The sequence below is a fragment of the Hemiscyllium ocellatum genome, chromosome 17 (genome assembly GCF_020745735.1).
Source record: "Hemiscyllium ocellatum isolate sHemOce1 chromosome 17, sHemOce1.pat.X.cur, whole genome shotgun sequence".
In the NCBI taxonomy this organism is placed as follows: domain Eukaryota; kingdom Metazoa; phylum Chordata; class Chondrichthyes; order Orectolobiformes; family Hemiscylliidae; genus Hemiscyllium; species Hemiscyllium ocellatum.
This window is the reverse complement of record NC_083417.1, coordinates 43,003,080-43,579,795: the sequence shown is the minus strand read 5'-3', so window position 1 is coordinate 43,579,795 and position 576,716 is coordinate 43,003,080. Positions and strand designations below refer to the sequence as shown.

The following is a 576,716-nucleotide window of genomic DNA, read 5'->3' as shown; positions in this document are numbered from 1 at the left end:
GGCCCTAGTCAAAGTATAGGCAGCATTGTATCTGTACTCCACACTGTCCAGGCATTGCACAACTGTGTCATCACTACTGTTGCAGTGGGTAGCCCTTGTTCCCCAAGAATCTGCCTTCTAAGGCACCCGAACCTTCAAATGCAGCAGATACATGAGACTTTACCCAAATGTGGGGCACATGGCAGTTTCCAGGGTGGTAGGCACACACCTCCAGGTAATGGGACTGGTCATTGCGGATCACCTGCACATTCATCAAATGGAACCTCTTCCAGATATAAGTGTTAGGAGCTGGTGAGCCCCAAAGTGCAGCTTTAAAGCACTCAGAGAGGTGCCGTGAGGGCTCAGAGAGGCTGGCAGGTGGCAGATGTGGCGTGTGTGAAGCTGGTTACTGTGGGGCATACCCTGAGATTTTGGCGCCTTTTCTCCAAAGTGGCAGCCCTCAGGAGCAAGAGGTGAGCTGAAGTCACCAGATGCCCGCTCTGATTTTCACTTTGGAAATTGTCGACGTTTGGTTTCCTCACAGCAGTCAGTCGGAGAGGAAGCTTTGTGTTAATGAGGTGAGATTCAGTGCTAATGAGCCTGTTAACACAAAATAAACCCATTAATTGGCAAACATGAATTTCATCTTGACGCGCAGAACTCAGTTTGAAAGTGCAACAAGTTACTCCTCGTGACTAGAAAGGCTCATCCAACTTCTTACGACTTTCCCAGATCTCTCACTATGGCCCACATCATTTGAGCACCCAAAGGATTCCACCCACTCTCTTTAAATTGAAAGTTTTTCTTGTGTTTATCTGAACAAACATCTTACGCTTTTCAGCATCTTTAGTGTAACCTACCATAAACATGAAATATTAGTGTTGTCCATGCTTTGGACACTTTGATCAGTTTATATGTTAAAAACAGTTTGCCCAAGTGTTCTTGTCGGTATGGCAGACAGAGGGACACAGAATTTGGGTTGCAGTTCAACTCAATTTTATGTACAAAATATTCCATATTAAAACATTGTGACCATTTTCCACTTTCCTACAATGTTTACTCTCGATCTAGCTCTATCTGTCTGAGAAAGGGTATTACCTGTAACAAGCTGGGCTGCACGAATCTCTTTCTTTTCCAATGTAGGGCTGGCTCTCTTCCATGAAGGTGGGCCTCGCAGGTCAGGATAAGGCTTCTCTCTCTCTCCCTCCCCGGGTGCTTGAAGATCCACTGCTGGGCCAGGATGACTCTTCATTCAGTCTCCAGTAAGCCTTCACTGAGAGTCTTAACTGAGGGGGTGACATCTAGGTATGTGTTCTTATGCCCTCTCACTCCTGACCTTGCAAAATGTTCTGTGGCCTTTGACTAATGGGATCGTGAGCTGAGTTCAAATCATCCAATGGTGTCGTGAGCTGGGTGCATGTCATCCAATGGGATCATGCCAAAGCACTTCACTGTTGCCATGCTGAGAGGAGTAAAATGCACATAGAGTCATACAGTCAGAGAGATATATAGCACGGAACCCTTCTTATTGATATACCCATCCAGATGCCTTTTAGATGTTGTAATTGGACCAGCCTCCACCATTTCCTCTGGCAGCTCATTTCACTACCCTCTGCATGAAAAAGGTGCCCCTTAGATCCCTTTTAAAATTTTCCCCACTCACCCTAAACCTATGCCCTCTAGTTCTGTACTCCCTCAGTTCTGGTGAAGGGAAAAAACCATGTCTATTTATTTTATCCATGCCCCTCATGATTTTATAGGAGAAAGTGAGGACTGCATGATTTTATAAACATACTCAGGCAGTCAAGATGCTAGAACATCCTACCAACATTTCTCCAATACACAACCCTTCAGCCAGTTGTAACTGGTTCCTCTTGTATTTTTATCTTGATTACCACTGTTTTGTGTAGCTGGCTGCTGTTTAGTTTGGGCAATTTCCTGTCAGGCCTATGGGTCCCCAGCTGTGGATCAATTTAAAATGTTCAGTTTGCGACCTGCGATCACTTGACCACATTGACATTAAAATCAATTACTAATACTAATTCTGCAATAATTTTCTTTTTATGTTACAGTTGCCACACAATGAATTATTTGCTTCAAAATCCTGCAAGCCATCTGGAAGCACACAAGAAAATAAGTTGCCTCAGACAATTTTATGTTCCTTCTACTTTAACAGTAAACCTACTTTCCTGAACATTCATATATTTTCTGACTGTATTACCTAAGCTTATATTCAGTATGCTGGTTGGTAGTCAATTTCATAAGTTGCTTCTCATTTACATTTCATCATACTTTCTTAGCTTTTAATCACACCGCTAGTTATGGTTGAACATAAGGAACCTCTCCACGTTTATCCTTTTGATTGCTTTCAAACCATAGGAGGAAGCAACTGTGTTTGTGCTAAATCTTTTCTGGAATAAACCAAGAGCCAATTTCATTGACACGTGCTTTCTCCCCTTGGCTCTGTGCCTTCTACTACTTCAAATGCCTATTCACTTTCCATGCTCCATTATGACTTTGGACTTGAAGACTTTTCATGTAAAGGGAATATTGCAGACTACCTCCTAATCATTAAAGAAGCTTTGCTTTCTTTCAAAGAAGCTTTCATTATTAGTGCACCTTCAGATAATTAATTTGACATGAAATTGACAGAATTTGTTCACCCAGTCTTATGATAAAGACTGAAAGCAGGGCCTATAATGTACTTTAAACATGATTTAATAAAGACATTTTGAGGAAAGTTCACACGAGTATAAGAAATAGAAGCAGGAATGCACCATATGCCTCCTTGAGCCTGCTCAATGCTACATTCTATAAGTATTGACCCTGATAAGCCCCTTTAAATCTCATTTGTCTTGATAAGGCTGTTTGTTTATTCTTCTAAAACTCCAATTCATTCATCAGTTTGTCATAGGTCAACCCACGCATCCTAGAACAAGATCTAGAGAACCTTCCTGCACTCAGTCAAATGCAAATATATCCATCCTTAAATATGAAACCAGAACATAGTATTCCAGATATGGTGTCACCAGGGTAAATGTAACAGACATCTTGTATTCTAATCCCCTTTCAATCAAGACTAACATGCCACTTGCCTTCCTAACTGCATGTTATATTAACATTCTAAATTTCTGTGTTCCTTGTACTAGTAGACCCAAATCTCCATTACATCTAGATTCTTTTAAAAAATATTTCACTTTAATATTCTTTGTATCAATGTGAGTAATTTCACACTTTGCCATATTGTAATTCATCTTTTGTCTTTTTACCCATTCACTTGACTTTGTCTATATTCAGCCTCTTTGTGTCCTCCTCATAGCTTGCATTTCTACCTAACTTTGTACCATTAGTAAAATTAGATATATACTCTTTTTTGTGTAATTCATTGACATACATTATAAATAACCAAAGTCCTTCATTAATCCTTGCAGCCCTCAAATTAGTTAAAGTCTGTCAACATGAAAACACATCATTTATCCTATTCTCTTCTTCCAGTCAATTAACCAATTCTCATTTCAAGCTAATATATTCCCTTGAACTTCATAATCTCTTATTTTACCAGTTAACATTTTGTGTGACAGCTTATTGAATGTCTTTTAGAAATCCAGTTATTCTACATTTTATCTCCATACTCGTATCCTCAGGTAAAAAATAGTCAAACACTACCTCCCTTTCATAAAACCATGGCTTTGCATGATTTATATTATCATTTTTAACTCAATTGTTGGGACGTCTGTAGTGATAAATGGCACAATTTACCTAATGACTGATATCTTATGGATCTCCGCCTTCTCTCTTCCTGCTTTCCTGAAGAGCGATGTCAATCTGCTAATTTTCGATCCTTAAGGAATGCTCTAGAGTTTAAGAAAGTTTGGAAAACCATGACCAGTGCATCATCAGTGACCTCTTTTAGAAACTTCGGAATGTAGGCCATGAGGTCATGGGGTTTTGTCAAGCTTCACTCATTTATCCAATAACCCTCTGCCATTCCTAATTACCTTAAAATGTTCACTCTTATTTACTTCTTAGTGATCTTGTATTTCTGGTATGTAATTTATTTCTTCTTCAGTGAATAAATGCTCAAAATATTTAACAACTCTGTCATGACTGTCTATGATAGTTCCTCACGTGTCTAAGAAGTCAACATTTACTTTAACTATTCTCCTCCTTCTTATGTGCTTGGAAAAACTCCCACAACCTGTTTTTCATATTCTTCGCTAGTCTCATATTCTATTTCTTTTTCTCTTTTATTAACTTCATAGTCTGGTTTCACAAACACAGGATCATGGAGAAACAGTTACTCCTAAGGTCTTGAATTGAATGGTTACTGTTTTAATTTTCCAAAAGGTCCCATGGGATTGCAAACAGCAAGTGGGGCACCCAAATTCAGAAAGCAGGCAACTACAGGCCAGTTATCTTAACATCGATCATAGGGAAAATGCTGAAGTCTTTTATAAAGGATATAATGAGGCACGTAGAAAATCACAATGCAGTTGGGAAAGTGAACATGGTTTTCTTAAAGAGAACCCATGGATGACTGTCATATTAGAGATTTTTGGGGAAATGACAAACTATGTTGATAAGAAGGAGAATTTATTGCACTTAGATTTCCAGAGGGCATTTGCCAAGGTGCCAAATCAAAGGTTATTATGCAAAGTAAGACCTCATAATGTGCAGTGTAACATAATAATACTGGTAGAGGATTGGTTAGCCAACAGAGAATATTCATAAATGGATCATTTTCAAGTTGGCAAGATGCAATAAATGGAGTGGTATAGGGATCTGCTCTGGGGCTTGACATATTTACAATTCATATCAATAACTTGGGATCAAATAAGTGAATGTATGGTAGTTGGTTTGTTGGTGACACACTGATAAGAGGAAAGAGAGTTTTGAAGTTTGCAAAGGGATGTGGATAAATAAGGGAGTTGGCAAAAAAATTGGCAGATGGAGTATAATGTCATAAAATGCAAACTTGTCAATTTTGACAGGAACTTTAGAAAAGCTGAATATTCTTTAAATGGAGAAAGATTGCAAAACTCTGAATTATGAAGGGATCTAGGTGTCCTAATGTAGGTACCTTATGTTAGTATACAGATAGAATAATTGATTAGGAAGATAAATAGGATGTTGCTTTTTGCAAAGGAAATGGAATATAAATATCTTGCTATAGTTGTGCAGGGTATTGGTGAAATCACATCTGGAGTACACTGGACTTTCTGATGATCAGATAGTCCATATTCCTGTACAGGTGGGAGTTACAGAAATGCATCCTGCAGAATCCTTATTGTAGCAGACTTCAAAGAAATTGCCTGGGAAATTGAAGATTGCGCTGAGCAATTCCAAATCCGGAACCCTCTGAAAGTATCCATATAAACTGAACATTCAGAGGATTCCAACGTAATTAAGTAAGCATTTGCTCAGGGAAAGTTAGACTATTAAATACACAGTCCTATGGAACTATTCAAATAATTCCATGGTCACCTCCCCACCCAGGTATACTTGCCCCCCAGGCTAGTTACACACCCACAGGCCTGACCTGACAACTCCCGCAAGACCTGACAGATATGCTCCGCTTTGGAACAGCATGATTCAGATGAGCAACTTCTCCAGAAAACTATTTGCATATTTTCAAAACAATGAAAATACAACTTGTGCATAATAAACTTTGATGTGGATGGAACATTAATCACAATAGTTTAACTAAAGAAATATGTGTTCAGAATTTCAAAAACAACATTGTCCATAATTAGATGTTATCGCTAAATTCATGGCATTGTATTTAATTCTTCAACACGAAGCTCCAGTATCAGAAACCATGTCTTTTACTGTTGCTACAAGGCAGCTGTGATATGTAATTGAACTCTTCAGTTATTGAACTGAAAGATTGGCAGATTGGGGTCCTCTTTAATGCTTCAGCCATTTTTGTATATCTTGCATCAGCAACTGGAGATATCAAAAACATTCAATCTCACGGACTCCAGCATCAGTTTAAGGCTGGAGTTTAATGGCCTCCACCCACTTCCCTGAGGTGAGTTTGAAGTTGGTGGGAGTCATTTACTTTACTGAGAGGGTGTAAGATGGGGACTTGCAGCCTTCCCATCTCTGCTGCTGTTATGTCCTAGGTGGAGTAACTCATGCATGGAGTAGTTCACCCAACCTGCACCAACTGACACAATAGGTGAACAATTAATGCCGCCTCAAGGGTCTCATCCTGCCACCATGGAGGAGTTGCCATACAAGAAGGCCAAAACACCAGCCCTCTATTGGGTTTGTTTGCAGGCTGCCCAGTGTCCAGGATAGGGAGGTTCCTCCTACTAGCATGATCAGTGGACACTGCATTGGAAAGTGAGGATCACTGAGGCTCAGAACCCACCACCCTTTCCATTACCTTTCTCATGACCCCTACACTGTGAACACCTCCCCTCGTCCTGCCTTTACTCGGCTTGGACCTGAGGTCCTTCACTGATTCTGGGCCTCAGCAACTGCCACTGCCTACACTGGCATAGGAATAAGACACTGATGTCAGCTTCTGACTGACTGACCACCATGGGATTGGGGTTGGGACCCTCTGTTCCACCTCTTCAGTCGAATTGCTATTCCATAGAGCTGCTGGCCTTCAATTGTCTCACATCTCTTTCAGAGGGATATCCGCCTCCAGGGTCCTGATCCTGTCAATGGGTCTATCAGTGACCCCTCAATTACCATGACTGGCATGTAATCATAGAGGAGGCAGCATTGGTCTCTCGTAGGCTCTCCAGCCAATGATCATTATCCCCAACACCTCTATAACATTCGTCCCAAGGATTCCAAGGGGTGGATCCTAACTTTGCACCAGGCTATAACAAGTCACTGTAGCACTTTTAACAATGTTCTCAATAGTAAGTTCCCTTGACTTCAAATGAGACGCAGCCACCAAATTGGTGCATGTCTCATGTTAATATCAGCAGGAACATCTCACAGTTACGTCTAACTTGTATTTGTTTTCTCATACAAACTGAATCTTGCAGTTTAAGAATTTGTTCCACTTCTAATTCTCATCCATCATAAGAAAGATAACATGTTTTCAACTTACCTTCGGGGTGGTCTGGTTTCAGAAAATTTGATACAAAATAAAAAAAATCTCCAAACCAGCTATTTGTTGAGAACGTAGTTTCAAACAATTAAATCGGCCAATTCCCATTGACCCTACATGAGATGTAGCAACTGAGGATAGTTTATGAGTTGATTAGAATCAAATCCCCAGTTCATAAATGTCCAAGCGAAGAAATAAAATCAGTAATAAACCATTCTTGTAAAAAAAACCAAACCAGATGGCCACTTCATTACATGCTACACTGGTAATGATCTTTACAGCAGCTATTATCGTTTAATGATATTTTTCCACCACCTGTATTTACAGTGAAGCCTTTATTGAACCTTTGGGACTAAAGCAAACTGACTAGCTCACACAGGTACCTTTTAGACTAGCTGACAAATGTTTAAAATGACATAATGCCCTCATATCGGAACGGGAGAGGTTGTAACAGCAGACCCATCTGTGTTTAAATGTGGGTCTGATGTGATTTCCTTACTATGTTATTTTATTGGTGGTTTGATTAGTTTGCCTCTTGGTCCATTCTCGATGTTCAGCTCCTACTAAATTAAATTCGAAACCTGTTAAGTCTAAGAAAACCTGCATGCTTAGATTTCTTATTAATTAAAAGCACAGTAATGTATCAGAGTTTTGTTGATCATTCTTCCACAAATAAGGTTTGAGAGGCGGTGGGGGAAAGAGTATGTTGAATATTCTTTGTCCTGTTCCTCCTTCTAGATCTTTTCCTCTATATTATTGATAACTATACTTGCAGTGCCAACAAGCCCTTCCTTTTGAATTATTTTTTAGACCGCTTGCTCTCTGAATCACCTTCAGTGGAGCATTTGTACTGATTTATATTGCATGTCCACAACTATTTGGACAATTTTCCCCCCGTTCCACACCTTGTATTGTCCAATTCAGTTGGGGCAGTTTTTTTAATCTCATAGCTTTAGATTCTGTACCAAGGTCCTGAAAACATCTACCTTCGACTCAGCCAGGGATACTTCATTGCCGTGGCTGACAAGGTCTTCAGTGAATATACTATATTATCCCTGCTTCTGAATTGGCGATTGGTTAGTTCATTTGGATGTGTAGCTAGTTTGTAATGCAGAGTAATACCAACAACATGGGTTTGAATCCCACATTGGCTAAATTCAATTTCTTCCACCCTCTCTGCTTCAACCATTGTCTCAGGTTAAAATTGCCACCAGTCATCTCTCTCGAATGAGAGAGTAGTCCAATAATCCTCTGGGATTATGCTGACTTTACTTTGTTTCTGTCACAGAGTCTTAGAGTTCTATAGCACAGAGGAAGGCCCAAACTGGTCCATGCCAACCAAAATGTCCCACTTACACTAACCCCATTTCCCTGCACTTGACCCATATTCTTCTAAAGCTATCCATGTATGTATCCAAATGCCTTTTAAATATTGTTAATGTAACTGCCTCAACCACTTCTGCTGGCAGCTCATTCCATATGCTTACCACTCTTGGTGCAAAAAGTTGTCCCTCAGGTTCCCTTTTAATTTTTCCCCTCTAATCTTTTAAACTGATGCCCACTGGGTCCACAATTCCCCACCCCTTGGAAAAAGAGTGAGTGCACTCACCCTTTCCATGCCTCTCATAATCTTAAATGCTTCTCTAAGATATCCGTCAGTCTCCTACGCTCTGAGGAAAAAAGTCCTAGCTTGTCCAACCTCTCCTGATAACTCAGACTATTGAGTCCTGATAATATCCTTGTAAATTTTTTCTGCACTCTTTCCAGTTTAACAACATCCTTCCTGTAGCAAGTTGACCACAACTGAACACAATACTCCAAGTTTGACCTCACTAGCATCCTGTATAACTGCAACATTACTTCCCAACTTCTATACTCAATGCCCTGACTGATCAAGGCCTTCTTCACAGTCCTGTCTACCTGTGACTCCACTTTCAGAGAACCGTGCACCTGAACTCCAAGATCCCCTTTGTCCCACTACACTCCTTAAGGCTCTACCATTTACCATGAAACTTCTACCTTGATTTGACTTTACAAAATGCAAGAACTTATCTATATTAAACTATATTTGCCATTTCTTGGCCTACTTCCCCAGCTGATCAAGAACCTGCTGCAATTTCTGATCACCTTCCTCATTGATTGCAATATGCCTATTTTAGTGTCATCTGCAAACTGCTATTCATGCCTTGTACATTCTCATGATCTCCCATTCACAAAGCCATGCTGATGACTCCTAATCAAATCCTGTCCTTCCAAGTGCATGCATATCTTATCTCTCAGAGTCTTCTTAGGTAACTTAAGCATACTGGTCTATAGTTCCCAGGTAAAAAGTGAGGTCTGCAGATGCTGGAGATCACAGTTGAAAATGTGTTGCTGGTTAAAGCACAGCAGGTTAGGCAGCATCCAAGGAACAGGAAATTCGACGTTTCGGGCCAGAGCCCTTCATCGAACCTACTGCGAACACTTTTTACTCGAAGATTTTAACCTATTGAGAAATCTCCAGCATCTGCAGACCTCACTTTTTACTCGAAGATTTTAACCTACTGCGAAATCTCCAGCATCTGCAGACCCCACTTTTTACTCGAAGATTTTAACCTACTGCGAATCCTCTTGCAAGGATGCCTTCCTTGAAGGATTCCTGATGAAGGGCTCTGGCCCAAAACGTCGAATTTCCTGTTCCTTGGATGCTGCCTAACCTGCTGTGCTTTAACCAGCAACACATTTTCAACTATAGTTCCCAGGTTCCTTGTTGCGGCCATTCTTGAATAAGGGCACAACATTCGCTATCCTCCAGTCTTCCAGGACCTCACTGTGGCTAACAATGATGCAAAAATATCAGCCAGGGCCCCTGCAATGTCTTCTCCAGCGTCTTGCAGTGGTTTTGGATATATCTGGTCAGGACCAGGAGATTTATCCACCTTCATACATTCTAATATGTCCAAGACCTCCTCTCCCGTGATATGTATTATCTCCAAGATATGACCACTACCTTCCACAAGCTCCCTCGTCTTCGTGAGTTTCTCCACAGTAAACACAGAGGGGAAATATTCATTGAGGACCTCACCCATCTCCGGTGGTTCTACACATACATGCTCCCTTTGGTCCTTGAGGGGTCTTATTCTCTCTCTAGTTATTCTTTTTACTTTAATATACTGAAAGAACCTCTTTGGATTCACCCTAATCTTCTCAGCCAAAGCTACCTTGTGCCCTTTTTCATCCTCCTGATTTCCTTCTTCAGTAAACTCCTGTATCCCATATATACCTCCAGAATTCCCTTGAACCCAGCTGCCTGTACCTGAGCCATGCTTCCTTCTTTTTTCAGGTCAAAGCCTGGACACCTCTTTGTCATCTAGCATTCCCTATTCCTGTCAACCTTGGCTTTCACTCTCACAGGACCATGTAGACTTTGAACTCTAGCTATATCACTTTTAAAGGCCTCCCACTTGCCAGAAGTCCCTTTGTCTGCAAACAAACTACTCCAATCAAGCCCTGCAAGCTGTTGTCTAATTCCACCAAAACCTCCCTTGCCCCAACTTAGAACTTGAAGCTGTGGACCAGTTTTGTCGGAGAGAACAATAGTCACTGGTCCCAAAGTGCTTCCCCACTGTCACCTCAGTCATATGTCCTGCCCTATTTCCCAGACATCTGTCTTATCTCACAACTTTGAAAGATTCTCCCTAATCTACATTTCCTCTGAACAGCTTCAACATATGACAAATGATCTTTATTTGTGTAACATTCATGAGATTTCACTTACAATCATCTTTCCCCATTTTACAGAGTAACTTATCTTTTCATAACACCTGATATTATTCTTCCACTATCCTCACTTCCACCTCTCTTCTCCTGGGCAAATACAAATACCTCCCAATCATCTCTTCCACAACAACTATCCAGAGCTTCAAACATTCCCACCATGTGAGATAATAGTTTGTGAGTAATTCCTGTAATCTGCACTGGAAGCATCAGATGTAGATTAATGGCCACTTTGGTAATTGTACATTCCATACATGTGTTTTTAAAAAAGGATTCTCGTGATATTAGCAAGCTAACAAGGTCAACTTTCCTTTTTTATATTTAATTGCCTTGGTAGTGGGCTTTCTATCTGATCCAGTGCAGTCCATGGTGTGGAAGAATAAGGACTTTCTAAGAGACAGGATCTACATGCATTTTCTGCGCAATAGAATTGACAAGCATTTGGAGAGGCAAGGGCTTATTTATGATAGTCAGCATGGCTTTGTGTGTGGGAAATTGTGTCTCACAAATTTGTTTGAGGTTTTTGAAGGGGTTACCAGAAAAGTAGATGAGGGCAGCGCGGTAGATGTTGTCTACATGGACTTTAGCAGGCCTTTGACAAGGTACTGCATGGTGTGTTGTTGAATAAGGTTAAATCTCCTGGGATCCAGGGAGAGCTAGCCAATTGGATACAAAATCGGCTTGAAGGCAGAAGACAGAGGGTTGTTTTTCAAACTGGAGCCCTGTGCCCAGCGGTGTGTCATAGGGATCAGTGCTGGGTCCACTGTTATTCATCACTTATGATTTGGATGAGAATTTAAGAGATATGGTTAGTAAGTTTGTGGGTGACACCAAGATTGATGGTCTAGTGGACAACAAAGAAGATTATCTGGGAATACAGCAAAATCTTGGTCAACTGGGCCAGTGGGTTAAAGAATGGCAAATGGAGTTTAATTTGAGATAAATGCAAGGTGTTGCATTTTGGTAGCTCAAACCAGGGCAGGACTTGTACAGCCAATGGTTGGGGTCTGGGGGTGCAATAGATCAAAGCAATCTAGGGGTGCATGTTCATAGCTCCTTGAAAGTGGAGTCACAGTTAGACAGGTTGATGAAGAAGGCTTTTGGCATGCTTGCATTCATTGGTCAGAGCATTAAACGTAGGAGTTGTGACATTTTGTTGCACCTGTACAAGACATTGGTCAGGCCAAATTTGGAGTACTACGTGCAGTTCTCGTCACCCTACTATAGAAAGCATATTATTAAATTAGAGAGAGCAGAAAAGATTTACTAAGATGCTACCTAGACTGGAAGGTTTGAGTTATAAGGAGAAGCTGGATAGGTTGGGATGTTTTCCCTGGAGCACTGGAGACTGAGGGGTGACCTTATAGAGATCTATAAAATCATGAGAGGCATAGATAAAGGTAGATTGCCAACAGTGTTTCCCTATGGTAGGGGTGAGTAAAACTAGAGGGCTTAGATTTAAGGTGAAAAGGTTGTGATGTAAAAGGGTCTAGAGGGGCAATTTCTTTTCACACAGAGGGTGGTGAGTGTCTGGAATAGGCTGCCAAAGGTAGTGGTGGTGGTAAGTACAATTTTGTCATTAAAGAAACATTTGGAAGGTACTTGGATGGGATAGGTATGGAGGGATATGGGCCAAATGCAGACAAGTGGGACTAAATTAATTGTGAAACCTGGGTGGCATGGAAAAGTTGGGCCAAAGGGCCGTTTCCATGTGGTAAACTATATGACTATGACGCTATGACTTGCATGTCAATGGTTTCAAAGTCATTTAACAGCCAATGAAAGACATTTTGAAGTAATGTAATGCTGGGGATGGAGTAGCCTGAAGGGCTTTTGCCCGAAACGTTGATTCTCCTGCTCCTCGGACGCTGCCCTGACCTGCTGTGCTTTTCCACCACCACACTCTTGACTCTATTTAGCTCATAACAAACTCACAGAAACAGCAATGTGATATCTGTTTTTGTGATGATGATTGCATGATAAATATTGACCAGAACACCAGAAATACCTCCTCTTCTTCAAAATAGTGCAATAAGATCTTTTACCTCCAGCAAAAAATGGAGATGCGGTCTTGCTTTAATGTCTTATCTAATATATTAGCTGACAGTGGCTACTGCTGAGGCTGCAGGACAAAGAAGAGGATATCTTTTTTATTTCAAAAATATACTTTATTCATAAAATAATTTGATGGTCTGTACAGTTGGTCATGCCATACATATGTAAACATTTACATACAGAGCTCAGAATTTATCACTTTTATATACAAGTCTGTACATTTTTCAATCATATGCCCATATATTTAGCTGAGGCGTCAGTAGAGCCCAAATGACTGCATGGGCCCCCTGTTATCCTTTAAGCAGGCAGATGTTACACGGTGGTCTTTCCCCACCGCGCCTTGGCGGCAGTTGCCCCAAGCTTCAGCACGTAGTCCTGGACCTTGGAATGTGCCAGTCTGCAACACTCAGTCGGGGTCAACTCCTTCAGCTGGAAGATCAACAGGTTTCAGACCGCCCAGAGAGCGTCCTTCACCAAAGTTGATGATCCTCCAGGCACAGTTGATGTTCGTCTCGGTGTGCATCTCCATGTCAGTGTATCTTTAAAGAAAAAATAAGCTTCTTTTGGTAAATCTCACACAATCCTCAGAACTGCACTTGCAGTCAGCCTTGAATGGGACCTCATTACATTGAGGGTGACTGGGCAACCTTCAGGGATAAAGTGGTTTCCATTGCCCTAGAGACTCTCATCCCTATCTCTTATAAGCATTAAGATTTTTCCAATAAAAACAATGGAGTAATCCATTGGAGGAAGAATATCTCTCCAGCTTTTACCTCAATTATTCAAGAATGATGCCCGCCATGATAGTTATAAGACAGTTCAATGCAAACTCAGAGGGATGCAAGAAACTTGGTTAAATCAGATCTTCTGTCATGTGTAGATCATGTGGTCCCCAGTCTACTTGTTCATCACTAACACTCAGTGCCAAAAGGCCAATCCTGTTCAAAGGAAAAACTCAACTTCCAGAAAGTTGGACAGATCACATTAACCACACCTTCAATCAGCCTTTATCTTTCAATTAAGAAGTCATCAACAGGTTGCCAAAGGTTGCCATCAACTGCTGTCCTGATGACCCTCCTACACTGTTAGAAATAATGAAGGCAATCAAAGCCCTATCGATCAGCAAAGATCAGAGAGCCAATGCTATCCCAGCTGAGGGCTACAAGTTTGGAAATCAATGCCTGGTCAAGATCTCACTCAACCCTTTCAGTCTATGTGGGACTGAGAAACTATCCCACAAGAAGACAAAGATATCCCCAGTAGCTACCTGTACAAGTAAAAATCACCAATCTTACAACAATCAGGGAGGAATCTCATACCTCTCCATCACCAATAAATTCAAACCAAATTTCATCATATGAACTACAGTCTATCAACCAAGATCTGCTGCCCGAGTGTTCATGCAATTTCAGACACCATTAAAGAGCTACTAATGTAGTTCAGAAGAAATGCCAAGAACTGGACTTGGACATCTACACCATGTTTATGGCTTTATCAAGGCCTAAACCACTCTCAGCCATGAGCGTCTTGGAGGGTAATGCAAAAAATTGGCTGAGAAATGCATCACAATGATTCAACAATCCTATGACAGCATGTTTGTGCATGGCATTTTGACTCATTCCCAGTCATTAATGGTATTAAATAAGGCTAAGTGCCAGTGCTAAGCCTTTTCAAAATATTTCTCTCTGCTATAATCTCTGATGCCTTCCATGATGTCGATCCTGCCACCAAAATCAGATATTGCATAAATAGAAAGCTACTCAGTGACTCTGGGCAAAAACCAAGATTTCTAAGGATATACTTCATGGTTTCCTGTTTGCCAACAATTGTTTACCAACTGCTCATTCAAAATGGACATATATCGTTGCACGGAATTGTTCTTTGTGATTGCAACAACTTTAGCCTTATGATGTGCACAAGTAATGCAAGTAACCAGTCTGGTCTAGAACCTCTATCTTGAGCCCAAAGTTTCATCCTTTACAAGAACCGGTCAGCAGTGCGTAAATTCACTTATCTTAGCAGCACATCCTCTTGAGCTGTCTGCCTTTAGATTGAGATATCAGTATTTACCAAAGCAAGTGTAACCTTCAGCAGAGTTCAAGCATCAGTCTGGAAATGAAGAGGAGTAAGCTCCTCTACCAGACCCAAATCTGTAGAGCAATAAATGTACCCATTCTGCTGGATGCAAACAAGACATGAACAGTGTACTAGAGTCATGCAAAGGAGCTTAACTACTTTCACTTGAGCTAACTTCAGAAGCTTTTGAAAGTCAAACAACAGGACAAGATACATCCAGTCAAGAGGTGTTCACCCAAGCTGGCAAGTGAAGCATCCACACCATATTAAAACAATAACGCTTGAGTTGGGCTGGTCATGTAGCCAATATGTCTAAGACCTGTTTACTAAAATAAATCTACTGTGCAGATCATAAGTCTGAGGAGTGCTCACATGGTGATCATAGCAATGCTGCAAGGAAATTCTGAAGGCTTCACATATGAATATTAACACTGACTTCAGGTGCTGGCTGAATTTCGCCAAGATTATTGCATAGTCACAACAACAACTAGGAGGCTATATAGGAACACACATAGTTTGAAGATACTCAGACTGTTTATGCGAATGATTAGTATGGCAATACCTGAGTCAATATTTTAGCCGACAGACTAACTTTATAATAGGAAACAAAGATTTGAATATTGTAACAATAAAGCACAGGAAAAAAATATAACTCAGCAATAAATGACATTAAGATAAATATTTGTTTGTCCAAATCTCTCATTTACTTTATTGACACATAGCTCTTCTTCCTTTCCATATCCAGTATGGAAAATGTAACTCACAAAGGAATTTGATATCACAGGAACTGAGTCTCTTCCATTGGCCGTAGGACTATTCAACTATTGGGTTATCACACCAATGTCAATCGTGTCCCTATTAAATTGTTATTTGGTCACATTCTAGGTATTTTTAATCAAGCTTTTATATTTGTTATGACACAAATCTGGAGTAGATTGGATTTGAACCTAGGCCTCTGGCTCAAAGATAGGGATATAACCAGTGTGGCACATCAACCCTCTCACTCACATGGAAGTGGGTCACTAAATAGTAACCAGTAGTGTTTTGCCTTTTGCTAACCTACCAGAAATTAAACCTGTTATATTTTGTCAATAACATGAGGAAGAACTCAATTCTCTGACATTATGCATATAAAACATAATGGCAATGATTTCCTTACTAATTTCGACATTATCATTTTCGCCAAAGGTATTGGCTATGTTCCCTTAAAAAATTCCTACTTTAACAAATATAACTCTTAAAAATCCAGAAAATTCAATATATCTAATTGTTTTTGTAAATGTTAATTTTACTGAATTATATTTGAATGTCATAGCCGTCACATGAAATCTTTAAGACCTCTCTCTCGATTATTTCTATTTATCATTATCAGAGCTAAAAATCAGCAGGACATGTCTGGTTTAACTAGGGCTAAGCATATAAATGTTGACAGAAGACAGATGTTAGTGTCTGATGCTAACACAACCGAAGCATGAGAAGTTGAAGAAGTAAAACAAGACTGACAGGTCTCAGCAACACACAGTGGCACTGAAGGAAGAATAGTTGCACCCTACAGGCAGGAGGGAGCCTGACTGATAGATCCAGGTTACTGAATGATACTCAGCAGGCTTGTCAGTTTATTAGAGAAAGCAATTGAAAAGTATAATTGGAGGTACCTGAGATTTTGTTGCCAAATAATTGAGGTAATCTGGAATTAATAGATAAGTCGAAATGTAACAAGGTGACTTTTCACAATTATGTGAAATGTATCAGTTGTTTGAGGCATAAAATTGAATAAATGTAAAAATATATGGGGGCTAAATTGGAAAGCACACAAAGACAGACACAGAGATTACAATGCATGACTGAATTGCCATCTATTTTAATTCTCCGTCCCATGTGACATGTCCATCCTTGGCCTTCTCCACAGTCAGAGTGAGACCAAATATAAACCTGATATTTCGCGTGGGGAGCTTACAGCCCAATGGCCTCAATACTGACTTCACCAGCTTAAAAATCCCTCCACTCCGAGCCTGATCCCATGCACAGCTCCCTCTTGCACTTCTCCCCCACCTCGCCTCTCTGAACTGACCTAACCTGTCTATCTTCCCACTCACCTATCCACTTCATCCCTCCCACTGACAAATCATAATAACCCCTATCTGTATCAACCTATCACTATTCCATTTACCCTTCCCCTAGCCCGATCTCCTTTCCCTCCATTTACTTCTGGGCTCCCCTCCCCCACCCCAGTCCTGACAAAGGGTTTCGGCTCAAAACATTAATTTTCCTGATCCACTGTCTAATGCTGTCTGACCCGCTGTGCTTTTCCAGCTTCATATCTATTGGCTCTTGCTTCGAGTATCTGCAGTCCTTACTGTCTCCAAGGCAATGGAAGTGAACTAGCCCACTTTCGCAGCGTGTTGGCTTTTACGATGACTATTTCTAGGCTTAGAGTATTCAGAGCTGAAAATGTGTTGCTGGAAAAGCGCAGCAGGTCAGGCAGCATCCAAGGAGCAGGAGAATCAACGTTTCGGGCATGAGCCCTTCTTCAGGAATGAAGCACACTTATGCATTCCTGAGGAAGGGCTCATGCCCGAAACGTCGATTCACCTGCTCCTTGGATGCTGCCTGACCTGCTGAGCTTTTCCAGCAACACATTTTTCAGCTCTGATCTCCAGTATCTGCAGTCCTCACTTTCTCCTTAGAGTATTCTGAGATAAACTTAATTGAAAACAATAATCAGTCACATGGAGATGGTTTTGAAAGTGGCAGGACAGGGAATTTCTGAAGGTGGTTTCATTTACCCATCCAAGCAATTTTGTCAGAGGTTTGATCAGACTGTCACTGGCTACTTGCCCAGCAGTGATGAGCAGCTAATTGGGATCAACTCACAGCTGGTGCCTGAAAGTGGCCTTCCAGCAGCAAAGGGTGCCATCAACATCTCTTGTCAACATCTCAACAGCATTAACAGAGACAGCCTGTTTAAGGCCATCTCCAGGAAGACTGTGCATCCAAGTAAGCCTCAGGAAATGCTCCTGCCTGGTATTCAAAAATAATGTTGGTGAGGTTCCACCCTATGTATCCACAACTTAACTGTGTAACTACTGTAACTACTGCAATGGGAGCTCCAGCACCAAGGATCAAGGAGCAGGACGGCAGCGAGCAGAGCAAATAGTGCAGTTGAGCTGGGATATCCAACAGTAGGTGATGACAGTCAGGGAGGCCACCAGGCAGGGCAGACCCTCTCTGGTAGAAAGGGCATTTTTGGGGAAAGGAGTCTTAAGTGTTAGGTTGGTCATGTAAACAAAGGATTTCCTCAACAAGATGTAAACCATGGACTTATTAGCTTGTAAATATTGTGTCTTCCTTGTTTAACTGTAATATCCTTTCATGTTTGTAATGACTTGATGGTAGTGGATTAAAGAATCCCTGCTTCACAATCTTTAGGCCATCTACGTGCTCAAATCCCATGTCAGAATATAGGACTCATTTTCACATGTCAGCACCACTCTTGACTTGTGGTGCTATGCATGTTATCCCTAAAGTACTTAATTAATTTTTATTAGTAATCTAGCTCGGTATATATACACTCCGTACAAGTTATGACTAGAGCACACAAGTAACAATACTAATAGCGTCAAGCTGGCATACATCTGATACAATTAGAGAAGCAATGAAGATAGCCAGGGTATTTTTTTACCAGTCAGTTGGTTCAGCCTTTACTAAAAATGATATGCTTGAAGGAGTTAATATTAAAATTGTTTCAAATCTATTTATTCATCTGAGTCACAACAAACTATCCTCCATATATTATTTCTAAATGCAGAATAAACCATAATGTAGTCAGCTTTTAACAAGCCAGATTTGTAAAGACTCCAAAGAACACACACAAAAAGCAAAATCTATAAAGACTTTAATTCGACACATCTGACAAGACAGATCTCTACAGATGTATATTTCAACTCTGTTTTAATTGCATCCTATTCACAGTAATCATAAAGGCAGAAGTGTCAGGTCTTAATCAGAACAAGTTCAGTAATGCAGAAGAAATCAACCCATCATACAAAAAAATTGCTACACAAAAACAACTCTATCAATCCAGTTGAGGTTATTTGTGTTTTCTGTAAAACAGAGTGAATTTACTGATCCTTTGTATGATGGGATGTTAAAAATATTGCCTGCAGCGAATAACAAATTTTGTAGATAACTTCAGTGAATACTTCAAAAGCAACATTAATACACAAGACACATTCAGGAAATTAATGACAGTTCATCCTTATAGACATGAAGGCTCCAAGTTCAACGACAACAGACTGATGAGATACTGTGCTTGTTGTGGCATTTCTTTACATTTAGCAAAAAAGCATTTCTTATAAATACTGAACAACTGTTGCATATGTATTAGTTTATGAAACACTTCGTAATTAAGTTCTTATCAGAAGACTCCCTCCTTCACTTGTATGATAAAATAGTGTGGTACACCAGTTCTATGTACTGTATAGGAGAGTTTGGAGTTTAGAATTCTTAACACTGCAATTTCTAACCCCTGTTGACCACCAGGAAAGCAAATAGACAAGCTCAGAACATCCTGGATTAGCGGGGCTGGAAAAGCACAGCAATTCAGGCAACATCCGAGGAGCAGTAAAATCGACATTTCGGGCAAAAGCCCTTCATCAGGCTGTATTCCTGATGAAGGGCTTTTGTCTGAAATGTCGATTTTACTGCTTCTCGGATGCTGCCTGAATTGCTGTGCTTTTCCAGCCCCACTAATCCAGAATCTGGTTTCCAGCATCTGCAGTCATTGTTTTTTACCAAGCTCAGAACATTGTTTGCCTCTGAATCAGACCATTATTCATTTGGAAGTAATATGTCTGCACACCCTCTTCCCTGAAAGTGGCTTGTTTGCAGAGGTTAAAAATTATAAACAAGTAAATAAATGGGAATAAATTTGGGAGTATAAACTTTTGAGGAAAGTTATTCTGGTTCTTGGGATCAACAAGTATTTATCACACGTGAAAGTTAGGAAGAAGGAGGTAGTAAACAATCTGATGGTGAGTTCTCTGTCTAATGGCGACAGGTATTCCTCAACCATCAATTATATAATACCTAGGTTATAGGAGGTCTCAAAGGAATCACCTGCTTTACCAAGATATGGGGCTGGTTTTCAATCAAGGGGTTCAGGAGCTCGGAGTAGGGATTTGCTCCGTACCACAACCTCATATGGTGTGCTTTAATCTCACTCGTGAGGATTTTCAATTCTTCAGCTAACTAAAAGCCAGAGAGGAGACACCATCCAGTAATGGATAGTGGGAGTGTTCCCAATACTAGAAGGACAATGGAAGCCCTCCAGCGTTCAGTGATTGGCACCTTCACTAGCTGAGGTAGGAGCTATGGATCTGAGGATAGAGAAAGCAAGGCAGGTAGGTTTGGGTGGAATCCAGCCCCTAGGTGGCAGGTTGAGTGGTGAGGGCCATTCAATCAGACAAGAGGAGGTGGGATGAGTTGCCCACCACTCCTCCCCAATTAAGTCAAGGGCAGGAAAGCTGATGGCTAGCTTTCCTTTTCAGACCTTAATTAAGGCATTAAAGTGGGCAATTAATACCCAAATCCAAAGCTCTTTCTAACTAACAATGGCCAGGTAGGGAGGTCACCAGGCACGAAGGCTGAAAAGCAAAACTCTTAAGTTTAAATGTGGACTCCCAAGGAGTGTCTCTTATTCCAAGCCTCTCACTGTCTGACCAAGAGATGAGACATCTGAAAGGGAGGGTAACAGCTCAGAGCCCACTACCTGTGCTTTCCTCCCAACACATACAGCAGTTCCCTTCCTGAAAATCCCTTCCCACCCTCACTCACCTGTAGCTGGGTCCCTCACTAATCCCATGGATGAATTACCAGCAGCCTTCTGGTTGATGAACAATCTTCAGAGAGGGATTTCTGTTTGTGCTGGGTTCTAAATCCTGGAGGCGATTGCATGATTGCAGTAAATTGCATGATTGACATTTAATTCCAGCAGATCTTCACCGATTGAGGCAGCACATGATTCCTGCAAGTTCTCCAGCCAACAAGAAGCAACCCCCATCTCCAAAGGTAAATTCCATTCTTTGCTTTCATGTTTTAAAATGCCACAGTCACTTGTTCCAAGTGACAAATTTGATAATCCTGGAGGGTGTATTGGAAGGGGCCACTTATGTAATTGATACGACCTCAGTTGGAATGAAAAGTGGAAAGCCCAGACAGCCTATCCCTTCTCAACTCACCCTCATTAAAAATGGCCCAGGCTCAAAGTAATGACAAGAAACCAGACTGGAAGCCAATTGCACCAATGGCCTGGCTGTGATCTGAACCCCAAACTCTTACAAAATCACTAGTCATGATATGCCGTGGTGATGAAAGAATTTCAACAGTTGGATATTAACAAAATTCCATTTATTATTAAAAGGAGGTTTATTTAATTATGTTTGCCCAGTCTAAAGAATTAGAAAACAGTGGCTCAGCGGTTAGCACTGCTGCCTCACAGCATCAGGGAGCCGGGTTCAATTCCAGCCCCAGGTGACTGTCTGTGTGGAGGTTGCACATTCTCCCCATGTCTGCGTGGGTTTCCTCCGGGTGCTCCGGTTTCCTCCCACAGTCCAGAGGTATGTAGGTTAGGTGAATTGGCCATGTGAAATTGCCCATAGTGTTCAGGGATGTATAGGTTAGGTGCATTTGTCAGGGTAAATGTAGACTGATGGGTAGGGGAATGGGTCTAGGTGGGTTACTTTTTGGAGGGTGGGTCAGAGCTTTTTGGGCAAAATGGCCTGTTTCCACACTAGGGATTCTATGAATAAGTTATTTAGAGAACTCAACATTTCTTCCTAATCTCATAAAATTCCGCTAAATAGCTTCTTCAATGAAGGCAATGTATTCTTGCTTTAAATTTTATTCCCGTTATCATTGTATTCCATGATGGTCATGGTCACAATAAAACTTCAAATTTCATTGCTGTCTAATTCAATTTTTATGAAAGCCACTGCACACAAGTGGCAAGTTTACTGAAGATGGCATGATCTGTAATTAGGGTAGAATGTTTTAAATTTAGGCTTTTTATATTGAATAGAAATGTTGTGTGATGTTGTAAAATCTAACAGAAAGTGAAAGTCATCAGTTGGAAAAAGGTGTGATAGCCATGACAAAGTAAAAGAGGCATTTTACTTAGTCGTAATACTTTTGTAATATTACACCGAGATCTCTCCTTGGCAACACGCTCTGAAAACACAATGTATGAATAGCACTCTTTAGTTTAAATAATAAATGCAGCAATTTTTCAAATTCACTTAAAACACAATATGTGTCAAGTGCCTCAATACTGTTGCTCAAATGGCAAAAATAATGAAGAACAATAGATATTACAACATTTTAAGAGTTTCTGCATAAAAATGTATGTAAGTGAGGCTTTCTCATAAGAACAACAATGATACATTTAGAAAAACGAAAACCAGTCATTTAATTGCCATGAAAATGGGTTCAATTAATCAAGACTGAAAGTGCAAATGAGTCTTTAATGAATTGCAGGTTTCAGACCCCTCGCCTAAAGTATCCTTCCATCACATCCAACAAGATCAAACTGAGAAAACAGTGAATTAAACAGTACTTTAAAAATATTTGTACTAAGTACACGAAGAGTCAATTGTGGTGAATGCAAGGGTGTGCAGTGGTAGGATGGGGGGAGTGGGTATAATTTGCTTTTCATTGAAATAAATGGATTTTTCTAAAATAAATAGAATTTAAAAGCCAATGCATTGACTTTAACATTCAAAAGTATTCTAAATTCAGGGACAATCCCATTAAATTGGAAAATTGCAAAGGTAACTCTTTAATTCAAACAAGGTGGAAGACAAGAAATAGGCCAGTTAGCTTAATATCTGTCATAAGGAAGATGTTAGAAGCTATTATTGCAGAAATTCTAACAGTTACATTGAAAAAAAAATTCAAGGTAATCACACAAAGTCAGCATAGTTTTTGTGAAAAAGAAATCATGAACCAATTTACTGGAGTTTTATGAAGAAGTAACATGTGATAAAGGGGAACTAGTGTATACACACACACACACACACACACACACACACACAATTTCCGAAGGCATTATTAAAACACCCCATCATTAAGTTATTGCAGAAAGTGAAAGCTCCTTGTATAGGGGGTAACATTTTTTAAATTCAATTTGTGAGATGTGGGCGTCACTGGCTGTCCAGCATTTATGGCTGTCCCTACCTGCCCTTGACAAGATGGTGGTGAGCTGCCTTCGTGAACGGCTGCAGTCCACCTGCTGTGGGTTGGCCCATGATGCCATTAGGGAGGGAATTCCAAGATTTTGACCCAGTGACAGTGAAGTCATGATGGTGAGTGGCTTGGAGGGGAACTTGAAGATGGTGGTGTTTCCATATATTTGCTGCCAGATGGAAATGGCCCTGGGTTCTGAAAGTGCTGTCTGAGAATCTTTGGTGAATTTCTGCAGTGCATCTTGTAGATAGTGCACACTGTTGCTGCTGAGCATTGGTGTTGGAGGGAATGGATGCAATGCCAATCAAGCAGGCTGCTTTGTCCTGTGTGTCAACTATGACTTCAACCAGTAGAAAGTTTGCCCCCCCGATTCACATTGACTCCGGTTTTGCCAGAGCTCCTTGATACCACACTCGCTCAAATGCAGCTGTGATGTCAAGGACTGTCACTTTTACCTTGCCTCAGGAATTCAGCTCTTTTGTCCATGTTTGAGTCAAGGCTGTAAGGAGGTCAGGACCTAAGTGGCTCTGTCAGAACCCCAACTGGACATCACTGAGCAGTTGCTGCTCGATAGCATTGTTGATGACACCCTTTATCATTTTATTGATGATTCAGAATAGACTGTTAGGATGGTAATTTGCCTTGCTTTTTAATTTTGGGTCATACCTGGGCAATTTTCCAAATTGTAGAGTAGATGCCAGTATTGTAACTGTACTATAACAACTTGGTTAGGGGATTGGCAAGTTCTGGAGTACTACAGCCAAAATGTTGTCAGGGCCTGTGGCTTTTGCAGTATCCAGTGTCTCCAATTGTTTCTTGATATCACGCAGTGTGAATTAAATTGGCTGGAGACTGGTATCTGTGATATCGGAGACCACTGGAGAAGGCCAAGGTGGATCATCCGCTCAACACTTCTGGCTGATGATTGCTGCGAATGCTTCAGACTTAACATTTGCACAGATATGCTGGACTCTTCCATCATTGTGGATGGAGATATTTGTGAAGCCTGGTAATCCAGTGAGTTGTTTAACCATCTACCACCATTCACGTGATAGAATCTCGGAGCTTAAATCTGATTTGTGGGTTGTTGGATTGCTTTGTTATGTCTATCACTTGCTGCTTCTGCTGTTTGCCATGCAAGTAGTCCTGTTTGTTGACTTTGCCAGGTTGACACCTCATCTTCAGGTATGCCTGGTGCTGCACCTGGCATACCCTCCTGCACTCTCTAAAGAGCCAATGTTGATCTCCTGGCTTGATGGTAACGGTTTAATGGGAGATATGCTGAGCCATGAGGTTACAGATTGTACTGGAGTACAATTCTGCTGCTGATGGCCTTCAGCACCTCATGGATGCGCAGTCTTGATTTGCTAGTTCTGTTCAAAGTCTGTCCCATTCAGCACAGTGATAGCACCACACAACAGGATGGAGGTTTTTCTCGAGGTGAAGTCAGGACTTAATCTCCACAAGAGCTGTGTGCAGGTCACTCTTACTGATACCGTCATGGACAGATACATCTGCAGCTGGCAGATTGGTAAGGATTGGTAAGAATCTTATTAGTTCCCTCACCACCTGCTGCAGACCCAGTCTAGCAGCTATGTCCTTTAGAACCCAGCCAGCTCGATCAATAGTTCTGCTGCCATGCCCCCCTCAGTGGTGAACATTTATATCCCTCCACCCAAAGTGCATTTTGTGTTCTTGCCAACCTCAGTGCTTCCTCTGACTGTTGTTCAACATGAAGGAGTACTGATTCATCAGCTGAGGGAGGATGGTATGTGGCAACCAGCAGGAGGTTTCCTTGCCCATGTTTTACCTGAAGCCATGCGGCTTCATGGGGTTCATAGACAATGTTGCGGACTCCTAGAGTGACTCCCTCCCAACTGTACGCCACTGTGTTGCCACCTCTACTGGGTCTGTCCTGCAGGTGGGACAGGACATTTCCAGGGATGGTGACGGTGGTGTCTGGGACACTGCTTTAATGTATAATTCCATGATTATGACTATGTCAGGCTGTTGCTTGACTAGTCTGTGAGACAGTTCTCCAAGTTTTTGCACTAGCCCCCCGATATTGGTAAGGAAGACTTTGCAAGATCAGTAGTGCCTAGGTCGATGCCATTAACTTTTCCAGTGCTGAGGTTGATGCCAGGTGATCCATCAGATTTCATTTCTTTGAGACTTTGTAAAAATCGGTGCAACTGAGTGGGCTTGCTAGACCATCTCAGAGAGCAATTGAGAATCAACCATATTGCTGTGGAGTCATATTTGGCCAGACCAGGTAAGGATGGCAGTTTCCTTCCCTAAAGGGCATTAGTGAACTAGCTGGATTTTTCCAACAATCTACAATGGATTCATGGTGATCAGTAAATTCTTAATTGCATATTTTTAAAAATTGAATTCAAATTCCAACATCTGCTGTGGTGGGATTCAAACCTGGGTCCCCAGAATTTCCTGTTCCTTGGATGCTGCCTGACCTGCTGTGCTTTAACCAGCAACACATTTTCACCTCCCCAGAATATTAGCTGAGTTTCTGGATAAATAGTTTAGTGATGATAGCACTATGTCATCACCTCCCTTAAGGCATTGATGGAAGATCGACTAGCTAACAGGAAATAAAAGCTGGTTGGCCTCCATATTGAAGGAAGGATTTAAATTGATTGACAACAGTATGGAGATGGTTTGCTAAAATAATTCCTGGAAGGGGCAGGTTATATTATGAGGAAAAGTTGGAGAGGCCAGGCTTTTACCTGCTGGAGTTTAAAAGATCAAAGTGCAACTTGATTGAATCACATAAAATCTTTACAAAGCTTGAATGCATGGATGTGGAAAAGTTGTTTCTTTCTGTGGGGCAACCTACAACTAGGGCTTACTGTTTAAAAATAGCTCTTCTTTGAGTTTTAAATTCTTTGTTTTCTCTCTCCATTCTTTCATGAATAGTTACATTTCAATGCAACTTAATGTTTTTCTTTTTACTTTATATCTTTAAAAAATGAATAAAATTAGAGACATAATTATCACAGTTCAATGGTATGAATTATCTTCATCATTTGTCTTCATCAATTGTCTTCCTCAAAGTCACTTGACACGAAAGTCTTTGCTCATCATTTTTTTGAAGATGCATGTTAATATGTAATCAGACAAGAAGTTTGGAACAATCTGGCCAGAATCTTTTTGTGGCTTTTATTTTTGAAAACACTAGCAGGTATAAGTGGAATGCAAGATTATTTAAAAAATACAAGTTCCCCTTTGTGTCCTTCTCTCTATTGTCCTGATTTTCCCTATCCATACACCTACCTCACACACTCAAGGTGTTATGCCACATTCTTCCATGTTGCACATCTAGTACTTCAGTTTGGAACTGATCATTTTCAGCTTCTAGGAGGTGTTACAACTCTAACAAGGAGGTGTACACTGGTAATCAAGCTCAACAACTCAACAAATTGTAAATGTTTAGTTGTTGAATTAAATCCCCAAAATGGTCATTGCGTCTCTCTTTTGGACACTGTCTGGTGTAAAAGAAATGGCCATCAGGCTTCTTTCATGAACTCAAAATAACTCCATAATAAGAAAGATTTATTTTCAAAACAAGTGGTAAACTAAGCTACTATTTAGAATTAAACTATATCCCTTTAATCACATTTCATACACAGATAGGACAACACAAATCTGCAGAAATATATTTCGTAAAAAAGGCAGACAAGGAACAGTATTTCTGGGAGGCAAAGGTACAAATTCAGAATATAGATTGAACTCCCCTCTCACGGTAGCTTTGTTTCCTGTCAATGAGATCAGAATGCTGACAGTCACAGAAACCTCTTCAGAGTAATTTTCAAATTCAGATGGGAAACAGTTTGAAATCCTGATATGTGAAACATTATCAAGTTTTACAAATACTTCACTTTGAAATATTTCAACAAGTTTTATGTTGTCTCTTACTGAGTGTAAAAGAGTGACAGAGAGAAAAAAATAGAGCTCTGCATTTTCTTACAAGCCTGTCCAACTGCCCACATCTAGGTCTATGACAGCACACAGTAACTTCAGTCCAGAGACTGTTGCAAGGTAACAAACATCTCAAATGCCAGGGTTTTCCAAGCTTGTTTATTTGTTTGTTCATTTATTTATTCATTTATTTATTTAGCTTGTTTATTGTGGCAATTAAGAACCACAAAATCCGATTCATAGCTCTCTTGAAGGCTCTACTGGATTCTTCCACCTAAATTAGTATTTTTCCTCTGCACAACAGATAATCCACAGTTCTTTTTGACTTTTTAACATTTTCCTTCCAACAAATCACAAGAAACCTTCTTCAAACCAGAAATGCTCAAACCATTTCATATTCCAGTACATCACAGTCCATAATTTATATATCTGCAACAAAGGAGGTAATCCTGGGTGACATGGAAATGTGGGACTTCAAATTTATAATCTTCTCGATGGGAGTACATTGATCAAAACCTGAGCAATGTGGTCACTCTCCAAAAGAAGCAATGCTGTTAAATGACGCTGTATTTTCTTGATGTAAATCTGCCATTTCAAGAAGATTTAAATGAATCTACAATCAATTAATGTCTCTTGCTTAAGCAGTGTTGACAAAGGCTGTCTAGACTATAAAGGAAGAATAATATTCCATTGTGCAGATAGAATTTTTATTTTGCTTTGATATTCTGATCTGCTGCCTGGCCAACTGTTTGTAGCTTGGCAAGTCAATGTTATATTTATTGTAGCATCTAACACCACCCAGCTGTTCAAAGAGTTCTGGATATATTAATTGTATAGAGTATAACATACCAAGCATTTCTTCCTGACTGATGTCTTTTTGAATAAATATTCCTGAATGTTTAATGCTGTTATTTGTTTTCTCTTTCAAATAAGACTTTGCAAAACACATTTCCTCAGAGTCTTTGAAATAAAGATAGAATAATCTAAACCCACTGGTTCTAAGCTGTGGTTCAATTTGTGGTTCATGTGATTATTCAGGGCTGGTACTGAAGAATGTTTTGGACTTCTAGTTAATATGAACATTCCTTCTTTCTGCTTGGCAACACACATTTCATTTTCTCCATAGGAGCTACAAATAAAACAAAAACCTCATCCCTCAACACACTGTGTTGATGACTCCCCTTCACCGTAAAATGTACCACAATGAGATATGTTTATGGTTTACTGCTTGAAGAGTAGCACTTTACTCTAGCTAGACACATGTCAGCTGCATCACATTCTGAGTTGAGTGCCCATCAACAAATAATGGAATGTGAGGTGAAAGGAAAGGTGTGTCTTCATTTTACCACAATAATTTCTAAATTAAACTATAAAATAGTCATTGTAAAAATTTAAGGTTATAAAAACTGAAGCTAAACGGCCATTTTTCAGACCAGAAAAATATTAGAAAATTTTCAACATTACTATTTTTTTGCAAAAGGATCTTGTTAAATTGAAAAACTTTGGGGAAGGAGTAAAGACCCATTGTACAGCTTACAGCCCAAGTTTGAACAGAACTGGACAGAAATCAGTTAAATCAGAAAACAAAGAATTTAATAGTCTCATGATTGATAGAAGCAAGAGAAAACAGGGGAAGGTAAAGGAGTGTGGCAGATTTGGTGTCCTGTTATGACAAATTACTGTAGGAGATGGTACAATGAGTCTCTATTGTCATAAAATGAAAAGAAAGCCTCGTGAAAGCACAATTGTCAGCTAAAAATAAGTCTCAGCAACAATCTGTCAAAGTGACTATTCCATTGTTGTTTCAATGTGTTTACCCGCATCAGTAACTCATGCAGCATCAGCTACACGTAAGCTGTAATCCAACAGGAACTATTGGGCATTGGGCTATGCCATAACTTTCCTAGATCTTGAACGCCCTTTCCTTGCATTATTACCCTGTCCTTTCTAAATCACATCAACATTCAGAATGTCAAAGACTGTTAATGGGTTGCCATGCATTCTAAGCCTTACAGAAGGCTTTCAGAAATAGCGTTCCTCCTTTGTGACATGGTTAATTTTCCCAAAATCCCCAACTATTTAATTTCAGGCAGGCAATTTTCTACTTACACAATTCATGATTCCCCCAGCAACTAAGAAAATCTTTTCACCCAGAGTTATGGACATTTTGAGCAATTGATGAAATTAGCACACTGTGTTTTGTGTCACTGTGAAATCTGAGGGTTATTTTAATGTACCCCCTACCTCACCCCACCCCATACCACACCACAAATAATGTGTATGTTTAGGCAAGGTAGAGGTTAAAGTGTTAAATATCAGAAATGTGATACCAATATGCCTCTAACCTACCCACTTTCAGGTCAAACAGGATCACTCAGCTACTGACCTCATTACAGCCTTCATCCAAACGTGGATGAAAGAGCTGAATTTCATAGGTGAGGGGAGAGTGACTGCCCTTGACCAAGCGTTGCATCAAGGATTTCTAGTAAAACAGAAGCTAATGGGAATCAGGGAGTAACTCCCTGCAGGTTGTAATCATTCCTGGCACAAAGGAAGATGGTTGATAAGGACTGGAGACTCCAGAACATCTCTGCTGAAGTTCCTGAGGACTGTGTCCAAGGTCCAACCATCTTCAGCTGCTTCATCAATAACCTTCCATCCATCATGATAATATGAATAGGGATGTTCGCTGATGATTGCACAATGTACAATACCATTTATGACTCTCAGATACTGAAACAGTCCATGCCCAAATGCAACAAGACCATGACAATATCCAGGCTTGAGCTGACAATAGGCAAGTAACATTCACAATCTCACATGTGCTAGATGATGATCATAGCCAAGAAAAGAGATTCTTTTGATATTCAATGGTGTGATTTTCAATAAATCCACTGATGTCTACATCTTGGGTATTACCATTGACCAGAAACTGAATTGGACTCGTCAGATGTGTATTCTGACTTCTTGAATCAAAAAGGCAGCTTCTGAGGGACAACTAGGGGCAGGAAATAAATGCTGTCCAGCCAATGACATCCACATCCCATGTGTGAAACAAAAATCCACCAAAAAGATGGGCTTCCAACATAAATTTTATGATGACATTCTGTGAGATTTGTAGACCATTTCAAATTCAACTCTAATCCGCCATGTTTCACAGGGCTTGGGAAACCCATTAGCCCAAAGATGACAAGAACTTGGTGACACTTTATAAAATTTAACTGCTGAATCCTGTGTGCCTATTTTGTCTACCTTTTCCATTAGGCTTCTCTCTGACTCTACTGATACAACCTTTGTCGTTCTGTACATCAAGGCCTCCAGTTCAGCAACCCTATTCAGCCTCTGATTCCTCACGTGCCTGATCTTTACTCTCCCTTTCCCTCCTGCCATCCCGCTCTGGATTTGAGGCTTGGCTCTTTCTGGTCCTGCGGCATTTTCTCCAAGCTGCCCACCTTCTGGGAAGTCAGGCCTATTAATCAAGCTGACGTCAGAGTGGGGAACCTGTCAGTGACTTCACACTGTGGAATAAATATTACATTTTAAAGTTTCCGGTACTCTACCCAGCATTAGACATATGAACATCAGTCGCCCACTTCCTAGCTGCTAATCAATACCAACAATTACAGCAGCAGTATGTGAAAACGTTTCAGTGCATTACACACATTATTCATGCATTTGAAGCACTGAATAATTTAGCAATTGGTGTGCTCTGCATCAATGAATTTAAATTAATGTCCATCTAAATTAGGCTCTAATCTTGGGGTAGACTTTTTTTTTTGTTTTATTGAAATATTTTGACGATAGCACTCCACAAAGGCTGGTATCCCATCACCAGGACATCCTTTATTTACACAGGCATAGTACAGGATACTGACCCAGGGAGCACAGAGCCAGCTCCTACAGTGAAGAGAACCCCAATACTCTGTTCATAGCTGTCAGCCAGGGCTCCCTGATTGGACCAGATTAACGGCCTCAGTTAGGGAACTCATTTTCTATGATATGCCCTGGATGACCTTGCTCTAATCACAATAGGGTTGTGTTTTCTTTGTTCAAGAATAAAGATTAAAAGTGACCCACTTCCAGTTAAGTATTGCAGCTGTGACCTCCAGTGACAGCCAGTCAGTACAAACTGACCAGATCACATTTTACATTACACAATTTCATGGAGAGGTGTCATTGGCCATGTTTGAGGAGCCTGCATTTGGCCCTTTATGGGTTGCTGTTCAGGTTGTTGTGGCCCAAGGTACAAAGATGCACAGAACAATTCTCCAACAGGGTTTCACATTATATACGCAGTTGAGCGTTGTTCATCTGATATTGCCAAAGGTAAAATATCACATACTAAAGAACAGAACTTAATACAAGTCAATACCTCTGCACAGTACATTGTGAAAGGCAACGAAACAGCTGCCAGTACTGTTGTATATGGCCTTGAAAGGGTTAATACTGAGCAGGGTCATTAACACTGCCCACTATGATAATGTTATATAACGTTATGGGCAGAATAACTTAGGACCTAAGGAATGAAGCCTAACATCTGCTTCTTCTGCAAATCTCTGCAACAATGTCCATTCTCTCAATGTAACATTTAACTAGTTACTAGCATGTAATAAGCTGTCAAATACAGGAGATCTGGTTAACTTCTTGTTAACCAGAAGTAGTTTTCAGCTCCAACACTAGACCAAGCTTGTAACAAAGTCAGCTAGGCGGACCTCATAGAATATGAGTTCCCTGATTGGGACTGACAGATAAGAACGGGAATGTCAGACATCCTGTTCTCTCTGAAACCTGGCTCTGAGGGAGCTGGACCAGTGTCAAGGGCTCTCCATATTTAAATAAAGAATAACTTGATGGTGGGATTACTAGCCTGTGTGGAGTTATTTCAGTGGGACAAGAGAAAAGCACGCTCCTGAAGAAATTCACTCACAACAGTCACCTTTGAGTTGGGATAAGCACTTCTGCTTCATGCCATTATTTGGGAAGCTTGATTTGTTTGACCCTGCCTTCAAAGACTGGGCTCAATATCTGGAAAGAATGTGTTTTTTTGGGGGGAAAATGACACTGGGATAGATGAAAGGCAGTGGGTAATTCTCCTGACAGCTTGTGGACCTGCAGCTTTTCTGGTTATTAGGAGGCTAACCTTCCCTGATGCACTAGATACTAAAACCTTTCAAGAATTGACGGATTTAGGAAGGAATATTATGACCACAAGCCTCCTCTATTTTTGAGACACTATTAGTTTTACTTGGCAATTTATGTGGAGAATCCATAACAGGATTGTTGACAGGTTAAAATGACTGGCAGAGGCATGTGACCTTTGTTTAACCCTTAATGAGATGCTGAGAGACTGTTTGGTATGTGAGACTAATGATGTAACCATGCAAAAGCACATACTCGTTGAAGCCCAACTGGACTTCAAACAGGCAACACAACTGGCTTTGTTATTGGAAAATGTGGCAAGTGGAGCATATGAGTTGCAGTGTATTCCAATGAAAATGGAAACCCTTGTCAGTTTGACTCAACGTGTAGAACACCATTTGAGTGAAGGTAATTGCACAGCCTCAGTCAGGACATATCCTGAAAAGGGGGCTCTAGGTCAGCCCACAACAAAACCCCAAAACAAAGCCAAGCTTCAGCCAAACAGTTAAAATATACTTCAGGATCAGGGCCACAAACCATTGTAGCTGCTACTGGTATGCAGTCTCAAGACAACAAGGGAATCCTACTAGACTTAGACTAAGTATGAAAACTCATAGGTTGGTCATCCAGGAGAGTCTACATCCTGGATCGTCCACCTACATCTGGCTTGGAACAGTTAAATTGTTTAGCAATATCCAAATCAGAACCAATCAAACTAAACCTCTGTTTAAATGGTCACCCAGTTCGAACGGAGGTTGACACTAGTGTGGCCGTTTCAGGGATCGCAGAACCAGTCTTTAACAAAATTCACTCTGGACTCCAACCTTTAAGTTTGTGCAAAACCATTGCTAGACTGAGAACCAACACAAGGGAACCTCTACAGATTAAGGGTACAACTTTATTTCCAGTTTCTGATGAGAAACAGCTGTTTCAGTTACCACTGACTGTAGTAAACAGCTTGTGCCCAAGCATGGTAGGGTGAAATTGGTTGAGAAAGATTCACCGAGATTGGCTCATCATTTTTCGATTAGAAAATGGCTGTATGAGTGAAGTCCGAATTAAATACATAGACATTTTTCAGGAAGTTCCCGGAATACCTCCACAGAAGTAAATTTGTAATAATAACGAACCACAAACCCCTGCTAGGTCCACTTAAGGAGGAAAGACAGTGCCACCCACAGCTTCAGGATGAATTCAGCAGTGGGCTGTAATACTATGTGAGTATAATTACAAGTTGGAACATCATCCAGGAGGCCACTTAGGAAAGGGGGGCATTGAGCCACCTCCCATTAACAGATACACCATTGGTGGTACTGCACTGAAAGAGTCCATACTGGTTTTGAACTTTCCAGACACATTTCTAGCCATAGCTGACAATATCAGACTTTGGACACAGAAAGATCCAGTCCTGGCAAAACTGAAACAGCTAGTGCTGGTGGGGGAAACCAAAGGGCCGTCACAACCTGAACTGAAACTTTTTAGACCCGGAGAGACCACATTATGTTAGAGGATGGCAAATTATAAACGGGAGTGCAAGTGACTGTACCGGGCAACTTTCACCACAAGCAGCATGATTGTATTGAACTGGCATGGCCAAACAATAAGCATCTCGTACAATCGTTCAGTTGGACCTTCTGACAGGGAGTGAGTGCTTATTAGGGATAGGTTAGAAATGACAATAAGAATATTGCCAGCACTTAGCAAAAGCAGACATGTGTTGCTTAATGGCACTCTACTCAAAAAGAGCTGGAGAGTTCGACCCCTTCTTCAAAGGCAGGTGAGATTAAACATGACCATTCCCCACTTCCCCATTGTCAGGAAATTATTTCTATCCAACTCCTTTCAAAAAGTACATTCCATCTATAAACAAATATGACAATCCATTATTCTCTATTTCTATTATTTACATCTGACATGGTATGCAAGAGGAAATTAAAAAGCAAGATTATCATATTAGACTGCACAGTTATCAAACATTTTAAGTCTTTAACAGTTTACTCATGCTTTCAGTCATGTTTTAATTTATGTGGAAAGTGAACACTGTCAAAATGAATGTCAAATATCAATTGAACTGTTAAAATTGGAAAACATTTCAGCTTACTCTTCATTTACACAACTGTTTGGAAGCAGGGCATGTAGACAGCCACTCGCCAGTAATTTCTGACCTTAACCTTTTGCAACAGGTTCAAGCAGATGCTTTTTAAAAATTTATGCGAATCAGGCAAATGCAATCAGACTTCACTGGAGTGTAAGGCAGAGTTTTGAGCAGGGAACCTGTCTTTGGATTCCAGGCTACCAGACGTGCATCTGCAACCAATCTAAAAGCACCTTCAAGTAGATGTAAAATGTTGTGGCCTCCCTTACCTGTGTTTCCCTGTGTTTCCATCTTACGCAACCCTCCTAGAAACCTTTCCCTGTCGAAATACAAACATACAAACATAGGAATTAGGAGCAGGCATAGGTCATTCAGCCCCTGAACCTGCTCTGCCTTCCAAATAAAATTAGGCTGATCTGATTGTAACCTCAAATCTGCACTCTTATGCCTGATAATACTTCACGCTCTTGCTTATCAATCTGTCTACCTCTGCCTTAAAAGTATTCAATGCTCTTGCTTCCGCTGTCTTTTCTGGAAGAGAGTTCCAAAGTCTCACAACTCTCTGTGAAAAAAGAAATCACCTAATCACTGTTTTAAACACTGACCTAAAGTTGTAGATTTTCCTGTAAGAGGAAGCATCCTCTCCACATCTGCTCTGCAAAGACTGCTCAGGATCACTCCTGTTTAACTCATGTCACCTCCTAGTCTTCAAAGCTCAATCTGAAGGATACTCAATCTTTTGCTTCTGACAGCTGCTCCATATCCTCTTCTTGCCCTTTCCATGGGGAATGTGGGCCAATGGTATAGAATCATAGAAGGCTGCAAAACAAAAAGTGACCATTCAGCCTGTCATGTCTGTGGTGGTTCTCTGCAAGAGGAGTTCACCTTGTGGTACTCCTTTGCCTCCTCACTGTAACCCTGTGTATTCTTATGTCTCAGATGCACTTCAAAGTCCCTCTTGAATGTCTTGATTGAACCTGTCTCCACCAGACTCTTAGGCAGCACATTCCATATCCCAACTATTTTCCTCATGTTGCATTTGCTTCGTTTGCCAGTTAACTTAAATGTGTACCCTCTGATTGCCAATCTTTGTGCTGATAGATTTCATCATATCTATGTTATCCAAAATCCTTAATCTTCTCCCCTTGCAGGAAAACAGTCCAAACTTCCCCATTATATCCATATAATTGAATTACTTTTCCTGAGGAACAATTCTTGTGCACCTTCTCTGCACTCTCTCTAACACTTTGGTCTGCTTCCAGACTCAGTTGAAAATGGCATGACATCCTGATGCTTCTGTCAGTTGGAAATTGTCACAGCAATTTTGCACCAGAAACCCATTCAGAGTAAAAACTCAACTCTCTATATTATGATTACAATTTGTTACAGAGCGATACATTTGCTAATAATTGAATTTAATCCAATTAAATAAGCCAATAAAAATGTTCACTAAAATTAATTCTGAAAATGAGCAAAATCGTATAAACAAGTAACAAAAGGAGGAATTGTTAGAAATGATACATTGGAACAAGTATGTTACGTGTTGTGCCAATTAATCTTGACAGTTCTAAATTTGCTTTGAACTGGCAATGGCAAAGATTGGGAGGAAGCATCAATTTTGCTGCTCACTTTCAGAACCTCTCAGCTGTTCTTAACCTGAGAAGAGGAACTCAGACACGATCTATTCCTTGACCTAGCAATGACCTCATGCACTAACCACTTGGAGATGAAGTAATGTAGTGCAAGGTGGGCAGGCTGACTTAAAACCTGAGTGAACACCTTGAAAGTGTGGCAGAATGTTGAACCGTGTGAAAATCTTCAAATAGCAGGCGTCTGGCTTTGAGGGTTTGTTATCCCAAAGGACTGAAACGAATCACTGCCCTGTTTGTATTTGTTGTCTAATATTGCAAATCCAACTCACAAAGATCAAAAAATGCAAAGATTAGTATTCTCTTAAAAAATTCTTGTCTGATCACTGGTTCGAAAGTCATTGTTACTGTCAAAATGAGAGTGTAACAATATCAGAAACTTTAAATCTGATTAAATAAAAGGGGAAAATGTTTCTGCAAAATATTGATTTGCCAGTGAAGCAGTATTTGTTAACATTGAAAGTCAATTGGCTTCTAAAGGCCTTACAAATACTGAGAGGAAACCAAAGTGAAAGAAAATCCTTTACACACCCTCTGTTCAAAAGGTTGTCTAAATATTTGTCTGTGGGTTGGCGCCATATTATTATCTGTTCGTCATGACATTTGATACTTTTTAGTTACAGTGTAACATGTGAGAATTACTATTAATCCTAAAAGCTATTGTTTTAAGTCTTATTGTTTTAACTCCAATGCAAACTAAAATAGGAAGGTCAGGAAACGTTTGAACATGTGATTGTTTATAAGTGACTCAAAGCAGGGGAGATCTCTTGTGTCGTAAATATTACATACAAACACAGAAGAGAAAAATTTATGGATTCAAAAAGTGCCTACCTAATTTCCAATCAAATGTTTTACAGCTTATTTATCAATGGGTTCAGGATCACTCATTTAAAAACACATAAATAAATGTACAAAGAAGCATTACTTCACACTATCTAATCTTAAAAATATTGCACTGTGAGGAGTAAGCTCCTGTTGAAAATCCTTTTCGAAGATACAAGCTATCAACTTTCAGTTTTGTAATGGAGTCCATGTTGCTGTTAATCTGTTCTGACTGTTCACTTCTGTTGACAACTGCCTAAACTTTTCAAAGAAGATTTGTAATTAATAATGTAGAACGTTGTGATATTTACCCCACACATTGTAACAGGTCTTTTCTTGTCAGCAGGTCCCTTGCACAGTTTAAGTACGCTGTGATGTGCCTATAATTGTGGGGACTCTAAAGAATAGTGGGTTAAAAAAAAGACGTTGTTGAATTGTGACCAAAACTGTGATTGTTTCATATTTCAACATGCTAGCTCACCCTTTGACTTTTTAAAAGTACGTTTTCATCCAGAACAGGCTTTAGGATAGTTATGTCATTATATTGAGGGTATGGCCAAATCAGTGAGTTTTCAGAAGATTTGTAGCTCAGGTTGAGGTTCTGGATGTGGGTTTGCTGGCCGAGCTGGAAGATTCGCTTTCATGCTCAGCAAGAAAACCTACATCTGGTATGGACAAATGATGATTAATCATGATCATTCTGGAACATCACCAAGGACGGTGAGGAGTTTAGAATTGAGCCAGGAGGGGGTAGCACAGTGGGATTGTGGTATCAGGTCCAGTAGAGTCAGGACATTGGCATGGAATCAGATTGGGGAAGTGTGGGGGTCAGAGTCAGCAGTGTCAAGTCAGGTGGGGGGAGTGGGGTTAGGAGTAGGTGGGGGATGGAAGGGTGCAGTGGAATGTCGGGATGAGGAATGTGGATCTGGGGTGGCTGGGAGAGGTAAATTCAATTAGAGGGCTTATTCGGTCAAGAAGTGTCAGAGGTCTGGGGTGTGGTTACAAAGGTAAGTTAGGGCTTCAGTTTAATTACTACCCAGATAGAGCAGATTTTCCTCCAAATTTTCCTGGGGAACAATTAAGCTTAGGTGATGGAGAACCCTCTGAAATTCCCAACCCTAACTGAGTTTTTTCAGAAGGTACCGAAGACAAGAAAATTGCTCCAAACAAATTTCAATTTCCTAACAATTCCTGGACAGTCAGCTGCACCAGCATTTTCACATGGGTCCCAACACACAATTAGTATTCGTTAAAATTAGCCTATTTGTCATATGCGCTTAAATGAGTGCAGTGAAAAGTTTGCCATATGGCCACTCACGATGCCATCTTAGGTACAGGATACCTGGGTGCAGACACATAAGTATTTGGTACAAAATTGAAAGAACAAGAAATAAAAGTCCAGCACAAGATTAAAAAGGAGAAGAAAGGACTCAACCTACAGTCCTTTCACCCCAGTCCATGCCAGCACCTAGCCTCCAGACTGCACTGGACCAAGTCTACAGAGTTGATAAAGTGTGAAGCTAGAAAAGGCACAACAGGTCAGGCAGCTTTGCCTTTTCCAATGCCACACATTATCGACTGTGACTCTCCAGTATCTGCACTCCTCACTATCTCCAAGTCTCCAGGCCTCGAGTTTTGAAAACTCGAAAACTTGAGGCCTTCCCTCCAGTCTGCAAGGGCCTCGTCTCCCTGGGGTGGCCTCCAGTCTGGGACACACCTCCCCCTATGATGGTCTCTGGTCTGGGACCCGCCTCCCTCACACTGTATTGTTACAACAACTAATTTCCAATATCTGAATTCCTGAGCCAATGTGTAGTTAAATATGAGGATATATAAGAATTAAAATACACTATCTTTACAAGAATTACATGAGAGTAAAAGCTATAATATATAGGCTGCTAAATGTTGTTCTTGTGACAGCTGGAGAAGAAGTTATGATATGTATTGTACTAAGCCACAAAAAGCATCTACCAATCACAAGAAAGAAATAAAGTTAAAAAATAGAAACAGAAACCACTGGAAAAACTTAGCACATCTGGCAGCAGCTGTGGAGAGAATAATTGAACTAACGTTTTAGATTTGTGAACTGTCATCAGCAGGTCACTTGCATCTCGCTGACCTGAAACATAAGCTTTGTTTCTCTCCACGGACGCTGCCAGACATGAGAAATATTTGTGGCATTTTCCATTTTTATTTCTGGTTTCAAGCATCCGCAGCATATTCCTTTTGTAATAACTTAAAAGCATTATTTACTTCCAGAGAATTACTCATTCCCCAACTCTGTCAACACATAAAAGGTTAGTGCAGCAATACACCCTTTCCTGTGACTTATTCCTCTGTTCAGATTTGTTTCATGACATCAAAATGGTTGAGATCTTATGATTTAAGCCATGTTAAGATCTGCACACAGGAAAAATTGTTTCCTACATAGTATGAGAAACCAAGGATGTTCCACTGTATTGCAAGCAAAACAGGAAGGAAATAGTTGGGGGAATCTGGCACCAGACAAGGAAGGGACACAGTTTGATCTTTATCAGATAGGGGGTTGGTGTTGGAAGGTGAGAGGAAAGCTTTCAGCTGTGAATGTAGCCCTGCCGTATAAAAAGAGAAACAAAGCAACAAAGACACCTCAGAGAAAAAGGTCTCCTAAATCCTGGGGAAACTAATCTTGTGGAAATACGATCCTCGTTAAAATCAGGATCCCAATATTAGATGAAATATCATTTGAAAGGAATATCAAGAATTTCTTAGCTTACTTTTCATCTCCAAAGGACACATAAAAAGGATAACATGATTTTAAATAGCCAGGGTGATCCATTGTTATATATAAAATTTTGCATTAAAATAAGTAGAATTTAATGCATTTCAATGTAATCCATCCCAGGTTTAATTTTGTTTTAAATCAAAGATTAAACTGTAAAATGATGCTTTTGCTGACAAATGTTATGCACTGTCTCTTCATTGTACTAGTAACAATTTTTTTTTAAATTACTTCCTATGAATAATTTGCTAAATACCCATGGACATAAAATCTTGCAGTACTATGGTTTTTAAAACATTTGTCAAAACTTAAATGTAAAAAAATGCATATTGTACGTGGCATATGTTTCACATTGAATTCAAAGGGTACGTGTTGTGATGGTAACAATTATGTTGTGAGGCGGCAGAAAGTAAGTTAAAAGACCATCTTCACCATCATGAATTAAGTTCAGGGCAAAAAAAGATATTTATAAAGCCAAGCTGTTTGTACTTCAAAAAGGAAGTGGTACTGCCTCTAGAGCATAGTGCTTCTGGACCTTCGTGGTTTTAAGTAGGCAAGGTCATGTCAGTTACAACCTTCAGGTCACTGCAGTAAACATCAGCCCATCAAGATAAGAGTAGATCAGCAGACGATATTAATTACCCGCTCTTTCAAGTCATCTCCACTTCACATCTGGTTTTCTCCCTGTAATGTTCAGTCGAACCAATAAAGGCAGACAGAGACAGTGCTCCACTAACCTGAGACAGAAGAGGGTTTTTTTTCAAGTCACACAAGACTGATTTCCTGAACTCTTCCTCAAGCTTTGACTTTGATATTCTATTTTGCCATAAACATTTTTCTGTCTTTGGAAATGTTCCTGAGAAAATATACACAAAAGCTTGTAATTAAAAATCCCAGCATGGTCCTGATACAGAAAATTATGCTAGAGTGTATAATCTGCAGACAACTTTACTTCAATCTTTGCACTTCACATCTTTTTAATTGTTATTGTAGATTTTCAATTAAAATGTCAAACCATTCTGAATTTCTAAAACCTAACTTTATGATTCAATGTATAAGTTAAATTTGTGTGTCTCTGTATCTAACTATGATACACTTAGATATATAATTTGCATTCCTTGTTCTTTTCAGTGATTTTCATAAACAAAGTTGCTGGACCACAGATATCACTAAACCAACGACACCTTACATTCTGCTGAGAAACTGGGTACAACAGTATCTGTTGGTCAAATTTCTGCTTACACTAAAAATGCACTTGAATTGTCCTTTCTATCAAGTGCCACATGTTTGAAGCAGGCTGCCTGCAAATTTGACAAAACAAAGGAACTTTTTGATAGCCTGATCTGAATACTGTAAACAGCAACAAATTAATATTTCTTTTATTCACATACAGGAATGGCAGGCATTGCTGATTAGGCCAATATTTATTGCTCGATTCTAATTGACCAAAAGGCAGTTAAGAGTCAACCACATTGCCGTGGGTCTGGAGTCACATGTAGTCCAGACCAGGTGAAAACAGCAGTTTCCTTATATAAAGGATATTCGTGAACTAGGGAGTTTTTATGACAATAGCATCATGGCTATCATTAGACTTTTAAGTCAATTTTTTTCAATACAACGTTAATTCATTTGCCACCATTTGCCATCATGGGATTTAAACCTAGGTCCCTGAACACTATCTGAGTTTCTGGATTGACAGTCCAGTGATACCATTTCCTCCTCAAACATCCAAAATTTAGACTGAATTTTGATACAAACTTAGAAGTTTCAAATCTAAAGTAGGTTTCACAAAAACTGAAAACTAGTCAAGTTTCACTTTCTCTACTAAACCCATATTGGTGAAATCATTCAATCTGCTATCAAATTATTTGCATTTAACATTATAGTGTAATTAATCCTATACTTGATCCATAAATTCAAACATTTTCTCAGTGGGCATATTTTGTAAATAAACTCAATCCTTGCACAATTGCCACAAACATGCATTTTCAGTGCTTACTTAAGCAGGATCCCGATGTATTGCCGATGACCAAAAGCCTAATTATTATGGAACAAATCAGAAGAAAATGAGCTGAAAACTGTTCTGCAACCTGTTTGTTACTTTCTGGTGGAAATATCCGCTAAACTAATCTGTGACCCAGACTCACGTTTAAAGTTTACTTCAGAACCAACCTCCTAGACATTTGGCAATCAGAAACCTCACAGCTTTCTGAGAATCCTCACTTTACAAAACCTTCATTTGAGCTTGAAGTCACAGAAGACATTCAAAAATCAACACCTGCCCTGTGGGATAATGGAAATTATTACTCAGAGACTGAGATTGTTATAGTTTGCAGAACAGCATTATCTTTGTATCTTATCTTTGAGTGGGTACGCAAGTGAGAACATGAAATTCTGTGCATCTTTTGCATATAAAGAATATTTAAAGGAATAATACTTGCATTTAGTTAAGGAAATGCCCACTCTTAAGTCTAGTATACATGTTTTATTACACCACTGTGATCAATTAGGATTTCTTACCATGTTAATAAAATCATAGAGAAGTTTAGTAATTGTAATCCACTCAGAAAAAAAATGCATAACATAAATTGGAAATATTACCCTGTTTCATGTTGAGCTCCCACTTTTATACATCAGCATAAATGTAACCATTGAAATTCCAGTTACCACCCATTTCAATTAAGACCTGTTACTTCATTTGTTATTCACATTCTCAGCATCGACTGAGGACTTTTTTTTCCAGGACTTTACTGCAACATAACCGGGATTTCAATTGTACTCTGAATCTATAATGGATAAAAGTCTTGCACTCCTACTTTTATGGTTTAGACTCCAAATGCAAAAGCTTGATGTTGGTACTTCTATGGTTAATGTCAACATGGACAGAAGTGTTCCCTTATTATCTATAATCACTATATTTGGTGGGGAGACAGGTGTCTGCATCCATTTCCTTTTGAACATATTTGGCCAATTAAATAATTTAGCAGCAAGGCTTCAGTGAGTTTGCATCAGAAAATTATTTATTCCCTTCACTTATCTCAATTTAAATGCAACATTAATTCTCACTTGCATACTCACTCAGGCTTTGGATAATGTATTTCTGCAGAATACAACTATTTCAGTCTCTGAGTTGTAATTACCAATATCCTACAGGGCACGTCTTGGATGTTTTCTGTGACTTTAAACCGAAATTAAGGGTATTGTAAAGTGAAGGATACTCAGAAAGCTCTGAGGTTTCTGATTTCCAACTGTCTAGGAGGTTGGATCTGAGGTAAACTGTAAATGTGAGTCTAGGTTACGGAAAATATCAACCAAACTGAAAATCAGCTTTCCGCTCATTTTTAAAAACATGGCTCCTTCATCCTGTGACTTTCTACAAATTCAATTCTTTTTGATATGCGCGATACAGTTTGCTTTGACTCTCGACCTTATGTTGTAGTTTAACATCTTTGAGATTCATTCAGTCTAAGTTGGACCATCTATGAAAATTTGGAACAGAGATATGGAAAATCTTCAGGATTCAGTGGATTCAGTGTCTATTATAAGTGAAGAGTCTATTCACTTCTATCAACCACAAATTGAGTTTCATCCTTTCCTTTTATCCAACATGATAAAGAGAGGTAAGATAATCTGGATAATCTATGTGTAGAATCTTGTATAACCCTAAACGCTGTGGTCAATAGCAAGAAATCTGGAAGAATCAGGTGAGTGAGGCCTACATACAAATAGGGAAACCTGATTGCATTTTCCAACAGAGTTCCAAACATCAAGATAGGATTCTTGCTAGAGATGGTGAGAGGTTTATTAATGCAGATTTTCAAATCTCACCTCATTAATATTCCTGTTGAATCACGAAGTGGATTGAAACAATGTGCCAAGAATTCCCAACAGCAATGTCAAAACAGGCAGCTGGTGACTGCAGCTTACCATCTGCTCCACTGGACCACCATCTGGGATACCCAGCATCAACATTTCAGGACACAGTGTAGAGCACTGACCACACACAACTCATGTGCCAGGACACTAGCATCTGACAGCCGCCAACCTCTCCGTGCCACTATATCCCATTTCCAAGGAACTTACACTATACCTCTGCAATTCAGTGCTACACTCTGGACCACACAGGCAACCATAATTGGAATGCTGTTACTAGGACACTTCCCATACCAGAAGAGGCACCAGTTCACAGACTGGGCCACCTTGACATCTCATGGCTGCTTAATCTCCAAGCACTCACTGACTTTGTGCAAAATAATTGCCAACAGCATCCCTGTCTTGCTTAGTTTTGTCCCCTCAGCCGCAGTTTAAATGCTCACAGTACTGCCGCCCTGGCTGATGGTTCAATCCAGAAAAAAAAAGCCAGGCAGCTTCAGTCAAATGGGTGGACATATTGCAGCAGGTTAGATTCTCCGCAGTATGGAAAAGCGTCCTTCAGTCCAACATGTCCACACCAACCCTCTGAAGAGTAACCTACCCACACCCATTCCCTTATTTACCCCTGACAAATGCACCTATGACATGGCCAATTTACTTGACCTGCACATCTTTGGATTGTGAGAGGAAACCGGAACACTTGTAGGAAACCCACGCAGACACTGGGAGAATGTGCAAACTCCACACCGACAATCACCCAAGGAGGGAACCGAACCCAGTTCCCTGATGCTGTGAGACAGCAGCGCAAACCACTGAGCCATCATGCCACCCCAGCTGTGTGGCTACTGCTGTCTTGATCTCACACCAGCATCCTTTCTCAACAGCTTATGTGGTAAACACATGGCATGTGCTGCAAATAAATGACTATGTCAACATCTAACAGGAGTAGTCTGAAATGAAGTCTCGGGAGATACCTGGTGGTCAGGGGGTCCCAGCACAGAAAGCCAAGGGAAGCCTCAGGTATTAGTCCAGCAGATTGGACAGGATCATTCAGCTGCTGGAGGCAGTCAGAGTCAGGATTGTCCAGGGTGAAGAACTGAATGCTGGACATCCCACCATCTGTCTTGTCTCTTTCCACACCAATATGGGCTTTTTCTCCTGGAAAGTGTGCAATGGATTGAGGTGAAAGTGGGTGAAACAGCTGTTTGTGCTGGTACAGGATGGGAATAGTTGAAGAGGTTGAGTAGTGGGCACAGAGAGAGAGAAACAGAGACAGACAGACGGAGACAGAGACAGAGAGAGAGAGAGAGAGAGAGAGTGTGTGTGTGTGTGTGAGAGAGAGAGAGAGCGGGTCAGGCAGTTCATTGGATGAAAGCGAGTGAGGGAAAGCTGTTGTGACAGCCATAGAGCATGAACTTTGATGAGAGTTGTGTGCAGTAGCAGAGACAGAATGAATGAGAGGTAGTAGAGAGAAGGTTGCATTACTAATCCTTGGCACAATGAAGGAGGTCAGTGAGGGACCTTCCTCGAGATGCTGGGACCACACTGATTCGAGTTGTTATCACAGACCAGACTGGTAGGTGGCCTCCTCTGCTGGTTCTAAGAGAGAAGAAGATGGCCCTTCTTTGCACCACCCCATACACCCAGACCTCCAGGTCCCTGTCCACAAAACATGACCTCCCAATTCCTGTATTCAATACTCTGACCAATAGAGAAAAGCACACCAAATGCCTTCTTCACTATCATATCTACCTGTGACCCCACTTTCAAGAAGCTATGAACCTGCACTCCAAGGTCTCTTTGTTCAGTAACACTCCCTAGGACCTTACCATAAGTGTATAAGTCTCGCTAAGATTTGCTTTCCCAAAAGGCAGCACCTCGAAATTATCTAAATTAAACTCCATCTGCCACTTCTCAGCCCACTGGCCCATCTGATCAATATCCTGTTGTAATCTGAGGTAACCCCTTCTTCACTGTCCACTACACCTCCAATTTTGGTGTCATCTACAAACTTACTAACTATACCTCTTATGCTCACATGCAAATCATTTACATAAATGATGAAAAGTAGTGGACCCAGCACCGATCCTTGTGGCACTCCCTTAGTTACAGTCCTTTAGTGTGAAAAACAACCCTCCACTACCATCCACTGTCTTCTACCTTTGAGTCAGTTCTGTATCAAAATGGTTAGTTCTTCCTGTATTTCATGAGATATAATCTTGCAAACCAGGCTCCCATGGGGAACCTTGTCGGACACCTTACTGAAGTCGATATAGATCACATCTACCGCTCTGCCCTCATCAATCCTCTTTGTTACTTCTTCAAAAAACTCAATCAAGTTTGTGAGACATGATCTCCCATGCATAAAGCCATATTGACTATTTCGAATCAGTCCTTGCCATTCCAAATACATGTACATCCTGTCCCTCAGGATTCCCTCCAACAACTTGCCCACCACCAACATCAGGCTCACTGGTCTAGAGTTCCCTGGCTTGTTCTTACCACCCTTCTTAAACAGCAGCACCACGTTACCAACCTCCAGTCTTCCAGCACCTCAACTGTGACTATAGATAATACAAATAAGTCAGCAAGGGGCCCAGCAATCACTACCCTAGCTTCCCACAGAGTTCTAGTTGCAGGTACACCTGGGGATTTATCCACTTTTATGTGTTTCAAGACATCCAGCATTTCCTCCTCTGTAATATGGACATTTTTCAAGATGCCACCATTTATTTCCTTACATTCTATATCTTCCATGTCCTGAATCCATGGAAATACTGATATAAAATACTCATTTAGTATCTCCCCCATCTCCTGCGGCTCCACACAAAGGCGGCCTTGCTGATCTTTGAGGGCTCTATTCTCTCCCTAGTTAACCTTTTATCCTTAATGTATTTATAAAAATCCTTTGGATTCTCCTTAACTCTATTTGCCAAAGCTATCTCATGTCCCCTTTTTGCCCTCCTGATTTCCCTCATAAGTATACTTCTACTGGCTTTATACTCTCAAGGATTCATTCAATCTATCTTGTCGATATCTGACATATGCTTCCTTCGTCTTAAAGAAAGCCTCAATTTATTTAGTCATCCAGCATTCCCTATACCTACCAGCCTTTCCTTTCACCCGGACAGGAATATACTGTCCCTGGACTCTTATCTCATTTCTGAAGTCTTCCCATTCACCAGCCGTGGTTGCACAATAGCCTTTTACAGTTAACACTGACGCTCAAAATCCTGGAATGTTCTAGGAATCTCATCAGTAGAGAGTTCTTGCAACTATGACATGGGAGAGTCAGGATACCAGCAGATATGAGGGGTACCATAGCATCAGAGGAGGTAGTTAATGAGACAATCTTGGTGCATTGTTGACGTGAGAACACTCACTGGGCTCTGTGGAGAGAACCCTCTGTGGGATTCAACAAAAATTATTCTTCGCCCGAATTTGACAAGACTCAGCCTGGCCATTCTTTTATTTTGGTCCATCTTTGAACAGAGTAAAGTTTGAACTCTCCAGATGGCTGTGAATCTCCATGTTTAATTTGGTTTCACTTGACACTTGATACTGTCCAGCTCCAATGACAATGGTCACATGATTTTCAGAAGCCATTTTAATAGATTATTCGTGTCTAGTTTATAAAATAATTTATTAAAAGCTCAAATGACAAAATTTAAGCCCTATCCAAGTGGTCATCAATCTGCAGCTGTGCTAAACTTGAACACAACTGGATCCTTCCATGGAACAGCTGGGAAGTATGGGATCTCTCAATCTTCGAATATATCCACAAATATGTTAATGCTACTTCTGAGTTGATTTGTGCCAGATCACACCATTCCATCTCATTTCTCCATGACAAAATTAGTGCTGCAGCCCAGGAGTGAACTGTGCAAACATTGAGCGCAGCATTAGGAACTGCCTGGAGACGATGATTAGCTAGCTCAGGACAAAGTAGTCTGATCAACTACTTGGACACTGGAAGGAGAGAACTGATCACTCCCTCCATTTCATCTCTCAGACAAGATCAGGCAACATTGCACACGTGGCTTAGTGGTTAGCACTGCTGCCTCATAGTACCAGGGTCCCAGGTTCGATTTCAGCCTCGGGTGACTGTGTGGAGTTTGCACATTCTCCCTGTGTCTGTGTGGGTTTCCTCCAGGTGCTCTGGTTTCCTCCCACAGTCCAAAGATGTGTAGGTTAGGTGAATTGGCCATGCCAAATTGCCCCATCGTGTTAGGTCAATTAGTCAGAGGGAAATGAGACTGGGTGGGTTACTCTTTGGAGGGTCGGTGTGGACTAGTTGGGTCGAAGGGCCTGTTACCATTGTGTAGGGAATCTAATCTAATCATGAACACAGATATACAATCCTTATTAAGTGCAAGTTTCTTTCTGAGAGTTGAACAGACAATTATTTAGGAGTCTCAAATTGTTGATACCCAGAGTAAACCACTAAGATACAAATGTATTAGTAGGTTATGTACACTGTTCCATACTATGTTGAAAGAACCCCTTGACCCCATCCAAATGGCTGGATCTGAATTACCCACATCGAACTGATTGACCAAAATTTGGAAATATCCAATATCTGGCATGGACCCAATCCCAAGGATGCCATACTTGAGATGTTGTTCCCATACATGCAAGTGGACTATTAAGTATACCATGAAGCTTCCTGCCACTAACAAGCCACCATTGATTTCATCGCTTACAGATTTCCAGCTGCCAGAGGGCTGACATCTGGCCTCCCCTGTAATTCTCCATTCCTGCCGTAAATCCTACCTGCTCCAGCGTACTCGGTGAAATACAACCCAATAAGACAAAAATCCAAAGGGTATTATAAGAGGCAGGCAATCTGTTGCCTCATAATGATCCCCAAATAGCCCGCATGAAAATTATAGTTAGACAACTTTAGATTTAAGGCACTAATAGATCAGGGAGTCCAGGTCAATAAGGACAGCAATGATGAACAAACACAAATTAGTTTGAGATGGAATTCATACTGCCATGTTTTCAACTAGAAGTGTTTTTTTAAATATATGCCTGATTCATACAAATATATTTATGTTAAAGCTTAAGGTATACTATAATACAGACAATCATAGAATATCCTACACAATGTCATTTAATAGGAAATTATGCTCTCCGAATGTTAGTTTCACTTAAACTCCATTTCAGTGATATTAACAAAGCTCGAATGTTTTTGGAATATAAGCATAAATGCTTCTATTAAAATACCAAGCAAAGCACTTAAGTATAACTGCATTGTGTGCATATGCAAAGGGTCAAAGCACTTTATTCCAAAGCATGTATTTTCATAAAATTATCCATGGCACTGCAACAGAGTTTAAATTATGGGTTAGTAAATTAAAGAATAACATCTCTCATGCTCTTGTTTTTGGGAAATCCTGGAGAAAGAGGGAGATCTAATCCCAAAAGGCAGACATCAATGCAGGCAACTGAAGTTATAATCAGGGGAGAGAAACAGAGAAGTGCTTGTATTTTATCATTCTTTATTAAAGACTGGAAAATAAACTAACAGAGTGCCAATTCTCCAAGAAACTTGGAAAATCCAATCCTTAGATTAATCAGGCAATGAGCTTGCAGTAAAAAAAATCCAGAGTTGTGTGAATTAAATACACATAGAATGACATGACTACTCAGGAATCACAGATTCCTCTTAGGATCATCAATGCTTCACTCAACTGAAGACCACCTTCAAATACACGCTGTTCTTATTGCATGAGCTTGTATGGAAAATAACTTTTCTTCTGATTCAAATTGATAAAGATGTGTTTTCCATGGGGGAGAGAATAAACTGCTAAAATGCATAAGCAAAAATAGAAATTGCTGGAAAAACCCAGCCGGTCTGGCAGAATCTGAGGAGAGCAAGCAGAAGTTTGGGTCCTGCTACCCCTTTTCAGAACTGTTCAGAATGTGAGAGATGCATTATAAAAAGGACAATGACCATTTCAGGGCTGATGGTTACAATTTTCATATTCCTATGACTGCGACAGAAAAATTAGAGAGAAGTAACAGAAGGAGTTTGAAAAACATTTCCAGCTGTTCAAAAAGTACCACAATCCTTCAATGGCCAAAATTGTCCCCCCCAACCTGATGCAGCACCACTATTACCCCATCAATGATCAAATGAGATTTTGGGAGTTGGAGGACACTGTCAATGTGGACTCATTCCTGCTCATTGGCTTTCCTTTTGCTTTTAACTATCACTAGTTAGCTCTGTCTTCCTTCTGCCTTGATGAAGCCTACCAGCAATTGGCTTGTCCAATCAATAACCTAGATCTTTGCAAACAATTTTGTCATGCAATGTGTTTATTTGAACTGCTATCTTGGCATTGCTGCTGCTATTTTCATAACGCCAACTTTACAGGTCTCCTGGACAACTACCTTAAACAGGTGTTAGAGCTCTCAACTATATTAATAAGACGCCTAGTCCCACCATGACTCCTGACTAGTGTTGGCAATGAGTCTGCTCTGCTCAGCTGTTGGTCAAAATTGGGTTTAACGTTTATAAAGGGATCAGTTGAGGTTGCCACTGAAAATGAACAGCAATTTTAAATTAAATTTAAGGTGAAATAAAATAACAAGCCTGCTCCTTCCAGATATGAAGTGGTTACGTAGCTGTTGCTGTCTCATAGTCTCCTGTTCTCCTCCTTCACAGATCATCTTTGTTGCCCTCTACATTTGAGGCAGTCAGCTGAAAGATACCTTCATCAAATCACGGAATGGCCTCTGGATACCAATAGGCATCAGTAAAAATACACTCATGAGGCCCAGTTCAGGTGAACCTTGGTTTCTAGTTTCTAGCAAAAGTAGGAGTTCACTTATTTCAGCTCTTATAGGCATAAAGGAATTTTAACCCATCAACTACATATACATGTTGCTCAGTGCGCATCCATGATTCTTCAACATACTTAGTTTCATTCATAGTAAGTTATTGACTTTAACATCAGATGAGAAAAAGAAATGTGATATGCATTTTACCAAGAGCAGGGTGTATCTGATGCAGCAATGCGTATGTTATTCCTCATATCATGAGAACTAGACAAGGGTAATGTGATATTGAAGAATTCAACAGGGCATTTATGACATCTGATTGTTACATACAAACAGTACACTCACAGACATTTGTGTGTTTGGAAAAGGATGTGGAGGCATTCTTCATGTCATTTGACAAAATGGCTATGCAAAAAAGAATTGGGTAAAAGGGGACTGGATATTACTTATGCAGAGTAAATTGATAAATAAAGCATAGAAAAAGTATGCCTCGCTGTCAGATGGAGTTTCTCAGGATTACGATGCAGTGAAGAAAACAACGTTGACTGCAAAAGAGTCAATGCCTGCAGTATATAAGATTTTGGGTCAAAGATATCAATTAAAGATTTTGGGATTTAATGGTCAAACATATAATGAATCTGAGATGATTAAGGAACACAATTTTGACAGGAGGATAGGAGCATTGGAAAGTGAGACAATGTATGAAGCTTTCAGACAGGTTATTCTCTGAGAAGAATTAAAAACGCACGACTATTCATAATAAAAACACATGTAAAGGACTAAAAGATTGTAACTCCGAGCCAAGCAACAATAATAAGTGACGATAATGAGCTACGTCATAAAACCACACCTTTTTTTCCATCCCATCATAAATTTAAAAGGAGTAGAGGATAGGAGAGTGAACGAAAGGCAAGTAGCCAAGGTGAGGAATGGATAACTGTGAGGGCCCCAAAGTCTCTTCTTCAAGTAAGAAAGGAAAGTACTGAGGGTGGAGCTGACAATCAGATTCCTAAATGTTTCCATTGTAAAAGGGTGGGAGACATTCATTCAGAACACTGAAAGTTGAAAAGGAAAAGGGAATTATTCATGTTCATAAAAATATCTGAAAAAGAAAGTCAAAGGTAAAGGTGTCCAATCAGATTGTAGCTTAACGACAACTAAGATACTCCACGTAGACACAGCAGTGAATGCAGAATAAGGTGGATCTGAGGTATGAAGAGTTTGTATCTGAAAGAAAGTTAGCCTTTTTTTTGCAAAGGAAGCTTTCAAACCCATAACCATGCAAAGGGATCCAGGAGCCATTAAAACCCTCTTGCTGGAGAAGGATTTATTTTCCCTCCAAAGTGTTCTATTAAAGCCAAGGTGTTGGTAAATGGAATAATTGGGGAGTATCTCCCAGTTCCAGTGTACAAGTTCCAGTTCCAGTGTGATTTGTTGCCTGAACTAACGGTAGTAAGGGGTTGTTAATTAATTTCCTGTGGGTGGAGTGGATTTGCCTCTGGGAAATGATTTGGCAGGAGTGAAAGTCATAGTTTTACCTATAATTATGGAAAGTCCAATTGAAGCTAAAGAGATGGAACAGTGGCAGAAAGTGGTTCTGGGTATTTTATGTATATCATGTATAATGACCAGAGCAATGACCAAACAAAGTCCATGATTAGAGATCACATTAATACCACAGGCATCTAGATATTAGAGAAGCTGAAACTCTACTTTAAAAAAAAGATAGTTCAAAAGAAATGTTTGGCATTCTTTTGTTAATTGGGGCTCAGGAAGCAGATCCAGCATTAAGTAAGTTGGACAGAGAGCTGACACTGAAGCTGAGGCTGAAGAAGTTCCAGAGTCTATTGTATTAGAAACAGAGCTTTGATGAGGAAATAGATATATCCTCACAGACCTGCAGGTGAAGAATAGATAGTTGTTCATCAAATAGTAATACCACTTGGATACAATAATGAGATATCATGAGCACATGCAGTTCCTATAGGAGGGCACATGGGAATATGGAAAATGCAGGTATTGATAAACAGGTATTTTATATGGTCAAGATTTCATAAAGCCATAGTACAATCTGTAAAACAAGTCAGGTAGTAAGAAAATTTCAACATGTAACCATACCATCACTTTTGATACCTAAACCAGTTTTTGAGGACCATTTAATCAAGTGCCAGTGGATTACATAGTATTACTACCAAAAAAACCAAAAGCAGGATATCAGTACAACCTTACAATTATGGATATGACAACTTGATTCCCAGAGGTTATCTCTTTCAAGATGGTTACAGATAGATTAGCAGTGGAAAACATAATACAGTTTTTCAAATGGACTACCAATTGTGGAACAGTCTGATCAGAGTTCTAACTGTAGGTGTAAAGTTTTCCAGAAAATCATTTGGGATTAAAACAATTGAAGTCAACTGTGTATTATCTACAAACACGATGCTTCGGAGAGGTACCATCCGACTCTCAAAAACCATGAGCAAGGTGTACTGTCTTCAATACCGCAGGATTGGGATAAAGGATTCGATTTCTTAATAGATGCTACCAGAGATTCTCCAAATGATTCAACTGGATTAAGTCCATTTCAATTGGTTTATGGTCTTGAGTTTAGAGGTCCTTTAAAATTGAGGGAGAGTGCAGGAAAGAGAAAGAAAGAAACTGGCACAGCAGTGAACCTGCACAGTTACTGCCTTTGCTGTTTGAATTCATGTATCGCTGGACATTGGAATGCATCTGGGAATATTAACAAACATTGAAATTCACAACTGATCTTGGAGGAACCTGTTTGGGTGAAGTCCGCATCACAGAAGCAGATAAGTGTATTGTTTATAAGTGGGACTTACAGAAAGTCTTCAGTAGTGAGTAGAGTGGGTTCTTTCTTGATTATATGTTTTTTTAGATATGTCTCTTGATTAAACTTAAAATATAAGCCATAACTATTAATTTAACCTGGGCCAGTGTTTGGTGTTATTTTCTAGGTCTGTAGATTGTGAAGAAGCAGAGGCTGAGGGGTGACCTTATAGAGGTTTACAAAATCATGAGGGGCATGGATAGAATAAATAGACAAAGTCTCTTCCCTGGGGTCGGGGAGTCCAGAACTAGAGGGCATAGGTTTAGGGTGAGAGGGGAAAGATATAAAAGGGACCTATGGGGCAACTTTCTCATGCAGAGGGTGGTACATGTATGGAATGAGCTGCCAAAGGAAGTGGAGGAGACTGGTACAATTGCAACATTTAAAAGGCATTTGGATGGGTATATGAATAGGAAGGGTTTGGAGGGATATGGGCTGGGTCTAGCAGGTGGGACTAGATTGGGTTGGGATATCTGGTCGGCGTGGACGGGGTTGGACTGAAGGGTCTGTTTCCATGCTGTACATCTTTATGACTCTAAGTTCCTGAAAGAGAAAGACAAATGTTCAATGTAAGATTATGGACCAATGTTTCTGGAAAGAACCACAGCAGCATGTCAGGTAGCACAGAAACATTTAAAACGTCCACAGGCAAAAATAAAAGAACAACCAGATAAACATTCAGCAACTGGAGTGTTTCAAGGTGGCAGTTAAAGTATTGATATTATTGCCTCTGCAAGGTGAACCTTTGAAAGCAAAATTCAATTGCCCATATAAAATAGTTACATGGTAAAATGGCTTATTTGAAACAGATTCCTGATGATAGGAAGAAGAATCGTTTCCAGCAAAATGGCCACAGAGTAGGAGGCTCCACCTGGAGCTCCCGTGTTCTGCCTGTTCTTTTTCATTCTTTTCTTCTTTTTCCCTCAGTTTAGCCCAGAGCAGTGCAAGGGGAAGCATATCCCAGAGCAGTGAGGGGAAGCTTATCCCAGGGCAGCAAGGGGAAGTGGGTCCTAGAGCAGTAAGGGAAGTGTGTCCTGTAGCAGCTTTTGAGGAAGTAGTCCCCAGAGCAGTAAGGGGAGCGTGTCCTGGAGCAGTGTTTTGGAAGTAGACCCTAGCACAGTAAGAGGAAGAGTATCCTGGAGTTCCTATAAGAGGGCACATGGGAATTGGGGAAGTAGACCCCAGAGCAGTAAGGGGAAGCTGGTCCTAGAGCAGTGTTTGCGGAAGTAGACCCTAGCACATTAAGGGGAAGAGTGTCCTGGAGCAGGGTTCGGGGATGTAGTGCCCAAAGCAGTAAGGGGAAGCGTGTCCTGAAGCAGTGTTTGGGGAAGTAGACCCTAGCACAGTAAGGGGAAGAGTGTCCTAGAGCAGGGTTTGAGGAAGTAGCCGTAAGAGGGAGCGTGTCCATGAGCAGCGTTTGGGGAAGTAATCCCCAAAGCAATAAGGGGAAGCATGTCCTGGAGCAGCTATTGTGGGAAGTAGACCCTAGCACAGTAAGGGGAAGCATGTCCTGGAGCAGCGTTCGAGACAGTGGTCCCAAGAGCAGTGCAAGGGGAAGCATATCCCAGAGCAGTCAGGGGAAGCTTATCCCAGAACAGTAAGGTGAAGCGGGTCCTGGAGCAGCGTTTGGGGAAGTAGTGCCCAGTACAGTAAGGGGAAGTGTGTGTTCGAGCAGTGTTTGGGGAAGTAGTCCCCATCCCCAGCACAGTCAGGGGAAGTGTGTCGTGGAGCAGCGTTCAGGGAAATAGTCCTCAGCACAGTAAGGGCAACTGTGTCCTGGACCAGTGTTTGGGGAAGTAGGCCCCAGCACAGTGAGGGGAAGAGTGCCCTGGAGCAAGGTTTGGGGAAGTGTGTCCTAGAACAGCGTTCGGGGAAGTAGTCCCCAACGCAGTGAGAGGAAGGGTGCCCTGGAGCAGCGTTTGGGGAAGTAGTCCCCAGAGCAGAAAGGGGAAGCGTGTCCTGGAGCAGCGTTTGGGGAAGTAGTCCCCAGAGCAGAAAGGGGAAGCGTGTCCTGGAGCAGCGTTTGGGGAAGTAGTCTCCTGCGCAGTAAGGCGAAGCGTGTCCTGGAGCAGTGTTCGGGGAAGTAGTCCCCAGGGAAGTAAGGGGAAGTGTGATCTGGAGCTGCGTTTGGGGAAGAAGTCCCCAGCACAGTAAGGCAAAGCTTGTCCTGGAGCAGCGTTTGGGGAAGTAGTCCCCAGCGCAGTAAGAGGAAGTGTGTCCTGGACCAGCGTTCGGGGCAGTGGCCCCAGAGCAGTAAGGGGAAGCATGTCCTGTAGCAGCGTTTGGGGAAGTAGTCTCCTGCGCAGTAAGGCGAAGCGTGTCCTGGAGCGGCATTCGGGGCAGTGATCCCCAGCACAGTAAGGCAAAGCTTGTCCTGGAGCAGCGTTTGGGGAAGTAGTCCCCAGCGCAGTAAGGGGAAGTGTGACCTGGAGCTGCGTTTGGGGAAGAAGTCCCCAGCACAGTAAGGGGAAGCATGTCCTGGAGCAGCGTTTGGGGAAGTAGTCCCCAGCGCAGTAAGAGGAAGTGTGTCCTGGACCAGCGTTCGGGGCAGTGGCCCCAGAGCAGTAAGGGGAAGCATGTCCTGTAGCTGCATTTTTGGAAAGAAGTCCCAGTGCAGTAAGGGGAAGCGTATCCTGGAGCAGCATTCGAGGAAGTAGTCCCCAGCGCAGTAAGGGGAAGCATGTCCTGGAAAGGCATTCGGGGAAGTAGTCCCCAGAGTAGTCAGGGGAAGCATGTCTGGAGCAAGGTTTGGGGAAGTAATCCCCAGCGCAGTGAGGGGAAGATGCCCTGGAGGAGCAATTGGGGAAGTAGTCCCCAGAGCAGAAAGGGGAAGGGTGTCCTGGAGCAGCGTTCGGGGAAGTAGTCCACAGTGCAGTAAGGTGAAGAGTGTCCTGGAGCAGCGTTTGGGGAAGTAGTTCCTAGGGATGTAAGGGGAAGCATGTCTTGGAACGGCATTCGGGGCAGTGATCCTCAGCGCAGTAAGGCAAAGCGTGTCCTGGAGCTGCGTTTGGGGAAGTAGTCCCCAGAGCAGTCAGGAGAAGTGTGTCCTGGAGCAGCATTCGGGGAAGTGGTCCCCAGCACAGTAAGAGGAAGCATGTCCTTGAGCAGCATTCGGGGAAATAGTCACAAGAGTAGTAACGGGAAACTGGAAGAAGTCCCCAGCACAGTAAGAGGATACATGTCCTAGTGCAATGTTCGTGGCAGTGGTCCCCAGAGCAGTAGGGAAAGCGTAACCTGGAGCAGCGTTCGGGGAAGTAGTCCCCAGCACAGTAAGAGGAAGTGTGTCCTGGAGCGGCGTTCGGGGAAGTAGTCCCCAGCGCAGTAAGGGGAAGTGTGTCCTGGAGCGGCATTCGGGAAAGTAGTCCCCAGCGCAGTAAGGGGATGCATGTCCTGGAGCAGCGCTTAGGTAAGTAGTCCCCAGAGCAGTAAGGGAAAGTGTGTGTCCTGGAGCGGCGTTCCGGGCAGTGGTCCCCAGCACAGTAAGGGGAAGCGTGTCCTGGAACAGCGCTTGAGGAAGTAGTCCCCAGCACAGTCAGGGGAAGGATGTCCTGGAGCAGCATTCGGGGAAGTAGTTCCCAGTGCAGTAAGGGGAAGCATGTCCTGGAGCAGCGTTTGAGGAAGTAGTGTCCAGTGCAGTAAGGGGAAGGATGTCCTGGAGCAGCGTTTGGGGAAGTGGTCCCCAGCACAGTCAGGGAAAGCGTAACCTGGAGCAGCGTTCGGGGAAGTAGTCCCCAGCGCAGTAAGGGGAAGCGTAACCTGGAGCAGCGTTTGGGTAAGTAGTCCCCAGTGTAGTAAGGGGAAGCATGTCCTGGAGCAGCGTTTGGGGAAATCTTCCCCAGCACTGTCAGGGGAAGCGTGTCCTGGAGCGGTGTTCAGGGAAGTAGTCCCCAGAGCAGTGCAAGGGGAAGCATATCCCAGAGCAGTGAGGGGAAGCTTATCCCAGAGCAACAAGGGGAAGTGAGTCCTGGAGCAGTGAAGAAAATTGTGTCACAGAGTAGTGAAGGGAAGCTTGTCCCAGAGCAGTGAGGGGAAGTATGTCCAGAGCAGCACAAGCAGAAGCGTGGTCCCGGAGCAGTGAGGGGAAGTGTATCCCGGAGCAGTGAGGGGAAGATGTCCCAGAGCAGTGAAGGGAAGTGTATCCCAAAGCAGTGAGGGGAAGATGTCCCAGAGCAGTGAGGGGAATTGTATCCTGGAGCAGTGAGGGGAAGAGTGTCCTGGAGTAGTGAGGGGAAGGTATCCCGGAGCAGTGAGGGGAAGTGTATCCCAGAGCAGTGAGGGGAAGTGTATCCCGGAGCAGTGAGGGGAAGTGTATCCCAGAGCAGTGTCCCAGAGCAGTGAGGGGAATTGTATCCTGGAGCAGTGAGGGGAAGAGTGTCCTGGAGTAGTGAGGGGAAGGTATCCCGGAGCAGTGAGGGGAAGTGTATCCTAGAGCAGTGAGGGGAAGGGTATCCCAGAGCAGTGAGGGAAAGGGTATCCCAGAGCAGTGAGGAAAGTGTATCCCGGAGCAGTGAGGGGAAGGGTATCCCAGAGCAGTGAGGGGAAGTGTATCCTGGAGCAGTGAGGGGAAGGTTATCCCAGAGCAGTGAGGGGAAGGGTATCCCAGAGCAGTGAGGGGAAGGGTATCCCAGAGCAGTGAGGGGAAGCGTGTTGTGTGGGGAAACAGGTTGTGGTGATGCATGTGAAGTAAAGCAAGTTCCAGAACAGTGTAACTTACCTTGGTAAAGCTGAGTGTCAGGTGGAGTAGAATGGAGGCTTGGAGCGGAGTTGGACTGTTGTTGGTCTGGACCCTGGAATGGGCAATCAGACCACGTGTTCACTGTGCTGCTGCAATGTATTATCAATTTGAAATCCTTTAATTATGTTATAACTATCTTACTTCTAATTTTTTTAAGACACCAAGTAATGCTACTACTTTTCCTTTTATTCCTCTTTTGTGTCCAAGATTTGTACCTAGGTACTTGTACCTAAATTGGTGTCATTAGAGGTAGCAATTGTAATAACTTTTCACTGTACTACTGTACTTCTATACTGGAGTACACGTGACAATAAGGATATTCTATTCTATTATTTCACATAAAGCTGTTGAACAGGTATTGTGGGGAAGAGAGTAAGGAGAAGCACCTGTATCAGGTGGTAAAAGAGAGAAAAATAACAGATAATGGGATTGAGATAGAGAGGAAGACAGTTCTCAAAGAAAACCAACTAGCTCACACAGAAATCCTGAGTGAGATAGATACCGTGTTCTAATATTTAGAGAAAGGACAATGGGAGGATCTTAAAAGATGATTGAGAAGGTAGGAGATCACCTATAGAGATCAGCCTGAACATACAACATTAGCTAAACATCGTGTTGACCTGGGAGAGTGAGGACCAATAAAACAACATCCTTGTTGAGTAAGCCCAGTAAAACAAGCTCACATGTGAACAGCCATTCAGTATGTGCTGGAAAACCACTTGATTGAAAGTACTCAAAGCAGCCGGAGTTCACTGAGAGTATTGGTTGTTAAACCTGCTGGATTGATTAGATTTTGTATAGATTATAGAAAGGTGAATGTGGTCTCAAAACCAGAATTGTACTCAATTTCACAGCTGAAACATTGATAAGGTTTTCAGTGCATCATTCCTTACCAAGATTGATCTATTGAATGGGTGCTGGCAAGTGCCATTATTATCAAGGGCTAAAAAAGTTTCTACTTTTGCAACATCCGCTAGGTTATACCAATGTTGAGTGATGCCATTTGGGTTAAAGATTCCACCAGTTACATTCCAAAGACCTATGAATCAAGAAATAACTGAGGTTCATCACTGTGAAGTGCATTTGGATGATGTAGTTTATATCAGTACTTGGGAAGAGTATGTAAGATCACTCAAATAATTATTTCAGCAATTACTGTTGACTGATTTAGTGAAAAATTTAGCCAAAAGTGAATTTACAAAATTTAGACTTACCTGGGACTTACTGCTGGACAAGGACAAGTGTTATCAGCAACAGACCCATCTTTTGAACATAAACATCTCTTTTTTTAGGGTTCTTGTGGTGCAGTACTAGTGTCCCTGCCTCTGAGTCAAAGTTCAAGTCCTAAGTTCCACAGGTGGGTCAAAACATCGCAGAACAGGTTGATTTCAAAATATACCTTGCCAAGGGTAGCAAAAGTTAAGGCTTTAATGGAATTCCCTGTTCCTAAAACTAAATGAAAAATCATGAAGTTCTGGAGAGTGTGTAGGTTTCATCATAAATTTGTGGATAATTTCAGTACAACATTTGTTTGATAAACAAGTGAAAGTGGTATGGTCAGCCGAATACCAAGCAGCTTTTGAAAAGCTGAAGGTGACCTTGATAAATGATCCAGTGTTGGCTGCCTTTGATTTTTCCAGAAATTTCAAAATGGCAGCTGATGCTATTGATTTAAGCTGTCTTGTTACAGCGTAGTGAGTCAGGAATAGAGAAGCTAATGGGTACATCTCTAAAAATCTGAATCAGTATCAGAAAGAGCACTCTACTGTGGACAAGAGACTTTGGGATTGTTGCTGGGTCTTCAACACTTTGAAGACACAGAAACACAGAAATGCTAATTTACAGAGATCATATTCCACTTTCTTTCAATGAAAATTTTAAAAAACAGAAGACAAAACTCTTCAAATGGAGCCTTTTATTGCAACCATTTAGCTTCTGTCTCCTTGCAATGTGTCGTCATGAGTAGTAATGACCTTCATCTGCTCTGGATTGGTTGTAATATTCTAGAAACTTCCATTGGTATCCAGGTACTTGTCTTTGTATTTCTAACTCAGACTTTCTGACCATTGATCAACTTTGGTAGTTCCCTATCTGCTTGCTTGTCATGTACCTCTTTCATTTTCTTCTGACATTGAAGAAGAATATCCTGTGTCTCCAAATGTTTAAAAAAATTGGAGCTAGACAATATTATTCATGCTTGCCTTCTCATCATATGAAACATTAGCCCTTTTTCCATTGGTGCTGCACAAAATACAGTAATGCAATGTGAAAACCCAGTTTTGTTGCTGAACACATGGCAATCATTGATTGGATAGCACGCATCACATTTTCTGCCAGGCCATTTGAATGTGACTAGGATGGTGATATGATAAGTGTCACTCCCACTTAGCACATTTCTTTAAATAGCAGAAAGTGAGGACTACATATACCAGAGATTAGAGCCAAAACGTGTGGAGCTGGAAAAGCACAGCAGGTCAGGCAGCATTGGAGGAGCAGAAAAATCGACATTTTGGACATAAGCCCTTCATCAGGAATGCCTGAAACCTCGGCCCTCTTGCTCCTCAGATGCTGCCTGACCTGATGTATTTTCCCATCTTTAAACAGTTTACCAGTGAATCACAGTCCATTGTCAGACACTATCTGTTCTGAACAGAAAGTAGTGCTCATTGTGCCAAGGATGGCCATATTAATTGTATAGTTAATTCATTTATTTGAAGAAATCTGTCAGAAGGATGTTATCTTCCCCACGTGTTTAGATCAGAGTGGTGCTGGAAAGGCACAGCATGTCAGGCAGCATCCGAGGAGCAGGAAAATCGATGTTTCGGGCAAAAACCCTTCATCGGGAATAGAGGCAGGAAGCCTCCAGGCTGGAGAGATAAATGGTGAGGGGGTGGGGGTGGGGTGGGGTTGGGGGGGGGGGGAGTGGAGGAAGGGGAGGTGGAAGGGGCTGGGGAGAAGGTAGCAAAAAGTACAATAGGTGAATGGGGGTGGGTATGGAGGTGAAAGGTCAGAGAGAACGGTGGTTGTCTGATGCTACTTTCATCCAAGAAACAGATGCAATCTGGTGGATATAAATTCTCCCTCCATTGCTGGGCTTGACCTACCTCAAGTGCATTCACAAGTAATTAAAGATCCTGATTTTATCCTGGTCATCACAGATACTCGCATGCTAGATGCCTTGCAAGCATCAAATATGTATTGGTCATTTTGTCATACAGACAGGATGTCATTCTTTACAAAACTTCTCACTAGAGATAAATCTTCTGCAAGTTAACATAGAACATAGGACATAGAACAATACAGCGCAGATGAGACCCTTCAGCCCTCGATGCTGTGCCGACCTGTGAACTATTCTCAGCTTGTCCCCCAACACTATCCCAAAATCATCCATGTGCTTTTTTAAGGATTGTTTAAATCTCCCTAATGTGACTGAATTGACTACATTAGCAGGTAGGGCATTCCACGCCCTTATCACTGCGTAAAGAACCTGCCTCTGACATCTGTCTTAAATCTATCACCCCTCAATTTGTAGTTATACCCCCTCGTACGCGCTGATGTCATCATCCTAGGATTAACTTCATGATTAACAGCCTCCAACTGATGTCATATGAAGAGCATCATAAAGAGTCTATTGAGTAATTCATCAGAAGATGCCACAGCGAAGCATTCTATTATGAGAGGAATTTGAAACTCTGAGGCATTAATCACATATTCGCTATCTCCTGTGGGGTCAGTATTTGCTTAAAGCCTGAATTTTGCCTGAATCAGGACAGACTCCATTGTGAGGTAAATGATCTGAAAAAGTTCATCTGATTAGCAATGATGCTGTATTTTGTGCTGTTAAGTATCTACCCATGTTGTTGCACTGCTGCCATCAGCAGTTAAAGGTTGTTCTCATGTTCTGCACTGTCTTACCCATGACTGAGATATGGTCAGCCATAGAAACGCAGCTAGGTACATTTTCCACATAATGCGCGTTAGAACTTGGCTTCTGATAGTCTAAGTGGTAACCATTGGAAAAAATACTATTCCAAAATATTTTAACTGTTGTGAGATCTTGGGATTCTTCTGCTAAATGAACAGACCAGTATCCATACTTCCCATCTAAAAGAATGTTGCTTGATAAATTTATGATTTAATTCTTTCAGTATCAGTATTTAATGTGAAGGCCTTTTAAGTGAAAGATTGAGATGCCTTGGAAACATGCAAACTCTTAATGTGGTATCTTTCTTTAAGACACATGTGATGGACAGTCTGCATCATGGTCAATCTTCCCACTCACAGCATTTTGCACCATGTTGTTCAGTTGTGCTCAAAGCTTCTCTTGAATGTGCACACACTGCACTTCCTCAAAGGATCAATGAATATGGTTGCAGTATCTTAAAATGCAACAACTTAAAATTGTCAACTGTATTGAACTGGTCTGGTTACAGGTGCTTGAGATTATTAACTGATTCAATTGCATGATATGTGGCCTGTTCCACCACAGCGAGTACAGTTTGAAGCTCATGAACTGTGACCACAGTAGGTCTGAGCCGACTGGTAGTTCTGACATTGCTGGATTGTTGTTATCTACCAGGTAGAAGATTTTAGGAAACCACAATGAGCTTGGCGCAGCAATGTGATTGTGACAATGCACAGAGGTGGTGACATGTTGCATTCTGTGAGTCAATATGTTAGCGCTTGCACCTGTACCATGGCACACAACTTGCTGAGGTGTATGCTTTCAGAATGCATAGTAACAATACGTTTCCACTAGTTTCTGTGTCAATTTTAACTTTTAAGATGTTTGAACTGTCTTTCCAGGAAATAGGAAGTTAAATGTTGGAAACTTTCTGGTCACCACACACTTTCAACATGGCCTGTGAAGCTACTATGAAAAGCTTGTTCATTTTCAGAAATTTGCCTTAAACTTGATTGAATCTGAAGCTCATGGATTGTTTGCATTTGTACTCCTTCTCAACACAGTCTTTGCTGCCAACATTGAGGTGTCGTACTGTCTGTTTGGTTTCTAGTGATATGTTCTCCGATCTGTCTTAGCCATTGAAACCAGATTCCTGCATGGATGTTAGTGTCCCTTGCAACATACTTTAGAGATATGAAGAAAAGCTGGACAACTTTTGCGTTGGCTTGACAAACCTTCTCTGTTTCAGATGTGGCTGGTTTAGCATACTTCACTGACCATAGCAATACTGTTAGCTGTACCTAAACATATAATTGTTGTTGCTCGGTCATGATGACTCCATACTTGCATCCATCCTCAAGTGTTGGGTCAATGTCACAGATGTTCTTCTTGATCAGAGGATCCTTCCTGAAGATTTGGAAAGGTGTGGCACGGTGGCACAGTGGTTAGCACTGCTGCCTCACAGCGCCAGGAACCTGGGTTCAAATCCCGCCTCAGGCGACTGACTGTGTGGAGTTTGCACGTTCTCCCCGTGTCTGCGTGGGTTTCCTCCGGGTGCTCCGGTTTCCTCCCACAGTCCAAAGATGTGCGGGTCAGGTGAATTGGCCATGCTAAATTGCCCATAGTGTTAGGTAAGGGGTATATGTAGGGGTATGGGTGGGTTGCGCTTCGGCGGGTCGGTGTGGACTTGTTGGGCCGAAGGGCCTGTTTCCACACTGTAAGTAATCTAATCTAATATGTAGAAGTGATACTGATTCACTGAGTCTCTCTGAGAGTTCTTCAGAAAAGTTCCATGCATGTAATTTGCTGTGGCATCTTCCAATTCAATAGAGTCTTGGGGTGCTTTTCATATGATATGAGTTGGACGCTGTTAATCAGGAAGTTAACTATTACCTTCAGCTGATCTTTGAGAATTTTCCAGACCTTTTCTGGATGACTGATTATCAATGGAAAGACCAAGTGTCTTAATTATATGAAGCCCCTCCTTACTAATGGTGAGCAAGATTGTCAGAATTCCACTTGGAATCAACTACAACTTGATTTGTAAAACAGAATTGCATGCATTGTTTACACAATTGCAATTCAGTAAAAATAGCATTGGCTCCCAAGTCCTTAATTAAGTAATCACCCTCTACTCATCTTTGAGAGTATTTTTTTTAGAAATAATGCGCACTGCTTCTTTATTTATTTTACGAGTTTTGCTTTTCTATCTTTTTGCTTTGGTTTACCCTTATCTTTCTCTGTTGTTGTTTCTTTCCTGCACTGAGGCCCTTTAAGAATGTTGTTTTCAGATCTTTGGTCTTTTAGATTAGATTAGATTAGACTTACAGTGTGGAAACAGGCCCTTCGGCCCAACAAGTCCACACCGACCCGCCGAAGCGCAACCCACCCATACCCCTACATTTACCCCTTACCTAACACTATGGGCAATTTAGGATGGCCAATTCACCTGACCCGCACATCTTTGTGACTGTGGGAGGAAACCGGAGCACCCGGAGGAAACCCACGCAGACACAGGGAGAACGTGCAAACTCCACACAGTCAGTCGCCTGAGTCGGGAATTGAACCCGGGTCTACAGGCGCTGTGAGGCAGCAGTGCTAACCACTGTGCCACCGTGCCGCCCACAACATATAGATGCAACTTGTAGATGCATATTTCAGTTGCTGCATGGTATTCACTGTCAACTAAGAAGTGATGACATCTCATCAGCTTTATTACGTTTTTATATCAAACTAAAGAGAGAAAATGGCATAAACAACTGACCTTTGGACATAAGAAGGCCTTCTTAGCTTAGGAAACCACTTTTAAACATTTCTTTTACCTGTATTCTCTCTCAGTTATAAGTATTTTTAATTCAGAATTGCAGGCACATAGCTTTCTTTTAATGAGAGATTGCATTTCTAACTTAAAATAAGTTACATTTCAATCTGAAAGAAATTAGTTATGCCTTCAGGGTGATTGATGCCTAGCTACAGATCTGTACTCAGAGTAGGTGATGCTTAAATGCCTTGATATTCAGGGCTGTTGTCCAGTTGACCTTCAATTCAGTTTACAAGAAGCTGCCATTGTGATCTTGGACTTCTTTCTTTATAGATATCTACTGCTGCTAAACATGATGTGCATTTGATTCCAGTAGGATATCTGTACCAGAAGCAGCAGTGCTTATGTTATCTCTTGTAACATAAAAACTAAACATGGGTAATGTGGTATAAAAGAATCTGTAGAACATTTATTATAGCTGACTGGTATACAAGTATGGCATTCATAGATACATACAGCTCTGGGCTAGTAAAGGTAATTTTTTTATAGTCCAGGAGGAATATAGGGCTGCTCTTTTATTAGAGAGAGTCAACTAGTGCCAGTTTAACCTGAAGGTCACCACAACTCAGACAAAGTAGGTGGACCTTCATTGTAACTTCAGCCAGTACAGGAACTGAACCTGCACTGTTGGCATCACAAATCAACTGACCATCATCTAGGCTAATGTTAAACTATTCAGTTACAAAGAGTAGCATGTTTCTTCAGCGTGTCATGTTTCAAGTGTCACAAGTTAAGATGGATTTAAGCTAACACCTCTAGCATGTCTCTTAACAATGTAATAGCATATTAACTGTGAACATAAAACACAATGAACATTGGTTTCTGCTTAAAATAGAGATCACAAGGGAGCAATAATTTAGGATCCATGTGAGGAACTTTATCCATTCTATGTATGATTTTCTGGCACCAGGATTCCTTAAAGTATGAATTAGTCACTTGTAGATGATCAATTTTTCCATATGGCATCTTTTGCTTTATTAAGACAATTAAATTTAGAATCTTTGTACACTTCATCGTTATTTCAACCAGAATTTGACATCACTTTTAAATATGTGATTTAATTTAGCAACTTTTAGTATCATCCATCCAGTGCTTAACTTGCGCAATTACGTTTATGCTCAAGCCAAACTCATTTCTACATCAAAATGGCCTAATTAGAACCGTACAAAGGAATTATTGCACATCAGATACATATGTTTGTGCTCAGTGCAGAATGTGGAAAATGTTCTGACCTGACATGAAAAAGGCTTTTTTGTTTTGTGCATTTGTCAAGGAGGTAATAAATAAAACTAGGAAAGACTAATTACTCACATTGAGGTGGAGTCGAAAATCATTGCAAAGTTTCCAGACAATACTATTCATAATTTTGAAACTGGTAGGATGGGATGAGAATCAGCACATGCCAAATGATATAAGTCAATGCTTTGGCATTGTCAAGGTTTTCTGTAAATCAGAGCATTTCATGGTAGCTTTTACCTTTGATGTGGATACACCTTTTTGATCGGGGCAAAAAGCTGTTCTACATTGTGAAAAGTATGAATTTGAGACTGTAATCTTGTGTCAAGACTGCATTATTTATATGCAACATATGACAGCGGTGTATTTTTTTCTTTACTAAATGATGCAAAAGATTGTTGTCTTGTCCCCTCACTGTTTGTCTTGGCCAACAGTTTTCTGTTCTGGTAATATAAACTCGTTCAATCATCAAGAGGAAAAGGAAAAGGTCAGTTTGATGTGGGGCTCCAGTCAGTCTCAGAATGTTTTGTTTCTTCTTTAGGACTCACCATCAGCCACACTACATTGCTCAACTTGACTGACATATGAGAAAATGTTGGTTTTGAGATCAAATCATATGAAGCCCTTATCTCTTTGAACTGCGTTCCAGAATCTTACAGTTCATTACCACAATAAGGACTCGAAAAAGATCTGAACTATCTGAGGATAATAGTTTACTCAGACCCATCATTTATTTTCCAGCTGAATTATTCCCTGCTCATGAAAGTCTCAATCTGTTATGATGAGAAAAGTTCACTGCTATTATGTGGGAAAGCTGGCATAATTAAAATGTCAATTACCCAGACCCTCAAGTTCTTATGTGCGATGAATGTCCTTGGACTCCTGGAAAAAGTCACAAAAGAGATATCAGTCTGCATTCTTTATGACTTCCTCACTAATATTAATATATCACCAGTTAAGATCATACAATGAATTATGGTACTCTACTTGCTGCATCCCAAATCAAGTGGAAAGGCATACACCAGCGAATTAAAATAACCCCCTTCAATTGAAAAATCAAACACTTTCAGTTTAAAATATTAAACAAAACTATGCCTAGAACAAATTTTAAATATCTAATAAGCACTAAGGCATTTGCTAGAGATGTAATGTGAGATGAGTATTCTCTATAAATCCCACTGGAGTTATCCACTTCAGAATCATTCTTCCTTTGAAAAGATTTTATGCAGAAGCCAAAGTGTTTTGAAATGGAATGCCCAAGTGCCCAGAAACTGATCTATGTAAAGCAACTGAACACAAGATACCAACAACCATTGTAGTTACTTTTTATGTCACATTTTCATTGTTAATGGAAACATAAAAATAAACATACAGGTCATTAAAAAAGGCAATCTCCTATTTGTCCACATAGAATTAGCTCCTCAGCTAAAGAGGAGTGTGTGAAATGCACTGAAATATTCCCTTCTTGGAAATCTTAAGGTTCTAAAATATCAGAGCAGGATTTGGCTGCTTTCCCTATTGAGCCTCCTCTACGATTCAATAACTCTAACACTCAACCATTCGGATAACGACTGATTTGATTGTGACCTTAACTCAACTTTCCTGAATGTCTCCAACTGACTTCTATGTGGATCAAACCTCTATCTCACTCAGCTTTTAGTACACTTACTTACCCAGCCTCAACTGCTTGCTCTGAAAGAGAATGTCAAATATTAACGATTATCTAAGGGAAGAAATTGTTCCTCATCTCAGTTTTCACAAGGAGACCTCTTAATTTTTAACATTGCTGTCTTGTTCTAGATCCCCCTACAAAGGGAAACATCTTCTCAGTAACTAACATATCATGCATCCTCAGACTCTTGTATTTTCATTGTGATCACCTTACATTCTTCTAAATTTTAGTCAGTATAGGTCCTATCACCTCAACCTTTCCTCATTAGACAACCTCTTCACCTCAGAAATCAGTCTGTTGAATATACTCTGAACAATATCCAATTCACATGTCCATACAAATGAGGAGGGACACCACTTCGACTGGGACAACACATCCATCATGTAAGACTACTCAGACCTGTTGGTATCATTGGTAGCCCACAAACTCAGCAACACACTAAAACAGCAACTAATGAACTAGAAAGATCCTTGAAAGCAAAACTAATGCTATTTACAAAGTACTTTGCAAGAACTGTAACAAACAAGACATACAGGCAGAAAACTAGCCACCAGGATATATGAACATCAACTAGCCACAAAAAGGCATGACCCACCCTCAGTAGTATCCTTACATACAGATGAGGAAGGACACCACTTTGACTGGGACAACACATCCATCCTAGGACAAGCCATACAGAGACATGCACGAGAATTCCTCGAAGCATGGCATTCCAACCAAACTCTACCAACAAACACATTGACTTCGACCCCATTTACCACCCTCTAAAAGAAATAGGAAATGACATCACCACAGGAACATCACCGAACCAAGGAAACCTAAACACATAATAGAAAATGGGTCATTAACGCCAGTGCTTCACTGGAGGCTCACTGATGGCGTTACCTAGTGTGATGATGAAACGTCTGAAAATGAACCTTCCAGCTCAGTGAGCAAACTTACATCTATTTATTTTATCAATTTTGAATTGCAAGTTAGAAATGGCTTATGGACTTTACTGTGTTGTTTAATTTTCTCTCTGTTAAAGTTATTATGTATTTAATAAATTGTTAAGTTTTTAGTTTGAGTACAAAGTAACTGTCTAGAAATTAATTATTCACAAATTCTGGAATAGGTTATTTAAAAGTCTGCTCAAGAACCAGAAGAGTGACTATTTAGGGTCTTTGGCAGTTTATTTTTACTGTGTTGGGAATATAGAGGTAGAAAGGCTGGTTTGATGTGACTATCTTATCTATGGCGTAACAGTGCTCTAGGTGTGATTTCACCCTTGCTCTGTACAGCTATAGCAAGACTGCCTTACCTTTATGTTCCAACCACATTGCACTAAATATAAATATCAACATTCCATCTGCTTTCCTAATTACTTGTCATGTTTATGTTCTGTGTTTAGTACAAGGAAACCAAGGTGTCTGTGTACCACAGCATTTGCGGTCTCTCACCGTTTAAATAATGCCTCACATTTTGTGGTGGCCAGGCAGTCATTATTCCAGTGTAGTTGGGAGTTGCATATGGGACTCTGCATCATAGCAGACTCTAAGGACATTGCCTGGGAAATTGAATCCCGCTGGGCAATTCCTCTTTGTCTGAATCCTCCACAAGTCTGCATTTAAATCAGAGAATTCAGAAAATTCTGATTAACTTAAGTAATTTGCTACTTTGGAAAAGTTAGACTATTAAATAAATAATCTAAGGTCAACTGACCCCATACTTAACTCATACATCCCCAACTCCACCTCCCTCAGATAACTTTCACTGACCCCCTCATTCTGACCCATAACATCTCTCTCCCAAGACCTGATACCCCCTTCCACACTCAACACCCAACACACCCCCAACCAGCCCCCTCCCCCAATGCCATTAGATCCAACCATATCACCTGGACTTGACACCCCCATGCCCTGGCTGGAATCCAAAATCTCCCATCCATCCTGACCTACTCTAAATACTGCATCACTTATGTGGTCCTCCTATCACCTGGCACCCTCACACTTGACCCATTTGGTACCTAGCCCCTTCCAATATGGAATCTTATCCATTAGAACCCTATCCCCTACACAGATGGCACCCTTCTTGCTTGGAAAACTGGTACCCTACTCACCTGGCATTCTATCCACTACAGCAGGCACAGTTCCTACTGGAAACTTGGCATATTAGCCACATGGTGCCCTACTTAACTTGCAAACTTATCCTACCCATCTGTCACCCTACTTACCTGGTAACCCTAATACCCTACTAACCACATCTCCCCAGTGACCTCCCAGCATTCTAACAGCATACTTACTGTACGTATGAGTGTCCTACTTCTGCATTGGAAAAGTACAGCATGTTAGGCGGCATCCAAGGAGCAGGAGAGTTGGTGTTTTGGGCATAAGCCCTTCATGCCTTACTAACAAATTTTTCAAACATTATTTCCCTTCCATAAAACTCCATTGATTCTATTTGATTGTAGTATGATTTCTTAACTGTCTTGCAACTGCCTCTGTCATAATGGATTCTAGTATTTTCCCCATGACTGATGTTAGGCTAACTAGTCTATAGTTTGCTGCTTTCTTGAATGGAAGTCTCATTTTAGAATTAGTTGGGATATTTCCAGAACCCAGGGAAATCTAGGAGATTACTACCATTAAATTTCCAAATACATTTTCACTAGTGATGGTGATTAATTTAACCTCTTCACTCTTTTGCCTCTTGATTTCTTACTATTCTTTGGATGTTTTCTGTTGTCATCGAGTCATAGAGATGTACAGCATGGAAACAGACCCTTTGGGCCTACTTGTCCATGCCGACCAGATATCCCAACCCAATCTAGCCCCACCTGCCAGCACCTCCATAAGGTCACCCCTCAGCCTTCGACATTCTAGGGAAAACAGCCGCAGCGTATTCAACCTCTCCCTATAGCTCAAATCCTCCAACCCTGGCAACATCCTTGTAAATCTTTTCTGTATCCTTTCAAGTTTCACAACATCTTTCCAATAGGAAGGAGACCAGAATTGCACGCAATATTCCAACAGTGGCCTATCCAATGTCCTGTACAGCCACAACATGACCTCCCAACTCCTGTACTCAATACTCTGACCAATGAAGGAAATCATACCAAACGCCTTCTTCTCTATCCTATCTACCTGTGACTCCACTTTCAAGGTCTCTCTTCTGTGAAGCCAAATACAAAATACTTGTTCAAAATCTTTATTTTTCATTACCAATTCGCCAGTGTCATCCTCTAAATGACTATACTTACATTAGCTAACTCTTTTCATTTTAAATACTTGCACAAACTTTTACTGTCTGTTTTTATATTTCTTGCTGGATTTCATTAATGTTCTAATGTCTCCCTTCTTACTTAGGGAGAAGCATGATAGACAGCAAGATGATCCATGCCACAGCCAAATTCCCATTCATACATGAGGGAATCCTTGGGAGATGACACTGGCCTAGATTCAATTTGTTATTAACCTACTGATGGTTGATAAATTGGAATTTTTTTAATGTCCTATAAAAGTTAAAGGTTTTATAGGACAGTATTCTGTTCTCTTCCCTGTGTCAAATTTGCAGGTGGAGAAGGCTTCCATCTCAATCAAGTCCATGGTGGGAAGGCCTATAGGCAAGCTTCCCATCCACTACCAACTGGTATCCTTAAGGACCAATCAATCCATGTAATTCTGGAGACAGAAATATGTGGAAGAGAGTATAATAATGACCTGAAGACTCTTGTGATACAATGGTATTATCCCTACTTCTGGGCCAGCAGATCTGAAATCAGATTCCATCTGGCCCAGAGGTTTGTCACAACATGTCCAATCAAGTTGATTATAAAGATATACAATGATAATCAGCATAGCCGATTGTTCAATGACTACTGCAAACGCTATAATCAAAAATCCCCAAGTCTCCTCTTCCATGTGACATGGTCTACCTTTGAGATCTTAACATCCTCCACTTTCAAGCAGAGGAACATTCCCTTAGTCTGGTAGCCATATTTAAAGATAACATGCCAATAATGATCTGATTTTCAGTATAAAATAATTGTGACATTTCTTGGTATGATTCTACTTTGCATGAACAATAATATATTTTATATTAATATATTTAATGACATTTTATTTTATAAAAGTACACAATGATACATTACAAATGTTCAACTGAGAGCTGAACAGGTTTCTGACTAAGGCTCTGCACAAAAGGTAAATGTAATGTTGGTAATATGCAGAATTCATCATTAGGCCTGCCCCAGGGCAGCCTGTTATGTCTTTCTTTGTGTATTAGTATGTTGCCGTAAGGAAAAGGTTATCTGTCAGGCATGAGCTGTAATCTAAGAGACAGATATATCAAGTTGGTAAAGTCAATCGATCACTATTGCACTGGAAACCTGCATTTATGATCCAGTAAGCAGTGCAATGGTTGGATGAATGGTAGTATTGAGGTCTGGAAATCCTTAGTGGTGAACTCAATGTGGCACGGCCATCACATTTCAGAAGGCTATATATAGAGTGAACTTCTTGTCTACACACACCAAGAGTATAATGTCTTTCCGTGGCTCTGTAGTCTTTGCTTCCCAGTGTTTCAGATTGGGAATGCCTTTTTCCTGTGATCTGTCTCTTATAGTCATTATGCATTGAAACAAGGATAAGTAGCTTCGATACTGTAAAGACTGAAACTGTAAAGGAAGTGGAAGAAAGAAGTTATGGGACCCAGGTTTTCTGATTCAAATGTCAAAACCTTTTGAACAGTTATCCAGGAGACTAGACTAGAATTTTTCATGGTAAATATTCATGTAAGTAAGTGTGAAAAGTACAAAGTCTCTGTCTCTAATGCAATCTATTAGGCCTCACTGAGGTAGTATGCTGGAAACCAAGACCTCCTATCCTCAGTCATCACAAAAGATTTTATCAAAGGAGCACATGAAATTCTAAAATTAACCTGTATTTATCAGGTCTAGGTTAACAGAACACACTGATCAGAATTCTGTACTTCACAAGAATTAACATGTATTAGAAATAAATAAGTTCTAGCTGCATTAAACAATTATGAACAACTGACGTATAACTCCACCAGTTGAAACCCTAACACACTTCTAAAATTCCCCATACAGACAAAAAAGATTCTGTTATGGGTGGAGAAGATGAAACTGGGAAGACAGTTCAAAAGCCACAGTCCTCAAGATTTTCTGAGATGATCCATTTGCATCCTAGGACTTGATGTTCTCAATCACTCTATTCCAGAGTGACTGTCTCATACATTATAAAGTCTCCGACATATTGGTTAAATGCATAACTTATGGCAATTTATGGTCGAAAATAACTACTCTTCCTCAGGCTACAGATATTTTCCATTGCAGAGCAACATAACACCTCCCCTTCCAGAGGTCTGAAGGTTTCTGCCAGAATCGTTCACTTTCAAAACCTGTTCAAGTTCCCAGGAGCTAATCACATAGTTGTTGGCAAGCTGGTAACTCTTGTCATCAACGACTGGTTGCCACATCACAAACCAATCAGCTATTTGTTGCTGGGCAAATCTCACATTGTACACACCCCTGTTGCCAGCCCATCTGCAACCAGTCTCCCCAGTGGTTCAACAAAGCAGTGAGTAATCATGGCTTACAATGAGTTTCAATAACTTGCTTTTGAGAAGTGCAGCAATCCCTTTCTAAAACAGTCCTAGTCCCATTTCAGTGCACAATCAAAAATGCAGAATTGTAAAAATTTATGGTCTTTACAAGTCAGACATTTTTCAGAAAGAGCTGGGGAATTGGCCTGTGGAAGTTCAAACATCACAGGAAATTCCCATTGAGTCAGTGCACATGAACTTCTGTCAGGTCCTCATTTACTTTTTGGATTGTAAATCCAAATTCGGACAACCTGGGTACTGGAAGATCTGGGCAATTTTGATATTCCAGTGCTAATGCAAAGGAATGAGTTTAAGATTATTCATGCAAGATTGTTACTAAAGACGATGGGTAACCTTAATATAAAATCCTTAGTGTCCCTTTATTCAGACAACATTGTGAAGGGTTAGTTGTAAACAAATGGTGCCCAATGAAGAAAGAGGGAAGGGCTGATGCATTACCTTGCCTACTTTGTTCAAGTCACTGAACATCTTTCTCCTCATTCCATAGATATGGGATTGAGGAAGTTGTAAGTACATGCCATCTTCTTTCACATAGAACAGGTTACATTTTCAGAAGGTGTCTTGTTAAGACTATCCAAAATCCATTGTTTCCGAGGCTCAATGTCATCCAATAGTGACAGCTTATTTTTGGTCTCATTTGCCATTCCATCTCGCCCCCCCCACCATCTTTACTGTCAGCCTCAGTCTGCTGCTCCTACATAGTTATTCTAGGCAGCTGATAGTCATCCAGGTGAGTCAAGCACATACTAAAAGTAAGGCAAGAAGTAGCTGCCTAAGTGACTTACTAAAAGCAGAGTTCTTCCACTTGATGAATTGCTCCCATTTTATAAAAATGTTGCGTCAATCCACTGTCTAACGGGCAAGCAAATCCTTGTTTACATACCTTTCCATGTCATTTGATGCGCAAGTTCCCCCCCCCCCATTGGCCTAAATGTTCAAATATGCTTAATCAAAAGACACATTGTGCAACCTTGATGCTCTACAGGTAAGTATATTAATTATGTGTTTGTAGCCTTAAAACAAAATGTTGGACTGAATTCCTCTTTCGATCAATTATTATTAGCAGGAAAATAAAATTTAAAGAACAGTAATGGATTACTCATTGGAAACTTTTGGAATAACTGTAGTGCAAACCCTGAAAGGTATAGAGTTGAATCAGGAGGCATTGAGTCAATTAAAGCCTTGGAGAGCGTATTCTAGCACAAGGTTTTAATTAACTTAAAAGCTTCTGTTTAAATAGGCCATACCGAGTATTGGACTGTAAAAATCAAAAGCTAATTGCTCAAAATAGCATTTATCAAATTCAAATAGCATTTTTGGAATATTGTTATATCAATATTAGTACCCACTGGCTAATCAATAATGCTGCATTAAACACAAGTTAAAAGAGAAAACAATGCGTAATAGCGTGTCTATTAGCATTTGAAAATGATTAACAGTTCGAGTCAGTTCTTTTGATGTTTTGCACACAAGGCATGAACCTGTTTTTTTCTTTCAACCCCCAGCCACCTTGCTTTGCATTTCCAACGTTTTCTGTTTGATTTCCATGCTGGCAGATTTTCTCCATATTTCTGAAACAAAACATATGCTTGGCCTTCTAGTTGTTTGAGAGAAAAAAAAATTACATTATTAAGTTATTACACTTAATTTCCTTTTACCCATATTACCTCTTATCCTGAAAAGGGAGCAGTTTATATCTCATTCTTATTTTCCAATTCCCAATTCTATGCCATTATGATAAGTGAAATAGAGGGGTCAGCAAAATATGCACATCACTGCTTAGAAATTATGCATCACAATAACGTGAAATGCACTGCACCCACCATGAAAGGTATTTCCATTTTAATTTTCTTTTTCTGACATACTTCTACTCACTGCTGTATCCAATAGAATAGTTTCTATAAACTCCATGCAAAATAATCATGATTTATTTGAGGGTAAGTTAAAGGTTGCATTTTTAAAAAATAACTTCTGGCTAAGTTCGCAGCGGAAGACAAATAAGCAACAATATTTTTCTCAAGTCAGTTGGTACTCAGTCAACTTGATTGGATATCCTTGCATGTTTTCATGCTGCTTTACAAGAATGCCTCACACAGGGCGGAGAAGATGCTGCTACAATTTCATTGATTGTGACCTGCAACATCTCTTTGATGAATGAGAAAAGGGGAGAGGCTGAATTCTGCCAAAAAGGCCACTCATAGAACGCAAAGTTCTCATCACTGTGTTTGTAGACAAGCATCATACAAAGGACAATGACCTGACCAGAGCAAACAAGTGAACACATTGGCCAAATTCCCTTCCTTCCTGCATTTGAAGCTTGGATGATGTTATGCAGAGGTTTCTTGAAATGAACAAAAGTACTGAGTGGGTAATATGAAGAAATTGATGTCTTAATTCATGAATAAGTGAAATGCAAGTCATTAGTTGTTAGATAATCCTTTAACAGAAGGCTATATTTAAAAAAAGACAAGTGTATTTTGATCATCGTGGGCAGCACGGTGGCACAGTGGTTAGCACTGCTGCCTCACAGCGCCAGACACCCGGGTTCAATTCCCAACTCAGGCGACTGACTGTGTGGAGTTTGCACATTCTCTCCATGTCTGCGTGGGATTCCTCCGGGTGCTCCGGTTTCCTCGCACAGTCTAAAGATGTGCAGGTCAGGTGAATTGGCCATGCTAAATTGCCCATAGTGTTAGGTAAAGGGGTAAATGTATGGGTGGGTTGCGCTTCGGCAGGTCGGTATGGACTTGTTGGGCCGAAGGGCCTGTTTCCACACTGTAAGTAATCTAATCTAATCTTATTCCAAAGATGGAAAAATACGTTACCATCCCATTACGTCTGTTCTAATGTGGCTGACATATGTGCATTAGCTATAAATTGGAATACAACAATAGCAACTTGCACTTATGCATCCCCACATTGTAAATCATCCAAACTCACTTTACAGTTGTGTTAACAAAAACAATTTGACTGAATTTCTTTCAGGCTAAAGACTAAAAAATGTTTTGAGAAATACTTGAAGGAAGAGGGCGAGCTAGATATGATTGATAGAGGTCATTCCAGAGTTTATGAGCCACGCAGCTGAAAACAGTGTCATCAGTTGTAGAGCAATTAAAATAGGGCAAGCTTATGAGGCCAGAATTGTAGAAGCTCAGAGTTGAGAGAGGGCTGGAAAGGTTACCCAGATGAGGAGGAGAAAGGCTAGAGGGATTTGAAAACATGGATGAGAAATTTAAAAATGAAGCATTGTTGGTCCTGGAGCAAATGTAGGTCAGTGAGCTCAGAGTAATGAGTGAATCAGGTAGCTAATGCGTTAGGATATAAGCACCAGAACTTAGTATGTGATCAAATTAATGAGGGATGGATGGTGGGAGGCTGCCTAGAAGAGTATTAGAATATTCAAGCCTAGATGTAACAAAGATGTGGGTGAGCATTTCAGCAGCTAATGAGCTGAGGCAGTGGTGAAATTGGACAATATTACAGAGGTCCAAGTGGGTGGTGTTGGTGATGGCATGGTATGTTTGGTAAGTGAACAGCAGTATGTTTTTTAAAGCACATACTACACACAGGCATGATGCCAGTTGTTAGTACACCACAGTTTGTTTTGAAATTATGTTGACGGAAAGCAGATCATACCTGACAGCAAAACCACAGAGGAAAACAGCTGTGCTTGTATTCAGCAAAGAATTACATTATGTGTGTAGACTACTTTATTGATGAGATAATCATTATTAAAATGTTTTAATTGACAGCTTAACCATTGCAAAATCTGTTTTATGTCTGAAAATATCCTAGAGCCATAAAATGTGTCCTATTGGCAAATTCAATTCAATTTTGATTGACTAACTGGCTTCTCAACAAATCAAAAAACATTTTTTATTACTCCTCAAAAATAAAGTTGTTCAAGTTTTACACAAAAAAGAGTGGAAAATTCACAAGATTAAGAGTACTTTAATGAATATTAGCATAATTCAGAGCTACTTCCAGTAACTTGATTTTGCTGAAGTCTTTAAATCTTTATTAGTGTAAAGTTCGACAGTCCGAACAAGCCCTGAAAATTAAACCCAACAAAGAGCAGAAATTTGGCCAACATTGCCTCACTAAATTAGGGGCAATCAATCCTATTGCCGTGTTTCTACCAGAGTTGAAACCCGTCAGACTCATGGATTTCACCTCCCACTGGGTTCTTCAATGCCATTCCCATTGGGAAATTTCACCAGGGCAGGGGTGTGAAGGGCATATTCTGATACAACTGGACCTGCCCTGAGCAGGGAAACTAAACAGAACTCAGAGCACAACAGGGAGACAATCATGGCCTACACCAGACATTCGGTCAGCCCAATGAGCTGGTGAACTGATCCGAGGATCATTTGACTAATACCATACTGGTGATTGTTTTTTATGCATTCATGGGATGTGAGAGTCACTGGCTGGGCCAGCATTATATTGCCCCCCCTAGTAGCCCTTGAGAAGGTGGTTGTGAGTTCCCTTCTTGAACCACTGCAGTCCACCTGCTGTGGGTTGACCCACAATGCCCCTAGGGATGGAATTCCATGATTTTGACTCAGCAGCAGTGAAGGAATGGCGATATATTTCCAGGTCAGGGTGGTGAGTGGCTTGGAGGGGAACTTGCAGGTGGTGGTGTTCCCATGTATCTGCTGCCCTTGTCCTTATAGGTGGTAGTGATCACAGCTTTGGAAGGTGATGTCTGAGGATCATTGATGAGTTTCTGCAGTGCATCTTGTAGATATTACACACTGCTGCTACTGAGCATGGGTAGTGGTGGGAGTGAATGTTTGTGGATGTGGATGTGGATTGATTAGTCCAAGGAGAAAGGGCTAAATGCCAGAGAACACAAGGATTTGTTACCCTCCAGGCTTTGGTGGGACATAAGAATAGGGAGCAAGCTCGCCAAACATAATTGAAGGACAGCATGGGTAGAACATGTTGGCAAAGGGGCATGACTATCAGATTTTCAGAAAGGTGATGCTGAGGACCAATATAGTCCATAGGAAGGGCAGAACCATGGCTATCAGAAGGGGCACATAGCTGAAAGGACAGACCAAACATACCAAAATCATAGGATCTATTGGAAAAGAAGGAGCTACTTTGTGATGACTGAGGGTTCCAGGAGACTATAATTCTCTAGGAAACTGGGTAAAGAGATTTGTGTCATTGTGCTGTGTCAGCAGAGACGAACATCAGATCCAACTCCATCATTGAATTCTCATAGCTCCAGTGTATTATTAATAGCTAAACAAAAAACAAACATTGTGGATGCTAGAAATCTGAAAAAAAACCACAGAAATTACGAGAGAAACTCAGTAGGTTTCAAAACATCTATGGAGAGAAAGCAGAGTTAATAATTCAGGCTAAGTGACCCTTCATCAGAATCCACTGTCTGCTGAAACTACTGTGCAGTGACCAGATGGTCACGGAGCAATACTGTTTTGCAAGAGTCTAGTTTATTGTGATGGTCTGCTTTACCCTTCATTACATAACTCTAAATTATTAAGTACCCACTGAGGTGTCTCCATTTATGCTGACTAAGATGCACTTTCATAGTATGACAGCATTTGCTTTCTGAGATCTGCACTTGGCCAGTGGAGAGATTTGATCCCTTTACCTCAACATCGGAAGAGAAACTGCTTCCCACAAATATGCAAGAATGGGATGCCCTTCTAGTGTTAGTGACTGAGGCAAAGCTTAGGTGAACAATGTTCTTGTGGGACAGAGTTAATGTCCCTAGCTTTGGGTGTAAAGGTCTGGTCCAAGTCCCACCTGCCCCAGAGGTGTGTCATAACAAACCAAAACAGGTTGATTAATAATAATGTTTAACATTAGAATGTAAATGGTACAGTGGAACAGTGATAACTTGCCTAACTTCTGGGTCAGAAGATTCAGGTTCAAGACCAATCACAGAATATGATGGTCACAAAATTAAATCAAAACTGGTTGTTTTCTGTAGTTCTGTTCACCGAGCTGGAAGTTTTTGTTGCAAACGTTTCATCCCCTGGCTAGGAGACATCATCAGTGCACTGGAGCCTCCTGCGAAGCGCTTCTTTGATGTTTCTTCCGGTATTTATAGTGGTCTGTCCTTGCTGCTTCCGGGTGTCAGTTTCAGCTGTCCGCTGTAGTGGTTGGTATATTGGGTCCAGGTCGATGTGTTTGTTGATGGAGTTTGTGGATGAATGCCATGCCTCTAGGAATTCCCTGGCTGTTCTCTGTCTGGCTTGCCCTATGATAGTAGTGTTTTCCCAGTCAAATTCATGTTGCTTGTTGTCTGAGTGTGTGGCTACTAGGGATAGCTGGTCGTGTCGTTTCGTGGCTAGTTGGTGTTCATATATGCGGATTGTTAGCTGTCTTCCTGTTTGTCCTATATAGTGTTTTATGCAGTCCTTGCATGGTATTTTGTAAACTACATTAGTTTATTGACCACCAGTCAATAATCCACAAGCCAGGGAAACAGCCAAGCAGAATGGACTCAGGATGATCCAGGTAATGATCACAGACGCTCACAACCGACTGCACAAATGCAAACAAAAAATTGCGCGCCTAGTAGCCACACACTCAGACAACAAGCAACATGAATTCGACTGGGAAAACACTACTATCATAGGGCAAGCCAGACAGAGAACAGCCAGGGAATTCCTAGAGGCATGGCATTCATCCACAAACTCCATCAACAAACACATCGACCTGGACCCAATATACCAACCACTACGGCGGACAGCTGAAACTGACACCCGGAAGCGGCAAGGACAGACCACTATAAATACCGGAAGAAACATCAAAGAAGCGCTTCGCAGGAGGCTCCAGAGCACTGATGATGTCTCCTAGCCAGGGGACGAAACGTTTGCAACAAAAACTTCCAGCTCGGCGAACAGAACCACTACAACAAGCACCTGAGCTACAAATCTTCGCACAAACTTTGGTTGTTTTCTTTTAAATCCACATTTGATTGGAGAGGCAATTGAAAGAACAGGATTAAATCAAGTAGGAGTAAGGATAGCTATACAGTGGTTAGAGCTAATTGCCCATATGTAGATAAATGCTCTCTCTTGAAAACCAGGGTTGACCTGAGTCATAAGATAACGTTTTTAAAAAAACAAAACTCAGTCCATTACGTGTCAGCCAGCCTGAGATTAGGCTGACTCCTATAATCCCATTCACTCACCTTTCCCTACATCTTTCAATGTTTGGTTTCACAAATACTTATTCATCTCCTTTCTAAAGGCTTTTAAAGATTCTGTTTTCACCACTAGTGTATTTAATGTCCTGTTAATGTTTTATACATCAAAAGTCTCCTCCTCTCTCTTTTGGTCATGATCTTAAATTAGTTTTGTCTGTCTGCAAACTAACCAATCAATGAGAGCAGATTTGTTTTTCCCAAATTACTTTATCTTTTTAAATCAACCCGTTCAGTGATTGAACTAAGTCTCCTATCTCAGAGATGGGGACATTACCACTGTGTGAGGAAAGCTGCCTCGGTCTCTCCTTCTTCCTTTGTCTTTTTTAAATTAAAAGTGCTCTTACACACAAAACTGAATGTTTCTTTTCCCACTTACCAAATCACCTGTATTTTTTATTCATCTATTAACCACCACCAGTCAATCACCCACGTTTTCCAATTGATTATTTTACATGCTAAGCTGTTGAGGGTAATGCAAACCATTAAAAGTGATGGGGGGAGGGGGGGAAGCGAAATCAAAATTGATTTGGAAGGTGCGCTGTCTGCATCTCATTATACCATTTCATGAGAAAAACATGTGCTGGGAAAAATCAGCATTACTGCTATTAGGCGGTAGTGTGGGGGAAAATGTTTTAAAAAGGGAGTGCCAGACATCCTACAAAGAAAGAAAATATGAAAAACATGAAACAAATTAAACCAAATTAAGTCAAATAACTCCTTAAAGGAGTATTGTAAGTCAAGGAAACCTACTAAATATAACTGTTTGATATGGCGGAGTGATAATGCACTCGAAACACTGTTCGTGCCCACTGGTCATGGAAGGCCTCAAGCATCCCATTGGAATTAGATTAGATTACTTACAGTGTGGAAACAGGCCCTTCGGCCCAACAAGTCCACACCGACCCGCCGAAGCGCAACCCACCCATACCCCTACATTTACCCCTTACCTAACACTACGGGCAATTTAGCATGGCCAATTCACCTGACCCGCACATCTTTGGACTGTGGGAGGAAACCGGAGCACCCGGAGGAAACCCACGCAGACACGGGGAGAACGTGCAAACTCCACACAGTCAGTCGCCTGAGTCGGGAAATGAACCCGGGTCTCAGGCGCTGTGAGGCAGCAGTGCTAACCACTGTGCCACCGTGCCGCCCATGGAATCTTTCTCTTCATACTGTTCTGAATAAACCCAATTGAAACCAAATTAAAATATGACAGCCCCTTAAAGGGGCACTGTAACAAAGGTCAAATCAGAAATCAAATTTATAAAAGTTAAATAAAAATTGGGTTTTATGGACCAGTAATGCACTCCAGCAGTGCCTATTAGAGGCCTCAAATGTATTAGTGGAAAGTCTCAATTTTCTAATCAACCCATTAAACAATAGCATTACAGGCCTCTGGAGCAAATGGGATGTGAACTCCTACAAAGGTAGGAGTACTGCCACTTGTCACAAGGACAACCTTGATTTACTTTATCCAAACCCTCCATAATGATGAACATTTGTGATAGACTGTAACACCATAAGAAATAGGAATGGGAGTAGGCCATTTGGTCCCTCAAGCCTTCTCCATCATTCAACAGGAACATGTCCACTTTCCTGCCTTTTCCCTGTAACCCTTGATTTCCCTAATGATCAAGAATCTATCTCTGTCTTAACTATACACAAGGACTCTGCCCCCAAAGCACTCTGTGGCAAGGGGTTCCAAAGACTCACAAGCCTCTGAGAGAAGGAATTCCTCCTCATCTGAGTCTTAAATTGATGCCCTTTATCTGAGACTATGCCCTCTGATCCTATACTCACCCATGAGGGAAACATCCTCTCAACATTTACCCTGTCAAGCTCTTTAAAAATTCTATATTTGAATAAGATCATTTCCCATTCTTCTAAACTCCAGAGAGTAGATTCCCAACATAGAGTCTTTAGTCATAAGACAATCTCTTCCAACCAGGGATCAGCCTAGTGAACCTTCCCTGAACTACCTCCAATGAAATCATTGCTGTATGTGAGTTTAAAACTGCCATTGCCAAGCTATATTGCTTTTAGTAATTTTATCAGCTTCAACAATTTGTGCATCTGAACTCTATGAAAACTCCAACGCCGCTCCCCCAAGTCCCTCCTCCCTACCTTTTATCTTAGCCTGCTGGACACACTTTCCTCATTCCTGAAGAAGGGCTTATGCCCAAAACATTGATTCTCCTGTTCCATGGATGCTGCCTGACCTACTGCACTTTTTCAGCAACACATTTTTATCTATGAAAACTGGGTCAATGCCAATAGTGTAAGACTGGCTGATAACAAATTGACTCCTGTTTCACAACATAATTCATTTTTCTTTTCCATTGATGACAGCTGCATGTCAATGGTTAAAACTCTTAGAAGCTAGTTAATTATTTCCTAATGGGTGTTTATGGTTAGTTAGGCATATTTTCTGTGATGCTAACCAACTGCAACAATTCCTGATGAAGGGCTTTTGTCTGAAACGTTGATTTTACTGCTCCTCAGATGCTGCCTGAACTGTTGTGCTTTTCCAGCACCACTAATCCCACATGCAACAATGACCATCAAGTGCAGATGGTCAGATTCCAGGTGAAATTCCCTAGTTATTTCAGTTCCAGTTGGCACACCCCAAATTGTCATACACCCAGGTGAGGACAGTTGACTGGTTCCCTTTCTCTGTTCACCCGGTTGGTTGCAACAAGGTTAATTTCCAAAGGATTCCTTCGTTTGAATACCTTTCTGTAGGTACTAATCAAGTTATGTTTTAAAGGGAACCAATTTAACCAGGCTATCGTGAGTTACTAAGAGAGTGAAGTTATTTATTATTAAATGCAAGAAGAGATAGGAACATGCATACACATAATTTGGAAATGATAAATGTGACCAAAGATAAAGATAAAGGTAAAAGGTTTAAGGCTCAGTCCCTGGGTTGTTTGTGAAGAACAGATAGAAGAACAACGATAGTAAAGCAGCCAATTTTGAGATTCTTGACTTTACAAGTTAATTTTTCCTGTTTCCTTTGGACTGTTTTCCTCGCTAGACAGCTTCTAACACTCAGAGAAATGGAGTTCTTTGCCTGCAACACAGGGGTGACTAGTTGATGGTTCTGTGGCCTTGTAGCATGTTGATGCTCAAATTCAGGCTGATACACACAACCTCAGCTCACTAGCACACCTCCTTCCAGTAGCAAATTTAAAAATCACACAGCACCAGGTTATATGCAACAGGTTTATTTGGAGGCACTAGCTTTTGGAGCACTGCATCAGGTAGCTGATGATGGAGCTGCACTCCAAAAGCTAGAGCTTTCAAATAAACCTGTTGGATATAACCCAGTGTTGTGTGATTTTTAACTTTGTCCACTCCAGTCCAACACTGGCTCCTCCACATCATGCCTTCCAGTAGTACACATAGACCAGACATGAAATTATTTCTAACCCCTATTTTTGAATATACTTGAAAAAGAAAGATACAAACTTGTCTCTGACCCAGACTGCAGTCTACTCTCCCATCATGTTCACAGTCTTAAACAACTCCTAGAAAATACAGTTCAGTTTGTTTTGTTTCAGTTTCATTTCATCCCTTTTAAGTCCATCATTTTGAAGCTTCCTCCACACTTCATAGGAGGGCTTTGAGTCCTTCGTGATGGGGGATGGAGGTTTACAGGGACTGGATGCCTGATGGGGGATGGAGGCGTACATGGACTAGATGCGTGACGGGGCAATGGAGGTGTACAGGCGTGATGGGGGATGGAGGTGTACAGGTGTACATCCAGTCCCTGTACACCTCAATCCCCCGTCACGAAGGACTTAAAGCCCTCCGCTTCTTCCTTTCCCGCCGTACTAACCAGTACCCTTCTACTGATACCCTCGTTTGACTGACTGAACTGGTCCTCACTCTGAACAACTTCACTTTCCAATTCTCCCACTTCCTCCAAACCAAAGGAGTAGCCATGGGCGCCCGCATGGGCCCCAGCTATGCCTGCCTGTTCGTAGGATATAAGGAACAGTCCATCATCTGCAGCTACACTGGCACCACCCCACACCTTTTCCTCCGCTACATCGATGACTGTATCGGCGCTGCCTCGTGCTCCCACGAGGAGGTTGAACAGTTCATCCACTTTACCAACACCTTCCACCCCGACCTCAAATTTACCTGGACCATCTCAGACTCCTCCCTCCCCTTCCTAGACCTCTCCATTTCGATTTTGGGCGATCGAATCAACACGGACATTTACTATAAACTGACCGACTCCCACAGCTACGTTGACTACACCTCCTCCCACCCCGCCCCCTGTAAAAACGCCATCCCATATTCCCAATTCCTTCATCTCCGCCACAGCTGCTCATAGGAGGACCAGTTCCAATACCGAACAACCCAGATGGCCTCCTTCTTCGAAGATCGCAATTTCCCCCCGGATGTGATCGACGATGCTCTCCACCGCATCTCTTCCACTTCCCGCTCTTCTGCCCTTGAGCCCTGCCCCTCCAATCGCCACCAGGACAGAACCCCACTGGTCCTCACCTACCACCTCACCAACCTCCATATACAGCGTATCATCCGACGTCATTTCCACCACCTCCAAACGGACCCCATCACCAGGGGTATATTTCCCTTTCCTCCCTAACAGTGTTTGGAAAAGACCACTCCCTCCGTGACTCCCTCGTCAGTTCCACACCCCCCATCAACCCAACCTCCACTCCCGGCACCTTCCCCTGCAACCGCAAGAAATGCAAAACTTGCGCCCACACCTCCCCCCCTTACTTCCCTCCAAGGGCCCAAGGGATCCTTCCATATCTGCCACAAATTCACCTGCACCTCCACACACATCATTTACTGCATCCGCTGCACCTGATGTGGCCTCCTCTATATTGGGGAGACAGGCCACCTACTTGCGGAACGTTTCAGAGAACATCTCTGGGACACCGGACCAACCAACTCAACCACCCCGTGGCTCAACACTTCAACTCCCCCTCCGACTCCATCAAGGACATGCAGGTCCTTGGACTCCTCCATTGCCAGACCATAGCAACACGACGGCTGGAGGAAGAGCGCCTCATTTTCCGCCTAGGAACCCTCCAACCACAAGGGATAAACTCAGATTTCTCCAGTTTCCTTATTTCCCCTCCCCCCACCTTGTCTCAGTCCCAACCCTCAAACTCAGCACCACCTTCCTAACCTGCAATCTTCTTCCTGACCTCTCCGCCCCCCCCCCCCACTCCGGCCTATCACCCTCACCTTAACCTCCTTCCACCAATCGCATTTCCAACACCCCTCCCCCAAGTCCCTCCTCCATACCTTTTATCTTAGCCTGTTTGGCACACTTTCCTCATTCCTGAAGAAGGGCTCATGCCCGGAACGTCGATTCTCCTGCTCCTTGGATGCTGCCTGACCTGCTGCGCTTTTCCAGCAACACATTTTCAGCATCAGCATTTTTAACATACTTTACACAGAACAATAGGCTGCAGAGATATTGATTTGTCCCATTCTAAAAATTACTTAGTTAGCTTTTCAATGTCTGATAATGTCAAAGTTTTTCACTATCAATGAAAATAAATTAAGATTATCAAAGGTAATCAAATCTTCATTTTAATTTGAAACTGATGTATAGCTATTGCTATTTCAACAAATTATGTGATTTTTAATGCAATAGCTGTTCAACTACAACACTTGAGCATATTTCATTTGCACTGCCTTATCTTCTCAGGAGATTTACAAAGCGTACAGACCAATCTGCACTTGTCTTGAGAATTTTCAGGTTAGTACAGTGCAACCATTTTAATACCTAACTTTGGTACTCCTCACAACAATAGAGATTACTTTTTTGCAATGATCCTTGGATGTCAGATCAGAGGGAACGGGAGATTAAAACAAATATGAATTTAATTAAGAGACTCTGCTTGCCTGGTGTGGGAACAGGCCAAGCCTGGCTGTAATAGAATGCCCAGCATCAGGGCGTCCAAACGAAATCAAAGGTGTCTTGCTTACCACTTACTGCTCTGATGATCTATATCATAACTACAGCAAAAGAGAAGAAAGAAATCATTCATTCCTTTTGATCTTCTTTGCCTTAGAAGCAACCCTCTTTGTTGCATGGAATAGGGCCAAAGTCAATTCAATTTTCCTTTGCTGAACTTTGTGCAATGCTGAAAGTTAGTAAGAAAGCTGTGAACTAAAATTTCCTGCGGTTCATCTACGCACCATGATATGAAGTAAGCAAATGAATTTATAAAGAAGTTTTACTCCTTTGAGTCATTGTATCACCTTATTGGGGGTGAGCGTGGAATATGAATCTTCAGCTCAGATAATTCTACTTCTGCATGTCTATCTGTTTTTCAAGAAAGCGTGAAGGTGTAATTTCTTTAAGAATTTCTTTTGAAATATTACCCAAAGAATAGCGACTGCTGCTTTCCTCCTGTTTTTTCTTTAGCAATCCCTTTATCTGGCTTTCATTATGGGTGTGCTGAGCCTCTTTTGTGGGGGAGAACTTCAGGGAGCCAGTCACTTTCTCAGCCCTGTGATGTTCCTTAAGATTAAAAAAGACCTTTGAAGCCTCTACAGTTTTCTGTAAGCCCCGTGGTACAGAACCTCTGAAAGACCGAAGCCATCTGGCAACTTGACATAAAGAAGAAACAAACTGATTGAAACTGTTTCTTCAAAGCAACAATAGCTGGCTGGCAGATTTGTTGATTTGTGTTTTGTCTTTCATGTGTCACACTCAAAAGTCACCAGAACACCTCAGCAATTGCAGAGAAATGATTGGAAAAATCTGCACAGATTTCTATTATGACTGAGGGCTCATCGCCACAATCAGCAACAGTAATTAATTTAACCTGCTGAGATCTGATCATTAATTATAGATAATAAATCCGACTTGGTGTTCATAATAAGACCCATATGCTCCGATACAGTTATTTTACTTCCTCAAAAGATAGCTTCAACAATCTGACAATAAAAGTTTAAAAAAACCAAAAAGCTCATTTACATACTGTCTCCAACTGACTCCTGAAGCTTTTATGATGAGAGTGAAACATCAGGATGTAACTCATACACAGTGCTACTTTCACTTGATCATGTATTGCCAAGACACTGTCAATTGACTTGTATTTTTGAAATTTATTTTACAGCTTGGCTTTTTCCTCCAACTGCTGAGGGATTATTCATGTGATTCTCTCATGGTGCAACCTATCACTCTATAAAATGCCAAATTCAACCTTATAAGCTATCTGGACAAATTATATCTTGTTTTATACTAAAGTACAATTTTAAAATAAATCTTAATTGACATTAAATAACACTCTCAGCTTAAAAGATAACTCCAGGTTCTCATTTTTACATCAATTCAAGCATCTCAGTTTTCAGGAAAAATGGTTTGCTTTAAAGCAGCGACTCATTACTTTGAGAAATTTCCCCATGACAGACGTGACTCTACCAGGTCTATCATTGAAGAGGCAATTTTGAAACATCAAATTACTAAGAAAGGACTACTATAATTCTCTCACCCACGACTTTCCCAGTGCTACCACCCAAATGATCAAGTAAATTCTGTTTGCCTAAGGTAAAAATGATATAAATAGGGCTGGGAAATGCAAGGCTTTTCCGATAAGCAACACACCCATGCCAAGTACAGTATGATCAAATGTAGAGCAAGATTCCCTTTACACGGTATATTCTGTCCCAGCTGCACCACCTTGGATGAGTGTTCTCCTTATGCTCCTACGTTACGTTTTCCAGTCCCATACCAGTTTGTAATATTTTTGAATGAAACTGCCAAGTAGTGCTGAGTTAGAAGCAGCTTTGTACTATGGATAAACATTAACCAGGAACAGAACTGAGACTCACTTAGCTAGTTTCAATTAGATCTTTAACATGAAACAAACAGAACATATTTTGAATTCATCTCATTTAATGTGTGTTCAAATTCAGCTCCCTGAGATGAAAAGCATTCATGGGACAATATTTAGTGAACAATTTGCTATTATCTGAGTTTCAGCACCAGTTCAATGATCTGTTACAACGATCATTACATGATTGTATATTGTGTAAATACATAATAAGCTTTCCCTAAGTTGGTTCCAATATCATTTTAAGACTGACAGTTTTAAACAGATTTTTATTTTCTTGCAACATTGAACCTTTGCTGGATTGGAATGCTAAGTAGACAGGCAGGAGGCTGGGAGAACACAGCAAGCCAGGCAGCATCAGAAAGGGGAGAAGTTGACGTTTCGGGTGTAACCCTTCGTGTCTCTAACCTGGATTGTAATTCTAGGTATCCTTTCATATCTCAAATAAACTTCCATTCTCCACATGTACTTAGTTGACAATGAGGGTAAAAGCTATAGAACAAGAGATGCCAGTAATCTGAAATAAAAACAAAAAAAATTGGAAATACTCAGCAGAATCAGTACCTATTGTGTGAATGGAGCTCTCATCAAAACTGTAAACATTAAAGGTCAAACATGCTTTAGGCACATGCAGAGGCAGGGAAACTAGTGGACAGTGAAGCAAAGAATAAAAGGGAAGGTGTGAAATATGACATGAGGCATAAGATTAGATGGTGAAAGGAATCGCAATATAAAGCCAAAGTACATAGTAATGGAGCAATTATCAAAACAAAAGAGGGATCCATAAACAAGCTGTAAACAGCAGTCGCAGGATTATTGCAAACAACTGCAGCATGGTGGCTCAGCGGCAAGTATGGCTTACTCTCAGCACCAGAGTCCTGAGTTCAATTCCGGCCTTGGGTGGCTATCTATGTGGAGTTTGCACATTCTCCCCATGTCTGCATGGGCTTCCTCCCACAGCCCAAAGATGTGCAGGTTAGGTGAATTTGCCAAGGGTCATCAGGATGGGGTAGATCTTCAGACGGTCAGTGTGGACTTGATGTCCTACTTCCACACTGTATCTCCCTCGTCAGGTCCTCACCCCCCACCAACCCAACCTCCACTCCCGGCACCTTCTCCTGCAACCGCAAGAAATGCAAAACTTGTGCCCACACCTCCCCCCTTACTTCCCTCCAAGGTCCCAAGGGATCCTTCCATATCCGCCACAAATTCACCTGCACCTCCACACACATCATTTACTGCATCAGCTGCACCTGATGTGGCCTCCTCTATATTGGGGAGACAGGCCACCTACTTGCAGAACGTTTCAGAGAACACCTCTAGGACACCCGGATCAACAAACCCAACCAACCCGTAGCTCAACACTTCAACTCCACCTCCCACTTCACCAAGGACATGCAGGTCCTTGGACTCCTCCATTGCCAGACCATAGCAACAGAACGGCTGGAAGAAGAGCGCCTCATCTTCCGCCTAGGAACCCTCCAACCACAAGGGATGAACTCAGATTTCTCCAGTTTCCTCATTTCCCCTCCCCCCACCTTGTCTCAGTCCCAACCCTTGAACTCAGCACCACCTTCCTAACCTGCAAACTTCCTCCTGATCTCTCCGCCCCCACCCCCACTCCGGTCTATCACCCTCACCTTAACCTCCTTCCACCAATCGCATTTCCAACGCCCCTCCCCCAAGTCCTTCCTCCCTACCTTTTATCTTAGCCTGCTTGGCACACTTTCCTCATTCCTGAAGAAGGGCTCATGCCCGAAACGTCGATTCTCTTCCTCATTAGATGCTGCCTGACCTGCTGCGCTTTTCCAGCAACACATCTTCAGCTCTGATCTCCAGCATCTGTAGTCCTCACTTTCTCCCTGAATTACTCAGCAACCAATATATGTAGAGGGGGAGAAGGAAAAAGAATGTGTTGGTATTATTCTGTTATACACTTACATGTCTATTGTTCCCATTTAAATGAAAATCTGAACAGATACCATAACAGCAGTGTGTACTTGCTTTCATGATGCAACACATTATGTAATGCAGGTTATCATCATTAAGAGTGATTGTGTGAGTGTCAAGGGAATCAAGGGTTACGGGGAGAAAGCAGGAGAATAAAGTTGAGAAACCTATCAGCCATGATTTGAATGGTGGAGTAGACTCAATGGCCTGAATGGCCTAATTTCTGCTCCTATGTCTTATGGTCTTATGATGTGTAAGTGTTGTTAAATTGATATTGTCACTGAACTTGATAGACCAACTGCTTTTGGTGCGGTATAAATACATAGGACATACAAACATAGAGGAGACCATTGACCTTCTGAAATCTGTTCCACCATTTAATTAGATCATAGACTGGTCTGCACTTTAACTCCATTCACATGCCTTGGCTCCATTTTTTTAATATGCCTTGGTTTAGCAAGATCTCAGACTGTTATATTGTCCTCTAACCATAACAAGGTGATCCTTGAAGGCACATATCAAGTATATCATGAAATGAATTTTTTCCCCCACCACACCAAAATCTTCAGAAGGATGTATTACCTTCAGATATTGAACACAATATCTTTGGGAATATCCTGGTGCTGTGACTAAAACAAAACATAAAATACTTCATAATGGGATGCAAAAAGAATCCAAAGTAAATATATTCCTGTCAGGGTGAGAGGGAAGGCTGGAAGCTATAGGGAATGCTGGATGGCTAAAGAAATTGAGGATTTGGTTAAGAAAATGAAGGAAGCATATGTCAGGTATAGACAGGATAGATCGAGTGAATCCTTAGAAGAATATAAAGTAAGTAGGAGTATACTTAAGAGGAAACTCAGGAGGGCAAAACGGGGACATGAGATAGCTTTGGCAAATAGAGTTAAGGAGAATCCAAAGGGGTTTTACAAATATATTAAGGGCAAAAGGGTAACTAGGGAGAGAATAGGGCCCCTCGACGATCAGCAAGGTGGCCTTTGTGTGGAGCCACAGAAAATGGGGATATACTAAATGAATATTTTGCATCAGTATTTATTGTGGAAAAGGATATGGAAAATATAGACTGTAGGGAAATAGATGGTGACATCTTGCAAAACGTCCATATTACAGAGGAGAAAGTGCTAGATGTCTTGGAACGGTTAAAGGTGGATAAATCCCCAGTACCAGTTCAGGTGTACCCAATAACTCTGTGGGAAGCTAGAGAAGTGATTGCTGGGCCTCTTGCTGAGATATTTGTATCATCGATAGTCACAGGTGAGGTGCCAGAAGACTGGAGGTTAGCTAACGTGGTGCCACTATTTAAGAAGGGTGGTAAGGACAAGCCAGGGAACTATAGACCAGTGAGCCTGACCTTGGTGGTAGGCAAGTTGTTGGAGGGAATCCTGAGGGACAGGATGTACATGTATTTGGAAAGGCCAGGACTGATTTGGGATAGTCAACATGGCTATGTGCGTGGGAAATCATGTCTCACAAACTTGATTGAGTTTTTTGATGAAGTATCAAAGAAGATTGATGAGGGCAGAGCGGTAGATGTGATCTATGTGGACTTCAGTAAGGTGTTCAACAAGGATCCCCATGGGAGACTGATTAGCAAGGTTAGATCTCATGGAATACAGGGAGAACTAGCCATTTAGATACAGAACTGGCTCAAAGGTAGAAGACAGAGGGTGGTGGTGGAGGGTTGTTTTTCAGACTGGAGGCCTGTGACCAGTGGAGTGCCACAAGGATAGGTGCTGGGCCTTCTACTTTTTGTCATTTACATAAATGATTTGGATGCGAGCATAAGAGGTACGGTTAGTAAGTTTGCAGCTGACACCAAAATTGGAGGTGTAGTGGACAGCGAAGAAGGTTACTACAGATTACAACAGGATCTGGACCAGATGGGCCAATGGGTTGAGAAGTGGCAGATGGAGTTTAATTCAGATAAATGTGAGATGCTGCATTTTGGGAAAGCAAATCTTAGCCTGACTTATGCACTTAATAATAAGGTCCTAGGGAGTGTTGCTGAACAAAGGGACCTTGGAGTGCAGGTTCATAGCTCCTTGAAAGTGGAGTCGCAAGTAGATAGGATAGTGAAGAAGACGTTTGGTATGCTTTCCTTTATTGGTCAGACTATTGAGTACAGGAGTTGGGAGGTCATGTTGCACCTGTACAGGACACTGGTTCGGCCACTGTTGGAATATTGTGTGCAATTCTGGTCTCCTTCCTATGGGAAAGATGTTGTGAAACTTGAAAGGGTTCAGAAACGATTTACAAGGATGTTGCCAGGGTTGGAGGATCTGAGCTACAGGGAGAGGCTGAACAGGCTGGGGCTGTTTTCTCTGGAGCTTCGGAGGCTGAGGGTTGACCTTACAGAGGTTTACAAAATCATGAGGGGTATGGATAGGATCAATAGGCAAAGTCTCTTCCCTGGGGCCGGGGAGTCCAGAACTAAAGGGCATAGGTTTAGGGTGAGAGGGGAAAGATATAAAAGAGACCTAAGGGGTAACTTTTTCATGCAGAGGGTGGTACGTGTTTGGAATGAGCTGCCGGAGGATGTGGTGGAGGCTGGTACAATTGCAACATTTAAGAGGCATTTGGATGGGTATATGAATAGGAAGGGTTTGGAGGGATATGGGCCAGGTGCTGGCAGGTGGGACTACATTGGGTTGGGATATCTGCTCGGCATGGACGGGTTGGACCAAAGGGTTTGTTTCAATGCTGTGCATCTCTGTGACTCTATGATTCTATGACTTGACTCTGCTGTCTAGATAATATTAATTCAGCCCAGGATCAAAACCTATGTGAAGTAACAGACTAGTCGTTTACTTTTATAATCAGTCTACAGTATAAGAATGATCATCGTGAACATTTATTGACTAGCCTTTTAGATTCCTAGGGCAGTCTTGTCAAAGTTGTTATTTGCTGTAAGCAACCACCAAACTGATATTCTCACATTGAGACCTTGTTCTAGATACAGACATGTTATAACACATCCCTGGAACAGGTGGAACTTGAGCCTAGGTCTCGTGGCTCAAAGGCAAGATCACTACCACTGCACCACAAGAGGTCTACGAGCTTGTTCTACATCTCTTGGGCTGTAATGCCATTGAACAGATTATATTAATTATTCCTGTTCTTGTTATCAAGAAACTTTTTCAAAGTGGATGTATTTGGCAGGATATCTTTTACTGTTGGGTTCGCAAAAGCTATAGATGTTCTGTTTTAATTCATTAATTAATTTAATTAATTCAAACATATTAGATAGCCTTGACATCTGGGTTCTGGCCACATTTAGTGACTCTGACCATTAGAAGTAATTTTGGACTGAGCTACAAAGCTAGTCTCTTTCCAGTTTTCAAGTTAATGTCTCAGCCAATTTAGCAAAAGATTGTTGGGATTTTAACACATTTTTATCTCTATCATTTATCTGCATTCCTTCAGTGCCATTGAATGCTTTTTGCTTGAGTTTGCATAATACTAACAGATTGTAAATTCTGTTGCTAATTGTTGCTAATTGGCATTGGCTGACTGACATGACAGGAATTTAATCACCGCCACCTTGGACTGAATTTATTTACTCGAGCGCTTAGAAATGATTAGCTGAAGGAATGATATTTATACGGTGCAGCGGGACAGAGTGTAATCATTGTGAGTTTGGTGAGTAAGAGAGTGTATTTTTAAACTTTCTTTTTATAAAATCTAGTAGAGCTCACTTGCAATTAGATTCCACTTAAATTTAATGCTTTTAAGTTTTATATTTCTTAGGTAGGGCTACTCAAGCTTTCTATTGAAGAGAAGGTGAGATCACCTTAATCTGGATTGGTAGCCCACTTAAATAACACCACATTCACAAATATTCATTGCCTCCAGCACCAACTCTCATTAGCAGCAATGTGTATCATCTACAAAATGCACTGCAGCAATTCACCAAAGATCCTTAGACAGTACCTTCCAAACCCACAACCACTACTATCTAGAAAGTGAAGGGCAGAAGATATATTGGAATACCACGACATACAAGTTCCCTGCCAAGCCACTCACCATCCAGACTTGGAAGTATACTGCTGTTCCTTCAGTGTCATTGGGTCACAGTCAAAATAAGGTCATCCTCTTGGCTATCACTCAGCATAGCAGATTAAAGAGTTAAGTGTACCTTTACTCGAAAAATTGCTATTGAACAGATCCATGAATTGGAACCATAAGGGTTGAGGTAAGAATTAAATAGGGATAGAAGACACTGGCAGCCTACAGACACCTAACAGTAGCTATATAGTGGGACAGAGAATAAATTAGGAGATAATGAGAGAATGTAACAAAAGCAATACATTAGTCACGGGGACCTTAATCTTCATGTAGATTGAGATAATCAGATTGGCAGAGGAAGTCACAAGAAAGAACTCATAGTGTGTATTTGGGGAAGTTTCCCAGAACAATATGTAATGGATCCCAACAGGAATCAGGCTATTTTGGATCTGGTAACATGTAATGAGGCAGATTTAATAAATGATCTCAGTAAAAGATCTTCATGAAAACAGTGGCTATAACATGGTACAATTTAGCACTCACGTGAGAGTGAGGAGCTTGGATTGGGATCAATTTGCTAAGCTTAAATATGGTAATTAAAAAGGAATGAGGGCAGAACTAGCTGGAATGGAATGTGAAAGGAGATTAGTAGCAAAGATGGCTAAGGAACAAAGGCAGACATTTAAGAAAATAATTTATGGCTCACAACAAAGATATAATTCCAGTAATGATGAATGATTCCAGAAAGGGGATAAGCCAGCCATGTTTAACCAGGAGAGTTAAGGAAAGCATCAATTTGAAAGAAAAAACATAAAACATAAAACATGAAGATTAATGGTAAACCATAGCATTGGGAAAGTTTCAAATTAGTTCTAAACCATAGGATTGGGCAAGGTTTAAAACCCAGTTTTAAAAATGACTTTAAAAAAAACATAAACTGAGAGCAGTAATATCAAGATGGATGGCAAGAGCTTCTTAAAATATGTAAAAAGGAAGAGAGAAGTCATCATGAATGTAAGCCCCGTAGAGATGAGTCTGAGGAAATAATCCTGGGGAATGAGGAAATGACAGATGAGTTGAATAAATACTTTGTATCAGTCTTCACAGTAGAAGACACTAACAGTATAATCAAGCAAATAACTAAATAATCAAGAGACAAAATGGGGAGAGGAAATAAATGGTTGCAATCTCCAGGAATCCTTAGATTCTGAAAAAGTCCCAGAGGATTGGAATGAAAAATTTATTTAAAAAGGGAAGGAGACAAGAACAGGTAACTATAGGTCAGTCAGCTTCAATCTGTTATTGGGAAAATGTTAGAGTCTGTTACAAAGGGTGTATATCCAAGCATTTAGGAAAACATAGTATGATCAGGCAGAGTCAACATGGTTTCATGAGAGGGAAATCAGACCTAACAAATTTAATGGAATCATTTGAGGAAATAACTAAAGGAAAGCAGTGAATTTTTAAAAATGGATATTCAAAAAGGATTTGATAAGGCACTACACATTATAGTACTTAAGAAGATAAGAGCCCTTGATATTAGAGACAATATATTAGCATAGATAGAGGATTGGCTAACCAATAGAAGACAGAGAGTTGAGATAAGGGGGCATTTTCAGGAAGGTAATCTATAACTCATGAATGCCACAGAGATAAATGCTGAGGCTACAAATATTTACAATATATATAAATGTCTTGGAGAGGAATGTGAATGTACTATAGCCAAATTTGCAAATGACAGAAAAATAGATGGGGAGGCAAGTGGTGAGGATAACACTAACAGTCTGCAGATGGATATGGCCAGATTAAACAATAAATCCTCCCAAGCAGTTGTAGCAAATTTCCCTACCAGTATTTTAGTCCCCTTCCAATTTCGGTGCAATCCATCCTTCTTGTACAGGTCACTTCTACAACAAAAGAGATTCCAATGACCCAAAAATGTGAATCCTTCTCCCATACACCAGCTCCTCAGCCATGCATTCATCTGGTCTATCCTCCTATTCCTGCCCTCACTTGCTCGTAGCACTGGGAGTAATCCAAATATTACTACCCTTGAGGACCTCCTTTTTAAATTTCTGCCTAACTCTCTGTAATCTCCTTTCAGAATCTCAACTTTTATCCTTCCTATATCATTGGCTCCAATGTGGACAATGACCTCTTGCTGGCCCCTCTCCCCCGTGAGAACATTCTGCACCCTCTCTGAGACATCCTTGATCCTGGCACCAGGGAAACAACACACCATTCTTTTTTTCGTTGCTGGCCACAGAAACATCTGTCTGTACCTCGGACTACAGAATCCCCTAACACAATTGATCTCTTGGAAGCCGACGTACCTCTCGTTGCATTAGAGCCAGTCCCAATACCAGAAACTTGGTTGTTCGTGCTATGTTCCTCTGAGAATCCATCACCCCTACATTTTCCAAAACAGCATACCTCTTTGTATATCCACAAAAGACTCCTGCACTAGCTGATACCTCTGTTATCCTTCCTGGAGTTAACCCATCTATGTGACTGTTTCCCCCATTCCTAGAACTGCCATCCATCACATACTGTTGCTGTTGCAAATTCCTCATCACTTCTAACTATCTTTCCAACCGATCCATTCGATCTGATAAGATTTGCAACCTACAGCATTTATGGCAGATATAATCCACAGTAACCCTTAAACTCTCTTTAAACTCCCATATCTGACAAGAAATACATCTTACTGCAATGGCTATTTTTGCTCCTTCACAATCTACAAACCCAGAAAATAACACCGTCTTATTCCTCTATAAAACACTGCACCCGGTTAAATTAATAGTTATGGCTTATAATCAAGAGACTTATCTCAGAAATAAACAGAAATGTATTCTCTCGGAGAGTAGTGAATCTCAGGAATTCTTTATCACAGAGAGCTGTCAAGATTTGGTCATTAAGTACATTCAAGTCTATAGTAGATAGATTTTTAATTCGTAAAGGAATCAGGGGTAAAGGGGAAAAGGCAGGAAAGTGGATTTGTGGTTTATCAGCTCAGCCATTATGTTATTTAATGGCAGAGCACACTTGATGGGCTGAATGGTCTACTTATAATCCTATGCTTTATGGTTATACGTTAAGCAGCTTTGTCAGATTGACATCAGATCACATGGAATGGGAGTCTGGGTCTGCAAAGTTCTAGCAGATGTCCTCTCTTACTATTCCTTGTACATAGTTATGCTTAATAAAATCTATTAATGCTCACTTACAGGAGTATAGATCAGATCTTATAATAAGGTGGCAGACTATCAACAGCATCAAGTGAAATGACAAGAAAATTAATTGGCCACAGTGAGTAAAACATTTGATTTGATTTATTTATTGTCATTTGTATTTTGTTACAAAATACAGTGAAAAGGACCATCTCAAAACACAGAAAAATAAACCAAAATGTGGAATATAAAGGCAGGAAAATGTAGATATAAAATGAAAGCATTCAGCTTTGTAGTCATTCTTGTTAAGTGTTCTGTCATGGCCAGGCATGAGTCACCCTCACCACACCACTGCTGCTGGAATGGCATCTCACCTCCACCAATGCCCTCATGAGACGTTGATAGGTCTCATTAATGCAGAAGCCATTGATACTGTCGGGTACTGCACCAGTCCCAAACTCGACTCTGCCGCTGCCATGAATCCACTTCAGGCCCACCTTGCCGATGTAGTCACTGCTGATGCCGTCTGGTCTCATACTGGGTCCATGAGAGTAAACTGAGTGCACAGTAATGCACCCCACTGGCAGGAACCAAGCCCAGCCAGCATCACATAGGGTTATGAGTGCAAAGTGCAGAGCAACCTTGGCAGCACAGTAAAGGAAAACAAATCACAGCAGGTTGCCAGTGTCCAGGAATTAGAGGATGCTGAAGAAGGAGCTGAATTAATCTTTGGGATAAAACTGACTCACAGGAGATGTTCAACTTCCTTATTTTGTGGACACAAGGTGAATTCTGAGAAACCAATATCAGGATACAGGGGCTGATGCGTGTATTATTGAGCAACAACAACATTAACGACTGTCAGAATAAGAAGCTTCAGGGCAGAGGAAATAACCTGGGAGTTGCAGTGGGAGAGGGACTCCCTGAGATTCTTGTAGAGAGAGGAGGAAAACTTTGCCCTGAAGTTCTTCAATCATGTCGTGAAACAAACTCGCTACCACAGCCACGTTTGCTTCTTCAGTGCCTGCCTACTCTATGCTACTTTCTCCCCACCCCCACCCTCCTCTAGCTTATCTCTCCATGCTTCAGGCTCACTGCCTTTATTCCTGATGAAGGACTTTTACCCAAAACGTCGATTTCGCTGCTCCTTGGATGCTGCCTGAACTGCTGTGCTGTTCCAGCACCACTAATCCAGAATTTGAGATTTTAGGACAATACTATTCCTAAGCATCTGGGCACATCGGGGTGATGCTGCAGCACACAAAACAAAGAGGAAATGCCACCTGTGTTGCACAGGTAGATATCCAAAATGATACTTTCTCAGGAGAATTAAAATCAGTCTGCAGAGTACTGCTAGACACTGTGCCATTCAAATCATTTTCCAGACTCCAATTTCCAAAGTACATCCTGATATGAAGGCCCGAAGTACTTGGCCACTGGTGGACATTAAGACTAGAGTGGTGCTGGAAATACACAGCAGGTCAGGCAGCATCCGAGGAGCAGTAAAATCAATGTTCCGGGCAGGAGCCCTTCATCAGGAGGAGCCCTTCATCAAGAATGTTGCCTGGAACAGGAATTCTGCCCGGAAAGTTGATTTTCCTGGTCCTCGGATGCTGCCTGACCTGCTGTGCATTTCCAGCACCACTCCACTCTTGACTCTAATCTCCAGCATCTGCAGTCCTCACTTTTGCACTGGTGGGTGTTAGTCTATCGCCAACCAGTACAGAAATTACTCAATTGGGTCTTCACTCGAGCTTCTGTGCACTCACAGATAAGATTCCTGCAACACTTTGATATGGCCTCTGGATAATGATCTGTTTCCCCAACACCACCCCCGCCTCCCCCCCCCCCCACCCCGCACCCACCCCCCACCCCCCACCACAATGCTTCTTTTCAACGTTGCAATGCAAGGAGCACCAACAGTTGATGTGTCTGAAACTATAAGATTTCCAGCTCTGAGTAAATCTCTATTTATTCCAGGTTCCAATTCTGTTTGAGGAACTTAGTTTGCATCCAGTTGTGTGAAACAAAGAGATGAACAGCTAGCTTTGAAAAGAGACAACAGCAATATTTCACCGTTTTCACATTCAGTAATCAAAGGCAAATTCCAATGAGTGTCAAACAAAAGCAAAGCAGAGAATTAAATGAACTAATAATCTGGCTGTTTGAAACCCAACATAACCTGCATTTCAACCAACAATCGTCAGTTGTCTGATTTTTTCTAGATCCTCACCAGCCAAGCCAATCTGCACGTGTACAGAATCCAGAATGTGTGAGCAGAATTGCAAAGCATTGTGAGATGCCATTCACAGAAGAGCAGGTTCAACTAGAAATGTTCATTTTCATCAGCCAAGAATGCGGACAGACAGGTACAGGTTGTAAGCATACATATTTTGGCAATTAGTGAGTCCAATGTATAAGTTTATTTAAATAAATTCACTGTACCTTAATTCTGAAGTCAGGTCTCTACTTACCTATCATTTTTGGTAGACAGACATGTGTCCATGTGCAAATGTATTTTGATTGTGTGCAAGTCCTAAAATCTTGTACACAATATTCTCATCATATTTTCTCATGCACACATAAAGTCATTGTGCAGAATTATTTCTGTCTTAAAAATCCATTAGCAGCATAAGTAACCACAACTGGGCAAAGGGCCCACTATCGTGATCCCACTCTTCGTCCTCAACGGGAAACTCTCGGTCCCATAGTAAATTTCATTACGGTCGCCATGGAAATGTCAAACCATGGAAGTACAACATCTGATAATACTATGGCTTTAAGAGGTGTAATTTGTCCTGGTTCCTTTTATGAAGAGAGGATGAGTCAGGGGTGGTGAGCAATCTCTTCCAAATTAATGAAGTTAACAGCTTATGAGGCCTTGATTATATCAAATTAGAATAAAAGGAGCAGAATGAATGGGTGGAGTCAGGCTCCCACAGATGTTATTTACAACAGTGAACAGTTCTTTCTATCAGTCCTATAGGTTTCTTATTCAGTACAAACATTAGATACAGGCAACTTCAGTGGCTCAGTACATGAGACCATTTAATAACTAAGCCATTGACCCAGTGTCAATCAGCACACATTACTGAGTTACCTGATCTCAGAGGAGAAATGAGACAATACAATTGGTATCAGTACCTGTAGATTAGGAATGTGCAGAAAAAAATTCTTTGGTACTTTTGTTCCTGTGTGCTCTTCATGAAGCCCTGCTAGAAATGCACATGAATAAATGTCAGTTGGGGGTTTGAATTGGCTTTGGTTTGTAATACCCACCATAGTCAATTCGGCTGCTGCCATTCACTCTTTGCCTTCATATCAAAATGACAGGCATAGTCAAGTATTAACATTTTGACAAAAATGCTAAGAATAGCAGATGCTGGAAATCTGAAATGAAAACAGAAATTGTTGTAGAAATGCAACAGGTCTAACAGCATCCATGAACTATGATTCTGAGGAAGGGTCATTGCACCCAAACAATAACTCTGCTTTCTCTGCATAGATGCTGCCAGATCTGTTGAGTTTCATCAACATTTTGATTATGGGAATATGGGGAAGGAGAAAATTTATGATAAAACTGAAAATAAAAATAAAAACAACTTGGTGAGAAAATAACAGAATATTTGTTTTAAAATGGTCAGACCACATTTGGAGTATTGTGCACAGTTTTGGGCCCCATTTTCAGGAAGGACATATTGGCCCTAGTGTGTGTTCAAAGGAGGTTCACAAGAACTGTCCCAGGAATGAAGAGCTTAACATATGAGGAATGTTTGAGGACTCTGGGTCTATACTCAATGGAGTTTAATAGGATAAGTGGGGATCTAATTGAAACTTAAAGAATACTGAGTGGCCTGTACAGAGTGGATGTTAAATAGATGTTTCCATTGGTAAGAGATAATAGGATGTGAGGGCACACATGGAGATAAGGAGAAGCTTCTTCAGTCAGAGAGTGGTGTATCTGTGGAGTTCATTGTCTCAGAAGACAGTGGAGGCCAGGTCATTGAGAATATTTAAGGTAGAGATAGGTAAGTGTTTGATTCTCAAGGGGATCAAGGATTATGGGGAGAAAGCAAGAGAGTTGGATTGAGAAACTTATCAGCTATGATTGAATGGTGGACCAAACTCAATGGGCTGAATGGCCTAATTTCTGCTCATATCTCGAATAGTCTTATGAGCTTATGATTGCTTTGGAACCAGAATTATGCAATTGGAATTGTATTATGGTATATCATACATAATTCTTTGCAGATAATGTATTAGTAATTAAAAGATAAATCTGAGACAAAACATTAGGGTTGCAGCTTACATTTTGTTTAGTTATGCAGGTGCAACGAGCTTTTGGAGATTTTTTTACTGTGAGGCTAAACAAGGTTTCTCACAATATCTTATCAAGTCTGCCTCATTAACTACCTGGCCAGCCGTTATGGTTTCCTCACATCTGATTCTAGCTAAATCTTACCATGTGACTTTACTAGACAAACTCATCACTCAGCAGAAATCTGATAGCCGGCAAGATTTCCTGGTGTCCGTGCCATAGTAAAGGGTCACTGTGCACCCAGATGAACACTGACATTCTGAAGCTATCTGCTCAGTGACAAACACTGTGTGAAGGTGTCAAAGATGGCATCTGGATCTTCTAACCATGCCAGGTATAGGTATGCACTGCCCCAATTCCCTTGAGGTTAGTGTATTACTGACCGTGGAAGACAGCACTCCTGCATGATCCCATTCCCATCATGTTTTACCATACTGCCCTTCCCTTACAAATAGATTCTTTCCCCTTTACAATTTTAATTACTCCTCTCCCCAGCCTGCAGTCCCCCAGTCCTGAGGAAAGTTCCTGAGTCTCCTTCCCGCCTCAGTAGCCCTACTTGCCCCCACCCCCCCAACTGGACAATGATGCTGGCTGGACAATGGTGGGATTGATATAGCACACTGCTATACAGCAGAATGTATGTCCCCTTGACTGAGGGTGCTGACTGCAAGGCAAGGCTGCTGCAGACACATAGATAGATGCTTGGACAGCAAGCAAGCAATCCTGAGATGCAGCCTCATCCACGCTAGGGGCCTGAATGTTGGATAAAGCCAAAGATATGAAAATCGATATAAAATTTTACAGTGGACTGGACCAAGTTAACTGTAAGCCAGACAAAAGACATTGTAGATAGTGGTTTCTAAGGTAAATAGGTTACCACACCCAAGTTCCAGCTGCAGTTAGAAAGAATGAACAGAACAACATTCCAGCTATAGCGAAGGCCAAGCAGGAGGCCAAGTTACAGTTGAGGCCATAAAAGAGAGAAGGAATTGCAGACACCAAAGAAATTTGACAATTGCTAGCTAGATGTGGTAAAACCATTTGAATGGGGCAAGTTTTGCAAGCAATTCCAAATAAGGAAATCAGAATGCCAACTTGGCAGGTTTGAACTGTATAAAAGCAGCCCAGGAAACTCCTGATTTTAACAGTAACTCTGAGACCAACAACTGCAGAGAGGTATCCTACATCAAAGGACATGTAGTGAAGACTCTGAGAAGGGTTCCAGCCTGGCCAGCTGCCTACTCTCACTGATAATAGCATTTGGGGTTGGTTACAGAAGTCAAGTAGTAGCGGCCAGTGGTTAAGGTATCTCTAGTAGTTAAAGCCATGTATCTTTTACTTAAGTATTTAATGTCTTTGTTGTATCATTGTCAATTTATATACTGTTGTCTCGCAGAAATGAGCAATAGTCCATGTGTGCAATATTCTGCAGCTAGTTTGGCAGTGCACCCTGCTACGCAGATCCATCCTTCCTAAACAGTCTGGATCAATAGATGCCATAATGCCATGAGAGGTTGGCAAATGTTGGACACCAATGTCCATGGATGAAGGGTGCATATGGCTGGTGCCCATGATCATGCCCTGACCTGCGGTATTGAGCAACGTGGAGGCTCTTTGGAATTCATAGGAGCTGAGAGTGCTAGGTATCCGCTCTGACTTCCATTTCAAGAATTCTTAATGTCTCGTATATCAAAGCTGATTAGTAATGATGTGGTATTAATAAGGCACTTCACAAGCAATAATCTCCATTAATTGGCAATGCCCAGCTGCCCAGCAATCAACTCACCTCGCCACTTGGCAAATTCATTAAAAAATGCAGCAAGTTGCTCTTAATGGACTCGCAAACCTCTGACATGATTCTGCCTCACATCTTGTTATAGCCCTGATGCCATCCTATAAGACTTCACACCTTATTTCTACCTTTTACATAATAATGGAAGGAAGGAATTTACTTTAGTAGAGATTCAATATTCTGTAAGTAGAGCAATTACTAAATTTGGAAACTGGCTTTCAAACTATTTTTAACTGCCACATAATAAACCTTTTATACATGACATGATCTATCAGAGCAATTCATCCTTACAGTGTGACTGGAACAAATCTGTATGAAATGACCTATGCAATGCCTATAGGAGTCACAATCTTTTAGACCAATAGAGCTGAGCTTTACTGGAGGCATGTTGATTTTTTGCTGGAGGAGCAAGACACAGGCACTGTATACTTGCAGAGCAATTAATCTCCAATGGCCTTCCTTGTATTGTTTCTAGACACGTTACTATTTGAGTCAAGATTAGAGTGGTGCTGGATAAGCACAACAAGTCAGGCAGCATCCGAGGAGCAGGAAAATAGACGTTTCGGGCAAAAGCCTGACATTCACATGCAATATTCATGTGTGGCACAATTGCTCAGTGGTTAGTATTCAACTCCACCCTCAGGTGACTACATGAAGTTTGCGTGGAGAGCCTTCTGCAGTGAAAAGTTAGGTGGAATGGCCATGCTAAATTGTCCATAATGTCCAGACACGTGCAGGTGAGGTGAATTGGCCATGGGAAATGCAGGGTTACAGGGGTAGGGTGCGGGGATGGTGGGGATCTGGGTTCGATGCTCTTCGGATGGTTGCTGTGGACTCAATGGGCCAAATACCTGCTTCCACACTGTAGAGATTCTATGACTCCCTGATTGAGTAACATTGAAGGTGCTGAATTACAGTTCCAAACACGATATGGTACCAATGACACTAGTGACGTTAAAACAGATTGCAATTGGGACGGATAACCTGAAGTGTCGAGAATAGATGCACTTTGCTGCAGTTTGGATTTAAAAGTCCACAGTGGAGAGACCAACTAGAATGTTACTACTTCCACCAATAATTTGCATTTATCAAGCATTTTTAAGATAGCAAAATGTTCCACGACTCTTCACAGGAACCTCATCAGATACAAACATTAACTCTTAGCTGAGGAAGGAGTTATTAAGACAATTCACAATAAAGGAGAAAATGAGAACTGCAGATGTTTTCTGCTCACAAAAAGGGTAGATTTAAAGGAACATCTTAAAGAAGAAGAAAGAGGCAGAACGATGTAAAAGGGAGTTCCAGGAAATAGACGGATGAAGGTATAGTGGTCAGGGTGGGCCAAACAAGACTGAAGGATGCACAAGAGCCTAAACCTAGAAGAAGACAGATATTTTGGTGGCATGTATGGCTGGAAGAGGTTATAGAGGTAGGGTATGCCATGGATGGATTTGAACACTGATGAGAACTCTAAATCACGGCATTGATGCACTGGGAGCCTGTTGATCAATAAGCACAGAGCTCATGGGTGACTTGGACTTAGCACAGGTTGTGATATTGACAGCAATATTTTGAATGAATTGAAGTTGACTGATCCTGAAAGGTTGGAGACTAGCCAGGAGAGCTCAGTTATGTCTGGAAGTAATAAAAGCATTGAGCAGTGTTTTATTAATGGATAGAAGGGCAAAGGATCTAAATGAAAAATCTGACAAAATAAAGAAATAATCAGATGCTCCTTCTAGGATGATGACTTTAATATTTTTATCACTGGTCAATTTTACAGGTTGTCCTCTGTACATTCAAAATGCTGCGATGTTATCACATAAACATAACAACACAGCAACAGGCTTCTGTGTGATTTGAAATTCAGGAAGATTGACTTTTTGACATAACCAGTTCAAGACCAATGAACTCTGTTTCCTTTTGAGGCATAAATACATCCTTAGAGTATAATTTTAAGCAGTTAACATTTCTTTTGAAGCTTTTGGTACCTCTTTCTCCCAGAATTTCTTGGCAGCAAAGGTTAAACTTCAATGTCTTACTTTCTCAGGAACTATTCATTTCACCTCCATTTTGATCCTATTTTTCTTTCCTGTGTGTTTGTCTGTTCCTATGTAATAACAACAAATTGAAAAGATTGACTGTGTGAAAATACAAATATTTTGCAGCTAGTACATGCATTTAGTAATGGATTAGCCATCAATAAAAAACATCATAAATTTAGAGCAATTTCTCAATATTTTCAATAAGTTTCTCTCTAATAATGATGTAATTTTATTTATTTATTAACTCTGCAAGCAGTAAGAATACAAGTATTAGTTAACTTCCAGCCATCTGGGTATTGCAGTATATAATTTGTAGTTTAAGCCTTAAAATAACATTTCTCACAATAGATACTGTTATCATAAATTAACTATCCGATCAGATATTCCGTGGAACCATATCCAGTTAAGTACTACAAGTTAAGCAAGTTATACATAAATATATATGAGTATAAATATCACCTGGTACATTGCTTTACAAGTTCTTGCATAATAATAAATAAAGTCAGAGCATGACTTTTATACTTACTGGTAAGTTCCTGGGGAATGTTATCAAACAAAGAGACTTTGGAGTGCAGGTTCATGGTTTCTTGAAAGTGGAGTCACAGATGGACACAATAGTGAAGAAAGCAATTGGTACATTTGCCTTTACTGGTCAGTGTATTGAGTGTAGGGGTTGGGAGATCATGTTGCAGTTGTACAGGACATTGGTTAGGCCAATTTTGGAATTCTGCGTTCAATTCTGGTCTCCCTGCTATAGGAAAGATGTGAAACTTGAAAGGGATCAGAAAAGATTGACAAGGATGTTGTGAGAATTGACGGGTTTGAGTTATAGGGAGAGGCTCAATTGGCTGGGTCTATTTTCCTTGGAGCGCTGGAGTGTGCAGGGTGACCTTATAGAGGTTTGTAAGATCATGAGGGGCATGGATAGGATGAATAGTCAAGGTCTTTTCCCCAGGTTAGGGAAGTCCAAAACCAGAGGCCATAGGTGTAAGGTGAAAGGGGAAGGATTTGAAAGCTGACCTAAGGGGCAACGTTTTCACACAGAAGATAGTTCATGCATGGAATGATCTGCCAGAGGAAGTGGGGGAGGCTGAGACAATTACAGCATTTAAAAGCATCTGGATGAATATAGAGAAGGATTTAGAGAGATATGGGCCAAATGTTGGCAAATGGAACTAGATTAATTTAGTTTTATCAGATCAGCATGGATAAGTTGGAGCAAAAGTTCTGTATTCATGATGTTTCCATGACCCTATGTCTCAATAGCTTGCTAAGATCAAAACACTTGCTTGCTTAGCTTCTAAGACCTTTGAAAAAAAAGTGGACACAATATTTCGATTTGGGTGAAGTTCGTAGCTGGAGTAATTTTGCAATTCATTTATAGAAACAATAGAATTCATAGTCAACTTAGTCAAGGGTTGTTTGTGTGGCTTCATATTTAATAATTACTTTAAGACTAAATTGAATGGACCAGGTTTTTGGTAACAAGGTGAGACAATCAAATCTGGAAATGTCATGATTTAACAGACCATTATTAATAGAAATACATTTCACATACACTATTTTATTTCTGGAGAAGTGAGGATGGCATCACACTTGGACCACAAAATGCCTGAAGTAGTTCAGAGATAGCCAAAGAGACTGCCAGATGTTGAAGCAGGCTGGTTCAAAGGTCAAAAGCTTGGTTTTCTGAGTGTTCATCCCAGTTGCATTAAAGGCTGTAATGTCCTCTCCCTCACCACACCCATGCCCCAAGCAATGTTTATGCTCATATATCCCTTCTATGTCCCTTTGCATTCTCCATGCCTTAATATGAATACTTGGCTGAGTTCCAAGCCTTACTAATGAGATCATCCCTGCAGTTTTCCACTGGCAAAACTGCAAAACAGATACCTGTTATAAAATAGATAAGAAACACTAGTCAAAGTAATAAACAGATTGAACTTATATGATACTATTCATGACTTCAGGACAATCCAAAGTGTTTTACATGAATGAGCATTTTTTTGAAATATCAATTCTATAAATTAGGAGAGCAAAAGGGAGCATGAAATGATAATAATAGCAGTTAAAATTAAGGAAAATCCTATGTTACGTAATGAATACATTAAAAGTAGGGAAAAAGTAGAGCCCATTAAGGACAACAGTAGTAATTAGTTCTTGGAGCCAGAGGATATAGGTAAGGTTCTAAATGAATATTTTGAACAGGTATTCACTAGTGAGAGAGATGATGTGGGTATAGAAAACAGGAAGAAGGACTGTGATATGCTGAAAGAATATAGTGTAGACAGGGAGGAGGTTCTGTGTGGTCTGACAGACTTAAAAGTAGATGATCTCTCAGGCCAGATGAAATGTATCTCAGGCTATTGAGTGAGACAAAGGAGGAAATAGCAGGGGCACTGGCAGTAACTTTCAATTCCTCTCTAGCCACAGAGGACTGGAGAACAGCCAGTGTGGCACTGTTATTCAAGAAGGGAGCAAGGGATAAACTAGTAAATGCCCAGACAGTCAATTTACCCTCAGTGATGGGGAAACAATTGGAAGCAATTCTGAGGGACAGAATTAATCTACACTTGGACAGCCAGCATGGTTTAGTTAAGGACAGTCTTGGCTGACTAACTTGAGTAAATCTTTTGAGGAAGCAACCAGGTATAGATGAAGGCAAGCATTTGATGTAGTCTACTTGGACTTCAGCACAGCTTTTGATAAGGTCCCACATGGGAAATGATAGTAAAGATAACAGCCATTCAATCAAAGAAAATTTGGCAAATTGGATCCAGAATTGGCGAAGGGACAGGAAGCAGCGGGTAACGGTCATGGGGTGTTTTTGTAACTGGAAGCCTGTATCCAGTGGGGTTTCTCAGACTGTTTGTGGTATATAAATGTTTTACTCTTACATGTAAAAGGATTGACCACTAAGTTTGTGATTGATACGAAAATTGGTCGGGTGACAAACAGTGAGGAGGATAACCTTAAATTACAAGAGGATACTGATGGACTGGTCTGATCAGCTGATCAGTGGCAAATGGAATTCAATCCAGGTATGTGTGAGGTGATGCGCTTGGGCAGGACAAACAACACAAGCGAATACATGATGAACAGTAGGACCATGAGAAATACTGAGGATTAGAGGGACCATAGCATGCACGTCCACCGGTCCATAGAAGTAGCAGGAAAGGTGGATAACGTGCTTAAGAAGGCATATTGGATACTTGCCTGTATTAACCAAGACATAAAGTTTAAAAGTGGGAAAATTATTACACTATCAAAGGTGCAAAGGAGATTTACCAGGACTTTGCCTGGTCTGGAGAGTTATAATTAGAAAGAGATTAGGCAGAATGGGGTTGTTTACCTTAGAGCAGTGGAGACTGAGGAGGAACATGATTGAGGTGTATAAAATTATGTGGGTCATGGACAAAGAAACTTCTCCCCTTGGTGGAAAGATGAATGACCGGTAGGCTTGGATTTAAGGTAAGGGACAGAAGCTTTAGAGAGGATGTGAGGACAATCATTTTCACCTAGAGGGTGATGGGAATCTGAAACTTACAGTTTGTAAGGGTGGTAAGAGGTAGAAATCCTTATAATTTTTACACTTGCGATACCAAGGCAGACAAGGCAATGGGCTAAGTGCTGGAAAATGAGGTTAGAATATTTAGGTGGTTGTTTTTCACCTACACAGACTCAATAGATTCAAGGGCCTTTTTCTGTGCTGTAGACTTCTATGACTCCATGACTCTATGACTGGTGTCAATATCACACAGACTTACAAACCTGAAACATTGGCCTGGATTTAGGACTTGGACATCTGTTTATATGGGAACCCAGAACTCACCCACAACCTGCTGGAATGCAGTCACTTAAACAGCTGTGACCATGTTCATTATACAATGGACAGGTTTGTGCTGTTGGCCCAATCAGAGGCCCACATTGATATCAGGCTGGCAGCTTCACTGAGAAAGGTGAGTACTCTTGAACAGGCAACTAGTGCAGGTGTGCCTCAACAAATTAAACTGGCCCCAAGCCATTAGGATCATCAGTTTGAAGAGAAAATCCTCCACAGGCCTGTTCACTGTTGGAGCTTCAACATTTCATCTTCACACCTTATCCACATGGCATGGTGCCCTTGGCTCCAGTGATAAACTCCATCCTCCCATGTATCCACATCTTCCTCTCCTCCAGTTGTGCCCAAGCTTCTTCCTTCCCTCCTGTTATGTCCCCCACCCACCCCCTTCCAAGGAATTGATTAAACTGCCAATTTTCACTCTCTGGTCATTTCTTAGCAAGTGTTTCAGAATGATAGTTAAAGTTTTTGTTGTCTTGCTGGCAAAATAGAACCACTTCATGGCCCTGGGAATTTGTTAGCCCCAGAGGCTAAATATTAATGATTTCAAGAGATTATCACTGAAATTACTATGGGATGAATGCATTCAATATGGTATCATTCACTGCTCAAGAATAAATTAAGTGGGCGGCACAGTGGCACAGTGGTTAGCACTGCTGCCTCACAGCACCTGAGACCCGGGTTCAATTCCCGACTCAGGCGACTGTCTGTGTGGAGTTTGCACGTTCTCCCCGTGTCTGCGTGGGTTTCCTCCGGGTGCTCCGGTTTCCTCCCACAGTCACAAAGATGTGCAGGTCAGGTGAATTGGCCATGCTAAATTGCCCGTAGTGTTAGGAAGGGGTAAATGTAGGGGTATGGGTGGGTTGCGCTTCGGCTGGTCGGTGTGGACTTGTTGGGCCGAAGGGCCTGTTTCCACACTGTAAGTAATCTAATCTAAATTGTGGAATATTTTTCACAAACACTGGAATCCAGTGTTTTTCACAAACACTGGAAAAAAAACTCAATAGTTTCTGCACCAGCCTCTTTTTTTTAATAGTACCAATAAAGACAAAACTATAGTTGTTTTAATAATACAATATAAAGCCTAGCACTGTAGTCTGGGAAACAATCTGTGCATGTCGGTTTCAGAAAAAGAAAGAAAGCTATAAATCCTTTCCCTATATATCTGTTATTTTACTGGAAGTATTTGTATCCCTATTTATTTTCTGCTCGAAGCAAAATTTTCCAAGCTGCAGGATGCCATTGAATAAGTGGGAATGCTGTGCACCAAGAAAGTATGTATCTTTCATGCCTCAGGCTTTAAATAAATAGGCCTCTGAAATGCCTCAGAATACAGATTGTCCCATTTAACCCTTGCATTTTTCATTATTCAAGCCTACAATTTATACAATTTAGAGTAAAGATCTGCTTCTCAGGAGCCTGATTCCCTTTACTATAACATTCTATATTCTACTTTTATGCATTAAGCATCATAGACACTCATTAGCTGAGATTAAAGTTCCCTGTGGATCCATATTCACCTGTTAACTGGAGCAGAACATCAAAGGCATGAATTTGAAACAAAAAGAGCAATATGGATAAATCACTTGCAAGTACCATATTTCAAATCATGTTATAAAGTCTGCCACAGATTTAGAATGTAAATGGGACAGTCATATGATTTAGAATAATATGTTTCTTTTGACAACAATTTGTTACAACCATATACTTATTCAACAAACCTAGTATAAGCTTAAGCTAACAATCTTAACAATGAGAAACACTGGAGTATAAATAGCTCCATATCAAATTGAATTAATGTTGACATTCGGTGGCCTTTTATAGTAACATTTGTTTACATCACTGCATTATATATTGTCAAAATGTGTATAGTAGTAAACTAGTCACCAGGGTCAGAGACAGCAAGTGCTTCTTCTCAAGCCACAACGAGAGGAGGGTCAATTTAGTCCCACTATTCTTTTCTGCCACAGGAACAGCCAACCAGCTCTTTTGATACTGAAGAGTATGTTTACACACCCAGGAGATTCATGGAATGGGGAAAGAATGGGTCAGATTATGTTTGCTTTTGAATCCCTGGTGGTAGAGGAGAATGTGCAGTTATGACATGCTCTGTTATCCATGGAGATTACACTAACATGGGAAAGGGTGCATTTATTTCACGCTGACTTATTCAATCAGATGAGTAAGGTTTATTTTAGCTAAAGGAATGTGCTGATTTGATGTTCTAGAATGGGTACTGAACTGAAGCATTTGCCATTTATTTGAAAGAATGGAGGGTTTCAAGGACTAAAGGCTATGGTTGCAAAACCTCATTGTGTTAAAAAGAGAAGAATAGTTCTGATAGTCCTGGCAATAATCAGAAGTCGTCTAAGTGTCTGTCCATTCTGATGCTCCACTCCATGCTGTTTTGCACTGCAGAGCAACTCACTGCTCCACAAATCTGCACACTTCAGTCTTTATTTGATGGCAAAGTTAAGCAGGGTTCAACAAATTACAATTATGATGTAATTACAATCGAAAGCATATTGTGGAATCTGTTGGGATCTATTGAAGCAGTGGATGCGACCCTTCATGGCCTTAATGGTCACTTCTATGATTGCAGTGTGGGTAGAGATAAGTTGTAATGTTCCTCAGCTGTTATTCCAAAACTCTTACAGAGAGTGCGGCAGTAAGGCTTGCCACCAGTAAGACTTCCATTCAATTCACTATTCACCTGGAAGAGATTGAGAATGCACAATTTTCAAATACAAATGCAAATAGGCAAATTCCAGCAAATCTGGCAGTCTCTTGAAAAGGTTTTCATATCTGTCTAATTGCAATGTGAACATAAAATGAATTTTCTCTTCATAAAGGTGAGAGGATGCAGAGAAATCTCATTGCTTGTATCTGCCCTCAGATGCACCCAGTACATCATGGAATGCAGCAGCAGCATGAAATCGAATGACTGTTGCTTGGCATCATACTAAACTGGATGAATTCTCCAGCTGTCTTAAACAACAAAATATTCCTTAATTGTGAGACATCAAGAACGCAAGCAAATTTCATACACACAATTCACGAAAAGCTTGTTCATATGCATAGAGTGCAATCAAAAAGCGGAATGAAGTTTTGATAACTCACTTGGTAGTTGTGGAACTGATGACTGGATTTAACTTTTATGCCAAACCTCCATTTCAAAGAGCCATGAGGTAATATTGCCCTGAATGCCACATGCATTCTGGGGGTCAAATAAATGATACACATATATACAGGAATCAATCATTCAGGCTCTCAAACTTGTTCTGTAGAAGATCATGGTTGATCTGTAACTCAACTCCATTTAACCCCCTTTTTTTCATTTCCTAAATCATATAGTCATAGAGATGTACAGCATGGAGACAGACCCTTCTGTCCAACTCGTCCATGCCGACTAGATATCCCAACTTAATCTGGTCCCATCTGCCAGCACTTGGCCTTCCTCCAATTTAGAACTTCAATTTTTAGACCCAGTCTATCCTTTTATAGCACTATTTTAAAACTAATAGAATTGTGGTCGCTGGCCCCAAAGTGTTCCCCCACTGACACCTCAGACAACTGCCCTGCCTTACTTCCCAAAAGTAGGTCAAGTTTTGCAGCTTCTCTCGTAGATACATCCACGTACTGAATCAGTTATTTTTCTTGCACATGCTGAAAAAATCCTCTCCATCTAAACCCTTAACACTGGCAATCCCAGTCTATGTTGGGAAAATTAAAATCCCCAGCCATAACCACTCTGTTATTCTGACAGATAACTGAGATCTCATTACAAATTTATTTCTCAATTTCCCACTAACTACTGGGGAATCTATAATACAATGCAAAAAGAGTGATCATCCCATTCCTATTTCTTAGTTCCACCCAAATAACTTCACTGGATGCATTCCCAGGAATATCCTCCCTAAGTACAGCCATTATGCTATCCCTTATCAAAGATGCCACTCCCCCTCCTCTATTGCCTCCCTTTCTGTCCTTCCTGTAGCATTTGTATCCTGGAACATTAAGCTGCCAGTCCTGTCCATCCCTGAGCCACGTCTCTGTAATTGCTATGATATCCCAGTCCCATGTTCCTAACCATGCCCTGAGTTAACCTGTCTTCCTCGTTAGGTCTCTTGTATTGAAATAATGCAGTTGAAACAGACTCGATGAACTGAGTGGCCAAATTCTGCTCTTATATCTTATGGACACCATGACTAATCAAAAATCATTTTCATTCTTGACAATTTTAATCAACTCAGAATCCACAATTTTTGAGAAAGATTTCCAGGTTTGTAGTACCCTTGATGTGTATCAAAAGCACCCGAGTGCCATGGTTTTAGAGCCATCAGCTTCGAAGGGAATCGTCAGCAATGAGAGTCTGCCTGCCATCCAGAATAAGACAGAAAGTCCAGAAAGCGTCTGTTAACAGACAAGTGCCAGCTGAAGACCCCAATTTGAATCTGATGCCAGGGTCCCAGAGGAGGGGAAAAGTCTGCCCCAGAATCTCAACTGTCAGGCTTCTTTAATCTCTATTGTGAATCACATTCCTATAACAGAGACCTAAAGCTTTACTAGTCTTCACACAGCCAGCAAATTCTATGGGGGAGGGTAATCTTGTAAGAAACTGCCTTTTCGAAGGCTGTTTCACTCTCCTTTCTCCCATTAAAATTGCATATGTGGGAGTTTCCATTGGGAATAGTATACCTGATGCTCAGAATCTCTTGCTGAGTGTAAGGTCAAAGCAATTCTGGTGGTCTTTGAAGCCCTCAGGCTGTTAGAAACACTCTCTTTTGAAACTTTCTGTATGTTTTATGTTCCGAAGTATCAATTTCTGTTAGTATCAGCTTAGACTGACAACACGATCACTGCTTTTCTAAATCTGAAGTTATCTTTGGTGCATTGGGATTGCAATTCATTAGATTTGTGAAGTTCATTACTGTGGATGCTTATTTTAATATATGGTAATATGCTTCGAGCAGAATTGTTGATCATATGTATGAAATACCTCAGATCATATCACAAACTACGTGACGACATTATAAGTTAAAAAACTAGTCCCACCTATAATTCACCCACAAAAATGCTGGTAGATCAGTCTTGAGGCAGAAATTTAATAAAAACAAGGAATCCCAAAATCCAGAATTCCTTGTGATAATATTCCCTATGGGAGCCATACAAAGACAAGTAAATGTAGGCAGTATACTTCACACACTGTTAAAAAATCATGAACAATAGAGATTTTCCTCCATCTATTATCCAGGCTAAATATATTTGCTTAGACGTGGTGATCTAAAAAAGAGACAAAGCACATGTTTTTAAATTAGCTCACATCATTTTCCAGTATACATTTCATTCCAGCTATCTTGTGCATATGGGCACTTTGCATAGTTGGCATTTTGACCTGACAGTACTTGCTTTGCAAATCTACAAATGTGCCATTAATTTTTGTCACGCATGCAGAATTCTTCAAGCAGACTTACGCATGAACCAACATTGCGTATTAATAAAAGACATGTTCATGCAGAGTGTACCTTTTTGTTAAAAGTCTTAGTTACAATAAAAGAAACATTTACATTCATGTAGGTAGGGTCCAAGACACAAGTAGTTTTGGGGGAACCCAGTAAGGCCAAGGATCTTAAGTCTTAATCTTAAATCTTAAAGATGGCCACATATAACAAGAGGAGCTCATTCTAATTATCTTTTTTTTGTATTTCCCACATGCAAGCCAGCCAAATTGACAGCTTGGCTAACTGGAAAATCAAAAGTAGCAGAGGACAAACTGGGTCCTCAGCCATTACAAAAGACAAAAGTCTGAATTACTTGCAACTATCTTCAAACAGATGTATGAAGTAGCTGCTCTGTCTCAGGCTGCATCTAAGGTCCCAAGGATCTTGAGTGTCAGTCTTCTGCCAATTCAATTCATGCTATATGATATCAAGAAACCTCTGAAGGCTCTGTATATAATGAAGGTTATAGACAGTGAAATCATCATGGCAATGATAGCAAAGTCGTGTATTTCATGTTGGCAATGGTGTAGATCCTATCTAGCTGCAGCATACTAAATGCTGGCAGCCATGGAGATCTGAAAATCCTTTCAAAACAGCTTTAAGAAAGTTGAACAGCCAGCAATGTAGTGATTGTAATGAGGTCAGCCAGGTGGACCTCATGTGATATGAGTTCCCTGATTGGGACTGTTAATCTGGTCCAGTCAGGGAGCCCTGGCTGACAGACATAAACAGTCGGCATGGATGGGTTGAACCGAAGGGTCTGTTTCTATGCTGTACATCTCTATGACTCTATAATAGGAGTGTCGGGCGTCCCGTTCATTCTGAGAGCTGACTCCGAGGAAGCTGGATCAGTATCAAGGATTCTCCACGTGTAAATAAAAAGTGACTTGGCGACGGGATACTCACCTCTATGGAGTTACTTCAAGCAGCTGAAGGAACTGAACATTCAAGAACCTTGCTGAAAAGAACATGTGACAAGGATTTCCAAGAAAGAATCTACAACCGATGGTAGAAATCATTCTCGACTTGGCAAGAGCTGCACATCACTGACTATGTCCTAGGACCTCCATAGAACTGGAAGATTAATCATACCCAGATAGTTATAGATTTGCTTTGGTTGAATTTAACCTGTAGGAGCGATCTCAGGTCGAGACTCAGCAGAGAGTGAATGGACATCAGAGATTCTATTTGCAAAATTAAAATCCCTGTTAGGTCAGAAAAACCTTTTTTGTAAAAAGTGCAATTTACAGGCTGAGAAAGTTGGAAGTGAAATGTTTACAGCTCAGATCAAGCATTGCACCAGAACAAGTGAGAACAAAGCAGAGCTTTGATAAGGGAAATTAAGGGCTATAGAAGCAGGTTAAAATGAGGTCATAGATGAAGGAAATCACAAAGACAGAGTTAAAGTGATATTAAGGCCAATTAGCAGTCTAACAGACAAAGTCTAATGGAGGATCACATCTAATCTGATTACCCACATTACCATCTGTGGCTGATAACCTTGCACTGCCTTGCTTATCAAACATCTCTCAAAGTTGGCCTTGAATTATTCAAAAACTTGGCATCCACTGACTTTTCAGGAAGAATATTCTAAAGACTCATGATCCTCTGCGAGAATGTGTTTCTCCTGATCTCTGTTTTAAATGAGTGACCCTTTACTTTTAAATAGTGTCCCCTTGTTTTAATACCCTTTCCACACCCACCTCTTTAAGATCCCCCAGGATCCCCCAGAATCCATCAAGGCACCTCTTATCTCCCGCAGATACAAGCTTAGCCTGTCCAACCTTTTCTCATCAAAAGATTTTCTCATTTCTGGTCTGTTGAGTTTTCTCTTAACTGCTTCCAATGCATTTTTATACTTCCTTAAAGAAGGAGGTAACTATTGTGTACAGTTATTCAACTATAGTTTCACCAGTGCCCTTTATCTCCGAACACATCCTCTCTACTTTTGTATTCAGTTCCCCTTGTAATAAATGATAATCCTCTATTAGCTTTCCCGATTACTGCAAACTAACCTAATGTGATTAATGCACATGGACACCCAGATTCTTCTGCATTTCAGAGCTCTGCATTCTCGCATTGCTGAGACAAGTCTTTTTTATCCCTCCTGTCCAAATGGACAATTTCACATTTCCTTACATAATACTTAATTTGCCAGATCTTTGCCCATTCACCTTAGCTATCTCTGCCCCTTGGAACTTCCTTATGAGCCTTTCACAACTTGCATTCCTTGTTAATCTGGTATTTTTGAAACAACACCATCAGTCCCTTCATCAAAGACATTTTTTCTCACTCATGGAATGTGACTAAGCCAGCATTTTATTCACTACCCAAATTGCCCTGTAGAGGTGATGGGGAGCTACCTTCCTGAACTGCAGTCCATTTAGAGTAGGTAGACCCACAGTATTGTAAAAGAGGGTAATTGCAGTGACACTGATGGAACGGTGATGCATTTCCAAGTCAGAATAGTGAGTGGCTTGGAGGGGAACCTGCAGGTGGTGATGTTCCCATGTACCATGCAAATGTCAGCCCCTACACCATGAGCTTTTATGTTTCATGTATATCCCAATAATATTTGGCAGGGTACCTTGTCTAATGCCTTCTGGGAATTCACCATCAGTATCCTTTAAATCAGTACCATCCACCCCACCTACTCCCCCATCCCCAACACATTACTTTCTCAAAGAAGCCTAACAAATTGGTTAAATAGCATTTCCTTTTCACAAAGTTCTGTTGACTACTTGATTACCTTTTTTTCTCTCTAATTGCCTGCTATAAGGCTTTAATAATAGCTTTACTATCTTTCCAGTGATAGATGTTAGGATAGCTGACGTGTAGCTTCCTGTTTCTACTTACCTGTCTTTTTGAATGAAGGGGTTGCATTCGTTATTTTCAATTCTATTGAGAACCTTCTCAATTTTAGGAAATTTTGGAAAATCGAAGCACAGCATAAACCATCTCACTGGCTATTTCTCTTAACTTCCCCAGATGAAGTTCGTCAGGATCCAAGGACTTGTCAACACAAACTCCAATATTGTGATTAAATGTTCTCATGGCATTGACTTTAACTAATATGGAAATTCCACAAATCTAAACAAGCTACTAGAATCTCTAACAGACATGGTTTAAATTAACACCTTCTGGTTATTTTTAAATACAAGCCACATTTATAAAGATTTTTTTGAATTTGCTGCATCAATTAATCCACCCTTCACCTTCTTGTCAGGTGCTTTAAGTTCATAGTTTTTCTCTGTATTGAAGCCCCTTCATAAACGAATCTGAGTTTCATTCCACTAAACAAATTCAAGTGTAACTTAATAGCGGTAAGGAACACAGAGTTTTGCATTTCTCACTATTTGTGACGAGTTTGAGGTCACCTCTCAAGGAGCGCTCTCGAAAGAAGCATTAGTTCAAGGCATTTTTATTAACCAACATTGATTCATCCAAACAGTAGAAATGTTAACATTTTTCAACCAGCTGTTCTTATCACATCAAAGGACAATCCTGCCAAACAAGTTTTAAAAAGATTTTCCTGAGTATATACAATTTCATTACCATTTTTACCATCAAACTACCTTAAATTGAACAATTTGTGTGTGTGATAGATATGCAGTAAAATGAAGTACCTAGCCTCAACCCCTCTGAGCATTATTTTCCAGCAAAACAATTTTTAGAGATGCTTTTATTATTAAACGTAATAGTTCTGTTAAATTGCATTTGACAATGAAAGTCAATTTGCATGACCCTTCCATTTCTCAAATGTATTTGCAGACAAAGTAAATGTGCAGGACAACCATAGCATGTTCGGCTTAAATATCTGACTTGAGCATTGTAAAAGCACCAGAGGGAGAAAGTCAGTCTCATGCTACTGCAACTTCACAACATAAATGCCAGTAGAACACTGTCCACAATGGAAACCTTTTTGATGCATTATTTTTTCGAAGGTTAATCAAGAATTGACATTGAGTCTTTGTTAATATTAAACTAAATTGGAATTGGAATGCCTTTATTTGGTTAGAGTCTGCTACAACTCTGTCAGAAGATTCTGGCTCCTTTCTAAAAATATCCTTTTTCAGAATCTCAAGTACCAATGTAATAGGCCAATCTTGCACTGCCTTTTAATGAATTTGGATACTAATAACAAATTTGAAATGTTAAATCTGTTTCTGACTCCATAGCTTCCATCCTGAACAAAGCAGTTCCAAAATGGGCCCTCCATGGAACTGCAAAACTAGGAAAAAAGAGAAGGAATTACCTATCATAGAATCCCTACAGTATGAAAGCAGGCCATTCAGCCTATCAAGACCACACCAACCTCCCAAAGAGCATCCCACCCAGTCTCACCTCCTACTCTGTAGCTCTGCATGAACCATATTTAATCCACCTGGTCTGCACTTTCCTGGACACTACAGGATAATTTACCATGGCCAATCTACCTAGCCTGCACATCTGTGGGAGGAAACCAGAGCATCCGGAGGAAACCCACGCAGACACAGGGAGAATGTGCAAACCCCACATAGACAGTCACCCGAGGCTGGATCGAATCCACGTCCCTAGCACTGAGAGGCGGCAGTGTTAACCACCGAGCCATCGTGCCGCCCTATTGTCTTGTCTATTCCTTGATCCTTAAGTTTATCCTTTATTTTACAGCAGTTAGCATTTGATCTACTCTTACAGATGTTTTACTATATAAATCATTTAAGACCAAAAATCTCCTTAATTACTGAGTTCAAAGCACAAAAGGAAACTTTTTTCTGAAGTCCCCGAAATGTTCCCGATACCAGTACTACGAGAAGACAGCACTTAACATAATCAGTCACAGACAGTGCAGCCAAATGTAACAAGTGAGAGATCGTTAGAACGCACCAAGAGAAAAATCATTACAATGTTGTGTAAAGAAAGTGCCTGCAGCCATCTGAATTATTTACAAGAGACTACAGGTTTATATCAATGATCTGTCCTATCCCACATAGCCTAAACAAGACTAAATCCCCTGTCTTGTATGATGCACATTTGTTGGTTAGAGCAGCAAGATATTTTGATTTTTCTTAAGCAAATGTAATGAGTTACTCTATCTCCTTTAATTTTTTAAAAGTGCCTTATTTGAAAAAGATTTAGGGCAATAAGGCAAATATTAGTGGCAAGTATTATGAGAAGTATCAGTCCCGTACCATATGACTTCCATGAAGGCAGGCAGAAGGGTGCAGTTGCAATTGCATAAGGCTATGTTAATACCAACATGTGATAAGGCGTTTTCTACTCCAGTGATGGCTACTTTGCCGCAGAATGCTCCATTTTGTTTGTCCTTTCCCAACCGGAAATATTTGAGCAAAAAAACAACTTTGACCTCAAGTCCATTATAGCATCTACATGCCATGTTCTCAAGGGCCTGTGGGAAAAGGAGTTCCTGGATTCTGCTAATGGTTCCCTGAGCAGATTGAAAAAGGCATTTGGATGAATGCCTCATTATCAGTAATTTTAGACCAAGCACCAACAGATAGATTGACTAGTGGTCAGAAGGACACAATCCATGCTGCATGTGAGAAGACTGTGATGTACAAGAGACTGGTACCCGCCTCCTTTTGGAATGTACTGTTGCAACAAAGGAATGCAGTGAATTTGGCCAAGGATTGTCTTGAACAGCTCAGTAACACAAGGCTTTTTGAGTGCGTACCCCATTCTTTTTCCCTTCTTCAAATTAAATAAGTGGAATCCTGTTCATAACCATTTTTAAAAACTTAGTTTGTATGTCAGATGCAAAGCATACAAAGCACTTGTGAACTAAGATACTTTGCAATGGAGATGAAACAGACAGCAACAAAAAAAAAGCCTGTTAGAACATGAAAAAGCCAGTAATGGGACTTAAATACCACTGAACTTGTCCAGCCTGAATTTGCAATGGCCAAACCCATAATACAGAGCCATGCATTTAAATAAATCATTCTCCAAACACAACATAGAAAAGGCTCTAACTGTTAAAGTTTAGAAGAATGTGTGGTGACCTAATTGAAACATTTAAGATCCTGAAAGTACTTAAAAGACTGAATATCAGGAAGATGTTTCCTCTCATAAGGGAGACTAGAAATAGGCAACACAATTAGAAAAGGCCTCCCATTTAAGATGGAAATGAGGGGAAATTTTTTGTTTCTTTAAGAGGGTCTTTAACCAATGGAATTCTCTTCCTTGGAAGGCATGGTGTTGAATTTATCCAAGGCTACGTTAGGTAAGTGACAGACAAAGTCAGTATGTATAGGAGGCAGACAGGGAACTGGAGTTGTGATCACTAACAGATTTTACCTATTGACAGAGAAAGTTGGATGAGCTGAATGGCTTAATCCTGCTCCCAAGATCCGTGTTCCTACAGGAGATTTAATTTATTTTACTAATTCATAATTTTATTTTATCAAGCAGGAACTATATGATATAACTTATGATTTTCTGCCTCATGCTGCCACACTCACCTTGATGACACGGAACTGAAATTCAAACATTGCTAAATATAGACATGATATCAAAGCAGTCATCTTCCACTCATCAGGAATGAAATGAAAATAAAAACATAAATGGAACAACAATTAATATGTTCTTCTCATGCTGAATCACTCCTTCCACCACCAATGTGCAGTGGCAGCAATGTGTACCATATACAGGAGCCACTGTGACATTTCACCAATACTCCTCTGTTGTAAATTATAGAATAGACTACTTGTGTTCAATTCCAGCCTCGGGTGACTGTCTGTGTGGAGCTTGCATATTCTCCCGTGTCTGCATGGGTTTCCTCCCACAATCCAAAAATTGCACAGGTCAGGTGAATTGGCCATTCTAAATTGTCCATTGAATTAGGTGCATTAGTCAGTGGTAAATATAGGGTAGGGGAATGGGTCTGGGTGGGTTGCTCTTCGGAAAGACTTGTTGGATCAAATGGCCTGTTTCCATATTGTAGGAAATCTAATCTAATCTAATCATAAATAGCAGAAGGAGTAGGCCATCTTGGCTGACGAGCCTACTCTGCCATTCTATAAGATCGTGGCAGAACATTTTATGGGTGGCATGGTGGCTCAGTGATTAGTACTGCTACCTCACAGCACCAGGGTCTCAGGTTCAATTCCAGCCTCGGATGACTGTGTGGAGTTTCCTCTGGGTGCTCCAGTTTCCTCCCACAGTCACAAAGGTGTGGAGGTCAGGTGAATTGGCCATGCTAAATTGCCATAGTGTTAGATGCATTAGTCAGAGGGAAATGGGTCTGGGTGGTTACTCTTTGGAGGGTCAGTGTGGACTAGTTGGGCCGAAGGGCCTGTTTCCACACTGTAGGTAATCTAATCTAACAAATTCAATCATAGTGATGTTAGCCTCAAACAACCAGCAATTTTTTCCTTCATGCTTCCATTATTGGGAGAGTGCAGTTGTGAATGGCATCTTGAAGTAAGTCCCATTTTGCTTTTGCACTTTATGGGAATCCTGGACAGTGACCTATTCAATCGAGTCAAGGAACTGCTGGCTTTGATTTGGTTAGACAGTGAGGCTGATGTTGATAGTAGAGCAGCAGCTCATAGCTGCCTTTAGCCTATAGTTTCCCAGCATGAGACCAGGCTTGCCAAGGACAGATGACTGAAAGAAATCATCTCATGTTCAACTGGCTGGGGCAGAGAAAACACATGAGCAAGGTGTAGACTTCACTGTAAGAAACCCACTATTCTTGATGATGGAAGCCCCCAGAAATATTCTTTTGCATCTGCCTTTCAAATCAAACAGGGCCAGTTAACCTTGTGTGCATCTGTGCTCCACTGCAGAGGTAAAAAGATAATTATATGACGAGCTTGACAATGCTGTCAGCAGTATCCCTCAGTCAGAACATCTCTGCTGGGAATTTCAAGGTAAAGGTGGGTGTGGTCCATGAGGCATGCCTTCTAGCTTTGCACACATGATCCAGGAAAGATTAATGAGAGCAAAGACTACGTGAGCATGGCAGCTACCATGAACGTTGTGTAACTAACACCTTTCAGAATAAACCAAGGCATCCTGGAGACATCCAAGGTCACAGCTTTGGCACCAGCTGGATCTGATCATTACTAGATGTGATTCTCTGAACAGCATTCTCACTAGATTCAGCCACCGCAGCAGTGTGATACTCCCCAGTGTACTTTGGTTTAGAATACAAGTTGTTTGCATTCAGTGATAAGATTTAGTATTATCAGTAAAATTAAATTACCATATGTACTCAAGTAGTTGTCAGTTGCATAAAGACGTTGACTTCCAACTTTTGAACACAAAGGTCGTTTGTCATGTATAGGTTGACCCATGACATTTTGCAGAGAGAATCCAAACTCTTTGTACTTATTGCCTCACTCACTCGCCACTGAAGTCATAATGCCCTAATGCAAAGATGCTTGGTAGAATATTAAAATAGCACCTTATTGAAAATGGCTGTTCAGCTCCTCATGTTTGCAAATGTTAACAAGCAATGTCAAGGCTATCACCTCACTGGTGCACACTGTGTTCCTGCCAATCTCACCCTCCAAGGTGCCAAGTCAATATCAAGAAGAAGAGTTAGATACACAGCCAAGTTCAATCATAAAGTTTTTGAGTTAGCAAAGCAGCCAAATCATTGTGCCATAGCTAGATAATTCAGGGTATTAGAGAACAGTATTAGAGATTGGAGAAAGTCCTCTTTACAACATAGGCAGCTGCTTAAGAATTAATGTGCAAATAAAGGAGCATGTGATTTCAGTTGAAAGATGACGTTACCAAATATGTCAATGAAAATTGCCAAAATGGAGTCTCAGTTTCTGAAGGATCCATTTGGAGTGTCCACACTGATATTAGCAAGAAACTTAGGCAATGCAGGTGTCAAAGCTGGTCCTGGATGGAATACCAAATTCATAAAGAGAAACAATTCTGTACTTCAACAAAAGATCAAGGTCTGTTAGCATGCCCCTGCATGAACTGGTAGGTTAGCAATTTATAATCAATCATCAACAGAACGATGAATACAGATCGGCCTTTAAAGGAAAATGGATGATGCTGCCATGAATTTCGAAAGATGAGCTATTTAATTGGAGAGAAAAAGAATTAAGACATTGGCCATGGAAAGAGTGAACTCATTTTGTGCTCTTATGTATCTGAGGGGAAAAAGTTAAGCAATTCAAGAGGAAATCCTTCTTGAAACAATAATCCCCAAAAGGGCTAGTCAACCACGATAAAGGATAAATGGATGAAGGTGACTTGAAAATATGGCTGGGGCAAGTTTGAAATTTGTAATCAAGAAGAGTAGGAAAGGGGAAGGTCTTGTCATCTGGAACATGTACCTATCACATTTTTTTCGTTAATGTTGTTGATGAGGTTAGAATGTAAAACAATGATACTGGAATGATTTCTAGTGTTCTAACCAGCCTTGTTCAATCATTCTGCGAATGCTTTAGGTTCTCCAAAGCTAACGCATCCCTGAATTAATTAATAAACAGCACAGATGAAGCAAAGAATTTGATATTTAGAACTTTCTGGTATTCAGTGGTATGGTATACATGTCATATATTTGAACTAAAACTAATCATTGTGCAAAGGTCACCATATTAGACGTGGGGTAGACACCGCTGACAAAAAAACTGATTGGAAATAAATTACACTATCACATGTACGTGGAGACTTTTGAAAGGGTACAGAAACAGTTTACCAGGATGTGGTCTGGTTTGGAAGGTATTATCTATGAGAAGAGAGTGGACAAACTTATTTTGCTTTTACTTGAATATCAAAGGATGAGGGGCGACCTGTAAGAAGTTTGCAAAATGTGAGAGGCATAGATAGAATGATAGTCAGGGCCTTTTTCCCAGTATGGAAATGTTGAATACTAGGGGACATAGGTTCAAGGATAAAGGGAGTAAGTTTAAAGGAGATATGAGAGGTAAACTTTGTTACACAGATGGTGGTAAATGCTTGAAATGCGCTGCCTAAGGAGGTGGTGGAGGATGACACAACAGTAATGTTTAAGAGGCAGCTTGACAGATATATGAATAGGTAGGGAATAGAGGGATATGGACCTCGTAGAGGGGAAAGGTTTTAAGTTTAGAGAGACATCAGCCCTTGGTGGGCTGAAGGACCTGTTCTTGTGCTGTACTGTTCTTTGTTTTTAGGTTGACAATGGAAACAATTCATAAAAGAAAACATACTAATATGCGATCTAATCTTCTATTGATCAGGTTTGGCAACATGACAAACTATATAAAGACACAATGAGCAGTACTTCAACTTGTAAATACTGTTACCAAGAATCACAATTCCGAAATTGTATATATTTCCAAAAGAACATCTCCACAGAACTTGGATAATAGATGTAAACTGCTGCTTTGTAAACATTCCTAAGTATTCATTATTCTTGATAGAACAATGACTTAGTCCCTCAGCAGATGTATCTTTTGATGATTATTTTTGCTTCTGTTTTCAATTGCTGTGGCCTTGAATCTTTTATCCTGAAAGCTAATAAGTTTCAAATGCCTGCCATGTGGTTGCTCTTTGGGTATAAAGAGGCCAGACTAAAACCCTGAAAATACCAGAATGGAGATTAACGTCCAGAAAGAGCACAAAGAGTACACAGCAGGACACAGCTGAAAAGGAACAGATGGCACAGGGTTCTGCAGGAGCATTTTTTTTATACATATCCAATATGAGTTAGCACAGATAATAGGCAGTGCACCTTCTTACACTTGAGAACACATTTTGATTCAATATCTGAAACTGTGGAATGGCACATTGTTTATAAAGACAGCAATGTTTCAGAATAAATCAACATATTACTTTCATGATATAATGTCAATTGTCATTAGAATGTGAAGTGTTAAGGTATGTTTAGAATGTTTAACCTACCAGTATGGTAATGTTACTATTTTCTGGATTAGTGGTGCTGGAAGAGTACAGCAGTTCAGGCAGCATCCGAGGAGCAGTAAAATCGACGTTTCGGGCAAAAGCCCTTCATCAGGAATACAGGCAGAGAGCCTAAAGCGTGGAGAGATAAGTGAGAGGAGAGTGGGGGTGGGGAGAAAGTAGCATAGAGTACAATAGATGAGTGGGGGAGGGGATGAAGGTGATAGGTCAGTGGGGGGGGGGGAGGGGGGAGTGGATAGGTGGAAAAAGAAGATAGGCAGGTAGGACAAGTCATGGGGACAGTGCTGAAGCAAATATGGCTGTGGTAGTGAGTTTGTTTCAGGACATGGTTGAAGAGCTTCCGGGCAGAGGAAATGACCTGGGAGTTGCACTGGGAGAGGGACTCCCTGAGATTCTTGTAGAGAGAGGAGAAAAACTTCTTCAAGGCAGGCATCCTTGCAGGAGGATTCGCAGTAGGGTTAAAATCAACTAGGTAAAAACAATGACTGCAGATGCTGGAAACCAGATTCTGGATTAGCTGTGCTCTTCCAGCACCACTAATCCAGAATCTGGTTTCCAGCATCTGCAGTCATTGTTTTTAACCTGGTAATGTTACTAGTCAACCTTGTCATTCCATTTGTGTCTGGTTTAAGCACCATGTGTCAGAATGCCATAAAACCCTGTCAGAATGGTGATTTAAGAGCACCAACAGATGTTAAATTATTTGTCACAAGAGCTGAATTATATGCTAGCTGGAATAAGCTTGAATGCTTGATGTCTGTGTATGAGCACCAGAATTTAACATGTTGCTGTACCCATTACTAATAGAGTGGAGCATCTCTTGTATCGTGGAACCCCAAGTGGCCTTTTCGGTAATTTCCAGCAGAAATGTCCTATACATTAGAGAAAGAAGATTTGCACTTGCCTTCATGGTGCTTGTAATGTGTAGGAAGCTTCATCAGTGTAAAGGAAAAAAACACAAACTCTGAAAATTAGATTTCCACATGGCACAAATTTAGCAGACTTACCTCTTTTTAATTTCCTCATTACCTTGAATGTGAATCTTTTAACAGACGCAATTGATTCACAGGTCATTTGACCTTTTGTTTTACTCTAGTTGTTGAAATTTATAAAGTTTCTCATTCACAAAAGGACTTTATTTATGAATGCTCTGTTCAAGTTATTTTAAATGTTATTTGACTGTCTTTAGCTTATTAGAGAAAATACCTAAATATGTCTTTAAGGCATTATCATTATAAGTTAAAATTCTTCTGAATGTGGTTGTAATTAACTCTCAAATTTATAATTTAGTATTTATTATACAGTTTGTTGCTTGAACTGCTAGGTAAACAAAAGCAAATGGAAACTATATCTTCTCATTGAAAAGTCAAATATTTGAATTGAAACCCATGAAAACTATACAAATCTGATTCATAATTATATTTCATAAAAATGTCCTGGTGGTGGCTGAGGTTTGGCCACAAGAGTACAAGGAAAGGCATTTGTTACATGAATGAATATTCACCAAGAAAATCCATTCAAAGCTGATCAATTAAATTGAAGTCAATCCTCACAAAACCTAAACTATTCTTGCTGACAGTAAAGCAAAAGGTAGTGTGAATTCCTGATAACAATCAAACTTTAAATGAAGTCATACTTTCTTTGCTCTGGACACATTGTTCCCCACCCCCGCGTCCATTAACTTGTATTCATTACAAATTACTTCCCTAATGTCCTAGGGTCAATTTGACCCCAAGACATTAAGGGTTGGTTACACAATGTGGTTTGGATTGATGGCAAGCAAAGTCAATGTTTTACATAAAGCACGAGAAAACGACTTGCTGATCTGAAATAGGGCAGAAAATACCAGCATATACTACATACCCATTAGCATCCATAAAGAGAAAAAGATAGGTTAATGTTTCAGTTGCAGACCTTTCATCTGAGCAAAGATCCATACCCAAGGGACGTAGATCCTTTCTCAGATGAAAGGTATACATGCAGTCTTTCCTCTTTAAGAATGTTGGCAGGCATACCATGCTCTCTAGTGCTTTTTAGTAGCTTTTCGCATTTGGTCAGCTTTCACCACACTAAAATAAAAGTAACATAAATGGGAGAATAGCCATCTGATTTCTTCACTTAATTATTAGCTTGGAAGATAAGGGGAACACATTTTCAAATAAAAAATATCACTCCAATAAACTATGACTTGGAGGTGCCGGTATTGGACTGGGGTGGACGAAGTTAAAAATCATACAATACCAGGTTATAGTCCAACAGGTTTATTTGAAAGCACTAGCTTTCAGAGTGCCGCTCCTTCATCAGGTTAAAAATCACACAACACCAGGTTATAGTCCAACAAGTTTAGATGGAAGCAATAGCTTTCGGAGCGTTGCTCATCCATCAGCTGGTTGTAACCTAATGAAATCACCCATTGAAGGAGCGATGCTCCGAAAGCTAGTGCTCCCAAATAAATCTGTTGGAATATAACCTGGTGTCATGTGATTTTTACCTTTGTCCAATAAACTAGTAATGGATAGCAACAAAACATAGTAACGTGAGAAGATCGATCAGCCACTTGATCCTGTCCCATCACTCTGTGGATGATGTGCAATGCAACCCCATATGCCTATGTTTGCCCCAAATCCCTTAAGTTTTGATTAACAAAGGTCCATCAATTTCAGATTTAAAATTAGCACTTATTCTAGCATTAATTAGCTTCATGTTTCAAGCCCTACCTGTTACTGTCAGTGACTGATAATGTGCCTTTTTGGAAGGGACCTTCCTAATTCTGGATATTTGCCTTTCTCTGAAGCTTGGTTCTTTCTTCTCCTGCAAGGCGAGAAACAGAGAACCAAGTGTTAAAAATAGTTCGTGTGTTTAGGAGGGAGGGACAACGGTTGTGAAGTGTGACTATGTAGTTTGGGTGCAAGAGAACAATAGGATGAGGGTGAGTGAGAGGTTTGGTTTTCAGATAAGGATATGAGGTACTTCATAGACAGCAATGAATGGAGCTACAAGATGTGTTGGCATGAGGAGTGCTGTACAAAAAATGCTGGCAAAGTCAGAGTGTGTACTTGGCAACAGAAAGTGTAATACGATCCACCCTTCCTGTCCTCTCCTGGATCCCCTTGGTCACTGTCTCCAGGTCTGAGAGACTATACTCCTGTGTTTTTTCTGAGCCTGTCTGTGCAATTGGAAGAGCTGGTGGCCTTTTACTCCAGTACTTGAGAAACATCAGTTTGCTGCAGACTCTCAGATCCCACAGAAGGATTTCCAGATCAGAGTAAGAGACATGGAAGACAGACTTCCCAGGTCTCCACTGTGTTTTCATTTGTGATGCAGCCTCAGCAACCCATGTCCAGTACTGCCATTCTATCCAAAATAATCATCACTTTAACTTGAAATCCCTCCTTTGACAAAACTGATGCAATATTACACCCATTGGCTGTAGAAATAGAAAGGAACAGGTTAATACTATGACTCAAATAAATAGCAATAGCAAAGCCTACTGGAGATTCCACAGTGTAGCTGACTTGAGTTCAGCTGCAAACATCTGTTAAAAAATCCTCTCAATTTACAAAATACACCTCATCCAGAACAGAGTGGGGTTTTTTTTATAATTCAAAAAACCAATCCTTTACATATATGCATATTACCATTTAGACTGTCTATATCCCTGTGAACATTCCTTACATACTCATCATAACATGCCTTCCCACCCTGTTTTTTTGTCAATAATACTTAAAACTGGCTGCATTGAATTACCATTCCCATGAAGAGGCATTGAACTGAGTGAGATAGCAAGAAATTCCCATCTTTTGTTTTACTCACTGATAACTGATAAATTCACATACTGCCTTGCACACTTGGAATGACACAGTGAAACACAGACTAGAATCCACAAAGGAATGGTATGTCAGTAATAGCCTTTCAGCAACAGGAAATAGTGAAAGCAATATGGAATGATAGCAGCAAACATAATGAAACTCTGTTCTCCGTCTTTCTCAATCCCAGAAACCAGCAGCACTTAAAAAAGCAACTTGGAACAACAACCAGTCGCTAAGAACTCAAGATCTGTAAACATTGCCACTCCTGGAAAAACAAAACAACAGCTAAACAATTAAGATCCAGTCACTCTCAAAGTTCTAGCCTCTATAAAAAATTGAAATTATGATAATGGAATTACAGAGTCCTAGAGATCCAACTTCAGTCCAACTTGACCATGCTGACTTGATATCCTAAATTAATCTCATCTCACGAACTTGATTGAGCATTTTGAAGAAGTAACAAAGAGGATTAAAGTGGGCAGAACAGTATAGGTGATCTATATGGATTTCAGTAAGACATTTGACAAGGTTCCTCATGGGAGACTGGTCAGCAAGGTTATATCTCATGGAATACAGGGAGAACTAGCCATTTGGATACAGAACTGGCTCAAAGGTAGAAGACAGAGGGTGGTAGTGGAGGGTTGCTTTTTGGACTGGTGGCCTGTGACCAGTGGAGTGCCACAAGGATCGGCACTGGGTGCACTGCTTTTCATCATTTCTTTAAATGATATGGATGTGAACATAGGAGGTATAGTTAGTAATTTTGCTTTTGACACCAAAATTAGAGGTGTAGTGGATCGCGAAGCTATCTTAGATTACAACAGGATCTTGGTCCGATGGGCCAATGGGCTGAGGAGTGGCAGATGGAGTTTAATTCAGATAAATGTGAGTTGCTGCATTTTGAAAAAGCAAATCTTAGCAGGAATTATACACTTAATGGTAAGGTGCTAAGGAGTGTTGCTGAACAAAGAGACCTTGGCATGCAGGTTCATAGTTCCTTGAAAATAGAGTTGCAGGTAGATAGGATAGTGAAGAAGGCATTTGATGTGCTTTCCTTTATTGGTCAGAACATTGAGTATAGGAGTTGGGAGGTCATGTTGGAATATTGCATGCAATTCTGCTCTCCTTCGTATCGGAAGGATGTTATGAAACTTGAAAGTGTTCACAAAAGATTTATAAGAATGTTGCCAGGGTTGGAGGATTTGAGCTACACGGAGAGGCTGAATAGGCTGGGAGTGTTTTCCCTGGAGCATCGGAGGCTGAGGGGTGACCTTATAGAGGTTTATAAAATCATGAAGGGCATGGATAGGGTAAATAAACAAGGTCTTTTCACCGAGGCCGGGGAGTCCAGAACTCGAGGGCATCGGTTTAGGGTGAGACGAGAAAGATATAAAAGGAATCTAAGGGGTAACTTCTTCACACAGATGGTGGTGCATGTATGGAATGCGCTGCTCGAGGAAGTGGTGGACGCTCGAACAATGAAAGCATTTAATAAGCATCTGGATGGGTATATGAATAGGAAAGGTTTAGAGGGATATGGAGAAAGTGAAGACTACTGAAGATCAGAGTCGAGAGTGTGGTGCTGGAAAAGGACAGCAGGTCAGGCAGCATCCGAGGAGCAGGAGAGTCAACGTTTCAGGCTTGTTGTGGGCCGGGGGGCTATGAGATAAATGGGAGGGGTGTGGGGTTGGGGGGAAGGTAGCTTAGAATGCAATAGGGAGATGAAAGTGGGGTGAAGATGATAGGTCAATCAGGAGGGTGGAGCAGATAGATAGGAAAGGTAATGGACAGGTCGAGAGAGTGGTGCTGAGTTGGAGGCTTGGGACAGCAACAATGTGGGGAGAGGGGAAATGAGGAAACTAGTGAAATCCACACCACAGGGTCACAAGGCGGAATATGAGGCGTGCTTTCTCCAGGCGTTGGGTAGTAAGGGTTTGGTGATGGAGGAGGCCCAGGAGGGACTTCAACTTCCCCTCTCACTGCGCCAAGGACATGCGGGTCCTGGGCATCCTCCACCACCAAACCCAAACCGCCTGGCACCTGAAGGAAGAATGCCTTTTCTTCTGCCGTAGGACTCTCCAATCACATGGGATCAATGCAGATTTCGCCATAGAGTCATAGAGATGTACAGCACGGAAACAGACCTTGGGTCCAACCCATCCATGCATACCAGATATACCAACCCAACCTAGTCCCACCTGCTTAGCACTTGGCCCATATCCTTCTAAACCCTTCCTATTCATATACCCATCCAAATGCCTTTTAAATGTTGCAATTGTACTAGCCTCCACCACTTCCTCTGGCAGCTTATTCCATACACATACCACCCTCTGTGTGAAAACGTTACCCCTTAGATCTCTTTTATATCTTTTTCCTCTCACCCTAAACCTATGCCCTCTAGTTGTGGACTCCCCCACCCCAGGGAAAAGACTTGGTCTATTTATCCTATCCATGCCCCTCATAATTTTGTAAACCTCTATAAGGTCACCCCTCAGCCTCCAATCCTCAGGGGGAAAAAACCCCAGCCTGTTCAGCCTCTCCCTATATCTCAAATCCTCCAACCCTGGCAACATCCGTGTAAATCTTTTCTGAACCCTTTCAAGTTTCACAACATCTTTACAATAAGAAGGAGAGAAGAATTGCGTACAATATTCCAATAGTGACCTAACCAATGTCCTGGACAGCCACAATATGACCTCCCAACTCCTGTACTCAATACTCTGACTAATAAAGGAAAGCATACCAAACGCCTTCTTCATTATCCTATCTACGTTCACTTTCAAGGAGCTATGAACCTGCACTCTGAGGTCTCTTTGTTCAGCAACACTCCTTAGGACCTTACCATTAACTGTATAAGTCCTGCTAAGATTTGCTTTCCCAAAATGCAGCACTTCGCAATTATCTGAATTAAACTCCATCTGCCACTCCTCAGCCCATTGGCCCATCTGGTCAAGATCCTGTTGTAATCTGAGGTAACCTTCTTCGCTGTCCACTACACTTCCAATTTTGATGTCATCTGCAAACTTACTAACTATACCTCTTATGCTCACATCCAAATCATTTATATAAATGACGAAACGTAATTGCCCCAACACCGATCCTTGTGGCACTCCACTGGTCAAAGGCCTCCAATCTGATAAACAACCCTCCACTACCATCCTCTGTCTTCTACCTTTGAGCCAGTTCTGTATCCAAATGGCTAGCTCTCCCTTTATTCCATGAGATCTTACCTTGCTGACCAGTCTCCAGTGAGGAACCTTGTCGAATGCCTTACTGAAGTCCACATAGATCACATCTACTGCTCTGCCCTCATCAATCCTCTTTGTTACTTCATCAAAAAACTCAAGCAAGTTTGTGCAACATGATTTTCCATGCAGAAAGCCATGTTGACTATCCCTAATCAGTCTTTGCGTTTCCAAGTACATGTACATCCTGTCCCTTAGGATTCCCTCCAACAGCTTGCCCACCACTGACATCAGGCTCACTGGTCTATAGTTCCCCTGGCTTGTCCTTACCACCCTTCTTGAACAGTGGCACCACGTTAGCCAACCTCCAGTCTTCCGGCACCTTACCTGTGACTACCAATGATACAAATATCTCAGCAAGAGGCCCAGCAATCACTTCCCTAGCTTCCCAAAGAGTTCTAGGGTACACTTGATCAGGTCCTAGGGATTTATCCACTTTTATGTGGTTCAAGACATCCAGCATTTATTCCTCTGTAATATGGACATTTTTCAAGATGTCACCATCTATTTCCCTACATTCTATATCTTCCATGTCCTTTTCCACAGTAAACACTGATGCAAAATACTCGTTTAGTGTCTCCCCCATTTTCTGCGGCTCCGCACAAAGACCACCTTGTTGATGTTTGAGGGATTGTATCCTCTCCCTAGTTACCCTTTGTCCCTAATGTATTTGTAAAAACCCTTTTGATTTTGCTTAATTCTATTTGCCAAAGCTATCTCATGTCGCCTTTTCGCCCTCCTGATTTCCCTCTTAAGTATACTCCTACTGCCTTTATACTCTTCTAATGATACACTTGATGTATCCTGTCTATACCTGACATATGCTTCCTTCTTTGCAGTTTCCATATTTCCCCTCCTCCCACATTATTGCAGTCTCAAGCCTCCAATTCGGTACCACCCTCCCACCCTCTTGACCTGTCCATCACCTTTCCCATCAATCCGCTCCACCCTCCTCTCCAACCTATCACCTTCTCCCCACCTTCATCCACCTATCGCATTCTCAGCCACTTTGACCCCAACCCCGTCCCCCTCCCATTTATCTATCAGCCTCCCGACCCACCAGCCTCATTCCTGATGAACAGCTTACGCTCGAAACGCCCATTCTCCTGCTCCTCAGATGCTGCCTGACCTGCTGTGCTTTTCCAACACCACACTCTTGACTTAGAGGGATATGGGCCAAGTGCTGGCAAATGGGACTAGGTTATGTTAGGATATCTGGTCGGCATGGACGAGTTGGACCGAAGGGTCTGTTTCCATGCTGTATATCTCAATGACTGTATGACTCTAGTCCCATTTGCCAGCACTTGGCCTATATCCCTCTAAACCCTTCTTCTTCTTATACCCATTCATATGCCTTTTAAAAGTTATAATTATACTCGCCTCCACCACTTTCTCTGGCAGCTCATTCCGTACAAGCACTCCACTCTGTGTGAAAATATTTCCTCTTAGGTCCCATTTCAATTTTTCCCCTCTCCCCTTAAACCTCTGCAATCTGGTTTTGGACTCCCCTACCCTGGAGAAATGACCTTGATTATTCATCCTATCCATTTCTCTGATGATTTTATAAACTTCTATAAAGACCCCTCAGCCTCAAACTCTCCAGGGAAAATAGCCCCAACCTATCCAACCTCTCCCTATACTCAAATAGTGATTATTTATACTAGATACCCTTTTATCTCCTTCTTTGTAAACTTATTACTTCTGTTAGTGTGTCTATTTGATGTTTCATTTACATTTTCATTGAGGCAGTTTGTAGTTAATAAATCTCCTCTTTCGATCAATCAAGTAGACCTTGTAATTAATTTGTTCCTTCTTTTGGATCAAGTTAAATATGTTTAATTGAAGTGTGAAAGGTATTCGCTAAAAATCTAAGTTAAAAAGCTGTTGCAATCAACTGAGAGGGGTCTAAAAAGAGAGAAGCTGATATTCCTTCTCACCTGGTTTTAATATACAATACCACCTGGGCCAGTGCCTACAACCCTTAGACCAATATTGTATTTGATACCAGTGTTGTTTCTCACATAACAGACAGTTGTTTGGCTCTATCCTCTTGTAACTTTGAGTATATGAGGCATGTTGCTAACCTTCTTCCAATGGAAGCAAGCCCATTCGAGAATCCGGAGATCAGAAGCTGCCTTTGACGTACTGTGGCAGAACATCTTGACTGGTGATAGTACTCCTTGACGTGAGCTTAGACTTTGAAATCTGACCATTTGGTTGAAGCAGTGTATTTTCCACATAAGCTGCTGCCAGATGTTGCATGGTACTGCCAGAAACATCTCTACCCCTCCAACTGATAATTGCTGATCGCCATAGAGTCAAACTGCGTGGCTGTGCATCTGCATTAAACCGAAACACAGAAGTACTGTCAGACTTTGAGTCTTGAAAGAGGCAAGAGAATGTAAAAATGCAAGGTAAGGCAAAGGTGCTTTTGAGCATCCATGCAGATGCAAAGTGAGTGAGCACTAAGGGAGCAAATGAAGAACCTTGAGGTACACCCTGCTCCAATTTAGGAGCCGGGAGCCTGATCCTGCCACAAAATGAACTGGAGCTGCATGACGATATGGGGTTTCGGTGCTCTCCAAAGTGGAAAACTATATTCTAAGTGGGTTTGAGATGTGCCAAGATTATGTGGTGAGACTGGTGCATGGCTGCTGGACAAAATGGCCTGCTGGATCAATGGCAAGATGGAGCCACCAGCTTCCTGGTCTGACTTCCATGTTGGAAATTGTCACCATCTGGTTTCTGTCTGCTGTGCAGCAGACCAGGAAATTGCATAAAAATGAAGCAAGTTTTGAGTACTAGTGAGATGTGAATGCATACAAATAAGCCTCTCACTACTCACTAGTGAGATTCTCATCTCGCTGCTCAAACCGTGGGTGAAAAATCAGAATTCATTTGCTCTACAATGCGAATCTAATTGTTTCTAATTTCGCCATGTTTTCCAATCTGAGTTTCCTTCACCCACATTTTTGTGGGGTTGGGAAAATTCAGCCAATCTGTACGGGCTGGCTATGTAAATAATAGTAGAAATCATAGGATTAATGTGATGCATACCTCCTCATCAACCCTGATTAAAACCACCTCTTGCCCAGTTTTTCTGTGGTGCTGCATTTTGAACAATGTACTAAACATTGACTCTATCTAACTGCACACATAAACATAAACACTCTAATACACTGTTCAAATTAGCAAAAGCTGCTTCTACTCAGTTTCTGTTCTTTCACTTCAACTAACATCACGAAAAACAAAATGACTCATTCATCCAAATTGCTGTTTGTCTGTCCTTCCTGTACATAAATTATCAATTATATTACTTACACTTCAAGCATAACTTGTTTGATGGCTTGGGATATTTTGAATATTTGACATTGTACCATATAAATGCAAATATGAGGTAAATATAAGGCAATAACACAAAAGATTAATAAATATTGAACCTTTTACGATTAGCTCTGCTCCATATCCTAAAAGTGTGAACATCCTGAGGGCAATTGAAATGTATTACTAGATGAATAATATAGGAGAACTCTGAGTGAAATGGGGGGAAGTTGAACAGAGGGAGCTGGAAAACTAACAGATCTGGGAAACATTGAGGGGTGGAACAGACAAGAAGGAATTGGCAAGATCTGTAGAGAATAGAGGCTTCCTTTTGATGTGAAGTGAACATGGTCAAACTATGTTCTATAACACTCCTAGATGTAGGAGCTTTTTCAATCTCAAGCTTCTGATGGAAAAATTGTTAATTTTCCTTTTTAGCTGTTTGTTGAACAGTGACATTGCTGAAATTTCAAATTAACATCCAATCTGGTAACTTTATAAGAAAACACTCAGAGTGATATTTCCACATGAAATAGAATAGTTTTACAAATAAGCAATTTTTCAAATAGTATGTGCTATACCTTAATTCCGTAAAGAAAACATCTGTCAATGATTGCATTAATGTGCTGATTGAAGTTGACAGTGCTGCACTCACAGGACTGACTGTACAATCCCAAAAATTCCTCAGAAATCTGAAGCCAAGTTTCCTATTAGTCTGTTGACAGCCTTCTTCCCTATTCCTTACTGTATTACTGTGACTGCTTTGACCCTTGCAAAATGAAATCCTTTGAGAAACCAGTTAGAAAGCTAAACCTAAACAACATACAAAGCAATCCATCTGTCCAATAAAGGCATTATTTCCATGATGAATGTCAAGATTATAGTCATTTTTCTGAATGTCTATCAGTTATTTCTCTTTGTTTGTATCTCAAAAGCAACAACTTGCTTTTATATATTCCTATTAGCACAGAATAAAAAGATCACAAGACAATTCACAGAGGTGCAACATAACTAAAGAAAAACATATTAGTCAAAGAAATGAGTGCCAATGGCAGTAATATGGCAGATGGAGGTAAAGAAATACAGAAATTTAAGGAGGAAATTCCATTACATGAGTCTAAACATGTCCACCAAGGATGAGTAAAAAGTGAGGTCTGCAGATGCTGGAGATCAGAGCTGAAAATGTGTTGCTGGTTAAAGCGCAGCAGGTCAGGCAGCATCCAAGGAACAGGAAATTTGACGTTTTGGGCTAAAGCCCTTCATTCCTGATGAAGGGCTTTAGCCCGAAACGTCGAATTTCCTGTTCCTTGGATGCTGCCTGACCTGCTGTGCTTTAACCAGCAACATATTTCCACCACCAAGGATGAGACAAGGAGTTGAGAGGATGCACTAAAAGTCAGGGCAGGTGGCTGCAGCACTGGTCATGGTTTCAAAGCAAGGCCAGAGAGGAATTTAATCAAGAGAATTTCAAACTTGCGACATTGAGACACAAGGAGTCAATGTAGGTCAGCAAATACTAGGGTGATGAGTGAGTAACACTTTGTGCAGGATAGGATACTAATAGCAAAGATTTGAAGGTGCCGAAGTTAAAGAGATTGGAGTTTAGGAAATTCACCAGTAGAAAAAAGGAGTAACTGAACATGAAGATGTCAAAGACCTGGGTGAGCATTTCAGGAGGAGGCAGACAACGTTACAGAAGTCAAAATTGGGAGATGGTGTGATACGGATGGAATGGGTCAAAGGTTCAGCTCAGGGCACTGTTTCTAGTTTGGCTCAGTCTCAGATTTAATTCTTCACTGGTAAAGATATTAATTTTTTAAATTCTTGATTAGTTAGCCAATACAGCAATCTTAATGAGATGAGAGTGACTGCACTTGATTTCAAGGCAGCATTTGACTAAATCACAGCAACAGGCAACTTCAGCAAAACTAGTGTTAGTGGGAGTAAAGAAAGCCCGAATTGATTGGAGTCATAATTGGCACAAAGGAAGATATGGTCATTAGAAATCAGTCATCTCAACTCCAGGACATTTTTGGATGTGTTCCTTGGTGTAGTGCCCTAAACCTAACCATCTTCACCTACTTCATCAGTGACATTCCTTCCAACCTAAGGTCAAAAGTGAGATCTTTGTTGATGATTGCACAATGTTAAGCACCATTCATGACTTTTCAGATACTGAAGTAATCCTGTTTGTCTCTTCATTGATGCTACCTGATCTGCTCAGTATTTTCCAATCTTTTCTATTTTCATATTTCATCATTCCTTAGTAATATAAAACCACAAATATTGTGAATTTAGTAAACCTTTATTTAATAATGTAGGTAAACCCTGAATTTAATTTTACATCACTGCTGTAATATAAAAATGAACATGAAGAAAATTTGCAAAAATGGTGTTCTGTAATTAATGTTTACAAAGGAATTGTTGTCTAAATGATTCATGAAGATGGAGCTTTTAAAAATCTGTCAGATTGATTTTCTTACTCATCCATGGAGAACACGAATTATGTACATTTCTGTAAAAATTGAACTGTCAGTTAGTTTAAACCTGTTTTAACTTATTGATATTTGTTGAGCATAGTTTTTCAAAAACATAAGTACATTAGTACTACAAAACGAACAGATACTGACAAAAAATTCGAACACTTTGGCACAGAAACCATGTACACTTTCTGTTTTACAGATATTTACATTTGAAATGAAACAATTTGCAAAAAGATATTAGTTATCTTGCATATGTTTTTCAGCATATGCCAATTACAAACAGTATCTGGGATAGAATTTCTGCTGGATTGCACAAATTCAATTCACCCAAAATCAGGCAAATCTGTACAAAAAAATCACACATTTTAAAATGCAAGTAACAATCGAGTTTGTGTGATTTTTTGCACTGGTTTAAAATGTTTTGTGTTGGGAGTCAGCCTCACCCTCAAAATCTATCACATTCTCAGATCAAATAATCTCAGAATCAGAGGTGTGTAACAGCACAGATGGAGCCTGTGTCAGCTCTCAATAGAAGTGATTTACTATCATCCCATTATTTGAGCTGAAATAAAAGAAACAAATGCTGAATCAAAGAAAACTGAAAACTGGACTAATTGTAAAACGCAAAATATAGATGGCTGGTGCCTTTAGGAAGGATGACTCAATATTAAAGTGCAGGATATTTTATCCAGTTTACGTATACATGATATAACGTTATCTGCTTTTGAATTCACAGTGCCGCTTTCTCTCTCAATGTGTACATAGTTCCGCAAGAAAAAGGACATGCAGAATAAGCCAGTCTGTGGCCATGCATTGCTCTGGGTTTCCTGTCCAAAATTGTGCCAGAGTGAAAGATTTCTTTTTCATAAACATACTTTATTTAAACTTATCTTTATGGAAACAATGCAATTTTATTCCTTTATCTTGTGTCATCAGCAGGTCATGTTCTAACAATCCTATCATGGACCATAACCCATACTTTTAATATTCTTCTTCTGTGAAAGTACTGTGCATGATCTCTAAGGGTAATTAAATATAGTCCACAAATCTGTATTAATTCTATATTTTGAAATGGAATCTAAAATCAGGTGCTGAAGGTTACAATGAGTTAAAATTGAAAGATACCTGGGTTTGAATCCTGGGTTGACTATTTGGATAAAAGTCTCCTTTCTTTGTTTTGTAGAGATGGCCTGTGCAAAAATAGATTTGACAAACCAATTCTTACCATATGAACCAGCCATTATTAAGCACATATTACTGTTACTTCAATAGATTTACATGTATTCCTTAACTGTGCCTAAATTAAACTCATAACAAAACTTGTTTATTGTTCAGTCAGGGTTTTGGGCCTACGAAACATTTCATTATCTTCTCCTTTAGTGTTCCAGGAGATTCTTTAGATATAATTTTCAACAGTAAGTGCAAAATGCTGGGACAATCTAATTTACAAATTTCTCCCCTTGACTAATTGCACTGTATTTGGGTGCAAAGTCGAGCCAAATAGAAAGGAGTTTAAATTTCAGCCTTTTGGTTGAAGCATTCTGTAAATTGGTTTAAACTGTTCAAAATAAAGCTGACAAAACCTAGTAAAATAGCATCCTCTGGTGTTTAGTAAGGATGGCTGTGTTTATAGATCTCTAATCTGATACAATATTCAACTCAATACACTGAAAATACATTTTGCTTTAACCCACTGCATGCTATGACTTGCATGATACGATACAGCCTACGATTACAAGCAAACATTACTCTGCTTCACTGTAATCTTCATCTGAGTAGTGCTTTCTCACTTTGAAATTGCCACCTCACCTTTCAAAATTGGTCTTGTGTGCCAGTATCATTAGAGAAAATGGGTTCCACTTGTGCCTGATTTTATTTATGCAAGAGACACAAAGTCAAGCTAGAATGTGAATAAACAAGATCAATAGAGAGAATGTCAACTGTTTGATTTGAAAACACAAATAGATTCAGATCAAAACCATTCAAATACTCTTAGTGACAGCAACACAGTACGAACCAAAACTGTGACTACGAACAATTTCTTGCAAAGATAGCTTTGTACAAAGAGGTACATCAATTTGATAAACAAAGTTGAAGAGTAAATTGTTCCATAAACTTTACATGTAGTTTGATCCATACAGTTGGCAATGTGCTATAAGTTTCATTGCTCACTAAGGTTAATTTTCATCTCTGGCAATGAGGCAACTGCAGGATTCCCAACCTGCTCATGTAAGCACAATATTTATTTGGTTAGTCCAGTTCAGTTTCTGATCAATGGTAACCCCCAGATGTTGATAGTGGCAGTTCAATTATGGTAATTCCTTTGAATATCATAGGATAAAGGTTCAATTTTCTCTTGCTGATGATGGTTATCGCCTGATACATGGGTAACATGGATGTTACTTTGCCACTTGTCAGCCTAAGCCTGAATATTGTCTGGTTCTCTCTACATTTCGACACGGACTGCTTCAATATTTCAGGAGTTGTGATTGATGTTGTACATGCAAATGACAGAAAACAGTAAGTTTGCGGGAAGATGCAGACAAGAAGAAAAGAAATGTGCAACACAACCCTGTTGAGCTCTTTGCTCATCCTGAAATTGTTGAGGTACCAACATATGCCAGTGAACAAATTGCATAGGATTTTGACAGCAGAGATGAAAGTAAACAAGTTCATGGCAAATGCTACAATTCTTCATCTTCCAAGAAAAATGTATCACTGCCAGTGACAGCTAAGTCAACAGCAGTCCTCAAGTAGCATGACTGAAGATGTCAACACGTTCGATTCAGTGGGCAGCATCAACATGGATTTTTGAAAGGTAAACAACGTTTGAGAAACTTGTTAGAATTGTTTTTATGATATTACCTGTCGCATTGAATATGGTATCTTTGGATTTTCAGAAGGCTTTTGATAAGGTTTTCCACAGATGGTTAATAAATAAAAATAGAGTGCATGAGTTTGGGGGCAAAATATACTATACGGATGAAGAATTAGTCAATATACCAAAGGCAAAATGCAGGAGTAAATGAATCATTCTCAAGATGACAGACTATTACTTGTGGGGTGCCACAAAGATCAGTGCTAGGTCTACAACTGTTCACAATCATCATAAATAATTTGAATGTGGAGACCAAGTTAAATACTTCCAACTTTGTTGGTGACACCAAACTGGGTGGGAATGTGAATGGTGTGGAGGAGGCTTCAGGAGAACTTGCTCAGGCTAAGTGAATGAGCTAAGTCTATAGCAGATTGAATATAATGTGAAAAGGTGTGAAGTTATTCACTGTGGTCGAAAAAGAACAGAAATGCAACTTAAAGGGACCTGAATATCCTTGTTCAAGTATCACTAAAAGTTAGTATGCACATGGAGCAAGCAATTATGAAAACAAATGGTATGTTGGTCTTCACTGCAAAGGCATTTAAGCACAGGAGTAAAGATGTTGCGGTTGTGCTGAATATCGGTGAGACCTTGGCTGAAGTAATGTGTAGTTTTGATTTCCTTATCTAAGAAAGTATACACTTCCCATTGAAAGTGTACAATTGAAGTTCATCAGATAAATCCCCACAATGGCAAGATTATCATGTGAGAAGACATTGAGGACATTGAGTCTCGCTGTTCTCTAGAATTTTGAAGAATTGACCTCATTGAAATTCTTACAGGGTGGATATAGATTAAAAATTTCCTCTGGCTGGCAAGTTTAAAACCAGAGATAATCTCAGGATAAGGGTTGGGCCATTTAAGACTGAGATGAGGAGGAATTTCTTCACACAATGTGATGAATCTTTGGAATTCTTCACCATAGTGAGCTGTGCAACTTCAAACATTGAGCATGTTCGTGATTGCAATCAATAAATTTCTGGAGATTAGTGAATCAAGGGATATGGAGATAGTGTGGGAAAGTGACATTGAGGGAGATTATCAGCAATGATCTAATTGAATGGCAGACCAGGCTCAACCAACTGAATGATCTATGCCTGCTCCTATGTTCCTAAGTGCCCAATCTGTACGACTCAATCATCAATTATGGAGTTTTTTTGACAGCACAGTGAAGCATTGAGGAAATGATGCACTGTTGGAGTCAGGTCAAAGATTAAAACTAAGGCTCTTAAAACAATTGGACAAAGACTTAGTGGCACTATTTTAAACAACAGCAAAAGAGTCATTTCTAGTGATTTGGCCAATATTCATCCCTCAACTGACACCACAAAATCAGAGTATCTGATCATTGTCCCATTGCTGTTTTTGGTTCATAAACTGACTGCTGTGCTTTCTACATGGCAATAGGATGTGAGGTCAAAAATATTTCATTGGCTGTAAAAGTTGAAAGTTTGTAAGTTGTGAGAGTTGTAAAAAAAATCCAAATGCAGTTCTTTTTTATTCACTCATGGGATATGGGTGTCGCTTGTCAGCCAGCATTTATTGCCCGTCCCTAGTTGCCCCTTGAGAAGGTGGTAGTGAGTTGCCTTCATGAACCATTGCAGTCCATATGCTGTGATTGACCCAAAATGTCCATAGGGAGGGAATTACAGGATTTTAACCCAGCAATAGCAAAGGAACTGAGATATATTTGCAAGTAAGCATGGTGAGTGTCTTGAACTTGCAGAAAGTGTGTTCCCATGGATCTGCTGCCCTTGCCTTTCTTGATGGAAGTGGTCATATGTTTGGACGGTGCTGTCTGAGGATCTTTGGTGAATTTTTGCAGTGCATCTTGTAGATAGTACACACTGCTGCTCTTGACCATCTCTTGTGGAGGGAATGGATACCTATAGATGGCTGCTTTGTCCTGGATGGTGTCAAGCTTCTTGAATGTTGTTGGAGCTGCACACATCCAGGCAAATAAAGAGTATTCCATTAAACTCCTGACTTCTGCCTTGTAGATGGTGGACAAGCTTTGTGGGGTCATGAAGTGAGTTACTCGCCACAGTATTCCTAGCCTCTATACCTATGGAACAAGTCCAGCTAAGTTTCTGATAATCCCCAGGATGTTGATAATGGGGGATTCAGTGAGGGTAACAACATTGAATGTCAAGGAGTGGTCATTCAATTGTTTCTTCTTGGAGGTGGTCATTGCCTGGCATTGTGTGGCAGGAGTTTTATTAGCAACATGCCAGCCCAAGGCAGGACATTGTCCAGTTATTGTTGCATTGGAACATGGACTGCTTCAGTGTCGGAGGAGTTGCGATTGGAGCTGAACATTGTGCAAACATTGGCAAACATCCCACTTCTTATCTTATGTAGTAAGGAAATTCATTGATAAAGCAGCTGAAGATGGTTGGGCCAAGGTTGAGCCCTTGAAGCTCTCCTGCAGAGATTTTCTGGAGCTGAGATAACTGACCTCTAACATCCACATCTTACTATTCACCAGATATGACTTCAACTAGCAGAGAATTTTCCTCCAATACCAATTGATTTCAGTTTTGCTTTGATTCCTTGATGCCACGCTCGGACGATTGCAGCCATGATGTCAAGGGTTGTCACTCTCACCTCACCTCTGGAATTCAGCTCTTATGTCCATGTTTGAACTAAGGTTATAATGAGGTCAGGGGCTGTCAGAACCCAAACTGGGTATCACTGAGCAGGTTATTGCTGAGCAAATGCTGCTTGATAGCACTGTTAATGAAACCTTCCATCACTTACGATCAAGAGTAGACTGACAGGGCGGTATTTAGCTGGTTGTATACAGGGCATCGCAGGGCAATTTTCCACATTGTCGGTAGGTGCCAATATTGTAGCTGTACTGGAAAAGCTTGGCTAGGGACCATCAAGTTCTGAAGCATAGGTCTTCAGTACAATTGCCAGAATGTTGTCAGGGCCCATAGCCTTTGCACAATTGCTTGCCTCCAACCATTTCTTGATCTCACCTGGCTGAAGACTGGTCTCTGTGATGCTGGGGACCACTGGTGGAAGCCAAAATGGATCAATAACTGGGTGCTACTGGTTGAAGATTGCTCTGAATTCTTCAGCATTATCTTTTGCACTAATATGCTGGGCTCTTCCATCATTGAGAATGGGGATATTTATGAAGCCTCCTCCTCCAGTGAGTTGTTTAATCGTCCATCACCATTCACAACTGGATGCAGCAAGACTGCATGGCTTAGATCTGATCCGTTGTTGTGAGATCATTTAATTCTTGTCAATCACTTGCTGCTTATGCTGTTTGGCATGCAAGTAATCTTGTTTGGTAGCTTCACCAGGTTAACACCTCATCTTCAGGTATGGTTGGTGCTGCTCCTGGCATGCCCTCCTGCACTTTCCATTGAACCAGGGTTGATTCCCTGGCTTGATGGCAATGTTTGAGTGGGGGAATATGCTGGGCCATATGGTTCCAAAATGTGCTGGAGTACAATTCTGCTCAGCGCGTCATGGATGTCCAGTCTTGAGGTGCTAGATCTTTTTGAAGTCTGTCCCATTTAGCATTGTGATAGAGCCACACAACAAAATGATGCAGGTTATTCTCAGTGTGAAGAAGGTTCTTCATCTCCACAAGAACTGAGTGGTGGTCATCCTTACCAGTACTGTGATGCATCTGCAGCCCGCAGATGGGGTCAATTCGTACCCACCACCTGTGGCAGACCCATTCTAACAGCTATGTCCTTTAGGACCCAACCAACTCGATCAGTAAGATTAGATTCTCCCACAGTGTGGAAACAGGCCCTTTGGCCCAACAAGTCCACACAGACCCTCCAAAGACCCATTTCCCTCTGACTAATGAATCTAATACTATGGGCAATTTAGCATGGCCAATTCACCTGGCCTGCACATCTTTAGACTGTGGGAGGAAACCAGAGCACCCAGAGGAAACCCACGCAGACACCAGGAGGACGTGCAAACTCCACACAGACAGTCACCCAAGGCTGGAATCAAACCTGGGATCCTGGTGCTGTGAGGCAGCAGTGCTAACCACCGAGCCACTGTGCCACCCCACAGCAGTAGTACTGCTGCCGAACCACTCTTTGTGTTGGACACTGAAATTCCCCCATCCAGAGTACATTTTGCACTCTTACCACGCTCAGTGCTTTCTCCAAGTGTTGTTCAACATGGAGGAGTACCGATTCATCAGACAAAGGAGGATGGTATGTGGCAACTGGCAGGAGGTTTCCTTGCCCATGTTTAATTTGAAGCCTTGAGACTGCATAGGGTCTGGTGTCAATGTGGAGGACTTCCATGGAAACTCTTTCCCGACACCTCTGCGTCTGTCATGCCACCATCCAGTGATGGTGATGGTGGCATCTGGAACATTGTCTGTCGGGTATGATACCGTGAGTATGACTATGTCAAGCTGTTGCTTGACTAGTCAGTGAGACGGATCTTCTAATTTTGGCACTAGTCCCCAGATGTTAGTAAGGAGGACTCAGCAGGGTCGGCAGGGCTGTTTCTGTATTGTTGTTTCCGGTGCCAAGATCAATGCCAGGTGGCCTGTCTGATTTTGTTGCTTTGTTGAGACTTTGTAGTGATTGATAAAAACTGAGTGGCTTATTGGGGCATTTCAGAAGGCAGTTGAGAATCAGCCATATTGCTATGGGTCCGGAGCCACATGTTGGTCAGACCAGGTGAAGATGGCAGATTTCTTTCCCTGAAGGACATTTCCATCCCCTAGTGGAGCAAGAGCAGTAGTAATTAAATTGGGAAAGAATGAAAAAATCAGTTTCTCAATATTGAAAATCGAATCAATTTTCCTCTCGAGCCTGAAATGGTGTCTTCAGATTCTCCTCGAAGCGTGGTTAAAAACTTATTTACATGCACTTAATACCTCAACTCACTTTCCTTACACTCTAGTTCCAATTTTCTCTTCCACTAACAAACTAGTCAGTGCAATTCCTCGAAAAATGAATCAGAGCAGGTTCCTTACTGTAGCTCACTGAATGCTTGTCCTGGGCATTGTTTCTTTGGAACCATGTCCCTCGTGTTCCATGGCCAATATCCTTCTCAAGCCTCATCCGTGAAACATGGCACTGGCAAGCTACCAGCCTCACCACATTAGCACCTTTGTTCTCAGAGCAACTCAGCCACTGCTCTCGGTCTACAACACTTTACGTAGAAGCTCAGGAGCAGCTGTAGCTGGCTCATTTCTGCCTGATCAGTTTGTACATAGGAACAGCCTCCATCATCCACAGCAGATGTTTTGGCACTAACACAGATGCACCTTATGGCTCTTAGTTTGCTTTCTTTGAGCTTACTCAACTTACTGCATAATTGCCGGCTGCCAGCTTGTGTTCTTCACATTGCATTTTTAGCTCACATCAACTTTAATGTTGAATTACAGGCTGCAAACCTTTGCGTAGGTCACATTGCTTAGCACACAAAGTAATTAGTGCTCAATTACAGCCTGCCAGTCTCTATTGGTTAGCTTACTTTTTAGCCCAGAGGCTGACAGCCTGTATGTGATAGGGGGAGCGCTGAACAATCAATCTGCCAGTCAGATAGGGGGTGGGTACTTTAGTGCATGGCATCATGTGCTACGCTAATGTCAGAGCTGCGAGATGTGCCAACAGTATCCAAGGTAAATGCACTGCATGAGCTTCTGGCGAATGGTAAAGTGTGGAAACCAAAGAGGAGCAACCCTTGGTGGGTGAGGAGGTTTCCAGTCAGTCGGGGAGTACTGCCACAGTTAGTCATGGAGCTCATCGGATTACATTACAGGGAATTGGCCAAGGTCAGTCAGGTACGTGGTCCTACCAGATACTGGGGCTCATTTCCTTTCAGTCTGGGAGTTGGCCTTGGTCATTTCTGCAGGTCAAATACAAGCAGTAAGGGAATTTCAACCAGGTCAGTCAGTCACTGTTGTGATTTTAGTCTTTCACTGGGCCATCGTCAGTCAGCATTGTCCTGCCAAGTCAATCTGAGGGCTGGACCACAGTCATTTATGGAGATTTGATCAATAATGGTTAGGTGGCTTATCGGGGCAATGCATGGAAGCCTGCGGTAAATGGGCAACTCAAGACTGATATGGACTTCATTGTACAATGTCCCTGAGGGAATGGTCACTGTGATAAGGGACAACTGTAGATAGTAGGATGGGACCTCATAGTGAATGAGAGCGGGGTGGGAGGTCTGGAAACAATAATTCTGAGAGTTCCCAGTGACTCTCGCCTCTGTATGTGGAGTGTATGGGGCCTACAAATGCTGTGGAATTGGCAAAGCCATGGTTTTTAGGAATGAAGTAGGTACATTGAAAGTTGGGTAAAAGGGCTAAACTGAAATGGTGGAGGCTAAAAGGTCACCTGGGTCCCAGGAACAGCAATAGAAAAGACAAAATGAAGAAAGGAGAGAAACTTGCAGAATACAAGTTGAATCTGCAGCAACTCATACAAACCTAAAGTTGGGACCTCAACATGTTGGTCAAATGTCTACAGCACAATAACAACACAAAATGGCAATGACTGCATTCAAATGGATGAAGTATTTTATGTCTTTCTTCCTTTCTTTGGAACTGGAATAAAAAACATTCTGATTTTGAGGAACTTCTAGGGACAATTGCAATAATCATGCCTTCACTGATTAATGCCGCCGGACCAGGATGCCCAGGTTCAAGTGCCACCTGCTCCAAAAGTGTGTATTAACATCTCTGAACAGGTTGATTAGAAAAACTGATCTGCCTTCAATTTGCACCTCATTGGCAGATTATTCATTGTTCAAGAATTCAGATTAAAATTGTGACAGGGTCACAAGCCTCAGAGTTCATTATTGAGCCATGACTATTAAATAGCGTGAGGGCATAACTTGAGACGTCATCGTTCAGGATACGACAGCTCAGGAGTTCCTTCAATAAAATGGTAATATCCATCAGATATTTCCTGCAGATTACTTGGTGATGGAACCCAGCAATCTTTAACAGCTATTGCACATCCTCTAGAGTGGGATGTAGCAGGTGAAGATCCATAAAGGATGTGAAGGGAAATGATGAGACCTCAGATCTACAGGCCTCACTGTCATTTTCTACAATTTTTCAAATAAAAGAGGCAAAGAGAGATTATGAAAAAAAGACTGCCTGCTAACATAAAGAGAAATCTCAGAGTCTTTACAGGCACATAAATAATATGTGTAGGGTCAATTAGGGAACAAAATGTAGACTTATATCTGGAGGCAGAGGGCATGGCTGAGGTATTAAATTAGTCTTTGCATTTGTCCTAACCAAAGAAGCAGATTTTTCACAGACCACATTGACAGAGGAGGGAACTCAGGCACGAGAAGAGTTCAAGGTTAATGAAGTGAAGGTATTGGATAAGACGTTGGTACTTAGAGTTAATAAGGGCTAGATGAGATGCATCCAAATATATTGAAGCAAGTAAAAGTGTAAATTGTAGAGGCACTGGTCATAGCCTTTCAGACTTCCCTGGATTTGGAGATGGTGCCAGAGGATTGGAGAATTATACTCTTGGTCAAAAAAACGATTGTGTGGATAAACCCAGAAGTTATATTTTAGTCAATTTAACATTGGTGTCCTTCTAGAACCAGTGATTCAAGATAGAATTAATCATCACATGGGCAAGTTTGGGTTAATTAAAGAGAGCAAACATAGTTTCCTTAAGAGAAAAACATGTCTAACTTTCTAAAGTTCTTTAAAGAGGGTGATGATTGTAATACTATTGATGTGAGGTACATGGACTTCCAAATGGCATTCAACACAATGCTACACAATAGATTTATGTGAAACATTACAGTTCATAGAATAAAAGGAACAGTTGCAAAATGGATGCAAAGTTGGTTGAGTGAGAGGAAACAGGAGAAAAAGTTAATGGATATTTCTCTGGCTGGAGAAAGCTTTGCAATGTTGGTATTGGAAACCTTGCTTTTCCTGATTTCTCGATCTTGGAGTGCAGGGTTCAGTTTCCAAGTTTGTGGACAGTATTAAACTTGGAAGCATTGTAAGCTTTGAGGATGGCAGTGTCAGACTTAAAAATGACATGAACAATTTGGTGGACCAGGCAGATAGGTGGCAGATGAAATCCAACAAAGAAAAGTGTGAGGTGATACCTTTTAGTTGGAAGAACATGGACAGACAGTATAAAAAAATGGTATTATTCCAAATATCACACAGGTACAGGGTGACTTGGGTGTATATGTGCTCAAGTCATTAAAAGTGGCAGGACAGGTGGAGAGATCATTAAATAAAGCATACAGTAAGCAAGGTTTTATTAATAGAGGCATAAAGTATGGAGCAGAGGGATTCTGCTGAACCTACATAGGACTCTAGTTAGACATCAGCTGGAGTATTGAGTGCAACTCTCGGAACCACACTTTGGGAAGGATGTGAATGGAAGAAACTGCAGAAGAGGTTTCCAAGAATCATGCGAGGGATACAAAATCTCAGCTAAGAAGATATTTAGCAGAAGTTTTCCTTGAAGAGAAGAATGCTAAGTGGAGCTTTGACTGAAATTTTCAAAATTATGGGAGGTCTGAACAGAATAGAGAGAAACTGTTGCAAGAAAAAATTAATAGCACTATGAGAAAAACTTTTTCACATAGCTGGTTGTTCAAGTCTGAAATGTGCTGGAAAGTTCAATTAAGGGATTTAAGAAGACAGTAGAACATTATTTAAATAGAAATAATGTGCAGGGTTTTGGGAAAAGGCAGGGCAATGGCACTAAGTAACAAGGCTCATTCGGTGAGCCAGTGCAAATATGATGAGCTAAATTGTCTGTTTCTGAGATTCTTTGAATTGTCTGAAAGTCAATGCAGGTGATGACCAACAATGTTCCACCAATCTTCACTGAAATGTACACTCTACTGTGGGAGGACTTGTATTCAGAAGGACTATGCCATTGGCTATTGTGTTCCAAAGAACTATGCCATTGGTCATTGTATTCAGAAGGACTGTGCCATTCGCTGTTAAGATCACTGTTGCCCGGAATCTTTATGCCAGTGGCTTGGTTCAGGAAAGAAAAACTGGAGAGCTGTGTGGCATCACTCAATCCTTGATGCCTATATCAGTTATTGATAAAGATTCTTTCAGAATATGCCTCTGACTATGCAGTTGTTCATTTTGGAAGGGAGAACAAAGCAATAGAGTATTGTTAAATGGACAAAAAATGCAGAAAGCTCCAACACAAAGGACTTATGCTGAGACTATGTCTTCTGGTCCCAGACTGTCCTTTAAGGGGAACTATCCTTTCAGCATTTCTCCTGTCAAGCCCTTGAAGAATCAATTAGATCACCTCTCTTGTATATGAATTACAGAAAGCAAGCACATGGGTAATCAGGAAAGCTAATGGAATGTTGGCCTATATTTCAAAGGGGATTGGTGTATGAGAATAGGGAAGTCTTACTGCAATTGTACAATGTGTTGATAAGAACACTTCTGGAATACTATGAGTTATGGTCCCCTTGTTTCAGGAAATATATTATCTTATTGGAGGCAGTTTAGAGAAGATTCACTCAGATAAACCTGTTATGGATGGATTGTCTTATGAATAATAGCTGAACAGGTTGGGAGTTTAAAGTGAGAGGTGATCTTATTGATTCTTCAAGGGCTTGACAGGAGAAATGCTGAAAGGATAGTTCCCCTCAAAGGACAGTCTGGGACCAGAAGACATAGTCTCAGAATAAAGGGGAACCAATTTAAGACTGAGGTGAGAAGGCATTTCTACTCTCAAAGGGTTGTGAGTCTTTGGAACTCCTTGACCAAAGAGCTATGGTGCAGAGTCCTTGTGTACATTTAAAGCTAAGATAGATAGATTCTTGATCAGTAGAGGGATCAATGTTATGGGGAAAGGGCAGAAAGTAGATGTGAAGAATGTTGGATCAGCTATGATCCTATGGAATGGTGGAGCAAGCCTACTCCTTTTCTTATTTCTTATGGTCTTGTGGTCTTATATCAATTCCAATTCATGACTGTTCAAATTATGTGACTATCAGTGCCAAATTTTGGATGTCTGTACTAGACACCCTGGGAGCTCCATAAACAAGAACTTACATTTTCCTCCCTCCTTCCAAGGTCCTTGTGCCTTACGGTAATGGCTACTGGGAGACCGGGAGTACTGCTTTCAAACATGTCTGATGACACCCATAAGGACTCCTATGGGTGATACAAAACAGCAAGATAATGTCGTTTGTGCCTCAATCAGGTGTTATGGAGCAGGCCAGACCTCCTCAAAACCTCTCAAGAAAATAGCCCAGACCCTAATTTCGCGAGTTTTTTTTAAAGCAGATGGAACACAGATATTCCAGGAGTGATGCAGCTGGTCAAACCACTTTGTTTTAAACAAAACAGAATTTATTTAAAAGATTACCAAGCGAAACACAAACAAAAGAGAACAGAATACAGAATAACTTAACCTATCTGAAAGGGGAGATCCAAGATGGCGGCGACTCAGCAAGTCTGAGTTTACAGTGCTCTTCCCAAAACCTGGGTAAAGTGAGTTACTCACCCCCACCACACTTACCAAACCACCCAAAAAATTTTCTAACCTTAATTAGCTGCTTACTATTATATTTAAGCAGTTTAATATTAAGTGGATAATGAGTAAACCAAAGGGATCCCGCAGCTCTCAGAAAACAAAGACCCCTCCCCCACCCTCCTCTCCTCCTCCGGCTGCAGCTGATGTAAAAACAGGCCTTGAAGAGATGATTGCCAGGCTGGAAACGACACTCGTCAATTTCATCGCAGAATCCAGACAGAGATGGAATGCATTCGAAGAAAAGCTGCAGAAACACAGCCAGGCTATTGAGGAATTGCAGGGCCGAGTGAAGGGGGCGGAGCTAAAGGCCACGACCTCCGAGGCTGCAGCACAAACAGCTGCAGAACAGGTGCGAGCTCTGGAGCAGAGAGTCCGGGCCTTTGAAATCTACATGGATGACCTGGATAATAGAAATCGGAGAAAGAATATCCGTCTTCTGGGCCTCCCTGAACAAGAAGGGAAAGGACAGTTAGCAGTATTTCTGGAGCGATGGCTGCCCCAGCTTTTAAACCTGGGGGCTGAAACTGATCGGGTAAGGGTGGAGTGGGCCTACCGGGTCGCAGTACGCGGATCTGGCCCAAACCAGCGCCCACGCCCGGTCCTGTTCCGGCTGCAGAGTTATAGGGAGAGGCAGATACTCCTGGACGCCTCCAGAAAGCTTGGAAAGGATCCTAAAGCCATGATCCATGAAGGATCCAAGATTATGTTATTTCAGGACTTCTCCCCGGCTTTGGCACGAAGGAGGAAGGCGTTTGATGAGGTGAAGAAATGTCTAAGGAACTTAAATATTCAATACATCTTACGCTACCCAGCGACGTTATGCTTTAACCACGAAGGATCCGAGTATAATTTTAGATCACCAGAAGAGGCTAAGGAACTTTTAGACTCGTTTAAATAAATCGTAAGAGACAATTTATGTTGGCTTGCCTCTTCCACACTCCGTGGGGAGAAATGGATACTTTACTTTACTTTTGCTTCTGGGAGCAGGGTTGTCTTCCCTTGCTATTTTATGTTATTATACTTAACTGTAATTTGTTGGAGTTGTAATTTTATAGTTATGTGTGTTTGTACGTGGCATTGATGCTATCAGATATACTCAGGTATGGGTGGGGAGGGGTGGGGGTGGGGCGCTCACTGTTAACTCTAGCTCGGTATTATATCTAAATCCTATTAAGGAGCGCCCGGGTCAAGGGTGGGACACTGTTTGGGAGAGGATATGGTGGACCTTTAGAAAGGAAGTAAGGCCCCCTGAGAATAAGGGGGAGGATCTCCATTCAAACATGTTTTTTTTTGTTCTTATTGTTTGGAAATAGTTTCCTTTTTATTATACTGTTATGAGTGTATTAGAGAACATTTTCTCTTGTTTGAAGGATGTAAGTGACTCAACTATACACTCTGGATAATTGTGGATTAGATTAGTAGTTAACTGAGTTTCATTGTTTTTCTTTCTTCTTTAGTATCATTCCTTTGAATTTTGATGATTATATATTTAAGATCTATTTTTATATTAATGTTTGTGCTTGAAAGTTCTGTTTATTTTTGTAAATCTGTCAAAATATTAAATTTCTAATAAAAATATCTTTAAAAAAAAACCTATCTGAAAACCCAACAGGTTATCCCAACTTAGTGATGCCGTTCTGAATACTTGCAACACCTCTTGGCACAAAAGGTAAAATCAAACACAGGGTCTTACAGGAGAAAGATGTCAGAGAGAGAGGATCAGCATTGACCTGCTTCTTTCATATAGCTGTTTCTTGGACCAGCAGCCTCAAAACTGCCTGACTACTTTCAGTGAATAGCCAGACTGCCAAAACCAAATCAAACCAGAGGAAAGCTGAGCTGGGAGAACTAGCCGCTCCCCTTTCATTGTACAAGTGTTTTTTTTAAACTTGAAAGCCTTTTTTCCTGAGGCGGTATCTCGTAGCTATAATCAAACTGGCCCTAGACCCCATCCAAGTCAGACTTTTCGAATCGCTGCTTTTAGGACCTCTCTGAAAAAAAAAGCTTAGGACAACATAACCTTGTTAAACGAGCAGCATCATCACACAGGGCCTCAGTGGAACAGACCATAAGTCTGTTAAATGAGGTTTTGTTGCATACACCACTTTGATAGGGCCTTGCAATACAGCCCTGACAGTGTCATCCAGCATTCTGGCATACTGTGCCCTTCACAACTGGAGTGAAAGAGGAGTGGATTTTCTGGATCCAGTTGAGATGGGAGATCAACAGGAATCTCCTGAGGATGCAGGTTAGGTTGAGGTTGATAACATTCATCAGGAAGGCATCCAAAATGGCATGATAGAGCAGTGTGTCAAAGCAGAGGGAAAATTATGGCTGTTCTCTCCACCACCTTTTCTAGACATTTGTTCTGAAAGCTGGGAGATAGCTTGTTTTTCCCTCTGAGACATTTTCTGTATCAAGTATTGCAATTTAAGAGCCAGTTCCAGGCTTGCAACATCGGAAGTGATGGTCAGCTGGCTTTAAATGTGGCACCAGAAGCATGTCAGCTAGAAGGTCCTACCAGTGGTGAGCACTTCCATCTCATTCAATGCCCAATTCTCTGAGGAATGCTGTGAAATGTTTCAGTTGCGTGATGTGAAAAGTAGAAGATTGCGTGAGAGGATCCCATCTGTCCCCCAGTATTAAAACTCAGTATCCAACAGATTGGATACCGTAAATATCACCACCATTTAACAGCAAATGGGAAAATACAGCTCCATATGAATGGAAGTGTTTTATATTTTATCCTTAATTGGCCTGGAGAAGGTGGTTGGCAAGCTGCCTCCATGAACCACTCCATTTCATGTAAGTACACCCACAGTGCTGTTAGAAAGGGAGTTCCAGACTTTTGACCCAGCAATAGTAGAGTAATTGTAGTGATATAGTTTCAAATCAAAATGGCATGTGGCTTAGCCATGAGTTCTCTATATCTGCTGCCCTAGTTCTTCTAGTTTGGAAGGTGGTGTCAAAGGACTCTTGGCTTTGTTGTTGCAGTGCCTTTTGTAGACTGTTATCACTTTAACTAAGTTGCCAATGGTGGAAGGAGTGAATGTTTAAGGTAGTGGGTGGGATGCCCGTGAAGCAGGCTGTTTTGATCTGAATGATGTTGAAGTTTTTAATCCTATCTGGTCTGTTTGAGGCTAAAAGTGTAAAGTGAGAAGAGGAAATAAAAGAGGTGTCCAGTTTTTAATCTGGGAGTAAAAGAATATATTTGAGAAATTATGTCTTATCGAATGAGGTTTGCAGGGCCAAGTTCTGCAAGTATCTGCAGATATTAGCTGCTTAAAGTTCAGACAGCTGATTGGACATTACCGATGCATGTTCTTCTTCAATATTCAATCCAATTGTCAGGGCATATTCAAACATTCCTGAATGTGCTAACTCCGGTTGGGATATTGTTTCCTAGTCTTGTGTTTTCATTTTTGCATTTTAAAGCAGGTTAACATTTGCTGTTAAATAAGCCTCTAGGAAGCAGCACAGAGTCAGGGGCATGGCAGTGTGTATTGTGAAGTTGCTTTCATCATCTGCCAAAAATCAGCTGGAGGAACAGGGTTAGAGATGGAATGCTTAGTACAGTGCAGTACATAAAAAAAGAGGGCACCAAAACAAATAGCTTACTTTTAAGCCCCGATTGAACATTTGTATTACAAGTTGTAATACCATCCATTACTGATGGTGTAGTGTGTTACTGTTCACTCAGAGTATCCGAGTTACTCTGGCAACATGGACGTTTACACATTGCAGTCCGGAGCTATGGATAGTGATGGTAGAGCTCCAATATTCCTTCCACCACATGGACAGCCAACATTCTCGCCTTGAGTCCTCTACTCTCCTCCAATTACAGTCTTTTACACATCCCAATTTTATTACTAAACCTATGACTTTATCTGTTAAGGTTGTTAGCACTTTCCTTCTTTAAATCACCCTGCCTCTCTACCACTCTCCTCTCTTTGAAGCCACTACTTTTTTGATCTTCAGAGCTAAAACCTTATGTGGTTGTCTGATAATGCTCATGTGAAGTACTTTGGGCACATTTTACTGTGTTAAGGCATTATGAAAATGCAAGTTGATTTTGTTGTAATTCTCTATAGTATTGTGACATTTCACTGGTGCCTAACATCTCGTAGCAAAGTCCTCCATTTTTAATCCTAAACATCTTTTCTACCTTGCACATACAAATCATCTCCTTAAATTAATGGGCGGCACGGTGGCACAGTGGTTAGCACTGCTGCCTCACAGCGCCTGAGACCCGGGTTCAATTCCCGACTCAGGCGACTGTGTGGAGTTTGCACGTTCCCCCCGTGTCAGCGTGGGTTTCCTCCGGGTGCTCCGGTTTCCTCCCACAGTCCAAAGATGTGCGGGTCAGGTGAATTGGCCATGCTAAATTGCCCGTAGTGTTAGGTAAGGGGTAAATTTTTTTTTTAGATTAGACTTACAGTGTGGAAACAGGCCCTTCGGCCCAACAAGTCCACACCGACCCGCCGAAGCGAAACCCACCCATACCCCTACATTTACCCCTTACCTAACACTACGGGCAGTTTAGCATGGCCAATTCACCTGACCCGCACATCTTTGGACTGTGGGAGGAAACCGGAGCACCCGGAGGAAACCCACGCAGACACGGGGAGAACGTGCAAACTCCACACAGTCAGTCACCTGAGTCGGGAATTGAACCCGGGTCTCAGGTGCTGTGAGGCAGCAGTGCTAACCACTGTGCCACCGTGCCGCCCACAAATGTAGGGGAATGGGTGGGTTTCGCTTCGGCGGGTCGGTGTGGACTTGTTGGGCCGAAGGGCCTGTTTCCACACTATAAGTCTAATCTAATCTAATCTAATTATTGTTAACTTCAGAAAAGCATTTTACATCTTTCCCTATTTTTCATTAGATATTGACTACCTTACATATCTGAAACTTACATCTGAACTAATTTAAGGGCCTCATCCACTGTATAGGTTTAAGTAGAGAGTCAGGTTTGGCTTTGCTGTTGAATCTAAGTTATGCATTAACAACCCTGTTTTGGCTCAGTGTGTCAGCACCACTAACAGCATTTTCAGACATGTTCTCTGCTGTAACAATGTTTTTTGTGTCTGATTTCCACCTACAGTGGGGAAGATAGTATGTATTGCAATGTTATTGGACAATAAATCTAGTGGTCCGGAGTAATCCTATGGATTCATGTCCCACCAGGGCAAGTGGTGGAATTTAAATTCAATTAATAAGACTGGGATTGAAGTCTTGACTCAGTGATAGTGATCATGGATATATCATTAGTTTTTATAAAGACCTGTTTCACTAATATCCCTTTGGGAAGAAAATCTGCCACCCTATCTGCCTAATTTGTGACTCCACACCCACAACAGGCCTTGCCAGCGATGCCCACACAGGGGGCAGCACGGTGGCTCAGTGATTAGCACCAGGGACGCAGGTTTGATTCCCACCTCAGGTGACTGTCTGTGTGGAGTTTGCGTATTCTCCCCATGTCTGTGTGGGTTTCCTCCGGATGCTCCGGTTTCCTCCCACAGTCCAAAAATGTGCAGGTCAGATGAATTGGCCATGCTAAATAGCCCATAGTGTTAGGTGCATTAGTCAGGAGTTAATATAGGGTCGAGGAATGGGTCTGGGTGGATCACTCTTCAGGGGGACGGAGTGGGCTTGTTGGGCCGAAGGGCCCATTTCCATACTGTAGTGAATCTAATCTAATCTAAACCTGTGAATGAACAAAAAAAAACTGACAAGTCTGTCATGACATCGGTTACAACAGTAAATGTTGTATAAGTTCTTTGAACAACCTGACAAGCATTTTAAAATAAAAATGCTGTTAGTTTTTTGGCCGAATATGCAAGGATGAAGTGTCTTAAAAAAAAATTTAAACATGACAACAGTTGTAAATGAGACACAAATCAATGTATTTTTAAAAACTATCAATATTAAGTGCAAAGCATGAAAAAACTACATCTGAACATTATTAAATTTCAACTCTAAATGTTTTTCTTCTCTTCCCTCGTGAAATCAGTGATCTTGGAGCAATGTTGTATGGGTCTCACCAAACACCATTGTCAAATTCAAAGGCTACTCATCATGCCTAGACATAGACAGTGAGTGTTGGCAGGTCAGTTAACCAAGGCACAAAGCTAGAAATTCAGCTCGGCATACCCACGTTTTTGGACTGCAGCTGCCATTTTGTGTACAAATGATGCATGCAGCATGGACTGTGACAGACGCTGTTCTGAGAAAGAATCAAGCAAAGCATTTTACTCACATCAGAAACAAACATTAGGCTATTAACAAGCTCAATTAAGGGGTATAACCTGCTGCTTCTGTTCACTGTCACAACATCGGCATGTACCTGAGGCAGCGAAATGATGGCCTCTGGGATAATCAACCTAAAACAGATTGGAATGAGGGAGACACTTTGTGGTAGCAACCTTAGCCCTCCCAGTTTTGAGATCTTCAATCTCATTTACAATTCTCTAATCCTGGATCCCTGGCCCTGTCCCAGAACTCCGAGAAGACACTGTGGCTCAATTGCAGAAATAGGCTCAGCTAATAATCCTCAAAGTTCCAATCATTGTTGTGGATCTGTTCGCTGAGCTGGGAGTTTGTGTTGCAAATGTTTTGTCCCCTTTCTAGGTGACATCCTCAGTGCTTGGGAGCCTCCTGTGAAGCTTTTCCCAAACTTTGTTCCAATCATGTTCCTTCCTAACCAACAGCTACACCAGCCCCAATTCCCCTCAGTCTTATCCCATAGCTTGCTGCCCAGTGACATACAATCCTTACTCTTGTACTTTTGACATGCTGCTAACGGTCTAAACCAAGACTTCCAGACTCCTCACATCGCCTTATTTGATCCAGAACTGATAAAACTCTGCAGGTGAGGTGCCCAAAACTGGAGTTCTTGTCATTCTTTTCACATTTTAACATTGTCCTTGCATGTTCTTGTATAAGCATGATGTTATTATTGGACAAATCAGATCCCAGAATTAAATCTGATAGATCACAATTTGTGTTTATGTTTTAACATTGCAGTCTTTCACTGAACACATTAGCACATTGTCCTCTGATATGATTTTAAACAATAAAACAGAAGTTTACTTAAACAAAAAGAAAGATAATAAAAATAAAACAAACTAAGCTTTCTAAATATTAGGCAGTTTACATCTGAAACTTCCAGAAAGAATTAAATCAAATACAAGATACAGATCTGAGTGACATGTTTCAGCCATTTTCATGACGTTTTCAGTTCAGACTGAGTCTCATTTATTAATGGTTTCCTGTGGCCAGTTGAGTGCTACAGTCATCATAAGTCAGTGCTGATTCCTTTTTAAACCATTGTAGCCCATTAAAGAGGAGAAAGTGAAGTCTGCAGATGCTGGAAATAAGGTCAAAGTGTGTGATGCTGGAAAAGCACAACTGGTCAGGCAGCATCTGAGGAACAGGAGAATCGACATTTCGGGTATAAGCTCTTCATCAGGAATGAGGCTTATGTCTGAAACGTCGAATCTCTCCTGTTCCTTGAATGCTGCCTGGCTGGCTGTGCTTTTCCAGCACCACACTCTTCTAGCCCACTAAAGCTCCCACGCATTAAAATCAGTTGATGGAAGTCCAAATTAATTGCCCATTTTAATACTATCACTACATTACAAATTCCATTTAATGTTTACAAGGAATTTTTGTCATTACTTGATATACAATAACTTGCATTTATTTAGTAACTTCATCGTAAGAGAAAGGTCTAAGAGCCAAGGGATCAAGTAGGAGATTTGGATTAGACAAGGCGATTCATGTAGAGTCATAGAGTCATAGAGATGTACAGCACGGAAACAGACCCTTCGGTCCAACCTGTCCATGCCGATCAGATATCCCAACCCAATCTAGTCCCACCTGTCAGCACCCGGACCAGATCCCTCCAAATTCTTCCTATTCATATACCGATCCAAATGCCTTTTAAATGTTGCAATTGTACCAACCTCCACCACTTCCTCTGGCAGCTCATTCCATACACATACCACCCTCTGTGTGAAAACGTTGTCCCTTAGGTCCCTTTTATATCCTTCCCCTCTCACCCTAAACCTATGCCGTCTAGTTCTGGACTCTCCCACCCCAGGGAAAAGACCTTGTCTATTTATCCCATCTATGCCCTGCATGATTTTGTAAACCTCTATAAGCTCACCTCTAAACCTCTGACACTCCAGGGAAAACAGCCCCAGCCTATTCAGCCTCCTCCTATAGCTCAAATCCTCCAACCCTGGCAACATCCTTCTAAATCTTTTCTGAACCCTTTCAAGTTTCACAACATCTTTCCGATAGGAAGGAGATCAGAATTGCACACAATATTATAACAGTGGCCTAACCAATGTCCTGTACAAACACAACATGATCTCCCAATCTCTGTACTCAATACTCTGACCAATAAAGGAAAGCATACCAAACGCCTTCTTCACTATCCTATCTACCTGCGACTCCACTTTCAAGGAGCTATGAACCTGCACTCCAAGGTCTCTTTGTTCAGCAACACTCCCTAGGATCTTACAATTAAGTGTATAAGTCCTGCTAAGATTTGCTTTCCCAAAACGCAGCACCTCGCATTTATCTGAATTAAACTCCACCTGCCACTTCTCAGCCCATTGGCCCATCTGGTCAAGATCCTGTTGTAATCTGAGGTAACCTCTTCACTGCCCACTATACCTCCAACTTTGGTGTCATCTGCAAACTTACTAACTATACCTCTTATGCTCACATCCAAATCATTTATGTAAATGACAATAAGTAGAGGAAACAGCACCCGATCCTGTGGCACTCCACTGGTCACAAGCCTCCAGTCTGAAAAACAACCCTCCACCACTACCCTCTGTCTTCTACCTTTGAGTCAATTCTGTATCCAAATGGCTAGTTCTCCCTGTATTCCATGAGATCAAACTTTACTAACCAGTCTTCCATGGTGAACCTTGTTGAACACCTTACTGAAGTCCATCTAGATCACATCTACCACTCTGCCCTCATCAATCCTCTTTGTTACTTCTTCAAAAAACTCAATCACGTTCGTGAGACATGATTTCCCATGCACAAAGCCACGTTGACTATCCCTAATCAGTTTTTACCTTTCCAAATACATGTACATCCTGTCCCTCAGGATTCCCTCCAACAATTTGCCCACTACCGATGTCAGGCTCACTGGTCTATAGTTCCCTGGCTTGTCCTTCCAACTTTCTTAAACAGTGGCACCACGTTAGCCAACCTCCAGTCTTCCAGCACCACACCTGTGATTATCAATGATACAAATATCTCAGCAAGAGGCCCAGCAATCACTTCTCTAGCTTCCCACAGAGTATGAAGTGATTGGTGGTATATACTTGATTAGCCCAATGGCCTATGTTGTCTTATGCTACAATTTTATTATGTTTGATCATTGTGAAAAATTACAAGTGATCATTGAAAAACACAGTCATATTTAGGCAGTGTAATATTTTAAAAAGTAATGAGGATGGTGGGTATTTGTGGAGCTCCTCCAAGGGAGTTCATGAACAAATATCCAGGCAGTCTCCAGGTAGAGGATGGGGTCTGTTCCTGAATCCGTTTGCAAATTACAACACAATGCAGGACAGTATAAAGCAGCATTCATAAGTACAGAATGTGTTGGTATGTCAGATATTTAAAATTGCACCCCTAAAAGTGGCATGGGATGGCACAGTGGCTCAGTGGTTAGCACTGCTGCTTCACAGTGCCAGAGATCCAGGTTCGATTCCAGCCTTGGGCTGCTGTCTGTGTGGAGTTTGTACATTCTCCCTGTGTCTATGTGGGATTCCTCTGGGTGCTCCGTTTCCTCCCACCATCCAAAGATGTGCAGGTTGGGTGAATTGGCCATGCTAAATTGCCCATAGTGTTAGGTGCACTAGTCAGGGTTAAATATGGGTATGGCTGGTTACTCTTCAGAGGGTCGGTGTGGACTTGTTGGGCTGAAGGGCTGTTTCCATACTGTAGAGAATCTAATCTAAATGGGATCACGTTCATAAGTACATGTACAACTCAGACATCCACAATTTGGGGACCCCCATGCAATGCATTAAAAGAGTCCATGCAGATGAAAAACTATTTGCATTTAATTCAATTAGCTGACTTCAGCTATATTAGTAGTGATTAAATTACAGTTCCTCAGCTTTACCATGTTGGGAATAAGAGAAATCAGCAGGTGTTTTCACTTTAAATGTTGTCCAGCAACTCCTGGTAAGAAATGCATAGTTATGGAATCAAACTAAGGACAGTATCAAAGTCAATTGTAATGGCACTCATACTTCTATAACTTTCCAATACTCACTGTGTTGGGTCACGTTTGAAGGTAAACCCTTCTCTCTTTCTAGCTCCAAAGACCCCAGTAAACAGCAATTAAAGCTTAAACACTAATTTTATGATTTACAATATAGTTAGCATAAAAGGTCAAAGATTCAGATTTAGTCTTCCAGAGAGATTATTACAATGTGAGATAATGGGTACGATGGTTGCTGGTGACTTGGGTCACAATATGAGTCAGCATGTTGAAAGCAGGAATTAGAAATATTTCTTTTTGAATTAGTATCAAAATTAAACTACATTTCACATTTGTTTTCAGGCAATCATCAAGCTTTCTTTTCTTTTGTTTTTTTTAGGAATGAGCCAGATTATCCAAGTTTCATTTAAATTGAATCTTGTGATCTTTCCTGCTTTGATTTGAGGATAGTCTTAATTGTCATTTCTGTAGGGGTCCACAACAGCCTGCACTTATTTTGAACCAGATCTTTATATGATTGTCTCACAGCTCCCCCTTGAGGGAAGTAAATGCACATGCAAGAGAAGCTGACTTCTAACAATTAAAGCCAATTGGGATGAACCAAAAACCGTTTAATGGATGCTGACAATCTGTCTTACAGTTCATGTCTCTAAGAATCTAGTAATTACAATGAAAACAGTACCACATGGTATAAATAATAACCTAATTATCTACACAAAATATGAACTTTTCAATCATTTGATACATTGTCCATACAATATGGAAATGTTAAACATTACATTTGAGAATGAAATGATCAGTTAACTGAATTATTCTGTTACAAGGATGAATCAATGGAACTCCAGATGTTCTTTTTGACTAACCCAGCTTTGAAGATTTCTTGGCTAGAAATCTTCACCAACTTTCCTCAACTTTATACAATTCTCTCAAGAAGCACTCTTCTATAGTTTCTTCCAAAGTCTGTGAATTTTTACAATGAGCATATTAGGAGAGATCCAGATTTAACTTCAAGGGTGTGCCAAGAATTGCAATTTTACTTTCTTTCAATATTGCTATCCATAATGTTAGTTTATATAAATTTATAACCAAAGATCTTCTGTTTGGAAAACTGGCCACTAGGCCATGATCTCTTGGGCAACCATAGCTATGATACAAGGATACTTGCAAGCAAGGTATAATCATGGCAGATATGGACATGATAACTGAAAGACTGTCACTGGTAGCCATAAGCTCTGGAGATCGACTGTTTGTAGAAGCAGTGGAAAAAGTCAATGGAAATTAGAAGATCAGGGGCCAGCAAAATGTGCACATTCTCAGTCCAACAAATCTGGCAGAGACTACCATATCCATGTGAAGTTCCTAATGCACATCAAGTGAAACATAACACAGAGTTGACTGGTAAGAATTGACCACCAGGACACAAACCATTAGGTGATGAGAGTGAAGTCTGCTCCCCAAGTTAGCTTCAGTTGAGATCACATTCATTTTGTTTCTAGGTGCAATACTCAGGAAAAATGTATTTGCTTCATTTTTGAAGGGATGAAAAATCATGAGGTTCTTAATATTTCTTTTTGATTTAAGAAAATACTATAGAAATTCTCTATTTTTTATCTTCATCAATTGATTTCCTGTATGCTATCTCTCTGAAAGCCAGAAGCTCCTGCTGAGATACAATTCAGTGAGCAGCAGTGGCCCACTGTTATTGTCTCTTTTATCTCACATGTATTCTTTTAAAGTGGTTTACTTTACATCAATCCAGATTGATAGGTCAGTCAATTTTTTTTCTCTCATAACAATACGGGACAATTTATGTGCTTTAATTTATACAATGATGATAATTACAGTAAATCTCATTTAATATTAGCTTTAGCAGGATCATGTTCTTCTGCATTATTGGTTAATATATATAACCATATTTTATAAATGTGTATTCAACAGGAAAACATTGTAAATGGATTTTCTGTGGATAACTGTGTTTAACTTGTAATCAAGTCAAATATGTCATAAGTTAATATTTCAATCAAGCTATTAGAAAAGCTTGATTGAAATATTAACTTATGTAGTTTAGTAAATAGTGAAATAGAAGAGTAAATGGTGTAGGCATGAGCTTGGAGGAAAACGGTGAGTGTGGCACAGTTAAAATGGACAAGAATATGAGCTGTCTAAAAGCCAGAAACAATGACAACCTGATCATTGCAGACCTCAAGCTACACAGTACAGTGAGGAACAACTGAAGGGTGCAGTCCAAGCAAGACACTAAATGTAGAACAGGAGTATAAGCAGAGGCTGAGCTTTCTTGATCTGACAGGACAGAAACTTCTAGAGGGTCAGATTGTCACATTAAGTGGTAGCAGACATCTGCTAGGCTGCTCTGCTAGACCTGACAGCTTTGCTTTACCTCCAAGTGACCACCACCCTCAATTTCATTGCCTCTGGATTCTTACCAGTTGCTGCCAGAGCCTCATCCAGCATCTCCAGTTGGCATCTCACAAATGAAAGTTGGGATGTTGATCAAGGCTGGCAGTTATGTGAAATCTGCCTGTGATAACATCAGCCAGAATGAGTAGGTACTCAGTTGACTGTGCACTCATGGTAATTCCCCCACAGCACAGGTCAACCAGCAATATTCATCAACCACAAGACCTTCCACTCTCTCAATAAAACTGTCATACAACCACAAAAATATATTTATCCGCATGTGCATCATTTGTCCAAGAAGCAACTGTGATGCTTTCAAGTTGTAGAAGTCTAAGCTTCTGACATTAGAAACACAGGAGACCAGGGACAACTGCTGATGATATTCATGAGGTACACAACAATTGAAAAGTGGGACAAGTAGATCCATATGACCATCAGATACGTCCTCCAGTAAATGATCAGCATGCACTTCAGGACTCACCAGGCCATATGTCTGGAATGGTGATGGATGCTACACTGATTATGCCTTATTCATACAAGGTTTATTTACATTCCACCAATAAACCAATGTCAGAAGGATGTATGACACCATTCATCCCTTCCATCCAATGTTACTGATACAAAGGGGAGATAATGCACTGGTCGTATTATCACCAGACAATAATCCAGACACCCAGATAATGTTCTAAGGGACTCAGGTTTGAATCCCACCACAGCAGATAGTAGATTTGAAAACAAAACATATCTGCTTCAGTAACCATCAGAGAAAGAAACTGACATCCTTCCTTGGTCTGGCCTACATGTGACTCCAGACCTACAATAATGTGGTTGACTCTTAACTGCCCTCTGAAATGGCATAGCAAGCCATTCAGGTGTCTCAACCACTAGGTAGGAATAAATGAATGAATTCAGATGAAACACCTTACTTTGATGAATGGACCAGAAGTGACAGTGCAAAACTCAGCCCTGTTGAACCTGCAATGCCCTCCTCATTAACATCTAGGATCCAGAGCCAAGATTGGGACAGCTGCCCTAGGAGTCCTCAGCATTGACTTTGGACCCTCATAATGTGTCATAGTGTCAGGTCAAACACTGGCAAGGAAACCTCCAGATGATTGCCATGTACTGCCCTACCCCACTTCAGCTAATGAATCAGTGCTACTCCATGTTGAACAGCGCTTGGAGGATGCACTGAGGGAATCAAAGACACAGAATATACTCTCAATGGGGACAGCACTACCATGAGTGGCTCAGCAACACCACAATTGACTGAGGTGGTCAAATCCTAAAAGACATAACTACTAGATTATATCTATGGAAGATGATGAGGGAAACATATATTGGACCTCATCCTCATCAACCTGCCTGCTACAGATGCATCTTTCCATGACAATTTCGATAAGAGTGACCATCGGACATTCTTCATGGAGATGAAGTCCTGTCTTCATATTGAGAATGTCCTCCATTGTGTTAGCACTATCACTGTGCTAAAAGGCGTGGACTTCAATAATATCTAGCAGCTCAAGACCAGACATCCATGAGGTCATCAGCAGCGGCCAAATTGTACTCCTGTGTAATCTGTAATCTTGTGACCAAGCATATCCACACTCAACCATTATCATCAAGCCAGGGGATCAACCCAAAATTAATGGAGAATACAGGAGGGCATATCAGGAGCAGCACCAGGCACACCCAAAAATTGGAGTGTTAACCTGGTGATGCTGTGAAATGCATGTGCCAACAGCAAAAGCTGCAAATGAAAGAGATAAATGATTCCTCAACCAATAGATCAAATCTAAACTCAGCAGTTCTTGCCACATCTAGTCTGTACAAGACATTGGTAAGGGCCACATTTGGAGTACTGAGTACAATTCTAATCACCCTGCTACAGGAAGGATGCTGTTAAACTGGAAAGGGGGCAAAAAAGTCGTACGAAGATGTTACCAAGACGAGAAGATTTTGAGTTATAAGGAATGGCTGGAAAGGCTGGGGCTTTTTACACTGAAGGCTGAGGGGTGACCTTAAAGAGGTTTATAAACTCATGAGTGACATGGATAGGGCGATTAGCCAAAGTCTTTTCTTCAAGGTAGAAGAGTCTAAAATGAAAGGGCACTGGTTTAAGGTGAGAGGGGAAAGATTTAAAAGGGACCTGAGGGACAACTTTTTCATACAGAGAGTGGTGCATACATGGAACGAACTACTAAGGGAAGTGGTAGAGATAGGTACAATTGCAACATTTAAAAGACACTTGGACAGCTACATGGATAGGAAAAGTTTAGAGGGCTATGAGCCAAATGGTCTGAACTAGTTCAGTTCATAAAACTTGGTTGGTATGGACAAGTAAGGTTAGAGGGGAAAGTGAGGACTGCAGATGCTGGAGATCAGAGCTGAAAATGTGTTGCTGGAAAAGTGCAGCAGGTCAGACAGCATCCAAAGAGCAGGAGAATCGACGTTTCGGGCATGAGCCCTTCTTCAGGAATGAGGAAAGTGTGTCCAGCAGGCAAAGATAAAAGGTAGGGAGGAGGGACTTGGGGGAGGGGCGTTGGAAATGCGATAGGTGGAAGGAGGTCAAGGTGAGGGTGATAGGCCAGAGTGGGGGTGGGGCGGAGAGGTCAGGAAGAAGATTGCAGGTTAGGAAAGCGGTGCTGAGTTCAAGAGATTTGACTGAGACAAGGTGGGGGGAGGGGAAATGAGGAAACTGGAGAAATCTGAGTTCATCCCTTGTGGTTGGAGGGTTCCTAGGCGGAAGATGAGGCGCTCTTCCTCCAGCCGTCGTGTTGCTATTGTCTGCCGATGGAGGAGTCCAAGCACCTGCATGACCTTGGCGGAGTGGGAGGGGGAGTTGAAGTGTTGAACCACGGGGTGGTTGGGTTGGTTGGTCCGGGTGTCCCAGAGGTGTTCCCTGAAACATTCCGCAAGTAGGCAGCCTGTCTCCCTTGGGGCCTTGGAGGGAAGTAAGGGGGGAGGTGTGGGCGCAAGTTTTGCATTTCTTGTGGTTGCAAGGGAAGGTGCCGGGAGTGGAGGTTGGATTGGTGGGGGGTGTGGACCTGACGAGGGAGTCACGGAGGGAGTGGTCTTTCAGAACGCTGATAGGGGAGTGCAGGGAAATATATCTCTGATGGTGAGGTCCATTTGGAGGTGGCGGAAATGACGATGGATGATACGATGTATGTGGAGGTTGGTGGGATGGTAGGTGAGGACCAGTGGGGTTCTGTCCTGGTGGCGATTGGAGGGGCGGGGCTCGAGGGCGGATGAGCGGGAAGTGGAGGAGATGCGGTAGAGGGTTAGAGGTGCCTGTTTCTGTGCTGTATGACTCTAAGACTCTGGTCATGAATGCCAACTGACAATTAAGCAACTCACTGGCGGATGAGGTTCCACAAACATCTCTGTCTTTAACAATAGGGGAGACCAGCATAAAGCTGAAACAACAATCTTCAGCCAGAAGTGCCAAATAGATGATCTATCATGGCCTCCTCCAAAAGGCTCGGTGTCACAGATGCCAGCATTCAGCCAATTTGATTCACTCTGTGATATCAAATTACAGTTAGAGGCACTGGATAGAGCAAAGGCTATAGACTCTGACAACATTTCAGCAATAGTACTGAAGACTTGTGTTCCCAAGCTTGCTGCTCCCTGAGCCAAGTCCTTCCAGTACAATTACAATGCTGGCATCTCCCACCAGGTATATCAAGGCTGCACTTGACCGAGTGTGGCAACAAGGAACCCTAGAAAAACTGTAATATTTGGCAAAAAGGTTGTGGTTGTTGGAAGTCAGTCATCTCAGCTCCAAGACTTCTCTGCAGGAGTTCCTCGGGGTAGTGACTGTGGCCTAATCCATTTCAGCTGTTTTATCAATGGGTGTCTTTCTTTGTGAAGCAAAGTATGAATTTAGTTCATCAGGGGGCCATTTCTTTGTTCACCACTATAAATTCCCGTTTCTGACTGTAAGGGACCAACATTAGCTTTCAGCTTTCTCTTTCTCTATTTATGTACTAAAGAAAGTTTTATAGTCAGTTTGTATGGGTATAAAATTGCAGGGAACATACACTATTTTCTCCTTCTTAATCAATCCCTTGGCTCTCTTTTTGATTTCTAAACTGTGTTCCCAATCCTCAGGGCTGTGATTTCTAGCCAATTTATATATATTTACATCTAATAGTATTTCAAACTTCTCTTGTAAGCCATGATTTGGCAACTGTTTTCTTTATGCGCTTACAATAATAAACATTTTTTGTACTTCACCCATTCGCTCTTTGAATGTTTACCATTGCCTGTCTGATGTCATTCCTTGCAGTAACATTTCCTGAGCCATCACAGGCAACTTGCACCTCATACCATTGTAAGTCCCTTTAAGATCCAGGACTCTAGTCTCAGAATCAACTACTTCACTGTCCATTTTGATGAAGAATTCTATCATACTATGGTCACTCATTCCTAATAGGTCTCTGTTATCTGCATTACCAATTGTTCCATTCTCATTGCATAATATCGACTCGAAGATGGCCTGTTCTCTGGTTAGTTCCTCAATGAATCGGTCCATAAAGCCATCCTGTTAACACTTTAGAAGTTTCTCCTCCACCATATTGTGGCTACTTAAAGTCATCCATAATTACATGTTCCTTTACTGCATGACTCTCTGATTTTCCTGTTTAATGACATTCCCAGCATCACCACTATGGTCTGGTCACTATACCACAGCAACTAATTTTGCTAATTAGGCTATTCACCCTATCCATGCCCCTCATGATTTCATAAACTTTCTATAAGGTTCCAACGCTCCAGGAAAAATAGCCCCAACCTATTCAGCCTCTCCCTACAGCTCAAACCCCCTAACCCTGGTAACATTCTTGTAAATTTTCTCAAAACACTTTCAAATTTCACAACATCCTTCCTATAACAGGGGAACCAGAATTGCAAGCAATATTCCAAATGTGACCTGTACAGCTGCAACATGACCTCCCAACTCCTATACTTAATGCACTGACTAATAAAAGAAAGCATATCAAATGCCTTCTTCACTATCCTGTCTACCTGCAACTCCACTTTCAAGGAACCTGCACAACAAGCTCTTTTTGTTAAGCAACACTCCTCCAGACCTTATTATTAAGTGTATAAGTCCTGCCCTGATTTGCCTTTCCAAAGTGCAGGACTTTGAGTTTATCTAAATTAAACTCCATCTGCCACTGCTCAGCCCATTGGCCCATCTGATCAAGATCCCATTGTACTCTGAGGTAAACTTTTTCGCTGTCTGCTACACCTCCAATTTTGGTGTTATCTCCAAACTTACTAACCATACCATCAACGTTCACATCCAATCATTTCTATAAATGACAAAAAGCAGTAGACCCAGCATCAATTTGGAATATTGTGTGCAGTTCTGGTCTCCTTCCTATCAGAAAGATGTTGTAAAACTTGAAAGGGTTCAGAAACGTTTTATAAGGATGTTGCCAGGTTTGGAGGATTTGACTATGGGGAGAGATTGAATAGACTGGGGCTGTTTTCCGTGGAGCGTCGGAGGCTGAGGGGTGACCTTGTAGAGGTTTATAAAATCATGAGGGGCATGGATAGGGTAAATAAACAAAGTCCTGGGGTGGGGGAGTCTACGTTAAGGGTGAGAGGGGAAAGATGTAAAATTTCTTTTTATAGAGGGGCAACCTTTTCACACAGAGGGTGGGACATGTATGGAATGAGCTGCCAAAGAAAGTGGTGGAGGCTGGTACAATTGCAACATTTAAAAAGGCATCTGGATTGGTATATGAATAGATTAGATTAGATTAGATTAGATTCCCTACAGTGTGGAAACAGGCCCTTCGGCCCAACAAATCCATACTGACCCTCCAAAGAGTAACCCACCCAGACTCATTTCCCTCTGACTAATGCACCTAACACTATGGGCAATTTAGCATGGCCAATTTATCTGACCTGGGAATGGTTTGGAGGGTTATGGGCCAGGTGCTGGCAGGTGGGACTAGACTGCGTTAGAATATCTGGTTGGCATGGACAAGGTGGACCGAAGGGTCTGTCTCCATGTTGTACATCTCTAAGATACTAATCCTTGTAGCACACTGCTAGTCACAGGCCTCCAGTCTGAAAAGCAACCCTCCACCACCACTATCTGTCTCCTACCGTCCAGCCACTGCTGTACCCAAAAGGCTAGCTCTCCCTGTTTTCCATGTGATCTAACCTTGTTAACCAGTCACCATGTGGAACCTTATCAAACGCCTTACTGATGTCCACATAGATCACATCCATCACTCTGCCTTTGTTATTCCTCTTCAGTCTTGGTAAACGAGTTGGGGTAGGGTGGTAATGCAGCTTAATACTTTCTCCTGCTCTTTACTCCTGTCACTGAAATATGTTTAAGGGATTGACTAGTTCAATCTCAGCCTGGTCAGCTGCATTATGGTTTTCTTGGTTATCAGGTCCTGCAGTGGATCTGGGTCAGAGGCTGGGATGCTACCCAATGCAGTACAAAACGCCTCCTTGCTAATTTTAATAAAGAAAATAATTTATCAAATTACATTTAGAGATTATTTCTAGGATGAATATTTGGAAACATGTCAATTTTATAGATTAATTATTCTCATCTCATTTCTTAAGATTGGAAGCTCAGTGGTTAGCATTGCTGCATCACAGTACCAGGGAGCCAGGTTTGATTCCACTCTCCGATGACTGTCTGTGTGGAGTTTACACATTTTCTCTGTGTCTGCATGAATTTGCTCTCAGTCCAAAGATGTGCACATTAAGTGGATTGGCCATGCTAAATTGCCCATATTATCTAGGGATGTGCAGGCTAGGTGGATTAGACATGGGAACTGCAGGGTTACAGGGATAGGATTGGGGGATGAGTCTGGTTGGGATGGACTGGGATGTGTGGACTCAATACACCAAACGGCCTGCTTCCACATTGTAGGGATTCTATGATCGATTCAATGACTTTCTCTTCAACATACGGTCAGAAGTGGAGATATTCACTGATGATTGCACAATGTTCAGCACTATTTGTAAATCCTCAGACACTAAAGCAGTCAAATGCGTAAAACCTGGAGAATTTCCAAGCTTGGGTTGCAAAAAGCATTCCCTGTAACATTCCTTCCAGTTTTCCAGCTGTCTAAGGTCCATGTGCAGCAATACCTTCTGGATCTGGAAGACAATCCTTTGAACAACATACCAACCCCAAATGGTATGTGCAGAAATTTGGAGAGCTGAGATTGTATGTAGCCTAAAGGCAACATTGTTGACAATTGACACAAACAGCAGGTAATGACCATACAGTGTCATAGAGTCTTAGAGACATACAGCATGGAAACAGACCTTTCGGTCCAACCTGTCCATGCCGACCAGATATCCCAACCCAATCTAGTCCCACCTGCCAGCACCCGATCCATATCCATTCAAACCCTCCCTATTCATATACCCATCCAAATGCATCTTAAATGTTACAATTGTACCAGCCTCCACCACATCCGCTGGCAGCTCATTCCATACACGTACCACCCTCTGCAAGAAAAAGTTGCCCCTTAGGTTTCATTTACATCTTTCCCCTCTCACTCTAAACCTATGCCCTCTAGTTCTGGACTGCCCGACCCCAGGGAAAAGATTTTGTCTATTTATCCTATCCATGCCCCTCATAATTTTGTAAACCTCTATAAGGTCACCCTTCAGCCTCCGACGCTCCAGGGAAAACAGCCCATCTCCAATAAAAAGAATCTCACCATCACCCCTCATCATTCAATGGCATCACCATATCTGAATCCTCCACTATCAACATCCTGAAGGTTACCATTGACTAGAAACTGAACTGACAACCATATTAGTATTTTGGCTACAAAAACAGAACAGAGGCTGGGAATTGTACTCTGAATAACTCACCTCCTGACTCCCCATAGCCTCTCTGCCATGTTTAATGTAGACAAGCAGGAGGCTGGAAGAACACAGTAAACCAGGCAGCATCAGGAGGTGGAGAAGTCAACATTTCAGGTATAACTCTTCTTCAGGAATGGGGGAAGAGTGTCAGGGGAGCTGCAGATAAGGGGAGGGTGGAGGGCAGAGTGGTGAAGTGGGATAGGCGAACACAGGCAGAGGGTACAACCTGGTTGGTCAGTGCGAGGAATGAATCTGGTTGGTAGCTGGAAGGAAGGGTTGATGGGAGGATCGGAAGGGAGGGGGGAGAGGCTGGAAAGGGAGCTGGGTGATGGGGAGGAGGGTTATTTGAAATTGGAGAATTCAATGTTGAGCCCTCCAAGCCGTGGACTGCCCAGGTGGAAGGTGAGGTGTTGTTCCTCCAATTTGTTGTTGACTCGTTGTGGCAATGGAGGAGGCCAAGGATGGTCATGTCAGCAAGGGAGTGGGAAGGGGAATTAAAATGGGTGGTGACTGGGTGGTCCAGTCGGCCTCTGCGTGCCGGACTGAGATGCTCAGTAAAACATGCACTGAGTTTATGTTTCGTCTCCCCAATGTAGAGAAGACCACATCGGGAGCACTGGATACAATGAACTATGTTGGAGGAGAGGCAGGTGAACCTCTGTCTCTCCTGGAAGGACTGTTTGGGGCCCTGGATGGAGGTGAGGGGGATGGTGTACCGACAGGTTTTGCGTCTTTTCTGGTTGCAGGGGAAGGTACCTGGCAGTTGGGGGTTTGGAGGAGCCATAGAGGCGTTGGTGGAGAGAATGGCGCCAACCAAAGACTGTCAAAGGGAATGGTTCTTGAGAAGGCAGGGAAGGCTGAGGAGGGAAAGATGTTCTTGGTGGTGGGGTCTAGTTGGAGTTGGTGAAAGTGTTTAAGGATGATTATTTGGATGCAGAGACTAGTAGGGTGGTAGGTGAGGACAAAGGGGGTCCCTGTCTTTATTGCATTTGGGAGGTGGGTTAGAGCAGTGGAATGGGGAATGGAAGTGGTGCGGTGAAGGGCCGTCTGGGTGACAGAGCGGAACAATCACATTGATCGAAATAGGTGGAAATCTGGGATGCTTGGGAATGGCAGAGTAATTGGGAGAATGGGATGAAGTTCTTACAGGATACTGAGTGGGAGGAGGCGTAGTGCAGGTAGTTGTGAGAGTCTTTGGATTTGTACTAAACATCTGCCTGGAGACTGTCGCCACAGATGGAAATGGAGATGTCAAGAAAGGGGAGGGAGGTGTCGAGATGGACCAAGTGAATTTGAGGGTGGGATGCAAGTTGTGGGTGAAGTCGATGATTTGCTCCAATTGAGCCTGGGTGTAGGATGCTGCACCGATGCAGTCATCGATGTAATGACGGAAGAGCTGGGGCATAGTGCTTATGTAGGTGCTGAAGAGGGACTGTTTAACGTAGCCGACAAAGAGGCAGGCATAGCCACGGCCCATCCAGGGCCCATAGCCACCCCTAGATTTAGAGGAAATTGGAGGACTTAAAGGAAATGTTATTAAGGATGAGGTCTAGTTTGGCAAGGTGGAAAAGGGTATTTGTGGAGAGGGACTGGATGGGTGTGTTGGAGAGGAAGGAGCTGAGGGCCTGAAGGCCATCCTTGTGTGGTATGGGTGTGTATAAGGACTGCACGTTCATAATGAAGATAAAGTGCTGGGGACTGGGGAACTGGACATTACCGAAGAGGTGGAGGACGTGGTTGGTGTTGTGGATGTAGATGGGAAGTACCTGAACCAGGAGAGGATGGAGTCAAGGTAGGATGACTTGAGTTCATTAGGACAGGAGCATGCCAAAATGACAGGTTAGCTGGAGTAGTTGGGCTTGTGGATTTTAGGGAGCAGGTAGAACTGGGCAGTGAAGGGCTGGAGAACTCTGAGATTGGAGGTACTGGAGGAGAGATCACCGGAGTCAATGAGGGCATGGACAGTGTAAGTGATTTTGGCCTGATGGGTCATGGTGGGGTCATGGTCAAGGGGGAAGTAGGACATGATGTTGGGGAGTTGGTGATTGGCCTCTGTGACATAGAGGTCCATTCTCCAGACTACCACTGCCCTGCTTTTACCACCTTCGTTCCCTCTGCCATTTATAAGGCACACATCAGGAATGTTTTGGAATGTTCCCCACTTGGCTGGAGAAGTGCAGCTTCAAGAATACTCAAGAAACTTGACATCATCCAGGACAATGAAGCCTGCTAGATTGGCACCAAATCCACAAACATATGGTCCCTCCACTATTAACACTCAGTCACAGCAACATGTACTACTTACAAGATACACTGCAGAAATTCACCAAGCTCCTTAAGTAGCACTTTCCAAATCCACAAACACTACCATCTAGAAGGCAATGGGCAACAGATACATGGAAAACCATCATCTGCAACTTCCCCTCCCAAGTCACACATCATTCTGACTTGGAAATATACCACTGCCATTCCTTCACTGTAGCTAGACAAAATTCTGGAACTCTCTCCCTAATGGCACTTTGGGTCTAAATACACCAAATGGAGTGCAGAAGTGCAATAAAGCAGTTCAAAACCACCTTGTCAAGTGCAACTTGGGCTAGGCAATAGACACTGGCCAAGCCAAAAATACCCAATTTCAGTCCAAAAGCACACAGACAGAAAGAGATACGAATACTATGGACTGAGGGAAAACTGAGAAAGTCATTCAGTGGTCTCTGTTCACAGGATCTGCTGAAATGTTTCTTGTTCTGGTCATAACACTGTTCTTGGTCTTACTTCTCTTGATGCCTTCATTGGTTTGCAGGAGGCACAGGGTGGCTGATTCACACTAATAAAAAGTCTCAGAATTATCACTTAAAAGTCACAACATTACAGCAACTGCTGAAGGAAAAATAAATTGGTTTCCTTCAGGCTGAAAGTAGCTTTTACTGCAGAGAACAAACATTGCTCCTGAGGATGGAGATTGGATGGCTTCTCTCAGTCTTTTTGATAACCTCGAGCAGTTTAGCTACCTAAAAACCAATAGCTGTTGGCAGGCAGAGAGATTTGTCATTGATAACTGGTCACTAATCCACAGACCTATCAGCTTCTTGGTGCTCGCTGAATTTCTATTTGTACACACTGTGGCTCCAATTTGTCTGCATCTTCCCTTACTAATACTTGAACCAACAGTTATATAAAACTATATAATGTCAGGTTACTTGCTTTCAAAACATTTAATAATCCATCAGCAATCTTTGGGGCATTTCAGTCCACAATCAAAAATTCAGAGAAATAAAAAGATATAGTCTCTGCAGAATGAAAAAGAGGAATATTACTTAAATGGAGAATGACTATAGAATTCAAAGTGAAGGAGGATTTAGATATTTCAGTCAAGACACACAAAAGATATGTATGCAGGTACAGCATGTAATCAAAAAGAAGAATGGGATGCTATCCTTTGATACAAGAAGAATTGAATATAAAAGTAAGGATAAAAAAATCCCAAAGAACTGCGGTTGCTAGAACTCAACAACAAGCACAAACCTTGCTAGGAAGAAGGGTCACTAGACCCAAAATGATAACTCTGCGTTTTCTTCACAGAGGCTGCCAGACCTGCTGAGTGTTCCCAGCAATTTCTGTGCTTGTTTAAAAACAAGGATGTTATGTTATGCTTCAGTTATTGAGAGCATTTGTGGGACCACATCTCAAATACTGCATGCCATTTTGGTCTTTTTTTTAGTATTCATTCATGGGATATAGGCATTATAAGTTCAATCAGCATTTATTGCACAGCCCTAACTGCCCTGGAAATGAGTGGCTTGCTAGGCCAACTTTAATTCCAACCTTTTTAATTGAACTCAAATTTCATCATCTGCCATGCCTCCAGACCACTTGAGTCTTTGTTTTGGATTACCGAGACATTACCACTCTGCCATCATCTCTCCACATGTAAATGCATTGGAGAAGGTTCTGAGAAGGTTTACTACCTTGAATCCTGGAAGGAACAGGGTGTTTGTGAGGATGGGTTGGACAGACAGAGCTTGTTTACTGGAGTTTAGAAGTGTGACGGGTGACTTGATTGAAGTGTATAAGATCCTGAAGGTGGATGAGAAAAGGATGTTTCCTCTTCTGGGTCAATACAGAAGTAGCAGAGCAGTTTTTAAAAAAAATTAGGGGTCAGCTTTTTAAGACAGAGAAAGATAAAGCTTTGCTCTCAGAGGGTTGCATGACCTATGTTTCCTGTAATTTTTTCCCTCTGCATGGACATCTGAAGTCTGTCTGTTTTATTTTGTTATGGAACCAGAAGTCAATGCACTGGCACATCACTTGGCATGTGCAGAACCTCAGAATGGAATAGCTCCCAGTATATTGCAAAGCCGTGTCTGTTTTTTCATTAATACTCTCCAGCTGATGGTTTTTACGTCAGAGGTTCTGCACATGTTGACAGCTTTGTTGAGAATAAATGTCTCCTCTTCCAGCAAATGTTCTGTCACAATGGGATCTCAAGCTGAAAATCATCATCTTTGAGTTATCCTAAGTCTCAGCTATCAAATGGATGTGTTAATACTTGACTATTACAAATTGAATCAATGTTCTCCCTCTCCCCCTCAGTTCTGATGTTAAACACGTGCCATTCTTCAAGGGCTTCAAATGTTCCCCAGACTGTTGTTTCTCTGGAGTGAGTGCAAAGTTGAATTTCAAGTTTCAGTATAGAGTCATAGAGATGTACAACATGGAAACAGACCCTTCAGTCCAACCCATCCATGCCGACCAGATATCCCAACCCAATCTAATTCCACCTGCCAGCATCTGGCCCATATCCATTCAAACCCTTTCTATTCATATACCCATCCAGATGCCTTTTAAATGTTGCAATTGTACCAGCCTCCACCACTTCCTCTGGTAATTCATTCCATACACATACCACCTTCTGCGTAAAAAATTGCCCCTTGGGTCACTTTTATATCTTTCCTCTCTCACCCTTAACCTATGCTGTCTAGTTCTCAACTCCCCCACCCCAGGGAAAAGACCTTGTCTATTTATCCTATCCATGTCCCTCATGATTTTGTAAACCTCCATAAGGTCACCCCTCAGCCTCCAACGGTCCAGGGAAAGCAGCCCTAGCCTATTCAACCTCTCCCTATAGCTCAAATCCTCCAACCCTGGCAACATCCTTGTAAATCTTTTCTGAACCCTTTCAAGTTTCATAACATCTTTCCAATAGGAAGGAGACTAGAACTGCATGCAATATTCCAACAGTGGCCTAACCAATGTCCTAACCTCCCAACTCCTGTACTCAATACTCTGTCCAATAAAGGAATGCATACCAAAAGCCTTCTTCACTATCCTATCTACCTGTGACTCCACTTTCAAGGAGCTATGAACCTACACTTCAAGGTCTCTTTGTTCAGCAACACTCCCCACGACTTTAACATTAATTGTCTAAGTCCTACTAAGATTTGCTTTCACAAAATGCAGCACCTCACATTTATCTAAATTAAATTCCATCTGCCACTTCTCAGCCCATTGGCCCATCTGAGCAAGATCCCCCTGTAATCTGAGATAACCTTCTTTGTTGTCAACTACACCTCCAATTTTGGTGTCATCTGCAAACTTACTAACTATACCTCTTATGCTAACAACCAAATCATTCATATAAATGATGAAAAGTAGTGGACCCTGCACCGATCCTTGTGGCATTCCACCGGTCACAGGCCTCCAGTCTGAAAAACAACCTTCCACCACCACCACCTTCTTTCTTCTACCTTTGAGCCAGTTCTGTATCCAAATGGCTAGTTCTCCCTGTATTCCATGAGATCTAGCTTTGCTAACCAGTCTCCCATTGGAAACCTTGTCGAATGCCTTACTTAATTCCACATAGATCATGTCTACTGTTCTGCCCTCATCAATCCTCTTTGTTACTTCTTTCTTCAGCATTGATAGCACAGTTGCTACTCTTATTTGACCAGGCTTCTTATTTAATTCTGTGGTTACCTCGTTATTTTGCCATTGAGACTAGAAGAAATTCCAATTCTGTCTCATGTTTCATTTCTTTTTCTTTCTATATCATTAGGTTCCCGAAAATCCAGTCATCCAGACTCACCCACTAATTCAAGTGCAGTCTGCAGCTGTAATTCTTCCTTACTGTTTCTCACTGACACTGGCCCTTCTTCAGCTCTGAAAATTTTCAGCACAAAATTTGAACAAAATTTCAGCTTCACACTTTGAACATCATCTTTCGTGTAATGTGCTTTAACAGTAATTACTTCTAAGTGAAAGCTAGTTGGGTGGCACGGTGGTTAGCACTGCTGCCTCACAGCGCCAGAGACCTGCGTTCAATTCCTGCCTCAGGTGACTGACTGTGTGGAGTTTGCATGTTCTCCGTGTGTCTGCGTGGGTTTCCTCCAATGTGCGGGTCAGGTGAATTGGCCATGCTAAATTGCCCGTAGTGTTAGATAAGGGATAAATGTAGTGGTATGGGTGGGTTGTGCTTCAGTGGGTCGGTGTGGATTTGTTGGGCCTGTTTCCACACTGTAAGTAATCTAAATCTAGTATAAACTGAAAGAACTGCAGATGTTGTAAATCAGATACAAAAGTGGAAAATGCTGGAAAAGCTCAGCAGGTCTGGCAGTACCTCTGGAGAGAAATCAGAGTTAACATTTTGGGTCTAGTTACCCTTCCACTAAGTCTGACATCTCACCAGATACGCTGAGTTTTTCCAGCAAATTCTGGTTTTGTCACAGCAAAAGTAGCATGTCTGTCACAAATGGACAATGTGCTAATACACTTTTCTGACCAATGTCTTGGTCCAAGTTTGCAGCAGAGGTCTTAAGTAGAACCATTTTTACTTTAGCTACATATTGTGAGTTGACATTATTCAATCACTCCTTATTGTAATTCAACCGTCTCATTTAGCTGTGTGAGCTGCAGCGACTTGAGTTTTGGAGGTGGAGGGAGCTCATTCAGCCCATAGAGGATTGACTGATCGATATGCCTGCCGCTCTGGGTGCCTGTGGCTGCTGAATCGATGTGTGTGTGCTCGTTTGGTGCTCCTGCCGGATGACAGACAGCCGGCGCCTGCCGGGGGCTCGGGGCTGCCGCCGTCTGCATTGTCCGTGTCAGAGCCGCCCGCCAATGGGGAGGAAACACAAGAAGCACAAGGCGGACAAGCACGCAGCGGAGGGTAAGAGCGGCTCTCTCTCTGCCCCCCGCACCCGGGGGAGGGAGGACGGCATCTCTGCTCAGGCCACTCTCCCGCAGCTGATCCCCCGGCTCCAGAGCTGGGCCTAGTTCCCTGAGCTGAGCCAGTAGCGGCCCTGCTGCTCAGTCGCTGCGGGAAACGGTGAGGGGGGTGGGACGGTGTTTATCTGCACGAACCGGGAGGTCCCGAGTGTTGAGAGGGCGATGGCGCTTCGGTGCGTGTTTTGTCCGAAATGTTGTGGTGCCCAAAGGGGGAAGAGCAGGACGCGTGCTGCAGGGTCAACACAGAATCTGCTGGCAGCCCTTTCCCCGAACAGGCATCAGGCTGTTTTGGTTCTGGTGATCTGTAATGAGGCAGGTTTACTTAATGATCTCAGAGTAAAACACGCCCGAGGAAACACTGACCAGAGCATGCTAGAATTTGATTTGGAGACTCAGGCGTTGGATGGGGGTGGATAATGTTTTTAAAAAATCACACAACTCCAGGTTATAGCCCAACAAGTTTATTTGGACGCACTAGCGTTGTGTGATTTTTATTTAACAATGTTAGAATTTAGCTTTCAGTTTGAACGGGTGAAGCTTATTTTGGAAAGAGCTCTGCTAAACTTGAATATGGTCAATTACAAAAGGAGTGAGGGCAGCATGATTTATGCTCACTCACAAATTGCTAACACTCTCTCTCTTCCTCCCCGGGCCTTCAGTAACCACTTGCTTTTGCTGCTGGGTGTTCCTTCTCGGGTTGGGGCAGGGTTGAGGTGGGATTTTGTTGCGATTTTGTTTTAACAGTCTGAAAGGATACACCTCGTTCTAGAATAGAATCCCTTGCAATGTCTCCGGGTTCTGTCAGCAGGGATCACTGACAGGAGGCTTGTGGTACATTGTAACATCCTTCCTTACATTTTATAAACAGAAGGTGCTGGAGAAACTCGGCAGCTCTGGTAGCATTTAATGAAGAGACAAATTGAGTTGTCTCTTCGAGTCGAGTGACCCTTCGGCAGAACATGTTTAGTGGCGCAAAACTGCGAGTGGGGGAATTCTCTGGTCAGCTGCAGATACTGAGTGCATGCAAGTCATTACCCATTCATTGACTTGGACATACAATCTGTGGGAACACACAACATAAAACAAGCCACTTTCAAGCGTTGATTGGCAATAGCTCAGGTTTCGAGATGAAAATCTGTACCGGGGACATTAGAGGAAAGGCCACAGATACTGCCCAATCTGTCAGCACTGTTATTTGTAGCTTATTGAATTGAATTTATCGTCCTGTGTACCAAGACACAGTGAAAAGCTTTGTCTTGCGAGCAATACAGGCAGATAACAGAGTTAAGTAGCATTGATAGTAAATAATATGTAAACCGTGGCAAAAAACAAAACAATGTTAAGTGTTTGTAAGTCCATTCAGTATTCTACCAACAGTAGGGTAGAAACTGTTGCAAATCGACTAGTGTGTGTGTGTGTGTGTGTGTGTGTGTGTGTGTTCAGGCTTCTGCAGCTTCTCCCCGATGGTAGAGGTTGTAGAAAAACATTGTCAGGGTGAGATGGATCTTTAAGAATGCTGACAGCCTTTCCTTGACAGCAGGCCTGGTAAATGGATTCTGTAGATGGGAGGTAGGCCTTTGTGATTGTCCGGACCGAGTTCACCACTCCCTGTAACTGTCTCCGATCTTGAATGGTTCAGTTGTCATACCAAGTAGTGATACATCCAGACAGAATGCTCTCAATGGCGCACCTATAAAAATTGGCAAGGGTATTTGTCATCTTGCCAAATTTCCTCAGCTGCCTGAGGAAGAAGAGACGTTGTTGGGCCTTTGTAACTAGTGCAACCACATGGAGTCCAAGAAAGCTTTTTGTGGACAACCATTCCCAGGAGCTTGACACTCTCCACTTGTTCCACCTCTGTGTTGTTAATGTGTAGGGGGCATCAGTAACATCCTGGTGAAAGTCAAAAATGAGTTCCTTGGTTTTGCCAGCCTTGAGAGCTAGGTTGTTCTCAGTGCACCATTTCTCCAGGTCTTCCACCTCCTATCTGTAGTCTGTTTCGTCGCATTTCGATACTGTTGCTTCTCTGACTCAGTCCACTCCAACCATTAGGATATTAATTTGCAGAGTTATCTTGAACCAAATGGGAGTAATGACAGGATGCAGTTAAAAATCACACACCACCAGGTTGTATTCCAATAGGCTTATTTGGAAGTACAAGCTTTCAGACGCTGCTCCTTTGTCAGGTAGCTAGGATGCAGTGGCAGACCTTCAGCCCCTATTAGTGAAGTAGGTTCAGCTGCGTTACTCAAAGATTGGTGTGGGTAGCATAAGTTTCAGTTTGTGGGGCACTGGCACCAAAACTAGAGTAGAAGGGAGTAGTTCCAGTGGAATGGGCCTGATTTGAGCTCTGCTGGGACCAGGGAATCAAATAACGAGGGCTATAGATAAGGCTTTAAACTAATGGGTGGGGAGCCCAGTTTGATAGGAAAGTGCAGGCTTACAAAGCAAGAGGATATGGCAACGTTATACCGTAACTATTTGGATAGTGACAGGCAGATTGGGACAGGAAAGGACAGTGTGTGCAAACACAGAAAAAAACACAGTAAGTCCTTATCAATGGAGGCAAGAAATAAAAAAAAGACACTAGTAGGCCCCGAACAGCAGCTTTGTGATGGTACAGAGAATACACCAGGCGATTAATGAGGGCATGTAAAGAAGGCAGCATATTAAACATTGGGTGAATTTAATCTTCATGTTTGAAATAGTCAGATTGGCAAGGTAACCAAAAAGACAAATTCATAAGAGTGTATTTGGGACAGTTTCCCTGAAGGAAGTGCTGCAGATTCAAACAGGGATCAGGATGTTTTGGTTCTGGTGACCTGTAATGAGGCAGGTTTAGTTAATGATCTCACAGTAAAAGATCCCCTTGGAAACAGTGACGAGAATATGTTAGAATTTAGCATTCAGTTTGAAAGGGAGAAGCTTAGGTTGGAAAGATCTCTGTTAAACGTAAATATGGTTAATTACAAAGGAGTGAGGGGCAGAGGTAACTGGAGTGGACCAGTAAAGGAGAATAACAGCAAAGATGGTTGAGGAACAATGGCATATGTGTGAGCCATAAACTTTTATTTTTAAACAACAAAGATATATCCTTGGGAGGAAGAAGGATTCTGGAAAGGAGACAAGCCAACCACGTTTAACCAGGGAAGTTGAAGATAGCATGAAATTGAAAGAAAAACATAAAATGCAGCAAAGATTAGTGGTAAGCCAGAGTATTGGGGAAGTTTTAAAAACTAACAAAGGGAACTATAGACCAGTGAACCTGATGTCAGTGGTGGGCAAGTTGTTGGAGGGATTCCTGAGATACAGGATTTACATGTATTTGGAAAGGCAAAGACTGATTAGGGATAGTCAACATGGCTTTGTTCGTGGGAAATCATGTCTCACAAACTTGATTGAGTTTTTTGAGGAAGTAACAAAGAGGATTGATGAGGGCAGAGGGGTAGATGTGATCTATGTGGACTTCAGTAAGGCGTTTGGCAAGGTTCACCATGGGAGACTGGTTAGCAAGGTTAGATTTCACGGAATACAGGGAGAACAAGCCATTTGGATACAGAACTGGCTCAAAGGTAAAAGGCAGAGGGGGGTGGTGGAGGGTTGTTTTTCAGACTTGAGGCCTGTGACCAGTGGAGTGCCATAAGGATCGGTGCTGGGTCCTCTACTTTTTGTCATTTACGTAAATGATTTGGATGTGAGCAGAAGAGGTACAGTTAGTAAGTTTGCAGATGACATCAAAATTGGAGGTGTAGTGGTCAGCGAAGGAAGTTACCTTAGATTACAATGGAATCTTGAGCAGATGGGCCAATGGGTTGTGAAGTGGCAGATGGAGTTTAATTTTGATAAATGCGAGGTGCTGCGTTTTGGGAAAGCAAATCTTAGCAGGACTTATACACTTAATGGTAAGTTCCTAGGGAGTTTTGCTGAAGAAAGAGACCTTGGAGTGCAGGTTCATAGCTCCTTCAAAGTGGAGTCGCAGGTAGATAGGATAGTGAAGAAGGCGTTTGATATGCTTTCCTTTATTGGTCAGACTATTGAGTACAGGAGTTGAGAGGTCATGTTGCGGCTGTACAGGACATTAATTAGGCCACTGTTGGAATATTGAATGCAGTTCTAGTCTCCTTCCTATTGGAAAGATGTTGTGAAACTTGAAAGGGTTCCGAAAAGATTTACAAGGATGTTGCCAGGGTTGGAGGAATTGAGCTATAGGGAGAGGCTGAACAGGCTGGGGCTGTTTTCCCTGGAGCATTGGAGGTTGAAAGGTGACCGTATAGAGGTTTACAAAATTATGAGGGGCATGGATAGGATAAATAGACAATGTCTTTTCCCTGGGGTTGGGGAATTCTGAGCTAGAGGGCATAGGTTTAGGGTGAGAGGGGAAAGATATGAAAAAGTTACCCTTAGGTCTCTTTTATACAGAGGGTGGTACGTGTATGGAATGAGCTGCCAGAGGAAGTGGTGGAGGCTGGTACAATTGCAACATTTAAAAAGTATTTGGATGGGTATATGAATAAGAAGGGTTTGGAGGGATCTGGGCCAGGTGCTAGCAGGTGGGACTAGATTGGATTGGGATAACTGGTCGGCATGGATGGGTTGGAGTGAAGGGTCTATTTCCATGTTGTACTTCTCTATGACTACCAAAAAACAGAGGATAACCTTTGAGCGTAAATTTACAAGTAATATCAAAGTTGACAGCAAGAGCTTCTCGAAAGACCTAAAGAGGATGAGAGGGGCCAAAGTTAATGTCGGCCTCTCAGAGAGTGAGGCTAAGTACATAATGGAGAATGAGGGAAATGACAGAGAAATTGTATAAGTACTTTGCAACAGTTTTCATAGTAGAAGGCATTAACAGCATTCCAAAAATATTAAATCGGAGGACAAAAGGAGGAGACGAAATAACTACAATGATTCACTATGGAAAAAGAAGTACTAGGGAAATCATTGGAACTAAAGACCAATAAATTCACTACACCTGCTAGGAAGCATCTTCACATGTTACTAGAAGTAGCTACAAAGATAGTGAGGCACTGATAGTAATCTTCAAATAATCTTTGGATTCTAGAAATGTCCCAAAAGGTTGGAAAACTGCCAATGTAACATCTTTATTTGAAAAGAGAAGGAGACAAAAATGGTAGCTATAGACAGGTTAAGTAAGTAGGAGAAAGTGAAGACTGCAGATGCTAGCGATCAGAGCTGAAAAATGTGTTGCTGGGAAAACGCAGCAGGTCAGGCAGCATCAAAGACGCAGGAGAATCGACGTTTCGGGCATAAGCCCTTCTTCGGGCTTATGACCGAAACGTCAATTCTCCTGCTCCTTTGATACTGCCTGACCTGCTACGCTTTGCCAGCAACACATTTTTCAGGTTAAGTAAGTCGGCAGAAACTTAGCATTTAGACTGTAATATGGAAAAATGTGAGGTTATGCACTTTGGCAGGAAGGGCATGAAGAATAGAGAAGCTGAATATTATTTAAATGGGGAAAGACTGCAGAAATCTACAGCACAGAGGCATTTGAGAGCCCTCATGCATAAATCTCAAAAGAAACTGTGCAATCAAACATTCAGCATGAAATAGGGAAGGAACATTGGCCATTGTTTCAAAGGGAATGCAGTATGAAAATTGGGAGGCCTTGCTAAAAGTAAAAGGTGCTAGTCAGAACGTAGCTGAGATACTGTAAACAACTTTGATCCCTTTATCTACCAGATATTGGAGGTGGTCCAAAGAAAATTCACTAGGTATGGAAGAGAGTCTTATGAAGAGATGTTGAGTAGATTGGGCCTAGATTGGAGTTTAGAAGAATAAGAGGTCACCTTGTTGAAACATGTAAGATTCTTAGCGGACATGACTGGATTAATGCAGAAAGATGTTTCACTTTGTGGGAGACTCTTGGATCAGAGAGCATAATCTCAGACCAAGGACTTGCCAGTTTAAGATGAGATGAGAAGGAAGTTCTTCTTTCTGAGAGTATAGAATTCTTTACCACAGAAGGCTGTAGAGGCAGTGTTGTTAATTTTATTCAAGACTAAGATTAACAGATATTTAATTATTAAGAGACTGAAGAATTGTGGGAAAAAGACAGGAAAATGGAGCTGAAGATTATCAGATTAGCCTTGATCTCATTGCATAGCACAGCAGTCTCAATGGGTTGAATAGCCTATTTAAGCTCCTACATCATATGGTCTCAGACAGCAGTTTATATGAATGGAACATTTTAAGTTAGATGGCCTTGTGCTCCACAATAGGCACTAAAATAGATTTATTGATTTCTTTCTTGTGCACTGTCTGAAGCTGAACCAGACAGTTTGTACCTTCAGTGTCCTACATGACTGTAAGCTTAGATTCTAACCCTATATCTTCTCCATTGCTAAGAAATGTTGCTTTATTTCCATAATGCCTTTCTCCATTCCTGCCTTAGCCCGTTTGCTGTTGAAACCCTTAGCCATGCTTAATGTTACTTCTAAATTGACAATTCCGGTCATCTCCTAACCAAGCTCCCAGCTTCCACCTAGCAGTTTGATGTCCATACCTTAACTTTTACCAAGTCCTCTTCACCCATCATCTCTGCTCACTGACCAACATTGGCTACTGGTTTAGAAAAGCCTAAAATTGAAAATTTCCCTATCACCTCTTCCAACGTTGCCTCCCTCTGGAGTATCTGTATTCCTCCAGCGCTTACCTCTTGTCTAACTTCCATTTCCTTTGACCCAATATTGGTAGGTGTCTCTTCAGCTGTCTAGGCCAAAAATACTGAAATTTCCATACCCAAACTGTATTCTCCACTTCTTCTCCTATAAGTAAGTATTTATTGCCAGTCACTTTGACCATGTGTTGGACCATTGTCCTAAAATCTCCTTTGGCTGTGTCAGTTTTTGTTGCACTCCAGTGGAGTGCTTTCGGATGTTTCACTTCTATAAAGGTACTATTGTAGATGCAGCTTGTGCCCTGTCAATAATGTCCTATATATTGGTCACCCCTGTTTACTTTAAAAAGATTCAGTGTTGTCACTGAACAATCATGTTTACTGCACGCAGTTTCTTCCATATATATTGTTTGATTATTAATTTACTCACAGGAGCTGCAAAATACTGATCTCCAAAGTTTCCTAGATCACTTACTCTATCCAGGTGGGAATCTTTGGCCAACTTGCTGATCTTCCTTTTGATTAGTTAGCTATTAGCAGTCTAGGGTGAATTTCCTCTGCTTTGCAGCAAAATTCTTCTAAATTCTCACTGGATGAAGTTGTTATCTGATATCAAGATGAAGAGGCTGAAAATCTTATTTTTGCTAGTTAGTATCTCATTGGCTTTGCATTTATGTTAAATTATACATTTTGGCTTTATTTAATCCTGTCCGTTCTGGAGAGGAATGAGCTTTGGGGTGTGATTGTGTACAGGATTGGTCTCGGAAAATTAATACTGTACAACAAGCTGCCATTGATTGTAAATCTCTCAGAATGTGACTTAAATCTTCTAAACTGCTGCAGTGGTCATCTGCTCTCTGCTCATCAATTTTCTCAGTTCAGTGCTGCTCTCACTTCCTTCTTGATCTTCTGATCCCAGTTGTCATAGAAATATGCAATTCAGTTGTCCATCAAGTGAAGTAAAGTTGGGAGAAGATGGGGGACATCCCTTTTTGTTGCACTAACTGCACTTATTCACTTTAAAGGACCAATCTTTCAATGTGGATGAATGAGTGAATCAGGAATTGGGTTGGTTGGGTGAGAAGGTAGGTTGGTAAGGTGGGTAGCTGGGTAGTCGGGTTGGTGAAGTGGGTGACTGGGTAGTCGGGTTGGTGAAGTGGGTGACTGGATCGTCAGCTTGAGGGATTAGTCAAATCTGTTAAGGGAGAGGTGAGTAGTCAGGTCAAGTCAGGTTTGGTGGGGGTAGTTGGGTAATTGTCGAATCAATTGGGCCATCACCAAATTGATACACGTTTTAATTTATCTAATATTTCCCAGATAATGACATAAGCAAGCACTGTGGAACTGTCCCAAGTCTCTAACTCTAATTCAAACTCATTAAAACTTGCAGAGGCTTCTGATGTGCACCTTTAATCATATTTTCAGTTTCTGGTGGTCTGATGATTGGAATGTTGTTCTGAAGTGATTTTACTGAATGATATTGTACTATAGTTCGCTTCAGTATATTTGCTTGTATATGCATAATTGTAATTTGTTAATCAACTCTCAGTCATAAATACTTGGGTTTTTTCTGAATTGTAATGTTTCACCCAGAACAGTGAAACTGAGTAAGCGTCTGTCCACCTTGAAATGGTATTAAAAAAATTAAGTCTTGAGGCACAGTGGTAGTGTCCCTATCCCTAGACTGGGAAGCCCAAGCTTAAGTCCCACCTGGTGAAGAGGTGTGTAATAACGTTTCTGCACAAGTTGATTTGAAAAATAGGTTAACTCTCTTAATTTGATTCTTCTTACTCAAATTCTAACATTTCTAATGAGATCTTCCTTCAAAGTGTGTAATGTGTACAATCAGACACTACAGCAAGTTATTCTTCTGTTTTCCAGAATATACTGATAAACCTCTAAAGCTGGTGCTGAAGGTAGGTGGTAGTGAAATAACAGAATTGTCGACAGCAAGCTTAGGGCATGAGTCCAGTTTGATTGAAGACAAATGTGATCATGACAAACACAAGGAGAAAAAGAAAAAGAAGAAAAAGAAAACTGAAAAAGAGAAACGCACAACTCCAGATGAACGAAAAAGAAGAAAGGTATGAGGTTCAACATATGCAATTATATACAATTTGATAGAAGCAAACTAAGAATGTGAAAAGCAGTGTACTCACTCTGCTCTGACGTAACATAACAGTTCCATTCTCGTGTGATCTTATAATATAAGAAAACTGTGCAATAGCCACGCTATTTAAACTAATGAGGCCTGAATTGTATTATAGCCAATACAGGTAAGGAAAGTTTCTAAAAATAACAGTCTAAATTCTTCAATCACTTTAAATCCAATTCGCGTCGAAGAAGCACACGTTTGAGCAGAACCGGCTGTATAATGTCACACTGATGAATTGATGAAATCGGGATCATCAACAAAGTAACCAGAGTTTGAGTTCATGTGCATAAACAAGAAGCAGTTTGCTACAGTTACACTTGCCCACAGAATTTTCTGCTTTTGCACTGATGTTTGTAGGAATTAAAGAGCCAACACAGTGTTGTGCCCTCTACAGGAATTTGGGACATGTGTGAATCAAGGAAGCAGCCAATGCATCTCTTTAGATCAAAGTATCTTTCCTGAGATGTGCAGATTCTGATTCAGGAAGTCAAGTATTTAAATTCAATACCAAAACATAGAAAAAGGAATAAAGATGAAACTTGCTGCAAAGTGAGTCAAGTTGCCAAATCTGCTTGCCTTGCACTTGGAAGGGCAAATGCAAGAGTTCTGAATTTCAAACACACTCAACAGTCTATAATAGTGGAGAAAAGGTCGCTGTTTGGTTGCTACATCAACTCTAATTGGCTGAGGTATTGTCATGATAAAACACCAGGGAACTGTAGGTTCTTCAACCTCCTGAATTGTCCAATAAAAGTTTAAGGCATATACAGATTACTTTTTATTTGTAAAGAATGGTCCGTGAATATGAATGTATATTACTTCTGGCAACTGTAAATTATTATCTTTGATTGCTAGTGCAGCTGTTAATGCAGGAAGGGAGAGTGGAAAAGCACAGCAGTCCACGCAGAATCTGAGCAGCAGGAGAAGCAGCATTTCGGGCCTAAGCCCTTCATCAGGAATGTGGAAGTGGGAGGGGACTGGGAGATAAATAGAGGGGTGGGGGTGGGGCTGGGGGGGGGGGGGGAAGGAGGTAGCTGGAAAGGCATTGGTGGATGCAGGAGTGGAGGTGGTAGGAAGGGTAGAGCAGATAGGTGGGAAGAAAGATTGTTAAACAAGTGCTACCATATACTGGAATTACATCTAATGTAGATATATTGGGTTTTGAACTTGCACATTAGTCGAGTATAATCTGTGTTCTGCCCATACAGAAAAAATCGAATAATATTGCATTTCTAACAATATTTAAAATCTGAAGAATAAAACTCCATTCTTCTCAAAATAAATTTTCCATCCTAAAGAAGCAGTTTGGCACTTCGCATAGCATTAAAAATAATCTTATTAGATTAGATTTTTTTTATTAGATTACTTACAGTGTGGAAACAGGCCCTTCGGCCCAACAAGTCCACACCGACCCACCAAAGCGCAACCCACCCAGACCCATTCCCTTACATTTACCCCTTCACCTAACACTACGAATAATTTAGCATGGCCAGTATACCTAACCTGCACGTTTTTGGAGGAAACTGGAGCACCCGGAGGAAACCCACACAGACACGGGGAGAATGTGCAAACTCCACATTTGCCTGAGGTGGGAATTGAACCCAGGTCTCTGGTGCTGTGAGGCAGCAGTGCTAACCACCGTGCTGCCTGTCATTTTCTTGCATTTAATAATGCCTTCTGTCCCTTTTTTTTCCTGGCATGTTTGATGGGTATATAGTGGCTAAGTATTGGACTTTTACCCTGCTACATGTATTTGAATGATGATCTCTTGGCAAGATACTGTTATAGCGAAGCCCCCAAAGAGTCAAGGCAATCTGATTTCTATGTTGTGCTGAGCACTGTTAACCTCAAATGTTATTCCTAACAAAAAAAAATCCCAAACCGTTAATTTGCTCTTGTTTTTTCATTAAACACTTTGTGATTTCATTCTGATCATTAGAGATATGGATAGAAAAGGCACTGTTGCCAAAACCTTTTTAATCTCCCTTTAGGATGAAAAGAGAAAGCGGGAGAAAGAGCTTGCTATCAGTGAACGGGAAGAGGAAGAAAGGAGTCGATCTCCTGCAAGGTTTGAAATGCCACCAGAAAGACACCTGACATCCCCTCTAATAAAAATAGAAGGTGAGCTTTTGATATTTAATCAAAACGCTTTGTTTTACAGTTTAAATTTATGCACTGACTGTTTCAAGGTTACGTGACATTTTTCATACAGTTGAGAAACTGTAAGCTTGATCTTATTGAACTCTTTAGTTTTGAATTTTTTAGTCTGTGATCTTTTGTTTACTAAGGGATGTCAATGCTGGGAATTGAGTTTTCACTCTGCACATCCACTGTTCTACACCACACTGCTCATAGGCCATGTACAGAATGATAGAGTCTACAGAACAGAAGATAGTACTCAGTTTGTTGATCCTGTAATGGATTTTGAAAGCGTAATCTTGCTTTATCTTGTCCACCCATTTTATTTTGCCCATAACCTGGTAGGTTTCATCTTCAAGTACGTTCCAGTTCCCTTTCAAAATTAATTATGGAACTGATTTCCACATCCTTTTCAGGTAGAATGTTCCAAATCCCAAAAAACTCCTGAGTGAAAATATTTATCCTCATTTGTCCATTAGGTCTTTTGTTAAAATAATTTTTAATCTACAGAGGAACCTCGATTATCCAAACAAGATGGACAGGCTCTATTTCGTTCGGATAATTAATTATACGGTTAATTCATTTCCTCTGGGGCTCGGAATTTTCTGTGAAGTCTGCTCTCTGTTCAGGAGACTAGGCAAAAGCACACCGCGCAAGACCCCTCTCCCCCGCCGGCCCCCAACCCCATCCAACATTGCCCCACCCCCATCCCTGGCCCGCCCTCCACCCTGTCCAACAATGCCCACCCCCCCCCCCCCCGTCTGCTCTCATCCCAAACCCCCCGACCACTCCTAACCGCCTCAAACATTACTCTCGCCCCTTCCCTCCCTGGCCTGCACCCAACCCTGTTAAACACAGCCTCCGCCTGCTACCTGTCTGTCTACCCGTCCGTTCCCCTACCCCGTTGGGTAAGTCTTCAAGAAGTGCGTGCGCACACAAACACACAACATTTTGACAGGTTCCACCACTGCCCTGTTCAGGACAATGTTGGGCAGATTATCTGTGGAAGGGGGGTTTAGGCTATACCTCTGTGCAGAACTCCAGGGAAAGTGTGGGGGGGGTCGAGAGAGCGGGTGGGAGGTCAGTCATTTAGAGACAGTGCCTGGACTGTCCAGGACTGTTCTCGGCAGCATTTCAGTGAGCCAAGTTTGTGTTTAATCATTATACTGTAAACAAAAGATGCAATCTGGGTTGAAACAGCTCTTTGAAGTCATGTTTCTATTGGGATCTTGGGATCCCCTTCGTATAATTGATATTCGGATAACCGAGGTTCCCCTGTAGTTGCAATATTAAATGTAGAATTTATATTGATTCTTAATTAGAATTTTTGAAAATTCTCTGACCGTAGCAACTTCATTACTACTCATTAAATTTAAGGCATGCACTTAATTTGCTAATTTGTTTCATTTTTGTTCACGTTAAAGAATACCAAACACCTTTTCAAGAATTGCAGTATCAACTGTTGCGGCAACTTCAGAGGCAAGTAGTAGCTGTTGAAAGAAATACTGGGAGTGGGCAGGGGAGCTGGGCTTGACCATGACACAAGTTATTTTGATAATTATTAAACATTTAGATCTTTTCGAAGCTGAAACTGTTCAACATTTTTGAAAAAAAATGTAAAATTTGTATTGAAAATTATTGGATTGTATGACACCTTACTACAGTCTTGTGTATTGACTCACAAAATAGTTATAGCACAGAAGGAAACCATTCAGCCATTGAATCTGTGCTCGCACTATGCAGAGCAGTAGCACTCTCAATCCTTGCTCCGTAACCCTGCAATTTTTGTTGTTATCTTCATGTATGAATTAAATTCCCCTTCACAAGACAAAATTGAATCTGTTTGCGTCACGCTGTCTGACATGGCATTCCAGATCCTAGCCACTCAATACAGAGATAAATATTTTCTTATGTCATGTTTGATTCTTTTACCTATTGGGCGGCACGGTGGCTCAGTGGTTAGTATTGCTGCCTCACAGCGCCAGGGACCCAGGTTTAATTCCCGCCTCGGGCAGCTGTCTGCGTGGAGTCTGCACATTCTCCCCGTGTCTGCGTGGGTTTCCTCCCACAGTCCAAAGATGTGCAGGTTAGGTGAATTAGCCATGCTAAATTGCCTGTAGTTTTAGGTGCATTTGTCAGGGGTGAATGTAGGGGAATGGGTCTGGGTGGATTGCTCTTCGGAGGGTCGGTGTGGACTTGTTGGGCCAAAGGGCCTGTTTCCGCACTGTAGGGAATCTAATCTAATCTCCTTAAATCCAAGTCCTCTGCTCCTTGTCCTCTCTGCCAAAGGAAGCAGTTTCTTTCTAAATAAAAGCAAATTACTGTGGATACTGGAATCTGGAATCTTTCTGTTCACTCTGTTTAGACTCTAATTTGAACATTTCTATCACCTCTTCTCTCAGTCATCTCAAAGAAGAACAATCTCAACTCCTCTCACCTATTCCCAAAACTGAAGTCCTTCAGTCCTGGGATATCTTCTCGTAAACCTTCTCATCACCTTGTCTGAACCCTTCTTAAAGTTGAATACCCGGAATTGAACGCACTACTCTAGTTGTAACAGAATATGTGTTTTCTAAAGGTTCTTCATGACTTCCTCGTTTAATATTCTTTTCCATTTTCTGTAAAACTCAAGATTCTGTATGCCTTTTTTAACTACTTTCTCAACTTGTCCTGCCATTTTCAATAATTTGTGTGCATTTGAACCCAAGTTATTGCACTCCCTTTAGAACCATGCCCCTTAGTTTGTTTGGTCTCTCCTATCTTTCCCACCATAGTGTATTGCTTCATGTTTCTCTGCATTAAGGTTCATCTTCCATATGTCGCACGTTTCATCAGCCTCGTAAAATCTATAATTATCCTTACAATTTAGAGTAATTTGGCTTATCTGGGGAAAACAAATTCTGAAATTGTGCTATGTAACCCAGGGGAAAAGTGGGGTCTGCAGATCAGAGTCAAAATGTGTGGCGCTGGAAAAGCACAGCAGGTCAGGCAGTGTCTGAGGAGCAGGAGAGTCGACATTTCAGGCATTAGTCTTTCAGCAGGAATGTAACCCAAGCCTAGGCTATTACAGGATGTCCTTATTTATATTTCAGATTATATTCTGAAGTTCTGATTCCCACACGAATTGGTGTTTAAAGCACAATTCCTGTACATTAAAATCTGAAATATGGTACACTAATGACTGAATTTCTACATTGATAAATGAAATAATTGTTGAAACAAATGTTATATAACAGGAAGACATTATATTTTACTCGCTGTGTCTCTAGTTGCTGCAGTCTCTGAGGTCTGCTTGGGACTGCATCTCACTCAGTGGTGCATGAGCTCACCAGCATTACATCCCCTGTCTCTCTCAGTGATACCAGCCTGCAATACAAGATTCCTGCTGCAGATTGTGCCGAGTGGCTAATAGGGCAGGTCTGTCCTTAACTCAATGAAATTGACCTTGCTTAAGCTATGCGTTCTTGCTCAGTGTCTTTTTTTCCATTGCTAATTGAAAACTTAAAAGATTATTATCCTAAACACTGTGCTACTGACACTCTATCTACCTTTTACCCAGAAAATGGACTGGTAATGCTTCATTCATGCTTGTTAGATCAGAAACACTGCTCTCAAAAATTCTACTGAACACACTTCAGAGACACATCTTCCTCTTGTCACTGTCGAATATTGTTATCTTAGCTTATATTAAAGAAATTGAAGTCCCCCCCATTATAACTACTGTATAGTTCTCATACATCTCTGTAATTACCCTGCAGATTTGTTCCTCAGTATCATTTTTAGTAGTTGGTGAGCTATAGAATTATACCTAGTAGATAATGGCATGTTTATCATTTCTTAACTCTAAGCAAGTGGATTATGACCTCGGTCCCTCCTTTGTCCACCACTCTTTTCTCCTCTTAATCAATACTGCCATTCTTCCTGCTCTTTTTTGCCACACTATCCTCCCTGTATTCAGAAATATTTAGTACCCCTCTGTAATTGCCACACATCATATCCTTTTTTGGCTATTTTGACCTATAGCTCACCTACCTTATTTTACCACATGTCCTAGACTTGAATCAGATCTTAATGCAGTTCCTCTTAGTCTATTTCTACTTATACCTTACTATGTTTACTCCAGTGCTATATCTCTCTCTGCCAGTTCTTTCTGCACATTTTCTACTTTTCCTCATACTGCATCCTAATTTCCACATCTCCAGCATTTTGGTATTCCTTTTTTTTTAAACCAAGGATGGACTTCATTTATCTAATAGCTAAGTTTTGGATTTTGATTTGTTTAGCTTTAGGGGTGCTCTACATAGTGGGCCTTGCTCATTGAGTAGATTTGAAGCAGTAACTTCAGATTGTGAGCTAGCCACTTTGAAGTGCAATGTACTATATTGGGATTTTGCCAGGTTGTGCAATAAGTATCATATGTTGGTGTCAGTGAACAAGTGAATTTACTGAATTTGTCCATCCACTTTATCATGCTTTTTTATTGCAATTGCTGAAATTATTTCAACTATTTAATTTGCATTTGTGCTATTCACACTAAGATAGAGTTCAGATTTGAAATCTCTATGGCTCTTATGTTGATCTATTTATACACATAGGTAACACACACAGCCAGAGTTTGTCTGTCATATGTCAATTTCCAAATTTTCAATTTTCCCTTTATGTTCTTACAGGAAAGACCCCAATGCGTTTTTTTCATTCCCTGTTACTGATTTTATTGCTCCTGGATACTCTCTGATCATCAAACACCCAATGGACTTCAGTTCAATGAAGGAGAAGGTGAAGAAAAATGAGTATCAGGACCTGGAGGAACTAAAGGTGCAGTAATTGAAATGTTGGCTCTGCATGATGCCTAGTTAGCAACAAATATTTAAAATGTGATCAAAAGATTTTGAAATCTCGGCAGAGCTTTTCTTTCCTTTATGAAACTCTAACCAGTCTGTCCCTTTCTTACTCTGTGCACATGGCTATTACCAGACTATGTCCAGTCTCTGATGTTCAATACAGTGTGTCCTTAATTATGAAAGTAATCCTGACAAAATGTGATCACATTAAGTGTGGCTTTGTTCATTATTCCAATGCACTTCTGCTTTTAAAGTCATATGTATTATGTGAATGATAGGATGCTTGTAAAATATATGGTGAGCAGTCTTTCTTAATATTTAAATTGAGAAAGTTTAAAGTACATTAATCACAGATCTGTTACATATTCGTATCAAAAATGCTGCACATTTTCACAAACATTTCTGGGACGGGAAGATCAACATAGGGCCAGTGGAAAAGGGCGAGTAAAGATCAGCTGCTGGTTTTATTGAATCACACTCACTGGTAATTCACTGTCTTCCTGAACATCAGTATTACAGAAGCCATTCACCCCATTGTATCTGATCTGACTGCCGAAGTGAGTAATTCGGTAGTGCACTTCTCCCCAAACCCTGCACATTTTCCCCTTTGAGTATGTGTACGTGTGTGGATTTATTAGGAGAAAGTGAGGATTGCAGATGCTGGAAATCAGAGTTGAGAGTGTGGTGCTGGAAAAGCACAGCAGGCCAGGCAGCATCCGAGGAGCAGGAGAATCGATGTTTCAGGCACCAGCCCTTCATCCGGCCCAAAACATCGATTCTCCTGCTCCTTAGATGCTGCCTGACCTGCTGTCCTTTTCCAGCACCTCACTCTCGACTTCTATGGATTTATATGGCTCTTGTTACAGCAATAAGCAAGTTTCCAAGCAACTTAGAATAACTCTTGGATTTTGTTCCCAGCAATACAACAGACATGTTTTCTTACCTCCTGTTTAAGCTGTGTCAATGCCATCGATACTAAAATCAATTCTTCTAAAGCATATTATTTTTAAGATACATGTATGTGAAATTTAATTTCAGTTTAAAATGTAACATATAATGACATTCCTACAAGTCTACTGGGGGATAATTTTCATTTCGGTGAGGTAAGAACAATGACTGCAGATGCTGGAAACCAGAGTCTAGATTAGAGTGGTGCTGGAAAAGGACAGCAGTTCAGGCAGCATCCGAGGAGCAGCAAAATCGACAGTTCGGGCAAAAGCCCTTCAGCAGGAATACAGGCAGAGTGCCTGAAGAGTGAAGAGATAAATGAGAGGAGGGTGGAGGTGGGGAGAAAGTAGCATAGTGTGCATAGGTAAGTGGGGGTGGGGATAGAGGTGATAGGTCAGGGAGGAGGGTGGGAGAAGGTAGCAAAGAGTACAGTGGGTGAATGGGGGTGGAATGAAGGCGAGGAGGGTGGAATGGATAGGTGGAAAGGAAGATAGGCAGGTAGGACAAGTCATGGGGACAGTGCTGAGCTGGAAGTTTGGAACTGGGGTGAGGTGGGGGAAGGGGAAATGAAGAAACTGGTGAAGTCCACATTGATGCCCTCAGGTTGAGGTGTTCTGAAGCGGAAGATGAGGTGTCTTCCTCCAGGTGTCTGGTGGTGAGGGAGCGGTGGTGAAGGAGGCCCAGGGCCTCAATGTCTTCGGCTGAGTGGGAGAGGGAGTTGAAATGTTGGGCCACGGGGTGGTGTAGTTGATTGGTGCGGGTGTCCCAGAGATGTTCCCTAAAGCACTCTGCTAGGAGGCGTCCAGTCTCCCCAGTTTAGAGGAGACCACATCGGGAGCAACAGATACAATGAACGATATTAGTGGATGTGCAGGTAAAACTTTGATGGATGTGGAAAGCTCCTTTAGGGCCTTGGATAGGGGTGAGGGAGGAGGTGTGGGCACAGGTTTTGAAATTCCTGCATTGGCAGGGGAAGGTGCCAGGACGGCAGGGTGGGTTGTTGGGAGTGCGTGGATCTGACCAGGTAGTCACGGAGGGAACGGCCTTTGCGGAAAGCGGAAAGGGATGGGGTGGTAAATATATTCCTGGTGGTTGGGTCTGTTTGGAGGAGGGCATCTTTAACCATGTGGGAAGGGAAATTACGGTCTCTAAAGAAGGAGGCCATCTGGTGTGTTCTGTGGTGGAACTGGGCCTCCAGGGAGCAGATTTGGCAGAGGTGGAGGAATTGGGAATACGGGTTGGCATTTTTGCAGGAGGTAGGGTGGGAAGAGGTGAAATCCAGGTAGCTGTGGGAGTCTGTGTGCTTGTAAAAAGCATAGCTGGGATCCATACGGGTGCCCATGGCTACCCCTTTGGTCTGGAGGAAGTGGGAGGATTCGAAGGAGAAATTGTTGAGGGTGAGGACCAGTTCAGCTAAATGAATGACAGTGTTGTTGGAAGGGTACTGTTGGGAACGTCGGGAGAGGAAGAAACGGAGAGCTTGGAGGCCCTGGTCATGGCGGATGGAAGTGTAGATGGATTGGATATCCATGGTGAAGATGAGGCATTGTGGCTGGGGAAACGGAAGTCTTGGAGGAGGTGGAGGGCATGGATGGTGTCTCGAATGTATGTGGGGAGTTCCTGGACTAGGGATAAGACAGTGTTGAGGTAGATAGAAATGATTTCACTGGGGCAGGAGCATGCTGAGACAATGGGTCGGCCTGGGTGGTCAGGCTTGTGGATCTTGGGAAGGAGGTAAAACCAGGCAGTGTGGGGTTCCCGGACTATGAGGCTGGAAGCTACGGGTGGGAGATCTCCTGAAGTGATGAGGTTCTGTACGGTCTGGGAGATGATGGTTTGGTGATGGGGAGGTGGGGTCATGGTCGAGGGGGCGGTAGGAGGAGGTGTCCTTGAGTTGGCGTCTGGCTTCAGCGGTGTAGAGGCCAGTGCGCCAGACTATCACTGCACCCCCTTTATCTGCTGGCTTGATGGTGAGGTCGGGATTGGAGCAGAGAGAGTGGAGGGCAGCGCGTTGTGGGGGAGGTGGTTAATGTCCCAGTGGCAGTTGGAAATGAAGAGGTCGAGGGCAGATAATAGGCCAGCACGGGGTGTCCAGGTGGATGGAGTGTGTTGGAGGTGGGCAAAGGGATCCTCGGAAGGTGGGCGTGTCCTGATTATGAAAATAAGCTGGGAGGTGGAGGCAGCGGAAGAAGTGTTCAACGTCATGGCGTGTATTAAATTCATTGATGCGTGGGCGGAGGGGGATGAAGGTGAGTCCTTTGCTGAGGACTGATCGTTCATCCTCAGTGAGGGGGAGGTCTGGAGGGATGGTGAAAACTTGGCAGGGCTGAGAGCCAGGGCCTGGTGTGAGTGTGGAGCTGGGAATGGGGACAGAGTGTGGAGCTGGGAATGGGGACAGAGCCTGTAACTGGAGTGGGTGTGGTGGTGGGGGGAATGGAGGTGGAGTCATGAGCAGGGGTGGTGTTCCCTTCAGTGTTCTGGGGGTGGGGATGGTGACAGTGGGATCTGTGGGAGGCATGTCAGCAGAATGCAGGTGAGTGGCGTTGGTGGGGGAGGACGTGGTGGCAGACAGGGCAGTAGGAGGGGTGGAAGTCACTGAGCGTGTGACATCAATGGTGCAGCAAGTCCACAGTGCAGGTGGGAACAGATTGACAGTCCATTGTACATAATGACATCATTAGAATGGAAAACCAGGCAGCGTGTAACATGTCTGAACTCGTCATCACTGTCTAAAGAAACAAAAAAATCAGCTTCTTATAACCAGCTTCTGAATTGATATTTCTTGAAGTAACCCAGTCTTGCTTAACATCAGTTAGACATTGTAGCCTTACATCCCCTGGGAAAAGACATTGTCTATTTATCCTATCTATGCCCCTCATGATCTTGTAAATCTCTGTAAGGTCACCCCCTCAGCCGCTGACGTTCCAGGGAAAGCAGCCCCAGTCTATTCAGCCTCTCACCTTTTTGCTCAAATCCTCCAACCTTTGCACCATCCTTTAAAATCTTTTCTGAACCCTTTCAGGTTTCTCTCAGAAGGATGTTGTGAAGGGAGATCAGAATTGCACGTAATATTCCAAAAGTGGCCTAATCAATGTCCTACAGTCCCAACATGACCTTCCAATTCCTATAGTCAATGCTCTGACCAACAAAAGAAAGCGTACCAAACACTGCCTTCACTCTCCTAACTACCTGTAATTCTACTTTCAAGGACCTATGAACCTGCACTCTCAGGTCTCTGTTCAGCAACCCTCCCCAGGACCTTACCATTTATGTGTATAAATCCTGCCCTGATTTGTCTTTCCGAAATGCAGCACCTCACATTTATCTAAATTAAACTCCATCTACCATTCCTTGGCACTTGGCCCATCTGATCAAGATACCATTGTACTCTGAGGTAACTTTCTTTGCTCTCCACTACACCTCAAATTTTGGTGTCATTTGCAAACTTACTAACCATAACTCCTATGTTCACATCCAAATCATTTACATGAATGATGAAATGCAGTGGACCCACCACCAATCCTTGTGTCACGCCACTAGAGTGGAGGCATCCAGAACTAGAGGGCATCCGTTTAGGGTGAGAATGAAAAATCTTAAAAAGGACCTAAGGGGCAACTTTTCCAAGCAAAGTGTGGTACATGTATGGAATGAGCTGCTAGAGGAAGTGGTGGAGGCTAGTACGACTGCAACATTTAAAAGACATCTGAATGGGTTTATGTATGGGAAGGATTTACAGGAATATGGGCCGAGTTCTGGCAAATGGAACTAGATTAGTTTAGGATATCTAGTCGGCATGGATGAGTTGGACCAAAGGGTCTGTTTCTGAGCTATACATGTCTATGACTCTGTGATTGTGATAGTGTTGATGTCCTCTAGAGTAGAAGATTGTTTGACTCTGAAAGTGTTGTATGACATTCTCTAATTGTAAAAATAATGTAAAGTCAGTACTTCCGCACACTTTTTGTGTCTGTCACTTTTCAATGACTCAAGTTTCGATGCCACCTATCAAAGAAACAAGACTATCTGAGCCACTGACTGTGATGTAAAATCCTGGCTAAAGGGAGGACAGATCCCTTGTTTGGAGAGCCACACTCCACAAGCATCACAAAGAGTGTTAAGTGATCCTCCAAAAGCTTGTACTTGCTGAAGTAAATTGTGGCTGTTCACATAAGTAGGCATGTTGCCGTTGCATTGAGCGTGTAAGAACCTCAAGAAGGGAACCTAACATTTGGCGATGGGAGTGGGATTCCAACATATATGGAGCTTCTAGGCAGATTGAGGAAGTGATCACCTGCTTGATGGTAACGTGAGATGGATGGGCCCACTAGATAAAATTTACCTTGATCTCTCTCACTAAACCTATCACTCAGTCGACCCCTCGTCCCCTGGGGCTCTGTAGTGACAGAATCTCTGAGATAACTTATGCACTTGTATGCCAATGAATTTTTCCCAGGGAGGTTAGACTCCCATTGGAGATCGGAGGTTAGAGTCCTCTAATAGCGAGGTTTGAGACCCCAGAACATAGTACATAAGATAAAGGGTAACTACTGTGTCTGTCTCAACCACCCTGCCCTGGACCAGTTATTAAGAGGGGATATCCCCCACGTGAAGGCCAGGACTCTGAAATGGGTGTGGAGACTGAAGAAACTAGACTAATATATAGAGATAAGTTAGGAAGTGAAAACTTTTTTTTAAAAAAAGGGACAGACGTTGGATAAGTTGGTGTCAGAACCCCTTTGCATTGGTTACGCAGGAATGACCCCTCAGAATGAGGAGCCGTTCAGGCGCCTGTCAGCATGTTTAAATAAAAAGTGGAAAAATGAAATTTGGCTGATGGGAGGCTGTTGGGCCATGGATAAATGTTTAAAAGGAGAGGAGGCAATTTGAAAACGTAATGCAGGAACTAAATGGAAAACTTTATCCACGTGGAGAAAGACTGCTGAGGAAATAACAAATAAATATAACTAGGCCAGCTGGGAGAATAACACATGTCAGAGAGGGATTAGAGTGTATGAGGTGCTGAAATGTCAGTGTGGGGATTATGATATGAGTAGAGAAAAACAGGAAAAACTGAGAAACTGAACCCAAAATAAGGAATTGATTGAAATGCCAAGCTGGACTATCAAGTGGGAATAAAATGGACATACCTCCTGGCGTGTCTAGTCTGCCAATAATGTTTCAAAATAACGACGCTGATCACCAGCTATGGTCACAACGCGGATTTCTGACCTCTTCAGGGACACCTATTCAGAACTCAGTATTTGTCCAAAATCTCCTCGAAGCCATCCTCCTCCCCAAGCAATTGGCGATAATCAAATGTGCTGCCCACATAATGGACAACACGGACATCAGCAATGGCAATGCCAGAACTGATCGAGCTGCCAAAGACGCGGCAATGGCTTGCAATTCTATTGTGTCTTCTGTGAACTAGCAAGCGCTAAATCAATCACCTACCTCAAACAACAGGCATACCAGACATTGCTACAGTGCCGCATTTACAGGGGGAGGTCCCTGACCCAGAAAAACAAATATGGCAGATGCATGGGTGTTCACACTTTGTGTCAAAACTCCTGTGGGTCACTCCAGTACCTGATGCTTCATTACCAATGCTTATTGATTGTCTTTATACTGATATCCACCTTGGCAAGGAGGGAAAGAGAGAGGAAATGCAAAGATAGTTCCAGCACCTAGCATCGTCTCTAAAGTTTCTTCATTCACAGGAAAAGCATGCCTTTGGGCCACCACCCGCCCCTGATCCAAGTCTCACTCCACTTACCCAGCCCCCTGGAAATGTTACCCATTGCACACTCAGTGCCAAGTCACATTCCTGGGAACCTTTCTCAGCGCTTCTGATAGACAATTGATCCCAGATCTTATCGCCCCATTCTGGTGACCCCTCCTGCTCTCAGCACCACAACACCTGCCCAAAATAGGGGGTCACAACAATTCAAGCAGCTTCCCAGTCATGAGCACGAAAAGTGATGAAGCTAACAATGGTGAAGAGGAGATCAGTATGCTTTTAGTCAGTGGCCTTCCTGTGGATGTTAAACCACGTGAGCTTTACCTTTTGTTTCGGCCATTTAAGGGATATGAAGGGTCACTGACCAAGCTAATATCAAAACAGCCAATTGGCTTTGTTACATCTGACAGCAGAGCGGGAGCAGAAGCAGCAAAGAATGCATTAAACAACATTCAATTTGATCCTGAAAATCCTCAGACTCTCCAGTTGGAATTTGCAAAGGTGAACACAAAGATGGCCAAATCCAAACTGATGGCTACAGCTAATCCCACAAATATGCACCTTGCCTTGAGAACACATCTCATTGCATAGGACCCCAATGACCTTGCAGGAACAGCACTGGTCCCTGCATCTCCAGACGCCTGGGCTCCCTATCCACTGTACACAACAGAACTGACCTCTGCCAGAATAGATTTTGTTTTCAGGTTGGACTTTACTGAAGGAGATTTTGGATAATTGGCTTGTTTCCACTCAACTTGGAGGGGGTGGACTGATCAGTAAAGGCTGCCAATTTAAGAACTTTACTGGTGAACACTCTTCTTCCATGTGGGAGGATCCTGGGGATCCTGTCTGCTACGTGGACTAGTAATTCTTGTTATAATCATTGTATGTTGTGTGTCAATAACTTGCTTAAATACTGGTAGAGTCTTCTGAATAAGCTGATAGTGCCTTTTAGTTGGTTATCATGGAATGATAAAAGAGGGGAATGAAATATTAAAGGGTTAATTTGTTCTGCTGACCTGTAAGAAATTGGATGTCCTGTGTTCATGGTGGGGGGGGTGTGTGGTTCTATCTTGCAGGCAGGAAGTGTCAATCTCTGTAAATACTGTTTTAAGGAATACCCTAATCACTTTACATTGTTTTAGGGTGGCATGTGTTTATGGGGGAGTGGCAGGGGGTTGTGTCTGGCATGCCTGACTGACTGACTGTGATGTAAAACTCTGGATAAAGGGAGGACCCTTATTCAGAGAGCCTCGCTTGATACGCCTCACAAGCATCATGAAGTGTTAAGTGATCCTCCAAAAGCTTTTATTTGCTGAAATAAATCATGGCTGTTCACAGAAGTTGGCATTTTGGAGTTGCTTTGAGTGTATAAGAATCTCAAGAAAGAAACCTAACAAACCTTTTGACCTCATCATTATAATTAACAGCAATTAAACTCTGTGTCCTTGAAGCGACATAGCTTCAACTTAGAATAATGTCATCTGTATTAGCTGGTGTCACCTAAATATTACAAAAGAATACTTCATCCAGTTTGTCATGTGTAATGTCACAGAGAATATAGAGGTATGTCTTGACTCAGTATAAGTAGCATTAACAGGTTTTTGTATTGTAACCAAAATATTGAAATCAATTTTTCACTTCAAATCTCTCTTTATTTTACAGGGAGATTTTAAAATGATGTGTGAAAATGCCATGACCTATAACAGGCCAGACACCATCTACTATAAGGCTGCGAAGAAGTTATTACACTCTGGAATGAAAATTCTTAGCCAGGTCAATCACTAAATATATTTTTATTTCATAACTGTTTAATTGCTCGCCTGGAGAAAACTGAAATTTGTTTGCTATTTAAATACTTCGAACTGCCAGAGTCAGTGTTTATGTTCAGAACTGTGTTGCACCTAATGGGGGTAGCATGCTGAAAATTAAACCTTACAATTCCTAGAATGATAACAAAATTTAAAGATTTGAAAAGTATGTGGAATTCCCCAATTTTCCTGTGCTTTTTTTAGACTCAGGTTGACAAAGTATAATCCGATTTCAGTATTTAATGAGAATTACTATTGATTACGAATAAGTAAACTCCAGGTACAGGTAGACCTTTATGAACTGGTGGCATGTAATTCTACTGGTTAAAACTCTGAGCAACTCCCTCCTGCACCCCCCAACCCCCGTAAACCTTTCATTACATGTACAAGAGAAACAGACACGAGAAGGGAAAAAGAATTGCTGCTGTGGTTGGAGGAAAAGACTGGGAAGGCAGTTCAATGGTCCTTCTTCACAGAATTGACTGAGATGTTACTTGTGCTAATCAGAACTCGACTTCTCAATCTTGCATTTCTAGATGCTTCAGTTATTTTCAAGATGCTTGTAAAGGTCCCTAACATAGTTATTGAAAGTCACAGCTTATAGCAACTGCTGAAGAAAAAATAAATATGTTAAACAGGTTTTTTTGTACTGCAGACAACAGATTCAGCCCCTGAGTTTGCAGACCTGATGACTTCTCGCCACCTTGTTCACAGCCCAAAGCTCCTCAGCCACCTGTTCAGCCCATTACAGAGTTATTAATAGGCAAAAAGCCTTTGTCATTGGTCTTTGGACTTGTGACCAATTATCAGTCAACTACTTGTCAGCTGAATTCCCATTTGCACGTAACCCTTGGCTCCAGCTCATCTGCAAACTACTGCTTGAACAAGCAGCCATATAAACAGCAGCCACTCTGAGGGCACAGAGAATCTGGGCATATGTGATGGATTGAATAGGTAGTGCCCTTCTCACCACCAGCCATGCGATGTCTTGTGCTTGTTGGAAAGTTCTGGTGCTGAGGCATTCTGCCAAATGACTTTGACAGTGTGCTCAGGGAGCAACCCGACAGAAAAAATCCACGTTTTTTCCCCTGCAGGGTCTTGAGGACGCTACACGCTGACTACTTCCTGATAAACTATGGTCAAAGATGTTTTTCTTTGCAAATTTCTCCACGAAGGACAGATGATATGGAATGGTCTAACTTTTTGGACTGTTCCATGACAACAAGGCCAGTCCCATCCTTCGCAACACCAGGCACAGGTAGAACCTCAGTAGGTTTGATGATTCTGACTACCTGTCACAGGGTCCTCATCTCACTTGTTCCTCTGGATGATGCTGACTGCCTGTTATGGGATCCTCACCGTACCTGCTCTTCAGTGTTGCTGATCACATGTCAATGCCCTTCTCTCAGCAATGCATCCCCATATATTGCTTGATTAAAATTGACTAAGCTCTTGAGGCTTTTCAATAAATTATGTTGCTAAATGTGGCTTGATTCCTAATTCAGTCTCAACAACATCTTGAAACTTGACCTTGGAACCAACATTTGGATACTTGTTCAGTGTTCCGTTTTATTTGATGACTGCTATTAAGTGCTGTGTTTGCAGACCCAGTGGAGCTCTACATTGAGTTTCCACTTTACCTGTCAGGATTGACCACTCTAGAGAGAATTGTATTGGAGAGTTTTCTGCATTAGGATCTTCCTAAGTAAGTTCTTTCAATGTGTACTGACTCTGAAAAGCTGAGATGTCAGGAAAATGTGCAAATACAACATTTATGCAGTTTGTCCATTTTGAAGACAAGTCAAAGTGAAATACGTTTTTCCACATGTTAACTTGGTACCCGAATTGATCCAAAAGTAGCAACTGTTAGTTATTCAGTTCTTCATCTGTGACCATTTAACCGTGGCACTGAGTATTCCATGTGAAAGTCTCACTTAGTATGTGTTTGTCTTTCTAGGAGAAAATCCAAAGCCTGAAGCAGAGTATAGATTTCATGCAGGATCTGGAGAAATCCCATAAGCAGGGGGAGAAGCTAAGGACAGGAGACTACAATGGGGAGCGCAGGAAAGATGAGGGGGATTCCAGAGGGGAATCTATGCAAATTGATGACAGGGATAGATCAGCTGATCAGCAGAATGAAGACCAAAGGTAAGTTGTTGCGAAAGCAGCTCATTACTTCTCCCAGCATGCATGAAACTGTTAGCATGGTGATCAGTGTTTCTATTTTACTAATTTTGGTGAAAAGAAATAAAATGTCTTAATTGGGACGAGAGCTGAGTTTTCATACAGTAAGTGTCTACACATTGAAAACATTTCATATAGTTAGCAAAGCAGGTATTTCGTTAAAGCATTCGTTTAGACAATTGCTGACAGTTTTTGAGAATGTGTGTAAATACAATCTGGTAAGAATATTCACAAAAAAAAGTCTATTGCATCCTTGTTCCAATAATAGTGCACTAACGTTGACATAGAAATTGTTTACTTTAAATCTGATGCACTGACCATACTGGCACTGGTGTTACATATTCAGTATTTGGGGTGATAAGTGATACTTGAGTAGGTGTTTATGAGCGGAGAATTGATGGAGATTGTGAGGCAAGTGACTTAATTGTGACATCCCCCATGATAACTTTGGTTGAGAATCCTCACTGTCAAAGTTCATATACAACTTGGTGACATATTGGCAGAGCACCAGTACCTGTAGAAATGTATTACAGTATATGAGGTGAGATAAAGTTAGTCAGAGGACAAATTGGCAAAGGAAGGCTGATAGAAAACATGTCTACAGCAATTATATACTGTTGTTCTTAATTAAGCTTATACGAAATGTCATTTAATATCTGAGAGAACTGTTGAAACCATTTTTTATTACATTAGGAAGAGACTTAAATTTATGTCATGACTTTATAACCATAGACCAACTCACAGAGCTTTATAGCCAATGATGAATATTTGTTTAGTCACTCGTAGGTGAGACAGCCAGTTTTCATGCACTGTGCTGACAAGCAACAATGTGATAATGACCAGATATTGATTTTATTCAAAATAGGACCATGGGATCTTTTACATCTTGCTGAGCGAGCAGAGGGGGGGTCTGGGTTTAACATCTCATCCAAACATTAACATCTGAAAATGTTAAATATTGATTTCTCCTTTACAGCATGCATGTTGTTAGAATTCTGAGGATTCTGTGATTGTCCATTGTCATGCATATCAAAGTTAAATATGGGGATGTACTTCAGTAATGTTAAGGAGACAGCAAGTGGTTGTGTGATCAATGATTATTTTCTGTTGACTGGTTTACAAAGGCTGGAAAAGGAATCTACTGAGGATACATCCAGCAGCAGCAATCATGTGATTGACAGGGAATTGGAAAAAGTTGATCGTATTATTGAGGAATCTTCTGGAAAACTGACCCGGCGTAAAATAGACAGTAAGGTAAATGATGTTTCCTTTATTTAATATGATGTGTCAAGGTGTTGTTTGAGGATTTCTTACTTTTTTTTCCCAAAAAAAACTGACTTTCCATCACACCAAGTGCTGACATCTCAAGGCACAGGTAAAGTTGTAGTGGGTTTTCAGCACCTTTGGAAGAATATAACACCGTCTTGCATTGGAAGAAAAAGGAAACTGTGAATCTTTACATGTTTAGAATTCTCTACATTTTCAATTTTTATTTTCAGTTTGAATTCCAAAGAAGAAAAGTTGATGGCACCACTACCCTTGGAATTCTTAATGTCGTGGAACCTGACATGGGAGGTAGGAGATTGATGGGAAAGCCAGTTGTGTTGTGCCAGAATATTTCAGCGTGCTAGAGCTTATCAGTCTAACTGCAGTAAGATGATTAGTAATTCACAAGGTCCTGTTACACAGTTCCCTCCATTGCGTCCTCATGCCCAGTGCTTCAGTCAGTTCTTTTGGCCTTCACACTTGGTTGTGCTTTGTTGGCTTTATCAGTGTTAGATGCTGATAGGCTGTGACTTTTCACCTAGTTAAGGAATAGTTGCCCTCTGGATTCGAGTATTTTTCTTCTAATATTGGCTATTGCCATCAATTCCTTATAGTTTCTGCAATCTAGGCTGGACATTGTTCATAGTCAGCATTCTCTCTTAGCCTCAGCTTGTGAAGAGCACTTCCAACTGCTACTTATTGACTTCACCACACCAACGACATGGTGACCTGTCGATGAGTGATTGTGTGCTCTTTTCTACTGGGAACATGAGCTGACTGGGGCCTGGGCTGAAATTTTAGATCCTATTAAATATCCCTAAGACCAGTAAATAAAATTGGACTTCTATCATATTTATTGGGGTATATTCAAAGGCAGGACCCAAAAGTGAGAGGGATGTTTTCACGTAAACTGCTCCACCTAAGTCCATGTCCAGTGCTGTCATTTTACTTGATCACTTACATTCACTTCGCACAGTATTACCAAAGCATGCTATTGCTGTATTGCAGACCCAAGTTACTGTCCAGTGAAGCTCGGTATGATGGCTGGCAGATTACAGTCTGGAATCAATACCCTGCAAGGATTTAAGGAGGACAAACGTAATAAAGTCATTCCAGGTTAGTGCTGCAAATGTATTGGTTCCATGAAAGTTAGATAGATGTAAGCCTTTTTAGCAGTTTTACATACCTTCTGCAAAGGCAAGGATGGCACAGAGAGCAGCAGGGTGGTTCCATAATACCTTCACTGAACTTGCCGATATTATTGCCACTGCACTTGCTCTGGGAACTGATTTTAATTTTTAAGCAAAAACGTTCAATGGTAAAGTATTGAATGGAGTTCTAATTTGCTTGGAAATTTAAGGAGCTTACATGTAGAATTTAACACACTATACTAGAGTCATCTGTTTCACTAACAAATTCATCGCACTGTTAGATCAAGGCATGACCATAATAACCTGACTTTTTGTTTTGTACAGGGTTTCCTTTGGAAGTGAATTGCTTTTATTTGCCGCTGTTATATTTTTGCAGTGACCTACTTGAATTATGGACCATTCAGTTCTTACGCTCCAGTTTATGATTCTACTTGTGCTAATCTCAGTAAAGAGGATTCTGACCTGGTATATTCAACATATGGTGATGAATTGGGTATGTCGGGATCCTTCAGGTGAGTACCAACCCTAATTCTTTAAGGAAACCCATGAAAGTTGGCATGTACACTCCAGCACTAGTGAATGAGCGTCAGAAATGTAGTGCCAATCTTGATTGTTCCATTCCAATGTATAATCTTAATTGGAGAGTGATATCACAGTTGGCAGCACAGAATAGTCATCTGATTATGGAATGAAGCCCCTCAGTTTCTAAATTGAGACAAACTAAAACAATTCTGTTTCCTATAACTAGTTTCCTGCTGAGATAACTTCAGGAAAACATTTTAAAAAGAAAAAGGCACAATGCTACTGAGACTTACCTAAATGAAATTTATCTTATTAATTGCTTACAAATAGAGTCATAGAGATGTACAGCACGGAAACAGACTCTTCGGTCCAACTCGTCCATGCTGACCACATATCCTAACCTAATGTAGTCCCACTTGCCAGCACCTGGCCAGTGTCCCTCTAAACCCTTCCTATTCCTATACCCATCCAGATGCCTTTTAAATCCTGTAATTGTACCAGCCTCCACCACTTCCTTTGGCAGCTCATTACATACATGATCACCCTCTGCGTGAAAAAGTTGCCCCTTACATAACTTTTATATCTTTCACCTCTCATCCTGAACCAATGCCCTCTAGTTCTGGACTCCCCCACTCCAGGAAAAAGATCTTGTCTATTTACACTATCCGTGCCCCTCATGATTTTCTACACCTCTCTAAGGTCTCCTCTCAGCCTCCGCCACGAGGCAAAACAGCCCCAGCCTATTCAGCCTCTGCGTATAGCTCAAACACCTTGAGGTGAAAGTGAATACTACAGATGCTGGAGATCAGAGTCAAGATTAGAGTGGTGCTGGAAAGGCACAGCAGGTCAGGCAGCATCCGAGGAGCAGGAAAATTGATGTTTCAGGCAAAAGCCCTTTATCAGGACTGAGGCTGGGAGCCTCGGGTGGAGAGATAAATGAAAGAGGGTGGAGCTGGGGAAAGGTAGCTGAGAGTGCAATAGATGGCTGGAGGTGGAGGTAATGATCTAAGGTCGGAGGGAAGGGTGGTGCAGATAGGTGGGAAGGAAGATAGATAGGTGGGACAGGTCGTGAGGACGGTACTGAGCTAGAAGGTTGGAACTGGGGTAAGGTGGGGTGGGAGGGGAAATGAGGAAACTGATGAAGTCCACATTGATGCCATGGGGTTGAAGGGTCCTAAGGCGGAAGATGAGACGTTCTCCCTCCATGTGTCGGGTGGTGAGGGAGTGGCGATGGAGGAGGCCCAGGACCTGCATGTTCTCGGCAGAGTGGGAGGGGGAGTTGAAATGTTCAGCTACGGGGCGATGGGGCTGATTGGTGCGGGTGTCCCAGAGATGTTCTCTGAAGCGCTCTATGAATAGGTGTCCAATCTCCCCAATGTAGAGGAGTCCGCATCGGGAGCAGTGGATGCCACCCTCCAACCCACCCCGGTCCTCGCCTTCCACCCCGCCATCCTCCACGTACAGCGCATCACCCTCCAACATTTATGCCACCTACAAACAGAAACCACCACCGGAGATATATTTTCCTTCCCACCACTATCCGTTTCCGTAAAATCTGTTCCCTGTGTGACTATTTGGTCAGGTCCATGCCGCCCCCCCACCCCCCCCCATTCCTGGTACCTTCCCCTGCTTCCGCAGGAATTGCAAAACCGCCATCACAACCCTCCCCCCCCCCCCCCCCCCCCCCCCCCTCGTCACTTCCGATCAAGGCCCCAAAGGAGCTTTCCACATCCATCAAAGATTCACCTGTACTTCCACCGATGTCATTTATTCTATCCGTTGCTCCCGATTGGACACCTATTCACAGAGCGCTTCAGAGAACATCCGTGGGATACCCGCACCGATCAACCCCTGAAATGACTGAACATTTCAACTCCCCATCCCACTCTGCCGAGAACATGCAAGTCCTGGGCCGCCTCCATCGCCACTCCCTTACCACCCAATGTCTGGAGGAAGAACGCCTCATCTTCCGCATCAGGACCCTCCAACCCACTGGCATCAATGTGGATTTCACCAGTTTCACCCCAACCTCTATCCACCTATTTAACTCTCAGCTACCTTCCTCCACTCTCTCCCCCTCCCCACCCCCGTCCCATTTATCTCTCCACTCTTGAGGCTCCCAGCCTCATTCCTGATCAAGGGCTTTTGCCCAAAACGTCGATTTTCCTGCTCTTCAGATGCTGTCTGATCTGCTGTGCTTTTCCAGTACTACTCTAATCTTAACTCAAATCCTCCAACCCTGGCAACATTCTTGTAAACCTTTTCTGAACCCTTTCGAGTTTCACAACATCCCTCCGATAGGAAGGAGACCAGATTTGCACGCAGTATGCCAACACTGGCCTAACTAATGTCCTATACAGCTGCAACATGACCTCCCAACTCCTATCCTCGATGCTCTGACCAATAAAGGAAAGTGTACCAAATGCCACCTTCACTTCCCTAATCTACCTATGACTCAACCTTCAATGAATTATGAAGCTGCACTCCCAGGTCTCTTTGTTCAGCAGCACTCTCCAGGTCCTTGTCATTACGTGTATAAATCCTGCTCTGATTTGCTTTCCCAAAATGCAGCACCTCACAGTTGCCTAAATTAAACTCCATCTGCCACTCCTCAGCCCATTAATCCACCTGATCAGGGTCTTACTGTATGCTGAGATAATCTTCTTCATTGTCCACTACATCTCCAACTTTGGTGTCTGTAAACTTACTAACAATACCTCCTATATTCACGTCCAAATCATTTATAACAATGTTCATATGTATGATATTAGAAGTTTGTCTTTATTTTCAAAACAAGGCTAGTTACATGCCAATGATTGGTTATGTTGTTTTTTTTAAGAAATGCACAAATCTGTCATCGGACATTTTCTGGTCAAGTCTGAACGTGATTCATTTGTCAATATTTGTAGGAGCAAATGACTATGTAAAATAACCTGTAAGTAAAGCAACCAGAAATCAAAGCATTCACTAATATCGAGAGTCTGTTTTTTTCCAAGTGTACAGCAGTTCTTGGCAAGCAATGAAGACTACAGTGTGAATATGGTGGATAATTTACTGGATTCCCTTACAAATGGTGAACATTCTAAAACAATGAAAGAGCTGGAAATAGTAAGTGTGTGATTCTCTACTAAAAGTTGGACACTAAAAATATGTTTCAGTCCTTGTATAAAAAGTTCTCTTGAAATTCACAGCTTGGGTTTTATGGGTTATTTATTTAAACATTATCAGAAATAAAACCATAACAAATACAGCTTGTTCAAAACGTCCTTCACTGCAAATAAATGATTTACTAATCCAAACCTGAAAACTGTTGAGCATTTAACAATTAAAATGAGTAGTCAAGCTCTGAAGATCTTGGTCTCAACAAAAGTTCTGTCATGGTATTTCTAATGGGTTTAAATGGATCAGGATCTTATTCTGATTTTCAGTTGTCTGTTTTTAGTGTGTTGTTAGAAATGGAGCTGATGATGAAATTGAGATGAGGGGAGTTATCGTTTATCATTAGTTGTTTGACAGTGTAAAGCTTGAGTATTACTGTTTAAAAAAACACTTTGTTGAGGCTTTTACCCATCAGGACAATTCACAAGAATACCATACAAAGGGAAAACCAACATTTATATGGCATGAGAGTACTGATTGGTTGTCAGGTGGACTCTTGTCGAAGCCTTGCTATGGAGAATGCACCAATTAATGGTGATTGACATTCTAATACCAGGCTTTTTAAAAAAAACTAAGAAGGTTTACTCTGGTTAAGACATTTCCCTGAGAAATGACTCCCTTTTTCTGTTGAATTGATCGATGTGCAGTGTATGTCTGCAAATAACCAGGCCCCCTCTATTAATATGTAGCTTCCAGTATGCAAGTTTGCCACACTGAGCCAACTCTCAATCCTAAGTTGACTGTCAGTTTATGTCTTTGCACACTCAGAATTATCCAGCAAATGTCTAATTGGTTATGCAGTGTGCTTGATTATAATCAGTACTTTTCTAGTAGCAAACAGTCAAAAAGATTTCTGTTCATTATGATCTGCCAGTCTTTGGGATATTTACAGGGGAAACTCGATTATCCGAACACGATGGGCAGGCACTATTTCATTCGGATAATCGATTATTTGGTTAATCGATTAAATGCCTTTCCTCTGGGGCTTGGAGTTTTTAAAGTCTGCTCCTCGTTCAGGAGACTGCAGTAGCACACAGCGCGCAAGACCTCGCCTCCCACACCGTGTCCTCGCCCCCAAAACTGTACAACACTGCACACTGCCCCCCCCCCACTCCCTAACCCCGTGCAACACCGTCCCCCTCACTCCCTAACCCTGTGCAACATTGCCCCCACCCCCAACCCTGTCCAACACCTCCCCCCCGACCCCCATCCCGTCCAACACTGCCCTGCCCCCACCCCCAATTCCACCTCTGCCCCCTAACCCCACCCCAGCCCCAACCCCATCCCCCCACCCCCAATCTCGTCCAACACCTCCCCCAACCCCAGCCCCGCTCCCAATCCCTCCAACATCTCCCCATCCCCCCACCCCCAACACCATCCAACACTGGCCCCCTGCTTCCCACTCTGCCCCCGCCCCGCAACACCGCCCCCCCAACCCCATCCGACACCTCCCCCCCCCCCCCCCAACCCCACACCCCCATCCTCTAACCCCGTGCAACACCACTCCCGCGCTCCCCACACTGCCCCTCACCCCAACCCCACCCCCAACACCTCCCACAGCCCTGTCCAACACCATTCCCCCGTCCCAGCTCCACTTTGACTGGGACAACACATCCATCCTAGGGCAAGCTAAACAGAGGTGCACACGAGAATTCCTAGAAGTATGGCATTCCAACTGGAAATCTATCAACAAACACCCAAAGAATCCCAAACACGTAAGTCGAAAGCAGGAATCATCAGCAGTGCTTCTTGCAGAGGCTCACTAAAGATGTTACCTAGTACATTGACAAATGTCTGAAAATGAATTTTCCAGCTCAGCGAGCAAACCTACATTCAGAACCTCAACCTGAGCTACAAATCTTCTCAAAACTCACTGAAATTCATATACCACATTACTCCATTGTGTGATAGTCAGAATATATTTTTGGTTTGAAGGCATCACACCCTGTTAGGGAAAACGCCTCTTGTGTTGCTGCTGCACGGTAGCAGTATGAATCACCTGGAGCTTAAACCTTTTGAGATACCTTGTCCTTTTTGAGTAATTTGAGCTACATTGAGAATTTTTCAGGACTAAAGGTGATGGACTTCAAGCTGTTCAGTGTTTCTAGAATTCACACTGAAAAATTATCTGATAAGGTTGACCTTATGACCTGTCTTAGAGCATTTAGAACAATAGGAAACCCAGCATATCTAATGACCAGTGAATGCAATCAGTATCCTTGTGGTGCCAAATGCTATAAGGTTGACTTATTTGCAACATCAAGTCAACTTCAAGCCATGCAAACTTGATGAAGTGGAGCACACTGGAGTCATCCTTTGGGATAATGGCCACCCCAATTAAATCATTAATGTGGAGATAGGGTTGAATCTTCACTGAGGTTTGAGGTTTGTAAGTGTGAGGGTGAAAGGATTAAGTCTTTCGTCCTGACGTTTTTAATCAGACCATTTCAAATAGTTCTTGTAGTACATGTTATAGTATAGCTACAATGACACAGGCCATGTTTACTTTACTGTGTAATAAACATAGATTTTTGATGAGAAAGTACATCAATCGCAGACTTATACATATTCAATAATGGCACATCCACAACCCTCTAGGATAGAGAATTCCACAGATTTCCAACTTGCAAATGAAGAAATGTTCCCTTATCTCAGTTGTAAACGAATAGGCCCTTATCCTAAAACTATGACTACCTGTTCTATATTGTCCACTCAGTGGAAGCTATTGTCTGTATCTGTTGAAATATTTAAGGTTATGAAGGAATTCAATGAGATCACCTAATATTCATCTGAACTCTGGATAATGTAGACCACTTTAATCAGCCTTTCATCGTAGGAAAATCTTCTCATCCCATGGATCATCATTATCTGTACTGCAACTAATACAAATATATCATTAATTAAATATAGAGACCAACACTCTGTTAGATTTAGGATAGTTATGAAAAAGGATAAGGAGGGACTGGGAATATAAAAACTGGAAAAGGCTATAATTAAAGCATGATTTTTTTCGCCCCCCCATATCATTTAGGAGCATCGTAGAAAACATTCAAAAAGTAAATATAATCATAGCATCCCTACTGTGCAGATAGAGACCATTTGGCTTATTGAGTCTGCACGGACTCTTTTGAAGAGCATCCCTCTCAGACCCAGAATGCCACTCTATGCCTGTAATTCTGTATTCACTGTGGCTAACCCACCTAACCTGCACACCTTTGGTTTGCGGGTGGAAACCCACGTAGGCACTGAGAGAACATGCAAACTTTGCCCAAGGCTGGAATCTAATCCAGGTCTCTGGCATTGTGCAGCAGCAGTGCTAACCACTGAACCACTGCTAATAGTGAGTACATCTATTCCCATAAAGGCAAAGGGTGGGACAAAGACTGAAGAACCCTAGATGTTAAGAGACATAAAGATTAAAAATAAGAGAGAATCTTATGGTTGATACTGAGAGCTCAGTGCAACTGAGTACCTTGAGGACTATAAAAAATGCAGAAGAATAACTGAAAGACAATTTAAGAAGCAAAGAGAGTGCATGAGAAAGTATTAATGGGTAGAGAGAAGGAAAACCAAAAGGGTTTTTAAAGATATAAAGAGCAAGAGAATAACTACAGAAATAGTACGGAGTGTAGACATAACCCACATGTGGACCCAGAAGATTTGGGCACAGATCTCAATGGGTACTTTACATCAATCTTTGCAATGGAAAAGGGTCATACCTGTATAAATATCAGGGTGGCGGACTGTAAAATATTAGAAGAAATTAAAATAGAACGAGGAGGTACTAGTGAATCTAGCAAATTTGAAAGTGCATAAATCCTCAGGCCCAGATGAGTTGTATCCCAGCCTGTTGAGGGAGCCAAGACAGGAGGTAACAGGAGCCCTGGTGGTAATTTTCAAATTCTGTCAGGCTATAGTTAAGGTGCCAGAGGACCTCTAGCATTGTCTCATTACTTATAAAAAGACCACGAGCAAAGGATTGACCGGGTAATTTAGTTACAGACCAGTCAGAAAAACTTCAGTGGTGGGGAAGTTTTAAAGATTCTTTTGTTTGTAATTCACTCATCGGGCATAGGCATTGCTGGCAGTCCCTAGTTGCCTTGAAAATAATTCTGAGGGATACTTGGATGTTGGGATGCTTGGTTAGAGTCAGTAGCCAGGGTGGGGGAGTCCAGAACTAGAGGGAATAGGGTTAAGGTGAGAGGGGAAAGAGGGGTCATTTTTTGTTTCATGTATAGAACAAGCTGCCAGAGGAAGTGGTGGAGGCAAGTACAATTTCACCATTGAAAAGACATCTGGATGGGTATATGAATAGACATGTTTAGTGGGATATGGACCAAATGGTGGCAATTGGGACTAGGCCAGATTGGGATGTCTGGTTGGCGTTGACGAGTTGGACCAAAGGGTCTGTTTCCATGTTGTGTCACTCTATGCCTTGTCTTTATAAGCTGAGGCATTGAATATAAGAGCAAGGAGACTATGTTGTATAATCACTGATTGGGCCTGCATTGGAGTATTGCTTGCAGTTCTGGTCACTACATTACAGGATGTGCTTGCGGTAGAGAGAGGTTGCAGAGAAGATTTACCAGAATGCTGCCTGAACTGGAGGGCCTGAGCTGTGAGCAAAGATTGGATACGTTGATCAATAACCAGGGCATAGATTTAAGGTAAGAGATAGAAGGCTAACATTAGAGTTGTGAAGTTTTTTTCACAGAGGGTAGTGGAAGTGTGGAACTCACTTCCTGAAAGGATGTTTAAATCAGAAACTCTTGTAACAGTTTCATGAGATATTCAGTTCTGTTGCCATAGCATCCAAGGTGTGGGCTAAGATTTGGATAAGTGGAGTCAATCTTTATTGATTAATCTGGGGCATGCTGAACTGAATGATCTCTTCATTTCCTAAGAATATCTTCAGTCTATAAAGCTGCACAGTATTCCATCAAAGTACTTTACATCTACATAAGACTTCATTCTCAAACTCCAATTCCCTTGCATTCAGACCAATATGACATTTGCTTTCCTAATGATTCTAATGTATCTCGTGTTAACATTTTGTGATCCTTGTACGAGTACACCAAAGTCTCTCTGAGCATCGACGCTTAACAATTTTCTTTCCTTTTTAAAACACTGTGCTTTTCTATTCTTGACTATCAGTGTGAATAACCTCACACCTCCCTATACAGGTACACAATCCTTTATCCGAAATCCTTGGGGCCAGTTATGATTTGGAATTTGGAATTTTTCGGATTTTGGAATAAATGACATTTTCACAGTGAAATTTTAAAAAAAAACCTAACAGCAGGTGCATGTGTGAGTAGTACAAATGCTGAGACACAGTTTACGCCTGCCAGTTCTGGGCCACACTGCGACGTGGTTCAAGTGGGTGTGGAATTACATGACCTGTTCGCACGCCAAAATGACACTCCATACTCCCCCAAAAAAAGCTCCTTATTTTTGATAAAGAATTGTGTACCTGTATTATGCTGAATCTGCCACTTTCTTGTTCTCTCATGCAACCTGCCTATGACTCTGTATCCCTTATTATCTAGACTTCCCCTCCTCCTTTACCGTTCATTGTCAAATGTGCTTCAGAGCTCTTTAGTTCAGCTGCCTGCCACCAGCCTGTGTAAAATGCCTCATCTAAACACATGCTTCTTGGTATGATGAGAAGTGAAAGAAAACAATGAAACAGCAAGAAACAATAGATGGGAGATAGTAAGGGAAGAGAAAAATAGACTGAACTGCAAACAGGTGGCGAGTGAGCAAAAGATGAATGAGGGGATGGGACAATCAAGGGGAGACTTTTAAAGACTTATTCGGATTTTTAATTCCTGAAAATATCAGTATGGTAGAAAAGAGATCATCTGTTTTAACTGTATAACAGTGCTGTATATTAAAAGATTAAGCCTTCAGTGCATAAAGCTATGCTGAAATCATTTACAGCCACATTCACTCTGCAACTGCAATGAGCATACGGTCTTGCATTTTGATTTGACTCAAACCTACAGAAACATGACAAATTTATATTTTTCATATTACAAATTTCAGTGTACATTTCCATCATTCCAGTTTAATAGTAAATTATGGCACACATTTATGCAATAGTAATACATACTAGGATGTATTCTGCATTTTGTTGCTATTTAGTATTTATTTTCATAATCAAATCTTGCAGACTACACATAATAATGAAGATGAACTGAATATTCTTAATACTTCTGAAGATGTACAGGTAATACTGATATCTGCTCATGTAGTATCCCCTTAAAGAGTATTATGTTTGTGTTATGAATCTGAATAATTAGATTTGGAAAGCTGCAAAGTCTCCTTGCTAATAGTGTCAATACACAGGTTTAAAGTATCTTTGGTCTTGTAACATTAAATGTTCTTAAAACAGTAGACATATATTTTTAGCTCCTAAAATGGGCAAAGCAGTATATCAATGCAGGATAGAAGCATCATACAAACTTTTGGCTTTTGCAGCAACATTCATATATTTTGCATTGTATGTGCTCAATCTGTTCAACAGATCTGCTGATATTTGGAAATATTTCTGGATTAGTGGTGCTGGAAGAGTACAGCAGTTTAGGCAGCATTCAAGCAGCAGTCAAATCAACGTTTCAGGCAAAAGCCCTTCATCAGGAATACAGGCAGAGAGCCTGAAGGGTGGAGAGACAAGTGAGAGGAGGGTGGGGGTGGGGAGAAAGTAGCATAGAGTACAGTAGGTGAGTGGGGGAGGGGATGGAGGTGACAGGTCGGGGGGGGGGACAGGGAGGAAGGTGGAGTGGATAGGTGGAAAAGAAGATAGGCAGGTAGGACAAGTCATGGGGACAGTGCTGAGCTGGAAGCTTGGAACTGGGGTGAGGTGAGGAAAGGAGAAATGAAGAAACTGGTGAAGTCCACATTGATGCCCTGGGGTTGAAGTGTTCTGAGGTGGAAGATGAGGCGTTCTTCCTCCAGGCGTCTGGTGGTGAGGGAGCGGCGGTGAAGGAGGCCCAGGACCTCCATGTCCTCGGCAGAGTGGGAGGGGGAGTTGAAATGTTGGGCCACAGGGCGGTGTGGTTGATTGGTGCGTGTGTCCCAGAGATGTTCCCTAAAGCGCTCTGCTAGGAGGCGTCCAGTCTCCCCAATGTAGAGGAGACCACATCGGGAGCAACAGATACAATAAATGATATTGGTGGATGTGCAGGTAAAACTTTGGATGTGAAAGGCTTCTTTAGGGCCTTGGATGGAGGTGAGGGAGGAGGTGTGGGCGCAGGTTTTGCAATTCCTGCGGTGGCAGGGGAGGGTGCCAGGATGGGAGGGTGGGTTGTAGGGGGACGTGGACCTGACCAGAGAGTCATGGAGGGAACGGTCTTTGCGTAAGGCGCAAAGGGGTGGGGAGGAAATATATCCCTGGTGATTGGGTCTGTTTGGAGGTGGTAGAAATGTCGGCAGATGATTTGGTTTATGCGAAGGTTGGTAGGGTGGAAGGTGAGCAACAGGGGCGTTCTGCCCTTGTTATGGTTGAAGGGGTGGGGTCTGAGGCTGGACGGGCAAGATGTGGACGAGATGCGTTGGAGGGCATCTTTAACCACGTGGGAAGGGAAATTGCGATCTCTAAAGAAGGAGGCCATCTGGTGTATTCTGGGGTGGAACTGTTCCTCCTGAGAGCAGATACGGCGGAGGCGGAGGAATAGGGAATACGGGATGGCATTTTTGCAGGAGGTAGGGTGGGAAGAGGTGTAATCCAGGTAGCTGTGGGAGTCAGTGGGTTTGTAAAAAATAAACAAAATGTCGGTGTCAAGTCGGTCGTCATTAATGGAGATGGAGAGGTCCAGGAAAGGGAGGGAGGTGTCAGAGATGGTCCAGGTAAATTTAAGGTCAAGGTGGAATGTGTTGGTGAAGTTGATGAATTGCTCAACCTCGCGGCAGCATGAGATGGCGCCAATGCAGTCATCAATGTAGCGGAGGAAGAGGTGGGGAGTGGTGCCAATGTAATTACGGAAGATCGACTGTTCTACATAGCCAACAAAGAGACAGGCATAGCTGGGGCCCATACCGGTGCCCATGCCTACCCCTTTGTCTGGAGGAAATGGGAGGATTCGAAGGAAAAATTGTTCAGGGTGAGGACCAGTTTGTCCAAACAAAATGAGAGTGTCGGTGGAAGGGTACTGTTGGGTACGTCAGGAGAGGAAGAAACGTAGGGCTTGGAGGCCCTGATCATGGCGGATGGAGGTGTAGAGGGATTGGATATCCATGGTGAAGATGAGGCATTGGAGGCTGGGGAAACGGAAGTCCTGGAGGTGGTGGAGAGCGTGAGTAGTGTCTCGAACGTATGTGGGGAGTTCCTAGACTAGGGATAAGACAGTGTCGAGGTAGGTAGAGATGAGTTCATTGGGGCAGGAGCATGCTGAGACAATGGGTCAGCCAGGGTGGTCAGGCTTGTGGATCTTGGGAAGGAGGTAGAACCGGGCAGTGTGGGGTTTCCGGACTCTGAGGTTGGAAGCTGTAAGTGGGAGATCTCCTGAGGTGACGATGTTCTGTATGGTTTTGGAGATGATGGTTTGGTGATGGGGAGGTGGGGTCATGGTCGAGGGGGCAGTAGGAAGAGGTGTCCTCGAGTTGGCGTTTGGCTTCAGTGGTGTAGAGGTCAATGCGCCAGACTACCACTGCGCCCCTTTTATCTGCTGGCTTGATGGTGAGGCTTGACGGTTAATGTCCTGGCGGCAGTTGGAAATGAAGAAGTCGAGAGCGGGTAATAGGCCAACGCGGGGTGTCCAGTGGTTGCAGTGTGTTGGAGGTGGGCGAAGGGGTCCTCGGAAGATGGGCGTGTGTCCTGATTGTGAAAGTAAGCTCTGAGGCGGAGGCAGCGGAAGAAGTGTTCGACGTCATGGCGTGTATTAAATTCATTGATGCGTGGGCGGAGGGGGATGACGGTGAGTCCTTTGCTGAGGACTGATCGTTCGTCCTCAGTGAGGATGAGGTCTGGAGGGATGGTGAAAACTCGGCAGGGCTGAGACCTAGGGCCTGGTGTGGGTGTGGAGCTGGGAATGGGGGCGGAACCTGTAACTGGAGTGGGTGTGGTGGTGAGGGGAATGGGTGTGGAGTCATGAGCAGGGGTGGTGTTCCCCTCAGGGATCTGGGGGGTGGGGATGGTGACAGTGGGGTCTGTGGGGGGGCGTGTCAGCAAAATGCAGATGAGTGGCGTTGGTGGGGGTTGAAGTGGTGGCAAACACGACAGTGGGGCGGAAGTCCTGATATTTGGAAATATACAACAGAAGCAGCTGCCTAGTCATTTTTGATTCACTAACTAACCTTCTAAGCTCCCAGTAGGGTTGAGGGGAGATTGGACAGATAGCCAGCCTTATCCCCATTCCATATTGCCAGCTGCGTTAAGCTGAAGAACAGCAAACCACAGTTATGAAGATACATTTTGACATTATCCCAGAATCTGCTTTTTTTTTCCAAAAAATGCAGGGTTAGCTATCATACATAATGCACAATGTACTTTTATTAAGATTAAAATGTTCCTTTTGAGTCATATTTTCATTTTCTTCTATCTAGAGTGCTCCTGCTGAATCTCCTCGGCCACCGCTGGAGTCGGGATTTGGCCGTGTCACTGACAGCTTTACTTCCCTACAATCAGTAATAAGTGGGGAGCCTGAATCAGAAGGTATGTAATCTTGAGAACTGTTTTGAAGTTATACAGAAACTGCAGTGCAGATACACATCTTTCTGTTCATACAATATGTGGAGGTGCCTTTACTATACTCAGGGTTCCAGTTCCAATATTCTTCACTGTTCACTACACCACCTGTTTAGTCATTTGCAGACTTAATAATCATAGAGATGTACAGCACGGAAATAGACCCTTCGGTCTAACCCATTCATGCCGACCAGATATCCCAACCCAATGTAGTCCCACTTGCCAGCACCTGGCCCATATCCCTCCAAACCCTTCCTGTTCATATACCCATCCAGATGCCTTTTAAATGTTGCAACCAGTCTCCACCACTTCCTCTGACAGCTCATTCCATACACGTACCACCCTCTGCGTGGAAAAGTTGCCCCTTAGGTGTCTTTTATAGCTTTCCCCCTCCTATATCTCCTAAGTTCACACCCAGATCATTTTATATAAATGATGAAAAGCAGTGGACTTAGCACTGACTTTACTGCACACCACTGGCCATAGGTCGTCAATGTCTACATGATTGTTTTTTAAAAACCTGAATGTGTTCTGTTTTAGATGAACACAAATCGTGGCCTAATTTGGAAGAGTTTTGAAAAGGAGGCAGTTTTAATTGCTGCAAGATTAGCAGCCACATCTGGCTCATTTCCTGCTGCACCTGCTACTTTGATTCGCTGCCCAGCATTGAATTAACTTATTGCCTTACTTCCATTAAAGTGATAACTATAACAGCCACTCACTCCTGCAGTGCTTGATGTGCTCAGTGCAAAACGTTACACATATCTACCATCCTCCACCCCCCCGCCTAACCCCCATTGTGAAGCTAATAGAAAAATCTGAGCAGGTCCACTCTGTTTCACTTCTGCCAGTCCCCCAGTATTGTAGTGGAGTTATCAGTTTGGATTTTAGTGCTGAGACTTCTGATGTGGAATGTTATCTCCTCACTTGAAATGCTACCAACAGAGGTGCAGCTGTCACATATTAATTAAATCAATTTGTGTAATGCTACAAGAAATAAGTAACAGGATAATGCTGAAGATCTGGCAACATAAAAATATCCAAATTTTTGTATTTCCTCAAATTAATTGTCTTACTGGTTTGCAGAGTCTGGGATGTTTCAGAAGAAGCTGGATGAAACGACCAAGTTACTACAAGATCTACAGCAAGCACAGAATGAGCGTTTCAGTACCAGACCCCCATCTGCCACGCTCTGTCTATTCGGACCTTCCATTCGAGAGTTGCTAATTGGTACATTAAATATCTTTTATGACCATTACACAAACACTGCTTTCAGTACAGGAACATTGTACTGCACCTGCTAACAATTCTTTTTATTGTTAAATCAAGACATCATTGACATCTGTTTTTTTCTATATCTTCTGCATTAATTACCTTAGAGCAGTTGGTTTTGATTAGTTTAGATTTGAGCTTATAGCGTTTGTCAGATTTTAATTCTTTTAAGCATTATGTCTGACATTGACTTTGCCAACACAAATCCAAAACAAAACATTGACAACGTAAATAGCTGTTGCATTTCAAACCTAAATTTGAGTTATCAAAATATATTGAAGATATTAATCACGTGTTAACAATTTTAAAATGAAATAAATAGCAGTAATACACGTCAAAGAAAAGATAAACGTGAATGGTCTGAACTATTTGCCAGCTAGAAGAATATTAAAATTCTTGCCTAGAGCATTGTTTTCAGCATTACTAATCATAAAGATTGCTGATGTAAATGATTAACCGTATATTTTTAGTCTTGGTTATTATTAGACTCAACCCCAGTATTTAACTAAAGTGAAATGTCAGTAAACCTCAAAGTATTCGGTCTGTGATAGCATGAAAAGATTTCAGGGTGAAAGTAAATTGACATTTAAATGTTGATCTTGCAAAATGTGAGATAATACATTGTGTATCATCACCCATTACTTTGCGTATTAGTGTAGTAGCTCAATCATAATACTGTAGCTGTGCAGTCATCCAGCCACAGAAGCCAATATCTTGTCGACCTGCTGTAATCATTAATAGCATTTTCAAATCTGTTTGTTCAGCTGAAAGGGTAACTGGAAACCTGAAAGAATTGGCAAGCCAAGTGGCTCCTGGGGACATTACTAGTGTTGCTGGCATTCGCAAGGCTATGGGAATTACAGTACCCTTGGAAATGATGGACAGTTCCTCATCAGAATCATTATCTGGTAAGTAATGGGAGGGATTAAGTGATAATATTTTAAAATTTGCTTATAAAATAAGAGAGTAAAACCTCATGGAACCACAACTGCAGTGTCAAAAGAGAATGTGCAAACAATCCAGCCGCCTTATGGAAAAGTTTTCACATTATCTGGTGCATTGTTTTTTTTTAATCTTGTGGTTATTCATACCTTCCCCCATTTCAGGTACTTTAGATCTTGCTTTTTTCTCAAAGACTTGTGCTTAAATTTTTTTCATGGGAAATGCAGTGCACGAAGAAGTCCTGGATGTAGGTTTGCTCGCTGAGCTGGGAGGTTCATTTCCAGATGTTTTGTCACCCTACTAGGTAACCTCTTTAGTGGGCCTCAAGCAAGGCAGTGTGCATGATTCCTGTTTTCTATTTATATGTTTGGGTTTCTTTGGGATGGTGATGTAATTTCCTTTTTTTTCCTTCAGGTATGGTAGATGGGGTCTAATTCGATGCGTTTGTTGATAGAGTTCCGGTTGGAATGCCATGCTTCTAGGAATTCTCATGCGTGTCTCTGTTTGGCTTGTCCTAAGATGGATGTGTTGTCCCAATCAAAATGGTGTCCTTCCTTATCTGTATATAAGGATACTAGTGAGAGAGGGTCATGTTGTTTTGTGGATAGTTGGTGTTCATGTATCCCGGTGGCTAGTTTTCTGCCTGTTTGTCCAATGTATGAGTTCTTGCATGGTACTTTGTAAATGACGACATTAGTTTTGCTTGTTGTCTGTACAGGGTCTTTCAAGTTCATTAGCTGCTGTTTTAGTGTGTTGGTGGATTTGTGGGCTACCATGATGCCAAGGGGTCTGAGATGGACTTTGATGTTGGGGAGAGAGGCTAGGGTTTCTGGATGTGTTTTGTCTGCTTGTTTGGGCTTGTTGCTGAGAAATTGGCAGACTCTGTTCATTGGGTACCCATTCTTTTTGAATACACAGTATAGGCGGTTTTCCTCTGCTCAGCGTTGTTCCTCTGTGCTGCAGTGTGTGTTGGCTCATTGAAATAATGTTCTCATGCAGCTTCATTTGTGGATGTTGGGAAGATTGCTTCTGTAGTTCAATATTTGGTCTGTGTGTGTTGTTTTCCTGTAGATGCTGGTTTGAAGTTGCCCATTGGCTACTCTACTATGGCATCTAGGAATGGCAGTTTGTTGTTGTTTTCCTCCTCTTTAGTGAATTTTATGCAAATAAGGGTATTATTGATAATCTTGAAGATTTACTCTACTTTTTTTCATTTAGTGATGATAAAGATTCCATTCCACGTAGCAGACCCAGAGCTTGGGTTGGATGGTTCACAGAGCTGTTTGTTAGAGTCTTTGCATTACTGCCTCTGCTAAGAACCCTGATATCAAAGAGCCTCGGGGACAGAGACATAAATGGGAGGGGGTAGACTAGGGTTGGGGGAATTTAGCTGAGAGTGCCATAGGTGCATGGAAGTAGGGGTAATGGTGATAGGTCAGGGGGAGGGTGGGGCAGATAGGTGGGAAAGAATATTGACAGATGGGACAGGTCATGAGGCTGGTGCTGAGCTGGAAGGTTGGAACTGGGGTAAGGTGGGGGGGAGGGGAAATGAGGAAACTGGTGAAATCCACATTAATGCCATAGGATTGGAGGGTCCTGAGACGGAAGATGAGGTGTTTTTCCTCCAGCCGTCGGGTGATAAGGGAGTAGTGATAGAGGAGGCCCAGGACCTGCATGACCTCGGCAGAGTGAGAGTGGGAGGGGAGTTGAAATGGTTGGCCACGGGGTGGTGGGGTTGGTTGATGTGGCTGTCCGGAGATGTTCTCTTAAATCGGGAGCAATGGATAAAGTAAATGTTGTGTGAAAGTGCAGATGAAACTTTGACGGATGTGGAAAACTCCTTTGGGGCCTTGGATGGAGGTAAGGGTGGAGATATGGGCACAGGTTTTGCAATTCCTGTGGTGTCAATGGAAGGTGGTGAGTTGCTGGGGGGCTTGGACAAGGTAATCGCAGAGGGAACGGTCTTTACGCAAAGTTTGGGGAGGGAAATATATCTGTAGTGGTGGGGTCTGTTTGTAGGTGGCAGAAATGACAGCGGATGATGCAATGTATATGGAGTTTGGTGGGGTGGAAGGTGAGAATCAGGGGGTTCTGTCGTTGCGGTTGCAGGGGTGGGGTTCGAGGGCGGAGGTGCGGGACGTGAATAAGATGCACTGCAGGGCATCTTCAACCACATGGTAGGAGAAATTACGGTCTTTAAAGAAGGAGGCCATCTGGTGTGTTCTGTGGTGGAACTGGTCCTCCTGGAGCAAGTGCAGTGGAGACTGAGGAATTGGGAATAAGGGATAGCATTTTTACAGGAGGTAGGGTGGGAGTAAGTGTAATCCAGGTAGCTGTGGGAATCGGTGGGTTTATAGTAAATGTCAGTGTTGATACGGTCACCGTTGATGGAGATGGAGGGGTCCAGGATGGAGATGGAGGGGTCCAGGAAGGGGAGGGAGGTATCAGAGATGATTCAGGTCAATTTAAGGTCGGGGTGAAATGTGTTGGTGAAGTTGATGAATTGTTCAACCTCCTCGCAGGAGCACAAGGTGTGCCACTGCAGTCATCGATGTAACGGAAGAAAGACTGGGGAATGGTACCAGTGTAAATGTGGAAGGTGGACTGTTCCACATAGCCGACAAAGAGACAGGCATAGCTGGGGCCCATGGGGGTGCCTATGACTACCCCTTTCATTTGGTGTGAGTGGGAGGAGTCAAAGGCGAAATTATTGAGGGTGAGGAACAGTTCATCTTCTGCCATGTCCGCTCCGAGCTTACGTTTTCAGTGAAGACTCCCATCCACCTCCCCAAGGACCCCTTCGTCCACCTCTAACACAACCCATCCACCTGGACACCCCATACCGGTCTGTTACCCACCCTCGACCTCTTCATTTCCAACTGCTGCCGGGACATTGACCGCCTCAACCTGTCTACCCCTCTCACTTACTCCAACTTACCACCCTCACAATGTGCAGCTCTCCACTCCCTCTGCTCCAACCCCAACCTCACCATCAAACCAGCGGACAAGGAGGGGTGCAGTGGTCGTTTGGCACACTGACTTCGATATCACTAAATCCAGGCGCCAAATTGAAGACACCTCCTCCTTTCGCCCCCTCGACCATGACCTTAACTCCCCCCATGATCAAACCATCATCTCCCAGATCATACACAACCTCATCACCTCAGGATATCTCCCATCCACAGCTCCCAACCTCATAGTCCGGGAACCCTGCACTGCCCAATTCTACCTCCTACCCAAGATGCACAAGCCTGACTCTCCTGGCCTGCTCCTGCAGCACCAAATTCATCTCCACATACCTCGATACTGTCCTATCCCCCGCAGTCCAGGAACTCCCCACATATATTCGGGGCACCACTCACGCCCTCCACCACCTCCAAGACTTGCGTTTCCCTGGCTCCCAATGCTTCATCCTCACCATGGGCATCCAGTCTCTTTACCCCTCCAACTGCCATGACCAAGGCCTCCAAGCCCTCCACTTCCCCTGACATCCCCACCAGTACCTTCCACTGACACTCATTTGTTTGGCTGAACTGGTCCTCACCCCAAACAATTTCTCGTTTGAATCCTCCCACTTCTTCCAGGCGAAAGGGGTAACCATAGGCACCCACATGGGCCCCAGCTATGCCTGTCTCTTTGTCGGTTACGTAGAACAGTCCATCTTCTGCAGTTACACTGGCACCACATCCCACCTCTTCCTCCGCTGCATTGATGACTACACCGGTGTCACCTCGTGCTCCCAGAAGGAGGTCGAACAGTTCATCAACTTCACCAACATCTTCCACCTGGACCATCTCACACACCTCTCGCCCCTTCCTGGACCTCTCCATTTCCATCAACGGTGACCGACTGAACACTGACATTTTCTGCAAACCCACCATCTCCCACAGCTACCTGGATTACACCTCCTCCCACCCTGCCTCCTTTAAATATGCTATCCTTTATTCCCAATTCCTCCGCCTCCACTGCATCTGCTCCCAGCACACCAAGCCCACCAAATGGCTCCTTCTCTAAAGACTGTAATTTCCCCTTCCACGTGGTTGATGATGCCCTTCAGCGCATCTCATCCACTTCCTGCACCTCAGCCTTCGAACACCACCCTTCCAACCGCAACAAGGACAGAAACCCCCTCACTCCCAGTCTCACCTTTCACCCACCAACTTCCATATACATTGCATCATCCTCCGCCATTTCTGCCACCCACAAACAGACCCCACCACCACAAATATATTTCCCTTTCCACCCCTATCATCTTTCCATAAAGACCGTTCCCTCCACGACTATCTCGTCAGCTCCACACCATCAGAAATGAGGTAACGAGAGTCCAGAGAAAGTATATTCCTGTTAGGGTGAAAGGAAAGGCTGGTAAGTATAGGGAATGCTGAAGGATTAAAGAAATTGAGGGTTTGGTTAAGAAAAAGCAGGAAGCATATGTAAGGTATAGACAGGATAGAACGAGTGAATCCTTAGAAGAGTATCAAGGCAGTAGGAGTATACTTAAGAGGGAAATCAGGAGGGCAAAAAGTGGACATGAAGTAGCTTTGGCAAATAGAGTTAAGGAGAATCCAAAGGGTTTTTACAAATACATTAAGGACAAAAGGTTAACTATGGAGAGAATAGGGCCCCTCAAAGATCAGCAAGGCAGTCTTTGAGTGGAGCTGCAGAAAATGAGAGAGATACTAAATGAGTATTTTGCATCAGTATTTACTGTGTAAAAGGATATAGAAGATATAGAAATTAGTGAAATAGATGGTGACACCTTGCAAAATGTCCGTATTATAGAGGAGGAAGTGCTGGATGTCTTGAAACGCATAAAGGTGGATAAATCCCCAGGACCTGATCAGGTGTACCCTAGAACTGTGGGAAGCTAGAGATATGATTGTTGGGCCTCTTGCTGAGATAGTAACAGGAGAGGTGCTGGAAGACTGAAGGTTGGCTAATGTGGTGCCACTCTTTAAGAAGGGTAGTAAGGACAAGCCAGACAACTATAGACCAGTGAGCCTGACAGGGGTGATGAGTAAGTTGTTGGAGGGAATCCTGAAGGATGTACATGTATTTGGAAAGGCAAAAACTGATTAGGGATAGTCAACATGGCTTTGTGCATGGAAAATAATGTCTCACAAACTTGATTGAGTTTTTGGAAGAAGTAGCAAAGAGGATTGATGAGGTCAGAGCAGTAGATGTGATCTATATGGACTTCAGTAAGGCGTTCGACAAGGTTCCCCATGAGAGACTGGTTAGCAAGGTTAGGTGTCACGAACGAAAGGGAGAACTAGCCATTTGGATACAGAACTGGCTCAAAGCTAGAAGACAGAGTGGTGGTGGAGGGTTGTTTTTCAGACTGGAGGCCTGTGGCTAGTGGAGTGCCACAAGGATCGGTGCTGGATCCTCTACTTTTTGTCATTTATGTAAATGATTTGGATGTGAGCGTAATAGGCACAGTTCGTAAGTTTGCAGATAACACCAAAATTGGAGGTGTAGTGGACAGTGAAGGAGTTTACTTCACATTACAACAGGATTTTGACCAGATGGACCAAAGGGCTGAGAAGTGGCAGATGGGAGTTTAATTCAGATAAATGCAAGGTGCTGCATTTTGGGAAAGCAAATCTTAGCAGGACTTAGACACTTAATGGTTAGGCCTAGAGAGTGTTGCTGAACAAAGAAACCTTGGAGTGCAGGTTCATATTTCCTTGAAAATAGAGTTGCAGGTAGATAGGATTGTGAAGGAGGCTTTGGTATGATTTTTTTGTTATTGGTCAGAGTATTGAGTACAGGAGTTGGGAGGTCATGTTGCGGCTGTACAGGACATTGGTTAGGCCACTGTTGGAATATTGCATGCAATTCTGGTTTCCTTCCTATCGGAAAGATGTTGTGAAACTTGAACGGGTTCAGAAAAGATTTACAAGGATGTTGCCAGGGTTGGAGGATTTGAGCTATAGGGAGAGGCTGAACAGGCTGGGGTGTTTTTCTTCCCCTGGTTATACTTTCTTTAAGTAACCCCCACACTACCGCCTAACTGCGGTAGTGCTTATTATTTCCCCAGCACCCATGGTGTGTGTGTGTAGGTGTGAGACACAATGAGAGACAGAGTGCATGAATCTTTATTCAATTTCCACCACCAGGAAGATAGGAAAACACCCGAGTGGCCTGTGACAAGCAGTGCCCTTCACATCAAAGGGCAATGCTGTGTGATCAAACAGTGAAGGGGAGGGCAATGAGAGGGAAATGATGCACTCTACTCCCTGCGGTGCCCACCTCTCCCTGAACAGCTCCAGGGTGTTGGTGGACACCGTGTGCTCCTTCTCCAGGGACACCTGGGCTCTCAGGCTGGGGTGTTTTCCCTGGACTAGAACTAGAGGACACAGGTTTAGGGTGAGAGGAGAAAGATATAAAAGAGACCAAAGGAGCAACATTTTCACACAGAGGAATGAAATGCCAGAGGACGTGGTGGAGGCTGGTACAATAGCAACAATTAAAAGGCATTTGGGTATATGAATAGGAAGGGTTTGGAGGGATATGGGCCGGATGCTGGCGGGTGTGACTGGATTGGGTTGGCATATCTGGTCGGTATGGATGGGTTGAACCGAAAGGTTTATTTCCATGCTGTACATCTCTATGCCTTTTGACTCTATAACCCTCCCCCCTCACCTCCGTCCAAGGCCCCCAAGAGAGCCTTCCATATCCATTAAAGTTTCACCTGCACTTCCACATGTTATTTACTCTATCCGTTGCTCCCAATGCGATCTCCTCTACATTGGGGAGATTGAACGCCTACTCGCAAAACGTTTCAGGCAACATATCCGGGACACCCATACCAACCAATCCCACTGCCCTGTGGCTGAATACTTCAACTCCCCCTCCTATTCTGCCGAAGACACGCAGGTCCTGGGCCTCCTCTATCGCCACTCCCTAACCACCGAACGCCTGGAGGAACACCTCATCTTCTGCCACGGGACCCTTCAGCCCCATGGCATCAATGTGGATTTCACCAGTTTCCTCATTTCCCCTCCCTCCACTTTACCCCTGTTCCAACCCTCCAGCTCAGCACCATCCTCATGACCTGTTCCATCTGTTCATCTTCATTCCGATCTCTCCACTCCACCCTCCCTCTGACCTGTCACCTTTATTGCCACCTGCTCCTCAGATGCTGCCTGACTTGCTGTGCTTTTCCAGCACCACACTCTTGACTCATTCAGTCATGGCTGATAGGTTTCCCTACCCCATTCTCCTGCTCTCTCCCCATAATCCTTGAACTCCTTACTAATCAAGAACCTATCTATAGCTTGGTCTTAAATACATTCTGATGAGGCCATCACACCCTTTTGTAGCAAAGAGTTCCACAGATTTACCACTTAAGTGGGAATTTCCTCAGCTAATCTCAGTAATAAAGGTCTATCCCTTCACTCTGAAGTTGTGCCCTTGGGTTCTACTCTCTATTAGTGGGCACACCTTCTCCACATCCACTCTATCCAGATCTCTCAATTTTAATGAGGTTTCATCCCACACCCCCATCCTTCTAAACTGAGTATAGATCCAAAGACCTCAACTTTTCCTTGTATGACAAGCCCTTCATCCCTTGGATCATTCACTTCAACCTCTAGTGGACCCACTCCAATTCCAGCATGACCGTCCATAAATACAGAGCCAAAACTGCTGACAGCATTCCAAATGCAGTCTGACCAGAGCCTGCTACAGCCTCAGCAGTATATCAGTTTTGGTAGGTGCTGAAGTCCTTGCTAAGCAAATGTACTTAATTTTGGGTTCTGCTGCACTCACAATAAGCAATTTGACCAAGGTAGGTATGATAACTCCTGTTTATATCTTTACCCAGCATTTGTGTTCATTTTTTTGGGAAGATGTACAGGAATTCAGTTTGATAGCCTTACCGTACTAGGAGTAGAAAGCTCTCTCTTTAATAAAAAAAAGATTTGATTGTCAAACTATCTTGAACACACTGCCAGCTTAAATATACTTCATGATACAAATTAGATAAAATTTAATTAAACATCTGGGTTGCTGTATTTTCCACCATTGGGGAACTTTTCACATTACAGGTTGCCTTTGCCTGTTGTTCACTGTAGAAAACTGGATTACAATGTTTTTACACCCTTTCCTTGTATAAACCAATGAGATATTAGAATGATTCATAACCACAAGGACAGGATCCCATCTACGGAGGTAAACATCTTTACATCGTCACAGCGAGGAGTATATGCCTAGTGGTATAATCGCTCGATTGTAAATCCGGAGACCCAGGTAACATTCAAGGGACTTGAATGTGATTCAAATTCAATAAAAACCTGAAACTAGGAGTCTCATGATGACCATGAATCCCATGTCAAGAAAAACCCCATCTGATTCCCTAATGTCCTTCAGGTAATGACAGCAGTTCCCTTCCCTAATCTGGATGGCATGTGACTTAGGGCCCCCAGCAATGTGGTTGATTTTTAACTGCCCTCATCTTACAAATGAACAGAACATAGAATGTTACAGCACAGTATAGGCCCTCAATATTGCACCAACCTGTGAAAATAATCTGATGCCCATCCAACCTATACTGCTCTAATATTATCCATAAGAATGTCCAATGCCCTTATTGTCAACAAGTCTACTACAGTTGGAGGTAGGCTGTTCCATGTCCCGACTACTCAGTGAAGAAACTACCGCTAATATCTGTCCTAAATCTATGTGCCCTCATGTTGGCTAGTGAAGGCTCTCACTGTCCACCCTATCTAATCCTCTGATTATCTTATCAATAAGAATAAAAATAGGTTTCTCCTGTAGAATGGGAGAGGCGGAGGCGGGGAATACACTGCGGGGAGCTGACAATCAACCCAGCATTCAAAATTTGGTGTTCAATCACTTGATCAACCTCAAACGGGTCAATTTCAAACTTACAACTGAAACTTGTCATATCCCAACTCTTGATCAATGTCTGTGCTTTCTTTTCAAGCAAACACTTCACCCCACTCTTCATGACTGACTCTAAACTTACCATTACAGGAGCCAGGAACAGCAACCCAGTGGAAGAGATGGGAACTATAGAGTTGCCAGAGCTTGAACCAGTGGTTAGCATCAATGAGGATCCGATTGCAATTGTTACATGAAAATGTCAGATTATTGAGTAGGAAAATGTCTCATCTCATAATATAATCAGTCAAAAATGGCAAACAATTTTATATGAAATTTTGTACTGTAAAGTGTGTAAAATAAATGTGGGAATTTTTTAAAAATGTGGGTTAAGTATTATTTATAATCTGCTTTGTGGCACAGGGTTACCAATGAGCATTTGCAGAGAGAATAGCCAAAATCAAGAAAACATTGGTCCGCAAGGAAAAAATGGGTTAAACAAGTGGATAGAAATTTGGCAAATGAAGTAGTTATATAATATGGGAAAATGTGAACTTGTCCATTATAGAAAAGCAATTCGGTAGAACCTTGATTATCTAAACGAGACTGGTGGGAAATATTTTGTTTGGATAATCTATCTGATCACTAACTGGCACTCAAATCACTTGTTTTCGAACATTTCTCAGTTATCTGGCAATGCATGCCATAGTGCATTTTTAACTGATAACTGAATGCTGAGTTGCCTAATGCCGTTTTTAATGGGACCTGAAGACCTTGTTCGGATAATCGAGATTGTACTGTATTTCATTTACATGAAGAGAGACTACAGAGGGATTTGGGTGTCACAAGATCAACAGCTCTTTGCATGCACCTCCAGGAGATGGACTGCAGCAATTCAAGAAAGTGGCTCATCGCCACTTTAAGAGCAGCTGGATGATAAATGTTAGTCTAACCAGTGACATCCATATCCTAATGAATTAAAACCTCTTCATGTTACTCACAGAGTAGGTGACAACCTTGTAAATCCGAAGTACTGACAGTCTTTCCCTAAACCCCTCCACTTCTTCCTCTAAGACAGTCCTTAAAATCCATCTCCTTGGCTGTCTGCCGTACAATTTTTCTTTGTAGTTTGCAGTCAAATCTTGTTTAATATGTTCAAGTCACCACCATGTCATTCAATATTCTATTCTTTACACAAAATTCAAAAGTCAATCAGGAGGGAAAAAAAATTAAATTTCTGCAAGACACAAATAATGGAGAACTTGCACTCTGAAATAATTTATTATAGCCTATTTGGTTCAAATTTCAAGAAACAAAAACCTTTTTGTTGCATTACTTCACTAGCATTCAGAAATGTGCATTCCATCAGCTATAAGCAACCTATATTACGGCATAACTTAATGAAGGTTTCCCTTTTTTATACCAATTGTAGAAAAGTATTAACCAATCTATAAAGTATTGTTCTCTACCCCTAAAGAAAACAGTGCATATTTTGCTATTTCTCTTTAATTCTCAACTCATTAAATACATCAGCTCAGTTGAAATTTCTGTTCACACAAAATTGGACATAACTTGTGATTTATTATCCTGTATTTTAACATCATCTTAGGAAACTATGCAAAATTCTACAATTTACAAAATAAGTGCTTATCAGTTTAAATTTCTTCCTCAACAATTTTTTTAAAAATCCATATCTCAACTACAAAAGTAGATTGTACCAGACTTGTTGAATGCTAGTACACTGCACCAGTAAACTTAAAACAGCAGGATTGTACAGTAATTTGGAACCATGCATAAATAGCAGTTTTTTTTTTAAACTTATGACTTCACTCTAAGTTGAATGACTACATTAAAAAAAGGGCATTAACTCTGCAGAAAAAGATCACATTATTAAAATCAAGAATATTGTTTCAGTCATGAAACATTTTTAGGTACCGATATCGGTTAAGAAATTACACAGTAATTGAGTGAGAGTAACTTTGCACTGACGTCAAGAGTCAGTGGAGAGTCACTAGAATAGCTTGTTATTTGTGAACATTGGATAACATTTTCTGTTAAAACATGACGTCGATTTATGGCGCAGCATGGTAATGAAAATTTGATTTATAACAATATGGGTTAACCAAATCTCTGGTGACTCAGTGCTATGGCTGGCACCATAGTCATTGGTAAACAAGTTTTGAGGAATAAATCTAGATAAGCAGAGCTTTGAATTTTGTACTAATAAGAACTGCAGAATCCACTTATTGTGACAGCACAGTTTACACCAGTAAAAATTCTTAAAACTGCTTGGTGACCACGAATGAGTAGATTTTTATGAAATAACAATTGTGCTAATCAGTCAGGTACAATCCTGTTGACAACGCATTTGTTCAGTTCAAAATCCAAGTAGTATACAAATGTTTTCTCATTACTAGTGACACTTCTGATTTTAGAGACTATCTATTTCTGAGCACAATTGTGAAATTATATTCAAGTTCAAAACATATACATTAAAAAGAACTATTGCTACAACATACAAAATTTGAATGGTACTATATATAAATTTCATTGTTTACTCCTTGTACTATAAGTTATGATACCAGGGACATGGAAATGTTTCTTTTCCCCAAATAGTAACAGCACACAATTCACAACTGTACAGACGTAAAGAACTTATTTTAAAATAAAATCCACTATCATAATCCCAGTTTCATAGTTGCAAATTATAACATCTTACTGCTACTTTGCTTTGCCAGACATGTATTGGCAAGCAATCTTGTAACTATACTGGAAATATTCTTGATGTGGCTGTTGTTGTAACTGCATAAATTGTTTATTTTGGATTTAGTGCGACTTTGTGGCATCAGTGCACAAAAAGTAAGTCTGTAGGTCACCTTTGCCTTTCACACTGATAATTCCTCGAGATTCACAAGAATACCCCAGTCGTCGCAAAACATTGCAGGTTTCTTCTGTCACCTAAAATCATAAATTACATAAAATATATTAATCAGATTATTGAATATAATGAAGATTTTATACTTTTAGGAATGGCAGAGTTAGGCTTGCCTGAGTTGACTGTCAGTGAGTGGGACCACCTCATAAAATACTGCCTAAAATTTCCAAAATAAATTGCAAAAGTTATTAAATCAAGACTTTTTTTTAAAATGGATTTTATATATTTCACAATGAGCTGAGCAAACGTCAAATTCTAGCTCAATCACTAATGTAAATTTTACTTCTTGATGTTTGGAACATAATCAAAGACTTCATGGGTATTGGGAGAAGTTAAGTCATTTTATTGACAGTCAAACAGTGTTTAAGTTTTATACACAATGCTCTTTAAAAGATCTCAAAAGGAAACCAGGTCACTTTTACCTGGATTTTGCCAAGTTCACCAGTGCTTTCCATTCTGCTAGCAACATTAACAGCATTTCCCCATATGTCATACTGGGGCTTCTGGGCTCCAATGACACCAGCAATCACGGGTCCGTGGTTGATGCCTGCAGAGAACAAAATGGACACTAAGTGAACAACAAAATCATTCAATTTGCTTTTATATTGGAATCTGTAAGAAGATTATTTTTAGTTAGTGTCATAGAGATGGACAGCACAGAAACAGGCTCGTCCATCTGACCAAATATCCCAGCCCAATCTACTCCCATTTGCCAGCACTTGCCCCATATCCCTCTAAACTCTTCCTATCCAAATACCCATCCAGTTGCCTTTTAAATGCTTTAATTGTACCAGCCTCCATTTCCTCTGGTAGTTCATTCCATACACGCACCACCCTTTGTGTGAAAAAGTTGCCCCTTCAGTCCCTTTTATATCTTTCCCCTCTCACCCTAAAACCATGTCCTCTAGTTCCGGACTCCTCCCCCTCCCCCTCCTGGTAAAAGGCATTGTCTATTTATCCTGTTCATACCCTTCACGATTTTATAAACTTATATAAAGTCACCCCTCAGCCTCCAATGCTCCAGGGAAAACAGTCCCAGCCTATTCAGCCTCTCCCTATAGCTCAAATCCTCCAACCCTAGCAACATCCTTGTAAATCTTTTCTGAATCCTTTCAAGTTTCACAACATCCTTCCAATATTGAGATGACCAGAATTGCACACAGTATTCCAAAGGTGGCCTAACCAATATCCTGTATCCTCAATGCTCTGACCAATAAAGGAAAGCATACCGAACCACCTTCTTCACTATCCTATCTACCTGCGACTCTACTTTCAAGGAACTACGAACCTGTATGATAAGGTCTCTGTTCTGCAACACTCCTGAGGACCTTATCATTAAGTGTATAAGTACTGCTAAGATTTGCTTTCCCAAAATGCAGCACCTCGCATTTATCTGAATTAAACTCCATCTGCCACTTCTCAGCCCTCTGGCCCATCTGATCAAGATCCCATTGTACTCCAAGGTAACCTTCTTCGCTGTGCACTACACCTCCACTTTTGATGTTATCTGCAAACTTACTAACTATACCTATTACGCTCCCATCCAAATTGTTTATATAAATGATGAATAGTGGTGGACCCAGCACCGATCATTGTGGCACTCCACTGGTCACAGACTTCCAGTTTGATAAACAACCCTTCACCATCACTCGATCCTCTACCTTTGAGCTAGTTCTGTATCCAAATGGCTAGTTCTCACTGTATTCAATGAGATCTAACCAGCCTCCCATTGGGAACCTTGTCAAACACCTTCCTGAAGTCAATATAGATTACATCTACTGTTCTGCCCTCAATCAATTGTCTTTGTTACTTCTTCAAAAAACTCAATCAAGTTCATAAGACATGATTTCCCATGCACAAAGCTATGCTGACTATCTCAAAGTCCTTGTCTTTTCAAATACATGTATATCCTGTGCCTCAGGATTCCCTCCAACAACTTGTCCACCACTGGTGTCAAGCTCACCGGTCTATAGTTCCCTGGATTTTCCTTACCACCTTACTTAAATAGTGGCACCACATTAGCCAACCTCCAGTCTTCTGGCACCTCACTTATAACTATCGATGATACAAATAGCTCAGATAAAGACCCAATAATCACTTCCCTAGCTTCCCACAGAATTCTGGGTTACACTTGATCAGGTCCTGCGGGTTTATCCAACTTTATACATTCCAAGACATCCAGCACTCCTCTTCTGTAATATGGACATTTTTCAAGATGTCACCATCTATTTCCCCACATTCTATATCTTCCATGTCATTCTCCATCGTTAACACTGATGCAAAATATTCTTTTAGTATGTCCCCCATCTCCTGTGGCTCCACACATAGGCCACCTTGCTGATCTTAGACGGGCCCTATTCTCTAGGAGAAAGTGAGGACTGCAGATGCTGGGGATCAGAGTTTAAAAATGTGTTGCTGGAAAAGCGCAGCAGGTCAGGCAGCATCCAAGGAGAAGGAGAATCGAAATTTCAGGCATAAGTCCTTCTTCAGGAATCTTCAGGGCCCTATTCTCTCCCTAGTTACCCTTTTGTCTTTAACATTTTTATAAAATCCCTTTGGATTCTCTTTTTTTATTGTAAACATATTTATTAGCAAAAAACTTTTTGAATTTATAAAAAGTTTTTGAAAATATAACAAATACCAGTATAATTTAAAAAAATGCAAATTACAATATAACTACTGTCTACTAACTTATCCTATAATACAAAACAAAACTAAATACTGTGCAAAAACACCACCAATAAATAAGTAAGCAATAAATAAAACAAAAAAGACAACAAAGGAAAACACAAGAACACAAAACACACCTGTATTAACATCAGGGCTCCTCCCTCCAGAACCCAGGGCTCAGCAAACTTAACCATCCTGGTTAAACGAATGCCCTAGTTAGACAGCAGACAGATCTATGTCCAAATAACCCCAAAAGGGCTGCCATGTCTTATAAAATAGGCCTGTTGTGCGGTGCACCATGTTTGTGAAAAATATCCAAACGAGATGGGCGGGCACTACGTTCAGATAATTGATTATTCAGTTAATTGATTTCCTCTGGGGCTCGGAGTTTTCTGTGTAGTCTGCTCCCCGTTCAGGAAACTAGGCAACAGCACACCGCATGCGAGCGCCCGCCTGTCCCCACCCCTTCCACACAACGCCCCTTCCCCTTGCTTGCTCCCCCCACCCATACCTCGGCCTGCTCTCCAATCCCATTCCCCCACCTGTCCTCCAAGTCCATCCACCCCCACCTCACCCTTGGATGCCCAGGTTCCTCTGCCTCTTTTTAACTTCATCGAAGAACTTCCTCTTACGAATTACAGCAGCTGAAAAATTCTGGAAAAACATGATTTTTCCCCTTGTGCAACAGTGCCTGTCGATCTTTCCCCAGTAATCTGGAAACTTCTATCACTCTTTGCTTGCCCCTGTATGAGGGGAAGTGCACTGGGACCAGGCGAGGGTGCTATACTGGCCCAGACCTGTGCACTGTGACCCGATAGGCCCTTTCAATCTGCAAGGAGAAAGTGTGGACTGCAGATGCTGGAGATCAGAGCTGAAAATGTGTTGCAGGAAAACCGCAGCAGGTCAGGCAGCATCCAAGGAGCAGGAGAATCGACGTTTCGGGCTTGAGCCCTTCCTTTCAATCTGCAGCCTGCTGGACTCGATTTGAAAGCCCAGTAACTGTGGCAGTCAGTTTTCAAAGAAGCTGATTGGCTGCCCATTTGTTTCACCCTCCAGGCACCTGACAATCTGAATATCCGTCCTCCAACCTCTATTTTCGAGGTCATCGACCTGATCTCGCAAGGCCCGCACTTTCTGCTCCAGTACCTGGATCCATCCAGGCAAGGACTCAATCGCCACTTCCAAGGTCCAACTATCCACCTCTTCCATCTGCTCCCCAAGGCCCTGAAACTCCCATCATGTTTCTGCAGCATGGACGCGATGAGGTTGGACCAGGGCATGGATCTCCTTGATCGCAGCCTCAACCTTTGTGGTATGTCTCGCCATCTCCACCAATTCCTGAGAGTCCGTCAGGTCCCGTGGTGGTTCAGGGGAGGCTGCTGCTGCGGTCTCTGGTGTGCCCGGTGCTGCAGACAAAGTGTCCTCCTTGCTGCTGTTTGCTTGCTCCTTTTCCTTTTGGTATCCTTCCCACTCCAAATTGTCAATGAATGTGTGTTCAAGTTTTAAATTAATAATTCCTCCATATACGTTGGCCAGGGATGGTTAGGAAAACACCAATATGCCTTGGCTGTTAGGCAGAGCCGTCTCTACCAGTTCTACTGAATCACTGCCATCTGAGTGAGTCCCCTTGGATACTCCTGAACTCTATTTGCCAAAGCCCTACCTCATGTCCCCTTTTTGCCCTCCTGATTTCCCTGTTAAGTATATTCCTACTGGCTTCTAACTCTAATGATTCACTCGCTCTCTCCTGTCTATACCTGACATATGCTTCCTTGTTTTTCTTAAACAAAACCTCAATTTCTCTAGTCATCCAGCTTTCCCTACACATATCAGCCTTTCCTTTCACCCTAACAGAAGTATACTGTCACTGGACTCTCTCATTTTTGAAGGCTTCCCATTTTCCTGCTGTCCCTTGACCTGCAAACATCTGCCCCCAATCAGTTTTTGAAAGTTCTTGCCTAATACCATCAAAATTAGCCTTCCTCCAATTTAGAACTTCAACTTTTCGATCCGGTCTATCATTTTCCATCACTATTTTAAAAGTAATAGAATTATAGTTGCTGGCCCCAAAGTGCTCCCCCACTGACACCTCAGTCACCTGCCCTGCCTTATTTCCTAAGAGTAGGTCAGGTTTTGCACCTTCTGTAGTAGGTACATCCACATACTGAACCAGAAAACTTTCTTGCACACACTTAACAAATTCCTCTCCATTTCCTCTCCTTAATACTATGGCAGTCCCAGTCTATGTTTGGAAAGTTAAAATCCCCTACCATAACCACCCTATTATTCTTACAGATAACTAAAATCTCCTTACAAATTTGTTTCTCAATTTCCCACTCACTATTAGGGGCTCTATAATACAATCCCAATAAGGTGGTCATTCCGTTTTTATTTCTCAGCTCTACCCAAATAACTTCCCTGTATGTATTCAAAAGAATATTTTTCCAATGTACAGTAATAATACAATTCTTTCGCAAAAACACCACTCCCTCTCCTCTCTTTCCTCCCTTTTTATCCTTCCTGTAGCATTTGTATCCTGCCAGTATCCTTCCAGTGCCATTAAGCTGCCAGTCCTGCCCATCCGTGAACCATGTTTCCGTAATTGCTATGATATCCCAGCCCCATGTTCCTAACCATGCCCTGAGTTCTGCCTTCCCTGTTAGGCCTCTTGCATTGAAGTAAATGCAGTTTAATTTATCAGTCCTACCTTGTTCTCTGCTTTGTTCCTGCCCTGGCTGTTTAACTCACTCCTTTTCCCAACTGTACCAGTCTCAGACTGATCTCTTTCCTCACTATCTCCCTGGGTCCCACCCCACTATCTTAATAGTTTAAATCATTCCGAGCTACTCCAGCAAATCTCCCTGCCAGTATATTAGTCCCCTTCCAACTCAGGTGTAATCCATCCTTCTTGTACAGGTCACTTCTACCCTGAAGAGATTCCAGTGATCCAAAAATGTGAATCCTTCTCCCATACACCAGCTCCTCAGCCATGCATTCATCTGCTCTATCCTCCTATTCCTACCCCCACTAGCTCATAGCACCAGGAGTAATCCAGATATTACTCCCTCGAAGACCTCCTTTTTAAATTCCTGCCTAACTTCCAATATTCTCCCTTCAGAATCTCATCCCTTTTCCCTTCCTAGTTCCAAGGTGTACAATGACCTCCTGCTGGTCCCTCTCCCCTTTGAGAGCATTCTGCACCCTCTCTAAGATATCCTTGATTCTGACACCAGGGAGGTAACACACCATTCTGATTCTCTCTAGTGCATCTGACCAGAGAGTTCCCTATCACAATCGATCGCTTGGAACCAGACGTACCAATTATTGCATTAAAGCCAGTCCTGATACCAGAAACTTGGCTGTTTGTGCTACATCCCCCGAGAGTCTTTCAGCCCCTCCATTTTCCAAAACAGCATACTTGTTTGAGATGGGGATAGCCACAGGAGACTTCTCCCCTACTTGCCATCCTGTCCTACCTTTCCTAGAATTACCCATCTGCTTGTCTGTATCTGCGGCTTTTCTTCCTTCGGATAACTACCATCCATCATACCCCCTAGCTCCTGTAAATTCCTCAATTCCTCTAACTGACGCTCTAAGCGATCTGATAGGATTCGTAACCAGAGACACTTCCTGTAGATATAATAATTAGTAACACAGAAACACTTCCTAAACTCCCACATCCGATAGGAAAAACATATCACTCTACTAAAGGCCATCTTTGCTCCTTCAGAATCAATAGAAAATAGCACCGCCTTTTTGCTCTTAAAAAAAAAGTGCTCCAGGCCAACTTAGTACTTACAGTTTATATTTATAAAATTTAATCAAGACACAGATCTCAATAAAACATATAATCAAGATAGAACCCACTCTACTCACTACTGTAGACTTACAGCAAGGTTACACGTTAAAAACTATGCACTTATCTGTTTCTGTACTGTAAGCTCTCCTGCACACATTCCACCAAGATCAGCTGTGAATTTCGCTGTTGATTTTTTTCTAGATGCCCTCCAATATGGGTAATTATTATGGACAATAGAATATAACAGGGCGGCATGGTGGCTCAGTGTTTAGCACTGCTGCCTCACAGCACCAGGGAACCCAGGTTCAATTCCAGCCTCAGGCAACTATATGGAGTTTGTGCATTCTCCTCTGCATGGGTTTCCTCCCACAGTCCAAAGATGTGCAGGCCAGGTGGATTAGCCATGGGAAATGTAGTGTTAGGTGATAGATTAGGGGCTTGGGTCTGGGTGGGATGCTGTCTAGAGGGTCAGTGTGAACTCGATGGGTCAACTGGCCTGCTTCCACATTGTAAGGATTCTATGATAATCATATAGCTCTCCTAAGACTTTCAAATTTCCACAATGGGGAATGAACAGTTGAATTACACTGTTATTGGTAAAATTATTTTAGTTTTGGAAAACAATGAATATGTATTTTATTTACATAAAAACATCAGCTTTTGTTTAAATTGCCTCTAAAGACAGTGATTTGCAAGTCTTTCTGGAACTAAACGTATTTAGTAAGTGCAGCTAAGTAAGAGTTTGTAATTCTGCCAGAATTATAGAAACTAACTTACCAACCCGCAGTTTAAAATTATTGAAAGAATGTCTGTTGATGCCGTCCAGTTTACTCATTAATGCAGTGGCAAACTCCACCATGATGCCAATGTGAGTACAAGGCTTTTCACTATCCTGACACAGCAATAAAACAAATGCAATATTTAAATCAAGTGGACTATATGTAAAAATAATGTTAAAATTCAGCCACAGAACATCACAGCTCAGGAGATAAGAAATACCCATAATAAAGGTCACACTACAAATTATCATACCAAAACCTAGTACATGTTCCCAGCATTGCATACAAATATAAAATGTTTAGATAAAATATTTCTTATGGAATCAACAGGGTCTGCTCATCTTAGTTTCTACAATTAGGATTCATCGAATCAAGTAAGTCAACTTATTCTGAATTGAGACAGAAAATGACTAATGGAAATAAAAGCAAAAAATGCTGGGAATGTGCATCAAGTGCTGATGAACCAACATTTTTAGATTTCATTTAAATTCCCAACAATCCTTTCCTTTTTTTCTGAACAATTAGCACTGAAGTAATTTTGAGTAACTTAATGAGTCAATATTTTAATCATAGAAGCAGATGAGCTGAATGGTGCAGACTTCATTCTGGGGAGTGGGGGAGGGGCGGCGGTGGGATAGAGTCAGGTCTGTCACGCCTGACACAGATGGCTACAGAATCTTTCAACTGCCAAGATGGGCTGATTAGAGGCCTAGTTATGTTGTTATTTTGGTTTGTCATACTGTTCCTTACTCCTAGATTAGAGTGGTGCTGGAAAAGCACAGCAGGTCAGGCAGCATATGATGAGCAGGAAAATCGACGTTTCGGGCAAAAGCCCTTCATCAGGAATGAGGCAGGAAGCCTCCAGGGTGGAGAGATAAATGGGGGGGGGGGGGTGGGGGTGGGGCTGGGGATAAGGTAGCCAAGGAAGGTGGAGTGAATAATGGAAAGGAGGATTGGCAGGTAAGTCAAGTCATGAGGATGGTGAAATTTGAATTCAGTAAAAATCTGTAATTAAGAGTCAGATAGTGACCATGAACCCACTATTGGAAAAACTCATCTGGTTCACTAATGACCTCTGCCATCCTTATCTGGTCTGACCTACACTTATCTAACCACTCTGGGCAATTAGGGATGGGTAATAAATATTGACCTGGCCAAGGGTGCCTCATCCAATGAATTTTAAAAAGGCCCAATGGATCCCCACTCATCTCCTATCTCCCACATACCAACCAAAAATAGTGAGTAAATTAGAGTTATAGAGGTATACGGCACAGAAACAGGCCGCTCAGCCCAACTCATCAATGCTGACCAAGTTTCCTAAACTGCCAGCCTATCAGCTCCAGAGAGGGCAACTTCCTCCCCAGTAAGGGGCAGATGTCTGACTCCTCATAACCTCAGCTCACTCACAGCAAGTTAAAAACAAAGAGCATAATTCTTTCTGGTCTATCAGGTCACCGCTGACTTTCCTTACACCAATCGGGTATTAATTTTTAGCCTGTTAACATTTTAGAACAGATTTTTACATGCTTCCAGTCAAAAGCAATAGACTTTTCTTTTCAAAAGTTAAGGGGGAGGGGATTTAAATAATTCAATAGCTTTTCAGCTCTACATATGCTATTCATCCTTCAGGAGGACTTATTACTCCACCAATTAAAGGAGTGGAATAGATTTTGCAGGTTGAGGCTGAATGAAAATTGGATCTTTTCATCTCTGCACTGAATGTAACTGGACCAGGTAATTAATAAATCATGGCTGTGCACGTCATGTTCTTCAGCCATTTTGCTACTGCCAAGAATGGGATCAGCTGCAGTGAGAGTGGAACCTCTGGGATGCAGCCCCTTCTCCCATTTTGAAAGGTCCACAGAATTTCCCATACTCTGCAAAAATATGACCCATAGTGCTCATACTGAGATCATCTCAGTTTAAAAAAAACACATAGCATACATTGTTTGAAAACTACAGAAGGTGCTTAGGCACAATCTGCATGTGAAGTACGATTTTATGAGAACTATGACGCAGAGGTGCTGTATTGGACTGGCGTTGGGAAGGTCAAAAGTTGCATGACACCAGATTTATTTGAAATCACAAGCTTTCAGAGTGCTGCACCTTTGTCAGGTGAAGTGAAGAGAGCACCAGGCATAGACTTTATAATCAGAGAGATCCAAAGATCATACAAATGGTGTGAGTGGAATGTCGACAGGTCAAATAATAGGTTTCTGCTGGAGATCAAGAGTGTCAGGCAGTGTGAGTAAAGTGTCAACAGCTGAATAACAAGTGGAGGGATGAACGATAACCGATTAATTGAGGCAGAGAAATAATTACAAAACATTCCGTACCCATGAAGACGGCCTCAACCATGATCTTGGGTTCATGTCACGCTATATGTGACCCCACAATACTGTTCTATACATCTTCCTTACTGTCGTGTTTTGACACCATGACCTTTATAATTTGTTATAATCTACCTTAATTAGTTTGTAGAGTTTTGGATTACTTGTTACTTTGGTTAGACCTTCAGCATATAAATCTTATACCAGTATGTTACTCCAATCTTTTGGTTTATCTCCAGCACCACTTTATTTTGACATTTTTGTAATTATCTCAATGCCTCAATAAATTGGATTACAGGTCATCCCTTCAATTGCTATTTAGCTGTTGACACTTTACTCACACTGCCTGACTCTTTTGATCACCTGCAGAGACCTATTATTCGGCCTGCCAACAATCCACTCACAACATATGTGTGACCTTTTGATCTCTCTGCTTATAAAGTCTGTCACTGGGTGCTCTCTTCACTTCACCTGATAAAGGAGCTGCTGTGAAAGCTAGGCATTTTTTTTGTTGCAAAAACAATTGGTTAAATGATCATCACATTAACGTTGCTTTTTCTGAAGGGGAAGTGATATAAACAAAATGTGTTAAATGGACACAAATAAACAAGGACATAAAATAAAACTTCCTGGAGCCAAATTACATTGGCAAATTACTGTTATTGTCTGTCGTAGTCTTACTTCCAATGACAAGTCTAACCAAAGCTCAGATCGAATTGATTAGATAGTGAAAGCTGAAGTGTACCACGATGAACTGTTCACAGTTTTTTTTTCAATTACTGGAAGAGCATTTCATTAAATTAAAAGGTGATACAAAAACAAATTCTTCAAGTTTTGATATAACGGTACTTTTGTCCCCCAAGTATAATTACAGTTTTAAAAATAAACCAAATCACCAAGTAACTCAAGAATGAAAACAAATTGTTTACATTTGTTGTAGGGTTTCAAGAGAACAAGGCTGTGCATATGATGTCAGGGCTACATGGGCTTACCTGCTTATTTTCCTGGCCAATGGTAAGACCTGCAGCAGCCATATAGGTGCTCCCAATAGTTTTTATCTTTTCAACACTACTAAACTTTGGCTTTGACAAAAGCTGTAAAAGAAATGCAGCAAACTTACAAAAATGTTTTCCGCATAATGTACACAAAATGTGTAAGCAACAATAATAATCTTGCCAAAATAATTTACCTCATCAAAGTCCGCTATGATTTCATTTAACAATCTCAGGCACTCAAGTCCCTCCTTGTTTACATCGCATTCTGTGTAAAATTCTTTGAAATCCGGAATTGATGCAAACATGATACACACGCAGTCGTAAGACTGATGGTACAAATCCTACACAAGAAAAGTTTCCACAAATCAACATTAAACATGTTTACAGAATACATATAGATCTGGACACTGTAATTTAGAATAGTTGTCCCCAGGTTTTCTCTCTTTCTCCTCCTTTTCTCACGAATCGATGCTGAGTTGTAGCAGTGTGGCATTCAGTTACCTTCCGGCAACTCATTCATGTGTCATTCTTCAAGTGTAGATCCAAACATTGCACTAATCTATTCAAGCACTAGGAAAATCTTTATTTCAAGTGATACACTCTATTTGGCAACATTGCCAACATGAAAACCATACAGATAAAATAAATTTCCTTTCATCTGTCTGGAGCATTGTGATCCTGTTAGGGACCATCAATGTTTAAAAAAGAAATCTGAACATGCAGCAATTATTCAACAGAATCACACCACAAGATGATATACAGTTAAACAAAAGCAAATCTTATTGGATATAAACAGAAATTAAACAAGAATCACATGCTTAAAACTATAGCTGTATGCTATAAACGGGGAACTGACTAACTAAATAAACCCAATTCTCCTTTTTACTTCCTCTTAAGCACTGGCTTATGTTACAAGATTTTAATGGGTTTGTCATAGCCTTCAAAATTCTTGGCATTTTCCACAGAATTCCAGCTATTCATTCATGGCTAAGAGTCGATGAGGGTTCTTCCATTAGCTTTTTTTGGTCAGTGGGAGCCTGTAACTTTTCTTTACAGACACGAGTGATTGTGAAAGCCTCATTCCCTGCTCAGATTGTCAACAATCACACAACTACCTTTCTACAAACTGACTCTCTTGACTGCTTTCTGCCACAGTATGCTTCTTCCACTACATGCAAGCTTGCCTGTTTCTCCATGAGGAAATACAAACCCACACTGGGCCCATCCACATTCTATGTAGTGAATGAAGAAGTTTAGTATTTCTTTGTCTGAAATGCAAGCCCAATTGAACACGATCTCCTGTCAGCTCTCAATCTGGTAACATGCAGCCGACACTACCCTAAGCCTATTCCAAACCACCTGCTTCTGTTAGCAAACCCAGACAGATAAATAAAACCGAAGAATAGTTTAACCAAGGCTCCACTATCTCAATGGAAATGTGGTATATTTTGGTCCAAATAGAAATGTAAATAAATTATTTTACTCTCAACACAAACTCTTTAATTCTATAACCAAATGTGAACAATTTGTATTGCCAATGGAGTTTCATGACCTGCCTCTCCCAGAATGCTGGCCCTATTCAGGGATTCTCTTGTTTGCAACTGCTGTTTGTTTGATATTTTCAATGCCAGTTTTCTTCACAAACCCATCTTTTTCCCTCCCACTGTTCTTACTCTTTAACTAGCTGGCATGTCAACATTCATAGGATTCTCATCGATGATCCCGATGTGGGCCAACCTGTCCCTCTTCTTTCTGTACTTTATAAGCTGCTGAAATGCGATAAGCCTGCCATCAAGTTCTGATGGAAGATTCTGTGAAATGCTGGTGATCGTGCATTGTACAATACGGTTTCACTACATAAACCCGGTGTAATACCCAGACCTGGCTTTGGAATCTGCAGTGCCAAATTTCCTTGCTCATTTCAAGGTGAAGATTCAGTTAGATCTGTGAGAAACTGTGTATCCTTCCCAACAATTTTCATTGAAATATTTTGCAACTTAACTTTCCAAATGTTAGCCTTCCCTCTGTTTGCACATTTAATCTGACTAGACCGTCTAGAGAGTTCCCTCCAATCTCGAATATATTTCTTCAATATCTTGAGTTCTCTAGCTGCTGCACAACTAGTTTTGTTTACTCTGTAAGCTCAATGAACGTGACTGCGTTTTCACTGTTTCTTCTTGACACCATGTTTCCATACTGAAGGATGGGGTTGGCAGGAACACAGATGGCATTATTGAGCTGGTAACAACTGTGCTTAACTAAGCAGACTAAGTTTGATACCATTGAAAAGAAAAGATTTATAAAACTGCAGAGCTAACCTGTGGCCCAGAATGTTGGGAAAGAAGCAAAAGGTGGCTAAAAAAGTGTCACAGAGTCATAGAGATGTACAGCATGGAAACAGACCCGTCCATGCCGACCAGATATCCCTACCCAATTTAGACCCATCTACCAGCACCTGACCCATATCGCTCCAAACCTTCCTATTCATATACCCATCCAGATGCTTCTCAAATGTTGCAATTGTACCAGCCTCCATCACTTCCTCTGGCAACTCATTCCATTACATATACCACCCTCTGTGTGAAACAGTTGCCCCGTAGGTCTCTTTTATATCTTTCCCCTCTCACCCTAAACCTACGCCCTCTAGTTCTGGACTCCCCGACCCCAGGGAAAAGACTTTGCCTATTTACCCTATCCGTGCCCCTCATAATTCTGTAAACCTCTATAAGATTGCCTCTCAGCCTCCGACGCTCCAGGGAAAACAGCCCCAGACTGTTCAGCCTCTCCCTATAGTTCAAATCCTCCAACCCTGGCAACATCCTTGTGAATCTTTTCTGAACCCTTTCAAGTTTCACAACATCTTTCCGATAGGAAGGAGACCAGAATTACATGCGATATTCCAACAGTGGCCTAACCAATGTCCTGTACAGCCGCAACATAATCTCCCAACTCCTGTACTCCATACTCTGACAAGAGTGAGAAATTGGGAGTTTGACATAAAACAACCAGTTGTAAAAGCTTCTGCTGGTACATAAAAGGAACACAGTCTCTAAAATAAGCATGGGTCCATTAGAGGGTGAGACTGGTGAATTAGTAATGGGAAACAAGGAGAGTTTGAACACGTAGTTTAGATTAGATTAGATTAGACTTACAGTGTGGAAACAGGCCCTTCGGCCCAACAAGTCCACACCGACCCGCCGAAGCGCAACCCACCCATACCCCTACATTTACCCCTTACCTAACACTACGGGCAAATTTAGCTTGGCCAATTCACCTTTGTGACTGTGGGAGGAAACCGGAGCACCCGGAGGAAACCCACGCAGACACGGGGAGAACGTGCAAACTCCACACAGTCAGTCGCCTGAGTCGGGAATTGAACCCGGGTCTACAGGCGCTGTGAGGCAGCAGTGCTAACCACTGTGCCACCGTTTCTCCCTGCTTTCACAGTAGAAGACACAAAGTATTACATGCACAGCTAAAAAAATCAAGAAACAAAATGGAGGGAAGAACTTGTTTAATCACAATCACTGGAGAAACATTATTGGGAAAATCAATGTATCCAAAAGCTGATAATGCACATAGACCTAATTGCCTGCAACCTACAATCTTAAAGGAAGTTGTTGCGGAGATACTAGATGCATTAGTTGTAATCTTTATGTGATGAGATGGGATTTGGTCTATCTAGAAGAGTTGAATTTAATAATTAACTTTCTGAAGTTTTACTGAAGTCAGTCAAGTCATGCTGAAGCCATTATCGTTAAACCAGTGTGCAAGAGTGTGCAGTCCCTGGGAGTGATAACAGAAATTTGTTCACATTGTGACAGTTTTACAACTGAAGAGTAAACATTGAAAAGTAAGCGCTTACGTTCGCTTTAGAAAAATCAAGGATTTTTTTTTGTTCAGGGCAAAAACCTATACCTGGAAAGCTTTTGAATTTCAGCTTGCAAACGACCGAGGTGAGGTCAGATAGAATAACAGTTTCTCCACGGGAAGAGAGTTGCAGTTATGAAATAATTACTTCAGTGTAAGGGTTTTATTTGAAAACTCCAGTTCAGAAATTTTTGCTTAGAAGCCTGTATGGATTACTTGAAACTTCTCAGGGAAAAGGTTATTAAATGTCAATACCAGGGATTAGATGAACAGTTAAGTCAAAGTAAACGTGACAGAAAGGGAATTATGTCTGGTATTTACAATATTCAAAGTTGTTGGGAATAAATGAGATTGCACTTTTGATCATGTACTTCGAAAACTTTCAAATTGTTATACATGTATTAGTGTGTTCTGTTCTATTTTACAGAAATTTAATTTGCATAATAAACTCCTGTTGTTCACTAAAAATCAATCTACAGCATTGTGTGCTTTTGTTTCAGTGAAAAACCATGTTAAATTAAGCTGTAGAAAATCCATCAAGCCAGATTTCAATCTGAGATCTGATATAGCCAATAATAACATCAGCAGGGATCAGAACATTCGAAAATACCCTAAATTTTGAAAGATTCTGGTGATTGAAAACTGCAATACCACAATGCTATCCAAGAAAAGAGGAAGAAAACAGCAGAAAACTGTAGATCAATAGAAACAACTACAGACAATAACATCCAATGTTGGAAAACTGCCAGAATTTATTAAGGGGTCATATCAGGGTAATTCAAAACTCTCTTACAATCAGGCAGAATCAATGTGCTTTTGCGACAAATGTGATTGGCTAATTTGTTAGAGTTCTTTGAGGATCTAATAAGCAGCGTGGATTTAAGGGAATATGTAACTACAATGTATTTGAATTTCCAAAAGACATTTGAGAGAATGCCAGATAAAAGGTTGCTGCACAAGGGTGCTTGATTTAAAGGGTGATATATCAGCATGAATAGAGGATTGGGGAACTGACAATTAATTACAAGACAAGGGGTTGAGATAACAGGATCATTTTTAGGTTGGCAAACTGTAACCAGTACAGTGTTGAATGGATCAGTGCTAGGGCTTCAACTACCTACAAACTATATTAATAATTTGGATGAAGGGACTAACTATATTTAGTCAAGTTTGGTTAGACAAAAGCAATAAGGATGACAGAGAGGTTTGTGAAGAAATAATGATCGATTAAACGTGTGGGCAACACTTAGCAGATGGGAGTTTAGTGCAGGAATAGATTATTTATTTTAACAGAAAGAACAGAAAAATGGCTTATTTAAACGTAGGACGAATGTAGAATGCTGCAATGCAGAAGAATCTGCATCATAAAACGTTAGCAAGTTAGTACTGTAGGTAATTATGAAGGCAAATGGAAAACTGGCCTTTATTGCAAAGGGTTTGGAGTATAAATGTAGAGAAGGTTTGTAATAAGTGTAAACAATAACAATAATACCAGGGTATATAGTTCTGTCTCTTTTCTAAAGGAGGGATATATTTGCACTGGAAACTGTGCAGGTAAATTGCACCAGGCCAGTTCCTGGGGTGAAGAGATTGTCTGGTGAAGAACTGGTTGAACAGGCTGAATCTATACTCATTGGATTTTACAAGCATGAGATGATCTCTTTGAATCTTAAAATTCTTAAGAAACTCTAGAGGGTAGATGCTGTAAGGATGTTTTCTCTCATGAGGAACTCTAAAACTAGAAGCCACAGTTCATAAATAACAAGTCTTGATTTTGAGATTGAAGTGTTGTCTCAGAGGGTTATGTTACTTATTGGAATTCTCTTCAAAAGACAGCAATGCATGTTGGGTCATTGAATATGCTCAAGGCTGAATTAGATTGTTGATCAATGACAGAATCAAGGGTTACAAAGAGACAGGCCACAATCACATCAGCCGTGATTGTATTGAAAGGGAGAGCAAGGTCAATGGGCCCAATGGCCTATTCCTGCTCCTATTTGGATCAGATTAGGATTACTTACAGTGTGGAAACAGGCCCTTCGGCCCAACAAGTCCACACCAACCTGCTGAAGCGCAACCCACCCAGACCCATTCCCCTACATTTACCCCTTCACCTAACACTACAGGCAATTTGGCATGGCCAATTCACCTAACCTGCACATTTTTGGACTGTGGGAGGAAACCGGAACACCCGGAGGAAACCCACGCAGACACAGGGAGAATGTGCAAACTCCACACAGTCAGTCGCCTGAGGCGGGAATTGAATCCGGGTCTCTGGTGCTATGAGAGAGCAGTGCTAACCACTGTGCCGCCCACTTATGGTATTATGGGATGTCCATCTTCCCAACTCTGTGCTGTTCACATTCACCACTCGCAAAGCAGTAGAGATGTTCAATAAAATCTTATCAAATTGAAACTCAGTATTGAATGCTGGAAATACAAGACATGCCAGTTAATACCTGCTTTAGAATGTCAGGTTGAAATATCAGACGGAATCTGACTTCTTCATTCCTACAGTGATACCAATTTGATTCAAGTGCTTACACCATGTGGATACGATCCTATTATAGTTACTGTTATAGGAACAGATGGTATTTTGGTGAGGACGATCAAACCAGGTGAAAGACTAATCTGGTACTTGCTATCAATGGAGAAATGTTTTTGTTCGGGGAATAACTAACCCTTGGTTGAACCATGATTTTGCATTTGGGTGGTTTTGCTACAAAACGTACAACTGCCAACAACTAAACACTCCCTCGCATAATGTAATAAATCATCTGGAACATCGCTAGTTGTATAAACGTCCAAATGGGCAGCAATTAATCTGATATTGGCAAATATTGATGGGCGCAAGAAATCCATACCTCGTTCTTTTTATTTTCGCCAATGAAGTGCTCAGCGACGTGCCCTGGCAGTACATTTTCCAATAACAGTCGATTCAGATTCTCCATTGTCTCGATTTCTTCCCTTTCTTTTTTAAATTTATTCTTCCATAGGAAGTCTAGTCTACAATAATATTCATTCTGCAAAACAAAAACAAGCTGTTTTTGCCCCCTACTAATATAATTGCAGAGAAAAGGTACACGTTTCAGCAATGCGATTATTTTTACCTGCTTCATCAGAAACAGCAGGGTGAACCCAAACAGGAGGAGGTAAAAGCTCCCCATAATCTTGGGGTTTTTCACGGGAGTTACGTTGTCACTGCTGATAAGTGGAAATCATGAAATTAGTTCCTCTTATTTAAATTGAGCATTGTCTTGATTTAAATTCAGGAACAATAAAAAGATACTTCTGTGACTATTTGCTAAATGTGTAATCATCATTCAATAAACAGAAGCAAAATAAATTGCACACATTTACAGACTCTATATTACATACCTTAGAATCGTGCAAAACAGAAGAGATCCTTTGGCCCATTGTGTCTGTATCACCAAAGCTACACTAAATTTACACTAGTCCCACTTTTCCATACTAAGCTTTAAATGCTATGTCATTTCAAGTACACATTAACGTTTATCTTTTAAAAAGATTATGAGGTTTCGTGCCTCAATTATCCTCCCATGTAGTACATTCCCATCTCCCACCACTTTCTGGGTGAAATCATTATTCCTCAAATCCTAAACCTCCTGCCTTCCACCTTAAAATTATGCTCTCTTGCTACTGACCTATCAACTATGGGGAACAGCTGCTTTCTGCCTATGCCCGTCATAATCTTTTACACCTCAAATCAGATCCCCCCCCCCTTCAACCTGGCTGATCCAAAGAAAACAAACAATCTCAGCGTATCCAACCTCTCCTCATAGCTAAAGTGCTCCATCCCAGGTAACATCCTGGTGAATTTCCTCTGCACCCCTTCCATTGCAATATACCCTTCCTATAATGTGGTGACCAGAGTTGCACACATTACAGCCCAACCAAATTGTACAGCTCCAACATAACTGCCCTGCTCTTATAATCGATGCCATGAATGATAAAGACAATGAGTTGTCTGAAAAATTCTATTTCAAAAGTGCTCAGATAAAACATATTTCTGACACTAACAGGTGGATTGGCATGCATCATACAGGGGTTATCTCCACAGATACCCTTCAAAACAGACATCTCCATTTGGCAAGATTCTGATTTTGTTTGAGTCCTGATCTGAAGAAAACAGTGGCGTGGCAATGCTTTCTCACAAGATATTTAATAAGTCGGACTTTAGAAATGGTGGTTAGTGATATAAATAATATGGCCATAAAAACAGGCCAGATGCTGGGAATTCTGCAGCAAGTCACTCACTTCCTGACTCCTCAAACCCTTTCCGCCATCTGCAAGGCTCTGGGCAAGTTCACGATAGAAAACTCCCAACTTGTCTGGATAAGTGCAGCTCCAACCACATTCAAGAAAGCCAACACCACCTGAACACTGCATCAATACTTGTGACCTTCACCCTCTCCATCACTGTTGCACACTGGCAGCAAATGTGCCATCCACAAGATGCGCAGTGACAACTCACCAAGATTCATTTGACAACCCCTTAAAATGCCACGATTTCTACCACCTAGAAAATCAAAGGCAGCAGATTTGTGGAAACACCACCACCTGCAAGAAGTGTGCACACAGAGCTCTCTCAGCTCCAAGCCTCACAACCATCCTGATTGGGAAAAATATTGCCATTCCTGAACTACCACTGGGTCAAAATTCTGAAAATTTCCCTCGCCAACAGCACTGTGGTTTCACTGACACCAGGTAGACTGCAGCAGTTAAGGGAAGCAGCTCACCACCACCTTCTGAAAGACAATTAATGCTGACCTCAATATTAATGCTGGCCGATGACACATCAATAAGCTTTTGTTAAAAAAAAACAGGGTATACCAGTAAGCAGGCTCCTGCAGCCGCTGCAGATATCAGGCCCCATCTAGACATGGTTGTAGGCACAGGAAGAAGAAATCCTTTCGAGGGCACCTCAGCATTTCATTATAAAAATGCTTCATTATAGAAATATGACACATAAATATATCTTCACGCTTACTGTTCTAATGTTTGCTGCTGTGTCATTTCCTCTGCTGGCACATTCACAGTTGTGTGAGGTGAAAGGGAGGGCATCTTTCCCGTAACCAAGGAAATGATGCCCATCCCTTGGGGCACCACTGACTGTCTCACTGCATCAGCACTGTGTGCGCCCGTACTCCCTCACCTAACCCAGTGAACCAGGGACCTGGCATTTGGGCAGCTCAGTCAGAGAGAACATCCAGGGGCCTACACGATGTGCCATCAGTTCACTGGCAAGGTATTAGGCCTGGAACTGTAACATAGCAGACCCGGTACAGGTAATTAATGGAAGCAATGCTGAGAGGTGACTCACAGCTACAGGAGCAAAGTGTCGTCTCCTTGCATGAGCTTTCTATAGCAGGGCCTCAGGAGCTTCTGTGCAAGGAAGGCAGAGCACTCCACTCCTTCAGTGAAGGAATACCTTCACTATGATGATGGTGTATGTGTGCGCGAGTGAGAGACTGCGTGACAGACAGAGAGCGTATGCATGCGAGAATGCACAGTGAAGTGCAGTGTAATGATGCAGTGTAGGATCCTAGCATTCCACAAGACTGTAGGGAGAGACAGAGCAGAATGGGACTAACGACTAGGCAGGAGGTCAGAGACCTGGGGAGCCTTCTTCAGGTTGTGAGCTCTTGATTTGGTTTTTCTTTAATTGGGGTTTGGGGGGGTGGGGGGAGAGAGTCTAGAATATCACAACCTTCCATGAATTCCTATTTGTGGGAGAACCCACAGCAGTCCACTTAGAAGTGTGCACACAGAGCTCTCTCAGCTCAGCTTGGTGCAGGAGGAAGACAGACCTGGCTTTCATTGCAAACAGTAAGGTCAAAAGAATCATTTCTTGGTTAGTGAGGTGTGTTGGCTAGAGGATGTTGCAGCTCCCCAGCCAGCAGGGCCATTGTGTACAGAACATGTCCACCTGGCTCAGTCTCCTGGAAGTGGGCAACTGGGAGGTTTCACTTGTTTCTCTGATTCTTGCACTATCCATTTCCTTGATGTCTGTTACAGCCTTCCTGAGTTATCTAAGCATCAGCTTCCTCCTCAGAGGAGATCTCCCACTCCCCCACTGCACCCTGTCCCAGGCAGAGCTAACATCTATAATGTGGGACAGCCTGCCTGAACGTCCTGCACTGCACCTCCTATCTGGCCCAGGCATCCAAATCTCCACTTCAGGAGGCCGATGGCCTTTTTTATTCAACCGGGGAATGTGGACAATGCTGCCTGGCCAGCCGTTTTATTGTCCGAGTCTAATTGCCCTGGAGGTGGTGGTGAGCTGCCTTCACATATTGCAATAGTCCTTGTACTGTAGATGCTTGTACAACAAACTTAGGGAGAGAATTCCAGGATTTTGACCTAGCAACCGTGAAGGAATGGTGATACATTTGCCAGTCAGAATGATGAGTAGCTTGGAGGGGAACTTGCGGAAAGTGATGATTCTGCTGTCCTTGACCTTGGGTTTGGAAGGTGCTAAGGCTCAATGGTAAATTTCTGCAGTGCATCTTGTAGATAGTACACACTTCTGCTATGAAGCATCAGTGGAGGAGGGAGCGCACGTGATACCAATCAAGCAGCTACTTTGTCCCGGATGGTGTCAAGTTTCTGGAGTGTTGTTGGAGCTACTCCATCTGGGTAAGTGGACAGTATTCCATCATATTGGCCTCCTCTACAGTGGCCCTTTAGGAAATGTGTGCAGTGTTGAATCTCGATTTAATGTCACCCTGTGGATTTCTGACAGGTAACATGAGCCTGGGGTGGAGGGTAGAAGATGAGTCAATGCACGGAACTTTATGCCAAATAGGGACATGTCCCACTGCACAGACAATATGTTAAGCTTTCATTAGTAAGGGAAGTGAATGCTGACTACTCTCAATGCTAAGGACCTGTCCTGGTTCTTCTGTACCCTAAACAGGGTCATTTCAAGCATGACTAATGGATTAATGGATTACAATTGGGGTTACCATCACAGTTCCAGCAATGCAATGAAAATGCAGAGCAATGGGAGAGGAGCAGCAAGTCCAGGAGTTGAACAACTTCCAGCAGAAACCAAACAGACTCCACATGAGATGGTCAGAGCTGAAGGTCCCCTCAGTATGTGTCATGATCTTTCATCCTTGATACTATTCCCTCTCCCCAGTTTCACCAGAGAACAAAAATGTCACTGACTGTTAAATTATTGATGCTTGGCACCCACACAATTTCCTTCTGTTCCAAGAGATAAATGCAGCGTCTTCTTCTTTGATTTATGTCCACCTTTGGTGATTGCAAAATAAAATGTTAATCTTTGGAAGCATTGGAAGGCGCTTCTGTAATGGACATTCATCACGGCTGAGGTAAAATGCTGGACTACAAGTGGGCACTCAGGTAAGTGTAGCACTGACTTAAAGAGGTTGTCAGGTGGATGTGGCTAAGGACCAGTGAGTTGTGTGACCTGACCCTTAAGCAATCCTAAGTGTGGGAATGTGCAGTTGCCACCTATGTGCTGTAAGTAGGGTTAGTTTGCAGCTGCTATGCATCTACGCTATCAGTGAAGGGAAACTCTGGGTTGCCAATGCTTGACTGGGCATACAGCTGGGGGGTCAAAGATGGCACTGACACCAGGGGTGCTGGCATACAGTAAGTTGGAGAATCAGGCGAGCCTCAGACAAGAGGACATGTGGGGGGCATGGTAGGTCATTAATGAGGCAAGTTTGGGATGTTAGCACAAGAAAACTCGCTGGGTGTCACAGAGAGAAACCTTCCAACTAGCTGGACAAAGCTGACATGTTACCAAAATAAGGCAAGATTCAGCCGCGGATTTCTTAATTAAGCAGAATTTAATCTGGAATGCAAAGTTAATTCCAACAAGTTTGTGGCAGTAATGAGATTCAAATGCATGCAGCTAGCCCCTCACAACCTAATAGTAACACACAAAAACCAAGATCTGACGGTCGAGAACTTAAATCACTGATGTTTTTCTCAACTGCCTGAATCTAATGGTTGGCCACTCGCCTGCCATTCTTCTCACCAAAGTGGGGAGTGGAGAATCCACACCCCAAAACCATAATGCTACACTCTGAGCAGCAGTGCATGTGGAGAGCAGGACTGATCGTTCTCTAGAAACACAACCTCCACAACCTACACAGCACAGCACAAATCTTCAATCATTTAACTGGGGAAACACACTGAACAACGTCAAAAACATCTTTATGTTGGGGGTCGAACCTTTCAAGAAAGTATGGGAGTCAGCTGCTGACACAAGCCTTCCAAATTTCATTTATACAAAAGCTGTGTACAGTTTTGGTCAACCCTATTTGAAAAACTATATAATAGCTTTGGAAGCAGTTCAGAGAAAGTTCGCTTGACTTATTACCGAGACGAAGCTCTGATGAAGAAAGGTTGAAAAGGTTAGGCCCATTTGCATTGCAACTTAGAAAAATGAGAGGCGATCTTGGAGAAAGATACAAGATCTTGTGTCCTTTGATCGAAGGTTTGAACGAGGGGACACAGTTTAGGAACCACGCGGTGTCCCTTTTTAAGGTAGTCATAAGGAAATATTCTCTCCCCCAAGATGTTGCTACAAGTGTGGGTTTGTCTTCTTCAGAAGATAGAGGAGGATGGGTCTTTTAATTTATTCAAGGTTAAATGAGATAGATTTTGGATAATGGAGTCAAGGGCTGTAGAGCTGAAAATGTGTTGCTGGTTAAAGTTCAGCAGATCAGGCAGCATCCAAGGAACAGGAAATTTGACGTTTCGGGCCAGAGCCCTTCATCAGGAATCTGGCCCGAAACGTCAAATTTCCTGTTCCTTGGATGCTGCCTGACCTGCTGTGCTTTAACCAGCAACACATTTTCAGCTCTGATCTCCAGCATCTGCAGACCTCACTTTTTACTCAAGGGCTGTAGAGTACAGGCAGGAACGTGGACTTAGACCAGAATCAGACTAGATATCGTACTACTGAATGTTGGAGCAGACGTGAAGGGCCAAATGGCCTGCTCTTTTTCCAAAGTCCTATGTTCCTTACCATTGGTTTGTCCAACAATTCAGCCAATAATTAGGACATAGTAGTGCAATTCTCAGAAGAGTAACGAATATGGAAAGATTAAAATGAAAACTATAAACATAAAAATTGCATCACATTTACAGAACAGACATATCTTTTAATATAGTAACTAAGGCTAATTATTTACAAGCTACAGCTAATGGTCCACATGATGAGTTATATAATTTCCATAGATGCAATGTTTAGCCCAAAGATACACCAAATAAACCCATTCTATACTGACACAAGTAATATTTATACAGATCAGTATCTAAAGGAAGCTGCAAACAAACAATCTTCAACACAGGAAATCAGCCATGTGCTTAAGAAATAATGCTTAGTGAAAGCCAGAAGTGGAAGGGAACACAAGAGAGCATCATTTAACTGGAGGATTTGATCCTCTCTCTTGGCCTAGGCATTTACAAAAACAATGTATGTGCTATATAGATTTTATAAAAGATTTCTGCACAATAATATTGCTGCCCAATCGGAGCACTTCTCACCAGTTGATAGTTTGTCTGCCTTGGACAGAAGCAGCAACGGGAAGGCAAACATTAAGGAAAATTTACAGTGACAGCATATACATATACCGATAGCAAAATCCTACCTGTTGTGCAGACGAAAATGGTAATCATCAAACAATGGAGCGCAGATATTTAGGAGAACGATGTTATAGACCACACAGGCAATAATTAATAGAAGTGCTTTCAGTTCAAAGCTCACTCTGAGGAAGACTGAGCAGGTGATGAGTCCCAAAATACAACAGCAGACATAATACTGCCATAAACAAATTTAAAAAGAATTAGAATACAAACAGCAGTGCTCTGTTAACTTTTTATGAAAAGATTAATCAATGTTTCAGATAATAGACAGAATGAAATTAATATTAACTAGCCAGTAATGGAGTAGCTACATTGTTATGCATTTATTCTACACAGCCACTATTGATTGGATGACATCAACAATTAACTACTTGCACAGTTATAGAATGGAAAGTTAACAATACCACTGAGCTCCCTCATTCATTCTCAGTTTTTTCTTGCTTTGTCAATATGCATCATTGTTCCTAGTTCCATTGCCAGACTCATTGCTCTCAATCATCCAGTTTTACAGATTACGGCGGCACGGTGGCACAGTGGTTAGCACTGCTGCCTCACAGCACCAGAGATCCGGGTTCAGTTCCCGCCTCAGGCGACTGACTGTGTGGAGTTTGCACGTTCTCCCCGTGTCTGCGTGGGTTTCCTCCGGGTGCTCCGGTTTCCTCCCACAGTCCAAAGATGTGCGGGTCAGGTGAATTGGCCATGCTAAAAATTGCCCGTAGTGTTAGGTAATGGGTAAATGTATGGGTGGGTTGCGCTTCGGTGGGTCGGTGTGGACTTGTTGGGCCGAAGGGCCTGTTTCCACACTGTAAGTAATCTAATCTAATCATTACGGCTGCCCTTACAGATCTCCTAAGTCTAAGAATTCAGCAAATTCAAACACACAAGTTCTGCCTCCTTTATTCAGTACACTTAAAGCAGGGATCTTCCTAGTCTTAAGTGTACCCTTTCTGGACAATGTCTTTGTTGAGATGGACATGAGGAAAATGGGAGTGGGGTGAAGAGAATATAGGCATTGAAACAAGTACACCAATAAGGAGATAAAGTCATTTACAGCCCCATTCCTATGGCCATTCACATTGAACCAGATGAACAATACAACACACTGGATTTGCAGATTCCTGATCCTCCACTTGAAACTTCTGAAAATGATCAATGGTCACTCTCACATTTCTCTCTACTTGCATCATCTTTAACCCATAATCTGTACTCTCGCAGGAAAGTGCTTATGCAGCTATACTTAATAACGGAGAGCAGTCTTGGGTCCACCTTTAATCTACACAAATCTAGTTCAATTCTACTTTTCAGCACATTCTGACTCTGACTTATAAAACCCTGCTCTTCCAACAGCTGGGTCTTTTAAATCTAATTTTAACAGCAATGCACAGAACAGCGTCCCTCAGAGAATGTCGTCAATGACAGTAGATTCGGGGCAAAAGAAAGCCTACCCCTTTCTTATGGCAGTTAAAGTATCTAGTCTGAAGGTTCGGGGATGAAGAAATGAGTGACTGGGTGGATGACTGGGTGATTGAATGTATAGGTGGGTGAGGTGAATGCATGGGAATTGGGGTACGTACTTGTGGAGTAGTGGTTTGGTAGGTATGATGGCTAGAAGGTTAGGCTGTTAATAGAAAGCTGAACGATTGGGTAAACAGGTCAGGTCAAAAAACTGTGAACAGGTGATGGGTGGAGGAGGTGGTGGTAAAGGAACACAGGCATGGTCAGGGTAAGAGGGGCTGGAGGGTGGTTGTGGTAAACTGGGAAGAATTGTGTGAATCAGGAATTGGTGGTGGGGAGAGGAGGAGGAGGCAGGTGTGGTAAGGAGGGTGAGCAGAAGGAGATTCAGTTGGTGAGGAGGGACAGGTCGCCAGGTCAGGGGCTTATTCGGTGAGGGCAGGAAAGAAGCTGGGAGTGTAAGGATGCTTAGTTGGAAGGGTCAGGTCAGGAGGGCAGTGAGGTGGGCCAGAGTGTATATGTGTACATGTGCATGCGAGTGAGAGAAGGTCAATGTGTGTTAGAGATCGGGATCAGTGCTGAGGTTTTAATTTGTTTAACATTTCTGAGGTAATTATGGAGTAAGTACATTAGAACTGTCCCAACTCTTAACTTAGAAACAGAGACATTCATGGGAGATTCCCAGGAAACTGGGCAATTGCCCTCGGAGCCTTACATTAAGGCTTCCACAAAGTTCTGAAGCACATATTCACTCATACATCCAGGTTCCCATGACCAGAAGCTGCATAATCTGACCCATTATATTACAAAGTGAACTTAATAACCCTGGCTCTGTTTCAGATTATTAACGAATTTAAATAGGGGAGCATCAACAGTACTGCAGCCTGAGGATCCCAATCAAGCAAACTCCATTGAAAATACATCGTTTTGCTACAGCATACTAGCTAATTTACAAATTTTCCTTACACTATAATTTTAACACTCCAGTGTGAATCTGGTATTCTCTAGTAAACCTAAAAGGGTCACATAAATAATTGGCTGCCTATTTCATTTTGTCCAACATTTCCTTTTCCATTGCCTTCAAAAGCCTGCTTTGCACTTTTGGCAAAGGCCATCTTTACACCATGGGTCTTGGATTGGACATACAGTTCTTCAAGCTACCTTACGACAATCCTTTTTGGAAATCCATGCACTTAACAGATCTCCAGAAGCAATCACTCCTGCAATTTCTTCAATATATTGGACCAAATTTGACTGAACCAGTGTTGGGTAAACTCCATTCTGAGCAATCGTTAGTCACATCCGTCATTGTACTTTGCACTAATTTCTCATATAGCTCCCAGATAATGAATTTAATTATTTTCATGATTAGGGCACCACATGCACCTTCCACAAATTTGAAAGTATGTGCTATCTCCATTTCCTACAGCACCTCACAAAATAAAAACTTTAAAATGCCCTCATGGCTTTTACAACTTCAAGTCAGCTTTATGTTAACTGTGTACACAACCCAATCCAAGGGACAGAATCAACCTTCTCACAGTTAACAAAAACATACAAAATAACTGTCCAACTCTTTTGTCAAAACTTGTTGTCTGAGTAGATATTAATATTTATAGAAGGAGTCTTCTAAAGTGTAACTTTAGAACAGCAGCTGAGTTACATCAGGACAGCGTAGGCTGTTTATATTTTGGCTACTTCATCTCAAGGTCTGATCTTGATTTCAACAGCCCTCCAAGATGCAATGGGTTGTGAGAAAAACGCATTGTTAGAAAATGAAATCTAATCTACGGCAATTTTTTTTCTCTTTCTCCTCACTGTTAAAACCAGTTTTTTTCAGCAGGAAATGTTAGACACAGTTAATATTTAATGCAACCATTATTTTATTGTGAAGCACAAGCAACGTTTAAAAATTATTGGCATCATCATTTAAAAACATTTTCTGGAGGCAAATTTACTTGCAAGAAAGAATTGAGGAGATATTAATATTCATCTCTACTCACAGGAAGGCAGTCGGTATCATTCATTGAAGATTTCGTCTCATTGTGCACTGTTTCATTGGCAACTTGCAGGGATTGCTGAAAAGAAACCAGCAATGCTCATTATAATTTTCACTGACACCATGGGTGAGAGACTTGCCATGGACCTTGAGCAATAGCATAACTATATACTCTGCTCAGATTGTCCACACTAGATTGAGAACATTGACACATCTTTTACATGCAAGGCTCAAGGCTGTGTGTTATGTAACAGTGCTCTGAAGCATTTCTGATTTATTTAAATGCTTGGATGAAAAACTAAATGTACAGACTTCACATTTGAAAAATAAGATTACATCAGCAGATTCACCTCCAGCTTTAATTCTGTGTCCAGCGTAAACTGGTTTGCCATCAATGACGCAGAGGACATTGCCCAGGCCAATTTGGAGAGGCAAAAAATTGCCACGATTGTGTAGAAATGTTATGCACATGAATGCATCTTCAAGGGAATGCTATTTTTATGCAGTTATCAATTAGTAAATGGACTGACCTCCAGGAACATAAAGTAAGCATCATCACTTCCAAACCACATCTTATCTTGGAAATATAGTTTCATTCCTTTACCTTCATTCATCAACATTTTTGGAATTCCTATTTAAAACTGTCGCAAACACGTTACCATCTCAAAGACACCAACAGATTAAGAAATCCCCAAGACCACTACCTTTATAAGACAGACAATTGGCATCAATGTCAATGCACTGACATCATCCACATCCTGAGAACAAAACAAGCTTCTAAGAGGAAATTCTCCCTTCAGAATTTCCTTCTCAAAATATCAGAAAGCAGATGTGCGGAACAAAAAGAACATTCACAACATTTGTAAGTTATGGGTCTTCTAAACTACTGATAGAACATATGCCAAAATTAGAAATACTGTAAATGTGATCCATTTTGTTCCCTCTTTCCTTGCTTCATTTTAAATGTCATATACAGAAAATCTTGGATAACTTTACAAGTCACAGAGATTTACATTACAGAGTCACAGGAAAGTTACAACACAGAAAGGTGCCATTCAGCCCATCAAAAGGCATTTGGTACACTTTCTTTTATTGGTCAGAGGACTGAATTCAGGGATTGGGAGGTCATGTTGTTGCTGTATTCCAAAATTGGCCTAACCAATTCTGGTCTCCCTCCTATCGGAAGGATGTTGTGAAATTTAAAAGGGTTCAGAAAAGGTTTACAAGGATGTTGAGAGGATTGGAGGATTTGAGCTATTGGAACAGGCTGAATAGGCTGGGGCTGTCTTCACTTGAGCATTGGAGGCTGAGGGGTGACCTTATAAGAGGTTTATAAATTCATAACAGGCATGGATAGGATAAATAGACACGGTCTTTTCCCTGGGGTGGGGGAGTCCAGAACTAGAGGGCATAAGTTTAGGGTGAGAGGGCAAAGATAAAAAGGGGACCTAAGAGGCAACGTTTTCACGCAAAGGATGGAGCGTGTAGGAATGAGCTGCCATAGGAAGTGGTGGAGGCTAGTACAATTACATTTAAAAGGCATCTGGATGGGTATGTGAATAGCAAGGGTTTAAGAGGGATATGGACTCAGTGCTGGCAAATGGGACTAGATTAATTTAGGGTATCTGATCAGCAGGCATCAGTTGGACCAAAGGATCTGTTTCTGTGCTGTACATCTCTATGACTCTACGTTTCTGCCAGGTATTATGATCACACTTATCAGAACTTGGTCCGCAACTTTACAATTCCTGGCTTCAGGTGCAGATCAATGTTCCTTTCAAAGAATTGAGTAGCTCCACCTCAACCACCAAACTGAACAGTGAATTCCAAAGACCCACCATCCTTGGAGTGAAAAAGATTTTTGTCATGTCCAGTCTAATCCTTTTACTACCCCCATTAACTCTGACTCCCAGTAACTGACCTCCCTTCTAGGGAAAATTGGTCTTCCCTGCCCACTTTATCCAAGCCCTTTATTATGTTTTTCCATCTCAATTAAATTGGCCTTCATCCTCCTCTGTTGGAATGAACACAACCTGGTCCTTATACTTGCATATTCAAGCCCTGGCAACATTCTTATACATCTCCTCTGTTTTCTCCCTACAGTAGTTGTGTAACCATAAATGTCCATAAAACTCCAACTGTGGTCAAGCCAATGTTATGTATGGCTCCAGGATTACATCTCTACTCTTGTATGCAATACCTTGTCCAATGAAGAAAGATTCTCATTCGCCTTCTCTACCACTTTATCCACCTCTCCAGCCAACTTCGGGGACCTGTGGTCATGTACTCCAAGGTTTCTGACTTCTTCTACTGTGCTCAATATCCTCTTTATTGTAATACATTCTTTTGTTGTGTTTGCCTTCTCCAAAAAAAAGCCTCTTACTTCCCAGAACTGAATTCTGTTTACCACTTTTCCACCCACTCAGCCAGACCATTAGTGTCTATCTGCAGTCATCAATCATCCTCTTTACTATCAATTACCGGCAAAGTTTTGTGTCATCTGCAAATTTCCCATTTATGCTTCCCACATTTAAGGCTAAATCATTAAAATCACAACTAGTAAGGAGCCTAAAACTGAACTCTGTGGAACACGACTGGAAACCACGTGGCTTTCACAAAAACATCCAGCTACTACCCTTCATTTCCTGTCACGGAGCTAATTTTGGATCTAGCTTGTCACAGACCCCTGTAGCCCATGGATTTCAGTTTTTTTTTAGAAACAGTCTGCCATGTGGGAACTTATCAAATGCCTTTCTAAAATCTTTGTCGTTAACACCTACTGCACTACTCATGTCAATCCTCCTTACTACTTCCTCAAACATTCAATCAATTTAGTTAGATAGAGTCATAGAGATGTACAGCACAGAAACAGACCCCTCGGACCAACTTGCCCATGTCGACCAGATATCCTAAACTAATCTCGTCTCATTTGCCAGCATTTGAGTCCATATCCCTCTAAACCCTTCCTATTCATATACCCATCCAGATGCCTTTAAATCCGGTCTCAGCCTCCACCACTTCCTCTGGCAACTCATTCCATACATGTACCACCCTTTGCATGCAAAAAATGCCTCTTAAGTCCCTTTTAAATCTTTTCCCTCTCATTCTAAACATATGCTCTCTAGTCCTGGCTTTCCCACCCCAGTGAAAAGACTTCGCCTATTTACCGTATACATGCCCCTCATGAATTTATAAACCTCTATTAGGTCACCCTTCAGCCTCCAACATGCCAGGGAAAATAGCCCCAGTCTATTCAATCTCTTCCTTTAGCTCAAATCCTCCAACCCTGGCAACATCTTTGTCAATCATTTCTGAAACCTTTCAAGTTTCACAGCATCCTTCACATAGCAGGGAGATCAGAATTCAACACAGAATTCCAATAGTGGTCAAACCAACGTCCTCTACAGCCGCAACATGATCTCCTAACTACTTTACTTAATGCACTTGCCAATGAAGGCATGCATATCAAACACCTTCCTCACTACCTTATCTATCTACAACTCCACTTTCAAGGAACTATGAACCTGTACTCCAAGTTCTCTTTGTTCAGCAACACTTTCTAGGACCTTGCCATTAAGTGCATAAGTCCTGCCCTGACTTGCGTTTCTAAAATGCAGCACCTTGCATTTATCTAAATTAAACTCTATCTGCCATTCCTTGGCCCATTTGATTAAGATTCCATTGTACTGAAGTAAACTTCTTCACTGCCCACTACACCTCCAACTTTCATGTCATTGGCAAACTTACTAAAAGCCTTTATATAAATGGACCCAGCACCAATCCTTGTGGCACATCATGGTCGCAGGCTTCCAGTCTGAAAAGCAACCACCCATTACCACCCTCTGTCTTCTACCTTTGAGCTGGTTCTGTATCCAAATAGCTCGTTCTCCCTCCATTCCATGCGATCTAACCTTGCTAACCAGTCTCCCATGAGGAACCTTGTCCATACAGATCACCTCCACCGCTCTGCCCATACCAATCCTTTTTGTTACTTTTTCAAAAAAACCCAATTGAGTTAGTGAAACACTATTTTCCACGCACAAAATCATGTTAACTATAACTAATCAGTCCTTGCCTTTCCAAATACATGAAAATCCTTTCCCTCAGGATTCTTTCCAACAACTTGCCCACCACCAACATTCATTCCTGATGAAGGGCTTATGCCCGAAATGTCGAATTTCCTGTTCCTTGGATGCTGCCTAACCTGCTGTGCTTTAACCAGCAACACATTTTCAGCACCACCAATATCAAGCTGACTAGTTTATAGTTTCCAGGCATTTCCTTACCATCCATCTTAAACACAGGCACCACGTTAGCCAACCTCCAGTCTTTGGCAACTCATACGTGGCTCTCAATATGACTTCCCACTTTAAAAAACCCACACGGACAATCCCTGCTTAATCCAGGCCTCTCCAAGTAACAGTTAATCCTCCATCTCAATACTGATTCTCGTAATTTGCCAGCATCAAGGTCAGCCCGGCTGGCCTGTAATTATTTGGCTTCTTCCTACACACATTTTATGTGATTATACAATGTTTGCAGACCTCCAGTCCACTTGTGCTTCATCTCTATCTGGATATATTTGTCCTGATTATATTGTGATTACTCACCAAGTTCAAAACTGACACGATCAATACACCACCTATGACAATAAGTATCAATGGCAGCCGTACTATTGGTTTCTTTGTAACAGTTTCAGAGACGGTAACGAAGAAGTCTGACAGTGAGCCATTCACCCAGCGCTGTGTGTAAAATAGACAAGAGAGACTTGTTGAAACTTTGTCATATTTTCTTTTAGAAATTGCAAGTGCAAACTTGTCACACTGAGTCAAATAATAAAATCAAAATAACTAACGGCAAATTAATTAAATCATATTTCTAGAGTTTAACTGTTTAATGATCGCATTTAGGGACATTAATTTCTCCAAGTTTAAATTTGGGAAAATGCACTAATGAACCCTGCTCAAAATGAGTAAAATTGGCGCTCTAGGCTTTAAGAAAACGAGGAAACTGTACTCTTCGCTGTTATGGTGAAATAAAATATGGCCTAAATTTCATCATCCAATTTAACTTAAACTTTAATGAACTGAAATGGTTTTTAAAAAGCAACTAAAAACATTATCTTAAAATGGCAACAGGCAACACCTGACCACAAGTGGTCAATTTTCAACAGGTCTCAGAAAACAGAGCAGCTGAGTTCAAATTAACATTTTTATCCAAAGACAGGAAACCAGTTAATCCCTCCCAGACGCAAGTGAAGAAAGACCCACATCTCCTTTTTTTTTAAAATTATATATCTTGACGAGAATATTCACAAGTTGAGCAAAGACCATAAAACCAGAAACGTGGCCATTCAGCCCATCGAGTCTGCTCCACATTCAATCATAGCTGATAAGTTTCTCAACCCCATTCTCCTGCTTTCTCCCTGTAACCCTTGATACACAAGAACATGTCTATCCCAGTCTTAAATATATTCAACGGCCTGACCTCCACAGCCTTCTTTGGCAATAAATCCCATAGATTCACCACTCTCTGGCTGAATAAGTTTCTCCTTATCTCTTCTAAAAGGTCTTCCCTGTACTCTAAGGTTATGCCCTCGGGTTAGAGTCTTTCCTACCAATGAACCTTGCTAACAACTACTCTGTCCAGGCCATTCAGTATTCTATATGTTTCAATTAGATTCCCACCCACCCATCCTTCTAAATCCAGAGTCCAAATCCAGAGTCCATTAACATTCTCAGATGAAAACAATATCTGCAGTTATCAAACTTGGAGGCAATCAACTCCGATATGGGAATATGCGAACAAGCTGGTATTTCAGAAGCTGTCTGAGCAGAGGCAGGGAAAGAAACTAATGATGCAGCATTGAAAGGCTAGGAACCTCCTGGTCTCTCTAGGAATTGAAAAACAAACTGGCAATAAGACAAATTAAAAAGGAATATCATAACATCAAGAGCTCAAGGATGGCTGTAATATTTGCTACTGTTGATTCAAAAAACTAAGTAAATGACTAGGGTTTCGAATTAATACTTTCACCTCAAGAACATTCTAAGGAAACTAAACTGTATGTTCCTTTCATCTTCCCTTTGGACATTGTATCTTTGTACCAGTGTGTATGCAGGTTTTTATTATTTGCCTTGGGGTAAGCACATAATAAAAATACTCATGCTTTCATTCAAGAAAAATCTTGTAATTGGCAGCAGCAGAAATTAGTTAACTGCTTTTCAATCAGAGAGATGCACAGTCCTCATCATTTTCTATAGCTAAACATGGACATTGAAATGTTGGGCGCAGAGTCACTCTAATCACCTGTTCATAATATAATTACAGATCTATACTATCTCTTTCACAAGGCCATAAAAACCCAAAAGGAATTTGTAGTTTTATCAAAGTGCAAAGTATCAAAATCAGGAAGTAATGACAAGCCAGCATTAAGACTTTAGGTATATTATTGTTTGTAATATTGGGCTCCACACTATTTGAGAAGATCCAATCAATTTGGTGTTCCAATGAAAAACTATAAAGGGACTTGAAAAACTAGAATATTTGTCCCTGTGGGGAGAAAACAGTGAGGTAAGCTGCTGAGTCTAAACAGCCTTTCTCTGTATCATAGGGATATTTCACATGCTCACCCCTCACTGCGGGCTGTGTTTTCACCAGAGTGGTGCCAAACACAGTATGAGAGGTGACTAGCCCACTACCTTCCTCTCCTCCCCGCCAGCCAGTCTGGCCCAGTCCTCGAAATTAGAAAGGAACCACTGAAGTCCTTGAAAAATTCAGTCTAGAATTTCTAGGGTAGCAGATATACAGAATTGACCAGGTGTAAGCGCTGTGTATAGTGTTAAAACATTTTAAACTAAAGCTAAGTAGAAACAAGAATGAGAAATTTAGTAGCCTGAAATTTAGATAAGAAATAATCAATGCTTTGATTTAAGTCACCTTCAGATGAGCAGCAAAGCAAATGAAGAGAATTATCAGAAGAATAATTGCAGCAATTCCAAATGATATTCCCAGTAGAAATTTCCTATTGAGAAAAACATACATAGTTGGAGATGCAGTCAAGTAACAAAATATTTTACATTCAAAATTGATTAAAATAGACATGTGTAATACTTACTGTGGCATTACAAGCATGTGGATCACAAAGATGCAAATGAATATCAAAGTGGCACAACCAACATAATACTTCAAGGAAGGAAGACAGACTGAACGATACTGGAAGAGAAAAAGGAGCCTTTGCAGGAAATTATGTTTCCTCTTTGTTGAAAATACAGAATCAAAAATGGAGGTATTTCACAAAGTCTTCCAGATAATTAGCACTTTGAAGTGGGGACTGCTCCAAGGGATTGGAGGTTAAGGTATCAGCTGTGAGAATATGTCACCAGAAAGGATAATCAAATAAGTGCCTGAAAAGCACAATTCTAGGGAAGGTCTTTTACAGGTAAGATGCCGAAGGATTTGTGAAGAGAGCTCAAAGAATAAACAGGATTTAAGCTGTATCTGTACAAAATAGTTTTCATTCAGGTTCAAAACTTTGTGTCAAAGTTTCAGAATGCCTTAATTCTGAAAGGATCTGCTTTTATTGAATGTTACTTAGTTACCTAAATGTCACCTATTTTCAGACATCTTCATTTAAATTTAGATCACCCTTTTTCCTGACAAATTAAAATGAAGTCGAACTAAACAATGTGTACAATGTGTCATAGAATCTTTAAAAAGTATATTTACTACAGAGTATATGGGCTTCATAGTGAAGGGAGAACATGCTTTTTGTGAATGGGGCAGAAACATGAATGAAAGAATGACCATGAGTCCTTAAAATAATGATTTTCTGGATTTTTTTTTGCTTTGTGGCAATCTTTCAGAATTAAGTCTGGTGTTAGCTTTAATCTCACTTTTATTTTGCAGTGCCAGAGTACATAAACTGAAACAAAACCAATTGCTAACAAGAGACAATTTTTAGGAAGACAGTCCTCAAACATGGATTGCTCAAGATGCATGCATACACATTAGAAGACTTACCTGTTTTTCTAATCCCTTTTCACTGAATGACAGCAACAAAGGAGAAAAGACATCACATTTAACCCACTGCCTGTAAAAGGGGAAAAAAAATTGCAACTTAAGCCTGATAGATGTCATAATACTGTCAAGGCAAGCAGAATTTTATTTCCAAAATGAAACTTGTTTTCACAATTACGCATTTGCATTCTCTCCATTCATGTTCACCTCCCATCAAGGCATTATCCAAGAATCAATCATTCAACTATGAATCAGCTATTCAATGAGCACAAACATTCTCTCTGTACTTCAGCAAAGCAACCACCGGTCTTCATGAGAGTCTATAAAGTAGGTCTTTGCAGTCTTTTTGATCAGGACAGCAACAGCTCAATCATGGGCTCCTTAGAAAAAAACCCACGACCATCTCACGTGATGATTACGCAGCTGCACATTCAACTGGGATCATGAGACTACGACCATTAGCTGTATAAGTGTGTCCTGGTCAAAAAGCTTTCAGACAAGTGTTAAGGGGTTTTGTAGCCAGGAGGCTCACGTTCAAGTCTGACCAGCTCCAAAGCTGTGTAATAACATCGCTCAACAAGTTGATTCAAAAATAATGTTTAAATACCAGAATTTCAAGTGCTGGTTAGACAGAATCAAGACATATACTTTTCTAGTTAAAGTTTTAGTTTTAGTTCACACATCATGATCTCCAACAGCACTGATTACTTAGCCCTCATATTTGTAGATTTGTTTCGAATCAACTTGTTCAGAGATGTTATTACACAATGGAGCAGGTCGGACTTGAACTTGGGTCTCCTGGCCTCGAGCCAGACACTTTACCACTCGACCACCAGAGTCCCCATTTTTACATAACCAGCTTTCATCCACTTGTCCTTTACTAATTTATAACCATTTCTATTAGGTCTCAAGCATCCCTGTCACAGTCTATTTCATGATAACACATTGCCCTTTGCCTTCTTATGAATTTGAAAATGTACAACAAGAAAAGCAAACACAAAGCCACTTTTGGTAGTTGTCCTTTGGGACTAACAGCCTCATTTTGTTTATAAGAATTTATCTGTCCTTCATCTGACAAACTGTCTATTATAACAGTCTGATACTCAAAGTTATGCAACAAATAGTCAAGGGAAGTACCTGGCTCTCCATTCCCTTCTACAACCCATGCAGAATCTGCAATTTTTTAATCCACGCCAAACAATCTTAAACGTGTACCCGAACAGTCTGATTCTCATAACGTACAATTCTTATTTCTTGTCCTTACCAATAACCTTCACTGGGTCACTCCACTATACAGTCTCTCTTTTTTTATATAAGAAATAGTACCACCTCAATTGAAATTAGTTGCCCATAGCATTACACCATGTCTTAACACTCACTAAACTCTAAAGACTTAAGCCTTAATGAAAACATTTGTTTACATGCAGTACATTGAAATGCCCAAGAAAAGGAAAGGTAATTGCAATCCCTTCCCAAGCTAATGGCTCACCACTTATTACTGATGGTTTCTAGCCAAAACTAACTGATGTGGATTAAATCCTTCTACCATCTTCAACAAATTCTTAGTAAAGACAGCCCATGCTAGTGCAGGCATTTACAATTTGGCTGATCTATCTGGCTCACCCACCCTATTGGTAAGAGTGCTTCCTGCTGTGATACTCAAAATGTCATGCTGATGTTAGCAAATGAGAAAATTTTGCCTGTGTTCCATGTCCAGTTCCTGTCCATTGTTAAGTTTCCTCATTCAAAATTATTTTCTTGTGTTTACCACAAACAATTGTCGACTGATAAATTCTGGCTGCCAAATCTACAGATTGCACGATGAAAATGCTTTTTCTTTGTTCAACACCTATAAATCCGTAACCTCTACCTTGTTGAAATCCCTGCCTAATGGCACGCTTACCATAGGCTGAGAGAGTGGTCATTTTGTGTTTCTTAAAAATCGTTCCCTAAGATTCTTCATCCCTTATTACTGCAATTTTTGCTACTATTTTGAACGCTTTCAAAGACATATGGGCAAATTGCTTTTGTGGCTTCTGCCTTCTGAATTTCTACCCCTGATGTTGAAAACCTCTCCATTCAAGAGATTTTCACATTGTTACATTTCATTAAATGAATACAGACGCGCTGCAATTGAGTGAATTGTAGTTTCACACATTTTCTGTTATTTGGCTCATTGCCCCATTACTGTCATGAGTGCTCTTGGAAAGAGATGTTTTCAAGGATTCTTTTTTTAGTGCCTCAGGCATTATTTTTCAAGCAGTGCAAGTCTTTCTGCAATTTACTTCTATCAAAACTTCCGTTAGTTGCGAAAAATAACACCCCTGGTTCTTCACTAAAATGCTCATTCTTCAGGTGTGAGCCCTTATAAATGGTTGTTTGGGCATATTACCATGGTATCTCAACTAAGCTTGATTCTACCTTGGGCTCAAAGCCCACACATGTCCTTAATGTCTACCTTGGGCTCAATTACACATCTTCCCCCACCCTCCTCTCTGACCTATCACCTCCATTAACCTATTATACTCTATGCTACTTTCTCCTCACCCCCACCCCCCTCTCATTTATCGCTCCACTCTGCAGGCACCCTGCCTCTATTCCTGATGAAGATCTTTTGCCCGAAACATCAATTTTCCTGCTCCTCGGATGCTGCCTGACCTGCTGTGCTTTTCCAGCACCACTCTAATCTTTACTCAATTACACATATTGCCTAGAAGGCATCACAATGTTTGTCCTTCTGGTTTTCAACTCACAGTCTTGTCAAAATAATTAATTTTTCACTCACCCAAAGCACCTACCTGGAATTGAAACTTGATCCTTTCCTGTGTTTGTAGGGTTGGTTAGCTCAGTAACCCTACATGTTCGGTTAGCGTCACCGTACTAGCTGAGGTTATCACGAAGTTCCCACCTGTCTCAACCTTGTCACGAAGCATGGTGACCCTCAAGTTAAATACTTACCACCACAGTTGTCTCTCTCTCGAATGAGAGCAATCCTGTGGCCATCTGGGACTTCAGTGACTTTACTAAAACATGCAATTTTAAAGTTAAAAGTCACACATCATTAAGTTCTAGTGCAACAGATTTATTTGACGCCCTGTCAGGACAACCACCTGATTAAGGAGCGGTGCTCCAAAAGCTAGTGCTTCCAACTAAACCTGTTGAACTATAATCTGGTGTTGTGTGAAATTTAACTTTGTCCACCACCAAGTAATTAATTTTAAAATTATTTAAAATTATACTCTACAAACAAAGCAAGGAAGAGCATTTTCTTGTAAAATTTTCAAAAGTAGGGTGTTTGTTTCCTTCTGGAATACTCTTTACATTCAAGTGGTGACTTACAAAGATCTTAATACCCAAACAGTTACTAAGATGCATTTTCAGAAAAGGAGACAATTTAAATGTGACATACCTGTATGAATTTATCCCATCAATTGTTGTTATCATTTTATCATGCAGTTCCTCTTCAAATCTTCTTTTTTGAGATTTGTTTCTGGAGAGTTAACACTAAGTTACTAGATATAATACACTGGAGTTACACCTTACACTACTCTATTGCTCACAGACATGCAATCTCCTACATTTTCTATGTTATACAGTTACTCAAGCTTCTTGAACTACAGCAGAACTATTTGTGTAAAGATCATTCAGTCAACTTATAGCCACCTGTATTGACTAAAGAATTTTTACAATGAAATAAATTCAAAATTTTAAAAATGCATTAAGGACATTAGATTTGGCGTTAGATAATATATTCATGCCCACTGAAGAAAATCACAAATCTTCTCAAAATAAGCTAAGCAAGATAAAACGAGAGAGTAGAAGCTTGTGTAGCAATGTAAATTAGTGTACGCTCGTAAAATCTTAATCAAGAAATTCAGACTTTCAGTTACGCAGTGCATTTCATCACAGAACACTTTATAGGTAATGAAGTACTTTGATGTGTTACTTCCTATGATGTAGGATATACGGTGGCCAATTCTACACAAAACAAACTCAGAGAAGCAACAATCTGATAAATGACCAAGTAACCTGTACCCTTTTGATGCTGAATGAGGGACAAATATTAGCCAGGACACAGAATAAATCTCTGTTCATCTTCGAAATAGTGCTATGGGATCTTTTACATTCACTCATGTTGGCAGATGGAGCATCAGTTCAATATTTCATTTGAAAGACAGCATCTCTACGGGTGTAGCATTAATGTCTATCTCATTTTCTATCCACAAGCACTTGAGTGAATCTGAACCTAGAATCTTAAGACTCAAAAGCAAAGATTTCTACTAATTGTTAGCCAACCATAACAACTGACCATTTACATCACTTTAGGAGATGTTATTAATTCATTTCAAAAATTCAACAACATTCATGTTAATAGACAATATTTTATACTGAAAGAAATTATCAAAAGTAATCAAGCAATTAAAATGAAGATGCAATTGAAATATGCTTGGTAATGAATGATTTACCAAACCAGTTGGTGCAATGCAAAACTAGATCTACAGAAACCAACTGTCCTAAACTGATCAACTGAAAGAAAACAAAGGAAAGGATTTCAGAACCATTCTGGAAATATATTTTAAAAGGATGTTGTTAAATAATGCTTTATGACTTTGGCTCCCAAAAAGCAATCTTACAAAACCAGCAGCAACATTAAAGCAAACTAATTATAATCAATTGAATTGATTAATGGATAGATCCAGTAAAATAGCTGCCCTCAACTGTGAGCTTAGTGGACCTGGATAGCTTACACTGGTAATACTGCTGATGGTACAAGACTCACATGTCAAGATTTAGCAGCATTAGCAAGCACTAAGATTTGGTAAAAGCACCATTAAGGAAGCTCACTGCATTGGTTTAGCAAGAGAAGGACTAATAAATTGCACTGAAGCTCCAATAACTAATCAAATTATGTAAGCAAGGAAAGAAAGGCTGTTGGCACTCAGAAGATTGGGTAAAATCATCAAGAAATTATGAGCTGACTTGCCAATTATAAAACCCTTCCTCAGAACTGAAAGATAACATAGACAAACTGTATGTATAGAAACACAAAATTCAAGGAAAGCAAACACACAAGAGAAAACGAAGCTGCGCAGGTAAAGCCACCATAGTCCCAGAGGATCATAGGGCTTATCTCTCATTAGACAGAGACAACTGGTGGTGGTTTAATCGGAGGGTCAACACTTCTCAGGTGAGGGAAGTGGTTGTGAAGGACAGTCCTTCCACAGTAACTTCAGCTGATGGGACACTGTCCAGTGCCAGCTTGCTGGAGAGTTGGAGCAAGCAATGCAGAAGAGCTGACTGCATGGAGTGCGGAAGCATTGCTGCTCCTCTTGGCTCCACATCAGTTGGTCATCTCTGAAAAATAACACTTCATAAATAACCTTTTGCTGACACTCCCAGGAGTTACTAAGGTCTCATAACGAAGACAAGCCAAGTGTATCCCCTTGTCATTGTTGACTAATTTTAAACAGCCTATAGGCCCCTATTTTACATGCTCAAAGGTCTTAAATGTGTGCAAACATGGTCATATGTATACACAAAGGAAATGCTTGTGTGTCTGATTTCTCTCATTTGTTCTTTCCTAAATGTTGTTCTTTTATAACATCCCAGTTCTCAACAAAAATTTTGTAATTGGAACTTCAAATTTCAGATTTCCATCAGGTCTTACCTAACTGGTAAGAACATAGCTTAGAACTACACTTGGCTGAGCTGTCTCACTGTTTGCTACCATTATATTCTTCTGACAATAGAGGGAGCAGTGTGCGTATCTAATTGAATGCATGAATAAAATGCACTGACCTCATTTTGCTGGGTAGCAGAAAATGGAGAGTGAACATTATTGTGCTTCAGTTTAATTAACACAGTGGAAAAAAATGCAGAAATGCAAAGATAATAGGTGGACACCACCCACTTAACACAGGATACCCTTTGAACAATTCAGCAAGGTTTTGAGTAACCAAGCAACAAGATAGCTCGTAAGCTTTCTAATCCTCATGACTCAGAGTGGAAATCACGTGAAGCATTATCTTATTGTCAGGAGACCTCTGTCAAGCTCAACTGGGGATGGAATGGAGAAGCCTCCAACTAAGCAGCAAGGTGGCTCTGTGGTTAGCACTGCTGCCTCACAGCATCAGGGACCCGGGTTCAATTCCAGCCTCAGGCGACTGTCTGCAAGGGTTTCCTCCAGGTGCTCCAGTTTCCTCCCACAGTCCAAAGATGTGCAAGTCAGGTGAATTGGCCAGATAAAAACAATGACTGCAGATGCTGGAAACCAGAGTCTAGATTAGAGTGGTGCTGGAAAAGCACAGCAGTTCAGGCAGCATCCAAGGGTCAGGAAAATCGACGTTCCAGACAAAGGCCCTTCATCAGGAATACAGGCAGACAGCCTTCAGGCCCGAAACATCAATTTTCCTGCTCCTTGGATGCTGCCTGAACTGTTGTGCTTTTCCAGCACCACTCTAATCTAGAGGTGAATTGGCCATGCTAAATTGCCCATAGTAATAGGTGCATGGGTAGGGGAATGGGTCTGGGTGGGTTACTCTTCAGAGGGTCAGTGTGTACTTGCTGGGCTGAAGGGCCTGTTTCTGCACTGGAGGGAATCTAATCTAGTCTAATCTAAGGCAAGTACACAGAGCCATCAACTGCTGAGATGGGCACTTGATCATCCTTTTACCCCAACTCTGGCGAGATCACTTGGAGGCGGAGACACGACAGGGAGGTGACCCATTGGATTATTTTCTCAACTTGCACCCATGAGACATGGGCATTCATCTCACTGTCTCTCAGTAAAGATCCTTTACAGTGATTGATTGAGGTGGTACACTGTTGTTAAGCCCACTCTGAGATTCACAATGTCCAAAGAGAGCAACATATTGAACTTACAATCACTGAAAAATTCAAACAAGCATCCGAAGAAAGTCTGCAGACAAGTCTTCCCATAATTAACAGTGGGGGCTATATGTTCACCAATGACTACAAAATCAACATTGCCCCACTGAGATCAGATAATTCTGCAAGCAGCAGGGATGAAACAGAGATATTTTTAGTATACAAGATACATCACATCTCATCAAGTCATGGGGAATGTCTTCAAAATTTTAACATTAACATTTTTAATTGAGAAACAACAGATTTTGGTGTGGAACCAAACAATAAAGATTGCACACTGCCCTTGGAGTTGAGAATACAAAGGATGTAATTGTTCCCACTTTCACTATTCAATCATCTCCACTAAACTTGTAAAATTGCTCCTATCAGATCAGGCTTGGCTGGAAGGCAGCTTGAGGTTAAATAAACTGCCAGAAATAACTATCTCAGTTCGCAGTTTAAGAAATCATGCTCTAGCATGAGCTGAAACCTTCAAGCCAAAACATAGACGGAACAAAATCGGGGAGTAATTGATGAATTTTGTTCAAGAGCAAAGCAATGTTTCCTTGCCTAAGGGCTCTTAAATTACAACTGGATAGATGCATAAAGCACATAACCTGTACATAATGTGTAGCGCCACAGCTGAATGAAAACCCACCTATCTAACGTTCGATGTAGTCGAAGTGAATGCATGGGAATTTCCTGGAGGAAAGAGAAATTTTAAAAAGTGAAAACATATTCATCGATTTCCAAAGCAAAACATGCATTGTCCGCTTTTATCAACAGCATATTCCACCCACATACCTTCCGGATCTTTCCATTTGGTGCTGACATTTCACTGCTCTCACTTTCCCGTTGCTGAAAATGAGCAAAAGGTTTTGCTGCACCCCATGACTCCAGATATCGTGTCATACGGACAGATGCCCTCATTTTCAGCCCATCATTACCTTGTCTTGGCTTTGGTAGGTGCCGAGTCTTCAGGCTTTGCTGTTTGGTCTGTCAAAAACAATATATCATTGCAATTCAATTCTAAGTGTCAAAATCAAAATATAAAAACAATGACAACATTCAAAAAATTGAATTTATTTTTGAATACATTAGAAATAAAGCTGCTTTAGAAATAAAGAGTAACAAGGCACAAAGTAACTTTTATTTTTCAAGGGGTCTGCTTGAGATTTTCTCAACAGCTACTATCCGATTTTCTTTCTTCATTTTTACTAACTCATTTGAGGTGAAGTTCTCACGTAGTGACAATCTCTTCTGACTTGCATGGGCTACCTAGACACTCAGAAGCAAAATAAGAAGAATTCATCAATATCCTTGATAATTAACTTCTGTCCATTGAAGTAAAAGCCACAACACACAAGGAAAACATTGACTTCCCAGACAGAGTATTTATATTGACAAAAGATACAAGAATAAGTGAGCAACTAATTCTTCTATCAAATAATTGACATCATCTCCCCTTCCCAATGTATCCTCCCTCCACTTTTCCAGCCTCTTGCAGCCTAGTCTGCCTCTTTCATTCCATTAAAGCATCCCCCTCTCTCCCACTCTGTGGATGCTTCCTTCTGTTTCTGATTTCCTCTGCAGCCTCTCCTCCTCTTCACTAGCTTCTGTCTCTCTCCACCACCCACGCAGCTACTTTTTCTCTCTAATACCTCCTCTTCCAATGTAACATCCCTCCCTCAATCTCTAAAGCCCCGTTACAGCTCCCTCCCGAAATTCAGCAAAACTGTGGCTAGCTTCCAATCTCCAGCCTTCCGCGCTGACTGTCAGCCTCCTGTCCTGACACTCAGTCTCCCTGCATGAATGTCTGGCAGTTAGTCCCTTGGCAATTCCTCCATGACCCGCACATGCTTACCCTGCTCACTGTTCCTCCAATCACAGGTTGTTCCTTTCATGAACCTCTCATGACACGCAAGGGAGAGACCCAACCTGTGATTGGAGGAGCAGATCCGCACTGGTTCCTTTCATCCTATTAAAAAGCTGAGCAGCCGTTTTGAGTGAATTCCTGGGTGATTCCTTTGGGGCAGAATCACCCATAAATTTTGAATGCCGACTAGCTTGCTTAAGGGAGCGACGTTGTCAGATAGTTTCTGAACCCTCTTTGGCATCGACGATTTGAGCAAATTTTTAATTTTTCTCTATCTTTGACCCCACCACTTGCATTCAGTGGATATAAAGCATTTGGCATTATGTCCACTTAACTTTCCATTTGCAACTGCATGCAGGGACCAGGCTTCACACCAATATAACTCCTGTTAAACCATAAATGCATTTAATCATCTTAGTGAATTCTGAGTTGCTAAGCCATCAACAAAGTGCTTGTGCACTTTTGCATGCTTTGACGACACACTTATATCACTGCTACAACTTTCTGGCCAATAGTCATTATGTCAATTCCAAACATGCAGTGTTTAGAACAGCAATCCTCCAGTATATCAGTGGTTAAATGTATGGGCAGAACAGCCTTCAATTGCCAACCAGTGCTCAAAACCTGAATATTATGAAACAGAGGACTGCATTATTCAAACTGTCCAAATATTTAACAAGGATGGCCCAAGTGAAATACAACAAACATTGGAACATCCTTCAATATGGTCCCAACCAAAGTTATGCAAGACCAAACCCTATTCTACTAAATCAGGTCGGACCTTGATGAATATATCCCGGGCCTTTAATATCACTACTATTCAATTACATGATAGTTGCTGTACAAATGCAACCTTTAATGCTTGTTTTGCGGTCACCATTCTTTCAAATCACAGTTAAAGTGGTGACTAACTGCATTCTCAAATTTAGACAATTAGGTCACATTATAGATCAGCATAGTAATTACTGTTGCAATCATTTAGCCACCTGTCTTTTTCGTCATAGTTGACTTTTATTTCTCCAGTATTAGTGCTTAGCCACCATTACAAGTTATCTTTGCTTACTGATTACATCATCTGCTGCTGTAAGCTTCCCCACTAATACTGCAATTGAATGCTGTTCACCAGCTGTAAACAGGACCTCAAATTATAGAATTACCTTTGAATAGACTCCACCTACAAATTAAAATCCTAAGCACAATGGTACGGCCACACTACATATTCCCAGTTTTAGCACTAAGAGTACCTTTAGTAAATTGATTTTGTGTATTTTGGACTCACCGAGGTGATTGATGTTACTGCTTCAGAATTAAACACTTTCTTAGTCATAAAGGACACAGAAAAATGTCCATTAAAGCTCCCTTTATGCTGTATAACAGATTTCTTTCATCTTAAACTTACAACAGCAGTATCCTAGCTCATCAGTGTGATGTTTCATTTTTTAAACTTCTCCTGATGTTAATTGACATTTTATGACACCTTGAAGCATGATTCCCAATTAGAATCAGAAAGCAGACTCAAAATTTATTCGACGTAGGAACTTTACTGCTAGATGGATGAGGCTAGCCAGCCCAATCTGTAACTCAGCTCAAGACCCAGAGGTGAAAGGAATGCTTACCAACCATCCCTCCTTCCACACAACAACAATAAATCACAACCTACACAAAGTTCACTAAGCTCTGAAGACAAATTATGCAGGAAAACACTTGGCAAGATTTTGGGCAGTGTCTGATCAAAGCAATTTGGTGCATCAGACAATAGTATTCTACAAAACTCTATTTTAGAATAGACATCGTGCAAATTACATTGCACCGAACAGCAGATAGTCAGTTCTTTCAGATGAAATAACTACCCCCACCTTCTTTCACTGTTATGATTTAGGAATTTCAGATGTGCCATATCTTTTAGAGAAGGACATTTACGTATTCATTCTACCTTGGAGTAAATTTGCATGTGGTTTCTGCCATATTTATAGTTTGGTGGTGACACACAGGGTGGCACCTGAGCTGTTCAAACCAGGAAAGATGGTTACAATCAACCAACCAGCTCAACAGTGATTCAGTAGTTAACTGCATATAATGTGATTTACAATTTCTATATCCCTTCCCCTTTATGGGTTGAGTTAACGTCAACCCCAATCATAGTTAAACTGCGAGTGTGACAGAATTCATCACTCAACAAACATCCAAACATTTGAGTGGGAAATTTAGAGTCAAAGATCAACACACATAAAAAGGCACAACGTGTCTGTGCCAGTCAAATACAACTTTAAAATTCTAATCCCAAACTGAAGAGTGGGGAAAATGAGAATTGAGATGAAAATTCATTCCAAATTGCCTTGACTTATTTCTTTACTTGTTGGTGACGTAATTGTTCTTTTCCTTAAATCCAAAATTCTAAACTTCTTGTAGAGATTTCTTTTTTAAATCCCCAAGGTGGGGATGAATTTAGCGAAACTGTTGCCACAAAGGTTTAGTCAAGATGTTACATTTTAAAAGGATCTTAACCAGAAAATCCAAACCTATATTTATTATTCACTTACACATAACAAAAACACAATGTGTAAAATATCCACATACAAGCATTTTGTGGCATAAATTTGTTAAATTAATTTTCCATTGTACAACCAAGTAGCTACAAGTTAGCTACTTTGAGTCTTTGAATGACGTTTGTGGGCTCAGTATCTTACTAAGACTCCCAAAAAGCTGTGCAGATACTGCAGAGATCAGTGCAGCAAAGAACATCCCACACACACACTGCTTGCACTGGCTTGATAAAAAGTACAGCACTATTCCTAAAACAGAATCCAGTCTTCATCACCAGACCAACAATTCATAATTTCAAACTACATCTTAAAGAACTACATATTTGCTACTCCTCCATCGCCTACACTTGCATTACTGGATACTAACAATTACCAAATCTTTTTCTAGTTGAGGAAAGAGATCAACAAAAAACATGAAGTATGAAGTGAGCAAAAATTCATTCTGCTTTACTAATCAAAGTGTATACACAACGCCAAACTCAAATTTGGGAAGAGATGTAAAAATACAGACTCTCTCTTCAGAGGGCTAACAGAAGAATTTCCAAAGCCAATGTCTGAATTTTGAAGACACTGCAGATCAGATGAAGGGTATTCCTGAATTATTGGAACTTGCATGGACCTTGCCCTTCACTACATTTCAGGTATGTGCTGCATATCAATTAAGCCAGGGTTTGTACACCTCATCAGATCCAACACTTGGGCAGGTTTCTCATGCATCCATCTCTATCAGGACCTGATTCTGAAACTCCTGCCCCTATTCCCATCACGTGGAAATTTTATGGACTTGGGAGCAGGGTGAAGCGAGGATGTCCACACACAGCAATCCTGACTTTAACAACTCCATTGCAGGGTTCCACTATTTGCATAGTGTTGGGCCTATTTTCATCAAATCATAGAATCCCTACAGTGTGGAAACAGGCCCTTCGACCCAACAAGTCCACACTGACCCTCCATAGAGTAACCACCTAGACCCATTCCCCTTCCCTATTTACCCGACCTACACATTACTGAACCAAATCACCTAACCTGCACATCTTTGGATTGTGGGCGGAAACCGGAGCACCTGGAGGAAACCCAAGTAGACACGGGGAGAACGTGTAGTCGCCCGAGACTGGAATCAAACCCAGGTCCCTGGTGTTGTGAGGCAGCAGCGCTAACCACAGAGCCACATACCTCCCCAAATATTTTGTTGAGAGATGTAGTTCACAGTACTTCAGAGAAGTTGAGAACCATGATGCAAGACTATTCCTGAATCGAGAAGCTTTTGACAGGCAAAATCAAAAGGTTTTAAAATTCATGTCACAACTTAATGGTGTATAAGTTAAGTATATCTTTATATTGAGTAATGATAGGACTTTGCTCTTTAAAAAAAGTCAACATTCCATGACCAGAATTAAGAAAGTGCTCAGATGTGTTTCAAATTGTATGCAATGAATAAAAAGCTCTTCTGCATTTAAGAGTCTCACAATTCAGTTTTAATGTACTTTATTGCCCTTTGTGACTTAGCATTTTCTTTGACAGACTATCCAATCTGAAGCAGTGTGAAGCATCATCCATGTGAAGCAGTGGATCAGGTGGTTATCTTGCCCAATACTACCAATGATTTTAACGTATTAATCTCTAAAGGTTTTGTTGACACTAGAATCTGATTATGAATGCTTGGCAGAGTTGCAGATTCCACAATGCATTCATTTCAGCAGAGGTTGTTAAAGGAGCTGTAAACTTCACTTCGATTGACTGTTTCATTGTCAGGATTGAGGTTTCTCGAAGGCAATTTTGAACTGCTGATTGGTGATCTTGAAATTCAATGAACATTTAGTGGACATCATTAGAAGACTCATGAGTTCTATCCATAGTTGATCCTGGGTGAATGGGTGTGGAGGGATATCAGAGGGCAAATGAAGTTGTAATGGGGAAGACAAGGACCATGAAGAACAATGAAGGGATCATAGAAGAGTGAGGGCTGAAGTTACTAACCCCCATTACAGAACTAGGCCAATACCAAGTGAAGAGAGGACAACCTTCCAACCTGCCTGTCTTAACATTTTCCCATCTGTATCAAGGGACAACGATCCCAACTACTGGCTACCTCATCACTCATCAATTAAAACAGCATGAGTGGATATGCCAGGAAGGGCAAGATCGCGACAATGATAAATACCCGACTCACGATTGCTGATTCCAAGATAAAAATTCAGGCCCTGGTGTTTATCTAACACTTCTCCTCACCCACTATTCAAAGATAAGACATTTGTCAACCAATACCAAAATCTGCAATCAGGGGCATCAACATCTCTAGAGTTATTTATGTTCCTCAACCTAATGATTTTCAAAGCTTCATTAAAATACAATGTGTTTCTCCCACTCATAATTCTCATCATAACACCAGTGAAAATTTACATCAGAGTTGCCAGTAAACTAACAGCAAGACAGAGGAGATGTTCTAAGGAAAGTCGCTCCCACATATCACTAATCATGTTAATATTGGTGCAAATTGGACAATGTCATTGGTATGTTTATCATGTACAATCCAATGAGTCCACAGGTTAAGCAGAGAGTACTAGAAGGATAAAGATCAACAAAGTCCCACTTGATTTTTGGTACCTAGGTTAGACAGCATAAAAAAGTGAGCAGTGAGACCCTATATAAGATATGATCCTACAGACATACAAACGATATTTATGATAGGCCATTTCTTATTTGCTCTAAGTGAGTCTTCAAATAGAAACAGCAATGAACTAGATAAACTGAATGAGATTTTCTTATTTTTACATTACTGCACATAAAAACAAAGCAAAAATACTTCCCACGCCATTTAAAGAAAACATCTCAACTTAGAAAAGGATTACATAGAGCCAGAAACTACCTACCAAAAAAGTGTTAATTCTGTAGATGACCTAGTCTAGAAAAGGTCATTTGCAAATATTCAAAGTAGTCCACCAAGATTTTCATTTTGGATTGCTAAAATATTTGCACATAATTCAATTAATTTTAATTTTAAATACTGTACTGAATGCATTATTTGTTAATAGGTGAATGCTACATATCATTGACTTTAGATTACTGAAACAAAGTAAATAATTGAATTAGCATTAAACAATCACCCTTGGATCAATGACCAAATATGTTTTGAGCTTCAGTTCATTGAGGTAGGCGTTTCTTTGGTGTCCATTTCCTTCTTCAACTTCGTATGCTTTATGCAAATGGTTCAGTGTTGCATCAGTGATATGTACACGTCTACACAAAACAATCCAAAATGCAATCAATACATCTATTTTCACTTCAAAGCACGCAAACTAATGCCAACTGTTTTTCCAGCCAATCAATAACTTATTGAACACATCTCAGAAACAAATGAAACAGTGGTTTATGAATAACAAGCATATACTGTAATATTTCACCCTATGGTTCTCATGAATTAAGCAACAGCTGCACTGACATTCTTTGTAAGCCACCAGTTCTGAGCGTGTTTGTATTTGTATTGTACTTGAAAATGTCAGTCTCCAAAGCCCAATGAATCTTAGAGGAAAGTTTCAAAATGAAATCACTTTTAGAGTATCACAACTCCTTCACTGGCAATGATTTTGAAGATCAGGCATAGACTATAAACATTTTAAGTACAGACTGGCTAAGGTTATTTTCAATCAATGAATTCATTCAATGAGATGCGACAGTATTCATCACCCATCAGAAGGTATGGTGAGCTACCTTCATAGTCTGCAGCAGTACAGTAGTGATAGTAGTGCTGCTGGATAGGAGGTCTTGCTTTAACGATAATGAAGGATAGTAATATGTATTAAGTCAAGGTAGTGTGAGGCTTGAAAATGGAGTTCCTCTGTGCTAACTGGTTACACACCACTCCACAATATTTAAATCCCAGCCACATAGAAACCGCATATTAAATCACTTCTAGCTAACTGAGAATTTCATGAATAGCGTGCTTTTGAAATTGTAGCTTTTGTCAGGATCTAATCAAATCTTAAAACAAATCTTACCCTGGCACTCCTCCAGATTCCATGTGATTAGCTAGGGTGACATCATGTGACCAAACATCATACTGCCACTTTCGAAGACCAATGACACCACATAGTACATTCCCAGAATGGACACCAACCCGCATATTAATGTCTACTCCAGTTGCATCCCGAACTTGCCTTTGCAGAATAAAAAGACATACATAGCATTCTCAGTTTTTAAGTCCAAATTATAGTACGTGACCTGCTGGTTCAGTCAACCAGAAGTGGAAATTACATGAGAACTTTGTCCCACTAAAAGGTTTACCCAGAAAGCAATTACAAATCTTTATGTGGTGCATTCTTCCTCCATTGAAACATGGTTAATCTTTGGTTCATTTTTGCCAAAGATAGTTGATACTATATAAGAAAAATTTGAATGGCTGTAGTGAGTAAAAATGTGTAGTGCCACTTTGCACCTATTTTGCAATAGGTTAAATCTGATGAACAGTTACTTGTAAATTGAAAGCAAAACGAATGCAATTGATTAACCATCCATTCCAAAATTATCTGACCCTACACTGGCATTAATTTTACTGGTGAGAAGATCCAACATGGTATTATAATCCATTGGAAGCCAGTTGTATTACTGGCACCTGTTGCAGGAACAGTATCTTATGGACGTTGCAACAAATTTTCTTGCAGTTTTTTGTTCAGATCCATTTCAGGATAAAAATTCTTTGGTCCTTAAATATGGCTGGTGAAGTAAAAGGTACAAAACTAACTTGGGATGTTGTTTCCATGGACTGCAGTGGATTACCACACCAGCCTTCTTGCTCTTAAAACCAGATAAGACTGATGGAAGAGTTAAAGCCTAAAGTCTCCTCTTCTTGCATCCTGTCAGGATCTGAAGAGAAATTAGTTGGCTAGTCTGAATCCAGGTCATAATAATAGCAGACCCAACCACCCAGCTGAAATATTATTGATGCCAAAAGGAAAAACTGAACTGAAGATTAGCCATGTTGGGATTTCCAATAAACAATAAACATGAAAATCTCTTACACTCATTGGCTGACACATTCAGATGATTGATGTATTAGTATTTTTTAAAGTAATAAAGAAAACTAAAATCTTCCAAACTTATCAATTGTTCAAATCTTACACAATAACAGCTTTTATAGGAGTAATTTGCTACTGCTGTTTCAATGATAGTTCAAGATGAATTTCACCCTAGCCTTTAATTCAGCTTGACATTTACATAGAATTAGATACAAATTATTTTCCTGGAAGTTCATTACAATCAAATGTGAATAATCAAATAGCCAAAACAAGAGATAATAAAATCAATACTACATTGGTTGAACTATTTTGCATACAAGCTCTACTACTTACTTAATAGCTTCACACATGTCGAGCCCCATTTTCACACAGTTCTTTGCATGTTTTGGTAACGATACAGGAAGACCTGAGACACAGTAATAGCAATCACCCAATATTTTTATCCTCATGCATTCATTCTCCTAGAAAGAAAAGTCATGTTATGAAAATATTGGTTTTATATTACAGCAAAGAATGCATCATGCAACAAATCATTCATGTTAAGGACTGGTTTCAACTAATTTGTCACTTCAAAACTGCCGATACATATGAACATGATAAATATATCATTATGTATGCAGTTGAGGGTGCATGCTGCTCCTTTGAGAGAGCAGGTCAGGTGACCTGGGGGCAGGGCCTGGTGCAGCCAAGGTCTTAATGTGTAGCTGTGAAGATACATAATGAACTGTATCTGTTCAAGACTTCAGGCCTTGAAGTCATTTAATAACTTGTAATAGACACAAACATCATAATCATATATCAATAATGTTTAACATATTGAAATATCTAATTTTACAATTATTAAAAATGCAACTGAAATTGATTATACACAGGTAGAAGTTGCTCTGCCAGCTTTGTTTAGTGTCTTTGCCTTCCAGTTGCAATGTAGACAGGCTGGAGACTGGAAAGAACACAGCAAGCCAGACTGCATCAGGTGGAGGAGAAGTCAATGTTTCTTGTGTAGCCCTTCTTCAGGACTAGGGGAGCTGCAGATAAAAGGGAGTGGCGGGGGCAGGTTGGTGAGGTGAGGTGGGGATAGGTGAAGGCAGGTAGAGGGTATGACCTGATTGGTCAATGGGACAAATGAATCTGGTTGGTGGCAGGGAGCAGTGGAAGGAAGGGGGAAAGGCTGGGAAAGGAATCAGGGGATGGGGAGGAAGGCTATTTGAAATTGGAGAACTCAATGTTGAGTCCGCCAGGCTGTAGGGTGCCCAGGCGGAAGATGAGGTGTTGTTCCTCAGCAAACTGTTCTTAAGTTTACATTCAGTCTCCCCGATGTAGAGAAGGCCACATCGAGAGCAACTGATGCAGTAAACTAGATTGGAAGAGAGGCAGGTGAACTTCAGCCTCACCTGGAAGGACTGTGTTAGGGGCCCTGGATGGAGGTGAGAGGGGTGGTGTACCTGCAGGTTTTGCATCTTTTCTGGTTGCAGGGAAAGGTATCCGGGCATTCAGGGTGGGGGGGGGAGTGAAGGGGGGAAAATCGATGAGGAGAGTGGCACAAACCAAAGACTGTCAAAGGGAACAGTCCTTGTGGAAGGTAGAGAGGGGTGGGGAGGGGAAGATGTTCCTGGTGATGGAGTCTAGTTGGAGTTGGCAGAAGTGTTTAAGAATGATGTGTTGGATGCAGACACTGGCGGGGTGGAAGTTGGGGACAAGGGGTCTCTGTCTTTATTGCATTGGTGGGAGGGTTTAGAGCAGTGGAATGGGGAATGGAGGTGGTGCGGTGGAGGGCTGTCTGGAAGACAGAGAGAGGAAATGCAAGTTGTTCAAAATTGGTAGACATCTGGGAGCAGTCAGATGAATGTCATTTAAAGCTGTCAAATTGTTGAAGAATGAAAGGTATTACTTCCCCTTTCTTTGTCTAGATCTGCATTAGAAAGCAAATTAATTAGATATTTGTTTATATGTAGCAAAGTAGAATATTAAATAGTTATTACATAAATTCTCAGGAGTGTAAATTAATCTCTTAAGACTGTAGCAGTTTAATTGCTGTATCAAACTACTGATCATGTTCATGTTGAACTGCTCATTAAAGATCAAAATATACTGGTATAAAATGATTACTACTTTATTCCTCATCAATATTCTCTCCTCCCAGCCTGGAGGATCCTCAAAACAGTAGGACTTCATGGTTGATTGTCATTACCAGTTACCCAGCTAAGTGACCATCCTTCAAAGGTGAACCTAAATTAGAGGTGTCAACATCATATGGAGCATCACAACCTCATCCCTAGGTGACCTCATCCCAATATCCACATGGCTGCAATGAATAGCAAGCAGATACAGATGTCTTGGCCAATTTTACCTTGCACAGACATGGGCTGCAAGGGCTGTTCTCGTCCTCCTGCCATGTTCTGGTTAATAATTCAATCCATAACTGGAATTGATACTGAAATTTTGTTTGTCTGCTTAGCTGAGCTATTTATTTGATAAGCATCAGGCAGTCTTCATCCAACTTGTTTTGACCATAACCTAACATCAAAAAATCTATCACATGAATATCAGGATTTAACATAAGAGTAAAAATTGGACCAACAGTGACATTAGGGAAGGGGACAAATTTGAGACATATGATGACATGAATGGGTTCAATTTGTTTATCACCCCATATTATTGAATACAAGATGCACGCCTGTGCTTATACAATCTTTGCAAATATTAAAGTACAAAACCTGAAATAATGCCAAGTTTATATTCCTCCCCAAAACCCGCACCCTTCTACACAAAACCTCTTTCCCCATCCTATATCAAAATAAAACATTTTGGGCATTCTGAAGCATACTTAATGCACTAATCCAGTTCAAAAATATAATTATAACTTCAGGCTTGACTCTAACCACAATAATGCTGGAAATGCAAAAAGTCGTCAACACAAACTTCACCTCTTCCCCTCTTCAAAGGTGCTACCAGGTTGGTGAGATTTTTCCAGCATTTTTGTTTTCTTTCACATGTCTAGCACCTACCATATTTCGCTGTTGAACGATGAGGAGTCGCAGTGATGATAATTCATGCACAAATTAATTAAGAAAATTAGAAGCCTACCTTAGCAATCTGGTCAAACTTCCCAAACAGTTCATTCAGCATGACAACAAGTTCTTTGGGTGAGCAGTCACTAGCAAGTCGGGTAAAGCCCACAATATCTGCATACAATATGCTGTTAATAACAAAGAAACACTCAGGAAAACTAGATTTGCAGTCAAATAAATGTCAATAATACAAACGGAGGAAATGCAATCTAGGATGGAAGGGAAGAGAGTGGTGCTCTCAGTAACAAAGTCAATCCTGGATTGTTCCTGTTGGGATTGTTACAGTGGGGTGGGGTAGAATGCTAAATGTGATTGCAGAATAGCTTTTGGACAATTTCAGATGCTCATAGTAAAATGTTCAAAACAAGCATCTCCCCAGTAAAGCTAACCAGTAAGAAACTGAATGACTATTTCAAGGCAGTATTCCTAAAGACAATGAATAGTAAATTTGATTGGTGTCCCAGTAGGCATTTTGTAACATTAGCCCATGGCAGTTTTGAGACAATAGCTGAGGAATAATTCTACGATTGCCCATTTTACATTCAAACGTATCTTGAACAGAGCAATGGCTTCTCTTCCCACTCCTTCAACACTAACCTCCCTCCAAGGGTCTACATTTAATCATGAGCCATTTCTCATCTACATCCTCCCCCTCACATGCATCTTCTAAAAATTTAACTTCAGATTCCACCTGTACACTGATTGTACCTCGTTCTATATTGCCAACATCCCCTGGATTCCCTCCACTATCTGCAATACACCATAGGACTAACCGAATCTCCAACTAAGCATCTGGAAGACCAAAGCCACTGTCTTCTTGCACTGCCACAATTGCTGTTCCCTTGTCATCAATTCCAAACTTCGCCTTTAAAACTGAGGTTGACCCAATGTAAGCTTTAGACCATGTCTCTGTCCCATTATTAAGACCATCAACTTCCCCACCCACTTTAACTTTGCTGCTGCTGATGCTTTAACCCAGCTTTTATTACCTTGAGACTCAACTCTATTCCATTCTGTCGAGTAGCCTCCCTTCTATCATCCTGCACAACCTTGAGCTCAAGCAATATTTTGTTACACATATCTAACTTGTGCCAAGTCCTGTTCACCCACCACTCCTGGCCTACACTCGTTGCTAGTCCACCGGCATCTTTCAGAATTACCACCCATAACGTCATATCCCTCCATGTCCTCCTCCAATATAGCTGTCCTGTCAACCTACATTACAGTGGTGCTGGAAAAGCACAGCAGGTCAGGCAGCATCTGAGGAGCAAGAAAATCGACATTTCGGGCAAAAGCCCTTCACCAGGAATGAGTCAACCCCTGACCTTGATCATTCGAACACTCAGCAAGCAAAAGGAGGACTGAAGAAGCAATAAGGCAAAGGATGAGTACGATAAATTCAAATGCAATGGTAAAATGATTTAAGTACTCAATAAGTACCTCATTTCAGTTTTTACTTAAAAAGGTAACAAAACAGAGACTCCGCAAGAGTACGAACTGAAGACAAATGTCAGGATTGAACAAGAGCAAAACATTAGCAAACAAAAATAAGAGGACAGAAGTTCATTGATGAGGTACTGAGTAAGGACCTGCAGGTGGCTAAGAAAGTTCCTATATACAAAAAGAGAAGTAGAACAAAATATGGGAACTACAAAGTAGTAAGCTTAACGGGAACAACATGAACGATACCGAAAGCTGCATAAAAAGAGTGTGACAGAAGAGCATCTACAGCCAAAAAAAAAGTCAACATGTATTTCAAAATGCTTAGCTAACCCGATAGAATTCTTAAAAAGGGAAACAGCACATAAGAGTATTGCAGTTGATGTCAAATACTTCCAGGGGTGAAAGCAATGAGGGCTCTGGTGAAACGTGTGGCAGATCTGAGCAAGAAGGCCATGAAAGAGCATCTCACTATCTTTTCTGATATTCACATGCAGCGTGGCCAGCTGCCAGTGGTTGTTTGTGAAACATCTCGTTAACAGTCAAACTTACTGAATTAATATTTATGATAGGGAAATCAGAGCTAGTTCCTGGTGAATTCAGCTCAGCACTTGCTTGGAAGGACCCCCAGGTTGGACAGCTGCCATCGTCATGAGCAAGTATAGAGCATGGGCTAACAGAAGACAGGGAGTTGGGATTGGGGGCATTTTCAGGATGGTAATCTACAACTAATGGAGTGCCACAGGTATCAGTGCTGGAGCCACAACTATTTACAATGTATATTAATGACTTGAATGAGGAAAGTGAATGTCATATAGCCAAGTTTATGGATGACATAAAAATAGATCGGAAGGCAAATGTTGACGATGACACAGAGTCTGGAGAGGGAGAAAGACAGGTTAAGCAAGTGGAAAAACTTGGCAGATAGAATATAATGTGGACAAATATGGATGCCGCTGACCTGTTGTGCATTCTCAACGACATTCTCAACTCTAATCTCCAGCATCTGCAGTCCTCACTTTCGCCAAATAGGAGATTAAACATTTTGGCAGGAATAATAGAAGTGGTGCTGGAAAGGCACAGCAGGTCAGGCAGCATCCGAGGAGTGGGAAAATCGACATTTTGGGCAGGAATGCAGGGTTTTTGCCCGAAACATCGATTTTCCTGCTCCTCAAAAGCTGTCTGCCCTGCTGCGCTTTTCCAGCACCACTCTAATCTAGACTCTGGTCTCCAGCATTTGCAGTCCTCATTTTCACATAATAGAAGAGCTGACTATTATTTAAATAGAGAAATACTTTGAAAGCTACATGAGAGGGGGATTTGGGAGTCCTTGCTCATGGATCACAAAAAGCTAATATATGATGATGTTCCCTAGCCAGGGAACGAAAAGTTTGCAGCAAAAACTTCCAGCTCGGCGAGCAGAACCACAGCTACAAATCTTCAACCAGATTTTATATGAGTTTCAATATATAGAAGGCAAATTGAATGTTGGCCTGTATTTCATGGGGAATGAAGTATGACAAATGGGAGACTTTGCTAGAAAAAGGATCCAGTCAGACCACAGATGGATTACGTGAACAGTTTTGGGCTCATTTCTAAGGAAAGATACACTGGCCTTGAAGACAGGGGTGCCAGGGAATTCTGGGATATCTGCTGACTGGTGAGTTGTTCCAGTAGTCGTCAGTTTGTAAGATGCAGACTGAAAACCCATCTGACCTCGCAGCAGAAATCCCTCCAAAATACCTGATGCAACCAGCACTTTTAGCCAAAAAAAGAAAGATTCTGTCCTTGAATTTTCAATATCATACAGTTCAAAAACTTGAAGACTTGTCTATATGAAGCCAGGAGACAGGGAACAAAATGGAAGAAAAACCAAATTTGAATAAGTAGAGAGTAGATAATGGGAGTTATTTATATTGGAGGAAAGTTATATTAGACAAGAGCAATTGTGCTGGGATCATTGTTGTTCATAACTTAATAATTTTGATGTAGGGACAAATAACTCTGAGAAATCAACAAACTGGGGGTAGAGCTAACACGGAGGAAGACTGCAATATATGACGGCATTTGAAAACCTACAGACTAAGCCACTTGACCAAGGAAGATAGAGAAGCAGAAACATCACTTTCTGTCTTAGAAAATAAGAAACTAAATGGATAGAAGAGCAAATAGATCTAAGGATGCTGGTGAACACATCATTAAAAACAGCATGGCTTTGCAGCAAGACAATGAAATTGTAAATAAAGCACTGGGACTTATTCCTGGATGTGTAGAATTCAAAAGTAGTGAAGGCATGCTAAACCTAGTCGCAGTCAGGGCCCATTTTGTAGCACTGTGCAGAGTTCTGGTTTCCATACTACAACAGAACCACTGCAGAAAGTCCAACCATGACAGTCAAGGGTGATATCAGAATGGAGAGATTACAGTCAGGAAAGACTGCAGGCTGGTAGCTTTTACTTTAGAAAAGAGAATCAGAGGTGATCCTGACAGGATCTCATAAAAGTGTGAAAAATTATGAATGGTTTGATCGGTTAGATATGGAGACTATGCTTTCACTTTCAACTTTGTTACAAAAATGCAAAATAATGTACTTTCTCATGCAGCTGGAAGTGGGGTACTCAATATAAAACATGTTCCTCAGGGGAATACTTGAAAAATCACTATATTTTAACATATTGCATTTTTTTTATTTCAAAAGTAGGCACAAACTGAAATTTTCTTGCGTGCACAGGCTAAATCTTAATGCAATGCTTTGTCGATACCATGAAGATCATGAATAGTTACATTGTACCTTACATTCTGGTGCCTCTTTACATACAAACTGTGGAAATTATCACGCTTGTGTGGATAATAATTACTTTCTTTCAAACGTTCAATAATAGCAAGTTTCATTTCCATAGATATATAAACTGGCAACACTGATAACAGCAGGCTTTCCTGGAATACAAGAAATGGTGCAGGGTAAATGTACATAACACCTTCAATATTTTATTGTCACCTTAGATAACCGTTCATTTGATTTAATAAAATTGATATGGCTTGAGGTCATTGAATCAACCTCACTACTCGGGAATAAATACTGAAGACTGCAATGTCAGTATTTAGCACCTCCAAGCCAACGATAAAATAACCACATCTTCAGACACCTTTAACATCCTACCAAGTACTACAGCCCCAAAGGAGACATCCCAAGAATGTTTTGAGTAGCGTTGAATATTAAGTGACAATTACAGAGAATTCGGTTTGGAATGTGGCTTCTCTCGAAGGTCGTAATCATCAAATTCCACTCTTTAGTTGGGGGCCTTACTTAGAAATAAATACGGCAAATTCAAGCAACCCATGCGTTGATCTTTCGACAAGTTAAAGCATTCACCCTGAAACCACGCAATTCACCTGCCCATATTTATAATTAACTCTTCCAGCAGGAAACTCCCTGGGAGAAACCCAGAATTGGGCTAACTCTAGTATTAGTCAGGTCAAGTCCACAACAGTTATAGTGAAACTTGTGTAAGACTAGCTTTGCATACGTGAGGTGGTGGGGGGGGGGGGGGGGGGGGGGGGGGAAGATTATTCACACAGATGGTACTGCATATATGTGCTATGGGATTATTCTCCATCAAATCAAGGTTGAGACGTGATTTACTAAAGGTCTTCAAAACCACACGGGATATGGAAAGAATTAGATAATGCGAAATTGTTCCCATTGGTGGAAGTGTTGAGAAGTAGAAGTCACCAATTTAAGGTTACCGGCAAAAGAGGTGGTGGTAACATATGGTATAGGTTTAAGGTGAGAGGGGAAAAATTTTAAAGGCGTCACTTTTTTACAGAGGATGATGCAGGTATGGAATGAGCTGCCAGAGGAAGCAGTAGAGGCAGATACAGCCACAATATTTAAACGATATTTTGACAGGTACACGAAGAGGACACATTTAGAGGGACATAGGCCAAGCACAAAAAAAAGGGACTAGTTCAGTTCAGGAAACATGGCCAGTTTGGATGGGTTGGACTTGTGTCAATGCTGTATGTGTCTTTCTATGACTCTGACTCTCAAACAAAAAATTGTTTTTACATATCAAATGGTTAGGATTGGAATGTACCGCCTGAGAGTGTGGGGGAGTCAGACTCCATCATCACTTTCAAATGGAATTATATAATTATCTGAACAGAAAAGAATTTCAGGGCTACAGGGAAAAAGGCAAGCAAGTGGAATTAAAAGGTATATTGCTAGCATGGATATGACAAACTAAGTGACTTCCTTCAAAAGTTCTAACTATTGTATGATCCTAGGGAAAGCTCAACTCGTGGAAATCTACATCAATCTTGGTGGAAGGGTAAAGTAGTCACAATATTTACATAAAAGACATTTTGGGAAAGCTTAATCCAATCTTTAATCATAATACTTTTAAACAGAAGGAAATGGATTACACATTGTATCATCCTCCCTAATAAAACTCTTGTTATGAACTGGAATTAAAGACAAACTTTACTATCCTCACCTGTTGTTTCTTCTTAATATCCAACTGCATCCTTATTTGTATGCAGCTTAAAGTGTCCTCATAAGTTTGCTCTAAGGCACGTTCCATTGAGAATTTATGAAAAAGGCCAATCAAGCAACCACAGAAAAATATTACAGCATTGGAAATCAACTGGAATACAAAAATAAAGGTTAGTATTTAAATGTAGTATCTGATTTGTCGAATGTATTATTTATATAACACTTAACATCCAAATCTTCACTGAAAGGTTGAATTGCTCTATTTTATACAGCTTTTATGAACTAACTATACTCTTACGGTTTCAAAACATAGTTACACCTAATTTGACTGTATGTGTGTTGATTAACTTATGTGGGGGAAAGGAAACTAATTGCCAGATTCTGGTAGTTTTGCTGCAGAGTAAAGTTTGGACAAGACATTTAAAAAGGGGAGGTGAACACAATCTGGCATGAAGGGCACAAAGTAGCAGACAACTTATTGTAGGAGTCCTGTAGAAACAGGAGAACTTCAGCTGTGTAACAGCAGTCTCCTTGTAAGAACCATTGTTTGGAACAACCTGGGTACCTAAAACCCCTGGCTTGGGTTTCCACAACAATCAAGTATAAAAACTGCAGTGAGGATCTTGCCTGGTGCAGGTTGGAAATCTTGCCAACTACTCAGAAGGCCACTCTCAAATACATTGGTGGCCAGTAGACTGTCTGAATAAAATCACTTCCTCCTACCATGAGTGGAATGGTAAATGAAATTCTCAATATCGTTTTTTTAACTTTCTTTTAATTTGTCCCTGAATCTGTACATGACATCTAACATCCATTAATGATCAGAGAATGCTTTAGAAACTGAAGTGTAAAGTGCCTGGTTGGAGGATGGTAATGGCTGCACTTCCTTCCCATTTGGTTGTATTACCATGCGATGACCAGCATGGGAGCAGCCCAAAAAAGAAAGAGCTTTATTGGAGACAAAAAAAAGTGGCTAAAGAATGCAAACTTATTTTTTTTAAAAAAGCACTTCTTTCTGGTAATTGATACCAGCTTCATAAACTGGTTTAGCATTTTTAAAGTCAGAAGTCACATGACACCAGGTTTATTTGAAATGACAAGCTTTCAGAGCATTGCTCCTTCATCAGGTGACTTCACACCAGTATCTCCACATCTTGGCAACTCAGAGTTATGATTGCGTAAACCACTTTAAAGGTTAGTACTCAACTTTACAAAGCCTACATAAAACAATAACAGAAATTGCTGGAACTTATCATGAAGAATCACCGGACCCAAAATGTTAGCTCTGCTTTCTCCCCACTGATGCTGCCAAATCTGTTGAGTTTCGCCAGTAATTTCTGTTTTTGTTTCAGGTTTCCAACACTCTCAGTTCTTTGTTTCATAAAGAAAAATAAAACAATGTTTTCTAAGCAAATTCTGGTGGGAGAAACAGATTACACAGATGCAGGTTACATAAAGGACATTAAAAATCAGCTGGTCATGAGCTGATGTTTCTCTATTCTGTTATGACCCAGTAAACTCTGCCAAACATTGACGCTGCTTGCCCTTGTACACTTGTAAACAACTGAGTAAATTCAACTAAAATGCTGTGCTACAATCATTATATTGCTCGGACGTTTGTTGTTGATGAGTCATCCATTGAGAAAGATAAGTATTTGTAGGATCTCTTTATCCTTAAACATTAATATATTAAAGAAAAACAAAACTTAGTTACAAAATCAGTGATAAACTGTCTAACTTCCAACAACAAAAATCTGTTTGTAGTTCATCTGTACGGCCTACCTTTAGCTTTAATAATTATAATAAAATTCAGGATTGAAGAAAATCATAGAATTACAGGAATTGTTTCAATGCAGAAGGAGGCCATTCAGCCCATCGTGTCTGCACAATTTCTATTTCCTTGTTCCAATCCAGTCTTTCCCCCCATCCCTGAACACCGTTTCTATACAAATAATTATCCGATGCCCTCTTGAATGCCTCAATTGAACCTACCCCACTGCATTTGCTAACAATTTGCTCACTGAAAAATCTCACAACTCCCTTGCTTTGCTTGCACATCACTTTAAATCTGCACCCTTTTGTTGTTTTTTACTTTCTGAATGGTAACAGCTTTCCCCATCTATTCAATCCAGCCTATGCACCATTTTGAAAACCTGCATCAAATTTCCTCTCAGAATCCTCCTCTCCACAGAGAATAGTCCCAAATTCTTCCATCTATCCCCACATCTGAAGTTTCTCATTCCTGGAACCATTCTTGTAAACAGCTTCTGCACTCTCTCCAATGCATTCACATCTGACTGATATTGAGGCACTTACAACTGTACACAAACCTGCAGCTCAGGTCTGAGTGTCTTGTACAAATCTCACATCAGCTACTGCTTTACTACTCTATACCACAATTAATTAAGCGAAGAACACTGTATGCTTTATTAACTGCTCTCTTCACCTATTTTAACACCTTCAAAGATCTGTGTGCATGTACACTCAGGTTCCTTTGCTCCTGCACCCTCTTTAGAATCATACCTAGTATTTTATATTGTCTTTTGATGTTCTTCCAACAAAAGTGTATCATCTCACACTTCTTTGCTTGAATCTCATCTGCCATATTCCACCATTACCAATGTCCTTGGACATCACCTTCCTCACAGTTTACAATTCTTTCAAGCATAGTGTCATATGCAAATTTAGAATTAGTCTTCTGCACACAAGAGATGCAGATCATCACTGTATATCAAGAAAAGCAAGGTCCCAATACCAAACCCAGGGGAACACTACTATAAACCAATCTGAAAAGTATCTATTGCTCATTACACTCAGTCTCCTATCACGCAGTCAACTTTGTATCCAATTAGACTTACAAAATTTCTCTTTACTGGAACAAGTAACTATAGCATCCTAGAGGGAGATTTAGGTGATATGAGCGTAATTAATTGAGCAAATTATATTCAATACTTTTCCAAATTCTGCCGCTACTAGCAGTGCTCACTTTAATTTGTCTGGTAGACGATGACAGAAAACTGCTTATCAAATTTTAAAATTACAATATTGCAAGCCCCTTTTCCAAACTGGAATTTAGATAGGCCAAGTTCAAAGCTCAGTAAATATGCCACACAACATTGTGAACTACACAAGTAGTAAATTATAGTGAAGGATGCTTAGCTATCATTAAATTTAATGACTATAATTACTTCTCCCTTCGGATTGTGATTATGTGCCAATCAATCACACCACCAGCTATCTATAGAAAATCCTACTGAGTACGGCTCAGACTGAAAAAGATCAGCAATAACAAATCACAATTTTGCCCTCAACCTCAGCATGCCCTGACAAGGAGAGCAAACCAAGGTAAAGCCACTGCATTCAAAAGTTGGTGAAATTGTCCCTTTACTCCCCCACCTCCAATAGTCCTAAATTCTTCTCCTATTAGATCTTTCACACAGCAGAGTCTGGTAATAGGTTATGATTTCTGTGGCCATTTTTTCTTGGAGGTAAGCTCACTCGATGCAGTGCATGACTTCTGCCAAATGCAAAAGTATAAATTGCCATTTGAAATAGCGGCTGGGTGATCTACACAGCACAAAAAATGTGAAAGCCTGGGCTTCACTGTTGACAATATCTACTTGGAGTTCATGGTGAAATCAAATAAAAAAAAGTGTGACCTGGAGAACCTCAAATATGTTGCAAGATTGAAATAGAATCAAAAAGTTTTGTTTAAGTCAAACAATGAGAAAGGGATCTGAATAATTTATGGTATCCAAATTTCTATGTTACAGTCTCTAACACTTTGCCTGCTGCTTATATCCCCAGATGATATGAGGCTAGGCACAGCAGCTGAGTCAGAAAAAACAGCTCAGACCCTACAAAAGGAGGTTGTACAATTCTATACATTGAGACTTCTGACAGACAAATGAAAAGGAACAAGTACATTATGTATGCTGCAGGAACAGCAAAACGGTGAAATGGAAACAAATGTTTAGGTGCATTCTAGGCTCACCTTTAGGTACATCAGATATCTGTGCAAAGGAGACTGTTGAAAGATGGGGCATGATTTTCCCATATTCTAAGTACTGGTGGGGGGCGGAGTTTGAGGGGGAACAAGGGAGCTCTCTCACAGTGTTGATAGGAACAGTCCTGTTATAATTCTCTACACTGGTCCCCTGAGACTTCAGAAACCACTGGTCAGAGACCAGCATCTCCTGACTCCTAAAGTCCAACTCTGGAGTTCTCTTCCTTGGGAATCAAGCAGTCGGAAGTTTTCATTTTCTCTTGTTGGAAGTTTGGGGGTCACAGGGAGAGGGGAAGCTGATGCCTCCAATTATCCCCAGATCTGGTCAATTGGCAGCCCCACCCCCACCCCCATTAACCTGGCAGGTTGCCGTGATTTACCATAATTTTGGGAAACTAATCATCTTTTGTGTTACAGGAGAGATGGTGAGTTGCTCATTAATTGATGACTTAAGGGCACGAGGTGGAGCTTCTCGTCTAGCATTCAATTGTTCGGCTGGCAAGAAGAGGGCAAGTTACTCTCTGGGACCAATTCACACCATTATTTCCCTTTCTCATCAACTCTTTCACCACCTCCAGCAAGGGGAAAATTGCATTCATGATGGGAAGTGAGCAAGATCTGAAATGACAATGACAATTAGGAGTAGGGACACTAGTTTGAGGTTTGCCAGGATGTTAGACCAATGAAGCACAGTTGTAAGCTGGTGAAGGGAACTTCACGTAAAAAATCATGAAGATCAAGTTCATACAAAATAAATAAAAGCACTTAGAATGATCTTCCAGATAGCAAAGTGGAATAGTCAGGACGAAAACCTAAAGGTAAGTTAATTAATCAGGAGAATATATTCTTTGTGCACATTTTAGTTTCTTCACTGCTTGTGGGGGAAACATATTGCTTGTTATCATATATCATTGATCACAATTAAAGGACACACAGTTTATTGCAAAGTTTCTTAAATTTATATTAATCTAACAACACTGAATTTGGCATTAAGAAACGTAACAAGATTTCATCATACCATATTTTTGTCATTGGGCTTTCTCTTTCAATTCACTCATTTGCATACATCATTTATGTATTCATTTTAGTGTGCATAAAGTAAGATATCAATGTATTCACTTCTCATTTATGAATGCATTTTCATCTTTGATACGTATGCGTGTCAAACCTACTGACATAATCATGGAATTTTGACTTAGATGAGTAGCGGGTCCAAAAGGAAAGAGAAAATTATACAATCACTTCAAAACTTCAAGTAGACTCACCTGGTAAGTACATAAACTGATTGGTAAAACTCCAAAATGAATACTGAGGGTAACAATATGAGAGATGGATGACAGGATACTTGCAAAGATGGCATCTCGTATACATAATGGCAGCATTGTATACAAAACAAAGTTTATGTACAAAAAAAATGGTACCTTAAATGAAATAGAAAATAAGGTTTATTATTTAAATCTCAAACTTGTATCCTGTACTTGTAAAACAACCTCCAAACAAAACAATTTGTGCTTTACTCTTTATATCACAGGACAAGTTTTAAAAGTTCCTTCTTTGACATCATACCCTCAACAAAGGCAAGAGGTGACACAGTCCTTTGCTTTAGCAATGTGCAAGCAATACCGTTGCTAGGAGATATGAAAGGGTGCTCTTCAATTTTCTCTCTCTCTCCTGTGCGATGTTGACTTATTCAAGATTGGTATTTCCATACAAATACCACAATAAATGGCAGAGCAGGGAAATCTGATTCCTCCTAAATGCAGAGGCACCACACTCTACTCAAATGGAGAGGACAACAGGACTTTGAAATAGCTACAAGGACTGGAGGTGATTGTTATTGATTCTTTAGGAAGTGTTGCTGGATTTAATCATATGGGATGCTGTTATTCTTCATAGTTTAATAGTATTTCTCTTTCACATTGAGAATGCAACTGCAATGTACTGCATTTACCAACCAGAGGTTGCCCTATGGAGACGTAATTGGTTCTTAAAGAGATCCCAGGGTGTACACCTGCACTATTTCTCATTAACCTGTTCAGAGAGGGTATTACACCTCCTGAGCAGGCAAAACTTGAACCTGGGCCTCTTGACTCCAACATAGTGCCTCTATCCCAGCACCACATGAACCTTAAAGACTACTCTAAGTATATACTGGGCCTAAATATCCAGCTGACTGAGAGTTTTAGAGGAAAAACACTATTCCAGAGCAATACATTGACTATAGGAGTTGGAAGATCATGTTACAGCTGTATAGAAATTAGTTGGGCCACTATTGGAATACAGTACTGAGTGCAATTCTGGTCTCACAGCACAGTTCCCATGGAGCTCAAGTCCCATTTTTAAAGTGTAGAGATGTTTCATCACTAGCATATGCCAACAGTCCAATATAGCCACAACACTGGCATCTAACAAATCAGGTGGAAAATTATTTGGATATGTCTTATCCACAAAAAGCAGGCCAATGCTCACTGGCCCATGATTTCCACATCAACCTACTCTCAAATCAATAACAAAGTGAAGGAAGAGGTCAGCAACAGTGCTATCAAGTGGCACTTACACAACAATTACCTGCTCACTGATGCTCAGCTTGGATTTAGCCAAGGCCGTTCAGCTCCTGAGCTCTTCACAGCCTTGGTTCAAACATGGGCTGAACTCCAGGAATGAAGTGAGCGTGACTACCCTTGACATTAAAGCAGCAATTAAATCAAATGCCCACATAAAACTGAATCCAGTGGAAATGAGGCAAAACATCTTCACTACACTGCTCACCAGAGGAAGATAGTTGCTGCAGACCAGTTATCTGAATCTCAGAACACCTCTGCAGGAGTTCAAGTAGATGTCCTAGGCCCAACCATTTTCAGCTGCTTCATCATTAACCTTCCCTCCAACATAAGGTCAGAGATGGGGCTGTTTGCTAATGATTAGTGTTCAGCTTCATTCACAACTCATCAGATATGGAATCAGTCTATGCTCAAATATAGGAAGACCTGCACCACATTCAGTGGCTGATAAGTAATAAATATCATTTATTCCATACATAGGAGATTGATACGTGACCTTATAGACGTTTATAAAATAAAAAGAGGTATAGATAAGGTGAATGGTAGGAGTCTTTTCCCCAGGGTGAGTGATTTCAAGACCAAGGGGCATATTTTTAAGGTGAGATGAGAAAGATTTAAAAAAGACACGAGGAACATTTTATTTTCTAAAACACGGTGATGCATGTGGAATGAACTTCCAAAGGAAGTGGTGGATGTGGCTATAGTTACAACATTTGAAAGACATGTGGATAAGGACATGAATAGGGAAAGATTGGAGCGATATGGGCCAAGCATAGGCAAGTGGGACTAGTCTGGTTTGGGACTATGGTTGGTGTGGACTGGTTGGACCAAAGGGTCTGTTTCTGTGCTGTGTGACTCTAAATGCCAAGCAATGACCATCGCCAACAAGAGGTGGTCTAATTACACCCCCCTTGACATTCAATTGAGGGGGGGGGGGGGTAATTCCCCATTCTCAACTTCCAGGGAGTGTGGATGCAATCCCTATTAATCAGGAACCAAACTGGATCGAAATAAGTCCTGTGGCTACAAGTGCAGATCAGTAGTTTGATATTCTGTAGTGGGTTATTCAGCTGCTGACTTGAGAAATTCATTCCAGAATTTCTAAGGCACAAATCAGTATTATGGAATGCTCCCCAATTATGTGGATAAGGCTAACTTAAACTAGTCAAGCAGCTTAACACTATCTGGAATAAAGCAGCTTGCTTTACTGGCACTCCATTCCCCACTGAAGACATCCATCTCATCCACAGGGTGCACACTGTAGTCTTAGCATGTTCAATCTACGAAGTATATGCCAGCAATTTGACAGTATCTCTTAACCTCTTGGTCTTGAGTATCTGAAGGAAATAGTGCAGCATGCACATGGGAACACCCATTAGCCACAGGTCCCTCATTTAAGTCATGCACCATCCTGCCTTGGAAATATGTCACAATTGTCATTGGATCAAGATACGACAATTCCTTAAGGAACATCACTGTTGGGTTCTCCTCATTACACCAATTGCAGCAGTTCAAGGTGGCAACTCAAGAGCAGTTAAGTTTTCAATAAATGATGGCAATGCCAACAGCAACACTATCCAGTGAATGAAAAAAAAATTGAAGCTTAAAGGAATCACTTGAAAGACTGGATCTCCAACATTGCAGCATAGTTTAATTGAAATCAAGGGCTTCATGTCAAGTAATGAACATAATTTCAATGGTTTCAAACCATGTTTTTCCAAAGGTTACCAACTAAGAGAAACTGATTCAACGAGAGTTGAAAAATTAGAAGCAAATTTCACCTTGGCTTAAATTGCACATTTAATAAAATTTCCAGTTGACAAATCTGGAAAAGTGACCTGATTTCACTTGAGATACACAGGGTGTAACTTATACAAGGGATTTCTTAAGTTCCCTTGGGAAGTTTTGTTTAAAAAAAACTGCAGGAATAAAGCAACTTTCGGCTAAAATTACAGAAGAATCCATGCAGAAATTCAACAACAAAGAATATAAGACAAAACAAATGTGCACCATAACAGGAAGTTAAAAATTGAAACGAGCTTACCTGGTCCCAAGCAGAGATAGTATCACCAGCAAAAATGAAAACGTACCCCATAGTAAGAAGACAAACCCAAATGACTAATGCAAATATCTTCATCCATCTTTGAAATAAGGACTCAATGCAGACAAGAATAAAAATCACTATAAATATGCCCAAAGCAGTGCATAATGTAATAAAAAAGAGAAGGTGCATCTGAACATTCTGTTTGAAAGAAAATACATAATTAATATGAATTATATATGACTTGATTTCCATTTGTGAAGCACTGTAATTATATATAGTTATTCATTACCACAATCACATAGAAGGCTTGACCACAATAACTGTTATGGTGCCACATCAAAATACACATACTTAAATTACTTCAAATATCAAACCATTTTCTAGACCATTAAAGGTTGCCTCACTGTTGTCTCTTCAATGTTTATTCTCCAATGGATGGTCAGTGCACGGATAGGATAACCTAATTAACTGTGGCTCAGTGTCAAAGCTCGTTATGAGCTGAGTATCAGAGTGCCTTAAATATCTAACTCTGGCTTCAGAGCAGACATCAATCTCTCCCTTTTCACACTTGTCCGTCAATGTGGCTTGTTCAGTTTTATAGCATTAATTCAACTGAAACTGTGGATTTTTCTCTCCGCTGGTTGCACTCAGTAAATCATAAATGTTCTCTCTGACTTCATGGAGAAACCTTGAGTGCTATGGACCCATAGGAGGATAGGTCCATGATTTGCATCTCATCCACAGATTGAGTAGCTGATCTATATCAGCTGGGGATATCCACCACCCAAAACTTGGAAACTTCATTTGATTTAAGATTCCACCATAAACACATGGCGCAAGACCATTTTGCATCAAAATAAAATCCATTTTATGATCACATTTAGTGATTTTTCCACCTACACCATCCAAAAATATGCATACATTTTGATCTCTATGTTGTGTCAGTTTATTCCCAAAGAAGGAAATTAAAATGGTGCCTGCCCCAAAAATTTTGAAGGAAATATTTCAGTAATTTGGTTGGCGTTCGCTGGTATTTACAGGTTTGAGATTGATTGCATTTAAAACGGTTCATTTATTTAATTGGGCAATATTGTGCCGGATATTTTTGCTTCTTCCTAAGCAATTGAGTTAATTATGATTTTCTTTCATATGACAAACATTAATGAGGCTTGGGTGGTATGACAATTTAGAATTACAACACCGTGGTGACCAAAACATCAGCTGGTGTGGCACCAACCTCTGCCGAATATAAACAGCACAAGGTCAGCAGTGGGAATTCTGAAATTTATTTTAAAAAATTACATTGAAGCCATAATTCCAACCAGTGATTTCTCTCTTTAAATAACTGTGACTGACTTACAAAATGAAAAAGGGAATCAATATATTCATTCTCAAGAAAGTCAGTATCTGGAAACCATTCCAACTTCCCATTGTAAAAGGGAAGCTTTGATTTTGATCTGTAGTAATCTAAGTGGTAAACTCTAGACTTGACCATTCCAATAAACTCCTGGTGAAACTTTCCCCATTCTACCTTCTAGAAATCTTGAGATCATCCAAAACACTACAACACGAGTCTTATCTTGCACATTCCCCTATCTCTACTGGTCAAAGACTTGATTTCAAAATTTATCCTCGGTTCAAATTCCTTACTCATTCCTTCTGTCCGCATCTATGAAATCTGCTCCAGCCCCACAACCTTCCAAAATATCCATACTCCTTCAGTTCTGGAAATTTGAACATCTGTGACTGTGCCTTCAGATTGCTTTGGTCTAAAGCTCTGGAATTCACTCCTTACACCTGCCCATCTATCTCTCTCCTCTTTTATGACACTCCTTAAAACATACTTCTTTCATCTGACCTGACCTTGTATCATGCCTCCATGTCATATTTTGTTTGGCATGCTGCTGTCAAACACCATGGGACATTTTGTTACATTGAAACACTGCATAATGACAAGATCTTGCTGTTGGTTGAGGTATTGCTGTGCTGTTAGGGAGTTTCAGGATTTTGACCCAGTGACGGTGAAAGAATACTGAGATATGAACAATTCTAGATACAGGGAGAAAGTGAAGACTGCAGATGCTGGAAATTAGAGTTGAGAGCGTGATGCTGGAAAAGCACAGCAGGTCAGGCAGTATCTGAGCAGCAGGAGATTCGACGTTTTGGGCATCCGCCCTTCATCAGGGATGTCTGATGTAATTCCTGAAGGGCTTATGCTCGAAACATCAAATCTCCTTCTCCTCGGATGCTGCCTGACCTGCTGTGTTTTTCAGCACCACACTCTCGACTCCAATTCCAGATACAGCACAGCTATATGGAGGTGTAGTGTTCTGGTGTGCCTGGCATATCTGAGGAGGCTACAATGTCAAAACTTGTTCCAAGTTCTTTCCTCAAAATGAGACAATAATTGACAACATAATTCAAAAACAAAACTTCAAAATACCACAGTTTAAAATGCATTGAGTTAATGTGTTACAATGAATTGGCTCTATAGGTTTTCAGATCTAAATATATACCAAATTTGTATTGAAAAATGACACAGGAAAGTAGCATTCTTCATTTACAAAGAATATTAACAATTCATAATGTATAAATTGGCAAAATATTTAGACTAACACTTACCAGCTCAATGGAAAAGAAAAGAGCAATCAGAGCTATACAAGCCCCAATGATTATCACTAGGAAGAGGACAACAAGTGGTAGTTGCTGGCTCATACAGCAATAAGTCTCATACAGTGAGTCTGTACTTTTACGAGCTTCATTTTCACTAATAAAGTATTTTCCCCTTGATGGCATTGTTATCAATCAATTTTTTTTTCCTTACAAGCTAAAATGTTGGAAGTTCAAAATTTAAAGCATGTCTACCAAGGCTTCTTGTTAAAGGAGATTTTCACTTCCTGTTTGGTTAAAAGCACTGTTCTTGATTTAGTTGCATTCTGGTGGTTTTCTTCCAGCTCAAAAGCAGTGTAAAAGGAAGTGGGGATCATTCTGCCCAGTCTTTTCTGACGTTTTGGCCCACCATGTGCTCTTCATTAATTGTAGTGAACATGATTCTCAGCTTTGAAAGAACATCTTGTTTCCAGCACTTCTGAATGATCATTGCCAAATAAATGATATGCTTTACAACATCTGGGAAAGCTAGTTACTGCTTTCTCTCGTATTATCTGTCCTGCAAAGAGTGTAATAAAAGAGGAATAGGTTAGATTGAGCACTTGCAGGTAGGACAATTCATATTATGCATTTCAGCAAATTGCTATTCAATTATTTCTTTCTGAACTGAACATTCACTGCAGCTTTGTTGATTGAACTCAGTTTTATAAATACATAATTTTAAGTACCTTCCTACCTATTGTTGATTTATTCTGAAACTGTTATACAATTTCAAAAACCATGATATACATAGAATATATTGTAATAATATAAACCTTAAATACATTAAATTGTTTGGGTTCCAATGAGGAGTCATATTGGACTCAAAATCCTATTTCTCCTTGCCAAACCTACTAGGTTTCTCTAGCACTTCATGATTTTAAACTCAGTCAGACTATCAAATTTACGCTAAATCATCACTAATATTTTCTTCCCAATTTTCCTATTAGAGACATTCAAAAAAAAAGTACAATGGATTATGAATAACATTAGTGTTTTTCAAATTACACTTCTCTTTCTCATTTGCCACAGCCTACAACTTATTTGTGCAGTTTTAAATGGCATAGCATTCTTAAAAAGGCCTGTTTCTTATGCAGACATTTACACTGCTTCAGTAAGGTTGTACTGATATCCCAAATTATAACATCAACTATAACAACATTTATATAAAAGACATTCCTTATAAAAATACCATACAAAGAGAAATTCAAGCATTCTTTTCTTTTCCTCAATGTACAAAAGTCTGCCCAAACATCTTAAAGTGAGATTAAAGACTTCAAATACATTTCCATGCTTTTCAGAAGGCAGAGACTGAGAAAGACATGTGTTGCTGCTTACGTTACTAAAAACTTCCATGGTAACAGCAAAGAGTAAAGAACAATGAATGTTAGTATTGAGGGTTACATTTAAGGAGCTATGACAAACACTTTACGAATGGATGTTTGAATTAACTTCTTTCAGCACTCCGGAAACTGGGGTATTATAATTGTAACAAGAACAACAGGATTTCTGAATAAAGCTCTATTAAGGACGGATAACTTGGTCACAGCATTTCCACTAACAGATTACCATCTCCATGGCAGTTTCTAGCATTTCTTCATGGGAAATAATGTGCCAGAACAGTCCCTACACCAGAGTTAGAACAACAAAAAAAATCATTTAACCAGCCTGTACACACTGATACATTATCATTCTTGTAAGATTATCAAGGTACTATAGACAAAATAGACCAATCCGTATATACAAGGAATAAATTCCAGTTTCTCTTTACTAAAGGGATAAAGAATACATTTTTTAAGTGTTAAAAACAGAATTTGATCCGTTAATGACAGAGTACCATTTAACTCGAGTTCAGTTTCATGGAGAGTCAAACTGAGAGGCATCTGACCGAAAGTTGCTTCTCTCACTTGACAGGGCAAAAGTTACTTTCTTCATTCCCCCTTTTCTTCACCGTTCATACTTTTACTGTGTACTACCATTACAATACTTGCAGCAACCAGAGTCCAATCTACAAAAAACTTTGTTTATACACAAGAACATGTAAAATATATTAAATCAATAACTATATTAAATAAGAATTTATCATTACTTCCTACCAACATGGACATTTGCAAGTTATCCAACCTGACCAGAATAGCTTTCCTCCTAGTTAGTGGAACAAAACAAAAAAGTAGCAAACATCAACAGGAACACAGGATAAACACAGCAACTAGTACCAGAATAACCCCATTATTTTCCTGTGGCATGGTCAACATACTAACGTGGACATGGGATATCAATTAAATGTAGTGAGGAAGGGAATAGTGAAAAGAACAATTGTATTTCATCATGTTAGAAGACGACACCTTTAGGTTAGACATCATTTTTAGATAGGGTAAAAACAATGACTGCAGATGCTGGAAACCAGATTCTGGATTAGTGGTGCTGGAAGAGCACAGCAGTTCAGGCAGCATCCAAAGTACAGCGAAAATGACGTTTCAGACAAAAGCCCTTCATCAGAATTGTAATCCAGAATCCATTTTAGATATCCATTTTACCCAGTCCAATTTGACTCTCCTTTAACCTGAACCTGGTTTCCATTCAGTAGGTTACATCTGGAGTCCCCTAAGTTATACTTGTCCCCTCCTATTTCTCATCCATTTCTATCCCTCAGCAACAGCATTCAAAAACAGAATGTCAGCTTCCACATGTACACAGACAATATCCACTTCTACCTCATCACTGGCAGTGCTGGATGGGCAGGAATATCCTCCACTTAAATATTGGGACACACCAGGCTCTTTCATTTCCATCACAAACTCTGATCCCTGCATTACAATTGCGACTGCACATCAAAAATACATCATTGATTTTAAAGCATTTTGGGACATCATCTGGTCAGGAAGGATCCTAGATAAATGCAATTTTTTTCCTTTCACTCTGAGCAATAATTCCAACCTCCTCCCGAGAATAACTAGACTACCATCAGCCATGCCATCTTATTTGACTCAAACATAATATTTGAACAATATATCTTCACTACCTCCAAAGGCAAGGACATCCATCTCCAATAACACTTCCTATCTTCAGTTCAGTTCATTTGGCGATTAAACGTTCATTGATAACCCTTTTATTTGCAATCTCAACAATTCATATGCTTTCCTAACTGACCTTGTACCTTCTGGGAATGAAGTCACCCAAAACCCTGCTGCCCTATCATTGATGCATTTGTCATGACAGTGTTGCTAGGAGTGACTATCGCATAGTCCTTCCAGATAACAATTGGTGTCACAAACTGGATACAGGTTTCAGATCACCAAAATGGGTCTGCCAAAGGGTGAGTACATTTTATTTCCCATCCAGAGTCAGTGCAGTAAGCCAGAGGACAATCCGAAGAAAGTGAGGACTGCAGATGCCGGAGATCAGAGTTCTGAAGTGGAAAAGCACAGCAGGTCAGGCATCATTCGAGGAGCAGGAGAGTCCACGTGTCAGGCATAAGCCCTTCATCAGGAATGTGAACAATCTGATCAAATATCAAATTAATCTAACATTCACTTTCAATGGTATTAGAAATTGTATCAAGATTCTGGAGGTCACCGTAGACCAGAGACTGAATTGGTGCAGCCATTGTAATAACTACAAAAACGAGTCGTAGGCTGAGAATTCTGCAGGAAGTAACTGCACATCCCCACCCCAACCCCACATTCCCCGCCAAAGCTTCTCCACCATCTAAAAGGCACATGTTAGTAGTATATTGGAGTACTCTCCACTTGCCTGGATATGTGCAGCTCCAACACTCAAGAAGATTACCGTCATCCAGTACAAAGCAAGCCACTTGATTGGCACCCATCTACCAACTTCAACGTGCACTCTTCACCAGCAAAGCAGAACAGTAACCATTTACAAAAAGCATACTGCAACAACTCACCACAGCTCCTTTGATAACACCTTCTAAACCCACAATTTCTACAACACAGAAGAGTAAGACCAGCAGATACATGGGCAACAAATCCTAGCTAGCAATGCCCACACCCCACGAACAAATTCACTAAAAAATTCTTAACATGATAGGTTTATTTGGGGCAAGTGCCAGTTTAAATGTAATTGCATCTTCAGCAGAAACAGGAACACATTCCGTATTTCAGCACTGTTTCCAGCTGCCCTCAACAGGCAACATGTGGAAGGCAAGGGTAGGACATATCTGCTTGCTCCCTATGTTTCGGAGGAGGGTGGTGGGGGGAGGGGGTGGAAAGGTGACTGGTTTATTTTCAAATGAGTAACACAGTTTGAAATTCAATCACATTCTATTGCAATCTATTAAAGTTGACTATAATAAAAAGAGAAAACACTGGAACTATTCAGAAGGTAAGATAGTATCTGTGGAAAGAAAGAAACAGAATTGATGGTCTGGATCTTCAAATAGCTGCATGATCAGGACACAGCACAGATTGTCTTGGGATCCTGTCACCTGTAGTATTTTCCAAGATGCGTATTCCTGGTACCTTTCAGCATTTTTCATGTATAGATGCTACATACTGGTATAGGAGTGGCACAATGTAAGTGGCTTTTGAGGTGGTTTGCTGTGTCAATGGCATTTCTAGTGATCAGTGGCAGAGAATACACCACTGTCAACTATCAACAGAAGTTACACTTTTCTTAGATAAGACGACATTTATTGCATTTGATCAGATAGAGTTATGAGAGCCTTACAGAACTGGTACAGATACAGCTGCTCCATGTGAAAATTACAGTAAAACTCCTGGTCTCTACCCACAATTTGTGACATTACAATCAATCAAATTAATCCTCCTACATATTAACCTGGGCATATTCCAGATATGGGGTGACTCAGGAAATAGGGTTGAATTCCAGCAGTCTTATCATCAAGGATTGTGACAAGTCCAGAAGACTGTAAAATACCTCACCGTAAGAGGAGTTATTGTCCTCAGGTATACATTGAGCTTTATTGAATTAGGAGGCCAAGGTAATGTGGTCAGAGTGGGCTTTGATAAAGTGTGCGCTGGTGGTCTTGCATGCCTTCCACCCTGTTGCAGACCTACTTGCCACTGGCTCTGTTTTGCCACCTTTCCGCTTTCCCCTTGTTCAAAATTTGTTCCAGCTAAACATTTCCTCATTCTGATGACAGGTCATGGCGCTGAAACATCATGCTGGAGCTCATGTGCCTCTGACGTTTTTCGGGAGGATAGGGACACATTACGTAGCTTAGGTTGCAAGCCATCTCCATCCAGGGCTCTTCTGAAACTTAAATGTACCCACGCATGTACCTCTGCAGCCCACGCATCATGTGTAGATAAATAATAAGTCAATTAACACTAATATTTTACTGCCCATGCCATAAGGAAGATAGTGCAGTCAGCTTGGCAGGAGTTAAATACATTTTTTTTTAAAAAGTGCTTAAAATGTCAAAAGGATTTGGTGTGCGGTAATCAGATGGTGCCCCTTACCTATTAAAGGAAACTTCCTAGAAAATAGCAACACAGCTTCCTTCCCATCTATTTTCCACAACTGCTTTATCTTGCTTCTATAGTAAAATGTGCTTCTCAAGGAAATAATGATAGCTGTTTATACACCAATGTTTGTCAAGAATAGAGCCCACAGCTTAACATTGCAAATAAGAATGCACTGTTAAAACATTATCCACATAATCGCCACAAATCACATTTAAGTTTAAAACTATTTCATAAACCTGGAATTAGTTCAAATAAGATAGAATAAGCACTTCACTCAATCCTTTTGTAGACGTGCTATTGGTTCTAGAGCATAAATCTGGTTAAGACAAGCAAGTGAAACGGGTTATTTTTCAAACAACTTTCCTCAGTTATCTTTTCTGGGTTTCATGTCCAACTGTTTACAGCTCTGTAGAAGGTGGCAGTGGGCCAGTGTCTTACCTAGGTGACGAGTCAACATCAATTTACTGAATAGAGGTTGGCAGGCTCTTCACACAGTGGGGCATCACAGCTCTTCTAATTCTGCTCTCAGCTGATGTTCACATATTCTGGATTAGTGGTGCTGAAAGAACACAGCAGTTCAGGCAGCATCCAAGGAGCAGTAAAATCAACGTTTCGGGCAAAAGCCCTTCATCAGGAATTAAGGCAGAGAGCCCGAAGCGTGGAGAGATAAGCTAGAGGAGGGATGGGGTAGGGAGAAAGTAGCATAGAGTACAATAGGTGAGTGGGGGAGGGGATGAAGGTGATAGGCCAGAGAGGAGGGTAGAGTGGATAGGTGGAAAAGAAGACAGGCAGGTAGGACAAGTCATGGGGACAGTGCTGAGCTGGAAGTTTGGAACTGGGTGAGGTGGAGGAAGGGGAAATGAGGAAACTGTTGAAGTCCACATTGCTGCCCTGGGGTTGATGTGTTCAGAGGCGGAAGATGAGGCTTTCTTCCTCCAGGCATCTGGTGGTGAGGGAGTGGCAGTGAAGAAGGCCCAGAACCTCTATGTCCTCGGCAGAGTGGGAGGGGGAAATCGAAATGTTGGGCCATAGGGCGGTGTGGTTGATTGGCACATATATCCACTTTACAGCATCGGTCCATACAGAGTGATCAGGAATCAGGAAGTCAAACTTTTTGTTTGTTGCCCCACTGCCATGGAGCTGTATTTCAGCATGATGTGTGATTTCACAAAAAAGTAAAGTAGCAAATTCCATCTTGAGCACATAAAGAGATTTCTACACTTGAAATTGTTCACATCGTGCTCTTAAATTAAGCAAGGATACTAAGTCCAAATATCTCACCTTCCCTCTGCCATTGAAACTCAGGCCTAATGGAGTCCAGAGGTGCATTTTTGAGGAAAACCGAGCTGTTTTTAAATTTTGCTGAACAAATCAGCATTATTCTAAACTGGTAGATTTACACCAGTTGCACTTCAATGGATTAAAAAAAAATCACTTTACAATTCAGAGGAACGGCACAACGAAGCAGGTGAAAATGACAATGTGACAGAATTTCTGACCCTCCATGACCACCCTCATCCTTAGTCTCTTGGAAAACCTGCTGATATATAGAATTACGGTCACACCCTGCTATTGTTACTGACCTTTGGCAACAGTAATAAAGTTTGGCCTTGCTTAGGTAATGTATGTGTCGACAAACTACTTCAGAAGACACAAGTTTCTATGGTTCTCTCAAGTGTCAAATAGCTAATTATCCTAGGACCAGTACATACAACCACAAACATCATTGTTTAGAGTGGACTAATCATTCAATATGGAAGAATGGTTATTAGATCTAAAAATTGATTGCGAATGGTGTTCATTTATCGCCTTTTGTTTCTGTGCACTTCAAAGAAAGTCAGATTATATTCCTCTCTGAAACATATTTCACCTGAGGAGCAGTGAGGCTAACTTCAATGCAGCAGTTTGAGTTTCCAAAGATAATGCCGCAGAAACACAGGGTGGACTTTTATGCACAAGAGGCTGGTGCTACTGGTGGACAAGTAGGAGAAGGAAATGCTGCCCATTTCAGGAAAGGCTAGACACACAACATTGTGCAGCAATTTGCTGTGCTGAGATGTGGAACCTGATCATTAATTGGTGGGTATGAGGGGGAAAAAAAAATCAGAGGATGTCTGGCATCAGCTGACCAGTTCAGGAGGTCCAGGTAATGCATTGCAGACTCTGCTGCAAAGCCCACAGTGCACAGATACTTCCCTGGAGTCTCCCTCCAAAAGCACTAGGAGACTCTCCAGGCTGACTGAAGAGGCTGCAGGGAAGGCTAGCAGCCATGGAGTCCATAGCAGCCATGCATGGGTCCACAGCAGTCACACTGGGTCCAATGCAGTAAAAGGGTCAACTAACCTGCTTTACATTGAAAAGCTGGGGGGCCTCCCCAGAGGGCATTGAGCAATGTCTCATTGCAAGGAGAGGGGTCAGCCAGCTAAGGGCTCATATTGTTAGCATCAGCAACAGATGTAACTGGAGATCTGGTGGTATGATTGTGTGCCAAATCAGGAAAAATTATAAAATGTGGATCACTACGAGGGAGATCCTATTATCTGAGATAAGGGAGTTAGGTGCTCTTTGAGGCAACTGAAAACCTCTCCGAGTCCCTGCAAAAGAAACTGATTCATGAGGCAACCACTCCTCCTCTGCTGTGTGAAGCCAACACCCAGTGAAACGTATGCTGCTGCATTTGGCCTGAGTGGTGCAAGCAGAAGAACTACAACTTGAACATGGTCTGCTCAATAAGCACCTTATGGAACCAGAGAGCTGGCACACTACACCTCTCTCTGGTGGACTTTGTGCATTCAGACATGTGTCATAGGCTACATTTTTAGTGGACATCCCATATCTATCAAGACCTTTGCTTGCAGTTGCACAGGCTGTGGTGCCTGTGAGTGACTTAAGTGTGGTGCTCACAGACAAGATGCACATTGATGGAATGGAACAGTTCCAGGTCAAACCCTGTGATGTTGACAACAATCTGATCCACAACACGCCATCCAGCCAAACGAGCCAACTAGCCAACTGCCCGTCCCTCCAAGGAGTCAAATGCTGGGGTAAATTACACATTCATATGCACGTTGTAGTGAGTGGCTACAGACCTGATGTTGATGCATGTACTGTGGATTTAAAAGTTGATACTCATCTTGTCTGACCAACTTATAAACACCATTCCAATGGCTAGTATGTTCTGGAATGGAAGGTGCATTTTACATACAGTTTAAAGGAGAGAAGAATTAATCCAAGACGAGTATATTATACACAAATGAGGACATGAGGAGGGGATTAAATAGAGCTTGTGAAAGTGAGTTACCAATTTATGTTCAGGAATGGGTCAACGGAAAAGCAATGACAGGATTAGAGTGGTGCTGGAAAAGCACAGCAGGTGGAGACTCCCTGCTTTCAGTCCTGAAGAAGGCTTTTGCCCGAAACGTCAATTTTCCTGCTCCTCGGATGCTGCTTGACCTGCTGTGCTTTTCCAGCACCATTCTAATCCAGACTCTGATTTCTAGCATCTGCAGTTCTCACTTTTGCCTAGAAAAGCAATGATAGACATTTAACGGGGATGTAGGTAGGGTTCTAAATGAATATGCTGCGCAGGTATTCAGGTAGAGGTATTCCCATTTATATGCTGCACTTGTCCTTTTAGATGGAAGTGGTCACAGGTTTCAAAGGAGCTGTCTGAAAATCTTTGAATTTGTGCAGTGCATCTTACAGACAGTACACACAGCCTCTGCGGAGTGTTGGTAGAGAGAGCAGACATTTGTGGATGCGGTGCCAATCAAGTGAGTAGTTTTCTCCTGGATTGTGCTGTTGAAGCTGCACCATCCAGGCAAGTGGGGAGTATTCCATCATGCTCCTGATTTTTGTCTTGTAGATGACAGACAGCCTTTGGGGAGTCAGGTGAGTAGCTCACTGAAGTATTCCTGACCTCTGACCTGCTCGTGTAGCCAGTGTTTGGTTCCAGTTGAGTTTACGGTCAATGGTCATCCTCAGATGTTGATAGTGGGGGATGCACTGATGGTAACACAATTGAATGTCAAGGAACAGGGTTTAGATTGCCTTTTGTTGGTGATGGTCATTGCCTAGAATTTGTGTGGCATGAATGTTATTTGCCACTTGTCAGCCCAAGCCTGGATATTGTCCAGATCATATTGCATTTGAACACGGACTGCTTCAGTATCTGAGGAGTTGTGAATGGTGCTGAACATTTCGCTGATGATTGCACACATACCACTTCTAACCTTATGATGGAGAAAAGGCCACTGATGAAGCAGCTGAAGATGGTTGGGCCTAGGTCATTTCTCTGAGGAAATCCTGCAGAGATGTCTTGGGTTCAGATGACTGACCTCCAACAACCATGACCATCTTCCTATCTGCCAGATCCAACCAAAGAGGTAGCCCCTCAATATCTATTGATTTTGCTCAGGTTCCTTGATGCCACATTTGTTCTGATGAAACCTTGATGTCAAGGGCTGTCACTCTCACCTGTGGAATTCAGCTCTTTTGTCCATGTTTGAACTAAGGATGTAATGAGGTCAGGAATGAGATGACCCTGGCAGAACCAAAACTGGGCATCATTGTGTAGGTTATTGCTGAGCAGGTGCTGCTTGATAGCAGTTGATGACACCTGCCACATCTACTGATGATCGAGAGTAGACTGATGGGACGGTAATTGGCTGGATTGGATTTGTTCTCTTTTTATATACAGGACAATTTTCCACATTGTCTGGTAGACTACTGGAATAGCTAACTTACTTAAATTACTGGAACAGCTTGGCAAGGGGAGCAGCAAGTTTGAGAGCACAAGCCTTCAGTACTATTTGTGGCTAAGTTGTCAGGGCACATAGCCGTTTCAGCATCCAGTGCCTCCAACCATTTCTTTTTATCACATGGAGTGAATCACATTGTCTGAAGACCACTAGAGGCAGCCAAGATGGATCATCCACTCAGCACTTCTGGCTGAAGATTGCTGACAAAGCTTCAATCTTTTCATTTGCACGGATGTGCTGCACTCTTCTTTCATTGGGGATATTTATGGAGCCTCCTCCTCCTCCAGTGAGTTAACATTCCACCACCATTCACAACAGGATGTGACAAGATTGCAGACTTTAGATCATATCTGTTGGTTATGAGATCACTTAGCTTGATCACTTGTTTGGAATGCAAGTCGTCCTGTCTGGTAGCTTCATCAGGTGGACACCTCATTTTCAAGTATGCTTGGTGCTGCTCCTGACGTGCTCCAGCACTCTCCAATGAACTAAGGTTGATCCCCTGGCTTGATGGCAATGGTTGAATGAGGAATATGCTGAGCCATGAGGTTGCAGGTTGTGGAGTACGATTCTGCTGCTGTTGATGACCCATGGTGTCTCATGGATGCCCAGTTTGGAGTTATTAGTTTGAAGTCTATTCCACTGAGCACAACACAATAGAGGTTATTCTCAGTGTGAAGGTTGGACTTCATCTCCACAAGTACTGTGTGGTGGTCCCCCTTACCAATACTGTCACGGACAGATGCATCTGCAGCTGGCAAGTTGGTAAGGATGAGGTCATGCATGTTTTCCCTCTTGTTAGTTTCCTCACTACCTGCTACAGACCCAGCAGCTATTTCCTTTATGACCTGACCATCTTGATCAGCAGTGCAGTTGCTGAGCAACTCTTGGTGATGGACTTTGAAGTCCCCTACCCAGAGTACATTCTGCACCCTCGCCACCATCAGTGCTTCCTCCAACGTTGTTCAACATGGAGGAATATCAATTCATCAGCAGAGGACGGTACATGGTAACCAGCAGGCAGTTTCCTGAAGTCATTAGAGTCTGAGGTCTGGAGTCAGTGTTGAGGACTTCCAGGACAACTCCCTCCCAATTGAATATGATTGTGTTGCTATCTCTACTAGGTCTGTCTTGCCAGTAGCATAGGACATATTCAGGGATATTGATGGTGTGTGGGACACTGCCTGTAAGGTCTGATTCAGAGAGTATGGCTAGGTCAAGCTGTTGCTCTCCCAATTTTGGCTAAAGCCCCCAAATGGTGGACAGAGCTATTTCTGCCATTATCTTTTCCAGTGACCAGGTCAATGCCAGGTAATCTGTCTGGTTTCATTTCTTTGAAACTTTGCAGTGATTGATCCAACTGAATGGCTTGCATAGAGCAATTCAGAGGGTGAACCACATTGCTGTGGATCTGGAGTCACATATAGTCAGAGGTAAATGTAGAGGAATAGGTCTGGGTGGGTTGCTCTTCGGAGGGTCGGTGTGGACTTGTTGGGCTGAAAAGCCTGTTTCCACACTGTAGGGAATCTAAAAAAAAATATAGGCTAGACCAGGTGATGATGGCAAATTTCCATCCCACATGGGATTTTCCAACAACCAGCAATTGTTTCAGTTTGATTCTGAACTTTTTTTAAATTGAATTCAAATTCCACCATCTACCACAGTGGGTTTCAAACAGGTCCCAGAATGTTAGCTGAGTTTCTGAATTAATTATCTGATGATAATACCACATGACCTAACATACGATGAATGTTTGAGGGCTCTGGGTTTATACTCAACGGAGTTTTGAAGAATGAGGGGGGATCAAATTGAACCATACAGAATACTGAATGGCCTGGACAGAGTGGATGCTGTGAAGATGTTTCCATTGGTAGGAGAGACTAGATCCAAGGGCACAGCCTTAGAGTAAAGGGAAGACCTTTTAGAACGGAGATAAGGAGAAACTTTTTCAGCCAGGCAGTGGTGAATCAATGGAATTCATTGCCACAGAAGGCTGTGGAGGCCACGTCATTGAATATATTTAAGATTGAGATGGATAGGTTTTTGAGTATCAAGGGTCACGGGGAGAAAGCGGGAGAATGGGGTTGAGAAACGTACCAATCGTGATTGAATGGCAGAGCAGAATCATAGTTTAGATTAGATTAGACTTACAGTGTGGAAACAGGCCCTTCGGCCCAACAAGTCCACACCGACCCGCCGAAGCGCAACCCACCCATACCCCTACATTTACCCCTTTACCTAACACTATGGGCAATTTAGCATGGCCAATTCACCTGACCCGCACATCTTTGTGACTGTGGGAGGAAACCGGAGCACCCGGAGGAAACCCACGCAGACACGGGGAGAACGTGCAAACTCCACACAGTCAGTCGCCTGAGTCGGGAATTGAACCCGGGTCTACAGGCGCTGTGAGGCAGCAGTGCTAACCACTGTGCCACCGTGCCGCCCAAATCCAATCGATGGATGGCCTAATTTCTGCTCCTATGTCTTATAGGCCATCACCTCCCCTAATTTGTGGTCAAACTGGAACAAGTAAGAAATACAATCTGAAAAGTTAGCAAAGTCTGAAAGTTCAAAAGACAGTCTTTGTTCTAGTTTGGAAAATACAATTTGTGCTTTCAATTTTAAAATGACTACCCTGTATTATGAAGTTAAATCAGGGGAGACAGGGTAAAAGCACAGCATAGTATTTAAGCACTGAAAAGCAAAATTGCATTTAATTTTCAAACAATAAAACAAAGTAAACAAGTCAGTGTAAATAAGAAAGCCATTTAACCCTATGCCATGTTAATATACAGCAAATTTGTTCTGATTATTCTTCAAGACATTGCCCAGAGTTTTCCTCTTGCAATTAACCTGATTAACTTCCTATTCCATTTGTCATTAAGAACAATGCTTGCGTATATTAAATGTCAGATTCAACGAATATGTTCATAAAAAGACTTACTTCAGAACTTTTGACTTCGATAACTTCAGACCTTAATTACGTCCCATTTACGTTTTAAACTTGGGTGCGCAGGAGTGTGTCCAGGAAATGTGCAACAGGCCAGAACTTCCTGCGTGCACCCTTCAATGAAAAACAACTTGTGGCAGGGTTCCACTCTCAGCATGTTCACTTGGTATTAACTCCTTAATGAACCATCACGTGGCCAACAATCCCTGGTCTCAATTTAAAATAATACTATCCAATACACTAACCACCAACCACATCGAGCCAATTTCATTTCTGAATATGAAATAAAAATAAACAGCTGAGACATGTGATCCAAATATTTAGTTGCAAGGTATCTGCATGTGTACTTTCATCTCTACGTGCCTTTATTGGTGAAGGATAAAGAGAGTGAAAGTGTTTTTGATTCTTGTGAGGGTTTCATTTCTTTGAGGCTGAATTTAAATGTCTGTTCGGTATGTAGGTGACGCATTTATCAGTACTACGCGCGCACATACAAAATGCCTTGTCCTACAAGCTGATGTGGCAAAAGCTGTGTTGCTATGGCCATTATTTGTGGTCAGTCAGGAATTCCCATCTGACAACGCTGTTTTAAATCACCTGCAATCTTTGCTTTGTTTGGCATCTTCTGCCATTCATCTGTGAATGTTTCCAACTTTCATCATCTGAACTGCAACAAGTGCTTCTGCTCTTTGAATATCCTTTCATTGCCTCACTAGATACCACCAGATATTATAACTTCCAAAAGATCTCTACTTAACTCTATAATCAGTTTGGAGACGATCCTGCTCATTACCTGCCTCTCTGCAATTAAAGTGTTTCTTGTCTATCCCACTTCTTGTGTCATTCACCCTCCACGATCCCTTGGTTTTTTCTGGTGAGGGATTAACTAACCTTCCAGTATTTTCTATTCTCCAATTATATTTTGAATTACCAGTTCTTTTCCAATTCATCAGTAATGAACTACAAGTATGAGTTGTCACTTGAGGAAGCGTGCGTATTTATGGATTCAGACTAACAACAATCTGCATTTTGGGATGAAACATCACGAGAGGTTACCAGATTAGGTTGCATATTCACAGCAAGTGCTATGAAAATGACTGCAGAAAAAAATTTAGAAGAGAAACCAAAGAATAATAGGCTTACATTTAATTGCGTTTTTATTTGACCACAAGATGCCTCACATCATTTAATTCAATGCAGTACATCTGAAGTGTAGTCATTTTATATTGTAGGAATCTTGGCAACCAATTTGCTCAGAGCATGGCCTCACAATGAGATTTTTTTGATCTGATAATAGGTTTTAATGATTTTGGTAGAAGGTTAACTGTTAGCAGAGAGAGCGAGCCCCATATTCTTCTTTGAATAACAACAAAGATTTTACCAAAGGCTAGCTGGATATACCTGACCCTACAATAGTTCATATCTGTGCATCCACAAGTGAACTTTTCTCAAGAAGGTGCATAATGAATATGAAATTTCATTGCATTTATTAGTTTAGATTAGATTCCTTACAGTGTAGAAACAGGCCCTTAGGCCCAACACGTCCACACCGACCCTCCGAAGAGTAACCCACCCAGATTCATTTCCCTCTAACTAATGCACCTAGCACTATGGGCAATTTAGCATGGCCAATTCACCTGACCTGCACATCTTTGGACTGTGGGAGGAAACTGGAGCACCCGGAGGAAACCCACGCAGACACGGGGAGAATGTGCAAACTCCACACAGAGAGTTGCCCAAGGCAGAAATCGAACCTGGGATTCTGGAGCTGTGAGGCAGCAGTGCTAACCACTGAGCCACCATGCCACCCACACTAAAGATCGATATTTAAAATTAGGCTGAACTTTTAAGTATTTTCTTTGCCTGTGTCCGTTTTATTAAGTACTATGGATGGTTTCTCTCGGAGGCCCAGAAAGCTTTCTTGATGCTCTTGCTAAACCTGCCTCATTAACAACTTAGTCGAGCTTGTGTTGCTGGAAAAGCACGGCAGGTTGAGCAACATCCGAGGAGCAGGAGAATCAATGCTTCGGGCATCAGATTCCTGCTTATGCCTGCAATGTTGATTCGCCTGCTCTTTGGATCTGCTGCGCTTTCCCAGCATCACATGCTTGACTCTGATCTCCAGCATCTGCAGTCCTCATTAACTACTTAGTCTATTCCTATATAACCCTGCTCTATAATCTGCTTCTAGCCCTAATCCACAATCACCATAACCAGAGAAACTCATCACTGCCAAGACATACTAGAACTGACCAGCATCCCAGCCATCGACACCATCTTTAAAAAGCCACTGTGCATCCAGGTAAAGGGCTGTCCATCAGAGCTGCTGTCCACATCTACTGGCATTTGCCCTAGACATGGTAGACAAGGGAACACTGGCATCTCAGTCTGCAGGCAGGGAACTGGAGGCCCTTCTGATTAGATCAAAGAGGCAGAAGACCCTCCTCATCCAGGACCAGCAAAGAAAGACATGACATGAGTACATGGCAGCCTGGTCTGAGGTTACCATCCACATGAGTGCAGTCTCAGCTGTCTAGTGGAAGGTCCAGCAATACAGGATGAAGGGGTAGTCATGGGCCCCAGCTATGCCTGCCTCTTTGTTGGCTATGTAGAACAATCCATCTTCCGTAGTTACACTGGCACCAATCCCCACCTCTTCCTCCGCTACATTGACGACTGCATCGGAGCCATTTCGTGCTCCAGCAAGGAGGTTGAGCTGTCCATCAATTTCACCAACACATTTCACCCCGACCTTAAATTCACATGGACCATCTCTGACACCTGCCTCCCCTTCCTGGGCATCTCCATCTCCATCAATGACTACCGACTTAACACTGACATTTTTTTACAAACCCACTGACTCCCACAGCTACCTGGATTATACCTCTTCCCACCCTATCCCCTCCAAAAATGCCATCCCATATTCCCAAGATGCCCTCAAATGCATCTTACCTATGTCCCGCCCCTCCGCCCTCCAACCCCACCCCTACAACTGAACAACGACAGACCTCCCCCCCCCCCACCCCGCCCCCCAACCCTGGTGCTCACCTTCCACCCTATCAACATCCGCATAAACCTCATCATCCACCGACATCTCCGCCACCTCCAAACGGACCCCACCACCAGGGACATATTTCCCTCCTTACCTCTTTCCACTTTCCACAAAGACCATTCCCTCCGTAACTACCTGGTCAGGTCCACGCCCCCACCAACAACCCACCCTCCCATCCTGGCACCTTCCCCTGCCACCGTAGGAATTGCAAAACCTGCACCCACTCCTCCTCCCTCACCTCCATCTAAAGCCCCAAAGGAGCCTTCCACATCCAAACTTTCACCTGCACATCCACCAATGTTGTTATTTATTGTATCCGGTGCTCCCGATGCAGCCTCCTTTACACTGGAGAGACTGGACGCCTCCTAGCAGAGCACTTTAGGGAACATCTCCAGGACACTCGTACCAATCAACCTTACTGCCCCATGGCTGAACATTTCAACTTCCCCTCCCACTCTGCCAAGGGGATGAAGGTCCTGGGCCTCGTCCATCGCCACTCCCTCACCACCAGACACCTGGAGGAAGAACACCTCATCTTCAGCCTCAGAACACTTCAACCCTAGGTCAATGTGGACTTCACCAGTTTCCTCATTTCCCCTCCCCCACCTCACCCCACCCCAGTTCCAACCTTCCAGCTCAGCACCATCCTCATGACCTGTCCTACCTGCTAATCTTCCTTCCCACTTATCCGTTCCACCTTCCTCTCTGACCTACCACCTTCATCCCCATCTCCATCCACCTATTGCACTCTTGGCTACTTCTCCCCAGGCCCACCCACTTCCCTGCCTCATTCCTAATGAAGGGCTTTTGCCCAAAACGTCAATTTTCTTGCTCCTCGGATTCTGCCGACCTGCTGTGCTTTTCCAGCACCACTCTAATCTAGACTCCGATTTCCAGCATTGCAGTCCTCACTTTTGCCTAATATAGGATGAAAGTTAATTACCTCGTCCAATCTGCCAAACTAAGTGCCACCATCTGCTTTCCAATACCTCTCACTAATGCTCTTTCTGCTATTTTACCAACCTCCTACCTAGGCTCATGCTCTGTCACTCTTACTTGTAACACTTTCTTTCACACTGTTCACCACATAACCCACTCCTGAAACCAATAACGATACACTGTCGTAGGGGTCACCGATCTTTGGCAGACGGAACCTAACTCTGATAAATGTGAGGTGACACACTTTGGAAGCAGTAACAAGACAAGGGAGTTGTCTACAAATGGGTGGACTCTAGGAAGTTTTCCAGATAACAGATGTGGTTAATAGGTTAAACCTGTAAACAGGGTGGTTGAGAAGCCATACAAGACACTTGCCCTTATCAACTAGGCGAAAGACTGCAGATGCTGGAGATCAGAGTCAAGCTTAGAATGCTGCTAGAAAAACACAGCAGGTCAGGCAGCATCTGAGGAGCAGGAAAATCGACTTTTCGAGAAGGAGCCTTTCATCAGGGATCCCGAAACGTCAATTTTCCTACCCCTAGGATGCTGCCTGACCTACTATGCTTTTCCAGCACTACTCTAATCTTGATTTGTCCTTGTCAGCCATGGGCATAGATTCGAGAAGAGGAAATGAATAGAAACTCTATTACAAAAATCAATGCAATCAGGAATTATATTTACTCTCCCAACTTTAGCTAATGCTATAATTATGGTGCAATTAATTAGTGTACAGGCCACATTTCTCAAAAATGGTGTTCATGTAAAATCTCCAGTTAGGAAATACGTGAAAAAAAAGTGCAATTAAAAAGGATGCTGAAATTATAATTTAGGTTACTGTTCATGCGATAACAGTTAGTTCAAGCCTTAAAACTGCACCTGGTCTGACTGAGCTCATTTTCATTATTCTTTCATTCAAATCAAGGGAAATAGTTTAAATAATGATTGAGATTGTAGCCAATTGTGCAATGGCAGAAATTTTCAATGTAATGTTAATGCAAGTCGAGCAAAAAGAACAAAGCAGGAAATAAATGGGGTCGGAGAGTCCAGAACTAGACGGCATTCTTCTGGTTAGATTAGGAAGCCGTCTTATTCATGCAGACTCTAGTTTTCTATGTATAAAGTGACTGGCAGAAACTGTCATCCTGAGCACCAGTGAGTACAGCATAGTGGACTGACATATTCATATACCATTTCCCTGCTTTTATAGAGTCATAGAGATGTACAGCATAGAAACAGACCCTTCAGTCCAACCTGTCCATGCTGACCCGATATTCCAACCCAATCTAGTCCCACCTACCAGCACCCGGCCCATATCCCTCCAAACCCTTCCTATTCATATACCCATCCAAGTGCCTTTTAAATGTTGCAATTGTTCCAGCCTCCACCACATCTTCTGGCAGCTCATTCCATACACGTACCACCCACTGTATTCTGCATAAATACATAATAAGGTTTACAAGGATGCAACATAGACTTGGTCCAAGGAAATAAACCACAGCGCATCAGCGTGTTGAAGGTAGGAGAAAAATTAGTTATTGTAAATTAATTAATGTTTAATCACAGAAGGATAAACTTCAAAAACACAGTTGATCAGCTAGAGAACAAAATACAGATGTCCAAAACAATTTAGTTTGAAAATCATAAGGGAAAGTTCAAAAGAAAATGGCAAATACATAAATATGATTAGCATGGCAGTCTAAGAAAATTCTAGTTAACAGAAAAAGAGGCTGCACCTGTGAACAGAGCTAGAGGAAAGAATGGTCAGATTAACCAAGAATAAATCCTAAAAAGGAAGCATGCAACAAAGGTAAAACCGACAGTAAAAAGATTGTTACGAGAAGTACTGAAGGGAAGAAATACTCAAAGAACTTGCAGTTACATAGTGAGTCTTAAGTTTCAACCTAAATTATGGGTTTTACCATGTAGTGGGCCTTCAGTCTACAAATTCTGAGTTATCTAAAAGAAATATAAAGACTTATCTAAGTGAAGAAAGCCATGTGACTGGCAAAGGGTTTTATGACCACATTAGGAAAATGGAGAAACATCAAGATAGGGATGGGATCACTCAAAAATGAGGATGAGGAAATTATTATAGTGGAATGGGAAATGGCAGGTGGTACTTTGCATCAGCATTTACCAGAAGAGATTGGAGGAAGTTAACGAAGGCTTACATGATGAGGAAGTGGAAGAGCATACACAGGTACCAAGAATGAATCAGCTATATAAGAACTGAGTGGCTAAAAATGTATGCATGTCTAGGACCAGATGGTAGGCACCCAAATGTCAAAGGTTTGTTAAAGGTGTACCATAAAGATTAAAAGTAATTTCATAATACTTTTCACTGACAAATTTTATGTCAAAATGATCGAGATATGGAAATAAGTATGTTAAATGCAGGTGGATACATTTCTTTAAAAAACGGTTAAGGAAGCACGTTACATTGTGGGATTTGTATTCAGTGGAATCGAATATAAAAGCAAAGAGGTCATGATGACTCAGTACAAACCAGTAGTTAACCTATATCTGGAAAATTCTTGCATAGTTTTGGACTCTTCAATGCAACAGGAAAGAAAGCAGGTTTGCTGGGAAGATATAACGCACAATTAAATTTGAGCTCACGACCAATTTTAAAGAATTAATCAAATGTCTGTGCTACAGATTCATATGCTTGATATTTTGATGCAAGTCATTAAAACATTATATGGTTCTGATTATGCACCAGAAAAGATTTAAAACTGCTCCAGGGCACAATAACGTGCTGGATTGTGCGGTCAGCAGCAATACAAAGCTGTTTGGAGCTGACCTTTTAGTAAGATACACAGAGCTCTAAAGATGTCTGCATCAAGGATATAGCCATGTTTTAGGTAATAAGCAATTCTTCAGTCACTTTCGAGTTTGCCCCATGTCACCACATTGTTCAAGCACCCAAACACATTTAACAATCCACAGACTACTGTGGAGTAAAGAGCATCAACAATCAAATCACTATTTAAACACTATATTCAGATTGAAAGAAAGAATGAAGCATAAAAATGGGGTGAAAAGAAAGTTCTATAATGTTACAAACAAAGATATGCTTCATAATATTTTGAAACTCTGGTCTAAAAAAATCTGGTTGTTATTCATATTGAAGACATTTAGCATCCCAAAGTAAAACCATTTTTTTTTCAGCGCCAGATAATTTGTTCAGCAATAGCCATTCCTCAGATTGCTGTTAAAAGCTGAGTTATAACTCACTGCAAAAGATTCTACTTTTTGCGTTCCTGCAGCAATATCAGAGTAAAACAGAAGACCTCACCAGCAATGTTCCCTTTCAACTGCATTCTTCCTGATGCAGAAACTCCCAGTAAGCCAAAGATAAGTTGTTTATAAGTTACTACTTGCGCCTGGCTACACCAAACAGCTCACATACTTAAATAAATAGGCCATGTATAATAAAAAAGAGGGAAAATTGCTCCTCAGACCGACCGGTTTCATCTATTTCCAGCTTTGACAGTTCTACGAGACAGCTGGAGACGGAGCAATAAATAGTAGAGCATAGAATCAAGATTTCAGTGCTGGATTTCACACGCTAAACACTTAAGGTGCAGTCAGTTTCAGAGGAACAATGACAGTGACTGCAGTAAGATCGCCATTAAAAAAAACCTGCATGTGCCCAGTCAAAGACCTCCCTGTGACAATATTCTAACTCACCCTGTAAAAGCCACTATCATCAAAAGTGCAGTCTTCAAGACACACCACATATCGGTAACACCAAAGCAGTATCATCATTTTAGGAATAAAGTGAATGTCTCACATAAATTTACCATCTTTCGTCATTTTCTATGAAACAATATGATGGAAGGGACATGGAAAATCACAGTTGAAAATTTTATGGAGATTCATTGTGGATTTCAAATTGATAAAACACATTCTCTTCTCAACAACTACATTCCTTTCACATGTATGGGATATGAATTATACTCATGGGATGTGGCTCACCCTGAGTCATTGCTGGTGGATTCCTGCAGTAATTGCATTTCAGCTGGATATCTTGCTAGGCCCAAAAATTAACTCCAGTCTCTCATGTACAGGTACAGATCCGAATCCTAAATAATATTAATGAATCATTTGGATTATAATGTAATTTAGTCATTGTTGTCATTTTATTTCTGATGCACAACATTAGTTAAAAACTCATTTTTATATTTTGCAGGTGGGATTTGCACTCACTTCATTCCATTTGCTCGTCCAGTGCCATACAATAATAGGTTTTATTAAAGATATTGTTAAGATTTGTCCAGACCATGAATTTGTTGGTCAGATTTATCACCAAACAGACTCTAATTAACAACTAAGTGACAATATTTATATATTTATTTTTCTGGTTACAAAATTATAGCTATTTGGAATTGGGTTCACAGACAGCAATACATTGAAATGTTACCACTTGCTATCGATACAGGAATATAGAAGTGAGCAATTTAACCCTCCAGCTGGTTCCGCCATTCACGCAGATAGGAGCTGATCTGCCTACTCAATTACATCAATTTCATTGTGCACATTCATTCCTCAAATTGCTCTGGTATGATTCAGCCTCTATCAAATACAGAGCAGTATCAAAACAGAGAGAAGTGTGGTAAAACACCTGGACGTTATTCAGGTGCCCACATCCCACACGACCTTGTGAAACCTACAGTTTGATTGCTATTCAAGAAACAGGTTACAGGTTAGCACTTCAGGTATAAGAGAAAAGAAATCCCATATACTTTGGTGCAAAATGACCAAAATCTCATGAATATTCACCACTTAAGGTCTCATACTCAACAGTATTTACCCATTATTTAAATGTGTATGACACAATGTCAAAGTGAAATAACAGGTATACCCGGAGTGGACACTCATCATATGAATTTGAACAGTGATTTGCGGCAAGCTTTGTTACCATGTTAAGCTTGATTTGTCTTCACCAGTTTGCCTTTATGTACTTAGGCATACATACACACCCACCCACACACAATTTATGTTTACTGTAGATAATAGTGGATCTCCATGGTTTTTCCCATGAGAATCCAGACGAAACAAATTTCCCTCGGAGTATTGTTGCCATCACTCTAATTAAACCTGGAACAGGCCAGCTGAGTGAGGCAGTCGTAATCTTTACAGTTCAATACCATTTATCCACCAAAAACTGGGAGTATTCATGTGACTGTCATGCCTTTGTTGCTCACAGCTTAATGGGAACATGTAAACCGGAATATGCCATTCAATCCAGAGTCTGTTCCACCATTCTACTCTGCATCTTAACTCTATCCACTCTAGTGGAAATGTTATACAGGGAAAAGTTACGAGTTACTGAATCATACGGATTATAGAGAATCTGCTCATTTCTGTTGCACTTTTTTACTGTCAGACAACCTGTTCAGTCTCAGGTACTGGATGAGCAGCAAGCTGCTCCAATTTAATACTGAAAAGACAGCAGCTATTGTCTTCAGGACGCATGACACTCACTGCTCTCCAGCCACAAACTCAATCTCCCCCCTTACCAACTGTCTGAGGTTAAATCAGACTTTTTGCAATTTTGGTGTCATATTTGTCCTTGACATAAAAGTTTCCAACCACACATCCACCCGATCACTAAGATTGTTTGGTTCTGAGAATTCAATTTCATTCAACTTCACCTCATCTCAGCTACTCTGCTTCAACAATCCTTATCCTTGCCACGACACTTGGCTGATCAAATGCAATCCTGGATGATCTTCCACCTTGTCCCAGGTCAAGGAAGGAGGACAAATGCTGACCATGCCAGAGATGTCCACAACTCATGAAAGGACAAAGAAAACAAATACTGCCCTCTGTAAAACTGAAATCACTCAAAACTCTACGGCTCATGTGCTAACTTACACTTATCATTTACCATCATTTCTTTACATATTGACCTACAATGATCCTTGTTAAGCAGCTTCTTGATTTTAAAACATCCATCCTTTACATCTCTACATTTTTCTGACTGTTAATCTCTGGATTGCCGAGGACCAAAGATCTTAAACCCAATCCACAAACTTTCCTTACTTCATTTTAAATAGTTTTTAATCTGGGCCTCTCCCCACCAGTAAAGTTTTCATTCTAACATATTAATTTCTTGAAAAACAACATGAAACTAGATTATGTAATCTTGACTCATCATATAACCCTTTCAGTCCCAGTAATTTCTTGGTGAATCTGCCCTGCACTCTTTCCAAGGTCAATATATCCTAAGATCTAGCTCGCAGAATTGTATATACTTCCCAGAGGGCACCACGGTGGCTCAGTGGTGAGCACTGCTGCCTTGACCCAGGTTCAACTCCAGCCTTCGGCAACCGTGTGTGTGGAGTTTGCACATGCTCCCAGTGTCTGCATGGGCTTCTTCCCAGAGTTTGAAGATGGGCAAGGTTAGGTGGATTGATCAAGGGAAATGCAGGATTAGGGGGAATAGGTGGGGAATGTTGGATCATAGCAGGATGCTCTTCAAGTCAGTGCAGACTTGATGGGCCAAATAGCTTCTTTCTGCACTTTAGGGATTCTAGGATGTGATCTAACCAGAGCTTTGTTCAGCTGTAATTGTAGCCTCTAGTTACAAAGGCTAACATTTTAGATTAGATTAGATTACTTACAGTGTGGAAACAGGCCCTTCGGCCCAACAAGTCCACACCGACCCGCCGAAGCGCAACCCACCCACACATACCCCTTACCGAACACTACTGGCAATTTAGCATGGCCAATTCACCTGACCCACACATCTTTGGACTGTGGGAGGAAACCGGAGCACCCGGAGGAAACCCACACAGACACGGGGAGAACGTGCAAACTCCACATAGTCAGTCACCTGAGGCGGGAATTGAACCCAGGTCCCTGGCGCTGTGAGACAGCAGTGCTAACCACTGTGCCACCGTGCTGCCATCCTTGGCCTTTCTGGTTATTTTTGCACCCTCACACTATACTTTAGGAATCTGTACACCAGGATCACCAGTTTTCTTTAGTCTCCATTTTCTTTAGTCTGCAAGGATGGTGTCATACAAGTGTGTGTTGAAGTCATTCAAGCTTTTTACCATCTTAAAGAACAAAACACATTGAACAACAGCTACAAGTTCCCTTCAAAGTGACACATCATTTTAATTTGGAACTACATAGCTACTCCTTCTCCATCACTAGGTCAAAGTCCCAAAGCCCCTCTCCTAACACTATCAGGGGTGCACCTAAACTATGTCAGCTGCAGTCATTCAAGAAGATGGCTCATCATCATCTTCTCAAATGGAAATTAGAATGGGAAAAAAATACTTTTCAGGCCAGTGACACTCCAATCCATGAAACAATTAAAAAATCCAGATGACTTTATTAAAAAGCTTACAGTTGATGTGGCACACAAAAAAAGTTAAAGTGCTTATCGTAACCTCAGGTATCACAGAATTGTTACAATGGAGCAGGCTTTTGGCCCATTGTGTCAGAGCATTTTGATTTTGTATCATGCATGTGCTTTTGCCCATAGACCTTCACGTGATATATCCTTCAATAATGGTCCAGTGCTCTCTAGAATGTCTCCGTTGAACCTCAATTCATCACACTTCCAAACACAGATCACAGACTGTATGAAAATGTTTTTTTCCTCATGTCACATTTTCTATTTTTGCAAATCACTTTGGAAAAAAAAACTGTGTCCTCTGAGTCTTTTACAAGGGAAACAGTTTCTCCCCATCTCCACTCTCCAGGCCTCTCATATTTTGAACATTTCTATCAGATTTCCACTTCACCTTCAGCTCTCCAAGGAAAACAGTCCCAGCTTCTCCAATCTATCTTCATAACTGAAGTTTCGCATTCCTGGAACCATTCTTATAAATTTTTTCTGCACACTCTCTAACACTTGCACTTCCTTCTAATGTATGACACCTAGAACTATACATGATACTCCATCAAATCAACATTCTGTAGAAGTTCATCATAACTGTCCCATTCTTATACTCTATGCCCTAATAATGAAGCCTAGAATACAGTATAATTTATTGACAGTTTCTTTATGCCTGTCCAGCTATCTTTAACCATTTATCCACATATATATCCAGGTCTCTCTGCTCCTACACACCTTTAATTTACATCATCTCATTATGTTCTTTATATCGAAACATTGAACTTCAATCTGTCACCTCACTCCACTAACTTGTCAATATCTTTTTGAAGTTCTACACTGTCCTCCTCTGACACAAAACTTGGATAAATTGTACAAATGGAAACTTTAAAAATTTCTCCTGCAAGCAAAGATCTTGATTATCTGTCTAAAACAGGAAAACAACAATTCTGATACTGACCAATGGGAACCTTCCTCCAGCCTAAAAGGTACTCATCAATTATTACTGTCAGTTTCCTATCACTTAGCTAATTTTGTACTCTTGTCGCATGAATAGGAAGGGTTTGGAGGGAGATGGGTAGGGTGTTGGCAGGTGGGACTAGATTGGGCTGGGATAGGTGGTCAGCATGGATGGGTTGGACCGAAGGGTCTGTTTCCATGCTGTACATCTCTATGACTCCTGTTTCTTTGTTTCCTGGACCTACAACTTTCCTCATGGGTGTTATGTGGCACTTTTTGAATGCCTTTTGGAAGTCCATGCACACCAATTAACAGCCATTCACTCACCAATCATCTCGATTACCTCAGTAAATAAAAACTCCAGCAAGTTAGTTAGGCATGATATTCCCTCAACAAATCTACACAGACTCTTTCGAGTCAATCCACATTTTTCCATGTATCCATCAATTCTATCCCAGGGTCTAGCACTGCATCTTTTCTTGTTACGTTGGACATATAATGCTGTAGTAAATTCTCATGAATACAATTTAAGAACACTTGCCCCTCACTGCTACTTACACTACCAGTATCCCATTCTACATTGGTGCAATTAAAGTCCATTACTATTCTATGATATTTACAGCTATCTGGAATTTTCTTGTAAACCAATAAATTTGTTCCTCTACATCCTTCCCACTAGTTGGAGGAAGGTTCCCATTGTTATAGATATATTACACTGTCCATGTAACTGCATCCTCTCATTCCTTAGCTCCACTCAAATTGATCCTGTCCTTGAATCCTCAAACATCCTCTTTCTCCAGTGTTGCAAAATCTTCACCATAATTCTATTCTTCCTTTTGCCTTTTCCTATCTTTTCTGTACACCTTGCAATCGGAGATATTTAACAGCCACATGTACCCTTATTTGAGCTAGGGTGCACAACATGTGCCTGTAATTCTTCAATCTTAGTAGCTGCATCCCAAAGCATAATAATTGACAGTAATAATTGATGAGTACTTTCGAGAGGTAGTTTCTGTTATAATACGGAAAGACAGCTCTAATTTGCACACTGAAAGGTTCCACATGTGATGACATGGAGAAAATCTCAATTTTCAGCTAGGTTAGTTGAGGGATGAATATTGACTATTTCAAACAAATATCTTAGGTAATATTTATGTGAGGAAGAACTACAACTTTGGGCAACTGAATTATGTGGTCCTCTTTGATTTAATGCTGCTTTTGAAGAAATTATTACATGCAATTTAATTTGAACACTATCAAATTTCATTATAAAGCAACATTTTTCATTTATAGGCTAAAAATGTTTTTAGAAATCTCATTTACATACTCATTCTTCACATTACATGGGAAGCTTATTCACGAACAAAATAATTTCCAAAACATATGGATCTTGCTAACTGTAAACGAACTACGTTTAATTACAGTTGGCAGTGGATATCAAATGGGTGATTTGCTTCAACTTCTATCAATATTTACAGATTAAATCATGGTTGATGGGTTAATGATATATATTTCTGTGCATCACATTCAGTTGACTGTTTGCACTGGCTCTCTGCAGAGCAAATAACCCTATCTTTGCATTATGGGAGCTGAAATACAGGATTAATACTGAACCAAATAAGAACTCAAAACTGAATGTATGTAATAAATGCAGAAAATAAATGGCTCAACATCTTTATGGAAGTGGTTCATGAGTCATTTTACTCAGTTTATGTATACACAATGTAATTTGATCTGCTTTTGAAATCGCAGTAGCATATCTTCTTTTAGTGTGTACTTAGCGCTTAACAGACATAAAAAAAACACACAGTATGAGCTAGTTTGTGTCCATGTTTTGTGGGTTTCCCGTGTCAAAACATGGGACGGAATGAACATTTATTTGACAACATATGTTCATTTTAAACTTAATCATGCAAAAAGAAAATTATTTTATTCCACTATTTTGCTTCTTCTGCAGACTGTGTTCAAACAATCTTATCAGAAATGCTAGTCCATCCATTTAGATGTTATCTGCCTGTGAACATTCTGCATACAGGCTCCATAATTTTTAAAAGGTAACTAAATAAGTCATATTTCTGCATGGATTTGATATTTTGGATTTGAATCTGAAATGAAAGGCTGAATGCACTGATTCAAAAGAATGAAGCCTTCAATAGTTGCAAGGATACTTGAAAAAATAGGCAATTTGTGGAGATATGAATTTTAAAACTAACATTAATATTACTTTGTCATTCTCAATAGAGGAAAATGAAGTCAGTGTTATCTCTTACCGCTTCGTGAGCTTCCAAAAGTGAGTGTATACCATTCAAACAATTGTTGCTAATCATATAAGAGATGTGTACTTGATTTAGAATGCATTTGCTACTTTAAATGTTGCATGACGTATCACGTTGTACTCCTTCCTTTGAAAACCATGAAGAGTGATTCATCATTATCAAGAACTCGTTATTAACTCAAAAGTATTCCTGGAAACATCTATAAAGTTTAAAACTAACTGTGTGTAGTGAATCAAGGTAGTCACCGAGAGAACTTGCAAGATTTCATAGAGGAGGAGAAAAACAGGTCAGCATAGAATGTAAAGGAGCATGAACCTAATTGTTAATATGTTAAAACAACTAAATTTTTAAAAAATTAACTTATCAAATGAGTTGTTTCCAAGTTTTTGAGTTGGAGGAGATACAAAATATCTTCCAAACATTATGGAGTTGCTTAAATATTAAAATGTAAACACAGCACAAAATGCATTTGTTCTACAAACAAGAATTTGTCTCAAAAGTATTTCATTCTGATTGAAAGCCATACTAATCAAACTAGAATTAAAATCTGGGAATCAAAACCTCACTCTCTGAATTACTTTAGTCATGTTCTGCAGCCTGTGACCATGTTTTCTTCCTGACTTAAATATTGCTCCTATCTCTCTCACACACACACACACAGGATCATCTGATCTACCTGTACAGATTTTAAACATTTCCCATATAAAGTTTAGAATACTTTCAGTACTTGAAGAATAGAAATAGTTTCAAGAAAAATACTTCTGAGATTTACACTGAACAGTCTGATAACATCTAATTCACGCATAGTGTAGAGAAACAGAGCTTATGTAAGTTGTCAATTTAATTACTTTTTGCAGGCAGATATACTGTGATCTTCAATTAATTTTTGCTTCTAGTTGCACATGCTAACTGGACCAGTGATTGTGTAATTACTCCCAAGGCACAAATGGCCTGAATGAAGGTGTCCACAGATCAGCAACAGAAATGTCAACAGAACAACATGGGTTCTGTAGGTTCAATGACCTGATGAACGTTGTGAAGGTAAGCAGGAAGTGACAACCAGGTAACAGTCACTAACTCTACATGCTACAGCATGCCCCCTGAGCCAAGTTTCCAATAGTGCTGGCACTTTTCCATTTGCAAGAAACTGACCTATGTCCAGTAAAGCTTAAGTCTTGTTTACCATCTTCTTCCCTTTGCTGTCCCTTTCTGGGCTCTTCCGGCCTCTTCCTGAGGATCTGTCTGTGGAAACTCCATCCATTGTCAGAGCAGGCTGTTGCCATTTCCATTCACTCAGCTAATGTTTCTGTTCAGCTCGGCCTCCTCAGCCAAGAGCATATGCCCCTCTCTGACTATTAGCTTTCACTGTTGACAAATACAAGCCTCTCAGCATCAGAAAAAGTAACCAGCTTTGCCACCAATCGTGCAGGTATGTTTTATTCTCAAATAAGTTGATTGAAGTACTTGCAATAGCACCTCTTGTGGCCATTTGTATAAATGTATATACCAGAATAAACCGATTTAGTTCAGTTGGGATGTCTAATTTACCTTCCCATCTGTTGTAGAATCCAACAGGGAGGATAGATTTTCCCTTCGACATATTAATGCTTGTGTCAGTGGCAGAACAACTTGAAGGACCCTGTATTGTCAAGAATGTAAGACTCTGATGCAAATAGGTAGCCAACCAGATACTGGATTTAGGAATGAAGCCTTTTTTAAAAATCTGTAAAAATGACTTGAGTTGATAAAGGCTGTGTGCGTAAACTGTGTTATTATCCACATACCCAGCACAAGGCTTCCAAAACCAGCTCTCTACTTGGAGCTTTATCACAGCAAATGGTTACCAGGAAGGTAGAAGGAACACATCTTGGATGTCCTCAAAGTCTTTCTGAAAAACGCAATATCCCCCCTGACTCATGGGCATCTGTTGCTCAAGACTGTTCAAACTGGAGAAGCAGCACCTGAGAAGATTCCAACCTCTGACAGGTGGAAGGAGCTATTCAACATAGGTTGAGAGGTCTCCAATGAATCATGCAACTAACAAAACTGGAGAGATTTTGCATCATATCAATGCTGCTTGCAGGTGCCCAGATGAAATTGCTTCTGACAGTGGGCCTCGAATTTTGCTCAGAATGCTCACATTTCATGAGAAGCAACAGGTAAAACACACAAGAGTTGCACTGTCTCATCCTGCTTCAAGTGCAGTGACAAAGCGCACACAATGAATTGTTCAGGGGTCCTTGTTAAACAACTGCTGACACAGACTGGAAGACATGTCAGATGTAATTGAATCACAAACGGGTGAATCCTTTGTTTACTTATTGTAATACACATGATCTTACAGCCAGTAGTGTGCTCATTGAATTGTTTCTTTCGATGATGGACTGGAATTTAGATTTTCATTGCTGTAACCACTTTTGTAGTTGGTAGAAGAAAAAACAATTTGGGCAAGGAGTTAAAGAGAAAGCAATCTGAAGCAGAACTGTAACGTCAAGCTAAAAGCTACATGTGATTCAACTGACTACCAGGGACAGTCATAAAAATGAGTAAAAATATTTAATCAAGGTGCTCAGAAGTGGAAAGGTTACATTTGCACGTGTAGTTTGTTTTATCTTCAAAGTTTCACAAAAGGAGGAATGAAGTTGGAAAAAATCAAATGAATTGGATAACTTGGATAAGAGAGTACCTATAATTACTCCAACACAAGTTGTGCCTGAAACCAGTTCAGCTACAGATCAGAATCAGACTGCCATGCCTGATGATGGGGAAAATTCAATTAAAGGATAAGGACAAAAACAATTCTTGGTAAACACCTCCTCAGTCTGAGGTCACGATAGTTTAAGATACTTCAAGTTTTAAAGTTAAGAAAGGGGTACCATCTTAGAATGTGAAACCAGTGGTTAAGTTAGAATTGTAAGGAAATGGAAACTTTACAATGTATATAAGTTAGTTGTATACTATTTTTAACATTGTGTAGCATCTTCAAAAAGGAGGGAGGAGTGATATAGCACCCCTTGTGGCAATTTGTATATATCTTTATTAATCAGTAAATCAGCTAGGAAGCTGTGAATTACAAACTATTTTAGCCCTGCAAAAAAATGTCACAGCATTTAAAAATCTGATGTCTTGCCATTGTATTCTTCACAGACACATTCTGATATGATCACAAACTGCACATCCACTGCCAAGGTGAAGTTCAAAACTTCTCAGGAGTTAGTCAATGAGCTCAACCAGGCACTAACCAAGATGAATGCATTTTGAAATTACGCCCTCGTACCCTCCCTTTGCAAAATCACATCATGATCCCACAAGGGCTAATGCATCATTTTGAAATCATGCCTGTCTTCATCCCTGACACACTACTATTTGAAAAGTAAGACCCTGGTGGCTTGAGGCACAGTAATTTTAGAACCACAAGCTAATTTAGAGTTTTAACTCTTGCAAAGAAACAAGTGCTCTACATTATCATTTTTATTCACTAATCTCAGCTTTAAGTGAATTATTACGTTAAAGTCCTGCACTAAGCTTTCCACAAAAAAAAATTCAATAACATCAGGAGAATACTCCTCATCAATTAACAAAACACAAAGACTGAAATCATGCAGCGGTTACCAGGGACAGAAATTACCCTTCTTAGCCTGTTGATGTTTAGATTTTCAGGGGACAAATCTTACATTTAGATTTCCTCTTTGGTATCAAGGAAGGTGAGACCAAAAAAGGTGGGGTGCGGGGGGGGGTGGTTGATGAGAAACAATTCACCCTTCCACCATCAGAAATCTCTCCCTCCTTGCTGACTGCTACACAATCTCTAATTTGAAAAAAGCTGTCACATAAATTTTATAAATCTATCCTCATCAGAAACTGGAACCAAAGCAATTACTGTTCCAGGACATGGCACTAAAATACTTAAAATGAATTGGCACACTGTAATTAACTGGTATCCACTTTAACAATATTATGTTGCTCAGAGTATCACTTGTAGGACTCCCTGCCTTGTAAGTAAATCCATTGAGACAGCGTCAGAGATTGCAACACGTACACCCACCAAGAAGCTTTAGAGTGTAATGCTCCTGCTGAATAAATCAGAATTGATTAGTATTATTTGCTGAGGGAAGATGTGAAGCTTGGTCTGATTTGTGCATCAACATGCAGTTCACAAAAAAAATGTAAACAAAGCAAGAAGTATGATCAATTTAAATTACCTTTGCTAAGGAGCAAAAATAGATCACATCGCTTTTGTTAACGTTTCCCGTGAATCAGGAAAGGATTCAAAATACCACTCACATTCTCATCTGGGAGTTTTAGATATGGCCTTAATTAGAACAATTTACACACTTGAATCAGCAATTACTTGCCAATCCAAGTTTCAGCAAATTTTCCACTTTCACCCAGAAATTGGTCATTTATTCAAAGTGCCTAGTTCAGTTGTTGAACTAACTGATTAACAGCACCAGTTACAAATTATGCTGACAAAGTTGCAAACCATTTCATGTGTTCAAATCATTTACGGGATGAAGTCCATTCTTTCAGCACTTTGTAAAGTCAATAAGCTGATAAAATCGATACTATCATTTTAGAAGTATTCCTTGGATCTGTTCCTAGATAGAAGGAAGGGCTTGCTCAGCTAAAGCAGAAAGCAAGCTGAACACGAACAAATGACAGTGACAATAAAAATATTAGGTCAAAATACAATTTGTGAAAGAAAGATATATAATTATTTTACATGCAATTATAAATGTTGGGCAGCATGGTGGCTCAGTGGTTTGTACTGCTGCCTCACAGCACCAGGGACCCTGGTTCGATTCCCGCCTCGGGAAAATGTCTGTGTGGAGTTTGTACATTCCCCATGTGCCTGCGTGGATTTTCTCCGAGTGCTCTGGTTTCTTCCCACAATCCAAAGATGTGCAGGTTAGGTGGATTGCTCATGGTAAAATTGTCCATTGTATTAGGTGCATTAGTCAGCGGTAAATATAGGTTAAGGGAATGGATCTGGGTGGGTTACTCTTCAGAGGGACAGTGTGGACTTGTTGGGCCAAACGGTCTGTTTCCATACTGTAGGGAATCTAATCTAAATGTCACCGACGAGATTGTAGGAGTTGTAACAATTACAGAGTTTGTAATACATTTAAGCAAATATCATTTGCCAAATAAAAACAGCAATCCTAAAGATAAAAGATTGAATACCTTATTTGGAGCACATATGTAGCCTATATCCAGCCAACAGCAAAACATTCCAAATTTTTTTTTTTAAGTGCCAAGACTTTGCCCACAAATACAGATCAGGTGGGTGTTGTTGCCTATATCCCCCTGAGAGATGCCTGAGGAGGACACAAACATTGCCTAAAATGCATTGTCTAGGTGGTTCCTAGCTTCAATGCACATTTAGACTTGGGCTTAGAATTTGCAGTTATCAGGCTATTATTATTGACCTCAGCAGTTCATATTAGAACAAGATAATAACTGATACGAGATACACACTGTTTTGATAGAGGATAGGAGGCAGACTTCGATAACATAGGCTTGCCTGTTCAAAAGGTGAACAGTTCTGCAAAAATCATTGGTCAGTTATGGTTGTGTTTTGAGGTAATATTTTGTCCAGCTTTCTTGTAAATTCATTAACACAAGCCCAGCCATTAAATGGTTTATGAGTCACTGAAGTGGAACAGCATGAGTAACAGTAAAGAAAGGAAAGTATTGCCAGGAAATGACATACTTGTCAATTTGACAAATTAATGGAATGATTAGGCAGTAGCAGGACAGACTTTTGACTACAACTGATTGATAATCATTTGTTTAACACTGGATTCACGCAATCGTGGATGTCTATACGTCGGAGAATCTGCCACCAAAGAATGAATCCTAAAGAGCGCAAACAATTAGGGAGGGAAGGGAGAGGGCTGGCCACAGATTTCATTTTATATGCCTTCTCACCTGCAAATATGTTTGCAGGGGTTATAAAATCCCCCACATTGCTTCCCCTGGTAGGGAAGAGCAAAGCTAGATAGGAGTAATCCAAGAAAGTTACCAAGAAATCCAACAATAAATTCAGAGTAAGCTTCCTCAACAAAAGTATGGCAAGAACATGGAATTCACTACCACAGGGAGGGGTCGATGTGAATAGTATAGATTAATTTAAGGGAAAATTAAACAAGAATAGGAGGGAGAACAAACTAAGTGGTTTTGCTGGTAGATTTTGATGAGAAAGAAAATGGGTGGAGACTGAAGTGAACACTGATAGAGACTGGTTTAGCCAAATGACCTGTTTCTGTCCCATCTCCAATAAAATTCTTAGTCATTTCTAACCTCTGGACATGGCTAGTATTGGGGCAGTAATTGGTTAGGGTGAAAGACCGAGTAAACAAGCATAAAAGATCACAGATACTTGGACTTGGGAGTTATGTAGTTATGGTTACAACTAACTTATGTATCTTAAGTCCTTTATAAGATATGGAAATCACAGGCTCGGTCTTTTTTTTTGCCTACTGCTAATTACACTAGAGAAAATGGGGATGACTCCATGACAAATGAATTACTGCAGTTCTTCAGGAGTAGAAATATGCAAGATGCGATAAGCCGGGAGTTCAAAGATTTTTAACAGTGAAGAAATGACAATATCATTCCAAGTCAGAATGGTGAGAGACTTGGAAGGGAAATAGCAAGTGGTGGTGTTTCCATGTGTCTGCTTCCTTTCCTTCCACGTGGTCGAGGTCAGAAGTTTAGAAGGTTCTGTCTAAGGAGCCTCGGCGAGTTACTAGGATGTATCTTGTAAATGCTATTAAACGTCAGTGTGGAACTCATTGCCACAGAAGGCTGTGGCAGCAAAGTCTTTGGGTGTATTTAAAACTGAAATAGATCATGGAATCAAGGGTTACAAGGAGGAGGCAGGAGAATAGGTTGAGAAATATATTAGGCACAAAGAATGGTGGAGCAGAAGCAAATGGGCCAAATAGCCTAATTCTGCTCATCCATCTCATGGTCTTATGAAAGGAGTGAATGCTTAAGGTGGTCAGTGGGGTACCAATCAAGGGGGTTACTTTGCCCTGGACTTATCAAGATTTTATTTTTAAGTGTTTTTGGAGTTACATATCTGGACAAGTGGAGAGAACTCCATTATACTTGTGGCTTGACCATGGGCATTATTTCCTTTGATTCCACCTGGAAGAAAAATTCAACCTGATAGAAATCATATGAAAATTCCAGACCATTCAGGCAATTTCAACAATCGTTTTTTGATACAACATCGTGTAAATTGGGAATTCTCTCCCACAGAAAGCATTTAAGGCTCGGTCAATGTAAAGCGAAAAGCAAAAGACTTCTGTCCAACTAAGGCTTGCATTGTTTGTTCTCCTAAGTATGTCTACGTTTATGTCATAGGTATGTTACATTTAAAAAGCTGCAATTTCCATGACTAATGATAATTGCAATACTTCAGGTATCTTTCTTGTTCACTTGTTCATTACTTTAAATATTTAATGCAAAATACTTGTACATTTTTAAGATTTCCAATTTTTTTAAATGAAATATAACCAAAATACTCTTCAGCAGCTTGTGCACAATAAGAAAACAAGCCATCTTTTAGTTACAGCAGCTTTATAATATCGTGGTTCTGATGAGAATGCACTCCGCCTGAGGTCTCAAGCTCTGGGTTAGTGCCAACATTGCTGACTAGTTCAATTACTGACATTCTGAAAGCAGCTTGCCTCAGTCACTGCAACTACAGTGCAACATCAGCAAGCAACACACAACTCAGACTAAAATACAGTTTATAAATAACTAAGTGGCTGTCAACATAGTTACTGCAGAGGGTTAGGAGCTGTTGCCTTGCAAAAGTGATCACTAAAGTCATCAAGTGACATAGATAATATCGTTACTGTAGGAAGTGGCTTTTACAGGAAAATGCACTTCAAACTGACAAAATGCACAGCTCTTATGAGCAATATATAAACATGATTTGATGCAGGCAAGTGCCTTCTATCCTTTTATGACAGAACTGGTATTTATCTCCCCATTCCTCTTAGCTTTTCCATTACCTTTTGTCCCCTACCAGATTACTTAGTGCCACCCCACACTGCAAAACATTCCAAAGTAACAGCTTCCAAACAAAGGCTAAATATGTTATTATTCTAACAGAAACATGCTTTACAGAAAACATCCCCTTCCCCTCACCAAAGCCATTCTGCTCAGCCACACATTTCCTCACAAGCTCTGTTCAAACTACTCACTGCAACATGGCTCTCAGTAGATCAGATCTGTCATACTATCACATTTTTATTCTCTCAAGTAGCTCACTTTTCTCATCCATCATATCTCAAACAGACATCTTAATTGTCTACAGGCCTTTGCAACAGATATCCCTGCCCAGTACTGATCCCTGATCCCACGCATTGAGCAACTTTTCAGCTTCTTATTTGTCCGCCTTCTGACCTGTTCTTCAACTTCACCCTTCATATAAATTGAATATTCATCTACTGAAATCTCCCCTGCTTTATTGAGGTCTAATGTCATACGGTCCAGCAACTTTCTTGCTTTTGAAGTTTTAATCCTACCAAATCACCTATTTTGGCTAACTTTGGAATAGTCCCTTCCTTCCAAGTTAATTCTGATGGGCACATTGTCAGTCTTTCTCATAAAATTGGTAAATGCACTTATCCACTTTCTCACCTGAATATCATTCCTTGATAAGAGACTGCACAGTCAATTTCCATGCATATGTTAACAACACAATTTTACTTCAGACTTTACCCAACCTGGTGTACATTCTATAAGATCCCATGTCAGCCCTTATGAGTCAGAATTTCAACCACTGAACATCTGGAAATCTGGAAAAAATATTGCTCTCAATCCCTGTCACAAACTCCATTCCATTGTCATCAAACTCCAATTTTTCCTCTCAAAATACTTAGCTAAGCTTCTAAACTTCATATATTCACCATCAACACGGCAAAATATCCCCCAATGCTCTAATTAGTGAAGGTAAACTCTCCAGTTCAGCAACATCTAAACGTATAGCCTCTACACCTCTAAAGGATGCAAAATGTCAGTTCCCACAGCTTGGTCCACAGCGAGAGCTGCTCAACGATTATCCTCTCCCTCTGCTATTCACCATGGCATTTTCTTCCTATGTCAAATGTATAATCACGGTCACCATTTAAAGCCTCATCCAATCTAATAACAACCACCTACCCATTCTCATGGCTTCCAGTGCTAAATGTGGATGAATTGCTTTTCCATTCTGCACTCCCCTGTATCCTTCTGCCAAAAGGATTAGTGGTAATACAGTTTACAGCCATCTTAGTCCAACTCTGATAGCCCTTTCACAAACTCTGTTTCTTTGTTCACTTTAAATGTTTTGCCCAAACTCTTTTTCATCTGAGCCATTGGAGAAGGCAGTGGTATAGTAGTATTGTCACTAGATGAACAATCATGAGACCCAGGCAAATGTTCAAAGAATTGTGGATACAAATTCCACCATGGCATAGGGTGAAATCTGAATCAAAGAAAATCTGCAATAAACAAAAGCCAGTTAATAGCAATCATGGGCTACATCTTAGAGTTCTGAGGGAGGTGGCTGTGGAAATAGTGGAGGCCTTGGTTGAGATCTTTCAAAAGTCACTGGAGTCAGGGAAAGTCCCAGATGATTGGAAGATCACTGTTTGAAACCCCCCCTTGTTCAAGAAAGGATCAAGACAAAAGATGGAAAATTATAGGCCAATTAGCCTAACCTTGGTTGTTGGTAAAATTCTACAATCCATCATTAAGGATGAGGTTTCTAAATTCTTGGAAGAGCAGGGTCGGATTAGAACAAGTCAACATGAATTTAGGAAGGGGAGGTCGTGCCTGACAACCCTGTTAGAACTCTTTGAAGAGGTGACAAGTAGGTTAGACCAGGGAAACCCAGTGGATGTGGTCTATCTAGACTTCCAAAAGGCCTTTTGATAAAGTGCCAAACAGGAGGCTACTGAGCAAGGTGAGGGCCCATGGTGTTCGAGGTGAGCTACTGGTACGGATTGAGGATTGGCTGTCTGAAAGAAGGCAGAGAGTTGGGATAAAAGGTTCTTTTTTGGAATGGCAGCCGGTGACAAGCGGTGTCCCACAGGGTTCAGTGTTGGGGCTGCAGCTTTTCACATTATATATTAATCATCTGGATGAAGGGACTGGGGCATTCTAGTGAAGTTTGCCGATGATACCAAGTTAGGTGGACAGGCAGGTAGTACTGAGGAAGTGGGGAGCCTGCAGAAGGATCTAGACAGTTTGGGAGAGTGGTCCAGGAAATGGCTGATGGAATTCAATGTGAGCAAATGCGAGGTATTGCACTTTGGCAAAAAGAATACAAGCATAGACTACTTTCTAAATGGTGCGAAAATTCATAAAGCCAAGTACAAAGGGATCTAGGAGTGCTAGTCGAGGATTCTCTGAAGGTAAACATACAGGTTGAGTCCGTGATTAAGAAAGCGAATGCAATGTTGTCATTTATCTCAAGAGGGTTGGAATATAAAAACACCGTTGTGCTACTGAGACTTTATAAAGCTCTGGTTTGGCTCCACTTGGAGTACTGTGTCCAGGTTTGGTCCCCACACCTCAGGAAGGACATACTGGCACTGGAACGTGTCCAGCGGAGATTCACACGGATGATCACTGGAATGGTAGATCTAACATACGAGGAACGGCTGAGGATCCTGGGATTGTATTCATTGGAGTTTAGAAGATTAAGGGGAGATCTAATAGAAACTTGCAAGATAATACATGGCTTGGAAAGGGTGGACGCTAGGAAATTTTTTCCATTAGGCGAGGAGTCTAGGACCCGTGGACACAGCCTTAGAATTAGAGGGGGTAAATTCAGAACAGAAATGCGGAGACATTTCTTCAGCCAGAGAGTAGTGGGCCTGTGGAATTCATTGCTGCGGAGTGCAGTGAAGGCCAGGACACTAAATGTCTTCAAGGCAGAGATTGATACATTCTTGATGTCACAAGGAATTAAGGGCTACAGGGAGAATGCAGGTAAGTGGAGTTGAAATGCCCATCAGCCATGATTGAATGGCGGAGTGGACTCGATGGGCCGAATGGCCTCACTTCCACTCCTATGTCTTATGGTCTTATACTCAGATCTGCTTTAGTATGGCTAGATTCTGTGTATTGAGTTTTTTTTTTATCATTTTGCTTCCAAACTATAAGAATACCTGCATCTGATCTGAAGCAACATATTTGATTCCAGTCCATAATATTCTCATTAAATTGACCAAATTAGCTTAGATATTTGCCTCATTGTTTCTGTGACAGCATTTTGCTATTGAATCAATTTTTTAATGTTCATCTTCATACCACTGTTATTGTGTGTTTACTTTTCCTTTAAAAGATGCAGTTGCCTTTCCTTCAATTATTCTTGAGGCAAAGTATTCCACGCTCTAAAACTTCTTGCATATGAAATATTAACTTCGGGGTCTCTTTCTTTCTCTCACTTTCTGTGAAGGGTGGGTTGTGGGGTTGGAGAATGGTTGTATTGGATTTATCAAGCTTTTGTGGACGGGGCATCCTGGCAATTTTTAACTTCGTCAAGTAGGTGCCAGTGTTGTAACTGTAACAGTGTTGTAGCTTGCCTAGAGACCTGACTCGGTTATCAGGATTACAGGAGAGATGTCTGGTCCAATAGGGTTTGTTGTATCCAGTATGGTGTAATTTCTTGAAATCATGCGAATTGATTTGAATTGGTGAAGTCTGGCATTTGTGCTGGTCCAGAATTAATAGGGAGACTGAGATGGATCATCAACTTGGTACTTTTTGCTGAGCATAGTTGTGAAAGTTTCAACTTTTGTCTATTACACTCCAATGCGAATCTCCACTCACTGTGAGAGGGAAAGTGCATGCAGCCACCTCATACCATAGTTGTAATTGCACACCATTAATTTCATCTTGATATGGTAGATTGCAAAGTTTTAACTTGTTATGTTGCTTTATTTTCCTCTGTCTCTTGAACTCTGTTTCCATTTAGCATTGAGGTAGCCCATATAGCTTCATCAGTTTGGCACCTGACCTTTAATGATGCCTGGTGTAGCTCCTATCATCCTCTTCCACACTCCTTACTAAGTAGAGATTGGTCACCTGATTACTTGGTCAACTGTGGGAATTTGCCAGACTAGGCCCCTTCAGATTTTGGTGGTATCCAATTCTGCTGCTGATGGGCCACATTGCATGATCAATGCCTACTTTTGAGCTGCTGGTCTGAAATGTTTCATTTTGCACAATATATTTAATATCTCCAGATGAATCTGTAACACCGTGAGGTGTAGAAGTAGGTCATTTGGCCTTGCAAGTCTGCTTTGCCATTTAATGAGATCATAGCTGATCTGATAATCCTCAATTTCACTTTCGCGCCATTTCCTGAATAATCCTGGGTCTTGTACTGAATTAAAAATCTGTTTATTGAATTAGCTATATTGTCACGTACTCACGAGTGCAGTGAAAAGTTCACAAGTCATCAATTACAATGTCATCTTAGGTACAAAAGGTACCTAGGTTACAGAATCATCAATAGCCTGTGTAATAAAAAAAATTCCAGGTAAACACTACCCTCAGAGGAAAAGGAATCATCCCCAGCCCGGTCTTAAATGGACAACCACAAAGTTAGAGATTTTGTCCTCTAGTCCTAGACTGTCCAATGACATCTATCCTGTAAGTTCCCTAAGAATTTTATATGTTTCAATAAGATGCCCCTCAGTCTTCTAAATTCAATGACTTATAGGTGCAACCTACTCAACATCTCCCCATAAGACAGCCCCTTCATACCTGGGATCAACACAGTGAATTTTCAGTGACTCCTTCCAATTCCAGTACATCTTTCCTTTTGATGAGGGGACCAAAACTGTTCACAGTATTCTAGATGTTGTCTGACTGGATCTCCCTATTTTTACACTCTGTTCCCTTTGAAAAATAGACCAGCATTCCATTTACCCTATTACTTGCTGGCTTTGTATTTTGTATTTGCGAACAAGGCCCCTAAAATCCCTCCATGCTGAAGCTTTATCCTTTTTAAAACAAAAAATTAGATGCTCTATTCCTCCTACCAATGTGTGCAATTCTATATTTTCCCACATTATATTGCATCTGCCAAGTTTTTGCCCTCCAATTAACCCATCTACATCCTTCCTGTAGACTCTTCTCCCCACTTAACTTGCCATCTATTTATGTGTCGTCTGCGAAGTTGGTGATAGTTCATTCATTTTACTTGTCCACGTTTTAATATATATCTGTGAGAGAAAGGGGATTTAGGACCAAATCAAGTTCAGTTTGTTTTTTCTTTGTACTAGCTCTCTCCTTGCCTACCTCAAGACAAGTTTGACAACTGTGCCCTTTGGAGTTCAGTCATCAGCTGTTCTAACAAACCACTTGGTATTTGATGTTGAAAACCTCCAGCCTGGAGATGACATTCTGGACACTTGGTCTGTTTAACGCTTCTTCCAAGCTAAACATGAATGAGTGCTGATTCAACGGCCGAGGGAAGGAAGCTGGTGGAAGCCTGCAGACACTTAATCTCCTCCTTTTTGATACTGTGCTATGTAATTCAGAGTTGATGTTGAGAGCTCCTAGCCCTTTCCCTTCTTGAGCCACCATCCCAGTGTGTCACTACTGACTCTGCAACAGGGAATACCCAGAGATGGTGATGCAGGAGTCTGAGAAGTTGACTGATAGGTATGCTTCTGAAAGCATGACTATGTCAGGCTGTTGCTTCACTGAGCTGTGAAACAGTTTTGGCACAATACCCCATTAGTTAGTGAAAAGTGCCTTGCAGATTCTGCTGGGCGTACAATCAGATTCAATACTAAGGTTGACGCCAGAAGGTCTGTCCAGAGTCCCCCACATTTCAACATCATATCGTAGATATTTGAAGTCTTAGAGATCTGCAGCACAGAAACAAACCCTTTGGTCCAACTCATCCATGCTGACCAGAGAGCCGAAATAAATCTAGTCCCATTTACCAGCATTTGGCTCATGTCCTGCTAAACCCTTCCTATTCATAGACTCATCCTGATGCCTTTTAAATGTTGTAATTGTACCAGCCTCCACATTTTCTCTGACAGTTCATTCCACACATGCATAGCCCTTTGTGAAAAGGTTGCCCATTAGGTCTCTTTTATATCTTTCCCCTCTCACCCTAAACCTGTGCCTTCTGGTTCTCAACTCCCCCAACCCAGAGAAAAGACCTTGTCTACTTACCCTATCCATTCCCCTCATGATTTTATAAACCTCTATAAGGTCACCCCTCTACCTCTGATGCTCCAGAGAAAACAGCCCCAGCCTATTCAGCCTCTCCCTATAGCTCAAATCTTCCAACCTGGCAACATCCTTGTAAATACTTTCTGAACCCTTTCAAGTTTCACAACATCCTTCCAATAGGAAGGAGACCACAATTGCACGTATTATTTCAACAGTGGCCTAACCAATGTCCTGTACAACCGCAACCACAAGTCCTACACTCCTAACTCTGACCAGTCAGGGAAAGTACCAAGTGCCTTCTTCACTATCCTTTCTACCTGCGTCTTCACTTTCAAGGATCTATGAACCTGCACTCCGAGGTCTCTTTGTTCAGTAACACTCCCTAGGACCTTACCCGTAAGTGTATAAGTTCTAGGAAAAAGTGACGACTGCAGATGCTGGAGATCAGAGCTGAAAAATGTGTTGCTGGAAAAGCGCAGCAGGTCAGGCAGCATCCAAGGAGCAGGAGATTCCTGCTCCTTGGATACTGCCTGACCTGCTGCGCTTTTCCAGCAACACATTTTTCAGTGTATAAGTTCTGCCCTGATTTCCCTTTCCAAAATGCTGCACCTCACATTTATCTAAATTAAAGTCCACCTGCCCAATCCTCAGCCATTGGCCCATATGATCAAGATCCCATTGTACCCCGAGGTCACCTGTTTCACTGTCCACTACACCACCGATTGTTATAGAACCTAAAGCAGGAGGATTACTTTTAGACATTATCCAGCAAATTATTTCTGAGAGTACCTATGGCTCATCCAAAACTTATAAGGTAATTTTGAAGTGATCAGAGTCTGTGTTGTTTGTCTGTTAATGATTCCTCAAGCTTTCACTTTCTGAAAATCTTCATGTCAGAACTCGGTTCAATCAAAATTGCACATTTGGGTAGCCACAGAACTAGAATGGTACTTTTGTTCTTTCTGTTCCAACCCTGATGTCTTCAGTAGTTTTATCAGCAACTACCTTATCTCAAACTCCATTCATGACGTTAATTTAGTCCTTGAAAATAAATGTTTACAATATTCTTAACGAGTGACACAAAGTTTTATTATTTGAATGTTGTAATGTATTATTATAATATAAGTTTTTCATGTATTTAACTTACTGTTTGACCCACCATGATACCATGCTGTCTATCTAATTGACTCAAAATGGCCTGAGTGTTGTTAGAGAAAGTATGTATTCTTGCTGTTAATTTTAGCAATGGATGATCACTTGGTTATTGTTATTGTACATAAATGTAATTCTTGTTCAATGACAGCTTTCACTGATGTCACACTTCTCAAAGTCTGAGTTACTCTGGGCTAGTCTGGAAAGGTTACTGAATGTTTTCCTTTTATTCATAGGTTGTAGACATCACTGGCTGGGGCATTATCTATTGCCTACCCTTAACTCCCACCGGCCTACTAAGGCAATTTCAAAAGACAGTTGAGAGTCACCCGCATTGCTGTTTGTCAGGTGTTATATGTCAGCCAGACCATGTAATGATGACAGTTTTCCTTCCCTAAAAGAATTCCAGTGAGCTAGATGGGTTTGTCATGATGATTGGCAATGGTTACATAAGACATGGGAGTGGAAGTAAGGCCATTCGGCCCATCGAGTCCATTCCGCCATTCAATCATGGCTGATGGGTATTTCAACTCCACTTACCTGCATTCTCCCCATAGCCCTCAATTCCTTGTGACATCAAGAATTTATCAATCTCGGCCTTGAAGACATTTAGCGTCTCGGCCTCCACTGCACTCCGCGGCAATGAATTCCACAGGCCCACCACTCTCTGGCTGAAGAAATGTCTCCGCATTTCTGTTCTGAATTTACCCCCTCTAATTTTAAGGCTGTGTCCACGGGTCCTAGACTCCTCGCCTAACGGAAAAAATTTCCTAGCATCCACCCTTTCTAAGCCATGTATTATCTTGCAAGTTTCTATTAGATCTCCCCTTAATCTTCTAAACTCCAATGAATACAATCCCAGGATCCTCAGCCATTCCTCGTACGTTAGACCTACCATTCCAGGGATCATCCGCATGAATCTCCGCTGGCCACGCTCCAGTGCCAGTATGTCCTTCCTGAGGTGTGGGGACCAAACCTGGACACACGTACTTCAAGTGGGGCCTAACCAGAGCTTTACAAAGTTGCAGTAGCACAACGGTGTTTTTATATTCCAACCCTCTTGAGATAAATGACAACATTGCATTCGCTTTCTTAATCACGGACTCAACCTGCATGTTTACCTTCAGAGAATCCTCGACTAGCACTCCCAGATCCCTTTGTACTTTGGCTTTATGAATTTTCTCACCGTTTAGAAAGTAGTCCATGCTTGTATTCTTTTTTCCAAAGTGCAAGACCTCGCATTTGCTCACATGGAATTCCATCAGCCATTTCCTGGACCACTCTCCCAAACGGTCTAGATCCTTCTGCAGCCTCCCCACTTCCTCAGTACTACCTGCCTGTCCACCTAACTTGGTATCATCGGCAAACTTCACTAGAATGCCCCCAGTCCCTTCATCCAGATCATTAATATATGACGTGAACAATTATGGGCATTTGCCAAATAATACCTAGAAATTAGGAGCAAAAGTAAGTCATTTAGTCCTTCGAAGGTCTGCAGTATTGCATGTGCTTAATGACAAACTACTTTCTTTTGTCTTCATTGACCATTATTTCTATTATCTGTAGTCAATTCTCTATTTAAACCCGGTGTTGTTTCCAATTAGGACCTCTCCTTCACTTCTGGCCTAGTGGACTTATCACAAATACTACACTGATGTACCTGGATGTCAAGAAGCTTCCTTTTAGTGGAAAAAAAAATGACTGATCCATTTTTATTCTCAGCACAGAATCAACACCAGCTAACAAACAAAAAAGTCCACAATGGTGTTGATGCTGCTTTTGTATTTGAACCATGGAACTAAAACAAACAAGCAGAAAATGATGCCAAAATTATTCTCCCTCTTTCCACACATTTGTTCATACAAGACATCAAATCCAATATCTGATCAATCTCTATAATCAAAAGCATTGAAGCTATTAAAATATATATATTTAAAGTATCCCACATTCTGCTTCGTGTGTCCTCAATATGTAGAACTTGATGTTGAAATTCAGATGAATGAGTCATGGTGAATTAAAGCTCCTTTTCCACTCATTGCACATCTAAATGTGCAATGTTTGTTTTATCATGATTGCCTTCTGAAGAATACAATCAAATTTGTTGATTCCAAAGTTACACAAAGTATTGTACACATGGTGACCAATCATATTTAATCTGTAGTCAATTCAAGCTTTTAAACAAAGAATAATACTCTACATTTCAGTTTTAGGTCATCTTTGGAGGAGGATTGTGGAGAGGTAAGTGGAAGTCAAACATTTAAAATTACTGTGAGGGAAGATAGGGTTACCTTAGAAACTGTCCAAAAGGATCAACATTTTCCAGCGAGAACTAACTGTACTCTGAACAGGGAGGCAAAGATCAGAAAGAACAGAAGGGTTGATTTGTTTTGAATACTGAAATAAATCAGCAAAAATTTCAAGTTTCAGTTCTGATCCTTCTTTTACAAAATGGCATTCAACAATTACATTAAGTTTAATCTTAACTTAAAGTTATTTCATACTTAACTATGTTCATACCATTCGGTACATTAGAATCTCTGCAACTGGTGCTTCATTTCTATGCTCACTTTGACCATAGTTAACTTGCATTAACAATTTTTCTTGTTGAAAGGAAACATGATATGAAATGCATCACAAATTGAGCCGAAATCAAGTTAACCACATCATACAAGAAAACAAAAAGTTATGAAAAGAGTCAAGAAATGAGATCAGACTGGCAATAGCACGGTGTAGAATTAGACCTAACACAGACACAATGGTCAACAGTCTCATTCTGTCGTGATTTCTGTGATTGTGTGAATTGAAGTTCAAATTTGGTTTTAAAGCAATTTGAGTCCTGTGACTCCTTGCTGTCTTACAGCTGATAGCAGCTTCCAGATTCATGTCTAAATTGCATTGTACACACATTGAATTATTAGCAAATTCAGGAAAGATCCTGGAAAACAGCAATCCCAGAAAATCAAAATGCATCCACTTGTTTACATACTTTTAGCGATTACTAACTATTATTCCAGCTTTTGTGAATTCAGCTAAATTTCAGCAAAAAGCTATCAGCACAAGGTGGGGTTCACAATTATTTCCTTTCTCATGGGGTCAGTGATTAAAGCCCAAAAGTGACATCAAAACTTCTGCTACTCATCACTTACCAGTGAAGCAAACTGCATAATACCAAGCTCATGCATCCGAAGTACAGACAGGGAAGGAAATTAGATATGTCAGAGCAACCACTGTTAAAGGGTGGTTCTGCACTTTCAACTCAGCCTGCCGAGAAACAGCAACAATAATCCCCTTAAAATGCACCAAATCCAAAATACAATGGATGCCATTGTAAACACATTGTTAACCTGCATTCATTCAACTTTTAACTGCACTACACATTGCTTGTGTCTATTAAGCCATGTAATCTTTAACACTGTTGTGCACTTCATTCGCTTACTAAAAGCCAGAATTACAATACTGGTCTGAAATATTCTGAGTGGTCTCGATGTAAGGTAGAGGGATGCTTTATTTGGATGGTCATCGGCACACGTGGAAATGACTGTTACACAGTAGCTTTAGTTGATGTACCTCGCTACCTTTTATCTCAGCCTGCTGGACACATTTTCCTCATTCCTGATGAAGGGCTTTTGCCCGAAACGTCGAATTTCCTGTTCCACGGATGCTGCCTGACCTGCTGCGCTTTAACAAGCAACACATTTTCAGCTTTAGTTGATGTGTCATGCAAGTCAAAGGTAACTATCTTTAGGCCATTATCCTACAGGCCATAGGGTGGTCTGTTATTAGAGAGAGAGAGAGATGATTGGGTGGTTTAACCTGAGTGCCACCATGTGGGTGACAGTGAGAAAGAGAAACAAAAACAGAAAATTGCTGGGTAAACTCAGCAGGTCTGACAGCATCTATGGAGAGAAAGCAGAGTTAACACTTCGGGTCCAGTGACCCTCCTTGCAAAGCAGTCGCCCATTCTGCATTTCAACTTCCCAAAGTAGAGAAGATGCACTGCAAAACACTTGCACAAAATTGACCTTGAGCTTCCTGTTACCTGCCACTTTAACATACCACTGACTTCCCCGACCAATATCTCTATCTCGGGCCTGCTGCAGTGCTCTAGTGAAGCTCAGTGCAAGCTGGAAGAACAGCATCTCATTTTCCACTTGGGAAGTCTGCAACTTTCAGGACTCAATACAGTGATCAGTAATTTTAAAACCTGAGCACCCTCTCCCATCTCCTTACCCCAACACCCACATGCCAGCCTTGTCATCACATGGGCTGCAACCACAAACAACCCATTGTCAGCCACTAATGATCCCCATTAGCAGCTATTGATTCTCCCAAGCTGACTGTTACCCATTCCTTTGTCTGCCCAAAAGTTGTTGTCTCTCGGTGAGCTTCATCACCATCTCATTTACTCCTCTCCCCACCCAAGCCCTGTCCCATCTTCAGTATATATACACCAATGTTTTTTTATCTGTCATCAATGCCAAAGAAGGGTCACCGGACTCGAAATGTTAACTCTGCTTTCTCTCCGCAGATCTGCTGAGGTTTTCCCAACGATTTTTGTTTTTGTTGCTGGATTCCCAACTTCTCCTTTTTCTTCCTTAGTGGCTGAGAAGGAGAACCGATCATCTAAGCTGAACTGGTGCATGAATCGAACCATTCTGTATCACAAAGCAGCGACCAGTCAACTGAACAGGTAAGAGAAAATGTCCTGACAAAATGCCTCATCACAACATCATCACTGGGCGGCACGGTGGCACAGTGGTTAGCACTGCTGCCTCACAGCACCAGAGACCCGGGTTCAATTCCCGACTCAGGCGACTGACTGTGTGGAGTTTGCACATTCTCCCCGTGTCTGCATGGGTTTCCTCCGGGTACTCCGGTTTCCTCCCACAGTCACAAAGATGTGCAAGTCAGGTGAATTGGCCACGCTAAATTGCCCGTAGTGTTAGATAAGGGGTAAATGTAGGGGTATGGGTGGGTTGCGCTTCGGCGGGTCGGTGTGGACTGGTTGGGCCGAAGGGCCTGTTTTCACACTGTAAGTAATCTAATCTAAAAAAACAAAGTTGTCAGCTGTTTCTAACTTCTTGCTCCTGGTCAGGGTCATTCTTCCTGATTGGTTGTTGCTAAAAGTCTTCTAGGATCCTCTGGAAGGCAAGACTATTTAAAACAATTAGAGATTACTTTCACATTCATCCTGACATCTGAACTTACATTTAAAGATCACAAAATTATAGTTAAGCAAAAATCTGGTACCAATGCATGTTTCATCTTGTATGAATCTTCACCTCTTAGCCCTAGATTCATCAAATAGATGAACAGCCATTTGGAGTTTTGGTTCACCAGGAACCATTCATCAGTCTTAGAGGACAGTGAAATACTGAGAAAACCAGGAATTACCATTAAAATAATTGAGTCATGGAAACTTACAAGGTATTAGAGATGATTTAATTTCTGACAACATAGACCAACTACACATGATGGAAATGAAACCTCTTTCTTTTCATAAAATGACGGCACTGGGGGTACAAGTCCTGAGTCTCACTCTGTTCATTAATGCCCATAGCTGTCAGGAACCAAACAAAACTGCAAAATGAATGACTCTATCCTGATGTTTTTGGACAAATCAAGTAGCTAAAGCCAATACTTATGCATCAATGTACTCACTATAAAGTTATGAGAATTGACAAACATCCCTGTTATTACGCATACAATCCACATCCTAATAACTCATTATTGAGGTCACTTTATCTTGCTGTAGGAGTGTATGAAGTACATTAATTTCCTCTTTAGGGATTTCTTTTCTCTTTTATTCTTTCACAAGATATGAACACTACTGGCAAGGCCAACATTAATTACTCAGAGGCTTGCTGAATCATTGCAGAGAGCAGTTAAGAGGCAACTGCATTGTTACAGGTCTAATGTAAGATGTGGGAGAAAGTGAGGACTGCAGATGTTAGAGATCAAAGTTGAAAAATGTGGAGCTGGAAAAGCACAGCTCCTAACGCAAGATGTGGCTAGACCAGGTAAAGATGGTAGATTTCCTTCCCAGAAAGTAATTTTTTTTAAATTCAGTCATGGGATGTGGGTGTTATGATAGGAGAGTATTTATTGCCCAACCCCTAGCTTCCCTTGAAAAGTGGTGGTGAGCTGTCTTCTTCAACCGCTGCAGTCCAAGTGCTGTAGGTTGACCTGCAATGCCATTGGGGAGGGAATTCCAGGATTTTGACACAGCAACTGTGAAGGAATAGCAATATATTTCCAAGTCAGGAAGGTGAGTGGTTTGGAAAGGAACTTGCAGGTGGTGGTGTTCCTCTGTATTCACTGCCCTAGTCCTTAGAGATGGATGGGTACAGTCATGGGTTTGGAAGGTTCTGTTCCAGGATGTGTGATGAATTTCTGCAGTGTGAACCAAATGAGTTTTTACGACAATGATAATTGCCATTAGTCACCATACTGAAGACTACTTGTATATTCCAGATTTATTAAATGACTTCATTTTCCACCAGCTACTATGATGGGATTAGTATCTGTGTCTGCAAAGCTGCAGAGCCATAACCTCTGAACTACTCATGCAGTAACATTACTACAACATCACCATCTCCACAAAATGATGGACCATGCATGTTGGTTCTAATTAACATGCCCAGACCATAGCATGCAGTGTAAGGGGTAGTCCATATCAACATCTCGAAATGCAAACTCAGCTATCTAGCATACCTCCCCCTAAACTTCCACCTCATTTGGAAACTTTAGCGGAATACTCACGATTATCTCAAAGCAGCACATATAGACCTTTCTTTGAGGAAATGGTCACAGACAACAGATGAGCTGCAGCTTTAAAACATTCTCAGCAAAACTCCGAGGTGTTTCACCAATCCCCGTTTTTCAACAATAGAAACATAATGCAAAAGCAATCAGAAGAAGAAAATTGTGACACAAAGATCAACATTGACTACAGAACTTTAAGAGCAAGGACCCAGCCTGTGGAACTATATCTTTCACGCAGCATCAACATATGAATATTGAGGAACTATTCAGGTACGAGAGAAATGATTGGAAGGGAATGATTGGAAAAATTGCAGACAACACCAAAATTGACCAGGTATTGGATAGTGAAGAGGATGATCGTGTGGAGTTTGCACATTTTCCCCTTGTCTGTGTGGGTTTCCTTTGGGTGCTCCGGTTTCCTCCCACAATCCAAAGATGTGCAGGTTAGGTGAATTGGCCATCATAAATTGTCCATAGTGTTCTGGGTTGCATAGGTTAGATGCATTGGTCAGGGGTAAATATAGGATAATAGGGTAGGGGGAATGGGTCTGGGTGGGTTACTCTTCAGAGGGTTAGTGTACACTTGTAGGGCCAAAGGGCCTGTTTCCACACTGTAGGGATTCTATGATGCGGGAAGAGATCTATGGTCTGCTTGAATGGGCAGAAAAAAGTGGTCAATAGAATTCAGTCCAGAGAAGTGAGAGGTTATGTATTTGGTGAGGACAAACAAAGGGAAAGAATTACATCATAAATCTAAGAATATTGACAGGGGTAAAGGAAGTGAAGCACATTGGAATGCATACCCACAGATTCACGAATGTGGCAGCACATGGCTGTAAAAACAGCAAATAGGATGCTTTCTTTCATTGGATGCAATATCAAATACATAAGCAGGGATCTAATGCTGGAACATCAGAAGATATTGGTTAGACCACTGTTGGACTTTTATGCACAGTTCTGGTCACATTACAGGAAGGATATATATGCTCTAGACAAAGTGCAGAGGAGTTTGAAGAGAATGTTGCCAGGGCTTGAAAGTTCCAGGTATGAGGAAAGACTGGATAAGCTGGGGTTGTCTTCCTTAGATAGAGGAGACCGAGGTGGTAGCTTATTTAAGGTGTATAAAATGAGGGTCTCGGATAGAATGGACATGAGAAAAATGCTTTTCACTCAGAGTGATGGGTCTCTGGAATTGGCTGCTCAGTTTTGTGGTTGAGTTGAAAAGGCTCAACTCTTGTAAAAGCAACTTGGATCTGCAACTGAAACACTAGCTTGCAAGGTTATAGACACAATGGGCTGAATGGCCTCATTCCATGCTGTAACCTATGGTTCTGTCCTTCATTTCCTCTGGGCCTAAATGAATCAAGCAAATAACAGCCGTACAGATGCTCTGAGGATTTGACAGATGTTTTATCATGCATTATGAGTAAGCAGCAGTGACTCATAACATAAGGAGGAAATGTCTGATGCACCGTGACGTAGTCTCTCAATCCAATAAATAAACTGAATGACTACAAAATTCACTTTGTTGGTAGCTTGGAGAAGTTGACCAGAGTGGAAATCTCCCCTAATATCTTTGAATGGTGCCATGAAAACCTTAACAGTCATCTGACGTAAAAACAAGGGCCCATGGATTGCGTTGCAGGCTGCATCTCAAAGGTTAAGTTCCCAGCAAAACAACAACATTGTGTTGGCAAATATCACAGATTACATCCTCCAGTATTTTGAACAGGGTACATGGATGAGCTTTCGACAGGTTTGATCAGGTATTTCAAAAGCTTTCTTGTCCAACACCTCCCCTCAGGGAGATTGTCCTTGCTCGGTTAACCATCAGGATCTAAATATCTCCAGCAAGGTTTATCTTCCTACCCCAGCACTGTTCCCTTTGGGGGGTCAGCCAAAAAAAAATCTCTGATCCCATCCTCCTCTAAATGTTGCATTTTGTAAACATCATCTGAAGACATGAGATCAGACAAGATTCAGCAGGATCACTCCAACTATCTCATCCCCCTTCCCTACCTCTGTTTTTGGATGGACACTCTGACATCCAGCCTTTCTTGAGCCATGGTTTCTTTCATTGAGAGGGTAAAACCCATTGCCTTTAGCTATGAGCATTCATCAGTTCAAACTCCCCGGTTGCTACAACTCAGGCCGTTTAAATTCACTCCGAATAGAAAACTACTTACTTCCACCTCGATAACATCCATACGCATCTCAGCACATTAGCTGAAGTCTTTTTTAATGTCTTTGTTATTTCCACAGTTGTCTATTCCAGTGGTGTCCTGACCAACATCCCATCTTTTATAAACTTCCAATTCAGCCAAAACCTTCTTGCCAATAACCAATCCTGCGCCAAGTTCCAAGTCCTATCACTCATCACCCTTATCCTCACCGATTTACATTAGCTCCTATCTCCCCAACATCTCTAAGTCCAGCCTACTCATTCTATCGGTCATTCATACCTTAAGCCACCTAGAACTAAACTCTGAACTTACACCTGAATCTCATCCACTTCTTCATGCCTCAGAGTTATGCCATTTGGTCAGACATCTGCTCCATCATTCAATCACAGCTGATACACTTCACAACCCTATTCTCCTGCCTTTTCCCTGTGACCCCTGACCCCCTTTTTAATCAAGAATCTATTTCGGTCTTAACACACTCAATGACTTGGCCTCCACAGCCCTTTGTGGCAATGGGTTCCACAGATTCACCACCCTCTGGCTGAAGAAATTCCTCCTCATCTCACTTCTCAAGGGTTATTCTTTCACTCGGAGGCTGCGCCCTAGGGTCCCAGTCTCTCCTACTACTAGAAACATCTTCTCCATGTCCACTCTATCCAGGGTTCTCAGTATTCTGTAAATTTCATTCATACTTTCCCTCAACCTTCTAAACTCCGTTGAGTACAAACACTCCTCATATGACAAGCCCTTCACACCCAAAATCATTCTTGTAAACCTCCTCTGGACCCCCTTCAATCCTTTATGCACATCTTTTTTTAGATATAGAGCTCAAAAATGCTCACAATATTCCAAATATGGTCTGACCATAGTCTTATACAGCTTCAACAGAATATCTCTGCTTTGGCTTTCCAGCCCTCTTGAAATGAATGCTAACATTGCATTTGCCTTCCTAACTGCCAACAGAATCTGCATTTTAACCTGAATAGAATCCTGAATTAGGACTTCCAAGTCACTTGTGCTTCATATTTCTGAAACCGTTACGAGTTTAGAAATAATTTACACTTATTTTCTTTCTACTGAAATGCATAACCTCGCACTTTCCCACATTGTTCTCCATCTGCCACTTCTTTGCCTACTCTACTAGCCTGTCCAAGTGCTTCCTGAAGAAGAGCTTATGCCCGAAACGTCAATTCTCCTGCTCCATGGATGCTGCCTGACCTGCTGCGCTTTTCCAGCAACACATTTTTCAGCCAAGTGCTTCAGCATCCTCCTTGTTTCCTCAACATTACTTACCTCTGCACATATATTTGCGTCATCTGCAAACTTAGCATCAATGCCTTCAGTTCCTTTGTCCAGGTCTTTAATGTATAATGTGAACAGTTGTGGTCCCAACACAGACCCCTATGGAATTCCACTAGTCACCAGTTCCCTGAACCACAGTGCTATGGTCAGTTTTCTCATCTTCCCTACAGCCCACGCTTTCATCCATACAAGGAGCAAGGATCTCAAGCCTGTTAGACAAGCTCAAGGACTGACCACCTGGCTCCTTCTACCTGCCTTGCTAGTAGTCACACCATCCTGTCCCTGATGACTGACTGAATTTAAGGCAGTTAATCTAAAGGGTGTGACTGCCTCAGCCTGAAACACAGCAACCGGGTAACTCTCCCCTCTCCAATGTGTCACATACTCGAAGCTCAGACTTCAACTCATCAACTCTGAGCCAGAGTTCCTAAAACATTGAACACTTGCTTCAGATGGATGACACAGTGGCTCAGTGGTTAGCACTGCTGCCTCACAGTGCCAGAAATCCAGGCTCAATTCAAGCCTTGGGCAACTCTCTGTGGGGAGTTCCCATGTTCTCCCAGTGTCTGTATGGGTTTCCTCGGGTGCTCTGGTCTCCTCCCACATTCCAAAGATGGGCAGGTTAGGTGGTTTGGCCACGCTAAACTGCCCATAGTGTCCAGGGATCTATAGGCTAGTGGATTAGCCATGGGAAATGCAGGGTTACACGGATGGGGATGGCTCATTGTGGGATGCTCTTCAGAGGATCAGTGTGGACTTGATGGATTGACTGTCGTGATTCTATGACTCTATGTGGTCACTATGAAACACAAGTGGGATACACCAGCTTCCAAATGGCGCAGGTACAACACATTGTCTGGCCCTCTATTTGTTTACTCAGTTCTTACCTAGATTTTTAAAAACTTGTACTGGTCTTTTAGTTTGTAGCCTGTAAATATTTCCCTATTAATCTTCAATCTTAAAGTAACTGATAATAGAGAGTACAATTAGTAACTAAGACCAATGAACTTACAGTTTTCTTGTGATGTCATTCTTTTGGGCTGGGCCCCTGATCCTGGGTTTCAATTTATCCTGTTCAAAAAAAGTTACAAACTATAAGCCAAAGAAAATGTGAGCACAAAACAATTCTTCCCTTCTGCATTGAATTCCTACATTGTCTCCAAATTCCCTAAAACTGTATACTCACTCAGGCTGTGTCTGTCCCTCTGTATGTGATCTCTCCTTCCTGACCATGTGAAGGTGACTAATCATACACTTGCAACAGACCCTTTCCTAAATAGAGCTGAGATTACCTACACTAGTTAATTTTCAATTGTCATTAATACCTATTAAGACTCTATTCAGGTTGCAGGTGATTGACTGATAACAGTACCACAGTCAGCTTTGTTAAACTTTCTCTTGCCGGAAACATCGATTCTCCTGCTCCTCAGATGCTGCCTGATCTGCTGTGCATTTCCAGCACCACATTCTCAACTCTAATCTCAGCAATCTGCAGTCCTCACTTTCACCTTTAATAAAGTTTGACTAGATTTTAGAATTCTAAAACAGATAGTGAACAGAAAGATTTATGCTGCCTCTGTGTTCCCCAAACGACAGTCACCCTCACCCTGAAGAAAGGTTTTACCCAAAATGTCGATATCTGCATCTCCTGATGATGCCTGGCTTGCTGTGTTCTTCCAGCTGCCTGTTTGTCCACTGATCTTTTGAGGAAAGCATGGACAGATCAGGCCTATATCCAATGGAGTTTACAAGAATGAGAAGTGACTTCCTAAAACGTGTAAGATCCGAAGAGGGCCTTTCAGGATGGCCTTTAGCACCAGGGAACTAAGTTTAAAAATAAGGGATCACTTACTTAAAACGGAGATGAAAAGTTTTTTAAATATACATTTCAAGGGGCTGAGAGTCTTTGGTGGAGGCAACACCATTGAACAGGTTAAAAGCAGAGGCTGACGAACAAGGGAGTCAAAGGATATAGGGGTGGTAGGAATGTGAAGTCAAGGCCATAATCAGATCAACAATATTTTTGTCAAATGGTGAAGCAGGTTTGAGAGGCTGAATGGCTGACTCTGAATTCATATGTTCATGTGCAACTCTTTTAATCAAGCTTTTGAACCCCTCTATTATTGTTTACTTGACATGATGCCTCTCCCTTAGTCTGCTTTTCTACATTAATTACCACCAATAAGAGGGGTACTACAACACTACCAACAATGCAATGCTTTAAGGGTATCACTGTTTGAAAGTTGTGTTCAGACTTGAACCCAACGTCTGGATTCACAGGTGAGGATCTCACCAACTGAAAGGTATTCAATGAGAAAATAGATTTAATAAAAGCAAATTGGCTCTCACCGCACCACCCTCAAACCAAGAATGTTCTGGTGATGAGTGACAGCTACACTGTCTCTGTCTTCTCAATCTTTCTCATTGTCAAAAGGGGGAGAAATGCTGCAGAAATACACTGCATTCTCTACATGGGCCCAGGAAATTCAGCCAGCTTTCAAACTTGCTATTGCCTAACTTCTTGTTAGTCTATTGGGTTTCCCCCTTCAGACAAAGATGAAGGTTCTCCCACTGATGTAAAAGGAATAGGAGGCAATGCAAATGTTGAGACCAATACCAGGAGGGTGAGAACTAATTTAGAGATCAGTTATTGGCGTGATTTTGCCAGCTCCTCTCTTCGCTGCAACTCCCACTACTGTTGATTTCCCCTCTACATCGAAAAGGACACTTCCAACTTGCAGTGTAATGAGTGATGTGGAAGGAAAACCCTATTAATCGCCACTCTGTCTGTCACAGTTACAATTTCATCAAGTTTGCAGATAGGATTTAAATCAGATACATATTCTCAGAAGTCTACTTGAAAGACTCAGATTTTGCCTCTCTGAAAGTAAACACAATGGCAAATCTCTAGGTAAATTAGCAGCAATATGTTCCCTCACCAATGCCCAGTTTAGCACACACCTTACTCTTCCAATCATTGTGCTGCTATGTCCTTTTGTCCAAGCCAGGGTGCTTGTGACTGTTGATGAACATCATTCCTGGACTTCAAATGCTCCAATGAGTTTTGCCCCTTCACAATTTATTGTCCCGCCTTCTTCCCAGCTCGCTGACTCCAATCCCCAAAAACAAATTTCCCCAACTTCCTGACCTTGGCCCCTGAATACCACACCCCTCCTACCCCGACTTTCATTAAGCTAACACCCAGGACCGACAGTGGTCTACACTCTGACCAATTTAGATGGACAGCCTGACTGATGCATAACCAAATCGGAGTGACCTCTGTGCAGCTCTTTGACTCACAACTCCCTGACTGACTGTGGCCCATTCCCTGGTCTGACAATGTTCATGCTCCTGGACCAACAGCCAGTGCTGCCTTGAACCTACTGTGCCAGATCACTTAGCTAGTGCTCTCTCCCTCAACTTGGCTGGAGGACTTCTCCCCCTTTAAGCTTTGAGACAAGTTCATTAAGTTGAAGTACATGCTGTGTATTTGCCATTTGTTGCAGATATCAGATGGAAGTCACACAGTGCTACGCAGTAACATTTCTATCCCTTTGACTGACGACTACTAGTAACCATACCAAGCTGCCTGGCTTTGCACCAGTGCTCAACAACAAGGCAAGACAGAAGGACTATGATCCTTTAAAGTGAGGAGACAAACACAAAGAAGCAAAACAAGGCAGAGATGTGCTGAAATGGGCACATTGTGAATGCTAAGGGAGCAAGTCATGGAGGCACGGTGGCTCAGAGGTTAGCACTGCTGCCTCACAGCACCAAGGACACTAGTTCAATTCTGGCCTTGGCCAGATGTCTGCGTGGAGTTTGCACATTCTCCCTGTGTCTGCATGGGTTTCCTCTGGGTTTTCCTGTTCCCCCCCACAGTCCAAAGATATGCAGGAAGTCAGATGAATTGACCATGCTAATTTTCCCATAGAGTTCAAGGATGTGTAGCGAGGTGTATTAGTTAGGGGGAATGTCGTAATAGGTGTAGAGGAATGGGTCTAGGTGGGATACTCTTCGGTGGGTCGATGTGGGCTTGTTGGGACTGTTTCCACACTGTAGGGAATCTAATCTAATCTAACCGAATCTATGAGTGCTGAGGTGCACACCGGTCCAATCCATGAGCTGGGTGCCGGTCACTGTGGGACAGCAGCAGCATTCAAATACATGGTGCTCCAAATTGCAGCACTGAAATACAAAATACTTTATTCAGGGGCTGGGAAAATTGTACCTGGGGAACTGGGTGTAAGAAACATCAGTGAGGAGATGGTTCAAGGACTAGAAGGGGCACAGCAAAAGCTGCAACAAAATTACACCAAACAGATCATACAGCCTGACATCATACCAGCATGAGATGGCATCAAACTGAATTGTGCAACTCTAAATGAAAATGCAGCCTCTCACCAACCCACCCCTTACCCATGAACTGAAATACACTGAAACAAAACATGTAAAAATGGCTAAATATTACGTGGGAACTTAGTGCAGAACTCTGGAACGGAAGTGTCCCTTTAAGCTCAAAACAAAAAAAAAATGACAACTTCAGGTATTGCAACAACTTTTCTAACTTGATTTTGCTTTCTTTCGAAACACAAGCAAAAATGCACTTTTAATTAATTTTCGCAACCTAATGATAGTTAACTTTCTCAAAACTGATCGAATGTTTCTCCTTGGAAATTCCTGCATTTCACCAAGCTTTATTGCAGACTTATTCTCAGTAATTAACTGTTTGATAATTTATTCCATTAATAGTGCATTTACATAAACAAACTGTCACCAATTACAGCTCCTCAGGCAGCAGATGACGACCAATTTAAGATTACGCTGATGCTCGCTGTAAAATTAAGATTAGCTTCCTCACGAACTGCCTCTGAGCTCAAGTACTAAGTTAAATATAATTGCTAGCTTTGTTTTTACCCACTGGAACCCAAAAACTGAACCTGTCTGAAATATGGGTTAATGAAGGTGATCTTTCTCACCAATTGCACAGCATTTCAGTACCCCACCCACATCTACATCTACATTTCTGGTTAGCTTAATGTGAAGCTGGTTACTGAAGAAACCATCATCATAGTGGTCAAAAATAGTTTTTAAAGCAGTGAAGCAAAAATGTTAAAAATAGGCGTTTATGCTGAATCCTACTTATTTACAATCGGAACCTGAGGAAAGCATTAAATTTTCACCACATAATCCTTCTTTATTTTGAAAAACCAAAATTCCAAACCACCATCGTCACAGCAGCATATTTAGCAAGCAAACATGGAACCTGAACGTTATACAATCTTCACTTGAATTTCCTTCAACTTTTGCACCACAAGTTAGTATAATACCACGACCATTTTGATTTACTGCTGCAAATTTGAAAAAGAAATCTCACCTTTGCTGGTCGGTTTGGAAGGTAGATAATATTCACAACTCCAGGTCACATTAATCCTAAACAGTTGACTAGTTATAAAGAGGCGCTCAATCTGGAATTTGGCTGCTGTTTGCAAGAAAGAACTATCTATGTAACTGGAATAAATAAAACTTTTTTCATAGATTTTATATATGAACAGAGTCCAGGAAAAAAAACAGCTTCTTTCCATCAACAAATTTTGACAGACCAGCCGTTGGCTGACTCTTATCCATCTCAGATACTTTCCCAACATTTACTGGACTTTGTTGATATAGTTTCTGAATTTACATTACAAGAAAAGGAACATCAAAGTAAACCAGAAGAAGCCAGGCAAAACTACCAGTTGGGCGGCAGGAGGCAGAAATATCAAAGTCAGTTGTGTCATTTGCTGCCGCACCCACGTTTTTTTTTTACACAACATGAGTTTGTGAATTTTTCTCTAACAGGCCCATATATCAACAAGCAATGTAATGGAATGCCTAAATTTGCATTTCAGGGGATCCGAGATGGTGGCGATCTGAATAAATCTGCCTTGCTGAGCCCTGCATCCCAGCCCAGCAGTAGGGATATTATTACGCTCCTCAACCCACCCCAACTTAACCTTTTTTTTGGAGAAAATTGATGTTGAACGGTTGTGAAACCATTTAAATCCATTTTCGGTGGAGTCTCAATTGTCTGAGCAAGATGGATACAAGCAGTAATCCGTGAGTGCCGGTTGTCGGAGTATCTCTCAACTATCCGGCAACTCATCTCTTAAATCTCCAGCAACTCATGTCATAATGCCGTTTAACTGATAATTGAATGCTGGGTTGCCTAGTGGTTTTTTTTGCAGGACCTTGGGAGCTTGCTCAGATGGTCCAGGACTCAGATGGTTGATGTCTGGATAGTCGAGGTTCTACTATAAATGCTTTTTGAGCGAGCGGGCGTGACGAAAGGAACGCATAGAGCCAAGCCCCAACACATGGGACACTCGCCAAAGGCATCAGGTGGGCCCATGACTGCGGATGCAGCTGCAGCTGTAACTCCCTCAACAGCCAAGAAAGAGGTACCTGCACAGCAGAACATCGCAGAAGTAGTCATGACGATCTGAGGGATGATCAATGAGCTGATGGAAGACAATCTTACTCAGCTGGAGCTGATTTTGGTCATGCTACAAAAGCACGAGAAGGAATTGGAAGGGCTTGGGAAGCAAGGTGAGGCAGTGGAGCGGCAGACCGCGGCTTTGGAAATAGAAGTTGAGTCCTCGGCGGAGCAGATCCAGGCCCTTGAAAATAGGTCAGGGCCTTGACTGAACAGGTTGATGATCTGGAAAATTGAGGTAGGAGGAAAAAATATCCAGGTCGTTGGGGCTGCTGGAGGGAGTGGAAGGTGGACAGCGAGCAAGCTTTTATGAAGACTGTTACAGTTTCTTGGCTGGGATGCCAAAGTGGACCAAGTGAAAGTTGACAGAGCTCACTAGGTTGTGGTGCACAGATCCAGTCTGGATCGGTGCCTCCAACCAGTCCTGGTATGATTTCAATGCTACAGGGACAAGCAAAGAGTCCTGGAATCTTCTAGAAGGATGGGGAAAGATTCACAGGCCCTGGCCTATCAGGGAACTAAGAATTGTTTTCCAGGACTTTTCTGTGGTGGTGATCCGTAAAAAGAAATCATTTGTTGAGGTCAAGAGAAAATTAAAGGACTTTGGTATTCAATATTTAATTAGATACCCAGCAGTGCTTCATATTACTCACAAAGAGACGGTGCAGTCATTTGAGTCTTTAGAACAAGTGAAAAACTTCTTGGACACTTTAAAATAATTTGGATGGATTTATATCCTGAATAATAATATGTTTGGTTTTTTTTCCTCTCTTGCTAGGTTACTTGTAAAGTTACCCTTTTCTTAAACCTGCTGCTGTTGGGGTTTCTTTTTATCCAATTAGAATTGGTGTTGATATATAGTTGGGAGTGGGCAGAGTGTTAATTATTTTGTCTGTTCTCTTCGATTGCTTTGGTCTCAAGCTAGAGAGGGGAATGGAGGTGTAAGCATCCTCTATGGGCAGGGGTTAGAATTCCCCCATTAAGTGCCTTTTGTGTTTTGCAGTTAGTTTAGTGTTTTGTGTTTTTGCTAAATAGACTCCACAAGCCTTCTTCTGAATATGTCCAGTGTGGTGTAAGTTAAATTCTTCCACTTGGCAGGTCAAAGGTGGTTTTAAAGGATCATGGTGAGCAGTGTCCTTAAATGGTGAACCTAGAATATTAGAGGAATCCATTCACCAGTTTTAAGGAAAAAGCCTCAAATGGATGTTGATGGGTGGATAATGCCCTGTTGCAGGAGACTCACCTTAATGATAAGGGACACTTGAAGTTACAGCAGAATGGGTTTGATCAGGTGGTTTTCCTCATCCTAGAAGAATCTTCTATTTAATTTAATAGACCGTGTCAAAGGTAACTATGGTCGGTTTGTTATCCTTAAGGCCCGAATACATAGCGAAGAATATGGCATTTTAAATGTCTGTCGTCCTCCAGCCCAATCCCTTAAATTTTTGACTGATATGCTAAGATGATGGTCTTTGCATCATGGCATATTTTTATGGGGAGGGGGGCGGAATCTTTAATTGCCTTACGAATCCTGTGCTGGATAGAATCACTAAAGGTCCCCCAAAAGTTTTCTCCACAATCTAAACAGTTGGGTGATTTATGTGTGGAAATCAGTTTGTACATGTTTGGAGACGTCTCCACCCTATGGGCAGGGACTTCACATTCTTTTCCAATCCTCACAAGTGCCATACAAGGATTGTTTTCCTAACTCGCACGGCTCTTCTAGATTTGATGGTATTTTGTTCAATTGGGAATATAGCCATTGCTGATCATGCAACAGTATTTTTAGTGGTCGAGATGAAGGGTAATGCAATGAGCTCACGGTACTGGCGAATGGATCCCTTCATCCTCAAGGACAGCAAGTTCATGGAGTACTTTTCTCAGGAATTTGAGGCATTTTTGGCCACCAACACGAGTACAGCTAGTAATCCGTCCATTTTTTGGGAGACTGCTAAGGCCTATGCAAGAGGTATATTTCTCTCATACTCGGCCAGTCAGAAGCGAGAGAAGGGAGACCAGCAACATCTGCTCAGAGCATGACGGAAGGTAGCTGAGACGGCATCTTACAGTGGACCATCAGTGACTAAGCAGCAGCTGCTAACAGCCCTTCGATCTGCCTTAAACCCCATGCTTATGCATACAGCCAGGAAGGAATTTGTCTTTGCAAAGCCAGGGATGTTTAAGCATGGTGACAGGCCAGGTAAATATCTGGTCAGGAAGAAGAATGCTTCACAATCTATTGCTTCTATTAGGGAAGGGAATGGCACTCTTACTTGTAATATTAAAAAGATCAATGCAGTGTTCCGGAGGTTCTATTCTGAACTGTATCAGTATGAATGTTATGAGGATAGACGGGATAAAATAGAGCCTTTTTTTAAATGAACGTGGGTCTTCTGGGGGTGTCTGCTGAGCAGGCATCTTTCCTTCATGCTCTAATAAGAGCGCAAGAGATAGAGGTGGCAGTGAGACAACTTGAAAGTGGAAAAGCGCCCGGTCCTGACCGTCTTCCCAGTGAATTTATAAAGAATTTGGAAACATACTGTCATGCTAGACATGTATAACTATTCATATAGTCACGACTGCCTCCCACCATCTTTGAGAGGGGCTAATCTCTCTCTCACATCCTCAAGAAAGGGAAGGCCCCAGAGGACTGTGCTTCTTATAGACCTATCTCACTCTTAAATTTTGATTATACAATTTTGACTAAGATTTCGGTAGGGGTTGGAAGGGGTGTTGTCCCCTATTGTTAAAGATGATCAGACGGGCTTTGTAAAGGGTCGCAGATCTTCTAATAATGTTAGGAAGTTGTTTACATGATTCAAGTGTGCCAGCAACAGTGAGCAGAAGTGGGCTGTTTAGCCCATCAAGTCTGGTCTGCCATTCAATGGAGTCATGGCTGATCTGACAATCCTCAACTCGATCCCTGCTTTTTCCCCATAACTCTTGACTCCCTTATAAATAAATAACTATTTATCCAAGCCTTGAATATACAATCTCAAAGCTCTCTGCGATCAAGAATTCCACAGACTCAGTCCAAAGAGAAAAGATCCCCTTTGGCATTGTCTTGGATGTGTGACCCCTTATTATTCGGAGATTATGCTCTTTAATCCAAAACTCTCCTGCAAAATTGAATAAAAAAACCTTTGTGGCTGCTTTAGTTTATGCTTACACCATAAAATGTAGCAACTTCACAGATTTCAGCGGTGGGCCAGACAAGAAGATACCATATTCCAAAAGCTGACAATGGATTAGCACAAATCAAAAGAGAATCATTCGAAATTGGAGTTTACTCAAGCATCCATGGCCTGAAGTACTATTTGCAAGTAGGAATTGTAAGGATTTCTTTCTTTTGAGAAGAATTCACTAAGACTTTCTCATTCCACATGTTTTTGCATTGTCTACACCACTGCAAATCACAAGAATCCTGCAACTGTATATCATGAAGCCATGCTTTATGAAAAATGATTTTACATATTTATTGGCTGGAAAACAATTGGAATTTTTTTAAGGAATGACACAAAATCACAGACAAAGATGGCTGAACATCAGCATCTCTACACTTTCTACATTCCAAAACTATTAAGTGGAATCTACCTGTCTGCAAAACCTCATAGGGACAAACTGCCTTGAAGGAGTGTGAATGGGGCCCATTCCATAACCATTAAATAAACAGCCAGACCATTAACAAGTGGATGGAAACAAATAGTTTTCATAAGCATTTGGACAGTGGGCCCATGGCTGTGAAATGAATTTGTTCAGACATCATCTAAATTATTTAAGCATGCACCAGCACTAAGCAACAAAACAACCCTTTGTGGGGTATTTAGGCAGTTGAGAAGACAGGAGGCTGTGTGTCATGGCAGCTAAACCCATGTATTTAAACAACCATTTTCTCTACAGACCAGCCCAAGCAAATGTGATGTTGAAGAAACAAGTTCCTGCTGTGGGGCTGTTCCTCTCTCTTCATTTAACAGGCAAGTTTCAAACACTGTCTGCTGTTTTTTCACTCAGTGTTTCCACAGACAGATTTTTTTAAATTAACTCAACCCTGCAGCTGCAATCTTCAGAAAATAGGTGAATCTTCGGTCTATATCTTCAAACTACCTGACACTGACCCAGAAAGACTGCCATGTTCAGCCTGAAACCAGAAAAATTACCAACCTTCAAGAACCATACACCCCTTTAACTTTATAGCACTTTAAATTTTAAGATTAGTTTCAGATTAGATTCCCTACAGTGTAGAAACAGGCCCCTCGGCTCAACCGGTCCACACCGACACTTCGAAGAGTAACTCACCCAGATCCATTTCCCTCTGACTAATGCACCTAACACTACAGGCAATTTAGCATGGTCAATTCACCTAACCTGCACATCTTTGGACTGTGGGAGGAAACCAGAGCATCCGGAGGAAACCCACACAGACACAGGGAGAATGGAATTGAACCTGAGACCCTGGTGCTGCGATGCAGCAGTGCTAACCACTGAGCCACCGTGCTGCCCATCTCAATCTCACTCTGAAATCTTTGTCTGTGTTTCTAAAAGTTAGACCACTTTATTTTTATAGACCAGCTTAATATCCATAAACATGGAAAACAGGAGTAGTGGGAGGATATTCGACCCTTCAAACTTGTTCTGCCGTTCAGTGATGATACAACTCAGTTTCCTGATCCAGCTTTCCCCTCATACCCTTTGATCCCCTTCATCCTAAGAACTAGACCTAACTCCTTGCTGAAAAAAAAATTCAACGTTTGGTCTTGTGTGGCAGAGAATTCCATACTATAAACACTATTTTAAATGCTGTTTGTGTTTAACTTCAGAAACATCTACCTATATGTGGGCAGCACAGTCGGTGGCTCAGCAGTCGGTGGCTCAGCAGTCAGCACCCACAGCACCAGGGACCCGGGTTCAATTCCACCCTCAGGCAACCGTTCTGCAAGGGGTTTGCAAATTCTCCCTGTGTCTGCATGGGTTTCCTCCGGGTGCTCCGGTTTCCTCCCGCAATCCAAAGATGTGTAGGTTAGGTGAAGTGGCCATGGGAAATACAGGGTTATGGGGGTGGGGTGGGGTGGGGTGGGGTGGGATGGGGTAGGGCAGGAGGAGTGGTCCAGGGTGCACTCAATGGGCAGTACAGCCTACCTCCACACCAGAGAGATTCTATGGTTCTAAAGGTGCACATATTTTACTGTCACAGCACATAGAATAAATTAAAAACTATCATGGAAATGTGGGCATTGGTGGATGGGTATTTATTGTCTATCCCCAACTGCCCTTGAGAAGGTGGTGGTGACTGACTTGACCACATATCCAATCAAACAAACAAACATTCACCCAATTGCCAAGTGTTCTTTTTAAAATAGAATAATTATGACTAAATAAGGCATGGGTAATGAGGGAAGCAGTTTTACCTTGTGATAATTGAATTTCTGTGTTAAATCAGTATTGAGAGTACGCAACTGAAGAATGGAGGGGAGTTCAAAATAAAATGTTGTTTCCAATTTGAGGGGAAATATAAACTGTATGTTTTAATCCATTGCGAAACAAGATGTTGAGAAATTTGTTGGACGTAATGAATTTTTGTGCCTAAAATTAGATTGCAGTTTTCCTCTGATTTTGTCAACTTATTTTGCAACGTTATTACTCAACAAAGTTAGATCTCTTAAGTCAAGTATTACAGGAAATGAAACTGGTTATGGCCGATTTTGGGGTGCTTTTTTTTTAAAAAAGACTGTCAGTATTTGAACCTCATTCAGGATGCCAGAATTGAGCTATAGTCTTGTTTCAATTTAAATCCAATCTAATCTAAAGGCTGTAACATCTTAAGGAGGCAAGCTTGATTACTTCATAGCTTGATGTCCTGGGAGAAAATAAAGTGAAACAAAATATTCAAAGTGAAGCAATGCACAGAGTCTGTCTTCAACAAAATCCTACTTTACTCCCACTCAGTTCAATGACAGCACCATAACAGGTAGTACTTATTGCATTCAATCATGTATTAACCCTTTCAAGTTCACATACAATACCAGGCAAGAGCAGCAGATTGAAATCACACCAGTTCAGGAAGTATTAGTGGAGAGCAAGCAAGCTAACATTTCTGATGACTCTTCATGACAGCAGAATACTTCCCCTAAAGGGCTTTAGTGAATCACAAGCTTTGAGAACATTTAGATTTCAATTCCACATGTTTTTTCATAAATCCAATTTAAATTCGGCCAGCTGTCTTCATGTGATCTGAATTAGTATCACAAGGGCAAGCTAATGAAAGACTCATCCAGTAAAATACCACAAAGCTACTGTTCCCATGGAGACAAGAATAACATCAAAACAGCATTTGACCAATCTCCGCAGGGAAATGTCCAACTGACATCTCTCTCCTGGCTAATATCCCAGACTCAACCATCTTCCACTGCATCATCAATTACTTTCCTTTCTCCAGAAGGTCAAAAATGGGGATCTTCACTGATGGTTGTGTGACCTACAGCTACATTCACAACTCCTCAGCTACTGAAGCAGTCTGTGTCCATATGCAGCAAAAACCAGGCAGTTTTCAGCTGAGTTAACTTTTATTTTATGAAGCTTTAGCTTGATAGCCTCCTCATTTGCTAAGTTTAAGATGATTAGTCCAATGGTTAGTCTGTAGGTTCTTGGGTTGATAAGTAGCAAGTAAAAATTCATATTCATATTACACATGCCATCTCCCCCTGACATTCAGTGGCATTAGTCTAAATGGTGTGGTGATGTGATGGTAATATTATTGCCCTAGCAATCCAGAAGCTAATACAAGTTAAATTCTACCAGTGTGGTGGGAGTTTAAATCAGGAATTGAAGTAAAGCTGCAGCATTGAATTGTTATTTTAAAAACAAACAGGTTAACTCAAGTCTTTTATGGAAGGAAATCTGCTACCTGTTTTTTTGTCCAGCCTACATATGTTCTCCATGCCCTGAAAACTTGAACCCAATTATCTTCATCAATGACTCCTCAAATATTGAAACAGACTGTGTCCAAAAGCAGCAAGACCTGGATAATAATCTAGTTTGGGTTGATCTATGTGTCACAGAAATGCCAGCCAATGACCAACTCCAACAAGAGCAAATCTTACCAGCTCTCCTTGACATGCAATGGTACTACCATCATTGATTCCCTCACCATGAACCCCCTGAGGGTTATCACAAGTCGACAAGTGGACAAATTGTATAGTTGAAACAAATATAATGGTGCTAACATATGAGCTTAAGTCCGTCACTTATAATAAAGGGTGGTGCAACCTGATAGTGCTCAGTGCGTAAGGTTTAAAATATCAGCTTATAATTTAGCTAAATTTGACTTTTCTCAAATACTTTGACAGAGATATTTTCAGTTTAATAGTATGACATCATTAACCAGTTTTATCACCACACACTGAATTGTGCAAGCATACATTTTTCACTGCAATTGGAAAATGGACAGTAAAGTTATGGATGCCTGGATTCAAACGGTTTGGAAGCAATAAATAAAGTAAAATAAATGGATAACATCATTTAAATACATTTAATATTTCAGTTTAATATAGCAGCAGACAACTGACATTGTAACCCAGTTAAGAGCAGAAGCAGTATAAAATATATTGGTGGGAAAATCCAGACTACAGAAACACAGCAAATTTACATACATAAAAAGATGACCTTTAGAACTCCTTATGGGAAATGCAATTTTGACATTCATTTTCTCTTTTTTAATAGAAATTTAACATTTTTACAAGTTTACAAAAATAAACAAAACTCTCAAGTACAAACATTGATATACAATTAAATCTTAAATATATAATAACCAAAATTTAACAAAAGAAAAATACCAAGAGAAAAAAAAGCAAAACTCAACTAATTACCAATCTAGAGCCTGAAAATGTGTTGCTGGAAAAGTGCAGCAGGTCAGGCAGCATCCAATGAACAAGAGAATCCTGATTCCTGAAGAAGGGCTTATGCCCGAAACGTCGAATCTCCTATTCCTTGGATGCTGCCTGACCTGCTGCGCTTTTCCAGCAACACATTTTCAGCTCTGATCTCCAGCATCTGCAGACCTCACTTTCTACTCCTACCAATCTAACCTACAAATAACCAGAGTGTATAAATAAGTGTCTTACATTATTCAAGTAAGAGAAAGAAAAAAAAACCAACGGATAACCCAGAAATTGGACAGTGAGATACATGCTCGGAATGTGTTAACATCAAATGTAACAAAACCCGTATTCGTGCGGGATTCCTCTCCCAAGGGGTCCCGGACCAGCCAGGTTCGCCATCTCAATTAAATAAAAGCCCTTGTTAGGATGGTCGAAATATCTGAATTTACATAATTCAAGAAGGGCTGCCATATTTTATGAAATCATTCAGTCTTTCGGTGCACCATATTTGTAAGGAAGTCAAGGGGAATACATTCCATAATTAATCTGTGCCAATTTGAAAGTCCAGGGGAACCCTCAGTCACCCAGTTTACCAAAATATTTTTCCTTGCACAGAAGGAGAGAATAGAAAATAGTCTCTTCCCGTGCATTTCCAGGGAGGATAAGTTCAAAAAGCCCAAAAGGAGAGATACGGGGTCCACGTTAATTTCCGTTCCTAAAATTTCTGTCACGGCACCTGCTACTTTAGTCCAGTATCTATGGATCTGATGACAGGTCCATAGGCAATATACAAGAATGCCCACCTCTATTTTACATTTGGACACATTGGAGATGCTCCTGCCTTAAATTTTGCCAATCGATCCGGTGCTATATGGGCCCTATGAAGTATCTTCAGCTGGATAGCCTGAGTTCTGTTACAAATGGTGATTCTTCTGGCTTTTTCCCAAATGTCATTCCATGTTTCTGTATAGATTTCTAGTCCCAATTGTCCATATCTCCCGATACTTCATCATGTAGTAAATAATAAATAGTACTGATGGAGGATACCCCCATCGGTCGTAGTACTCTACGCTCTCTATCTGATTTATAAGGACTATCTAATAACAGTCTTCTTCTGTATATAGTCTCGAATTTGGAAGTATCGAAAGAGGTCTCCATAAGGTAATCCAAATTTCTGATGCAGCTGTTCAAAAGACATCAGGATCCCATCTTCAAACAGGTCCCCTAGACATGAGGTACCCGTGGATCTCCAGAGTTTAAAAGTGGCATCTGTAAACCCCGGTTGAAATCCCCATGCTCCCACTATCGGCGCATAGGGGGATGTTTTATGTGAGTTGCCCTCATTTTGCCGCATTATATTCCAAGCTTTAATTGTGTTTAGTATTATTGGGTTTTTACAGTGATCCGTAATGATTTTCCTCTTGTCTGAAAATAAAAGGTTAATAAGTGGGCATTTTGTCCAGCCAGATTGATTGTGGATCAGACAAGACCCAATCAGCTATGTAACTTAATAGGGAACTTAACTGTTATTTCCTAAAATCTGAGAAGTCCAATCCTCCCCTTGCCTGTGGAAGCTGTAGCTTCTTCAGCTTAATGAGGGGCCGTCTATGATTCCAGATAAAATAACCCAACCAGCCATTTAATTTACGTAGTGCCAGCCTCAGCAGCATCACCGGAAGCATTCTCATAGTGTATAGGAGACGGGGCAGGACATTCTTTTTAATTAGTGCTATTCTACCCAGCCAGGAAATTGGAAGGTCTCCCCATCGCTGGAGGTCCTGCCTTTTCCTATCCAGTAAATGCACAAAGTTGGCCTTGTGTAACTGACCAAATACTGGGGTAATGAAAGTGCCTAAATATAAGAAACCCTCCAGGGTCCAACGAAAGGGAAAATGGGATTCCTCCATTAAATGGGGTATCATAGCAAGGCCACCCATTGGCATAGCCTCCGATTTTGAGAAATTAATTTTATAGCATGAGAATGCGCTAAATGTTTTAATAACTTGGATTAAGCGAGGTACGGACATCAAAGGATTACTGAGGAATAGAAAAACATCATGTGCATAAAGGGTAATTTTATGTTTACCTGTACCAATCCTCGGGGCCGTTATACTAGGATCAGCCCGTATGGCTTCTGCTAGTGATTCAATTATTAGTGTAAATAACAACAGCGAGAGAGGACATCCCTGACGGCAGCCCCTACCCACACTGAAGCTATCCGAACCTAATCCATTGGTAACCACAACTGCTTTGGGATCACTATACAATGTTGAGACCCATTTGGTAAACACCTTTCCAACCAAACCTTTCCAATGTGTAAAACAAATATGACCATTCAACCCTATCAAATGCCTTTTCCGCGTCTAATGAAACTACTACTCCTGGTATCTTTCCCTGATGGCAGGCTTGAATCATATTCAAAACCCTTCTAATATTATTGGATGATCTACGGCCCTTAATAAACCCCGTCTGATCCTCCTTTATGATATATGGCAGTACCCTTTCTAATCTCAATGCTAACGTTTTAGAAAGGATTTTAAAATCTACATTTAGCAAGGATATTGGTCTGTATGACGCGCAATCTTCTAGGTCCTTTCCTTTTTTAAGGATAAGAGAGATATTTGCCTCTTTCAGCGAAGGCGGGAGACAGCCCTGACTGTATGCGTAGTTATACATGTCCATAAGTGGACCAGCCAATATTTCTGTAAATTCTTTATAGAATTCAGCTTGAAAGTCATCTGGGCCAGGTGCCTTACCGCTCTGAAGTTGCCTGATTGCGTCAAGTATTTCTTGGACTGTTAGGGAAGCATTTAAGACTGATACCTGTTCCGGAGTTAGGCCAGGAAAGGTCAAATTTGTAAAAAATGATTGCATCCTCCTAGTCCTGTCTTCACAATCCTGTGATTTATATAAATCAGAATAAAATTTTCTAAAGATTGCATTAATCCTTTTATGATCATGAGTCAAAATACCCATACTTTCCTTGATAGACGTGATAGTTTGAGGGGCCTATTTTTTCTTTGCAAGAAATGCTAAGTATCTACCCGGTTTGTCGCCAAATTCATATAACCTTTGTTTTGCAAATAATATTTCCCTCTTAGCCATTTGGGTAAGCGCAGTGTTTAGAGCTGTCCTCCTCAGGTCCATAATCCTTTGCAATTTGATATTAGAAGGTCTATCAGCGTATGCTGTTTCAGCTGCTTTTAAGCGAGCTTCGAGCAGATGCTGTTGTTCTCCCTTTAATTTTTTCTGGGTCGCTGAGTAGGAGATGATCAAACCTCACGCATAAGCTTTGATGGTCTCCCACATCATTGATGGGTTGCTAGCCATACCGAAATTAATTTCTAAAAAGGTTTTAAATTCTTGAGAGAAGTACTTTACAAATTTACTGTCTTTCATTAGGAAGGGGTCCATACACCAATGCCAAGGGGATGGCCCATTATTCCTCGTCTTGGTTTCCATATATACAGCAGCGTTTTCGGAAATTGCTATACTACCTATTTTACAGGATGATATGGAATTTTAAAAAATCGAGGGGGCAAAAAACATATCAATTCTGGTATGACATTTATGTGGATTGGAGTAAAAAGAAAAATCTCTGCCCTGTGGATAAAGACATCTCCATACATCTACTTATCCTAATTCTTTATTCAGATCCACCAATTGTCTAGATCTGGGAGATACTCCTGCAGTACTCTTGGGAATCCTATCTATCTATTTCCGGATCCATAATACAATTAAAGTCTCCCCCTATAATTGTATGACGGACACCGAGAGCCCTCAATTTTGAGAAGGCTTCCATTATAAATGTAAAGGGGTGTGCCGGGGGCAGTACAAATTTTAAAATCCCATATTCCTCTCCATTTATAAGGGCTTTAATCAGAATATATCGTCCAGATTCGTCTTTTATCTGATTTAGGATTTTGAAAGGGAAATTCTTCCGAACAAGAATAACAACTCCCCTACTTTTTGAGCTAAAAGAAGAAAAAAAGGCCTGATCAAATCCACCCTGTCGTAATTTCAAGTGTTCTTTATCCAACAGATGTGTCTCCTGTAGGAGAGCTATATCAACCCTTTCTTTCTTAAGATTTGATAATATTTTCTTCCTTTTGACTGGCGAATTACTCCTCTTGACATTCCAGGTGCACCACTTAACCGATTGATCAACCATAATCGTCCAGACAAATCCGAGACCCCTCGGGAGGGGAAACCTTATCAAAAACACTCCGAGCATAGAGCATATAAAATTCACAAAAATAAAGGCTCTCTAATACACTCACAGCAGTATAATAAAAAAACTGTTTCTAAATAACAAAAAAAAACATATTTAAATGGAGATTTTCCCCCTTGTTCCCGAGGGTATCACTTCCTTTCCAAAGGTCCATCGTATCCTCTCCCAACCAGTGCCCCACCCTTGACCCAGGCGCTCCTCAATAGGATGAGGAAAATTCAGATATAGTACAAAGCTAGAGTTAACAGTGAGCACCCTACCCCCACCCACACCTGGATATATTTGGTAATGTTAATACCATGTATAAACATATATAACTATAAAATTACAACCTCAACAAATAATAATTAAATATAATAATACAAAATAGCAAGGGAAAACAACCCCGCTCCTAGAAACAGAGGTACAATTTATCTAAGAGAGTCCAAAAATTTCTTAGCCTTTTCTGGCAATCCGAAGTTATACACAGATCCTTCATGGTTAAAGCGCAGCGTCACTGGGTAGCTTAAGGAGTACTGAATACTTAAGTCCCTTAAACACTTCTTCACCTCATCGAATGCCTTCCTCTTTCGGACCAGTGCTGGGGAAAAGTCCTGGAATAACATGATCTTGGATCCTTTATAGATCATGGCTTGGGAATCTTTTCCAAGATTTCTAGAGGCTTCTAGGAGTATCTGCCTCTCCCTATAGCTCTACAGCTGGAACAGGACCGGGCGGGGGCACTGCACTACGTATTGCAACCCGGTAGGCCCATTCTACCCTTACCTGGCCTGATCCAGCCTCCAGAGTTAAAAGCTGTGGCAGCCAGCGTTCGATAAAAGCTGTAAGCTGGCCTTCCTCTTCCTGTTTGGGAACGCCCAGCAAACGAATATTTTTTCGACGATCTCGATTATCAAGGTCATCAAGATGATTCTCTAAGGTCCGGACTCGCTGTTCGAGAATCCGGACCTGATCCACGGCCAATTGCGCTGTAGGTTTGGAGGTCGCGGCCTTTAGCTCCGCCCCTCCGACTCAGCGCTCAATTTCTTTATTGTCTTAGTCGAGCTTTTGCAGCGCGACCGAGAGTGAGTCCCATCGATTTCGGGATTCTTCAATGAAATAGTCGATCTTCACATCCAGCTTGGAGATGATTCCCATAAGGCTTGCCACCATAGATAAGTACTCCGGGGTGGCTGTGGACGCCTCTGCTGCAGCTGGAGTGGGTGGGGGAGGGGTTCCTGCTTGCTGAGAGTTGCAGGCTCCCTTCCCTTTAGTCATTTTTACTAAAGATTAGATTGTTTAAATTTAATACTAAACAACTAATTACATTAAGTAAAAGCTATTTTAAATGATTTGGGGAGTGTGGTGGGGGTGGGTGACCCACTTTGCCCAAGTCTTGGGAGGAGCACTATAGACTCCGACTTGCTGGGTCGCCACCATCTTGGATTCCCCCCCACCCCCGACATTCATTTTCAACACTGCTAGAGTATGTAATTTTCATTCAGTTGAAGGTTTTGTCACCGTTATCTTTAGTAATGGCTTTGTGATACTTCTGCTATTCTGTGGATGAATAATTGCTCTGATTTTTAATTTTTTTAAAAAATGCTGCTCAGTTTGGAGCACAATTTCCAAGACTTATATGAGGTGACAAGAACGTTAGGAATAAGGGGTTGCCCATTTAAGACAGACAGGAGGAGGGATTCTTCTCTCAGACGGCCGAGTCTCTTGGAATTCTTTACAACAGAAAATTGGAGAGGCTGGGTCCTTGTGTATATTCAAGGCTGAGATAAATATTTTTAATTAAGGAAATCAACTGGAACGGGGAAAAGGCAGGCAAGTGGAATTGAGAACTCATTGAATGGCAGAATAGAATCGATGGAATGAATGGTCCACTTCTGTTCACGTGGCATGGTCTTATGAGATGAAACTTGAATCCATCTGAACAGTGTTATCTCTAAGTGAGGGTTGTTTACAAGTCTCCCTGCACAAATGGTCGAGATTGAACTGCAACTGCCGTCTTGGTCACCCAAAACTACAAAAGGTAACTACCCAAATACATTGTTAAGTCTAGTGCTATAATGTCACATCAGCTATAAGAAAAGGCATTGTGAATTTGTTAAACTTTTACATTGTCCATGTCCCAAAGCACTTCACATGCACAGAGATATTTTTGTAAAGCAAACATTTGTTTCACAGCCAAATATGATCAGATAATTTACATTCAGCAAGGTCCAGCAGACCAGTTAATTAATGTTTGTGGTATTGACTGAATGTTTGCCATAAAAAAAACCAGTAAAACAGTCCATCTGAACAAAAAACAGTTACCACTGACAATGTAGTACCTGCCCAGCCTCAGTGTCAGCCTAATGATGTTCGGAAATCCTAGGGTAGGATTTCAAACTTAAGGAAACAAGTGCGTCATCAGTAAACCAAGCTAACTCTAAGCCAGATACAATTCTGCTTTCAGTTTATACCACTGGCTTGCATTGATAAAAACTTAAAAACTCGAAGTGGGAGTCGGCCATCTGGCCCTTTTAGGCTGCTCTGCCATTCAATGAGATCATGGCTGAATTTTTGGGGCCTCAGCTCCACTTACCCACCCACTAACCATAATCCTTAATTCCTTTACTGTTCAAGAAGATATCTATCTTTGTATCTTTGGTCTGCCAGAGACTTGTTGGTCTTTCAGAACAAGGAATTAACCCTGACTGAGTGTTGCAGACTGGCACATTCCAAGGTCCAGGACAACATGCTGAAGGATGCACTGAAGCTTGGGGCAGCCACCACTGAGGAGCAGTGGGGAAAGATCACCATCTGAGGTCTTTCTGCTGAAGGTAATTGGAGATCCATTCAGTTACCGCACCCTCCTAGTGTCTCGAATGTATGTAAATATTGGTACTGCACGTATCAGTGAGAGTTGGATAGAATCAAACTCTAAATGTTTTGTTTTGTTTATTTGCTATGCAACTATATAGACCCAAACTGCATCTATGACAATGTATAAATACAAAGAGATTCTTATGAATAAAAGTACATTTTTGAAATTAAAAAAAAGTTGGTTGAGAGATAAATGTCTAAGACACTTTAAAGAGCTCCTTTGCTCCCCTTTAAAATAGTACCATTCCAAAACACTTCTTTCCAAATAAGCCGCCAGTGTTTTGATTTAACATTTCACATGAAATATTGCACCTCCAATAGTACAGTACCTCAGCATTAATATAGATTTTGGGTTCAAGTGAACTTGAACCTATAACTTTCCGACTGAAAGGGAAACAGCACTACTGCTGAGACACAATATAGCATAACATGAATTGGAGTCACATAGATGGAACCCTTGTGCAAGTTGGAGGTACACAATAACTGAGCATATAATGAACACTATGTTAGCAAAACTTTGTGGCTCATGGTGATTAAAAATTCAAGAAAAACTTATTTGGAACTCATGCACCTAAACTAAACACTACGTCTCACTCAGAATTAACTGCACTTAACCAATACGGATGAATCTTAAAATGTACTATATCACAGGTCTGCACGATGTACTGCAGATAAATAAAAATGGAGACATTGGCAATTCTAAATACCTTAAACAGATTTTTTTAAATGTAATTGCATAATTGTTCAATTCAAGTAAACATAAAACTCCAACGTATTAAACATATCCGGCAAAGTTTTATAAAACAGAAATAAAAGTAATACAAACAACAGCATGTGAAAGTTGCTTGTACATAATATATCATAAATGAACCTTTACCTGTTAACGACGACACATCCAAAAACAAGTGCAATTAATGACCATTTCAGCCTCTACTGAACAATATCACAACAGTAACTGCAGCACTGGAAACCTACCTCTATTCCACTTAACCACAGCTTTACAAAGAACACTACCCAATCTAAATTTTACACGGCATGAATTACATATACCATTTCTTTGATGAACATACAGTTCATGGAAAAAAAAGGCATGATGTCAGTGAGTTTCACAGTTTCCATTCAGATACTTAAGGTGCAGTACTAATTCCCAGAAATTCCCCAATTCAGAGCCTGATGGGACTAAAAACTATACACTTTAGATTAATTCTACTCTGGAATTTCCTAGCCTGGAGCCTCCTGTTCAGAAACAATGGAAATAATGGCTACCTTCAGAATCATGAAATGTTACTTCATCTATTGGTGAGCATGGATGGGTTGGACCGAATGGTCTGTTTCCACGCTGTACACCTCTATGTCTCTATGACTCTAAGTTTCACATGCCTTATGTACTGATTCTGAGATGCCCACAGGAAACATTCAAATTGTAACAGTGACAATGTATAAACGACAAGTTTCAACAAGAATTGTTCAGAATTTGAGTTATAGTCATGTACTACTGGAATCAGTATTAGTTATTCTGTGAACAATAGCAGATGACATTCTTCTTAGGTAATCCATTGGGATTGAGGAGGACTTGTTTCCACTCGAGTTTGTTGGTTTTGGAGATGGGATGCGAGTCCAATGCTCAATCTGCACACACTGCCAGTATGTGGGCAGGCAGTGCTTGGAAGAAGGACCAGGAAGTTGGGTTTTCAGGAGATTGTGTTCTCTGTGATGTCTTAACTTGGCCTCTGCATGTACCCAATTTCCATTATAGTCAGTCACAAGTCAGAAATTCTGGAAGCATTTCTGCTGTCCTCCTGGGTGACTCCTGCCACAAAGAGTTTGGGTAGAGCAGTTGTTTGGGAGTCTGGCTTCTTACAGAGGAATAACATGCGCTGCCCATCAGAACTGGCTTTGAGCAATTAGCATCTCATTTCTGGGTATGTTGGTTGGGAGAGAACATAGCTGTCGAACCACTTTTTACTCTTGCATAGGCACCTCTGATGGTACTTCTCTGGTGCTTTTAGATTAGATTAGATTAGTTACAGTGTGGAAACATGCCCTTCAGCCTAACAAGTCCACACTGACCCACCAAAGCGCAACCCACTCATCTACATTAACTCCTTTACCTAACACTGCGGGCAGTTTAGCTTGGCCAATTCACCTAACCTGCACATTTTTGGACTGTGGAAGGAAACCGGAGCACCTGGAGGAAACCCATGCAGACACGGGGAGAATGTGCAAAATCCACACAGTCAGTCAGTCGCCTGAGGCAGGAACTCTTCTTGAAAGGTTGCTCCTTGAAAGGCAACCAAGTCTGTGAAGTATACAAGAGCACAGGGATAAAGATGAGGGGGAGAAAGCTCAAAGGAGATGTGAGGGGCAAGATTTATACATAGGTTCTGGAATGTGCTGCCAGGGATGGTGGTGAAGGTAGATACAATAGAGGCATTTAAGGGGCTTTTAGATAGGCACATGAATAAGCAAGGGATAGAACGACATGGACCCTGAGAAAGCAGAAGGGATTAGATTAACTTGGTTCACGTTCAGCACAACATCATGGGCCAAAGAGCCTGTACCTGTGCTGTACTGTGCTCTACATTCCATCAACTGTGACCATTATCTCAGCTTTGAGATTCTGTTCCTCAAATATTTTGTTTTCTTCAGTTGACCAATGATTACGTTTCCACATGACATCTATGCTTGCCTTCATTGAGAGACACACTATAAATGCATAGTGGATTTGCAAAGAAGTCTGTTGCACTAAATACATTTTAGGGATGTTTAGAGAAAGATCTTTATGAGAGTGTATTAAGCTTCTCAAAAACATTTAGCATTAGTTAACATCAATCCTGTTGGCTGGAAATGATTGAGGAAGCTTTTTATAGATTGTATTTCCAAGACCGAACTAATAACTTCAGAACAGAGATGCTGCACTTAAAGAAAATGACAAAAACGCTACAGGAGTATGTTCATCCAAACACTACATGTAGAGTATGCCAATCGCACAAGATTCTGGAAATATCATAAATTAATCGGAGGTAAGAAGCACAACAAGTTAAATAGAAGACCAGGGGGGATCCAAGATGGCGGCGACCCAGCAAGACTGAGTCCACAGTGCTCTACCCAAAACTTGGGAAAAGTGGGCTATCTACCCCCACCACACTCACGAAACCATTTATAATAGTTGTTAACCTTAAATAGTTACCTATTAGTACATTTAAATAGTCTAATACTAGCTGGAAAATGAGTAAAGGAAAGGGAACAGGCGGCTCTAAGAAAGCAGGGACCCCTCCCCCACCCTCTCCCTCTTCATCTGCAACAAAGGTGTCTTCAGCTACTTCAGGAGATTTACCAATGAAGATGAGCTTTGAGGAGATGTTTGCCAGGTGGGAGGCGAAGATTGATGCTTTTATCGATGAGTCTCGGCAGAGCAGAGAAGCACTATCAGCCGAGCTGCAGAAGCAGGGCAGAGACATTCAGGAATTGGAGTGCCGAGTCAGAGAGGTGGAGTCGAAGGCCGCAGCCTCAGAGACTGGGATAAAATCAACAGCCGACCACATCCGTTTTCTCGAGAATCGAGTCCAGAACCTAGAAAACCACATTGATGACCTCGAAAATCGATGTCGTAGAAAAAATATTCGGTTGTTGGGCCTGCCCGAGCAGGAAGAGGGAGGTCAGCTGACAGCATTCTTAGAGCATTGGCTGCCACAACTTTTAAATCTGCATAATGGATCAGGCCAGGTAAGGGTAGAATGGGCCTACCGGGTCACAGTACGTGGGCCCGGCTCAACCCAGCGCCCACGCCCGGTCCTGTTCCAGCTGCAGAGCTATAGGGAGAGGCAGATGCTCCTGGAAGCCTCAAGAAATCTGGGAAAAGATCCCCAAGCTATGACCCACAAAGGATCCAGGATCATGCTGTTCCAGGACTTCTCCCCAGCTTTGGTCCGAAAGAGGAAGGCATTCAATGAGGCGAAGAAGCGTTTAAGGGACTTAAATATCCAGTACTCCTTACGATATCCAGCGACGCTACGCCTTAGCCACGAAGGATCCATATATAACTTCGGATCACCGGAGAAGGCTAAGGAATTCTTGGACTCTCTTAAATAAACTGTAAGGGATTGTGGACGCTGGTCTGCCTTTCCCATTATTTTGGTTTACATCCCTTCATCTTTTCTTATCTTATATATATGTTGGGGCGTTTGGTTAATGTTGATGGGGAGAGGTGGTTACCTTATTCTATTTTACTTCTGTTTTTCGGAGCGGGGTTGTTTTTCTTTCCCCTGTTATTTTGTGGTATTATATTTAAGTATTACATGTTGAGATTGTAATCTTATAGTTATATATGGTATTAATATTCCCAAATATATTTAGATGTGGGTGTGGGTGGGGGTGGGGTGTTCACTGTTAACTCTAGCTTTATATTATATTTGAATTCTCCTCATTTTATTGAGGAACACCTGGGTCAAGGGTGAGGCACTGGTTGGAAGAGGGTAAGATGGACTGTGGGAGAGGAAGTGACGCTCCCTGGGAACAAGGGAGAAAATCTCCAATTCGGAATGTTTTATATTTTTTATACTTAGAAAGAGTTTTTTTGTTATATTGTTTTGAGTGTATCAGAGAGTCTTTACTTTTGTAAATCTTGTATGCTCCATGCTCGGGATGTTCTAGATAAGGTTTCCCCTCCCGAGGGGTCTCGGATCTGTCCAGATGATTATGGCTGAACAGTCGGTTAAGTGGTGCACCTGGAATGTCAGGGGGAGTAATTCGCCAGTTAAAAGGAAGAAAATATTATCAAATCTTAAGAAGGAGAGAGTTGATATAGCTCTCCTACAGGAGACACACCTGTCGGATAAAGAACACTTAAAATTACGACAGGGCGGATTTGATCAGGCCTTTTTTTCCTCTTTTAATTCAAAAAGCAGGGGAGTCGTTATCCTTGTCCGGAAGAACTTCCCTTTGAAAATTCTAAATCAGATAAAAGACGAATCTGGACGATATATTTTGATTAAAGCCCTCATAAATGGAGAGGAATATGGGATCTTAAATGTGTACTGCCCCCCAGCACACCCCTTTAAATTCATAACAGAAGCTTTTTCAAAACTGATGGCCTTTGATGCCCGTCATACAATTATAGGGGGAGACTTTAATTGTATTATGGATCCGGAAATAGACAGGATTCCCAAGAGTGCCGCTGGAGTATCTCCCAGATCTAGACAACTGGCGGACCTGAATAAAGAATTAGGATTGGTAGATGTATGGAGATGTCTCCATCCACAGGGTAGAGATTTTTCTTTCTACTCTAATCCACATAAATGTCACACAAGAATCGATATGTTTTTTGCCCCATCGATTTTTCTAAACTCTATAGCAACCTGTAAAATAGGTACTATAGCAATCTCTGACCATGCCGCTGTATACATGGAAACTAAGGTAAAGAACAATGGGACATCTGCTCGGCATTGGCGTATGGACCCCTTCCTGATAAAAGATAGCAAATTTTTAAAGTACTTCTCCCAAGAACTTAAAACTTTTTTAGAAATTAATACTGGTACGGCTAGCAATCCGTCAATGATGTGGGAGACCATCAAGGCTTATGCACGAGGTTTGATCATCTCCTATTCAGCGACCCAGAGGAAAATGAAGGGAGAGCAACAGCGTCTGCTCGAAGCTCGCCTAAAAGCAGCCGAAACAGCATACGCTAATAGACCTTCTATCACAAAATTGCAGAGGATTACAGCTCTTAGGACAGCTTTAAACACCGCGCTTACTCAAACGGCTAAAAGGGAAATATTATTTGCGAAACAAAGATTATATGAATATGGCGACAAACCGGGTAGATACTTAGCATTTCTTGCAAAGAAAAAGAAAGCCCCTCAAACTATTCCGACCATCAAGGAAAGTACAGGTACCCTGACTCATGATCATAAAAAGATCAATGCGACCTTTAAAGAATTTTATTCTGAACTATATAGATCGCAGGATTGTGAAGATAGGATTAGGAGGATGCAGTCATTTTTTAAAAATTTGACCTTCCCGGGCCTGACTCCGGAACAGGTGTCGGCCCTAAATACCCCTTTAACAGTTCAAGAAATACTTGAGGCAATTAGGCAACTTCAGAGCGGAAAAGCACCGGGCCCGGATGGTTTTCAAGCTGAATTCTATAAAGAATTTACAGGAATATTGGTTGACCCACTTATGGATATGTATAATTTTGCGCATAGTCAGGTCTGTCTCCCGCCCACGCTGAAAGAAGCAAATATTTCTCTTATCCTCAAAAAAGGAAAAGACCCAGAAGATTGTGCATCTTACAGACCAATATCCTTACTAAATGTAGACTTTAAAATTCTCTCAAAAATGTTAGCACTAAGACTAGAAAGGGTACTGCCATATATTATAAAGGAGGACCAGACGGGATTTATTAAGGGCCGCAGATCATCCAATAATATCAGAAGGGTCTTGAATATGATCCAAGCCTGTCATCAGGGAAAGATACCAGGAGTAGTAATTTCATTGGATGTGGAAAAGGCATTTGATAGGGTTGAATGGTCATATTTATGTTACACATTGGAAAGGTTTGGCGTTGGACAGGTGTTTATCAAATGGGTTTCAACATTGTATAATGACCCCAAAGCAGCTGTTATTACTAATGGGTTAAGATCGGATGGCTTCAGTGTGGGTAGGGGCTGCCGTCAAGGAAGTCCTCTCTCACCATTGTTGTTTACACTGATAATCGAACCATTAGCAGAAGCCATCCGGACTGATCCTAATATAACGGCCCCGAGGATTGGTACAGGTAAACACAAAATTACCCTCTATGCAGATGACGTTCTCTTATTCCTCAGTAATCCTTTAATGTCAGTGCCTCGTCTAATTCAAGTTATTAATACATTTAGTGCATTCTCAGGCTATAAAATTAATTTTTCAAAATCGGAAGCCATGCCAATGGGTGGTCTGGCTATGATACCCCACTTAATGGACGGATCCCCTTTTCCCTTCCGTTGGTCCCTGGAGGGCTTCTTATATTTAGGTATTTTTATCACGCCAGTATTTGATCAGCTGTATAGGGCTAATTTTGTACAATTAATGGAAAGGATAAGGCAGGACCTCCAGCGATGGAGAGACCTTCCGATATCCTGGCTAGGGAGAATAGCATTAATTAAAATGAATGTTCTGCCCCGTCTCTTATATCCTATGAGAATGCTCCCGCTGATGCTGCCAAGGCTAGCCCTACGTAAATTATATGGCTGGTTGGGCTCCTTTATTTGGAACCATAGACGGCCCCTTATTAAGCTGAAGAAGCTACAGCTTCCACAGGCAAGGGGAGGACTGGACTTCCCAGACTTTAGGAAATATCAGTTAAGCTCCCTACTAAGTTACATAGCTGATTGGGTTTCATCTGATCCACAATCAATTTGGCTGGATATCGAAGCCTCCCAAGTAAAATACCCACTTATTAACCTTTTATTTTCAGATAAGAGGAAAATCATTACAGACCACTGTAAAAATCCCATAATATTAAACACAATTAAGGCCTAGAATATAATGCGGCAAAATGAGGGTAACTCACATAAAACATCCCCCCATGCACCAATAGTAGGCGCATGGGGATTCCAACCGGGGATTACAGATGCCACCTTTAAACTCTGGAGATCCAGGGGCATCTCATGCTTAGGGGACCTATTTAAAGATGGGATCCTGATGTCCTTTGAGCAGCTGCGTCTGAAATTCGGAATACCTAATGGGGATCTCTTTCGATACTTCCAAGTTCGAGATTATATACAGAGGAAGACTACATTAATAGATAGTCTTTATAAATCAGACAGAGAACGTAATGTCTTACGACCAGCGGGGGCATCCTCCGTTAGTACTATATACCATTTGCTACATGATGGAGTCTCAGGAGACATGGATGACCTGCTTAAAACATGGGAGCAGGACTTGGGGCTAGAAATCTCTGAGGATATGTGGAATGACATTTGGGAAAATGCTAGAAGAATTGCTATCTGTAACAGAACTCAGGCTATCCAACTAAAGATACTTCATAGGGCCCATATAGCTCCGGCTCGACTGGCAAAATTTAAGGCAGGAGCATCTCCAATGTGTCCTAAATGCAAAATAGAGGTGGGTACTCTTGTACATTGTCTGTGGACTTGTCAGAAAATCCGCAGATACTGGACTAAAGTGGCAAATATCCTGACAGAAATTTTAGGAACGGAAATTAGGGTGGACCCTGTATCTCTCCTTTTGGGCTTTTCGAACCTCTCATCTCTGGATATGCATGGGAAGAGACTATTTTCTATTCTCTCTTTCTGTGCAAGGAAAAATATTTTGGTGAACTGGGTGGCTGAGGGCCCCCCTGGACTTTCAAATTGGCACAGATTAATTATGGAATATATCCCCCTTGACTTCCTCACAAATATGGTGCACCGAAAGACTGAATTATTTTATAAAATATGGCAGCCCTTTTTGAATTATATAAATGCAGATATTTCGGCTATCCTAACAAGGGCTTTTATTTAGTGAAGATTTCAGACCGGGCTGCTCCAGGGCCCCTTGGGAGAGGAATCCTGCGCGAATATGGGTTTTATTATATTTGATGTTTATACATTCCGAGCATGTAAGAGACTTAGGTATACACTCTGGTTAGTTATAGGTTAGATTAGTAGAAAGTTGAGGTTTTTTTTTCTTTCTTTTTTCGTTTCTTTTTTTTTCTTTTTTTGTTTTCTTTCTTTCTCTTTTCTTTGTTAAATTATGACTATTGTATATATGATTTAATTGTACATCAATGTTTGTATTTGAGAGTTTTGTTTATTTTTGTAAATTTGCAAAAATGTTAAATATCAATAAAAAATCTACAAAAAAAAAAGAAGACCAACTTATAGATGAGCTGAGCACTTATCAGCTTGAACTACTAAACCGAGCTAATAGTAAATCAGGAAAAGATTGTGTGTTCGTCCAAATAGTTGCCTTGTATCAAAAACATACTCAGTAATGACATCCCAAAAGCTGCAATCCGCAAGGAATAACATAAGGAAATACACCTGAGGAAAAAAACATAAAATACAGAACAGTACAGCCCAGGAACAGGCCCTTCAGTCCAGTATGTTATGCTGAACATGTCGTCAAATTAATCTAATCCCTCCTGCTTGCCCATGGTCCACGTTCCTCCATTCTTTGCTTATTCACATGCTGATCCGAAAATCCCTTAAATGTCCCGATCATATCTGCTTCCACTACCACCCCTGGCAGTGCACTCCAGGCACCTAACACTGTGTAAAAAGACTTACCCCTCATAGCTCCTTTGAACTTTCCCCCTTTTACCTTAAATGCAAGTCCGCTAATATTAGGCATTTCAACTCTGGGAAAAAGATCCTGATTGTCAACTCTATCTACTCCTCTCAAATTTTATAAACTTCTATAAGTCTCCCTTTCGCCTCTGCCACTCAAGAGAAACAACCCTAGTTTGTCCAGCCTCTCCTTATAGCTCATACCCTCTAATCCAGACTGCATTGTGGTAAACCTCTTCTGCACCCTCTCCAAAGCCTCCACATCCTTCCTATAATGTGGCAACCATAACTGACCACAGTACTGTAAGTGTGAGCAAACCAAATTTTATAAAGCTGCAACATCACTTCCTCACTCTTGTATTCATGCCCCAAACAACAAGAACTTGTGTAGATAGAGTGGTAAAGAAGGCATATGGCATGTTTGTCCTTATTATTTGGGGCAGTATACAAGAATGAGGATCTGGCACAAATCTGCCCCATTTAGCATGTCAAACAAGTCATAGACTCGTCACTTCTGATGTCAGGGCTGTGTCAGAGCAACCACTTTCACTTCCTCAATGATCCTCCCTCCATCAGAAGGCCAAAAATGGAATATTGCTGATTAATGCACTTTATAGTGGCATTTGCAGAGCATGAGACACTCTATTCCTGCATTTAACAAGATTTGAACAACATTCAGACAGAAGCAGGAAAGGAATATTCCAAACTGAGAGACTCAAGTGCACAGTGCCTTTCCATGATGCACCAGGCAGACTGGGCACCTTTCAAGACCAAAAGGGACAGCGGTGGGTTCAGTCAATCTCTGGTTACCCTGAAACGGTAAACTACTCCTAAAGCTAAAAGCAACAGGTAAAGTGAACTGTTTCATGCTGCCATTATGCAACAGCAACATGAGAATGATGTTTGCCACTGACAGGAGGCTGCTGTAAAGCCAAAACAACATTGTGTCTATCAGCACCAGACTGACGTGTAAGGCATTTGTCGCAAAGACTAATAGATTCAATCAAACAGCATGCATCTTCAGATGCTCACGACAGGCAAGTTATTCTCTGTACTCAACTAGCATGTGCTTGAAAAATACAAAACAGTTGGGAGCCCTCAATTGGATACTTTCTACTAAATACTCCTGATTGTGTGAAGAATCACGAGGACAACTAAACAGGATTGCCAATCAGGCTTGTGAAGAAGTATGCTTGGAAGCTACATGTACTAACATACAGGACCCAGTTCTTTGCAGGCCGAAAGGACATGTACATTTCAACTCCACCAACTAGATGACAGCCATTCTCTAATTCGTTTCTGAGGGCAATGCTTGACCAATCACTATCAAATAACTCCCTCATTGTTTTTCTTTTACAGCTATGCCATTTATCTTATGTCTTCTGAGTACTCATCATTCCCCCCTCGCCTCTTTTTCTTGGACTTTGGACCTGTGAGACGTTGAATAGGCAAACTGCTGTTTGAGTTTTTAAAATAATTTGTCTTTTTTGCCTCTAAATTCCTAATGCCAATAAAGCCCAGTTAGTATTGAGATTGACATTTTATACATTTTTCCCAAAGGTGTTAAACTGATTATCCAAACCTTTCAAGTGTCCAGCTCTGATAATATATTACACGTGACTGATAACTGTCACTTCTTATAAGAAGAACTATGATAAGAAGGTAATCCCATTCCATAGCTGAACTCCATCTTCCCATCTGAATCATGGAATTTATATCTCACTTTACACTTCACATCACCACTCCTCTAAAAAGCAACTCAATTTGTAATTTTGCATCTGAAAAGGAACTCTTAATTTTACAATATATATTAATGATATAGAAGATGGTATTAATAGTAACATTAGCAAATTTGCTGATGATACAAAGCTGGGTGGCAGGGTGAAATATGAGGAGGATGTTAGATTACAGGGTCACCTGGACAGGTTAGGTGAGTGAACAATGCATGGCAGATGCAGTTTAATGTGGATAAATATATGGTTATCCACTTTGTTGGCAAGAACAGGAAGGCAGATTACTACCTAAATGGAGTCAAGTTGGGGCAGTAGAAAGAGATCTGGGTGTTCTTGTACACCAGTCAATGAAGGTAAGATTGCAGGTACAGCAGATAGTGAAGAAAGCTAATAGCATGCTGGCCTTCATAACAAGAGGGATTGAGTATAGAAGCAAAGAGGTTCTTTTGCAGCTGTACAGGGCCCTGGTGAGACCGCACCTGGAATATTGTGTGCAGTTCTGGTCTCCAAATTTGAGGAAAGACATTTTGGCTATTGAGGGAGTGCAGTGTAGGTTCACGAGGTCAATTCCTGGAATGGCGGGACTACCTTATGTTAAAAGATTGCAGGGACTGGGCTTGTATACCCTTGATTTTAGAAGACTGAGAGGGGATCTGATTAAGACGTATAAGATTATTAAAGGATTGGACACTCTGGAGGCAGGAAACATGTTTCCGCTGATGGGTAAGTGCCGAACCAGAGGACACAGCTTAAACATACGGGGTAGGCCATTTAGGACAGAGATGTGGAGAAACTTTTTCACCCAGAGAGTGGTGGGTGTGTGGAATGCTCTGCCCAAGAGAGCAGTGGAGGCCCAGTCTCTGGATTCATTTAAGAAAGAGTTGGATAGAGCTCTCAAGGATAGTGGAATCAAGGGTTATGGAGATAAGGCAGGAACAGGATACTGATTGAGGACGATCAGCCATGATCATAATGAATGGAGGTGCAGGCTCGAAGGGCAGAATGGCCTACTCCTGCAACTATTGTCTATTTATAAGCTTCATTGTTAGACCGCCATCCTCTGCTGCCAATGTTAAGTCAGGTCTCAGTCTGTTGGTGAATTCGACATCAACACGCCTTTTTTCTGTGTGGTCAAGCTTATTAAGTAAACAGCCATATCATCAGTATAACCTACTGCCCATTTAAGTATTTTTCATCAACCCATTTGGACATGCTGTGACAGGCGGGAGTTGAATCCAGAACATCAGACCCAGAGATAGGAACAGTAACTCTGTGCCACAAGACCCCGTTGAAGTTGTGAATGTCCCTTTCATTTAGTCAATTAACCCTAGTTAACAGCTTAACAGATTAAACTACTCAGAACTTTGACACCATTCAAGATAAAGCAACGCATTTGATTGATTGAAACCCTCCACCTTTAAACATTCACCCCCTTCATCACTGGCACAACCTGTTTGCAGTGTGCACTATGACATGTACCACTCTAAAGCATTTTTTACAAAAATTCCCAAATGTGTTAGCTTTGCCACCTAAAAACTAAGAGCAACAGGCACACAGGAACTCCTCACTTTAACATTACACCCCACCAACTTACACACCATATTGACAGGGAAATATATCACTTGTCCCTTCATGGTCGCTGGGTCAAACTTCTGGAATATCACTAACAGCACTGAGAAATCAAGGAAGTATGGGGGGGTGCTATTGAGGGAGCTGAATGGTCATCCTTCATTATAGATGGCAAGCTCCTATCCCATATTGGATCTAGTTCTGAAGGGTCTACAAGGTCTCAATTTGTCTAAATTTAATAAGACATTGAACTGCAATCAGCATGATTGTCCAGTCCAATTAGAGAGAACCTTCATCACATACACTGCAGTGGCTGCAAAAGGCAGTTTGTCATCACTGTCACAAGAGCAATGAGAATAAGTAACAAAATGCTGGTCTTTCCAGAAACATACAGATTCTATGATAATTAGAAAACAATCTGAATGGCAAAGAAAAAAAAGCGAAACAGATCCACTGTCAAGGGGTGAAGGTCACTCAACCTAATGAATATAAGTTAAGTCTAACATCAGCAAATTTTGCTTCTCTTCTCAAAATGGGTGCATTTTGCAAAGGGAAGTGGCAACAGTCATCTTAGACTTCATCTTAGCCCTGAGTTCCAACAGATTCCGTTTTGGCTGGTCCAAGGGTTTTAGCCCACAAATTGAGTCACAAATTGATGGGAGTAAACACAAACACTATTGAATGACCAACAAGATGTGGAACAAACAAGATCTGAAGTTCTTCAAAGACAAGTCCTTAAATGTTGAACAAAGAAAAGGCTGCAGCTGTCAGTGAGGGTTTAGAAAACCTTCTACTGGATAGTCTTGATTGGCATGCATAGGTTAGGAAAAAAAGTAAAGCAATTTCAATAGAACTCTTGCCAATAGACATTTTGCCAAGGGCTGTCCAATGACATTATGAATGCTTAGTGGCCTCAACTGAAAGCTACAATTACGTCAGCTAGGATTTCTGAGTTCATGGTTTGATTGATAAGTTAAAGTAGCTATTAAAAGATGTTGGCCACTAAGTAGCAATTTGTTTAATTTTATAAGAAATAACCATTTGAGATTTAAAAGCTTTGAATGGATTTTATGATTGGGAGTTTTTCACTATTAACAGTTTAGAAGTGAGAACTATAGTGGACTGTTGGATGTTTCTTTTCTTACTCCATATGTTTCCAGAGACGTGTCTATTGTGATTAGTGAGCAAGTGTTTACAGAGGTAGCATTGAGGATATGAAGGGTGCTGGTCAAAGGGTAAGGCAGGCCAGCAGGATGATGGGGTTTGAGGCATGTTGGAAGTGGGCCAAACAACTTTTAAACAAGTAGGATAACATTCCAGACAATTCAGATGGGCTTTCTAACCAGCACACCTGGTATTGTCCCACCTCTGTGACCAGGTGCACTTTGCTTATGGATCAACAAGCACCCATATTCCCCGGGGTGAAATCAAACAGGGGCTGGTTCAACAAGTCAGGAAATTTCCTGACTTGAGCAATCCATCTCAACAGCCAAAAATCGACTGCATATTGTGCAAAACTTGTACCACGAAACTGGCCTATTGGATCAGTTGGGTTTTTTTTCCATTGTTTTGCATGCTCACTATCCAGGAGTGAAGTATTGGTCAGTCCTTGGAATATTCATTTTGGTTCTATATATAAACAACAGCTTGATCTTTTTTGTAGACAGGCTGTGGGAAGTGGTCATATGTGAAACAGGGTTGAAAAGTGTGGTGCTGGAAAAGCGCAGCAGGCCAGGCAGCATCAGAGGAGCAGGAGAATCGACGTTTCAGGCATAAGCTCTTCTTCAGGAATGAGGCTGGTGTGCCAAGCGGGCTGAGATAAAAGGTAGGGGGGAGGGAATTTTGGGGAGGTGCGCTGGGAATGTGATAGGTGGAAGGAGGTGAGGGTGAGGATGGAAGGAGGTGAGGATGAGGGTGATAGGCCGGAGAAGGGGTGGGGACAGAGAGATCGGGAAGAAGGTTGCAGGTCAAGAGGGCAGTGCTGAATCCGGTGGTTGGGACTGAGATAAGCTGGGGGGAGGGGAAATGAGGAAGCTGGAGAAATCTACATTCATCCCGTGTGTTGGAGGGTTCCTAGGCGGAAGATGAGGCACTCTTCCTCCAGGCGTCGTGTGGCCAGGGTCTGGCGATGGAGGAGGCCAAGGACCTGCATGTCCTTGGCGGAGTGGGAGGGGGAGTTAAAGTGTTCAGCCACGGGGCAGTTGGTGCGGGTGTCCCAGAGGTGTTCCCTGAAACGTTCCGCAAGTAGGTGTCCTGTCTCCCCAATGTAGAGGGAACACATCGGGTGCAGCGGATACAGTAAATGATGCATGTGGAGGTGCAGGTGAATTTGCGATATGGAAGGATCCATTGGGGCCTTGGAGGGAGGTGGCGGGGAAGGTGTGGGCACAAGTTTTGCACTTCTTGCGGTTGCAGGGGGAAGGTGCCGAGAGTGGAGGTTGGGTTCGTGGGGGGTGTTGACCTGACGAGGGAGTCATGGAGGGAGTGGTCTCTCATGAATGATGATAGGGGTGGAGAGGGAAATATATCCCAGGTGGTGGGGTCTGTTTGGAGGTGACGGAAATGATGGAGGATGATACAATGTATCCGGAGGTTGGTGGGGTGGAAGGTGAGGACCAGTGGGGTTCTGTCCTGGTGGCGATTGGTGGGGCGGGGTTCAAGGGCAAAGGTGCGGGAAGTGGAGGAGATGCGATGGAAAGCATCATTGACCACGTCGGAGGGAAAATTGCAGTCTTTGAAGAAGGAGGCCATTTGGGCTGTTCGGTAGTGGAATTGGTCCTCCTGGGAGCAGATGCGGCGGAGGCGAAGGAATTGGGAATATGGGATGGCATTTTTACAGGGGGCAGGGTGGGAGGAGGTGTAATCTGAGTAGCTGTGGGAGTCGGTCCATTTGTAGTAAATGTCTGTGTTGAGTCAGTCGCCCAAGATAGAAATGGAGAGGTCGAGAAAGGGGAGGGAGAAGTCTGAGATAGTCCAAGTAAATTTGAGATCGGGGTGGTAGGTGTTTGTAAAGTGGATGATCTGTTCAACCTCCTCGTGGGAGCATGAGGTAGCACCACACAATCATCGATGTAGAGGAGGAAAAGGTGGGGGGTGGTGCCAGTGTAGCTGTGGAAGATAGACTGTTCCACATATCCGACGAAGAGGCAGGCATAGCTGGGGCCCATGGTTACTCCTTTGGTTTGGAGAAAGTGAGAGGATTGGAAAGAGAAGTTGTTCAGAGTGAGGACCAGTTCAGTCAGTCGCAGGAGGGTGCCAGTGGAAGGGTAGTGGTTCGGTGGGTGGGAGAGGAAGAAGCGGAGGGCTTGGAGGCCTTCGTGATGGCGGATGGAGGTGTATAGGGACTGGATGTCCATCGTGAAGGTAAGGCGTTGGGAGCAGGGGAAGCGAAAATCATGGAGGTGGTGGAGGGCATGGGTAGTGTCCCGAAAGTAGGTGGGGAGTTCTTGCACTAAGGGGGACAGGACAGTGTCGAGGTATGCAGAGATGAGTCCGGTGTGGCTGCACTTTTCCAGCGCCACACTTTTCAACTCTGGTCTCCAGCATCTGCAGTCCTCACTTTTTCCCATATGTGAAACAGGACCTACTTAGTTTCAAAGCAAGTGCAAGGAATAATTCTGCTCAAACTCATATCAGTGTAATTAGTCAGTGTGTAATAATAAGGCAATAACAAAGACACTGTGGGTGGCACAGTGGCACAGTGGTTAGCATTGCTGCCTCACAGCAGCAGAGACCCGGGTTCAGTTCCCGACTCAGGCGACTGACTGTGTGGAGTCTGCACGTTCTCCCCGTGTCTGCGTGGGTTTCTTCCGGGTGTTCCGGTTTCCTCCCACAGTCCAAAGATGTGCAGGTCAGGTGAATTGGCCATGCTAAATTGCCCGTAGTGTTAGGTAAGGGGTAAATGTAGGGGTATGGGTGGGTTGCGCTTCGGCGGGTCGGTGTGGACTTGTTGGGCCGAAGGGCCTGTTTCCACACTGTAAGTAATCTACACTGATTCCCTAGGAGTAGGAAAGGCTTGGAGGGATATGGGCCACATGCAGGCCCAAAGAACTGAAGATGTTTTGTATTTAAATACACCAGGTACAACATTAGCGTTGAATGCACAGTTATATCATGGATCAACCAATATCCATTTTACTAACATTATCATATACACTAGGGGTTGGTTAGTTCAGTTGGCTGGATGGTGATATAGAGTGACACCAACAGAACGGAATCAATTCCTGCCCTGACTGAAGTTAACTTGAAGGATTCTCATTTTAAACCTGTCCCCTTGCCTAAGGCACGGTGACTCTCACATTATAGAGTCAGAGAGTTATCCAGCACAGAAACAGGCCCTACAGCCCAACTTATCCACGCTGACCCAGATTTCCTGAACTAGTTCTATTTGCCTGCACATGGCCCATATCTCTCCAAACCTTTCCAATTCATGTACCTGTCCAAATGTCTTTTAAATGTTCTAACTGTACCTGCATCCATCACTTCCTTTGGCAGCTCATTCCAAATACGCACCACACTCTGTGTGAGTAAGGTGCTCCTCAGGCCCCTTTTAAATCTTTCCCCCCTCATTTTAAACTTATGCTCCCCAGTTTTTGGACTCCCCTACTTTAGGGAAAAGAACTTGGCTATTCACCCTATCCATGCCCCTCATGATTTTATAAACCTCTGTAAGGTCACGCCTCAGCCTCCTATATCCAGGGGAAAAGGAAGTCCCAGCTTATCCAACCTCTCCTTATAACTCAAAACTTCCAGTATTAGTAACATCCTTCCAAATCTTTTTTGGATCCTTTCCAGTTTAATAATATTTTTCCTGTAGCAGGGTGACCAAAATTCTAAGCTGTACCCAAATGTGGTCTCACCAATGTCTTGTACAGTTATAACATGACATCCCAACTCCTGTACTCAATGCTCTGACTGATGAAGAAAGCATGCTAACCTCGTAACCACCTTGTCTACCTATGACACCACTTGCAAGGAAATATGCACCTGCATCCTTCGAGGTCTCTGTTCGACAACATTCCCCAGGGCCCTACCATTAACTCTCCCAGTCCTGTTCTGGTTTCTCTTATCTGAATGTAATACCTTGCATTTATCGGCATTAAACGCCATCTGCCATTCCTTGACCACTGGCCCAGTCAATCAATATCTCTTCGTAATCTGAGATAACCTTCACTGTCCAATATATCATCAACTTTGGCGTAGGCTGCAAACTTTGTATCCATGCCTCCAGTAGTCTCATCCAAGTTATTTATATAAATGACAAACAACTATGGACCTGGCACCGATCCTCCTTAAACCACCACCACTCGTCCGTCTTTCCCCCCCTCTCTCAGACACACACACACACACACACACACACACACACACACACTCATTAGAGAGCAGCATTATGGTCTGGAAAATCTACAGTGACTTTATCTTTTAATATGCAAGGTTTTTTTTTATTCCTTTGTGTTAGGCAATATCAGTACCACTAAATATTTTTCAGGAAGTAATTTCCCGGTATGGAATACAAACTCTATGGTAAATTGGCTGCCTTCAGCTCTGATGCCACAACTGAGTTCTGATTGATGGTGGGGAAAGAAAACAAAAATTAAGTAATCTCCACTGCCTGTTTGGTGGCAATAAAATCAAAACTGATTGTGAGGCTTTGTGACACTCACTATCAAAGACTACACATGAATATTTCATAATCATACAGGATGCAACTGGGAGCCAGATTTTCACTTGGGAGGCAGGATGGTTGAGTTGAGAAATGTTGTGATCTGACAGACATTTCCTTTCAGAGAGCTGCCTACTTGCCATATTTCCATTTCAGGGTGGTATGGAGTCTGGCCCATATGGGGAAATGACCAGGCCAGCAGCCTAGGTGGACAATCCATTTACTGGGACCTCTGTTTACTTAGTGATTAATGTCAGTTTGTCAAAACTTTCGACGTATCCCTACTGATGCCCTTTTCTGCTCCAAACACACCAGAAAAAAAATCCTGAAAAAAAGAAAGCAATTCCAGTAATATCAAATCACCTCCATTGTTCAACGTCACATCTACTTCACTAATCAAATTAAAGACATCTCATCCTTTAGCAACCACTTAAAACACGTCAATCAAAATATCAATACAGCCCACTGGACCTTCCAAATCTCAGTCAAACATATATATATTATCTAGAGGCAGAGGAACACCAGTTAACTAACAATGGAGTTTTCTAAAAGTGCAAAAGCAAATGCTTAAGCATTTTTATTAAAAATGTCTCACCAGCTACTTATCAATCGAAGCATTCTAAGAGCTGGCAGGGTTGTTTTTCCTCCTTCTGAAAAATGAAGATTTTTTTTCATTTTAAAAGGCATTCAAATCACTTCAGACTATTACATGAGAGGTACCAAACATTGCAGTAAAAGCTTACAATACAGCACCTAACTACTGAAACTGAAAAAAACGTGTTTGTTTGCATTTCGAAAATGGTTACTGAAAGAATTTCAGGAGTGGGTAACCGTTCATCATTGCTTCCCCACTTGAGACTCATGTTTCACACGTTCGCAGAGAGTGTGAACCACATCTACTTATTAATGTACCACTGAAACTTAAGGGAGTTTAAAACCACCCTCGCTGGCAATGGAGCTGGCAAGGGAAGGAAATGTGTTAGCAGGCCACCCATGTTTTGTACCATGCCAACAATACTGGTGGTAAACTGGAAAGGGGAGACAGGTGTCAGGTTGTGGCAACCGTTTTGCCAGGGCCCCTGAGCCATCTTAACTCAACAGAAAATCCATGCCATGGATTAAGATCTTAGCAAGACCCACTGGCATCGATTTTGTGGTCAGTGTTCTCCCTGACCAGAAAATAAATTGTTAATATAGGTCAGGTAATGTATGACATGGATTTTCTTCTTCCAGATGTCACATTGAACATGCATAACAAGTCACAAGGTTCTCCAGGGGTCCCGCAACCGTAGAAAGAAACATCAAGCAGAGCAAGCAGCCAATTACACTGAAGTGTTCTTACAGACAGCAAAATCACGATGTACTAAAACAAACCTTCACTTTTCAAGTCTTAAATTTTAAGTATTAAACAGAAAACAAAATAAATATTTGTGACATGGGGCAAAGCTTTACAGTTTCCTCTCTCCTAGGGGATTGCTGGTGTGGGGGATACACAACATTCGGCAGATTTTCCAGACACCATTTCTCATCCAATGGCCTGCCAGTCATGTTATAGACGCAGGCATTTTCCAGGGCAGCCTGCCCATTCTCACCCCAATTAATGAGGCACGAGGTGATCATGAAGGACCACTTCCTGATAGTTGCAATTTTTAGGCTGGTGGAAGATCAGGAATGGTAGTGGAGAAAGATGTAGCCCAATAGTTTAGCCTTTTGATCCTCAGGCAGGAAGTCACGAGTGGGGAAGTGGGAGCATTCCTTCCTTAAATCAGCGACTGTCCCAATCATGGTCCCCAACCCAGATCTTCTTCTGTGTCTCTTCCCCCTCCATCAACCTTTGCAACCTGGCTCACAACCTCAACTGGGGCCTTTTCTCCCAGCCCTACCAAGACACCCCAGGTCTTACCTGCATTCTTCGCTATTTGCCCTATGTTCTGTCAGACTTGGTGGCCTCCCAGTGGTAGGCCACTATTCCCTTAGGGGATACAGAAACTTGTGGATTTTGTGTTTAATTGCAGAAGCTAATCAGTTCAGAGTAAAAGTTATGTTGAATGCTGTTTATTTTGATATCATTACTACAGCAAAATCTAGGACAATCATGTGATGAAAGAGAAATTGATATGGAATAAAAGGTTTTCACTGTATTCTTGAACTTTTGTTCATTTCTCTCTCCTACGCCTAATCTGAATTATTCATTGTCCTGTTTATCAACTGAACTCCTTTACAGTTATTTATTTGGTGAAATTGTCTTCGACATGAAACTAACTTTCTTCCTAATTTCTACTGCAACTTAGGTTTCTTACTTGAACTATTGGACCTAGAGGGACAACTTCAAATTGACCATGTCATACACTATCTAGAATGTCATAAAATATTAAATGTTGGTTCCAGAATCCATAAAATATTAACTGTCAATTCCTACAATGAACAAACTGTGTTCATGTTTAACTAAAATAGAACACGAACATTTCATATGTGCTATAAGGTTAAAAATCACACAACACCAGGTTATAGTCCAACAGGTTTAATTGGAATCACACTAGCTTTCGGATAGTTCCTATCACCTGATGAAGGAGCGTCGCTCCGAAAGCTAGTGTGCTTCCAATTAAACCTGTTGGACTACAACCTGGTGTTGTGTGATTTTTAACTTTGTACACCCCAGTCCAACACCGGCATCTCCAAATCATACGTGCTATAAATAAGACACAAAACAATACCATTAGAAAAAATAAACCATCCCTTGGTGGCCTAAAATAAAACAACTGAATTGACCCATAGAACATTCACATCTGAGCAATGAGTCACTCAGTGGTTCATTTTTTTTTAAACAAACCAACAACTTCTTCAAGCAGTCTACATTTATAGCTTAATTGCACAGTCTTGTCCCTTTCTCTTCATTGTTAACACTGTTTTCAAACAAGTGTCTGCGGAATAATAATAAAGCTGAAGAAATTAAGAATTAACAGAATAAACCTCACTCAAGTTTTTAATTAACCTCGAACATAAGGCAATGGTACAAAGTCATGATAGACTTAATGTGGCTCTGACACAGCATATTCTTAATTTATTCCTCAGTCTAAAGTCAAACGTTCATCCTGTACCATATAAGAGTATAACTTGTCTGGGAAAATGTTGCAAATTCTTACAAAGCAAGTCAAAATCCTAACTTGTAAACACTTTATTTCTTCAGGTATCAATAACAAAAAACATGCACATCAGTAGTATACACAAATGACTGAAATCATGTACTTGGGTACTGCAGTACACAAAGGGTTAAACAACTTCCCATTGAGAGCTGCACTGTGACAGCAACTAAGTTTAAGCGGTCTCAGCCCACATGCAGAAAATGTCAGAACCACAATTAGATGTGACTTATTTTTCCCATCCAGTTACAAAACACGCAACCTCACAGCAGACGTATTTTGTTTAATGCAGCTACAAAGTGAAGGTACTTAGAATTATTCACTGCGATTTCTTAAGCTTTGAACAATTTTGCATGTCTTGACAATTTAAGTCAAACCTTTACGTTAGTGTTCAAAAAATTGCTCAAATTTTTCGATGAAGTATACTGAAAATTATTATTATTTTTCTTGTTGAAAGCAATCAGATTAAGGTAGTTAAAACTTCTGTTTGAAAGTTTTATACATGTTCTGTGTGCGGGACAACTCATATGTAGCCACTGTACAGTTTTGATTGCATTCAAAAACAGTATTTTATCATCGGTTAGATTCTCATATAAATGTAACTCTGTTTTAAAACAAAAATTAAACTTGAAAACATATTGTGTCTCTGTGCGTTTCATAAAAAAAACTGAAATCAAATATCTACAATTTCCAGTCAAGTTTTGATCACATCTGAGTCATCTATAATTTAACTTACAATAGGCATAAATAATCTGAAACAATATATTACAGCAGCATGGCAGAACTCCAATTTACAGTGATACAGAAAATACTGATCTTGGCCATGAATTAACATACAACAGGTTCCTGTTATTCCCGTCCAACAGTCACTAAATGATGCTCAGACACATTAGCTACTGTGCCCCATAACCTATGTAGCTTAAGCATGATTTAGACATACTCGAAGAGGAAGAAATAAAGTGAAATTTCTGATAAAGAACATTATCAGCTGGACATTATTTCTTAATACATCTATTGTGATAAAGTCCCAATCATTAGCTATAAGTGAGAGTGTACGAGACCATGGAATCTAATTGCTATTCGACAGTTATTGGGCAGATTTCCCTTTTATGCATTCAACAATTAACACTTGCGATTGAACATTACAATGAAAATTATGTGCCAAAGAATTATGCTTTGAGTCAATTCCATGATGAAGTTTAATTGTTTTAACACTTCAGCTCAGAACTGTGACTGAGGTTAATTTGATTAGACAAATAAAATGCAGTACACCTAATTCCACAGAAATATCAATATCGCTCTACACCAATGGAAGAACTTCCCATCAGATTCTAGTACTTGCTACTTCATAACTTCTCTCCCAGTAATTTTGGAAAAGAAGAGGTCAAACACTATGGAGTTAAATCATATGTTGTAACCCTTCTTATCAAACAGTTTGAGTGTATCCAAGAGTGAGAAAAAAAATGTGCTCAGATTATGCAGGCATGGCAAACATTTAAATAAAATACATGTTATGGAAATGTGCCTTTTGGTCCAATGCATTTATGTCAGTATATATTGCCGATGTGAACAGTAAAGACACCCAGCAATTTTAATATCTTTTAGCTCCTTCCCTTTAACTGTCTATCCAATCCAATTGGGAATGCTGACATTGTAGCTCCAACTAGTAAAACTGAAAGAGCAGCTTGTCAGAAAGAAACCTTTCATGCCTCAGATAGTTCCATAGAGTTCAGTAAGTGTGATAAAAAGCAAACAAGTAACTTTAATCCTTTTTTCTCTAAGCCAATTAATTACTCAATTTTTAAAATTGATAACCAAAATAATTGCTAAGTGCGATTTTTAAACACCTATAGAAATTTAGAAAATAGGTACAGGGAATAGGTAATTTGGTCCTTCGGGCCTGCATCACCATTCAATGTGTTCTTGGCTGGTCATGCAATCTCAGTAGCCCATTCTCCATTTGTCTCCATACTCCTCAATTCCTTTAGCCATAAGTGCCATGTTTGGCTCCCTCTTGAAAATCTCTAATGAACTGACTTCCTGTAGTAGTCAATTCCACAGCTTCACAACTGAGTGAAGAGATTCTTCCTCATCTCAGTCCTGAATGACTTACCCCTTATTCTTAGACTGTGATCCCTAGTTCTGGACTTCCCCAGCAACAGGAACATTCTTCCTGCAACTACCATGTCCAAAATCATCAGGATTTTATATGTTTCTATAAGATTGCCCTTCATTCTCCTAAATTTCAGTGAGTCCAAGAAGAAACAAATAAATGAACAGAAAGACAGACAAAGCCTTTCCTCATTCTCATTTGATTCATTTTTACGAGGAAAATAAGCAAAACAAGTTTGTAAAACAAAGACCAAGAATGTTTTCATTTATACTGAGTGATCTAGACTCAGATGGGCAACAATGAAACAAGCCCCTGCTAAGAAAGTGAGAGAAGGGGCTGGAACAAGGAATAAATTCAGTCTGGGTTCCTACTTTTGACCACAACAGATGAAGATGGTAGTATGGTTGGCATAGTTTAGTAGAAAAACAAACGCTGACTATTAAAATTAACTCTCAAACTAGCTTAAGAAATGGCAAATGACCTTAACCAGTTGTGTAACTATATCCTAGCATGATTTAATCATTTCAGGGTTGACAAAGATTTTTTTCAAATAAAAGCATGTAAAATTTATGACATTAGATTGATAGTAATTTTAAGGCTGTAATAATTACATAGTTTGCATAAAGTTTGCTGTAACTTATTATGTTCACAAATATTGGATCACAAAAACATTACAGCTCACACATTTCTAGTATTTTATTTTAAAATCACTATTTCCCGTTAGATTTACTGTTTATTCAACCAAAATCAAAAGTTTTAAAATACAATGATGATTGGGTTTTTTTCTTATTATCTGGCTCAGTTCTAAAAGTCAGCCATCAATACTATTTATTCTATTTCTGAATGATTTATCTAATATATTATTAAGGACAATACTTCCTTTACAGTCTCAAATGTTGATTTCAATAACCTGTGATGATTCTTCAGCTTAAAAGAGGTGTATTTTGTCTTGGTTTTTTTGAAGACTGGTTTTAAGACAGAGGTTCAAAGTTGTCTATTTGGTTTCAATAAACAAAGAGCTTGCGAGAATTTGTTTTTTTTTAAAAAGTTGAACAATAGAAGTGGCCTGAATGCGTGGTGTTAAGCTCCCACAGAACCAGGATTTTTAGTTTTAGATTTCAGTAGCAGCAATTGCTGGAGTCTTGAACCTGGATGGAAGCTGCAGTACATCTCTGCCTGCTACTCTCTCTCCCTTATTCAGTTTTCTCAATGCTTTTCCTCCCCTCCTGAAGTGGAGGATTGCCTATGAGACAATCTATTTTTCTGAACCTGCCTTTTGTTAAGGGCGTACTTATGGGATATTACTATATTGGAACAGTTTTTGTTTAGTAGTAAAATAATTATTCTAAGTTTTCCAACAAAATTGTTATTCCAATTTCTTCTTTTGTTGTATTTTAACTGTAGTGTATGAATAAAGTCTGTTTTGCTTGAAATCTGGTAATTAGACCAAACCAATTACATCTGGAATGCAAAACCTTACACTTAAATGTAAAATAAGAAAAAAAAATTAAAGGTCTAGACTATTTTCTGAATATATTTTGAGGGGGTTTGGACTAGTCCATAACAATAAACCACAAATATGGATATCTTCATAAATCAAGGACATTACTTGCCAATGGTGTCAACGTCAACAGGAAACTAATGTGTAGTTAGTAACATGATACACTTTCAAAGCTCTTATCTGTGGTTTATGTTAATCTATGTACCTTGACTAGACTTTTCTTGTATGTTACTTTGTATTTTATGATCAATGCATGACAATTTAGTCATTTGCATTCTGCAACTGGTATCACTACAATCTGCACTGCAATATCAAACAGTGCAGAATTTTCTTAATAGTGTCACTCTTTAATAGTGTCAGACACCTACTTGAATTGTCATAGGAGTGAGGTTGGATATCTACAATTTGTCATGAATAAGGTCCTTGCCTGTGTGAGAGCAGACTCTAATAGATTGTAAACAACTTTCACAAAAACAGTAATAAAGAATTGCATATTTAAAAAACACACACACACAATCATATTATTCAGAACATTACACTAAACTTGTATTGCATCAGACTTCAAATCAGACAGAAAGCTGAGCTTTTCTCTGACGGATATATCAAAAAAAATTATTCATAAATGTAACTTCCTCGACTTTGTCTCCTTCCCAGTTGATTTCAAATGGTTTTTGATGGCTCCACATGTTAGAGCCTTTGTCATTGGTTCACTAATAGTACTTCAATGCTTTTTAATATATTACAGATAAAATGACGTAACCGCCATGTGTTCAAACATGCCCAGGTTATAATTCTGTGAATTAGCCAAAAGTATAAACATTTTCTTGAGAGACAATCAAAACATCTCTCTGAGCACAGCTTCACCACAAAGTAGCGAGTGGATCATAAAACTATTTTTTAATACCAATTCTCTCTTCCTTTTCATGTCTTATTTTATTCTCAAAAAGTGATGCTTCTTAAATCAGGTGAGTTATGAATTTAGTCAACTGAAGTGGAAACATTTCACTGTATGCATTTGTCTTTAGATGCTACAGAAAAGGTAATTTTAAGAACACTAAAGAGCCAGGACTATTTCTTGGCTAACTATTTTTAAAAATTCATTTAAATAGAATGAATAGAGCTGTTCAACTTTAGCAACTAAAAATAAAATCGTCACAGTCCCACAGGACCATAGGGCTAGTCTCTTATTAGATGAGCTGGAGGTGAGGGTTAACTTGAGGGTCACCATGCCTCAGGCAATGGCTACTATTATAAATGCAACAGAAACAAAGAATTATTACCCTACTCAAAGAGGACAGTTGTCAGTCAAGTCCATGCTAGTTCCAACTCAACTACTCCCACCTCGCTACCTTGTGGCTGTCATCCTGCCAGGTTTGCTCTTTAAATAATTATCTAATTTCACATTGAAAGCCATAAACAAAATCTGTCTCCACCATTTGCTCAGGCAATGCATTAACCATTCAACGCAAAAAAACATTTTGCCCATGTTGCCTTTTATTCTTTGATTCAATCATTCCCCAAATGGGAACAGGGGTCAAATGACCTCTCAACTTTGTTAGTCTCCTCTCTCTACGGAGAATAACCTCAAACCTCTTCAGTCTATTCACATAATTAGAATCTTTCAACCTTGGTGGTACTCTCGAAATATACTCTCTGAAGCCTTCACATCATCTTAAAAAGCGTGATGCTCAGAATTGGACACAATAATTCAGTTGTGGCTAACCAGAGTTTTGTAATGGGTCACTATGAAGTCCTTGCTTTTGTGCACAATGCTTCAATTATTATCTTCGTACCTTCAATTATTACCACCTTAGTAAGTGCTTTCTTAACCTGCCCCTCCACCTTTAAGGTTTTGTGCGTACCTACCATACATTGTCAATTTGGCAACAACACAGTTGGTAACAGGGACCAAAGCATATTGCTTTGAAGGCAGTTTAATAATGGTCAACAGTTATTTTTTCTTCTACACACCATTCCCACTGTTCCCCCTTTACAAACCACAAACCACCCACTTTACTACTTGCTTGATTAGCAGAAACCCCTGTCCTTAAATAACATTTTAAGATGTAAAACAATGCTTGAACAAAGCTAAAGAAAAATAAGCAAATCTATTTTTTAAACATATTCTACATTTTAACAGATATTTTTTCAATTTCCTATATAATACAATCAACTTTCTATCTCCCCTTCGTTTCTTTGAATAAAAGAAATTTAATCACAAAGTAAGCCAAAGAATTTTTTTTTGTATAACTTCTCAACCTAACAGATGTCCCTCTTCAAGGATCTCAAAACATTTCTTGAAGCAAGCACCCTTTCTTGTGCAAGTCTGATAGCAGGCAATTAAAATCAACCTACTTTATTTTGTAAATCCTTTTTCTGTCTGTCTCTGGAGTGGACAAAGTCAGAAGTCACACGACACTGAGTTATGGACCAACAAATTTATTTTAAATCACTCCACCTGACGAAAGAGCAGCACTCTGAAAGCTTGTGGGCGGCATGGTGGCACAGTGGTTAGCACTGCTGTCTCACAGCGCCTGAGACCCGGGTTCAATTCCCGACTCAGGCGACTGACTGTGTGGAGTTTGCACGTTCTCCCCGTGTCTGCGTGGGTTTCCTCTGGGTGCTCCGGTTTCCTTCCACAGTCCAAAGATGTGCAGGTCAGGTGAATTGGCCATGCTAAATTGCCCGTAGTGTTAGGTAAGGGGTAAATGTAACGTATGGGTGAGTTGCGCTTCGGCGGGTCGGTGTGGACTTGTTGGGCCGAAGGGCCTGTTTCCACACTGTAAGTAATCTAATCTAATCTAATCTTGTGATCTTAAATAAACCTGTTGGACATTAACCTTACTTCTGACTTTTTCTGTCTGTTATTTTCTTTATGTAATAAGGTCAATATTTAACCTTTTCTCAGTGCCATCTTTTGTAAGATATATACTGTCCCAGACAAAATGGTTATCCATATAGCATTCAATGGGCAAACCTATTCCAAATTTCTCCTTGTATAAGATTTTCTTTAAAATATACCACATATCTATAAATTCAACTTGTGCCAATGTTTCAGCAGCTAAGGTAATTAAGCTATACTTTTTGTTAAAACTTATTGACTTTCCAGGCCAATTGGCATAAATTATTCTTTCCCACCAAAAATATAATAAATATTGCTGCTCTCAATTAGATATGGAGAAGACTGACATCTGAAGCATCACTATAAAGGACTAGCTATGTATCTATTCGGTCGCCAAAGGCTGGAAACTTGAGTTTCTGTTTATCTGAATTTAATTTGCCTCAAGATTTCTTCAACTGTAGCATGTTCATACGTCTCAGTTCCAAAACATCGTAACTTGTGTCAAGTTTAATCTCAGTACACAATGACTTTATCTGATTTGCCATTCATGTTATCTGGGTTTCATTTCTTGGATGCAAAATCATCTTTCTCTGAGGATATGGTCCAGTTTATTGAGATCCCATTAATACTAAGTATTAATGTCAAGGATTAATATATTCAAGTATGACAGTTGCTCCAAAATCACTCCAACTTATTCTAATGTCTGATCCTATATAATGTCTGACACAAAACCTAGCATCTAATCTGAAATTATTTTATCAACCACATATCACTTAAATTCTATAGAACGTCTCCACACAAACTTGTTGGCATGGAGCATAAAGATACCCCCTAGTTTCTCTGCACGAGGTGACTAGAACATTTTTTTTACAAGTACGTTTTAGCTAAATGTAACATACTGCCAGAAAGACCACCTTAACTGAAAATGATTAAACCCTAACTGCTTCGTTCAATCCATAAATAAACTTGTTTAATTTCAATTCCTTCCCTTCTGAAGATCAATTTTCCTGCTGAAGAGGAATCTAACACTGCAATCTCCAAGTTTCTGTCTGAAACTTCACACCACTATACATACTTTAGTTTTACATGTCCCATGATGAAACGCTTTTAATGCGTATATGCATCTACAAGAAAGGCTAACTGTCCCCCTGTTAGCCTGATATACATACCAAATTCCTTCCAACTCTTCCTTCACTGTTCTTCAATTACTTAGCCTCTAATGTGTGTTTGCAGTCAGTAAAACTCCTCAAGTGATAAGGGCTTCAGCATCTTGTAGCAATCCCACTCTGTTTCATGCCTCTTGTTCTTGTCAAACTGCAACTTCTGTTCATTTTCCCATCTCACTCTGGACTACCATTACCACATGATCTTCCACTTCCACAATCAGAATTCCTTTCTTAAGTTTGTAATTTTTTTCCTAGGGCTATTATCATTTTCAGAATTCGTACTGCATTTTTTAACCTTCCGTGTATTGACCTCATTTTGCCAATCCACGGATCTTCCCTTATCTTGCACATTCAACCAATATTTGTATTACTGTTGACATTTGCTGCCCTCCCTGTAATGGTGGCTTTCTTCACATTCATTAGTCCTTGAATATGTTTATACATGGCATATATGTTACTTTGCTGCCAATTTTCAGTTGTTGTCCTCTGGGGAACAAATAGACCTGTCTGCTCTCTCTCTCACTTTTTCTACATGCTGTCAGTCCTTCATCTGGTGCTCATAATTGTCCAATTTGGGTGTGCGTGCACGGGCAGTACAAGACACCTTATCACTTTCTATGACTTGTTCAGATTCTGTTAAGTGTATATTCAATGTCAATTAACCTTTAAAAAGACATCTCTAACAGTTTGTCATGCTGTAAAATTAGCATTTTGCCACTGTTATCCATTACCTTACCAAAACCTACCCAATTTTTCTCACCTTTCCTTTTGCAATGTACCATCTCCCTGAATTAAAATTTATTTATAATGATGTTACATACTGCCATAAAGCTGACCAAACATCCTCTGAAATGTCAGCCGGAAATGAATCCTTGCACACAGTACATGCAAATGCTCAAACAAAGTGGAGCATCACTGACCTTTGCCAAGTTAGGGGCTGATCACTCATTACAGAGGGAATTTTTGGATTTCTTCTAAAAAAAAATTGATTTTTACTCTAGGCCCCAACTATTTGCAGTTAATTATTTGACATGACTGTGTGTGCCAATGCAGGACATTGATTTACAACTTGGTCAGTCTACTAGGATTTTATGAAGCACCTCATCCAAGACTGCATGATTGTTTTTCACATGTTCCGTGACTAAGGGGACTTTCCATTTTCATTACCACGATTTTCATATTTTGCATACATATCCTCAAATTCATCACTGGCAAACAACTATCACCAGCATCCTCTCCATCATACTCACATTGATAATGAGGCAATTAGCTGATACCCTCTGACACATCTCAATCCATTTTTCCATGATCTTGTCCACTATTACACTTACTATTCGCAATACTTTATTGTAGACTGGTTGAACCTAAATGCCATGTCTAAGAAATGCAAAACAATTGTTTTTTCTTATCCCACACCCTCAAGTTCATGGCCATAACTCACAATGGACCATGATGTTGCTGTCCTACATTTTTGACATATCACATTTTTTGCTGATCTCTTCTATAAGTTCAGCATTCTCTTCATCCCTACACCCTTTAGCAGGATTTGCAAATCAAGCTGAAGGCAGATGGGCAAACTGCCGTTGCAGTGTTAAGATAATTACAGTTTTTCTTTAAACTTCCAGCTCTTGATACCAATACTAATTGTTTAATATTTGACTACAGAAGTTAGGTCTACAATAACGTCCATTGACTTCCCAGAAACAAATGGCTTGCTGTGTTCCATGTCTAGCCTTTTTTCATAAGCAGCTTGCTCAACAAGAACGGTATTCGACTTGACACTACTGCACAAGTTCTGCTCATTAACATCTGGGGGCTCACGCTAAAATTGGCAATACTGATTCAGACTAGGTTAGATTAGATTCCCTACAGTATGGAAACAGGCCCTTCGGCCCAACAAGTCCACACTGACCCTCCAAAGAGTAACCCACCCAGACCCATTTCCCTATATTTACCTCTGACCTAACACTATGGGCAATTTAGCATGACCAATTCACCTGACTTGCACATCTTTGGACTGTGGGAGGAAACCAAAGCACCCAGGAGAAACCCACGCAGACATGGGGAGAACATGCAAACCCCATACAAACCCCAAGAGGCAGGAATCAAACCAGAGTACCTGGCGCTGTGAGGCAGCAGTGCTAACCACTGAGCCACAGTGGTACCCCTAATCAAATAATTGTCGACAAGGTATTTGACAACTTTGACAATGATCCAGACATCATCATCACCATCCCTGCATGCATCCTGTTCGACCAGCAGCACAGGCCCTGAACAGGTGGAAACCTGGGGGGGGCGAGGGGGGTTGGGGGGAAGCATGCAGTTGCCCTAGGATTCCTTAACATTGGCTCCAGGCTCCATCAAGTCTTATGGTATCAGGTCAATCACAGACAGGGACACCACATATCCTCAAGTAATGTATCAGTACTCCTCCATGTTGGACAGCATTTGGAGGGAGCACTGAGGGTGGCAAGGTACCGATATATTCTGGGTGGTGGACATCCAACCCTCAGAGTGGCTCGCAACCTCATTGCAGATCAATCTGGTTGAGTCCTAAAGGACTGAAAGACTGAGTCTGTGGTAAGTGGTGAGGGAACAAATAAAAAAAAGGAAAAACATGCTGCAGATACATTCTACATTGTGTTGTGTGGCACTGTCATTGTGCTAGATACGTTCAGAGAGGGGGAGTATAGGCTTGGAAAGACAAAATAATATGGCGGCATTGTGGGGTAACTATTTTAGCAATGATATCCACAGCAAGGTAGGAAGGAACAGATTATACAAATATTCAAAAAAAGCAGCAAATTGGGACAAAAGGGAAACAAGGTAGAAAAGACAAAATTAAATGGCTCTCAGATAAGCATAATATGGAACAAAATGAATTAACTGGTTGTAAGTTTGCTCACTGAGCTGGTAGATTTGTTCAGACATTTTGTCACCACGCGGGTAACATCAGTGAGCCTCCGTTGAAGCACTGGTGTTCTGTCCTACTTACTATTTGTGTGTCTTGGTCAGTTGTGGTTGGTGATATCACTTCTGGTTCTTTTTCTCAGGGGTTAGTAAATGGGATCCAAATCGAAAAGTTTGTTAATGGAGTTCCAGTTAGAATACCAGGCCTCTAGGAATTCCCATGCTTGTCTTTGTTTAGACTGTCCCAAGGTGAATGTATTGTCCCAGCCGAACTGGTGTCCCACTTCGTGTGCGTAGGTGGATACTCGTGATAATTGGTCATACCTTTTAGTGGCTGGTTGGTGCTCGTGTATCCTGGTGGCTAGTTTCCTGTCCATCTGTCCAATATAATGTTTGTTGCAGTGCTTGCAGGGTATTTTGTGTATGATGTTCGTTCTGTTTGTTGTTGGTAGGGTCCTTTAAATTCATCAGGAGCTGTTTCAGGGTGGTGATAGGTTTGTGGGCTACCATGATGCCAAGGGGTCGGAGTAGTCTGGTCATCATCTCCAAGATGTCTTTAATGTATGTCAGGGTGGCTAGAGTCTCTGGGCATGTTGTGTCTTCTTGCTTAGGTCTGTTATGTAATAATCAGCGGACTATACTTATCGGGTACCCGTTGTTTCTGAACACGTTGTATAGGTGTTTGATTTCGGCTTCTCATGGTTCCTGGGTGCTGCAGTGTGTTGTGGATCATTGAAATAATGTTCTGACGCAGCTCCATTTGGGGATGTTGGGATGATTGCTCCTTAAGTTGATTATCTAGTCAGTGTGTGTGGTTTTCCTGTAGACATTAGTCTGCAGCTCTCCATTGGCTTTTCATTCTACTGTGACATCTAGGAAGGGGAGTCTGGCCTCAGCAAGGACAGCAACCTCAAACCAGTAGACCTGTGCCTCACAACCCACTTCACCTTCAATGACAAGGTATACAAACAAACCTATGGGGTCACCAATAACAGGACTCTTAGCAAAAGCAGTTATGCAGAGGTTAGCTTCCCACAGCCCTTCCCACAATTCAGACCAAATTTTGAGTCTGTACAATGTATTCAGGAACTATGGGTATCCAATAATCGCAATGAGCCGATTCCTATACAACAGATCTAAACAAGACGACAAAACATGCCCAGAGACTCTAGCCACTCTACTATACGTTAAAGACATCTCAGAGAGGACAACCAGATTACTCTGGCCCCGAGGCATCATGAGCCCAAAAACCTACCACCACACTGAAACAGCTCCTGATGAATTTAAAGAACCCGCTACCAACAACCAGCAGAACGAACGTCATATACAAAATACCCTGTAAGGACTGCAACAAACATTTCATCAGTCAGAAACTAACCACCATGATACATGAGCACCAACTAGCCACTAAAGGACGTGACCAACTATCGCTATCACACACACACACACACACACACACACAGTAAAAGAGTGACACCAGTTCGATTGGTACAATGCATCCATCCTGGTTCAAGCCAAAGACACGCTTGGGAATTCCTTGAAGCCTGGCATTCAAACCAGAACTCCATCAATAAACACATTGAATTGGACTCCACTTACCAACCTCTGAGAAAAAGAACCAGAAATGATATCACCCACCACAACAGATCAAGACACAATGAGAGTGAGCAGGACAGAACACCAGCGCTTCAACAGAGGCTCACTGATGATGTTACCGAGCGTGGTGACGAAATGTCTGAAAAAGAAAATCTGCCAGCTCAGCGAACAAACTTCCAACCTGAGCTACAAATCTTTTCCAAAAATTGCAAATGAATTAACTGAACAAATAAAGGTTAATAAATATTATCTTTGAAGCCAGGAACTAAATTTTGGGTGGTGCATCACCTAAATGACAGATGAGAAGGAAAGGGTGGCAGGTAACGATGTTGGTAGGAGATGGAGTAAGTACATGAGCAAGAAATGATCTGGGATAAGATTATGTAGAATCTATTTAGGTAGAAATAAGCAGCAGCATGGGGTGGAAGACACTGGTCTAGCGGGCAGTCCATTGGCTCCCTAACAGTGCTCATTCTGTCGGACAGAGAATAGATCAGGGGATAACAAGGCATGTAAAAAGGGCAGTCTATTAATCATGGGTGAATTTAATTATCGTGTTGATTGGGAAAATCAAATTAGCATTAGCAACAAGGAAGAATTCATAAACAATAATCAGGACCGATTCCAAAATCAATATGTTTTGAATCAACCAAAGAGCAGCCTATTTGAATGTGGTGTTGTAGTGAGGTAGGCATAATAATGGATCTCAGAGTAAAAGATTCATGAGGAGACAGTAAGCATAATAGAGTAGAATGGAGTATTCCATTTGAGAGGGAGAAACCTGGGTTGGAAACAATTGTGTCAAACGTAAATAAGGGTAATTAGATGGGAATGAGGGCAACGTTGGCTGCAATGGACTAAGAAAGGAGGGGAGTGAGGAAAACATTGATGAATAATGGCATTTAAGAAAATAGTTCATGACCCATAGCCAAGATATATCCCAAGTAGGCAGAGGGACTCAAGGAAGGGTATACACTGACCACCGTTAACATGGCAAAAATTTAATGGCAAATCAAAGGACTGAAAAAATTTTCAAACCCTACAAAAGATGATCAAAGTAATAAAAGGAGGGAATTAAACTATATGGGCAAACTAGCAAGTAAAACCAGATGGTAAGAGCTTCTTTAAATATATACAAAAGGAACCGAGAGGCAACACAGAACACAGGCCCTTAGAGAGAAAGTCTAAGTGACAGTGGGTAACCAGGAGATGGAGAAGAGTTGACTGAATGTTTTGCATCAGTCTTCATGGTAGAGGATACAAATAACATTATAGCTATACTAAATAATCAAAGATCTAAAGGAGCGAAGGAAGTAAGCTTAATCACAATCACTGGAGAAAAAATATTAAGGAAACTAATGGGGCTAAAGACAGATAACGAGAAAGTGAGGACTGCAGATGCTGGAGATCAGAGTCAAAAAGTGTGGTGCTGGAAAAGCAAAGCAGGTCAGTCAGCATCTGAGGAGCAGGAGAATCGATGTTTTGAGGATAAGCTCTTCATCAGGAATATGGGGGAGGGGCGCAAGTGGGCTGGGAGATAAATGGGAGGGGCCAGGGCTGGGGAAGGTAGCTGGGAATGCGATAGGCTGAAAAAAGTGGGGAGTAATGGTGATAGGCTGGGGTGGAGGGTGGAGTGAATAGGTGGGAAGGAAGATGTAGGTAAGACAGTTCAAGAGGGCAGTGCCGAGTTGGAGGGTTGGATCTGGAATAAGGTGGATAAAGACAGATAAGTCTCCCAGACCTAATGGACTGCATCTGAACATTTTAAAGGAAGTAATTCAGAGATAGTGAATGCACTGGTAGTAATCTTCCAAGAATCTTAGATTCCGAAGAAGTCACAAACGATAACTGCCAATACAACATTCGTTCCATTGGAAAGGAGCCAAAAAAAAGTGATTGTTTAAAAAAAGTTAGTTTAAAATCTGTTATTGGGAAAGTGTTAGAGGCAGATTAACAGAAAGGACTTAATAGAAAAGCATTTAAGAAATACACAAGAAAACTAAACAGAGTCATCACAGTTTCATGAAGTGAAAATTATGCCTGAAAAATCTATTACAGTTTTGAGGAACTAACATTAGGATTGATAAATAAGTACCAGCAGATGTAATATGTTTGGATATTCAACATGAACAGGAGATTACATAATAAGATAACAGCCGAAGGTTTGGGGGCAATACATCAGCATGGATAGAGGACTGGCTAACTAATAAAAGTTGGAATTTTCAGGATTGACAACCCATTATCCCTGTGGCACTTCACAAGTTCAGTGCCGGACCCACAGTTATTTACAATATATTTTAATGAATTGGTTAACACCATGAATGTACTATTGCCAGGCTTGCAGATGATGCAAAACTAGATGGAATCCCAGAAATGACACAGTGCAGAAAGAGGCCATTCAGCCCATCTTGCCTACACTGGATCACTAAATGAGCATTATAACTCATTCCAGCCTGCTTTTTCACCATAGCCTTGCACACAATTTCTATCCAAATTATCATTCAATGTCCTCTTGAATGCCTCAACTGAACATGCGTCCACCACACTTGCAGGCAGTGCATTTCATACCCTAACTACTTATAGACTGAAAAATGTTTTTCCTCACATCACCATTGTTTCTTTTACAGATCAATTTAAATCTCAGCCATTTTGTTCTTATCCCATTTAAAGGCATCCATCTTATCCAGCCTGCACATAATTTTGAAAACCTCTATCAGACCTCTCCAAAGAGAACAGTCGCAATTGCTTCAATCTATCTTCATAATTGAAATTTTTGACTCCTCGAACCAATCTTATCATTCCCTTCTGCACTCTCTCTAATGTGTTCATCTTCTTTGGCCTCTGTATCCGAGGAACGTATATATAGGCATTGGAGGCTGTCGAGATAAGGTTCACCTGGCTAATTGTGATTATAGGAGAGATTTTCTTTTGAGATGTTGAGTAAGTTTGGCTTGTATTAATCAGAAAGAAGAAGAATGAGAGGCGATCTTATTGAAACATGCAAGATTCTTACAGGGTTTGACAAAGTAGATGTGGAGAGATAGTGGGAGAGACTAGGACCAGAGGCTTAACCTCAGGGTAAGGAGTTGCCCGTTTAAGACAGAGATGAGGTGGAATTTCTTTTCTCAGAGATTGTCAGTCTCTGGAATTCATTACTGCAGGGGATTAGAATCATTGAATTATACAGCATAGAAGAGGCCCTTCGGACCACCCAGTCTTCACTGCTAAATATATACAACAACCTATACTCATCCCACTTACCCACACTAGGCCCATAGCCTTGAATATTATGACACTTGAAGTGCTCATTCAAGAACTTTTTAAAAGGTTGTAAGACTCCCAGCCACCCTCGGGGTGATTAAGTTTTTCCTTAAATCCCCCAAGACCTCCTGCCATTCACTTTAAAATGATGTCACTTTGTCATTGAAACTTCCAATAAGGAGAACAGCTGCTTCCTATCCACCCTGCCAATGTCCCTCATCATCTTACACACCTCTCTAAGGCTCCCCTCAACCTTTTCTGCTCCAAAGGAAACAACTCACGTTTACCCAACCTCTCAATACAGCTGAAATGCTCAGCTCAGGCAAATCTTTGCACCCCCACCATCCTTCCAATCGAGTGGTGACCAGGACTGTACACAGTACTCCAGGGGTGGACTCACCAAAGTTCTGTACAGTTCCAAAGTGACCTCCCTGCTTTTGAAATCCACTTAAAGACTTATAAAGGTAAGCGTCCCGCGTGCCTTAACAACTATTGTTTTAACCTGTGCTAGGTTGAAGGATGTGTCAGAACTAAAAATGTGTTGCTGGAAAAGCGCAGCAGGTCAGGCGGCATCCAAGGAGCAGGAGAGTCGACGTTTCGGGCATGAGCTCTCCCGAAACGTCGACTCTCCTGTTCCTTTGATGCTGCCTGACCTGCTGCGCTTTTCCAGCAACACATTTTCAGCTCTGATCTCCAGCATCTGCAGTCCTCACTTTCTCCCTGAAGGATGTGTCAACAAACATCCCAACATCCTTCTGTTCCTCTGAACTTCCTAGTGTCCTGCCATCCATTCAGCATTCCTCTTTTGTTCCTTCTTCCAAATTACATTACCTTACATATATCAGGTTCAAATTCTATCTGCCACTGATCTACCCATTTGACCGATCCGATGAAATCCTCCTGTAACCTAACACCTTCCTCCTCACGAGAAGAAAGTGAGGACTGCAGATGCTGGTGAGTCAGAGTCAAGAGTGTGGTTCTGGTAAAGTACAGTAGGTTAGGCAGCATCTGAGGAGAAGGAGAATCGACGCTACGGATGTAAGCCCTTCATTAGGAATTGCTGATGAAAGGCTTTTGCCCAAAACATCGATTCTCCTGCTCCTTCAATGCTGCCTGACCGGCTATGCTTTTCCAGCGCCGCACCCCCACCTTCCTCAACACCAACCATTTAGCCAACCTATGAGTCATGCACAAATTTACTTATCATTCCCCAACATGTTCTCATTTACAACATTTATGAATAACACAAACAATAAATGACTAAACACTCCTACCTGTGGTATGTCACTGCACAGCAGGCTGTAGTCACAAAAAAAGTCTTAACCGCCATGTTCTTTGGTTGTCATATTCAAGGATAATGGGGATAAAGCAGGCAAATGGAGTTGAAGGTTATCAGATCAGCCACCATCTTACTGAAAGGCAAAGCAGGCTCAATGGACCAAATGGACTATTTCTGCTCCAAAGTCTAATAGTCTTACAGTGCTATTCACACACCAGTCTGACCTGGTCCCCCTTTATACTAATCCAGTCTTTTTTTTCTTATTAAATTGCCACCAAATCACCTGTCATAATAATTCAACAATTAACCCCAATCATCTGTTTCCCCTCATGGTATTGACTCAAGCCCCCTTGCGCACATTTTAAAACTGTACTCTTGAGTTTACATTGCCTCTGCTTGTTCCACTAAAATGTAACTCTTCACACTTTTCTGCCATATGTTCACTCATTCTACCAACCTGTCCTCCTCGTGGATCACAATATTTCCTAGAGAAGAGACATACTGGCAGGAAAAGAAATGTCATGAAAATGATAACACTACAGATGTCAACTCAATGAGTAACCTCTCTGAATCAAACTTCACAATGGGAAAGATGATTTTGTTTAGTTTTTCTACGTAGCTTACTTAATTATTAATCATGTCTCAAACAACATCATTTCAGACCTGTCTAGCAAGCTGAATGTTTCACCATGTAAGATCTGTACATATATAAATGTTTGAAATTTTGGTCCCAGCCTAAATTGAAATTGATGCAAGTCATTTGGTAATAGAGTCAGAGTCATACAGCACAGAAACAGAGCCTTCGATCCACTTAGTTCCTGCTGACCAAGTTTCCCAAACTTAACCAGTTCCACTTGCCTGTGTTTAGCCCATTTGCTCCCAAACCCTTCCTATTCATGGACCTGTCCAAATGTCTTTTAAATGTTGCATCTACCACTTCCTCTGGCAGGTTACTCCAAATACAAACCACCCTGTGTGCAAAAGCTGCCCCTTGGGTCCCTTTAAGTCCTTCCCCTCTCACTTTAGAAATAAGTGCTCTAGTTTACTAGTTAAGCGCGCTACCCTAGGGTAATGACTTTTGCTATTCACCTGATGCATGCCCATCATTATTTTAGAAACCTCTACATGTCACTCCTCAACCTCCTATGTTCCAGGGAGAAAAATCCCTCCCAATCCAACCTCTCCTAATAACTCAGACCCTCCAGTCCAAGCAACATCTTTGTAAATCTTTTCTGAATTTTCTCCAATTTAATATCTTTCCTACAGCTGGGTGACCAGAACTGTACACAGTACCCCAGAAGAGGCATCACCAATGTCCTGTACTAACTCAACACAACATCCCAACTCCTATGCTCAATGGCCTGAGAAATGAAGGCAAGCATGATAAACACCGGAACCATCCTGGCGATCTGCGACACAATCTTTCAAACAACTAGATTCCTGAACCCCTATTTGGCAAAACTACCCAGAGCCCTACCTTTAACTGTGTAAGTGCTGCCTTTGCTTGTCTTACCAAAATGAAATAGCTCACTTTAATCCAAATTAAAATCCATCTGCCACTCCTCAGCCCACTGCCCTAATTGATCACAATCCCTTGGCAATCTTAGCTGACCTTCTTCACTGTTCAGTGTACAACCAAGTTTGGTGTTGTGGTTCTGTTTGCCAAGCTGGGAATTTGTGTTGCAGACGTTTCGTCCCCTGTCTAGGTGACATCCTCAGTGTTTGGGAACCTCCTGTGAAGCGCTTCTGTGATCTTTCCTCCAGCATTTATAGTGGTTTGAATCTGTCGCTTCCGGTTGTCAGTTCCAGCTGTCCGTTGCAGTGGTCGGTGTATTGGGTCCAGGTCGAGGTGCTTATTGATTGAATCTGTGGATTGAATCCTGGACCCAATATACCGACCACTGCAATGGACAGCTGGAACTGACAACCGGAAGTGGCAGATTCAAACCACTACAAATGCTGGAGGAAAGATCACAGAAGCGCTTCACAGGAGGGTCCCAAACACTGAGGATGTCACCTAGACAGGGGACGAAACGTCTGCAACACAAATTCCCAGTTCGGCGAACAGAACCACAACAATGAGCACCCGAGCTACAAATCTTCTCACAAACTTTGAAAACCAAGTTTGGTGTCATCTGCAAACTTACGAACAATACTCATTAAATTCTCATCCAAATAATTTCCATAAATGACAAACAACAGGAGTCCCAGAACCAAACCCTGCCTAATACCATTGGTTACGGGTGTCCACTCTGAAAAATAATGCACCACACCACCCTCAGTCTCCTACAATCAAGCCAATTTTGTATCCAATTGGCAAGCTCTCCCTGAATCCCATGTGATCTAATTTTACTCACCAGTGTACCTATGTAAAGTCCACGTAGATAACAGCTACCACTTTGCACTTAACCTTTATTTTGTCACGTTCTGAAAAAAGTCAATCAAGTTTGAGAGAGATTACTTCCCAGGCACAAAGCCATGCTGACTACATCTAATCCGTCTTTGACTCTCCAAATGCATGAAGATCCTATCTCTCAGAATCCCCTCCAACAATTTACCGACCATCAATGTCAGACTCACAGGTCAATAGTTCCCAGCCTTCTCCTTAAATAAAGGCACATTAGCCACCCTCCAGTCCTCCAGCACCTCACTCATGACTGTAGACAATACAAGTATCTCTGCTAGGGCCCCAGCAATTTCTTCCCTAGCTTCCTGGATCATCCTAGGATACACTTGATCATGTCCCAGATATGTATCCATGTTTATATTTTTTAAGACATCTAGCACCGCTTCTTCTGTAATGTCAACTGTTTTCAAGATATCAATATTTTATTTCTGAGTTCCCTAGCCTTCACGTCTTTCTCCACAGTAAATACTGATGTGAAACATTTGCTCCCGTTTCTTGTGCTTCCACACCATAGACAATTTCATTGAACTTTAAGGGGCCCTATTATCTCCCTAGTTGACCTTTTGCTCTTAACGTACTTGTAGATTCGCATGGGATTATCCTTAACCTTATCTGCCAAAGCTATCTCACATGCCCTTTTTGCCCTTCTGATTTATACAGTACTTGAATATTGCTGTAAAAGAGAGACATCTTGATGAAGCTTTGTGTTTAACACTCATCAGGACAAATGCAAGAACATCAAATTTGAAACAACGTCAACAATTCATAACACAGGAGAAAAAGGGTGCTGATTGGTTGGTAAATCAACTGATTGGACAAGGTCTTGCAATGAGGATAGCAGTGACCTTTAAACTTCCCAAGGTCCTGGATAATTCAAAATAACCACAAGATTTTAAAATATTCCTTGTTTGCAGAGAATGAGTCCCTGTACATAAATATAACAAACTTCATTTTAACTAGCACCTTATCAACCAGCATTCTTAACAAACTAGCAAACACTATACACCTCAAATACTGCCATGATGTCTGAGTATTTATGCTGCAAATAAAGTCTAACAACGATATGTACACCCCCTGCATTACATTTCTATTACTTACTATGTGTTTTTACATTGATGTTAGGTGGTGTGTTGATGTCTCAAAGTTTTGTTTGGTTAGGGTTTGGTCCCATAGATGCCGGTTAATAAAAAGTTCATTTGTACATATCACTTCTATCAAATATAAATGATCCATGTTATGTACTCAACTAATTATCTCTTAAACTGGCTGTTATATTAGATATGAGCACATTTGGTATCATTCGACACATGCTGCCCAATCACAGAATTGCATCAAATAATGGAGATTTTGATGTGGCTTTCACAAGCAGTAACTGTTTGAGTACTGTTTGTACTCTGCTTATTGTGAACAGCTGAAGGAACATGCTATCGGAGTTAATTAGCCAACGCTTTTCATACAAAACATTGCTCAATATTGTGGTTGGAACAAGATCCTTTTTTTAAAAAAAACTGTTGGCGGTATCGGTCAGTGGAATTGATCTAACTAGGCACACATTTGTCTCGCTTGTACCAATTGAGCAGTTTTTTTTCAAAGAAAACACTGCTCAAAAGATAGGTTAAGTCAAACTTTTTTGGCTTGTGTTCCTCAGTGTTGACACGCAAGAAAATTTGGAAACTAAACAACAATTTATACAGCATGAGGTGGTGGGTATTAATTGGCTGGGCTTTGGAGGTACAGCATTGGTGTAGAGGTATAGGAGAAATTGCTAGGTAAAAACAAGGACTGCAGATGCTGGAAACCAGATTAGAGTGTTGCTGGAAACGCACAGGAGGTCAGGCAGCATCCGAGGAGCAGGAAAATCGACATTTCGGGCAAAAGCCCTTCATCAGGAATAGAAGAGAGAAATTGCTGTCAATAATGATTACATTCAAAGCAAACAAGTCGCCTGCCAAAGGTGTTGTCTGGAGATGCTGCACGAATTGCTTGCCTTTACATTCCTTTCTTGAGAACGAAAATAACTGGGATCTTCTACCATCTTTCACAAGCTGAAAGCGTTAAAAATTGGTTCCCAACTAATTAAAGATTTCTGATGTGTATTTACAGTTGTAATGTAGGAAATCAAAACAGTCAAATTGCACACATTAAGGTTCCAAAAACAGTAATAAGAAAAAACCCGAAAGTCTGCTTTTAATGATGTTGGTGGAGTGATAAATGTTAATTAAGAGGGAGGGAATTCCCCCACTGTTCTTTAAATAGTACTGCGGGATTCTGTATAGCCACCTGCCTGGGTTCACCAGGCCTTGATTTACTGTCTCATCTAAGCGAAAGCACCTCCTTTTAACATAGACACTTGAAGTGTTCGCCTGAATAATAGCTGAAATTACTGCGTTGAAATTTCTGTTCAAAGGTGAACATGTTCACGACAGAAAGGTGGCACCATGAGGCTGTGAAATGACTAACTTATAACCATTTCTTAAAACTACTTCATTTTTGTGTGGACTTTTTCCGGCTGCTCATAAAAGCATCAAGGTCACTTGCGAGCACTCTAATGGCAATGATGCATTTTTATCTTTAAATGTTCTCATGTAATTGACGTATTTAAAGACTTTTTTTAAAAAAGGAAATCGGGTTAGGTTCTGACTCTAACTTCGTACGTAGAGATTTTGTTTGGAGAAAAAAAATGTCCGAGGTCAATTCCATCATATTAAAAGTTTCTCTCGGGAGCAGTGTTTCACCACAATACCTGCTTTTGTTAAGACAAAAATCTGATGTTTGTATCCATTACTTACTTTGTCCAATTCACTTCTTTTATTCATAATTTTGTCGATCACTAGATTTGTGATCTTAACAACTTAATTTGTCCTGTAACCAGAAAAAAACTAGCTATCCAAGGCACGTGACATCAAATGAGATGAACTTACCAGCGTTTCTGAAGATGGGACTTTGTTTTTTTTGTGAACCGCTTACCATGGTGCAGTACCAGAGTGACCAGGAGTTAACGCGTTTACTCCCATCCTACTGAACTGGCAGTATTTGCCGCTGGATTGATAACTGCGAACTTGGTTTCACTGTCCCAGTGTGGACCTGCTGTCTCTTCACAAAGAGGGAAAAAAAAGCTTTTTTTAAAACTTCTCTCCCCCTTTTTTTCACTTCCGTTTCACAACAGCCTGTGCCTGACCCAACAGGAAAGGTGCATTTTCAACTGGGTTTCAAATGCGGAAATGATTCTTGAGAGAAGTAACTTCGCCCTGAGAGTCTGAATGTTGGAGTGTGTGGCCAAGTGAGCTGCAGTAGCAGCAGGCTTAGGGGCGGGCTCAGTTTTCCGAGTGCGTTTCTACCCCACTAAAGAAATCTTCCTCTGGCTGCACTTTAATTGATGTAAAATTCAAAAGCGCCAGCAAATTGTTGCTGCTCGGAGGTGCTGGCATTGCAATGGCATGAGAGTGCAGCTAAAGGTGGAGGTTTGTACCTGCAGGAGGAAGTGCAGCGCTGCGATAACTCAGCAATCGCCTCCCATCTGGGACTTCAGAAACATTCACACTTTCACATAATAGACTGTCCTCCTTTTTATTTTTGATGCTGCTCTCTTTCTGCTGCCTGCCCCAAACGGAACAAAACAGCGTTGTTGCAGTTTTTAATAAAAAAAAGACCAAAGTACCCCCGGAAAAAAATTCAGCAGCTCCGGCAGATTTTGTGAATGCTAATTAGCGCTTGAGTTCTACACGGTTTCAGTCAGTTCCGAAGATGAGTCACGTTGGATTCGAAATGTTAACTCTGTAATCATCTATGGACGCTCATACAGAGTTGCTGAATTTCTCCAAAAATTCCACGTTTTATTTCTGATCTTTAGCAGCCACATTTTAAAGTTGATGCAATCTAGTTCACATAGGATTTTCGGAAAGTGGTCGAGAACTACAATAACCCTGATTTGTGCACAGCAGGGTTCCAAGGCTACCTAATAATGTTAACACCCTCCCATTGGACCACTACGTATGTTTGTGTGAATCAAAGGAAAATAAACATCAGAGTTGTCTCCTTGTTTGTTTTAGGTTTTACTGTTATAGTAAACAATTGCTGTTATTCAATTCATGACAGTTCCAAGGTTTTCGTGACACCTAGTTTATTGGCTGAATTTAGGTCAGACTATTGAACTATTAAGTTGACCTATATACTCTTCCTCAGTTTGCAAGATGATCCCTCAGGAAGGAAAAAAAGAAAGCTTACTTTTTAAATTTTGTTCCTTATTGGAGCCTGGCTGGTGACTTAGTGAACAATGTTAAAAATCACACAACACCAGGTTATAGTCCAACAGGTTTAATTAGAAGCACACTAGCTTTCGGAGCAGCACTCCATCAGATTGTTGGGGTTGACAACCACCTGATGAAGGAGTGGCTGTCCAAAAGCTAGTGCTTCCAATTAAACCTGCTGGATTATAAACTGGTGTTGTGTGATTTTTAACATTGTACACCCCAATCCAACACCAACTTCTCCACATCATTGGCGGAAGACGGTTGTGCCAGACCCTGAGAGATGTGGGCAATGATGAGACATAATGTGGAGGTGGCAGTGTTAGGCCGGGGGTGGACAAAGTTAAAAATTACACAATAGCAGGTTATAGTCCAACAGGCTCACTTGGAAGCACGAGCTTTGGAGCACTGCTCCTTCATTAGCTACCTGATGGAGTGGGGCTCCGAAAGCTAGTACTTCCAAATAAACCTGTTTGATTATAGCCTGTTTCGTGATTTTTAATTATCAGTTATGGCAATGTGACAAAATTGAAAATATTAGATTCTGTATGTCAAAACGAAACGTGTTAACTGGAAGAGGAGATCAACAAGGGCCTGTTTACACCCATGAATGTCTCATTATTGCTTAATTGGTAGCTATTTTTCCAGACAATGGAGAGAAATTAGACAATCACAAACACAAAGGTGTGAGCAAGTGTGTGGGAGCTTCAGTTCATTGCTTGCTCTTTAAGGCCGCCATCTTGGCCAGCATTCCTCATCTAGTAGTAAAAAATGAGGTCTGCAGATGCTGGAGATCACAGCTGTAAATGTGTTGCTGGTCAAAGCACAGCCATGGGCTCACTTCATATACACAGAATTTAGCAACGATTATGCACCAACCTCATCATATCATCATGGCACTAATCTGATTCAATTAAAATACAGTTTTACACGCCAATACCAAACTTTGAATTCACTGACACCTTGTATTGCAATGCTGTCACCAGGACGCTTTATACACAAGGGCAGACACCTATCTTTCATATTCCAGCAGGATGCACCTCAGGGCTCGACTTGCTTTCTTAGTGCTCACTTAGTTAGCACCTACTTGGATGTTCACAGCACTCCTGCCTGGTCTTGGCTTTTTGCACTTTAAGCTTGTAACTTCTGAATGAGGCAGCAGAGTACAGTACAGAAGGCAGTTGCAAATACAGGCAATTCATCACGGTTGTCGTCAGCAATCAGTCCAGGCAGTGGAAATGTAGCTTTATAGCACCGTACAATATCAATACGGCACATTGTGCCAGCAACTTAAACAGCAAACACACTGCTTGTGCTTCAACCAAGTGGCCATGTCTCAATGTCCAAGAGGGGTAGTTCTCATTCAAGGGGATTGTTGTCAGTCAGGGAGTCACGTCAAAGACAAGGGCAGCATTTGATCCCAGTCCAGGATCATGGATATAGTCAGTGACCTACATGGGGTGGTCAGGATCAGGGTTCCATATCACCAGAATTTGAGTGGTCATGGTCAGTTGGCAGCACAACTGGTCAGGGGATTGGTAGGTGGAGAGTCAGAGAACTGCACAGAGATAGGTCGGGGGCTGGTCACTCATCAGTCAGGACTGTTGTACCAAGTCAGTCGGGGTGGGGTGGGCCATAGTCAGCTCTGGGGTCTGTTCATTGAATGTCAAAGTGAATTATCAGAGACAACCATGGCAAGGAGGCTGGCATTGATAGGGATTGAAGCCAACATGGCTGCCACACTAAGGTGACAGTAATTGTGATCGGAGGTACTTCAACACACAGCATGGGTGACTCAGTGGTTCGCACTGCTGCCTCACAGTACCAGGGACCTGAGTTTGATTCCACCCTCTGGCAACTGTCTGTGTGGAGTTTGCACATTCTCCCGCTGTCTGCATGGGGTTCCTCTGGGTGCTCCAGTTACCTCTCACTGTCCAAAGCTGTGCAGGTTAGGTGGATTGGCTGTGCTAAATTATCCCATAATATCCGTCCAGGAATACGTTAGTTAGGTGAGTTAGCCATGGGAAAATCAGAGTTACAGAGATAGGGTAGGAAGGATGCTCTTCAGAGGGTCAGTGTGGACTTGTTGGGTCACACTGTAGAGACTCTATAGGATAGAAGACAGTAGTACATTAGAGGACAGGAGTTTCTGTGGGAAGGAAGGTCATTGATGGCCACAATCACCATGGTTTTGAAGGGTGGTAGGGTGTGAGGACATTGCAATATGATGTTTGTCATGGCTAAGCTGTGGTCTGAGGTATTACTGGGAGATGAAAGCTTAAATGAAACATTCATGTGTGAATGCAGTAGCCCAAAACCGGTGCAGACGACAGGGAGTGCAAGGAAGAAATGGACATGAAGGTTTGGAGCTCAACAAGATGAACATGCCAAACCTGTGATTCACGCTGCAAGGCAGGGCCTCTGCTGTCTTCTAGCTCCATCAAAATCAAAAATGCACACTAGAAATACAACATGACTGCAACCACACAGAGAGTGGGCAGTTTCTTTCTTCCTGTCTAAGGACACAGGCTGTACTTGGGAGTGATGTGAGGCCCTTCAAGGAATAATTGCGTTAATCAACCATTCACACAGGAGATGTTAAAGACAGAATCCCAAATAGCCAACTCTATAGGATTCAAATCCTGATCACAAGCAATTTTGATCATGCTACTGGTCATTAGAAACTCATGAGCCACTTCTCTGAAGCAGATGTAAACAGAAGCAACCTTTAAAGTCTCACCTGCACAATTCACAACAAATCAAAATCTCATCAGATGCCCAAGGGCACAGAGTTGAATTCCTTTCACCTTCAAATGTAACTATGTGCCAATGTTTTCTTATATGTAATGTTGCATTTCTTGGGTGATGGAGAGGATGTATGGGTTGTGCTGTATCCATCAAAACAAAGTCTGCTGTACCAAAGGTTCAGGTAAAGGCATGCCATGACTCTCCTTCTCAGGCTTCCATGTCCTATTGTATCAAGGACTATGATAAACTGCCACTTGTGTATGATGTAAAAGCTGACTGCTCCTAATGGAAAGGAGCTGTTCTCTTTCTGATATTTCCCACACAGGTTCATTGCAATCATGACTAATGGATCCAGTGGAAACAACTATATCTTAATATGTTCTTGTATTCTTGATTGAATACTTGGATGGGCTGACTATAAGTTCTCTTTATTGTTTTGCTTGCTCACGAGTGGGGGATTTTAGTTGCATATAAACTAGCACCAATAAGTGGACACTAGAAAAAATTGGCCAACAAGTAGCTGATTGGTCTACAAAATGAAGAATAAATACCAACAACAAAAACTTGCAACAATTATGTGATTGGCTTTCAGGTAACTGAACAGTTTGTGTATCAGAACACAATAGTCAGAAGCCATCGGGCTTATGGGAAGGGCTGTCTTTGTCTCTGCAATCAAAAAAAACAATTAAAACCTAACCAAAGCCAGTTTATTTTTTTCCTCCTCCCCAGTTGCTGTAAGCTGGTGTTTTGAAAAATAAATCAGATATTTTCTATATTATGCATAGTTATTCTGTGCCTCCTGCAGGCAAAAAAAAGTAACCGCAGAAGACAGACAGAGGTCAGCCAACAGCAAGTCCAAGCAAAAAGGAACATTCAGCGAACCCTGTAGACAGGAACGATTGGCTTGCCTTGTCAGTTTTTCCAGGGCAGAAGTGAGGACTGCAGATGCTGGATGTTAAGAGTAGTGTGTGTGGTACTGGAAAAGCACAGCAGGTCAGGTAGCACCTAAGGAACAAGAAAATTGACATTTCTGGCAAAGGCCCTTCCCAGTTTTTCTCTCCACCTAGAACACCAATATTTTTGTGTTTGTGCCTGCATGTGTTGAGGGAGTTTTAGAATGGAGTTATAGTTTTAACTAGTAGTTACACTTAAATATTCATAGTCATTTACCTGCAATGTTTACTTGTAATAAATTGTAAAGTTTAGTGTTCAGTATAAGAACTAGTTGTGCTGTCAGCCTGGGTTGAAAAAGACAGGTAAATTGGGAGTCTTGTGTAGTTTGAGAATATCTTTTAACTTTTGTAAACGGAGATTTATATCCCATTCCATCTTCAACAACTGGCACTAACTCTACTGTGGCTGTGATGCAATCAAAGCACAGAAAAATTGAGAAGCAACAAATGTGTAAATAATCCTAATGTCAGTTTTAATTGCTAGTGTCGGTTGACTAGCCTCCACAAAAAGAAATAAAACTGAAAGGCTCCCCTCTGCAGGCAGCGATGGGGCAGTCTGCTGAAGTGAATGCCATTCTGTTCGAATGAGCAAGGTCCTTTGCCATTGCTGACTGATGATGTCTCAGGACACCGTTACAGACTTGTCTCATTGCTGGTGGGATATGCAATGTGAGAAGAGGATGATGGCTATCCCATCTCAGTAGCTATCAAAGCGACTGCTGCATCCAACTTTTATGCAGTTGATAGCTTCCAAAGAGGGCCTGTGTGGGATCACCAATCTACAACAAATGTATCAGGGCTGTAACTTGTTATAGAAATTACATGAGAGTCCAGAGACGGTATATTCCTGTTAGGGTGAAAGGAAAGGCTGTTAGGTATAGGGAAAGCTGGCTGACTAGAGAAATTGAGGATTTGAAAGGAAGCATATGTCAGGTGGAGACAGGATAATTTGAGTGAATTCTCACAGTATAAAGATAGTAGGAGTATACTTAGACAGGAAATCAGGACAGCAAAAAGCAGACATGAGATAGCTTTGATAAATAGTTCTAAAAACCTTTTGGATTCTCCTAACGGACAAAAGGGTAACTAGGGAGACAGTAGGGCCCCTCAAAATTGAGCAAGGCAGCCTATGTTTGGAGCTGCAGGAGATGGAGGGGATACTAAGAGAGTATTTTGCATCAGTGATTTCTGTCCAAAAGGACATGGAAGATATAGGATGTGGGGAAATAGATGGTGGCATAATGAAAAATGTCAATATTTCAGAGGAGCTGGTGCTGGATGTCTTGAAACGCATAAAGTGGATAAATCCAGGACCTGATCAGGTGTACCCAAGTAATCTGAGAAGCTAGGGAAGTGATCGCTAAGACCCTTGCTGAGATATTTTTATCAATAGTCACAGGTGAGGTGCTGGAAGACTGGAGGTTGGCTCCCGTGGTGTCACTATTTAAGAAAGGTGGCAACGAGCCAGGAAACTATAGAGCAGTGAGCTGGACATTGGTAGTGGGCAAGTTGTTGGATGGAATCTGGAGAGACAGGATTTACATGTATTTGGAAAGGCAAGAGCTGCTTAGGGATATTCAGCATGGCTTTATGCATGGGAAATAATGTCTCACTAACTTGGGAGGTTTTGAACAAGTTACACAAAGGATTGATAAGGGCAGAGTGGTGGGCTTCACCTATATGGACTTCACTAAGGTGTTTGACAAGGTCCATCATCGGAGACTCGTGAGCAAGGTTAGATCTCATGGAATACGGGGAGAACTAGCCATTTGGATACAGAACTGGCTCAAAGGGAGAAGACAGAGGATGGTGGTGGAGGGTTGTTTCTCAAACTGGAGGCCTAAGATCAGTGGTGTGCCACAAGGACAAATACTGGGTCCACTGCTTTTTGTCGTTTATATAAATGATTTGGATGTGAACACAGGAGGTATAGTAAGTTTACAGATGACAAAATTGGAAGTGTAGTGGACAGCTAAGAAGGCTACCTCAGAGTACAATGGGATCTTGATTAGATGGACCAATGAGCTGAGGAATGGCAGATGGAGTTTAATTTAGATAAATGCGATGTACTGCAAAAGCACCTCATATTTGCTGGAAAAGCAAATCAGAACAGGATTTATATACTTAACAGTAAGGTCCTGGGGAGTGTTGCTGAACAAAGGGACCTTGGCGTGCAGGTTCATAGTTCCTTGAAAGTAGAGTCACAGGGTAGATAGGATAGTGAAGGTGTTTAGTATGCTTTCCTTTATTGATCAAAGCATTGAGTATCGGAGTTGAGAGGTGATGTTGCGGCTATACAAAACATTGGTTAGGCTACTTTTGGAATATTACGTAAAAGTCTGGTGTCCTTCCTATTGGATGTTGTGAAACTTGAAAGAGTTCAGAAAAGATTAACACACATGTTGCCAGGGTTGGAGAATTTGTCGTATATGGAGTCTGAGTAGACTAAGATTGTTTTCCCTGGAGCAGCGGAGGCTGAGGGGTGACCTCAGAGGTTTATAAAATCATGAGGGGCATGGATAGGATAAATAGACAAGATCTTTTCCCTGGAGTGGGGAAATCCCGAACTAAAGGGTATAGGTTTAGGGTGAGAGGTAAAAGATATAAAAGGGACCTAAAGGGCAACCTTTTCTCAGAGGGTGGTATGTGTATGAAATGAGCTGCCAAAGGAAGTAATGGAGGCTGGTACAATTACAACATTTAAAAGGCATCTAAAATGGGTATGTGAAAGGTTTAGGAGGGAAATATGCCAAGTGCTGGCAAAGGGACTAGATTAAGTTAGGATATCAGGTCGGCATGGACAAGTTGGACCATGTTTCTGTGGTGTACATCTGTGACTCTAATGCGGGACATGATATCACTTTCTCTTGTTTCCGTGCTACATCCCAGGCTGCAGGATTCACCACCATGGATGACTTCTCCCAAGTGAACAGCATTATACACATTGAACAATTACAAGATGTTATGCGAGGTATTAGGGAAGAATTAACACATGCTTAGGTAGAGTTGTAACATGTTATGGGGCAGAGGACAGATTAACTGCATTTTCAGAAATGAAGCTGAATAAGCTAGGTGATTTAAAGTAGCAATACATTTATGAATGTGAGCTTCTATTTCCAGTGAAGTGTCACACATGCCACATATGTGGTCAGTGGATATTTTATTTCTCTCCCATGATAAGTACAATGAGGCCAATTCATGGCTCACAGCAATTTACCTAGTGCATAGCTGGACTTAAAATATGATAGCAGTGGCATAAATCCTAGAAGATCCCAGCCATGCCCTGTATTTTCATCCCTGGTCAGCACAAGGTAGCATGAATGAAACACAAGAGGTGTGGTGCATATGCAAGGTAAGCAGTGGAGAATTTAGAGATAACTTGCTTTCTCATGGAGAGAAACCCACAGTAAATTTTCCTAAAATTGACATTTAACCTTTTTTAGTAAAAAAAAGGCAAAATTCAGCCCTTGCATTTCATCTACAAGGGTATCCAGATTCCCTGTACCACAGCATCATCAAAATATTTTGCTTTTCTATTCTTCTTCCCAAAAAAGGTGATCTCTCATTTCTCAACTGTTTCCGATTAGTAAACCAATCTTCTCACCATGCTTACATATTACCTGCAAAACCTTAGCCTAGTTTTGTAGAGTAACCATTGAAAAATACAACTTCTTGATAAACAGATAAAAATGTAATCCAATGCTATGTGCACAGATGTTTTGTTAGCCTAGTTGGTTTAGTCTCTCTACAAATTTTTTTTAAAATACAAAAATCTACAAAATGTTCACTGGAATTAAAATCACAATCATGGGGTGCCTATATACATGAAGTACAACCTGCTTGATACAAACCTTGTGCCAAGAAACTCGCTAGCAATGAGGCAACTGCTGAAGTACCAACCTGTGGTCAAAGTTCAATGGAAATCAGATTAATAGTCATAATTACATAAGAAGCCTACATCAGTAAATTTAAGCAAGCAATCACCAAAATGGTTATAATGGATTATTGAGGATAATCAGAACTTGATAAATAAAGTGACCGTACCCAAACTGTTTAAACTCATACCAAATTGGCTATACAAGAATTCAGGAGGTCCAAGATCAGCACCAATTTATAAAACAAAAACAGGATTGACAATTTTTCAACCATTTGTTGTAGAACCGATCAAATCTAATAGTTAACTAATTTTGAGTTGCTTCCAACAGATTATGTTCTGTTTAAGATTAATTTCTTTCAGTTTTATGGCCTGCAAAAAGAAAAACACACGCAGTGTCCAATAAATTTGGAAAGTATTAAATGTTATAGTTAGAAATGGAATCGACGCTGCCATTTCACATCAAACAATTGGACCATTGGCCCAATATATATCATAAAAGGCTTAAAAGGATGTGTTTCAGGAATGTTAATTGGTGCTGTTGCTGAAAAAAAAATTGGATATTTCCCACTTTGCTTAAGAGACATTGAAACAATTGAATGCTTTTTACCTAGGAAGTCAACCATTTGCCAAGTCTTTAAATTTCCTTAACCTCGAAGTTACATTTTTCCATTTGATTAACGGAAAATCCTGCTTAAGCTGCTATCATGAAAGCAAACGATCTTCCAACTACATGCCATATGTAAAGGGAAACAGAATAGACTCAAATAACTAAACGTCATCAGAATAATAAGTTTGAAATGTAAAGTTTTAAGTGTAAAGAAAAGGGTGGAAAAAGAACAAAGTAGTAGTTTTGATCTGGTGACGGTTCAGGTTAAGTGATAAATAGTTGGTGGTTACAATTTACAACTTTTTAATTCTGATGAAAGGTCACTAACCGAAATATTAATTCCTCTTCTCATCTAGAGACTGTCAGTTGAGTATTTTCAGCATTTTTTTTGTTTCTAATACAGTCTTCATACAAATCATCATTAAATGCATTATTTTGGGGGGAATTGTTTTGATCAAGAATGGAGTGAAATCCTGCTCATCTTTTTGAAATTTGAAAGATCACATTTTATGGTACACTGAGGCTGGGATAGTCTGGGTTTCTCTTGGCAAACATAACATTCCTAAAAGATAACTAACCATTTCAAATGTTCAGTTGAACAAAATCAAAATGGTGAAATAGGTTAAGATATTCTAGTTGAAGGTAAGACCTGATGTTGGAAATCATTACTTTGGAGTGGCAAAGCAAAAAACGTTGCACAAGGTTTAACCTTCAAGAACATCTAATTTGATTTTTTTTTAAAACTGAAAAGTGCTATTTAAGCACATTTATAGCCCTGAAGTAGCTACAACCATGCTCTAACATGTGGAAAATTCAAATCGAAAATACCCGGAAAAAGTCAAGTTTGTCATTGATTCTCACTTCATACTCAGAGTTCTGATTTTTAATCAAATTTTGTATCACAACTATTGTCTAACAGACTTGCCCCACTCAAAGGCACTAGTTTCAGTCAAAATGCTTTAGGTGCAATAAAAGGTAACATATCACCTGTATGTTTACTGTGTACTTCAAGAACAGCTATCATAATTCAGTGCACAATACTTCAATTTAGAATCTGTGTGAAATTTTGCTCATTGCTCATTTTTCTCAAAGGTGAACAATATTGGCTTGCTCAATGAAAGATCAGATCTACCGCTTCTTTCCATCTATCAACAATTACAATTTGCAATTATATATTGCTATTAGTCTAATAAAAGGGTTTTTAAAAAGGGCATTAAATTAAATGTGACACCAAGCAACATGATGAACTATTAGGGCAGATGAACAAAAGTTTGTTCAAAATGGTTGGTTTTAAAGGGAGTCTTAAAGGAGGAAAGTAGGGTAGCGAGTGGAGATATTTAGGAAGGGAATTTCAGTGCTAAGTGTGGAGGGAACTGAAGGCACATTCGGCAATGGTGGAACAATTAAAATCAGGGATGTTTGAATGGTCAGAATTAAAGAAGTAGGTATTGCAGAGGGTTGTGCAGCCAGATGAGATGACAGATAGAGAAGGGCAATGTTGAGAAGGGATTGAAAAGCATGAAGGAGATTTTAAAATTTAAGTATTGTTTAACCAGGAGATGGTGCAGATAAGCAATCATGAGGGTGAATGGGATTTGGTGCATGATGAATTGGGCAGTTTTGCATGACCTCAAGTTTAACAGAAGCTGGAATATGCAAGGCTCATCAGAATGTAATAAAATAATCTAATCCAGAGGTGACAAAGACATGGACAAAGCGGAGGCTGTGGAGGACGTGGTATTGGCACAGAGGTGACTTCTGGTGAGAAGCTCCATGTAAAGAGTCAGGAATGGAATGGCTCAAATATTTGAAAAGCCTGACATGGTCTATGTGCAATTAGTTTAAAAAAATACTTAAGACAGCACGTCATGGACATGGGAAGACAATTTATTTTATTAGCAATTACATGTAAACTCCCGAGTTAACAGGAGATTTCCTGGGAGAACCAATTACAAGACAGCAAATCATTCAAAAAAAAAATCAGAACAATGTTTGCCGGGTCAGACATTTATCAATGATAAACCCAAAAGTGAAACAAATGGAAAGGACAACAAAAATTAGATAGCAATTTTTGAAGTTACTGGGAATTGTACAGTTGAGGCAGGACTTATTCAATATACTCAATCTGATTAGTTTAAGTTAAAAGTTTTAATTACCAATTGAACAGAAGTTAAAAACACAAATAATAGTGGAACCAGCAGAACATAAAGAGCGAGCAATGGGGAGGAGGTGGAGAGTAACTGCTACCAACCAGCTGACCAATGTTAGTAAGTCACCAGAAGATGGGGACAAAAGTAAAAAGCAACTTTTCAAGAAAAATGTGAGGTGCAGAGACTTAGCAATTATAGAGGCAATTTCAAAAATGCAAATTCTGGAAATACACAGCCAATTGGTCAACATCTATAAACAGAAGATAGATCAACACTTTTGTTCAGAACCTGAATTAGAACTCTATTCGAGTGAAGGGTTTACATTAACAACATAGATTAATTTTTTTTCTTCTTTATAGATTGAGATTTTCCATGTATTCTGTGTCTTCTGCAGCGGCAGTACAGTTCATATTACAAAAATGATGCACATCCTAAGTTACAGCATTTAAGTTAAAAGGTTCATTTTGCCATAATCACAAAAATGTTCAAAAACCCAAACTTGGTGAAACAAACGAAGTAAAATACTGTATACTTAAAAGTTGAAGCAGCCAAGCAAAACCAATACAAGGTACAGATAAGAAACCACAAATTGCCAAGCAGAGAGAACAGGTCAACTGTTCTTAAGAATCATTGATGTTTTAAACTTGTAAGTTTTATATTTTGTATGAATGACTATAAAAAAGTTTAAGGCAAACCATATAAACCTGTTTGATCTTTCATTTTCAAAAGTATGCTTACATTGCTTCAAGGATGTTGTGCTGTCTCAGAAATAGAGGTTCATTTGTTACTTAACAAAACAAATAGTTTAATATAACTCGCAAAACTTCTAAAATGCTGGCAAAGATTCCCAATAGAATCTATGTAATTTTTTTTCCACTACTGCTCCATCTATTATGGCAATTCACCATAGTTGTTACTGTTATTTGGTATGCAGCTATTTCAAATTCCCTTTTATATCAGTCATATTACAAGCCATGAATGTATAAACTGCTGCAGAATACTAATTCTCAAGCATTAAATAGTCAAGTTCTATCAAAAATTGTGAAATACTATTTCCTATGACAAAATTGTATGACGATGTGCAATTTGAAGCAAAAATTCCGTCCACTAAATAATTTTCTTTAACACCATCTGTTATACAGTACTGATTATTTAAAAGTGAATCAGCAGCACATACTGAAGCAATATCAATTTACTACACGTAGTAACGAACTAAAACATGTTTCTTCAATGCAAATATAAAAATTAACTTGGAATATCAACTTGCCATAACCTCCACATGACTCTCAATATTGCTATGATCCAAGTTAATGAATCATAGTTTATTTGTATTGAAGTATATTTGCTAACCCAGTTTGTAGCATTTAACTCTAAAGATATTTGTTACAGCTCCGAAATCAATACCTACAACTAGTACAGTCTTAAGATTTTTAAAAATCTCTGGTAATGATTCAACGTGGGAATATTTACAGTACAAGTTTGCATCAACTTGTGTTTACAGGAAATCTTAAGTAATCATGTAGTTTTAATTGTAAATGCTAAGATTATGTGGAATAATCAATGTTGTAGTATCAGCATCTTTACTCCCAGCTGTAAATATTGTCGAAAGCTTAAGAATGCTATTAATTTTGAGACAATTCACCAGTATGGTTTTTATTAGGTACTGGTAATGTGTCAATTATGAAGATAATGGAGTCACCTGCTTGTAAATTAGGCTGATTGTTGTTAAAAGAAAAATCTCATTGTTGAGCTGGGTAATGTTGTGAAGCATCAGATAGGAAAGTGGTTCTTCGCTGGCATATAATTACCTAAATGCCATGGTGATTGGCATAGGGGCTGTTCAGTTATCATAGACTTCTGATGGAATCCTTCCTCCAATCCAAGCAATGCCCAATGTAGTGTTTAAATAGATTATTAATCTAACACTTGGATTAAAATACCCGCATGACTAATCAGTATAGCAGTTAGGAATAGTTTTCGCTGTTGATTTACCAACCAACTGTCCATTTGCTGTACTTTTTAAAAATTGCATCTTATGGAAAATAACTGCAAATTTTTAAAACAAATAACTCAAACAAAAAGAGAGAACATTTGATTTTCCTCACCACTCCAATTGGCTTTATTTAGTGTACTTTGTTGATCATTTTGTCCTAGAGCAATAGTAACCAATTCCATGCCTTTCCAGGTACAGTCCCCATCATCACAAGTAGATTGATGTTTGTAGTATCGATTTTAAAGCACCAAATTCATTCACAGCTAAAAGGAACATTGTACTCTGAGCCTTTCTAGTACTGTTTAAGTTACGAAGTGTGTAAACACACATATCACTAGTCAACACTTAATGGGTCTTAGTTGAATGATATTTGGTCATGATTTTACGTAGAAGAATTCAAGCCAGAATTATACCAGGATTGAAGGGCTCAGCAAACAGATATGCATGCATAAAAGTTTGAAGATCAAAAGAATTATCCATTACAGTAGAATATTAGGAAGTTACTGCCAAAAGAAATTTAATATGATATTATTTGTTCTAGAATTCAACTTAAAATTTGTATTATCACAACATAGAAAAGCCAGAAATAGGGACCAACACAGATTTATGCTGCCAGATCTAGAAGGATGTATTTAGAAGGAAATTTTGTGATCACTCCATTTGGTAAAATACAATATGAATATTTACTGTAACACCTGAGACAAGGAAATATTAAAACTTCCTTCAAAATATTTGATAGGAACAATTCTGTTCATACAGCATTAACTGTTGTACAAATATCTACATGCTGCATACAGAATTAAACAGTATTAAAAATGTTGCGCTTCACTTCTCCAGATGCCATGTGTTACTTAAAGCCTTAACTGAGTGTATTTCAACAGCTGCTGGAGCAATATCTTCTGCTTCAAAAACCAATAAATGAATCTGGAAGTTGCTACATAGATAAGTATTAGTAGAGCACTTTTTAAGCTTACCATATAGCCTTTCATTATATAAGCCGTGTCAGATATCATCCTTGGGATCCATTAAATTAACAAGTAATACAGAAAATTTCAATATTAAATGTAAATTGCAATGACATGTAAAAACTATTAACTGAAAACAAAGGTTACCAATGCAAATACTGTGCTGATACAATCTTCCGTATATACACAATAAAAATGTCAGTATCTGCAAAAATAATTTTAAAATCGTGCACAAAGTATACATTTGTTGTAACATTTAAAATTTCCCTTGCAAAGGAAGCAATGGAAATTTCAATTTTCAATAATTAAGATCTCCAACACTCCTTTCTGCTCAACTTCCATTACATTTTAAACCCGGGGAGGGGCATTTTGTGCATCGATTCCATCTTCAGTCTGCTCCACTGCAGCTTATGGCCCATCTAAAAAGGGAAGCAATGTTTGCGACAACCACTGTAACCCATGATCATTTTATGGCAATCTGGAAAAAAACAAATCAAAATCCATTCTCCTGGGAAAGTTTGACAAGATCCCATCTACTGCTACCAGTCTTCTGTAGCTTGTGGGATCACTGCAGGAATTTTCTCTAACCAAGTCAAAAACCGACTACCGACACAAGTCTGCTGAGGCAGCGTCTCCTTTGTGCTTCCTCTTTTTGCTAGGACAGTGCTGCTGATGTGGCTTGTTGCCTGGATTCTGTTTGTTTGATACACTTCCAACATGGTTGGAGTTCTGTTGTCCTTGGAAGCCTTTGATGGATGAACGAAATAGTCTTGCTGTACTATGCTAGAATAAAACAATATATTAAATCAACAAAATGTTATTCCTTTACCAGAAAAAAAACTTTTTAGCAGTTACATAGGAAGTGCTGATATAGAAAATATTATTCTCGTTACACATTATCTTGTTTTTTGCACAAAATTAATTATATATGCTATGTAATACAATTATGATGATTTTTGCCAAAACTACAACAGTGACTACAATTCAGAAATGTTTCATTTGCTGTGAGGTATTTCGGACATGCTGAGTTTGTGAAAGTTGTGATATAAATGAAAGACCTTTATTGATCTATTAATTCTCTATACAAGTATAAATTTATATACTCATCACCCTCCTCCTGTTGTCAAATCCTTTTCCAACTTGAGTTATTTCCCAGTAAATTTTGGAACGGGGAAGAGAAAATAGTAAAATATTGTTCTTTCAAAATAACCCACAAAAATTTGTAGGTTACAAACTTTTATTTCACTCAAAGGTAACAAAATTGAGTGTTAATCAGCATTTCTATCAAATACATTTTCTTTTAAAACACAATTAACCAGTCAAGAAGCCAGCAAAACAACCAAGTTGCTTCTATCTCTACATAAAATTTGATTTTAGGATTTTTCAGTTGAAAAATCAAAGTTCCCAAACTCTAGGTCACATCATCGACTTTATCCCTTGCCTCCAACATCTTCACCTCAACAGATGTTGAGATAAGCACTTGAAAACCGTTTCGTTAAAATTATGGCTAACTGCCGCCTCAGCCTCCTCCACACCTTCTGTCTATAATAACTGAGCACTTGAAAACCTGAGATCACCTAATATCCAATTCTACTGCACCTGTACCAAAATTCACTGTCTTTACAACCAAATCTCTTCACCACCTTACAATTTGCAACACTGATCCACTTTGATTCCATTCTCTGGGATCTGCCTCCCAGGTTGAGCTTGCTGTACTCATGCCCTTAAAGTTCTTCAAAATTTGCAACAGCCCTCTGCTTGATTCTACAAGTATTTTCCCAGATTAAGATGGGCCTGATTATATCCTGCTCTCTTAAAGATACTACTCCAGAATTTCTTGGAGAGTTACATCATAATAATAGGGACTCAACTCCATGGGGTTTGGAAGAATGAGAAATGATCCCATTGAAACATATAGTATTCTTAAGGGGTTTGACAAGATAAATGCAGAGAGGGTTTCCTCTCATTGGAAAATCGAGGACCGGGGAGATCATCTCAGGATGAAGGTACACCAATTTAAGACCGAGACGAGGATGAATTTCTTCTCTCAATGGGTTGAGTGTCCTTGGAAACCTACTATCATAGAGAGCTGTTGAAGCGGTGTACTTGTATATATTTATGGCTGAGAAGGATAGATCCTCCATCAGTAGGGAAATCAAAGGTCAGCGGGAAAGACAATAAAGTGGACATGAGGACTGTGAGATCAGATTTGATCCTATTGATTGGTGGAGCAGGCTCAAGCGTCATGGAGTCAGATATACAGCACAGAAACAGACCCTTCAGTCCAAAGTGTCCATACTAACTCGATATTCTCGACAAATCTAGTCCCATTCATCTGCATTTGTACCATATCCCTCTGAACCCATCTTATTCATACACACAACTAGATGCCTTTTAAAATGCTGTAATTGTACTAGACTTCACCACTTCCTCTAGCAGCTCATTCCATAAACGCACCACCCACTGTGTGAAAAAGTTACCCTTAAGTCCCTTTTATATCTTTCCCTCTCCCCTTAAACCTATAACCCCAATGTCAGGGGAAGACCTTATCTATTTACACTATCCCTGCCCATATGATTTTATAAAACCTCTAAGGTTTACCTTCAGGCTCTGACACTCCAGGGTAAATAGTCCCAGTCTATTCAACCTGTCCGTTCAGCTCAAACCCTCCAACCCTGGCAACATCCTTGTAAATCTTTTCTTAACCCTTTCAAGTTTCACAATACTGTTCCTATAGCAGAGAGACCAGATCTCAACACAGTATTCCAATGATGACCTAACCAATGTCCTATGCAGTTGCAACATGACCTCCCAACTCCTATACTCAATGCACTGACCAATAAAGGCAAGCACACCAAATGCCACCTCCCACCATGGCCTCCACATTTATGGCATACTAGCACACTTTAATTTCTTCCCCTCACCGGGAGCTCTTTGCCACTGAGCTAATGCCAATCAGTCACTTGATCACAGGGACATTATAGCTGGGCACAGTGCCCAGTATCTCCTCGCATGCACACGACTGCCATCACAGTGTGGGCACCAGGAGTGAGAGTGGGACTGCTGTTCTTTCCTCCTCTCTGAACTGTGTCAGCTATTAGATCTTAGTGCCACTCCAAATGAGACTAGACCTGGAGAGCAAATGACAAATAAGGTTTTCACATGGTAAAATAACTACAGAGATCAACTTTTCTTGGTTTTGGAGCTCAGTTCAATAGATAAATCCTTTTTTTTTAAAAAACCTTTCTTGGTTTGAAAGCTTGAACCCTCAATTCTGAAGGGTCACTGGACCAGAAATGTTGACTCTGCTGTCTCTCCACAGACGCTGCCAGACCAGCTGTGTGTTTCCCCAGCAATTTCTGATTTTTTTTTTAAGCTTTCACTGTTCTTCAGCTTGTGAATATTGTCACCGTCCCAGCACATTGCAGTTAGTTGCCCTTGATTGTCATACTGAAGGGCTCGGAAGAGATTTACCAGGATGTTGCCGGGTACAGAAGGTTTGAGTTATAAAGAAAGGCTGGAATTTTTTTCACTGGAACTTAGGAAGTGGAGACATGACCTTATAGAGGTTTATAAAATCATGAGGAGTATAGATCGGGTTAATGGTTGGTGTCTTCTCCCTGGGATGGGAGACATCAAGACAAGGGGGCACATTTTTAAGGTGAGAGGAGAGAGATTTTCAATGTTTACCCTATTTAATCCTCTGATCATCTTGTATGTCTCTATCAAATCCCCTCTTAGCCGTCTTCTTTCCAATGAGAACAGACCCAAGTCCCTCAGCTTTTCTTCATAAGATCTTCCCTCCAGACAAAGCAACATCCTGGTAAATCTCCTCTGCACCTTTTCCATTACTTCCACATCCTTCCTGTAATGGGGCGACTAGTATTTGTAGAATCCCTTTGAACTCTCCTTTGCCAAAGCTACTTCATGTCCCCTTTTGGCTCTCCTTGACTTCCTTCTTAAGTATACTCATACTGCATTAATATCCTTTTAATATCCTGCATTAATAACACTTGATCTCTGTTGTCTTTACCTGACATGTGCTTCCTTCTTATTCAAGGCTCTATATCTTACTCCTGTTTCTGTTTCTTAAGGCTTATGGTTATCTAAATAATTCCTTGAACTGTCCAACATAATAAAATCACAATTTTGTTTTATGTATAGAATGCTTTCATTCAGTAAACCAAAAGTGATAAATAACTTGAAGTCTTCATTTCAGTATCCATTAGATCATGGAGAATTGAGCCCACATTAATTAGAATAATGCACAATTAAGGACTTTGGAACAAGCTGTGCATTTAACGTGGAGTAAGTCTATGACTTTGTGACTTCATTATAAAAAGTTATTAGGAAATTCTCTGACGAGGGCAAGATGACCAATGATGGTCAACTATTAAGGCTCTTCTCCATAAAACCAATCAATGTTTAATTGCCCAATTCCTGGTTTAACAGCCTCAAGTGGATCAGGCAGCAATGTAACATGTTATTAGAACAGGAAATACAATTTGAAAGAGGGTGAAAGTTGAGTCTACTTGCAGCTAACTTGTACACCAGCAGCAGACCACAATAATGCCAAACCTGAGCTTTAGTGGTGGTACTTGTTGAATTGCTTGATGTAGTGTGCTGCACTTTCAAATTTGGCAATGGAGACGATTCTGCCGCAGATTCCTGTGGCACTGATCTGTTGTTCGTCGTGGACTGGTGACTGCCAGATTGTTTGGAGGTTTTGCAAGGTGTCCCATCAGAGTCCTAAATATAAAAACATATAAATTACATTTAAAATCATGCACAAACACCGTAAACAAAATAACACTCCGAACGGACAATGTCATTCTGTTCAGCATTGTAGCTTGCACTGAATGAAAATGTTGAGATATATTGTGAAAGATCTTGCAGATCATGCAAGCCAATATAAAAAACAACTTATTTTGCAAACTTTAGACCGAAACTTTCTGTGAAACCATACTTATACACAGATTCCTAATTCATTCATAGGATGCAGATATCACCAACAAGACCAGCATTTACTGCAAGATGTGAGCTGCCTCCTTGAACCACTGCAAGATATGGCAAAAATAATTCCAAACTGCTACAAGGAAGGGAGCTCCAAGCTTTTGAACCAGCAAAAGGAATTGTGATAAATCAGGTCAGGATAGTAACACTTGGAAAAGAACATTCTCTCTTGCAGATGAAGGACTTGCTCGTGACATTATGATTTTGTTTTATTTTTCAATCATCACATCATTCTGGTCTGCATCCTTGTAGCAGCCATCGAACCTATCACTGCTTCTTCCTTCCTGATGTCTATCAACTTCAGCAATTCAATAAATAGCAACACAAAAATAAAGACTGAATCCGACTGGTATACAATTTTACACCAAGTAAATGTGCCTTTTAGTAACTCAACTCTGTGCCAATTCATGCTGTAGTCAGCGTTTGAGGAAATTTGCTTCATGGCAAAGATGGTGGACTCTCTATGCATTTACTGTCCATGTTCTTCTAGCTGGAAGGGAAATAGATGATTTGGAAAGTGCTGCAAAAGCAACCTTGGTGAGTTATTACAGATGGTGCACACTGGTACCATGATGTGCTACCAGTGGAGAGAGTAAATTCTAGGTAGATGCGAAGCAAGGAAAGGCTTTGGGGAAAATCAGGATGAGTCACTTGTCAGATTTCCCAGCCTCCGACCTGCTCTTGCAACCACAGTATTGCATTTCATTTGACTGGATTTATTACGGTCATACCTACCAACATTCAATGAAAAGTATTGTTTTGCATGCTAACCATGTAAGTGTATCAGGGAAATAGACAAAATGCAGAATGTAGCAAACAGCTACAGGAGAGGTGCAGACAAAAATCAGTTCAAATGAGATGTCTGTTCGTAAGTCTGATAACAGCGGGGAAGAAACTGTTGTTGAATCTATTGGTACATGTTTTCAAACTTTTGTATCTTCTGCCTGATGGAATAGGGTGGAAGAGAGTATAACTGGGTGGGGAGGAGTTTTTGATTATGTTGGCTGCTTTCCTGAAACAGCTGGAAACGTAGATGAAGTCAGTAGAAGGAAGGCCGGTTTTCATGACAGACTGGACCATATTCACAATTCTCTAATTTATTGTTGTCATGGGCACAGCCATTGTCATGCCAAGCAGTGATGCATCTGGATAGGATGCTTTTTATGGTGCATCTATAAAAATTGATCATTATGGACATGCCAATTTTCCTTAGCCTTCAGAGGCAGTAGAGGCATTGGTGTGCTTTCCAGACTGTAGCATCCATGTGGATGGACCACGATAGATGATTGGTGATATTTACTCCTAGGACTTGAAACTCTCGGTCACCTCCACCTCAGCATCAGTGATACTGACAGCGGCATGCCCTCCACTCTGCTTCCTAAAGTTAATGGTCAGCTCCTTCATTTTGCTGACATTGACGGAGAGATTGTCATCTTTACACCTTGCCACTAAGCTGTCTCTTTCTTGTACTCTGTCTTCTTGTTGTTTGAGTTATGACGTAAGCTTTGTTAGACATCCTTGATTCTGACAAATCCTGTGTTGTCATCAAAAGCAAAGGCAATCATATCATTTCAACTCTGGAATTTAGCTCATGTGTCCATATTTGAACTGAGATTGTAATAAGATACAGAGAAGTGATCTTATTAGGATGTAAACCAAGTATCAATGAGTATGTCACTGTTACAATCACTACAGAAGAGTTTGTTGACAGTCAGCCAGGTAGTGCTCGTAGAATGAGTTCCCTGATCTGGATTGTTCATCTGGTCCAATCAGGGAGCCCTGGGTAACAGATATAAACAGGAGTTTTAGGGGTGGGGGCTTGCTGGGTCTGTATTGTCTGCACTTCTGTATGTAACCGTATTGTTTAATGTACAAATGTCATTGTCACTGTCTTGTTAAATGTGGAACTGGGATTTGAGGGTTGTCCTCATCTCCCTGTAAAATGGTCAAACGGTAGGGTTTGGGGCCTAGCTTTGCTGCTCCTCTCCCTTGCAAAATTGCTGTCTCTTGTACAGCTGTAAGTGTTTATTGTAAACTGTTTTGTAATTTGTTTAATAAAATTTTAAAAATATAACCAGGAGAAAAAAAAATAAACAGGAGTTTTAAGCACTACCGCAGTTAGTGCAAAAAGAGGAAAAAAAGAGAGAAAAAAAGATAAACAGGAGTTTTATCACACATCATTGCCCTCTTGTGAAGGGCACAGCTTGTCACTGGCCACTCGGGCGTTTTCCTATCTTCCTGGTGGTGGAAACTGAATAAAGATTCATGCACCTTGTGTCTCTCACTGTGTCTCACACCTGCACACACACACACACACACACACACACACCATGGGTGCTGAGGAAAGAAATAAGCACTACTGCAGTCAGTCGTTAGTGTGGGGGGTGGGGGGTGTTTAAGAAAAAAAAAGAAAAAAGACAAAAACAACAGGAGGGTCAGAGGTTATGAAAAAAAACAGGAGTTTTTGCTGCTCCTCTCTCTTGTAAAGTTGCTGTTGTATACAGCTGTAAATGTTTACCGTTTTTTTGTAAACTGTGTGTTTTGTAATTGCTTAATAAAATAATAACCAGGGAAAAAAAAATAACAGGAGTTGATCACACAGCACTGTCCTTTGATGTGAAGAGCACGGCTTGTCACTGGCCACTTGGGTGTTTTTCTTCCTGGTGATGGAAATTTGAATAAAGTCTTGTACACCTTGCGTTTTCCACTGTGTCTCACACCTACACACACACACACACACCTACACACACACACACCATGGGTGCTGGGGAAAAAAAAGCACTAAAGATAAATAAAGAAACTAAAAGAAAGAGAAAAAGAAAAAAATATATAAACAGGAGTAAAATAAGCACTACCACAGTCCTGTTCAGTCAGAGCTGGCTCTGAGGGAGCTGGATCAGTGTCAAGAACTGTGCATGTGTAAAGAAAAAAAAACAAACAGGAGGGTCACAGTTTCTCAAAAAAACAGGAGTTTATAACCAGGAGGTTAGACTCTCCTCCATTGAACAGGACTCTGAACAAGCTGGCCATATAGCCAGTGTACTGTGGGGGAAGACAGTTTGCTTTAGTGAGGAGACATTGCCTTAGGTTTTTCTTTGCTTTTCTGTTTTTGGCTTTGGTTCGCTTTGCCTGGACAGTGTCCAGCTGTACAGGCAGAAAAATATATTAGTGTCAGTATTTCTGTTCAGTTGGGCAGCTGGCTCTGAAGAAACTGGATCAATGTTAAAGGATGCTCCACTTATCAAATAAAAGTCGACTTGGTGATGGGATACCAGCTTCTGAGGAGTTATTTCATCTTCCATCACTTTTCTGAAGATTGAGAATAGGGTTTTGTTATGCTGATGCTACCTTTGGAGCCAGGAGTTACATACCAGGTAGGCAAATGGTAAATTTGAACAGGAACACTTAATGATGCGCACACATCCACAGCTGGTTCTAAGCTGGACACAAGCTCAGCCTCCCAGGTCATCTGACCAGCTATCTTAAAATGGCAGCACCCCCAACTACATTCGTAAACACCCTTCCCTCGATTTTAAAACTGTCATTAATAAACACACACATAATTATCAAGATTATATAAATATTACAGCCAAAGCCAGAAACATTCACAAAAGCATGACAACTACAGAAGAAGGACCATTCCCCCTATAAGATATTACATCTGAAGACTACATTGACATGATTAGTCTCTCAGGGGGATGGTGGTTCCTAGAAGAACATCTCATCTCATGAGCTATTTCTAAAGTCATCTCCCAGAAGCTACTATTGTTCCACATTAAATGTCCCTAACTGATTGACTGTTGCTGCTCTGTGGCATTACTCTTGTCTCCTCTCTGAGTACGAGAACCATGGCTCAGAGACACACGACTTGATCAACATCCCTAGTTCCATCTGGACCAGTTCAGTCCTCTGAGGGACACTTCACCCATTGGTGAGGTTCAGCGTCCAGCTGGTCCACATGTCCCCTCCAGATCAGTTCATCCTTAGTCTGTACCACAAATGACAATGGAATCCATTCTTCCCCCTCTACGTATAATTCAGGTCAAAACTTCTTTCTTTGGAATACCCGGATGTTCCTATGCCTCTGGTAATTGTTCTTCTTGATTTTGATCTACCATCTCTGGTCTCTTCTAGCCACAGTTAGCCAAAATGGTTCTCAAGTTGGCAGAGGGACATTGGAACATTGCGTGAGGCATGTTCCTGTACATACTGACGTACTTGTTGATTCACCATCCTAGTGACCTCTCCCTTTGTGAAGCCTTTAAAGCTCTGTTTCAAGGCGTAAACAAATCTCTCCATCTGGCTGTTTGTTATAGGTAAAATGGAGCCAATCTAATGTCTGACTCTGATTTTCCAGGTACTCCTTGAACTCTCACATCAAAAACTGTGTACCATTGTCACTCATGATTGTTTGGGGGGTTTCCAAACGTGACAAATATTTCATCCAGTCAAATCGGTGCTTCCGCCAGCACTAATGTCACGACTGCCACCTCGGGGTACTTTGGAATAAGCATCTACACACGACCAACAGTAGAACCTGTCCCTCTACTGGTCCTACAAAATCAACATGATTTTGCTGCCAAGGTGTTTGAGGCTATTTCTTGCGAATGTGTAGGATAGTCATGTCCCAGATTCCTAGTCAATCTGAGAATTCCACATTCAACCGCCAAAATTATCACCCGACTTTCTCCTTCATTCATATCATGCCGGGTGTCCTTGGTGCATTTGTGCCAGTACCTTTCCTCTTAACAAGGGAGGAAGAACAACCCTCATTTCCCACATGAAACACCCGTCTGATGGAGACATCTGCTACCTCTTGGACAGGTAAAGGAGTGATTGAGCAGTTTCCATGACCGGTCTTCTCTCTCAGCACTAAGCCCACCAAGTGGCTCAAAAGAGACCCTCCCTGATTTTCCTGTTCTGTACCTGATTTGCAAACACAAGCACACTTTCATCCTGGGAAACGTACATAATTTTCAGGTTCCAGGTGACAGCATATTTGGTCCCCAGTCATGGCAGCCTTGACAGGAAATCTTCATTACCGTGCTGCTAAGCCTGGCAATATTTGATCTCAAATGAGTAGGCTGAAAAACCTCATGGCTATCTCTGCATGCATGCTACTGCGATTGACAATATTCCCGCTTATGGGTCAAAAAGGGAGGTTAGAGGTCCATGGATGGCCAGCAGGATGAAGTGCTCATCATAAAGGAAATGGGTGAAGTCTTCAAGAACACTACTCTCAATCAATCATTCTCTTTCTTGTTGTGAGCATAATTCTTTCCAGTCTTAGTTAGTGACCTTGACACAAAACACACTGGGCCTTGCCTCTCCATTTGGTAAGGTGTGTGACAGCACAATGCCAATCTCATAAGGCAAGGCAGAAGCAACAACTTCAAGTTTAAATCATTAACACTTTTGACCTGGCTAGGCCAGCAGTATTGCCCATACCTAATTGCCCATAAGGGTGAAAGTCAACCACATTGTTGTGGTCTGGAATCACATGTAGACCAGGCCAGGCAAGGATGGCACTTTCCTTCCTTAAAGAGCATTACTGAATCAGATAAGTTTTTGCTGACAATCGATAATGGTTTCATGGTGATTAGATAGCTAATTCCAGGATTTTATTGAATTCGAATTCAACCATCTGTCACATTGGCATTTGAACCAGAATCCCCATAAAATTACCTGCGTATCTGGATTAAGAGTCCAGCAATCACACCACTAGGCCATCAACACCTTCTAAGTCCCAAGAACAATCACAGTTGAGAGACATTCTCTAGTCCAGGGGCCTTCATGATAGCTTCCTTCTTGGGCATCTTGTGTAGCCCCTCACTATTGATAACATGGCTCACATACAATATGGGTCTTTGAAAAACTTGCATTTCTCTCTCGCTGCTTGTAGGCTTCTGCAATTTTCTTAGAGTTTCTTGTAAATTTTTCAAATGCCCCTCTTCAAAAGATCCAGCAATCAAAATTTGGTCCAGATTACACTGAACTCCTGGCAACCCACTTAGTATTTGATCCCCATGGCTTTCTGGAACAGAGCTAGTGCTGACATGATGCAAAAGAAAAGTTGCTTTTATCAGAAAAGTCCTGTTTGTCACTATCAGCAGTGTTGGCTAAGACTCCTCTGCCTCCCTAATCTGTAGGTAGGCCCGTGACAGATCCATTTTTGAAAATGTCTTTCCCCTTGCCAGTACAGTGAATAGCCTGTGAGTGGAAGGGAATATTGATCTGCATTTAGGCTGAATTGATTGTGACCTGAATGAAAACAAATCTTCACCACATCATCTGTTTTTAAGATGGGAGTAGTCCATTCACTGGTGATTCTGGTTCCAATGCTCCCAGTTACACCTCCATTTAGGCAAGATGGCACACAGAACTGATGCATCTTCAGACACAGAGGACAATTGTGGCTTCGGCCACAATTTAACTTTGCTTTCGTTTCCACCAGGATTCCTTTGGAGATCTCTTTGAACTTGTCCAGGATCTTATGCAAACTCATGTTTGAGTCCACCAGTCAATTAATCACACCCCAGTTCAATCTTAAATGTTGTAACCCCAGAAGCATTCGAATAATGCTGGATATTTGCCTTTTACTATGTAATGTGGTCATTCTGCACACTGGTCCCTTAACTGTACTTTCACTAGTACATAGCCCTTCAGTGGCATCACTTGTTCATGTTTGTTTATGGTATAATCTTGCCACGCTTCAGATGTACTGCCCTCAGTTCCTCTCTATAGACTAATTTGGAATCAGGGCCACCACTGCACACCTATCCTTTTTCATTTTTACTGCCTTCCCCTCGACTTTGGGAAGAATCCACCAATGATCGTTTTACCCTGTACCGACAGTATGTTTAACCAAAACTCTGCTGACTCCATGCCTTCTGTTTCTGCTGCAGACTCCTTGCCAATCCCTGGCTGGTGGTATTATGCTTTGTCCTCAGGGTGATTTCTTTCTGACTCCCATTCTCTTGTTTGGGTGTACCGGCAACTTTGGGCAATATGGGTCACATGTTTTCAACTGTGGCACTGAGCTGAGTCAAACATGTTGACTCCTAGTACCCAGTCTTACCACATTGATGGCATTCAATGGTTGGTACTGTACACTGCTGAGTTTCCACCTGGGTGCCATCAGCAAATTGAGTTGCTTCGCTGATGGCCAACTCCATCAAGGCAGCAATTTTGAAAGCTGTCTTGAAATCCAGGTCTCCTGTTTTTATTCAGTAACTTCCATCGGAGGCCACAAACCAAGTGGCCCCACAAAGCATATTGGAGGAACTTTTCAAATTCACAATTGTTCCACTAACTTCTTTTAGGTGATGGACTCTCCTGCATGCTGTACCTATTGTAAAAATAGGAACACTTCACAATCAGTGACTTGGGTGCGATATAACTTTTTAACTTCAAATAGCTCTTGGAATATCTTCTCTGCGAGTTTCTCTGGTTGCATCAGACTCTTTTGGATCATCTTGCTCCCGATGGTACTTAAGAAGACGAGCACCACGATGTCCTGAGTCACTTTGTTGATCTTGAAGAACTAATTAAAGCATTCCGTGTATGTCGTCCAATTTTCTGACTATTCAGCAAATGGTCCCATTACCCCAAATTGGCTTGTCATTTTGTTTTCCCACCATTCAACTCTAGAAGTCATTCACAGCCCAGAGAATACTCCCTTACCAGCTGTACTGATGTCCCATTCCTCCCTGGCATTGCCCACAGTCCAAATATCCTGATGACCGTTCTCTGCAATGACTTTGGTAGCTCATGTGTGTATTCTCTTTTGCAGCTGTCGACTCAAGTCCCCTCATGACTGCTGCTCTCAACCTGCTACCCCTTGAGTATCTCTTTCCTGGTCCCAGAGACCCCTGAAGACCACCTCCCTTGATATTTCCTCCATAATTCTGCGCTGTTTCTAACGTCTGGGCAACATCTCTGGGAGATAAAAAAAAGACATTTGCACACAGTTTGTGGGCCGGATCCCACTTTTGTTGTCAGTTGTTAATCGTAGTGCTTCCTTTGGAAGAAGAAATTATGTACCTGGTAAATAAATAATAAATCTGAACAGGAATAAGTCACTGACAATGCTCACTTCCACAACCAGTTACCACTTGCTTTTTCTGGCTGAAAACAAATGTGGTCATCTTCGCTTCATCTTTTGAACTCACTTGCTTGTTCTTCCATCTTTGCAGATAGGATAAGATTGCAATAGGATACAATTTTCCTTAAGTTGAGGCTCATAATAACTCATGGTTGTCCAATTTTGAACATGTAGATCTGAATCAATTCCATTTTGCAAGAGTTAGACACAACGATGGGTAAAGATATCACCTCCATAGGACAGAGATAGTCCTCATACCAACTTAATCGATAGATTAGCGAGAATGATGTCAAATATGTACCAACATGATAGATTAGTGAGAATGGTGTCAAGTATATTTTTCTTTAGTGCTGCTTGTCATATCATTCATCATAACTGAAACTTGACAGCTACAGCTTTGAGGAGTCAGCCACCTCAGTTATCAGTGCGCTGTCAAAATACTCTTGGTGATTGATACTGAAGTCTGCCGCTCAGGGTACAACCTACACCCTTATTGTCTTTAATGTTCCTTCCAATTGCTTACTGATGAAGCAGTAAAGACCAAGAAATGTGAGAAGCAAGAGAACCTGGGTATTCCAAAAGATGTTTTCAGCGTTTGTTTTGTTCTTATTAACCAGATTTAAATCCTTTCCTTTGTAAGCAGCAACAGTCCTTCACTTCTCCCACATTTCAGCCAATTCTCAGTATATGCCAGATGGAGTCATAGAGATGTACAGCACGAAAACAGACCCTTCGGTTCAACTCATCCAGGCCAACCAGATATCCTAACCTAATCTAATGCCATTTGCCAGTATGCCCATATCCCTCTAAACTCTACCTATTCATATACCCATTCGATGACTTTTAAATTATTGTACAAGCCTCCAACACTTCCTCTGGCAGCTCATTTCATACATGCACCACTCTGTACGTGAAAAGGCTGCCCTTCCGGTCTCTTATATCTTACCCTCACTCTAAACCTCTGCCATCTAGTTCTAGACTCCCCCACCCTAGGGAAGAGACTTTCTCTATTTATCTAATTTTAGGTGACAGACCTGAAGATGCACAACATTCAAATTAACCATGGAAGAATAACCTTGTAACTGGATCAGCGGAGAAATAACCTCCAAAGCAGAATTAAATCAACTGCTCACAGCTATCCATGTGGGCCCCTTAATTGTACAAGTATACTTTCAACAATTTTTACATGTTGGCAAATAATTTATTTTGCTTCTTACTTACAGTCCTACTTGTCCCGCAAGCTACATTTAAAAAGAAACATGTAAATTTTCGAATTCAAAACAGAATACTTTTACCCCCACAAAGGGAATCTTAACATACCGCCTAGTATGTTACTTACAACATCACTTGAACTGGATAAGGTAGAAGACGCAGAGGACAATGGACCAGACGATGAATTTGAAGAGTGTTTACTGAGACATGTTTCAGAGGTCCTGCATCTGGGCTGGCTTATGACTGCACACTCTTCCGAAATATTGTTGTTACATTTATCCAGCTGTGGTGGGCCAACGAGCAAAGTCACATCGTTCCCTGAGAAAGGAGGAGAAAAAGTTTGCCAATACAGGAACTCTGTCCTAAATGATCATTTTCTTTTTGTAAACATCAATTTGCAGTAATTTACCGATCAATATTCATCACACAATAGAACCTCAAAGTTCTATCCCATTAGCATCAGAAGAAAAGTAACAATTCAGTGCTTTGAGCTTTTAGAAGGTGTAGGATGACATGAAATTCCACTATTGCCTTGTAACTGAAAAGTGGCCACTTAGCTGATTATGAAGAATCTTGACATTTACAAGATACTTGTTATGAGGGATAACTTAAAAAATTTCAGTTATTCAGCCTGGAGAACAGGCAGCTAAGGTTTAGAGGTATCCAAGCTAAGGAAATAGAAATGGTATTTGTGATGTCAGTTTCAACAATGAAAATAGGACAAGCTACAGATTCTTCACATTATATTTGACTCCAGCTTGTCAGCGATAAACATGTAATGACATGGAGGTATGGCTCAGGTACAGGTAGCTGGGATCAAGGGAATCCCTGGAGGATATTTAGATTAGATTATTTACAGTGTGGAAACAGGCCCTTTGGCCCAACAAGTCCACACCAACCCGCTGAAGCGCAACCCACCCAGACCCATTCTCCTACATTTACCCCTTCACCTAACACTACGGGCACTTTAGCATGGCCAATTCACCTAACCTGCACATTTTTGGACTGTGGGAGGAAACCGGAGCACTCGGAGGAAACCCACGCAGACACGGGGAGAATGTGTATATTGGGAATACACAAGTTTACTGAAGGAGGAAATCAGGAAGGTGAAAAGGGGGCATGACATAGCCTTGGCTGGATAGATTAGGGTGAATCCAGAAGTTCTTTAAATATATTAAAAGGAAAAATAACAAGGGAGGGAATATGGAAAATAAAGAGTATGAAAGTATGGAAAGGATTAAAGCATGAAGACCACTGGCAATCTGTTACAAGGGGTCTGGGTAATGCTACACTAGTCAAAAGGTCACTGTGGCAGGATGATGCCACTGTGGCAGGATGGGGCAAGAATAGTGGAATGCTCCTACACCAATTAGCAAAGTCAAGTTGGGGCTGAAAGGTCACTATGGCGGGATTAGATAACAACAATTAGCAAAGTCAGACTCGCTTGCTAAATATCAAGGCACGTTGGAACAAGTCATGACAATAAATATTTAGGACATGACATTAAATATCTAATTAATAGTTAGTCGAGTCAGCATGGAATAGGAGACCATTTTAGTAGATGGGATAGTAAAATACCTAATCATGACATTAGAATAATATTAAGTAGAATGTAGGAAAAACTAGAGTGCCAGAAGTAGAGAGATAATACAAACTAACTTTATTGGTTTATTATAAATCTAGAGTGAGGTAATTCAGACTAACACAGTTGGGCATACTGATAAGCTAACAAAAACATGATAACGGAAAGGTATAAAGAGCCACGAACCCAGAGGTTTGGGGGCATTCAAGAATTCACTTTTAGTGCCATGATTTTTTTGTTTGCAAATAAACAACCTATTTCTTGAAGGACTGTCTCCTGGTGCTTTTCTACATTTTCTTCATGACAGAAATAGGGCCCCTCAAGGGCCAAAACAGAAATTTACAGGAGATGGGCGAGATCCTCGATGTATATGGGCGATATAGTGGCTCAGTGGTTACCTGGGTTCGATTCCAGTCTCAGATGACTGTCTATGTGGAGTTTGTATTATCTCCCGGTGTCTGCGTGGGTTTGCTCCAGTTTCTTCTCACAATCCAAAGATGTGCAGGTTAGGTTAATTGGTCATGCTAAATTGCCCATAGTGTTCAGGGATGTGTAGGTTAGGTGCATTAGTCTGGGACAAATGTAGAGTAATAGGGTAAGGGAATGAGTCTGGGTGGGTTACTCTTCGGAGGGTCAGTGTGGACTTGTTGAGTCAAATGGCCTACTGTTTCCATACTGTAGGGATTCTATGATCTACGATGAATATTTCTCGTGTTTACCATGGAGAACAACACAAAGACTTGGGAACATGGGGAAGTTAGTGGTCATATCTTGGGGACAGTCCACATCACAGGAGAGATGGTGTTGGATGTATTAGAACGCACGAACGTGGATAAATCTCCTGGTCCTGACCAATGTATCAAAGAGCACCGCAAAAGGCTACAGAAGAAATTGCAAGGGCCCTGGCTGACATTTTGCATCATCATTAGCCAAGGGTGAGGTCCTGGAAGACTGGAGGGTAGTGAATTAGAATTAGAAACAGGCTCTTCGCCCCAGCAAGTCAACACTGACCCTCCAAAGAGTAATCCACCCAGATCCTTTCCCTTATTAATCTACATTTCCTCCTGATGAATGCACCTAACCTACACACCTCTGAACACTATGGGCAATTTAGCATGGCCAATTCACCTAACCTACTCTTTGGATTGTGGGAGGAAACTAGAGCACCCAGAGGAAACCCATGCAGGCACGGGGACAATATGCAAACTCCACACAGTCACCAGAGGCTGGAATCGAATCCAGGAACCTGGCGGTGTAAGGGAGCAATGTTAGTCACTGTGCCATCCCTAATGTTGTGCCCTATTCAAAAAGGGCTGTAAAGAAAAACCTGGGAACTAAAGACCAATAACCTAAGATCTGTGGTAGGTAAATAACTTAAGATTCTGAGAGATAAGATTATACATGCATTTGGAAAGACAGGGTTTGATTAGGAGTAGTTAGCATGGCTTTGTGTGTGAGAGAACATGCCTCACAAATTTGTGAAGAGCTCTTTAAAGTGACCAGGAAGGTTGACAAGAGCAGGGTGGGAGATGTAGTGTATATGGATTTCAGCAAGGCCTTTGATAAGGTTCCACAAGGTAGGGAAGGTGAGATTGCATGGAATCCAGGATGAGCTGGGTACACAATTGGCTTGATGGTAGCAAACAGAGGGCAATCGTGGAAGGTTGCTTATCAGACTGGACGCCTGTGGCTCAGGGTGTGTGTCAGAGGTTGGTGCTGGGCCCATTGCTGTTTGTTATCTATATCGTAGATTTGGATGAGAATATACAAGGCATGATTAATAAGTTTGCAGATGACATGAAAATAGGTAGTATCATGGACAGTGAGAACGGTTATCAGAAATTGCAGCAGGATCTTGATCAGCTGGAGAAGTGAGCCAAGAAATGGCTAATGTAGAGTAATGTGAGGTCTTACATTTTGGAAAAGTCAAATCAAGGTAGGAGTTTCATGGTGAATGGTAGAGCCTTAAGTAGTGTAATGGAACAGAGGGACCTTGGAGTTCAGGTTCATGGTTCACTGAAAGTGGAGTCAGACAGACTGGGCAGTGAAGGCAGCTTTTGGCACACTGGCTTTCATCGGTCAGGGCAATGAGTATAGAAGTTGAGAAGTTACGTTGCAGTTGAACAGGACATTGGTGAGGCTGCACTTGGAGTACTGCGTTTAGTTTTGGTCATCTTGTCATAGGAAAGATGTTATTAAGCTGAAAAGAGTGGAGAAGAAACTTATAAGGATGTTTCCAGGGCTTAATGGTCTGATTTATAGGGAGAGGTTGAACAAGCTTTTTTTTTAATCTTTAAAGCATAGTAGACGGAGGAGGGAGTCTATAGAAGTGTATGAGATTGTGAGAGGTATGGATAGGGTGAATGCACTCAGTCTTTTCTCCAGGGTTGGGGAATTGAGGACGAGTTAGGTGGGAAAGAATAAAATGGAATCTGAGGGGCAACTTTTTTTAAAAACACAGACGGTGGTATGCATGTGCAATGAGCTGCCAGTGGAAGTAGTTGAGATGGGTACATGAACAACATTTAAAAAGCATTTAGACAAATACATGGATAGGAAAAGTTTAAAAGGATATGGGTTAAGTACAAGGAAATGTGGTTAGAGTGGATGGACATTTTGGTCAGCATGGACCAGCTTGGGCCAAAAGGCCTTTCTCCATGTTGTAGAACTCTATGAGAACATTAAGTTTCTTTTAGTTATTAGTTACCAGAAATTACAACAAATAATTTAGTCACAACACACCTACCATTAAATGGAGAATCATTACTGTTTGGTGGTCCCCAATGCTCATGTATCCAAGACCTGTAGTCAGCAACTTCCTGAGTTACTCTGATTATTCGACCCAATATACTGTTAAAATATAGAGAATATTAAATGGATAGTTCTGGAAAGATAAATTATAAATGTGTTACACAAGTAGACTTAAATTGCTCAAAAAAAATTCTTACCTTTCACATTCTCTGTTTGGGAAATATTTTGCATTTGGAGATACAGCGTGACTTAGAACAACATAGGCATAATCAAAGGCTTGCTTTACCTGCATGGCACCATATGAACTCCTACCAACATCATTTTCTTTAGAAAAGAGAAAAACAAAAATTACTCAACACACCATGGACACTATATACCCAAGTCTAATTTTATAAAATGAAACAAAATATACCAAATTAAAATGTATTGGTCCAGATGTTGTCACATAATCAAAGATACCGTTATGACAGAGTAAATAAGTGACAGTTACTTTACCCACAGTTATAGCATCCATAGATGCTCAGCTAAGAGCAGGGAACTGCCAGCCATACCCATATGCCCTGCTTCAGTCAAATTCACTGAGGGAACTTGTGCCAAAATCAATTACTACAAAATTGTGCATTTTATGCACATCAGTTATGCCTAAATGACATCAATCCTCAGCTAAACAATGTAGAATGCAGGGTACAATTCTGACAAAGCTAATATCAATAGTACACAGAAGTACTGGAGATTGCAGAACAGATCATAAAGTATGAGACCAGAACTGTATGTATACATATCATGGAAGGTCTGATAATCTAGGTCTCTTTTCTCTTGAAAAACTAATGCTCAAGAGATATTTAAAATCATGCAAAGTTTTGATAGAGTAAACATGGAGACAAAGTGTTTCCTAGAGTGGGGAAGAGCATAACGTCATCAAATATTAGATAGTCACCAAGAAATCTACGAGGGAATTCAGAAGCAACTCGTTCACCCAAAGAGTTGTAAGAATTTATAACCACAGGGAGTGGTTGAAGCCAATAGACTAAATGCTTGAAGAAAAGCCAGATAAGCGTGTCTAACAGAGTGTTTGGGTGGTGAATTTTAATGAAGGAAGATCGGAAAAGTCTTAAGGAGAACATCAGCACTACCATGGACAGTTGGGTTAAATGGCCTGTGTGGCCAGCGCGCCACCAGGACCTTGTAGCAGAGCACTTAGAAAGCAGTGGCAGAATCAGAGAGTCAGCACAGATTTTTGAAGGAGAAATCATGTTTGACAAATTTGTCAGAATTTTATGAAGATTAACTAGTAGACAAGGGGGAGCCAGTAGATGTGGTGTATTTGGACTTCAGAAAACATTTGACAAAGTCCCTGCAAGAGATAATGGTGCGAGATCAAAGTGCATGGGATTGGGCGAAGTGTTGGCAGAGAGGAAACAAACAGTAGGAATTAATGGGTCCTTTTCAAATTGGCAGGCAGTAACGAGTGGTGTGCCACAGGGTTTGGTGCTAGGACCCTAGCTGTTTACAATATGTATTAATGATTTCGATGAGGGAACAAAATACAACGTCTCAAAGTTTGCAGATGATACCAAGTTGGGTGGGAGGGTGAACTTTGACATGGATGCAAAGATCCTTCAGCATGATCTGGACAGATTGGGAGAGTGGAAAACCCCTTGGCAGATGTGGTATAATTTGGATAAATGGGAGGTTATTCACTTTGGAAGCCAAAACAAGGTGGCAGACTACTACCTGAATGGCTGTAAATTGGGAAATGGGAGTGTGCAGTGGGATCTGGATGTCCTTGTGCACTATTCGCTGAAGATAGACCCGTTGGTGCAGTAGGCAGTAAAGATGATAAATGGTATATTGGCCTTCATTGCGAGACGTTGAGTACAGGAGCAGGGATGTGTTGTTGCAGTTACACATGGTCTTGGCGTGGTCATACCTAGAACGTTGTGTGCAGTTTTGGTGTCTTTTTCCAAGGAAGAATGCTCATGCTCTCAAGGGAGTGCCGCAAGTTTCCCAAGCTGATTGTGCAGATGGTAGGACTAACGCATGAGGAGAGCTTGTCCAAGTTAGGACCGTTCTTGCTGGAGTTCAGACAAGTGGGAGGGGGAGTCTAACTGGACTAGGCAGGTAGGTCCAGAACCAGGTGTCACAGTCTGAGGAGTCAGAGTGGACCATTTAGGACAGAGGTGAGGAGACATTTCTTTAAAATATTGAATGTATTCAATAGGCAGCCAGATAGAGCACCTGAGGCAAATGTCATCTAGGTTTATGGAGTGAAAGCAGGGTTAGGCTATTGAGTTGGATGTTCAGCCACAATCGTTGAATGATTGAGCAGGTTCAAAGGGCCGAAAGGCCTTCTCCTGCTCCTATCTTCTAAACCCTGAGTAATTCTACATTGTTTGCTCTAAAACAGCCAAATAAATTAAGGCTGGTGTCAGAGAGAAGAATTGTATTTCTAATAGAGTAATCAGGGATAATCACTGCTAAACTATCATGATCACTGTCACATTCATTTCAGTTCCATTCCCTCAAAAACAATTGGAAAATTTAAAAAATTGTACATCTATGGATCCACTGCTTTCAGCAGCTGATAGACAAAAAAAACTGAAGACAATATGTACTTTTACAGTGAGTTACAACCTGAAATACACTGCCTGAAAAGATAGTGACAGTCGAATCAATATGATTTATAAAAGGAAACAGGATGAACACTTAACTAAATTTATTTATAGGTTCATGGGAGCTAGGTTGGCACAGGTATGACATTGGATGGCTTCCCATTTTTGCTAAATTACTTAGTATTAAAAAAATGCAAATATTTTAATGATTTGGTTAGCACAGTAACTCAGGAGTTAGCACTGCTACCTCAGTGCTCTAGGGACCTGGGTTTGATTTCACACTTGGGGACTGTCTACGTGGAGTTTACATTTTTTCTCAGTGTCTGTGTAGGTTTTCTCCGGGTGCTCCAGTTTCCTTTCTTAGTCTAAAAGATATGCAGGTTAGGTGGAGTGGCCATGCTAAATTATCCATAGTGTCCAGGGAAGTGCAGGCTAGGTGCATTAGCTGTGGGAAATGCAGAGTTAGAGAGTTGGGAGGTAGGGGTGTCAGTATGGACTTGATAAGCCAAATGACCTGCTTCCACACAAGGGATTCTATGATTTATCCATTTGGTCTCCTGCACTAAGTATAATCACTTTAACGCTTTCTAATTTAACTAATTTATTTTTTAAAAGATAATATGAACATTTCAAGACTATGTAACACTTCACATATGTTAATCTGTCTGATAGCATAGCAAGTTTAAGAGTAGCTTCAATTGACTGTTAGTACAGTTTGAAATATTATCTTGACATTTATTCTTTGTGCATATTTTATTCAAAGTCTTTTCGATCTTAGTTTTGAAAAGTTTAACTTACTTTCCTGTTCTTTACTCCCTGCTTTGTAGTTGTGGAAGCATGTATATTTTATTGATTTCAATAAAAGATTCCAATTAATTGACAATCCAAACTTGAAATGATTGGGTCAATTTTTGATGCATTTTTGAGAAATACACTTGATCATCTTTCATTCAGATGGTCTCCAGCTCCATTGATTTTTGTATTGGCCCAAATGGGTAGATAGCATTAAAGGCTTATGACAAAATTTTTGTAAACTCATAACTGAACCCTTAAATACACATGAATAAACTCCTTGTTGTACTATAACTTCTGACACCAGAAATAAAAGTTTCTTAGTTAAGTGCTGTTACGCCTTAATACAGCACACTACTATGCATCACGCAATGAAAAAAACCAATATCTGCAGGTATCAATTGATAACATTCATAAACTACCTTCATAAGTATCAAATAAAACATAAAAACATAAGACACTATTCTTACATTATCACTTAGAACACAACTAATGTCAGATATAACAAAAATGGAACTCAAAATATTACACTGCAAACTTCGAGACAGAACAAAAAGGATTTTCATGGTAATTACTTCATTAATATGTAGAAGTTACAATACCCTAGCAACAATACTAGCTGATAATCACTTCCATGCACCAGTAACTCTACAGAAAAGGGAAGATGACATTTTAGTGTGTTATCACAAAATAAATTTGACTATTTTACACATGATCTATCTTAATCACCACTTCAGCACCAGTAGTAATTGAACTAATTAAAGGCTTCTCTTCAGGAGAGACAGGGAAGGAGGTGTCACAATTTTGATCAACAAATCTTAAAGCAGTAAGGAGGGATGGCATCTTAGAAAGCTCTTTAAATGAAGTCATATGGGCAGAATTTAAAAATCAAAAAAGGAGCAAACACTTTGCCAGGAGTACGCTTATAGGCCCCCTAGCAATCCAAGAGAAAAAGAGCAGATATGTAGGCAAATCGGAGAGAAGTGTACAAGTAACAGTAGGGAATTTCAATTCCCCCAACATTTCCAGTCAAACTGTGAAGTCTTTCAAAGGAGCAGAATTCTTAAAATTCATCCAGGACACTTTTTTAAGCCAGGCACTATATGAGAGGTGATGGTTCTGGCCTTCATTTTGGATAATGAAATCAAACAAGTGGTTGAAGTATCAGATGGGGAGCTTTTTTTGCACATAGCAATCATAACTCAAAACTGTTATGGCAAAGAACAAGAATGGGCTGAAAATCAAAATTCTAGATTAAGGAAAGGCTAAATTTACTAAGATCAGATAGGATTTGGTCTGAGTTGTTTGGGAACAGGTAGTTTGTCTCAGAATAGTGACATGTATTCAAGAAGGAAATACAGAGAGTACAGGCATATGTTCCAATAAAGAAAAAGGGTGGTACTATAAAATCCTGAGAACCCTGAACATCGAAGGACACTCAGCATTGGATTAAGAGAAAAACGAAATCTAATGGCAGATACGGAGGATTCAAAACAGCAAAAGCCCTGGCAGTATATACAACATGCAAGAGGGGACTTCAATAGGAAATTAGGAGAGCTAAAAGCAGACAAAGTGGCAGATAAAATGAAGGAAAGTCCTAAATTCTTTTACAGATACACTTAGGGTAACAGGATAACAAAGAATGTTTTCTGGAATGTTTCTGGACGTTTTGGGAAACCTCAGGATTCCTGAAGAAGGGCTCACGCCCGAAATGTCGATTCTCCTGTTCCTTGGATGCTGCCTGACCTGTTGCGCTATTCCAGCAACAGATTTTCAGCTCTGATCTCCAGCATCTGTAGTCCTCACTTTCTCCTAGAAGAGTAGGGTGTATTAAGGATCAGAGCAGTAATGTGTGTGCAGCCAGTGGATGTAGGTAGGATTTTACATGAATACGGTGTGTTGATGTTCACTAGCGAGAGGGATGCTACAGAAAAATCATGGAGCAGGTCTGGCATATATTGCAAATTATCAAAGAGAGGAGATTCTGAGTCTGGCAGGCTTAAAAAGTAGATAAATCTCCAGATCTGGATGAAAATGTATCTCAGGGGAGGCAAGGGAGGAAGGGGCACTAAAACATTTCAATTCTCCTTGGGTCACAAATGAAGTACCAGAGGACAGCCTATGTGGTACCATTATCTAAGTAGGAAGGGATAAACCAGGAAACTAAAGGCTATTCAGTCTAACCACAGTGGATGAAACTACTAGAAGCATTTCTGAGGGACAAAATCTATCTGCAATTGGTGAGAAAGGGATTAATCAAGTATGGCTTTATTGTTAGGGAAGGTCATATTTGACTGCCTTTTGTGTAGAAGTGACCAGCTGTGTAGATAAGAGCAATGTTTTTGATGTACTCTACTTGGATTTCAGCAAAATGTTTGGTAAGGTTCCATATGGGAGACCAATAGCAAAGGTAAGAGCCCATAAGATCCAAGGAAATTTGGCAAATGGATCTACAAATGGCTGAGGGTTTCTTTTAGCACAAGTCTGGGTCCAATGAGGTCTCAACATCCCTTGCTGTTTGCAGTTTATATAAATGATTTAGACTGATAGGTAGGCAGGCTGATAAGGAAGTTTGCAACTGATTTAAAAAATTGGCAGGATGATAAATGGTCAGAGGATAGCCTTATATAAGAGGAGAACATAGACAGCCTGGTCAGATGGATTGATCATTCCAAATGGAATGCAAACCGGATAAGTGTAAGGTAACACACTTGAGCAAGACAAACAAAGCAAAGGAATACACTTTGAATGGTAATACACTGGCAAGCATTGAGGATCAGAGGGACTTTGGTGTGCAAATCCACCAGTCCCTTAAGTTATCAGGACAGGTGGCTCAAGTGGTTAAGGTTGCAAATAGTATACTGGCCTTTATTAACTGAGACAGGGAGCTTACGAGCAGCGGAGTTATGCTGGAATTGTATAAAACATTGGTTAGGCCACAGTGAGTGTATTGTAGCAGTTTTGGAATCCACATTATAGGAAAGATATGATTTCACTGGAGAGGCTGCAGAGAAGATTTACTCAGATGACTGAGCTGGAAAGTTTCAGTTATGATGATAAAATTATACAGCCCGAGTGGTTTTCCTCAGAGCAAAGAAAATTGAGAAGGGACATAATTGGGATGCGCAAAGTTCAGAGGTATTGCTAGGAGTAGACAGGAATAAACTTTGCCCTTGGAGAAGGGATCAATAACCAGGGAGCTCAGATTTAAGGTTAAGGGGCATGAGGGTTTAAAGGAGAGGAGGAAAAATGTTTTCAGCCAGAGAATGATGGGAATCTGGAATTCATTGCCTGTAAGAGAGTGGTATAGGCAGAAATCCTCAGAATAGTAAAAAGTGAGGTCTGCAGATGCTGGAGATCAGGGCTGAAAATGTGTTGCTGGTTAAAGCACAGCAGGTCAGGCAACATCCAAGGAACAGGAAATTCAATGTTTCGGGCCAGAGCCCTTCATCAGGCTCATTCCTGATGAAGGGCTCTGGCCCAAAACGTCGAATTTCCTGTTCCTTGGATGCTGCCTGACCTGCTGTGCTTTAACCAGCAACACATTTTCAGCTCAGAAATCCTCAGAATTCAAGTAGTATTTAAATATGCACTTGTGATGCCAAGGCATACAAGGCTATTGACCAAGTGCTGGAAAAGTGGATTGGAATGATTAGGCGATTGTTTTTGACCTATATGGGGCATGGACTGAAAGTTTTTTTCTGTGCTGTTGACCTCAATGACAATAACATTACCTTGTTGCAGTGGATCCTCAATATACAGCATCGATGGCCTGTATCCATCAGCCATTGTTTTTTGCACTTCATCCTTAGCAACATATGAACCCCCATCATTTATCCGAATACCAGTCTTAAGATAATTAAAATGCCTTCCATATAGTTCAAAAAATTCAATTAGAAGCACACCAAGGTTAGCATCACAGCTGCAGACATCTTCTCGAGGATGTAACTACAAACAAAGGAATATTATACATTAAATTACATTTTGACATTATGAGAAATAAAAGATATGAAAAACATATTTAAAAAGACTGACTTCTTTACCAAACTATAACCATGAAGGCTGCCTTCAAGATGGAAGGCTAAAACAGCTGGACTATGTACTTATAAAATAACTCAACAATTAATCAGAAAGACTTAAAAGGTAGGTTACAAATGTTTAGCATTACACAGAATATATCTAATAGAAAATCACCTCTGTGTCACATCTTTAGTGAGACAGATGTCATATTTCTAACAACAACTGATGAATCCAAATGTAGTCAATAGTAAATCACTTCAATATAGTACCACCAAAAACTCTTATGACGCATGATACCACACTGTTAACAGTTTACATTATGGGTTTCTTCTCCTTAGAAGAGTCTGTCAAGGGAATCCCTTGGCATTATGTTTGCCAAACTGCAGAAGTACCAATTTTTACAATAGATAGGAAGAACCAAGTTTTCATACCAACTAGGTATGAGAAATTGCAAATAAGTGCGCAAATATGCATGCTCCTGAAGGAACATTTTATTTAGAGGAGGAATTTTATGGTGGGAAAAGAACAGGGGAAAAAAACAAACAGTTTACGATTCATTTGCTAGAATATATTCAGTTTACTTTTCTGTAACAACATTCTGAGAATCTACAGTGGATAAACCTGTAGGTAAAGCAGGTGTAGTAAAGCAGGATTAATCAATATTTGGAGATTAGAGTGTATTTTCAGAAAGATCGATAAGAGGAAATATGAAATGTTTAAGCATTAATACAAGTATTTCCGTGCTGTACAATATTTATAGATCTGTTACATGACATTTTCGTATTTGTTTTCACAGTAGCGAAACACAATAAAATGTCAATAGCACAGAGAACCTAAAAACAGTTAGTGGCATAAAAGTTATCAGAATTTAAATCAAGTGAACAAAAAACTGTAGAGCAGGAAAATACTAGAATTAAGACAGAAATCCTCAAGATTTGATGGTTTTCATTCAGGGAATTACAACAAAAAAAGTATGATGTGGAGGTCCTGGTGTTGGACTGGGATGGACAAAATTAAAAATCACTCAATACTAAGTTATAGTCCAACAGGTTTATTTGAAAGTCAAGCTTTTAGAGCGGTGCTCCTTCGTGAGGGAGTGAGTGGGACAGGATCATAGCTCACAGAATTTATAGTAAAAGATTAAAGTGTCACACAACGGATGCAACATATTGAAGTCAGGGTAATTGCAAATACTTTGATCACCATTTCACAAATCTCTCTAGATTTACAAATTACGTATTCGAACTGAAATCTGCAAATATCACTTGGACAGGGGATAAGAAGAAAACTACAGAGTTGTCAATTTAACATCAGTTATAGATATGTTACTGTATTTCAGCCAGGTGAATGTAATTTAAGTGTTTTCAAAAATACTAAATCCCCCACATTGAAAGTTTTTTTTTAAAAAAAGCATATAAATCTTGAAATTCTAACTCATGAATATCTAAAGAACTCTTGAATTTTTTCACTAAGCGTGAACAGAGTGCAATTGAAATTTCCAAGTGCAATATCAAAAGATTGTTTTATAAGTTGAGGTCAATGTTAGGAAGGGAAATAGCTCAATGGCAAGTGGGGTAGATAGGATTGAATAGATCACATGGCTGCCCCTAGGGCTCAAAGGGCTGAGTGCCTGCACTTGCGTTTCAAAATTCTTATGAAACTAGATGAGAACATAGATGCAAATCTGCAGATAAAGTACTTCACCTGTAGAAAACTAACAGCCATTAGGAATAGGCTGTAGGAGCCAATGCCACCTGTGAACACTTCATTTAGGTCTCTCTGCAGCAGGAACTGCTTCAGCACTAGAACCAGATATGGGAGCACAGGAAACTTCTACAAAAAGAAAATAAAACACTGGACAGCTGAAAACAGGAAATTAGCAGTGTCAAAATAATATTCATTCTTAAATGGTACTTTTAGAAATCTAAAATAAAGAGCATGGGAAAAAAGAAAAATTCAAAGGGAAGGAAATAACTTTACAACATTTGACTATACATTTTTATTTGTTCCCAAGCAATGACAAGGCCAGTATTTGTTGCCCATCTCATCTTGCCTCTCAAATTGTAGTCGTTAGCCCCTTTCTTGAAATCTGTAGGTCATATGACATAGCTACATCTACAATGCTGTTCCAGGATTTTGGCCTAGCAACAGAGAAGAAACAGCGAGAGTGTTCCAACTCAGTACAATCTGCGTCTTTGACAAAAACTTGCAGGTGCTGTTCACAAATATTCATTACTTTTTCTGCTACACACATGGGCAGAGTTCTGAAGAAGGATCACTCAATCAGAAACGTTAATTCTGATTTCTCTTCACTGATGTTGCCAGACCTGCTGAGCTTCTCTAGCCATTTCTGTTTTTGTTTGACTTAAAAACTGAAAGTATTGCAGATGCTGTATGTAGCAGAAGGTGCTGTTGAACAAGGCTTGTTGCTACAGTGTATTTTTCATTGAGTTCATTATTAATAATGACTTCTGCACTTCTACCTCTTGGTCCTGTTGCTTTTTCATTCCATTTAACTCATTTATCAATGTGTTCAATCCATATTTTTCCCACCATCTCAGATTTGCCTGCATTGAAATTAATTTTCTAATTACACTGATTTTCTAACTTTATTCATATTTTCTAATTTTTACCAAACTTTTCAAATTCTGGAATCACAAGTTTCAGGGCAACAATGGCCACTCTGGAGCTCGAACCAAGGTATAGCAGTTGCATTTTTATGTAGGCAGACATAAGTCCCACTTTCAGAGTTTCATCTACTCATTCGTTCTTGCAGGTCTCACTGAGGAGTCACAAAAGTTTATACTTTTCAAAACTGGAAAATTTCACAATGGAAAGTGTTTGGGAAACTCTGTAGTAAACAGGATAATCTCAAATGTAAGGGCTGTGCTGTGAGGATATTTTGCAGTCTTGAAAACACATGCAATAATATTAAGAATACCTTGTTAACAAGGGATCAATTTTGCCCAAAGGAGAAATAAATATTTAAGACAGATCAGCTCGGCAGGGAATACATGCAATTGACTAGAACATTCAAATGAGGCTTTATAACAGACAGATGGTACTTTACCATCATTAATTTTAGTGAGATCCTTTTCAGTCACAACATGGAAAATGGACAAAAACATTTTACTTGGGCCACTTTACTGTCTCAGCAGTATAAATCAGAAAAGACAGAAACAAAGCAACCTTAATGTGAAACTTGACTCAACCAACAAGCATCATAGGTTTCCAAAAGAGAAAATGCTGGAAAATCTCAGCAGGTCTGGCAGCATCTGTAAGGAGAGAAAAGAACTGACATTTCGAGTCTAACTGACCCTTTATCAAAGCATCTTAGGTGATCCAGTAACTTCAGAACAGAAACAAATTTAAACCAAGAACATATTTATCTTATTGCAAATGAAATATCAAAAGAACGAGAGAATGTGGTTCAAGGTCTTAGACAGCATTCATCCCCAAACCAACACAACATATAGTGCAGAATGCTTTACCTTAATAAACTCATGAATAAGTTGAGCAGCTTTTACTCCATTTTGTACATTGAAGCTGATGTCAACTTTTACTTCAGTGTAGGAGTCTGTTAGTTTAATAATAGGTACCTAATGCATAAAAGAAAAAAATACAATGGAATTTTCTCAACAAATATTAAGAAGTGACCTAATTTCTTTCTTCTTCCTTTCAAAACAATATACAATTGAAAATTAACTAACCAAAGTTAAAAACTTGTCAATACTTAAACTCTCTCTCATGACATTACTTAAGGATTCGAATTTTCCAGAGTGAATAAATAGACTGAGGCTATCTTCCCTGGAGCATCGCAGGCAGAGGAGTGAACTTATAGAAGTTCACAAAATCACAAGGGGCACGGATAGGGTAAATATACAAGGTCTTCTCCCCAGGGAATGGGAGTCCAGAACAAGAGAGCATGGGTCTAAGGAGTGAGGGGAAAAATTTAAAAGGGATCCATGGAGCAATGTTTTCATGCAGAGATTGAGAGCATGTTATGAAATGTGCCGTCAGAGAAAGTGTTGAGGCTTGTTTAATTACAACATTAAAAAGGCTTCTGGATGGGTTCAAGAATAGGCAGGGTTTAGAGGAACACTGGCCAAATGCTAGCAAATGGGACAAGATCAGTTAGAATGTCTGGCCGGCATAGACAAATTGGATCAAAGGGTCTGTTTCTGTGCTGTACATCTCTATGACTAAGTATAACCAGGAAAATAAATGCAAAAACTATCTGCACAATCTCTTTCAATAATTTCATGCACATGTTTTCAAATTAATGCCAATTAAAAGAGACAATTTTGGGGTTTGCAACAACTTGCAAATGATGCCCCTAGAATGAAGAGAGAGTTGTTAACGACATTCAGATTAACATTAGTACCTTCGACAACCACATGGAATTTCACTTAATTAACATGCGACTTGGTTGCGATCAGAACAACTGGATCATATACTGTACATCTGCACCAAATATCCAGCAACTATGATTCATTCTTCCTGTGGCACTGAAATATTCTCTACTTTCCAACCTCTTATGAATATTTGCAGTTTGGACATGATCTAAGGCTGTTCTTCAGACCAGAGTAGCTGAGCCATATGAAGCCTCTCATCGTAATGAAGATTACTTAGTTCACTTTCTAGCTCCTTAAACCAAGATTCAAGGGTCTTGATGTGCCTCTGGATTTTCTGCAGTATGGTCCAAAGACAGTGTCCAGCACTGCTGTGGCTGGCTACATCCTACACATTATTGTTATCCATGGAAGACTAACTGGAATAGGCAGATCCACTAAATGAGGATCCATTGAACAAATGCAAGAAAGAGTAAAAGGCCTATCTAGTATTCCTTGTAAATAATTAATTTTCAACATTTAGATGAAATGTAAAAGGAACCTACAATAAACTAAAACGAGAACACACTATCAGCAGTCTTATTCACTTGCACTGCATGACACTGAAAACATTTAGCCAACTTTTACATTACTCAATGATGAAGAGATTCATAAACTGCTTTACAAACATATTTCAGATGTGTCAATTGTGAAGATTTCAACAGGCATCCAAAATAAATCAGTTGCATCAATTTAATCAATCCATGGTGCCTTTTTGGAAAGAAAGTTGAAAGCTCACTGGTTAAAACTATTAGACCTAGTTCATCTACTGAAACCTGAGCAGACTGCTATAGACATTAAGTCTCTTCAGTTGACTGTAGCAATCTATGGAATCTCAATCCTAAGACGTCATGGGCTGTTAACCGCAGCTCTTCAGTGTTGCCTGGCTAAACTGGCTTTCAAGCATCATGCAGAACTATTGGCTGAGGGGGTGTGGAGTGAGCAGAAACACTTATTATACTTTGGCCCCTCAACAGATCACATAATCAGATCAATTGTGATCACAATGAATGTTGGAGCACGCTGATGCACCAAAATGACCTATTCCTACGCCTGTATCTTATGACCCAAGCTAATAGATTGTAAATAGCTGATGCCCAAATAATTGTTCGATTAATTGTTACAGCTGCCAACTCAAAAATATCCTCTTTATTCCTACTGTCTGCCAATCAATTCGTATTAATAAATTCACCAAATTCCCACAAGACCCAGTTTTGTGTTATAGTCTCTACTGGTTCCCCATATTGATTCTGCTAGTTACATCCTCAAGTATTGTTAATAGGTCTGTCAATTTCCTTTCAGGAGATTCACGTGGACTCTGCTTCGTGTTATCTCAGTGACAAGCAGAACAACCATGATTTGTCTCAATGGCAGAACAAACTCAGTGCCTACTTTTGCTCCTAGTTTATTTGTTCATATGACTTTGGTAAGCATTCTGAACTTCACTCCTAATAATGGACTACTAAAAACAAGAACCTTCATGCTACTTGCTCACTGTCACAGAATGAGCAACAAATGGTCACTCTGCCAGAAATACTCACATTCCAAGAACGAAGAAAACTGATGTTACACTAACTTCCTACAGTTTGCAATTTCTTCAACTTTTTTTCAGTAAAGGAATGAGGTTTGCTAACTTCAATTTTTGGAAACTATTGTAGAATCCAAAGGGATTTTGGAAGATCAAAATAAATTATATAGTTTTTAGACAACCATTACCAAGACTAGCAATTCCAGATTTAGTAATTGACTTTAAACTCCAACCGCAAAAAAATCAGATTCGAACCTTGATTATCAATATCTCTCTCTGTGCAATTTCCTCAATTTTAATCATGTTCACTTTCATGAATTGCTTCCTGCATATATACCTACAGAAAACGTTTTCTCCTGCAGTGACAGAAGGGAAAGGTTTGAGTGATTAGAAGGAAGGAACGTGTGTGGGTCTCAATCAATGTAGTGGATAAACTATTAAGGACAAGAAACAAACATGGGGAGAATGGAAGTGTTAATTCTGAAGAGAGCAGTTTGAGTGAAAAGTTGTGAGGTGAGGTACAGGCGCCCCCTCAGAGGAGAAAAGCAGTTAATGAAAACAATGAAGGCAGCAAGCAGCAGATTGATGCCTACTGACACTGAAATTGAGGTGTGGTATAGTATTCCTTTGTGATTGGCAGTGAAGGATATGTTGCAGATTTGGAGCAGAGAGGAGAGTAATTAATATCACAAGCAAGAAAACAGAAAAAGATAGGAATTGGACTCACCTTTGTCGACCTTACAAAGTCATTGAATATTTTCCTGCTTTATCTTTACTATTTGGTATTTCTTTCTAGGGTTTCTTAAGGAGATCATTTGGCATCATTTGCCATGTTGTGGAAAGTCATGGGCCTCCTGGCCTCAATGTCAACCAACATAATCATGAGGCATCTGAAAATCCCAGAGCACCCTTTCTTCACTTAAGCTATAGCCAATGTGTTGAAGAAACAGAATCGGATATGGTATAGTGTTTAAATTTAGTAAATGTAATCTCTCCTTAGGAGCTTTATTCTCCCTTGAAACGTGATGCCTTGAGACTCCTACAGAACAGATTTGCTCCCAAGACATTCAGTCACTCCAATAATACAATGTTGCATCAATTTCATTAGTTTTTAAAATTACAATCTATATTTATGAAGAACCACAGAGTTTATTTACTATCAACAAATACTGCAATCACATTTTTGTATTTGCCACTATTTTTTTAAAATCAGCAAAAAGGATTACATGCAAAAATCAAATTGAAATACTTACGGTTGCTTTATCCAAGACTTTGACAGAGCTCTCATCAGCAACACTGTGTTTCCTAAGTGCTTCCTCTAAAGTCCAAAGAGGTAGACTCTCCCATTTTCCAAATACTACCAAGTCAATATCACTGAACAGCAGAGAATAAAAATGTAATGAAACACTTTTTTGATTCAAGATCAAAATTCAACACAAAATGGAAATTTGCACTTCACAAATTTGAGCACGACTCAGCCAGACAGACAATTAGACAGCATTTCATCAGGAAAAGTTAAAAACCAACAGAATACAAGTAATGAAGACAGTTCATGTCATTGTTTAAAATTTTTCAAAAAAGGCTTCCTACAAAAGCACTTAAAATGGGAGTCCATATAAATCAAGTTTGTCTGTAAGAAACACTTCTTCAAAAGTTCTGAAGGGCCATTGGATTCTCAAATATCAACTGTTTTCTCTCCACAGATACAGCAGACCTGCTCAGTTTCTCGAAGAATTTCGGTTTTTGCTCATTCCTTATTCAAGGTGATCTGGAATATTTTGCATTACTTCTTGACTAAATGATTCAGAAGTGGCAAACTGCATACAACACACAGTCCATTTTCATGGTTCTACAAAGGCCAAGCCAAATTTATGTCAAATATTAATAAGCAGATGGTTTCATTTTCTTAATTTGGATACATTTTTAACAACAAAAGACATTTTTTCATAAAAATATGCTTAGTCTCCAAATAATTTTACTGTCTATGTCACAGCAATGATTAATAGCTTGAGTGTTCTTTGATTTAAAGTAAGATTTTTGGTTTCTAGTGTTTAACAGGTAAGTAAAGGAGAAGCAAAGCCAGAAGATCTAAACGAGAAAAGCCATGATTTCTATGGCCCCATTACCAACAAGACTAAGATTGGAACAAGAAATGGTTGATATGGAAAGAGCCTAAAAAGATAGAGTTCCTCTAGTCAACAATGTCATTCATGCAAAGCACAGGGGATGATTGTGCACAGACTCCATTTGGGATTTTGTTTTGGTTGCAACTAACAATGGTCTGTGTGTCCTAAAGCCAAGATTGGTACAACAATAAAAATAAAAAGCAATAGAATTGGAAGAGTAAGTGAAGGTCAAACACCTTCATTGAAAGGAATATCACAAAATGTAGGAATTTGGATTGTCGCCATTACCCAGGGCAATATCTAAACCCAATCCCTCTCCTTAGGCCTGCTGTCAGAGACAAAATTCTAATTCATGTCTGGTACATAATATATTGAACATTCATGCTTAAAATGTTATGGGTTAAGACCTGCATAAGTAATGGAACATATAAAATATTTAACACCACTGATTTACAGTTTTCATAATCATGAGTATTGCTATGGAATTAAATTCTCAGTGCATCAGTAAAATGTCTCAAGATGCCATTTAATAAAAATGGCCTTTGTCTCAGCAGAAACATCCATGCTGTAATAAAACCACAAATCTTTTGATTACAGTGAGCAATGCCATGGGAATTTAAACAACATCAAGTCTTACTAGTGCATGCAATTCCTGTGCCACTATTTGTCTTGTCCAATAACATCCACATAACAAGCAGCTGAATTATACACAGTCAAACTGACTTTTAACCTCCCAAACATTAAGTGATGCTGCTATTCTTTTAAATTTGGAGCTGAACAGTATTGGGCAATATGTATTTTATTTAAAGCGATACAAGATATCAATTATGACTTCCCACAAGTCATTGAGGTCTCATTTTTATTTGTTTGACAAAAAACTGCTGAAACCAATTCCTGTACAGCTTACTTTCAAATAAATTTTTGAAATCATTCACACCATTGGTACAAAATGAAAATCTTCAGAACTTTCCTGATCCTGTAATTTATACTTCAGGTTTTAATGAATAACTATTTGCTGTAGCATGCATAATCGTGTACAACATATAATCACGTTAGTGACTAGTTCAAGTTCTGCTCTCCCAGATCACTAACAGCAAAACCCATGTGTAATATAGGACGTACATACTCCTTCCAAGCATCACTATTTACTTAAATATATATATACACAACATAGCATTTCTTAACTATGTGACATGATGCAAAGTAATTAGTCACATAAATAGCATGTTGGCCTTTACTGCAAGGGGGAGGAGTATAAAGGTAGGGAAGGTTTACTCTAACTGTGCAAGTTATTAGATAAAACATATTAAAAGCCTTACATGTAATATGCACTTCCTTTAATCACACTTACATTTCCTATAGGACTTATTCTAATGGTTCTTGAGAGGAATGACAGTCAATATTACCGAAACATAACAGTCTCATAGGTGTATGACAGGGAATATGCAGAAAGGTTGCTTTCCCCTTGAGTCTAGGACCAGGAGACATAATCCCAAAGTATGTGTTGCTCACTTAAGACAGCAATGAAGAATGTTTTTTTCTCCAGGGAAGTGAATCAATGGCATTCTTTACCACAAAGGCAGAAAAGACTAGGCTGTTAAGTTCAAGGTTGACATAAACAGAGATTTTTAATCAATCAGTAAGGGAATCAAGAGTCATGGGAGTTTAAGATTATCAAATCAGCCATGATCTCACTGAGCGGTGGAGCAGATTCAGTGGGTCAAATAGCCTGTTTCTATTTCTATGTCTTATTGTCTTATGTCCTATATTGGTCCAAGTCCTGCTTACCCATCACTTCTGTTACCACTAACCTATACCCAATATTTTAAACAAAAATATTGTTTTGACATATCTATTTTCTTCTTGGGATGTTAACACCACTGGCTAAGTCAGCATTTTTTGCCATTCCTAATTGCCCTCGAGAAGGTGTGGATGAACAGTCTTCTTGGACTGCTGTAGCCCTTATTGGTATGTGTTCTTACATTCCATTAGGAAAGGAGTTCCAGGATTTTAACCCAGTAACAAGGGATAGCAATAAAGTTCCAAGTCAGGATAGTATGGGGCCAGGAGGGACACTTATCGGTGGTGATTTCCATGCACTTGTGGACCACTGTCTTCCAGATGGTAGAGGTTACAGATTTGGAAGGTGCTATTGAAGGAACCTTGATGAGTTACTGTAGCACATCGTGCATGTGGTACACATTGATACCACTATGCATGTGTTGAAAGGAGTGAATGTTGAATGTATGAGATGGGTTGCCATTTAAGTGGATTGCTTTGTCCTGGATATTGTCAGGTTTCTCGAGTGTTCTTGGATCGGCACTCTCCAAATAACGGGACGATATTGCATTACACTCCTGCCTTGTAGATGATATGTGGGGCACAGCAGTTGAGTTACTCCCCACAGAATGCCTGCCTGCCTTTAAACAGTATATATTTGGTCCAGTTCAGTTTCATGTCAATGGCAACCTTCAGAATGTTGGCATTTGCAACATGCAGTTTCAACTGTGATCTCGACATAAGGGTATTTCATTGGACACTACATACATGCTAATAAAATTATTGATTATGGCTCTTTTACAATATGAATAGCCACTTCTCAAAAGACTTGAGCATATCATCCTCCTTTGAAACAGGTGAAAATTCAAATTCCTTAATTTTGTACTATTTTAACCAGTCTATTTGTTCGATGCAGATGTCAAACCTGTCTGCTAATTGAAACAAAACATGCAGAAATGTTCGCCTCGTACTCTGCTAAAGGTGCCAAGGTGACTTGTTGCCTCCCAGGTACCAGGGCGCAGGATATCTCAGAGTGGCTTAACATTCTGAAGGAGGAGGGTGACAGCCAGATGTCATTGTGCACGTTGGCACAAATGAAATAGGTCGAAATAGGGATGAGTTCCTGCAGAGTGATTAGAGAGAGAGCTAGGAAAGAAGTTAAAAACGAGGACCTCGTTGGTGATAATCTCCAGGTTACTTCTAGTGCCATGTGCTAGTGAGGGCAAGAACAGGAGAATATGGCAGATGAACATGCGACTGAACAATTGGTGCACAGGGCAGGGATTCTGAATTTTAGATCTTTGGGATCTTTTCAGGTACAGAAGTGACCTGTTCAAGAAGGATGAGTTGCAGCTGAACTGGAGGGGGACCAATATCTTGGCAGCCAGGTTTGCTTGTGCTGCAAGGGAGGGTTTAAATTAGGTTGGCGGGGGCAGATAGGATCTTCAACAGCAGGGAGGCAAGTCTGAGTCTCGAAGGAGACACACTAATCAGAAGTAGTAAGTTGAAGAGACAGGTCAGGCTGGAACATGACAGGGGGCAAAGAATTCCTAACTGCATTTATTTAAAAGCAAGAGAGCTGACAGATAAAGCTGATGAACTGAGGGAATGTACGTGGGATTTGGATATGAAAGCCATTACAGAAACATGACTAAGGCAGGAACAAAGCTGAAAATGTGTTGCTGGTTAAAGCACAGCAGGTTAGGCAGCATCCAAGGAACAGGAAATTCGACGTTTCGGGCCAGAGCCCTTCATCATGGACAAGTTCATATGTCAGGGTACAGGTGCTTTAGGCAGGGCAGAGGTGGTGGAATGAGGAGAGGGGAGGGGAGTTGCATTTTTGATTAAGACAAGTATCACAGCAGTAGTCAGATGAAATAACAGACCGATCATCCAGTGAGGCTTTGTGGGTGTAGCTAAGAAATAGGAAAGGGATGGTGATGTTATTGGGGTTTTACAATATCCTCCCAAACAGACAATAGGATTTAGAAGAACAAATATGCAAGGAGATTGTGGAGACTTTTTAGGAGCAATAAGGTTGTCACAGTCAGGAATTTTAATTTCCTTAGAGACTGGGACTGCCATTGCATTAAGGGCTTAGGTGGGGTGGAATGTGTTAAGTACAATTTGTTGAGGAAAGTTTCCTCAAGCAGTATATAGAGGGTCTTCTTTGGGAAGGAGCAAAAACCTGACCTACTCTCAGGAAATAGGGCAGGACGGGTGACAGAGATGACAGTGGGAGAACACTTTGGGACCAGTGACCATAGTTTTATTAATTTTAAAATATTTATGGAGACAGACAAAACTGGTCCACAGGTTCAAGTTCTAAATTGGGGAAAGGCAAACTTTGACAGAATTAGACAAGAGCCTGTCAGGGTTGACAGGAGTAGGTTGTTTGCAGACAAAGGGTCCTCTGGCAAGTGGGAGGCCTTCAAAACATGAGATAGCTAGAGTTCAATGTTTATATATTCCTGTGAGGGTGAAAGGCAAGGTTGGCAGGAATAGCGAACCCTTGATGACAAGAGAATAAAATTTTGACCAGAAAAAAGGCGGCATGGCTCAGGTACAGACCTTTAGATCAATGGAATTCCTGGAGGTATGTAGGGAATACAGAAGTTGACTAAAGGAGAAAATGAGGGCAGCAAAAAAAAGGGGTCAGGTTGACTTGGCTGAGCAGATTAGGGTGAATCCAAAGAGGTCCTTTCAACATAAAGGAAAAATAACTAAAGGGAGAGAATAGGACTCCTCCAGGACAAAAGTGGACACGTGTAGAACCGCAGGAGAGGGGCAAGGTCCTCAATAAATATTTCTCCTCTGTTTACCATGGAGAAAGACAAGATGACTTGGGGAAGTTAGTGGTCATATCTTGGGGACAGTTCATGTCACAGTAGAGGTATTACAATGTATGAAGGTGGATAACTCTCCTGGTCCTGACCCGATAAATCCAAGAACATTGCAAGAGATGGGAGAAGAAATTGCGGGAGCCTGGCTGACATTTTGCGTCATCGTTAGTCATGGATGAGATCTCAGACGACTGGAGGAAAGGTGTGTGTGTGTGTGTGTGTGTGTGTGTGTGTGTGTGTGTGTGTGTGTATGTGTGTGTGTGTGTGTGTGTGTGTGTGTGTGTGTGTGTGTGTGTGTGTGTGTTCATGTCTCACAAATTTAAGAGTTCCTTCATGAAGTGACCAGGAAGGTTGAGGAGGGTAGGGTGGTAGACATAGTCGATGAATTTCAGTAAGGCTTTGGCTAAGTTTCACATGGTAGGCTTCTCTGGAAGGTTAGATTGCGTGGAATCCAGGGTGAGCTGGCAAACTGAATACACAATTGGCTTAATGGTAGGAAGCAGAGGGTAATAGTGGAAGAATATCTGTCAGACTTGAGACCTGTCACTAGTGGATTGCCTTAGGGATCGGAACTGGGCCCATTGCCATTTTTTTTAATCTATATGCACTATTTGGATGAGAATGTAAAAGGCATGATTAGTAAGTTTGCAGATGACACTAGAAGAGATGGTACCGTTGTCAGTGAGGAAGGTTGCAAATTCTGATAACAGGATCTTGATCAGCTGGGGAAGTGGGCCAAGAAATAGCATAAGTGTGAGGTCTTGCATTTTAGAAAGTCAAATCAAGATAGGAGTTTCATGATGAATGGTAGTGGAATGTAGTGGAACAGAGGGATCTTGGAGTTCAGGTACACAGTTCTCTGAAAGTGGAGTCACAGGTAGACAGTGCAGCCAAGTCAGCTTTTGGCACACTGGTCACCATCGGTCAGGGCAACGAGTATAAAAGTTGAGAAGTTGGAGTTGAACAGGATACTGGGGAGGCTGCACTTGGAGTACTGTGTTCAGTTTTAGTCATCTTATTATAGGAAAAAGGCTACTAAATTGAAAAGAATGCAAAAGAAACTTACAAGGATGTTGCCAGGACTTAATGGTCTGAGTTATAGGAAGACGTTGGACAAGCTAGGACTTTTTTCTTGACAAGTTAGGAAACTGAGGGGGTACCCGTTAGAGGTGTCTAAGATCATGAGGCATCGATAGGGTCTTTTGCCAGAATTGGGGAAATCGAGGACTAGAGGGCATCAGTTTAAGGTTAGATGGGAAAGAATAAAAAGGGAACCCAGGGGCAGCTTCCTTCTGTCCTCCAAATCTGTTGCTATCTTCCATTTTTCCAATTCTACTGTCTTCTCCCTGGGTTGTCTTCTTACTTTTTACTGCTTTTACTGGAAAAGATACCTTTGATTGATGATGCCTTCTGAGAGATGTAGTGATACCTCGAATTATAGTTTAAACATTGATTGACGACATCTGCTCATTGTAAATCCTAAATTCTCTTTACTTTTCAGAATTATCAATCGCATTTCTGTTCTCAGTTCTATTAGTTACAATTCTCCTTTCACACCGTCACCTGTGTTTTATATCTTGATGTTAAGTTTGTTTACATTGTCCTCTATTGTATCACTGATTACCCTGCATGTGCTACAAATGCCACTTGCCCCAGAAATTTTTTCAGAGCTTCTGACATTTCTATTAGCATCACATGTTTACCCACAAATTAAAACATTCAAAAGAGAGAAGTTGTTGGTAGTTGATACTTTGCCACAGTTTAATAACTTAAATGCCAGCACAGATTGGAAAGTTTCCAAATTTAATTTCTGTAGACTTGCATAGAACTCACTCAAATTCAATTATGTACTCAAACAGTACTATGCTTAACTTTTTTAAAAATCACAAAATCTGATAAGACTTCATGAGCAGTCAATATATCATTGTTTTGATAAATCTTATCCATGGAAGTTAACAATCTATCAGAACCTTGCAAATTATCAGGCTCCAACTCGAGAAGACTTTTCTTAACATGTTGCTTCTATGTAGTAACAAAAGTGCTAAGGCTATATCTTGTTTCCTGTTTGGTAAAGGAATAACTCAGGTCTGCACTGCAACTTCATGCTTCCACTGGTCATAAGGTTCATTTTCAGAAATGAAAGATGGGTGATCATACTCCAAAACTTTAAATTTTGACTCAAAACATTGTCTGCTGACAATGTTATACTCCAAAAGGGAACAGCATTGAAACGGAATTCAAATTGACACTCTAATGTGACAATTTCATTTCAATTCACTCCACTCCATAAATACTCGACCATTTACTAACTCCTCCTATTTATAGAAACAATTCAAACCCAATTAACTCAATATTAACAAAGAACTGCTGATAGTGGAAATCTGAAACAAAAACAGAAATTGCTGGTAAAACTCAGCATGTCTGGCAGCATCTGTGGGGAGAAAGCAGAGTTAATGTTTAGAGTTCAGTGATTCTTCGTCAGAACTGATAATAGCTAGGGAAAAAGTCTCTCTCTAGTTGTCTCTCTCAGTAGGGAGCAGCTCTATAGTCTGATAGGACTAAATGGTTACAATTGGAAGAAACTCCTAAGGATTAACATGGATGTTGTGGTTCTGCTCGCCGAGCTGGAAGTTTTTGCTGCAAACGTTTCGTTCCCTAGCTAGGGAACATCATCAGTGCTGTTGGAGCCTCGTGTGAAGCGCTGCTTTGATGTTTCTTCCGGTATTTATATTGGTTTGTTCTTGCCGCTTCCGGGTGTCAGTTTCAGCTGCAGTGATTTGTATGTGGGGTGCAGGTCAATGTGTCTGTTGATGGATGTTCTTGCCGTTTCCGGGTGTCAGTTTCAGCTGTAGTGGTTTGTATATGGTGTCCAGGTCAATGTGTCTGTTGATGGAGTTTGGGGATGAATGCCATGCTTCTAGGAATTCTCTGGCTGTTCTCTGTCTGGCTTGTCCTATGATAGTGGTGTTTTCCCAGTCAAATTCATGTTGCTGGTTGTCTGAGTGTATGGCTTTTGATCTTTTGACCATGGATCTTTTGATCAGCCTGCCACAGCACCCAGTCGTCGCTGTGGTTGCAACCAAACACTGAGGGCAGCAGGCCCAACTCCAGTTATCACTCCATCACCACCCCTTCACCCAGAACAAAAGGCCTGCCTCTGAAGACTTTAACCAGAGAAGACTGCACTGAACAGAGTAATTTCACAGCTCCCTCGACCTACCTTTCAGATGCAAATCTAGTCCAAACTGTTGGTTTCCCCGTGTTCATTTTAAAAAAGGGAGGGTTTAAAACAAAATTACTAGAGAAGATATTGATCCTGATTTCAACCCAAGACTTTTAGACAACAGGTTTATCTTTGATGTGACAGATCACTATCCTTCCACACAAGTCTGACAATATAAGAAATTGCAGGAATAGGCCATTTAGTTACTCAAGCTTGTTCTGCAAATCAGTGAACATGACTGATCGGATTGTGGCTGAAAATGTATTGCTGGAAAAGCGCAGGTCAGGCAGCATCCAAGGAGCAGGAGAATCGACGTTTCGGGCATGAGCCCTTCTTCAGGAATCTGATCTGATTGTGGTCAACTTGACTTTCATAACTGCCCTCCTCATAACCTTAAAGTCCCTTGTAGGACAAAAATTTGTCCAGCTCAGCTCTAAATATATTCAATGACCGATCTCCAGTGCACTCAGAAGCAGAGAACTCAAAGCTCCAGAAACTCTCAAACAGAACACAGTCTCAAATGGGTCAACACATGTTCTGAAATTATGGCCCAAGGTTCTAAATTCTGCCAAACTATGCTGAGTATAGGCTCAATTTACTCAAGCTTTCCGAATAAGACAACCTTTCATCCCAGAAATCAACCAACCAAACTTTATCCAAATAATTTCAATGCAATTGAATCCTTCTTTAAACAGAGTCCAAAGATGTACATAATATACTTGGTATGGTCTCACCAATGCCTGGTACAGATCTAGCGAGATCTTTCTACTTTTACACTCTTATGATAAGGGCTAATATTCAATTAGGTAAAAACAATGACCACAGATGCTGGAAACCAGATTCTGGATTAGTGGTGCTGGAAGAGCAGAGCAGTTCAGGCAGCATCCAAAGTGCAGCGAAATTGACGTTTCGGGCAAAAGCCCTTCATCGATTAATATTCAATTCATCTTATGAATCACTTGCCATATCTACATGATGACTTGTGATGATCCAAATACAAGAGCACACAGTTGTCTTTCTTGTAACATTTCCCTCATTTAAAATAATATTTTTATATTCTATACTTCCTTCCAAAATGGAAAACTTCGGATTTTTCTTCATTATATTCCATCTGCTAACTTTTTCCTCAGTCACTTGGACCTGTTTGCAGGCCTCATGCTTTCCGAGCTTTATATTCATCAGCAATTTGGCTACATAACTCTGATGAAATGTAGTGTAATCAATATTGTTATTATAGAGATTAATTTGGAGAAAGTGATTAGGATCACAGCATTCTTCCCCATGGTGCACACTAGTTAACGTGCCAAATCCCAAACAGATTAATTTACCTGTGCCTGTTTCCTGTTAGTTAGGCAATGTGTTAAAACAATCATCTCAAAATGAGTTCTTGTACAGTAATCTTAGCAAAATGACTTTTGAAATCCAAAAGTACACAGTTTGTTACAATCTCAAAAGACTAATGAAAACCATGCTGACTCTGTTTGATTATATTAAAATTTTCTCAATGTACTACTCCCTTTATAGTGGATTGCAGAGTAGTAGTCATTTGAACTAAATATTGGAAGGTGGCCAACATCTGTGGAACTATATCCTGGCAAGCACCGGGAAGGGTTAAGTGGAAACTAAAGATCAAGAAAAATCACAAAAAAAAATGAATTCACACTCAGATCGAAATAAAGTTACTTCACTCTATTAGTGTTAGAAATATCACAGATGCAAATTACATTATTGCAAAAACAAGTGAGATTCAATATGCAGAAAGTACCAGTTTGCAACTTGAACAAGTTTAGGTTTCACGGTGTGGAAAGTTACATTAATACTGAAACTACTTTCACATGTCTTTATTATTTGAAAGAGAATGATCAGTAATAATCCAGAATAAAAATCAATAAAATGTTACGTGTCAGAACGAACTTTAAAGAGGGAAGTTGGCAGTTTCTAAAAATCTAAATGCACATTATCTCAATGTTGTACAAAAAAATTCAGACAATACACCTGAATGGCTTGGCACAAATTCATGAAAATACATTACATTACTTCATGTATTTTCCACGTATTACCTTGTTGGCAAGTATAGTCCAGTGCTAAAACTTCCAAATATCTGCACCTGAAACATAATTTATTTAGCATCAGTTAAGTGGTACAATTCAGGGAACATATTTCAGCCACTGTCACAGTAAAACTTGTTGCACCGAACTACATCATTTGTTGACATTTACTGCCCACTGGTGGCTACAACTGGGTTGTAGTATTCAAATAAAATTTGAGAAGAGAGGAATTGTGCTTAAGACCAAACACATTTTCAAATACTGCTCTCTGGATCTGTTAAAGTATAAAATACACACAGGAGGTCCTGACATAAAATTTTTTAAAAACTGAAACTTTCACAGACATATGGCATTATGCTATTTTCTAACAAAATTAAATAACTTGTAATAATCATAAGTATGTTACTGAAGAAAAATTGCTGAATGTAGACTGATTAAAAGGTTCAATGGGTTTTCTTTGAAGTCAATGAACGACTCATCACCACTTTGTGAACCGACTTTCAGCTATCCTTGGAGAACATTAATGCCTTTTTAAGTACTTACATCAGCATTAGGCCACAGTTCTTTGATGACACTTTCTATTCTTTCAACAACCTCCATCCGCATTTTTTCCTCTTCATGTCTAGGCGAAATGTAGTTGTAGAAGTCAATAATTTCTTCATGAAGTCTGAAATATTATTCAAAAAGTTTTTTTTAAAAGATATGGTAGCTATTTCAATATAATCTAATAATGCACTTAAAGCAGTTACAAAAGAACATTAAAATGCTTGGCTTAAAACAAAGCTCAAAGCTCAACTTCCTCAGGCAGGATTCCTAATCCCATATTGTTGTGGTATTTTTGTATCTCTTTCAGTCCTACTATTGTTCTTAAATGGGGACATGATTCCACCTAAATGGTAATACTATACAACAGTGACAGATTCCAGAATCGAACCTAACTTGAGAATTTTCTTTTTGCAATTTAATGACCATAGTTATCAGTCACTGAATATAATCACAAAAGCCTTTCAATGTTCTTTCAACAAAAACAAAACACAAGTTTATTACATAACAAAAATAAGCTATATACATGATTTGGAATGATTTCATCACAAATTGAAAAAGAACAATCCAATCTTTTTTTCTCAGCAATATCCTTTACAGACAACTCCAGTGAAGTACACTCCAACCTCAATTATCCTATCAATCACCTGAATTTCGGATTTCCGAACAAGATCAAGGTCCCGTAAAACTGGCATTAGGCAACTCAGCAATCAGTTATCAGTTAAACAGCATTATGACATGTATTGCCAGATAACGGAGGCACGTTCGGATAACTGGCACTCAAATTACCATTTGTTTACAATCAGATCAGCATTCCAAGTGATGAGTTAGGCCAGACGAAATACTCTCTACCCATCTTGTTCGGGTGATCAAGATTGTACTGTAGTAGAAGGTGCAGATGAGTTGGAGCCAAGAACATGCATGAATGGAGATTCAGATGGCAACAGATAGCTGTATAGTCTGTGGACACACGCTCAGTTATTGATGACAAACACCCTTTGCCGGTCTACAACTATGTGACTGGTTGTCAGGTAGCAGGTTAAAATTGTGAACTAGACAGAAGAAACCAACTGACGTCCACTGAGTCCTCTGTTCTCTGCATAAAAGCTACTTTAAGCTTGAAGAAAACCAGTTTATTCTTCCTTCAGCAGTTTCTGAAAGGTGTGACGTTAAATTAATATGTTAGACTGGTAAGTATGTACCAGCTATATCCTGTCTCTCCTGCCAGCCATCGAAATCATCCAGAGCAGACATTCTAATTAGTGCAGAACCTTCTCAGAAGAAGCCATGAACTACTGAACTGCTATTCCAGCCTTTTCCTCCACCCACAACACCATTGTTTTTTTCCTATTTACGCCTGTAAATGCATGCACGGATATGCAAGGGGAGGTTAAGGGGCGGAAGTTAGCGCTGACAGTTTTAACTATGATGTGGAAATGTTGGAGTTGGACTGAGGTGGACAAGGGCAAAAATCAAACAACACGAGGGTTATGGCCCAACCAGTATTTTTTTGACAGAAAAGCATCTTAAATGAAACAACTCCCCCCCCCCACCCCCGCAAGTGTGTGTGTGCGCTAGAGAAAGATGTTGAGCAAAAATAAAGGGAGAAAGAAGGGGAAGGAGATTGAAAGAAAGAGGGCGAGCGAAAGAGAAAGAAAGAGGGAGAAAAAGAGAGACAGACACAGATAGACAGACAGAGAAAGAAAAGGGGAGAAAGAGCACATTTGAGTGAGAATGCGTATGTATGCATTTGAGTGAGTGAGTGAAAGAGTCTGGGCGCGTGCTGCAGGGTTACTTGTAGTGCGACATGAACTCATGATCACACTGAGACCATCCGCGTGGGTACCAAACGTATTTTTCAGTCTCTGTTCAGTGATTTTGCATTGTTGCATATCTCCAAATCCACGTTGGAGGATGCTCACCCAAAAACATTGGAGGCAGAATGTCCTGGAATGCTGAAGTGCTCCCCCACAGGGAGGGAATGATTGCATTCAAGAGTTGTTTCAGTCACAAACATAAGACTAAATCTGATGCATAGAACTGGGTTAGCCAAAAGGTATGAAAGTGTAATGAGCAGAGTTGGGAAATGGAGTTGTGTCCTGGATTGTCCATGTACTCAACCTACTGGAATGGGTTTAAGAGACTAAACAGCCTACTCCTGCTCCTATGGGTGTACATACGCATGCTCACACTCAAGCATTCACACACAGACACAGTAAGAGGAATTATTTCATTCAAGATTCATTTCTGTAGTAAATTTGGATCTTGGCTTAAAACAGATTCGAATTGGTGCCTCACACTTAAAGCATACTCTCTATATTGAGAGAGGCTCTGGTGCATCACCTCAGTGAGGCATAAGTATGCAAATAATATTTATGGTACCCTTCCTGCGTCTGTTTTTAAACGGAAACACTTCTTTCACATGAAAAACATCAAACAGGGGCTTGGAGAATGATAATTTTTAAATATCTGCACAATATTACCAACATAATCAATTTGATAAAGCAACACCATATCTTACTTTTGACATAAATTATTTTTAACAAGTCCTATTAACTAAATAGGAGGCATATATCTTACACTGCACTATGCCATACTAATAGTACACAATTTTAACCATGCACTCCAGTGTCTGAGCATCTTTAAATACTCATCTGGACATTGGACACTTGGCAGTCTACACATCCTTTTGACAAGGGAAATGGAAAATGGAAAATGGTGGCAATCACTATGAAAATAAAACCTTTCGTAACAATTTTAAAATAAATAATGAAGGAAAGGCATAACTAGCAAAGGAATTACAGATTCCAAAAGTGGCCCAACCAAAGCTTGGAAATCAAGAGGTAAATCTACAACTATTTCACAATGTCTCAAAAAATGTATCTGCTCTTGTGTGATGTTCTCAAGGGGGAGAGGGGCCAGCAGGAGGTAACTATACACATTGGAACCAGCGACATAGGAAGGGAAAAGGTTGAGATTCTGAAGGGAGAACACAGAATTAGGCAGGAATTTAAACAGGAGGTCCTCGAGGAGTAGTAATATCTGGATTATTCCCAATGCTCTGAGCTAGTGAGGGCAGGGATATGAGGATAGAGTAGATGAATGCATAGCTGAGGAGCTGGTGTACGGGAGAAGATTCACATTTTTGGATAATTGGAAACTGTTTTGGGGTAGAAGTGACCTGTAGAAGAATGATGGATTGCACCTAAATTGGAAGGGGTCTAATATACTGGCAGGGAGATTTGCTAGAGCTGCTCAGGATGATTTAAACTAGTAAGGTAAGGGGGGGCGGGACCCAGGAAGGTAGTGAAGATAGATTTCAATCTGACACTGGTACAATTGAGAACAAAGGTGAGTCAAACAGTCAGGGCAGGCAGGGACAAGGTGAAGTGATAAATTAAATCACATTTATTTCAAAGCAAAAGGCTCAACAGGGAAGGCAGATGAATTCAGGGCACGGTTAGGAACACGGGACTGGGATATCATTGCAATAACAGAAACACGGCTCGGGAGAGGAGGGGGGGAAAAACAGGACTGGCAGCTTAATGTTCCAGGATACAAATAATATAGGAAGGATGGAAAGGGAGGCAGGGAGGACAGGGGAGTGGCATCTTTGATAAGGGATAGCATTACATTTGTACTGAGGGAGGACATCCAGGGAAGTTATTTGGGTGGAACTGAGAAATAAGAAAGGGATGATCACCTTTTGGGATTGCATTACAGACCCCCTAACAGTCAGAGGGAAATTGAGAAACAAATTTGTAAGGAGATCACAGTTATCTGTAAGAATACCAAGGTGATCATGGTAGGGAATTTTAACTTTCCAAACCTACACTGGGACTGCCATAATGTTAAGGGTTTAGATGGAGAGGAATTTGTTAAGCATGTACAAGAAAAGTTTCTGATTCAGTACGTGGATGTACCTACAAGGGAAGGTGCAAAACTTAACCTTCTCTTGGGAAATAAGGCAGGGCAGGTAACAGGGTGTCAGTGGGGGAGCACTTTGGGGCCAGCGACCATTATTCTAAATTGGAGGAAGACCAATTTTGACGGTATTAGGCAAGAACTTTCAAAAGCTGATTGGGCACAGATGTTCGCAGGTAAAAAGGACAACTGGAAAATGGAAAGCCTTCAGAAATGAGAGTCCAGAGAAAGTATATTCCTGTTAGGGTGAAAGGAAAGGCTGTTAGGGATAGGGAATGCTGGATGACTAGAGAAATTGAGGGTTTGGTTAAGAAAAAGGAAGATGATGTCAGATATAGGCAGGATAGATAGAGTGAATCCTGAGAAGATATAAAGGCAGTAGGAGTATCCTGAAGAGGGAAATCAGGAGGGCAAAAAGGGGACTTGAGATAGCTTTTGCAAACAGAATTAAAAGGAGAATCCAAAGGGTTTTTACAAATACATTAAAGGACAAAAGGGTAACTAGGGAGAGCATAGGACCCCTCAAAGATCAGCAAAGTGGCCTTTGTGTGGAGCCGCAGGAGATGGGACAGATACTAAACGAGCATTTTGCATCAATATTTACTATGGAAAAGGATATGGAAGATATAGAATGTAGGGAAATAAACGGTGACATCTTGAAAAATATGTCCATATTACAGAGGAGGAAGTGCTGGACATTTTGAAACGCATAAAGGTGGATAAATCCCCAGGATCTGATCAGGTGTACCCAAGAACTCTGCAGGAAGCTAGAGAAGGGATTGCTGGGTCTCTTACTGAGATATTTGTATCATCGATCGTCACAGGTGAGGTGCCAAAGACTGGAGGTTGGCTAATGTGGTGCCATTGTTTAAGAAAGGTGGTAAGGACAAGCCAGGGAACTATAGACCAGTGAGCCTGATATCGGTGGTGGGCAAGTTGTTGGAGGGAACCCTGAGAAATGGGATGTACATGTATTTGGAAAGGCAAAGACTGATTAGGGATAGTTAACATGGCTTTATGTGTGGGAAATCATGTCTCAAACTTGATTGAGTTTTTTGAAGAAATTACAAAGAGTATTGATGAGGGCAGATCATGATGTGAGAGATGTGGTAGATGTGATCTATAAGGACTTCAGTAAGGCATTCAGCAAGGTTCCCCATGGGAGACTGGTGACCAAGGTTAGATTTCTCTGAATACAGGGAGAATTAGCTATGTGGATGTAGGACTGGTTCAAAAGTAGAAGACAGAGTGGTGGAGGGTTGTTTTTCAGACTGGAGGCCTGTAACCAGTGGAGTGCCACAAGGATCGGTGCTGGGTCCACTACTTTTCATCATTTATATAAATGATTTGGATGGGAGCATAAGAGGTATAGTTAGTAAGTTTGCTGATGACACCAAAATTTGAGATGTGGTGGACAGCGAAGAAGATTACCTCAGATTATAATGGGATCTTGATCAGATGGGCCAATGGGCTGAGAAGTAGCAGATGGAGTTTAATCTAGGTAAATGTGAGGTGCTGCATTTTGGAAAAGCAAATCTTCGCAGGACTTATACACTTAAATGGTAATGTCCTTGGGAGTGTTGCTGAACAAAGAGACCTTGAAGTGAGATTCACAGCTCCTTGAAAGCAGAGTCGCAGGTAGATAAGACAGTGAAGGTGGTGTTTGGTATGCTTTCCTTTATTGGTCAGAGTATTGAATTGGGAGGTCATGTTGCAGCTATACAGGATATTGGTTAGGCCACTGTTGGAATATTGCGTGCAATTCCGGTCTCCTTCCTACTGGAAAGATGTCGTGAAACTTGAAAGGGTTCAGAAAAGATTTACAAAAATGTGGCCAGGATTGGTGGATTTGAGCTACAGGAAGAGATTGAATAGGCTAGGGCTGTTTTCCCTGAAGCAGCAGAGGCTGAGGGGTAACCTTACAGAGGTTTATAAAATAATGAGGGGCACAGAGAGGATAAATAAACAAAAAGACTCCCCCTGGGGTTGGGGAGTCCAGAACTAGAGGTTATAGGTTTTGACTGAGAGGGGAAAGATATGAGAGAGACTTTTGGGGCAACCTTTTCACGCAGAGGGTAGTATTTGTATGGAATGAGTTGCCAGAGGAAGTGGTGGAGGCTGGTACAATTGCAACTTTTAAAAGGCATCTTGATGAGTATATCAATTGGAAGGGTGTGGAGGGATATGTGCCAAGTGCTGGCAGGTGGGACTAGATTAGGTTAGGATATCAGGTTGGCATGGATGAGTTGGATCGAAGGGTCCGTTTCTATGTTGTACATCTCCAAGACTGTGACATTAAATTAATTTCCTTGTCAATTCAGATGCAAGACAATTCATCCCAACATCTACTCTGTCCAGCCCATTCAACATCTTATAAGTTTCTATTAGATCTCTCTCCCCTCCCCCTCACCCTTGTCCTTCTAAACTCCATCGAGTGTTGTCCTCAAAATGTTCATCATATGTTCAGCTTTTCATTTCTGGGGCCATTCTTGTGAATCTCCTCTGAATACGTTCCAGGGCCAGTACATCCTCCCTGAGATATGGGGCCCAAAACTGCACACATTTACTCTAAATATCGTCTGGCCAGATCCTTATAGAGCTCAGAAGTAAATCTCTGCTTTTACGTTCAAGTCCTCTCAAAATAAATGCCACCATTGCATTTGTCTTCCTAAATGACTGACTCGATCTACAAGTTTACCTTGAGAATCAAGAGAATCCTGGACTTGAACTCACAAATCTCTTTGCACTTCAGACTTGTGAATTGTCTCCCTATTTAGAAATGGTCCATGCCTCAATTCTTCCCAAAGTGCCATATTTTACCATACACTTCCAAGTATTCAGAAATCTCATCCATCACAATGGACTCCAGGACCTTATCCACGACTAAGGTTAGGCTAATTGGTCTGCAATTTTTAATCTTTTGCCTTGCTCCCTTTTTAAACATGGGTATCATGTTTGTTATTTTCCAGTCCTCTGGGACCCTCATCGTTTCTCATGATTCCTGAACGATCACCACCAACCTCTCCACTACCTCTTCAGCTATCTCCCTTAGAACTCTGGGGTGTAGTCTATTTGGTCCAGGTGAATTATCCACATTCAGGCCAGTTTTTTGAACAATTTCTCCTTGGTGATGGCCACTATACTCAAGCTCTGCCCGATTCTTGAATTTTTAGGATATTACTCGTGTCTTCCACTAAGACGACTGACGCAAGTAATTATTCAGTTCCTAAGCCATTTCCTGGTTTCCTACTATTATCTTTCCAGTGGTCCAATGTCCACTTTTGCCTCTTTGCTGCCCTTTATATAATTGAAAGGAATTCTTCCAGTGTTCCTCTACATTACTGGCTAGTCTAACTCTGATATTTAATCTTCTCCCTCTTCTTTTTGTTGGCCTCTCTTGGTTCTAAGCTTCCCTATCTTCTGGTTTCTCACTGCCCTTCACCACATCGTATACCTTCTCTTTTGCTCTTATGCTTTCCCTAACTTCCCTAGTCAGGAATGAATTCCTCATCCTCCCTGTACTCTGCGTCTTTTTAGAACATAGAAAAGTTAAGCACAAAACAGGCCCTTTGGCCCACGATATTGTGCCAAGATTTAATCCTAATGTAAAATATATTAACAACCTATACACCCCTCAACTCACTGCTAACCATGTGCATGTCCAGCAGTCGCATAAAATGTCTCCAAATGACTCTGCTTCCACCACCACAGCTGGTAACACATTCCATGCATTCACAACTCTGTAAAAAACCTACCTCTGACATCTCCTTTATACCTTCCTCCTAATATCTTCAAACTATGACTTCTCATACCAGTCAATCCTGCCCTGGGAAAAGTCTCTGGCTATTGACTATCTATTCCTCGGATTATTTTGAGCACCACTATCAGGTCTCCTCTCTTCCTCCTTCTCTCCAGAGAGAAAATTCCGAGCCTATTCAACCTTTCTTCATAAGACAAGCCCTCCAGTCCAGGCAACATCCTGGCAAACCTTTTTTGCACCCTCTCCAAAGCCTCTTATCTTTCCTATAGTAGGGCGACCAAAACTGGACACAATATTGCAAGTGTGGTCTCACCAGGGACCTGTAGAGCTGCAGCAAAACCTCACAGCTCTTAAACTCCATCCCCCTCTTGATGAAAGCTCTTGGGATGAATCTCTGCGGTGTCTCCTGAACTATTTCCAGAAACTCCTGCCTATTGCTGTTCCACTGTCCTTCCTGCTAGACTCCAGTCCCAGTTAATTCTACCCAGCTTCTCCCTCATGACTCTGTATTTGCCTTTATTCAGCTATAATACTGTTACCGCTGATTCTATTTTCTCCCTCTCAAATTGCACTGTAAATTCAATCATATTATGAACAATGCCTCCTAAGGGTTCCCTCATCTTAAGCTCCCTTATCAAATCTGCCTCATTGCACAACATGAAATCCAGTATTACTGGTAACCTAGTGGACTCCACCACAAGCTGCTCCAAAAAGCAATCTCATAGACACTCCACAGATTCCTCTTCTTGCGAACCACAACCAACCTGATTTTCCCAGTCCACCCACATATTGAAATTCCCCATGATCACTAAGTTTGACTTTCCTATCTCCTGGTATATCTTGCACCCCAGCTCCTGATCACTGTATGGTGACCTGTACCTAACTCCAACTATGGTATTGTTAACTTTGTGGTTCCTCAATTCTGCCCACAGATTCTACCCTACCTCATTTCTTACTATTAAGGCAACCCAATCTCCTCTGCCCACCTGCAATAGGATGTATATCCTGGAATATTCAGCTCTCAATCCTGATCCCGTTACAGCCACTTCTCTGATGCCTACCACATCATAACTGCCAATTTCAATCTGCGCCACAAGCTCATTACCTTATTCCTTAAACCCCGTGCATTCAGATAGAATACTTATAGTCCTGCATTAAATAGCCCCTCTTCTCATTGTCATTCGCTTGTCTAATTGCTTGAAGTTTGATTGCTAACCGCTTCCAAGCACACTGTCTTTTTGTATCTGTGCTGGAGACTTTTAATAACCTCTCCTGGAGTTCAGCACTCTTACCTCCTCCTTTAAATTAAAAATCACACAACACCAAGTTCTAGTCCTATAGGTTTACTTGGAAGCACCAGCTTTCGTAGCGCTGCTCCTTCATCTACCTGCAGGAGGCTTCAGCAATCCTGCAATCCCTTACACGCAAGCATGTGTCTCTCTCTCTCTACTCAGAAACAAACTCTGAGACAGCGAGGAGGAGCAAGGCAGGCAGAGTGAGGAAAAAAGAAAACTCAGAGCCCCAGGGGAGCGGTATTGAATCAATTAACTGAATAATCAATTATCCAAGTGAAATAGTGCCCGCCCATCTCGTTCGGTTCATCTGTATTTGCTTTCATTTTTTCTAAGGTTGGATTACTCTCAGAATGTAAGGAAAAGAGCAAATATCAACTTGACTTATGGTAAAAAGATGACATTTGGTCAAATTTTTTCATCTCGCACTCATCATAACAATTCATAAATAATACCAATGTGATGCTACTAATACGTTTTATAGAAGTTCATGTTGAATGGTTTTGCATCCCAGAAGAGACTCTGATCAGCAGCGACATTGTCATGGAAAATGCACCAATGAAATGATGGACAGTTAACTGTCAAGCTTTATTAAAGATTTAAACCAGGCAAGTTGACCAATTATTCAAAGTACTACCCTGAGGAATGAAGTAGAAAATGGGTGTTGTTCATATTTCAAATGAACAAAATAGGCAGTTTGTATTATGCAGCTACTTCTTAATCAATATTTCTTTCACGACTTGAGTTTGAAGGATTATGGAGACCCCTCCTTCTTTAAAATAAAAGTCAGTGAAATAACATGGGACCTTTTTAAACAAAAAGCTTCTTGGAAACCATGTGAAATAATAATAATAATAATAATAATAATAATAGATGATGATGATGATGATGATGATGATGATGATGATGATGATGATGATGATGATATGTCCCAGTTGTTTAAACTCACTTCAGTAAAAACAGTTAACTGTTTATGGCTGGGTTTTGCAGCTGACCAGTTTTAACAGTGTTTGCAAGCTTGGAGTTTCTGTTTTGGAGTAAGTTGGGGAAAACCTGCTAAAACAAGTTGCCCAACCTGTGCCTGCTCCTTTTAAAGTACATTTTGCGATGCATTCAATGTGAAACCCAACTTTTCTTTTGCAGAACACGAGACTGAATGAATTCAATATTGCATTTCCTGAGCAATCTGTCAAAAGTCTCTGGAGGCAACTGTGCCTGATTAATTATTTGCCCACATGTGCCAACTGATCTATAGACTTTGGAACAATTTATGGGTGTTAACATAATTGCCTTCACTGTAGAGAGAAATCTGTTCTATTCCTCTTAGCTTAAAAGACTACAGTGTGTGCAAGTGCATGTTTTAGGTTACTCAAAGGGATAGCTATTTAGATTTTCATATCACAAAACTGTGTATATTAAACAATTCTGCATCTGTATTAGGTGGGCTTGGTTTCTTTTACATAAACAAGCAATCAATAATTGCTTTCTGAAGAAAACTGCCTGACGGATCTTTTCATTCCAATGCAGAGAATGCATAGAATTGACAATTTTGGGACTTGAGCAAAACATTTTCATTTAGATTGCGACACATGGAGCAGGAGATCTAGAAAAAGACAGCGCATGCTGCCCATCTCAGTCCAAAGAGGTTATAAGTTCTTTATATCTGTGAATAGGTACTTCTGAATTAACAGATCAGCTTCTAGTATGAAAGGGCACAAAACCAGGAGTTCAACTAATAATCTTAAATTGGTTATCAGCATAATTCTAAATAGGCGCACAATTATTGAGCAAATACTAATTGCAGAATTTCATTTAACTTCAGATATTTTTGAATTTTCCAAACATGTTGCTGGGATTGGAGGGCTTGAGCCTCATGGAAAGAGTGAATAGGCCGGAACTATTTTTCCCGGAGCATCAGAGGCTCAGGTTGACCTTATAGAGATTTGTAAAATCATGACGAGTATGAATAGGGTAAATAGCCAGGGTCTTTTTCCCAGGGTAGGGGAGCCCAAAAAACCATAAAATATGGGTTTAATGAAAGGGGAACGATTTACAAGGGACAACTTGCTCCTTTTCCCTTTGGCATCCTTCTTTCCTGAAGGACCTATGCCCGAGACGTCGATTCTCCTGTTCCTGTGATGCTGCCTGACCTGCTGCGCTTTTCCAGCAACACATTTTTAAGCTCTGATCTCCAGCATCTGCAGTCCTCACTTTCTCCTTCTCACTTCCAAATATTAACTAATGTGTGTTCTGTAAGGTTTGAAACTGATATTTCCACCACATAAGTTAGCCAGGGATGGCAAAAACATCGGTATGTCTTGGCTGTTAGGCAGAGCAGAATCACCACCATCTTGACGAGTCCTACTGCAATATTCTATTTTATCCATATTCCTTTTGTAATAAACACTTGTTGTTAAAGCAAAGTCTGCAACATTGAGTGCTTACATTATGAGAGACCACTTTGGTAAAACCAAAATAAATAAAATTATGATCTATCAAACCAGGTTCATGTCTGGGATTTGACTTGTCCAGTAATATCATCAACTGGAATCATAAGACAACTTATGAGTGTGTGTGAAATATAATGAGAAATCATCTGATCTGACCATTTCACAGGATTGCTTTGATGTACCCTGGTTCAGCATCAAGTCTGCTTGGTGAACAAACAACTTGGGCTTTTTACTCACTTGTGGGATGTGGGCATCACTGGCTGTGAGGCATTCTTTCCCATTCCAACTGCTCTTATCAAGGTGGTAGTCAAATGCCTTCTTGAACCTCTACAGTTGACAACACCCTTAGAAGGATTTCCAGGATTTTGATGAAGTAACAATGAAGGAACAGTGATATATTGCCAAGTCAGGACAGTTAATGGATTGGAGGGAAAGTGGCAGTTGGTGGTGTTCGTATGGTATCTGCTGCCCTTCTAGATTCAAGTGGTCCTTGGTTTGGAAAATACTAAGGATCTTGGTAAATCTCTGCAGTGCATCCTGCAGATAGTACACACTGCTGCTACTGAGCATGGATAGTGGAGAGAGTGGATGATTGTGGATGTAGAGTGGATTGTGGATCAAGCGGGATACTTTGAATTGGATGGTTTCAAGCTTCTCAAGTGTTGTTGGACCCACTAACCAACCAGTCAGGTTGGGGAATGTTCTGTGACACTCCTGGCTTGTGTCTTGTAGATATTGGACAGGCTTTGATGAGGCAGAAAGTGAGTTACTAGTATTCCTAGCTTCTAACCTATTCTCATAGCCACTGTATTTACGTGCTGAGTCCAGTTGAATTTCTGGTCAATGGTAACCCTATTGATGAGGTTGCTGATAAGATCAATTCTATAGCAAATGGAATTGAATGAATCCCATGCTGTTTATTACCTAACTAAGGTGGGCTTGCAGTAGCCAGTAGTAGAGAAACCTGGCAGAGTTCTCAACCAGAGAATCATCTGATTGGACAATTGGAAAGGTGAATTTGAGCACAATGTAGAACGCATCAGGGTTTTTGCATGTAATTGCAAATCAACCATAGCAAACCATCATCACATAAATATCAGAAATATGCAAAGGATAGCTTGTTATGCATCATTCACTCGAGTACACATTTCTCATAAAATTCAACAAAATGTTTGCAACTGCAGGGCCTGGAGGGGACACATAGCAACAACAACTATTTGGGCATACATGGTGTGTTGCCAGAACTGAACTCCACTGCGCAAACTGCTGAATTCATAAGTTCAACCAATACCAATTCATGCAAGAATAGCAGAACCATGACAGTGTCGCAGTGCGAACATTCATGGGTTCCGATAGTAATACAAAGGCATACAGGTGAGCCATGTCAAATCAGCACATAGACACAACATTGCGATCAACAGGCAAGTCCTGTGTGGCCTTTGCAGATTTGTGGAAATCTTATGCAAAACTGTCTGTAGCAAATTTCCCAACCACTTGCCCATTTTGAGTCACACAAAGCCAGTCATGGCTAAGATAGGGTCATTAGTCTTGCTTTGTACATACTTTGTGCCTGTTCCAATTACAGTAAACAACATCAACAACATTCTCTGGTTCAATCCTCAGGGCAATGTCTTGATCAGAGTGAACCTACGTAAATTAATACCAAAGAAAGTTGGCAGGTAACTATCATTTAACTTCTGCAATTTCTATAGCAAGGCTTCTATACTAACAATTAATCTACTACTCTGATACAGTATAAAAATGTTGGCATTCATACAAATTAAGCTCATGACTATCAGACAAAATGCATCGTTTCAAAATACTCAAATTCTATACTACCTGAACAAACATCTAGATGTAAATCAGTAAATCGTATTTCTAACCAAAATTGACCTTAGCATTACCGAATTCTTGTTAGATTAATTGTTTAACTAGTAATGGTTAAATCAGAGGATCTACATGAATTACGTAAATCAGAAATTGGCCAGTTTTTCTGTATAAAAGATATTTAATTGAAAGCCTACATTTGGCTGGGCATGCACTACGAAGAGCATGCAGACACTTTTAAACAAGAAATGATTTAGAACTTTAACTGTTCCTTTGTTCTCTGAGGACATCTGCCACACTATGGATTGATTTCACCAAAGCAGGCTACTGCCAAATCTATAAAAAGTCACAAATGTAAGCTATTGGCCTGTTTAAAAAAAAAACGAGGTCAGTTCCTGGTTTGAAAAACTGACCAACATGGAGGGGTTCGTTTAGTAAGCAAGTGTGCGCAGATTGTGTATCAGGTTTGTAAACTTCAGTTTCCCTCTGGGTCAGGTGGTTTATAAGTCAAATTTGATTGCAAGAGATTGCTTAAGCAGCAAAACAGGGTAGTAGCAGAATCAAGTCCCATCCTTGCATAATCTAACATTAAATTAGAAATCTGCCTGGATCTCTATTTCTGCATGTTCTTTTTACAATTCTCTTCAAGTCTTCACACGAGGTTAGAAAAATATTCAGCAAGATTGGCTACTGCTCATCTATAACCTTAGACTGGGGAGAGAGACTTGTTGTTCATGTCTTAAACCGAGAAACTTTATGGCAAAAAAGGTCATTCTGCCCACTTTGTCCATGACAACCAATAAACAATTCTGCCTAATGCCACTTTCCAGCTCAATTTCAATGAACTCTGCAAATCACAATTCTTATAGCGTGCATATCAAAATATTAATTTTAAGTGCAATTAGTATTTCTGCCACTAGAATCCACAACCCCCCACCCCACCCCCCACATCACCTTGAAAGAAAAATAAATCTCAACACTGGTGCAATCACCAATCACCAGTAAGGTACACAATTCTCAATGCGAGCATTATTTTTTTTAAAAATTCCAGCACAGCCTCCCTGCTTCCACATTCTATACGTTATCTAAAAAAGGAAAGCATCCCACCTACCTTCTTAACCATCGTACTACCTTTCCAGGTCGACAGAACTGCAATCAAGGTCCCTCTGCTCCTCTACTATTTAATCATATAGCTCCTTGCCCACCCCAGATGCATTATCCTTTTCCATGCTCAGAAATATCAGCTGATGCGTTCCTACTAAATGCTCCCCTTCCACCAGGCAGAAGATAGCTTGAATTATACATACCAACAGGTTCAAGAGTTTCTTCCCGCTGTCATTAGACAAATGAATAGACTAACTTCAAATAAACGTTGATGATCTTTATGTTGACTTTGCTTCGCGCACCTCTGTAGAGTGTAATCTGTATGCCTCACTCTGTCTAAGCACCCTATGATCTCTACGTCCCTGCTTGCTATGCTCTGCCAGTACTGCTCGCAAACAAAGCTTTTCACTGTTCTTCACTGCTCACGTGACAATTAAATCAAAATCAAATCTACAACTTTATTCCCAATAACACCTATTAGGATGTGATTAGGATCACATCTCTTGCATATCAATCATTTAAAAAGTTAAACATATTGTAAAAAGCTAAGTCCTGTGGGCCCTGTTTAGAAATAAAACACCAATCTCCCTTTGGCCTTTGTTCCCTCCATTGACCAAGCTTACATCCTATGAGCTTACGGTTTTGTCCAGCCTACAACCTTGGTAACTGTCTCTGTTAGATAAAGGTATACAATATGAAAGCAGGGAGGCTGTGCTGAAACTTTAAAAAGCTAAAATTCCATGCAGACTAGAAATGAACTATCTTCTCATTGTTTCCTCAAAGCATTCATCCATTTTAGTCAGAAATAACTTTCCTTTAACAAATCACCATTCTTTCAAAAAGGCATGGATTAGTCAACAATTACTCCTAATAGTGCACCTCAAGTATTTTAAAAATAATTTCTCATGATGTTAAGTTGTCTGATTTACAATTAAATCTGCTCCACTTGTTCTCCCTCTAAATTTACATAATTTGCTTTTAGGATGGGGAGGCATCACTGGCTTGGCCACTATTTTCTGCCTATTCCCGATTTCTTTAATGAACATGGTGATACGTCAATATGGTGTGTGATCACCCACTGTGCAATTAGGGACGAAGTTCCAGGATTTTGACCCAGGTGAGATTGCAGAAACGGCAACACAGTTCCAAGTCAGGCTAATGACATTATGGGTAGGAACTGCAGGAGACCATTCCATGCCTCCACTTGTAAAGTGGTAAAGATCACAAGTTTGGAAGATGCTTTCAAAGAAGCCTGGGGGAGTTGCTGAAAATATTGTGGATGGTACACACTACTGCCACAAGGTGTCAATGGTGATAGGTATAAATGTATAATGCGATTGATCAAATGGGCTGATCTTAGTCTCAGTGGATTGAGGCATTGAATATTGAAGCCATGACATTTTTAAAAACTTTTCGAAGACTGAACATCTTGTACATGCTGAGATAGTCAATCGATCAATGGAGAGATGGGAGGAGGAGAGGGGAAGACAATAGAAAAAGGGGGTTGGGATACAGAGTAGGACAGAGAGATAGACAAAGACAGAAATAGAGTCACAAAGACAGACATTTAGAGAAAGAGGGGTGGGGGAGGTGCTGCTGAAGCTGAAAAGGTCTAAAGATGGTCTACACATCAGAATTCTGAAGGAGATAGCTGAGGAGATTGTGAAGGCATTGGTGGTGATCTTTCAGGAATCATTTGAGTCAGGGAAGGTCCCAGAAAACTGGAAAACAGTTCATGTAACACCCTTGTTCAAGGAGGGAGGCAGATGGCAGGAAATTATAGGTCAGTTAGCCTGGCCTAGTTTATGAGTAAGATTTGAGAGTCCATTATTAAAAGGAGGAGATTGCAGAGGACTTGGAAGTGCATGGTAAAATAGGATTGAGTCAGCACAGCTTCATCTAGGGGATCTGTTTGAATTCTGATGTAACAAACAAGTTAGACAATAAAGAGTGAGTGGACACAGAGTCCCTTCCATCCAACTAATCCATGCCAAAACAATCCTAAACTAAACTAATCCTACTTGCCTTGGACCATATCCCTTCAAACCTCTCCTATTTGTGCAGTTATCCACATGTCTTTTAAAATTTTGTAATTGTACTCACATCAACCACTTCAAGAAGTTCACTCCCACATGCAAACCACACTGTAAAGAAATTTGCCCCTTGTGTCTTTTAAATTTCTCTCCTCTCACCTTCATGTGCCCCGAGGGAAAAGGCAACTACCATTAACTCCATCCAGACCCCTCATTTTTTTATAAACTTCCATAAACATAGTGTCTTAATCTCCTATATTCCAGTGAACAAAAAAAGTCCCAACCACTCAAAAACTTCAGCCTTCTATATCCAGCAACATCTTGGTAAAACTTTTCTGAACTGTTTCCAGCTTATTAATATCCTTCCCATAACTGGGTTACCAGAACTGGACAGTATTCCAAAAGAGGCCTCGACAATATCTTGTAAAACCTCAATATGATTTCCCAACTCCTGTACTCCAGGCCTTTGACAAGGTGCCACACAGGAAGTTGCTAAACAAGATAAGGGCCTATGGTGTTAGGGGCAAGATACTGGCATGGGCAGAGAATTGATGGACTGGCAGAAGGCAAAGAATAGAGATAAAGGGGTCTTTTTCAGGATGGCAGCCAGGGACTATTAGAGTTCTGCAGGGGTCAGTGTTGGGACTACAACTATTCATGCTATATACATAACGACCTGGACAAAGGTATTGTGAATTGTGTCGCTAGGTTTGCAGAATACAGAGAAAGGTGGAGGGTCAGAGTGTGGAGAGGGAATGAAGGAGGGTGCAGGAGGACTGTGAGCAAAGACGTGGCAGGTGGAATAAAATGTGGGAAAGTGGGAGATTTTGCACTTTGGTAGGAAGATTAGAGGTGTAGACTATTTTCTGTATGGGAAAAGCTTTGGAAATCTGAAGCACAAAGCCCTAGTTCAGAATTCTGTTGAGGTGGTCATGCAGGCTCAGTTGGCAATGAGGAGAAAGTGAGGACTGCAGATGCTGGAGACCAGAGTTGAAAAATGTGGTGTCAGAAAAACACAGCAGGCCAGGCAGCATCCGAGGAACAGGAGAATCGATGTTTCAGGCATAAGCTCTACTTCAGGATTCCTGAATAAGGGCTTATGCCCGAAATGTCAATTCTCCTGTCCCTCGGATGCTGCCTGGCCTGCTGTGCTTTTCAAGCACCACATTTTTCAACTCAGTTGGCAATTAGGAAGGCAAAATGCAATGTTAGCATTCATTTCTTGATGGCCAGAATTCAAGAGCAGAAATGTACTGTGAGACTGGCTTGTCACATGAGGAGCAGTTGAGGATGCTGGGCCTGTACTTGGAGTTTAGAAGGATTTTGGGGGGGGGGGGGGGGAGGATCTCACTTAAATAGACAGAAGGCTGAGAGCCCTGGATAGAGTAGATGTGGAGAAGATGTTTCCAACATTAGAGTTTGGAAGATTGAGGGGAGATCTAATAGAAACTTACAAGATAACTCATGGCTTAGATGCTGGGAAATGGTTTCTGTCAGGCAGGGATAGTAGGATCCATGGGCACAGCCTTAGAGTTAGGGGAAGTCAATTTAGAACAGAAATAAGGAGACACTTCTTCAGCCAGAAAGTGGTAGGGCTATGGAATTCATTGCCATGGAGTGCAGTGGAGGCCGGGATGTTAAATGTCTTCAAGGCAGAAATTGATAAATTCCTAATCTCGCAAGGAATTCAGGGGTACGGGGAGTGCGCGGTTAAGTGGTATTGAAATGCCCATCAGCCATGATTGAATGATGGAGCGGACTCGATGGGCTGAATGGCCTTACTTCCACTCCTATTTCTTATGGTCACAGAGTCATAGAGATGTACAACACGGAAACAGATCCTTCAGTCCAACTTGCCCATGCCAGCCAGATATCCCAACTCAATTTAGCCCCATCTGCTAGCACCTGGCCCATATCCTTCAAACCCTTCCTATTCATATACCCATCCAGATGCCTTTTAAAATGTTACAATATTCCAATAGTGGCCTAACCAATGTCCTGTACAGCCAAAACATGACATCCCAACTCCTGTACTCAATACTCTGACCAATAAAAGAAAGCATTCCAAACGCTTCATTATCCTATCTTCCTGCGACTCCACATTCAAGGAGTGATGAACCTGCACTCCCAGGTCTCTCTGTTCAGCAACACTCAAGGTCCTTACCATTAAAAATGTATACTCCTCCTAATACTTGCTTTCCCAAAATGCAGCACCCCTCATTTACATAGATTAAACTCAATCTGCTCATTGGCCCATCTGATCAAAATCTCATTGTAATCTGAGGTAACCTTCTTCGCTGTGCACTACACCTCTAATTTTGGTCTCATCTGCAAAATTACTAACTGTACTTCTTATGCCCGCATCCCAATCATTTCTATAAACTATGAAAAGTAGTGGACGCAGCACTGATCCTTTTGGCACTCCACTGGTCATAGGCCTCCAGTCTAAAAAATAACCCTCCATCACCACACTCTGTCTTCTATCTTTGAGCCAGTTATGTATCCAAATGGCTAGCTCTCCCTACATTCCGTGAGACCTAAACTTGCTAATCAGTCTCCCATGGGGAGCCTTGTCAAACGCCTTACTGAAATCCGTATAGATCACATCTACCGCTCTGCCTTCATCAATCCTCTTGGTTGCTTCTTCAAAAAACTCAATCAAGACTTGATTTCCCACACACAAAGCCATGTTGACTATCCCGAATCAGTCCATGCCTTTCCAAATACGCGTAAATCCTGTCCCTCAGGATTCCCTCCAAACTGGAAATGGGCTTTGAAGCATTACGGAATATGGAACACAGATAAAATGAAGGCTAGAAAATAGACCAAAAAAAAGTTCTTCAGTCATTACTGGCACATAGCTCAATTTGCTTTATTCCATCATGTACTGTTTGTTGTGATTACATTAGGTTTTCGTTTCTAAGAATTTCCTTTGGATAAGATAACATCAATATCAAAGATGGTACAGATGTATTGGTCTGACTTTTCCAGTCTTCACTCCAAGTAAGTTCTGAGAGCGGTTCATGGCTCAAAGCGATTTTTCTCACAAAACCCTTTATTCTTCGCCTGTTTAGTTACTAATCTAGGCTCATCTCCTGTATCTGCACGGCCAGAGAGATGGAAGTAGTCACTGCTGCCAGGACCTTCTCACATTCATGTTGCTGACGCAATATTTAATGCTGTACCTGACTCAGATGCTGCAGGCCAGGAACTACACTTCAAACTAAGATGCTTTAGCCACTACATTTAAGTCATGTCCCAGAAAGTGGGGTTAGCTCCTGGAGGTGCGGGCAAATAGTGGAGTTGTGGAGGGAAGGCAGCGCCTTATTCTGTTCAATCAAAAGAATGCCAGGCAACAAGAATACAACTAGTGACACAGGTCAGTGCAGTGTGCCAGGTAAAAAAGTGCAGCAATCAAGACATGATGTTCAGCTAGGCATTTGCTGGGCCATCATAGTCTAACTGTGCCATTGCATTTGTCTCTCACCAAGGCTTACAGACACTAACTACCACTACTCCCAAGCTTCCTTGCCACTTAAAAAGGCTCTTCCCTACCTCATGATTTGGAGATGCCGGTGTTGGACTGGTATGTACAAAGTTGAAAATCACAACACCAGGTTATAGTCCAACAGTTTTAATTGGAAGCACACTAGCTTTTGGAGCAACGCTCCTTCATCAGGTGATTGTGGAGCGTTTATCAGGAGCGTCGCTCCAAAAGCTAGTTGCTTCCAATTAAACCTGTTGGACTATAACGTGGTGTTGTGTGATTTTTAACTTTGTACTTCCCTACCTCATTCTTGAAAAATTATTAACCATTCCTGCCTTTTGCAATTCCCACACACTCACTGGGCACACCTCACCATCTCTTCTGCTCCTGCATCATCACGATTGCCTGTCCCACCTACTCCCATCGTACTCAGTCATTTCCTTTTGTCTCCGGAAATTAATAAAAAGTGATCGACACTTGGCACAGGGGTCCAAGACCAGCAGGGTGGGATGGTAAACGTAAGGCTCTCGCAATATAAATGACATAAGTGCCAGAGCTAGCCACAAGTAGACACACGTGAGGATACAGAGATCTGAATCATCAAACAATCTTGATGCTTTATTCCGTATTGCTAAAACACATCCTTTTCCATTACCAATGTTAATGCATGCTTATCCTGCATAAATATTTATCTTTCTCATACAACTAATTCCTTCTTTTCTCTTAGTGCTAGTGAACACAGAACCTGAAGGAGGTAGAAGATAAAGACTCTTCGTTCCACTCCACCTGAGGTGGAATCCATCAACCTTTAGATGATGCACCAGCAAGGCTTTCACCAATATCCTCCAACACTTCAGTATATTTTCTGTCAACACTGACGTGGCTTTGCAGCAGGCCAAGGAAGAAACACTGCAATTCTTTGGTACTCAGGACTACCAGAGACCAGGCACCTGTTCAGATCCTGGGAAAAGATGTCATGAACGACTTAATCAAAATGCCCAGACAGACACAAACTGTAGGCAGGTTTGTTAAAAGGAAGTCAGTAAACTGGATCAAAAGAATGGAAGAAGCCATAAACATTACGAGAATCATGACAATTCTAGCATTTGTTTATCTAGCTGTCTCAATGGAGTGGCTGGTGACCAGTCTTTGTCTGCTTGTTGCAAAAAGGGATCGATCACTTTTGGTGCTTGGCATCATTAGCAAGAAGAGAGGGGGAAAAAAAAGAGGACCGCAATCCCCAAGTGCCCCTTTACTAAGAACGAGGAGCCACACACAGGACCATAAAAAAGGTGCCTGCCACCTCAGCCTGCCTGCACGACAAAACATGGAGGGAGTGAGCCTGTATCTAGGCAGAAAACTCATGAGCAGTCACAGCGCTCTTGACCTAAGCACATTCGGGATGACCGTTCAAGTCTTCAGTGTCAAGAGAACAAGCTACAAATTACAAGGTCCTTTTGCCCCAAGCTACTGATGTCAGGATTGCAATTATACATAGTGGGACAGAATGGAAAACAAAAACCTGAAAGCATGTGGATAGTATGGCTGACATAATTGTAAATGACCTTGCACTTTTTAAAAACATATATATGCACTTGCACTCTGTTTGTGTTAGATCTAGCAAAGTTGTACCCATGCAAAAGGAGAAGCCTCTTCAGAGATCCCAAAGATGAAAAACATTGGATTGAGTAAACATTGGTCAACCTTCACAACCAGTTGACTTCTTGGATGCAGATTTGGATGCACACAGATGACATGGATTATTACAGCCAAAGCACTGCACTTTAATGTGGACATTACACAGAGGCTAAACAGGATATTCAGGGACCACGATTGGACCCGCCCTGCACTCACTATTGCACATACATCTCCCATAGGAGTGAAAGCATGGAATCAGTGAGAATTCCACACATCTCTATAATATTCTTGTGATCTATCTGCTTTAAGGGAGCACACTGCCATTCAAGGAAGAGATATAGTAGATAGTTCACATGCCCATTCTCCCTCAAAATGCATGGAAATAAAGCTGTTTTAAGTGCTGCTTCTCTCAAATTCAGCAGTGCCAATAGGAGGTCGTGCTATTTCAGGGCAACTTAGCAGTTGATGTCTATTCTAATATTAAAGCTTAATCAATGAAAGAAGGTGAAAACAAGCTGCCTGAAGTTTCCTCTCAACCTATTGCACATTAGGAGGCTTCACAACATTCATTTCACAGATGTTGACAAAATGTCAAGAGCTATCTAACTGTAGCATTTGATATCAGTTGTGTCTTACTGACTATTGCTTTCTCCCTAATGGTCAGTACAATCTGTAATGCGTTGGGTATTTCACTTGAAAATACCTAAGATATCAAACATAAAAACATGAAGCATTTTAAAAATATTCAGATCCTGTATCATTTGCAATAAACAGGAGCTGCTTTCCATATTAGCAGCAGAAACGTTAAGTAGTTACAGGAGTTCAAACACAGCTCATTCATCCGGAAGTTGTTTTCAATTAGGCTTTCTCTGGCTTCTTGCATTCGACTTATTTCTTTATCATCCTCTCTTGGATGTCACTCCAGGTCAATGTTTTGATCATCCTCCTCAAAAGATTGCTGAAGATTCTGCACTTGTGACATCCCTAGCTTTGTCAGCTCCAGTTGTGATGGGGACAGCATACCACAATGATGTGGGTTCTGGGTCATACTGCAATCTCCATTAGTGTGGTCAAGGCAGCAAAACTTCATCTTAAGCATGGTTATGGTATGTTCCACAGGACACGAGTGGAAATATAGCCAGCTTTGCACTGCTTCAGTCAAAACATTTTTACAAACATGTCATCCATGTTTAAAGTGGGTAGCTTTAGTCTCGCAGAAGCCATTTCTATACGGCCCAATGCTGTGGAAAGAGACAAATGTAGCAGTAATGACAGCTTCCATGATTCCAGCATAGATCACAAAGATCTGTCATCGATGATATTAAAGGAAAAAAACAATTGTGATCTGGAGAAATTAGCTTTTGCATTTGTGGATTGAGGATTGGAGGAGATGTCACAAGTCCCTACTTGGACCTTAAAACTGAGCCACTAGTATAAAACTTCAGGGCAGCTGTACCCTTGATGCCCACCAGGATGTGATAGTCACTCAGTCCTTCTGAGTGCAAGAAGTGCTCCTGTAGATGATAGTTTGGTGGTGACATCCTGCAACATCCTTAATTGTAACTGCACAGTTGCGGAAAGGCCTGTAGTTTTGAGGTTGCATCATTCTCTACGACTTCCTTGGGGAATCTTCACCTGCAATTTCTCCCTCCGGTGGGATGAAGCAGCTGCTGGAGATTTGTTCTTATTGAGCTTGCTAATGACGTCGTAATTGCTCCGGTTTCAATGCTGTTTTTATACTTGAAGGAAAATCACAAAGGTTCCAACCATGACGTTCAGGTCAGATGCTTCAGCAGAAAATCTGTGGGCAATTTTAGCCAAAAGTATGATTTCACCCAAAGTACCTCTGAGTCCTCACATCAAATAAAGCAACATGTAACACCATCAACATGCTGTTCCTGGAAGCTTCCCAAGGAGGTGCTTGTCATGTGTCCATAAGATGATCAAAGGTATTCAACCTTATCAAAACGTATGCGGCTCCTCCTTTGCTTTATCCCATGCATATGCTCCCTATTATGTTTCCTAGGTCAACGCTGCAGAAGCTTATGGGATGGTTTGGTTCCATGGTCTGGCATCATGGACAGCCCCTCGAACTTAATAAATTGCAGTTGCCTCAAGGAGGGGGAGGAGTTGATTTCCCAGACATCAGGAGGTATCAATTGAGTTCCATGCTGTCTTTTTGTCTGCGATTGTGCAGGTAACGGTCCAAACTCAATACAGCTGGATATCAAGGCCTCCCCAGCAAAGTGCCCTCTTATTAACCTATTGTTCATGGATAAGATTAGGACAGTTATGGACCACTGCCGGAACCCCATTGTCATTAGTACAGTGAAGGTGTGGAGGGCGATGCGTCAGAGTGATGGTTGCTTATCCAAGACTTCGCCATTGATGCCTACAGTTGGCATGCCAGGGTTCCGCCCAGGGATGATGGACTCAGGGTTCAAACGGTGGATAGCGAGAAGAGTTTCTAGTTTGGGAGACTTGTTTGAGGGGAAGGTTAGGATATCTTTTGAGCAACTGAGCCACAAATATGGGTTGCACAGCAGAGACCTTTTCTGTTTTTTTTCAGGTTAGGGATTTCATCCAGAAGAAAACTACCCTTCTCACTAAGCCCTATAAGCCCGATACAGAGAGATTGTTGCTACGTTCCACAAGCACCCTTTTGGTTAAGAGCTCTCTATCACCTGCTGGATGGCAGGGCCTGGCAGGATATTAACCGATTATGTTAGGTCTGGGAGCAAGAGCATGGAATGGAGATCTCTTCTGAAACATGGGAGAATGCTCGAAAGATCTCAATCTATCTGTAACAGGACATGCGCTACGCAGTTACAAGTTCTGCACAGGGCTCATCTGGCACCAGACTGTCTGGCAAAGTTTAAAAAAGGGGTATCTTCAGTGTAGCCCAAATATAAATAAATGTAGGTACTCTCACCCATTGCTTCTGGACATGCCTTAGGCTCAGTGTTTATTGGAGCGCTGTGGCAGCAGAGAAAGGGTGGGTATTGAGGACTGAAGTTGAAGTAGACACGATATTTCTCCTCTTCGGTCTACCGAATTTACCATCTATAAACATGCATGGAAAGAAACTATTTAATATTCTTGCATACTATGCACGGAAGAATACTCTGATGAACTGGTGTCTAAGAACCCGCTGGGCTTGCTGGGATGGCAGAAATTAATTATGGAGCACATTCTCTTGGACTTTTTTTTAAACAAACGTGCACCACATAACCGACCATTTTTGTAGGACATAGTAACCCTACTTGAGTTATTTGGATATAGATTTGTCAGCTATCTTAACTAAGGCGTTTGTTTAACCAGGATGGTTACATTTGTGGAGCCCTAATATATACACAAAAATATATACACATATACCACACACACACACACACACACACACACACACACACACACACACACACACACACACACACACATACTTTACACCAAGCTTAGCTGTTCTGTATTGTTTTTTTTTGCGTTTCTTTGATCTATTAGTTATTTACTTATTTATTGATGTTGCTTTGCACAGTGATATGGTTTGTTTTGTATTATAGGGTAGGTAAAGAGTTAGCAGAGAGTAGTTGTATTGTAATTTGTGTTTTTTTCTTTTTATTATACTGATTTTTCAAAAATTTCATTTGTAAAGTTAAAAAAATTTGCACACACACACACACACACACACACACACACACACACACAGAAATATGCTGCACAGACAAACTTACATACCTGCAGGATTTTACTCCTTCATGGTAAGCCAACATGATAACCCCTCGCCTCCAAAAAAAAGGTTCCCTCCTACATTAATTACTTCCACTTATAATTCAGTGCGCAAATATGGCAGCTCTGAAGCACTGGTGTTCAGTTAGAATTGTGGAAAGTTTCAGGAATGCCAAGCTCAGGTCACGCTCTTAGGTTACCATGTCTGATCATAGTTAAAAAATCACAGCACCAGGTTATAGTCCAACAGGTTTAATTGGAAGCACACTAGCTTTCGGAGTGACTCTCCATCAGGTGACAGAGGAGGGCTCACTCGTAACAGAATTTATAGCAAAAATTTTCAGTGTGATGTCAATGAAATTATACATTGACAAATTGATTGTTAAGCCTTTCATCTGTTAGAATACAATGATAGTTTCATTTTTTTCATGTGTAAATCACCAAACCCTTTTTTTTAAAAAACGTTGCATTCTCAGGTTAGCTGTTAACAATGGTGATAGCTAGACAATATGTTGAAGGTGTTAGCCCCCGGTGTTCTCAGTCTATGCCATGATGTTTAGGTTGATTCTAATCTAAAAAGTGAGATAACAGTTTTACATACATCCATGCAGTTTTGAGCTCAGAGTTCTGCATGTATGCACGCAGTTTTTGAACGAAGTACAATGTAACTCTGCAAGCACAAATTCACCCCACAAAATGTGCGCGCATGTGGGGCTTCGCCTGTGTCTGTGTGTCTGTGTGTAGTGAGTGCAGAGTGTCTTAAGTCTGTGAGGGGGTGCATGAGTGAGTGTGGCAGTGTGTGTGCGTGCACATCTGTGTGTACCTGTGTCCATGTGTGAGAGTGAGAATGTGTGTGAGAGTGTGAGAGTGTGAATATCTGTGTGTGTGTAGTGCAATGGTAATCACCTGTAATGTAACATGAACCTAAGGTCCCAGTTGAGGCCCTCCCTATGGGTACTGAACTTAGCTATCAGCCCCTGCTCGGCCTCTTTTCTTTGCTGCCTGTCCTGAAGTCCACCTTGGAGGATGGTCACCCGAAGGTCCGAGACTGAATGTCTTGGACAACTGATGTGTTCCCCAACTGGGAGGGAGCCCTCCCGTCTGTTGATTGTGCGGTGCCCATTCATCTGTTGTCGTAGCCTTTGCTCGGTTTCCCCAATGTACCATGCCTCCGGGCATCCTTGCCTGCAACGTATAAGATAGACAACGTTGGCTGAGTCACATGAGTACCTGCCATGTACAAGGTGGGAGGTGTTCCCACGTGTAATAGTGGTATCTATGTCCACAATCTGACACGTCTTGCAGCGTCCACCGTGACAGGATTGTATGGAATTGTCCTGAGAGCCGGGCAGTTTGCTATGAACAATGATCTGTTTGAGGTTTGGCGGTTGTTTAAGGGCAATTAGTGGAGCTGTGGGGAAGGTCTTGGTGAGGTGCTCATCCTCATTGATAATGTGTTGCAGGTCACGAAGAACATGGTGTAATTTTTCAGCTCCTGGAAAATACTGAACAACGAAGGGTACCCTGTCAGTTACAGCATGTGTCTGTCTCCTGAGGAGGTCATTACGGTTCCTTGCTGTGGCACGTCGGAACAATCGATCAATGGGTTGAGCATCGTACCCTGTTCTTGTGAGGGCATCCGTGAGTACTTCCAGGTGTCCGTCACGTTCCTCCTCATCTGAGCAGGTCCGGTGTATGCGTAGGGCTTGTCCATAGGGAATGGCTGTTTGAATATGTTTTGGGTGGAAGCTGGAGAAGTGTAGCATTGTGAGGTTGTCTGTGGGTTTGCGGTGGAGTGAGGTGCTGAGGTGTCCATCCTTGATGGAGACGCATGTGTCCAAGAATGAGACAGATAGTCGAGAGTAGTCCATGGTGAGTTTGATAGTGGGATGAAACTTGTTGATGTCACTGTGTAGTTTTACTTGTTGATGTCACTGTGTAGTGATAAAACTACACAGTGACATCAACAAGTTTCATCCCACTATCAAACTCACCATGGACTACTCTCGACTATCTGTCTCATTCTTGGACACATGCGTCTCCATCAAGGATGGACACCTCAGCACCTCACTCCACCGCAAACCCACAGACAACCTCACAATGCTACACTTCTCCAGCTTCCACCCAAAACATATTCAAACAGCCATTCCCTATGGACAAGCCCTACGCATACACCGGACCTGCTCAGATGAGGAGGAACGTGACGGAAACCTGGAAGTACTCATGGATGCCCTCACAAGAACAGGGTACGATGCTCAACTCATTGATCGATTGTTGCGACGTGCCACAGCAAGGAACCGTAATGACCTCCTCAGGAGACAGACACATGCTGTAACTGACAGGGTACCCTTCGTTGTTCAGTATTTTCCAGGAGCTGAAAAATTACACCATGTTCTTCGTGACCTGCAACACATTATCAATGAGGATGAGCACCTCACCAAGACCTTCCCCACAGCTCCACTAATTGCCCTTAAACAACCGCCAAACCTCAAACAGATCATTGTTCATAGCAAACTGCCCGGCTCTCAGGACAATTCCATACAATCCTGTCACGGTGGACGCTGCAAGACGTGTCAGATTGTGGACATAGATACCACTATTACACGTGGGAACACCTCCCACCTTGTACATGGCAGGTACTCATGTGACTCAGCCAACGTTGTCTATCTTATACGTTGCAGGCAAGGATGTCCGGAGGCATGGTACATTGGGGAAACCGAGCAAAGGCTACGACAACAGATGAATGGGCACCGCACAATCAACAGACGGGAGGGCTCCCTCCCAGTTGGGGAACACATCGGTTATCCAAGACATTCAGTCTCGGACCTTCGGGTGACCATCCTCCAAGGTGGACTTCAGGACAGGCAGCAAAGAAAAGAGGCCGAGCAGGGGCTGATAGCTAAGTTCAGTACCTCTAGGGAGGGCCTCAACCGGGACCTTAGGTTCATGTCACATTACAGGTGATCACCATTGCACCACACACACACAGACTTAAGACACTCTGCACTCACTACACACACAACCCCCACCCCAGACAGACAGACAAACACACACACACAGACAAAGACCCACATGCACACATATTTTGTGGGGTGAATTTGTACTTGCTGAGTTACATTGCACTTTGCTGAAAAACTGCATACACTCATGTAGAACTCTGACCTCAAAAAACTGCATGAATGTGTGTAAAACTCTTATCTCACTTTTGAGATTAGAATCAACCGAAACATCATGGCATAGACAGAACACAGGGGGCTAACACCTTCAACATATTGTCTAGCTATCACCATTGTTAACAGCTAACCTGAGAATGCAACTTTAAAAAAAGGGTTTTGTGATTTACACATGAAGGAAGTGAAACTATCACTGTATTCTAACAGATTGGCTTAATAGACAATCAAAGTATAATTTCAGTTATAACACACAGTAAATTTTTGCTGTAAATTCTGTGTTACAATCGAGTCCTCCACTGTCACCTGATGAAGGAGTGTCACTCTGAAAAGCTAGTGTGCTTCCAATTCAACCTGTTGGTTTATAACTGGTGCTGTGTGATTTTTAACTTTGTACATCACAGTCCAACACTGGCATCTCCAAATCTTGTCTGATCATGTTTGCTTAGTTAACATGACAGAGACAATGAGAGTGACCAATATATAGGTCTTAATTGTTTGCAGCGGTAATCTGTTCTGTACATTCTTAGACTGCGTTACTTGTCGATGAAGTGCAATTTGATGTCAGATTGTGGTCTTGCATGGTCTCACATTCAAAGCATTTTTATTCCATTTCAATTAGATTCCCTACAGTGTGGAAACAGGCCCTTCGGCCCAATAAGTCCACACTGACCCTCCAAACAGCAACACACCCAGTCCCATTTCCCTCTGACTGACGCACTTAACACTACGGGCAATTTAGCATGGCCAATTCACCTAGCCTGCACATCTTTGGACTGTGGGAGGAAACCAGAGCACCCGGAGGAAACCCATGCAGACAGTCGCCGGAGGCTAGAATCGAACCTGGGACCCTGGTGTTGTGAGGCAGCTAACCAGAGCCACCGTACCACCGTAAATGGTAACGGTAAAGTTGCCATAGTCTTACCAGACTATAAGGCAGATCTCTCAGAGAGAGATGATTGGTGGTGGTTTAACCCGAGGGGTCACCACACCTCAGGGGAGGACAGAGGTTGAGAAGGAGAGTCCTTCATGCTAACCTCAAAGTGCAGACACTTCATTGATTGGCATTACTCTGTATTACAAACCAGCCATCCAGCTAACTGTTCAAACTTACCCCCTATTGTTATTGTACAACTGACTTTGGACTGAAAATGCCAAGTTCCAACTTTATGAATACCTTGTAGGTTCCACTTGAGAAGATGACTGGAGAGAATAATATTGCATGTTCCCTTTTGTGCTGCTGCCCCAGTGGTTCTGATAACCTTTCAAACCTTTCCCAGTTTTTATTTAGCCCTTGCTATATCCTAGTGATCACAAATTATTCATAGAGTGCATAGCCTTGAAAATTGCCATGCCATTCTTATCTGTTCACTTTTGCCATGTTGAGGTCAGAGCAATAGTAACTTGTAAACCCATGTATGTTCTAATTTTTCTTTCTTCTGTGTGGACCTCGGGTGAAGTTTAGAGTATTCAGGGATGTTATGAAGCAGATAGAGTTACACCTAGGTTGAGACAAGCAAGTGGCAAACTGCTGCTGCTGCCAGATAATTGGCCTGATATTCGTGTCAAGGTGTTTCATTTCTCAGGGAAGAGAGGAGAATGGGAAATGGCCAACAAATAAGTGGGTCCTGCTAATGATGAGATGCAAATACAAGGTCTGTGTCAACGAGAATTTTGTGGCATTTTTTGGGGTTGTAAAAGAAAATCTTCCCACCATCCCAGTATATGTTGAACCCTGTCTGGATCAGATTTCAGAAAATGAAATTTGGATGGTAGAAGGTGTATTCGTGTGAGAGCATTTTCTTGGTGGTGATCATAATTTGGTTACATTTGGTGTGGTTGGGGAAAGTACAACGCTAGATCAAAAGTGAAGTGGTTTACACTGGGGAAGTCAATTTTACTTTGCAGAAATGTCATTTGGCAAAAAGTAGAACAGAATTTAAAAGGTAAATCAATGTCAAAGTAGTGGGAGGCAAAGAGAACCTAGACCAAATATTTCCCATAAAATCACAGCTAGGTCATTACTAAATATGAATCAAGTGAATCAAGATTAAGGCAAAATAGGAAAGCTTACGAGTGACGCAAAGCTTAGCAAAGTGTAGAAAGTACAGGGTGAAGTTGAAAAAGGAAAGGGCCATGAATCTTAATTAATTTTCCATCTGCCTTCACAAAAAAAAGAGGGAGGTTATGCAGACACAGTAGTGGAGGAGTAGACAATATAAACAGAGAAGGTGAATATTAAGGGATTAAACAGCTTTGACAAAAGACAAATCAACAGTCATGGGTGAAATGTAACAAAAACTAAGAGAAGCCAGGCAAAAAATTGCAGAAGCTCTGATCATCAGTTTTAAAATTGGCTGGCTGGAGCATGGTGCTGGAGGATAGATGGATTCCTCACATCCTACCATTATGGACATTCAGACTTGTGCTTCAGAACTAGCCATTGTAATACACTGTTACAAGACAGCTATCTAACGGACAGTGGAAAGTTGCTCAGATTTATCACATCCACAAGATAAACGTAATCTGACAAGTTACCATTCCATTAGTCTGCTCGATTTTAAATCAAAGTGATGGAACGTGTCATTTGAAGTGCTATCAAATGCATTTCACCAGGGCTATTCAAATCCAGAATTTATAGTCATTTTTTCAAAAAAAGCTTAATTCTAGGGGTGATTTAAGAGTGATCCCTCATTGCATCAAGATAGCAACTGACCCAAGTGTAGCAGCAACGAGTTTGGTGAAAACAGAGGTCACTAAGAATTGGAGTGAGAAGTCTCCACTGGTTAAAGTCATACCTAGCATATGAAAGAAGGTTGTAACTGGAGGAAGCAGTGATCTGAGTTTCAAGACATTACTCTGAAGAATCCCTGTGGGAATGTCTTAGGTCCAACCATGTTCAGCCACTTCATCAAGAACCTTCTTCCCATCACAAAAAAAAATGTTAGAAGTGATTTATTTTCTGATTATTGAACCATGTTCAGCATCATTTGTAACAGCTCAGATCTGAAGCCCATGTGTAGGAAGGACTGCACAACATTCAGACTTGGGCTAACAAAAAGCAAGTGACCACAATGGATCACATGTCAGGCAATGATTATCTCTCTCAAAATCCTGTGTTGATTGAAATGGCATGCCAACTACTGAATCCCTTATTATTAACATCCTTGACCAAAACATTGTCTGCACTAGTCATTATAAATTCTGTGGCCACAAGATGAGGTTAGAGGCAGGGAAGCTTGATCGCAAAGCACAAGGCAAGAAATTGATGGAATGCTCTCCACTATTGCAGTTCTCAAGAACTGCAATAGTTTGTTAACCATATGGCTAAGCATATTTGATTTGTAAAATGAATGTAATCTTATTACGATTGTTAGCAAAATGGCATGGTGAAAATCAATGTGATTTTGTTCTGGTCTTAGTGAATGCCTTGCATCCTTGGTTAGTCAAGGGTGGCAAGTGCTTATTATGCAAGCAGACAAGATGCAGATTTACCTACATTAAGAGAGTATAAGCCAAGGTGCTTTCTATTAATAGTCAATGCATTCCTTAAAAGTAAGTGTCACCATGACAGCAATTTCTATTGAACACCAGTCATGCAATTAAAACAAAAGAACTGCAAACGCTAGAAATCTGAAACAAAAATAAATTGCTGGAGAAACTCACCAGGTCTGGCAGCATTTGTGGACAGAATTAAGCTTGTCTCACAACTTAAATAATCACAAACTCGAGAATTTAATCAAAATGAGTTAAGCTGTGATCTCAGGTAGAAAAATTACAACTGTCTTGAGGAGACAAGAACAATGCCAACATCGCTCCCTCCAATGCCACACCAAGAACCTGGCTGGCAAATTGAAAGTGATATTAAAAGGTCCTGCCATTTAATGAAGCAGGACATGACTGACCCAGGAATCACACACCCCAACACACTGCAAATTAAAACATTTGTTAAAGAGGGAAGCACTACAACTTGCATGAAGACAAACCAAAGTATATATCCTGTTGCATAAACCTCTCAGTGTATTCAGTTACTGAAAAGGGCAAAGTTTCCTTTAGTTATTACTTAATACAAAGATTTAACTTCAATCTCAATTTCCCTGCAAAATTTCTCTCTACATTGCGTTCCAATCAGAAAAATGGTTGGATCGTGGACATTTCCATATCTGATTTGCAGGAACAGCAGTTTTTGCAAAAAAGTGAATACTTGTTTCTTGGAGTGAAAGAAATAGTTGCTAATTACTCTTGAAATGGAACACTGCATAACAATATAGAGTCCACTCTAAAAGAGAGCCAAGAACACAAGTCAAAAATGCTCAAGATTTTCAAAATGTGATTGAAGGTTTTAAGTACAATGAACCCTGGCATTTTAGCAAAGCTCAAAATGCACCAGCAGTCAGGCACTTGTTTCTTCAGTTATTGAGCCATAGCAAATGCTCAAAAGTTAAAAATTGACCTGCACCAAGATAAGCAATATTTCTTTAGTAATCAGCCACATTTAAGGTTCAAGCAAAAACTGATTATAACCTTAACAACTGCCAAAAATTATGAACCATCTGATCAGTGAACTTCCACGAAAATATCAGATCTTCAAACTAACCCAGATGTTAGAAAACAAAATCACAATCGATCATTTGACAGAGCATAAATGAGGCAACAGGAACTTTTCATGCACTGCCTCTAATCTGCGGGCTAACCGCTTCAAGGCCAAACACTACGAACTTTAAACCTACTGAGGACTTCAACTTTGTACCAATACATATCAATAAAACATGCATGGTTATGTTTTCCTCTTTTCCAACTAAGAATACAAACATTACCTACAACTGAGAGTCTCAACATTTTCCAAGATGCCAATTTTCTCTTGTTCCAAATTATTTGTGGTGAACACTTTTCAAATGCTTCCAATCATCTGTAGATAATTGACTGTGCTTTGTTTGGGGGTGTAATAGGGACAGTAAAAGCAGAATCCTGGCTGAGTTCTGCAAGCAAACATCTGAAATTTTGACTTTCGAAATTATATATCTAATGGAAAGTTGAGAGTCATACTCTAGTTTCATGCTTTCAGCCAACTGAAGTATGCAAAAAGAAATACAAAAAACAAAATCATGCACGTACAAACAGACAGATTAGAAAGACATGACCTTCCAGCTTGATTCTCCATTTGAGATAAACCTAACAACTGAAATATGAATAGTGGTCAGTTGCTAGAATGATCATTTGCTAGTTCAGAAGATTGTGGTTTCAAAGACTTAAGCTGTCACTCCAGTGTAGTACCAAAGCAGGGCTATATTAATTGTACGGTTTCTTTTCAAATGAGATGTTAAGCTGAGCTCTAACTTGTCATTTCTAGTAGTGTAGCTAATTGAAAACAACTCCATGAAACTACTTGGAGTCTGTTGACATCCTGGTATTGCAAACTTTCTAAATGGAAAAAGGTACAGATACAGTGAGATGGGTAAGGGAGTAACAGAAATGAGATTACTGAAATATTGTATCATGAATCATAATACACTAAATTAAAAAAGGAAAGTCAAAAGTAATTTTCAATTAACTTGAGTTAAAGAAACCAGTAAAACCTGGATTGGAAAAGAGGCATCAGAAGCTAGTGATTCCTGGAAAAGGAGTGGAAGGTGGTATTCCTGTCACTAACTGAACATGGAAAAGGAGGTTATGGCTGAGTGGCATGATCATGCTTGGCATATTTGGGCTCAGAAAGAAAAGTAAAATCAGGAAATATGACAGAGTCAAGATAGGAGATGGAAAATTATTTGCTACAATAAAACACAATTCTTATATCATTAACAATATTTACTTGCAAGATGGCTCAGGTTTTAAAATTGAACAGGTAAATGAAAAAATGTCAAGGACTATTGAGGCAGAGAGGTTGTCAGTATGCATCTGCAAACTGAAAACACGTATTTTCATTTCAGTTAGCATTACAAGGAGATACCACATATAAAGCAAAGAAATTCAACAATGTCCGAATCACCTGGCAAAGACAACACTAGATTTGATGTAACTTTATTATTTCATTTTGGTCTGCAATATGAGAAAACACTACCAGACAGATGGACTGGAAAAGAAGATACTTTTTGAGAGAGAGCGAGAATGGACTTGTCAACTATGAAGGAAACAGTGGAGAGATCAAGGAGGATCAGCAAATCAAAATTGCTGTTATATGTAATTCTGACCTCGAACAATAGTCTAAAGAGCAATCTCTGAAGTATAGTTGGAAGGTTACAGCAATATCAAATTCTTTGCATGAGGCTTGAGCTCACAGCCTTCAGATCAAAGATTAAAAGAGTAACCAACCAAGTTAAGTTGACACAAAGTTAAAGCCCATATAACAGAAATGACAGTGGCAGAATGAACAGTATAAAGTTGGCTGTGTGACAGAAAGTAGTGAGGAATGATGTTTCCCGGCATGAAAGAAGGTTTGTAGCAGCATTCTCCAGGAATCGGTATTAGTACCATCACTTGCCTTGACGAATATCAGTGAATATGTAAGGTTTTCAACATTTCAGCTGGCAATAAATTTGGAACTGTGTACAGGGAAAGTGTTTTAAGCCTCAAGATAACATAGAAAGGCTGGTGGAATGGTTAGACATGTGGGAGCTCAAATTTACTGCAGATGTCAGTGTTTTAGTTAACCTTTGAAAACTCTACAACAGGGACAGACGTAGATAAAACCTGAACTGACACAGGCATGGTAGTTGCTATTTTGAAATTTGAAAATTCATAATATGAACATTGCACTGTTTATTCAATATATTAATCCCATAAAGATACCTTTAATCATAATGAGAGGATCAAATTCCCTGTAAAACCCTGTCAAATTAAATTGTCTTCAGCATCCAATAGTTTACGGAATTCAGTATTACTCTGACTATGACAATCATAAAGGTTCTTCTTCTGGAGCAGTTGTAATGTTTTGGTTTCAGAAATATCCATCTACAAAAAAAAATCATCTTTCTCAGCATCCAACTAATTAATTTTCTGAATAATCCACTGACAGTTTGTACGGCAATAATATCGCACAACTTAATGTACCCCAAGTACACATATTTGTGCTCTTTTCAAAGATTCTTTTTTCCATTAAATACCCATTTATTCCATTTTTAAAAATATGATCAGTGTATGGCTTATTGAGGAACACATCTAAACAGTTGACCTTTTGATGATAGCATTCCTGCATAACTGCAATTTGAATGTAATTTCTTTACAAAATCCTCTTCACCTCATCAGTTATATTGGACCTGAACAGCGTCCACAAAGATTTATGTAGGCCATTGGGATTCCTATTCAGACATAATTGATCTACATCTTAATTCCATTCTCATTTAATCATACATCAAAACTCTATCAAGGTACTTGATTTTCAGCAAGGTCTTGCATTTGAAAGTTATAATAGGTTTTAACTTCATTCTGTCAGCCACGTAGGTTGGAATCACTAACGCTCATCTTGCGTCCTGTCGTTTCATTTTAATTGTTTTCAAACCCTGACATAATACAGTGGCTGTGTAGAAAGAAAAAGCCAATGGTTATCTATGTGGTTGATATAATGGTGTAAAAAGTACTCATTTTTATTGCTGTCGAGTTTGGCAGAGGTCTTTTAGTAACCCGAACAATTTTATTTTCTCTTGAAATGCAATATATTTTTGTTTCATAAATCAGGTACACCATCTAGCTTTGCTCTGAAATCTTGTTGGAATTAAGACCAAACATACACACGGGGGTAGCAATGGCCTCATGATGTTATCACTAGACTGTTAATCCAGAAACCCAAGTAATGTTTTGGAAACTAGGTTTGAATCATGCCATGGCAGATAGTGGAATTAATTTCAATTTTAAATGTTTTAAAATTAAAAGTTGAATGATGACCATGAAACCATTGTTGATTGTTGCAAAGCTCATCTGAGCTATAGGAAGGAAACCACCATCTTTACCTGCTCTGGCCGACAGATTACTCTACATCGACAGTAATGAAGTTGACTCTTAACTGCCCTTTGAGCAATTAGGGATGGTGCAATAAATGTTAGCCTACCCAGTGATAACCACATTCCATGAATAAAATTTTTAAAATTATAATCGCAAAAACATTCTGACAATTTTCAAGGATCATCCCTAAGCATGCTCATCAAGCCCAGGTCAATAACCAGTCGCCGTACACATGGTGCATTCAATACTAGTTTAATTGCTGCTGCTGCATGGTTCAGAGTTTAAGTAGAAAACATGTACATTTCAATATGACTTTGCAACACAGCAATCAAATCTGAGGATTAGTTAGTTAAGTCATACGCATTATTTTTTTTTAAACTGCAAAGGAACTAAAAAGGCTATGTTGCTTTGGAGCTTATCACCCAAAACTTTCAGTTGGTGACCCCAATGGGAAGCTGTCGTCTTGGATATCTTGTTTTAAGTAGGATTACTGCTTCTTCTTTGCTCACACCAGTGTCCCACTATTATTGCCTTGATGTAGTACATTTGACATGAGCAAGTGTATGACCCTTAGCTTGAATCCAACTGCACACTTCATTTAGAGTCAGAGCTGTACAGCACAGAAGCAGACCCTTCAGTCCAACTCGTCCATGCTGACCAGATATCCTAACCTAATCTAGTCCCAATTTCCAGCACATGGCCCAAATCCCTTCCTATTCATTTATGCATCCAGATGCCTCCGAAATACTAATTGTACAAGTCTCCACCACTTCCTCTGGCAGCTCATTCTATATACGCACCACACTTGTGTGAAAATGTTGCCCCTTACATTTCTTTTAAATCTTTCCCCTCTTACCCTAAACCTGCGACCTCTTGTTCTGGATTCCCCAACCCAGGAAAAGACCTTCTCTATTCACCCTATCCATGCCCCACATATAAAGCAAGGAAATTCAACAAAGTCCGAATCACCTGGCAAAGACGACACTAGATAAACTTCTACAAAAGGTCACCCCTCAGCCTTGATGCTCCAGGGAAAAGAGGCCCAACCTGTAGGGAGAAAACAGTCTCTCCTTATAGCTCAAATCCTCCAACCCCGGCAACATCTTTGTAAATCTTTTCTGATCCCTTTCAAGGGTCACAACAGCCTGCTGATTGAGAGATTCTGGACTCCTTCCAATCTTCCAAAAGTGGCCTAACCAATGTCATGTACAACTGCAACATGACCTTCAAGTTCTTTTAATCAATGCTCTGACCAATAAAGGAAAGCATACCAAACGCCTTCTTCACAATCCTATCTACTTGTGACTACACTTTCAAGGAACTACGAATCTCATTCCAACATCTCTGTTCAGCAACAGTCCGCAGGATCTTATCATTAAGTGTACAGGTTCTGCTCGGATTGGTCTTTCCAAAATGCAGCACCTCACATTTATCTAAATTCAACTCCATCGGCCACTCTTCAGCCCATTGGTCCATATGATCAAGATCCCATTGCACTCTAAGGTAGCCTTCGCTGTTCACTATACCTCCAGTTGTGGTGTCATCTACAAATTTACTAACTATACCTCCCCTGTTCACATCCAAATCCTTTATACAAAAACGATGAAAAGCAGCAGACCCAGGACTGATCATTGTAGCACACCAGTGGTCACAGGCCTCCAGTCTGAAAAGCAACCCTCCACCACCCTCTGTCTTCTAACTTCAAGCCAATTCTGTACCCGAATGGCTAGTCCACCCTGTTATTTCGTTGAAAGCCTTATTTCCCTTTGAGGGGTTTGCCATATGGGCCTGCTTGGTCAACATATCTTAAATTTCCACAAATCCTGCAACACAGCCTATATTGTATGCTCAATCCCTTGTGCCCAGTTATATGGCAAGTAAAACATGTGTCTGTGAGGTGAAAAATTGGGGTAGAGTATAAAATGTGAATACAGTACATAATAGTCAAGAAGATTTGGCATCAGTGGAGGAGGCGGGGGGGGTTGGGGGGTGGGAGGAATGTGTGTGGCTGTGGGGTGGACTCATATGCCAAGTATGTACAAAAACATTATTTTTGGGCCTGCAAAACTGGGTTACTTTATCTTCAGGTTGATTGGTACACCACAATCTACAGTGATATACGTTGAAAGGAAAAAAAGGAGATAATATAGAATAAATAAAGAACATTGCTGAAAGTAGTGCAGAAACAGAGAGGTCCAAAGGTATATGTGCACAAATCTATTGATAGCAGTAGAACAAGTTGTGAATGCTGGTTTTAAGATATGTAGGAATCAGTTTTATAACTAGAGGCATACTGAATAGAAGACAGGAAAATAAAACAAACCTTAACAAAAGCACGGTTTTGGCCTCAACTGGGATGTTGTATCCAATTGTCAACACCATACTTGGGAATGAAGTGAAGTGAAGGCATTAGAGACAAAAAGACGTATGCAAACAATCTCAGTGATCAGAGACTTCAGTTACATGGAGATTGTAGAAGCCAAGGCTGGTGGTCTTGGAGGTGGAAAGTTTAAATGAAATTTGATAAACATACTCAAAAAGGCACCTGGACAGTGTTGAGCGGAAGAAACTGTTCCTATTGACAGGAGGATTGAGAACCAAAGAATCCCAATTTAAGATGAGTGTCAAAGGAATCAAAAAGCAACACGAGAATACTTTTTTATTTAGTGAGTGCTTAGGATATGGAATGCACTGCCTGAGTGCAGATTCCATTATAGCTTTCAAAAAGGAATTGAATAATAAGCAATAAACAAAAAGAAGTGCAGAACTACAGGGAAAAAGACAGATGAGTGGGACTAGACAGTTTTCTCTTGCATAGAACAGACACACAACAGGTGAACATCCTCACTATGCCAAGCTCATCCTGAGATTCTATGGCTCACTGTACACCCCAACCACAACTGGTTCAGTTCACTAGTCTCAGCACACATAGATCAGAAAGATCCCATGATTTATGACACATCCAATGGCATATTTACCCCATGAACCAAAACACATTGTCATATTCTCTTTAATTACAGAGTCAGTCATTTACTTGGAAATCAGAAAGAGAGAGAAAACAATCATAATCTTTCATTTCTTGCTGCGAATCTGAAGAGTTCAAAATAAAAAAAATGTGCAGTCTTAAAACAAATTAATCATGAAGCAGGTGACATTAAAATGTGCATTTAACCATAAATGTCACATTTTCAAATTGACAAAAAGATAGATACAGGTTTTGCTACAGCAGCCGTTTTGAAGTATTAACTTCACCCGATAAGGTTCTTTCCAAATCGCCACTCATTCCAAAATTTATATATGCAGCTATCAGATTTACCCACATGAATTTCAAGAAACATGTGGAAACCACGTGGGTAGACTGAAATTCACTATGCATACCTGCTTTCAACTTTTGAGGGGAAAACTTTTTTTTTCCCAATGCAAGCATGATGCATTTTAAAAATACTGCCATCATTTAGAGTAATGTTTCAAAGTGAAAGTAGACGTCCTAAAATATAGAAGCAAAGTAGCAAGTGTCTTTTTTTTAAGTGCAGCATGGTGGCACAGCGGTTAGCACTGTGCCAGAAATCCAGGTTCAATTTCAGCTTGGGTAACTATCTTGGTGGAGCTTGCAAATTCTCCCTGTGTCTACATGAGTTTTTGCCAGGTGCTCCCATTTTCTCCCACAATCCAAAGATATACAGGTTCAGTGGACCGGCTAAGCTAAATTGCCCCATTGTGTCCAGGGTTGTAGCGTTAGGGGGATTCCGGTGGTTGGTGCAGACTTGATGCACTATATGGTCTCTGTCTACAGTATAGAGATTCTCTGATTTTATTTAACAATTCTGTACTTTAATGATGCCCAATGAAAGTAAACTAAATACATTCCTATTGAGATGTTAAATGAAAACACTAAAACTTGATGTACAAATTTAAATGTCATTTAGACCCAAAAACCATACATCACACAGTGTAAAAGTCAACTAATGAACAAGTTATATATTTTAAAATTTCACTCATTCCAAGTGTCAGCTGAATTGGGACAAGAGATTGATGTGGACATTTCATATATAAATCTGTTTCTTTTGCAATTAAACAAAATGGACTCTGTATTACATGACACTGACTGATGGGCATAGTTAATGATCTTAAACAGGCAGTCTTACAAAATGGCTAAACTTTCCTTCTATTGCTCACATATCGTGGAGTGATAAAATGCACCAAATATATGACTTGACAGGCACTACAAAATAAAGACAATGCATTATTCTTTCCTTAATAGCCCAAAACATGAACTTTTCCAATCGCATTTTCATTAAGACAACACCACTTTAACACGTGGGCAATCTTTGACATCCACCGAATTGGCTGCATTATAAATGAGGGCATCGACTGAGTTGCCTTTAAAGCACGATTTGAGAACTCCTTTGCGACATGACAAGCACCAGAATTAGCGTTCACCGAGCAGGAAGAGGACCATCTGAAACTACCTTTGCAGGAAAAGAAAGTAAGAAATCTTACCCCAAGACTCCCTCGCTGTAGTTTCGGCTTTTCCAGGGAGTTCCGTTGTAATGGCCACTTCCAGACAGAAGGCTGTAGTTTAACCCGAAAGTGCTTGCCTTGTTGTCCCGTTTCCTCTTGTTGCCCGTGCCACTGGTCCGATTGCTGTTGTCGGGGTAGCCCTTCCTGCAGCCACCTTCTCCTGGGCTGGCTGGGAAGTTGCTGTTATTTGCGCTGGTCTCGAGTGGGAGGAAATCCCTCTGAACGCCCAAGTCCCCTCCTCCCTGGCTGCTCCTCTCTCTCAACATGGTCTCGCTGCCCACACTCGTTGCTGCCGTCGCCGTTGCCGCCGCACAGTTATTATTAAAGAACAGATTCCTCAGCCCTTGCGTCGTTTCCCAAATTTGCATCCACAAAATGTTGGCAGGTCCGAGCTGTTCTGGCTGAAACCAGGCTACCCTCGGATCCATCAAATGGGGACGGGGTTAATACTCGCTGAAAACGAGCGTCTGTTCGTTTTCTCCTGACCCTCCGCTCAGTCTCTAATCACCCTCACTCTCTCTCCCTCCCACCAGCCGTCAGCCCCTCTGTCTAGTCGCAGGCACCTCCGTCAGCCTGTCACCGGGCCGGAACGAGAACAGTCTCAACAGTAATGGCGACGGCCGCTCCAGTGCACATGCGCGCGCGACATACCCCAGCCGCCGTACGGCTCGAGGGTGCGAACACCTCGCGCAACAATTGGCCCTTGTTGTGACGTCATGGCAACGAGCTTTTACGCGACAAAGAAAGATCTCGCGCGTTCGTTCCGTTTTCGGTTTATATTCGAACGGTCTCAGTAACGTCTACCCCCCCCCCCTCCTCTTTCCCCCATCATATACTCAGCTCCTTTCTTTCACCCCCCCACCACCACATAGACTCAGTCTACTCTCCACACTGCATGCTCCCTCTCTTCTTCCCCGCCCCCCCATGCAGACTCCGTCTACTCCACTCATTATACTTCCACCCCCCCGCCACACACTGTCTGTTCCCCTCATTGTATACTTCCTCCCCCCGCACACACATACTCAGTTTACTCCCCTCACTGTATACTCACCCCCCCCCCCCCATACAGACTCGGACAACTCCACTTACTATACTCCTTCCCTCTCCCCACACACTCAATCTATTCCCCTCACTGTATACTCTTTTCCCACCACAATTTTTTTTCCCTGCCCCACACCAATCTAACCCCCCCCCCCCAACACCCAGTCTACTCCCCACTGTATACTCTTCCTTCCCCCACACCCAGTCTACTCTTCCCTCCACACCAGGTCTCCCTCACGCCCCCACCCCCCACACACACAGCCTCACCTGGATACTCACTGTCCCCCTGCCTCCACCATCACTCACGTCCCTGCACACACTGTCACTATCCCACACACCCCTCTCTCTGATCCTGCATTTCACACTCCTTCCCCACCCCTGCCTTTTTTCCCCCTCACACTCAGAACCTTCCCACTCCCTTACACATACCCTCCTTTTTCCCAGGCCCCCAGTGCCCTTCACACCTGAGGATAGAGCAGACAAGAAGGAACTTCCTTCCCTTTGTGGATGGATCAGTAATCAGGACACACAGATTTAAGACAAGAGGCAGGAGGTTTAGTGGAGATGTGAGGAAAATGGCATTCTTCCCCCCCCCCCCCCCCCCCCCCACACACACAGGGAGTGGGAATCTGGCCCTTTTCTGCTTGAAAGGGTGGTATGGGTAGAAACCCTACTAACTGTTTTAGATGTGCACTTGTAATACAAGGCTATGAACCAAATGCTGGAAAATGGAATTATAATAATTAGGTGCTTGCTGTTGATTGGTGCAGACCCGTTGGGCAAAAGGGCCTTTTACTGCTGGTGATTTTTGCAAAGATTTGTAGATCAGGTAGCGTATGTAAGACAGCTCGCTGAACTTGAAGGTTTGTTTACAGATGTTTTGACACTATACTAGGTAATATCAGTGAGAGTCTCCAGTGAAGCACTGGTGGTATGTCCTTAAGGTTTCTTAAGGTGGGTGATGTCATTTCCAGTTCCTTTTACCCCCAAGGGAGGGTAGATCGGATCTAAATTGATGATTGAGTTCTGGTTCGAATGCCATACCTTTAAGAATTCACATGCATGTCTTTTTTCTTTGCCTGATCTAGTGTGTGTGTTGTCCCAGTCAATGGTGTCCGTCTTTGTCTCTGTGTATAGAAACGAGTGATAGTGGAGTGTCTTTTGGTTACCAGTTGGTGTATCTTGGTGGCATGTTTCCTGCTTGTTTGTCCAATGTAGTTTGTTATTTACAGTTCTTGCATTGCATCTTTTAAATGTTAGTTTTACTGGTAGTATCTGATGGATCCTTTAGTTGCTGTTTAAGTGTGTTGGTAGGTTTGTAGGCTACCATGATGCCAAGGGGTCTGAGTAGTCTGGAAGTCATTTCTAATATGCCTTTTGAAAGGTAGTGTGGTATAGCTTTTGGTTGTTGTCTGCTTGTTTGGGTTTGAGGAATCTGCAGACTGGTTTGTTTGTTGGGTACCTGTTTTCCTTGAAAATGTATAGATATTTTCTGCTGTTTGTAGTTCTTGGATGCTACAGTGTGATGTAGTCTGTTGAAATAATGTCTTGATGCAGCTCTGTTTATGGGTGTTGGGATGATTTCTTCTGAAGTTAAGTATTTAGTCTGTTTTGTTGTTTTTCCTGTAAACACTTGTTTGAAGTGCTCAGTTAACTGTAAGTTCAACTGTCCTGTCTAGGAATGGGTGTCTGTTGTTGTTCTTCCCCTCTTTTGTGAATTTTATGCCTGTCAGGACATTATTGATGGTGTTTGTATATTTCCTCTAATTTGTACTGTTTTGTGATAAGTGTCATGTTTGTAGCAGACCCAAAGTTTGGGTTGGATAGATGGGAGGGCAGCTTGATCAAGTCTCCATTACTGCTTCCATGATTAGCCTTCTTTCTGTGTTGGAGACAAATTAATTCTGTGACTAAGTATTGCTGACCTGCTTTGATTTCCAAGGTATTCTGGTTGATTTCAGATATTCTACATCAGCATTTGTTTTTTAAACTTTATAGTTAAAAGTTCTGGAAGTCCAGGAATGTCTTAAAGTGCACTAGTGTGTATATAGCACCAAACCTTGAGTAATCCTTGTACTTGCTGGCAATGTCAGCAATACAACTGAAGCTGATGGTGACACCGGGCAGGGGTTTGAGCTATAGGGAAGCTGAATAGGCTGAGGCTGTTTTTTTCCCCTGGAGAATGGTGATGTTGAGGTTGATAAAACCATGAGGGGTATGGATAGGGTAAATAAGTCTGAGGTTGGGGGAGTCCAGAACTAGAGGGCATAGGTTTAGGGTGAGACGGAAAAATTTAAAAGGGACGTGAGGGCCAATGTTTTCATGGAGAGGGTGGTGCATGTATGGAATGAGCTGCCAGAGGAAGCATTGGAGGCGTGTAAAATTACAGCATTTTAAAAGCCATCTGAATGGGTATATGATAGAGAGATAGGCCAAATTCTGGCAATTGGGACTAGATTTATTTAGGATACCTAATTGGCATGAATAAGTTGGACCAAAAGGTCCACTTCTGTGCTTATATCTGATTCTAAGTCTGTCACAGAATTAAACCTAGTTTGATAGATCAATGTTTTTAGTCACTCGTGACTAACCATGTTAAGCAACGATTTCAAACAACATTGCAGATGTTCTTGAACAAAACATGAATTTTACTAAACAGAACAAAAATAAAATCATTTGAAGAGCATTAGAAAGAACTTTAACATCTTAAAATAAAGTGTAATTTGTTTTCCAACAATATCCCAAAAGATTCAAAACACAGAAAAATCACTGTCCCCCAATCAAATGCAGCCTTTACTGGAATCTGAAGGACTGCCAATCCCTCAACATTCAGCTGAAGTTACTAAACACAACTACTCACACAGGCCAATGCTCATTATTCTGGCAGCCATTGTGACACCTTTATTCTGTTGTAGTACACTGTACCAGCTGCATTTGAGTCATGGCTTTCAGTACTGGCATGTTTTACATTGTTATCATGTTATCAGACAGGTCAGATCTCAGAAGAAACCTGGGTTGATAGATCATGTCTTGCTTGAAGTATTTCCTCACTGAAAGTGCACAATGCTGCTGAGCCTGCTTTAACAATTGAATATGTTTATTAACAAAAGGAATGAAGATAAAAATAGAATGAATCAAACAATCCATAGCAAATTCAAAGATGTTAAAGCACTCTGCAAAAGAAACTCTCTCCGATTCCTTGATCCTTAAACAAGATGGCCATGGAGTAGGCTCCTCAGTCAGATCTCATCTGCTCTGTCCCTTTTTCCTTGCTGTCCTGAATTCCTTGTCTCTTGGTGTACTTCACAGGGCTATCTCTCCATGCACCATAGCATGGAGTGTCATCAGCATGGACTTTTGGCCTCAAAAATAATTCCAGAGCAGTCTCCCAGCCTCCAGGTGAAGCCTGGTGTGAATTAGAGCCTAGGTGCTAGCATGGACTAAGTTGAATGGACTTATTTTTTCTATTTTTTTTCTAAAGCATTCCTATGATCTTAAGTGCTGGATTTCTTTCCCTGAAGAATTTGTACTGAGAAATTTGTACCTAAGATGGTGCCATAATTGGTGACTTTGAAACTTTCTCTGTACTTCAATAAAAGTACACATGGCAAAACTAATTCTATATAAGGCCCTCAATTGAATAGGAAAAACAAGTTTTTGTATGTCCTTCAACTCCATTGTACAATATCAAAAAACACCACCTCTATAGTATTCCTGAGGGCTTATGCTCGAAACGTCGAATTCTCTATTCCTGAGATGCTGCCTAACCTGCTGTGCTTTGACCAGCAACACTTTTGCAGCTGTGATCTCCAGCATCTGCAGACCTCATTTTTTACTACAAGTACCTGTCTCTAGCATTTATTAACATCTGACTTTAACATACAGACAAGAATGATATAACTTCTTTCTGGAGCTATTCTACATCTGAGCTGAAACATACACTGCTAAAAGTAATTTCTGGGTTTTATTCCAATATTCTGTTGACTCTTGGGTAACCTAGATCACCATGTTCTTCCCTTTTGGGAGCACTACTCTCTACAACCACCTTATCCAAGGACTTCAGAGGATAGCTCAAAACTTGAAGGGAACTTTTTAATAAAAAAAATCCCTTTTCTAAGTTGTGGGTCTTCCCTTTAAGCTTTCAAAAAGGGTAGAATCCAAAAAATCTCTTAAAGCCCAATTATTTACCTTCCATAGTTGCTAAGAAATCCAAATAAAAATCCATTAGTGGTGCATAAAATTCCAATTATTCTAAAGCTAATCCAAAATGCCTCAATGTATCCATGTGGTACAGAAGTTAGTTAATTTCAGGCATTGGAAAGCCCATCATTTCTAAGTCAAATAGTTCTGGTTATAAACATTGTCTTGTTATTTCTGTTTTTTATTGTGGATTAAAATTTAAACACTTTTTTTAACAAAAGGATTGTTGCACCTTTTTCAAAAATAACCTGACACTGTATGTAAATATCGTACATAGCTACTTATTCAAGCAGTAGTGGAAGTCCTGTTTGGAGATGACATAGAGCCAAGAAGTGTGGATGAATGGAGCTTTGGATGGCAATAATTAGCTGATTGGTCTGTGGATTAGTGATCAGGTTTTGCTGACAAAATCCTTCTTCCTACCACTAACTGTGATGGGCTCCCTGGTAGCTGAATGGCATGGGTGTGACTGTTTGGGAGAAGCAACTAGATCCTTGCAAAGACGTGAGCTGTCTCTTTTTTCTCGTCAATAAGAAGCATCTCCAGCCTGAAAATCGCTGCTTTATACATGTTGCTGTATGGTGTGACTATTTTAACTTGGAACCAGTCACCTCATTCCTCCTACAAATAAGTGACAGTGGCCTGAGAAGGAAGATTGAGAAGCAGTGTTGTGATCAGCACAACAAACTTTTTCAGTAAAATGTACAAGGGCTACTGAACTACATTCCCAGTCTTTCCATCCACCATAACATTTGTGATTTCCCTCCCTGTTCATGTAGGGAAAGTTCATAAGGGGTATGTTTTAACTAGATGACATTAGTTCATAATAGATATTTCTTTTAACAAAGCACAAAGTTCTGTATATGTGGGTCTGAAGAATGAGTAAATCGGAGAATTTTGCATATGCTCAATGTCTTCTAATCCAGGAATAACAGGACTTGATTTACAGCATACCACCTATGATGCTGCTTCTTTAACAAGATTATGCTGGGTTTTTTCCAGAGATCAGAAAGACGTGGACTGTAAAACATCTGGGGTTGAAGGGATTTGGGGCCAATTTGACTAAAAATAATAGATACTGCCTCAGGCAGAATGCTTTCAGGTTTTGTAAAAGAACATTTGTACAGTGAAAGGGAAATGGCCAGTTCTCCCAGCTCAGTTTTATCTCTGGTTCAGTTTTTAACAATAGTGTGGCAATGGAGAGAGGAAAAGTTATTCTACCCAAAGAAGTAGTTCCATGCTGATATCTGATTCCTCTCCTCCTTTAAGAACCAGAGTCTGATTTTGTGCCAAGGGCTATTTATGGGGATTGTTCCAAGTGCTGGAAACAGCATCATTAAGTTGGGATAATCTGTTGGATTTTTGGAATGGTTAAGTTATCAAATATTCTGTTCTTTTGTTTGTTTCATTCAGTAATCTTGTAAGTAAATTCTGTTTTGTTTTAAACAAAATGGTTGACCAGCAGCATATCTCCTGGAATATCCATGTTACATCTGCTTAAAACAACTAGCAAATTTCTACTCTGGGCTACCTTAATGTTTTGAGGGGGGCCTGACCTGGTCCATAACATCACCTGTGATGCATAACAAGAAGTGATATTTAAAAACGTATATCAAATACAGTTTATTATCACATGTTGTTTGTAAGCAACACATTTCATGTGACCACGAAATTTATACTTGAGCAGACCATTGATTTGCTGAAACAACTTGCAATGTCTGGACCACACCAGAGGAGTCCTGCAGTATTATCCTAGTGCTGGAAGTGCAAAGATCCCTCCATGACTGCAACATGGTTGTTGGGAGGCTATGGATGTTCAACAGAGAATGTGATGGCTGATCTCAAGCAGCTGAAAGTCCAGCTTCAGATTGTGACATCTGACATGGGCTAGCTTACAGACAGAGGTGGAAGGATAAATGTTTTTTCTCTGGAGTAAAACAGTGCTTGTGCTTGGTGTCACTAACTTTTCGCAGGGCAATAATTCAATAAAATCCTTGTAATCTGTTGAAGGGTAGTTTGGAGGGGTTGGGTGATAAATGCTGACAAGCCAGTGGATGTGAGGATGGCATGAGCGTGGCCTAACATGACAGCATATCTTCTCTCTGGCGTAACTACAAGCACCAGCAGCAGTTTGCCCTATTGATGTGACCTTTGGAAATTCTTTGCAGCATGTAATGCAAAGCCATGATGTCAGCACTGAGTTTGCATACCTTTTAATAGCAAGTCGCTTGAGCTCCAATTGCAGCATTTAGACACCAGGAAGTTGCTACTTTCCAGCAGTGGAAACAAACTACAATCATCTGACCATATCTCACAACTAAAGGATAAATACTGAGGATGCTGAAAAAACAAGGAAAATGCTGAAAATATTTAGGCTTGGCAATATCTGTTAGAATAGTTTAGATTTAATTACTTCCCAGTCATCAAATCTCTTGCATCTGAAGTACTGTGCTTTTGGTTTCCAGTTTAATGCACTGCCACTTCATTTCCAGGAATATGGATGTTCCACAAGCATCTGTGCCATCTGTTTAAGGACAATTGAGAAATGTGTTGCTGACAACCAAATAGCTTGCTAGGCTTTTCCAAATAATCATTCATACCGCACTGGTAGGAGTGTGGAGTCACCAGTAGGCCAGACTGGGCAAAGATGGTGGACTATCTCCACTGAAGGACTTTCCTGAATTAGATGGACATGAGTTAATCATGCATTGGGCTGAGATTTGCAATTGCTTTTTTGTTTTGCTGATTCCTCAGTCCAACTCTGCCCTGCAGGAATTTCTCCAAGCCACTTGGTTGAGGTGGAAGATCCATTTTTCATGTAGGCCAAGAGAAGAGGACCTCACTGTCTAATTAGGAAATCCTGAATGACAGTTGGAGAGGGGTAATCAATTATTGGGTTATTACAGAACACAGCTGCCAATCCACAAGTGTGTATGACTTTCCACTCGACCAGAATGAAATACTCAACACTATCGGGTTTGCAAATGGGTAAACGAGGTTGTATTTGTTGAGGAGGGAAGTGTGGTGAGGTAGCAGCACCCTTTCCAAAAGGAATGGATGCAGCTCTCTCAATGGACACTTGTGTAGACTGTCCAGTGCAGTCTAATGTCAGATATTCCAGTAGCACCAAAATGAGCAGCAGAGTTGCTTTCTGCTTGATCATCATGCCTGTTGTCAGGTAACCAACAATCCTCCTCTTTCTAAGAGTGCTCTTAGCAGCAGTGTTTGACTTCTTTCTCGTGACTGGGCACAAAGGTGCCTCGGGCACCAAAAGATTGAAAACAATACTTGGGGTTGTGCATAGACCTCTAAACTGTGTAGTCTATTGGGCATAAACAGGAAATTAAGTGGTAGTGTATTATAGGTGATTTTAATCTGGATATAAATTGGGCAAATCAATCTAATACTGTGGGAGAGAAATTCCTTGTGTACAGGATTGTTTTCTGGATCAATATGTTGAACTAGCTAGAGAACAGGCCATTCTAGACTGTGAAAGTACTGTGTAATAAGAAAGCAATAATTGACAATCTAGCTGTGCAAGACCTCTTGGGCAAAAGTGACCATAATATGATCAGATTTCTTTAAGCTGGAAAGTGGTGTAATTGATTAACTAGATGAAGGAAACTGAAATGCTATGAGGCACAAACTGTCCCCAATAAATTGGGGAGCATTATTTAAAGGGGTGGTAGTGGGCAGGCAACAGCAAACACTTCAAGTCTGCAACAATTGTTCATTCCTGTTTGGCACAGAAATAAACCAGGAAAAGTGGCCTGACCATTTCTAAAGGAAATTGGGGACTGCTGTAGATCCAAGGCATGTGTAGACAAGTTGGTCAGAAGAAGCAGACTTGGGGCAGTTGAGAATTCAGCTAAGGAGGGCATCTTGATTTAAGATTGCAGGTAACATCCACATTTTTTTTGTAAAAGTTTACGAAGAGAAAATGATTAGTGGAGCCAAATGTAGAGGTGTTAGTTAGCTGAGGAAGTTATAATGGGGAAGAGATGGCAGACCAAAATACATGATTTGATTCTGTATTCACAAAGAACATAAATAACATCCCAAAAATGTTGGAACTTAGGATCTAGTAAGAGGAAGGAATTCCATATTAGAGAAATGGTGTTGGGAAATCCCCAGGGCACAATATAAATTTCCAGAGTAATGAAGAAATTGGTCATCTTTCAAGATTGTATAGATTGGACAGTTGATACCAATTGGGAATTGGCTTAGCTCAGTTGGCTTGGTTTTCTGTTTACAGAGCAGTGTGATGGCAATAGAAGGGGTTCAATTCCCTTCACTGATTTGAGGGTACCAGGAAGGACACCCCTCAACCACCTCCCTCACCTGTGGTCTGCTGGCCCACCAGTTGCTGCTTTGAAAGCAGCCTCTATGGTCTGGTAAGACTATGGTGACACACAGATAAGGATTGTTTGGGAGCTAATCTAACTTCCTATTCAAAAAGGAGTTTGAGAAAACTCAAGGAAAAATGCTAGAATTTTCTACAGATGTTAATAGAGGAACACTTGGAAAATGATTTTTTGAAAAGGAAATCCTGCTTGACAAATCGACTGCCATCTTTCAAGGATGAAATGAGTGGAGTTAAACCATAAATCCAGTTTCCCTTTTTATTTGGACCTTATTTCCACATAAGATTGGCATGTGAATTTAAGTGTACAGGATTGAGGGTCATGTAGTAACGTGGAGAAAGAACTGATTGGCAGATGCTCTAGAAACTAGGTATAAATGGGTTCTTTTCCTAATATCAGTTGTGGGGTGCTGCAGGGTTTGTTGTTGGACCCCAGCTATTCACACTGTCTCACTCCAGCCTTCTACCCCACCTCATCCTCCCTCAGCCTCAAATGACAGTAGTCAAAGCATGATGGAAACTTGGCTTCAAAACCATCATACCAGAATCCTCCACCTGCACCATATCACTGCCCTGCAAATTGCCATGACTTCACTGCTCTGCCTTGTGAATGTGAACTGATTCAGTTGACAGATCTCAAATTCAGCACCACACTGAGCTGCTACCACCTTGCTGCTTTGATTTACTTGCCAGGAATATTACACTCCATGATCTCTCTGGACTTCATGAATCCAGGAGGACAAGGTTCAGGAACCAAGGTACACTATGAAAGTAACAGGTAGAGCACTTAGTGCTGAGGTCATACTCATCAGAACAGAAACAGGCCCTTTGATGCAATTAGTCAATGTCAACCATGTTTTCCCAAACCAAACTAGTCCCACCTGCCTGTGTTTGCCCCATATCCCTACAAACCTTTCCTATTCATGTAATTATGAAAATGTCTTTGTCATAACTGTACCTGCGTCTACCACTCCCTCTGGCAGTTCATTCCACACAAATCCTCTAATTTAATTTTAAATAGTTGCCTCTTGTGTACTTAAATCTTTCTCTTCTCTCTGAAAATACACTACTAGTCTTGAACCTTGACACCCCTCCCCACCCACTTAAGATGAATAGCAAAGGATTTTTTCCTATCTATGCCCCTCAGATTTTATAAACTGGTCAGCCCTTAATCTCCTACACTAGAGAAAAAAAGTACCAGTTTATCCAGCCTCTCCTTTATAACTTCAACCCTCCATTCTCTGCAACATCCTGGTAAATCTTTTTTTTAGCCCTCCCCAGTTGAATGATATGCTTCCTATAACAGTGATTAGAACTGCCTCCAGAAGAGGCCTCACTATCATCCTGTACAACCTCCATGATGTTCCACCTCCACTCAAAGGTCTGAGCAATGAAGGCAAGTGTGCTAAACACTTAACTACCCTGTCTATCTGTGATGCAAATTTCAAAGGATTATGTCCCCTCACCCTGAGGTCTGTGGGGGAACCAATTAAATTCAAAGAGATTTCCAGATAACAGGTATCAAAGATCTGAGGAGACCATACAGGAAATGATTGAGGTAGAAATCAGCTATACTCAATTCCTATCAGTCCATTAAATGAAGAGCAGAGATAGTCCAGTGTTTACTCTACCTGTCATAATTTTTGATTATACGATAGAGTTTATCTAGTAATACTACAAGAGTTCTGGTAGTTAACAGCAGTCACCTACCTTCTTAAATGATGTAGTTTGTTCAGTCTAACTGACTTCTATTCAATAAAAGCCTTCAGAAATCCAACAAATTTTCAAAAATCAAATTCAAAAGATTTTTTTGACACCTTTCTAACACCCATTAGTCTGAATACCTGTTTCCAGAGTGCAAGAAGCTGGAGACAGACCCATTTTGCCAAGTCTGTTTCATACTGCCCTGGAATCTCTGGATCTTTGCCAAATGAGAACAGCATGGTTTAGATTTGTAAAGTGACCGGTTTTTCATCCAGATTTAATGCTGATATTCCTGGTCCTCTTATCACAATTTTCTCTCAAGAGCAAAGGATATCCACTTCCACTGACCTCATTTGAATCTGAAGCCTTGGGCCTCTGACTGAGATCAGAGAATCTGTTGAAGCCAAGGTTGATACTTGGTGGACTTTTTCCAAACAACTGCAGATCTCCTGTCTACTTTTGTGACAGTAACCAGAAAACCGGACAAGATGAAAGCTACTTGCCTGCTTACATCCCTCCATCTGCTGTTCCCAGATTAAGGCCCTTCCAGTAGGACTTGCACTTGAAGTGTAGCTGACACATTGAGAAGCAAGATACTTTCATAAGTGATATGGACTCCTATTCTAAAACAAAACTGGAATTACCAGGATATATTTTCCTGGCTCACTGGAATCTAGTTGGGATGAGAGGGGTCTGGAAAAATAACCAGGATAGGACCATATAGGGTTGGGAGGGTGGGGATGGAATTCCAGCATCTTCCAATTGCTATGGTAAACTACTAATGGTAGGAATCTTAGCAATACTGCTGTCCATCAGCCAAAGAAACAATCGGACCTGGTCAATAGCCACTTGCCACTACTATGAGCATTTTGTCCTTGGGAGGAACAACTGCCATGAGATAATCAGGTAAACCATCAGTCACCAAGGAATTTTCTGGAGGGTCCCTCTTTTACTGGCTCCTCCCTATTTGCCCACTCTTTCCTAAGGCATAGGACCATAACAAGTTATCTGCTACATCTCCCCTAAATCACTGGGGCCCTGCTGCCTGGTTCTAACTTCTCCAATGAAGGTTCTATATCTTCAAGGACTCCTCAGTGTTTGTTCTCTCCCTGGTAATGCAGCCTCTTCACTGGCCATTGATAGCCATAGTGCTGTTTTGAGGTAGGGAGTTCTTCAGCCTCCTATTAGGCTGAAGCTCTTGGGATGAGTCAACATTTTCAATTAGAAGGTATCCATATTACCAAAACACTGTCGCAGGGTCCTGTCACATGTGGGAGTGGTTTTGAGTCCTGTTTTTCTCCCCAGCAACAATATCCTGCTCCTCCCAAAAATCAAAACCGCCCATAGTTCTGTAACTGAGTTAATAATTGGTATCCGTAGACAAAGCACGAAACTGGCATATCAAGAAGGAAATGCCAAACCAATTAGTCAGTCAGATATACAGCATGGCTACAGACCCTTCGGTCCAACCCATCCATGCCGACCAGATATCCCAATCCACTCCAGTCCCACCTGACAGCAACCAGCTCATATCCCTCCAAATCCTTCCTATTCATATACCCATCCAAATGCCCCTTAAATGTTGCAATTGTACCAGCCTCCGCCACATCCTCTGGCAGCTCATTCCATACATGTACCACCCTCTGCGAGAAAAAGTTGCCCCTTAGGTCTCTTTTATATCTTTCACCCTAAACCTATGCCCTCTAGTTCTGGACTACCCAACCCCGGGGAAAAGACTGTCTATTTATCCTATCCATGCCCCTCAATTTTGTAAACCTCTATAAGGTCACTCCTCTGCCTCCACTCCAGGGAAAACAGCCCCAGCCTGTTCAGCCTGTCCCTGTAGCTCAGATTCTCCAACCCTGGCAACATCTTTGTAAATCTTTTCTGAATCCTTTCAAGTTTCACAACATCTTTCCCATAGGAAGGAGAGCAGAATTGCACACAATATTCCAACAGTGGCCTTCACAATGTCCTTTACAGCCACTACATAAACCTCTCAACTCCTGTACTCAATACTCTGACCAGTAAAGGAAAGCATACCAAACGCCTTCTTAACTATCCTATCTACCACTTTCATGGAGCTATGAACCTGCACTCCAAGGTCCCTTTGTTCAGCAACACTCCCTAGATCCTTACCCTTAAGTGTATTAGTCCTGCTAAGATTTGCTTTCCCAAAATGCAGCACCTCACATTTATCTGAATGAAACTCCATCTTCCAACTCTCAGCCCATTGGCCTATCTAATCAAGATTCTGTTGTAATCTGAGGTAACCCTCTTTGCTGTCCACTACACCTCCAATTTTGGTGTCATCTGCAAACTTACTAACTGTACCTCTTATGCTCTCATCCAAATCATTTATATAAATGATTAGTGGACCCAGCACCGATCCTTGTGGCACTCCACTGGTCACAGGCCTCCAGTCTCAAAAACAACCCTCCACCACCACCTTCTGTCTTCTACCTTTGAGCCAGTTCTGTATCCAAATGGCTAGTTCTCCCTGTATTCCATGACATCTAACCTTGCTCACCAGTCTAATCTCGTCGAATGCCTTACTGAAGTCGATACAGATCACATCTACTGCTCTGCCCTCATCAATCTTCTGTTACTTCATCAAAAAACTCAATCAAGTTTGTGAGACGTGATTTCCCACGCACAAAGCCATGCTGACTATCCCAAATCAGTCCTTGCCTTTCCAAATACATGTACATCCTGTCCCTCAGGATTCCCTCCAACAACTTGCCCACCACGATGTCAGGCTCACCGGTCTATAGTTCCCTGGCTTGTCCTTACCACCCTTCTGAAACAGTGGCACCATGTTAGCCAACCTTCAGTCTTCCGGCACCTCACCTGTGACTATTGATGATACAAAGCAAGAGGCTCAGCAATCACTTCTCTAGGCTTCCCACAGAGTTCTTGGGTACACTGATCAGGTCCTGGAGATTTATCCACCTTTAACCGTTTCAAGACTTCCAGTACTTCCTCCTCTGTAATCTGGACATTTTTTCAAGATGTCACCATCTATTTCCCTACAGTCTAATCTTCCATATCCTTTTCCACAGTAAATACTGATACAAAATATTCATTTAGTATCCCCCCCATTTTCTGTGGCTCTACATAAAGGCTGCCTTGCTGATCTTTGAGGGGCCCTATTCTCTCCCTAGTTACCCTTTTTTGTCCTTAATATATTTGTAAAACCCCTTTTGGATTCTCTAATTCTATTTTCCAAAGCTATCTCGTCCTCGTTTTGCCCTCCTGATATCCCTCTTAAGTATACTCCTACTTCCTTTATACTCCTCTAAGGATTCACTCGTTCTATCCTGTCTGGACCTGACATATGCTTCCTTCTTCTTAACCAAACCCTCAATTCCTTTAGTCCTTCAGCATTCCCTATAGCTACCAGCCTTTCACTGACAGGAATATGCTTTCTCTGGATTCTTGTTATCTCATTTCTGAAGGCTTCCCATTTTCAACTATTAGATCTGGTCTATCCTTTTCCATATCTATTTTAAAACAGATAGAATTATGGTCACTGGCCCCAAAGTGCTCCCCCACTGACCCCTCAGTCACCTGCCCTGCCTTATTTCCCAAGAGTAGGTCAAGTTTTGCACCTTCTCTAGTAGGCACATCCACATACAGAATCAGAAAATTGTCTTGTACACACTTAACAAATTTCTCTCTATATAAACCTTTAACACTATGGCAGTCCAGTTGATGTTTGGAAAGTTAAAATCCTCTACCATAACCACCCATTATTCTTACAGATAGCTGAGATCTCCTTAAGTTTGTTTCTCAATTTCCCTCTGACTATTGGGGGATGTATAATACAATCCCAATAAGGTGGTCATCCTTTTGTTATTTCTCAGTTCCACCCAAATAACTTCCCGGGATGTATTTCCAGGAATATCCTCCCTTAGCACAGCTGTTTTGCTATCCCTTATCAAAAATGCCACTCCCCCTCCTCTCTCCTCCATTTCTATCCTTCCTGTAGCATTTGTATCCTGGAACATTCAGCTACCAGTCCTGCCCATCCCTGAGCCATGTTTCTGTAATTGCTATGATATCCCAGTCCCATGTTCCTAACTATGCCCTGAGTTCATTTGCCTTCCATGTTAGGCCCCTTGCATTGAAATAAATGCAGTTTAATTTATTAGTCCTACCTTGACCCTGCCTGCCCTGATGTTTTTGTTTATTTGTTTGTTTGTCTCACTTCTGTTCTCAGCTGTACCCATTTCAGATTGACCTCTTTCCTCCCTATCTCCCTGGGTCCCACCTCCCACCTGACTAGTTTAAATCCTCCGAAGCAGTTCTAGCAAACTTCCCTGCCAGTATATTAGTCCCCTTCCAATTTAGGTGCAATCCGTCCTTCTTGTACAGGTCACTTCTACCCCAGATGAGATTCCAGTGATCCAAAAATGCGAATCCTTCTCCTATACACCAGCTCCTCAGCCATGCATTCATCTGCTCTATCCTCCTATTCCTGCCCTCACTAGCTCATAGCACTGGGAATAATCCAGATATTACTACTCTTGAGGACCTCCTTTTTAAAATTCTACCTAACTCTCTGCAATCTCCCTTCAGAGTCTCAACCTTTTCCCTACCTATGTCGTTTGGTTCCAATGTGGACAATGACCTCCTGCTGGCCCCTCTTGTCCTTACCACCTTTCTTAAACAGTGGCACCACATTAGCCAACTGCCAGTCTTTGGCACCTCACCTGTGACTATCGATGATACAAATGCCCCTGCAAGAGGCCCAGCAATCACTTCCCTAGTTTCCTGTAGAGTTCTAGGGTACACCTGATCTGGTCCTGGGGTTTTATGCACTTTTATGCATTTCAAGGCAGCCAGCACTTCCTCCTCTATAATATGGACATTTTTCAAGCTGTCACCATTTCCCTACAGTTTGGGTCTTCCATATCCTTTTTCCACAGTAAATATGGATGCAAAATACTCATTTAGCATCTCCTGCAGCACTACACAAAGGCCTCCTTGCTGATCTTTGAGGGGCCCTATTTTTTCCCTCATTACCCTTTTGTCCTTAATGTCTTTGTAAAAACTCTTTGGATTCTCAACTCTATTTGCCAAAGCTATCTCATGTTCCCTTTTTTCCCCTCCTGTTTTCTCTCTTCAGAATACTCCTACTGCCTTTATACTCCTTTTAGGATTTACTCGATCTATCCTGTCTATACCTGACATATGCTTCCTCTTTTTTATATTTTTTTTCTTAATCAAACCCTCCATTTCTCTCATCCAGCATTATTTATACCTACCAGCCTTCCCTTTCACCCTGACAGGAATATACTTTCTCTGGATTCTCGTTATCTTAATTCTGAAGGCTCCCCATTTTCCAGCTGTCCCTCTATCTGTGAACATCTGCACCCAATCAGCTTTTGAAAGTTCTTTCCTAATACTGTCAAAATTGGCCTTCCTCCAATTTAGAACTTCAACTTTAAGATCTGGTCTATCCTTTTCCATCACTATTTTAAATCTAATAGACTTATGGTCACTGGCCCACTGATGCCTCAGACACCTGCTCTGCCTTATTTCCCATGAGTAGATCCAGTTTTGCACCTTCTCTTGTAGGCACATCCACATACAGAATCAGAAAATTGTCTTGTACACACTTAACAAATTCCTCTCCATCTAAACCCTTAACATTGTTAGTCCTAGTTGATGTTTGGAAATTTAAAATCCCATACCATAACCATCCTATTATTCTTCAAGATAGTTGCGATCTCCTTACAAATTTGTTTCTGAATTTCCCTCTGACTATTAGGGGGTCTATAATACAATCCCAATAAGGTGATCATCCCTTTCTCATTTCTCAGTTCCACCCAAAATAACTTCCCTGGATGTATTTCCAGGAATATTCTCCCTCTGTACAGCTATAATGCTATACCTTATCAAAAACACCACTCCCCCTCTTTTGTCTCCCTTTCTATCCTTCCTGTAGCATTTGTATCCTGGAATATTAAGCTGCCAGTACTGTCCATCTGAGTCAGTACTTGACATAAATATACCTATATGTAAACTTGGGTGTAACCGGTGTTATTTTTAGTTTGCATTCCATGCTCGCTACCTAGTTGAAACCAAAAGACATTGTTGAATTGATGCTGTAATTTTTCAATACCTGGACTGTTTAATGTCATGAGAATGTATCAGAATGCTTTGTTGTAGTAATCCCTAAACAACAGATGATTCTGGAACTGTTATTCCTGAATACCTTCCAGTTTTTTGTGAAAGAGAGCAATAGAATGTAATGGTTTTTGTATCTGTGGAATGATTAATGCAGTAGAAGGTCAGGAGAACACTTTTGAGCACCATGACAGCATTTTAATCTGGTACATCCCCATGATATTGGTTAAGAATAAGCCTGTTTCTAAACATGAATGCTACATCATACAATGACCTAGTATATTTTGTTTATTTTAAAAGTTGCATTCTCAGATTAGCTGTTAACAATGGTGATAGCTAGACAACATATTGTCTAGCTGTTAACAATGGTGATAGCTAACTTGAGAATGCAACTTTTTAAAAAAAGTTGAGTTTCACTTTCATGTGAAACTCATCACTGTATTCCAACAAATGAAAGGCTTGAGTCAATTTTTCAATGTGTAACTTCAGTTACATCACACTGTAAATTTTTTGCTGTAAATTGTGTTGAGATTGAGCCCTCCACTACCCCCTGATGGAGCGTTGCTCCGAAAGCTGGTGTGCTTCCAATTAAACCTGTCTGACTATAACCTGGTGTTGTGATTTTCAACTTTGTACACCCCAGTCCAATGCCAGCATCTCCAAATCACGACTAGTGTATCTCTGTAGATATTGTCTATGAATGATCTGGATTTGTCCCCATCTGTGTGCATTTTTAAATCCAGTCATAAGAAATTGTAGCAAGATTTGGCCAATCTGCTCAAGTCTGAGTCAGTAAGATGACTACTGACCTGACTGTCACCTTAATGCCTCATTTTCATGCCTGTACTGATGACTTTTGATCAGAAATCTGTCTAACATTTTAAATGACCCAGCTTCCACTGCTCCCTGTAGGAAAACTAATAACCCTTGAAGAAATTTCTCCTCCTCTCCACCTAATCCTCATCAAGGGTGGTGAATGTTTAGAACTGTTCCACAAATGAGTGAATATGAGATCACTTGTCAATTTTAAATCTAAAATAGATGATTTAAACAAAGGTGTTTGAGGATATGAGCCAAAGCCAAGTACATGGAGTTAGGCTACATATCATCATTGATCTCTCGAGTGGCTGTTCCCATGTTCTAAACTCCAATAAATACAGGCCCAAACTGCTCAACCCTCCCTTCTTCCCAGGAATCAACCTATGACCTTACCTGAACAGCTTCCATTGCAAGTATGACTCTCTTTAAATAAGGAGACAAAAGTTGTACTCAGTACTCCAAGTGCAGTCTCAAAGACCCTGTACAATTATAGTAAGACTTCCTCACCTTTGTGCAGTAACCTTGCAATGCAGGACAACATTCCATTTATCTTCCTAATTTCTTTCTGTACCTATGATAGCCTTTGACCTGTGTACAAGGACCTCCAGATACCTCTACTGACACCACCTAAAGATGCCTTTTTAAATATTGTCCTGCCATCTTACTGCCTAAAGTGTGTAAACTCCCATTTCCCCACTTTTATACTCCACCAGCCAACTTCGTGTCCACTGCCTTAACCTATCTATACCCTTCAGCAGTCACTCTGTATTCTTAAAAATTGCTTTCCTATCTATCTTGATATCATCTGCAAACTTAGTTTTAATGTAGTTGGTCCCTTTACCCTATTGAATATAAATTGTTGTTTAAGTGGCCCATTTCCTGATGGGCTTTTGCCTGAAATGTCGATTTTTTTTTTTTCCTGCTCCTCCAATGCTGCCTGACCTGCTGTGCTTTTCCAGCAACACTCTAATCTGTGGTTTCCAGGATCTGTAGTCTTTGTTTTTATCTAGTTAACTTGGCTGGACTGCTTGTTTTACAGGGCAGAGTAAGGCCAACAGCATAGATTCAATTCCCACACCAGCTAAGGTTACTGTGAAGGATTCACCTTCTCAAACTCTCTCCTCACATGAGTCATGGTGACCCTCCAGGTTAAACCACCACCAATTGTCTCTATAATGAGAGCAGCCCTATGGTCCAGTCAGACTATGGTGACTTACCTCTACTTTAGACCTTACATAAATTCTCAACCACTTTTTGTCACTCCACTAGCTTGCTCAACTAAATATGACCCATTTAACAAACTGTTTCCTGTTTAGTTAGTAATACACTCAATGCTATGATCACCTCCAATATGAGCACAGTCTTGTGTTGTAACTTTTGTGGCATGCTATTCTGGAAATCTAAGTACCTAGATTTGGATGTGCAATGGATTTCCTCAATGTTTTTGACTGATTAATAATGTATAAATAATGCAGGGTTTTTTCTGATGGAAAAACCAGGTACGCTCTTCTTCTTGCAATAAAACATTCCAGCTGAGTCCTCTCTTCCTCTACGTCTTGATTTGTGGAACTTAAAGCACATGAACTGTCTGTATTAGGTGGCCCTGAGGTTGCAGAGAGAAAGCATTTGTCCAGAATGACTGAATCTATTTCTCATGTTTTGTATTCTAGAACATCTCCTCTTATGGTATTTGCATTCACTTTGGTCAAATTCTGTCTCCACAATAACCATTTTCTCTCCCTATTCCTTTTGTCCCATAGCACACCTTGGTCATGGATTCTTTCACCCTCTGTCCTATTTATCTTTCTGTCCTCCCACCCTTTGACTAAAATAAAATGAATTATAATTTCAAACAGCAATTCTGAAGAATCATCCATTGAAAATGGTAACTGTTTCTCTCTCAATGGATGTTGCCAGACCTCTATTTTCAGCACTTTGTTTCTGTTTCTTTAGCAGGGAAACATTTAAGGAATTATTTTTGTCATTCCACTTAGACATCTGAGCCTTGCCCCTCAGGATATCAGGTCTGACATAAGTACAGCACAACAGGATTTTCACCAAAGAGCTTCTCCTGAGAACATCTATAGTATTTCCTACAGACATACCTGTTTGGAGAAATGCAATTGAACTTAATGTACTTGGTCAGATAACTAAAGCAAGATAGCATGATCTCTGCTATAAGGGCCTTTGTGCATCCTGAGGACTTTTTTTTTAAATTAAAAAAGCATCACTTGGAACATGGTGTCAGAATGGTGCAGCTGACAATGTATGGATTTTCCCAGCTGTAAAAGAGCCAACTCCTATGGAAACAACAGCAAGGAAGAAGTTAAAGAAAACAGTCTGCAACTTTGAATTACTTAAGGAATTGGATTTGCTGTGCATTTTCCATTTCACTTTGGAAATTCAAGTAGATATGATACACAATTGGAACTTTTCTATTCTAAATGGCAAGGCTATGAAGCATATAAATCTGGTATGAAAACGCCTATTGCTCAGATTGGCAATCTTGCCACCAATGCTGGGGGAAGAGTGGAACAAATTGTTGCAAACAGTTTTTACAGGCTTTAGATACACCATTTTAAGCCCCATGTTAATGTTACCATTGAGAGTTTATTTGTTCGACATAAAGACTGAAGGGGAGAGGATAACTATTGATCAATAAGTGACCACATTGAATTCAGTGACTTTGGACCACTAAACATAATCTGAGATGGATAGGACCATATATCTGCATAAGAGAAACTTTCTACAAAGTTTTTGACTTGTGTAGAAAACCTGAGATTGTCAATCATCAACTACAGTGTATTACTGCCTGCATTATGCTGGGAGGAAAGAAGTCCAGGCTGACTGAAACCACTTGGGAAAAGAAGAAATGTTTGCAGATGAACAGCAAAATGATAGCGGGCAGGCTCTACATAGAATGGAGGACTTCACAAGGAAACAAAGCCTGTCCAGTGTAAAGAACATGGTTTTCCTAACTGTAGAACCTGAATCACTCTGGATCCAAATCTTCAGGTTAGAAAGAAACACTAAGTCTACAAAGATGGCTGAATAGATATCTGATTCTGACAAATGACTTTACACATTGGCATCATCAGACCTTCAGATGATTGAAGGTCTTGCTGGTAAAATGGTGACTAAGGAGAGCACCTTGGATGTGAAGCACCAGATACTAGTTTGATGAAGCTGCTCTTTTAACAAGGCTATGATCCTTCTTTAGGTTGTAAATGACAGATGCCAAGCCTGGAGGTTGAAGGGTTTTCAGGCCAATTTGATTTGCTAGCAGACACTGCCTCAGGCAGAGGGCGTTCAGGTTTTTAAAAAAAAAAGACTTGTACAATGAAAGAGGTGTGGCCAGGTCTCCCTGCTCAGTTTTACTGTGGTGTGGTTTGGTTTTTTAGCAGGGTAGTGGAAAAGCTGCTGGACCCAGAAGCAGGCCCTGGCTGGGTCTCTGTCTGTCTCTGTCCTGTAAGAGCTTGTTTGATTTTTGCCTTTTGTGCCAAGGAGTGATTATGGGGATTGTTGCAGGTATTTGGAACAGCATTGTTATAATCTGTTGGGTTTTTGAATAGTTTAAAGTATTGCTTTTCATTTTCAGTAATCTTTTACACTTTGTTTAGGTTGGAACGAAGTGGTTTGACCATCTGATTCTCTTCTGGAATATCCACTTCACACCTGCTTAAAACAACTAGCAAAACTAGGGTCTGGGCTACTTTCTTGCAATGTTTTGAGGGGGTCTGGCCTGGTCTACAACACTAGTGATTTGCAGACCTGTGCAAAATAGCTCAATATGGTGATCTGAAAATAGTCCTCACATAAGTTTGAAGCTATATATTGTCAAGTGGACAAATGAAGCTGAGTCCAATGCAATGGAAGAATTTACATCTTTGGTTCAAGACAGCAGGCATTATGCTAAACCCACTCACCACAGCTGAAGTAAGTCTCTACAGCTCTAACTACAACCCTAAAGATACCAGAAGAGATTTGTAGCATTCCAGTCTGATAAGCCATTGAGTGCTGAACAGAATCCTAAAGATTACAAAAATGTTTAATTCTTGTAAGTCTTCCTGACAAATCATCATGAAATAGATGACTAAGACCAATTCAGCATCTGCTCTCCAGATCAGGCTGACTGATGAGCTGGAAAAGATAGGTTAATCAAGAAAGTGACAGCTCCTCCACACTAGGTTAGCAAGGTGTGAGCAGAAAGTAAAACCTGAACACCAAGAATCTGCATAAATCCAAAGGAATTCAACAAAGATTTAACTCTTGTCACCTTTTATGGGAGGAAAAACTATTGCCATTTTGGTTTAACAAAATGGCAAAGGAGTTGACAACTCAATGCAAAGGATGATTGGCATGTGAAGGTGGGTAAAGCAGCCATTTGAGCACTCTTCAGAAGATGAAGAGGGCTTAAGCTAGAAGACCAGGAGAAACAGGAGTAGAGCCTGCTGTGCCATTCAATAGAATCATGACTGATCTGATCATTCCTCAAGGCCCCTTTCCTGCCTCTTCCCCTGTAACTGTTGATTTGCCCTCTGTCTCTGATTACCCCTCATTCTTTAAATCCCAATGAGGATCGTTCCAGCCAGCTTAATGTTTCCTTATGACACGACCTGCATACCGAGGATCATCCGAATAAACCTTCTCTATCTTGAATATGGGGATGAAATCTTACTAATTCAGATGTGGTCTCACCAGCACTACATACAGTTGCAGCAAGACCTCCTTGCTCTTATACTCCAAACCCTATTATTCCAATAGTTTCTGGTTCCAGAACAGTATTACCACAGACACCAGGAAATGGTTTGTGATGTTCCCAGAGCAGAGGTTGTGATGGCTGATCAGTAGTCAGGATAAATAGTCTCTGTGGAAGAGACCATTATAGATCATGACCAGAATCTGGTCTGACTACTCAAGAGCTTGCCAAGTGAACCTGAAAATTAAAAGGAAAAGATACAATTGAAGATACCTGAAGTCTAATACTTAGCTCATGTATTTCCTGTGAAAGGACTTCACCTACTCTGCTGTAGCAGAGTGTGACCAACAGACATGAAAGCATGTGACAAACTAAAGCATTTAGCAAAGCTCTTGTCTAATTTGTTATCAGTGTATCTCTATCTCTACAGAAATTCCCTGCGACAGATTTGCAGTGGCGTTGTGCAACTGTTTATAGTAAGATCAAACAACTAGTAGTGATAATGCCATTGCTGATATGTCACTGTTAATTGTGTAATCTTGCAATGTGATGCCAATTAAACAGGGCTGAGAACAACCCTGGGGGATGTTTCTTCTCCAGGGGATATTGTTCCCATGGAAAATGCTGTTGCTGAGGAATGGTGGCCCTCTGGGATTTACGGTTGTTTTGTATTCTGTGCAGGTTGAGATCACCACTTCCTGATCTGATAGAGGTGAGGGAATAGGTGTAATGACTGAGAAGAAAAGAGTTAATGAAACACGTCCATGCAAGCCAAGAAAGTCCGTCTAGTTTGAAGGCAGCAAGAGAAGTGGTATGTCATTTAACCTGAATACCCAACACTGCTGCATCGGAACAGCAATGTCCTTGCTGTTTTCAGGCCATCCTTTCCTGAATTCTAATGTTGTCATTCTGCAGTTCTTAGAGCATTTTGATGCATGGTTTGAGGAAGATGTAGGATTTTCAGATTCAATGTCTTCAGAGTTGATGAATTCCAGAGGATGTTAAGCTGTTGCTTCTCTCTGGATCCAAAGAAAACAACCAAACATCATGCATGTGCCTATTGTTAGGAGACTTGCATAATTTTACAAACCTGAAGTGCAAATCGTGCAGACACTGACCAGTGGAACGCTCTTCTGTGGCCAGGCATAGAGTAATTCTAACTGCCAAGTATGTTAGAAGGCACTTTTTTTTAATGGAAAGGAGGGGTTTGAGAAATGCTGTTGTACTTTAAGTACTAGTTGCCTTGCTGTAATTGTGACCACTGCCTCTGCTTTCAAGGACCTTTTTTGTGTGCAGTCTGTGGGAGCCATTAAACACACACCACTTGTAACTATCCTTCCATACTGTGAGCATGGGAAAGCAAAAGGTTAAAACAAGGCATAGGCAGGAATAAGAACAAGACACTCGATCAGTTATGGCTCATGACACCCAGGTCATGCAAATCATACAAGGACATGATAAAGTTGTGCATGAGTGGTCCTCACCAGGGTTACAATGGAAAAAGCTGTTACACTCATCCAATGAATAAACAAATAAGATATCACTGGCAAGGCCAGTAATTTTGGCCTATCCCTAATTGCCCTTCAACTTTTTTTATCCAGACTATTTCAAACACAGGTTAAAAGTCATCCACATTGCCTGGTCCCTGGTCGGGCCTACAAACTAACAGCACTGGCACACTAAGGACCATCACCTGCTTAACTCCTTGGTGATAGTTTTGCTTTACAGATCTCATGAACAGCTTTCGCACTTTTTCTTCAATCTGGAGTCTTAAATCAGATCATTTAACTCCGAGCTGCTTTTATTTCTCAGTAAATAATTCACTGAACCATGTTTTGTAATGCTTCTATCAACACCAAATGAACAATTTCCTCTAAGGTTTGGCCTGTTACATTTTCCCACTGGGAGATGTTAGTGTCCTGAGGCCACTTCACAGCCTCTGATTTACCTAATAGAGTCAACAGACAGATGTCCTCCTGCGCTCTAAAAATGTCTCCTTGAAGTCCTTGTATTTGGTGCCCATAAACTAATTCAAATGGTGTTAAAATAGTGGACCTATTGCCTAAGTTATTGGTAAATGTTCATTGACCTGTGGGCAATTAAAATGCACCAGATTCTTGGCTTCACTTTTCATCTCAGCACCACCCTTTGGCACCCTTTTCGGGGCACAGCACTCTTCCTCCTTCCATGGGTGCTCAGTTTCCTATCATACTCCCCACCTTTATCCTTTTCTAAATGTGGGAGTGACCAGGAAAGGGTTTCTTATGCAACCAGGTTTGTAGATCAGCTGCTAAGCTAGTGTAAGGCAGCTTGCCTATTCAACTCTGTTCCTCAAGATCCCTCCTTACTGGGAAGGGGATAGAAATTCAAAATTCCTCAAGGAAAATGATTTCAGTTTCTTGTAAGTGGCTTTGGTCTTAACTGCCTGCACCCACTGGTTAAAAGCAAGCTGCTTAATTACTTTATAACTTTCAGATGTTTGTTAAGCCGTTTCCTAAGAGAATGGAATTATTGATGGTAACCATCCTGCACTGGTACATGCTTGTTAGTCTTTTTACTGCCTTTATCAGGGCCAGAATTCTCAGGCAAAAGAATAAACTTCATGCACTTTCCATTTCTCTTACTCTTGTTTTCTATCACTGCTCCAATTTTTTAATCTCTCTACCCACAACTATTGTTTTATTGTCCTCTGTGCTGGCCATCCTTTGTTTAAACTTCAGGCTTTCAAGTGAAATTCCAATCCCAAGTGCCTTGCTAAAATCTCAACAGGTTTGAGGTTCAGAACTGTTAAATCCACAAAAGTAACCCTTAACCCTATTAGGAATACTCTGGAATTGAATGCAGACATCTCTACACTGTTGAGTGTAAATTCAAGAGATTTGTATTCTGTCACCTCCCCCTCCCCCCCTTTCCCCCCCCCCAACATCTGCACGAACAGTAACAGCTGTGTCACCTTTAATATCTGTCGCAGTCTCATTCCAGGAGGAAAACAGCCACCAGAAGGATAAACAGTCCAGGTTGTTGGTGGGCTGCTTGATAATCAGCCCTCTTCCCTTTTATGGGATACATCTTGACTCTGAACACTCTGAAGGCTAACTGTGGCCAAGCCCCTGGACTAGTATCAGAGGCTGCCCTGGATTGTTCTGTCAAAGGCTATCCTCTGACTTGACCAAGGACTGCTGACCATCGTGACAAGCTTCCTGGCTTTGTATCTGCACTAAATGGCAGTTCTGAGAATCTGGTATTTGTATATGAGATAGCAAAGCACATAAGGGGGAAGTAGGGTAAAACAAGATGGGAACACTGACAGCCAACTCTGTCTTTTCCTCTTGTTAAACTCCAGAATCCTACCATACATCTTTCCTTCCTTTTAAGATACTTCTCAAAATATATGATTTGGGAATGCCGGTGTTGGACTGGGTTTTACAAACTTTACAAATCTCAACATCAGGTTAGTGTCTAATAGGTATATTTGAAAGCACTAGCTTTGAGTGCTGTTCCATCATCAGGTGGTTGATTTAAAGGAGCACCTGTTGAATGAGCAGCACTCAAAGCTAGTGCTTCCAAATAATATATCTAGACTACAACCTAGTGCTGTGATTTTTAACTTAAAACTTAACTCAACCATGTGCACTTTGTTTTATAATATCTCAAGTGGCATAGAATATTCCATTCATTTGAATTTGGTAAATGCCAGTCCTGGCTTGGTTTAATGGCAGCAGTTGATCATGAGGACCATTAAACACATTAGGAAGGGAAATGCCGGATACCATTAGATCAGGCATCACTATTAGGTACAAGCCATTGTTCTCTATTTTGCTAATGCTGCTGAGTAGGTTGTGGCTTGATTTTTGTTTTCATTAGTTCACAGGACATTGGCATTGTTGGCTAAACCACCACTTATTGTCCATCCCTAATTGCCCTTGAGATGTTGGTCAACTCTCTCCCATGCATCTGCTGTCCTTATGTTGTGGATTTGCCAGTTTTTTTTAAGGATCATGAATTGCTGCATTGAACATGCTACAACCTTTAACATACTACAACCACTCTGCAGAGCTGAAGAAGAGCGTGAATGTTGAAAGTGATATTGAACCAATCAAGTGCACTGTATTGGCTGGTGTCTAGCTGCTTGATTTGTTGGAGCTGCACTCATCCAGGCAAGTAACAACCATTCCATCTCACACCTGACTTGTACCTTGTATATTATGGAAAAACTTTGGAGTTAAGATTGCTAGCCTCACCTCCTTGTCACTATAGTATTTACGTGCCTAGTTCAGGGATTACCTTTGACCAGAAAGATATCTATGATTTAAAGTGCAAGAAGTCAGTGATGATGCCACTGAATGTTAAAGGGAGGTAATTAGATTATCTCCCTTTTTGGAGAAGGTCATTTTTTGGGCACTGTGGTATAAAAGTTTACTACCAATGATCCATTATTAGGCCAAGCCTGAATATTATCTATCTTTTATGCAAATGGACATGGACTGTTTCAGTATCTGAGGAGTTGCAACTCCTCAATGTTCAGCAGCAGTGAATTTCTGACCTTTACGATGGAGGGAAGGTCATTTAATGAAGTAGCTGAAGATGGCTGTGCCTTGGTCATCATCCTAAGGAGCATTTTGTAGTGGTGTCCTCAGGCTAAAACAATTGACCTCCAACAACCACAATTATCATCTTGGTGCAAGGTATTATTCCAACCAGTTTTGCCCCAGGTCCTTGCTGCCACAGTCAGTCAAATACTATTTGGTTGTCAAGGGCAATCACACTCTTCACCACCTTTTTTGGATTCAGCTTATTTGTCCAATCCTCACATGCATCAAGGTTATCTACACTGAAAGATCATCATAGTGACAGCTAGGAGGAGCATCAAAGAACATCCAGTCACTAAAACCTTCCCTTCAGCGCAGTTATCTACCAGCAATAGGACAGCGACTCTTGCTCTTCTATTTCTACCTCCTTTTCCCCCCCCAATTTGCATGAGAGGACCATGTATTTGGGAACCCCTCTGATGGAATGACTGGTCTACTTCAAGTATTGAGAGCCCTCTGCAGGATCGCAATTATGGTTTGGAAGGTGCTATGCAAGCCTGTTTCAATAAATTACCCTCATGTCACCAAGTCTTTGGGTCTAAAGAAGTGGAGTGTGATTGCTTTCAGTTGGAAACTGCCATTTAGTTCACTGGTTACTGTAATGGAAGTAAAACTTCTGAGATTTACACTAAAAATTTCAAGAGACTGTGCTTTTTTTTTTAAAAAAATAAAAGCTGGCTTTCATGTCGCATCTTTTTATGACCTTGTTACTATTGAAGTGTAGTTTCTGATTTTAATGGCAAAGGTTAGTTATAATATCCCCTGAACGTTCTTTTCAGAATTTGTGCTAGATCCTCCAACTCTTCATTCCTGTGCAGTTTTCTCCTATGTCACTGCAGAAATAGTGGCATGTCGTCATTCACTTTTTCCACTCCTTCAGCTCTTGCGGGCTGAGAATAATCTGGTGCTACCTTCTCCCAAAGGTTATTTTTACTTATGGAGAATTTATTAAAAACTGAACAAGTGAGTAGAACTAAATGTAGGAGCTGACTTGAGGGTGACTGGGTGGAGAAACATGGGCAGGATCATATTCTAAGAACTCTTGTATGCCTTGGTTTTTCTTCATATCCTACCTTGTTAATTTGTACATTACTGCTGTTTTAATTATATGCAGGTGGTGGAATCAACTGGCGATTTGTTTCTGCCCCTATAAATAAAAGCAGACTGAGTTTGGCTCCACACATGTACTGTAGTAAATGCACATTTACAAAAAAAAATCAAAGGTTTGGTGATTGAATCTATCCCTCACCTGGATTTTTGAAATATAACCTACTTTATTACTGAGACTTTCTTCCTCATTTTGAAAGTTGCATTGGCAACCTGTTCCTGCTCTTTTACACACTCCATTACCTTCTGCCTTTTCTTTTTGTTGCTGTTACTGGAAACAAGGATGGAACCTTAAAGACAAATTAAGTATAATCCCAAATATTAAAAAACTGATTGCTGTAAATCAAACAAATTTCTGGAAAAGCTCAGCAAGTCAAGCAGCATCTGTGGAGATTAATGTTTCAGATCGAGTGACCCTGCCTCCAAACATTAATGCAAAAGTTAAAACAATGAAACTGAAGAAGGTGGGAGATTGTGCTCTGTGCTCTGCAAATGCAATTTGGTGGTCGAGCATTTAACCAGGTATATGCTGGCAACATGGCCAGCTGCCGTATCATTTGTAGAGTGTCCCCTCACGAGCTCCTTGGCCACCATCTCAGAACCTCGTATTGCAATTAATCTCAAAGTATGATAATAGCACTGCTAGGGCATCAATGAGTCTACAAAGGGAGCTGAGCCTGTTGGGATGAAACCTGGTTGACTTCTACTGTTAACTGCTTTCCCCAACCCCACCCCTCCACAAATGCTGCTGCCATTGTTTTTCCGGTATTTATTGTTTTCATTTCTCACTTGTTGTTTTTTTTATATAATTTTGTTGCAACCACTTTGGAAATCTTGATCCAATGATGTGATTGGATGAAATCAGTCTTTCTATATTTGTGAATCTTTGCTAATACATATCAGTTCCATATAAACAATTTCGGAAGATAGTGACTTTTTTTTGTCGGGTAAAGACCAGTTTAATGAAGCATTTTGTAATTTAATGGAGTAATTTTCAACATCAATTCTTAGCCAGTGTGCAGGTGGAATGAATTATCTGCTGACTATTGGACTTTTTACAATTTTGGTTCAATATAGTCTCATTGATAAAAGGTAATCAAGCTGATCCTATAAAAGAAGGGCAAACAACTCCTTCAGTTCATCACCCAAGCACCAAAGTTCAATAGTGCTCCAACTTATTTTGGGGTATATGTAAGATTTTCCATTTCAAAGGTTGTGCTGAATGAAATTTCTCCCTGCAAAAATTAGAGAAAGCTTTTGTTCTCTAACTTTCTGCTTGAATATTCCAATTCCTTTTTTTTCTTCCCTTCCCTTTTTGACCTCCTCTTCTCTAATGTGCACATCTCTCAAACACTTCTTTGTCTTTCACTCTCCTGTTCTTTCCCATCTGAATGCCTCTCTCTCTTTTGTATATCTTACTCTTGCTTCCCTATTAACTCCCATAGCGACCCAAAGGCAGACTTGAGACTTCAATCCTCTGACAGCAACGGAAATTATCTCCTTGTTCCCTGGGTACGAACTGACATCTGTAGTCTCTGGCATCAGCATAATTCAGACTCCATTGGGAAGAATAAACTCACCACAGAAAAAGCTTCATTCAAATTATAAACCAAGAGGATTTTTTCCCCATCTGTAACACCATCTGGGTAGCCATTTATTTTGTATGTGGGAAAAGTAGCTATTCTCGAACAGCCCAGTCAGAGCTTTCATTGATTGGTGTCCTTGTTCTGACATTCTCTTTGGTGAAATTCTCCAAGAAAGTTTACAGTAGCAACCATTTTCAAACAGCCATTCATTGGTAATATGGCCATTCAAATACAAGCCATATCTACAAGTCTGCTTTCCACAGTTTACTGCAGCCCGAACACATTACAGAGAATGTTCCAGAACCAGAGACTGGGGGCTGCCGTGAAGGTAAGTTTCCTAATTACACAAATGGGTCTGCAACTATCCATGGTTTCCGGCTTCTGCGGTAGGTCTTGGAACGTATCCCTGAGTACAACAGGACTACTGTGATCAATGAATTCAGCATTCAGGATAATTTAATGATTGATGATTCCAGATTGGTAACAATAAGGACGTATAAGCTACAAGTCGTGATCTTCACAACTGATTCACAATAGATCCAGCAACTGTGCACGGGGTGGCTCAGTGGTTAGCACTGCTGCCTCACAGCGCCAGAGACCTGGGTTCAATTCTCGCCTCAGGTGACTCATTGTGTGGAGTTTGCACATTCTCCCCGTGTCTGTGTGGTTTCCTCCGGGTGCTCCGGTTTCCTCCCACAGTCCAAAAATGTGCAGGTTAGGTGAATTGGCCATGCTAAATTGCTCAGTGTTAGGTGAAGGGATAGATGTAGGGGAATAGGTCTGGGTGGGTTGTGGGTCGGTGTGGATTTGTTGGAGCGAAGGGCCTGGTTCCACACTGTAAGTAATCTAAATCTAAAGGAAAAAAGACTGTCATCAAATGCATGCTATTCTCAATCTTCCTTGCTGCAACACTTCACACTATATCCATGGAACATCCCTATAGGATAAGCAGGAATCTATTCAACTTGAGTTGCCTGCAATCCAAAAACAAGATCAGACGACCTCCATTATTAAACTGCAGAATACAACTGAGGTTTGCATGAGCTCACAGAGGCTGAAAAGTGGAGGCACTTATGAGGTTGGGCCTTTGGTAAAATAGATGGAAGATGCACATTCTGTACTGGCCTGTTCCCATGCTGTCTTCCAAACTACCAAGATCCACAGCAAACTGCTAGATGCTGTAGATCATTTGTCATTCCTTGACAGTCAATCTTCAGTTGGATGTTGACAATGAGACTCAACATCACCTTCACTGTGCTATCTTAGCCTTTAGCCATCTGAGGATCAGAATGTTGAACAATAACCTCAAACCATGCTCATGGTGTACAGGGCAGTAACACTTCCTACCCTTCGGTATATGTTAAAGACAATGGACGGTGTACAGTAGACAACTCAAATCCCTAGAATAATAGCTGAAGTGATAGTTTCACAAATTCCTACAAATTTATAGGTGCTCCAACATCAGTGTTCGCTCTCTCACTCTCTCACATCCCTAACATTAAGGCATTGGTTACTGGCAGTCATCTACATTGGGTGGACCAGATTGTCCACATAGATGATTCAATACTTCCAAAACAAGCTCTCTGAGCTTTAAAAATCTCACAACACCACCAGGTTATAGTCCAACAGGTTTAATGGGAAGCACACTAGCTTTTTGGAGCGACACTCCTTCATTAGGTGGTAGTGGAGGGCTCAATCCTAACACAGAATTTATAGCAAAAATTTACAGTGTAAGGATTGAGCCCTCTACTACCACCTAATGAAGGAGCGTCACTCCGAAAGCTAGTGTGCTTCCAATTAAACCTGTTGGACTATAACCTGGTGTTGTGTGATTTTTAACTTTGTACACCCCAGTCCAACACCAACATCTCCAAATCATCTGTGAGCTTTGTCACTGCAAACGCTTGCCAGGATGGCAGAAGAATGCCTTCAGAAAGCCTCTAATGAAAACAACATCCCCCCCTTCACTCTTTGGAATCCCTTACCCAAATCTGCCCAAACTGAAGAAACATCTATGAATAAGTATGTAAGTTAGCTCGCTGAGCTTGAAGGTTTGTTTTCAGACATCTATGAAGGTATCTACCATCTCAATCAGCTCTGCCAGGTCTAGGCAGAGACCAAGCAAAACAGCAGAAGGAGTGTACAAAAACCCAAGCAACCCACTCCACCTATTCAAATCCCACCTACCCTACCTATGGCAGATTGTGTGCATCTAACATTAAAATGCTCATCAGGACCCACAACTCCAGAGTGGAAGAAAGTCACCGCCTTATAAGGATAAACATGATGTCGAAGATCCAATTTCTAAATCTGTAGTAATAGTTACTGCTTTGCTAACCATTTTTGATGCTACTGCTTATAGTGAGTGATATCTAATCAACCTTGGTCTGAAACCAATTCTGTATTTAAATAAGGAGCTACAGTCCACAAAGGACTGTAGGTATCTCTTAATCAGTTGTCTCTCTCATGAATAACAATAACTTGAGGGTAACCAATTTACAAATTTAGATTAAGATTAGGAGACAGAACTCCATGAACTACTCCAGCCAGAAAAGGGATGAACCAACTCATTGTTGTTGGTTTTATCCTGCACCACATGCTAGTCATCTAGCTAACCAGGTGAAGAGGAAATCGAATTGTGGAGTATGAAGGGGTGGTGGAAATATTTAGGAAAATTTCAACTTGGGGATAGCTTCATAATTGATTCACTACTGAGTATTAGAGTTGACAACTTATCAACAGTGATAGCACTTTACAAATAATGGATCACTTTTTAAAACATCTTTGTGAATGCAGGGCATGTGATAAGGTACATATGCGAGTGTTTCTTTTTTCTCTTCCATCAATTTCTGGTGATATTGAAAAATTGCTTTAAGATCCAAAACCAGAAACTCACTCAAGCAGCTGGAAAAGAGCAAGACTGCAGACAAACCATTTTGTTTTCAAGTAAACACAGATCATAACTCTGGAAGAAATAGTATCAGCACTTTATATTTACAAGTTAACAATTGCATCCACGTCTAGCAAACAGTAGGAGTGAATGGATTTAGCAGAAAAAATGTTTGCAGATTTCAGATCACTGAGCTTTGAAACAGATTGAGAAGACCCATCAAGCAGAAAGATCCAATTAAAATAATTAAAATTAAAATAATAACTTAGACCAATAACATGAATGTCGAACATTGTTATCCGTTAGTCTCAATGCACATGGCAAATTATATTAAATTAATAATATACACCTATGTTAGTAAATTGGTGAGATGAAAATTATCAGTGGTTTGATAGCTGCAGGTGCTTTCTTACTTGGATTGTCAATGTAAGTATTTGTGAAATAAATATATGCAGATAAATTTACTTCACACATATGGCTAAAATGGTGTTGCCCCACTTATGAATTGGTGTTGGGAGTTGTGTGTAAGAGCACTTCAGGATATGAAAAGGAACGGTGTCACTGGGGGTTTTGTTGTGCAGAGATGGTATCTCTACCTCGGGGCCAGGACGGCCAGAAACACCTTTTGAACAGGTTGATCAGAAAATATCCAAAGTGTTGTTGCTGTAGCTACACCTGTGGTAAATCAGTGATTTTTTTTTCACTGAACAACTCTGTTTAGGAGCATGTTCTTATAACTTCGAACAGTAGACTGAACTTACTGTTTACAACAACGCACATATATACTAGGAAAAAGTAAAAAAGATCGGTGCGCCAAACTACCATTCCTGAAGAAGGGCTTGTGCCCAAAACGTTGATTCTCCTGCTCCTTGGATGCTGCCTGGCCTGCTGTGTTATTCCAGCACCACATTTTTCAACACATTTATACAACATCATGAAAGGTAAAAATGTTTGAAGCAGGGGTAATAAAACAGATGCCAAACCAGAAAGGAACAGATGAAGAATTGGTGAGAGATGGGTTTGATGAGTAATTTTAAAAGGAGGAATGAAGGTAAAGCAATGGAGAAGTTTAAGCTGTCATTTTGATAAAACAGAATCACAACAATCAAAACATCTGTCATGGATAGAAGACAGGCAACCTTACTGTAAAACTGTTCAGGATTGAGAGTAGTGATAGGAAGTCAAGTTTTGTACAAACAGAATGCCTGGTTCCAAGGTCTCATTATCGTGTTGGCATTCAACAGCTGAAAATACAGTAAAGTTCTTCCTTTATTAGCAACTTCAAAGCTACAGAAAATACAACTATGTGTAAATGACCACATGTTATGAATACTGAACTATGCAGAACAAGAAGCTCTTTGATTTGTCTGACCTGAGTTCTCTGCTTTCAGCCAAGCTGTGAAAACTATGATCAGCACCCTTGGGAGGAGGTATTAAAAACAAGTTATATTTATATAGCACCTGTAACAATAAAGCACCCCAAGGTGCTTCATCTTATAAAACATCATAAAGCAATTTTTGACACTGAGCCACACAAGACAATATTATGGCCAAGATTTTAGAAGTGTATCTTAAGGGAGGAAACCAAAACAAAGGGGGAGAGATCTAATGAGGAAATGCTACTGCTTTTGTTAGGGGATGGCTGAAGAAATGGTGACCACTGATGGAATGATGAAAATTAGGATGCTTGAAAAGTGAGAATTAGAAGAGTTAGCTGAAATGAAACAGGGACAGCATCAGGAAACATTGTCTTCCTGATTATCAATCAGTCCATTTCCTAATCCAACCTTTTCTCAAGGGACAAAAATGGTTTCTGGAAAAGCTCAGCAAGTCTGCAGCATCTGTGAAGAGAAATCAGAGTTAACGTTTCGAGTCCAGTTCTGAGGAAAGGTCACTGGACCCAAAACATTAACTCTGATTTCTCTGCACAGATGCTGCCAGACTGTCTGAGCTTTTCAAGCAATCTGTATTTTTGTTTCGGATTTACAGCATCCGCAGTTCTTTAGGCTTTTATTCAAGGACCCAACTGGTATTTTTACATCAGGTGACGATAAAAGCAAAATATCATTGATCCTGAAAATCTAAATTAAATACAGAATTTGTTGGAAATACTCAGCAGGTCTGGTAGCAGCTACGGAGAGAAAAATAAAGATAACAGTTCATGTCTGTAGCACAGTTTCTGCCAGACCTGCTGAGTACTTCCAGCATTTTCTTGCTGTCTGTACTTTAGATGAGCAAAGCATTTGGCTGGTCCATGTTGTCTTGCTAAGTCAAAAAGCTTGCAATGCTGTATAAGTTCCACACCAATGACTCCTCCCTTGAGTCTTTGTGCTGGAAACTTGCCAAAAGAGGTGATTTATTTTTAGTGAAGCATTGCTACTGGAGTAGCTTGTTGTATTGGAAGTATATATTCTTACCTTTAGTTTTTCAAGCATGAATGAAATTTGAACTTGTGGTATATATCATCTTTATTTTCTGATGGTGAAAGAAATTAAAGTGACCTCTTATATTCCAATTTTAAGGTACCACCTGCCTGAACAAATATGCAGTTTGAACTGGGTTTGTAGCTGATTTTACATTAGTTTAAATGTGTAAACACATCATTTCTATCAAAACAATTCTACGTAATGACCACTTCAGCACTAACCCAAATAATCTCTCATTGATGTTGGGTACTGCTGGCTAGGCCAACGTTTATTGCTTAATTCTAATCCCCCTTGAGAAAGTGCAAGTGAGCTGCTCTTTTGAACCACTGCAGTATTTATGATGTAGGTACAGCTGGAGAGCTGTTAGAAAGGGAGTGCAAGGATTTTGACCCCACAATTTATAATGAGACGTCATTGTTTCATAAGGTCTTTCACCCAAAGAAGCATACCAATGATGTTCCACATGCCATTGGATACTTGCATTTGCACTGATGCAAAAGTGACACTGCCTCAAAGCGATGTCATATTTTGTTTTTGGTTTCTATTAAAGGAAAGTCAAGTTTTCTACTGGAACATCAAGATTTAGTGTGGGGAAACATTGATGGTTGAATCCACAATTAGCTCCAGGTAATTGTTCAGTAACACTTATGACTGAGCAATAGGAGAATCAATAAGTCCTAGAATCTTAAATTCTAATTCTGTTCATTTTATGCATTACTTGTTTTTCCTCCAAAAGGTCAACCCACTGACTAGGACCTTCAAAAGTAGTCTCCCATTATACTATCACCATAAAGGCAGATCTTCCAATTATGATCAAAATAAAGACCAACAGCAAGCTGCTATTACATGATGCAGCAACTGTTAATTCGTAAAACATATGGTCCATCTATATTTTTTAAATTAATGCACAGAACGTGGCTGGGGGCATCACAGGCAAAGCCAATATTTATTGGCCATCCCTGTTAACCATTGAAAAGGTTATCATGGCCGTCTTCTTGCTCCAATGCAGGTGAAAAGGATGTTCCCATAATGATCTTTGGTATGGAGATCTTGCATTTTGATGCAGTATCAATGAAAGAACAGGAATATATTGCCAAGTCAAGATGCTGTGTAACTTGGAATAGATTTTGTAGGGTGTTCCCATGCACTAGCTGTCCTTGTCCTTTCAGGCACTTGAGTTTGCAGGTTTGGCTGGTGTTGTTTAAGAAACCTTGCTGAGGTACTACAAATGGTACAAGCTGCTGTCATGTTATGTCAGTGGTGGAGTAGGTTGCTTTGTCCAGTATAATGTTGAGATTCACGTATGTTAGTGGAGTTGAACTAATCTATACAACTGGAGAATACTTTTCATGATCTTCATTTGAGCCATACAGGTGTCAAAAGATGAGTCAGGAGAAGAGAATTTGGTGGCAGAATTATAAGCCCACTGTTATAGCTGTAGAATTCATATAGTTGGAACAAACACAGAAAATGCTGGAGAAAATCAGCAGATCTGGCAACATTTACAGCATAGAGCATAGAAACGTAGAGCACAGAACAGGCCTTTCGGTCCACGATGTTGTGCTGAGGATTATTCCTAATCTAAAATAGAATAAACTAATCTACGCACCCCTCAAATCACTGCTGTCCATGTGCATGTCTAACTTTCACTTAAATGTCCCTAATGACTCTCGTTCCACCACCATCCCTGGCAACGCATTCCACGTATTCACAACTCTGTGTAAGGAACCTATCTCTGACATCTCCACTCTATCTTCCTCCTAATATCTTAAATCTATGACCCCTCCTGCCAGTCAATCCTACCCTGGGGAAAAGTCTATGGCTATTGACTCTATCCATGCCTCTCATCACCTTGTACACCTTGATCAGGTCACTTCTCTTCCTCCTTCTCTCCAGAGAGAAAAGTCTGAGCTTAGTCAACCTCTCTTTGTAAAAACAAGGGCTGCAGATGCTGGAAACCAGATTCTAGATTAGAGTGGTGCTAGAAAAGCACAGCAGTTCAGGCAGCCTCTGAGGAGCAGGAAAATCAACGTTTCAGGCAAAAGCTCTTAATCAGGAATAGAGGCAGAGTGCAGGTGGAGAGATAAATGAGAGGAGGGTGGGGGTGGGGAGAAAGTAGCATAGAGTACAATTGGTGAATGGGGGTGGGGATGGAGCTGATAGGTGGGGGAAGGTAGCAAGAGTACACTGGGTGAATGGAGGTGGAAGGCAATAGGTCAGAGAGGAGGGAGGAGTGGATAGATGGAAAGGAAGATAGGCAGGTAGGACAGGTCATAAGGGCTGAGCTGGAAGGTTGGAGCTGGGGTGAGGCGGGGCAAGGGGAAATGAGGAAACTGGTGAAGTCCAGATTGATGCCCTGGGGTTGAAGTGTTCTGAGGTGGAAGATGAGGCCTTCTTCCTCCAGGTGTCGGGTGGTGAGGTAGCAGCAGTGAAGGAGGCCCAGGACCTCCATGTCCTCAGCTGAGGGAAGGGAGAGTTGAAATGTTGGGCCACAGGACGGTGGGGTTGATTGGTGCGGGTGTCCCAGAGATGTTCCCTAAAGCATTCTGCTAGGGGGCGTCTAGTCTCCCCAATGTAGAGGAGACCACATCGGGATCAATGGATATAATAAATGATATTGGTGGATATGCAAACTTTGATGGATGTGGAAGGCTCCTTTGGGGCCTTGGATGGAGGAGAGGGGGGAGGTGTGGGCGCAGGCTTTGCAATTCCTGTGGTGGCAGGGGAAGGTGGCAGGGCGGGAGGTGGGTTGTTGGGGAGCGTGGACCTGACCAGGTAGTCACGGAGGGAACAATCTTTGCGGAAAGTGGATAGGAGTAGCAAGGGAAGTATATCCCTGGTGGTGGTCTGTTTGGAGGTGGCGGAAATGTCGTCGGATGATTTGGTTTATGCGAAGGTTGGTAGGGTGGAAGGTGAGCACCAGGGGGGTTCTGTCCTTGTTATGGTTGGAGGGGTGGGGTCTGAGGCTGGACGGGCGGGATGTGGATGAGATGCATTGGAGGGCATCTTTAACCATGTGGGAAGGGCAATTGCAGTCTCTAAAGAAGGAGGCCATCTGGTGTGTTCTGTGGTGGAACTGGTCCTCCTGGGAGCAGATACAGCGGAGGCAGAGGAATTGGGAATATGGGATGGCATTTTTGCAGGAAGTAGGGTGGGAAGAGTTGTAATCCAGGTAGCTGTGGAAGTCGGTGTGTTTGTAAAAATGTCAGTGTCAAGTTGGTCGTCATTAGTGGAGATGCAGAGGTCCAGGAAGGGGAGGGAGGTGTCAGAGATGGTCCAGGTAAATTTAAGGTCAGGGTGGAATGTGTTGGTGAAGTTGATGAATTGCTCAACCTCCTCCTGGGAGCATGTGGTGGCACCAATGCAGTCATCAATGTAGCAGAGGAAGAGTTGGCGAGTGGGGCTGGTGTAACTATGGAAGATGGACTGTTCTACATAGCCAACAAAGAGACAGGCATAGCTGAGACCCATACAGGTGCCCATGGCTACCCCTTTGGTCTGGAGGAAGTGGGAAGATTCAAAGGAGAAATTGTTGAGGGTGAGGACCAGTTCGGCCAAATGAATGAGAGTGTCGTTGGAAGGGTACTGTTGGGAACGTCGGGAGAGGAAGAAATGGAGGACTTGGAGGCCCTGGTCATGGCAGATGGAGGTGTAGAGGGATTGGATATCCATGGTGAAGATGAGGCGTTGCGGGCCGGGGAAACAGAAGTCTTGGAGGAGGTGGAGGGCGTGGGTGGTGTCTCGAACATATGTGGGGAGTTCCTGGACTAGGGGGGATAGGACAATGTCGAGGTAGGTAGAGATGAGTTCAGTGGAGCAGGAGCATGCTGAGACAATGGGTCGGTCAGAGTGGTCCGGCTTGTGGATCTTGGGAAGGAGGTAGAACCTGGCAGTGCGGGGTTCCCAGACGATGAGGTTGGAAGCTGTAGGTGGGAGATCTCCTGAGGTGATGAGGTTCTGTATGGTCTGGGAGATGATGGTTTGGTGATGGGGGTGAGGTCATGGTCGAGGGGACGGTAGGAGGAGTTGTCCTGGAGTTGGCGTCTGGCTTCAACGGTATAAAGGTCAGTGCGCCAGATACCCCCTTTATCCACTGGTTTGATGGTGAGGTTGGGATTGGAGTAGAGGGAGTGAAGGGCTGCACGTTGTGAGGGTGAAAGGTTGGAGTGGGGGAAGGGAGGTAGACAGGTTGAGGCGGTTAATGTCCCGGCAGCAGTTGGAAATGAAGAGGTCAAAGGCGGGTAATAGGCCAGCACGAGGTGTCCACTTCCCACCTTTCCACTCCACCCTCCTCTCTGACCCATCACCTTCATCCCCACCCCCATTCACCTATTGTACTCTATGCTACTTTCTCCCCACCCCCACCTTCCTCTCATTTATCTCTCCACCCTGCAGGCACTCTGCCTCTATTCCTGATGACGTTTGCCCGAAACGTCGATCTTCCTGCTCCTTGGATGCTGCCTGAACTGCTGGGCTATTCCAGCACCATTCTTATCTCGAACCTCTCTTTGTAAGACAAGCCCTTCAGTCCAGGCAGCATCTGGTAAACCTTCTTTGCACCGTCTCCAAAGCCTCCATGTCTTTCCTATAATAGGGTGACTAGAACTGGACACAATATTCCAAGTGTGGTCTCACTAGGGTCTTGTAGAGCTGCAGCAAAACCTTGTGGCTCTTAAACTCGATCCCCCTGCTAATGAAAGCCAAAACACCATATGCTTTCTTAACAACTCTATCCACTTGGGTGGCAACTTTTGAGGGATCTATGCACTTGAACACCAAGATCCCTCTGTTCCTCCACATTGCCAAGAATCCTGTCTTTAATCCTATGTTCAACATTCAAGTTTGACCTTCCAAAAAGTATCACTTCGCATTTATCCAGGTAGAACTCCATCTGCCATTTCTCAGCCCAGCTCTGCATCCTGTCTACATCGCACAGCAGCCTGCAATAGCCCTCATTACTATCAACAGCACTCCAACCTTTGTGTCATCGGCAAGTGTACTAACCCACCTCTCAACTTCCTCATCCAAGTCATTTATAAAAACTACAAAGAGCAAAGGCCCAAGAACAGAGCCCTGCAGGACACCACTCCCCACTGACCTCCAGGTAGAATACTTTCCATCTACAACCACTCTCTGCTTTCTGTCAGCCAACCAATTCTGAATCCAGATAGCCAAATCTCCCTGTATCTCATACCTCCTGACTTGATGAATGAGTCTACCATGGGAAACCTTATCAAATGCCTTGCTGAAGTCCATATACACGACGTTCACTGCTCGACCTTAGTCAACCTGTTTTGTCACTTCGTCAAAGAACTCAATAAGATTTGTGAGGCATGACCCACCCCTCACAAAGCCACACTGACTGCCTTTAATCATGCTATGCTTTTCCAAATAGTCATAATTCCTATCGCTCAGAATTCTTTCCAAAGCCTTGCTGACCACAGAAGAAAGATTGACTGGTCTATAATTGTCAGGGATGTCCCTATTACTCTTCTTGAAAAGAGGACCAATAGTCGCCACCCTCCAATCCTCCGGTGCGACTCCTGTGGAGAGTGAGGAAGCAAAGATCTTCGTCAGCGGCTTAGCAACCTCCTTTCTCACTTCCTGGAGCAGCCTAGGATAAATCTGGTCTGGCCCTGGGAACTTATCAATCTCAATGTTTGTCAAAATTTCTAGCACATAAACATCATCAATCTTGATCTGTTCCAGCCTGTTCAATTTGTAGAAAGAAAATATTTCAAGTCCAATAACGACTTCTTCAGAACCCTGTATTTGAAGTATTTTGCTTTTATTTACTTCATATTCATTTATTCATTAGAGGCTCTCTGACAGGAGTCATTTAATTGGACAAAGTCAACAATCTGCTTCCGAGCCCCACTGCTGGCTGAAGCTGGGTCACTTCCCACTTTCGACAGCACGACTTTTGTCCTGAAGAAAATCTGACCCGTCATCTCTGGAAATGAACTTTCTTCACATTGAACCAAGGCTATATAATATCTAGAGCCAATAGATTCTGGTAGAACACAAACTCAACGTTGGTTTCATTTGTCTGCTAGAAGATTACAGCAATAGCTTGGTTCCTGTGCAGCATTAGGAGTTAAATCAACTGCCCTGGAATAGTGAATTTCTTATATTTCTGCATGTCAGCCTCAGATAATTTTGGGCACATAATTATTTACTCCTTTTGGTGAATTTTAGTCACGTCCTAGCAACTATCTAATGTAGACAACTCTAGACTACACTATCTAAAGTGCGACAGTTTTTCAATCTTGTATTTCTCTTTCAACATCATTATTGTAACATATGACCTGTACTTCACCTTTTTAATTCCAAATATTCAGTGAAATGTTTTTCAGTGTTAAATAAATTACCACAAAGAAGTGTTATTGATTAAAACTATCTGTAAAATTAAACTATTTACGCTCCACAAGACTTTTAACTGTTTTGATGCATCATCTCAAATTTGTAATGATTCTTATGTTTTGAGTTGTTCAAACCACAATAATCAGCATGCAAGTCCCAGGGAAAAGAAGTCTATGTATGATGAACAGCAGGATTCCTTGGTAATTCAATGGATGGGATTTTGTTACTAACACAAAAAATTAGAAAAATTTGTTTTGTCATTTAAAACCTCATTCACAAATTGTCATTTCTATAAAAGCAGTAAAACAGGTTAGGAAACTGTACTCTGCAATATCACCCACTGCTATCCTTAAACTAAATGTGTTCGACAAATGTACAAATACTTTTGTCATAGATGACCACACCCAACCTGGACCATCACCCTAGACTACATTGACTAGTTTCATGTACTTAACCATTGCAAAAATCATCTGCTGTGGTTCCTCCCCAGCAATACCTTTATTACCCATCGGGACATACTGTTGTCCTCCCTCTCCTTTCATAATATACATGCTGCACAGCAAATGATTTGAAAACAATACATCAATTTCCACATGTTCGCTGATACCTAACTCTCTCATCAGCACCTCTCTTAACCTCTCCACCATGACTAAATTGTCAAACTGCTCACCAGACAATCACCACTGGATAGCCAGAAATTTCCTCACATGGACAATACTAAGTCTTAGGCTCTTCTCTTCAGCCCGTCACAAATTTTCCTCCCTAACCACTGATTTGATCCTTCTCCAGCCAGTTTGCAATCTCAATGTCACATCTGAAGCTGAGATGCGCTTCTGAATACATCACAAAGGCCAACTTTGTTGTATCACTGAAAATTGCTAACTGTGCCCAGCCTCAGATCATCTGCTGCTGGAACCATAACCGATGCCCTTATTATCTCTCAACTTGACGACTGCAATACACTTCCAGATGATTTCATGCATTCAATCCTCTGTAAATGTGAGGTGATCCAAACTCTGCTGCCCATGTCATAATTCCATACATTCAGGTGGCCATGAATGTCAGAACAGAAGTAGGCCATCTGACCCATTAAGTCTGCCCTGCCACTTAATTGGATCATAGTTGATCTGATAATCTTGATCTTCACTTTCCTGCCTTTTCCTCATAACCCTTGATTCCCTTACTGATCAAAAGTGTCTTAACCTTGAATCTTATACTGTACTTAATGATTCAGCTTGTACAGCTGTTCGTGATAAAGAATTCCACAGATGTGTTACCTCTGGAGATGACATTTCTCTCATCTCTATCCTAATTGGGCCACCCCTTACTCTGAGATTGTGCCCTCTGGTTCTAGTATCTCCCTCAAGGAGAACCAATGTCTCAGATCTATCCCTCTAAGCATCTTACTTTTCAATGAGGTCACCTTCTGCTAGGTGCTAAATAAATACAAGTTGATTTTTATTTTACAATATAGGACACTACTTGAAACATTCGTCTTTTGTTCATGTAGCAGGAGACTGAGAAAATGTTGCTATTGTGGATTTTATAAATGATTGTCTGAAATGTATTTCCATTTCATTTGAAGACACTTAAATTTGAAACAAGTTGATGTAGCAAGTTGAGAAAATAAGGTTATAAACAATTTTTAGTCAAATTGTTTTTTCCTCAGTGCCGAACAGTCTCTTGTGCTATTTCCCCAGCCCTCCACCTTAAACTTCTTTGATTTATCATCTGCATTCTAAACGTTGGCAACATTACCTGAAAATAATGGATCAGCTTTCACTTGTACATTGTTAAATACCAAGCTTATCTTGACTGCTGAACTTGAAGATATCACAACTCTATTTAATTGCTTCACTGATAAGAAGGCTCAGGTGGGTTGTAATTTCCTTGTAGTTCAAAGTTCTTAAAACTGAAGTCAGGCCAACACCTACAATCAGACACTGCTGCTAATAATGCTAAAACCTTATGATCAGGAACTTCCGTACCTGTCTGACATGTAGCTGGTCAATTTGCAATACTGCAGTTATTTACTTACATCCTCATCTCTCTCCTTGTACAGCTGATGAATGACTTCTCAAATCTTTTCGACATAGATTTGTGCTTCATAAACTTCAAGAAATCAAATAGCTGCAGCCAAAGTCCTTGTACAGGTCAGATCATGCTCTCTGATTAACCCTATTCATGGAGATTCAAGATGGCGGCGACTCAGCAAGTCTGAGCCTACAGTGCTCCTTCCAAGACTTGGGCAAAATGGATCTCCCACCCCCACCACACTCACCAAATCATCTAAAATAGCTCTTATTTAATATAATTAGTTGTTTGGTAGTGTTAGTATTAAATTTAAATAATCTTATCTCTTAGGAAAAATGGCTAAAGGGAGGAGAGCCCACAGCTCTCAGCAAGCAGGAACCCCTCCCCCACCCTCTCCCTCTCCAGCTGCAGCTGAGGCGTCCATAGCCGCCCCGGGGGACTTACCGACAATAACGAGCCTTGTGGAGATGATTACCAAGCTGGATGCGAAGATCAACGCATTTATCGAAGAGTCCCGACATCGCTGGGAATCACTCTCGGCCGAGCTGCAGAAGCACGGCCAAGACATCCAGGAACTCGAGCGCTGAGTCAGAGGGGCGGAGTTAAAGGCCGCGACCTCCGAGACTGCAGCTCAATCAGCCGCGGATCAGAGAATTACATCGACGACCTCAATAATCGAGGTCGCCGAAAAAATATTCGTTTGCTGGGCCTTCCCGAACGGGAAGAGAAAGGCCAGCTCACAGCATTCCTGGAACAGTGGTTGCCACAATGTTTGGATCTGGAGGCTGGATCAGGCCAGGTGTGGGTAGAATGGGCCTACCGGGTCGCAATACGCGGACCTGGCTCGAACCAGCGCCCACGCCCGGTCCTGTTCCGGCTGCAGAGCTATAGGGAGAAGCAGATACTCCTAGATGCCTCTAGAAATCTTAGAAAAGATCCTAAAGCCATGATCTATAAAGGATCCAAGATCATGTTATTTCAGGACTTCTCCCCAGCTCTGGCCCGAAGGAGGAAGGCGTTCGATGAGGTGAAGTAGTGTTTAAGGGACTTAAATATTCAATACACCTTACGCTACCCAGTGACGCTATGCTTTAACCACAAAGGATCCGGGTATAATTTTAGATCGCCAGAAAAGGCTAAGGAATTTTTGGACTCTCTTAAATAAATCGTAAGAGACAATGTATGTTGGCTTGCCTTTTCCCCACTCCGATTTATATCCCCCCTTTTTTTTTCTTTTTCCTATCTTACTGTTTATTATTATCTTGGGGGGGGGGGGAAGAGGGAATTATTTATTTGCTGTCCATTTAACGATTTTCTCCCCCCTTAGGGTGTTTTTTATTTTATTGTTATACGTATGTATGTGTGTATGTACATATGTGTGTATGCATGTATGTGTATATATATAAACCGGGGGGGTTTAGTTAATGTTGGTGGGGAGAGGTGGTTACCTTATTCTATTTTATTTTTGCCTCTAGGAGCGGGGTTATTTTCCCTTGCTATTTTATATTATTATATTTAATTATAATTTGTTGAAGTTGTAATTTTATAGTTATATATGTTTATACATGGTATTGGTACTATACTCAGGTGTGGGGGGTGGGGGGGTAGGGTGCTCACTGTTAACTCTAGCTCGGTATTATATCTGAATTCTCCTCATCCTATCAAGGAGCATCTGGGTCAAGGGTGGGGCACTGGTTGGGAGAGGATATGATGGACCGTTGGAAAAGAAGTGATACCCCCTGGGAATAAGGGGGATAATCTCCATTCAAATTTTTTTTTATTATTTAGAAATAGTTTCCTTTTTATCATACTGTTATGAGTGTATTAGAGAACCTTTATTTTTGTAAATTCTATATGCTCTTTGCTCGGGATGTTTTAGATAGGGTTTCCCCTCCCGGGGGGTCTCGGATTTACCCGGATGATTATGGTTGATCAGTCGGTTAAGTGGTGCACCTGGAATGTCAAATAGGAAGAGATTATTTTCTGTTCTCTCTTTCCATATAAGAAAAAATATTTTGATAAACTGGGTGGTTTACCAAATTGGCATAGATTAATCATGAATGTATTCCCCTTGACTTCCTTATAAATATGGTGCACCGAAAGACCGAATTATTTTTTTATAAAATATGGCAGCCCTTTTACATAGATATTTTGGCTATCCTAAAAAGGGCTTTTATTTAATTGAGATTACAAACATGGCTGGTCCGGGGCCCCTTGGAAGAGGAATCCCATACGAATACGGGTTTTGTTATATATGATGTTAACACATTCCGAGCATGTATTTTAATATCCAACTTCTTTGTTAATCGTTGGGGTTTCTTTTCCCCCCCCACTTTTTTTTTTCTCTCATTTTCTCTTATTTGAAAGATGTAAGTGACTCAATTATACACTCTGGCTAATTGTAGGTTAGATTAGTAGTTAATTGAGTTTTGTTTTTTCTCTTTTGGTATTTTTTCTTTTGTTAAATTTTGATTATTGTATATTTAAGATTTATTTCTATATTAATGTTTGTACTTGAGAGTTTTGTTTATTTTTGTAAATTTGTTAAAATGTTAAATTTCTAATAAAAATATCTATTAAAAAAACCCTATTCATGCAAGCTCCTTTTCTTCTCTGCTTCATAGCACTGGACACCTCAAGTTCCCTGTCCTCATACAGAAATCCATCTGTGGCTGAACGATTTCCTCCATCCATTCCCCTATGTCCCAATACATGTCACTTGAGTCTCTTGAAGCTGCTCAATGTTTATCTTGTCCAGTCCACAATTCGTGACCAATCCTTCAGTCACTACTCCCCATCTTTGGGGGCTTGCTTTCCAAATTACTCCACCAAGGTATCTGATCACATCATCCCGGAATTCACATCAATAAGCTTTTGCAACATTTTTTGCATGCCATCATAAGCTATTCCTGTTTATTTTTTAGATTAGATTACTTACAGTGTGGAAACAGGGCCTTCGGCCCAACAAGTCACACCGACCCGCCGAAGCGCAACTCACCCAGCCCCATTCCCCTACAATTACCCCTTCACCTAATACTACGGACAATTTAGCATGGCCAATTCACCTAACCTGCACATCTTTGGACTGTGGGAGGAAACCGGAGCACCTGGAGCAAACCCACACAGACACGGGGAGAATGTGCAAACTCCACACAGACAGTCACCTGAGGCAGGAATTGAACCCAGGTCTCTGACGCTGAGAGACAGCAATGCTAACCACTGTGCCACCGTGCCGCCCGTTTGTTTTGATCTGCTTTATAGAGTTCTGCAGTTGTATAAAATTGCAATATTAATGAAACAGGAAGCAAACAACTACAAAAAGACACTAAAATGCATCATAAAACATCAAACAACTATTTAAATGTGTGATCTAGAAACTTGAACACTGTACAAACAGTACAACGTCCAGGCATTTTGAAATAATCTGATAGTGGTTTGCTTCCTGCTGACAGCACATTTGTCTGCAAAATAATTAGCACAGACAAAAGTGGCACAGGGACATCTGGCTTAGTTGTCAGTTGGTTCCCCAGCAATCGCACAGAATTGGACTGAGTCCCGTGGCGGGAGTTGATTTGTCTACCTCCATCTGCCTGCTGAATCAACTTGCTTTTTCCTCTTCTCACACTCAGTCCACCCAGCACCAGCATCCTCCTGCACAGCAGCAATGTATGCGTTGGTCAGCAATCCAGATGTCAGGGCTTTCTCATCAGCACCAGTAATGGATTCAAAATTCACGTCTGCTGGCAATCACAAAAGAGAGCTTGTGCTCAATGATGGTTACAGCTTCAACATTAGCTGGTGTTGCCTGCATCAGATACAGCTGCCTTTGCTGCTGGTATGGATTTATAAATGTAGTTGCCAACGGGTTCTGCTTTTAGTTGCAGGCATTTCACAAATTGGGTGCTGCATTTCTCTGGTGAAATTTAAAAGCAATTTTTCTACCTTGCAAAATCAAGTTGGTCAAAGGGATACAGTCATTCTTCAGAAAGATAACATCAGTCCACCATCCTTTCATTCGGACAAGCAGAAGGATACCATGAGGAACATATTTGGGTTTTTGGAATGTGTAACGATGAGTAACCTTGTCTTCCTTATCATCCTCCACCTGCTACAGTCTCACTAGAAAGATCTACAATGTAATAATTCACTGCTTAGCATTTTCTTCATCTGAGCAGTAAATGGAAGACTGCATTTTGCATCATGATGGCTTACAACAAAGACAAATTCCACCATATTGTGAGTGAGGTGAATGTTCAACAATTTTATGATGTCATCAACAGTTAACACTTTCAGAGAGTTGGATTCTCTATATGGTAGTGTAGAACAGCTTGAGAACAGCTGACCTACTATGCATCTGTTTTGTATCACAAAATTGGTAAAAGTGCTGAGACTATTTAAATTGCCTCTTTCAGTGAGACAGAGTGCAGACTGGACCAGAAGATTAGGTACAGTGACCTGCTTCAGCCAGATATTGTTCAAATGTTTAGGATTCAGAGAGTGAATTCAAGTTATAATTAACCAATAATTCAAATGAACAAGTTTGAAAAGAACCATTTTAATGAAACAAAAAAAAACCTGAGTACTGAAGAAGGGTCACTGGAACCAAACTGTTGGCTCTTGCCTTTTCTCTATAGATGATGTTTGATGTGTTGCGTTTCTCCAGCAAGTTCTTTGTTATCAAATTCAGATTGTAGTTTTGCATTGGGAAAGCTACATATGTAGTAATGAGAATAACTGAGTGTGTAGTATCCTATTTTGAAACAGTGATTAATGCTGTTAACATTTTGAAAGATTGGTCACCTCTATTCTATGTGAATCCACAGTAAATGTTAGTACTGAAAAAGTGCTGGCTCAATGAAGCCTTTAAATATTTTTTAAAAAAAGGTAGATAGATTCTTGATTACCAAAGGAATAAAACATTATTGGGAGTATGCAGGAATATAGACTTGAGGTTTAAAATCAGATCAATCATGGTCTGTTTGAATAGCACAGCAGACACAAATGCATATGAGTGGCATACTCATGTTCCTTGTTCTTATGTTCATAAGGTGTGACTTTTCAAAACAAGATGAAGGTGTCTTTCAGTGCAGAAATTTGTTGGGCAATTAGATTTACAAAACAATGATAAAATTGTTTTGAAGAAAATGATATCCTCAGGCAGTAGTTGCAGTGATCTGTGTTGTTACACATAGAAGTTCCACATCCAAACAGCTTCTGCCAATAGTGACTTTTCACAGCAGCTAGCCATACAGTAAGGAAACCGATCCTTCGGTCCAACCAGTCCATGCTGAATATATTCCAAATTAAACTATTTCCACCTGCCGACTCCTGGCCCATATCTCTCCAAATCTTTCCTATTCATGTACCTATCCACACGTCTTTTAAATGTTGTCATTGTACCCACATCCACACTTACTCAAGAAGCTCATCCCACACCCAAACCAACGTCTGTGTAAAAAAATGTTGTCACTTCTTTTTTAAAAAATCTCTCTCCTCTCACTTAAAAATGTGCCCCCTAGTCTTCAAATCCCCCATCCTAGGGAAAAGACAATTACCATTAACTCAACCTATACCTCTCATTACTTTATAAACTTCTATCAGGTCACCTCTCAACCTCATAACTACTACAAAGGGGAGTTCAATTTGAAGCCACTAAAACAGATTTCAGCATTGGCCATGACACAACAATTAAGTGCAACTCATTTAATGACAGCAACATGATAGTGAATTCCAGGAGTAATCTTAGAAGTTTTACATTCGGAATACTCCGTTGCTCACCTAGAGCCTGACTGGGAATTGCAGCGTGACTAGATCGGATTTTGGAAGAGCTAGTTGAAGAGAGTATCTGTATTTTAATGACTAGAATCTCGAAATTAGTTCCTTAAATATAGCACATAAATTACAATTATTTATTCTGACAGGATGTAAGAGGCAAACAATCTTGTTCTGGTTTTTACCAAGTCTTCTGGGCATTTTTACTTGTCTGATACAGATGAATCTGTAGATTAAAAGAGCTAACCCTCAGTTGAAATTTCTCCAGTCTTATTCATGAGTTACCTTGGGTCCAAAGCTCTTGTGCAAAACAGCACAATAGGTGGTACTTTGCAACTCTGGTTCATTTTAGTTTTACAAAGCACTCTGCCCCTACTGAGCTTAAAAAAATTAAGACAACTCCACTATTAGCCTCAGCTTGTGAAAGTCTGGTTGATGTGATTTACTTACCTAGTACTGCACCTGGCTGGAGACTATCAGCTCTACTGACAGGTTGGGCAAATAGCCACTTGGAATAATTCCCACGGATCCAAATACAGCTGGGATTCCAGAATGCTGATGTATCTAATGTCCGTTAAGAGCACAGAATAATACTTCACCAACTGAGCAGAGCTCTCTTTCACAAACTAGGCACCATCTTTATGAAGCAGAAGTATCAATAACGCCTCAAGATGACAGTGTGCAGGGTTCTTGTTACAAATGTGTTCAGCCTGAAAGGGCAATGAAAATAAAAGACTAC

General features: G+C 41.0%; 3 protein-coding genes across 9 annotated transcripts; 1 reads left to right on the top strand and 2 right to left on the bottom strand.

Moving 5' to 3' along the window:
• The first annotated feature begins 179,484 nt into the window (after positions 1-179,484).
• On the top strand, positions 179,485-233,598 carry brd7 (bromodomain containing 7). 2 transcript variants are annotated; one of them, XM_060838124.1, is made up of 17 exons: positions 179,485-179,604; positions 188,185-188,387; positions 190,450-190,579; positions 192,022-192,076; positions 195,268-195,412; positions 203,792-203,902; positions 205,895-206,085; positions 207,246-207,375; positions 207,621-207,696; positions 208,396-208,503; positions 208,915-209,050; positions 212,057-212,168; positions 218,395-218,451; positions 221,766-221,874; positions 222,994-223,137; positions 223,944-224,087; positions 233,125-233,598. In XM_060838124.1, the coding sequence occupies exons 1-17, from the start codon at positions 179,556-179,558 to the stop codon at positions 233,226-233,228; spliced, it is 2,004 nt and encodes a 667-aa protein (XP_060694107.1). In that variant the 5' UTR covers positions 179,485-179,555; the 3' UTR covers positions 233,229-233,598. The 2 variants fall into 2 exon arrangements, with proteins under 2 accessions (XP_060694107.1, XP_060694108.1); XM_060838125.1 differs by lacking the exon at positions 218,395-218,451 and having other exon boundaries at positions 233,125-233,373.
• A 655-nt stretch (positions 233,599-234,253) lies between these two features.
• Positions 234,254-426,461, bottom strand: adcy7 (adenylate cyclase 7). Of its 6 annotated transcripts, none has more exons than XM_060838122.1 (27): positions 426,197-426,461; positions 420,864-421,001; positions 308,005-308,551; positions 305,383-305,580; positions 302,043-302,198; positions 296,773-296,922; positions 295,068-295,213; positions 290,853-290,964; positions 288,102-288,229; positions 286,752-286,910; positions 285,861-285,993; positions 279,142-279,333; positions 278,996-279,039; positions 274,880-274,960; positions 271,474-271,543; positions 270,569-270,666; positions 270,391-270,475; positions 268,062-268,193; positions 263,456-263,530; positions 260,006-260,175; positions 253,460-253,553; positions 253,214-253,372; positions 246,674-246,820; positions 246,477-246,578; positions 243,153-243,267; positions 236,329-236,453; positions 234,254-235,929 (listed from the first exon to the last, which is right to left on the bottom strand). In XM_060838122.1, exons 3-27 carry the CDS (start codon positions 308,176-308,178, stop codon positions 235,798-235,800), a joined length of 3,177 nt encoding a protein of 1,058 aa, XP_060694105.1. In that variant the 5' UTR covers positions 308,179-308,551; positions 420,864-421,001; positions 426,197-426,461; the 3' UTR covers positions 234,254-235,797. The 6 variants fall into 6 exon arrangements, with proteins under 6 accessions (XP_060694105.1, XP_060694101.1, XP_060694103.1 ...); XM_060838118.1 differs by lacking the exon at positions 420,864-421,001 and adding an exon at positions 362,401-362,459; XM_060838120.1 differs by lacking the exon at positions 420,864-421,001 and adding an exon at positions 362,401-362,459 and having other exon boundaries at positions 308,005-308,546.
• An 11,129-nt stretch (positions 426,462-437,590) lies between these two features.
• tent4b (terminal nucleotidyltransferase 4B) lies at positions 437,591-526,885 on the bottom strand. The gene is made up of 12 exons (XM_060838117.1): positions 526,229-526,885; positions 485,383-485,506; positions 484,852-484,898; positions 474,074-474,194; positions 470,393-470,500; positions 468,606-468,734; positions 466,616-466,829; positions 459,675-459,801; positions 459,473-459,576; positions 455,272-455,462; positions 445,394-445,564; positions 437,591-441,598 (listed from the first exon to the last, which is right to left on the bottom strand). Exons 1-12 carry the CDS (start codon positions 526,675-526,677, stop codon positions 441,419-441,421), a joined length of 1,965 nt encoding a protein of 654 aa, XP_060694100.1. The 5' UTR covers positions 526,678-526,885; the 3' UTR covers positions 437,591-441,418.
• Between the last annotated feature and the right edge of the window lie 49,831 nt (positions 526,886-576,716).

Excerpts from the sequence above, each read along its gene's own strand:
- brd7 (XM_060838124.1), top strand. The coding sequence starts at position 179,556 with ATGGGGAGGAAACACAAGAAGCACAAGGCGGACAAGCACGCAGCGGAG. Across the intron at positions 188,388-190,449 it reads ATGAACGAAAAAGAAGAAAG|GATGAAAAGAGAAAGCGGGA; the intron begins GTATGAGGTTCA and ends ATCTCCCTTTAG. Across the intron at positions 203,903-205,894 it reads GAATGAAAATTCTTAGCCAG|GAGAAAATCCAAAGCCTGAA; the intron begins GTCAATCACTAA and ends TTGTCTTTCTAG.
- adcy7 (XM_060838122.1), bottom strand. The coding sequence starts at position 308,178 with ATGCCATCAAGGGGAAAATACTTTATTAGTGAAAATGAAGCTCGTAAA. Across the intron at positions 295,214-296,772 it reads ATATTAAGAAGAAACAACAG|GAAAGCCTGCTGTTATCAGT; the intron begins GTGAGGATAGTA and ends CTTGTATTCCAG. Across the intron at positions 246,579-246,673 it reads TCATAGCGGACTTTGATGAG|CTTTTGTCAAAGCCAAAGTT; the intron begins GTAAATTATTTT and ends TTTCTTTTACAG.
- tent4b (XM_060838117.1), bottom strand. The coding sequence starts at position 526,677 with ATGGATCCGAGGGTAGCCTGGTTTCAGCCAGAACAGCTCGGACCTGCC. Across the intron at positions 485,507-526,228 it reads TACAGCGAGGGAGTCTTGGG|ACTTCATGAAGAAATTATTG; the intron begins GTAAGATTTCTT and ends ATAATATTTCAG. Across the intron at positions 445,565-455,271 it reads TATCCAGTTCAAGTGATGTT|GACTCTGATGGGACACCTTG; the intron begins GTAAGTAACATA and ends TTTTATATTTAG.